Source organism: Pteropus medius, unplaced genomic scaffold (genome assembly GCF_902729225.1).
Source record: "Pteropus medius unplaced genomic scaffold, Ma_sr-lr_union100, whole genome shotgun sequence".
NCBI lineage: Eukaryota > Metazoa > Chordata > Mammalia > Chiroptera > Pteropodidae > Pteropus > Pteropus medius.
This window is the reverse complement of record NW_024355008.1, coordinates 2903345-3454836: the sequence shown is the minus strand read 5'-3', so window position 1 is coordinate 3454836 and position 551492 is coordinate 2903345. Positions and strand designations below refer to the sequence as shown.

The window sequence follows — 551492 nt, the reverse complement described above, 5'->3', positions numbered from 1 at the left end:
AAATACTTAGACCACGACTATAAAAGTCAAAGTCTCCTACAGTCTCTCATAGAATATTTTTTAAAATGCCGTAGCAACTAGTTCAGCTATTACTGAGAATAGAAAAGACAGATTTTCCCATCAAGTGTTAGAGCTCTTTTTACTAGGCACCCCCAGAGAATGGTTCAGTCTCAAAGAAATTATGTCATGTTCCATCAGGGATCAGATGAGTGTACATTTCAACTGTGCCAACTAATGTTATCTTCTAAACCATCTCTCCTGTTTTCTGGACACTATTCTCCCTTCTTTCAAGGATGTGCCTGTCAATGCCTGTTGCACGGAACCAAATGAGAACATGAGTTACTACCTGAAGCGGTCATCTTGTTACGACTTGCTATGATTCTGAGTGAAACAAGTAAGTCTTCAAAGAGAGCTGATAAAAAAACAATCACTGAGTCAAAAAAGTCTAGAAACAGGTTTAAAGTTTGAATTGTGAAAGTAAGAATATTGATAGGGATGGATTACAGCAAAAAAAGGATCGGCAAAGGATAAGAACGTTTTGGGCATCTAGGCGAATCTTGGGCTTTAGAGACTTGCCTAAAAGTGTTGATAAGTGGGGATAAGGCAAAAAAAAATCAAGATTATTTCCATCATCATAATCCCTCTTCTCCCAAGGATTTCTGGGACAAGAATCATTAGTATGCTGATGACTGCTTTCTGTGAGGAGCCAGGGAGGCTAAGAGAAGCCACAAACAACAGCATCCTCAGCTGGAATGGGTGAGACAACTAGAGCTTGGCAGCAGTAGAATGGGAAAGGAGGAAGCAGCATGAGGGAGGGAGGCACATAGCCTTTAAATCCATGGCAATGTAATTAGCACCAAGAAAAAAGGTCAGTATGGTATGCATATAAAATAACTGAGTATCTGAAATTACACTTAAATGAATTAAGTCTACTGAAAATGATCAATAGTAATTTTAAGGCTTCTCCATAAAATCAACTTCACACAACATTTCAAGGCTTTTCTCCACAAGAACAGTATGAAATAAAATCAAAACAGAGAAAAAAGATGACCAGAGTTAGTGATTGAAAAAACCCTAAATGACCAATCAATTTTCTTTGGAAATATGTGTTTAAATATAATAGCTTAAAAGCTTACATTAGTTTCTGTTTGAATGCTTGAAAGCAATAGAACAATACAATTTTCTATGCAATAATGATAGTCTTGCTGTGCCTACTTAACATAAACAAAAGATAAAAATTGCTCAATAACAGTGTGTTTATTTACCTCCCATTTTCCTAAGCAGACTAGCTAAATGAAAAAGGTAACTTAAGGTTAATCTTTCATAGAAATGCTCTTTTAATGAAAATAAAAAACAAACCTATTTTAACTAATACTCATTTTAAACAGACTTAGAATTAAGAATCCTCTTTGAATTCAGGCTAATAAATTTAAGTTGATTCTAAGTATTTGTAGTCTAAACAGATTTTTACCAAAAGATTTGTTACTATAGCAGGCCGGATTTAGTGGGACTGACCCCACAAATAATGGAGAAACATAAACAGTTACTCACAAAACAATCTTAATGAACTGCAACTAACTTAAATAACCATCTGCAAAGTGACTTCTGCCTAATTTAGCCATGTCAAAGGAAGTAATCCTTTTTAGAAAGGGGTGACCTTCAAGTCTTCTTTCATTTTAGAAAACTCTAAATAATCTTCCAGGTCTGTTCATCTCATAATGCTCTGTATGTAAGACCATGTTTTCCCGCATCTCAGTAAGGAATAGCAGATTTGTGTTGTTTTCTTAAGAAGATATTGACAAGTCTAAGACAGGAAGCACATGTGCATGCTTCTCCCAGGGAAGCCCGTTCCCATTATGAGTGCAGGAAGGGAGTGTGGAAGCCTGAAATCTAAGATGGCATCCAAGATTTCTACCCCGATGTATATGCAGCCTGTGAAATCTTTTCACTTAAGTGTGAGACCTGTGAACGTGATGGAACAGTTTCTCCCTTGAATAAGTTGTGTTATATGGCAGAAGTGATGGGGTAGTCACTCCTGTTGGATTTGGAGAGGCCAGTAGGCATGTTGTGAAGAGGGTCATATGACAGAGAACAGCAGGTGGCCTCTAAGAGCTCCGTCCTACAATTGTAAGGAACTGAATTCTGACAATAATCACGTGAATTTGAAATAGAATCTGAAGCTCCAGAAAGAAGACCTCAAGCCCAACTGACACCTTGATTTTAACCTTGTGAGACTCCGAGCAGAGGACCCATGTGAGATGCCTGATTCACTGAAGATAATAAATGCGTGTTGTTTTAAGTTACTACCTTTGTGTTAACTTGCTACAGAGCTACAGAGGGGAGGGGAAGGGATGCTTGGGATGTTGAATTGTGTTAATGTCTTTCCTGTGGTATATATATATATAAAATATTTGGAGTCTCTCAAAGCTGCGTTGGCACAGGCCCTAGCAGCCAAGAAGGAGACAATATTGCACAGTGGCTAAGAGAATGGGCCTTGGAGTCAAATTGTAGAGTTTGAATTCCCATTCTGCCACTTAATCACTGTCTGAATTCAATCAAATAAGGAAATTAGCTTCTTTGTGCTTCAGCTTCCTCATTTATAAATTAGAGATAATAGTTCCTAGGGTTTTTGAATAAATAATAAATCTCAGGAGGAGTCTGTAGATTATCAATTAACAGTAATGTATTTGTTTAGATATCAAATTCATCTGACAGCTAGAACTAATATCATCAAGTCTCTTCCTCGGCTAAACTCCTATGTCGGTTAAGCTTGTTCATTCTAGTCTATAATGGATTTTAATCTGGAACAGACTTTTAAAATACTCGAAGGAAGGAAGGAAGGAAGGAAGGAAGGAAAGGGAAAGCCTCTCCACCTCACCCCAAGAACTCTAGTGTCTCAACAATTTTAACTGAAATATATACACACCCAGAACCAAGAAAATGAGCCAGGGAGATGGGGCAGGATTCTCTGACTAAATCAGTCCTAGTCTCTTCTTAGAACTGAGAGTTGGTCAATTCAGTCTTATTTAAAACTTATGTTGGAGAGGATGCGGAGAAAAAGGAACCCTCATACACTGTTGGTGGGACTGCAAATTGGTACAGCCATTATGGAAAACAGTATAGAGGTTCCTCAAAAACTAAGAATTGATCTACCATATGATCCAGCAATCCCTCCACTAGGTATTTACCCCAAAGACTTAAAAATCTATATCCAAAGAGATATTTGCACACCGATATTCATAGCAGCATTAATTCACAGTGGCCAGGACATGGAAACAACTGAATGTCCTACGATAGATGATTGGTTAAAGGAGCTGTGGTACATATATACAATGGAATATTACTCAGCCATAAGAAGAGATGAAATACTGCCATTTGTGACAACATGGATGGACCTCGAGATAATTATGCTAAGTGAAATAAGCCAGACAGAAAAAGTTGAAAATCATGATATCACATATGTGGGATATAAACTTAAAAGCAAAAAATGAGCAGGACGGAGACTCATGGACATGGACTATAAACTAGTGGTTACCAGAGGACTATAGACTAGTGGTTACTAGTGGGGTGGGGGAGAGGGGGGAGGTAAATGGGGTAAAGGGGGTCAAATATAGGGTTTAGGGGGAGGGTGAAGTGAGTAAAGGGGATCAAATATATGATAGCTGAAAGAAACTGGACTTTGGGTGGTAAACACACAATAGAATATACAGATGTCAAATGATAATGTACGCCTGAAAATTATATAATTGTATTAACCAGCGTTACCCCAATAAACTTAATTTAAAAAACAAAACAAAACAAGTTATGCCTGAGAATCGAGTGTATGATGGTGTCTCAAAAGAAAATCAAGCCATTTGTTATGAGTTGAACTGTGGCTTCCCAAAAAAGATTTGTTGAAGCTCTAACCTCCAGTACTTGTGAATGTGATCTTAAAGGGAAATGGGCTCTTTGTAGATGTAAGCAAACTAAGATGAGATCATTAGAGTGGACCCTAATCCAATATGATTCACATCTTTATAAGAAGAAGGAAATTTGGACACAGACACATAGAGAAAATGGCCATATGAGACAGAGGCAGAGATAGGAGTGATGCATCTGAAAGCCAAGGAATACCAAGGATTGCTGGCAAACACCAGAAGCTAGAAGAGGCAAGAAAAGATTCTCCCATATAGGTTTCAAAGGAAGTATGGCCCTGCTGACTCCTTAATTTCATATTTCTAGTTTATAGACCTGTAAGACAATCACATTCTGTTATTTTAAACCATTCCATTTGTGATACTTAGTTACAGTAGCCCTAGGAAACTAATACATCACTGTTGTTGAAGATAGGAACTGCATGTGAAGCAACAAAATTTTCCCTTATAATCATCCAAAAAAGCAATTGAGGGCTCTTGAAAAATTAAATCACCCAGTAGACACCTTATACTTTATGGAATTTCACCACTATTTACAAATTGTACTTGGCACCCCTTTGTAACACTTCTTGAGCTCAGGGTCACTGGAAACATAGTAATAATTTGGCTTCCTTCCTTCTCTAAGAGACTTTCAAGAAAATTATATAGAATCCAAAGGCAGAAATACACAGGTGTATGAAGTAGAGTGAGAAATAACTCTTTAGCACTGTTAAGGTTAAGTGACCATAGAGACTTCAAAGATTTTGTTTGGAAAACCATTGCACTTGGTCCTATGGTCTTCATAAGCAGTATAAACCGTCAATATCACAGAGAAACCTTAACATGAAGTAGCTAATGCATGTAAATCCCAGTTCTGCTCTCTCTCAACACAGGTAGGTGAGCATGTGTATTTCTGTACTGGAGACAGAGAAATAAATAAGGAGGAAAAAAAAAAAACCCTCAATCTGCAATGAGCACCTACTATGTGCCCAGCTCTTATTTCATTTGATCATTGCAACAAGACTGTGAAGCAGATATTTGTGCCTATTTTACAAATGAAAACAGGATAAAGGTCAGAAAGTTAAGGAAGGTTAGCAGTACCCTGTTGTAGGTTGAATATTGGCCCACAAAATAATCAGGTTCTAGTCCCAGGAACCTATGTCAACTTACCTGGAAAAAGCTTCTTTGCATATGTGACTAAGTTAAGCATCTTGAGCTGGTGAGATAAACCTGACTTTATCCAGGTGGACCCTAAACGTGCACATTAGCGTTCTTATAAAAGAAGGGCAAAGAGAGATTATTCCACATGCAGAAGAGGAGAAGGTGGGGGCAGAAATCGGAAAGATGCAGCCACAAACCAAGAAATCCCAGAAGCCATTAGAAGCTGTCAGAGACAAGGACCTAATTCTCTCTTAGTCTCCAAAGGGAGTACAGTACTGCTAACAACTGATTTCAGCCCAATAAATAAATTTCAGACTTCTGGCCTCCAGAACTGTGAGTCTATATTTCTATTCCTTTAAGCCACTGTTTGTGGTATTTTGTTAAAGCAGCCATATAAAACTAACACATACATCTAGGCAATAATTATTAGTGCTTCACTATGTGATGAGTTCCGATAAAATATACATACATATAATGCAACAAGCCTAAGAAGTGAGCAGTGTTATAATTCACATTTTACAGCAGGGGAAACTGAGGCACAAAAGAGTGAATAACTTGCCCAGGTCCCACAGCTAGTGAGTTAGTTTTATCAACTATACCAGTTTGCTCAAAACTGTTCCAGTTTTAGCACTGAATGTTCTGTATTTCAGGAAACTTTCATCCCAGAGAAACCTGGATGATGATCACCCTATACAGAAATTTGAATCCAAGCAGCATGATGTACATATGGTATTCTTAAACCACTCCAGCCTGTGCCTTCCATTTCAATCATTGTCATTTGTGTAGTGAGCCATGACATGGTTTGAATCAGCTATGACCAGTCCAAAGTTTATGCTTTGTTGTCTTAAAGCACACCAAACCTCTGACCCCCACCCCAGGTATTTGGCAAAAGCTTCACTTTGCATCCAAAGAATGGTAGCTACCTACCTCCTCCTACCTCCCCCCCACCCCGCCCACCTCCTAAAGAATGTGGCAGCAGGATGCCCCACCCCTTGTCAGAACCACTTCTCAAAGTAGAAGGTCTTCATTTGCCCAGAATGTTCCAGGGAATAAGAGTAAAATTCATGTTTCCCCATGGGCTTCTGTCCTTAAATAACACTTAGGACTCACTAAAGTCTCTAAGTGAAGGGACAGAAGTGACAGGTTAGCTAAGTTACCTGTCTGTGACACTGTGACTCAGCCTCAGTACTTTATTTAAGATAAGGTCAATCGACAACATCTGAATGCTCTTTATACAATATGGATTTTTTCTAAAAAAAAAAAAAAAAGACCTTCTAATTCTATTGATATCTATTTTCTGATGGCTATTGTTCTGGTTAAAAGTCCTATGCCACAGCTAAAGCCATCTTTAAGTACTTTGCCAATCATATTAGAAGAATAATTTCAGACATTCTCTTACATTTCCTTAACCTCCCTGAACTAAAACCACTTTACTTTTTGGAGGTGTATCAGAAAGAAAGAAAGAAAGAAAGACCACTAAAGGCTGAATTTCTACTTTTCTAATTTAGTCTCTCTAATCCTCCTCTCTGTGTGCCTTTCCCTTCCCACAAAAGTCTCCCTATCTTTCATAGTTCAACCCAAATCCTGTCTTCTCCAGGAAGTCTTCCCAGTCTTATTTACACACAAATAATAATAAAATGTTTATACAGTATTATAACATTTTACTATGTGCCAAATACTGTGCTTTATAAGTAGGTAAGTACATAAATAATGTTAGATTAAATATATATGCAATCTTATTTAATCTTCACATACATCCTACAAAGTACATAGTGTTCTAATTAGATCAGAAAATTAAGTCACAGAGAAATTAAATAGTTTGCACAAGATCTCATCATAGCTAGTCAGAGTCAGGGCTCAAACCCAGATCTGCTAAAGTGTAAGTCTCCATCCCTAATCCGTAAACACTCAATGAGTATGCTCCTCCATTGTGGTTTAGTATATAGTATTAATTATTGATAGGTAACTTTTCATATGCATGTCTTGTTTACCCCAGGCATGTCTAGAAACTCATAGATTACAAGAACTCTGCTCTATGACTCAATCTTCAGCACTTAGCATAGTGCTTTCTTTAGTATACACCTTGGTCTTCACCCAAATCTAATATAATAGCATTTGTCTTAGAAGCAATGCAAATGTAGGAAGCAGGTAGCCTCTAGAAGATGAAAATAGCATTGAGCCAATAGCCACAAGCAATCGAAGTCTTACAAAACCCCAAGTGAGAAAGGAAACAAATTCTTTCCTACAGCCTCCAGAAAGGAACACTGCTTGGCTAACAGGTGAGACCCCTCCTTGATTTCTGACCAATAGAACTGTAAGATAATAAATTTATATTATTTTAATCCACCAAATTTGTGTTGATTTATTATGGCAGTATAGAAAAACTAATGTAGTAGATATTCAATAAATATCTGCTTGTATACATAAAAGATTCAACTCAATCTGGTGAGTTGCATGAGAGTTTGAAAGCATAATGTGGTACAGCCTCCCAACTTAAGACAGAGAAATTTCTCATTCAAGTGGGAATATTTGTTATTAAGTATATCACATGTTCAGGGATAAAGACAGAATTGCTTCTTTCAGCAGGAAATTTTAGTGTTTTATCATCTATATGCTCAAGAAGTACTCCGATGTCTAACATAGCTGTCTCTTGCCATTAAGATTATTTTCTCTTAACCCTTTCCTTGTGAACACAGAGTATAACTAGTTAAAATCCCCCTACTAAATGGCCCACAAATTCTCAGAAAGTAATCAAGTTTTTCTTTAGAGTTCTTCCCACCATAATTTAACTTTTCCTCAAGTGACTTTTTGATTTCTACAATTATTTTATTTCCCTTATTTGAATTCCTTTTTAAATAATTTTAAAAGTGGCAATATATTTGGTCAGTGCTAAGATTAGGCTAGAATTTTAAAAAAGATTGCTCACTCTCAAACATTTTGTAATGACAAAACCATGCAACTTCAACAACTGTAATATGTTATACGAAATTTTTCAGATTAGGTAAATATTTTGTTCAGCTATAATTCTTCTTAGCTACTTTCAATCTATTTGGACCAGAGCTCATAAAATTCACATTGTTTTGTAAATCTTGAACCAGAAGAATTGAAAAAGAAAGAGAAAAAGCAAAGAGAGGAGATGAGAAATGATAGTTGAAATGAAAAGACTTATTTTATAAAAGCATATGTCTTTCCTAGAAATTTTTATAAAGATGTTCCTCTACCTGTATAAGAGCCAGCCTTTCCCAACCAAAGATTTGGCTTTTCTACTTCCTTTTAAATCTCAGCCAGCATTTCAAAAAGTCAATATGCTTTAGTAATAATTCATAATCCTCTCTATGTTGCTTTTGCTATCCAGTTTGAGCAGTTTTATCTTGCCAGATGGGTTTCTGGAAAAGTACTCAACAACAAAACAAGAATCACAAATCACAAGTGTAGACTTCTGAGAAGGCTGCTTGTTTTGCTAGGTGTTGTCACAGTGAGCCAGGCATATCCAACAACTATGACATAAGCAAAATCAGAGTCATTCATAGAAAAAGCAATTGGACACTTGTCTAATGTTCTGGTTGTGTCCTTATTTTAGAAAAGTTATGGGTCCTAAAGAATCACACTATTTTCATTAACCTAGTCTATGGTCCTTGACCACTAGAACACCAAAGAGCCTCTTCAATCCATATGCATGTCAAAATGCTTTTTATAGAGTGAGCCTATAAGATATCTTTTAGAAATATGTACTTGGGGGGGCGTGAAAGGACAGAGCTAGGCTGAGCTGGCTCGGGGGGCCCAGCTTCAGGGACCATCACCAGGGCCACTGCACAGCTCCTGGGTACTCAGACTGGCACCAGGCAGGCTCAGTGGTGGAGGCTCCACCAGCACAGCAGAGAACTTGGTGTCGCCGAAGGCCTCATTCATGCAGGTCTCAAAGAGGCTCTGCAGGCCAATGATGGACTGCACGTCTGCCTTGTCCTCTGTTAGCTTGTTGAACTGCTTCTATGTGTCAACTTGGCTAGGCTATAGTATCCAGTTATTTAATCAAACACTAATCTAGGTATTTTTATAAAGTTATTTTGTACCAATGGTTAAAATCTATAATAAGCTGACTTTAAATAAAGGAGATTAGCCTGCATACTGTGGGTGGGTCTTATCCAATTAGGTGAAGGCTTTAAGAGCAAAAGGAAGTTTCCCTGAAAAAGAAATTCTGCCTCAAGACTGTAACATCAACTATTCCTCAAGAGTTTCCAGCATGTCAGCCTGCCCCACAAATTTTGGACTTGCCAGCCCCACAATTATATAAGCCATCTGTGACATAAATACTAGTTCTGTCTCTCTAAATGATACCTCTAAATGGTACAATAGTGTTTTTTAACATTGAGAGATCCCATTGGAATTTAAATACATAAATTGATTGCAAGTATTTTCCTATGCAATGTGTCCTTATATATTTTACAACTGATTACTAAATACTAAAATAAAACTAATACCCAATGAGATCTGCAAGTTTTTTGACATTAATCAAAGTTTCTTTACTGGGAAAATTTGAAAAGTACAAAATGACCTCTAAGTTTGGAGACTAAATTTTACCAACTCCATAGTAGAACAGACCAAATGCATGACTATGACATAAAAAGTGGAGAAGAGTGAGAATCTAAGGCTCAGAGTTCATACATCATAGGCTGCCTTCAGCCAACTTCTGGGCTGGGGATAATGTGAGCTGCCTCCAGAACCAAAACCCTCCTTCCTTACCTGAGCACTTATCATGGTACTGCAGTTGTCTGTATTCCTTCAGGGGCTCTATGAGAGCAAGCATCACAGTCATAGTAATAACTACTATATCTTGAGCACATCCTATGTGCCATGGCTCTTCATAGAGTATCCCAAGTATATAGGTTATTCCCCAAACCCTATAAGTTAGGCATTATTTGAAACCCTTGTTTTACACATAAGAAAACTGGACCTTATAGAAGTAATTGCAAAAAGTGTTTTTAGTTTATGTTGACTACCTACCTCTCATCACAGTAGTTAGTACCTTGTAGGTGCTCATTAATTATTTAAATAAAGTAATACAGGTGCTCTAAAGAGAATCTGATATAAATTATGTATTTAACAGATGAAGAAACTGAGGCCAAGACAGGCTACGTGACTTGTTCCACAAACCACAAAAAGTTTATAGAACAGTTAGGACCAGAAGCCAGCTCTCCTAATTATTAAGTGAGAATATTATAGATTTTATGTTTCTGCCTCTAACAACTGTACCTTCTTAGGCCCTTTGCATCATCAAAATATCTCTTCACCAACTAACCAAATATCATATTTGATCTCTGGCAGACTGGGGAAGTTAGTTTCTAATCCCTCCTTCTTATCCTCCCAAACCACCCCTACCAAGGACCAATACAGTCTCCAACAAAAGTAGATTATTAATTATATGTCTTCTCTTGATTAAAAACAACGAATAAACATAAAATCTCTCTTAAGCCATCCAATTAGTAAGTTACTTATTTAATTTTAGAAATCTCTCTTAAACCCTCATAGTATGTACAATAGACATGTACAACTTCTCCCAAAGAACCTAGGAAGACCCCCAAAGTTATGAATTTTCACCAGCAGCCAGTGATTCTAAGAAAGGATGATACAAATATCTCAGGCTTTCAAAGTCCCAAGTTAGGAATCACTTTTAGAGGTATTAACTGGGAAAGCTAATTTATTGGTGAAAGAAATTTTCTAAAAACTTAAAAGGAAAATGGGGCGTTATAAGGCCTGAAATTATACTAAAAATTAATGGTAGTCCTGGCATTTTGCTGAATATGTAGATTTGGAACCAAAATCATACATCTTAAGTGTGTATATTGACAAGAGTATAATAGAATAAGAAAGCCTCAAATTCATAGCAAAAATCTCAGTTGAAAAAAAAAAAAGCCTCAGATTTCAAACTCTCAGAAATCCTAGGAATAAATCTCCTGGCCATTGGAACTCCTGAGTACCCCAAGTTACCTGTTTGTACGTCTTAGAGAGGTCTCTGAGCTGTGGCCTGAATGGACCATTGGAAAAGTTCACCAATCGATAAACTATCAGTAATGAAGATAAACGAGCTTCTCTTTTCCAAGAATAAGAAGAAAGATGCTATAGGTTTCTACTCTTCCAAACCTTTATTTTCAGAAATCTTTTAGTATAAGTGAAAATGCTTAAGTATATCCTTAACCCACTATTGTGAAAATCAACAACTTATCTTTTCACAATGTTCTAGTCTCAGTGGTCTTCTCTGGATTTTTCTAGGACCTCAAGCACCCTCCTGTACCAGGTTTTTAGAATTTGTTTTTTTTACCTGAATGGTTTTCTCTTAACCTTCAGCTCTACCTAAATGTACTCTTACGAGTGGACTTCTCTGATCATACTACCTAAATTAGTTCTTTTCACCTGTTGTTCTCTATCACAAACACATTTTTTTAAATAGATCCTATCGCAATCTGTAATTTTTTGTTTGCTTCTTTATTTCTATTTCCTTTTGTAGAGAGCAAACTCATTGAGGTCAGGAATTTTTATATCCCCAGGATTTAGCAGGGTTATCTGGAATAAAATAGACACTCAATAACTATGGATCGAATGAATGTTCTAGCTCAGAAATATGAATGTGCAAAAATTAAAATTGTACTTTTATGTTTCGTCTGGTAAATGTCTGAAGTTTTACATTCTTGTAGGCCTGGTAAATGGCTGAAGTTTTAAAGTCTGTTTTCTGTTTTTGTTTTTTGTTTTGTTTTGTTTTTTGTTCTTTTTTTTAATTCTACTATACAGACAGCTAATAAGTTTTGGGCATTTTATCTATAATTTTTCTATAAGACAGACATGGCATATATATATACACATATTTTTTTTTCCAGTTTAGCTTAAAATTCAGCACCACAGAGAGTTTACAATTCTTGAGAGACCTTAAGAGTTAAAAAGGACCAGGATTTTGGTCCTGACTGTGTGATCCTACCTTTTGCTGACTGTGTAATCTTATGCTAGTTATTAAAGTTACTTAAAATTCTTGTTAATCATTTCAGTTTCCTCCTCTGTTAAATAGAGATAATAGTACCTTCCTGATTAAAAGAGTTATTTTCACGATGAAAATAAGAACACAAGTAAAATTCTTAGTACAATACTTGACACTTAATAAAAACTCAAAAAGTGGTAGCTGTTTTTACTCTGATTATTATAACTGATAATAGCTGTGTAGTCTGAGGGAATCTGGAAACAACACATTCACATGCTTTCCTTTCTCTGGACAATGTTTAAACAATTTTTAAAATACTAAGTATAGCAAAAGACATAATAGTATTTTCAAAAAATTCAATATGAACTAAAACAAGATACCTTTTCTGAATGCATATGACAAATTTTAATGCCTCGGCCCAGTCTAACCCTCGATGCCTCATGTATGGTATTAGGGATGCTTCCTCTGTTCTTTAAGACATGCCTGGAGGACATTTCCAAAAGCCAGTGATTCTCTAATAGTTAATACAGATTAGCTTTCAGTAACCAATTTGCTAATAATCAAGATCTTAGAACTGCCACATCAGCACTCCTGAGTTACTCTTATAGAAGGGATTATAGCATCCCTTCTATAATCTCACATTTCTCCATCAGATAAAGTTGTGATGCATACAGTTTATTTCTTCTAAGAATTTTTTCTCTTTGAAAGCCAAAGAAACACTTTTTGAGATAATGCAATCTTCCACCAATACCTCAAGAGTAACCTAAATTTACAGTTCGACTAATTATATGCCTTCCCAAACTCAACTTCAAACCTTTCAGCATTCGTCTGAGTGTTTTAAACTTATTTCTTTTAGTGCTAGTTTGTGATTCCCATCAGCAAAGGTTACTAACATAGTCTCAAAACAGTAGGAAAGAGGCCGTATTTGTTAAGAACTAGTGTTCTAGCTAAATATCACATTAGCAAATTTTTAAAATTTCATTTGCAAATAGGAAATCTTGTTGGTGAGATGTTTATAAGAGGATATTCTTGCCTATACACATTTAAATTGAAAAATCAGAAGTGAAAAGATTTTTTCATATCTAAAGTATAGAAAAGTAAGGCACTACTGTGACTAAAGTCGATATTACATAGAATAAATGCAATTTCATATGCAGCATAGCATGTAAGAATATATAACAAAATTAGAATAAAATGATGTTTATTAACAGTGCCATCTCTAAAAATGTATAAGTAAAGGGTAACATAGAAAAATGACAAATAAATTGATGTTATCATTTAGACCATAGCCACAGTGTCCTCTCTTTAGCTACAGTGTCCTCTCTTTTCTGCCTCGTTTAATTAATGAAACAGTTTGAAAACTGCAGGCTGATTTCTAAGGTCATCTCTATACCAATCAGGGAAGATATTTGGGCCAGAGATCTCAGAACCCTGCACTTACTTGGCCCTGTCCACTCAAACGCTTAGTGGGGAATGGGTATATTGGCATAATAAAGTATAAAGTTGTTATTTGGAAGGTAAATTTACATACATATATATTAATATATATGTAATATATATATTAATATATATGTATATAAATTTGAGAGAGAGAAGGAATTATTTGTGTTGTAGTAAATAAGATTGTGAAATTATAGAATAAATAGTGTTTTAGAGCCTAGGTCTTAAAGAATAAATAGAGCTGCTTGGCCAAGGGCAAAATTAGGTTAGACAAAACAGAGCTAGTAACCTAAAGGGAGAAAAAGGATTAGGAAAAAAAAAAAAAAAAGAGGAAACCTTCAAATACCCTTTGGCAAACAAATGCTTTTCCTTTTGCCCTAAATTCTGGAGACTGAGTGTGGCTGCAATTGACTGTGATAAGCTGAGCCAGTCCTCCCAGGGCATAAATCTGAATTTATAAAATTAATAATTAGTAGGTTGTCAGATGAATGCAACCAATATGTAGAGCCAGACTCAAGTTTAAATGTAGAACTCTTCTAGCTAAAGTTTTTGCAGTCTTTGACCAATATTCCAGACCATTTACAGAATGGGTCACCATTAACTATATTAAATAACTCTTAAACTAATATTTCCAGTTACTGAAATAGGGTATGATAGCAACAGAATATTTTTATTTAATGATTTCTATTCCTCCAATTAACCCACCTTCCCTATAAATCCACTGAGTATTATTATAATAGCATAATTGATTAGTCAGAAAACATCAGCTCTACAACTAGGCCTGGGAAGATACACACATAATCTAAGATCAAAGATTTTGCTCGTATTCATCATTGATTGAGATAAATAACATGTAATTCTGCATACTATTATCTATAACCAAATATCTAGAGAAACCAAATATATAGAAAGTAAAGATATATAAGACTTAAGTGATCAGCTTCATTACATAATTCCTCCTCCTTTTGTCTATATAGACAAGGCTTAACATATAAATAATAGCTTCTCTTTTTGATAAAAAAAGTTTTTATAACATTGAGAAAATTTGTGAATTACAAGTATTTGATCCTTCAAACTGTCTTATTTTTCTATTTTCCTTAAGATGGCATTTTCCCATTTCTGAACATTACTGCTGCTGTAGGCCAGTCAATAAAAATATTATTTCCTCCCTATAAATGTCTGTTCTGATTTACTTTTATATTGTCTCTTTAACCCCCAGTTTTATCCCATAGCAATATTTTGAGCTGAAAAGGGTAACTTTCCTTGGCACTATACCTGTAAGAATTACTGACATAAAGATATCACAGTTTTAAACCAAGTACAGAAATGATTAAAATAATAAAAAGAAAAGAGTTAGTGTTACTAAAAAAATATATACCTTTCAAACATCTAACCCTTATCTAACCCTTAATGATTACTATTCTCCAAGTATGAGAGTAAATTGTTTGCTTCAGCATTACAGTCAGAATACGAATAACCTTTGAGAATTGAAATATTATTAAAATAGCATACTATAATAAATGGAACAGGTTTGTGACCACAATACTTGTGGTTATTTTAATTACCAGACAAAGTATGCTATAAAAATAGTTGCATGATTTTTTCTAGAACAAAGGCATCTGCTGAAATGTCCTAGCTAGCAAGAAATGATGGCATTCAGCTGAGGGATGACCTTCATACAAGGATACCAGTCAGAGATAAGCAATGGTTCTCTTGCTACAGAAGAAGACCCCAACACAGGCAAATTGAACTGAATAGGACAGATAGAATAACTGAATCAGAAAAGCTTCTTATGAGTCTGTCTCAACCACTATCACCAAGTATTCTGTGAGGGAATACTGGGGATTAACATGAATCTTCAGCATTTAAAAATCAAAGTGAATCTTTCCCTTATCTGCATTCCCCCCAAAAAATTTACATGATGACAGAGATCCCAAGGCAAACTATCACAGTCCAAACTGTCAAAAAGCAAAAGCCTACATCACAAAACCAAATAATTGTCAGTTTTCCAGCAAACCAAACGTCATAGGTTATAGATTGTCTAATCAGAGCTAGGTGAGGCCACATACTCGATACATCTCTATAGTAATCAGCATACTAGACACCTTAAATTCTCCCAGGAAAAGATGAATATGATACCCTAAGATAGGTAATAAAATATCATTTGGGTGACTATTGGCCTACAAAACAATTTGCCTTCTTTTCCTGACAGGATATATGAGAAGCTAATGATAACCAGTAAAATCAGGACCGTTAGATGTAGGCCACTACATACAAACCACCCATAGAAGCTTAAAGGAATGATCTCCTGCCTAGGGATTTACAGCCACCATTCCTTTTTCAAAATTTACAATTTAAAATTTTACTCCCACCCCTACCCACTTCATGTTAGCTTAATGTTCCTCGAGAAGTATAAAACATACAAAACATAATGGATAGAGAATGCAAATTGAGATTCTGATTAGAGGGAATTTATAAAGTTCAACATCTATGATCCATATGTAGCAAATGTAATTTAATATGTTTTAAGTTTAATAACAGAACAGCTTCTCTGTATGCCGCAAAGTTGGCATCTGAAAAATGGCTGAAAATGAGCCCAGGTAGTAATGAATCTCATCACTAGTACTTGTAAATGTTCTTCAGTTACTATTTTGCATGGTGACATGGAATCTGTTTCTTGTACCTTTATCTGGTGACATAATGCTACCTCTGAATTCTCAGGAGTTCTAGAATTATAAAATGACTTGTAGGAGGTTGTTTGCAAGTATCCTTCAAACCTGTTTTAATATAGCATCTCCATTTTCACTTTTGAAAATCTCCAACAAAAACGTGCCCCCAAAAGAAGGTATTTCTGAAATTATGGGACTCTTGGGGAATGATATAGACATGTATGGGGCATAACATTCAGGCTTAAAATAGGATAGTATCCAGGAAGTAAGAGCTTAGAAGTCAAAGAGAAAAGCACCAGAAGATAAATACAATAAAAACATGGCAGACACCGAATACAAACTGCTCATTTCCAAATTTTGCTTAAGGATCATCTTGTACCCAATAAAGTGATGTTTTGTATGCATGTTTCTCATTGACCAAAAATTTCAACCCCTGCCTATCATGATTTATAATCCTTTGTATTTGTCTATTTTATCAATTTAATAGATCGTGAGCTAATCGATAAATAGGGTTTGTGGACTAGTTTGAGAGTTCAATCATCATTTACTATGTTGCTCATATAATAAATTGCAGTTTAGATTTAAAAAAACTTTGGAACACATTTTACTTAATATTCAAGGGGCTAGGGAGAGGAAAGAATTAGGAATTATTATTTAATGAGTATAGAGTTTTGGTTTTGCAGAATGTAAAGAGTTCTATAGATGGATGGTGGTGATTGTTGCACAATATAAATAAACTTAATATCACTGAACTGTACACTTAAAATTGTAAGATAATACATTTTATATTATGTGTTTTTATAACAATAAAAAATTGAAAAAAGTCAGGGGCTAACTTTTTTATCACATCTCTATGACAAAAATAATTATCTAATTGATTCAAAGGGACGTCCCTAAAGTTTATGTTATCATATCTTAAATTATAAAAGATACCAAAATATACTAGATATGAATTAGAAAAAATAAATCTGCAGTTACAAAAAAAGAATATTGTATATACTGCAGATAATTTACTAATCTGGCAACACCACTCTCTTAACTAGGATTTCCTTTGTTTCCATCTGTTTGCTCAAAATGAAAACCCTATCTTAACTTGCTGGTTAGATCCCAGAATAGTAAGGTTTTATAGCTATCACCTAATCTGCATCTTAATTAAACCATTAAATGGTATCTCAGTGCATACAGAAATTAGTTGTGCCTCCCCTAACCCCTTTTCATTTAAAGGTTTCCATCAAATTTTTTTTTTTTAATTCCCCCTTTCGAAATAAGTCTAATAAGTGAACAAGTAAAAGCCAGAGTCTGGGATTTATAGATTAATTTTTTTTTTCTGATTTGCCTTTTTTCCTTTGGCTTATAAAGTTATTTATTCAAAGATTAATCATCCCATTCCCAAAGGAGATTTTACAAATAAATTTTCAGTGTTCTTTATCAAAAATTATTATAATTTCTCCATAGCTCCTAGAAGACAGTGAGAAATTAATGTCTCCATCACATAGAATACTGGAAGTGGATGGAAGAACTGAGATGTTTAAAGCAGAATTAGAAGTTCAAATTCATAGCAGATTGAATTGCAGATAGAAAAGTTTAAAACCAGTATTGTTACCCTCTGGCTGTGGATCTGTGCCTGTGTTATTGGAATTCCTCCTCACCAAAATGATTTATCCTTCATGATGTCACATCTTTAAGGAAGCCTTCTAATTTGAGTTACATGTTCCTCTTAAACAATAATTAATAATAATTAGTAACAGTCGATACATCTCTATAGTAATCAGCATATTCACTGAAATCATCTATTTATTTGTCTGTCTCTCCCTCTAAACTGTGAACAAGTGTTGATTCCACACTCCTCTGTGTGAGTTTCAGTTTCTACCATATGTTTAACATGACATTGGGGTTAAATACATAAGAATAAAGAAAAACACAAATTACTGTGTTTAGATCATTGTTCTAATCGTCTTACATTTATTAAAATATCAAATCAACCTTTTGATATAGGTACTATTATTATCCCATTTGATAGGTGAGGAAACTGAGGCATAGACAATTTGAGGTGAATTGCATAAGTTTACAGAGGTAGTAAGTAGGTCTGGTGCATGACCATCATACTAAACTGAATAAATAAGATGAAAAGCGATGTGGAAAAGAAAACTATTCCTTTCTCTCTACTGTGCTTTATATTAAAGTAAAATACCTTTATTGATGAATAAAATGCAAAGGGATTTGGATTATCACCATCTTACCAGGGATAACCAGTTTATACTCTGATATTAACCCTTCCAAACTACTTAAAAACATTTTTATACAAAATGGGATCATACTCTATATACGCTATAATAATCTGCTTTGTTTCTTAACATATTGTACACAATAGATGTAAATTATCGTCATTTTTTAAATAGTTGCACAATAAAATTTTTTTCAAATGCATTGTTTGAGTATCGCCTATGCATACATTCTAACGGGCCAGCGTAGAAATGTGAAAATTTAAAGTTATTTTCAAAAGTAGAGATGTTAGGTGAAAGAGCAAAAGCTGAGATATAAGAATGCCACTACCAGGAAATTAGCAAGAGACAAGACAGAAAAAAGTTGAGGCCAATGATTGGCGACCAACAATCAAACAAGATAAGGTAACTCTGGCCATAGATACAAAAAAGGGTGGTCACAAGCATGCAGATATATCGCTTTTATGAGTAGATTCAAAAGCATGCTCTGATTACCTGGTTTTGCTTAAAATTTCCATAAGATACAAAAAGAGTCAAAAGGCTTTTAGAACACCTTCGAGAAAACTACTGACTGGTTAAATGTAGTTGGTCATTTAGAAAAAGGCAAAACCTTCAGTAACATAGTTCTTTCTCAAAATAGTTGTGTGTCTTGGTTTAGAAACAGCATCAGAAGTATTCTGGACCTTCAGGCTAATATGAGGAAGAGCCTAGTTAGGTCAAGGATGCTTAGCTACAACTGAAAATATAAGTAGTAGCAGAAGAGATAATTGTGTTATTTGCCAAATTTTAAACAAATTCATAGTGCATGTTTATATATTTGACAAATATGTCAGGCATTAATGGTCCAGGAATTGAAGATATGTCTTGATAGAGAGTAACAAGGAAAGATGCTGAGAACACTCACTAAGTAATGCACATTTTCTTGTGACACCAAAGTAATGGCATTTAAACTGTACATAAAACACTTTTACAAGCAGATCCCTTTCCAAGAAAATAAAAAGACATGCTTAATCTGTAGGAAAATAAAACTTCCTGGGGTGAGGTTTCAGACAATTGGTTTTAAAGTTTCATTCTTTTTCAATTGTGGTATTTTGTTTTAACGAGGCACATGAAATCCTCCAATTTACCCCTTGGCCACCTTAAAACCTTGTTTTAATTCCCGTATGTCCTCAATAAGATTCTTAGAGAAGAGACATTCCTCTATTTTCATGAAATTTGGCCATGGAAAGAGCTCAAGCCTCATGATGAAGAGAATTCCTGGGTCACTAACTGAAAATAAAGTAACCACAGCACAGATGGTTGTCAACCGAGCACTATAGTAAAAAGTAGCCAAGATCCTAAATTTAAAAGGCACTTGATTTGGTTGATATCCTTTTCATGATCAGGGGTGGGAAATGAAAGAAATGAGGTCATTATTTTGCATATATTTCACACCTCTTCTCTCTTCATAATGTTCAACACTAGCTCTCTTTACTTCACTCCTAACTCTTATTACACTCAGGAAAGAAGAAACAAAATCATAAGAGTCACCACAAAAATTAACAACTTCCCTTCATCTGCAGTCCATCAAATAGACCGTTCTCATTCTAAGGACTGAACCCTTCTACTTGCACACTGATATCAAGCTTCTTCTCATCCTTCAGGTCTTCACTCCTGCAATATTCCCCCTTCTCTCCCATTACTTTCTCTCTCCATGGAGGATCACTCCTACTTTTAAGAGAGGCAGAGCCCTCTACTCTAGGGAATGTGAGCTCTGTCAATAGTCCTAGGTTTGGAATCCTGGCCCCACCCTGTAGTAGCCACATGACAACGAGCCCATTACTAACCCCTTCTGAGAGTCAATTTCACTTGTAAGATGGAAGGTTTTTATGAAAATTGAGAATTAAATTGATACTTATAGAATACCTTTTTTTGGCACATAAACTATAAAAGTATGAGCTGTTTTTATTATTCATAGAAATATACTTCGATATTTCCATATATATAAATTCCTCTTTAGATATTAGGTCATCTTCCATCTATAGTTCCATTTCACTGATCTTTCTAGTGATCTTTTCAAAATAGTCTTTTCTCATATCTCCATTTCCTCACCTCCCACTTTCAATCAAATTCCCCCATCCTACATGACCTCATTGAATCAACTCCAAATTAATATCACCAGTTGCCTTCATATTGCCAAAGTGAGTGAGACCTAGTCCAGCAAAAATCAGAATCCAGAGTCTGGTATAGATTATAACCACCCAAAACTTGCACGAGTCTTAGAAGCATGTTAGATTGACTAAGATGTGAGATAATAAAGCTGTGCTAATTTTATCTCACTAAAAATGATAGAGTTCAAATGCAGCTTCTCACTGTACTGGAATCACTGACCATCTACAATTCAGGCTATGTCAGCAAATTTCGTTGGTGTAATGAGAATCTTTGTCCCTTAGCAAATTCTTTCAAGATCTCATAGCATTCTCTGTTGTTTAGATTTATTTAGGCACTATCTCAATATCAGCAAATATTTAAATGTATTTTTGATCCTTGCATGTGGACAAATTGTTAGGAGACTCAATGTCTTTTGCAAATAAATACATGAAAACAGAACTACATACCAGGATGTGATGCCTAACTCCAAATATAAATTGTAATTGAGCTTCCACTGTGAACTAGACAGACTCAGATATACAAAACGACATTGTGAAGTATGAGGACTTGTAAATTTTCTTGTATTTTCACCTGAACATTATGATCCTAAAGTTAGCTTGAATAAATGCCTCTCAGTGAGATAAAAGAACATTCCTTATGGTATCTGAATAGATATCAATTTCTTTCTATTTTCTTGTAAAAGCTTAGAGGGTTATCCAGAATCCGCTTCACACCACTATGCACAAATATGCTGATACTCCACATAATTACTTAGACTCATTTATAGATAAATGGTCCCATATAATAGATGTTCTTAGTAAGAGTTGACGTCAATAAGAATTTGGACATCTGAGAACAGAATTAAGTCCAGCAATTTTTATTAAATAGTATTCTCATTTAGATACTTCTCAAGTCTTAGACAATTATTTAATAACAAAGTGGTAAGAACAAAGAGCACTTGAATGCAAGATTTTTCTCCAGGTGAGATCATTATCTCCTATAAAGGTAATAACTTATAAAGACAATAATTACATATTACATACACATTTAGATATTAAGCCCCAATATTTCTGAACATGTGTGCTTATGATGTATCTTTTACTTAAGAAATATGCAAATTAAAGTGCATTGCTATTGAAGACATGTCTAATGTGATCACTAAGTTATAACCTGTCTTTCTGAAGATTTGGCAAAAAATATATAAAAAATAACAGATGTATGAGTTATTGCCTATCATTAAATTATAATGTTAGGTATACAATAAAATGTTATGTACTTACTTAGTGGTATCCTTTAATAAAATGAGCTTTATTGCTAAGATATATTACCTCTATTCAGGCTGAATTGTCATTCAGCTCAAACTTTAAAAGTTTTCAAAATATCTAGTACCAGTCTGATTTTAATATAAGTAACAAAGTGATCATATGAAAGACTAAATAACTGGATTTAAGAAAATTTACCAATCTCAGATTAATTTTTAATGATCTAATCAGAACTATGGATCAAGTCTATGACCTGATGAGTAAAGATGGAATTAACCTCTAAAGTATAAGGATATAGCCACTGTCAATCATCCCAGGTAGTGGTTAATCCTAGAACAAATTATGGGCAAGAATTTAAACTGACAATGGAGCTAGGGCTTAGAGCCAAAGGAGCATGAGCTCTTTATTAGGCAGGGTTCTCCAGAGAAACAGAACCAATAGTAGATGATTGATAGATGATAGATAGATAGATAGATAGATAGATAGATAGATAGATAGATAGATAGATAGATGATAGATTTATCATAAGAATTGGCTCATGCAGTAATGGAGTCAGAAAAGCCCCTTGATTTGTCCACTGCAAGCTGGAGAAGAAGGAAAGTTGGTAGTGTAATTTAGTCTGAGTCTAAAGCCCTGAGAACCAAGGCAGCCAATGGTGTGTCTCCCAGTCTGAGACCGAAGGGCAGAGAGGAAGGTGAGAGGACCACTGGTGTAAATCTCAGAGTCCTAAGGCCTGAGAACAGGAGTTCTGATGTCCAAGGGCAGAATATGGATGTACCAGATCAAGAAGAGAAAAGAAATTTCACCCTCTCTCTGCCTTTTTGCTCTCTTTGGGCCCTCAACATATTAGATGATGTCTATGGCCATGCTACCCTGAACAAGCCCGATCCCATCTGATCTCAGAGCTAAGCAGGGTTGGGCCTAGTAAGTACTTGGATGGGAGACCACCTAAAAAGACCAGGTGCTGTAGGCATAAAAAATAAAAAATAAGGGATTGTAAGGTGACAAGGTCCTTGCAATCTGTGAGGTGAACCAAAGGTTGCCTCACCCAAAAAATAAAATTAAAATAAAATTAAAAAAACATATTAGATGATGCTCTGCCCACATTGGTGAGGGCAGATCTTTACTCAGTCTACATATTCTAATACAAATATTTTCCAAAAACATTCTCATAGATACATCCAGAAATAAAGTTTTACCATTTATCTTAGCCTCGTCAAGCTGACACATAAAATTAACCATCACAGACTCTAAAAAGTGGAAAGGCCTAGAGTAGGGTGACATTCTCCTGTCCATGAAGAAGCAGTGTGGAAATGAGTGGAAGCAGTGAGCTTTTACTTTCAGCCACAATAGGACAGCAGTAGAGTTGCTCTTGGAAATCATAGCAGGGTGGTGTAGGGCCTGGCTTCCAGAGATGCCAGCATCTGAGACAGCAGGTAAAAGTAGTCACGACTGACCTTTGGACCCCACCTGAGATGGAAATGGGGCAGAAGCAACATCAATAATATAGATACTTTGCCTAACAGAACTCTTAATTAACAAGCGTCTTCGGCAACAGGCGTAACAGACTGGTGGCCAGAAAGAGGCCCTAGTTAAAGAACCTGACAATCTTTTTCTGGTGTTATGTGAAGCAGTACGTTGGGAAAATTCTCAGAAATGCATGAAGGACATTCTTTGTAGTAATAATTTCTGGCAAGGATGTGCTTGGAGTCTTGTGCCATTATGATGTGAGTAAATAAAGTACAACTTTATCTGCAGTCATAGGCTGGGAAGAACAGTGCAATATATAAAGAATTAAGGTATTCCTATTTGAGATTTTGTCAGTTAGTTTTTCTACAGTCTCAGTTAACACTTTGAAAGATATTATTTTTTCATAAAGAGAAAGATAAGCTATTCATTTTTATTTTCTTGGTGGAGACAGAAAACTTAAGAACATGATGCCAAAGTTAAGTTTCTAGAAAATCAATTCAACCAAAATTAAAACTAAAAAAAAAATAAAAGTGATTATAAAATCAACTTTTATTATCAAGATTTACCAATTATATTTATCAGAACACTCATTAGCTTCTAGTTGAAAAAGTTTCCGTAATTTTTAGTTCCAACATGGTTTTATTCTTTTAGAGCTAAAATAACTTTTTCCTTGTTGGTCACTGTGCTTCAAATGATAGGCCCTCAAATATTTCTTGTTTTGATTTAAAGGATAATTTCTAGCATTTTAAAGTATTGCACTTTGCAATGTGTTCTCTCATAATTATTTTATTTCATTTTATAATTACCCTGTGATATAATTAGCCTGTGATCATTTCATTATTATAATTATTAGAACTTAATTTTTACATATTCAAAAGGGTCAAAAGAATTAAAATTTTCCCAAGATGATCGATACTTAAAGACCAACTATTCACACCATAAAACTCTTCTTTGTTTTACAAAAGCCTTTAGAGTATTTTTACAAACAGGGAGCCTTTCCCTAATATCTTAAAATTGCCAAAAACTTACTATAGGCCACATTTTGAGATACATATTTGAGATACATATAAGAAGACATTTATAGCTGCATAATTTTTTCCATTGGAAAATGTCTTTCAAGTAATGGACTCTATTTAACTACAGATATTTATGGAAAAACGAATATGCCATATGAACTTTATCTGTCTGATTGTATATAACAATAGCTTTTGACCAAATTTAGTAAAGTTTAACTGTCTAAATTGCAAAGAATTAAAAGTAGATTTCATTAAAGCTGGAGCTCTGCATACAAAGCAAAATGGAGAATTGAAGCAAAAGAATATTTCAAACTGTAAATTTTATTTGAAATGGTCTTAAAATTGTGATCAAATAAATTTAATTTTTTTGTTATTTATGTATATATGTATATTTTTATATGTATACATATATATAGTCATTTGACAAATACATATTGAATTCTAACAACGCGCAAAATATTATGCTAGGCCAGGAAATACATTATTGGACAAAACAGACAGAAATCAAAGAAACAATTAAATGTATAATATTTAGAAATGATTATTTTGGTGAAAGAAATCAGTAAAAAAAGATAAAGAATAATGGGGGCGGGTAATGGTATTTGGTATAACGTGAATCAGGTAGGGCTTTTGCTAAAGAAGTGATGTTTGAGAAGTGAAGACGCAGTGATTTAAAAAAAGTGTTAGAGCTAGATGGAGAAGACCCTAGACAAAATTTAACTTGATTCATTCAGAAAATAAGAAGGCCAGCGTGAACAGGGTGAAGTGACAGAAGGTAACAAACGAAGTTGGTGGGCTCAACTGGACATATGACAGAAAACTTATAGAGCATTCAGATGGTGATATTTAGTCAATGAAGAGCTCTGAGCAGGGACAAGAAGTGAACTGAATAATGTTTGTTTTCTCAGAATTCTTTGAAGTTGAATTAAAAATTTACGTAAAACAAAATGAGAAAAATCTAAGAGTACAGATGAGCGACTTTTTATACATGCATATACGATCACCACAACTCAGAATTATGTCTTTAATCATGATAGTGGGTATGAGGAGAATTAAAACACATGAAAAGAGCATGGAGATAAGTTAAAGAAATGGTTATAGTTTATATAAAAGATATAGTGCAGGCTAGAACTAGGATGGTAGCTATTTGAAGTGGTGAGAAATGGAAAGTTAGAAATTGGAATTTACATTTCAAGGTAGAGCCAATAGACATGTTTCGATATATTGGATGCAGACGTGAGGAAACAAGAAGTATAAAGGATGACTCCAAAGTTTTGGTGCCGAACAATGACAGTAATTGTTGTTGAGACAGAGAAGGAGTTGTCTGAGAGTGAAAGATATCAAGGGTTCTGTTCTGGCCATGTTGAGTTTGAGCTGTTCATTAGAATCCCTAGAGTCTAAAGCTCTAAGGGGAGGTTGGATGAAATTGCTTATGAATGCAAGAGTAGACAGAGAAGCAGAGGACAAAAAGTAGAGCCATTAAATGTCTATGCAAGAAAATCCAGGGAAGTAGCAGATAAAATTGGAGACTGCGAAGTTTGAAGAAGCCAAACTATGCACATGCAATTCTCTGTGGAAGAAGGAGAGGAAGGGTTAAGGGCTTGATTGTGTCCTCCTAAAATTGTTTGTTGATGTCCTAACCCCTTTACATCAGAATGTGACTATATTTGGAGATAGGATCTTTAAAGAGGAAATTAAGCTAAAATTAGGTCATTCGGGTGGGCCCTAATCCAATACGACCTATAAGAAGATTGGGACACAGACTTAAGACCATGTGAGATTAAAGGGAGAATATGGCCATCACAAGACAAGGAGAGAGGCCTCAGAAGAAGCCAATCCTGCCAATATCTTGATCTCAAACTTCAGCCTCTAGACTTGTGAGAAAAATTTCTGTACTTTAAGCCACCTAGTCTGGGGCCCTTTGTTATGGCACCCCTGGAGTTGTGCAGTGACCCTGAGTCCGATGACTCCTATTTAACAACAATACAATTTTCATGTCTCATAATGATATAAATTGTACCTCTAGAAATTGTTTAGAAAAAAATTAAACACGTCTGTAATAATTATGTAACCACATTTGTTTTTTATTAATCACATGGCATCTATTTACTCTTGATATATCATAGTGTACATATGTGTATAACATTACCCAGTCTATATATTTTACTTTCGACATACATGGACTGTGAATGTCCTACAGTAGCTGTGAGCCCATCTCCAGGGTCCAGTGCACAGTAGTTAAAGCTACTGACAGAGTATTTGAACTGTGCAAAACCTGAAGGTCACATAAAGTGGGTGATTTAGGGCAGCATTTTAAGTACAAGAGCTTTGGAATCAGAGAGACATGTTTTGGTTTCTTTTCCACCCCTTAACTAAGCACTAGGATCTCTGTCAGCCTCAATGTGCTCCTATTTAAAATGCTCCTATTTAGATTCTAATAGTTGGGAGAATCGAATAAGATTCACTACAAGCCCTGGAGCTGCCAGACTTTAGTGCCCAGTACATGTGAATAACTATTACCGGGTGTTCAATGATGTTGTTAGTGACTCTGTGAGTGACAATAGTGCTTCTTCATTTTGCAGATAAATAGACTGAGACAATAGACTGAGTTATGTACCTGGGTGCTTGTCCCACTTTTGCCAAGTAACTGCTAAGCCCATGCTTTTTCCCTTAAACGTCACAGGAAAGCAGACTCTGGAGGTAAGACTTCCTATATGAGGCAGTTTCTACAACAAAATTATTGCCATTACCATCTCCTAAACTTTGCCTTTATGTAGCAAGACTTTTTACTGCCTGGATGCTTTTAAACAAATATAATGTTGACAACAGATGCAGAAATAATGTGTTTTATATTGTAAATCAAATCTTTTAGAACAAATTATCACACATCAACAATTATTTTCAATAATCTTTCAAGATTTGAATAGCTTTTAAATTGGGAAACATTTTCTTTACAGACATTGCATTGCTAACTCACCAGAATTCTTTAGTAGATTTTTTTGCAAGTAAAATGCTCACAAACTATAATCTCTTAGGGCCGTGTACACCAGACACAATAAAGAAGCATGTTTTCTTAACAGAGGTCAGGATTGAGAGTTTTGGGGTTCAGATTTCTTAACACTAGGTCAAGGTAATAAACAGGATTGAGAAGGACTAGATGTTGACTAGCAATCATTATCATGATTTCTAAGTACAAAAATCAAGAAGTTTAGATGTAAAAAAAATATTATTTGTGATTTTCGAAAATGATATTCATGACTATCAAACCTCAAAGTATACCTTGATTATAATTCTACTTGTCATTTCTCCATTTTCAGACACATGTATAGATAGATAGATGATAGATAGATAGATAGATAGATAGATAGATAGATAGATAGATAGATAGATAGACAGACAGACAGACAGGCAGACAGACATTCACAAATATCCAAACCCTTAATTTTTGAACCAGAAATTCATTTTGGCTAAATATACTTAGTAAAAACCATCATCCTCAAAAATCTTATTTTCTTTTAAATAGAATTCACCCTTGCATGAAATATGTGCTCAATAAATGGTTTTCAAATGAGTGAAGAACTGAAATTCAAGTACCTCTTAATGGGAGAACTTACTATCTTACATAAAATAAAAATCTCTGCTTTATTTTTTTAAAAAAGTAATCAAACAGTACATACAACTCTGTGGATAAAAAAAATTAAAAAATAAAAATACCTTTCATATTCATCCCTAGGCCTTTCCACATTTCAAAAACAATCATGTTATCATGTTTTGCTACTTCTGGGTATGTTTTTTCCTGCCTTAAAAACTGTACTATTATTAGTAAATTAACTTTTGGCTTATTAACTTTGTCTACTAACTTCTTGCTTTGGTAGAGGAGCTTTAACTCTCACTTTGCCCATCTCTCTTTTTCCACCTTAAAGGTACCCTCTGTGACCTCAGACAACATCCTGAAAATCCATCTCTTGTTCTATTAATTATAGGTCTCATGATGCCTTTCTCCATGCAATCTAAACCTTCCCTCACTGCCTTCCACCTCCCAGCCTCCATCAACTGTAACTTTACACTGGCATTTATATTTTCTCCTGTGATCACTTAAATTTTTTAAAACTTATCTGATAGTCTATTTAAAAGTTGAGTACCAGGAAACTATGTTTCCACTCGTATGACTATGTAGCTATGTTTTCCTGAAGCATCAAGCAGTATACCAGCATTGTATTTCTTTCCATAAAGATCAATATCTTGGGCTCCAAGGTCTTTCCTGTACAGTTCAAATAAGAACTGTATTGCTTTTGCTTTACGTTTCAATGGATTTTTCTTTTCATAGTTTACCAATGGTATTTATCAAAACCTTGAATTCTTCCAAGCTCTAACTTATTCTATCACTTACATCAAAGCCACTTTTATTGCTCTTATAAAAGTGCCTAACTATAGCTATTCAAAAATAGTTTATGAGAAAGTAATCGATGCATATTTTCTAATGGTCTCTAAGAATTTTTTTTAAAAAAGTTGTTTAGTTGTCTTAATATAGCACAGATTCATCAGGGTCATTCGTTATAGTAAAAAAAATGTACATAACTGCTTTTATTTTTTAAATTTATCTATATTTTTGATAACCATTTAAAAAATATATATTTCAATGTGCTCTAAAATTTTTAATGTATCTATTCAAACTGACTCATCCACGGGCAATATGATAAAAAGAAATAGTTTCCTGTGCACTTATAGTAAGGTCTTCACATAGACAATATTGTATTCTGCAGCTGTTCTGTTGGATTAATTTAAAGAAAATTATGCTAGTAACATGTTGGCAATTTTATGAGCACAATGCATGAGCATAACAATAGTTCAGAATTTTCCTTTTGGAACCGTAAGTATATGGCATATAAGTAAAGGCTTACTGCTTTCTGATCTGTAGAAAAATGGCAGGTTCTAAATTCTTCCATAATTTTTCAGAGTAATTTCCACACGTTAGCTTTAACAGTGTTTAAATATCAATTATCAAGGATATAAGTGAATAAAAAATAATGTATTTTATGATATTCAGAATTATTTTAACTTTTAATTTTGAGATAATTGTAGATTCTCATGCAGTTGTAAGAAGTAATAGAGGATGTTTTGGTAAGCACTTTGCCCAGTTTCTCCCAACGGTAACATCTTGCATAACTACAGTACAATATCACAATCAGGACAATGATATTGGTACAATCCACTGAACTTATTCTGATTTCACTAGTTCTAAATGCATTCGCGTGTGTATGTATGTATGTATGTATGTATGTATGTAATTTATCACATCTGCAGATTCATGTGACCATCACCATAGGCAAGATATAAAGCAATACCATCACAATCACCATTGTTTTTTAACTTTAGATTTGCTAGAATAAATGTACACTCTAACCACATCTTAATTATGGTTCCATGTTTCCAACTCAAGCACAATTAAGCAATATACAGTTATTGATTCAGTGTCAACTTACATAAACTTTTTAAACCCTAAATAATTGCATAAATAAAAATCAAAATAAATATAATTAATTACTAATCTCTAACACTATACTTATTAACAGGTAAATATTCATCACCGAGATTTAAAAGAAAAATATGATTGAATTTTCTAGAAGCATCTTTTACAGATTATGTTTGACCAGTCCCAAATATGGCTGTGAAGTAGCTCTTTCCCTCAAATGTTGGTAAAATACATTTTTCTAATGTGACCAGGACTTGCTGACAACTCTGAAAACTCCCATGAGCTTTGGGAGAAGGAAATCTGACAAGTGTATTCCCAATTTTTGATTTGTTCTTTAATGAGATACCTAAATAGTTACGTCTTAACCTGAAATGTATTCACATGCTTTACTTTTTCAGGCAATTGTTTGAGCACTAAGTATCCTTTCCATATTCCTCAGTACTCCTTGCCCTCACTCCCAAGAAAGGCAAAAATGAAAGAGAAATTAGAGAAACATCAAGATGCTGCTGGTCTGCAAGAAAACACCATGATTACCTTTTTCTAATCAGATGGGAGTGATTTTCTTGCTCTCCATCTCACTAATTTTCTCCACTCTTTCCCCCTCCCATCAAGTATCTAGCTGCCAAATGTTTACAGATTAATTTGCATGAAATGGTCCCTTAGCAACAATCACTCACAGGATCAAATTCCTCTGCAATTTGATAAACATTCTTTTTTTCTGATGATACACATGTTTTTTAAAGATTCAAAATAAAACTCAAATCCTAGAATGCAGCCTACATAAGGCCATAGCTTTTAAAATCAATTTAAAAAAGAACATGGTCTTTAGACTGATATGTTTTATCAAGCCCCAGAATTTTTTATGTGTTTTAGATTACATCTATACAAGAGAAACATTTATATAAGGCTGATTAGTATTTTAAAAATACAATTGTGTTCTGCTGTCTAAGTAGAGTTACCAGGTCACCAGATTTTGCTGTCCACCTCTCCACAATTCTGACCCCTATGCCCTGTAGGATGAAGTAATTGATCCCAGTAGGAGTGATAGGGAATGGCAATAATGAAAGGCTTATGGTGTAGCAAGACTGGCCTTTTTCTAGCATTGATTGATGCTATGATTTTGTCAAATCAAAAACAATTTACAGTATTAGCTTGCAATTTTGTCAAATAATTATTACCTTGCTAACTTGATTATCAATTGGTTGTAACCCCAAATGACAGCCAGTCAAGGGGTTTCAGAAAAGTCTAATGCAAAGGCATACTCTGCCCCTCCTATATACAGAGTAGGGCAGACAATGGACATTTTTCTCAGCAAGGAAGAAGTGACTGGAATGGGAAGGTGGCACAGTTTCTCAGTGGGCCCCTTCTCCAACCAGAGCAACAATGGCTTTTCAGCAATAGGACCCTTGAAATGTGCCAGTTAGCTAATCATCAACTATCATATCTTTGCCATGGTTTTTGTTGCTATTATTCTACCTGGTTCCAAGAAAGCTCAAAGTTAAAGGAAAATTATTATGATTCAGTTATCAATTTAGTTGTAAAAGTTTTAATGTTTCAAAATAAGTAAAGTTGGACATAATTTTTCTGTTTACTTAAGAACAGGCTAGTTATCATATGATATTAGAGTCAAAAGATTTTCTTTGGAAATGATTTAGTGTCAGGACTCACCAATCAGACTTTACCTTGAGAAGCTTAGTGGTCTAACCGTGTTATCTCAATGTTACAAATTGCTTTGGGAAACTGTGGGAAGGGAGCACTAAACCTGATATTATTCAGCATCATCATACCTGCCATTCTGGATGTTTATAATGAACCTGGGACTTCCCCAGACTGTTTGTCAGATAGAGCAAACATTACTACCTCCATTTTACAGATCATCAATATAATATTTGTATTAGTGAAGATTCTCCATATAGCTAGCTATCTATACCTATCCATATCTATGGAAAGAGCAAGAGCAGGAGATCAAGAGAGTGAGAGAAGTATTGAGAGAGAGAATAAGGAGACTCAGGAAGGCAATAGTGGAATTCTAGTTCAAAACCTAGTAGACTCGAGACCTAGGAAGAGCTGGTGTTTCAGTTCAGGTCCAAAGGCAAGAAAAAAAACAATGTCCCAGTTCAAAGGCAGTCATGTATCAGGAATCCTCATTCACTGTGGAATGGGGAGGTAGGGTGGTCAGACTTTTCGTTCTATTGAGGCCTTCAGTTGATTGAATGGGGCCCACCCACCTCAGGGAGGTAAGTGTGCTTTACTCTGTCTACTGATTTCAATGTTAATCTCTCTCAAAAGTATCCTAACAGAAACACCCAGAATAATGTTTGACCAAATATTTGGGCACCCCATGGCCCAGCCAAATTAACCATCACAATGTATTAACTTTATCATGGGAATCATTTCATGATATAGGTGTACACATTGTACACCTTAAACTTATACAATATTATATATCAATTATATTTCAATAAACTTAGAAAAAAATTAATCATCGCAATATTATTTCAACATATGCATGAAGCACACACCACCAGAAACATCCCCTGCAATCTATTTTGAAAACTTCATATTTAGTGACAGTAAACCTGGTTTGACAGAGAAGCCAGTGGGAATACATATGAATATTTGGCCTATTTGTGATATGTGGTATTACATTCCTAGGGGAAATACTGTTTGGCATAATCCATAGTGCTACCATCTTTCAGATTAATTATTCTGACCTTGCTCTACAAGCATAAATAAAAATGTATTTCAGATAATGTTAGTTTCCGCCATAATTATATTCTGTGCACATTCAGGTGGAGAGGAGTCAGGAGCATTTGTGTTCACCAACGGGAGCAAGAAATCTTGAACTGAAAACAAATGTATAAATCTACCCTTAGGTATGATGCTAGCTATTAGATGAACACTGACCATGGATAGGGAGATAGGAAACTGCAAATCTTTACCTCAACCAAAACTACAGTGTCTAGAAGATAACATTAATGATAAATTACTGTAATCTTATTCCTAGAAAATGAATCTTCTGAATTGGCTTGAAAACCTTTGTGTGATTACATCTATTAGATACTGGGTATGATAAAAATCTTTTACTATATTCTAAAATTTGCTGCAGGCTTGCCAGTGTTAAAAAACAAACAACGGTCAAATAACTGTATATGGAGAGTACTCTGAATCATCGGAATTCATTAAAACCAATTCTATTTGGGGGAATTTACAAAATAGTTATGACAATATAGTGATGATAATAATTGGAAAGAAATTTGGGGCCCTAAAAGTAACTCTGCATTTTATAAACATTTGGATTACAAATCACTACCTGATCTGCTATATATGAGAAACCTGTGTATCCGATTTTTAAAACTGTACAGGTATGTTTATTTAAATTGTACCTCAAAATAATATAAGGTGGCAAGAGTGTGATCATTTGCCAGCTTCAAAGAAGGAAATAGAGAGACTGTGGGATGATCGAAGAAGTAATCTTTTGTCTAGCAGAGAAAACAGTCACAGGGTTTGACGGAAACAAGACAGTTCATCTACAATGAAGTCTTTTTATTTTGCTGACCATGAGGATGGAGAGGGGAGAGGTGAGGAGGAGGATTGTGAGGATTATGTCTATCCAAGATATAGAGCAGAACGAACCACATGCAACAGCCTGGTTTTCCCTTGCAGGGTACATTTAGAAGCAGAAGGCAAATCAAAATCATCCCACAGGACCTAAACAGAGAGTTTAAAAGTTTTAAGTCTACTCTGAAATCTGAAGTAGCTGCAGCATCTATAGCAAGAGTTATCATTGCAAAAGATAAAAACAAAGAGTCAAGTGGCATTTTATGCAGACATAAAATTAAATGGGTGAGAAAAGTAAAAGTTATGCTCAAGGGTAAGTATAAAAGTCAATATTTAGCTAAGCAATTATTGATAACATTTGATTAGTGAGTAAGTATGCCATCATTGTATTTAGATATTGTTCTTTAAAATGTACTTTTTAAAGAACATGAATTTTTTTAATCCTTTTGTCTTCACTGTAGGAGAATATACAAATTTTCTACTGCTATTTTGCTAGTTATGCTTTAGTTATGAATATAACCAAAACACTTGATTTTATATTTCTGAGTTATAGTGAATAATCTTTACATCTAAATGCAAAATATTGGCTTTTACCTAATGTCAGTTTCTGAAAAAGCAGACATGGTTTTTAGAAAAAAATAATTTCTATTGAGTCATTTTTCATTTCCAAACATTAAGTTTATTAGTCAGAATACTTCAAGTTACATGTGAATGAAAACTAGCTGAAACAAGCTAGTAAGTAAAGGGGAACTGAGCTATGTAACTAGGAAGTTTGAAAGTAAAATTCAGGTGTGGCTAGTTCAAGGAGTTAAATGACTCTCTTTCCATATTTCGGCTCCATTTCTTCCTGCTCTTTGTATATTGACCTCATTCTCTCCTTCAACAAAGTGACTCTCTGTATGTGGAAAGATGGATGCTGGCTGGTTCACTCTTATATTTTTATAGATTATAATCTAAAAGAAAGAATTTCTCTCTCTTAATATCTTTATATAAAATGTCATAGAAAGGTTTTAATAGACCCTGTTATAGATGGATGTCTATTCCACTGGCAATGGGAAAAGAAATTCTATATTTAAAGAGTCCTACGACATAATTCCTCATATCAAGAACAAGATAAGATATAATTAATAGACATGTTTTATTGCATGTTTTATATAAGGGACCATCTCCCATGGGGGGAGGAGGTGTTGGGAAGGCCCAAACCATAGATTTCCAATGCTTTGAGTGACCAAAAAATTGCATTAGACATATTAACTTGCATTTCTGTTTCTCATTTGAGTCCAGATTCCTGGGTTTCACAGAACTAGATATCTACTATTTTGACATAATGCGGATAGCCACTATTTATTTAATTGCCATATTAAGCATTATAAACTGTTATAAAGAGAGAAAATCATTCTTCCAATGACCTTATAACTTATGAAGCTGTTGTGGAGAAAAATATGAAGATGCATTCTGAAAAAAGATGTTGTAAAATTATAATGGAAACTTCTTTCCTCAAGTAATTCATATCATATTTCAAAAAACAATTTGAAAATCTTATACAAATACAGAATATTCTCATTTATAAGTAAGCATTTACTTTTTTAATTTATTGACAATTGTTTCTCTTCCCTAGGATTCCACTGGCAAATTAACACACCAAAAGACTAAATGGTATTGAGGTGATCTGAAAGATACCTTTTCATTTGCCCAAAACTCAATTTGCCCAAAGGTGACCTAATTAAGTAAGCTTTAAAACACTCCCAAGAGAAGGCTCATGTTTTTACGGAATAGAAAGCTGTACTGTAGTATTTCTGTTAAATAGTATTTATTGCCCTGTTGTTCTACATAAATGCTTCAGCAATAGAAAAATGTGTGCAAGAATATCTAAGAAAAAGGACATCAGAGTGAGTTCAAATATCATGCTAAAACATATACTTTATTTAACATCATACTTACTGTGCCTTCCTTCTTTCATTAGCCTTTGGATTATAGATTTTTTAAAATGTGACCATTGGTCAATAAATCAATAAGTCCCTGGAGTGCATTACATTTATCTGTCACTCTGTATGTTTCTATAAATTGTTTATTTTTTTCTTTTGAACTTGAAAGAGAAGGTCATGACAGAAATAAAACTATCATCGGTAGAAAATGTTTAGACTATAAGCTGTTCCGCATCATTGAAGAAAATACTAAAGTAAACATATTACCCAGGGAGGAGTCCTGTCAAACCATCCAGAACAACTTTTACCAAAATATAATTACAGGGACTGTAAATATATTTGCTTTAATGGCTGATACTACACCTACAATTATAAGCACTCCATTTACCTGATGCACTTCTGAACAAATAAAGCAATAAAAGGCTTTGAAATACTGGGCAGCAGAGAGTGTTTCTCGTTGGTTCTCAGTGAGTTATACCCGTGACGACAATCTCGGTGATAGAGAGGCCATTATCCTTCATGCACTCTATGGTGAAGCCACACCTCAAGTGCCACTGAGTTCCCCGGACATACCTATCACTCTTGTTTTTTTTGTTTTGTTTTTTTTGCCTTTCTGACAGGTTGGGTTGTTTTTAATGCTTTTTCAAACTCAAGATACCAAAAAATGTCCCAACAACAATCAAAATTTTACTTTAATCTGTTAAATTTTCTATTTAGAGTTTTATATACAAAGGAGAAATCAGGATAATTACCCTCATTTAGCCTTTTCACTAATCATACATTATAGTATAAATGAAAAGGTCGCATCAGAGATAAGACAGTAAGCAGGTTCAAAACCACAACCCTAGGGCCCAAAGTGAATTAAGTTAGTAGAAAAATGTGTAAACTCTGCATAGCAAATTATCACAAGTTCACAACCCCTCCCTTGAAAGCCAAATGCATTTCAGAATTCAGATTTTTTCTAATTTTAAAAAGATAGCATGGTGTCTAAACCATGTATTTCATAAAACTCTCAGCAGGTTGTGGTGTAACCCCTGTAATCAAACATTCTAACAATCCATAGTGAAACTCAGGAATATTCTAAGAGAGTCAAATAAAGGCTTGGAATATATAATTCAATTCACTTCAGATTTTCCCACCAAACGTGTTTGCAGAAAACAGGAAAAATCTGTTTTCAGATCTGTTTGGGTTTGGAATTTAAAAAAAGGAATATTGTTGTTTCTCGTACCTGGCTTCTTCCTTTACACAGACCTTGTCCTCAGAGCTTGTCCATACCCTTTGTACATACGCTCTGTCAAGACTTGCCTGAATCCCTGCAATGGACACAGGCCAGACTCAAGCTGAGGGTCCATGATGTAAATGTATATACTTCCGGGGAGGAGTCTTTAAGTACTTAAATCCACAAAACATGTCTGTTATCATTTGTATTAACTCTCTCTACCACTTTGCAGTTAACTCCATTGAAAGAACCACCTACCATGAGAGTAAATATATTTTTATAAGGCTGCCAAACATCTAGAATGTCAAAATATTTTTTAAATCAGTTGTGATATTTAGTGAAGTCACAGCCAGTTCACCAAAATGATTTTGTTTAAGGATGGATTGGGATAAGAAACAGGTGTGCTATAGGCCAAACTGAGATGTTTCTGTCTTAGTCCATTGGGCTGCTATAAGAAAATACCACAAGCTGCGTGGCTTATAAACAACAGAAAAATATTTCTCACAGTTGTAGAGGTTGGAAGTCTGAACCCAGTATGCCAGCATGGTCAGTTGAGGACTCTCTTCCCGGTCATGTTGTATTGTCACATGGCAAAAGGGACTAGACATCTCTCTGGAGCCTCTTTTATAAGGGCACTAATCTCACTCATGAGGGTTCTACCCTCATGACTTAAGCACCTACCAAGGTCCCCACTTCCTAATGCCATCATCTTTGTGGGGGGGTTAGGATTTTAATATGTGAATTTGGGGGCAACACAAACATTGAGACTGCAGCAGTTGCCATCAAATATCATACCTAGTCAGTATTCCTATTTATTTTATACTTAATATTGGTTGACATAAAGAGTTAGGGGTGCTGAAAAAAACTGGAGACATTTAAAATGACTAATTCAACTCTATGAACTTTGAGGAAAAAAGAGAGAAAGAGAAATAATGTCTTAAATAACAGGTAAATCCTGTCACCATTTCACTCAGTAAGTGACTGTTCTAGCGTGATTATGAGATAAGAAGAGAACTCTGCTCTTCCTCATTTGCTCTGGGTAATGTGGGCCCACAGCATGCACACATGCTCTGTGCTTATTCTACTTCTAGTGTTTAAAGTTGCTATATGTTTTTGACTTTTTCTCTGTTTTGTATAATATGGCCCCTAAAAATAAGCCAGATGTTTTATCTGGTGCTCTTTCCAAGAACTAAGAAGGAAAATTAGCTGTATAAACTAATTTGGGTTTCTCTGATACTATACTTTATGAGACATTTCGAAAATGTCCCATAACATTTCAACTCTGACTGTATAGGATTTTCACATTATACTCTTATTTTATACTCTAATCTCTGAGAAAGGTGCAATTATACTGCATATGTAAGTCATTCAGGGCATTAACGAAGATCCTATTACAGATGATTTTGTTTAAAGATGGATTGGGATGAGAAGTATGCTATAGACCAACTCAAATATATGGATGATTTTAAAAAAAGAAAGCAGAAGACATGCACATACATTTTTAAATTCACTCCTCTTTGCATGCATTATGATTCAAATAGAAATGCAGACTCATCTCCAAATTACTCTACTCTTTAAAACTACTAAGTCCTAAAGAAAAAAACAATGAAAATTAGAAAATCTTCTAACCAGACAATTGCTATATTTGTGGATTAGTTAATGATTTATGGATTAATCATTCTCAGAACACTGATCATCTGTATCCATCACCTCTTACTTCACTGTATAACATTTCATGGATGTGTCATGATGATAATATTATTTATTTTTATAAACTTAATGTTAAAATTCAGTTAATAAAGGTATTATTCATTTTCTTCTCAACTCTTGTTAAGAATATTAGTCAGGACTTTTGAGGCTCCTAGTCTACTTTGGAATTTTTCTTTATAATCAAAACATTTTCACTGAGATTTCCCATTTGTAATACACGTCTAATAAGCATAGAATCAACCCCTGTAGACTAGTTTTCTTGTGTAAAACAAAGTAATGGATGAAATGATATTTAAGATCCTTTACAATCCTATGAATCATACATGTATGTATATTAACAGTATATGAATCTATGAGCCACTGGATTGAAAAAGAATTTAAGAGCCTATGACCCAGTCTATGCAAATACATTCAAACTATTTATCAATATAAGATTATATACTGAATTTGTAGATCTGATAGTCGAAATTGAGGCTTTAAATCTCCAAATCAACAGCCAAACACCCTACTCTGCCATTTTTGAGAATTCTTCTTAGGAAAGAAAATCGTTGAACTTCCTTTGTTACTTCAATTCCCAATAAAGTAGGACTCTGAACCAATTTTTAAAACTGGCAAGATATACACAAAAAATACTGACATTAGAGTAAGAAGATTTGCATTTGAGATCTATCCCTGCCATTTTCTAGCTCTATGACCTTGAACAAATCAATGAATTTTTCCAGTTTTGATCTTCTGTTATAAAATGGGAATAATCACCTCTATTCATTCAAAACGCTGTAGATGTGAGAGCATTTTATAAACTCATAAGTCCTATTTAAGTGTGAGGAAAAAATTTAAACTACTGTGCACCTACCCCTAGGAAATTATTTCGCCCAGGAAATATTGGGCACCTTGATTTAAATAAAAAATTTCAGAAAAATGAGTTTCCCTATTGAAACTTCTTCCACATGTGGCTTGTCATCTGGCTACTCCTACACAGTGGCCTAGAGTCCCTCCTCCTCATTTCTTTAAGTCTACTAACTTACATTGAAACCAGCATTCAGCTTGGGCTTCGTTCTAGAATGTATACCCTGTGACTCCTCAGATTAAACCAAATAAAGGAGGTGATGTCAATGTTGGGTTTGTGTGTACACTTTCAAAACCTTACTTTCTTCCGATGCCTTGTGGCAAATTTAGAACATTTTCATTTTTCAGTGAAAGGTATAGGTCCACAAACAGAGATGTAGTTCATCTCCTTGCTTTCTGAATAAAACTTTTTTAAATTTAAAAGCTTCTAGAGAAGAAAGTTCCATCATCTACTCCAGAGGTATTTTCTAATGTTAAACAACTTCTACTACTAGAAAATTTTCTCCTATATTATCTAACCTAATCAAAATTGTTCTTGCTTCAGTGTCTCCCATCACATAAGATGTTGGGAACTATTAGAAAAGTTTAAAACCTTAAATAAAAGCTGCGAAAAATTTTTTAGGTAAAAGAAAATAAAGATAAGCTAATTTTGAAAATTTAGTATTTCATTTGTGCTACTGAAAACCTCACAATTAATATGGCTCTAAACTGAAAATTTAGAAGGGACTACACATAGTGAAAGAAGATGGGTTAATTTTTAAACCTGAAATTTTTTATACATCTCAGCAGATAGGTTTCTAACCGGAACCCCAACTTCTCAAAAAGCATTATAGTACTAATTTCCACTTATTATAAAACAGGTTTTTTGCCTGTATGACATTGCCTCTTGGACCCCATACATGACTTTAATTAAGATCTAACTTATTCATGACTATAATTCAGATCTAACAACCAGTCTAGTCAGATCAGGGTAATTAGTCCCTGAGGGTATTGTAAGAGAGCTCATTTTTCTTTTTATCTTTATATTTTGGCAAACAAGTTGGGGCACTGGTTCATTTGGAGAATTCTATAATTCAGAGAACTCAAAAATGTAGGAGTGAATTGGCTAAATAAATTATTTTTAAGAGTTTCTTATATAGGGCTCATGGGCTAGTTAATTTGCTTTGTGTGCCTTTACTGTGGTTCAGAACAGAAACAACTGGGAAAATTAACCAAAATCAATCTAATAATTTTTTAACAGCCTGTTACCAAATTTATTAGAATATTTAAAGGCAAGAAGCTACTCTTACATATCACATGCCCATTTGAATTTCAGTTTATTTGAAAGCATTTATATCCTAATCTCATTTACATTAATTTTTGTTATTGAGAATTCTATTAAAAACTTATATATCCAGTCACTTGGAAAAATAAAATATCTTATATATACCAGAGTGGGATAAAGCAAAGCTATTTTCTCATTTAAAATGTTGTTATTACAGTGTTCCTTTGTGTATTATCACTGTCTGATGCTATAGGCTATCCAAACTTATTATTACTATTCACTGTACTTGCAACCACTTTCAGCATTATAGAGGTCTCCCCTTCCCCTTTTATCCCTCCCCATTACCCTTATATTATTACAGTAATTCTAGATATTATAACCAAAGAACTCAGAGCCTCAAGGGCTTATAGAATATGGCTTATTATATTCCTAGCCTAACATTTAGTTTAGCCCATTCTGTTCAGTTCAATGTATTCTAAAGAGCAAGGCATTTAACCAAGAATAAACTTTAAGATTCAGAATTTCTCAATAAAATACAATGCATGCTGTTTGGTCTGTACCAGGTAGTCAAAAATAATATAAGAGCTCCAAGAAAAAAAATATGAGTAATGCCATTTGCCAAATTAATCTAGTAGATGGTTAATGTCGATGGCTATAGCCAAAACGTATACAACAGTATTTTCCCATCAAAAGGAAAATAATTTAAATGGAATAGGGCTAAAACACTGGGCTGTAAATCAGGAGACTATAATTACCATCTCAATAACATTTTGATGTCATTTACTTCCTATTGTAATAAGGCATTAATCACAGCTGTGGTAGTTGTTGACTTGGAAAGAGAGGTAAACTTTGAGTCTTAAAAACTTGAATTCAATTCCATCTCCATTATCTTATTAGCTGCATAAACTTGGAAATGTTATTTATTTTTTGAGTCTCTGTGCTTCAGAGTAAAATGGAAATAGTGACTCCAATCTCACAGGATTGTAGGAAGGATAAAATGGGATTATGTAGGCTAATTCGGGAAGAAGAGTACCTAGAATAAAGTAGATTCCTTCCTCCTTGCTCCTTCCCCTCACCCTTCTCCTTCCCTTCCTCGCTCCCTTCTTCCTTCCTTTCCTCCAGGTGGATCTCAGTGAGGGATATTTCTCCTCTAAATTGCTAGCTTTGAATGTGGACTACAGAAGTTATCTCTGAAAACAGAAGCTGGGAAAAGAATCTCCTTTCTCCATCCCCCCTCCCAATTCTTTTTCCTTTTTTCAATTTTTTTCCCTTCACCAATCAAACTGCAAGATTAATAATAGCTGGCCTATTGCCAGTAAGGAATTGATGTCAAGAATTGCTTGAATTGTATCAAAACATTATTATTACAGCCAAAGGTAAGTCTCTACCTGGACTAAGTAGAGAAAAGAGCATGTTCAAAAGCTTAGCATAAAAGAGTAAGAATGTCGGGAACACTGAGAGATCCAGAGTGGGAAAGAGTAGATGAGTGGGGCTGTGAGGCAAGGAAAGAGTGTGTGGAAATGAATGAATTGAATTGGTAGACTGAAACCATGTAGAGAAGTGTGTTTTGTGTCTTATAAGTCAAGGTTTCCTCTGCATTAACTGGATCTGACTTAACCAGTGGTCCCCGACAATAGCATCTATTATATTTAATACACAAATCTCTCTTTTATTCCGGTCTCACTCAGAGATGAATTTAGTTACAAAAGTTACAAAAGAACTCACTTATAAGACAGCCCGCATCATGAGGAATTATTGTAGAGATTATCATATTATAGAAAGAGGGAAAATTATTTCTATGTAAATAAACAGACAACTGAATATTCATATTTATGATAAAACCATGATGATTGAATTATTCTATTAGAACAAAATTGGAAAAGTAAATGTACACTAACTTCTGTCAATTTTTCTGAGAAAATAAAAAAGCATGGAATCTTATCAGAATAAAGGGAGTTTTATTTTGTACTTAATTGTTAGAAACTCCTACTGAGACAGATCTAAAATTTTAATCTATGCAGGGAGAAGCAGCTTAATAAAATGAATTGAACAAACTCCACCATCCAGATCCAGCTTATATTTCCAGCCACTTCTCTATGTGATCCTCCTTCTTCACCAACTCCACACCTACCATCCCATGAACCCACACTCTGCATTACTCATAGATTACTGAACCTACCTCACCCTTTCTTACTTCCAAGCCTTTGCAAAGTTACTTTCTCAGCCTAGACTATCTTTCTCTACCTCATTGAACTGGCCAAGGTTCAACTGTCATTTATGTCTGAGTTGTTCCTTTAAAGTTTTGTCAAGGTGATATATAAACAAGATAAATGTAGAATAACTAGTTGGATGTCCTGGGTCACAAGTGAAGGATATTGATAGGAAACAGCGACTCTGAGGTAACATAGAAAATGGTGACATTTCCATGTTTATGAAGTCTGAATGTAGAAGCCAGATGTTTATGGGGCTCTACCATATATATTCTTTGATGCCAGTACGCAAATGTTTAAGAAGAAATCATTATGGAATCTCCCTGGTTCTACTTCTGCCCTTTCCATCTAAACCTGGACTTAATTAAATTACTCACTTTTTATATTTATTTCTCTGTTTTTGCTTTCTCCAAGTACAAGGCTAGTTCTTAAGCTCCGATGTCATTACTCATCTCTCTTCATCAAGTCCAAGGCCACTATTTTACTAGATTAAGAAATTAAGCCCAGAAATCTTCAACAATTTGCCCAAATCCATACAAACAAATAAGTATCTAATCAGGACTATACTGTGGGCCTCCTGATCCCCAGGTCAATATATTTTCTCCTCTAGAATTTCTAAAAGTATGCTCAGTGAAACACTAGCTTCTTGGGGAGCTAATAAACAGTGCTTAATACATTAGTTCTATGATCAAGTACACTTAGGAAATTCTGAATTAAACAAAGTTAAGCAGATTTATTTACTGGGAAGCATTTAGTATGCTAATGAATATTGATTAATTAAAAATAATAACATATCCAGTTATGTCCTATTTCTATGTAACCAAATTCTACTTATCTAAAAATAATAATAAGCAATGGAGAATCAAGTAAGTATTTTATAAAGACAGTAGAGTACACTGATTAGAGCAAAATGCTTGAGTTCAAATGCCAAACATTACAATCAGGTTTGAATTTTGCCAAATAATTTCACTTCTCTGTGTTTCAGTTTATTTATCTGAAATAAATAAATAAATAATAATAATAGCAGCTACCTCAGAGAGTTTCTGTAAGGATTGTATGTGTTATAGATGTAAAGCCTTTTAGAATAATGGAACATAGGACGTGTTCAATAATGGTTAGCTATTATTAGCAGTGATTGATAATTATATTGTAATTCAGGTAGCAAATATCTTAATAAATCCCAATTAATATTTTTTATCTTCTCCCAGAGACCTTCTTTTCCAAGATTCTCTCTAAACATAGTGCTCAGATATAGCCTCTTCTCCTTTTCCTCCTTTTTATGTGAATTGTTTCTTTGTTCTGCATGAAACCTTGGTGCCAGCCAAGCCATCCTTCTACCCTAAGTTAATTTCTTCACAGCTTATTTAAAATAAACAAACAAAAAACAGTATCCCACCTTCCTAATCCCACAATAGAATTCTCCTAAGAACTATTAAAAGAGAATGTTTTTCTTGGCATTCATGTAAAGTCTTCTCTGTTTCAACATCCTGAAAGGATGAGTCTTTGGGAAGTAATGCCTTGCTGGGTGCAACCTTCATACTTAAAATCTACAATTTTACATTCATATTTCTAGGGCTTGTTACTCTTTAAAACTGTTAGAATTTGTTATAGCTTAGACTTCTGTCTGCATAGGTATTTCAGGGCTGTTAGGGAACATTAGTAGTTCTAGGAAGACTTTTATCTTTTTTCTCTGCTCCTCTTTAAAACTTAACTTTCACCTTTGACCCACAATGGCTGCTCTAGTCCCACCATTATATCTACATCCCAGCCAGCAGAGGAGAAAAAAGACAAGGGTTGGAGAGCATGAATGTTCTTCATAAAGGTATGACAGACATTATACACACATCACAAGTCTGAAGGCCATACTTTTCAGGAGAAAACTAGGACATATTTTAGTTGTGTGGTTATGCGATGGGCAAAAAAGTTCGATTACCTTAAGGGAAAAAGATGGCTACTAGAGGACAAAAGGCAAACTGCCATGTCTGGATGAAGTAAATTAGTAGTTCTATGACTGAGCCCCCAAGGAAAAGCCTCTCACAACAAAAACCTCCCCTTCTCTACTTTCTACCCTAAACTCTTAGTTAATGCCTTCAGTCAAAATATTCTAAGCAGTCCTTAAAATAAAATGGAGACATCATTTGAACAGACTGAAGTGAAGATAGGTTTCTAAAAAGAAGGAAAAGAATATAGAAAAAAGAATGGACACGCATTTTCAAGGTTTTTTAAGCACTTGAATTTAATCAATTTTGTAATTATTAAATTTAATATTTAAAATATAATCACTTGAATTTTTAAAAATTGATGGTTTCCTGGTCTCAGAATGTATGCCCTCTCTCTCTGTATCTGTTTGTTCGGCTGAGGCACTTTGATCTATTGTGAATGGCAAGATAAAAAATTCTACCATTTCTTAATCAATGTATTTTTTGTTAATAATATTGAACATTTTGAGCATTTCTGCTTAATTTATCCCTCCTAAAAGTCCAGTGATATATATATCATATATATACATATATGATATATATATGTAATATATATGTATGATATATATATATAATATATATGCAACACATACACACTTTAAGATATATATGCTATTATTGTCCCTATCTCACAGATGAAAACATTGGGACTGGCAATGGTTTTATTTATATATATATATATATATATATATATATATATATATATATATATATATATATATATATATTTTCACCCCTGGTAACCAATTGTCTATAGATACCAAACCTTAAAATCCTGCACAATATTTTATCAAGCTAATAATCTATTTATAAAACAAAACCAGAGTGGGTGATCAAGCATTCAGTACCAACAACAACCACTGCAAAAGAGAGAAGAGATTGTTCAAAATAACAGGAAAACTAAAAATGTGTTTAAAAAAAAAGTAGGGTTGTCTGTACGGTGTTTTTTATTACAATGCTTCATCACAATGACCACGACCAGACCACTTTCTTTTACTACGCAGAATGAAAGTCGAAAATGCAAAATATTTTAACTAATGAACATCCTAGAGTTAAATTATTTAAACAAATGATAATATGTGTAGTTTTAACTAATCATTTTCCAAGTGTAGGTAACAGTGATTGAAATAAATTCTTGACACATTTTCATATCTAGAATGTATGCTGTTCCTTTCTTCATTACATTACCCTAGATGAACAGGAGAAGTGTCTCGGCTGAGCATTAAGAACTTGAGAGACTGGTGTTGGCTGCATGTTTGTCCCATTGCATGTGCAAATGCTTAGAGAGAAAGGTGCACATGGAAATCACTAACCAGAGGAGTAAGGCTCAGCACCAGGTTGACACTGCCTTTGGCCGTGATGTATTTCAATGTTGATTTACTAGGTGGCGATATAATCTTAAAAATAAGCGTTCCTATTCTGGTGCAAAAGTTTCAGTTCTCCAATTCTTTACTGATGCATTTTTCATTTCCAACGTTACTTTTCTCTTGCTTTCACTTTTTCTGTCTTTCACTGAAATTTTGTATCATCTGATCCATTCTTCTAACAGAAAATCTATTAAATCATACAAGCCGGCTTATGAAGGAGAAGGTCAAAATCTCTCTGTAGTACGACCTGAATATAGGATCTTCAGTTTTTTGCCATTACCATTTCCTGAGGGCTGGTTAACACTCATATTTATTTCTTATATATCTATATGGCTGGAATTCTCTTTTTTTGCTGAAATTTTAAAGAAGACTCATACACACACGCACACACACGCACACACACACACACACACTGCATATGCAGCACATAAACACTTTAAGAGATAGGCCTCCTTATTATGGCCAATAAAAAAGGCAATCCACTACCAAATATTTTTATAAATCCAAATTCCTCACTCCTATTTCCTCCATTTATTCTGTCTTCATACCTCATACCCCCAGTGACAAAGTATATAGCAATTCCGGAAGAACTTATAAAAATATCAATAAGTAAATATCAGTGCAAGTGCTTTATAAGCAGTTAAAAAACATAAAAACACTAGATACTATTATTTTTAAATATCTATTTCTAACAACCAGGGCCAAAATAGGAAATAGCTCATCTGGGAATTGGAGGCATTGAGAAGCCTCTTCCTTTTCTTGCTACCTTTAGTTATCCTGAAAAAAAGTTCCATCCCACTGGCCCATGGATGATGACCCAGAAAATGCCACCACTACAAGTTCATGTAATTTACCCACTAATATTAGAGCACATGCTCCATGGTCAGCATTGCGCTGGACATTGTGACACCTTGAGAGCTACCAAGGACAACGAGCCAGTTTCTAATCTCAAGAAACACATATGTTGGTAAAGGGCAAATGAAAATGATTAGTGAAAAGTGGTTCTGACAATATGTCTGTAATTAGAGCTCAGAGAAAGGAAAGCATAGAGTGGGTGGGAGTAAGTTGAAAGAAAAACAATAGAGTATTAAAACTTGGACACACCCTGGAAGAGTCAGGAAGATATTGAGATATGAGAAGAAGAAAGGAGCAAAAAGAAACTTCCAGAAGATGGGCCTTGCAGTTGGGATTGAACACGTGTTCGTTTAAGCCAGAATCAATGAGGAAAGGAAATAATTAGAAATGAGAGTGGGTGCTACTTAGCAGTAGGGAGCAAAGGAAGATTGATAGAGTGAGGCTGGATTGGGGAAGACAATGAGAACCAGGCAGAAGAGTAGATTTGATTCGACAGCAAACAGATTGCATTTCTGGAAGTACCAGAGCAATGCTGTGAAAGAGTGATTTGAACCTTAACACAAGATTAGCCTAGCAACAAGAGCTGGAGCAATTAGGAAGGGAAACGACAGATAAGCCTAGGAAACCAGACAGAAGAACAAGATGATAATTCAAGTAGGAGAAGAGAAAGGTCTGGGCTAGGAAAGTGACAGTAAGAATGTATTAACAACAACAATAACAACAACAACAACAACAACAACACCTTATAAGCCAGTTATTATAATCCCCACCTCCTCAATAAGGAAACTAGGCCTGGAAAAGTTGAGTACCTGGGGGACATATGTTTAAGAGACTGACAGAGTGAACATAAAAAAATAAAATAAGATAAAATAAAGAGAGCAATATTGAAAGGAAAAAATGACCGAAATCTAAGACCAACTGATGTGATGGATGAAAGCGACAAAGGTTAATCTTGGTAACTGGGATAATGGTGGTTTCAGTGAAAAAAATGAGGAAATTTAGGAGGAAAAGAGAACGAGAATGACTGTAGGAATACCACTTTTGAGGTGACCACAGTATAAATTCTAGGTGGCTATATGCAATGTATTAAGGTTCAAAATGCCTAAAGTGTAGGATGCACAGAGGGGTCATAGGAGATGGGCCTTATAAAGAAAATCAAGGAGAAATGAAAGAACTGTCATGGGTTTAAGTTGAACTCTATGGGGAAGAGAGAGTAGAAGATTAACAAGAGAGAGTGATAAGGCAGGGGTTGGGTCTTGCTTATTATTTGGGGGAAAGGCAAAGGAAGTAGAACCAATGAAAGTGAGGGAGACAAGTAAAGTAATAAAATAGAAGTGATGGAATGAGTGCTGAGTGAAACTTAGAATTGGAACAAGAAGCTGGGAGGAAGAGAATTTTAGCAGAAAGGAAGAAACACACAACAGTCTCAGTGCTTAAAATTATTTTTTAAAAAACTTGTACTTATCAAAATGCAAATACCCTATGACAGATAATTAGCTATTCTCAAAAGATGTCCCTGAGAAACCACACCTCATCAAATCTGAGCTGCATTGTGACTTCACTTCTATTAGCCAATACTATACAGTAGAAGTGACACTGTGACCATTCTGTACCTAGACTTGAAAAGAACTGGCAGCTTCTGCTTCCTCTTGCCTGCTTTAGGGAAATCTGAGCTACCACATAAGAAGTCAGCTCCCTACTTAAACCTTTAAGTAGTAGGTTTAGCTACCACAAAAAGAGGCCATGCGTAGAGAAGTTCTGAGAAAGAGGGAGGTCCAGCCATCCCAGCCTCTCAAGCAAGCCTCCAGATGATTCCACTAGCCTGCAGATGGTGATGTGGCCACCAACTGACGGCAACCACATGAGAAACCTTAAGGGAGACCAGGATAATACTGGCCAGCTGAACACAGTAAGTCCATGGAAATGTGAAAAATGATAAATGGCTGTTGCATTAAGCCCCTAAGTGTTGGAGGTAGCAGATAAGGTACCCTCCTAGGTAGCAGGGTACCTTAGGCAATTTTAGTTGGGAACATCCCATCGCTTGGGAAAATAGGAGCTGAAATTGTCTTAGTTTGGAGATATTTTCGTTCTTAGAATATCTGCCATCTCACAAAACTTTCCTCTTTAGGCTCCTCCTGGCCTTAAGATTAACAGACACTTCTGTGGGTCATGTTCATTTATTTCTTGTGTCAAGAATAAAATGGTGACAAAGAACATAATGGGAGTTTGGAAAATTTAAATATTTATATCCTGAAGAGAATTAAAGCAATTCGACATGGTGGTTTTTTAAATGAAATGCTAATAAGCAAATGACAGCGTAATCTCACCCTCTCCTTTGGCAATCATTTGACGAAGCTCAAAGTTGGCGCCGTAATTTGATACTAAGGGCCAAACTTTCAAGGGCGGTTTTCCTTTTGTGGGTGCTTGATTTGAGACTGCCAAAAAGGATGCATGGTGAAAGCAAATACATATTACAGTCGAATTATGGCTGCACTGACTAATTGCAGCCCTGCTCCCTGAAAATCTATGTGGGTCAGCAGAGCCAGGATGAGGCATTGTTTGCAAGAGGAGAGAAGTAACTGCGGGGAATTAGGCTGCAGAGGACTCATTGACTTCAGTGCCAGGCTCAAGATTTGTGAGGTCAGGAGACAAGAGTAAAATATGAGGCTGCCTGACAGCAAAGCTGTTTAAAACTGACCTTGCTCACCTTGGAGGGTAACCAAGGAACTGATTGTTCCACTGCACTCTACAGCTGCCAACCATGAGAAGAAACGACAACATGGTCGCTCACGCAGTTCCTACCAGAGAGAACTTATGTTCATAGCCATACAAGTAACACCGGAAAATTCAGCTAGCCACAGCACGATGGTACCCTCACTGCTTCTTTCACTGAGTACCACAATATTTACATGAATTTCCTGTTTTTTTCCAACATACCTAACGTATTGCTAATCATTCTGTTACCGTTGGAGCAATTTGAACTTCGGTGTCGCCCAACGGCAGGGGAATTGGATAACGGCACAGAAATGTAGTTAGCATTTTTCCTCAGTTCTTCCTCATTGACCCAGTGAAGAATCACAGGTCAGTGAGATTTAGAAGATTTATTAAAAGTACATTTTGTAAAGACAAAGCACAGTCTAAGGAGGCACATGATTTCAGTAAAGACAGCTGTAACAGAGCGCTGTAACAACAACCACAACAATCACCGACAACCCTGAAAGAAACCGGGGGAGAAAGAGGTCTGCGTTATAGTAGGGCCATGATGGGTGGTTATAAAGGCGTTCTTAGGTGATTGACAGTGAGATCATTTTGATTGACATTTGGCTGCTATGTAACTCTGCCTAGTGCACATGTGCTTACCCAGAATTCTACTACCATTAGGGTGTTCTTTGGGTGGTCTCTGGGCTGGGCCCTATTCCTTTGTTCCCCTGTCACTCATATCTGACTAGCTACCTAACAATTCTGTTTGAGAGAAAGCCTCTCCTTCAGAGAGAGGGTGAGTGTAGCCAATCATGGTTCCTTGACTGCTAGTATTGCTCTCTCTATGGGGTTACCTAGATTAGAACAGAATACTAAGAAGGAGACAGAAAACTTTTTTAAAGACCTCTGAAAAATAGGGAGATGAAAGAAAAAAGTATATCCTGTTTTCTTTCCAGGGATAATAAGATAAAAATATCACCTCTGAAGGATCCCAGAAGTCATACGTAAATTATAAATTTAAGAGACAGATTGTAACTTGGAGCTACCGGAGTTCTTATGTTGTCCAATTCTTTCACTTCACAATAAGGAAAACTGGGGCTCAGAAAGCTTTGCAGATTTTCTCAAAGTCACATGTATTATTATTGGTCAGGGTTCTCCAGAGAAACCGAACCAACAGGATATATGTATGTACACACACACACACACACACACACACACACACACACACATGCATATATATATATATATATATATATATATATATATATATATATATATATATATATGTTGAGAGAGAGAGTTTATTATAAGAAATTGGCTCATAATTATGGAGACTGATAAGTCCCAGGATCTGCAGTCAGCAAGCTGGAGACTCAGGAGAGGCAATGTATATTTCCAGTCTGAATGCTGGTAGGATTGAGCTGATAGAAAAACTGATGTTTCTTTTTGAGTCCAAAGGCAGGAAAAAAAAAAAAACATGTTTCAGCTCCTACTCAGGCAAGAGAAAATTTCTTCCTATGTGAGGTATGGTCAGCCATTTGTTCTATTCAGGCCTTCAAACTGATTAGATGGGGCCCACTCATCTAATCTGCTTTACTCAGTCTACCTATTCAAATACTGATCTCAACAAGAAACACCCCCACAGACATACACAGAATAATACTTGACTGAATTTTAGGATACTGTGTGGCCCAGTTACGTTGACACATAAAATTAAACATTACACACACCTGTTGAAAAAGATTTCAGTATTGATCAGCTCTCCTGACTTCTAGTTTAGTTCTTTTTGTACTATTCCACATTGCTAAATTTCAAAATGAAATTCTGTACAAGGCATTTGGATACGTCTAAATGATTCATTTTAATCAAGTCAAGATCCCTTCAGATGAATTATGTGGGACATTATTCACTCTATTGATATTTGGATTAGAAAAGTAATAGTTATTGAATTGTATTTGAAGTCTCAGGAACCCAAAACAATCATCTTGAAAGAAGTACCCTTGCACAGGTAATCGTTGATCTATCAACAGAGTTGGGATTGGGAGAGAATGTGTTCTCTGAGTACCCATAACTTCCTATAGTAGAGTTTATAAAACTCTACTATATAGAGAGCAGTCTCTCTATTTCCATCACCACACACCATTAAGATCTACAAAATTTCCCCCAAACAATACCACGACATGTTCATTTTTCTAAAGATGACACCAGCTGGCCTTCATGGAACAGACAAAATCATTCACTCAATACTTTTCTTGGAAGACATACTGGTAAACTTCATATCTGGGTTCTCATAGCCTGTCTTCGGACTATATAACACCAGGAATTTGGGGATGGAAAATGCAAGTCATCACCAAGATGTGAATCTATAGTATATGTGTGTCCACATGTAATTTTACCCACTAAAAAGAGAAGATATAGGCTTCCTATCAAGGAAGCATCAAAAAACAGTGTTTACAAAAGAATGATGAATTATAATTATTCACCTGGAAAGATTCAGTATTAACAAAATAAGTGTTTTTATTTTTCTAAATCCATGGAAATCATATCTTCTGCACTGGAATAATACATATATTTTACTCCCACATTGGAATAGGAATATATAGAGATCTACCCACTATTGAAATAAGAATGATTTCATCAATGTTCAGAATTCTGTTGTTCGTGTATCAAGTGGGGCTCATCTAGTTTCATTTTCTGTGTAGTGAGAGAACTGAGCCTGCATGAGTATTTCTCCAAATGAGAAAGCAAAAACAATTATATCATTTCTATTTCATTTCAGCTTACTTAATAACAGCGAAACAAGAGAGTTTAAAATTAATTGCAAGAGCCAGATTAGTACTGAACAAGTTAATGAGGAGCTTTTATGAGCTGTAATTTTTATTTATTTATTTGTCCAATTAATTATTTATTATATGCATTGGCTATGGCCAGTATATAATAGCCTTCTGGGTTCATTTAATGCTGTAATTACCCAAAACAAGCCCTGCCCTTACAACTTGTAACCTAATCAGACTCAGGAAAGCAGAACATTCTCATATGGAGTTAAGTGGAATTTGCTAAGCTCTCTCTCAGAGTGAGATTTCAAGGAAATTTCTTTTCACCCAGTAAGAGGCCGGGGTGATATCTATGTGTGTCTATTAATCAATGAGTCAATAAATACATTATTAATCACCTAATATGCATAAGAACTGTGGGAGGCAAGATGAAGAAGAGAAAAAAAATACATGACATTCTACACATTTTTAAGCAAATCTAGCAGTGACCACCTACTATGTGCCAGGCATATGACATATATCCTCTTTCAAAACTTAACATTAATCCAACAACAATTATCATCTCCATTCACCCATCCTACAGACCAAAAAGCTGACTTAGTAGTTTGAATGATCCATATCAGCAGTTTTTCCATAGCACTAGCCTGACATAACATATGGTTCCCATTCTTGGTAATATTTAGAAAATGAATTGCCTACATGTTGATAAAATAAATCTAGTACACTTTGATATTGTTTTTATTAGGTGAAATTCACATAACATAAAACTAACCACTTCAAAGTGTAAAAGTCAGTGGCATTTCGTATATCTACGAAGAAGACAATTTTATATTTTAGCTTGTCAAACTTGTTGGTGTTTTAGAAAGAACACTCAGAGAATCTAAAATTCTGAGTTTTAGTTCTTGCATGTCCACGCTAACTCTGTGACCTTGGCTAGGTTACTGAACTTCTCTAGGACAGAGGTGTCTCTGTAGAATGGTCAATAATTTTCGCTGTTAGCATCAAAATCACTTTGAGAAATGGTTAAAACATTTGGCATTGTTTCATCCTCAGAGTCTAATTCAGTTGATTTGACATATATGATTAACATGCCAAATTTAAGAACCATTAGACTTAACACTTGCTTGATGAGTTTTTTTTAATAATTAAGATTATTTGGAAAATTACACACAAAGTAGATGTCTTCCAGCGTAAGGAAAAGCAAGTAGTCATCAAGTTAAATATTGATTCCCTCATACAGTAAATATGATGGCTCATAAAGAATATACAAAAGGCTGTTTTCATTCCAAAAATATGCATTTTTAATAGAATTCCCTGATGATTTTTATTATCACACAAGAGTAGTAAACAATGATGTAGACAATAGCTCATTTTGTGATATAGCCAACCAAAGAGCAAAAAGTTCATGTCATTTGTATTTATCAAATATCTATAGTAATTCCTTTCTCAACTATTTCCTTCCTAGATCTTGGTTTGCCATTTATAGCTTCAGTTGCAAGCAAAATTTAAATTGCTGATTTCTGATAAAAGCAGTGCTTACATGGCCTGCTCTCAGCTCTGTATCCACTTCTTGCTTCCAAGGTGTCTACTGGGTCAGTACTACTGGTATCTACTGAGTGAGTACAAATTTGTACAAGTTGATTCTGAATTGTTTACTTTCACTACAAGCTACACCAATGTGGAAGAGATTTCTTGGCAAATAAGAAATATGAAGATAGAGCTGGACATTATATGAAATGAATTCAAGTCATGATGACTTATTTTCCTCAGATCTGCTTTTATTGGACATCAATATTTTTGGTGTATTACTTTCTAATAAAGTTTATTTTTGTTCTATGTGAGAGTAATTTTTCTTTGCTCCTTCAATGCATTTCCCAGTCTATATCATAATAGTTGTCACAGCACTTGCATTTCCCATTATTCTGTCTTTCCTAACAAGAATCATCCACTGAAGATTGTTGTTCTCAGTCTTTCTTTTAAATGCAATGCAATCTTTTTTTTTTTGAATGCTGCATAAAAAGGCTAAATATGTCTTCCTGGGTTATTAGATAATGATCTTTCCTAATCTTATTAGAACATATCACTGAGCCCTATTTTAATAACAAATGTCTTATTCTATGATGTCTTGCAAAAAAAAATAACACCTTCCTCTCTCACTTTTAGCTCATTCTCACATCATACAAAGCCCTAAATTTTTAAAAGTCTTTTTCCTTTGATGAGTTTCTGGTTAGTTTTAATATTTTGTTAGGACAAGGAGAGGGACAGGAGGATAAGAGTTTGTACTAAAGGGCTATGGATCCTAAGATGCTTTGACTTTGATTCAGCTTTACACGCCATTCCCTCCAGCCTGCCCTACATAATTTTCAGTTTGATTGCCTAGTCCAGCTGAGCACCTCACAGTATCACCAAGCCCTGGAAATCAGCCCTGACAAATTCTAACCTACCACAAGAGTCAGCAGATAACCACTCACTTTGTCCATCAGATTTGTCCCACTGATAGTCTCCCACTCTGATAAAATCTCCTGCTATGTTAATTATCCCCTTACTCTCCCAACCTCCACCCCAAGGTGTATTACCAAAGAATAGTAACTGGTGTTTGCAAGCAAGTAGAGAAATAGTACAGTACACACAAGAGATAGCCACAACTTAACCAAGTCCTCCTAGACAGCTTAAGAGTCTCTCAAAAGAAAAAGCTCCCTATGATCCAAGCCATCCAGGTGGTAGCCCTATATTGATTTTGTTACAATAAAGATAATTTACTCATTATTTGTTTATTTAATAACAGCTAAAAATTACACAAAATATGGCTATAGTAATTAGAGATCAGAGATTCAAAGGTCATAATTAGTTACATGCATAACACTCATAATATGAGCAAGGAAACTGTCACATGTAAAGAGTCAAAGATAAGCTAAAGACCAAAGCTCATATCCACATCATAAGGAAACTCACTCGCTAGGTAAACTCAGCCTTTTCACTTGCTAATGTTTGTGAGGGAAACAAAAGGTCTCAACTGAACAAAAAAGTTTTAGGAAATGAACTTGCTTACCAAGCCAGGTTGTCATATAAGAATTTCTAGTACTTGATAAACAGAACTTGTTTGAAATGCCTTCATTCTGGTAATCAGTAGAACTGATGCACAAGTTCTACTCCAAGAATGCATTTATTCCTTAAAGAAGGGTTGGGGAGGACATGCTGCACAGCAGTATGTAAAACGTCTCCCAGGCTGGAAAGCACTCAGTCGTTTTGAGAACCCAAAAGCCAGTATGGCTGGAGTGAAGTGAGGGAATGAAAGATGACTAGAGCCAAATTTAGAAGGATAGGCCAGATCTATATCCCTGTCCACTACTAAAAGGATTTTATAGTCTCAGTCTAATAGGAAATCACTGAAAGTTTATACTCTTTGGGTGCTGAGTGCAGGCAAATCAGCATGATATTACTTACTACCCAGGAGTTGGCCAGCATCTTCTTGTATCACCAAGTCAACACTCTCCTCATGTATGAAGAACATCTAGCCACCAGTTCAATGCTCAGATAGAGTAAATCACTCTCTCCGTTATGTTACCTTTATGCTATTTATACTTCTTTCACTCGGCATAGTATATTTTATATATTTCTGCTACTAAATTAAATGAAATACTATGTTTGACACACAATAATTGCAAATATTTGTTTCTTCTTTTTCTCCTGAGCTATAAGATAGTCACTCTTCATTTTCTCTTCCCTAAAGGGAAGACTACTGTGGATTACTTTAATTAGAAATTACCAGTAATGCCGCAACCAAGGGAGTTTGCAGAGTAAGGTGGATAATGCAAAAGAGGCAGCTGGGAAATTTAGGCAAATAAAATGAGGGAGCCAGCAATGGATATGAAAAGCCAGGCAAAGAATAAAGGCTTTAATGAGCCAGAGGGATGAGAGCTTGCAGAAGTGTGACAATAGAATGAAGGAAAGAATGGTCCTTTGTAATTTCCAGGGAACAGGTTGACTTTGGTTGTAGGGGAGCAGTTTAAGTGATCAGAAAGGTGTGAAGAGTCCCTGCATCTTCTTCACTGATATATCCTCATGTCATAGCCAAGGGCCAGGCACATAGAAGTTTGAAGGTGTTATTGCACAATTATAAATAATGTATGTTTCAGGGAGCAACAAGCTGTTAAACTAAGGTGCAGTCAAAACTCTTGAGGTGAGGACTGCAAAGCCAAGGGGGAGAAGGCTCTACCTAGCTTTGTGTTGTATAAAGAATTAGGAAGTAGACCGCTCTTGTAGATAACTCTCATATAAACAACATGAACATAATCAGAGAAGAATGGCCATGGTTTGATCATTGGAAGTCAGAGAGAAAGAAAATCAAAGGAAGAAAAGTGCATAATTATGTTTTACTAAGAAGATGTCCCTTAATAGAGACATTGTAAAGAATTTCAAAGATTGCAGAGGCCTCTTTCTGAAGAGCACCAGTAGTATGGTTCAGATCTAACTTGGTTCAAACCCTTGGACCATTTTTCTTTGTTTCAGGCCCCTTCTGTCCTCACCATGGCACTATCCTTTTAAAGTTTTAACTATTGGCCTAACCTTAGTGGCTACTTCCTCTTTCTGGAAAATGCCACAGTCTAGCCATTTGAGTTCAGAGCCAGTGGCTCATCAAGCCATTTAATGAATGATTTATTCATTTTTTCCAACTTCTGATAGGGGTGGGTACTTAAAAAAAAAAAGTTGAAGTTCCAGTGCTCCTGCAGTGCAATAATTCTCAAAGTGCTTGCCCAACTTTCCGGCAAACCTCTGAGATTTATCAGAGAAAACTATGGAAGCAAAATTCTGAAAACAGAGGAATGCTGGAGATTAAAAAAAAGCCTTTATCTGACTTAAACTATGCAGATCCTAGGTTTAAATTGAAGCCTATCCCCAAGGGTGGTCCTCAAATAGGGCAACTGTAAAAGCAGGATTTGCAGCCCTAGTCCACCACCCACACTCAGGTAAGAGCTATGAGGATATAGGATATAGGCACCATTGACTGTGTTCATGAATGGTGGGTGGGTTTAGGGTTATGTGAGTATGAGACAGGGTGTTTTCAAGAGGAAAATTTTCTAGCTTTGGTTGGATATGATGCTATTGGAGTTGGTGCTGGCAAGTGGAATTATTCTAGGATCTGGTGTTATCTATCTCTTTAATAAAAAGTAATTTATTATCTCTTCTCTTCAACTTGACACTCCTCTATACCCTAGTGTGTGCATGTGTGCATTAGTGCACATGCACACGCACACCAAGGTTTTCATAAGGAAACCAAAATTCTAGCACCGAGGCTGACAGTAAGCCAAGACAGATAATCAAAACAAAGTGGGAAAAATGTCTTGAGAGCAAATAACACACTATGCTTGGATGAACTTGCCTTATGTAGACTTTTCTGAAATGTATATTTTTCAAACGAATGTTTTTGTTCTCACTGCTCAGTAATGCAGGGAAAAATAGGAAGAGCTAAAAATGGCTTATAGGGTAGGATAGTGGTGCTGGGAAATGCGGGTAGATCAGTTGCACATTGTGCATCATTCCCAAACCTCAGTAGAAACCATACTTATTTATCACCTGACATAGTCACCAATTCTCTGCATACCCATCAAACTAAGACATAAATAAGATGCCAAAATCCACAATATATACTAATTTTCTGATTAAAATCATGAGTAATAAATGATTTGAATATACATTTGGATCTGCTAACTTTTCACCATGATGTATAAAATTATTTATTTTCCTTTGCTGAGTTAGAGGCATTCAGTTACTTAACAATCTCGCTTGAATCTAGTTTCATGAACATTCATTGTAAGTCTTATTTTAAAAACTCTAGTGTTTTTCCTTCCCCCAACCAAACTATAAAATTTGGCTCTGTCTTGTTTAATGCATCCCTTCATCTCATTACCATATCCTATTCATATAAACAGTAAAAATAAAAATTTTATTTTTAAGGGAAGCATTACATTTATTCAACTTACATACGTTTTTATTTAAACATAACTAATAAATATTAAACTTGAATATGCTATGCCTTTTTATGTTAACAATATAATTTCTTTTAAAACTCTGCGAAGCAGTTAAATCGTTTATGTATTCTGGACGAAGATAGGCAATGTAATAATTAGCTATCTTCAACTCCTGAGCAGTAAATAATAAGTCCTTTGTTCCATTAGTAGTGATGCATTTGGCAATCATTAACCATTTTAACTCCTTGTTCCATAAGCAGTGATAAAAGTGGTATATAGACATTTTGCCTAAGATCATGAGTGAAATCCTTTTTAGGATATGCATTTAAAATCAGTAGAATGTTTAAAGATTTTAATCAAGCAAAGCTCTGGACCACGGTGCATGGGATATGAAATATCCAATGAAATCTTAGTTGGTGAATCAACTTACTGAATGATCATTCTATTCCTATTTAGTTGATTAACTAAAATCTGAGAAATTCTAAGTAAACAAAAGTGAAATAGTGAGTCTATATTATATAAACCCTCAGATATCATTTTCCTTTTAGTGGGTGTGGGAAAGAATAAAAAAATTAAAAAGCAAAACAGGGCCTAAATTCCTTAAAAAGAGAAAATCAATCTAACTTGCAAAACTTAGGTTGCCCCATTCACATGAAATAAATTCTCTTGAATCAGTCCTCATTTCCTTCAACCCTTTATTGTCAGTACTAGTTAAGACTCTTCTTGTGGCAAGTGACAGACATGGGTTAAACTAACTCAAGGTAAAATAGGAGAATTTATTGGTCAACACCAATAATGGCACCGAACCAATAATTCACAAGAAATATACTTCACAAGAAATATACAAAATATATAGATGCTGGAACAGTTAAAATCAGAATATCGATCACAATAAGCTCGCTCTCTCTCTCTCTCTCTCTCTCTCTCTCTCTCTCTTACTCTCTCTCCTCCTCCCTCCCTCCCTTCCTCCATGTCTATGAATGCTGGCTGGCTGAAATATTCTTTCTCACTACACATGGCAGAAAATGTAAGTACCAACAATTCCCATGTTTAAATATCTTAAAAGTACTATTATAGAAACTAACTTGTTCTCTTTAGGACTAAATATCCTAAAGTTCCCCTGTGCCCACACCTTGGTAAGTTAACTCTCTTTTGATTATCCTATTTCGACTATGCTATAGGTTTCCTGCTGTGACCTTGACAGGCATTCAAGAATCACTACACATTTCAGAAATAGCAATGCCATGTAAGAAGAAAAACAAAATTCAACAGAGAATAACTTGCATTTGAGATAAGCACAGTTTATAGAGCAAGGAAAACATGTTTTTAATATATCCTTGGAGAATTGTGCAAGAATACTGCAATCTTTTAAAAAATTAAGAAGAGGAGACTTTTGTTTCCAGGTAACTAATCGATTCTAATCAATAATACTAATAATACTAATCAATTCCTTCTGACATGAATAATTATAAAACTGGACAAAATGTGAGGCTGCTATTTTTAGGCATTGGATGATAGGCAGTGCAATACTACAAACACTAGTGGAAGGGAAAGCTCATGAGTTGAACCCTACGATCGCCCTAGTTTCAGCCTGGAGAAAATTTCATTGGCACAGTGAAATGTAATTCAGACGTTGGCACAGTGAAATGTAATTCAGAAAGAATATTGAGGTTCTACTGAGCTGAGAAGGTAGAAATCAGGGAGTAGGGTAGCTGAATCAGCTATAATTTGAGGGCCAGGGCACCAGAAAGGAAGAAGCTCTGCAAGTTGTGGGCAGAAGTCTGTTTGGCAGTTCCAGGTAAGTCCTTCATTAAGAGCTGGGTTACACATATGCAAGGCAAGATTTCATCAGACTTACCAGAAAATAGATGGTATAGGGTTCAGAGCTAAACAGTAGAGCTTTAACACTGCTGGAAGCTAGAGTCTGATCCAAACATAGTACTGACCTTTTAAATGCTGGGAGTACCCTGTGAATCCACTTGAGACATCACAAGGTTTAGTACAGACTATTCTAGACCTGCCCAATAAAATAAAAAAACTAAACCCTGACAAAAGCTTCACGGAACATACAATTTGAAAGAATTTGATGGCACGAATGGCAAGTTGGATTGTCTTGGGAAACACTTTATGCTTTGTCAGCTCTGCATTAACCAAGTGGAAACCATATTTACACAAATTCCAGGTGTTTAATGAATAGTTAAATTTCTTACTATAACAAAAATTAAGATTTTTAGAAAAAGATAACAAAATCCATGTTCTCTACAATGTATTATCCAAAATATCTAGTATGAAATAATAAATTATAAGATATACAAAGAAATAGGAAAATGTGATCCAAAGTTACAAAAGAAAGCAATCAATAGAAACCAGCCTTGTGATAGTCTTAATGTTGACATTAGCAAAGAAAGATGTCGAAGGAACTATCAGAAACACATTAGGAGAATTTAAAGAAAAGATATGCAAGGAATTTAAGGAAAATATAATATTAAAGAGTTAACTGAAAAGGATCCTGAGGAGAAAAATGAAAGTTTAAAATAATAGGAGTTACAGCTCCCCTCGCTGAAAAACTGCTCCTTCCTTGGGGCGTAATGTCTTATCTCTTCAACTCCCAAATTCCACAGGGCTACAGGATTCCTTAGTGCAGTCCATCTCCTTCTAAAATGTACTTTCAATAAATCTTACTTTTTCTAAAATAATAATAATAATAGAAGGGCGAAAGAAAAATTCTAAAACTGAAAAGTTAGAAAGAAAAAAAAATCCCTGAAAGGGCATATCAGCAGATGGGAAATCATTGAAAATGGTCTCAGCAAATTTGATGATAGATCAAAAGAAACTATGCAATCTGAAGAACAGCAAGAATATTGAAGAAAACTGAAGAGAGCAATAGTGACCTGTTGGATGATAAAAGTAAATGGTCTTAACATATATATAATTTCAGTCCTAGAAGTATAAGAAATTGTAAATGTAGCAAAGAAGTATTTGAGAAAATAACGACCAATTTTTTCCTAATTTTGATGAAAAGCATAAACTGATGATCAGTAAAGCCCAAATACAGTATTTACAAAGAAAACATCTAAGTACGTCATAATTGAGCTAGTATAAAGCAAATATAAAGGAAAACTCTTAAAAATAGAGAAAAGAGACATAACACTTACAAGGGGCAAACAATGAACTGTACCTGACAATGATACAAATTATAGCTGATTTTTCATGAGAAATAATGGAAAGTAGAAGATGATGGAAGAACATTTTTAAAGTGCTAAAAGAAAAAATAATGTCAACCCAGAATTCTATATCACTCTAAAATAATGACAAAAAGTATAATGTAGTAAATACATAAAGCAGCAACAGTCATTTATCATTTTCAAGTATTATACACATACTGTACCTAATTATATGTGTTATACTTTTACACAACTGGCAGCATGGTAGGATTGTTTACACCAGCTTCACCACAAACACGCGAGCAATGGGTTGAACTATGACGTTACCACAGCTATGACATCACGAGGCAGTAGGAACTTTTCAGCACCATTATACTCTTTTGAGACCACCATTGTATATGCAGTTCATCACTGATCAAAACATCTGATTTATCCAAATTTTTGTTTAAAAGAGAAGCAGAGAAAAAAATTCTCAACTTATTTTCTGAAGCCAGCATAATCTTGATACCAAAGCCTGAGAGAGATATTACAAAAAAACTACTCCTAATATCCTTCATGACATAGACACGAAATCCTCAGAAATATTAGAAAACCAATATCAGCAATATATATTAAAGAAAATATAAAGATATTACTATATACTTAGGCTATACAGTTGTATAGCCTACTGCTCCTAGCCAAAAGCCTGTAGAGCATGTTATCATACAAAACAATAGGATAATACAAGTATAATAAAGGATAATGACAAGGAATGAATTTGGTTTCACATTTAAAAAATCAATCAGTGTACTTTGCCACACTTACAGAATAAAGATATATCACAATCATTTCAAAGTTTACAGACAGAAAAAGCATTTGACAAAATCCCAAACCCACTGTTAATAAATCTCAAAACCTAAAAGTAGAAACAAGCTTTCTTACCTTAATAAAAAGCATCTTCTAAAAAACTACCAGCTAGCATCATACTTAATGGTGAAAGACTAAACTCTTTTTCTTCAGGTTAAGAACAAAGGAAAGGGCATCACTTTTATTGTATTAGAGGCCTTAGGTATATAATAAGGCAGGAAAGAAAGAAGGCATACATATTGAAAACCAAGGAGTAAAAACAGGTTTCTGTTTGTAGGCAATTATCTACATAGTAGATTCTTTTAAAAATCTCAAAAAATACTGTATTAATAAACAAATTTTAGAAAGCTTGCAGTATAAAAGATCAGTATAAAAAATCAATTGTATTCTATAGGCCAGCAATAAACAAATAGAATTTGAAAATGTTTTTAAAAATCATCAAAAATTTGAAATATTTGGGATCATTTTAATGAAAGATATTTAAAACCTCTACACTATAACATGTTCATGGATTAGTCTACTCAGTATTGTTGAATGTCTATTCTCCCTAATTGATCTATAGATTCAACATAATCCCAAATATAATCCTAACAGGCTTTTTTGCAGACATTAAATTGATTCAAAAATTATATAGAATGCCAAGACCTAGGATAGGCAAAACAATTTTGGAAAAGAACAAAATTGGATAACTTACTGGACTTACTCTAAAGCTACAGTTATCAAGACTGTGGTAGCAGCATAAAGGTAAGCCTATAGATCAATGGAAAAGAATAGAGATCAAAAATAGATATACACATATAAATCAATTGATTTCAACATAGGTGTCAACATAATTTAATAAAATTAAGATATTCTTATTGGCAAAGGATATTCATCATTTTCCAAGTACCAGCAGCTGGAGATCGGAGACAGAGGAATTCCTCCCACAGATCCTGCTATAAGGACCAATGTCACTGCCAAGAGGTCATAGATAATAGTGCAAAGCTGAGATTAGTACAGCAATTGTCCAGCTCCTAAACTTGATTTAGCCCACTGAGTCACTCTATCTCTGTATTTGATTTAAAGTACCACATAGTTTTTTCTAATTGATTTGAAGAAAATTGACAAATTATAGTTATATTCTTTTAAAATATATTTATGGGATGAATAACATAAAAAGAGGAGGAAATTCTTTTTTTTTTTTTATTACGCAGATTTAGGTTTTACTAATCTGCTTCCTTGTTTGATGATACAATTTCTTGGCAGAAAAAAAATGTTCCCATTAATTAGATTTAACCTGTTTGAATTATGAGTGAAGGACACTTAACAGAAAATTGACTTTTGTTTTATATGATAAAAAGTGCAAATAGAACTTATCTCTCTTGTCAAATAAATTATCTTTAATCTAAGTTATTTTTAATTGCAGAAGCTCATTTTGGTGGAATCATTACTTAATGAGATTTAGCTCGATTTGACTAAGAAAAAACATAACTGCAGAAATGCCTCAATTTTTTCTGCTCATTTAAAAAACGGCCAAAATAATATTGTCTCAAAGAGATTTTTTTTTTCGAATGTGGTTTATGAAGCAATAAGTTATTGATGTTAACTTTTCTAGTCATTACTTCAAAGCTCAATATCACTGAAATCCATTCATTCCTATTTGATACACAGGATGTGGTCAAGTTGGGAAGACCTACATTGAAAACATTACATTTTTCCTTTATCTCCTCACAAAATTGATGCAATTTAATTTCCATTGTATCATTCTTTATAGTGTATCAATTTTCGAAGGCCTTTCTTCTCAAAGATCTGAAACAAAAATAGGACAGAGAAGGAAAGTCATGTTACCACTGACCACTTTTTAAATATAAAGTTCATTTTTGATGGCAGATGGATTTTTATTCAGAAGAGCTTCATCTTCTCCTTTCCCCCTCCAACACAATTAGCGTTGGTAATTAAATATTTCAGTGAATTCAGGTTCCAAAAAAAAGCCAATTTGGATCTTGGGCCATTTAGCATTTATTGTCCGTGAGAGATAAAGGTGGATGCTTTAGTCTGAACTGTTAACTGCCTACAAAGAAATTTCAAGAGAATTGTAAATCCTCCAATATAACTCATACTTTTCAATCAGGCAGGAATTCCTTGCTCTATTTGTACTGTTTCATCAAATATGTAAGCAAAAGTCTTGAACATTTCATCTTTGTTCTCTACTTTGAGCAATTTAATTTTATAAGGATCAAATTGGATTCAATATTCACTCTTTCCATTATTTTACTTTTTCTTTATAAATGGGCTGAGAATCATGGAGAGGGAAAAAAGTTTAGTATATACAGAGTTCATTGTATTTATAATTATTTGCACACTGTTGAAATAGTGACACCTTTGAATTGTGTTTCCTGGCTTGCTCTGCCATTAACACTATCAGATAAAGGGGATGAGTCATTATCAATGTAACCATTTAGCCATTAACAGTGGCAGTAAGGACCTTCAAAGAAAGAGACTCAACTCTACAAGTCATTGTATTTCAATTTTTGAATAATACAAATAAGCATTTGGCATGTTAAAGGGTACATCACTCAATAGTTTTACCTCTCTACAATTAGATTATACTGGCCATTACTTCACGTGAGTTTCCTAACTAGAAAGAACATATAGTAAGAAAATAGCAGTGGAAATTATGCATATATCTCGGAAGAAAATTCTGCCCCAAAGCTCGCTTTTTAAAAAGACAAGTTACTAGAATGTGAAATTCACCCTTTGCCATGACGATAAAAAACCTACCGCACTGAGATGCTGAAGGATTCTTCCCAATTGTGGAGCCAATCTCTTCGCTTGCCAATCTTTGTAAATGTTTGTTTAGTTTTGTTTGTAATTTTTTTGTCTCTGTTTCTGCTGTCTGGAATCATGCATGGTTGTAACTGCAGTGGATTCGCTGTGCATATGAGAAAGCCCTCCCCTTTCCTAGTCTTCTTCCTCATTTGAGAGTAACCTGTTACTAGCCTGAATATAGCATTACCTAATTTTAGGTTGCTAATCATAAAGTTTACCAATGTTTACCGTTAAAGAATTGACTACTACCATCCTCCGACATTTTTCAAAATGGCAGAAAAAACCCTTGAAAGATAACTGTGTCCCCAAAATAGATTTAGCAGGCTCTATCTCATTAGATTTTTTAATGAAACATTTGCTACTTTTTAGAAAAACATGCACTCAGTTGGTTTTTATTTAGATGCTCTTTTGATCCAAGAAACAGAATATTACCAGCAAATCCTTTGACAGCGACTTATCATCTTGTGTTTTATTATAATTGTCTATTTCTATACTAATACATGTGTGTCTTTTTATCCATTGAAAGCTTGAGCAAAGCAGGAAAGATGAACTATTTTAGATTTGCAGGAATTCTAGGTGGGTATATCATATGCCATTTACTGACACCAGACAGATTGGAAGATTGCTGATGTAAATGGTTTTATTTTCTGAACACTCATGTATAAATCTTATTTTATATATGTCTCCGAAGGAACTATGAGTCCTATGGGTTTTTTTCTAGTCCATGAAAATAATCGCTCTTGAAAGGAAATGATTATCACCTCGTTAATTTGTTTTATAAATTTGAAATTGGATTAATAATATTTTTTAAGGTGGGTTTATATGTCTCAATGTCATAAAGAAGGCAAAATGGACACATCTGATTTCAAAATAGCATTTACAAAATTTTCATTATAGTAAGAGTGAAAAAGAGGGCCATCATAATAGCAGAGTTTATGACGGACAGACAGCCGCATCACAAATTATAAATAAATTGTAAATACATACTATATATTTATGTTTGAACTGTTCCACTCCAAAACCAGAGTGTTTCTGTGTCAATATACTGCAGCATGAGGCAGTGCTAAGTTGATTCAACTGTATGTTAATGTTCACAGATTTACTGAGGCATCATATTACTGAGGGATTAGGTTTGCTATACATAATGTCATAGTGTCAGCAATGTTGATGTTGGCTCAGAAACCATTCAAATTAGCATTGCTCATGGCATTTTTTATATACTGAGATGTTGCTCATAATGGAAATATTGAAGAAAATACTTCGGTAGTGTCACACGAAACCTCAACTGTCAGAGAAACAAATTAAGCAGAGTTTAAAGGCAGTATTTGGAAAAGAAAGGGATGAAGTATTAGGAATTATGAGATCATTTACAAATGACTGTTCCAAAAAGCTTATGTTTATATCTTTATTGCAATTTTAGGCTATGTTTACACTACGAAGACACAACTCTTATGTATGCTGTTGGGTTTTATAGAGGCTTCTTTCAGACATTTACATTAGGAATTCAGTTTTGAAATGAAAGTCATTCCCAAATTAGGCTGATGTTTTTTATTAAAATAAAATTCATACCCAAACCTCCAGATAGCTCTGATGGTAATTAACCAAAATCAAGTATAGGAATACTGCAATTTTAAAACAACCTGACAATTTTCAAAAGGAGGCAATCACCTAATATAGATCAAATTTTAATGCATTTACTTAGTCTGCCACCATTGCAAGAACTTTGTCAAACATTTCCCATTTTCCCAGTAAAAGTAGAACAGTAGCTCATTAAAAGACACCTCTTTGCAATGTTATTTCCTGGCTGAAACATGTACTCGTTGAGCTTATTTACATTAGCTCTTCATTTCCAAATGCTCATTGCATTTTATAATAATATCTACTTTTAGTAATCATAGTGTCTCTGTAACACTAGTAGGTAGAAAATTGCATTCCTATTTTACAACTGAGTAATTGAAAAAAAAGAGTAAGTCACTTTTCCAAGGTCACTCAAATGAGAAACAGCATAAATACCTAAACAGAATTCATGGCCAAAACACCTGCAATTTCTAGAACACATCTCATAACTCTTCTGAGTTTTCCTTTAGCTAGCTGTGTGTGAACAAAATCCCACCACTATATAGCACTTAAATATTACAGGAAACTTTAACATATATTATTACGCATGATCCCCACAACTGTATGAAGGTGGGTATTTTTATCTCATTTAGCTCTTGACGGAAATGAAAGCTTGAGGGAGATAAACTGACTTTTCCATGGTCAAGTATATGATAATTGGCAGAGCTGGGGTCAGAGGTCAATTGTACTTCAAAAACAGCATTCTTTCCTCCTCCTCATAACTACAATTGTTCTTTCCTGAATCTTTGCTATCTCTACCAGTAAAAGCATATTTTATTTTTCAAGATCTGTCTCAATACCACCTGCTCCACAAAGTCTCTAAAGCCCTAACATTCCCACAAGAAATCTATATGACTATCTCACATACAATTACAATATGTGGCTTATCTCTTTGTAGGATGAAGCAGAAAAAGGAAAGGACTGCTGGGCCTTGCAAATAGCACTTGTTCAAAGAATATAGATTGAACAAATAGATGAAGTAGTGAGTGGAATCATTAACTAAGGAAAAGAATTATTTTTTATTTTTAGATAACAACAATCATAAGATAATAGTTGACAATGTGTTCAGATTATTACCTGACCTCCTCTCCAGGAATAAGAATACATATAGATCTACTCTGGTCTAAGTATAGAAGAAGGCAGGACTAACGCTAGCTGTGGCAAAGAGTGAGGTGGGAATTAAGGCCCAGTCTCAGGTGAGGGCTGTCCAAGAAACCTGGCAAGTTCTGAAAATTCAAGTCTAAGGGAGCAGGCAGGGATGAATCCTGGATCCTACAAAACTGTATATATTTGTCATAACAGAAGTTTGTCAATGAAGCTTTTTTTTTTTTAACCAAGAGCTGTTTCTCTTGACTTAGCAACTTATCCAAACAGGGTCCCAGATCATCTCATCTCTCAATTACCCTCAATGTTTGCAATCTCTGATAGAAGTTAGGACAGAAGAGGCATTACTTGCTTGAGACCTCACTAGATAGTCTTTGAGGGCCAGAGCTACGTCTTGATCATTAATATCACCAGTACAAGCAAAGTGTCTGATATTTAACATCTTTTTAAAAAATAAATAAACAACTAAAAACCCAGATTACTAGAGGAGAAGGAGTCCCCTGTATTAGGCCAGCCTGTTCTCCTCTCAAAATGCTTTGAAGAACGAGAGTAGCTTAATAATTTTCCCATGGTACAGCATCTGGCCCTTCATCTTAAAGAAGGTGAATCCTTATTTGTCAGCAAACAGTGATTTATCTTTCAGATGCAGACTCACATTAACCTAACTCAAAAAACTGATAAAACCAGAGTAACAACTGATTTATTTTAGTGTAAAATCTATTTGATTCAGTTTCTCAATTCTAGCTGACACATCTCCTGAAGGCAAAATATATGGCAAGTCTAATTACAGTCAAAGAGTTTTTGGATGAGAATACATTGGAAAAATTAGATATTTATATAAAGCCACCATTTTATAGTAAGGAGGGTCTTGACAAAAGAGGCAGGGATAGTCAAATTCATTGGCCAAAAACGTCTCTTTTACTCACCAGACTGTGCCAGCCTGGGTTGAGTCCCCATTACCTCTCTTGTTCTCCTTTTTATTTGTTTGGAAAGCTGTTAGTGCTCTCTTTTGATAGATTCATTCATTTTTTTTAAATCTGTGTTAATGTATTTCACTGGCTTACTATCAAATCTTGCAGGCCTGTGAGCTAGTCTGCCTCTTTGGCAGTTCTGTGCTTTCTCACCTCTGTAGACATTAAAATTTTACTCTTAAGGCAGGGAGGGCAATTAGATTTACCTTATTTCAAAGTTCCTAGGGGAAGCCCCACTGTATCACAATGTCATAACAACAGAAAAAAAGAACGATTAATAAGAAAAAAGAATGATTTCGAGTAGACTACTGAGTAGTGAGTCAAACTCCCACAATGTCAAGAGAAGTGTAATTGCTAATGAGCCTTGCTTGAGTCCATGGTGCTCTCAGATGAAGCCAGTTGACTCCACCTGCAGGTGGATCCAGCCCACACAGGTCTGTGATCATGGGCAAAAGATATCTAAGTTCTTGCCCCACATTCTGGATTTCTGCACCCCTTGTTGTTCAACTCTCTCTGAAATCTTACAAGAGTATGATGACTGGGCATCTCATATTGCCTAGAGACTACATCCCCATCCTGTGCTCCAGTATTAGATAGTCAGTGAAACAAGGAGCACAGGCAGCCTGATGTGCCTCTGTAGAGAGGGACCCGAGGAAATAATACTTTGACCTCACTTTCCTCTCTCCCTTTCGCAAACCTCCCCCTAATCTCCTCCTGTTAGTCCCTTAGTGCAGAGAGCAAAGTGGAGAAGGATCCAAGGGGCATCTAATAAGGGATATCTAGGGGCATTTAGATAAGGGATATCTAAAACAGTAGATAAAAATACAAACAAGCAGTGGGAATTTCTTCTAGACCTCAATTTCCTTATTTTTTAGAATGGGAATAATAATAGCTACAGAATTACTATAATAATTAAGTGAGCTAGTTCATGGAAGAGTGTTTAATAAAGTCCCTCGTACATAGTAAGAGTTTTAACTATGCCAGCTATTGTTGTTACTTGTGTTATTATTGCAACCTCTACCCCAATCCATTCTTCTTCCCTCATTTACTTTGAACAATCCTTCCAGCTAAGCTCCATCTTCCTTAGGTGGAACCCTGGTTTGTAAGCGATGCCTTCTTACCTGATGATCCAAATGTTCATACTGAATCCTTACCTTTCTTGCCTTGCAGATTTCTCATAATTAGGCTCTGCTGACCCTTATCACATCTTTGACTTCCCTGATAAGAACCACTTCACTGAACTATCCACTAATGAAGAACAGTGCTACACCTGGTGAATACTAGTCTTAATAAGAGTAGGAGTAGGGAGAATCCCTAGATTTGGGACTTTCTAACCCCATGTCTTTGTTCTTAACTGGCTACAATCAATATGATGATATTCCAAGATATGACAAGGACAGGAGTTATATTTTTAAATCCTTGGTGTTATTCAGAACCATATGCATTACTGTAGCATTTAAGAGTGACTTTTAGAGGATGAAAGGATGCACTATTAAGAATTATAGTTCTGTTTACAAATGAATACAAATGCAAACACAGAATGCCTTGGTCATTTCCTGTTTTCTTTCTGAGTCTATGGTCTATGGGTGAAAGCTTCATTGGCCACAGAAATCGTTTTGGAAGGATCGTTACCAGTTGCATAAAAGTTTGATAGTCAAAACATATTAGGTGATTGCTGGCCATAACTTACTAAAAATATGATCATAAGTGGAACAGAGTTGAGATTTGAGGATTGTTCTGAGACTGTGAATACCAGCAGTATATTTGAATTCAGTAATTTACTGTTGCCAACTTAGTAAAGCTCTACAAAGCACTTAAATTCTATTGCTGACTGGAATAGTTATTTGATGAGTGAGAGATTTTTGTTTTATTTTCTAACAGATTAACATTTTTTTTTTCTTGGCGACAAGATTTAATTATTGCTTTTTCTATCCTTAAAGCTCTATTCTCTTCTGCCCACCTTGGGTATTAGGAAGTGATATAGAAAATAATTTAATCTTCACCCTAAGATTGTGCCCCAAAATAAGGCAGAAAGGCTGGCTTTGTTTTCTCAAGGACTGGAAATCTAATGGAAAGCTGAGCTGCCACAGGGATGAGAAAAGGGTAAACCTGAGAGAATAAGACATCTATCACTTACGCTGAGCACTTGTAAAGTGCCTAAATCAACATAATTTATACCCCAGAATTTCTCAGCTTGATTTAATTTCTTGTGCTCTAAATGGCTGACTTAGTGTGACGTATTCCCTATGGAAGATAAAATTACAAGATTGTAATTGGAACTACATAAATAACAATGTCTATAATAAAGAGTAATCAGAAGATGTGAAATCCTCAGCCAATGCTGCTGATTCTTGGCCTAAAGCCTTGCATATATCTTTGTAAGGTTTCAAATATGGCCTATGGACAGAAAAAAAAGAATAATTATGAATTGTATCAATGCTATGATTAACAGGAAGATCACATCCTTTGGGAAAAAATGTAAAATGATATTTTAATTTTCTTTAGTGTTACATAAATAACATGGAGAAATGAATGAATTTCAATATTCAAATCTGAAGGAAAATCGCTTTTTCAGCCATTTGTCAATAACTCAAATGAATTCTATGACCATTCTTTGGTCTGTTGGTTGGGAGTTTTTAAGTGATGGAGTAATCACTTAACACTGGTAGAATTCCCCCAGATGCATGCAAAAGTGCTGCTCACAGAGTTTTAGTGGAACACTGGATCTAGGGGGAAAATGTTTTCCTATACCATTAAACTCATTCTTCATACTGTGGTACAGCACCTAGAACTGACTAGCTGTGAGATCTTGGACCATTCCCTTAGTCTTATTTTTCAACTGGAAAATAAGAGATTTTGGTAAGATGATCTTATATTCCCTTATGACTATTAAATTATGGAGTTCTAGGGTACTTATACCTTACTACCTTCTAGAATGGCAAAGCAACCAAATGAGCTGAAGTTGTATCAGTTTCATGAAAGCACAGTGCTAATTTTAACAATTACATGCTGTGTTTGGTGGACAATTTGGTTGAAAATTTCTTTAATACCTATATTCCTTTAAGAGAAAAGAAAAGCTCTCCTTAGGAACTTTTATTTCTTATTGTTAGTTTCCAATGAAACATAAAATAAGTGACAAGTATTAATTTTATATGCGTTTCCCAAAAATATTAGTTCCTCCTCCTTCCCTTGTTATATTTCTTTCATATCATTTTTCATCAGTTTCCTAGAATCGTCTACTCAATTCTCACAAATGAAATAGGTGGTTTCTCTATAACCAAAGATTCTTGATTCCAACACTTGTTTACCATACTTGGACCATGTCAGCCAACATCTTCATTATAGTTGAAGAACTGCTAAAACAAAGACACTCAGCCTGACAATGACTTACACAGCCTGTGATATGTGTCTTAGAGTTAAACATTTAGTTATGGTCAGTGCTCCATACAGGATTATGATTATCTGTCCTGATTAGATCCTTTATTTCTGAGAAAATTGAATACAAGATTAGAGAGTCTCAGAAGATATAGTAGCAGAGATGAAAAGACACATGGAGAGTTGGCAATAAACAGGAGCCATGAGACAGAAGTAACCACGAATAAATGAAAGTCAGGATGTAGCCTGATCCCAGTCAATAGCAGAAACAAAAGCGCAGAAAGCAAACTAATCGACACAAACAACAGGATGGTGGTTATCAGAGGGAGAGGGGGATGTGGAGAGGGCAAAATGGGTAAAAGGGGTCAAATAATATGATAACAGATGGAAACTAGACTCTTGGTGTTGAGCATGCAGTAGAGTATACAGATATCGTTTTGTAATGTACACTTGAAATTTATATAATGTTATTAACCAATGTTACCTTAATAAGAAAGTAATTAATTTTTTAAAAAAGGAGTAGAAAGAATTACAGAGACAGTAGGAGACTGAGTCAGGAAAATAATTCATTACTAGTATTGTTAGACCACTAGAGCAGCTTGACTTCTTACTAAGTTCAAATTCTCCATGAGAACTGACTATGTATCTCTGAGACTTTGTTCAATGCTCGCTAACTCCTCTGTGTGAGTCCTGATCAAAAACTCATGTTATGCAAAGAAATCTGCATACCCTTCTGGGTTTTGTTTTGTTTTGTTTTGTTTGTTTATTTGTTTTTGTCACCTAAAAGAGCCTAACATAGGTAAGCTTCAATAAAACAGCCTGTTTTATCTGATCCAAAGTAGGCTTATGCATGACTATACAAAAGCCTAGTGTATCTCAGCAAGGATAGGCAGAAGGGAGTTAAAGTAAAGTTCACATCAGTCTATACTTCAGGTTTCAGTAAAGGAACAAGAGGTCAAAGAATCTAAAACTAAAACTAAAATCTAAAAGTTTATATGAGGTAAGTATCTATAAATTGCTTTTATCCATGGTATCCCTGTCATCATTTGTAGGGATATTCAAAAGTGAGTTGTAATGAGATTATTTTGTAAATAGAGTTTGGTTAATGTTGTTATTGCTTTCATGAATCTCTGGTATCAGCAGTATGGTTTATCATTCCCTACCAGTGAATGTCAGAAGAACTGTATAAATTAGACTACAGAATGCTTATTCTGTCTGCTGGTTGTTAAAGTATTTATCAGTGTGCTAATTAGAGTCCTGTTTATGAGGCTGAAAGAGCTCAGCGCCAATTTCTCACATAGCTCCTGTTGGTGGGCATACTTTTCAGAAAAGCATGTTTACATCTGGTGTGCACCTTGTAGCTCAGCATTGATATTTTATTCATTTTCTAGCTAGCAGCAGTTTTGCAGACAATATCTTTCTGAAACAGTGGATTCAGTACAAATAGCAATGTAGCTATAATATGGTTGCTCTGTTCTATCAAGTGGAAAACTTTAAAAGGAAAACCTGTGTGATTTGAATATCCTTGTAAACTACTTTTAATGCACCTTTAAATGAAAGGAGAGGAATTGATCTCAGAAACAATAGCACTCCCAATACATCCTTCACACTGATCTCATGCAAAGTGAAACTCATAGGATGTCGGAATGAAAGCCATCATTGAAGGGCCATTTCAGGGTAAAATGCAACTGTAGCTGCTGACCAATTCCGTTCATATATTTAGAAAGATGGATGCCTCTGGCTGGATTTTGAAACCGTAAAAGGCTAATGCTATTTATCCAGTTAATTACTCCACCAAAGGTATGGCAAAACTTTAAAACAGTATCTTGCCCACAGCCATCAGTACTGTGTCTCCAAATGACCCTTTCTGTTACATCTTCCACACAGCCCACAGGAGTGTCTTCTGCTTTACATAAAAAGTGAAAGAAGATTTGAGGAGTCCAAAGCCACTCTTACAATGTTACCCAATTGATAGATGTGTAGACATTCATAATTCTGCACCTCGATGGTATTGAAGGCCAAGAAATTATTTTCTAAATCTGCCTTGTAATCTTCAACATCTCACTCAGAAAGACAATTTAGGGCTAAAGAGAACCATAAAATATTGGGGTAGAGATAGCATACAGAAAATAAAGAGAATGGCCATTGATAAAATGCCATTTTTTTCTGCGATGAATATTTCACCTTACTCTGAATACCAAACTGACCACATCAGGCTAATAGACATTATTATCAAATGGAAGAAAAAAAAAAAGATAATCAAGGACATATGGATGTACTTTTCTTGTTGTTGCTGTATGACAGTGGGGATTTGTCATAGGTCTTAAGTAAAATGGAACAAAGACTTGGATCTGCAGTGGCACTTTTGGTTTTGGGAGAAATTTCTGTTTCTCTCTCCATCTTTAATCCATGACTATCACTTAGCCTTTTTTTATTTTAGTGAATTCTTGTTAAAATAAGTATCAAAAGAATATATAGCCTAAGAGAACTACATAAAAAAGAGAAGGAAGAGTCAAAGCTAACCTCTGTCCCCTATAGATTTGGGAATTTTTTTTAATCCAGCTGCTGTTCTGTCTTTTGTTCTATTTCTTTACTCTAGCTCAGTATTATTAGCAAATATGCTTTACAAGAAAAGGACTTAATATTTCTTCTGATTTAGTACCTTCTTTGTGAAAGATGTTCCACTAGGCATTTTGGAGAGTAAAGGGAAAATGGCAACCCATTCTTTGCCTTCCAGACTCGTAGATTATGTCGTAAATGACAAACTAAGGTAAAAAGGTGATATGGTCTAAAAAATGAACTAAGAGAGAGGTTGATTCTCATATGAAAGATTCCAGAAGGCTAAATAGAAAAAAAAAAAATTAAGTAGGGTCTTGGAAGATAGAATTTAAAGAATGAAAGAAATTGGTACAGAGAAAAAGCATATGAAAAAAATTTTGATCAATATTTACCAAGTTAAAGAGTTAACTATTTATATAAGGCAAACTTGAACATATTTAGAGGAGGGCGTCTTTCTGAAAAGAACAAGATGTTGATGGGATGTGAGGGGAAATATTGGAAGTTAAGGTTATAAAGTGAGGCAATGATCTACTTTGCTAGAATGTTGTTCATCGTGCTGAGGGGGCATAGAATGTATTTGAGGAAGGGAGTGATCTGAAAAAACATGCTGTAATAGTTGCCTCTGGCAACCCTGTTAAGACTGGATTGGAATGTGTAGTGACTAATGAGTGGTAGATTCCAGTTAATTAATTACTCTAATTCTGGTAGGTTTCAGAACAGTATTGAAAATAAATAATAATTCTATAGAGTGTTAGAATTTACAAAGTTCTCTCACACAAATTTTATCATTGGAAAGACCTGATGTAATTGCAGAAAGACAGCACTAAAAAGAAAGCACGAATGTGAGATATTTTAGAGATAATTTAGATATTGAAGGATCTGACTACCTCTTGAATATGAAGAACGAGAAAGCTGTCAAAGAACTCTAGTCTGAGTTGAGAGCTACATATCGTTATCACCACCACCAATATGTTGAGAACATGTTAAGTGTTATTTATCAGATGATCTTATTTAATCCTCTCCACAACTATATGTAGTCACCCCATTTTATAGATGAGAAAACAGACTATGGGGATATTAAGAAATGTGTCCAAGATCACATAGCCAGCAAGTGACAGAGCCAAGATTTGTGTGAATCTGAAGCTGTCAACCACTTTATCATATAGTACCTTCCTTAATATAGGTCAGTGACAGGCATAGAAGCAAAGTCTTTGTTTATATCTGCATGTTTTATGTAAGATATGCAGATCTTATAAAAATTTAATTTGACTTTTTTTTACATTATTCATTATTTGATTCCAAGATAAACAGTACTTTATTTTAAAGTACGAGCCAGGAGCCTGTCAGATTTGATCATGATGGCAACAGATTTCATTTAAAGAGACTTGGCAATCTCTTGCCTCACTGAAATTTGATTAAAATGATGTACAAATAATGGGAAATTTTTCTACCAAGATGCTATAGTATCATGATAGAGTCACCTTCACTCTTAGACAATGATTACATCAAAAATCCTCAAGCCTTAAGTGAAAAAAATTGCTTTCCTTTTACCACCTAGTGACATGTGACAATATTTGTAGTCACAAAGTCATCTCCAACGTGCCCGACTGTTGTGAGTTTCTTCTGGAGCCTAACTTAAGTCCTTCTGGCCAGTGGGACCACTTAGAAGGTTATTGATTCAATGTACTAAGTGAGCCCTTGGTAGCATGAAGCAATTAATGACTTGTCCAGAAATGCCTCGTAATACCTTAAATCTAGAATAACAAAGATCCTATTAATTGTTAAATCAATGTATTTTTATACATGTAAATGTATACACTTCAATGGATTCTTCATGATTTTTATAGATGCTATGCTTGAAATCACAGGCCACCTAGTGAGGATTTCTTTTTCTCTACGTACTTTATTAATTACATAATTTATTATCTAGAGAAAGGTTGTATTTGACATACCCTATGCAAATAAAAGTTGAAAGGTGCAGAGTCATAATATTATAAATAAGAATTTAGCATTCTTAGTTAAAATGATAAATTCACTCAATCACAAATATTAAAAAAACGATGAACATAATATTTCTTTCACAAAGTAAATATTGTGTTTCTCATTTTGTCTTTTTCTTGTAGTAGTGTGTTACTCATTTTATTCATTCATTTGTCATCTAGTAAAAGAAGAAATAAACAACAGCCTGTGTTAAAACTACTTCTTTCCAGAAAAACTACTAGCAGGGGGGGAAAGACTATTTAAAGAGTATTGTCTCTTCAGTTAAGCAGAAAATGAATTCGTTACAAAGGGTTGGAACCCACTCTGATAGAATTGAAGGTAATTAAAATCTAATGGTAGAATCTAACCATTTAAATTGCAATTTAAATTGGTCAAATAAGATTGAAATCAGAATACTTGACAACCTTAAAATGGAACTATAAGAGATTCACTGTGTGCATGTGAAATATTTGCTTACTCTAAATTGAAATGAACATTGCACGGATGAAATGAAATAGTTTCTAAATTTATATGACTTTTCATTAGTATAAAAAGATGGTTATGAGGTTTTGCAACTTACACTATATAATGACAAAAAACAACAGGCATAAAATAAAAAGCGTTCAATAACAAACAAAAGATGATTAGGTATTTGCTGTTTATAAGATCTTATTATTCTAGCATGTATAGTTTATTGTATAAAGTCTGAAGATGAGAGTTTTAAATGATCAAATTACATTTATTGTTGACTTAACCTAAGGCTGCATGGTTAAGCTTAACAGTTACTCTCTTTTCAAGTGTGGATAATTTAAAGTTGCAATGCATGTTTCTACATGTAATTATATAATTTTTATTAAAACATCAATATATTAAAGCAGTTTGACACATGGAGTAGAAGAAATTCTGTTTGCATTTCTTACAGGAAATTAGTAAACTCAACAATAAAGAATCTAATGGCAGTTCAGAGCAATTATAATTCGCCAAAGTGAATTCAGGTCTCCCGACATTTTGCTCAACATTCTCCCTAGTGTACCACTAATTCCTACTACTTTGCATGTTCCCTAAGGCCTTCGGTATGGCTTACTTTTATTGCCAACCCCCAGATGTCCTCCTGTGTTGATGAGGATATGACACACCACATCTACATCTGTCAGACTCCATCTTGTTCCAGATGACAGGGAGAGCATTTTCAGGCCTCATTGGCCAAATAAAGTCTAAATCTCCGAACAAAATCATAAATCGCAATACACTGAGAATAAAGTACTAATTATAGAAGACAGACATAAATAAATCAATTTTCTTTTCAATAGCTTTCTTTAAAATTAAAATCATTTTCTAATTAAGGATATTTTTGGTTGTAATACACTTATACTTTCGAATTTCCCCCACGCCATCACACATATACATGCATTTTTTAAGAACTTTAGTTTCTTGAGAATTTTGAATTTCAAGGAAATGAGTGCTTCGTTTATGTAAAAGACTCAACCACCACATAACATAACCACATAACCTCAAGGGAAACCATTATCCCAAAATAGAAACACAGGTAGAAAAAAAAATTCCAACAGAAATAAGAAAACCTGGGTCTCTGTCCATTAGCATTATTGAAATTGTAGACAAGCAGATATTCGTGAAAGACAGAATATTTATGTATTTTCCTATTGAAATTGAAAATTGTGTTCTTGACAAGAAATTTGACATAAAAGTAAACCTAGCTTAAGCCAATGGTGTCATAAAAACAATCATAAAATTCTTCCATATATTTAATAGTAAAATTGGGCTCAGGTTCAATAAAATAAGTATAAATATCCTGTATGCATTGATTATACAAGAGGGTACTCTATGCTATAAAGTATACATGCTGCACATAAATAAAATTGTGTTATACTATGAATTAAAACTACTTAAAATAAATATGCTAGCAATAATAAAAATTAAACATTTAATTAACAATATTTTTTTTGCCTTCTTAAAAATGTTATGATTTGAATGGCCCGGGTCTCTTAAATTGCCATCTAGGGAAGTTTGAAGTGACTCTTTTTCTCTTCGAAAAATTGTTCTTTGACCCACATGATCCAGGCTGTGAGATTCTGAGACTGCTCAGCAGAATATATTATAAGAGGTAAGCTGATAATAACATGGATAAGAACTCACATGCACTAGATTCATTGAGGGTGGCCAGCCATTTAAAATTCAAAATGAAACCTCAGACAGACCTAGACATAATCTGAGCTGTTGTAAAATTCTACGGGGGAAAAGTGATAGAAAAGACCCAAAGAGGAATCTTCCAACAGCAGCTCATGATTCTAGTTTACAGTAGAATAGGCCTGGCTGGCAATTGATTGGAACAGAGACAGAGAAAATAAAAGGCTATGCAGGCTGTCAGAAAAGGGGAGACCAAGTCAGGAATTAGAACTTAAGTCCAGTCATGAGAGATGACAAATAACAGGTAGGGTATAACCTGATAGACACACAAATGTCCAGAGAATTCTCAGAGGCCCAATGGCAATGGTTCTTAGAAATAGCAAGACAAACTTGAGAAGGGGTCCCGAACACTGCTAGGTTTGTCTTCTGTGGTTCCAAACTCGATCTTCAGCAACCTGCACTTCTACAGGCTGGAGCAGGCAGGGACCCACACTTCCCCCAACACACAGACACGCAAATGTTATTCAGTGCTCAAAAATTGAGTTCTTGTTTCCAGAGTTTAGTCTTGGTGGTAGATAAACATTCTTTCCAACAAATAAGCTTGGTAATATACAACATATTTATAGTATCTAGAGCTTTAGTTTAAGCTTTTGAATAAGAGCAAAACCTTGTGGATTTTATCTCTCTGCTTATTTATTCCTTACTTGTTAACCAATTTCTTTTTCTCCCTCATTTCACTCTACTAAGAGCACTAAGCCTGCCAAAGAAAATACAAATAGGAAGCTGGAGGATGTATTTGGAAAGAAAGAGCAGAAGATGTACTCCCCTATCTTGAGGCTATGCTATCTGGGGAGGTGTTTATGATTTGATTGTACGTGTATGGCCTCAAAGCTTTTCATTTCAGTGTTTGAAATCACATTTATTACTTCATTTTATTTAAAACACTCTAGCATAGATACAGAGGGAATTATTATCCTCGTTTTAGAGATGAGGAAACTTGGAGAAGTAGTAAGTGTTCAAAGGAAATCTGTGCTTCAGAAACTTCAAGCAGGAATCTTTCTGTGCTCAATTCCTTTCACATAGAAGATCCTCAAAAGTATTTGTTGAATGAATGAATGAAGAGATGGTTTCTTTCCACCAAAGTACTATGTTTAAGGCACAAGGAAGAAAACTGAAGTCACAACAGGGCTGAGGAATGAAGATAATAGTAATAGCTAATATTAGTTGCATGCTTACTATATGTCAATCATTGGATAAATACCTTATACTCATTTATTTCTTAGAACAACTTGTAAAGGTAGGTTGTATTACTTTTCAAGTTGTGCACATGAGGAAACACAGGATGTGTTTCAGAACTGGGATTCAAAGCCAGATAGTATGACACCACAGCCCATGCTCTTAACCTCCCACCACCCTATATAGAAGCAAATTAAGAAGCCAGAAGTCACAATAATGCCAAGGAGCAGGAGCAATGGTAAGGGAAAATCAGACAAGGAAGGAGATCTAGTATGTACTGAGTGCCAGACTGTTACACAGATTATCCCTAGTTCTCAAATTAACCTGAGAAGTTGGTATGAAAATCTTCACTTCATAGATAAGGAAGCTGAAATTCAAAGAAGCTAAATGACTTCCCCCCAGTTCATATAGCTACAAATGACAGAACTGTGATTCAAATCAAGTCTGATTAAAAGCACATTTTTTATTATACAATATTGCCAGAGACCAAATCTATACAGTCTAGACAACAGAAATATTCCATGTGCAGGAGCAGTCTCTGTCCCTAAGGTACAAAACAACAGAGGAAGTCTGATATGTGTATGTCTTGACCAAAGAAAAGTCTTTCTCTATCTGGAAAGTTCATTCCCTTTAACTAAGCCGATAAATTACTGCATCGAGAGAATAAATAAGGAGCTGTGAGAGAAAAAATATACACATGTCCAGTCAAGTCAGCTGAGTCAGCTTTGGTGATCAATAAGTGGAAGTATAATCAATTAGGTGAAAATGCTATACAGATTGATTTCATATACTGGAAGTGCCACTCTAGCTTTAGACACTAGGTAGTATGGCTCATTCTATTTGGGGATATATAGATGATCCCACATGTCTATCGTGATCTCTTTTCAGCTTTCTGTAATAAGATTTCTTCATACTTATTTCAGAGCAGTGGTTCTCTAACATGCAGCAGAATCAACAGGAGGCCTTGCTAAATAGGAAATATGGGGCTCCACCCAAGGTTTTTTGATAGAGTAGGTCTGGACTGAGTTCTGAGAAATTGCATTTCTAACAAATTCCCAGGTAAGACTGGTGGCGCTGGTCAGGGGACCATACTTTTGAGAACTCTGGTTCTAGAGTTATTGCAAGTTTTCAATTTCCTTCTCTTTCCTCCAGACCAGCGTTGGCTTTAATGTGATACCAGCTCTCAGGAATGAGCAATCTGCTCTACAAGCAAAGTGCTCAATTCCTTGACTTCAAGTAAGTCTCCAGGAACATCTAAGTACTGATTTGCAGAGTTTATGCATTTCATAGTGAGTTCCACATTTTCTCTGAGCATAGAAAGCACAGACATAGATAAACGCTAAGTTAAAAACAATAATACCTATACATTTGTGATTTATGCATAAGTCCTCAACACTCAATTTTATCCTACATGGTTTAGATTCCTTGGGGTAGCTCTGCATAATCAATATAAAGTTTGTCAATAATGTAGGACTTGTTCATTTCTCTGCCTATAATCAGAAAGAAATAAGGTTTTGCTCAAGTTTTGCAAATTTTTTTTAAATAATTCTCATAGTTTCACTGTAAGCCTTAGAGACTTTTATAGTTGTCAGAGATCAGCTGGGGAAAGAAATGACTATTTTATTTTATTTTGACAGTTCCTTTGGAACAATTATTTAATGTGAGCATTATTTAAATGTGAGAGTGGAATGAATATATCTCGTTTGTTTTGTTTTTTTAATTTAGTCTCAACACCTTATCTTCTAAATATATTTAAAACAGCACATTTTTCTTTGCTTCTTGACTTCCATTTAGAGTTAGCACAGAGCTTAGATATTGGGGGAAGTAATTTAAACTAAAGAGAGAAAGATACACATTGATGTGCTATTTTCTTAATCCCACCTGAAGAAAGAAAACTGTTGATTTTAAGCTGAGGCAAAATGTTATCTCTTTTAAACTATGCAGTTGACAAAGCAAAACCATTCACTTTTCAAGGCAGTATTTCAAACCCTCTGGGTATGTATAAAGTCACTGGTTGCCATTTTGAGGAAAAACCTATTTTGGGGAAAGTATTAAACTTAAGAAGTTAATGAGTTAATGGGGAAAAGCTGCTGAAGCCTTTTTCCTCAAACCTGCAGGAATTTGAACCTTTTAATTTTATTTACAATAGAATGTGGGCCACCTATTCTAAAAGATACTTAATAGATAATGGTGGGAATATGAAGAATCTACGAAACAATTATCACTATTTTGACAAGGAGATAGAGCGAGGTGAAAATACATGGAAAATTGTTATTTGTTTCCTCAGAATATGGTCAGTGTTCAACTAAAAAGGGTAATCTGGAGAATTTTTGTATCTTTTTTACATGCTATTTCTCTCAAGAATTAACAGTTAATGGTATTATACTCATTCTGTAAATTGCCCTTATGTACAAATAGCATTCATTACATGCAGCTTTGCTCAGCTCTAAAGGACAAGGCAAAAACAAGCTATTTGTAAAATAAAAAAATAATCTGACATGATATTTTTTTTTCCTCAGGGTAAGAAAGAAAATGCTTGGATAGTGTTTTCAAACATTCCAGCCATCAACTCTAGAGAGCACTGACAAGCACAATTTTCATTGTTGACATAATGAAGATGATGATTCTTTTTAACCATTTTCCTTAGCATAAACTCATGTACAATGTGAGCCTGTCTGTGTGACCATAACAAATGCTAGTAATGTGGGAAAAACAAATATGCAAATGAAAAACAATGAGTCAGATAGTTCATTCATTGCTGCCAATAGAAGCCAAAGTTCTCAAAACCCTTCTTAGTATCTGCCTTTGTGTTAGCTGAAGTGCATTTCAGACAATTCACATGTCGAGAAAAATGTTAGAATTGTTGAGGAATAAACAAAGCAGTTGCATTTTCACTATCTCTCAGAAAGGTTTGGATTTTTGTTTTCTTTATGTATATGCTTACTAGGTTAGATGAAAGGAAATTTTTTCAGTAAATGAAATTACATGAAGTTGAGAATTGACACAATTATTTCAATAATATAGAATAAATATTTTCTTCAGCTTCTAAATTACCAGACAACTAAAATTGCTTTCTGGTTTAAATTATCTCTCTAAACAAACAAACAAACAAACAAAAATACTAGAGAGTAGTATAAAAAGACTAATATTAAAACCAACAATTTTTCCTTATTGACCATAGCTATCATTTCTATCAATTTCCCTCATGTCTTTTTCTGTTTGAGCTCATATCAGATATACAGTTCTGTACCCTGTTTTTTCCTTTTCATATTATAGCATAAGCATTTTCATTTGATAAAGTTTTTTTATAATTGATTTTGAGTGTCTATGTATTACTATATCACAAAAAAAACATAATACATCTAAAAATTCTGTATTTGGGAACATTTAACTGGCATCTAATACTTTTTTATTAGAAAATAATAGTGACAAGCATCCTTGTACATAAATCAATGATGTATCTAACGTTTTAAAGCTGTGAGTAAATTATAACACTGCTTAACATGGATGGAAGTCAAATCCTCTGATTATAGCTAGCCACATAGTAAAGATGTTATTTCCCAGATACCCTTGCTGGTAGTGTGACTATGTGACTAAGTTCTTTCCAGTGGAATATGTGAGAAAGTATCCTGTTTCAGCTTCAAGGAAAGTTCCTTAAACTATTAGTGGCATATGCCTTTTGCCTCTATTTTCGAACTTTTCTCCATTTTGGAACATGAGACAAGGGCTACAGACCAGGGATGGTGGGGTGTGAAATAAAAGAAAATCTCATTATGTATCTATTGACAAACTGCAAAGAAAGTATTAAAATTTTAATAAATCTTTTAATGAGAGTGAATTTCCTTTGTTTCATTTGTATTTCAAGAGTGAAGGTGATGCAAAAAAACTCATGATTTATCTATGCAGAATTTAAGGAAGATCATTGGGTTTAATTTCTTAACAGGCACTCTGCATCATTCTTTGCTGTCTCATTTTATCAACAAAATATATATTAGCAAAACAATAGCTTTTAAAGAACAAATCAGTTCCAATTTCCAAGTAGTAAATAATTTCTAAAAAGTACTATATTTCCTCTAGGATAATTTTTTAATTTAGGCAGTTGTTCACTACTGTAAAATAAAAAAGTTGCAAATGCCATGCAAGAGGAGAAATAGCTTCAGGACCTGTGTAACTGTGAGGTAGAGTTGTGTGAAATTGTCAAACCATAACCCTCCCAGGATCTTCCAGTGTTAGTTGATTTGTCAAACCAGCAGCATTATTCAGTAATGAATTCTACTTTAGGCAATGCTAATACAGCTAATACATGTTCCTGATGAAAACTACTCTCAAAATTTGAGCCACATTGCCTTTGACTAAACCCCCATATAATGATGGCACTTTTCAACATGAAAAATTAAAGTAAAAATTGAGGTAATTATGTTGGCAATTGAAGTAAAACAGAAAATGGCAAAAAAGAAGTGGAGGTCTGAACTATGTAGATAACCGTCTGAGCTCTCAATTTCATTTTGTCAAGAATACAAATCATTTTATAAATGAAGTTCACTGAGCAGAGATTTCCAAATATTATGTCTAGTTTCCATGAGTAGAAGCCCCCCAAACCAATTCTCTCTTTATTATCTCAGCAAAAGGTGGCACAGACAAAGCTATTTTACTTCTCCCATGTTATTCAAAGTTACAGAGACGATGTTGTTTACCAATAAGCTATCGGGCAATATATTCTCACAAACATAAAAATAAAACAGGTTTATCCAGTTTACACTTCCTTTGAGCATATGGAGGAGACAAACCACCATCATGAGAAATATGGGCAGCAGCTACTAAAGATTCTACTTCTGTCTCCTGCTGGTGAACTCGTTCCTACTAAGAAGGTACCTCTCCTCTAGGTGTCCAGCGCTTCCCTTTTTACATTTGCCCCATATTATCTCTGCTCTGCTGTTTTATGTTCTTTACTGCTTCTGGCCTGTTCTGTCAATGTTATCACTCGCTCTTCTCCAATGACAACCGTGCAAAATGTGGGTTCATCAGTACTTCGATGCCAGGGCTTCTGCCGTTTCTGTTGATGATGTGTGATAATTTGGCATGACTTCAGAGCTCATCACTGCACACCTACTCATGGCCCTGTCTTTTCTCTATTTGATCTATATTGCTAGCTAATATAAAAGAGGGCCCTCTGCTCAAAAGCCCCTACTTACAGACAATAAATATTTCAAAATCACTTTAATTTAGACTTTTGAACATTTTTACTTCATTTCCTTACTGTCACTGTATTGATTGGGACTTGATTTTCAGCTGCGTGGTACCTATTGATGGTGCATTTACAAGTTTATCAGCTGTGATGGTTCGTTTTCCACCAATTTGACTGGGCCAGGGGTTGCCCAGCCACTTGGTCAAACATTATTTTGGGCACATCTATAGGGTTTTTCTGGATGAGACTAACATTTGAATACATAAGTAAAGCAGATTGCTCTCCCCTATGTGGGTAAACCCCATTTAATCCGTTCAAAGTCTGAATAGAAAAGACTGACCTTTTCACTAAAGGAATTCCTCCTGCCTAACTGCCTTTCAAACTGGGACAGAGTTTTATTCCTGCCTTTAGACTCAAGGAGAAACAAGGGCTCTTTTTGAGTTTTGAGCCTGCTGGCTTTCTGACTGGGTTTCTGACTGCAGAACATGAGACTTGCCAACCTCTATAATCATGTAAGCCAATTCCTTAAAATAACTCTGTTTTAACACATCCTATTAGTTCTTTTTCTCTGGAATATCCTGAATAATATACTAGTTAACTCTAATATTTGTTTTGTTTACTATCCAAGCATAGTTTTTTCTAAACTATAAATTTGGATCGTTTAGTGTGAAATAGCTCCCCGATTATAAATAATTGAGGAATAGCATTCTCAAAAGCAATTGAAAAAAAAGCTTGCTTTTTTTCTTGTAAATATGAAATAAAAGGAAATGTGTGCTGCCCAGTAACCCCGACCACCATGATAGAAGGTTCTCCATCATCTTACAATTCACTCCCACCAAGTGCTCTAGGAATCCCTCAAACTGTGCCTCATCCGTGTCCACAAACAAGTGTCTCCCATGGACTTCTGCTCATTTCTCACTTCTAGAAGTTTACTGCCTTGTATTTTCCACAGCCAACCATGCCCCTTCATAAACCATTATGATGTCTATGATGCTCCCAAAGCTAACTGCCAATCCTCGAAGACCCAGAGTAGTACTTCCTTAAGACTGGAATCTCCTTGAGTCAGGAAAAGGATTTCTCCTCAATTCTGTGTCATGTCCCAAAACAAGGGATGACAGCTGGATCCTGGTAGAACTGTCATGAGAGACTATATAAGTCTAGGCAGAAGCTGAGCTCAGTCTTTCCAGTTTTTACTTTGCCCCCGCCCACCCCAATATTTTAAAAATCGTAGGCTCAGTTTTAGTCAGAGCTCAAACTCAAGGTACTTTTTTCTTTACCTTCAGCTGATCTCATAGACACGTCTCCCACCACAGGGCTATAACCAGGAAGCTCAATGTGGAAAGGATGAGCTTCATCTAGCTTCAGAGATCATTGACCTTCTCTGTTGCATTAAGCAGCTTATTTTAAATTTAATCTTTCTTAATGTTTGTGAAAGTAGAAATAGAATGTTAAGAATAGGAAGAAGAAATACCTTTTTTAAAAAATCACTATTTTAACAATATTCATTTATAATTATTTTATTAAACAATCATCTTTTACATGTCATCAGACCTTACCCCTGAAGTGTAAAAAAACAGTCTGAGGTATTAAAACTGAAGAAACATTTGCACATATTTGTAAGGTTCTCATACTGCAGTAACCAGAATATTCAGTATAACTAAATACTACATACAACTGCAGGTTTATAAGAACAAAGCTATATAAAACAAATCTGGTTTGTCTCATTATAGCTCTGATTCTCCCATTTTTGATGAAAAGGTGGCAAAAAAATAATATGAGATTTAAGTTGCTTGCAGAATATGTCTGTTATTCAGTTTTATAAAATGGTAGATATAATTTAAAAGGTCAACACCTGAAACAGAAGCCATCCCAAGAGCACAAAAATCAAACTGACAAACAGTTTCAATGATATAATGTCTTATTCACAGAATTTAATCCTCACATCAATGGCAATTCACTTAAAGTATCTGAAATAGATTTTCCAGAATATTTAGGGTCACATAAGTAGCACGGTTCATATTTTTCTGTTTGTAGGTTTTTTTCCTTTAAATTAGAAAATATTTTTGTTAACACAAATAAAATTCATAATGGTCATGTCTAAGTTGTTTTGAAATAACAGAGAGAAGAGGTGATTTGCTTTTTAAGTGATCTATTTCTTTATATTAAAGAAATTATCTAGACATTTTCCAGATCCCATGTCACTCTGATGGTATTTACACCTTGAAAGAGAAAGTTGAGGCAATTATATAGCTAATTATTGTTATATAAACACTTTCTTCTGAACTATTCAGACAAATTGAAGAAAAGTTGCTTTTTGATTTGATGATTGACTTAATTATTAACTTCAGAGTGTAGACACTTCATTTGAAACAAATCTAAAATTGCATAGTCATTTGCATGTAATATAGTAAATTAAGTACTGAATAATGGGTCACACATATTGAATAGAAATTAGTTTCTACCGCAGTTTTTTTTTTAGTTAACTTGGCCCTTCTAGGTTTTGATGTTTGTCCTAAAAATTGTTCAATTGTGTGGATAGCTTGAATAAAGTGAAGGTTAATTTTATTTATTTATTTATTTATTTAATTTATTTATTTATTTATTTATTTTTGGTAAGAACAGAGGCTGCCTAAAACTTGATTTTTAAATTTTTTTTGCAAAACCGATAATGGATCAAATGCTTCTTGCAGTTTATCATTAGAGGAAAATTTTGTTTATTTTATGGTAATTATGACACCTTCAAGAAGATACCTGAAAAAGAAAATCTCCTCCAAACTATTTGTTTTGCCAGCAACAGAAATTTGTAGAAAAAGGAACTTTTTTTCTCAATAAATAAAGACTCCAATAAAGTTCTATAAAACACACTTAATTTGTTTCTTCTTTGTTCTAGAAAATAAATTTGGGTTGTTGAAAACCTGCAGAGGAACACTATGCTTGCATTTGGAGACAATGTCCTCTTCCCATAATCGCACTTTGCTTTCCTAGGCAATGATTCTTGAATTAAGAATAATCTTGGCAGTTGCCTCACTGCTAGAAGCACAACAGCTGTCACAGCTAAGTTGTTTACCTGGGAGGAGAATGAACACATGCTGATGTTCGCACTTGAACCAGGAGAAACTGATCACAGCCAAACGCATAATGATCTAGGATCTCTTAGTATCTTTTGGAGGTTAACGGCTGTTTTTACTGTTTGCTACACAAATGGGTGCTCCAAGTTGAGATACATTTCCCAAGAGTTTTTTCTGAAAAATGAATGTTGCCAGACATTGAAATTGACCAAAAACACAGAAGGTCATAGAATGAGTACTTAAATCTTAGGTGTCTAAATTGGCCAGTCCAACTAAAACATGTCCTCAAACCAGAATTATCTGGAATAAAACAAAAAGTAACTTTTATTTTAGGACCACGTATGCAAATCTAAATGCCATTACCTTGAGTTTTAATGCTTAGGGATAAAATATATAACAAATTCCATTTTTTCTATACCTATCTTTTATCTCTATAACCAAAGCAAAATAAAACTGAAGTAAAATAAAATATGATTGATCCTGTAAGACTTAAGTCCTGAATATTGTGTGCTTATTGTCATTTTACCCATTGGTGCCATACAAATACGGCTGACCGTATACATAAGTGACAAGAGCAATATTATCAAAATGCTTTCGCTATTGTTAAGCTAAAGAGCTACACTGTGAAATCTACCAAATCTACAAATATCAAATGTTGGCTAGAATTCAATTCAGATGGAACATTGACTGCAGTCACACATGTTATGGTCAGTGAGCCTTCTCTCAAGAGCAGGGACCTGTTACAGTCAGTCAAAGACTGGGTTTCTTATGCTGTTCAACACCAAACTGGTGGGTGCCTTCCTGTGTAGGAGGGCCAGTGAGCACAGGAGCAGGGAAAAGCTCATGACTCCCAGAATGACAATTCCTGATATCAATGCACTGGTGACGGCGTTCAGCTGGAAAGGAGGTTCATTTGGAGAACCTGCAAGTAATAAAACACACAGTGGAAAAATCCAATATCAGATTTATTTCACCTTATCCTGATTTATACCTGCAAAACATCTGTCACCAGTATCTTATAGACTAACAACGTGACACTAGATCATGAGACCATCTATTTTACTGTAATTCAATCCAATAATCAAAGGATTACATGGTTTAGAGGCCTGGTATCCCCTGAGCAAGCAAACAAACAAAGAAGTCATCTATAAAATGCTATAAAAACAGGTCACATACGAGTTCAAAATTCCTCAGTGAACTGTTATTTAAAATATAACAAAGTTGTAAAAGCAGACTTCATTATATTTAGTTGATTACAGTTTTGCAACTAATCACCAAAAAATACTTAAAATATTTAAAAATCATAATTTAATTTTCGATATCTGTTAATTATCTTACCAAGCTGTGAATTGTTGGTTGGAGTCTCATCTGGAGGGAAAAACAAATAAAGATGACATTGTATCTCTAAATATTTAACTATGTTTATTATAATTCTATAATCACTTTTTATTTACATGTCTCCTCACCTTCACCCGCAAGCTCCATGGGGAAGGCAATAATAAAAATCCTCGTAAACCATTGTGCTTTCCCATTTTCTATGCCACTTGTCTGAGGTTTCATCATCTATCTGTTCCCCAAGCCCACACCCTGCCACTGCCCTGGACATACAAACATAATGGCGAAATATACTGCACTGTATTCTTTCTTGCCAACTTTGCTTCATCATTATCTCTTTAGTCATGTTAGTAGGGGCAGTAACTGTTAACAGCTATTACATTTTTTATAGCCCTATAACATGTCATTTGTTATTCTGTTATAGAGAAATATTCATTATTTAGTGCCGCTCTATTTTAAGTGTTGCCAATTTACCCAGTGTAATCTGCAAAAACATCATTTTAAGTTCCAAGAAGATAAATTCACACTTAATAACTAAATGAAAGGAAAACATGACGTCTGAGCTCGAGTTATAGTTTTATTCACATTTGTGAAGTAAAAGATAGAAGCTGTTGATTTTTTACTTTTCCCTGGCAAAACATAATAATAGATACAATAAACACATTCACTTGGCTTCCTGATTATTGTTACCCATTTCGTAATCATATAGCAATTAACCCTTGAGCTTTACAATGAATGGATTTCATATTTGTGTTTAAATATGTGTATGTGTCTGTGAGAGTTTGTTATTTGATTCATAAAATATGTGCAGATGACTGATTTTGGTGTGTAAATATTATTATAATTAATATGCATATAGTGCCATACAGTTTTACAAAGCGCTGTTTCATGTTTTCACATTTAATCCTCATAATAGCCATATGGTTTAGATATGATTGCTACCCCCATTTTACAGATGAAGAAATTTCCATCTGTCACAGCCTCTATGATAAAGTAAACATATGTTTAAATAAAAGCTGTTTCAGAATCCTCTTTCTAAAATAATATAAACTAGCCAAGTATGAAAAATATTTTTAGTCATAGAGATGAATATCTCAAGCTACAAAAAACTCCAGGATTAGTATTTGAAACCACTGATGGGAAAACCTGGTGAGATATTTATAAAACATCTGATGCCATTTCTTTTCAGACATATGAGTCTTGGCAAAAATGATGATTCTGCTGTTTGATCCCTGAAGTACAATGCCCAAAATTAATAGAGCGTGCATTCTCAGGATTCTTTAGGCTAGTGCAGTGCATTGCTATAGGACAAAAAGAAAAATGCCACAAATTTTCCTTATAAGGGTCCCTTAGGAAAATCCTAACCTCCAAACAACATCGTTTTATAGACACTTCCTTCTCATGGAAATAGATAAGATGAATGAACTGTGATTATTTCATCTGAAAGATCTATGTGCCCCTTTCTCAAGACAAATTGCCTCACTGGAACATGAAGGAGAATATATAATGCTCTAAAATTCCTTTTTAACAGTTATTCTTTATTTAGAAATTACATTCATTTACTTAAAAAAAAAAAATGCTTCTATTAAAGAATAGAAAGCTTCTTTCTCCTATGTGTCCCAAATTAGGCAGAAGTGCTATGATGCAAAGCCTCTAGTATTTTCTACATTATGAGGTGAAGAAAGGAAGTCGGAATACCCTCTCCTCCCCAGGTGTTACCCATGAGGACTTGGCTCTCAACAAAATCTTCATGTGGGGACAAAATGCCAAATAAGCCATACCAGCTCCAGGTTCCAGGACTCTGAAAAACTGAAAGCATCCTACCTTTGACAGATGGCTGAAATCAAACCATGTTATATTTGAACATTGTTTGGAATTGTATTTGGTAGTGCATAAAGGTAGAGAGAATAACTATCAGGTTGCTATTTCTAGTATCTTGCAATTTTAGTATCACTGCAATTAAAAGAAAAAAGTCAAAGCACTGTCTAGCCCAGAAAGAAGAGGCAGACATTTTCCATGAGCTTTCTGTCACAACACACTTCTGTTTTTCTCTACCATCCGCTTGGTCTTAACATACATAAATATGCCAAAAGAAACCTTTGGGAAGTAGAACAGTAAACCTGGTGGGCTTTTCAAAAAACAAAAAGTTTTTTGAAAGGACCCGTAGGAGAAAAGTAGTAGCAGCAATACTACAGCTGTTCATAAGCCAAAAGTGGCAAACGAACTGTCATTCTCTGTTTTTCTCTCATATATGTAGTTGAAATAAATGAAAAAAGAAAAAGAAGAAAAAGAAAATATGAAGATATATGGAGAACAAATATTTTCTCTTTCTTAGCACAAGCAAACTTTCTTTTTAAATCTTAAATTACTTATGTGGTAAAATGGACCACATGTTTCAAGTTCAGAACCTCCAAACTTTTTACTTTCCACCATGTTATGTTCTTTCATAGTCTATCTCTGCTTCTGAACTCAGATCCCTGAGGGCAAAGACTGGCCTGTTCTCTATTGTATTCCACCTTCCTGTCAGAGCGCCTGTCCCATGTAGGAGCTAATATGCTCAGATGAATTATTAACTTCCCAAAAAACTCAGTGGTACAAGTTGAATGAGAGTTTGGCTTGGACTTCTCCACCAGAATTTATGTAAACAAATGATTAGACCACAGTTTTTCAGCGATTGTACCTTTGAATTGCCAGAAGTACCCATAATAATTATTTTTTGACCAAATAGTCTTCGCATTTGGGAACTTAAAAAAGGAATACTTCAGGAATTTTGTGGGTTTTGAATTTTGAGGATGTGAATATTTTCCTAAATAAACTAACAAAATGATTCAACATTGTTGGGTAAAAATAAACAGAATGGAACTGATTTCATTAAAACAAAAAACAAAACTAAAATTCTGAGGTTTAACAACTTTTTAAACTTGACCTAAGTTAGTTGTCTAGGGTGAAGGAGTGGTTCAATGAGTAAACAGAGCAAAAATTCCTAGTATCAGAGAGCTCTGAAGAGACCAAATCAAGCCTGAAATTGGACTATTCTATATAAAATTGGCCACAGGACCTGGAGAAATAAATTCTAGCTGACCTAAGGTAAAAAATAAAGTGAAACTAAGGAAAGAAGGTAGTCTTGATCATTAAGCAGGACATTAAATTTATATTGGATTTGCCTGTGAATGGATGTGGCTTGATTTATGAGTTCTCTGTGTGGAATTTAAAATGTGTTTTTTTGCATGGATATCACAGTATTACAGGGTAAATATTGTTATATATGGTCCTCTACACAATGAGGCCACCATGATCACCAAAAAATGAGGAACATTCTATTGCTATTTATCAAAATTATGAAAAATAAATCCACAGAGAGTGAGAGGAATGGGGTCTGGAAGGTTTGAACATGATCCTTTGCAGGTTTTACCCGAGGAGAAACTGAGGTGACTAGGAGACAACGCTAATGTGCTAGGGAATAAATGTTACCTTCAAGGTGGAAACAAGTTGAAATTAGAAAAGAAGACACCCAGGCATGACATTGGTGGTGCTGTGATTAAAGGCATTAGCTCTTCAGGATTTTAACCAAGATATTTTGGGTGACTAGACATAGTGTAGGTGAAACCTACAAACCTGGAGAGCTGGTTAGTTATGGTAGAATTAGAAACTTCTACTTGGTAATCGTAACTAGGATGGCGGGGGAGGTTCTTAGTAATTTTCGTCTTTTTAAAAATTATCTTACACTAGCAAGTTATTTTAAATGTGTAATATTTAAATTCAAAAAAATAGAAAAATAATAATAAATTCAATTTGCTCCAGGTAAGAAGGAGGCAAAGAGGTTAATAAGGAGGAAAAGCCATCTACTAAAAATGAACAGAAACATGTCCCTTTCAAAGTTCTTTTCTTACAGCAAAATGACCCTAGATGTGCTCCATAGAAATAAAAATATTTTTGTATTGCGCCTACCCCAAAGCATTCTTACTTATTGGCAACAATAGCTGAGTTTCAGACAGCTAGATAAAGATAAGTCTTTGGGCCTTTTACAAACCATAAACCACTCATTTTCAAAGCGTTCAAAATATATACCAAACTCTCAGAGAGTATAAACTAAGTTTAAAATTTTATATTTAATAAATTTCTGCAGTATTTAAAAAGACTATTAGTTTGTTTTGAAATGATGCTATGTCTACACAAACACAGAGGAGTAAATAATTAAAGCAAATGTCTGGATTTTTCAGGCCCAAACCACTTTTTGCTTAATTCCCTATTTCAGGCAAAACTTTCTTTTCACTGCAGGATGGGAGGCATGAGAGAAGAGGTAAAGATAATCTAATTGAAACATTAAATAATAGCCGTATGACTAATATAAAAAAGAGAAAAAATGTTAGAATATAATCCAAATCAGAATTCTGTTGCTTTCTTTCTTTTTTTTAGATACATTTAGAACTATAGAGTTAGAAAGAATCTTAAAGGTTACTTTTTCAAAACCTTTATTTTAAAAATGAAGAAACACATGCCCAGAGCAGTGAAGTAAAATCCCAAGAAACCTAGCTTGTTAGGACAAAACTAGACCCAATTTTCATGTTTTTCTTTTTTTAAAATCTAATTTGTGTTGTTTATACTGTATGTCTGTTTTATTTAACCAGTTCTGGATGTCTCTGGGTTCATGCTGACGGAAAGCAATATTTCTTTGGTGTATGGGAGGGTTGGGGGGAAAAGGGCAGAGAGAGAGAGAGAAAAGAAAGCGTGCATGCACAAATATTTGTATGCATGAGAATATATCTGTATAAACAGTTGTGTCCATTAGATTCATGAACATGAATGAGTGCACTGAATTGGGGTATGTAATATTCAGGATCCTAGGAAGAAACAAATGACACTCAAACCAGGCAATTTAAGGAGAATTTAATAGGACTATAAATAAAGATGTAGGGAATTCACAAGAGGAAATCAAGTTACCTGGGCTATGTGTTAAGGGGAGGGTATCCAGAACTGAGAGTAGCTCTGTGGAGAGAGGTATCTGGCAGGAGCTGTGTGAACTTCTCTATCATTCTCTTACAGTGTCACATATTGGCCAGGCACAGCTGGAAAGTAGATGGCAAGGCAGTAGGGGCAGGCAGTTCTCCTGGGCCAGTCTTCGGAGGCAGAGCGCCGGGGGGTGGGGGGTAAGAGTGGATCCAGAAGGGCAAATGTCCAGTACGGTATACGTGTGTGTAAGGGAAATGTGATAAAGAAAATATTGCCCTTTGTGTATAAGTTAACAGGAAACAACTGTGAAATTAAAAGTTGTTTAACAGTTTATTGCGTCTTACGGTTAATTAGTGCTCATCGGGAACCATGAGTTCTCCTCAGAAGCTCAACAGGCCATTTTGGAACCGTGTATTACTACACAGGGAGGGGCGCTCTTACCGCTCCGAGTAATGATGGGACCCACAGAGAGGACAGCGTTTCCCGAAGTGCTCCGGGGGCTCCAAGTGGTCCTCCTCCCCGCACCTCTCCTTTCTCTGTGGCTGCAAATCTGAGGAGTTAATGAAAACAAATGAAATTCCACACCGGCACAAAATTGTTTCTTTATGGCCATTCGGAAAGCAGATTCTTTTGGAAGAGATACCACATGTTTAATTTTATTCATTTACTTCTGTGCATTTATTTAATTACTTTGCATATAACTGCTACAATGTTTCTTATCCTGGCTTAGGCCATATTTCTTATTTCCTCCCATTGTAATTGTGCATCGCCTCATTTATTTACATAGCTCAGTGGCTCTCCCGAAAAAGAGCTGTGTTTATCAAACTTCTCTACTTTTATTTCTCTCAAGCCTTTAATAAATCTTTCCCTGAAATGTTGGTCAGCCAAGGTAATGTGGACTCTACATTTAAGCCCATCTGATATAGCTAGTTAGAACTAATCAATGACTATAAAGAAACGCATGAATTTGAGCATAATATAAACATATTAAAGCCATTTCAAATTTTTTAAATGTGCCTTCATTTTTCTTGGGTTAATATTGATGTGACTCTAGGGGGAATCTGTCAGAAATGCAATCTTTTTATTCACTAATAAATGGATCTATATTTTACATGATAGCTGTAAGCAATTCAGATTCACACCTTTTATAGCTTTGACTTTTAATCCAAGGGATGCTCAGGCCATCTGGCCCCAACCTCCCTTTCTAGTGCTAGCCCAGCACCACCATACCCCCTCAGGTTTCCCCATCATCTTTTGCTGTGCTCCATAGCTTTAATGAAAGACTGGAAGTTCTCTGGTTGCTCTGTTTTATGTGTCTGCGACTTTGACCATCCTATGGCATGGAGCGTCTCTCACACTCTTGATTTTGTCCCTTTGGGGTTTATCTATCTTCAGCCCAAGGTTCATCTCTTCCACTAATTCTCCCAATATCTCCTGCCTTATCTCACTCACACGGATGAGGACTGCCTCTTACTACAGCTCATATCTATGTCGCCTTTGTGCCATAATATTTTGTCTTGTTTTATTCCGTAACTATCTCATGCTCCTAAAGGATAAGTTAACTGAATTCAGAATTCATGCATGCATCTCTGTATTCCCAGTATAACGGTTGGTATAAAGCTAGCATTCAATAGATCTTTACTGGATGAATGAATAAATCCTACTTCAAATAGTTTGACCTGATGCATATCCCCTCTCTCTACATAAATTAGTGCCTAACACTTGATAGCCTTTCAGCTTAAATCAATTTGACAATTTAGAATAAAGTTGTCAAACAACCTACTGGCATAAGGAAGGGGCAGTCATCGGCTCTGCAGAGCTTCGTAACGCAGTGCAGGAAGACAGTGGACATTTTCTGATTCTTGTGCTTCACAAATCGGAATACTTCAAAGGAAAACCGGCCCTGCTGGCTTCTGCCATTTTCAATGACCGTGGTCTGAGGATCTTTGTCACAGCTATATATTAGGGAATGGAAAAACAGGATCTTACTGGAAAGTACCAGCCCACTGGGACTTGTAAATACATTTCTGCAGTGTTAAGGGTATCCCACTACATTAAGACTTAACAAAATCATGCCATATTACAGGTATTTAATAAAAGAATAGGCTAATTCAACAAATATGACAAGAATGACCTAGATCATAAAATGTAAATAGATCGGTTTCTGATTATATTACTGTCAAATTTTAGAAGTAAATTGATACGGTTCAAAAATCCAACCAGTATAAGTATATATAGTAAAAAGTCTCTCTTCCAACTTCATCCTTGTTTATACCATTCCACATACAAACTTGTATTGCATCTTCCCAGGGTATATGCAAATAGAAGTAGAAGCAATATCTTCTCATTGTTCCCTCCTTCTTAAACTGTAGCACAGTCTACATTATTTTGTACCTTGCCTTTTTTAAATTAGCAAGGCATCGTAGAGATCTTTCCATAGCAATACTTAGCAAGCTTCTTTTTTCTTTTACCACAGCTATACAGTATTCCATCATGCACATGTGCCAATTTATTTAGTCAGTTCCCTACTTATGGACACTTGTATTGCTTTAACTATTTTACTTTTTACATAAAAGTCATAATAAATAGCCTTATAATACATCGTTATGAATATGTGCAGTGTTATTGGTACAACGTATCTGTGAGACCATTTAATAGATTCGCCACATTGCCTTCTATATTGTTACATTTTGTACTTCCTCAGTGAGGTATGAAAAAAAATCCTTTTTCCCTAGAGCTATATCAACAAAGTGTGTGGGAAAATTTGAAGACTGTACTCTATTTGATAGGAAAATTAAACTATCGACATATAATTTTAATTTGCATTTTCTTAGTGGAAATGAATACATGCATCTTTTCATATACTTTAGAGCCATTTGTGTCTCTGGATCTGAAAATTTTGTCTTTTGCCCAAATTTATTTCTGTTATGTTATTGGCCTTTTTTATTCCCAATTCCTACAAGTTTTTTAAATGTTAGGAAAGGGGGATTCTTGCTTGTTATATAAATTGTTTTACTTTGTTGTTTGGGTTTGATATTCCTCAGTGTGTGTGTGTGTGTGTGTGTGTGTGTGTGTGTGTGTGTGTGTGTGTCTGTGTGTGTTGTTTGATTTCATTTTTATGTTACATTTTCAATATTTTATTTTATGGCTTCTAGTATTTGGGCTGAAGACAGATATTCCTTACTCCAAAGTTTAAAAAAAAAACATTTCCTATGTTAATTTGCTTTCTTATACCATTTTTAAAGCTATAGTTCTTACACTTAAATTAGTAATCTATATAAAGTTTATTATGGTATGTTGAGGGAAATATAGATCCAGTGCTATAGTTTTCTTATGGTTATTCATTGTCCAGCATTATTTTAAAAAATCTCTGTTTATCCCACTGATTTTTGCTATCACAGTCTACCATATAGTAAATTCCCACGTTTGAATATATTTCTCAGCTTACTATTCTAAATCTTTGTCTGTGTCTAGTCTTGCATAGTAACACATTCCTTTAATAATTTTAGAGCTTTTATTAATTATAATATCTGATAGGGCCATACCCTCCTTATTTCTATGTTTTCTGTTTTTCTTTTTTACAGATTTGTCCTTTATCCCTTTTTTTCTAGATTAGATTAGCTGTGGTTCTCTATTTTTTGTTTTTTCAAAGAACATACTTGTTCTTTATTTATTGCAAAGTGTTGATTCATATTTTTATATCTGATCCAAGTATTATTTAAGCGTTTTAAACTTCCAAGTGGTGGTGACTTTCTGTTTTCTAATATTGTTATAAATTGCTAGCTATCAACAAATAGCTTATTTATTATGTCATTTAGATCTTCTATATCCTTACTTAATCATTGGCCACCATAACTAAGTTTCCTGAGAGAAGGTCATTAAAGTCTCTCATTTTTATTATATTTCTGACTATGTCTTTTTATAGTTCCCCTATTATCTACTTTTTGAAAGCTTTGCTTTTATCTGAGGCATTCTTTCACTATGTCAATATAAATTTCTCTTAATTTAGGAAAGTATTCCTAGACTATATTTTTAAATATTCGCTCTGTTATTTTGGTTTCTTTTGAGGAGATTCTAATTATATTCTGTTTGTATTGCCTTCCCTTTGCCTACCTTTTATGCCTATCTTTCCTCCTCTATCATTTTTACCTTTTTCCTTTATATTTGTTTGTTTTTATTTGCATTTCTTATTTTTATCGTTCTTGTCCTATACTGTGCTTTTTACTGTGTGTAGTCTCCCTTGAACACCTTCTTATGAGTTTCTTTCTGCAATACATTTGTTTTTTTCTTATCTGTCTTAAATTCTCCTAGTTCTCTTTTCACATTCTCATGGCCATACCTCTTACTGTCTTATCCTTTCTTGCTTGGGTTCTTATAATTCTATGTTAATAACTATGATTACTTTTTAATTTGTAAAATAAAATTAATGTTAGAATGCTCTTACAAATCTTATCTGTTCCATGGCAATTTTTCCAGTGAGTTTAATTCATTTTTAAAAAAACTTTTTTCTGTCATTTTCCACATTTTTCTTACAGTATATAGGAACAGGAATACTGACAGAAATACCTTTATTTGCTTACCAGTCATATTTGAAAGAACCGGATTTCCCAGACCTGTTATTTTCAGGGGACTCCTAGGACAACATGGAATGTTAATGACCTTCCTTAAGAGTTTCTTCAGTTCAAGGGCTCCCTCTCATTTTACAATCACAGACAAATTTTCTTTGGCTATGGCAGAATTGTGTAGCTGAGATTTCTCTGCCTCTCTGAACTTGAAGATATTCATGAGAGTATGAGCTCTGTGTTTCTCAGGTTCATTCACTAGCCTCTTCCACTAAGGGTAGGGCCTTTGCTTTCTCAGGTGGTTCCTTCAACTTTAAAATGTGTACTTTTGCTGGCACTTTATGAGACTTGCCACTTCTGAGGCTCTGGTTACTCTCTACCCCTTTATTCTCCATATTCCCTTGTTGGACCTGAGCCCCTATCCTAGCAACTTCTGCTCACAGTGGTGTCCTCTCTTTCCAGATGCGCATTTCTCCTGGCTGTTTCTTGGACCTACGCCACAGGGACCCCTCTGCACTCACTTTTCTTCCCTGTTTCTCCTGCTACTTCTCGCTGCACTGCTTCCTACAAGCCTCTCTCTGCACCATTTTCTCTTGATCTTAACTGCTTTTATTGACCCCAACACATATTTTAGAATTTCTACAGCTTTTACTGAAAATGGCATGTGGGGGACTTTTTTTAGTTACACATTTCACTCTTCTGTGGTTTTCAACAAGAAAACTGAAAAGATTGAGAACTCAGCTAAAGCTATAGTCATACCAGACAGAAGTCTGATGATCATCTTCCAGGTTATCAATCTGTGATCATTATAGACATTTTGGAAAATAAGAAAAATGTTAAAACAAAATGATCCACAATCCCACCATGCATGAATAACCATTGTGAGCCTTTCGACGTATTTCCTTACAGTCTTTTCTACTGTATAAAATATAAATAAGTTCACTTGTACATGTAATTGTATATACTGATTCTTTCACTTCATATTTAATACATAAATTTTAAAAACTATGTATTTCCAAAGATACAATTATTGAGAAGACAGAAAGGGAGGAGATAAAATAGAACCAAACTTTTTTTCTGCTTTATAAATAACTATATGATTGCAGTGCCTGTATGAGCTCTCGACTTACTGGTTTTTCATAATTCACTCAGCCATTTCCTTATTCCTATGTTTTACTATTTTAAATAGCACTCATAGACCAGAAAAATCATAAATATTTTAGAATATGCTTCCTAATTTATAAGCATAGAATCAAAGAATATGAAATTTTTTAAGGCTTTTGATGGACATTGACATTTTTTCCCAAAAACGTTGCCCAAAGGAACATTTCCAGCAACAAGACATGAGTGTCAGTTTGACCATACCCTCTGAACATCATCTTAACCTTGATTAGCCAATAAAACATATTTTCTTGGTTTCCCATCATATTACTCCCATCATGTGTCAATAAGCAGCAGTGATCTGAGCTAACTGCATTTATAAGCATGATTAGAAGCCATTGCTCGACTCTCAAGTCTGTTCTGCTGTCAGATAAAAATGCTGAAAGGGAACTGAGATGACTGAATGTTTTTATGATCAATGTCCCCTTTTCCCAAATGTAGATTACATTCACTCTATCACTGTCTATTGAGGAATGAAGTTGAAGTTATTGGCTCTGATAAAAAAGGAGTGGTAGGCTATTTTATACTTTCATATTAAATACTGATAAATGAAGAAACGTATTTTGGGGTCTAAATTATCTAGACTCTTACTTTAATTTTACTCTCCTTTTGACATATGACGAGATAGTCTAGCTCAGATAAATAGTACCCTTCCACTGCCTTTCTCTTATTGCCAATACTATCCTAGCCATGCTTTTCCTAAGACAGTGAAATATTCTCATATGTCCTGAACATGAATAAAACATCTTTGGTGGACCTAACTCACTGCAACTCTCATTCAACAATAGCCTTATCGGCATTTCATGTTGAAAACTGTTCTCGACTTTTATACTTCCAGCTTTATAAGGACTAAAAGTTCAAAATGTAAAACTTTATATTTAAAAGCTATAAAAGTGCCCTATAATTTATTTCTCTGATGTAAATTTTCCATTTCAATGTCTACAATTTGGTCTTTGCTATCAATGCACCTACCTAAGGAAGAGATCATACCGAATATCATCGTTGGGGTTCCCTGATGGGGTCGTGTAGCAATAATCCATTAAGACATTCCATCTGAAGAAAGAAGTAAGCATAATCTAGAGTTAGAATCTCTTATTGGGAATTAGTTACTAATCTAAGGCAAGTAAATATTTACAAATGTCTTATTCCATAGAATGTAGGTTTTTTAAATTAATTTGCAGAAGATTCTTATTCATTAAAACATTCTTCTAAACTCAAATATGTTTTAAAATCTGCAATAATAAATTGCCATCCTGCATCAAGTGGGATTAAGGCTAATACCACACATGCACAAAATTTCTGTGAAAGGCAACCAAATGATCAAAGTCTGAAGGAATAAAACCCAAAAGTGAACTGCATAGATGCTTCTATGCTCATTGTAAACAATGGTCTTTTGTTTCCAGAAGTTACTGTCTCTAACAGATGACAAAGGATATTATAATACCACATATAGCAAAAAAGTTCGACACACAAATTATACACTCTAAATTATGCCAGAATTAGTAGGAGGTGGGAATGGGAGTCCATATAGACTGTGTGAGGTAGAAGAAAATCTATGAGGCAAATACACAGCCTTCCTCCACAAGGCCAGATTGTGCCTTCATCTATACATTACTTTACTCAGATTCTGGTGTCATGAAAATTACTAGTCTGTGGGAACTAAATGTCAATAAAATGAAAGAAAAAAAAAAATACCTGCATTTAATAAGACAGTTTTAAAGAATCATATATATTCAAGAATAGAAATATCAGGACAGAAAAGAAAAGGTAAAGTTTCTAGAGTATACTAATCTCTTCAGGATGCAACATTTAAGTAATATATAAGAAACCCAAAATAAATCATTTACATATCACAGTTTTTTTATAGGGCAGGATTAAATCTTTAGCTTTTGAATTCCCTTTCCATTTTGATCATTCTGAATTTTCTAAGTACCATAGAAAAATTGATTGATTTTTTTTTTTTTGGTAGAGATGTTTTATGTCATTTTACATCATTTTGGCCCAGATCCTTATGGAGAGAGTTCTTTGGTTTTTTAAATATTTTTTTATTGAATAGTAATGTACAGATAGAAAAGTGCACAAATCATAAGTATTCACAAAAATGACTGCATCTGATTAATCATCCTTCTGATGAAAAAATAGAAGATCCTGGTATCCCAGAAGATGTCTCACACCCTCTTCCAGTTACTACTCCTCCTTCTTTATGGGAAGACTTGTTATTTTCCAGTTGATGACAGAAAATGTGTCACCTCTTAATCTTTGTTATTACTTCTGTTTATTAGCAATGACAGTATTTTTGAAATTAAAAATGAATGAGCTAACTTTCTGATTCATGAGGCTTTAGGAAGCCAAAATGTTTTAGCCAACAAAAGATAAGAGTTTGAAAATACCTGCCATCCAGATTAGTGGCTTGTACGGCTGCAAATACTTTGGTTTTTAAAGGTAATCCTATACTCGGGATAATTAACTGCTGGCTGTAGGTTGAATCCTAATGAAAAAATAAGTGATTAATCTATCATTGCCTTCCCAATGACAGTACATTTACAACTTAAAACAACGTCATATACAAAAAAAAAAAAGAGAGAGAGAGAGAGAGAGAAGCAAATCAACATAAATCGACCACCAAACGAAACCCAAAAAGGACCTAGTTAATCCTCTAGCTTCTTGGCAGAGCTGTCCTGAAACCGTAGTCAAGTAACAAATTCATTTTTATGCATAAATCTTTTTGTTTCCATAATTTACCATAAATGATGGTAAATGTTCAGTGCTTTTAAACATTATTCAGTTGTTAATAGTCAATGGTTAATATTTCATTTGTTTAATATTTAATAGTCAATATTCAGTTTACTTAAACTAAATTTCCATTTATTTAAGAAGTTTATTTAAATTATGTCTGCTTCAGTTTAAGCCCTTTGCCACTGGAGGTTTTTATATGCTTGATAATATCTCATTTACCCAAAATCACTTATCGAATTTAATAGAAAACAAAACAAACAAACCAACATGTTCTCTGAGTTGCCAAAATGCATGCCATAGAGTTTCTGCATCAAATTCTTTGGTGGTTACTTACAGAAGGGTATCTCAGAACTTCATTTCTACAGTTTTGCCCTTATTTGAGACAAATTTTAGAAAGCTTATTTATATCACTCTACAATCTATAATAGATTAAAGTGGCAGTTGGAAATTGAGAAGTGACAGCTTTAATTTAGTAATAAAGAAAAAGAGAAAAAAAATGTAAAATGAAAAAAATCTCCTAAAAAAAGTAAGCTGTCAAATCATTTAGCATGGAGGTAAATTGTTTTCCCAAAATTTAATAACTCCGAACATATTGCTATTTTGCAATGAAGGGAGATTTTAATGTTCATTATGAAATCTCACTATCATCAAGCAAAGGCAAAGTACAGAACATATTCTAAGAAGGCTGGAAAGAAAGCAACAGATTTTGATTTTTTTTAAAAATTAAAACAAAAACAGTTTGTATGCTTCACTTTTAAAAAGGTTACATGCATGAGGAATATTTTATTCCCAAATAAACCAGATAAATGAGGGATTGTATGCTATATCTATTCTCTATATTTCTGTGATAAAAGAAAATAGCTCCTCTAGCCATTTCTGATAGTAAGTATTTGTATTTAATTTCTTTCTGGCTCCCCTTTCCAACTCTCCAAGTAATCCACACTTCATTAACTATGAAGCATTTTCTTCTTATACTTGCATCAGTATTGTCCAGAAGAAACTTACTTCTTTACAAGTATTATACTGCCAAATCATTTGCAAATGACGTGACTCAGCTGTGGTTTAATTATGAATCATCAAATTTTTTCTCTAAAATTGCTTCTCAAAGGTAATTCTCTGACTTTATCTTGGATAGTTGCCTTTACTCCTGTTAGTACAATGTTTTCCCTAAAATCAATTATATTTATTTTAGATTTTTTCTTTATCTTTTAAATATTCATAATTATTATAATCTTTTCTTCAGATTTACTGTCTCTGTATCTCCTGAGAAGATAGTAATAGTCAGGTACTATTGAAATGCACAAAGTCATCCTTATTTCCACAGCGGAGAAAACTGATATATTTATATTTCATAGAAATAAAAGTCACAGTTCAACCTGAAATAACCTGCATATATGGAAATAGCATAGTCAATAAAGTCATTGCTTTTTATAAAACTTTTCTAAGTACACTTATTGAGTCACAGATCACATAAAAATAAACAATTACCCTGAATCCAAATTGGGTAAGAAACTTTCCTCTTTAAATGACTAATTAGAGAATATGAGTAGTGGGTACGTAATACAATTTTTTATCATTCCTAAGGGTTAGGAATCAAAAACTTTGCATGTGAAATAAGACATGGCCCCTCATGGTTGTAAAATAAAATATAATTTGAAATGCTACAATAAAATTACATTTGTGTAGCTAAAGGTTAGTAGCTAAAGGTTCTCAAACAAAAAGTAAATACGATTTTGAATCAATTAGTCGAAGTATACCAAATTTTTTTTCCATTATAAATTACTATTTTTTAATATCTTGTAACATTGTAAAATACTATGATCATACTATTTTAAAAAAGTAGTTTAGGGCAGTGAAACTTTCTGTATGAAATAGCGATGGTGGAAATATGTCACTGCTATTTATCAAAACCCATAGAATATACAACATGCAGTGTGAACCTTAAGTAAACAATGGACCTTAGTTAATAATATAGCAATATCAGCTCATCAATTGTAACAAATATACCCCATAACACAAGGTATAAATAATAGAAGAAATTGTGTGCAGACAGAGGAGGTATGTGGGAACTTTATACTTTCAGATCAATTTTTCTGTAAACCTAAAACTTCTCTAAAAAATAGTCTGTTAATTAAAAACAACTAGTTTATGGGGAAATGGCTGAATTCTATTAAGTAACTTGTTACTAAATGACTTCAAATTCAATTTAATTTTTACTCAACCATTAATTCTTTTATTGAAAATTATTAAAAATGAGAAGTATTTTGGCACTACCTATTTCATTTATAGTCTGGTATCCAGTTGGCTATCTTTTGACCATAGAATTAAAATCTTAAGGTTATCATCAAATTATAGGCTTTTATTTAGCCTTAAGATTCTAGAAACTCTTTGAAGGATTATGTCTACTTAGCAACAGGACTATAATATTATATCAAATGATAAAGAAAAGACCTTAATAGCAAAACTCTTCTCAAATCTGCACTTCTAAATTTTGATTTTATACTTCCCAGTGAGAAAATAGTTTACTTTCACAGAAAGTAATGGTATCATTAAATGCCATGTGGGTATATTTTTCTCTTTTTTAAGATCAGGAGTTGTCATTTTTATTTCACTCAATTATAACAAATAATATTGAACCCAAACCAGTCACCTCAATTCTACCTCAGGGAGCTTACACATATAAATCAACAAATAAAAATCTTCTATTTAAAAATAGTGCTTGCAACAATAATAAATATCTGGCTATATTGGGAAAAACTATTGGCACATATTTGCTGAGATTGTAGAATCAAGTAACTTGGCAGCTTCTTACAGAAGAAAGTTTCGAAATGACAGAAAATCGTACCAACAAAAACAATCTTCACTCCAATACATTTTAATTTGTTGTTTAAAACTCTGTGGTGTCAGACTACAAACTTACAAACATGATTTTTTTAAGAATGCCTTTGGAAAATGTCCTACTACAATATTTATAGCTCATTATATTCAAAGTATAAAGTACTGACTTTTAAATCAGTTGCATGAATCATAACTCAGTGCCATGATGACATGAATAATAATGTAAAAATCAAATTCATAATTTACAAAAATGTTGGTTGATAGATTGAAAAATTGATATTTAAATCAGGCATTTAAAATGTATGAATAAAAATTTTTAATCAACATGAAAATATCATTTGGAGGATTAATGTTAGAGTTATAAATAGAAATCCATGTATTTTTCAGGTTTTGCTGCCACTGTTGATATTTACATGACAAAAGTTTAGACAATACTATGTAGTCAAGCCAAATTATTTCAGATGTGACAGAACTGACATCAGCCAAAAACCGTATTAAAAATATTAACACATTCATCACCAAGCATGCCTTTAAAAGAAGTATTATTTAGGCTTTTTCTTTTTATCGTAAAAATATTATTCCTCAACTCTTGTCCCTGACAATGGCTACACACACACACACACACACACACACACACACACATAAATAAATACATTCATTTAAAGGCAAATAGACACTTAAAGTAACTATACAGAATTATATTTATGAAATAAAACTTAAATCATCTACCAACTTTTAGAGAAAAATGGAGTTTTTATTATACATTTATCACTAAAATATATGAAAATGGTAGGAAAGATGGATAAATGTTACTGAAGTATAACAGAGTTAATGTGGTTTGGGGTAGATTTTTATATAAAAGCCATTTGCATAAATGGCTCCTCAGAACGGTGAGAGAGAAAATAACATCCTTCACCAATCAACTTACATTATAAAGGAGCAGGTTCAAAGTGCTGACAAATGTACCATTGTTCTCTCTCACAGAAATAGCAGCTGAGGACCTAAGACAGAGTTAGAAGAAGGAAAGCACTGATGAAATCTTAAATTAAAAGTTTCACTTATATCTTAATGTTAGATTTAAGATATTAAAATTCTTGAGTAAGATCGACATACTTTTAACTAGGCCTGCAGTAGGTGTATATCTTGAATCACTGAACAAATAAAAGATTAAAAAGCAAGAGAGGCCAAGTAAAGACAAACTGTTTTTTATAATTTTTTTATTTATAAAGGCATCTTTTTTTTTTTTTCATTTGGCATTACTTATATGAGACTTTTTGCAGGGAAAAAAAAGTCATTCCAAAAGAATTTGAATCTGATGTAAATACATTTTCATCAATTCCATTAGAAGTTTCATGAGATCAGAGATTTTGTTTTACTTTGTTCACTGCTAGAACATTTCATGGTACATATAGATACATGATAAATATTTATTGAACAAACGAATGAATTTCCATGTACGATGAAGCTTGGGCATGTGTTTAGTGTAGGAGGGGGCAGGCAGAGTGAGAGACTGTGACACCCTAATGATCTGCTTTCCTCTACACCTGTATCCTTTAGACTCTAGGATATTTTTTCTTGTTTTCTACATTAAAATCCTGCTTTTGACCAAGGTGTTGATCATCACTGCACCATTAAAACCAGCTATGAATATTTTTCATCTGAAGCAAAATATGGCCTTTACCTTTCTTTGTGACTAAGATTAAACAATAACTACACTTTTGTGATAGCAAACCCTAAAATTAGAAAGGGGATGTTTTCATCCAATCACCCCATTTCTTCAAAAATCTTTGACTAATCCAGGTGACTATGCTGTAATGTGGCTGTAATCCTGTCCTGGAGTATGTGCTTTGGAATAATGAATGAATACATGACTATAAACAAAGGCTATGACCTTAGTCCATGTCTGGAGCTCTTAGGTTCTGGGTGATGCCACCTTTCTTTGGAAATCATCAGCACCTGTGCAGATGACACCTCAGCAGAAGGCACTGAGACCCCAGACTCTGAGGCAGCAAACTTCAAAGGGAGCATATGGCAGAGACTGAAACCAAGCAGGACTGAATGTTCTACATTCTGGAAATTTAATAAGCCCTTCTGGACTGTAAAAACACTCAGAGTTCTTGGGTTTTTGGACTATTCTAAAGGGAGCAGAGAGAACCCAAGGCAGACGCCTGATTAGTTTTAGCCAGTTTTAATTTTGGAGGAAAACTATATATAATCTATAACAAGTATATAAAATACATATAACATCTATCTCTTGAGTTGTTGATATGGTTCTTAACATGTTAGATAGATGACAGAGAGATGATAGATGATAGATAGATGATAGATAGATAGATAGATAGATAGATAGATAGATAGATAGATAGATAAATAGATACTTTTAAAAGGGTTTCCATTAATTGAGTTTGGCTACTCTCAATAAATCCTGCTAAGTAAATCCTTATAAATCTTTATAAGTCCCTTACGGATAAGAAATGACTCAAACATAAGACAATATGAGACAGCAAGAATAAAATATGAACTTACGAAGCAAGCTGGGTATTATTAACCAGGTATTCCAATGGATAACTACAACTAAATTTGTAAAGAAGCCCAGGTAAATAGCTGATGATTGTTGGTGGGTCAGGAGTATCAACATATCCTGAAATATTTCCTATTTGTACTGAAGTTGTGTTTCCATAAGCACTGACTCCAGGAACTGTGGATACCTGTTAAAATAGTAGATTAAGTTCAATGATTAAATAGCTATATGTAAATCTAGGCATTTTATATGCAAAATAAAACATTAGATCATTCCTATGGTCTGTTTCAACTATAACATGTCATTATTTCAAGATTATACACACCTCATACTACCTTTAAGTGATTCTATGTGTCTCAACTAAATGAAACTGTATTTATCAAAGACACTTTATTTACATTTCATAAATTAAAAAGGAAAGAGATTATATGTTCAGAGCACTGTAACAAGTAATTTGAAAATGTCCATGATAAATCCAAATTCTGTGGCATGGTTTAAAAGTCCCCTGTTAATCTGATCTTGTTTTCCAATTTAGCTTTGTATCTCCAGGCTCCCTCTCTTAGTTAATAATGCTCCAGCCCCAAAGCCTTTTTGCTCAGGCCTTTGCGCATGCTCCTTCTGCCTCCTCTTTTCTCCACTTCACCCTGACATAGCCTACTCCTCTCCGAATCTTATCTTTCCCAGGAAACTTCTCTCAACATCCCCCTGCCCTGTTATTTTCCCTATTTCCATCACAGCAGTAGTCACAGAGCATGAGCAGCCTCCTGACTTGGAATAATCACGATCAGACATGATCAGACCTCCTTTCGCCTTCACATCTTCAGCATAGCACAGTGAGGTCAGTATCTTGGGGCCCCAAGACAAATCTTGGAAAATAAGTTAAAGTCACAATTTTCCTGAGAGTAGATCTTCTCAGGGTCTTCCTCTGTGGTGCATGAAGATTCTCATCCCTGTCCAGGGCAGTAGTTCATACATGGGATTCAGGGGCATCATAAACTCCCAGAAGTTATGAAAAAAAGTATTGTCTGTGTGTGTTTTTTCTGAGGAGCTTTCACAGGTTCTCCGATCCCACTAAAATTTAAGAACTAGCATTTTAGGAATAATCGATATTGTTCTTGATCTTCATAATACCATAGAGAAATACAATTTCTCTTATAATGTCAAATACCATGACACTCAATAAATATTTTTAGCAGATATTATGGAGACCTGTAATACTTAATTTTCAACGACAGAATAAACTTCATGCATAAACCTAGGAGCATATGGGCAAAACTGAGGCAATTATCTAGCTAATTCATGAACCGAGACAGAATTATTATAAATGAAAACATTTTTATTCTAATCCAGTTATTTAGTAGTCTACTTAATTTTTCCGATGTAGGAATGTCCTTGGAACAGACTCCAAAGCTGGCGACATCTAAAGAAAACTGAAAAATAAAGAAATCTTCCCTTCCTCTCACTTCTTGCCTGACTGGCTAGCTAAATATACCAATTCTGTCTGTAAAACACACACACACACACACACACACTCACTCACACACACACACTCACACACTCACACAGATTCTTTGCCGGACATTTCTCCTAAATTGTTTTCTAGGCAGCAAGGCAAGACTTAAATCCAGAGAAGAAAGCACTATGAAGGAAAGGCTTTGGGGTGTGATGAGAGGAGAGGAAATGATGCTGCTCTCCACACTGGCTCCCTCTCTACTCAAGGAAACAGAGACATGTAATAATCAAACTGAGTCACACTCCCTTAGGCTCACTTTATAACCTCCCGGCACACAGTTCAGAGAGACGGATAAATGTTTTTAGTAAAGAGCCAACAATACTCAAGCTGCAGGCTTGGAAATGGTCATGGGCACAATACTCCAACTGTCCTCTTGGAAAAGGTAAAGGAGAAGATTCAAAACGATCTCTTTTTCCTGTCCCCCATCTTCTATCACGTCTTAAAATCTCTACCCTCAGAATAATCAAGTCTTTCCCTCTTGATCCCAAACAACAGTTTATGAAAAGGAAAAGCCTTTCTCCCTCAGGCTAAGTGATCATGCTCATTGTATCTCCTTTTTATCTTTGCTAGAATTTAGCAATAAGATTATATTTAAACAAGCACAATGAAAAATAATACTAAATAAATTTCAGTGTCACATCCCCCAAGTCACAATATTTTTACTTCAATTAATTTTAATTCCCAGGAGAGTCAATTCTTTATTCAATTCTATTTTTGGTGTTCAATTCATGAATAAGTAAATGAATACCATAGACTAGCAGTTTTCATTCACGGTGAAAATATTTGAATTGGTATTTTAATATTCTCAATAACTAGGGAGAATGTGCTACTGGGGTTTCCTGGGTAAGACTGGCAATGATAAACATTTTGAAATTCAAAGGAGAGTCCTACACAATGAAGAATTTCACACTGGAAATGCTGACAGCCTTCTTTTACAAAGCATTGTAAATTTTTCAGTAGTAAACATGAAACCTAGAGGATGCTAAGTTACACATTCTATATTTCGTCTTCCTTTCTGAATGAGGTCACTAGGAAGCAATAGGCCAAGTCATTCATTTCCAAACTCACTGGAACAAACCATTCTTTTTATGATAAGCTTCTTCTATAAAAAGTATGAGGAACATTGCTAATGACAAATTGTGGAGAAATATCCATCAATGTCATTCACACAAAATAATGTCGCTTAGAGTCGCACAGCCCATCTCAGGCCCCTTAACTGCCCAGCTACGGTAAAAAGAACCATTTTTGGAAAATAAAATTGTATGTTTGGGAGCAGAAGCCTCAAGCAGGCAAAGGAAAGTGATTTGTTCAGTTTTATGGGAATTTTTTTCTTGAAAGATAGATTGGGCTTTTGATTATTTCATAAAATGGAGAGTTTTCTTTTTTAGTTATGACTCCAAACCTAGCACACTATTTCACATGAATCTCACCACTAAGTTGTTGCCACAGCCCTCCAAGGTGCTGAGATTGATGATGAAAATGACCACTGCGGGAAAGGTGTTGTTATTGATGAAACCCCTGCAGTGGGAATCTCCATGCCTTCCGTTCAGAGCCAGATCTGTTTCAGAATAACCGGAGAAAAGTACTGTGCAAAAATTAATCTTCATTGTAATGGCCTGTACCCCACAGTAGACACTGATGTCTCTTTCAGCTGAAATAAAAATATACAAATAAACATAAATCGCAAAAGCACAGTAGAGGACACAAAAATAACTTTAACATCCCCTGTTGTATTCATTCACCCCCTCAGTCTGTTTAACTCATTTCTATATTTGAATACACCACAATCCAATGTGAAGGTATGAAGAAAAGTAGCCAGAAAAGTTGTCTATGGGGAGATCTGTGAGTGTAGAGATTACATTTCATCTCTGTTTCCTTGTGCCTGGTATACAGTAGAAGGGCATTAAATGTCAGTCAAGTATTGTCAAATGATTAGAGAATTGAGTGGGGAAAAATCAGATTGCTGAGGAAATTCAGAACAAAAGTAACTGAATTATTCAGATTTCCTGTCTGGAGTAGTGAGGCTCACTACAAATGATGCATTTTCCCAAGCGTAAGGAAGAAACAGTTAAAATTCATCCTAAACCAAGACTGTTAAGCGCTTTGGTATTTTTTTTAACCTATCTTATCCAGGATGTAGAGACAAAAGTCATCCATCAAAACTTTATTTTATTCTACCTATACTAAATCACACTAGAGAAAAAAAAATGAAAAATAGTGCAGATATTACAAACAAAAATGCATGACTTGCTCTAAGAAAATTTTGCCAATCACTATGCCTCAATAAAAGGAATGAACTAGGTATGGAAATGTAAAACATGATTTGCACAGTTTTCCTGACTCTGTAAGTTATCCCTGATGAGTTCTATTCTAGATCTGTAGAAGTGAGTACATGTACATAAACATACACATACACAAGCTTTCCATGTCTCTATTTAGTGGTTTTTCTACATGTAATGAAGAAAATATACATAGAAAATGGAAAGATTGGCTGCTAGGTAATTCCCCAGTGACAGAAACTTTTACTTTATTGGTTTTGGTAACTGTTATAAGTTGAATTGTGTTCCTCACACCAGGAATAATAATTACATTGCAGTCCTAACCCCCAATACCTCAGAATGTGGCCTTATTTGGAAATAGGGTTATTGCAAATGTAATTAGTTTAGATAAGGTCACACTGGAGTCGGGTGGGTATCTAATCAAACATTACCGGTGTCCTCATGAAAATAATGCCATGTGAAGATAGTGAATTGGAGTGAAGTATCTATAAGCCAATGAATACCAGAGATTGCCAGCAAACCACCACTGGAAGCTACGAAGAGGCAAAGAAGGATTCCTCCCAGTCTCAGAGGAAGCATGGCTCTGCTGACGCCTTGATTTTAGACTTCTGGCTTCTGAAATTGTGAGACCATAAATTTCTGTTGTTTCAATATAACCTTTTTAGCGGCACTTTGTTATGATAGCCGCAGGAAATTAAGTGGTAACACTCTATTTTACCACTTTGATGAAGAATCCGAAACATTAATCAGGTGTCCAAACTGTGGACACACACAAACAAAACCTAAGTAGTCTATCTGGAGAAATGCTTGATTGTTCAAAAAAAGAAAAACAAGCAAGATAATAAATATTTTTGGTAAATAATGGTTTGTTCACCTAAGTAAATGCAAATATCAGTTAGGATTTTTTTGGCGTAGAATTAATTTGCTTAACAGTTCTAATATAAGGGTAGAATGTTCAATAGCATATTTCTTTGGAATATTCATTTTTACACTGTGTTTGTTTGTTTGTTGCTGGCAAAGTGAATCATATTTTGAGGATGTGAATAAGCCAATATGGAAATTTCTATGTTTGGTTATGATTTTAAACTCATTAGAAAACTGAAAGGTAGTATTGGGCTAGTTATTATAGAAAACTTCAAGCAATATTCCCCTTGTAAGTAGAAAAAATAAAATGAACTCATTATGAAGCACATTTTACCAACATAAAAAAAATTAATATCACTCACATTTGGGAGAATATCGCTATTAGCCTTCAGCAACATTAACTGTTTCAATGCAATCATGACTTTTAAATGATGCTCTTAACTAAATAATAGAGTTCATCTTAACAAGTGTTTATTGGGTGCCTACCAACTTCAAAATGCATCATGAATCTACTGGTTTTTCTCTATCTTCATGCTATTCATTGGTCCATGCCACCATTATCTTTTTGCCTGAAATATTATACTAACTCCCCACCTGGTTCCTTTATTTCCGTTCTTAAACCCCTCTAATTAGTACAGCTATTAATACATGCATCCAATCATGTCACCTCTTTGCTCAGATCTTCAATGGCTACTCATTTCACTCAGGCCAAAAGTCTAAAACTTGAACCTGGTCCTCTGACACCTGCCTTCGAATAACATCTTCTCTTCCTTCAGGTCTCAGATTTCATTGTCCTGTTCTCAAAGATTTCCCTGATTTTCAGTCTAAATTATGCCATTGTTATATGCTGCTATATTGCCTTAGAATCATATATGTATTTGTATAATTGTCTTCTCATTAAACTGAAAGTCCTCCAAAGCAAGAAGCTATGATAGTCATCAATGTACTCAGTGAGTATTTAATTAATTAATCATATAAAGTATTGGAGCAATAAACTGCTTGAGGATTTACAAAGTAGTGGTCCTTGTTCTCATGTAGATCACAGTCCATAAGAGGAGACAGACATGGCCCGTGTTATCAAAAAGATTGGGCAGAATACTATGCGATGGCATAGAAAGCAAACCTTACCCAGACCAGCTGGTTAGGAAAAGCTTCCTGGAGAAGATGGCATTGAGCTGAGTTTCAGAAGTATTGGTAGGAGTTAGCTAGATGGAGTGGAAAATTTATACCCACAGAGGGGGCAATGTGAATAACAATGTAGGTGACAAATACACTCAGGCTGGTTGGGAGTTGAACAGTTTGGTTTTTATTAGAATTTAAAATACAGAGGAGGAATGTCAGGGAATGAAACCAAGTGTCAAGCACACGGGCAAGATCACAGGAAATCTTTTCTTACAAAGTGGTCTCTGAAAAGTAACAAAATATCTCCTTTAATATCAAATCAAATTCTCAGCTATTAGAGCTCTCTTTATGCCCAGTGAAATAGAAAACAAGTATCATTGTATTATTTGGCATATCATAAATCTATCAAAGTTAATATATATCATTAAATATGTTACAAAAAAGAAGCACCATTTTTCTCAGCTTAAACAAACTAGAGACTAGTTTCTTCACCTCTGTTGGAGAGGAATTAATTGATGCTTACAATAGCTTAACAAATAGCAGTGTTTACTTTGTCCAGACGTAGAGCTCTCTCTTTTTGTCTGCTTTATAGCTGAAGACTTGTAATCCCTGCAGGGGAACTTAATTTGCTACAAGCTGATCCCACTTGGAAATATGACAACAAACTAAAGGCTTTTTTTCAGTGTAGCAAAAGAGATCTGTTCAAATCCATCCTAACCCAGTTTTCTAAAGACTTTTCACTGTCCCTTCCAAAGAACACATTTTTTCCTGGTTGTAGATACTAACGACATCTATTCAGCACAATTTTTCCATTTATGAGGCTCTGTGGGAGGAATGATGTTACGTCAAGTTGCCAATGAGCAATTTCTGTCAAAAGCAGAGAATTTTTTTTCAGAGAATAACAGTTGCTCTCAACAACTAAATTTTTTGAGCCTTCTTATTGTCCAGTCACTGGCCCTGAATTGTAACATCCCTGTGGACAATACTCGAGTATTAAATAGCCTAATGAGTAAAAGCTGAAAACAAAACAAAACAAAAAAATCAATGAAAACAACAAAACAAAATTAAATTTTTGGTTTTTAGTGTTTTGTGTTTAAAGATACTACATGTTTAAAATGGCAGGCCTCTTAAAGAGTCTATGTTACTAAAATGGAGATCTTTCCTCTGATATTTTAACCAAGCTAAGCTTTTCATAGAAATTTTAAAAATATATTATTCAATAGAATTCAGGTTAAAATAAAGAAACCTCCTGAACTCCTCTCACCAATTGGACAATAAATTTGTCTCAGATTTTCTGAAATTATGCAAATTTTAAATATCCTGTCACCCTGTCAACCATCTATCTCACTATGTATAAAAATGTGTTCTCATTTGGGGTTCATAGAATATGGTTGCATATAAATGAGAGTGAAGAAGGGATGGATCCAATGGATTCTGTATATGTAAATAAAAATACCACTCTACTTCCATTCCTAGAAAACCTAATTACACTTTTCCTTTTAGCCATACTTACTGACAATATATTTGCAGCACATTATTCACATATCTAATAAGAATATCTAACTGTTCTTTTCCTTAATGGTTTCATACTCACCTGGCTTAAATACAATGGCATTTAAATGAGGCTAAAGATTCCTTGCTCCTGGAAACTAATTTTCATCTTACATCAATAGTGTTGTTTGAGACCTACATTTTCTTTCACTAGTGTCAGAGTATTTATTTTAACATTTTTTCCATTATCTGGAATAATAAGGGCATGGATCAATGCAATTATTCAAGTAATTTGCATACACATATTTTGCAAACAAACAAACATGGCAACGCCCCGTGGGTGTTAGCTTGTACTCAGCACTATAGTGCAGTGGCTCAAAACGTTTCTTCACGATTGATCTAAAAAAGTTTTTAAAAATATTTTGGAAAAGCAATTCTTGGGGTCAGTGTATAATATAAAAAAAAAATGTCTGTGGGGTACAAAAGAACAGGAATTGAAAAAACAAGATTGGTGCTATCAGTTTTACATAAACTAGCGGCTCCTGATTCTATTTTCAAGATCTAAACTACCCGCCACTTTATGTCAACAAAGTATCCAAAAAAAGCATGTTATATACATATTATATGCCAGTCTCTGTGCTAGACTTGAAGATAAAGACATTAGCAAGACTCCTTAACTTCAAAAAGCTTATGATTGAGGAGAGGAGATAAGAAAAGCAGATAATTACAATGTAGCCTGATAATGATACGATAGAAGTTTGTATAGCATATTATATACTACCATGTCTTGGTAGGGCAGAGGTGTTTGGAAGGGATTGTTGGGGAGAAATAAAATAGTTCCAACTGGCTAAATATTATAAGAAATCAATCACACATTGGCATGAAGAGAAAGGGATGTCAAACTGATATTTCAGTTTCTAGCTTTAGTGACTGAGTGCATCATTCCCTGAAATAAGGAATACAAGAAGGAAAAAGATGACCAGCTCAGTTTTTGAGAGGATGAGGTACATATGGGACATTCAAATAGAAATGTACAGCACATAGTTAGAAATATGAGTCTAATATTGGAAGAACAGAAAAGAGTAAAATATATACATTCGAATCACCAAATACTCAACATATCAATAAAAAACAATAATAATAGATAAAATACCCATGAGAACATTCAGGTAAGAACAGAAATAGGCTGAGAACAGAAAAATAATAGCTGAGTTGCCTTTTAATGAGACTTTCCCACGTTTCTGCAATGGAATATAATCATTCTTTTGTGCTCTATCCCACATCACTTAGACTGTGAATTCACTATATTGCTTACATTATATCTGGAAGTGTATATTTACTTTTCCACTAAATTATGAACTCATCGAAAGCTCTGGGTTTTTCCAGAGTGCCTAAGAAATACTCAGCAAATGTTTATTAAAATATACTTAATTCAATTCTCACACAAACAGCATTCATGGTTTCTAACTTTTTAGTATCAAGTGCCAAGATTCACAGACAAAGAAAATATGTGCACAATTAATAGGGGTTCATCTTGACTGTTCATCCAGAACTCGTATTTCCTTTTTGTACTCTGCCAACTACCTACGCTGATTTCTGTTTTCATAGTTTTAGATGAACATAAAAATCTTTAATATCAAATATTTTCTGACTTCCAATTGAGAAAATTCAACCCATTAAATAATATGAATATAATGGATTTTTGTTATTTGTTTAGGTATTTAACCTTTGTAAATACATTAGTCTTGAAGACTAATTATCTTGCCTCATTCTTAATATAAATTTTAAAAATTATTTCCCCTTAATAAATCCAAATAAATCTATTTTAGTGCTCAGGTAGCAATGTATTTGTCTTCCCCTATCTCCACTTCTACTCCCTTCCACAAACCATAGCAATTTAATAACAGAAGAAGGACAGTCCACCTCAAATGGTAACTATGCCTTGGCCATGCTGTGAAACTAGGGGAGGGGATATATAAAATGAGCAGATGGAGGCTCTGTGCAGTTCAATGCAGGTTGCTATGACTATGATTGCACCTGTATCCAGGGGCTGGTTTATGCCTTCAAATTGACCATGAACCAAAATTTCTTTACTCTAATAGGAAGAGCCTTTTCTGTATGCTGAAGAGTGCATTGCTTTGTAATGCTATAGAAATCTCACCTGAAATAATTTACTTCCTGGACTCCAATAGATATTACAAAACTAATTTATATCATTTTAGCAGATTATAAGAGTAATTTATATATAATTTCCATCTCTAGCTCTGTAAAAAGAGAGTAATATTTGGTACCACATAAACAAAATTGCTTAGAGAACAAATGCTATATACAATGCTTTAACTAATTTTTTAAAGTTATTTTCCTCTTAAGTTTTTACATAATGAGGTTTTGTTGCTAAAAGAGCAAGAAGTCCAAAAGGGGCACTGATACATCAGTTACACAAAATACCAGCAGCTGACAAAGAATTTAAAGTGGATTAGAAATTGAAGTTTCCTCTCTATATTGAATGGGTTTCTTGCTACCTTAGTTTTCCACATCTGTTTCCCATAGGCAAATGCAAGAAATTTATATGCAATCTGAGGCAAACTTTGCAGACATATTCACACTTGCTTCTCCAAACCAGAAGAGTTTGGTCATCTTTTTCAGGAAGGAAAAAGCATATGGGTTTTATTTTCACAAGCAGAGGAAGTGAAAAATTCATACAATAAAGAACTTGGCTATTAAAATAAAGAAGCTAGGTAGGGACTGACTTACTCAGTCACACTGAACTTGCTAATTGTTCTTCTCTTCACTGCACTTATCACTGTCAATTAATCAAGATGTGATCAGCAATCACTGCCTGAATCAGTTCTTCTGCCTCATCTGGTGTAGTAATTGCAGTCGCAGGTGCAAAACAGAAAGCAGGCATCCTCTTCACAACTCGAAAGACTGAAACATGACTACTACATAGGAAGGCAGGAGAATTAGCTTTTCCTATCTACACAGAAGGCCAAGATATATTCCCTGGGATAATTATTTCATTATTCACTGACTTTGTCTTTAGGCACAGAACAATGCAATGGCTAAGCAAAGCCTAACACAAGATTAGACAGTTCATTTTACTTGACCCACCCATGAATTCTATCAATTAAATAGGTGATTCTCTATTTTATTTCCTGTGGAACACTAGTGTTCATTGAAATGTTAATAAATATTACTGGAAAACGAGATAGTCACACAGGTCTTGAAAAGGCTAAACAAATTTTCCTACCATATGATTTTTTAGATTCTTTAATGTGGTAATTTCCATTGTGATTGCCATTTACACAACATTTTTTTCTTCCAGTTTTATTGAGATATAATTGATAATTCACACTGTAGAAGTTCAAGATATGTAGCATAATGACTTGACTTATGTATATTATGATTAACACAATAAGTTTATTTAACATCCATCATCTCATATAGATATAAAAAATATTTTTTCCTTGTGATTAGAACATTTAGGACTTACTCTCAGAAATTTTCAAATATACCATATAGCAGTATTAACTATAACCCTCATGTTGTACATTACATCTCCAGTCCTTATTTACCATACAACTGTTAATCACTTTCATTTTAATCACTTTCATTTAATTCTCACACTCCCAACTCCCACCTCTGGTAACCACATATCTGATCTTTTTTTCTGTGAGTCTGGGTTTTTTTGGGTTTTTTTGGTTGTTCATTTGTTTTTAAGATTCCACACGTAAGTGAAATCATATGGTATTTGTTTATTTGTCTTTATCTAATTTATTTCACCTAGCGTAACGCTCTAAAAGTCTATTCATGTTGTCACAAATGGCAGGATTTCCTTCTTTTTTAACAGCTGAATAGCATTCCATTATATATATATACCACAACCTCTTTATTCATTTATCTGTTTTTGCACTTAGGTTGTTTCTATGCCTTGGTTATTTTAAATAATGCTGCAATGAACATGGGGATGCAAAGACATCTCTGACATTGTTTTGTTTCCTTCAAATATATACCCAGAAATAGAATCGCTAGGTAATATGGTAGTTCTTGTTTTAATTTTTTGAGGGATCTCCAAATTGTTTTCCATAGTGGCTGTACCAATTTACATTCACTCCAACAGTACACAAGAGTGGCCTTTGCTCCGCATCCTTGCCAGCACTTGTTACCTCTTGCCTTTTTGATGATAGCCATTCTAACAGGTATAAAATGGTACCTCATTGTGGTTTTGATTTGCATTTCCCTGATTAGTGATGTTGAACACGTTTTTACATACCTGTTCACTATCTGTATGTCTTTTTTTCGGGGGCGGGGGGGAATGTCTATTTAAGTTTCTTTTGCCCATTTTTAATTGAATTATTTGGTTTTTTAAACTTAGTATTCAAAGTTCACATTAAGACAACATGATTTGATGGAAAGAGTCTTAGTTTTTTTTTTTTTTAATTTTTGTCAACTGCCAGCACGGCAGCATTAAGCAAATTGTAATTCTCAATTTCCCCATTATAAAATGAGAAAATGATTTTGTGGGTTTGTTGTAAGGAATAAAAGAGAGACTATGTAATGTACCTAGCATGCAATATGTGAAACCTATTGTTTCCTCATTAGTGTTACTTTAAATAGAATACAAAAAGACAAGTTATGTAACGTTGACTTACATTCAGCTTCTCATGACTGGTTAGTTCACTGTAAAGCAATGTCAGGCCACAAAGTGTCTAGTGCCATTAACTTAATCTCTTCCTGATTATTCCTCTATCATTAAGACTTTTTTAGAGGCCTGTAGGTTTAGGCTAACCCTTATATAATAGCATCTTCCTCCAAAAAGGGGCTAGTTCCAGAAGGTATCCATCATTCACAGAGGTCAAATGCATTTATAGGGATTTTTCACTCTAGCCAAATAATTCCTTAGTACCCTAAAAGTATACAGTGGTTTGAGTTTTGTTCTGGGAAGAACACAGCTATAATGTCAGTGGGGCATGTGTCTACTCCTTGCTATTAGCTTGGATAGTCAAGAGTTAATTACCTTAAAATTAAATGGTATCCCTTTAAATTTGAAATGAATTAAAATTAGGTGTTTCCTTTGGCTCAAAGATAAATGCTATAAAAATTAAAGAAAATAGTTCTAATGTCATGAAATGGCAAAGGTCAGATAGGGTAAGATGATTACTCTCATCATTATTAACATTACTTTGCATTTAGATAGCCCCTCTTCTTTTCCAGACTCATTCTCATTCTATCCTACTGCTTAGTATCTGAGCAGTATGTGAGCTCCTGATTACATCAAGGTTGATCATGATACGGAAGAGAAGTCGCCAGGTCAAGAGGGGAGTGAGCAATTAACCTTTAGGCTTTATTTGCTTATTCTGGTCTTCTTTCGCAAACAACCTGCAAAAATGGGCCTACTTGGAAATAATACCCACATAAACTTATGATTTATCTGGATTTTAGATTTTTTTATATTAATTTTAAATTGCAACAATGTGTGTGTGTGAGGGAGAGAGAGACAGAGACAGAGACAGAGAGACAGAGAGAGATTGAGAGAGTTTAGAAAGCTTGGATATCTGTTGTCCAAGCCAAACAGTACTAAAAGTGCTAACATAACAAAGACAATTATAAATTAAACAAAAGAGGCTTAATTCTCCATATTGAAAATAAAGGAAGAGACTTCTTTTCCCTCCCTTTGTTACATCATTTACACCAGAAAACTCATAATTTTAAGTACTTTCTCCTCTCTTTGAAATGTATATATATCCTGTGGAAAAATAGACAGGTCTTTTGTCAGCTTTATGACCCAGAAACGTCTTTCTCAAGGACCTGGGAACCATCTCTCGGAAATGTAAATAAATGTCAAGAAAGATAACAACCCTATCTCACGGTTTCAGTAGGAGGGTGGGAGCCTAACTTCAGTGGGAGCCTTGCTCCAAATTGCATATTTGCATATTGCAAATTGCATACTTCATAAAAATATGAGAATTTTATTTTTCCTCTGGATAAAGCCAAAATGCTAACACAATTACGAGGTAATTTTAGGATATACTATATGTGACAAATGATGCTGTCAAGTTCTCTTTCTTGAGGACTAGTTATTGTTTATCTTGAAAGCACATCCATAATGGGTTACATCTGCTTGGCTATATAAGCATGAGATTTCTGTCTTTGCAACCTTTTAGTGGATTGCCTATGGTGAACATCACATTCTGGTTTAATGCTTATTTTATTATCTTTGTGGAGAGGGTTTCTGGACTGAGAAATTTTGTTTTTAATTATTTTTCCCCAGTATACGACTCTGCTTTTAATTGGAATAACGAACTCAAAAAAATAATAGAATATACTATATCTGTTGTTCTTAACCATAAATGTATATTTGACTCATCTACAGGGTTTAAAATAGATTTTTCAGTGCCATATTCAGAGATTCTGACAGCACATATTTGGGGTGAAGTAGTGTCTACACTTTTTAACTATCCCAGGTGATTTTGATGCAGATGATCAGTGGGTGCCATTGTAAATAGATGTTTTAACATAATTTTTTAAATTTATCACATGAAAATTTCTTTATTTTGCTATCCTAGTCACTTCCTGGCTTATGTACATATTTTATTCACCTTTACAAGTGTATAACTATAACATCAGCTAGATCCTCTCTGCTAAGCAATCTTTTTACATTTTGGCCTTTTTTTTTTTTTTTCCATTCACAACAGAGTAAGGCTTGACTACCCTTCTCAGGCCCCAGCCAGGCCTCTCTGCCCCCTCACTCTCATGAGGGCCTCGGCCTCTCACTTCACTGAGAAGATGAAGACAATGAGCTTCTCTCAACCATTCTGCTGGTATCTTTTATTTCTCTTTCCTAAATCAAAGAAACAGCGACTATTTTTCCAAGGTTAACTCCTCCACCTGTACTTTTGATTTCTTCCGTATTTTCTTCCCTTAATACCTCAATTATTTCTTTATTTGTATCCTTAATCTCTGAATACTTTTCCTTTACTCACCTATACTCAGGTGTCTCTAATCCTCTAATCCAAACGCCTCTTTTTCATTTAAATAGCTGGTTCAAGTTATTCCTCTCTTTCCTTCATCACTGAAGTTACCTAACTAGTAGTCTATTTCTATACCTCTCATTTTCTTATCCCCTTATTCCTCACTCACTTATTGCACAGAGATTCAAGTCTCACATAGCTGTTTTCGGTTTCAATATCTCTCTTCACACCCAAGTTCATATTTCCTACTACTGGAGAGAGGCTGCCACTCTAAGTTCTAAAAGTACCTCAGACTCATTATTTTCAAACCCAAACTTTCATTCTAAAACATTCAAGTGCTCTATACTTTTGGTGTCAGTTAACAGTATAAAACCAGTTATCTGAGTTCAAAATATCCTCTAGTCTTCTCTTTCTCTCACTTCTCAAATCAAACCAGTCCTCAAATGCTAGTGAGTCCACCACGAAATATATCTTAACAGCTGTTTCCTTCTACTGCTCCACTGCCACTGCCTTCACGATGTTTCTCTCTGACTCTGGTCTCTTCTAATGTGATTCTGTCTTTCATACTTCTAGCGTTTCCTTTCTAAAACAAAATGTGACCTTGTCGAACTCTTCAAAAGGTATGTTTAAAAAGAATCAATGGCTCTCCATTGCCTATAAACTAAAGATGAAACACTTTTATTATACAAAAAACACACAAAATATTCTTACTAAAACAACTGAACCTGAATTTACTCAAATCTCAAGCTCTAATTGGTTTATAGGATATACAGGGGAAAAGGAACCTGTTACATGACATATCAGAGTTGAAGTCAACCAGATCCAGACTGTCAGAGTTCTATAAAACAAATGACCAAATTACTTAAAGAGATAAACAGCATTTTAGAAAGCAAAGGACAGAGAGGAACTGTTATAAATTAAAATCAAATTTAGACACATATCAACAAATCTAAATGTTTTAGAGGCAAATTGGCTGAGTATTAGATGATATTAAGGATTATTGTTAAGTTTATTAGATGTATACATGAAGTATAATAATTTTTAAGTTCTTTTTTAGTACACACACACACACACACACACACACATGCATATGAATTTATTTTAAACTGCCAGATATGGGGATGATAAGAAGAGAAATGTGAAAGAAAATTTATAAATGTAGATAATTGATGAAGCTGATAATCAGTATGAATACTCTTTTTACTAATCTCTCTTTTTATATATGTTTGAAATTTTCCAAAATAAAAAAAGTAAAAAAAAAATTTTTTTTAAACATTATTTATATATTCAAAACCATAAACAACCCTGCATAGCATACCTTTCTAGACTTACCTTTAGACATTTCTCATCCTGACCTCTGTATTTTACTTAACCTGCCAAGCACTCACATCCTAGATCTGGGCTCATGAAGACATTCCTACACACCTTGGTCTTTACTCTAGAGCAAGCCAGATCTCTCTCACATCAACTATGTAATGACCTACTGATTGTTCTATGCAGGTATGCTATTGCCTGGCATGCTCAGAACATCAAAGTACTGCCACGTTTGGAGAATGAAAAATGTGGCAAAAGGTATCTAAGGTTACGTGGCAGACTTTTAAAAAAGTAGTTTCAGATTGTCTAACCTGTATTTTAAAAATGTTGAATTCTATAACTTTATCCGATATGAAATGACAAATACTTAAATGAGTCATTGAATTATTTCTCATTGAGAGATTTTAGGAACCTGTGGGTCGTGTCTATCAATAGTCAAAATCTCATATCTGTCAGCATATTGATGGTTTGCTGTGAAATGCATTCTGGAGCTGGCCTTGTACTTTAGTGGTGACCAACGTTTTATTGAAATAGTATTTTTTGAGTATTGCATAATATTTCACATCATTTTCATGTGTTATTTCTAAATAAATATATTAGTATATAACAGGAGTTTTGAGAGTCTAAATTAACTTAGGGGGAAAAAGGGCATCAATTAGGCAAATTTTGAATGAAATTAACCTCCCACTTTTATCACCCACTAGCCAATATTTTTCACATCTGCAAGCAGCCATTATAATACTAACTACATTGAACGCTTTGTATGTTAATGTGGATATAAATTACAACTCCAGAAAAATGTCTTTTGTCATTTGCCATTCATTAATATCCACTTAATATAGAAGGATATACCCCCATTTTTCATATATATTTAAATGATTTACTTTTCAAACATAATCACTCTTTCCAGATACAATTAAAGAAAAGATTAGGCTCACACTTACCAGGAAATCTACTGTGGAGGTTGGCATCACAGTTGTAGCCATTAAATTGAGCAGACCCTGGAAGCACTCTAATTGTTAGAAGCAACAGCAACCATATCCGTTCCATCGCTAAACCTAAAAAAGAGTACGTTATCATGTGCACGTCACCAGCCTTCACTCTTACTTGCTGGAAAGAATGAGGCTGATCTCAACTCATCGTTGCAGGCAGACAGTCTATGTCCATGCAGTCAAAGCTCATTAAAGACCTAAGGATTATCAGAATTAATTATCAGCAATGAAGCAGAGATTTTGGTCACAATATTTCAAGATTATTTTCATTCTTTGGTTTCAGTTTGCTAAGGATGACAAAGCCAGGCTTTTGTAATGGAAGACCAAAAGTATAAGTCATAAAATTTGTAAAAGAAAAAATCTTTATTATAAATAGGAAGAACTCAATCCAAATATTTGGCAGATTAGAACAGCTAAGCAGACTGACCAATTTGGAGGCAACTCTACACTTAAAAATACCAATATGCATAAAGACAGAGGAATTTAACCCAATACTTGATTCTCAGAGAATTCTCAATACATTCGATGACCAAATAATATGAGGAAAAATTTTCCCTCGACAAAGGAATTCTAGATTACTGTTACTTCTCTAAATCAATAGTTCGTGTAGCATTTTTTTCAGAAGACACAGGAATAAAGCAAAGGAGAAGAGAAAAATACTATGTGTGGAATGACACCATGATTCCTCCAATAATTGCTCTTGGTGGGTAATAAGGACTGATATAGACATATGAAAACCTTGAATTTTGGGGGGAAAGTAATGGAAGGTGATTTTTTTAAGTTGTCAATGTGGGTTGAACAAATACAAATTGACTTTAAAACTTAAAAATCACTAGTCAGTCTGGTGTTTAAGTTTTTTTTCTTTGATGCCTCTCTATTGGCCCGATAAAGTTAAAACATCTTCCAGAAGTGCCCAACTTATTCTTAGAGTACAGTCTGTTCACTTAAAAAAAAAAAAAAATCTTTGGGGTTGGTGGTTTTGGTGTATGCATAAAAGGCAAAAATAAAATAAAATCGTAAATGGTTTGCTCGAATAATTTAGTGCATTTTAAAAGCTTGGGGTTTGGGGAGAAAATTGTGTTTTAGATATCTTTAAAGATCTGCCCTAAGATCATTAATCAAGTCTTTAGCAAAAGGAAGGAAATATATCTTCTTTTGAATTATCATTTTAGTATAACAAATTTATGGTGAACAAAAGTCACTTTAGTGAGGATGTGGGAAAGAAAGACATGAGTTTACTCTCAAAAATAGATTAAAGAAATATTAACTCAGCAGGAGCTTCCTTCCTTCAGCATTATAATATACTGCTCAGGCACCAACCTGATGACTTTCAGAAGCACAGCCACACATCTAGTTAGTTCTGATGCCCTAGGACAGTTCTTAAATGAAAGGATCACACAAATAGCTGACCCAGACCCTGGGCTCTCTAGCTACACCTACACCTTCATTGTCTAGATCTTCAGAACACTTCAAATAGATTAAGTCCGCCCTGCTCTTTCATAGTCTTGAAAGACTACTAGGAAAAAAAGTGGCTTGTTTCTGAATGGTACATTTCACCTCATACACATCCATCTCATGCTCTGCCACTCCCTTCTCATGGTCAGTCCCCTTAATTCTAAAGGCATTGGAGACTCTAGACTCACACTGTTGTCTTCAATCTAGAGATGTCTCCTACCCCTAGGGATTTACAGGGTCAGAATTTTTCGATGGTAAGTTATTTTATCATTCTGAAATGCATTCTAGCTTTTATATTCTCTCAAAGAACAAAAACAACACTTAATGAATAAAGTATACACTGTACACATAGAAGGCACTGTGTGCCAGACCATTTAACTAAGTCTCTCATTCATATTCCTTATAATAATTGGATGATATTAGAATTATTACTCTAGGTACAGAGAAAGGAAAATCAGTCTTAGGAAGTTTAAGTGATATGAAAAACAAGTAGAAGGACTAGAACTCAACTTCAGGTCTTCCTGATAACAAATGTTGCTGCACAAACTACTTAAAGATGTTACTAAATAAATTTGGTGGTGGTGTTGCTGTTTTTTGGTTGCTATTTATCATCAGTTGTTTTCTTTAGCTTTTTAAATTATGTAATCTTTAATAGATCTTTTCAGCTGAAAATATGTAAATAAATTCTTATGTAATGACTGTAATATGCTTAATAGATGTATTTTATAATATGGGCATTTGAGGGAGAAAAATATTTTTAAAAAAGGAAGAGGAAGCTCTTGTTTAAAAAAAATGAGAATTATTACTATAGACTAAACTGAACACATCTGTGTTTATCATAAATGGATGAGAAACTCAAGCTATTTGAAACAGCCTACTGATAGCAATAGTAAAGTCTTAGCTTTACAACTTTAGATCCAATCTGAGGTTGTCCAAAAGAAGTATGCCTCACTGCTTCACATTTCGACCAAGATCTCCAGCACTGTCATGAAGATTAAAATACTCAACAAAATTTTTTTTAGGAAAAGAAGATAGAAGTAGAGGCAGTTTGCTTTAACAGAAAATACGTTGATCTTAATATCAGCAAATACAGATTCAAATTCCCACTCAGTCTTTCTCTAGATTTGTTTCTTTGAAAATCAAGATGATAATCATAAGACTTTAAAAACTATAAGAGCTTAAAGAACATAGCATAGACTGGACATAAAGAAGGCACTGAAATATTTTTTTTGAGGACATCACATATTGATGTGCAAATTGTACCCTGCACAAAGGCATCCAATGAAGAGAGATGGTGACAGTGCCTGTATTCCTTTGGCTAAGCCACATGCTCTGAAGCTAGACTGCTTGACACAAATGTGTCCCATGGACTAAGGATAGTCCTGATGAGTTGAATCACGTTATTATATTTATGGTATTATTTGTACTGGTCTGTATTTTAATATTAAGATACATCAAGCAGGGCATTTTTAAAGGACATCCCCATCTCTTATATATGTAGTATTTGTATTTTGGTTTCTATAACATGGCAGTGTTTATGGCATTTTCAAGACTTTTGGAAAGCTCTTTATATTTTGCCTGCAAGTTAAAATGATGAACTAGTAACTTGCAAACTTCCTGTCCCCAAGCATATCTCCATCATTTCCTCTGCACATAGAAAACCTGACCATCGACTTTTCATAGCTAGCTCAGGGAGGCTACCTTGTCACAGTTCCTAAAGGTCTTTTCTGAAATGGGATCGCTTGGGACTTGGGGACTGTATTGAGACTCCTTATACTAATCAAGGCATAATGTCCTGTTGGCTCAGGCTCCCTGGTTCCTGGGTGGGTGCAATTCTAGACATGCATTCCAGTCCTGACCCGGTTAAAAAAGTTTAGTTGAGCTTCATGTCACAAGGTAGAAGCTGATTTCTCTAGTCCAATGTGGGGTGATCCGAGGTGCTTGCTGTCCCATCGTAACTCCAGTAGACTCTGGTTAGAAAACCTGAGCAGAAGCATTTCCCATCTTCTCCACTGTAACTAAGTGCAGGAACCAACACCCCTACTGTGGTGCTAACAGTGGTGTACAAGACTGCCTAATAGCTAATATTATAAAATATTAATAACAAATTCTTAGATAATAATGACTTTGAAGATATATGTGCACAAAGTTTTTTAACTTAGTAGTTTCATAAATTTAAATTGATGAAGATAGGGGGAGGAGGAAAATTGTACATACTACACTGAATTTTAAGGATTCGGAAGTGTTCATTTTAAAAAGCGGCACAAGTATCTCTTAAACTGGTACTTATAGTCTCTGTGCATTATAATTAGCAATACAAAGGAAATACTAAGTAATTTGCTGTCAAATAAGTTGATATTTCTCATATAAAATTTTCTTTTTCTTTAAAATAACTTCCAAAATATGAATTTCTAATTTATTTGCTTAAGACTGAACTTGGAGTCAGAAAAATATAATTTCACTTTCAATTCTCAATAATATATAAAGTGATATAGTTCTGTCACAAACACTGTTCTCTAAATTTTATATATGCGATAATTTTGTTGACCTTCCTTTTATCATGATATGTTATGTACCAGGTACTGTGCTATGTTTAATATTCACCTACTAACATAGATTTAATTATTACTCATAGATTTAATTATTACGAATGTGGAAATAGAAGCCTAACATTTCTTTTTGGCTAGCCCAGGGTCACAGATCTAGTAAATGGCAGGGGAGACCGCAAAGCCAAGCTTGACCTTTGGAATTATTACACTACTGTTTGACTTAATTGGAGTTTGTTAAATGAGTAAAATTAATTCCCTGCTAATTTTCAGAAAGTAAAATATATTAATAATGTATGCTTAAAATGTGCTTTGAACTAAGTGATTCAGATGATTGAGGCAAAATATTGTTAATTTCTACATAATTGTCATGGCTCTATTTTCACTTAGGCAATGAGTGCACAAAGAATATTATTCTTTTCACAAATTGATTCAAAGACAGTACTGTGAGTTTTAAGAGTTGACATGTATCAGAATGTAGTTCACTTTTTTTTTTTTTTTGAGCACTTCATATATATTTTCTAACCATGAGATAGGTAAATTATTCTCCTTATTTTGGGGATGAGAAAACTAAGGCACAGAGATATTAAGTAACTCATCCAAAGTTAAACAAATAACCAGTGTTAGAATCAAGACTCAATCCACAACGACTCCAGAAAATGATCCTTATACGAAGTCAAATGGAAATTTGGCAATTACTTGGTAAATTTAATCAATAACAATTTATTCCTACATTCATTTATCAAATGTTATTGAATGCTTACTTGTGCCTGTACTGTCCAGGGAAGCTGGTGTAAGTCTGGAGTGAAAGGGAGGGGGTTATTGAAATTTTAAATGGGGCGGTCAGGGATAGAAATCATGTAAATGGAGCTCAGGGGAAAAGAACAACTTTAGTCATGAACTACTAGGTCTACTTGTCTTTAATTTGTACTTCATTCTTATTTTTTCTATTTAGACATTTTACAAATAAAATAGACTTTCGCTGCATAAATTATTCTCTGGTAATAACTTGGACACTTTGAACAGCTACATTAATCTTTTTCAAATAAATAAAGGGTGGCTCTTAGAGCCTCCCCCCAAAAAGTAATTTATTAAATAGCACCCCTGTGACCTGAGAAAAAAAGTGAACATGTTCAAAAATACCTTTATCTACTCATGAGAAATAACTTTTGCAAAAACAAGTGGGCTCAACAATTTATCAAAGTTTCATACTTCTTTAACTTTATTGCTTTCATGTGGGCCACTCTTTACCTAGTTAGGAAGAAAAATAGAAAATTCCAACCAAACATCATTTCTTCAAATGTTTAATCATCAATCTAAAATTTATACATTTTTCCACTAAACTAAATCTAATTGTTTTGTCATATGGATTCACAAAAATATGGCATAACGTCTTTGGCATTGGTGATGGCCCCAGTCCTCTCATCCTCAGCCCTCCTCTGCATTTATTGACCAGCTAGCTACTCTGCCCAGGCTTGCTGGCCCCTACAAGGAGCATAACCTCAATTCCTGGTGCTTCTGTATCATCCTCCCAAGCCTGCTCCTTAGAAAAGATCAGAAACACTTTATTAAGCTTTAAGTAACTAAAAATTCTTTAGAGTTCCAAGGAAAGGGAAGGAGGAGAAATGTGTATACTTTAACGGAGATCAAATTTTAAGTTAAAGGAATCAAGCCCTGCTCCAGCAAAGCAATCAACAGAACCCAGGTCAGATCTGGGGCATAGAGGCACCAAAGTTGAACAGATAAGTAACTGTCTTGCTCAGGTAAGTTTCATGGTGTTACATGGTCTTGCCTCTAGAAAAATGACGTATTAGGTTATCCTCCAAAATCACCAGTTTTAAAATGCCAGAAACCACGACTATTTAATGAAGAAACATGCTTTCTGATTGGGGTGTCTGTACTAAAGCTCTATGTTCTTTATTTTCTATGTTGCCCTTGAACATTAGAGGCAACATACATATTGGAAGGAAAATGAAAATATAAAACTTTCATCAGAAATATCCATTATTGTGTACATCTACATTCTTTAACATAGTGCCCTTGACGTTCTGAACAAAAAATATAACACACCTGTACTTGTCAGAATAATGCCTCAAACAAAGAGGCAAATACATTTAGCCATGAAGAAGACATTCAGAAATTTTATAACTCTAAAGATGCTGATGTATACCATAGAAAATATGAATGTTAAAGGTCATTCCTTAGAGAAAAGCTTACTCCAATTTTCTCTGACACAAAGCAAGTGTTCATTTATTTCTCTTTGCTCGCCTTTCTCATTTGTCTTTCTGTTCAGTGTTTTCTCGAGTAATCTATAGCATTTAAGTGATCTACAGTGTTTAGTTTAGAACATTTATTCTAGCACCTTAGTTTTTGGGGTACTGACAGATTGAACTAAGTCACTCTAAAAGCTTTTCCTTAATAACTCACCAGGTTCATTTTCAAGATACAGGTACATTTTATTCTTCTAAATGAAGCAGCTTTAAAGATCTTAGTAGATTGACTTCCTTCCTCTTTTCATGATGTACAATGATAATGAGTTAATAATAAAGTGATAATTTAACCATTTATCTTAATTGCCCATTTCTCTCTAATTAATCAAATAACTATTACTATGATTATTTCAGAATGAAATATTTCTTTCTCGATAGAAATTATATACAAAATATTTATGAGCAGGCACAGCACACGATCGACCAATCTGAAGGGACACCCTGATGATATATTCCGACTGAATATCAAGTCACTTTCAAAAAATCAAAAGCATTTGTATGGTACCAATAATGATAATAGAAAGATAACTTCATATCTTGGTGACTCTTGCCAAGAACGAAAGAGCACCTACCTATTAGTATTCTGCTATTTGATATTCCTCTGTTAATTAATTCATTTATTTATTTATTAATTCCACAAATTTTTACTGAGCAGTTTCTATTTTAAAAATGTTAAATTTTTTTCAATTATAGTTGACATTTAATATTATTTTATATCAATTTCAGGTATGCAGTATATATAATTTACACAGTAATCCCTAAAATAAGTCTATCACCTACCTGGCACCATACATAGTTATGATAATATTATTAACTATATTCTCTATGCTGTACTTTACATCTCTGTGACTATTTTGTAACTTCCAATTTCTACTTCTTAATCCCTTCACCTTTTTCACCCAGCCCCCCAAATTCCCTTCCATCTGACAACCATCAGTTTGTTCTCTATAAAGAAAGTCCACAATGCCAAGCAAAGAGGAAAGGGCCAGGAGAAAAGTCTAAAGGTACAGGCAAGGAGGTTAGGATGCAATATTCTTCCTAAACAGAGTGGGAAGCAATTGAATGCCTTTAAGTTGAAGACTAGGATTGTAATACCATGAGTGAAGTGAAGTTAACAAATTTAGAATATTATTTTTAACAGAAAATAACAAGACTTGGTGTTGAATTCTAGGTGCAGAGTGAGTAACAAAAAGGAGTCAGGGTGCCTCTCAAGTTTGTTTTGGTCACCCATGTAAACAGTCGTGAATATATTGAAATGGGAAAAAAGATTGGAGGAAGTACCTATTGGAAAGGGAGCAGGGATGGAGAAGGGATCAAGATATCAGGTGATTAGGGCCAAATGCATGGGAACCTAATTATTCTACATAGAAACTGATATGTCATAAAAGATGAAACTCACAGTAAGAGGCAGTATAGAAATCTTATTCTAAGTTTCAAGGGCAAGCCTCTCTTGCTCATCACAGGGGATCTTATATAAATATAATACGTACTGACAGGAAAACATTTCTGACACAGTCAGAGGAATAGCATTTTATTGAGCAGTTAAAATTTATAGCTACCTCTTATAGTCAAAATTATCCCCCAAATTTCTTAAATTTCCTATCTTTATGTGGGATTCATGAGTAACAGAATAATATTTTGAATGTTTCTTCCTGATCGTTTCTGTTGTTCCACCCTTTGATGAAGATGAGAATAAAACCTATATGGAAAGGAAAATATTGCCTAACTCCGACTTCCAAATATTCTTATTTTAAACTCAAAGTAGAGAAAATAGCAAAAAATTACCTTTTAATTCTGACTGCAACCTTATGAGATAGGTACTATAATTGTCCCTATTTTACAGATGAGGAGATTGAAGTACAGAGAGGTTAGGTAGCTCACTCTCAGTCACCCACCTACTAGGTGGTGGCGATAACATCTGAACCCAGGTAATCTGGCTCCAGAGTCTGTTCTCTTAAATGCATGCTATACTGTCTCCTTACTCCTTACCTGCCTTCTCACAGATGAAACATGAGGAGGTTAGGAGAAAAGAGATGAGGTGAATTTTGACTATGAGTACATAGTTAACCCCCCAAAAAATGAAATTTTAAGATAGGAGTGATTAAATTTTAAATCAGAATTATTTTTAAATGGCAAGATTAGATGTTTCCTGCCATGGGCAAAAAAAAAGGTCTCTTGTATAATTTGAATTAACTTAATGAGAAATAACAAAATCTTCATTTGGATATATCCATGATGCAAATGAATTTTGTGCACAAAACCCTGTATAGAGACACACATTATCCATGAGCTCTTCACAGTTAGTCTTTCTTCTCATTACTGAATAGATTACTATCTTTGGAAATAAGATCTACATTATCAGGGCTATATTCTCAGAAGCTGAGGCCACCACAGCATCTAACACAGCACTGTGATATAGAGCTTTCAATCAGATATTACTTTTCTCATATTTTTGTCTTTCTCTATCCATCCATCTAACTGTTGTTTCAGTGATGGTGATTGTCAAATCATTTGATATTAAGTTTTATACATTTTGATTCTTAATATTTTAGCACACATCTCATAAGGAAAAAAAAAGGCCTTCTCCACATAACCACAATACCATTACCAAATTCCAGAAAATTACAATTAATTTAGAACAGCATCTAATATCCATTCCATATTCAGATGTCCTCGATTTGCCAAAAATATATATTATAGCTGTTTTTCTCCCAAATCCAGGATCCAGAAAAAGAGACCAAAGAGATAATACAACTAAATGAAAAGGTCTATGTATTGCATTTAGGTTGTTATATCCCTTTAGTCTCTTATAATACAGAAAATCCCACTGCTCTGATATCATTTTACATCTGTAAGAATTCTATGGTCCCACCAGGCCAAAAGAATGTAAGAAAATATAAGATTTTGTCAAGATCAGAAATATTTAAAGCTGAATGAGATTCATTTAAATATCTTAAGAGTCAATAACATGCAAAGTATAATCAAATTTTAAGAGCTTCATAGTTGGAGTTACAGAAAGAAAAATTAGGTAATGTGTAACATGAACCTAAAGAACCTTAGAAATGTGAATTATATGAACTGGATGAGTTATGTGGGCTGTAACAATAATAAAGCCAAACCCTTTTCTACTTCTAGTCTTGCATAGGCAATAAATAAAGTTATGTTTGCATGATGGTTAAAAATAAGAATCTACATATTGTTCCAGTCAAAACCTTTAGCTATAAGCAGCTGCAGTTAGCTTAGAAGATAATTGTTTCCCAAATGGGTTAGCATCTCAACCCCAGGATTATGCAGACATAGATGTGTTTAAGACAATCAAAAATTAGAGAATCATTTTTCATGCTAAAGAATCTATGTACATTGGGTGTTAGAGAATTTGACTAATAAGTTACTCTTTTTATTCTTATTTAAGATATATAACTGAGTAAACAATTTAGATCTTTTATGTAAAATTGACATGCCGCTGAGATTATCTAGAGTATTGAGATATTTACAAAAATATAGATTGAACAAATTAAAAACGTTTTTTTTGTTTTAAGTATTAGTTAAATACTTGAGATGATACACAGGCATATATAGAGATAAATTCCTTCAAACATATTAAACTGCCTTTAATAAAAAAACTAGTATATTCTATTTCCTTTTCGGTACATTAACTACTTTGCGTATAAAATCAAATATTAAAGTGATTGTTAAAGTTTAATAGACTTACAGACAAAAAGTCAGAATTTGAACTTAAAATCTTTAAGAATAGATTTGCTTATTTATAGTTTTAACTGAATATTAACCCTTAAAAACTTTACAATATATTTTCAATTATTCAATATAGAGTATCAAAAAAAAAAACCCTTACACTAAACACAGAATAAGTAGTTGTTATGCTTTAGAAGCTATATTAGACATAGAATTCACATCCTTAAACACTAAAATCACGTACCATATGTTGAGATGCTTACACTCAGAGAGTTATAAGGGAACTAAGACCAAATGAAGGATATCGGTATGGCGTTGTCTATCTCACATTTACATACAGTCCTAAATAAATTCATTGACTGAAATAACAGGAACTCTACATATGCTATTTGATTAACTGCATTTCTCTTTTTTCCCCAAGATTATATAGTTTGAATTCGTTGATGATAATGCCAGTTTGATGTGACTCCACTAAATGCACAGAATATGCATTTCTGAATATGTGTTTCTGCCCTTTTTAATTAAAAAGGAAACACCTGTCTTCATAATAATTACATTAAAACTTCTAGAAGTTAATTTAGGAGAATATCTTTATAACCTTGGGTAATGAAAGATTTCTTAGGAAAACCTAATGTTTTCCCATCATAAAGTATAAGCTGGGCCTCCCAACAACTTCCTTCTAGAGGCTCACTGAGATTTTTTTTCATGTTGCCTATTAATTCATATAACATGACATTTGTACAACATACATTAACGTACCCTTGAATAAATATAACCATAGGTTTGGGCTTTTGCTCTCTTTCCATCACAAATTACCTATATGGTCTTGGGGAAGGAATGCGCCTTACTCTCAGTTACCTCATGTGTGAAATGAAGTGTTTGACTAGAAGATGACTAAGGTGATTTCCAGCTATAAAGAGCCAATGAAACCATGACATTTTAATAACTACAGGAGAAAATAATGATAAATTCCCTGAGGCTTCTTTCTAAAATCACCTCCTTTATCAGAATTTAGGCTTTACTATATCAGGAGGCTTTAGAGATCTTCTATCTTCTTCTTGCCCTATCCTTGACAATCGATGAGGTGGCAAATGGTACATCTGGAACATTCTCATACTCATCTCTTGTCATTTTGTAAGAAATAAAATCGGAAAGCAGTCTCATGGCCTAATCTCAATGTTGTTAAAGGAAGGCAGTAACCCTTCCACTTTTGGACAACTTTGTCCTTCCACGGACAAAAATGGTAAAATTAAAATTACATGGAAAAAACAAATCGTTGCTGTTGGTCTTATATTTTTTATTTTTTCCCCTTGCATTTACATTTTTGTTTGTTTCTCAAAGGTCTCAAAGGCCTTTAGGAAGCAATAATCACAAAATAAAATAGGCTGCTAGTAATTTATAACAGCACTTTGTTCTGCCTCAAATACGTTTTCAACCCTGTTTTCATTAATGTTTATGATTTTTTTTATTTGTTGAGTTGTTTGGAGTATGTACTATTAACCTTTATGACATTACTCTGAGGGATACATTGTAGCAAACAAAGCTGCCTTTGTTTTTTAGGTATGGGAATTGATGCTGAGTAAATGTTTTTCCTAAGTGCATACTTGTTATAGATAATATTTAAAAGGATAATTAGAAGCAGCTCTTGAAATAATAATTTCTAATATCTTCTAACTTAGCTGTTTCCTAATGACAAATTTGTATCCACAAAATGCAATACTTTGGGGCATGATAAAATCAAATCTACAAAAGTTTTAGCCAGTTGGGTCAAGTAATATATATATATATATATATATATATATATATATATATATATATATAAACACACACACACACACACACACACACACATATTATATATATATATGTGTGTGTAACATATATATATGTGTATACACACACATACACACACACACATAAACATATATAAACACATTACTTAAGAATTGATGTTCAAACCAGGGAGAATCTAAAATTTAAATCCTTTTAAACATTTCAGTTAACACCATATTAATTATTTCTATTTTATGAATTTAAAAGACCATTTATAAATCATTGGAGGTGATCATTACATCATATCCTTACTCTGAAAATCAGTAATTAAAAGGAAAGAATTAAACATTAATTCTGACTTTTGAATGGCAACGATATTTCTATTTTAAATGACTTATCAAAAAAAAAGGTGTGTACATGTGTAGGAAATATGGTGAAATATTAAAGACATTTTAATCTCTTGCATATTTGAAAAAAAACTCAAAATCAAGTGACTGATAGGTAACTTATTTTGACTGTGGTACCCTCATTTTGCCTCTCTTGGACTTTCTTTTTATCTGTAAAATAAGGACCTACATGATCTAAGTGACTAAATAACTGTAACTAGGTAGAAGCTAGTTATAGAACTTTTTTCAAAGGATATTTCATCTTTTATTTAGTAGAGTTAAGAAAAAGAAGTAGAGATCAGCTTAATTTATTTCCAGGATCAAAGTCAATGGTGTCAAGATATTGAAGAATGAGAGTTCTGAAGGGGAAAAATTATCACTTCTTAGAAGATAGCTTACAAGCTTTTGTGTCTAGGATAAGATGAACATAATTCTACGAGTTCATAGTTCTGCAATAACCAGAGTTAGGAAGATAAGTCATAACTCTAGATAAAACTTTTCAGCTTCTGTCTTGTAAACCAAATGATCTCTGGAATCTGAAGTACCAGGCAAGCTCCAGAGAAGGCTGTGGGCCAAAGTAGGCAAGGTAAGCTGTCCTTACAGTGGATTTCAGTCAAAAGTAAGTGAGGGGGAAGGAGGTAAGGGGAAGAACATATTGTAGATCAGATTGCAGATAATGTTGTGTCATAAATAGTAAACCAGGGATTTTGGCAAATTTGAACATAAATCTTTAAAGGCATGGGGATCCCACCTCTTTGGGAGAGTTTATTTCAGACTATTTTGGTAAGTAGTCTATCAAGAATAGTACGAAAATCAAGGCTTATCATGACAAAAACAGTCTCTGACTCAAAGATTTACACAAAAAGTGTCACCCAGCGATACAAAATTAATTGCCAAGAGGATTTCAGTGGGTGCTAAATTTGGTTCATTCATTGGATAACTCCATGAAAAAGATAAAATATAATTGAGACTTGAAGAAGAGTAGGGATTAGGTCTAAATAAATTAACTCTCTTTACTAAACACAAATCAAAGCAATGAAACAAACAACAGCTTTATTTTCAGACTATCTCCACACCTTTTGAGAGTTCTACTGATCCCCTTAGGAGGATGATACACCCCACAGGCCCTGTTGAAAATCAGGGATTCAGATTAGAAGAATCTTTTGAACTAATTATTGTGGTAGGATACTAGTTCAGTGGGTCAAGAACCGCCTTTCTCGTAAAATAGAATAGGATGGGATAGTATAGGATGGAATGGAATGTACTATTTTTGTAAAATGTATATGTTCTGTGGATGCATGAGTGGGTATGTGTACTGCACACTAGATCGCAGTGTAAAATATCTGACCATAAGTCATAGTCAAAAAGTTTGAAACTCATTGGTTTAGAGCAAGGTAGCAACATGATACTGATGGGCTAAATGTCCTCACCCATAGACATGTTTCAACCAGCCTCACAGAAGAGCAAGCAAAAGGAAGCCAGCATCCCTAGGCTGAACTGCTCACGAAGACAATGTAGAGAGAAAATATATTTCCAATGTTCTGAGTAAGGACTCATGGTTGAGTTGTAGAGTCTAGTTATTTATTTATATTTTAGGAAGATGCTTGTTATAAATATATATTAAGGAAGTAGAAGCAATAGATACTTGTTTAAGGAAGTTTGTGAATCAAAGGAGAAAATTTAAAAAGAATCTAGAAAGCAATTAGCACCTAGAAGAAATTCTTTCACAAAGGGAACACTGACGACAGAGAAGAGAAATGCAAAGGAAAATATTCAAGAGGCTGAAGAGAAGACGGTTTATAACAATAGTGTTTTCTCTTTGCTCACTGTTACAATGTTGTAAATAATCTATAAGGAATGAAGACTGAATCTTCTTTTTCTTTCAGTTGCCTGATAGATGACAAAAAAAGTCATCTCCTTGCATAAAGCAGGTAATTAATAATTATTTCTTAAATAAACAAAGGATTAGGTCTGACAGTTTTAGTTCCTTTTTACTGGGATGATCCATTAATGTTGGTACAACCACAGCAGCACAGTACAATCTACTGTAGCAGGTCAGCAAGAAAACCCCACATTTTCAAGGCAGCTGTCTAGGACAAGGCATATGATCTACAGCTAAAGAACAGAGAGAATGGCTATAGGAAGATCAGATCCTTAGGCTTTCCTTCACTGCATCATGCTTGCCAGCCATACTAACCAATCAATCACAGAGTTTGGCAGCACAAAATAAGACCTTTTAAAAGTATAAATATCACTGTTCAAAGCTCTCATCATCTCTCTGCTACCTGAGTGAAATTCATACAACTTATGAATTTTATGTAAGAAATTATAGACTACCTCTCTCTTCCTCTGTAACACAGTCAGAAAGCCACCCTCTGAAAGTTAATGTATGTTCAAAAAATTAAAAATTTAATTTAACTATTAATGGAAATAAGAAGGTATGTTTGCTGGTGAAAAATATAAAATAGAAGTCATTGCAAAGCCAAATAAAAGTGTGAGGTTAACATTTTGTATCCATAGCAGAGATCCCTGAGTTAACCTGAAGAATTTTAAGAAATACGGTTACCTAGATCTCCCCTACTCCCACCCTGAGATTCTAACAAGCATCCAGGGTTGAGAACCACTGAGACAAAGGAACAAGTTTTTGCTATAACCAAGATTCTATTTCTAATTGTCTTTTTTATTGGTAAGCAGTTTTGTTTTGTTTTTTTTCTCCACTATGGTTCCACAACAGGAATCTGAAAACAAATTCAAGAACATGAAAATAAACCTATAAGCTTTATGAGGGCAATAATATTACACTCGTCTTTGTGTTTAGATCTAGCAGCCCTCCAGGTCCACTATAGATTCTCAAGCATGTTTGTTAAATAAATGATGATCTTAATACAAAAGGGATAATTTTATACTGTTATAATATAGAAAATCAAGTGTGTTGACATCTAGTCTGATCAGGATAATACTTCACTTTTTTTCAAGTATGACAATGAGTATTGATAGGTACAAGTACATAAAATCAGGGCACAAGCATGATGATAAATTAAGTAGACTTAATTTCAATACTATAAGAGGACCAACTCAAATTCTCACCATTTGTTTCACACCTAGAAAAATGACTTCCAGGGTATTAACAATCTCTCGAAACTGATCAGTTTTGTACAAGTAAACCATAAACAAGAAAAGTCAATGCTACCTGATGCCACAACATGGCAGCTTAAGCCCACAAGAGTCAGCATATGAGAAATATAATGCATTTATGAAACTACAGAAAATGAGTTATGGTTAAGTGTTTGTTACTTTGATATAGTTCTGAAAAAGTGAAAGTATCGAATCAGAAGCGAAACATTTATGAAAAAAGAAGTAGGGATCTTTTTTTTTTCCGTTGGAGACTTTTTCTTCCTGTGGCTCTTCAAATGATATAGGATTTTGTGTTTCCTTAATAATCATGACACTTCACGCTATGGCTGATGAATCCTATAAGTAGACTGCCTGATCATTGTTCCTGCTCAAAACCCTTCATTATTTCCAAAACCTTTCAGGAGAAAACTCAACTCTATGACATTGCAAGAAAAAGCTCCCAAAATAAGATCATATTTGCCTGCCCACCCTAGACTTTTTAGAGTTCCTGAGGTCTTTATATTCCATGCCTAGCCTACCCACCCTAGACTTTTTAGAGTTCCCAAAGATAAGAAGTTATTTTACACATCTGTGCCTTTGCTCATTTTGCTGCCTCAGTCTGGAAAGTTCCTCTTCCCAACCCCATCCCTCAACAGGAATATCTCTCCACAAGAGTCAACTTACATATAGCTCTTCTTTCAAAATATTCCTCTATCAAGACAACCCTTCTTGCTCTGTTGAATTGTCAAATCCATCACTTATTCTTTTGTGTTCCCATCTGTGTTTGTGCATCATTCTGAAATAGCAGTTCTAAAAATGTGTTACACTTAGATCAAGGTTTATCAAAGTCAGCACTATTGACATTTTAGACTGGGTAATTCTTTGTTATAGGATGTTTTGACAGCATTATAGGATGTTTAATAGCATCCTTGGCTTCCACTCACTGCAGATCAAGCGTGTTCCCCCTCAAGTCATGACACCCGAAAATATCTCCAGATACTGCCAAATGTCTCTTGGGTCAAAATCACCCTAGTTGACTAAGATGTACCTCTGTGTACTCCTCTAATAAACCTATAAGCTTTATGAGAGCAATAATATTACACTCACCTTTGTGTTTAGATCTAGCTGCCCTCCAGGTCCACTATAGATTCTCAAGATATGTTTGTTAAATAAATGATGATCTTAATACAAAAGGGATAATTTTATACTGTTATAATGTAGGAAATCAAGTGTGTTGACATCTAGTCTGATCAGGATAATACTTCACTTTTTTCAAGTATGACAATGAGTATTGATAGGTACAAGTACATAAAATCAGGGCACAAGCATGATGATAAATTAAGTAGACTTAATTTCAATACTATAAGAGGACCATCTCGAATTCTCACCATTTGTTTCACACCTAGAAAAACGACTTCCAGGGTATTAACAATCTCTCAAAACTGATCAGTTTTGTACAAGTAAACCATATTTCTTTTAAAAAAACTTGTACACTTGCCCAGGTTCAAGGATATTAAAATCTAGCACATAAAGCCTATTACCAGAGGTAGAAATACAGACAATATACTATTATGGCAACAACCTTCAATTACAGTTAAAAATTTTTCTGTATCAACCAAATGAATAATTAAACACTGCAATAACTCAAATATTACTGAGCAAAGTTCATTTCTATAATATTCCGTGCTGCTATTCAGCTTTCTAACTTAAAACAGCATGATAACTGGCAATGAAGAAGGTCCTTGCAATAGACTGAGAACTTATGATGTAAGCATTGCATGCAGTTAATATGCTATCTAAACTTTAAAGGTATTCCTAAAATATTTGATGGTAGACTATGATTAAGATATTATACTATAAAAAAAAAGCCTTATGCAGGAAATCCTAACTGACACACTTCGTCTTTAAATATTGTGAACACATTACAGCGAAATGAATTCTCCCAGTGATTACGTCAAATGCAGTTACTTTTTAAATATTATCTCATTAATAAAATTAAAATTTCCAATTTCATCTAAACATCAGTTAAATTAAAATCTTCAAATCAACCTACCCATCACAAGAAATGATTTATATTGATTTTTATATGGTTTTAATACAAAATAAAATGAGATTTGGGATCTAGAACTTGATTTGAAATTTCTGTACATGTATGTATATAACAGTCTTGGATTAAAAATTGCTTCAATTTAGTCATTTTATTCAGTTTTTTTAAAAGATGCTCAGCTAGTACTTTTATGTTCTCCAAATAGCTTTAATTAATTGCTTAACTTTTTTTTGAAAAATGTTCAGCTAGTACTTTTTATGGTCTGAAACAATATTTTCAGTTTTTAAAAATGTTATGAACTAAAAAGCATCAAACTTAAATAATACAATCCTTTGCTAAGTCTCCTTTTCACTCCATTAACATTGATGATGTTCATTTCTGTGATAGAATTGATAAAGCAGAAACAAGAAATATATTACTTTAATCTTAAATACTTATTCAAAATAAGTTTCTAAATAGAATTGCTGTACCAGAATTCAAATACATGAGCACAAATATACATAATACATAAATACACATAAGTTTTTTAAATATATGTACTTTATGGATAATGATTTAAAATCTCTAAAAGATTAGTATTTTTTTTAATTATGCAATTATTTTAACTCCTTGAATCCAAATTATGGTAAATTATGTTTGAAATAGAAAGAAAAAATAGCCATGAATTCTTTCCAAGTCCATAATATATCTTGTCTAAAGAAAAAACATGATTTAATTTAAAAGTATAATTCATGTAATGTTCGCAGGATTTATTCAGTTGTTTAATGATAGTGTGTTCAACTAAGAGTGTAGTTAAATAAACTCTGGCTAATTATTAGATAAACATATTTGAGCAAATATCATACTTTAAGTTTTAATATATGACGATAAGTGCTCTATGTTTTTTCTTACTCTAACAATGCAATTTCATATTGTATGTTATATGGCATTGAATCTGCTCCGAGTCCTGATGACCATGTTAATGAGTATGTCTGCACTCTCCGGTCCTCAACAACTCTGTTCAGCTCTTGTAGACTCAAGCCTAGTGCCTCTTTTATAGTCAATCCATCTCATATTCGGTCTTCTTCTTTTCTTGCTGCTTTCTATTTTTCCCAGTATTATTATCTTTTCCAAAGAACATTGCTGTCTTATGATGTGCCCGAAATAGGAAAGTTTTAGTTTTGTCATTTTTGCATTTCAGGCTTTATTTGCTCTAGGACCCCCCTGTTTTTCTTTCTGGTGGTCTAGGCTATCTGGTGGTCCAGGGTTTCTAACAGCACATTTCAAATGAACCAAGTTTTTTCCTATTAGCCTTCTCTACCGTCCAACCTTCACATCCATACACAGAATTGGGAATATGATGACTATAATGTTATTGAAAGTTTCAAATTAATCTCATTTTATAGAGAATCTTAACTTCACAAACAAATAAAACCATTGACATTTTTATTTGGCCTCAATTGCCATTTAACCAAACTAAAAATATCTTTCATATTTTGCATCTGGGGTTTCACATATACAGCAATAGAAATAAGAAAACGGTCATATTAATCTGACTTTAACTTTGCTGTTCTTGAGGCTTAGTGACCTTTTTTCAAAGTTTAACTCTATATTTTCTAAATCTTTTTGTCAATAAAAACAAACAAAAAGATATATATATTTGGTTTTTATAATTTTGAGGTACTAGCATGTCTTCTTGTGAGTTCTTAAAAATTAAGACTTTAAACCAAGGGTCAGTAAACCATGGTCTGTAAGCTGAATTCTACTTATCATCTATTTTTGTATGAAGTTTGAAAGAAAGCAGTTTTCACATTTTTAAATGGTTAGAAAAAGTCAAAAGGAGAATCACATTTCATGAAAAGCAAAACTTATATGAAATTTAAATTTCAGAGTCCATAAATGCATTCTTATTGGAACACAGCTATTCTCACTGTGTATGTATTTTCTATGGCTGCCTTTGAGCTATAGTGACAGATGTGTGTAGTCATAACAGAGACTCACAAAGACTAAAATATTTATTATCTGGATCTTTGTAGAAAAGTTTGCCAAACATGCTTCAAACAATTAATATATGACTATATACACACACAACACGTAAATCTGGGGGACAGGACATGATATCATTTTTTTCAGTTAATATTATTTTATTATGTTCTTATTAATATACTTTTATATAAGCTTTGGTAAAGGCCATTAGTCATTAGCAATTAAATATTTGCCATGATGTTCATTTAATATTTGGGAAGTTACTATGGAACTGCTTGAACTGATCACTTACTTTTTTAAGGTATACCTTTCTTCACATCAAAGGCTGAAGTTTTGAGAGTTTGAAATTCCTGTAATTCCCCACCTGAAATAAACTTATACATCTAATAACAATTGGCAATAACTTTAAATCTGTAAAACTCAGCCTAATGTTTACTTTACCACGTCTTGGTATAGCTGTTATGCCTTGCTTCCCAGCTAAACCATTTTGTAGTAAAGACAAAACACAGAAAATCATATCAAGCTTAATTCACTTTCTTGACCCAGTTTACAATCCAGATTAAATACATAAAAAAAAGACAAATTTGGTAAATTAACCAAAAAATTGAATTCTTTGCAAGCAAAGATTGCTAATAGATGTTTTTATGAGACAAAAGATTATCATTCTCTACTAATGAACTTAATGTCATTCAAGCTATTGAAAAAGCTATAATAATATAAATCAGTAATTCACTGTATAATGCCATAACTAAATAGATTATAGTCTAAGCATCAGCTCATGGTTCAAAAGCTATTTTTAAAATAGGATTTCCTAGAAGAAAATCAATCATTTATCACCTCTGCATCATTATTATAGGCCCTCTTTAAAGGGATGCGGGGAAGCTTTAAAAGTCTTGAAAGAAATGTAGAATTTGCTGTGATATCCAGCATGATCTTGCTACTAAATCGTGTGGTTATTAACAATAACGATGACTATATTTTATTTTAGGATGTTTCTAAAATCTCTAAATGAAAGCATGTACAGCATATTTCTACATTTTTATATTTAGCTATTATAATAGTGAAGAAAACTAAAAATCACTTAGGGACATTAAAAATGTATAACTAGAAGTAATGATTCAAATAATATTTCTGATATGCGTCTCATTATGTAAAGCTATGAAATAAAATAAAACAATGAGATATTTACTATTATATATTAAAAGAAATACTAGGCATTAACTAAATTCAATCCCTTTTTAGAATTGTTTTTTCTTTAATCCCTAAAATAAATTATAAGAAGTGAATTCAGAGTAACAAAACAAATAATGTCATACTCCAGAGAACCAAAAATATTATTATCTCAAATACATGAACTTAAGAAGTAAAGCCTCTTCCTTCACATCCAAAATAACTGATTTTACCAAAGGCAGTCTTGGAATGGAAGGAGACCTAGAGATCACCCAAGAAATGAAAATCACAATGTTTCTTCTCTCTAAGTCATGGATGATTTCTCTCAGGTTATGTGAGATTCCATGTCAATTCTAACAATACTAGACTAATCATTAAAATAATTTTTATTTAAAAGATGATCAGACCATTATTTTCAATCGTCAGATCACCTTCGTGATTAGAGATGATGCCTTCCATAGTCAGCCAGCTCTTCTGGTATTATGGAATCCTGATAAGAAATCTCAAATACAAATTGTCTGTTTGCTTCCATTAAGGCAATATCTGTGGGCTGTAGCCGACTGGCAGTGAACTGTGAACTGGACTTAAGTCAGAAATACATTGGTATGGCAAATCTTGCACAACTTTTTACCTCAAGCTCTAACCTCAAAGTAGGAGAAGCTGCCAAAAGAGTCAGTCCTTTCTCCAAATCTAATCGAAATATTTGGAATGGTATTACAGTTCACAAAATAATATTTTGCTTTTACTTTTCTATTCCCAGATGTGGGAAGATGTTTTCTTCTCTTCCTTTTTTTTTTTTTTTTAATCTTATGTTTAAGATAACTCCTAGCCCAACCTTTACCCATCACTAGAATCACAACAGAAGAGTTTTTCTAGAGGTTGCTTTGTGTTATAAAAACATTATTAAATTAAAATGAATTTTCTGTGCTTATAAAAAAACAACATTTGCAGTCACTTCAGGTGGCTTCGGTGCTGGGCACTTACCCAAGTCCCTGGTTCTGTGGAGTCAGCTGTCCTCCATGTGCCTGGTTCTGCTGCATGTGACTGAGTGTTCAAATGCCTGTCCTTACCAAACTTTTTCAGAAAAGATTCAGCCCTTCGAATGAGAGAATAGGTGGTCATTATGAGACGTCTTTAAAAAAAGAAAGAAAAAAGAAGAAAAAAACTGGATTTTAAACAGGCAAATGCTTCTGCAAGTCTCAGAAGGTTTTGCAGGACTAATCATCACCAACATGAAACTTGAGCTCACCTTTTATAGACCTTTCTTTCCTTCAACTACATTTCTTTCAATTTTCATTTCATTCCCTTATTCCTTTTTTTCCTCTCTGCTTTTGATCTTCTATTTTATACTGTACAGCAATCTTGAGTGGTATGTGTGAAGTGAGCCATCGTCAGCCTGCTGAGGGAAGCCTGCTGGTCTAGAAAAAATCATAAAGTAAGTAACGAGGCCTGAGATTGGATCAGGAGTTCATCTGCACAGTTATCAATGTCCTGTTGTGTTTTGTGAAAGATGCCTGGTCCTTTCAATACTACGTTTTATGTAGCGATGAAAATGGGATATGGAATATCATCATGAAAACTAGTTCGATTGGGATAATAATGGCTAAGAAGCTGTCAATGCAAAAAAAGGAAAAAAATCAACAGGACCCAATTGTGATGAATGAGCCAGACACTGAACCTGTTTAATAATCTCTGCTTTTGTATAGGGGCCTCCAAATAATTTTCACCCCACCAGTCTTTAGAGCATTCTAAGAATTCTACTCCAATAGCTATTATCATTTCTCATTGAGAAGAAAAGTAAGAGGCTGGGAATTGGATGCCACAGGGAAAGGTTTTGACATTCTCTGAAGTTAAGCTTTACTTTATGCTCTACTGTGCTTAGGGATGACCATGTAGAAGGCTGAAGCCCATTGTGTAGGTTTATGTTACTCTATCGACTGTTTAATAACAGTGGCTATCCTGAAAAAGCACATTCCTTTATTAGTAATATCATTGGAATCTCCCTTTATAAAATTTTATTTTATTTAATTGGCTTAGGACACTTAACATTTAAGTTTTCAATTGCTTCTGTGACAGAGGCAAGTTGCCTGTGGCTACTGTGAATGGAGATTAAAATACAGAATAAAATAAAGAGTTCAGTCTTTAATTTCTAGTAAATCCCCTGAACCAAACTCTTTCCCTAAAGGGTAAGTGAATTTAAAGCTAATATAGCTACTAAAAAAGGAGTAACCAGAGGCTATTCCCATTGCCTTCAATCTCCTTTTTAGTGCTGAGAAACCTTTGGTGTTTTCTAGACAAAACAAATTCAGGTTCATGTTTTTTCAGGGACATGTCAGCTCCACAAACAAGTGTACTTATATAATACCATTCTACTCAGGAGTAAATACAAGATACATGAATCTACCAATTTTTTGAATACCATTAATATAAATTTCCTTGTATTTTTGTGGTTAACAACTCTTATTAAAAACATTAAAATGATTCTAGAAAACCTCTTTTAGGTCTTCCTAGTTACATAGACAGGAACTGCAGCTTTTCTTCATTCTTCAGAAGCTGTTTATTCTATAATAAAGCTTTTGAGGTAGATGTTTTCCAGCGATGTTTCAGGTTTTACTTTGAAAGCATGACTGCCATGTCCTCCGTTTTAAAAGTTGAAGTGAAAAGGTAACAGGTTCGAGTAACAATACATTTTTCATTTATAGAAAAAAAAATCAGTGCTCCTATCCTATGAGAAAATAAATATTGAATACCACTACCACATACGCTGCAAGTTGGTTAGCTAAAAAGACAGTAATTCTATTTGAGGCTTTTAGCAAGGAAAAGATAAAATAGTTGAGGTAAAGTAACTGACATTATCTGTTACTATTTTACTTTTAAAATGTAGTGAAGAGTAATGTCATAGATTCCACAAATTTCCAAGGGAAGATTTTAGCAGTTTTCTGAAAACTCTGGGCCCTTTATTAGGAGATTTCTTGTCCTACAGGCTCTTTGACTTGACTGGATATTTAATTTGTGGTACATTGCAGCATATATTTGTATCATAGAATAATTTTAAACATATAAAATATTCATCACTATCTGATAGCTACAGAAGTGAAAATCTGAGCAGTTATCCTGTTCAGAAAAGGACTTCGTGTTTCATAATAGGAGGAAAGATGGCCAATGCCCCTCAGTTCCTAAAGGAGACGGAATTTAGACTAGGAAGGCACCCCGACTTGTAACTTTCTTCAAACGAGATATCTTACTCCCACTTCCTTTAAAATTCATATAACTAAACCTTCAATGATTGAATTGCTCCAACCGGACAATGAAAGCAAAAAGCCCTCCTTGTCACCTGAAGCCATAATAAAGCATAGTTAATGAGTCAGTACTTTAAGATCTTGCTTGCAGGAGAGTTACATCCTTTCTATCATTCTATCTTTTCAATATGAGACATAAAGGCAATTTTGGTTTGGTTCGTTTTTTTTTTTTTTAGAGTCAATCTACAATGATAAAATAGACAGTCACCAGCAATTTGTATAACAAGTAAGGAATCAAGATTGAGTTCCATTCTAGTCCACAAAGTTAACGCTCAGTTACAGAACTGTCTCCAGAGCTGAGCTTTGCCTTCTTTGCCTTGTTATGTACTAGGTATCTGAGACTGAATTATTTCCTTGATGATTTCATCTCATCCAGTTTTATAGTATTTATCATTTTCTAACATACTATATAATTTATTTATCTATAGGTCCTCTCTCTCCCAACACACACCTAAATGTAATCCTCACTGTGCATTCTCCTTGTTCCCTAATGTTTCCCTAATCCCAGAAGAATGCCTGACATACAAGGCGTTCAATAATATTTTGAATAAGTAAATGAATGAAGACAGTAAGCAATTACGGAAGATGTCTTTAACTCTTTTTTACGATTTAAAAGTGGAGAAATGTTTCTCTCAAAGTTAAAGAAAAGGGTAAGACCAGTTTTAACATAATTTTCTATTAAAACAAAGTTTTAGCTTCATACTAAAAAAAATGTATTATGAAGTAAATATAAAAATTTTATATCTCTAAATCTCCTTGCTTGATGAAGTTTGTACCATCCAGATGTTCAGCCTCACTCTCAGTCCCTTTTTTGTTTTAAAATGGACCCGAACTCAATAATATAAAGAAACTCATTTTATATATACATATATGTTATATATGTTTTTTTTATTTTGATTGATATAATCAATCAGCAGCCACAAAATAGTTTTTGACCTCATTTTTCTTCTCTTACCAACTTTACTTTTCATTTTCAGTAACATATGGCTAAATCATAGATACAGCCTAACAGCTTTCTTACTGCACAACTGAATTGTAAGAGAGCTATAGGTTTTTCAGGTACTTACAAAATCAATTGTAGCCCATGTACTCTTATACACAAATGAATTGGCTCTGTGTCCTAATGGGATTTCAAACCACATAGCATTGTAGACAAATTATAAAAACAGATTCAGCCACACTTGAAAGAGGAGCTAAACAAGCTTTATACATAAGTACAATCGATTTCCAGCTCAACACGTAATTTAACAAAATATTTCTAATCTCAGGAGCCTAAAAACCAAATAAATTAGCCTTGCTTTTTGATCAGCATAAACTGTTAGTTGATGTCAGCAAGCAGATATAAGGTTAAAATGTTATTGTATTGAAGGTATTATTGTACCACAAAAGAGGGAAATGTTATTTTTTAAATGTTGAATGTATTAATTTTTAAGACCATCACTGGAATACTAATATATTTTTGCTCATACATCACATGATACTTAAGCCTTTGTTTGTTTTTTCAGGTATTTTTAGATATTTCTTCTTACATACAAGATTTACTGATATATTCTAGATAATTTCAATGAAGAATTCATGGTTTTTACAGTATTTATAGTATCATAATTTCTTGGTAGTTATTAACTTATAGATGATCAATTCCAGGAATTAGCATTACTAAGAATCTGATATCAAATAACTTTAAGAAAGCTTTTAAGTCATTCCTAGATTTATAAAGCATTTCCTTGTTTCTTGGCTTACTCAAGCATACTCATTTCTAGAAATGCCTAGTCAAAACCATTAAAATTAAAATAATTGTAATTGGAGTGCTGATGGTTACAAAAGTGCAATTGCTATATCAATTCAACAATTTACCAATAAAAGTAATGAAATTGTTCTTTTGTATTTTCAGCAAATCTTCGTTGAAAGCCACGAACTGTATAATGGTATGAAAAGTTGTTTTAATGATATCTTTTGTCCTCAGATGGCCCTATAACTTTTAAAACCAAGGATTTTTAAGAAATTTCTGAGCCAAAAATTCAGGCTACAATAATAATTATAATACATATCCTAGAATAATGGGAGTTAGTCCTGAACTCCTTATTTAAATTGAGCATCACTTCTTTTCTAGACTAGGAAACAAACTTCAAGGACTACAAAGGCTAGAAGGTAATGTAAATAAGTGAGGTGAGCCACCTGGTGAATGGGCACACAGGCACATCAAGTGAGTAGCCAGAACTATGTCCAATAAGACAGCACAAAGTTGGCCTAGGCAGCAATGATCATATTCTTTCAGGAGATTATTGCCATGCAGAAATGCATTACATAACATTGCCAGAAATTTCAGATTTTTTTTAAGTAAAGAGCAGATTAAGGTTTTTATTTACGATTGCCCAAATTTTATATACTCTTTCATGTTTTTAAATCATCTGCACATATTGGATTGGATTAAACCTTTGAGATACCAGTTTGCCACTTTGTCTAGAAGATTAAAAAGTAATAATATTTTCTTACTAGAAAAAAATGAGATTGTTTTCTGCTCAAATCTCATTATTTGGGGGCATTACTGCCCAATTAGCCAGTAGTGGCATTTTCCTGAGTCACAGAGTGAATTTCTTATGCCCATTTACACATTCATTACACCAAATGTCCGTGAGCCCCAATATCACAATGTCATGTATTATATTTTATCATATTATAAAGTACCATAACTTGAAGTCCAAATGTACTATCTTGATATTAGTTTTATTATAATTATTTCAAAGAAGATTGATTATACCATTATAGTTACTATTTGGCACCTTCAGAAAGGTATTTGGTGGCATTACCCTACCAAAACAGAGAAAAAGAGATAAAGAACAAAATTGATGTTTTCTAGTTTTTTAAACCTATGACTTTGACCTATAGAAACATATCAGCTATGGAAGAAAATGCAATATATATGGAAAAGTATTCACACCTTGAACCTGTCTTCAAGAATGGAACAAAATTAATCAATTTTTTTCCATCATCATTTTAAAAAAAAAGTTTCTACCTTCTAACTACTCTCCATGTAGCCAACATTAAAAATAATGAGAGAGAGAAAGAGAAATAAGAGAAGGAGAGAGAGAGAGGAAGAGAGGAGAGGGAGAGGGCTGTATAGAGAGAGAGACTATTGATTCTGTTTCTTTGGAGAACCTTTAATATAGCAAGCTAATTTTATACATGTTGCTGCTAAATTCCATTCCCCCATCTATTAACTTTACAAATTTTTTCTTAGTTTTAATTTGTTTGCTCTTGAAATGTTGCAATGAAGGAATTTATGTTTATTCACAATAAACTTTATCTCATTAAAGTTAATTCATTATTTTTGGCTGAATAATTCTTTTGGAAGCTTAATTCTGGTCTTTCATATATTCATTGTCTGCCCAGATTTATCTCAAATACAGAGGATAGCTTCATCAAGGCTAGCTTTTCAAGTCAGAATTACTTAACGTTCTTAGGAAATGGTCTATACCAGCCATACCAATGTGAGTGTTGGAATGCTGTTACTGTTTTTTCCAAGTGTGAAAAGTTTCCTTAATAACTCTTTTGAATGGCACTAAACAAATTATAATGGTCGAATTGAATGACACGGTTTAGTCTTACTTAGTTTATTAAATTCTCAGAAGAGAACAAATCTTTTGAATGAACAATCCCAAATCAATATTGAATTGAGCCTTTGTATTCCAAGGGGATTTAGACCATCTGCTAATTCTGCTGGGCAAAGGTTTTCACATACTCTCAGCTTTGGAGAAGTAGAATCCAATTTTCCTCCAGTTCCCATCTTTTCATCCCACAGTTAAATACTTTGTCTATGTAAAACAAACTTTTGCAACCACCTTGTGTTATTTGAACCCAATGCATTTCTTCCCCACAGTCAACACAGATGGATATATTAAGGACACTGAAAGACTATTGTGCAGATACAATAAGATCTGATGTCTTTTAAAAGTTATTTTCTAAAACATGTGTTAACCATATTTATATAAAACAACTAGTAGGTCAAATAATTATTTTCATTTTTCCCAATAAATATTTTGGAAAGTGAAGGTTATTACACTTTGAAATGCCACAGAAATCTATTGGTATTCTTATCTGACCACTCTTCCCATCTCTCCTACCCCTTTTCTGGACCCAGGCAAGACTTTCATGAACAAGGAATCCATTCAGAACTTAGATACCTGAGCCAATTACCACTCAACAGTTTTCCTATGTACTCCTAGGTGCCAAACAGCAACTCTAATGTTTCTCCAAAAGAAGTCTTAATAGAGAGGGGATTAAACTCTAAGTGGCTTCCTGATTTCCCCATTTCTGAAGTTCAGTGTTAGGTTGCTGAAAGTTCACTTCATTTGTACCATCAGTATCCTAACAGGCTTTAGAAACTGAATGAGTGATGCAATGACTTTTGTGTGTTTGGGAGGTTGCGGGGGATGAAATATTGGAGTAGCTAGCAATCTGTTCCGTTAAAGGCATATACACACATTCAAGCACCTCTCTGTCTTTTGATAACAATTTTTCTGTGATGTTCTAAGTTTCAGGTTTAAACAAGGAATGTGAGATGAAAATTATTATAATTTAAATAATCATATATAGTAACATAAAGACAAAAATGTATTTGCCAATACTGATTCTCAACTCTCCTCTAAGCAAATATTTACTTATGATTTAAATATACAAAGTAAAATGTCCCCAGGGTGGGTATGCACCAATAAACTTCCAGTCTATAAATGCCAAAAGCTGGATTGTGAAAATGGTTCCACACACTCATATTCAATCAGATAAATATGCAGTCTAGATGAAAAAGAAAATATAACTCACACTGAATGGGGGACTCAACAAATTATCAAAGATGAAATTAAACAGGAGAGAAAACACTAAAACTATAGCTTTATGAATGTAATCAGTCATCTGGAAAATGAGTTTTATACAGATATAATGAATTCTCAAGAATAGTTTGTGCAAAGTCCAATAGATGGTGTTAGGCTTGTGTAAACCTTGCCTAGTGCCATTATGGTAGTGATTTCTTGTCCTAAGCCTTGTCCATCATTTCCTGTGCTCTTTGAGGCATGGGGGTGCTGAATATCTACATTTGAACCAGATGATCATGCAAAGTTATTTATAAAAATTTATTGGACTTGGACCCACAGTTGAGCTCTCACCTTGAAATAAGAAGGGGCATTGCTGGAACAAACAACTTTGGCAGTCAGTGTATAATCACTACCTTAGCAAGATGTGGAAATTCCATAGGCAAGAGTTATTTAATGATATTTATCCTAAGTCATTTTTCTTCTATTTCTCCTCCAGTTTTAAGAAAGGCAAACTAGAAATATTAAGATGGGTATGGAATACTTCATATAACCTGAAATTAATGAATAAGATGAACATCTTTGCTAGTATAGCATGTTTTTAAATTCATTTTATTTTATATAATACCTAGATTATAAGGATAACATTCTGGCCAGTGATACGTGTGGGTCTGTTTTTGTTAATAGCTGTGCATTCTGTTTATTGAGGACCAACCCAAGGTCCATTGTACTAGATATGTGGTTAAGAAAATCCTTCAAAGATCAAATGCATTTTTTCTCAAGGTCACTATATTATTATGTTTGTTTCTTTTTAGTCATGGCTGAAGTAGGAGATTTCTACCTACTTCTAAACTGATTTAAGAGATATTATAAGTAACACAAATAGATTTTATAAAGCTATTACAAAAAAATTTAAAGGACAGTGAAAGAGGAACTCAATTTAACAGTCTATCAATAAGAATTGACTAAAATATGAATAACATCTTCAATAGCAAGTTTACAGAAAATGAAGAACATAGACATTCTTTTTTATACTGTTTCTTATCATTGCTCTTTAAAAAAAAAAAGTTGAGAAGAAAAAATAAGTGATAGGAATTTTTTTCTTTCCTGTTAATCTCTCTAAGGTCTTCTGAAAATTTTTCTTTCTTCCAAGTCTTAGCTCTCCTTTTCTTCAGAAATCATCCCTGTTCCAGTTATTTTTAATTGTCTTCCTAAAACTTATTCACTCCACTTCTCTTTCTAATGGAACACAAATTAATTTAGCAGGTAAATTTTGTTTTAAAATACTGAGCTTTCCACGCTCCCATAGATCTGAAGATGGGTGTACGACCCAGTTCTGGGCAAAGAGGTGTAAGAGCAGTTAAGGGCTGGGCTTTTCAGAGCATTATTATCTTCCTGAAAAACTAGGCAAACATACTCAATATATCTTGTGCTCCTTACCTTTTTCTTTCTTTCTTTCTAGAATTGAAAAGTGACGTCTAGAGGGCAATAACTTTTTTTCTTTGTAAATATGAGGAGAATAAAATTGCACTAAGGAGTCAATGCTGAAAACTAAGGGGAGTCTGGGACCTGAATGTCATTGTCATCATAAAAACTCTGAACTACTGTCTGCCTCCAAACTCTATGTTAGTTGAAAAATAAGGTAAGTAAAATAAAATAAAATAGTAAAAGCAAAGCACTTTTTCCGTGACATACAGCTGAATACAACTTTAACTCAGACTTCAGTTCCAGTATGGTTTAGGTACTCCTTCTGTTTCCATGACTTCTCCTACCATCCCAAACACAGTCTTTTCTGTCCCTCACTGTATCATAAATTTCAGGAAGATAAGAGATTATGTCAATCTTTCAATCAATCATGTCCCTAGAACTTTGCCCATGTCTACATAGTACATAGTAGACACCCAATACATTTGTTGAATGGAAGAATAATAAAGAAATTATTGAATAAATACAATACTCACTTCTTTCTACATCTACTACTAACACCTTTGTCCAAAACCTCTATTTTTTTTTTACTTAGACACTGCAGTAGCTCCCTCATGGAACTCCCTGCTTCTCCCTTGCTTAAAAACCCTTCTAAACCTTCTCATTACACTTAGAATAAAATCCAAATCCTTTCCATGTTCTGTAAAGTCTGGCATGACTGGGCTACTATACTTCTCTGAATATATCTCCTTCCTTTCTCTTCATTATACTCCAGCCACATTGGCTTTCTTTCCGTTATTGAAACATTTGAAGTTCATTCTCACCTTAAGGTCTTTATGCCAGATGTTCTATTTCCAGATTTTCACATAGCTGGCTCCTTCTTGCCTCAGTCTAAAAGTCCTCATCAAGCACTCTATCCTGTAACCCTCTTGAGGGACTGTAGAGAAAATATTTTTGTTTCTGCATAGTTAGGGCTTTCTGAGAATTTTTTACTGGAACCTGGACTAAAATGATGTCCTTAAGAGGTAATTTATAACTAATAAGTAATGTGAACTCCAGATAGATTTCCCTGACCAGATAGATTTTCCCTTGCATTTCAAGGGAAGATGAGATCCAGGACAATGGAGACATCCCAAAAAGTGAGGTCCTAGGACCCATCTCATTACTTTTCCAAGGACACTCTCTCAAAAGGGGCAGGAAGACAGCTTTTTTTCTCTCCTGTATAAATGTCCATATATATTGTTTTTTATAGGAGCGACGGGTTTCTCACCTACAACACAGACAGAGTATACGTAGCATGACATCTAGTTCTCATTGCATGGCCCCAGAATGAGGACATTGTAGTACAAGGGTATCAGCACATTATTTGTTATAAATAAATAATTGAAAAATCTGCTCTGCTCCAGAAACTTCATGCTGGAATTCCAGATGACATTAATAAATACAGTATTAAAAACCTAACACCTCCTTTATTTTTTATAGTTTTCGTCATTATTTGATACTGGGTACCCGCATCACTCTATGGTAGTCCACAAGTTCAGTCTTTGCTATGCTTATAGGTAGTGCCTAACAGAGCTCCTAGTGGGAGATGAGTGAATCAATCCTGAAAAGACAATTTTGGGGGAACTGGATTATATAGTTTCCACCAATTTGGTTTAAAGCAGAGGAGAAATGATAAATTTTAGAAAAATTTATATACTATTCTGAAGAAATAGTATATGTAACATATATTTGAAAATTAAGGTTTCTATAAAGTGCCTGAAATACAGATATTTCATTTTTTAATGAACTGATTTTTTATGACTTAGCTACTATCTCTATAAAGAGATGTATATTTTTAAATAAATATGAATAATTTATCTTTATTCCTGCAGAAAAAGTGAGTTGTGCAGGACCAAGACTTCTCTCAAAAAGCAGTTTTAGTTCTTCTCAAAGTTCTGAACGAGAACACAATTAAATCCTCAGAGTTCCTCATCATACATTAACTGGAAAACTTTAAAAGAGTATATTTTAGTAATTCTCATCTCTATTACATGAGTACTGACAACAATTTAAATTTGAGGAGGACTACACCTTAACAGCATTTCACTTCACAGAACCCACAGAGTGGACTAGTTAAGCATCATCCACTTGAATATTGAAAAATACCTTCAAAAAATGGTAATTTTCATTTTGATGGAGTTGATATTGAGCACTTATGATAATATTTGTACAATTCATTCAAGCTGATCATCTCATTGTAGAAATAAAATGAATATATTAACACCATAAATATTCAGAAAATGTAGTTCTTAAAGATTTCACTCAAAGAGAAAGACTTTAAATTATGGTGGTAGATTAGAGAGGGCCTAGAATTAACTAGCCATTCTCTTCAAACTTTCAACATTTTAAACTATGGTTTGTAGTAAAAATCATTTATTCTTTAAGAACTGATGAATGTAGCAGATTTTTAAAAGTTCTATCATAAAATGCTAATCAAAATTTTCTATAATTTGACGAGAAAGTAAGCAAAATATAAATTTCTGAAAGCAAAGCTAACCATAATCATCACATTTGATCAACCATTTAGGAAGATATCCATCCTCAAAGATTATTTACAAATGTTTTGCAATTGTGAATAATGGTAGATATCAACTAAATATAACTGATAAGCTATATGATTGAACACTGTAAGGTCGCAATACCCAAAGCTTTTAGAAGGGTGAAACCTGGATAAATAAGAATCAAGAATTAAATATCCTATAGTTGTGTCTCTATCATACTCCATAGAACAGGGCACCCAGATTGGCAGGTATGAGCCTCTAGCTTTCTCAGAAGTTATGTTCCTGTAGTAAATGGTGCACATCAAGCTATTAACATTGTTTCTAAAGATCATCTAAATCTTTTATATGTGAGTTTTCTTAAAATCATCTGATTTTCCAAATAGACATCTTTTCTAGGAAGAAAATGTGCTGGTCCCCCAATATCAGTATTTCCAACCATTTATCAATTCAAAATAAATTAATCCATGAGGCTCTTGTCATTTGGCAGACATGAAACAGTCTTCCCAGAGGCTAATACTTACAGAGGAAAATTAAATCAAGCTCCTAAACCTACAAAACTGAGAAATAGGATTTGAAACGATAGTGATATTATAAATAGCACTACATTATACATTACACATATAAACTATACATCACATACTTCATCTATTATACAGGATATAAAGCAATATTGAAAAAGCGATGCTCTTGCTAATTCCTAATCCTTCCAAAGAAAGATATTTATGAAAGCCTGAGGTGAGGGCTGGGTACATAATTTGCAGGGCTCAGTGTGAAATGAAAATATGGGCCCCATATTCAAAGGGTAAAAAATAAACTTTTTTCATTCTTCTACAGTCTCTTAACCTGTCGTGGTGACTTTTATTTGCTTTTAGTGTCATGCTTCCCTGGGAATGAGGATACCTACTGGACAAGTGCAGACCCTCGCAAGTACCCTCTCTGCACCCATTCCTAAGCCCCACTGGGGGCAGAGGACAGCAGAAGTCACTGGGTATAGGCAAGGGAGTGGGTGGCTGGGCACCCTACCAGGGAGAGTAGGAAGGTGACAGGAGGCAGGGCCACATGTGAATAGATAGAGGCTCCAAGACCCCAGTGCAGCTTCCATTGTCCCACTGGGATGATTTTGACTACAAAATATAAATTTGAAGATAAAATTATTAAGAATTCCCGGATGACCACATTGTATCAAATCCTAAGCATTGGGCCCAGTGTGACTGCTCTGGTCACACATCCATGGACCTGGCCCTCCCTGAGGCAGAAGCAGTTACACAGTCTCTCTGTCCGGGTCCTGGCTCTGACTTAATCAGCCTCATCTGTTCCCACCATCTATGGGCTAGTTTGGTTGCTTCTGGGTCCCCGTGCTGATGTGATCTTTGTAGAGAACCCCAATCTCTGTCTGTCATTGCTCTGTACATAGTTGCCCTCAACTACATACATATTGCTCTTGATGCAGAAATTTACATTTCTAATAGCTAAGTCACAAATTCCTGCAGGACACCAAGTAGAAGGTACAGCACTCCTCTGAAACCTCGTTCAAATGCTAATGTTCCTTTTTAGTTACTCCAGTGCAGGAAGGTGGGGTTTGAGAGACCTCTATGACTTAAGTCAGGTCCAGACTGAGAGAAGCTTGGAAAAGATAGCCCCATGACTCAAGTATCCTCTCCTCTGTGTGAGGCTCTTATCTCTGACTATAAAAGACACCACCAAGAAGGACTGAACTGCCAGTTATTGATTAAGCTGGGCATGTGCATTTGAATAGCTCTATGAGTTATAATGAACTGGGAGTGTAAGAAGCCTGGTCTGAGATATTAGAGACTTCTGTCTTGACTACCTCTTCACTGAAACACAGGGTCTAAAACGCCATTTTGTTTATTAGTCCAAGTATGACCTTGAACAAGTCACTTCATATTTCTCTCATGTTCCATTAGTTAAAAATCTAAAGGTTGAAATTAAGGTCTCTAAGCACCTAACGAGTTTCAAATATGTTCCATTCCATGAGAGAAAACAGAAAACGTAGAGAAAAGGTAACAAAAAAGTCTCTTTTCAAACAAATCTGAAAAGTATCTTTAATTATCTTTTTTTTTTACTTCTAGTCTGTCATGGATTACCTGATGTGTCCATTCAGCTACTCTGGGAGGCAGATGCTGGGATGTTGTTAGGAGTGCAAGAGGTCCACTGGGGCGGAGAGGGGATAAGGAGTGGGCAGTGCCTGTAAAAGACAAAAAAGAAAGAAACAGGAGTGAGCAGGAAAAGCTTTCAGACAGGACACAGGTCCAAAACTCATGAAAGGAAAGGACCGGAAGAGCAGAAATGGGCAGAGAAAGCCTCAGAGTGCTGCGAACCTGAAAATGCCTCAGGTAACCTGATGGTGAGCTCCAGAGCAAAGATGGTCCATTAAGGAAGTTCCACATTGGGCAGTAATGGCCAGACAGAGTACAAAGGAACAATGGACAGACTGGCCAGATTAAGCTCTTGAGGTGGTTTCCGTGGTGCTACGGCTGGAGGTGGTCATCTAATTGCATTCATTGTAATGATGACAATGTGAAAGGCATATTATTGCCTGAAGGGAGATCCACAGTATACAAGCCCCATGACTGCCCAACGTTAACTATAAAAGCAACATGCAGGTGTTAAGAAACCATTTGTTTTTAACAGATTCTATCACAGACTTATGTTCCTGGGATTCTGTTCTAGTATTTTCAAAGTGAGAGGACAGTTAATCGTCATTAATAAGTATTATATAATTAATGATAATTAAAAAAATTTTTAAAAAGACATAGAGAATTTCGTAGATGGAAGGAATCTTAAATTATGTAGCCCAACCTTTTCATTCGACAAAGAGAAAACAGAGGCCCCAACATGCTAAGTACCCAATATCACCACTGGCTGGTGAGCTCCAAGGCAAGGAATGGAGCCGACACCTTCTCATTCCCAAACCAGGCCTCTGTTAAAGGAGTTAAACAATGAAAGAGAAATTTTATTTCACCAACAGTTCAGACTTTAAAATATATATATTTAGAATTGGGAACAACTGTTCTCTCTAGTTAAAGCTGACACATTGAAGCAGGCTGCTAAAAGTTTCTAACAGAATTCAGCACCACCAAAGCCATATGGGATGGATCATATTATTTGGTCTCCAACAAGTAATAAGATGACACATTGATGACAAGTGGTTTACACTTTATTTAACACATTTTACCTTTATGGATTTGAATCCATAGCAACCTGGAAGATGTACACATGCTCCTCCAAAAGTTTTAGCTTCTTGTTCCTTTCACCACATGATTCCAAGTCTTCTGTTATCTTTCTTTACTTTCTGCTATTGATAGTCAACATGGCTATCTGATTTAATTTAACATTTATAATGAAAACAACCATTGTTTCCATGAAGCAGAGATTTGGAACAATGAAAATTGAGAAGCCATCTATCTTTCTCCTGAGATAAGTGTGAATAGGATGAGGTAAGCCAAAAATGAACCTCAAGGAGCTAAATAAAAGAAAGTGAATTAACTCATCCTCTCCCTGCAAACCAGAGAATGAGCCAAATGAGTAAGTCTCAACAAAGTATTTATTTAGAAAAATGCACAGATTATTAGATGCTCTCAGTATGACTCTTATTTTGAGATCATCATAATATCAAATACTTCACTCATGAGTCCACTCCAAATTATAATGCTTGTAATACAGAAAATAATAATCTGTAATCATATCATTGTCAGGTAAAGAAATATTAGAATAGCTGTTATTAGCTTGAAAGACACTGATGTCTTTCTAAAAAATACCTAAAAATATTTTGTTGTTTCAAGGACTAGGAAAAGTATATACTACTAAGCTAAGTGACCCTCAGGAAAAGGGCCCTGAGGGGCTACAGCTTGATATGGCATTTTCTATTATGTAAATGTAAAATGTAACCTTGTATGTCAGAAAACAACTGGCTGATGGAGTTCTTCCTATTGGCTCACCACTATACTGGGTGCTGTCTCTAGGCAGAAAAGAAGTAGACAGCAAATTTCTTCTATCAAAGCACTTAGAGTTAAGCTGGAAATACAAACCATACAGGAGAAAGTTGAAGGGTTAGTATATCCTGCTTCATCTTGGCTCTGGTCTCTTCTTAGAGCTGTTTCACCGCTTAGACTTGGATCAATAGAGTTTTGTTGATGCTGGCAAATAAAAGTTCTCCATCATATGTTATATCGAATTCTAATAGAAACACCTGGAGCACAAAAGTAAAAGCAGATTAACTATTAACTCACCCTTACCTCATTTCTAACCAGTTAACACATAGGTCCTGGCATTGTTCTCTTGGACAGTTTCTATACCCTCTAAAACTAGGAATTTCTAAACAAATGCCTAGATGCGGGCAGAGTACCCAGGCAGAGTGTTTCAAAGGCTCAAAATGGAAAAGGCACAGGAAAATAAATCGGTTGGACTACTTAGTGGTAAATGCTTCATTTTCTTGTTGTGTTTACCCTTCTGACCCAACAGAACAGTAATGTATATCCTCTCACTGAATTCTTAATAAGGTTATTTACACTGCATATTCAATGAGTTTGTGCCCTATGCAATAAATCCGCAGTTCTGAAATGTGCGTGAGGGTGCAGACACTGCTATTGGAAGAATTAACCTTGTAAATGAGGAGCACCCTCACTGAAGCTCTGGATTTTGATTATTCAAGAATGACACAGGAATACAGGCAGTTTTCTGCAGAATTATAATGATCAGCCTTGCAAATAGCCACTGACTATGAATAAGTAACAAAATCTTGACAACAGTGACGAATTCTGACTTCATTTAAAAAATATCCTTGTGTTTGTAATTTTCAATGCCAATAGAGGAAAGAAATACTGTGACTATCTCTGATACATAGAATTAAGGGCTTATTCATCAGTAGTGATCTGTATTTTGAACAGGTTGGACTGAGGAAAGCCAAGAGGAGGAAACACAGGCAGAGTAGAAACTTTTTAAGCTACATTGTCTGCTGCTCACAGCCCCTAGTATACCCCAGAGATTCTATGTCCCATCCTCCACTCAAACATTCTGATGCAACTTCAACAACCACAGCTAAGACATACCAGAATAAACTAAAATTTTATCAATTGCCTGATATACTAAGAGGTTTTAGAAATCTAAGGATATGATGAAGCCACTAAGTTACATCAAACAAATTACCAGGGAGCAAAGAAAAATCAAATATTTTCTCTCTTAGGTAAAAATTACTGAGGTAAACCATTTGACTTTAATTACAACCAGTTTTCTAACAAAGGAAAAAACGTGAGAATTAACATTGGACTTGTAGATTTTTCCTCAGCTTTGCCTTCCTTCAATTCATGACAGCTATCTCCTCTTCTTTGTACCTTGAAGAGGCACAAGGAGAGGATATTTTAGAGTCAATAATTGAGAAGAATATTAAAAAGCTATTAGCTTAGAAGCAAAAACTCATCTTCCTAATGTCCTTTAAGCCTATATATAAAACTCAACTACCAGGCCTGAGCGTTAGGGAGTAGATGGAGGGAGAAATTCCTCTCTTCTATATGAATAGTACAGAATTTATACCATTCACAGTAATAAATATAAATCCCACTGCTGATTATGGTATAGGTGAGGTTACAGGGGTATACTTATTTGTAAAAAGTGTACAGCTAAGATTTGTGCATTTCAATGTCTTGATAGCTCACCAAAAGAAAGGTTAATAATAATAATAATAATAATAATAATAATAATAATAATTGAGTAGGGGTGCAGAGTTACTGAGAACAAAGATAAAAAAATACAAGAATAGCTGAATATTGATAATATTTTAAGCTCAGTGATGACACACAGGGGTTCATTATCCTATTCTATTTATTTTGTACATGTTTGAAATTCCCCATAATAAAAGGTTAAAAAAATAATTATTATTTTAATTTTATCACCAACCCACAGCCACAACTTTTATCAATATGAGGATCATTTTAAGTCTACTCATTGTTTGACATTTAACAATGCAAGCTGAAGACATCAGCTTCACACAACCCAATCTGAAGAAAATAACTTGACATCTTTTAATTTCTGGGTTTTTGCTTGAATGAAGATGAGGCATTAAAGAAGCTTGCTCATAATCATCAAATAATATTCTATTGTCTCAGAAAGTCAGGGACACCACATGAACAACTCTGCACAATTAGGAGTTTTTTGGTCTGCAGTGCTGTATGTATTTCTTTGCACCTTAAATTGACTGAGGACAAGCATTTGTAAAGATTTTAAAATTAAGGTCACTAGAAAGCATTTATGAAAATATTGTGGGCCAAGAAATGCCACAGTATATCAAGGCTTTAAAAAAATTACATATAATACTTTTTTACTTCTAAAAAGGATTGTTGGGTTATGAGCTGTTAAAAGAAGCAATCAGACCTCTAGGGGGAAAAATATGCCTTTGCCTACAAACACATTCATTATGGGGATAACCTTAGTTTTTTCAGCTTGACTTTAGTTAAAATTGTTTTCAAAACATCTAAACTTTAAAAACAAGAATGAGATGAAAAGTTTTGTGTAGCCTAAATTACCTAATTACTTTTTATATCTCCTTCATTTTTTTTATCTCCTCTTTACTACAGCTTGTGTGTCTAATATTTGAGTAGCAACAGCATGAGAACTCAAATAACCCAACCACTCATAAAGGAGGTTTCCATGTCAAGTCTGTACTTAGCATTCTACTCAGTAGTTTCCTTTTCATAACAAAGAACAGTAAGCCAATAATTATCATGTCAAAAGGCCAAACATAACAAACTAAAATTTAGGCAAAATTAGTTGGTTTGGGTCCTGTCATGACTCATTTCAAAAACTACTAGACACAGTTAATGCTCTCTTCCTAGGAATAGGCCAAGAGTATAGTACCTAGTCTTTTAAAGCATCTCGTGAAGACAACCTGTCAATCGAATGGACTGAGTACCCATAATATGCAAAACATTCAGAAGAGATCAGAACAAAAGCTTCCTTGCATTATATGCACATCATATACAACTGTTAAGACACTTAGCTTTGCAGTAGTAATAGCAAAGATTGTACAAGCCTGACAAATGTCACAATGCCAGGACATGAAAACATCAATAATGACTGCATCTAAAAATTTAATTTAAGTAACCTTTTGATATATATATAGTATAGATATCATATCTATCTATTGATAGATAAGATAGATGATAGATAGATGATAGATAGATAGATAGATAGATAGATAGATAGATAGATAGATAGATAGATAGATAATAGATAGACAGACAGATAGGCGAGGGAGAGAGATTATATATATAATCATTCATATTGATTCATGATTATATATATGTAATCATTCATATTGCAGTGTTGTGTTTTGTTTGTTTGTTTGTTTGTTTGTAATTGTAAGACACTAGGCAGAATTTAAATTCCTATTGGCAGAAGACAGGTTAACTGAATTAAATTGCATCCACATGATAAATAGCATACAGCCATTAAAAAATAAAAAAGGACAGTGTATGTCTATATAATACTTACCTGGAACTAGCAAACTAGGAGCTGATGCCTGAATAATGAGAAGGAGCTATTCACATGAAGATCTATGGTTAGAATATGCCAGGGTTAGGTGACAAAGAAAGCGAAACATCCTGGGCAGGATGTACTATTCTCAAAAGGCCACCAATGACCGAAATGAGGTAGATGAGGAAGGGGAGGAGATGAAGATTGAGATCTGTGCATGAACCAGATCACATACAGCCCTGACGGACGGTCATGGTAGAGAGTGATATTGTATCCTGATTATAATGGGAACCAACAGAATATTTTCAGCACATGCCATAGTTTATGTTTTAAAATAGTCACTCTACCTTCTGTATGGAACTTGGATTGTATAGGGGTAATAGTAGAGTGGGGTGGCCATTGAAGCAGTTCTTGCAAGAGACTTGGAGTGGTGTTAGTACAAATGTAATAAAGTAAATGATTTAGGAAACATTCTAGAGATTAAATGCTTGTTTCTTCTTCCTTTACGTAGTTCTTACTTTCTTTTATTTCTAATACAATGGTGCCTTTATATTACTGAATTTTATCATCCCAACTTGTATACTTTTTGAAAGCAGGTGGGGCATAAATATAAAGTTTTAAGTAATGTAAGTGTATGTGTGTGTGTGTGCCTGTGTGTGTAAAGATAAGAGTTAAGTAGCAACAGTATGAATATGCATATGGAAGGAGCAAAAGCCAGTAATCCAACAGACATGCCTTTGAATTTGTATTTTTAAAGATTCTATTTTCTTTATATTTAAATAGCTATGCTCATGGTGGTATGAAGACTGAGTTAATATTAAAAGTGCACAGTACAATGTCTAGCACATTGAAGTTGTTCAGCAATTGCTTGGGATTAAAATGGGAGGAACTTGGATATCATACTATGGGGAAGATCTGAGGATTTGTGAGCAGGGGGCTAGGGTGCCAAGCAGTGGTTTAGAAAGGTAATATATAAGTAGTTCTAGCAGGTAGTATAGAAAGGGGAAAGGCCAGTTAGGAGATTATTGCATTCTTCTCAACATCTATATTAGAAAGGGAAAGAAGAGAACTCATTATCACCACTGACAAACAAAGAAGAAAATGACTCACCTCAGGTCAAACAACAAACTAGGGGCAGGAAGGAGACCAGGCTGGAAAATCATGCTTCTTAGTCTAAGTACACTAATTCTCTAGACCTCTGCTGCCTACATTATTCAAATACTGGATGTGAATCTGGCTATTCATATGATCTTTGTTAAATATTAAAGCTCTCTACAACCCAATAGATAAATAGTATACCAAAGACCAGAGAAAAGTGAAAATTGTAGTTTCTCCTAAGTTCTAAAATGTTTTCCCTTCCTTGAGTTTTGTCTCAAATTTTCATTTTTTTTCTAAAGTCCAAGATTTTATTTAAATGGCATCAAACTACTCCTTGCACTACTAAATTTATATGTCTATATGTGTCTATGTCATGTGCACGTGTTCGTTCACATACACATTTACCTTGAAGGTGTCACCATTAACTCAACTGTGCAAAAAATGCTTCTAAAGAGAAACTATTATTTAGTTTACCACATCTTTAGAATAAGTAAAGGTTTTAACGAATAGCTGAAAGGAAGTACTGCAATCAGCACATATGAGAATTTAAAAGCCATAGTGATTAGTGAAGGAAATGGCCTACACTATGAAAACAAAAGGCAAAGTTATAAAAGATTTTTTACTAAAAAATTGTTAAAATTTTGTTGAGCTCCAGTGCGTATTCAGATCAGGGAAATGTGAAGCAATATCCAGAACAGGTAAGTAGTGGATAATGTCATCGTGTAGATTCACCCAGCAGTGAGGAGTAGTAACTCCCATGAGCTCCCTGCATTTATGCTGCCCCAGACCTAGAGATGTACCTTTTGGGACAGAATAGAAAGAACCTACATAATAAAGCCCAAATAGTTCTGCTTTTTAAATTTAAGACTTTAACTTGTAAAATACTCCATCAGAGTTCTCTTACTTGTTTTCAAGTTATACTTGAAGAAGGTACCAAGGTTATTTTTTGAGTATCAGAGCAAGACTAATTGACACATTGATTGGGAAGTCTCTTGTCAACCTCCTTCTTCAAGCAACCTTCACTTGCAAAGAAGGGGCTTTACTTAAGTCTACCCAATGAAAATTTGCTATTAGTGATTATATTAACTAAAGCAGTAAGAGGAAAGAGATAATGGAAAGGAAAAAAGGACTTTCCCTCACATTTTGCCATTGATTCCAACTGACAAAAAGTCTCTTCTTGATCAAATTTTAGTTGGGCTTCTCTGAGCCTTCTTCTTAACTAGATCTTGACCTTGGCCTTCCATGTTCATCCCTGCTGAACCCAGTTTTATCAAAAACTGCTAAGTCACCTCTGCATCTTTGATATCTGATCACTGATGATATCTGATCAAGTTCATCATCCCCCACTTTGATATCTGATCATCTTGCCTTTAGCAAGAATCTTATTAAGTTTGTTTAGCAAGAATCTTCCTAACCTTGATATCTCCTCTTAGTAATTTTCCACCTACTGACCCCCTACTCTGCTCCCTGGCAATAAATTCACACTTATTCTTGTTGTATTAGAAATTGAGGTCAGTTTAATGCTGAAGTCTCTTTCCCCTGTTGTGATAATATGAGGTAAACTATCTTTACCACCTTTAACTAGTATTCAGCTCTGTTTTTCTTTAACTCTAGATAGAAGCTCTCCCTATTATACAGCATCCTTACATTTCTTGCAACACCATTAATTTTCCTCATGATAGTAAAACTAGCACTGAGCATACACTAAGCTGATGGCCAAGAAAGGTTTTCCGACTCTAACTGAATTGAAGAATATGAAAAATACACTGTGAGGAGTGGTAGAAATAGTTGAAAAGAAAGTAAGATACATTTCATTCTTATTTTCTTCCTCTTCTCCTCCTTCTCATTAAATAATTTTTTATGTGCCTGTCATTGTTGCTAAACATTTTACTTGTATTATTTTACTTAATCCTCACTGCAAACCTCTGAGATTTGAACTAAGTGATCTGTTTTAAAAATGAGACCGCTGAATCATAGTAAGTGAAGGGGGCCAAGACTCTAGTCACTTGAATCTAGAGCACATTCATAGCCACTGTGCTTAGAAAAGTTGCCACATGGAGAAATGGAGACCGCACAGAAGCTGGAAATAGAACACCATGCTAATGAATTACCAAAAAGTTTAGTATAGGTTGCGGGTATAGGAAAGAGGGGAAGGGGTAAAGGCAGACTTTAGAGAGAGCCAGCACCACCTCATCTGAATGCTGCCTCTGCTATCCCTGTGATATTCGGGAAGTTATTTATCTTCTCCTGGCCTCAGTTTCCTCATCTAGTCTGTGTTGTTTTAGCTATTTTTCATATTATTACCATATTTCCTAGATCCCAAAAGGGCAGGTCTTTTCAGTTTGATGTCTCTAAAAATCCATATGTGTCATATAATCGATATAAAATAATATTTTCAGCTGAAAGGCAGGAGAGTAAGATGCAACCCAGTTTTTTTGTCCTGAGTAGAGGAAACTAGTCTGCCAAAGGTGTTTGTTCATTAACCCATTTGAATTCTTTGCATTGGTAGCATCATGTGCAACTTAATTTTCACTGAAATATAGATCTCTAATTGTCACTTAAATGTCTTCAAAAAGGATTACACTATGAGGGCTATGAGGCAGCTTGAATATGCAGAAGACTCTGTCACATCCAGGTAACACAATTAGAGACAAAAGACAATTCCAGTGTTTCAGAATAAATCATAAGACTTTTAAAGGTAGTGAAGCATAGCATGACTGATTCATGCATCATGACTATCACTGGGGCACCAACATCTGCCTGACGAATGCTTCTATTAGGTTTTCAGGGAAAGCTATTAAACTTCCCACAATGTGTAATTCAGTTTTTAAAAAATGGAACTAACAAGAAGCAAATGCAAACAAAACACCTTGAAACAACAATGTCTATCTCTAAAGAAATTGTGAGCATAGGTTATAAAAGGCAACATGTTAAGATCAAACTATACAATTTCTAAGAGCTTAAAGAAAATCAGAATCATTACATTCTGACTGTAGGGAAAATGGGCTCCAAGTTTGATTGTCATATTTAAAAAAAAGATTAAAATATGTAATTGCATTGATTAAGATAAGCTATTGTTAACTCTTAAAACAAATGTTTATATTTTGTACCCAATTCCAAGTCTTATGAAATTAGTTTTGTGTCTTACAATAGATGTCATATTCGAGACAAGGTAATATGATGTTATCATTATGAGTGTGTAGGAGTGTATTAACTTTCCTATTTTTACTGTAACAAATTACCACAAAATTAGTGGCTTAAAACAACATGAATTTGTTACCCTACAGTTCTGGAAATCAGAAGTCCAAAATGGGTCTTACAGGCCTAAAATCAAGGTGTTGATAGGGCTGCCTCCATTCTAAAGGTTTTAGGGGAGAATTCATACCTTGCTTTTCCAGCTTCTGGAGGCTGTCTACATTCCTTGGCCTGTGGCCACTTTCCATCTTCAAAGCCAGCAATCACATAACTCCAACCTCTATTTCCATCAGTATGTCTCCTCTGACTCTCCTTTCTACCTCTAAGGAATCATGTGACTACACTGGGCTCACTCAGATATTCCAGGATAATGTCCCCATTGCAAGATCCTTAATCATATCTGCAAATATTTTTTTGCTATGTAAAGTAACAATAGTCATAGATTCTGGAGATTAGGACGTGGACATCTTTGGGGGTACATGATTCTGCCTACCATAGAAGTAAGTTGGAGGTATTTTGGAGAAGACTTTGTTTACCATGTCAGATGTTTGGACTTTTGATCATTACTAGTAGAGTATTAATAAAGGTTGTCATCTACTTCCTGAAGCCTTCTTTCTAATTGAAGTCTTTGCTGTCTATTCTCTGATTTAAATTTATATTTGTTCAGTTCCTAATCTCACAACCCAGATATTTATTTTTTCAACTGCTATGTTCTGTGTCTTCTCTTCTTTCTTCCTTGTCCTTATGAAGAGTAGTCTTTTGAAAAGGAGACGCTGCCCTCTTAAAAAGCCTTTCCCAACTCAAAATCTATCAGGTATGGACACACTACTACCCCCTATTCCCTTTCAAGTTGTACTTTGTAAAATTCAGAAATCTATGAATGTGGCAGAGTCACTATGTTTAAGTAAGGTAGTTCCATGTTTAAATGAAAGGGTCAAACCACAGGTTCACGCTCAGAGGTACAGTGACCACATCCTGAGGACTGTGGCCGTGATTCTGGTGAATTTTACCAGTGCAATTTTAAAATAACTTCAGAAAGCTCTATGGAGACTGAGGGTAACTCTTAACACTGTAAGCAACATCAGTGATCAATGGACTTTTTTTTTTTTTTCGTTTTCTTCAAAAATAAAGGAAGGAAATAAAAAACAAAAATCTATGTCAATGAAACTTTTAAAGTTTCCAACTTAAACATAAAAGCCAGGAAATGCAATTTAAGTATCTCAGGAGAACATTAGCTTGTTCATATTTCATGTGCTTCATTTTAAGGTATAACACTTAACAGTATAATTAGCAATCAGAAATATTTTATCTGTGCACTGTGGGTGTTTGATGTTATTATGAGATCCTTGATTTTTGCATTTCCTGACTTTTGTGTTTCAATGTATAACCTTAATGTTGCATTATTGTCATGTCTTACATTAGTTATTGATGGCTTGTAAATGAAATAGATGCCCGAGCAGGTCTTTCTACCTCCAACTTCCGTAGATAATTTCTGCAGACACACATTTTATGAACCAACATTACAGAAGCTCTATAAAAACCATAATGGAAAACAATACAATTCTCGCTGAAATGTATGGGGGTTCTAAAAGGTTTTTCACTTTGTAACAATTATGTTGAATCTCTTTGAAAGGTTGTTATTTGTTATGCTTCTTTATGTCATCACATCAATTTTACCTTGCGCTGAAAACATATTTCAAAAAATTAAAGCTCCACAGAAATTTCCAAGTTATCAAGGGCTTATGCACAGCCTTATGAGGACTGCTTTATGTTGTTTTCTCTAAAAAATCACCAAGACCCTTGGTAAAGGTCAGAGTGAGTCTGTACTTAAAGGTACGCTAATTGTGAAAATCACTTCTTTGATATTCATGATTTTCCATTGACACATTTCATTGGCAAATGGTAAAGTGATAGTTTAAATACCAAACATATTTCTAATTAAAATTTTTATGAACTCAAAACTCTAGCTTTCAAATATAATAAGTAGTTTTATCAAAAGAAGGGAAAAAAAAGATTCCACAGAACAGATGTGATGTGTATAAATCCACCCACTCACATGTCAGGTAAGAAAGATTTCTGTCACATCTACTCATCCTCAGACATCTCTCCATCCTGCACCCACCAATTCAATAGAGAAGAATAAACAGTATTCAAATCCCCAAACTTCTATTACTTTCCTTTCTAAATCCAAATATTTTATACTGAAATAGTCTTATTCCTCATAGTACACTGAGAAAAGTTTGGATGTCAGCAATTATCAAATCTGAAATTAGATATATGATAAAAATATCTGTTCAATGTAAGAGCAACTATAAGAAAGTGACTTTTTCCTAAGATTTTATGATTTTACTGGTATATTGATCCCATGAAACAGCACAGCTGCTTAATGCAATCCTGGACTGGTAGTTGACTTTAACATGGTGTCCTAATTTGTCAATTCAGCCATCTAAGAAATATATGCTAAAATTTTTGGTGTTATATGTTCACACTTTCTAGTTCAATCTTGATCTTAGAAACCTTTAGTACCAATATATAATCACAATATATAGTACAAATGTATACAAATACCCTTCCTCTCAAATTCATACTACTTTAGCCTCAGATAACAATTTACAGATGTATCAGATGTATGTGTTTGAAGGGAGAGAAAAAAGGGTAGTATAACTATTTCCAGACCTCAAGCAAATGTTTTTCAAAAATTTCCTGCTCAATAATTTATGACTCTGAGGTATATAACACCCCAAATATATTTTCTTGAACTATGATTTATTGTATCTTAATGGGGGAAATCAACATATTTGCATGAGTACTAAATAAAATGTACAACAGTTTTTGAAGTTTAAGTTAGTTGTAGGAATACAGTTCTGGTAAGTCCTTAGAGAAATATTTCTGAGCATTCCTTTCGTTGTCAAGTTTTTCTTCCAGCTCAAAACCTGTAGCACTAATTCACACTAAATATCTGAGAGAAGATGGATTGCTGTAGAACAGAGGTCAGCAAACTTTCTGTAACGGTTCAGGTAGTAAATATTTTAGTCTTGCAGGCCATATAAAACCTCTGCTATATATTCTTTTTGTTTCCACTTATTTGCTTGTTTGTTTGGGGTTTTTCTTTTCAATAACACTTTTAAAATGTAGAAACCATTCCTAGCTCATAATTGAGCCTATTGATTGTAGTTTGCCAACTCCTGTTACGGAGGAAAAGAAAACACTACCAAATTTAATTCCTACAAGGTTAAGTATGATTCTTCAACACAATGATCATTTGCTGCCTAACAAAGCAATCTCAAATTCAAAAGTACAATAGCAATCATTTATTTTGCTTACACATCTGCAGTGTACACTGAGCTCAGTGGGGGCAGCCACTGCTACACCACAAGACTGTGAGCTGGGAGGCTCAAATGGGACTAGAGGATATATTTCACAATGGCTCACTCAGGTCTGGTGAGAAATTTCAGACTATTGGTTCCTTTCCAGTGGGCTTCTCTATGGAATTGCTTAGGTTTCCTCTAGCATGATAACCGTGCTGGAAGAGTGAGTGTTCCAAGAGAATTAAGCAGAGCTGTACCAGCTTGGTTTGCCAAAGTCGATATATTGGCAAACCAAAAGATATACATGTATTAGATAGATCCTTTCTTCTTCTGGATTATTTCCCAAGGAGACAAAAATTTACTTAGTCTGTAACTTAAAAAGAACATGGTGTCCCTTTCTAACATTTTTACTTAGGAGTCTAAGATATCACTAGGCTTACATATTTATTATTTGAGGTGCTTTTCAGTTTCAGCAGCTTAAACCTTTAAATTGCTTCACTTTGCAACATTCCAATAATCTCTTACAGGTTGGGATATTGATCTAGACACACGGCTATGAGTGACAAGTTAAGCAGTGTGTGGCAAGAAAAAGACAAGCTGTGGTGTGCACCACTGCCCATCTCAGCAATCAATTTAGAACACCACAACTTTATCAACTGTTTAGAGATCTATATCTGTGAAGACCCATAACAGCAAACCATGCGCTTCATGTTCGTTGAGCTTTGATTTGATTTTTTTTTTTTCCTGCTCAAGTTCGGAGCTAGCAGACAGGCTTAATGGCAACAGCTGCATCATGTTGAATTGTGAGGGTAATGCATGTAACTTAAAACTTGTTGTTTGTTCTAAATATCTGAGCACACCAGATTTAACTGAATTAAAACTTTCATGACATGTTTTTATGGATTTTAAAACACATATGCTCTATTTCTCAGCAGATTATGAGCACAGATATGATTATAAATTGTGTTTACATGCTGTTATAATATTTCCTTTGATAATATGATAGTGCTGACAAATTTTTTAAATAAGAGATACTTAAGGGTAGAAATCAAGTTGTGGGTAGAACCTGGGAACCCACTTTGAAGCTACTTAGAACGTAAAGCACCCTGTTCTTATATTGTGTGTTTATTGCTGGGTTTTAAAATTATCTTCATGGGAAAAGCATATGGTTTTAATATAGACTGTATATTTATTTAGGGTGGCTTGGGGAAGTCTCAAAGAGAGAATTGGGACCTAATTCCTGCATTTAACAAGTCATGTCTTGGCACTGAAGGCAAGGAAAAATAATTTTCCTATTCCCTTTCTAAGTTCTCAAAGGGGTCTCTAAAATAAAAGCAGTTTAATAAGAGAAAAACAAACAAAAGTTTATTAACACATATAAATCAAATATACATAGGAGGCCCCAAGGTGGCTTAGAATTCAATCTCAAATATCATCTTTAACAGGGGAAGGGAAAGGAGAATTTAGGTCTCTGAAGGGACAGTAAATAATTTTTAGAAAAAGTGAATAGGCCTTTAGAAGAATAAATGGAAGGTATGACAGTTTGTGACAGTTTGTCTGGGTGTGGTGTCCACTTCTAGACTCCTCTCCTGTGATAAGTCAATCCTCTCTGAATGGTGTAATTCCCGCCCTGGAAAGGTTGGATGACAACAAAGCTGTTGTCTTTTAGCAGATAAGAGGAATTCAGAGAAAGACTCTCTGCTTTTGCTGTTTTTAAGGTAACTTCAGCTCAAAATAATACCAGAGCAGAATATTTTGTGGTGGTCTATCCTGAACTCAAATAGTCATATTTTGGACTGGTATATTCTGCCACCCTTTAGCATTAGCTCTGATAACTAATAAACTTAGCAATATAACAAGGAGAGTGTGACAAATTAAATATCCCTTTTGGCTTCATTTACAAGAAACCCTTCAGAGGCTTTCCTCAAGTCCAAAATACATTTACATTTTTTCAATATCCAATGTGCTATCAACCCTACCATTATCACATAATGCAAATAATTCTCAATAATTCTTTCTTCAATCAGCATCAGAAAACCATGACACTCAATATCTCATCTAAGAATATAATCGTTAACTTTCTGTTGTATTATCTAAAGGCCTGGCAAGAGAAAGGATATTAAAAGTGACCATCTAAGAATATGCCATCCATCTGATTCTCAGGTTATAAATTAAACTCAGTCCTATCTTTGGATCAAAATTGAACCAGAAAGCTATATAAATGGCCACATTAACCTAGACCCATGCAGAATCACTGTCCCTGAGTTATATCTCAATATTCAGCCCTAAATTTATACCTAGGGCCCAAATGAGAAAGAAACATGAAGCATGCTGCCATGGTACTATAAAATCAAGCTGGAATTACTGCCTTTTAGATTATTCAGAATCTTCTACACTAAATTTTTTTGAATAGGAAATATAATGTTTCTTTTTTGATGTCGCTTGAGGTTGCTTGGGCATGGCAAGGACATGGTTTAACCTAGAACCTATGCTCATTTAAGGTAACTTGGAAGAGTATGATGCAAAGTAATAAAACCTAAAGCCCAATATCAAAAAATAATAATTTTTTTTTAGAGTTTCGTCGCTAGGAGGACCTCTAAGTCAAAATGACAGGCCAACCATATGTGTTTATCATTTTTACCTCTGGAAAATTCACTAAATTAATTTTAAAGGAATAAAACATAATAACTGAAACTAAGTATTGGCAATCTCTCCTATACCAAAGTATACCAACTCCATTTATATTTTTTAAAGACTAACCTTCTTCATTTACTTAATTGCCTACCTGAGCCATATGGACATTTGAGTGTGTAGCCTCTGACAAGAAAGGAATCACAAAGAGGAGTTAGTGCAACAAAAATGATGGTATGGGGAAAAGAAGCAAATGCCTGGGAAAGTAAACTTGAAAAGAGATACAGCTGAGGGTTCACATTGAGATTTCTAAACACCAAGACAAAGGTAAGACTTGGGGACAAAAATAGAAACATTTACTAAAAGTCAAGCTCCCACCTCTCTTCATCATCACCTGGCACCAAGATGTCACTAAAATTTTAAAGTCTTTTCTCTAAAGAATTTCCAAAATTCTGACTTTTAACAGTTGTAACAGTCACATATTTGCCTAATTGCTCTAAAGTAAACCTATCAAAAGTCTCAATTGTGCACTAAACTCTGATGTGCTTTATATTGTTTTATTTTTAAATATGAATTTGTAGCAAAGCAGAATGAGATATTTAAGGCAAGCCTGCAACATGAAAGAGAGAAGCTAATGTTAAACAGAAAATTGTTATTGCAGAGGAAATGGACATATGTAGGAAGTAGAAGAGAACATTAAAATAATGTAAATAACACCATTAGAAATAAATTAGTATATATAGAAATAAAGACGACAGGTAGGTAGGAAGGTAGATCGGTAAGTAGGTAGACAGACAGACAGACAAATAGACTGTGGTGGGGGAAGAACCAATAATATCTCTTCTTAAAAAAAAAAAGATAGCTTAAAAAGTTAATAAAATCATTGAGAAATGAAAGTTTTTAAATATTACCAAAAAATCTAGAAAAAGAAAACAGAAATGACAGCAAATATAAAAGATACAGAAAGTATATCATATCAATGTATTACGTAAGAAGTCCAATATCAGCATCTAACCAACTAGAATTCAGATGATCAAACCAGAGTAGATTGAGAAATAAAATATGAAAGGAAAAATTAGTAAGAAATTCTCAGAACTGAAGTACATGATCTCAGGATTGAAAGAGCAGACTAAGTGCTCAACATAATTAACAGGAAAATACCCATATTTAGATACTTCATTGTGAAAATGTGAAATGCCAAAGATAGAAAATTTAAAAAGCTTCAGTGGACATTAAAATTTACCTCAAATGAAGGAAAATAACCAACAGGAGACATCATCAGTACTAGATGATGGATAATGATAGCAATGCTTTCAAAATATGAGAGAAAAATATTCTTAACCTAGAAGAAAGTTATAGAATTATAGCTAGTGATTAAGGATAGTGGCTCCTGAGAAAGGGGGTCAAAAAAAGAATTTCTAATGCAAACAAATTTTTTTAAAATGATAACAGGATATAAAAGAAAATTGTGAGAAAATAGGAGCAGGGACTTTCAATGTACAAAAGCCTGACTGGCTTTTCAATTTATTCTTATATAGTCAGAATAATGTGAAAATGTATATTAGCTATCAAAATTTGAAACATCTACAGAAAAAATACATAAAACATGCATGCTGTAAAATGGAATATGGTTTCATCAAGCATGATTATGCAAAAATAAAAATGACAGAAGTTGGAACATGCAGGAAAGTGTAAAAGAAGGGCACATGTGCTAATATCCTTGTCTTATAAAGTGAGGAGTCAAGAGATACAGCTCATAGTTGTTGTGCAAGAAAAATGATGCAAATATATAAATTGAAATTAGAAAAAGTAGCCAGTAGAGGATTAAAAAAGAATAATGTAAATTAATGGAAGGATGGAGGAAATGTTGAGGAATAATAGATAGCTAAATCCTTACTATCATGGTGGAAAATAAATAGATGTCAAAAAAAATTCATCAAGAAATAACAGCATAGTCATATTATTTAGAAATGCTAAGATAACAACTAGAACAAACAGCTGAAAGAATTAAAAATGGATACTTCTAGAGAGGGAGATGGGTAGGAAAGTCTTATTTTTATTATAAATAATTCTTTATGACTATTTTTAAACATTTCTTTGATAACTATAAAATATAAGATCAATTAAATACTTACAATTGCCAAAATGTAATAATAAAGGTACTAACATTTAATATATTAACCTCTTAAATATTACGGTTTCAATGTGTCTCTCACACACCCTAAGTCTATCTTTGGTACTATGAGACCTACACACTATATTTTAGATATCATTATTTCCAATTTATTTCTAAAATAGCTAGGAAGACACAAACAACCTCTTAGTTTCTGAAACTGCTGATCAAAAATAAGTTTCCAATAGTAAAAATATCTTCACTCTAGAATTGTACAAATGACTTCAGAGAATACAAAAATAAATCCACCTACAATAAAAGAATGAAAAAAAACTTATAGGTGTATTCATAGAGTTACAGAATGCAGAGGAACTCTTTGGTTAGTTCCTGAGAGAGACGTTCTCAAACATGGTTACACAACAGAATCACCTGTATTTGAAAAAAATTAACCCCATTAAATCAACTCCTTCAGGCCGGCCCACTGCCCAGATACTGTTATTTCAAAAATAGCATCAAGTGAATTTAAAGTGACACTAAGGTTGAGAACCACTTTCCTATAAAAGAGGGGCTATTTTTGAGTGTTTCTATAAAGAATCCCTTCTTAGTATTTCTGGGATAATCTGTAGGTTTCTTTGGAATCAGGAGAAAAATTGATTGAGAAATAGAGAAAAAGGAAAGAAGTATAATTCTTTTGCAAGAATTCAAACAAAACGATCAACACAGAGACACGACTGGTTTAAAGAATTCTACTAGTCAAGTAGAAGTGGGAGCAGGAAAAGGTGGTGGGAGACTTTGACACTGAGGTCACTATCTCTGGGAACTAAACAGGAACAGGAAAACAGAAGTTTCCTGATCTAATCAGGCAGTGTTGTTCATGGCAACTGCCATATTATAAGAGTGTGTTCACATACTTGTTTGCTGCTACCACTGAGTCATGCTTGTAAATAAATATTAATGAATTTATATGCATGTATGATGATATAAATTTAAATAAATCCTATGAGTAGTATCATAAGAAATAACAAGTTTAAGAAACAAAATAAGTCCTTACATTGGCAATTTTGGTACATGATCCAATGTAGTGAGTGATGTTAACTTTGCTGAGATTCAGAATGTTTCATTACTCGAATATAATCCAGTATTTTTTACTGGTATTTCCTAGTGTTTGAATATGCACTATTGGTTACAGTTCTTTGTAAATACTACTAAAATATTTCGATTGTATTTGTAATCATTTGTTTAGCTATCCATAAGAACTATGAAGAATGTTGGAAATACTTTAAGGATCATTTGTGATTTGTAGAATTCCCAAAATGCCCAAGAATTTCAGTTTCTCATTGGCAAATCCCAAAGATTAATATCTGTCGGAAATTTGGAAACATTACATCTTTATTTCATACTAAAAGTCATTGCAGTACCCATTGAGAGTAAGTCCTTTAAAAATCAAAAGTCTTCACACTTCTTAGGAGGACTTCTTGCCTGATAAGGACAATGGACTTTAGAAGGAAGTATGTATATGCGGGTTTGCGGGGCGGGGCAGGTAGCATTGGCTTTGGACAGAGGAGGATACAACTGGACAATTGTAGGGACTGAAAGGAAAAGTCTATATGGGTACAGTCACTAGTTACTAGTCACTAATGAAGAAACTAAGGGAAGAAAATACTATTTTATTCTCCTGAATTCACAGAACTAAAAGAAAAACTTTATCAGCCATTTATTGTAGTAGTTTTTCATTTAGTCAGCTTTCATTTTCCCATAATCCCTAATATAGGAAAACTTTTATTTCAAACTCGTGAGAGTATTCTAACAAGATCCCTTTATTTGTTAAGGAAGAGGTAGCCAAACCTGTATTAGAGAAATATCTACCCATTCTTTGATGATACTCCCTCTTCTCTGTTGAATTTGTAATTAACTTTTAATTAAAATCTTAATGAAATAAAGTAAAGGTACTTAATATTTAATATCAGAAATGTTAGTACAGAAAAATTTGGTGAGTCTTATTTTATTTTCTCAAATAATGACAATAATATAACCTACTGTGTTTATCACATCACTTTGTCCGTCAAGACAAGGAGAACCTGAGAGCTAAGTACTACAGTTAGTTGCAGTAAAAACTAGACATTATTTAGCCTAATCATTTTATCCTCCTTTTTATTATTCATATTTGATAGTTTTGCTTCAAATGTTATATTTCTTTGTCTGATGGTAAGAAACATCAGCAAAGTACTAAGGAGCAGAAGAGAACACACATTTATTGCAAGTATATAATGTTCCATATAGTTTCTATACTTTACTTAATACAATTACCCTATGAGATTTGTATTATTATTTCTATTTTATAGGTAAGAAAACAGATTTAGATGGTTTTAATGAACTTGCAAAGGAAATTAAAGCTAATTATCTACAAGTCTAAAGCTGGAATTTAAGCCTAGAGGTTTCTTACTAAAAAACCCATATTCTCTCTATTGTACTATAACACCATTTTTCTTTCCACAGGAACTGCAATTACTATCAGAGAATTGATGAAAGATGATTTACCTGGTTATGATTATGGTATTAATAAAGTAGATAAACATTCTCTCTCTCTCTCTCTCTCTCTCTCTCTCTCTCTCTTTCACTCTCTCTGATATACACATAAACTCCAAAAGAGGCATGAGCAATGACAAGGTACAGCAAAAGCAAAACATTTACAAACTGATTTTGAGTTCCTGCTTGACTCCTGCTACAATGACATTTTTGTTCACTCTCAAATCGAACTAGGAAAGTTACATAATTGGACATCAGTCCAGAGGACCATGCAAACCAAGAGAGAGGGTGAGGGATCTCTGCACTGATACCCATTGAAATCAGAGCTAGGAAACTAGGATATGAGGTACACTCAAAGGTTTCCCCAAAGTTTGGCATATGAGAAGACTGAAATCTTTTTTAACGTTCTCTACAATGCTGTGGATCTACCCAAAAAGAACAAAAATGGGAAATTTTATCTTTCTGGTGCTATACTGCCAAACTGAATAGTATTATTAAAATTTGTGAGGGGGCAGTTAGAATAGGTGTGTGTATAAAATTAAACTGTTAATAAATAAATCTGAAATGTTTTAAGTGGGTAAGTCACTACAAAACAAAAATTTTCTACAAATGAAACTTCTCCAGATTCTGACTATTATGGTCTCATGCTAGGGACATAAAAGGAAAACACATTCATATATCTTCAATTATCCTTTGCATTACTGGAAAGATACTGTAGGTATATATTAGAGCAACTTGCTAACTATAGTAAACACTATTAAACAAAATGAAACAATATAAACCATTGTAATCAGAGAAGTACAATTTAAATAATTTATAAAAGTTTTTTAAAAGATAAAACTATTCGTATAGGATCTGCATCTCCATTTGCTCCTTTCCACCCCCAAACTGGTAAATTTGCCTAGCTACTTACTTATTTATTTAAGTGATTTAATCAAGGGAACTGCTCCATCATCCTATTTCATTAAAGGTAGTCTTGAGCTGAGCACAACAGAAGGTGTTCATGATTGTGCTGTGTAGCTTGCCCACGTTTAGACACTCACTAAAATGAAATGACTCTGACACTGATTAAGTAGATTTTTTATAATTAAATAGGCTTTACTTAAACTAGTAAAACTGACTGGCAAAAATATGTTCTTCTGCTTTATTCAGCATTAGCAAGTTTCTGGACTTGCATCCTGGATTTTTCATCTAGCTATTTTTAAACTTTTTTTAACTGTGATTAGTTTTTCCTAGATCTAGAACAATTATTTATTTTTAAAGTACTCTGTAGAGAAGGCTCAATTAATCATTTTTATTGACTCCTTTGAAAAATGGGCCAAGACTAGCCTTCCATTTGCAAATGGAGAAGAGGATATACTAAGTTTAAGTAAATTGATCAAGGTCCAGTCATAAGAAAAATTTATGAATGGATGCTTTTAAACTCCAGGATGCTATCAAAGAGTTTTTTTTAAAAAAGCAATGTGTGAAATGAAGCTATTTTATTATTTCTTTAATGAAGATGGTTAGCATAATGTCTAAGAACCAAGAAGTTGAAGATGGTTAAGAGGTGTGAAAATATGAGGAATTACAGGATTAATAATCAAATAAACTTTTAGCAACTATGAAGTTCAGGACTAAAATACAGTTCCCCCCAAATGGCCATGGTTTGATTCAGAAGCCACACACTCACATGGCCTCTGTATGTGTTACTCATTTATCAGCTTTGTAAGTCAACTTATAAAACATATTGTATATAACTTACATAGTTCTACCAGTGCTGTCAGCTTTGGCACATACAACCAGAGATTTTTTATTGAAATTATTCTTACTTCCAGAAATAATTAACAAAATTGTATATGGCAAAGGATCTTCCAAAATAGCATATGGTAAAGGATCTCACCATCTAGATATGAATTCCATATTTCAGTATGTTCCTCATTATATATCTCAGAGAAGTCTTATTGATGATATCCTGTTAGAAAAATGTGCTCTTAATAATTCATCTCTCAAACCAGTCCCAATTCTTCTGTTAGCAATTACAGCCAACAAAAAGCTGTGTAAATTATTGACAAAGACTGTTGAATGACTTGCATCTAGACATTGTTCGGCATTTCTTTAGTGAAGATGAAAATAAGCACAGAAATTGGAAAGACGAGAAAAAGAATGAAGGTCACATAATAAAAAAGAACTGAAAGTTTTTTATACCATTTGTGCATTTGTTCCATGAATATTTATTGAGTGTCTATTTTGTACTAGAAACAGTCTAGGTGCCAGAAATATCATGGAGAGAGAAAAAAAAAGCATGGCCCCTGCTTTAATGGGGTTTACCATTTGAATGTGAGAGAATATTCTTTAATTCCACTTAATTGCTTTTGAAATTGAGAATAAAGAACAAAATATAACAAAGGCAAAATTTCACTCCCCTTCCTTTTTCTTGCTAGTCATCAGATGCTGAGGCTTGAATCTAGCAGCCACGACTTCAAGCAAGTTACTTCTACATGTCCAGTGTCCTCACAGTTAAATGGAAGATGTAATTGCCCCTATCTTAAAGGATTATTGTGAAGATTAAATGAGTTAATCAATGTAAACACAATGTAGAACGATCTGTGGCATATAGGACTTAATTAATGTCGACTCTTTCTGTTATAGTAGTTATGATTTTTATTATTTTTCTCATTCAGACTTTTTAGTAGTTAAAGAAACACTCATAAGAGATAGTGACGATCTCAATGTCATAGTAACAACCTCAATGTTACAAAGTCCTGGTAAGTAAAGCGCTAACTAATTAACAGAAATTCTGTATCAGGGGTCTTAGCATGTGTAGACTAAATTTTAGCCATCATGGAATTGGATAAGTCTGCTCTGAATAATTGGTGGCACCTGACAGTCAAAGGTTATTTGCCTAGGGGACTGGGAAGTATTTTCAGGTAAAAAAAAGTACCTCATCAGAAAAGAGAGAGCTGGGCCCACAAATTTGGTGCAAGTCTACTGGGCCAGGATGAGGATGGCGAAGAGATGCTGAGCACTGCAAATATAGCACTAAAATTTCTCTTTGGTTTAGTCCTTAAGCTCTTGTCCAGTCTTAGAATGAGGTATACTAAAAGGAGGAGTAAAAATTAAGTTTCTTTCTCCCCAGTAGGATTTCCATGAGAAAGTTCAAGGTACAAGCAATACTAGTGTCAGCAAATCCCTCCAAGAAATGAATGGGCACTACAGACAGCAGACAGGCCCTTAGCAGGCTTAACTGGTCCAGATGCTGCTTTTGCTTCTAGGGCCCACAGGAGTTGCTCCACAACAAGCCAGAGCCGAACAGGGTACCCACAGCAAGCACCACAGGGTGACCAAGAGCACTGGTTCCTGGAGGTCATATGAAACATCCTCCTTGAAAAATACAATACATTTGGGTGAAGAGTGTGAGCATTTCTAAACTTCCTGCAAAGCAGGCATTAGCTTATCTACAAAAATACTGTTTTGTGTCTGTTATTTTAATGCTGTTGTTACCTGTCAATTAGTGTAGTTTAGAATATTCTACTGCTCCTTAAAACACGCTTCAGAGTCTTTCGATGGGTACAAGTTTTTAAAATGCATTGCTAAAGTGTTTCAACTCCTACATATAGTTTAGAAGGAACAGTATTATCCTCGCTATTTTCAACAGAGAATAAATCTTATGTCCTTTCCTGGGAAGTGAAAAGTGTTTAGTGCCTTTTTTTTTTTCACCTTTCTATTTACAACTTTTTAAAAAATTTATTATGGTGACATTGGTTAACAAAATCCAGTAAGTTTCAAGTGTACAATTCTACAGTAAGGCATATATATATTTATACTGTGTGTTCACCTCCCTTAATTAGATTTCTTTCTGTCACCACATATTTAACCCCCTTTACCCTTTCTGCCTCCCCCATCTCTGCCCACCCCCTACCCTCTGGTAGCTAATAATCTAATGTCCATGTCCATGAGTTTCTGTTTTTTTGTCCTGTTCATTTGTTGCTTTTAGGTTTATATACCACATATAAGTGATATCATGTGATTTTCAACTTCTGTCTGGCTTATTTCACTTAGCTTGATTATCTCACGGTCCATCCATGTTGTTGCAAATGGCAGTATTTCATCTCTTCTTACAGCTGAGCAATATTCCATTGTATATATGTACCACAGCTTCTTTAGCCAATCACCTATCATAGGACACTTTGGTTGCTTCCATGTCCTGGCCACTGTGAATAATGCTGCTATGAACATTGGTGTGCAAATATCTTTTCGGATATGGGTTTTCAAGTCTTTGGGGTAAATACCCAGCAGTAGGATTGCTGGATCATATGGTAGATCAATTCTTAGTTTTTTGAGGAACTTCTATACTATTTTCCACAGTGGCTATACCAATTTGCAGTCCCACCAGCAGTGCATGAGGACCTGAATAGACTTTTTCCAAAGAAGCTATACAAATGACCAACAGATACATGAAAAAGTACTCGATATTACTAATCATCAGGGAAATGCAAATCAAAACTACAATGAGATATCACCTCATATCTGCTAGAATGGCTACTATCAAAAACACAAAAGATTGCAAGTGTTGGTGAGGATGTAAAGAAAAGGGAATCCTTACGCACGATTGATGGGAATGTAAATTAGTGCAACCACTATGGAAAACAGTATGGAGGTTCCTCGAAGAATAAAAAAAAAAAAAAAATACCATATGATCCAGAATATCACTTCTAGATACATATATATATCCAAAGTTAATTAAATTACAATCTCAAAGAGATATTTGTATCTTCATGTTCATTACTGCCTTATGCACAATAGCCAATTCATGGAATCACATAACCATCCATCAGTGGATGAATTGATAAAGAAAATATGATCTATAAGTATACAATGAAATATTATTCAATTACAAAAAAAGAAGAAAATCCTGCCATTCGCAATACCATGGATGGACTTAGAGGGCATTATGCTAAGTAAAATAAGTCAAACAGAGAAAGAAAAATACTGTATGATCTCACTTAATGTAGAATCTAAAAAGAAAAAAATTAAACATAAAATCAAGTTCATAGAAGCAGAGATCAGATTGGTGGTTGCCAGCAGCCAGAGTGTTGGAGGGAAGGGTATATGGATGACAGTGGTCAAAGAGTACGAACTTCCAGCTATAAGATAAACAAATTTGGGGCTATAATGTACAGAATGGTGATTATAATTAACAATACTGTATTGTATACTTGAAAGTTGCTTAGAGAGTAGGTAGATCTTATATGTTCTCACCACAAAAAAAAAAAAGGTAAATGTGTGAGGTGCTCGATGTGTTTACTAACCTCATTGTGGTAATCCTCTCACACTGTACATGTATATATATCGTACACCTTAAACTTACACAATGTTATATGTCAATTGCATCTCACTTAAGCTGGAAAAAAATAAGATAAAAAGGGGGTATGTTTATATATGATAGGGGAGAAATAATAACTTGGGCATGTGTCACAGTCCTTGAATCAGACTGTTTGACCCAGAGGTCTCATGCATAATAGCTTTATCACAAATAGCATACTCACCACTGTTTGCCCATGAAAGTCAGTGGATTCTGGCTGTAAACACAAAAGCAGAGGATGGCCACATCAGTGCTAATCTACTATAGACATATGGAAGATGTATGAATGTAGCCCCCTGATGATCAAGAAGGAAGCAGGAGCTGGAAGACTACCAAAAACAAACAGCTTCCCTTCTCTCTGTAGGCATATATGCAAAATAAATCATTCCTAAGATAGTGATTAATGTTTTATATTTTCCTACTTTTCCTTCCAATAAAATTAAATTAACATACATCTAGTTACTTATGAGACTGAGTTCTTACTGCTTTCTCAAAGGCTAGTTTACTATTTATGAATGTGGTTAGCTGCTGTGCTTTTTATATGTCTTTAATGGCCTTGATAATGGTGAAGACGTTAGAAGTGATTATATTTTCTCCATTTAATTGGCTCTCTCCTAGACTCCCCTGGGTTGGGGTGAGTGGTGATCTGACAAACAGACCCATTTCTGTTCTCCCTACTCTGTGTTCTTCCAATGCCTGGTAGGGGTGTGGTCCCTGCTGCTTTTAACACAGCAGCCTCATGTGAATTATGCTGTTCATCAGTTGACACATTGATCTGGAGTAACACTTTTATGAGATCAAGTATAGAGTGTCTTTGGCTGTTCTGCCTTATATCTTTATGTACCTTCATACACTGCCACTTCACCTACTTGATATTGGTATTGAATAATAAATCACTTTCACTGAATACTTAACCAGGATTGGATCATGTTTGCGTATTTTTAACATGAATTGGTGATGTGTAGATGTCCTCAACATTAAGACGTTGTCACTAAGCCTTATTCCTTAGCTCTGTGTTTAGAGTATTTGAGGTAATGATGTAAATGATATAAAAAGACATGGGAATCAGGCAAAGTCCCAGGTCTCATCCTCATTATCTGAGTGATCTGGTCAAGATCTTTAATCTCTCTAAATCTGTTTCCTCATCTGTAAAATAAAGTAATTATCTTCCTCAAACAGTGGTTGTGGGGATGAACCAAGTTAATACAGTAAAAAGACCTAACAGATGATAAACACTTAAATGGTAGCCACCATTAATATTTAAATTTTATAACTACTAATATATTAATAAATTTATAAATTCTATACAACTAATTTTATACTTACTAATATATTAATAAATTAGTAAACTCTTTAACTTTATTACATTATATATGATATATGGATTCATTTTACATTTCCTCAATAGTCACCTAACTCAGATGAAAAATAGTTAAGATTTCATTTTCTTGAATGTGCTTTTAGAAGATTGCTGGTAATAAGTATAATGTAGCAGAGAATAGAATTAATTCAGAATAGAAAGTAATTCACAGATATGTCTAGGTGCTATGAACACATGAATCCCACAAATGCTGTTTTATAAAAACTAGCCATGGCCTGGAACCCATTATGTTGGCAATACATGCATAGCTGTTGGAAAAAGGAGATAAAACTTCTAATTCTAGAATATGAGTTTGCTTCTGTATCATCTTAAGATATACTTTTATATTTTCAGGTACCAGATTTCAATGATAATAAATTTAACAGGTTGTTTAATTATTAATCTTCCTAAAAGGTTGGGATTTATATATTATAAATAAATAATATTAATAAATATAATTATCTTCTTTTATTGTAATATCTTTCCTCCAACTTATCCAGCAACTTAGGCAGCTAAAAATGCAAGACTATGAACTTGAATTGAAAGAATTACAGCTTAGAAGAAAGACAGACACAATATTCAGGAAGATGGACGGTTCTGTTTTAAATGAAGGATAAATATCCTTCTGAATCAAATTTCAGGAAGAATACAAGGCCTTGCCGACCCAAAATTGCACAACCTTGAATTTGGTGAAGAAGGGGAGCCACTGAAACTCAGACACTGGGCGTTATCAGAGATGGACAACTTGAGAAAAGCACAGTTGCATGGTTAGACAACAGTGGCAGGGAACAGCAAAGTAGGCTTTCTTGATGGTTCTACTCTTTGATGAATTTCATAAAAAGTTTGTCTCTATCTTGGTAATAAATTCAGATTGCTATGAAACGTGATCATTGTTTCAGTATACGAAATAAAATGTGTATTCTGATATCTCTGACATAATTGGCGTGGTATAGTTGTTTTCTCACAGTAAAATAGTCAAGTGAAAAAGGACGATGATGGGGCCTGACACAAATCCTACACATCTGGGCAGACATGGGAACAAGCTCTGAGGATAGCAGAGTCTGGGAAGGCAAGGCATGGTGAACAAGGATCATGCAATCTTAAATACAACTGGGGTAATTTATAAGAACTAAATTTCTGAGAAGAAGTATGAAATGTGCTAACAAGTGATGAAAAATGGTTATGAGAAAATCCAGGGGAAAGTGATATTCTACAACCCAGACTGATTATAGGCATTAGGGAAGGCTGCTAGATGTTAGGATCTGGCTTCCATCCCCAGGAAGAAGCAAGGCTCCAGGCTTTAAAGGGTATTTGGGGAAGATTCAGGATTTTAGAATAAAACATAAAATAGTGATCCATACAGAAGGCTAGTGCTATAAATTACGGTGCATGGACTGATCCTGGACTCTGTCCCTCACAGAGAACTATTCTCTGTTAGAAGGAACTGTGATTTAAGGGCCATGTGAGAGTCTCAATGATCAGAGAAAGGACAAATGTTCCAGATGAGTTTTGCAGCAAGAATGGCTCAATAACTATATCCTCAGTCAAAATAATGAGCGTGACCAAATGCAAAGACTCAGCCAAACTGGAATAGATCAATTGAAGCTCCTTAAATTTTTTCTAATTACATATGTTTATCAAGGACCCAGGATATGGTCTATCTGGGAAGGTGGGCATGATATCTAGAAACTGAGCAATGTGAGGCAAACAGGGTTAAATATAGACATGAAATGCCAAGGTATTGTATGTGACAAGATTAGTGAGTTCACCTGTGGAGAAGCTGGGGCAAGCAGAGGCAGGAGAATTGAGATGTGAGTCAATGTAGATAGTGTACAACTACACAGAGACACTGTGTGCCGATACAGTAGGAATATGGTATGTCCTCTGAGAATACTGGAGAGAACAGTGCCTTCATGTAAGTTGGAAGGAGCTGAGTCCCTGCAGGAGAAAACAGATCTTCAGAGCTTAAGTGGTTCTTAAAGGAAGTCAAGGCAGACCACTGAGATGAGTATGTGAATTTGACATAAATACATTCTTAGGAAAGCTTGCTTAAGAGCTATGACATACAGGTCTTGTCCTTTCTCTTCTAGGGGCACCTGACAAACTCTCCAAAGCCTGCTTCTTGACACAACAGGCTATCTCCTCCCCATCTTACAGTGAACTTGAAGCTTTACCACATTCCCAGGGCCTCCTTGTTATTGTGTGTGTGTGTGTGTGTGTGTGTGTGTGTGTGTGTGTGTGTGTGTCTGTGTGTGTGTATTTAAAGCCGGAGAGAGAAGCAGAAAGTCTGGGTGAATTGACTGCCATTATATACAACATTTTATCTTCCATAATTTTTTACAATACATTAATCCATTTATAGAAGCAAGCTTATGTATCGATGGCTGTATGTCAATATTAATGATCAGAGCAACAAAACCATGGCTAAGGGTGGAGACTGAGAGACTGCAATGAAATCGAAGTGGGAACCACCACAGAAGCATTTCGGAAGGAAGAGAATTTCATTGTATTTCAATGGCGTGCTTGTCTCATTTGCCACGTCTAATTAAAGCACTGAAAAAGAAGGGAAATTTTTTTCCAAATTGCTGAGCTCTCATAACCAATAGTGCCGTGTTAATCATTATTAGAAAAGATGAAAAAGCATTCAAAATGTAATGGTTTTTTTCTAATATAAATGTGTCTCTTTGTCCAATGGCATCTTTGTTTTTATCTACATTGATATTTATCTTTGATATGTTCTTCTTTAAAAATACAAGTATTATGAGCTTTATCAATATTATTAATGTTATTACCATCAATAGATTATTCAAGTTTATCTGCTTATAGAGGCCACTCTTTCTTTAGAATATACAGTGCGTCACCAAAAAGTAGTTTTAAAAAATTATTGATTTGTACAAATGTACAAAAAAGCGGGGACAAAGTCAAGTTTAGAAAAGGAAGAATTTATTTATTTTAAGGTGAAATGTGTAAGAAAATGAGAAAAATAATGAAGTGATAACACATAGGAATTAACTATTCCTTTAATTTAAAGTAAACAAATAAGCGTTTAGTCATAGTGTAATCTGGAATGAGAAAAGGATATTAAGAAAGAAAATAAAGCTAATACTACACATTTCTTTTAAAGAAATTAAAGTTTAAAATTAATATTAAAATATATTCAGTGGAACTATATAACATACTATATCAGGATCCCTATATTTCCTGAAATTAGAGGCAAAGTCTCCAATAACACCTTTGGAGAAAAGAATCAAAATAAAAATATATCAGAAAAGGAATATAAGAACTTAATTTGCACTAAATGTAAAGATAATAAATGAACGAGCAGAGATTAAATAAATAATTAGGAGCCCTACTAAGGGCAAGAGAAAGAGAAATTCTATGTCAAGGCAAATTTCACCTACTTTATCATTTTTCTCCAGGCTGGACCAGATGACCTAGAACTCAGGGACCTTGAGGAGCAACACATTTAGTAATAATTGGATTTCTTAAAGGCAAATAAGTAATGTTATTTCTGCCTACCTATTTATTATTCATTGTCACTTAACCATGAACAAGTATAAAATCCATTTCTGACATGAAAATGTATTTTGTTTACTTTACTCTTTAGTCAATACCTCACACTATAAAGTTCCTAATAGGAAGTCCAGCATAAATAATTACTGGGTTAGAACTTGTAGTAATATAGAACTTGAATATGCAGCAATCATATATTTGTAAGCAATTTTAATGTCAAGAGAAGTTTAGCTGGTTTCACAATGTACATTAGAATTGCCCCATGGGCACAGGGTAAATTAGGTTGAACAAAGAAATCAGTGGAAAAATAGAATGAGAGTAAATGTGGAAAATAATCTGTCTTTTTTTCTAAGATGTTATGTCAACTACTATTTTGTTTGTTGGAAAACTGGTCATGGAATTTTTAAGATGATAGATTTTATTTTAAACTAACAAATACTTAGAATTGTATGGAATTTTATATAGTTCCCTTTTTATTGGCATATACAAGCAACAAAATCAGTATGTGCCTTTATTTCTTTAGAATATCCTGAGGAATTCTTTCACTTGAGCCTCTTTTGCAGAAAGCTTCTGCAGAAGTAGCTAGCAACAGGTCACAGATTCCATCCAATCATTTTACCAATGGGTGTTGATGGGGATGATACCTGAGTTGCTGTATCCTTTAGAAAAAGCTTCTAAGAGATTACAACATGACTAGCATGTGTGAGATTCAGAAAATTATTCTCATTTCCGGCTACAAGCACAGTGATCTAGCCTAATTGTGTATGGACTCAACCCCAGTAGACAATCTCTGGAAGGCACTAAGGATTGTGAGTTCTCTGCTAGGTGTGGGTTCTAGAAATCCTGAGGACATTAGAGATTTGTTATTCAAGCTTACTGATTCCAGTTTTTGTAATGTAAGATATGCCTCTTGATTGAAAAGGACAAATTATGTTAGGCCACCAAAGAAGAATAAAATAAAGAGTGGCCCTTCAATATTTAAGTCCCCACTCAGATAAAATACACCACTGTCCCTGAGGAGCTTGGAGGCCATATAATCGGTGACTGAAAAAACAGGCAATCCATGGGGGGAGATGTCACTGGTTTTATCATGTATTCTTTAAACCAAAACACGGGTGACCTAATAGAACAGTGGAATGGCTTATTAGATGCATAGTTACAAAACCTGCATGGGTGACAACACTTGTAGATTTGAGTAATTGTCATACATGATGTGATATATGCTTTGAACCAATGACCATATATAATGTTATTTCTTCCTTAGCCAGTGTCAACTCCATCTTTCATCCTTAAGTGTCTTATATGGAAAATGAAAGTAATGATAGAACTATTATGAGGCTTAGAAAGATTCCAATCATGGTAGTTACATATATGAGAACCAATACAAATGTAACACAGATAGTGGCAAAAAGGAAAAAAAACTACTAGGTAAAATTTTACTAGGCAATAAAACGTATGAATATAAAGACTTAATAATATCAATAAAATATAGAACTAGTGGTTAAGGAGAACCGAATAAGTCTTGTTTTAATGTTAGAATGAAATTTTCTTTATTTCTCATCTTGAGCCCAGGCTCACAGGATACATTAGGTTAGGAAGCACATGGTGGTAGAGAACTAAGTGGCATAAACTCATGTGGCAGAGCCAAGGATAAAATCAGGATGATGTACCACTCCTCTGTTTCCCTAACTGTAAGAATAGAGACCAATTAATCAAACACTCAACAAATATTTAATAAGTACTCATTGTATATTCAGCAATGCAAATTAGCATATCAGTAACTGCTCTAATTTTAACTCATATTTTATTAGGAGACAAATAAGATTCTTTTCTTTTTGTAGACTTTGGATTAATTCAAATAGTTATACCTACAGAAAGAATGAAATCAGGCTTAGATCTATTCTTCAGCCCACATCTGATATGATTTCACATATGTGTTGTCTCTTTCATTTGGAATCCCAGTGTTACGCAGTCTGCCTTAATGACATATGGTTGGTAGAAAGGGTGCATCTATGTTTCAGTAATCTATTCAACAAAGAAAAGTTCATTTATGGCTCAAAGATAAATCTGACACTGGATTGCAATGTCTTGGTTTTCATCTTTGCTAATGACAACTACTCTTCATTGTGAAAAGGAAAGAAAAACTCAAAACATTCCCTTGCTGATTAATAAATGAGAATGATTCATTTCCAGTTATTTTCTTTATGAATATAGTGACTTGTGGAAAGAACAAAAAATATCCACTTGGCTTACATTAGCTATTGATAACATTAAATAGATCCATTTCAAAGTAGATTTTCCCACGATATTGGTTAGAGACAATGCAAATCTTCCTGCTAAGTGGTGGCCAAGACTGTAAGATTGAAAAGGAAGAATTATCCACAGCATAAAATAATAGTTCTTAAAATGCAAAAGTTAAAACTAATTTCTAAGAATGTTTTGGAGACAAAGCAAAATTGGAGAATATAGTGTTTCTTTAAACAAAAGCAAAAATTATCAGTTAGTTGTTTGAATGGATGTTTTCACTGGGATATTGTTAATGGAGAGAAATGAAATCAGTTTAGAAGGAGAAAAAATGTTTCCTTTGTAGATTTACAGCATGTTTCAGTTAACTAAAAGGCAGATAAAAAGAGAAAAGAACAATTTCAAAAGCGACCCCCATGACAAATGTTTAAATTTAATACTTCATCCCTCCTTGAGCTTCTTATTGACTTACATTTAAACCAATTTTCTCCAATTGGAATAAAGTTCCATATTGAAGAATTTACAGAAAATTCAAACCCCAAAATTTTTCAATAGAAATATTTGGGAGAAACTAAAGACAAAGTAGGATTTTTGACCTCTATAAACAGTATTTCAGCTTAGATTAAACTTCGACCCATGCGAAATCCAGAGAATTAATAAAATAGTCAAATAAACCAGATATCCAACTTGGCTAATTACCTCACCATCTAAAAGTCTATTCATTACAAGGCCAATGGTGACCACCCAATTTAATAATATAATTTGCCGCCTTCCTGGCATCTCAATCACTTTATCCTAATGTTCTCTATTGTCTTTTCTTTATAGCATTTGAGGATTTAGATCATCTGCATCCACAGAGCTTACCCATAGCACTGATACCTGATGCCACAATATGAACATGACACAGGACATTTTTGCCCCAGAAAAATAAGGCTTTAATCCAATAAATAACTACAGCCTTTGCTTCAAGAAATGCAAACTGATTAAGCCAGACAATTTACTCCTCTGGATAATTCTCTCTCCTATCAGACAATAGATTATTAAATAAGAGTTTACTTATTAAATGAGAGTTTACTTTTCAAGAATCTTTCTAACGACTCTATTATATTACAAACTCTGTCCAATCCCAGTAGATTCCTCACCTTGAAAGACATACTTTGAGCCCCTTGACCTCGGACCTCAAACATTTTAAACACGTTTCACCAATCTGTCACCTGTTGAGACACTACTAAAACTCTGTCAAGGTGATGTTCTTCATTACTGCAGAGGTTCAAATAAGCTTGGCTTGATCCACAGGTTTGCTGGTAGTCTTTTGGAAAGTTAAAAGTCAAAATATTTATCATTTTAAACATATTATAAAAAAGAATTAATGCCCATCTTTCTCAATCTCTTAAAAAAATTGAAGAGAAGAAAACACTTCCAAATTTATTTTATGAGGATAACATTATCCTGGTACCATAGCCAGACAAAGAAAGACACCATGAAGAAAGAAAACTACAAGCCAACATTCCTAATAAATATAGATGCAAAAATCCTCTATAAAATACTAGTAAACTGAATTCAATAGCATATTAAAAGGGTTACATACCTTGCAGGTGAGATTTATCGCTGCAAGAATGGTTCAACATATGAAAATTGGTGAATACAATGAAGAATAAAAATCACATGATCTCATCTCAATAGATGCAGAAAAAGCATTTGATGAAATAAAATAAAACTTCTCAATAAACTAGAAAAAGTAGAAAATTACTCAACACAACAAAGGCCATATATAGAAAGCCCACATCTAATTTCATATTCAGCAATGAAAACTTAAGCTTTTCTTCCAAGATCACAAACAAGGCAAGGATGTTCATTCACTCTTGCCACTTCTATTAAACGTAGTACTGGAAGTTTCAGCCAAAGAAATTGGGAAAAAGAAAAAAAACATCAATATTAGAAAGGAAGATGTAAAATTGTTTCTGTTTGCAGATGACATGATCTTATATGTAGAAAATTTTAAAAACTACACAAATGTTAGAATAAGTAAATTTAGTGAAGTTGCAGAATACAAAATCAGCATAAAAAGTCAGTTGCATTTCTATGCACTAAGAGTGAGCTACCAGAAAAGGATATTTAAAAAAACAATCCCATTTACAATAGCATCAAAAGAAGAAAATATTTAGGAATAAAATTAAATAAAGAGATGAAATATTTGTACATTGAAAACTATAAAACATTAATGAAAAAAATTAAAGATGTAAATAAATGGAAACACATCTGTGTTCATGGACTGGAAGACTTAATATTGTTAAAATGTTCACACTACCCAAAGCAATCTAGAGATAAAATTTCTATCAAATTCCCAATGGCATTTTTTACAGAAATTGAAAAACAATTCTAAATTTTATATGAAACCCAAAGGACTCTGAATAGTTAAAATACTCTTAAGAAAGAAGAAAGTTGGAGTCATCACATTTCCTGATTTTAAAATATATTTCAAAGCTACAATAATTTAAACAGCATGGTACTGGCCAAAAGACAGACATACAGACCAATAGATTAGAACAATGAGCTGAGAAATAAACCCATGCATGTACAGTCAACTGATCTTCAACATGGGTGCCAAAATTACATAATGGGAAAGGACAGTCTCTTCAACAAACAGTGTTAGGAAAACTAGATATTCTTATGCAAATGAATGAATTTGAACCTTTAACTTACACCATATGTAAAAACAACTTAAAATAGATAGATAAAATTTCCATAAGACATGAAATTGTAAAACTCATGGAATAAAATGTAGGAAAAAAGCTTCATGACATTGGTACTGGCAATGATTTCATGGATATGACACCAAAAGCATTAAGGCAATGAGAGAAAAAAATAGACAAATGAGACTAAAGAGCTTCTACACAGCAAAAACAAAACAAAACAAAACAAAAACAAACAAACAAAAAACAACCAACAGAATGTAAAAGCAAGCTATAAAATGGGAGAAAATATTTGTAAGTCATATATCTGATAAGAGATTAATTTCCAAAATATATAAAGAACTCTTATAACTTATTAGCAAAAACAAACAAACAAACAAACTCATAACCTGATTTTTTAAATTGGCAAAGAACTTGAATAGACATTTCTTCAAAGAAGACAAACAGATATATGAAAAGCTATTTAATGTCACTAATCATCAGAGAAACACAAATCAAAACCATAATGAGATACTACTTCACATCTGACAGAATGGCTATTAACAAAAAGGCAAGTGTTGGCAAGGACATAGAGAAACTGGAACCCTTATATGTTATTGGTGGAAATGTAAAATGGTGTGGCCATTATGGAAAACAGTATAGAGGTTTCTCCAAAAAATAAAAATAGAACTACCATATGATCTGGCACTCCTACTTCTAGGTATTTATCCAAAAGAATTGAAATCAAGATCTCAAAGTGATATTAGTACACCGAAGTTCATTGCAGTACTATTCACAATAGTGAAGATGTGAAAACCACCTAAATATCCACTAACAGTTAAGTGGATAAAGAAAATATGGTATACACATACAATTGAAAATTATTTGACCTTAAAAATGAAGGAAGTTTTATAATATACAACAATATGGATGAACCTTGAGGACAATATGCTAGATGAAACAAGCCAGTCACAGCAAGATAAATACTGCATGATTCCACATATAAGAGATATCTAAAATAATCAAACTCATAGAAGCGGAGAGTAAAATGGTGGTTATCAGGAGCTGGGGGAGGGAGAAATAGGGAGTTGCTGTTCAATGGGTATAAAGTTTCATTTATGCAAGAGGAATAAGTCCTAGAGGTCTGCTGTATACATTGTGCCTGTAGTTAACAATGGTGTATTATACACTTAAAATTTTGTTTAGTGTTCTTACCACAATAAAATTAAGTTAAACTAAATTTAACTTAATTTAATTTTTAAGAAGAATGAATGGATTGCCCACCTACTACACCGTGATTCAGGGAGATATGCAAACTATGCAAGAGATTTACTACCTATTCATAAAAGCAACCTGGACAGTGCTTAATGAACATCAGGTGCTATTCTAAATATATTAACATATATCAATTCATTTAAAACTCACAATGGTAAGACAGATGCTGAATATAACACGGGGAAGGGGGGGAGGTGCGGGGACCTGGAGGCCCCCTACTGAGCAAACAAACCCTTGCAGAATGGGAAGAGCAAAGGTGTACTGAGGCAGTAGAGAGAAGGGGAAGCATTTTGGTAATTTGAGTCTGCAGCTATTACCAATTCAGTGCAGAAGCATTTCAGGGTTTTAACAAATGGTACACAGGCATATATCAGTTGAATATTGGTGCTTGAGACTGGTAATACTATTATCTCATTTCATAGATGAAGAAATGCAGCCCCTGAGAGCTGAGTGACTTATCTGAAGTCGCACAGCCATTGAGTAGAGGAAGTAATATTTGAACCTAGGTAGTCTGACACCAGTTCTTGTTTTCCTAACTGCTGTTATTCCGCCTCATATTTATAAAAGAAAAAATTTAGCTTTAAAAACATTGAATGGTTAGCCAACAACTAATGGATTCCAGGCACTATGGAGGGCAAGTTGTAGAGGGATTCAAATATCAATTAAGAAAAATTTCAGAAAAGGGAATGGTTCTAGCAAGAAGTGCTAAAAGTCAAGAAAGGCTATAACTAAAAAACAGAGATTTTTCTTCAATAAACCAAAGGTGAAAATGTACTGTTTGCACATATTATCTAAATAATTGCTCCGATTTTCCATTATGTTGTATCAGAAGACAGTAGTTTGGAAGCAAGACTTTGTAAAGTTTCCAATAACATCCCCAGAGATGCAGCAGTAGTAGTTCCAACTGCACTTCGGCCAACTCTGTTTTCACTTTGGAATTAGATCATTAGCCATGATTGGCAGCGATTGCTAATGACAACAGGGGAAAATTAGATCAGTCATGCCAGGAATTCTAAATACATGGTGGAAAAAAACAGAACACTTTTTTCCTCGTTTTCTCCATTCCCTAACTTTCCCCCACAGTGGCACTTTTCCTGGTGCTGTGTCCAAATACTTGAAGCTGGTTGACCATAGAATATGGCCCAGGGTTTGTGTTCAAGGCTCTTGTAAACAATGTTCACCTAAAATGGATCAGTATCACCATTTGGAAATAAAATGTGGCCATTGCTTTCCAATGCTAGAATAACCTTTCATTATAGTTAAAATAGCACTTTGGATTTACTGTGCCTCAGTTCAAACCATTTTAAGGTAATGATAGACTTAAGGTGCTGATGACACTGCCTTTTTTCAAATTAAAAGAAATAAAAAGCTATAGACATGTTATCTTTTTAGAAGTTTCATGACATTTTTAACAGAATATCATTTTAACCAAAAGTTTATATTAATATTTGCATTTCTCAAATAGTAAATAGCACAAAAGCCAAAGGATGAAAACTTCAATACAATGAGAAATTTGATCAACATTTAATAAACTCGAAAACAATATCAACCAGAGCTGAGAAACTAAATCCCATAATGCCAGGTTTCATTTCAAATGATCTCCAGGTGGCTGCTAGCCAATTTGCCACATGAAAAAAACCTTACACTTACTGGAAAACAGACTCCAACTATTAAAAAAAAAAAAAAAAACTTAGTAGAGAATAGACAATGTTGTGCTAAAAGGCTATGTTACTTTGCCAGAAAAAAATTCAATCTGTGCACAAAATACCTCTTCCCATGTCTTTTGATCTGATGTAGCACTTGTCCAAATGGATGGGCTCCCTAAAGGGAAAATCTATTTCAAACATTGAGGAGCTCTAACAAATGTGCAACACTCAACCTCAGGCTTAAATATCCCAAATGGTCTCTTGCTGGTAATATGAGAATAAAATCAGTGTTTCACTCAGAAAACAGCTTTCCTGGCTTTTCTCTTCTGTTCCATTTGTGCATTGATATGAAGATCAGAGTTGTTGACTGGAATGTGATTTAGAACCTCGATGCCTACAATGAGACATTAAACACTTTCTGACTCTCTAAAATTTGTATTCAGACTCTTCTCTTTTCAGGGTGTAATCACAATTCCATCAGTATTCGAGGGATTTGAGCACACAGACTGCCTCTGTTAAAATTGTAGCAAGTTAATGCATTCAAATATAGCTTGGTTGTGTAAATAATTGCCTTAGAAGGAGGATGTAATGGGATTTTGACACATGCCATTTTATATAGAGCATGATATTTTTTTGTTTTACAGCCTCTTAGTTTCAACTTAGTCACTTGAAGATTTGGAAAATTAAATTAAATTTAAAAACTAAGCATGGAAATAATTATCTAAACTTACAAAGAAAGGAAGGCAGAGACCAAAATCATCACTTACTATGACCATGAAAAAAGAGCAAAGACCTTGGACTTTATTTCTTGTCTTTTCAAATTGATAAATAATGTTGCTAGCATTTCTTCATTTCCTGAGACTTAACATGTATTGCTTTCTTTTATCACTTTGCCAATTTTCTTCAAAGAAAATTAGTACTTCAAGCTCTTTATAAATCTTATAGCTTCTAGAAGCTTAGTTTTCTCATGGGTAAAATGGGAATAACAATGCCTAGTTTGTGGATTTGTATGAAGGTTAGAAATAATATATGAAAATCAGTTAATAGTATCTGGAATATAATGGAAATTGTCACTATTATTACTACCCTAAAGCTATATCTGGACATGTAAATTGGAATAAAACACTGAGGCAGTTTTCATACTAATTCAAACATAAGAACACATTTTCTTGTAGATTCAAGGTAATTGAGGCAAATATTAGACCATTTATTTGAATTATCAAGATACATAGATTGTTTCAATTTTCCAATTTACACGTTCAGTTATGGCTTTTGAGCACAGCCCCAGAGTAATCCAGAGACTTTTGAAACTTTGTCCATTACCGAAAGCCCTCAGCATTAAGTTTACCCAACCTTGATATGCAGCAGCCAATCAATAGACTGCAAGACAAGCTCCATCCATTGGTAGGGTTACTGCCTCAGATATAAAATAAAAAAACAAGAAAGCTAATCCAATATATAGTTTTAATAATTATTCCTTACATAATTTAAATCAACAAAATTGAAATTTGCCTGAATGGGGAGTAACAGAACAATGGGCAATTTTTAGAAAATATCTTTGTTCTGAGTCACTATTACTTTCTAGGGCTTTCTAAAAAAAAAAAACATTTTCGGAGAAGAAAATAAAATCTGTAAGAAACTAATGGCAAAAATGACTGCCTATCTAAAATTGTTTTAAAACCCTGTGTTGTGGTCTCTTGGAACAATCTTAACAGTTTTTCAGAGAAAAGGCAACTATATTAAAAGCTTCTTTTAAAGGGGGGTGGGGGATTGAGAAGAATATATAATTGCCTTTAAATGTAGGTAATCCTTATCAAGGTATTTGAAAGCACTAATTCTGTGTATATATGAAAGGTTATTAAATAAAATTTGAAATCTGAAAATTATCAACTCTATGGTTATACCCTAAAAATAATAGCAGAGTATCAATATGATGTTAGAGAATATGCACTGAACTAAAATCAAAATGTTTGGACATAAGTTCCTAATATGGTACTGAGCAATCCTGAGGGTCTCATTATTTTTATCTATAAAATGAGAGGATCAGACTAAATTGGACTCCCCTTTAACATTCTATGGCTCCTTTACCATGTGATTCACCTTTGGTCCAGGCCAAATAATCATAATACAGGTTAATTTCAGAAACACAATTATTTTTATTACTAGATTGGGTTATGTTAGGACTCCCTATGTTATATCACCAGACATAAAATAAGTGCGGGTGAAGCTCAGCTCCATAAACACTGGGATCAAGGATGAAGGGAAATAGAAAAGCTCGGGGGTGCGGGGAGAGGGATCCTGGGGGGAAGGAGCTCAAAAGGAAAGGGCAGTATGAGACAGCATAGGGACTTGGACCAGGCCAAAGGAATACTCGCTGGACAGGAGGAATGCTGGATGAGCTGACTGCAAGAGTGCCAACACTCCATCACCCCTTACACAAAAATGCAGAAATAGCTGCTTATTATATCCCATCTAACAATTTACTTCCCTACAGATGTAGAAACTACTATTCTGTATGCACAGCTGATCAAGGTTTGACCACTATAAAACCTTCCAGGAGTGGCTTCAAAGAGCAGTCCGCCATCTTACCCCACAGTGCAAGTGCTATGCTACATGGTTACCAGGCAATGGTAGCCAGTGAGAAAAGCTCACCACTTTCAAAAAACCCACCTTTTCCTGCAACCTGGCTTGGTCCCCAGCTAATAAAAGCAGCCAAACAAAGCCAACTCAGGAGGCAGAGGACTTTCCTTTCCTCTCTGCTGCCTCCCTTGTACTGGAACATAAGCTTAATAAAATGTGTCTAGAAATTTTTCTGGGGTTTCCTCTCGATTTCTCTCTTTGGGAACTCAAGAATCTGGAATGCTGTTAACAAGTATGATTGCAGTAGGTCATATAGAAACCACTAGAAAAGAGTATGTTATTGTCCAGAGGCAAATGAGCTAGAAAAGACACGTAAGAGAGAGGGTAGTATATACTTTTTTTGTACAATTAGATCATATTAGTCTTGCAAAGAGATTTTATTTGGTAGTTATTGGGGAAATCACTTAGAAACCAGTAAGTCAGAATCTTGGTAACAAGAGGGCAGATCTGACTGAAATATTGGATTAGTCTGAGAACCAGCAAGCAAAGACTGAGTAGCCCAAACATGACTATTATATGAGTGATCCAGTCAACCCAGTAAGATTCTATTAGAGTGGATGCCTGTTATGAGACAGATTATTAAACAAAGTCAATGCAAGTTAATTTGAATGATAAGATATTACAGCTATGGTTTACCATGTAATCTACTTCAAATTTTAACAATCAAGAGCCTCATTTATTATAATTCCTTTTCCATGTAACTTCCCCGATATTTTTACATCTAAAATTCCAATGGGAACTAGTTGATTGCTTGTTAGATTCAAGAGAAGTAAAGGAAACAAGACAGAATTTCAAGAGAAGAAATATATCCCAGCTACCCTGAAGCCCTGAGTAATGACAATGAAATGGGATCAGAAGCATAAAGGAGAGTTCTGTTTGGGGGTTATAGAGATATAGAATCTTAAAAGTAAAAGTGATTTTAGGAGGTATTTAATCCATCCCTTTTTTTTTTATATATGTACCCAAGTATCCAATTTCATGCTGTCAAAGATCAGCTATCTCTTCAGCTTTCTCTGGTATCTTTTGGCCTTCACTATTAGGCTACTGTAGCCATCCATTAACTTTTGCCACTGGTCAGTTCCAAGACATACCTAAAAGAATCCTCTGGGTTCCACTCTTTCTTTCCCCAGTTGGGTTGCAGCAACTCTACGTTCCCTTGATAACCAGGATCAGTTATCCCAGTCAGCAGATCAATACCTTTATTTGTGTGTTGGTTTAGTGTGCTGGGGAGGCTACAGGTGCCAAAAGGCGATTTCAGCTTCCAGTTAAATGGAACTCTTTTTTAGTTTACTGGTGTGATCATTTTTTCCATGGGAAATAAGAATTTTTATGCTAGTACAATCAAAAGATAAAGGAGGAAGAAGTACAAATTTTATGACAGGATTATTTGTGGTAAGAGTGAATAAACCCACTCTACTTAAATCTCTTGGTTTCTTGACTCTGGTGTTCTGACTATGGATGAAATAACATTGTATATGGTCATTGGTTCAAAGCATATATCACATCATGTATAACAATTACTCAAATCTACAAGTGTTGTCACCCACACAGGTTTGTAACTATGCATCTAATAAACCATTCCACTGTTCTCTGAGGTCATCTGTGTTTTAGTTTAAGGAATACACAATAAACCAGTGACACCTCCCCACCATAGATTTAAGCCCATTGCCTCTATTTTGTTGTTGTTGTTGTACAATAGCTTTCTTAGTCAAAAATAAGATTATGTGGGATAGCTTGAGACATTCAGTTAGTCCTGGATAATGGAAAAGAATCGAGGGCAAGAAAGGCAGAGTAAGTATCTTTCCCTATGAGGACAAACTGCTGCCCCCTTCATGATGGAAGAGGCTCAATGTAATCAATATGCTACCTAGTGGCTGGCTAATTCCCATAGGCAACAAAGTGGTATCAGGGGCTCAAAAATGAACACTGTTATTGGCAGGCTAGATACTCAGCACTAATGGTAGCCAGTTCAGTCTTAGTAAAAGTACGCCTATAATTTTGAGCACATGAATAATAACTTCCATCCCTGCAGCCATAGGCACTTTGTTCAACAGTGCACTGAGCAAGCATAGGATGGCTAGAGAAAGAGGATGACTGACATGGATAGATCATCTTGTTACCTGATAATCAAAAGCCTTACCTACAACGTAAGCTTCACATGTGTGTGGTGAGCACTCACATGTGACATCAGTATTTTCCATGTCTCTCTTAATCAGTGTTCTTCAGAGAAACAGAACCAATAGGGGAGGAAGGGAGGGCGGGAATTCAGATGCAGCCTAGTGTTTGTAAATTATTGGTCTAAAACCAAAAAGGGAATAACACCAAATTTCACATTATCCTAGTAAACTTTCTACACCCTGCTTCCAACCACCCAGAAGTAAGAAATGATCCTGATCCTATTGCCTAGTTAAGTCTTTACAATCTTTTCTTTAGCTACTCTAACTTTAAGGGAAGCCCTGGCAGAAATTTTTTTCAATAATTTTGTTTTTTTATTATTTTTCATTTTTTTAATTTTTCAATTAGAGTTGACGGGTAGGAATTAGTAGGCAATGATCCACACCCTCTAGTTTCTGTTTAGCCGAAGGGAAAAAGGAGTTTCTTTATGCTTCAAGATACATTAGATTATTCCAGTAACAGCTAGCAAGATGTTTTCGTTATATAAAAAATGAATTTAGACTAACTTAATAATATCCATAATAGGTGGTATATTTTTAAAATCTAAAGAGTCAAGAAAAAATAAAGACTGGTCATCTAAAAGTGGCAGCACAACAACCTCAATTACTCTAAAATTTCATACCCTATTGCCTCAATTTAAAAATCAGCCTAAATCATCCCTGCTGCTTTTTAAAGTTGTGGTCTCTAAACCATAATGTCTTGGAACAATATTTTATATTTTGAAGTTCAAAGTGAAGATTACTTCCAGGTATTAATTTAAATTCATTTTAATTTTCATTTACTTTTTCATTCATAAATTCAATAATATAAAATTGAGCTTTTATACTTGAGAAGCAATTAAATTTTATTAAATTGTCATTTTGCATGTTTCAGTTTGGTAGCTAGATTAATATATACCATAAAATTTCATTAAAAAGGCTAGATTTTTTTTTAAGTAAACTATTCTCTGGATAGAAATTGGAAATTAAACTACAAAGTTTTCAGAAATCTTTTGGTTCTCAAACAGTCATTAATTAACATTTCAGTGAAAATGAAAAATTGATGTGATCAATTTACAGTCAGGAGTGATTCGCTAACCCATGAATTCATGTCTTCTACATTTTGGAAAGGTCATATATATTAGTTATTTATTGTTGTGTAAAGTTTAAAAAAATAAGTATTTATTATTTCATAATTTCTGTAGGTTAGGAATTTAAGAATGGCTTAGCTGGGTGGCCTGGCTGAAGGTCCCCAAGGAGGGCCGCAGTTTCATCTGAAGATCTGACTAGCGGATGATGTTCTTTCAAGCTAACTCATGTGGTTATAGAAAGGCCCCACTTACTTGTTGACTTTCATCCACAAGTCTCCAGTTATCTCCACATGGGCCTCTCTATGGCTGCCTGACTAATCTCACATCATCTGGCTCAGGGATAGAGAGAGAGAGAGAGAGAGAAGGAGAGAACCCTAACAGTAGCCACAGTCTTTATAACCTAATCTTGAAAATGACTTACCCTCACTTCTGTGAAAGGCTATTGGTGACAGAAACCAAACCAAGTACACTGTGGAAGGGATTTTCACAAGGATACAATTAGAGGATTTGGCAGAGTGGATATTCTCTATACATCAGTCTTTACCTAAGATGATTATTGTATTATAGAATTCTAAAATGCAATCCCGTTCATACCTGGCTATAATCTGGAAATATACTTCTGAAAAGTTTTGTGTGAATATTATTTTTCACATCCATTCTCCTTCCTATACTATGAATTCATCAAGGGAGGTACTCTTTCTTATTCATGTTTTTATTTCTAGCTCCTTGAATAGTGACTGGGATAAAGGTGCTTAGTAAGTGCTTATTACTTGTGCTGAATTGTCTTATATTTTAATTCTCAAAGCAGTTTACATTTTTCTTATTTTTTAAATTAAAGCATAATTTACATAAAATAAAAACATGACCTTACATGTTTATTTTGACAAGTTTTGACAATTATATACACCTATGTCACCTCAAATAAGATATAGAACATTTCCATCACCCCTGAAAATTCTCATGTGCCCCTTTAGTTATTTTTTTCCTCTCCTTCCGCCCTCAGGCAATAATTTAATGATTTCTGCTTTCTCATACATTAGTTTTACCTGTTCTTTAACTTCATATAAATGAAATAATTTTATGCCAAATACTATATACTTATGTGTTTGACTATTTTTGCTTAACATATATTTTTGAAAGACATTTTGTTTTTGCATGTATCAGTAGTTCATTCCTTTCTATTGCTGTATAGTATTCTAATGTATGCATATGCTTCAATTTGTTTATCCATTTTCTTCTTGCAGGACATTTTAATTGTTTCCACATTTGGCTGTTATGAATAGAACTGGTATGAATATTCTTTTACAATTTTTTTCTGTAGACACATGATTCTATTTCTCTTGGGTAAATACCAGACAGTGGGATTGCTGACTGCCATTGTTGTTAATTAATCAAAAGACTTCTTTGTCTTTTAGTCTGTTTAAGAACTTAAGACCTAACTTAAAAAAAAAAAAAAAAAAAAAAAAAAAACTTTATCTATATCTAATTCCCAAAGAGAATGGAGAGCAAGCAGAGATGGAAAGACCAGTTTTCGCACTAAGTTTTTAGAGGGACCGAAAGCAATAGATCAGATCCCTTTGTTCAAAGTTTGTACATAAAGTTGTGGAATGAATTCTCCACACTAGAATATAGGCACCTCTATAGGCACCATGCAAAGACTGTGAGATATGGGGGAGCAGTGCATTTAGAGAAAGCAATGAGAAAACAATGACATCATAGATAGAAGTGGGCCTGATCTCTATTCTTCTTGAGAATTAGACACAAGTCAGTGGTGACCATCCTTCAAATTCATCTTCCCTATTTCCCATTTCCAGGCTCTTTGACAAAATATCTCCTTGTCATTTATGTGCTCCATATCAGTCCACTCACCTATTTAACAAATTCTTATTGAACATTTACTATTGACCAGGGACTGTACTAAGAGCTAGGGAAAATAAAACAGACAAAAATCCCTGCCCTTGTATAGCTAAATATATTTGCATATATATGATTGGAATACATATTTCACTTGTATTCTGTTTTTCACCCAATAATTAAAATTTATTAGGTATATATACCTAGATACATTGGAATATTGGATCTAGTGCCTACCATAGCATCTCTCACATAATAGGTGCCCTTTACATGTTTGTTGAATGCATGAATGAATAAATGTCCCAAAGTTTGAGGAATGAAAAAGTAATTATTATGAAGCAAAGATTCATTAGGTGAGTATATAACTTATGGCTTTCCAGGAGACAGGGTGGTAATATATTCAGTAATTCCATACCAAATTCTTTTTGAAAATAGTTGGGCTATGTTACAATTTTGCCACATAGAACATGGTCTCAATCTCAGCTAAAAATGAAGTTTATTTTTCTAAGAGAAGTTAGCCCATTTTCAGAATAAAACTAAAAAGCAAACTCAAGTTAATAATGTCAGACATGTAGCAATAGCTTAGTGACCACCAAACCAAATTACTTTATACTTGGCTTGCAGTTAAACCTTTAGCACAAGTATATTTCCAGATACAAAGGAAAAATATTTTACAAAATTCACCTGGTTAAAAAAAATCACGTCTGGAAATCATTCATCTAAGAAAACTGCAGACCCCGAATTTGCAAGGTCATGCTGCTTTCAAAGAGAATGCGATCAAAGTCTTTAAAGAATACGAGAAATAACTTTCAGTCAGGAAGACACCACATCAAGAGGTTATCACAAGTGACCACTGTCAGAGGATAAATCATCATCACTAAACTGAGCTGTTTTATACACAACTTTATTTTACTTTTTTTTCTCATGATAAAAGTAACACTTGTCCATTGTAGAAAAAGCAAGCATATAAACTTATAAAGAAAAAAAATTTTAATTACCAGGCATAATCACTGATAAATGTTGGTGAATTTCCTTCTGATCTATTTTCTCTGCATATGTTTTAGTTAGTTGAGTTCTTCTATATATAAAAATTGTGACTGCTTTCCATATCTATTACTGCAACACAAGCTTCTCCCCTAGTTTATTACAAATATCTCATTACACATTCTCTTACCAACCACATAATGTTTTACCTAACTCCCTATTTTGACTATTAACATTATTTTCATTTTTTCACTATTTCAAACTAACACTACATTAAATGTTTCTGGAATTTGTGGGATTTTTTGGTTATGTTGGTTTTTGGAGATTGGGCAGACAATTCAGATTTTTTACTTAGGATTTATCCTCAGGAGTGAAATTTAATAATATACATTGCCAATTACTATACAGCCTCATAAATATGATGCATAAAGAGGTAGCCACTCCCTATCCCATGAATATAATATTCTCTGAAAACCAATGCCAACCTAATGAACCCCAGTGATGTGATACCAGAATTTGATATAGATCCGGGATCCATATTTTCATCTTTTAACACATAATTTAACTCAACTGAATTCTGTAATAATTTTTATAGATACGTCAATATTCTCCAAAAGGCAGTAAATGTCCTCTTTCTGGTTCTTAGAAAATACTGCATTTTTAAAATCTGATCTTATTAGATGCAGAAACATTTCAATGGACAGAAAATAAATGCTGAACTTAAATATTTCATCTCATTAATTTCAATTGTTTCTACTCAAATGAAAAGTTACTTTCTCTTAAATCTAAACTGATCTAATCTAAAGTCTAATTTATTGATAGATGTCCATTTATCTCCCTGTTCAGGACACAACGAAGGTACAGATCTGTCCCTACAAACCGAGGAAAGTATATCTGCTGAACCTTCCATTTTATATTCTTAAACTACCTCAAGTCTTTAGATAGGAGAAACCATGAAGGGAACACAGCAGATAGAAGGGAGGAGAGTTAGTGACAAAAAAAAAAGACATACACATACAGAAATGTACATCTAGACCAAAATCTTAAGCCATATTTCAGACCTAATTCCAATAAGCTGAAGGAATGGAAAGCACATTTTTGGGTCATGCTTCCTAGAGTTCTACGATAGTTTTAATGCCTGAGCATTAAGAAATCCTCATGAAAACAGCAGACACATTTAGAACACTTGCTAAAGGACTAAAACATGTAGAAATCAAACCTGAAAGCTTTTTTTAAACAAACTTTCAGCACTGAAATGAAATACTGATATCAAAACATGATAATAAGTAAAATTATAACAAATTATTCAGTCTATTACAACAGATTATTCAGCCTAGTCATAGGTGAATAATAATGAAACAGTTAAGGAGATTAGAAGCTAAAACACAGTGGTGTAACTTTAGGCAGATATGAAAGATACACGAGTGTTCCTAAGCAGTTCTTTTAATTCAAGTGTCACGTGGATCCTTCGTAAGAAAACCATTCTACATCCCATTGTGTCAAGGACAGAACTACAAAGCCAGAATAAATGTCATATCTAATTCCGTCTTGCTCTACGATTTGCAGGACATTTCTTTATGTTTTTTTTTTCCTTTTTCTTTTTTCTTTTTTAAATATAATTCAACAAACATATAGTGATCATCGGCTCTGAGCTAAGTACACTGCTGGGTACTGAGGATACAAAGATGAGTAAAATGTAATTTGTCCCTTTAAGGCATTTATTATCTAGCACTGTTTTAGAACATAAGACAATAGCTGTACTATGATGAATTGGGTACTGGCAGAGGTATTTCAGCACGTGTTTATTTTATCTTTTGGTACAGACACAAATAATATAAGTTAACCAAAGAACCCCAAGTAGTGAGTATTATTGTACCCATTCAATAGATGAATAAACACAGCCTTGGAGAGTCGTGTGGCAAGTACCAAGAAGAGCCAAGATTCCAAGCAAAGTTCCATTATGACAGTAAACCACAGTAACCAAGCTTTAAATAATTATCTAAGTTCATTTTGCATATGGAAACAAGTCATCCTTCTAACATTGGAACCATAAAAGTTGTAGATATTTAGGAAATAATACAATTAAACAGTCTTGATCACTAGGACACATAAAACTATCATCTATTCAAAACAATTATTTTACTCCCACAAAGCACCTTCTCCATCATCCACTATCAGCTCCCATAGCTGTCCTCCTTTTTCCTGTATTAATATATTCCCTTTACCTATTGCTATATATCTTGTTCCTATTCACAATGAAAGCTGTTTCCTTCCTCATTTCTGATTCACTTTCAGCCATTTCTAATCTGGCTTTCATTCCAAGCATTACAATTCACTTGTTCTTATAAAGAACCAGTGGACACTTCTGTGTCTTCATCTTATTGCCTCTCAGGTACATTTAACAAAGCTGTTAATGCCTTTCTTGACATCTTCCTTATTCTCCTTCCATGGCATAGTTCTGCCAGTCTCACTATATCCAAGCATCCTTCGCCGTCCCCTCTGATGGCCTTGCCACTAAATATTAATGACTCATTTCTCAGTCCTGAGCCCTCAACCTTTCTCAACCCATACCCTTATTCTATGTAATCTCATCAACATCAGTAGCTTTATATGCAATTTTTATGCTAATAACTACCAAATTTATGTCTCTTAAAGACCTCTTATTTGAGTACTAGATATAGCCAATGGTGTACTTGACATTTCTGCTTGGCTCTTGAATGAGCATCTTGATTCTCACTAACTTCTTCCCTTAAAACATGCTTCTCCTCTTAAATTTCCCATTTCATAAAATAACATAATTTTATGCATTTGCTAGATGAAAACCTAGGAAGTCATTATTGAATCCTCATATTTCTCACTTTTTCCACATTTGACCCACTAGCAAATACTATCAATTATACCTTCAAAATAAAGTTTGAACTTTTCTTCTTCTCCCCATCTCTATTTTCATCGCTCTTGTCTGAAACACTATATATCTCCCACATAGACTCTTATTGTAGCTTCCTATCTGATCTTAATGCTCTATTGAAGCTCTATCCCTCTCCACCAAAAAAAAAAAAAAAAAAATTCATTGATTAATTCAACAATATCTATTAAAAGTATACTATGTGCTAGGGACATTTCCATCTTCTGGGAATACAAAAATGGCAAAAATATCAATTGTTACAGAACTTCATTCCAGTGGGAATAGCACACAATAAACAAAAAGTAAATATACAGAGTATGCCAAATGGTGATAAGTACTAAGGAGAAAACTTAAGCAAACAAAGGCAATGGGAAATGCCAAATGAGAGTAATTTATAATGTAAATGGAGTGAGTAGTCAGGTCCATTCTTGATATAGCAGACAGAAGATTAATTTCTTTTAGTATAATCAGTTCATATCATTTCATACCTTAAAATCCTTCTATTAAAGCCTAGAGTAAAATCTAAAAATTCTTACTTTGGTTTAGAAGATTTTTATACTGTCTCCTCCCTACCTTTCTAACCTCTTTTTCACCCTCCAGAAGCCTCCATTCAGTTACTCAGTACTCTAAATGTTTCTGCCACAAGGCCTTTCCTCTACCGAGAATAATCTCTCTCAGATCTGCTTTTAGCAGACTCTTTACCTTCTTTCACATCACAGCCCAGATATGATTTCATATAAGATGATTTTCTAAGCATTCTATCTCAAATAGCACAACCATCTACCAAGACTTTCATACCTTATTTAGTCCCCTTATAAAACCTATCACGATCATTTAGTCCCTTTACAGAAACTATCACAATCATTTTGAATATATGTTTTCTTACTTGTTTATTATCTGTCTTTTACCATTAGAGTACATGCTTCATGAGGACAGAACTTCATGCTCTGTCTAGTCACTGCTTCATCCGCAATCTAAAGCTAGTTGTGCCTGACACTAGGAAGCACTCTGTAAATACTTGTTCATTAACTGAATGAGAGAATATAAATCCCAATTCCAATTGTTTTCACTCACAAAAATTTATTGAACACACACTATGTGCCAGATATTGGCACCATTCTTGACATTTTCTTGGTTTGTAGAATGCAGGCTAAATATCCTATCTTATTTAGAATTAGAAAAATATGAAATTCTAGTGATAAAGAGACTTTTTAAATGACTTTTTTAATCTCAGCTCTCCAAGAAACTGAAGCTAAACTATGTTGAATGATCAAATCATACAACTTAAAGAGTGCAGTAAAAACTTACCCTAATTGAAGACACCTCACTGCAAGTACATTGCCTCTTACATAATGAGAACATTGTAATGAGAACATGAGCAGTAAAATATCTCAGGCTCCAGAATATTGTAAATTTAGAGAATGTTCATACGGAATGTCAAACAATATCAATGTTAAATATAAAGTGTAAATTTTTATACATTTTTAAGTAAAATGAATAGATAATAACTGTCATTTGTAAATTATTGCTGTGAATTTTTGAATGGATATGTTTAAAGAACATTGTGAAGATCGGGTTTTCAACTAGATTAGGAAGATTGTTTATGCCCAAGGACAAAGCTTTGAAAAACCAAAAAATTTCATGTTTAGAATTATAATAGGACATATCTGATTCAAGATTGATCAGATTGGCCACCATTATCTCCTATCTGTCCCAAGATCCCAGTAAATAAAGGTATAGGACTTAAAAAGATATATATATCCCAGTAAATAAAGGTATAGGACTTAAAAAGATATATATATATCCATTAAGAGAATGTAGTTAGAGAAGCCTCAATAGAAAATAGATTTCAAGAAATCTCAAGACCATGAGTGGGTAGAGGTATATTTAACTGAAGGAGGAAAGAGGAAGCATAGCCTGGAGTGCTTGTAGGAGGACACATGGGTGAGGAAAAACCACTTTCCCTGCAGAATCCCAAAAGGCTTGCCACTCAGAAATGTTAAGTACTTAGGAAGGCAAAGGTAAGAAATAAGGTTGAAAATTGGGAAATAAATTGAAAATTTGTGTATAAAAGATTTTACTTAATGGTCAAACCTCACCAGCTAAATAAACTTCTCCAAAGAAATGAACCAAAAGTTTCCTTCCTCAATTAATTGGAAAGCCTCAGAGACATCCTAGCATGTACAGAGTCCCATAGCGTTAACAGCCAGATCACCACTCAGTCCTCTGCAATGACACCATCAGTGGAAAATCTAATCCACCTACAATGGACCAGTATCAGCTTTTTATTGTTTCATTTGTAAAGATGAAAGGACAATCAAAAGCTACCAAGCTTTCAAGGAAAACCTGCTTTTATAGAAGAAAGTAATAGAAATAAACCAACAGAGAAAAACTGACTCCAGGGAAACAGAAACCAAGTTATTCAGGAACAAAGAACAACAAAATAAACATATACATTTTTTAAAATATTGATATCTTCAGACAGATAAGACAATCATAAACACGAATGTTAAGAAAAAGTTATACCATTTCTTGGAAATAAAAAGTAACATCCCCCAAATTATAAATTCATAAGTAAGGTGACAATAAAATTAATCTCCCTGATGCAGTTGCAAATCAGTACAGCCACTATGGAAAACAGTACGGAGTTTCCTCAAAAAACTTAAAAATTGATCTACCATATGATCCAGCAATCCTTCTACTGAGTATTTACCCCAAATACTTGAAAACCCATATGCGAAAAAATATTTGCACACTAATGTTCATAGCAGCATTATTCACAGTGGCCAGGACATGGAAGCAACCAAAATGTCCTACAATAGATGACTAGCTAAAGAAGCGGTGGTACATATATACAATGAAATATTACCCAGCCACAAGAAGAGATGAAATACTGCCATTTGTGACATGAATGGATCTCATGCTAAGTGAAGTAAGCCAGACAGAAAAATTTGAAGACCACATGATATCACTTATATGTGGGATATAAACCTAAAAACAACAAACAAACAGGACAAACAAACAGAGACTCAAGGACATGGACAATAGACTAGTAGTTACCAGAGAAGAGCGGGGAGGGGAGATAGATGGGGTAAAGGGGTCAATATGTGGTGATACGAAGAAAATTAACTATGGGCAGTGAACACACAATGCAATATATATATGCCTTACTGTTGTATTGTACACCTGAAACTTATTGGATTTTGTTAACCAATGTCACCATAATAAAAATAATTTAAAAATTAATCTCCCTGAAATCAAACAGAAAGAGAAGGAGACATAAGATACTATCTTTTCTGATTAGAGACACACAAGATTGATCTAGAAAACCTAATATCCAAATGACAAGATTTTCGAGAGATTTAAAAAGAGAGAGGAAGTTATTACAGAAACAATTTTTAGAACTGAAGGACCTACCAAGAGCCCTGCAAATAAATGAAAATGGACCCAATGTTTGTTGTTTTTAGGTTTATATCCCACATATAAGTGATATCATGTAGGCAAATTAAGTGAAATATTAGAATATGAAGAATAAAAAGATTTTAAAGTAGTCCAGGAGAAAAACAGATAATCAACAAAGAATCAACAAGAAAATGATAGCAGTATTTTCAACAACAGAAAATACAAGAAAAACCATTGCTTTGAAGCAATGCTCTCAAAGTTATAAGGAGAAATAATTTGTAGCCTAGACCTCTACATCTATCTGATGCAGAACGGGGCAAATGTCCGCAATTGATGGGGAGACCAAGCGCTGCACTGAAAGAAGAAGGTCCTTTGGTGGAGAGTGTAGAAAGAATTCAACACATACACCAAAATTAAAGTCAAAAGGAAGTTTTATTAGAAAAAGGATAACATTCCACAGAGTATGGTCTACTCTCAGAGAGAGTGAGAGGGACCAAGAGAAACTTGGAAAGACAGTGAGTAGGTGAGTGAGTGTTCAGGGAGTTCAGTTTATATGTCATTCTTTAGTTCCTGGGAGTTATTGTTTAAAAGACTTTGTTAACCCATTTTCTTTGATATGGACATACAGCGAGGAAGGGGAAGGGTATGTAGCTTGAAAATGTAAGAATATGTAGAGTGAAAGTCCTGCTGGCAGTTCCTAGCCTTTAAATCATAGGTTCCCCATGGTTTTAGCCATAGAGAATTACTCTTGGTTCCTGTTTCCCTTTCACAGGTGTGGAGAATGGGTTAATTAATAACCCAGCAGAAATCTTCCTTTGTTCTGAAGGTGTCCTCCTAGCCTGGCTGCTGGGCTGATCAGCATATTGCAGTCTTTGAATGTGGCTTGATTAACATTTTAATTCTCTTGCCTCCTCCCTACATTATATCTAAACTATTAATTATATAAAAGTATAGAATTTAAAAACTTTCATAATCAAAAAATCTGCCTCCCACCCAACTTTTCTTAGAAAATTACTTAAAATGTGTCTTCTGCAAAGGGAGAAAGTAAACCAAGAAATACAAGGAAACAGTAAATCTAACCCTGAAAAAATAAAGAATATAACTTCCTGGCTGGCAGTTATGCAGCATAGATAGATTTCAATGGTTCAGATTGGAAAAGGCCAGGAGAGGACTGTAGGATCATGGAAAAAGTTGAGATGAAATATTAGCTACAATGAGAATTTGAGAAAAACATAGGCTTCACAGTAAGCCTATGAAGTAAGGGAAAAAACGAAAGGTTAAAAGGTAATTGTAAACTCCAGTCGCAGAGGCGGTGGTGGCGGGGGGACCCACAGGAAAAGAAACGTTATAATAGTATATGGTTTTTCAATAAACATTTTTATATAATCATAATAATATAAATTATTTATCAATTTGACAAAATGCAATGCATTATATGAGCAGCATAGAAGACTGTATAGTAGTACTAGGCTATCAGGGAATTAATAGACACTATTCTATTGATAAAGAAAGAAATGCTTGCGTTAGCAAATTATTAAAAGATATGGAAGTAAATTATAGAGTAAATAAGTAAAAGAGTAAAAAAATGTTATCTCTGGATAATGGTTCTAAAGTAAGAGTGAATAAGCAGGGTCGGTCACTTTTCACTATAACTCTAAATACTGCTTGTATCATCTGTATGTATGGCATTTTTATATAAAAATTATTTATATTTCAAAAATATCATATGTATTTAAAATTTTAATATAATCATATATAAAAAAAGGATTATCATCCTGCCCTTCCCATTTCCGCTTTTTTGTTCTCCATTGTCACTTGGAGAGCCACCCATCAAATTCTCAGTTGATATGATTCCAGTGGAGCCCACCCCACTCCCCAGCTCTTGGTAGAGACCTGGACAGTGGGATGAACAGTATCTGGTTCATGGCTCATTTGAGAACAATGAGATCAAAGCCCATATAATTAAACCAGAGAAAAATATCTAGAGGTTTTCATCCAGTAAAATACAGATTTAAACTGCTAATGGCCACCTTTTTAACCATTTGGTAAAATAAAGCCAATGTAAAAGAAAGCAGAGCCTAAATATGAAAGGAAGCAAAGTCCTGATAACCTCATAGAGTACCTGGATTCAGATATGCCTTTATTAAGAGTTAACCATGGAGTTCAAATGCATGTTTTGCTTAATGAAAATGTTTAACATCATAGAACAATATTGAATATAAGATTTTTCATAGTTTAGCTTTATTCTTCCATATTTTTATATAAATGGGGTTTGGTTTGAAGAAGGGAACGTATTTAGAGATATGAGGTAAAGTGGCATTTTTATTTTTACTATAGACTTCTATATTTTCGAGATTTTTATGTACTTTTCTAAGTTAAAATATTTTTTTAAGTAATAGCAATAAAAATTTTAAAGAAAAAAAATTACATAAGAAAAGCACTGAGAGACATAAAGACAAACCCAGTAGATCTAAAGTACGGGCTCGAGAGAGTCAGAAAGTGCATTTCTGGAAAGAAGTCAGACGAAGGAGAAAGAAATGAGGATAACCGATGACAGTGTTGAATTGTGCCTGAACTCTGTGATCCTGGAAAACAGCAACAGTTAAAGAAATTCCTTTGCCTTTTGTGTTCCAGAAAATGTCTCATTGCAAAGAAACACTCTTCCTCATATGATGTAGATCAGATTCATAGGTGCTCTTCTCGTCTACGTATGACAAGGCTAGACACAGATCCTCCAAATTCCCATTTTTTGCCTCATGAATAATTAACTGACTGTTTCATCCCTCCTAATAAATTAGAACAAAATACTTGTTAACTAAATATTGCTTAAATTTTATTCCTCCAGGCCACTGGCTTTTTGATCCACCCTCAGCCCAAGCCAGCATAGAACCCCTTCTTAATGACCCCTCCTGAGAATATATTAACTTTAGGGTGAAACATTCTCTGATCTACTGTCTTTTCACAGCCGCTCTTACTCATCCTATTTTCCAAACCTGGTTCTTTCTAACCATGTTTACACCTTCCTCTAAAAGCAAAACACTTTTATGACTAATCTTTGCTCGCAGAGCTAACGATCCAGTGATTCTCCCTATTGCAATAGTCCCTTTCCTCCCTCTTGCAATAAAGTCTCCACTTACCTAAGTCTGTTTGTTTTAATATGACACTGATTAAAAGTTCAAAGAGTAAAGATAGACTCTATAGAGAGACTAAAGGAAAAAGTCAGAAAGAAGACAGAATTTTCAGTGGAATTGAAAGCAGCACTCACATCGAAATGTAGGACAGGGAGAGAATCTTGCAAAGTTATTGAGATTTCAAACTGAGACTGGACATCACTTGTAAAATTCTTAATCTTTTAGCAGGAAATGAAATGGGACATCTCTTGCAGAGTTAATCTTTTTGTTAAGGGTGTGGTTCTGGGCAAAGATATGCTAACGGCCAACTTCTGTTTCTGTAATCTGCTTGCTTGTTTGATGATTAACTAGGGTGTGGTTAATCTGCTTGCTTATTTCATGTTAAATAAACTGCCTCTTTTGGGCTGATCTCCTCGAACCCTGCATGGTAGCCGGCCGGCTACTAAAGGCTCATAATTCATCTCAATTGGCTCCGTGGGTCTTAGAATTGATCGCGCCACAACATTTTCAGTAAACCTAGTTAAGTTTCTTTCCTTTCTTAGGGAAAAAGGCCATCTCCCTCAAATTCTTATAATTGCCTGAAACTGGTGACTCAGATCCTCTGGCTATTGATAGGGTCATCAGCCCATTGTTAGCAGAAAAGGCGTTAAACTAGGCGGGGCCCTTAGAGTCTGAGGGTGGAGGGGACTTTAGGCCAAAGGTCTTTTTCTTTTCTTTAAGAAATATATTAACCAAGACTGTTTACTTTTACTCACTTAATAGGCAAATCAATAATAGAAATTAATAGACATCTGATTTAAATAACGAGTTTGTGTCTTTTTTTCTTTGTCTAAGGACTGAGGTGGCACTTCAGCAGGAAACCCAAGACCCCACCCTAATTGAGGCAGAAAGGGAAAGGGCCCCATGAAATCGCTGTAGGCAGGGACCACTGCTATTCTCAGCAGGAAGCAGATACAGAAGAAGAGACCTCCCATCCCTCAACATCCATACAAATAAAAAGGGGGTTCATGACTCTTAGAAAAGAGTTAAGCAGGAAAGTTAGTTCGGGGGTTTCGGGTCTGCCTGCAAAGACACTGAGGTCATCCTATCCTAGAAAGGGTCCGCCCTAATCTGCTCACAATTAAGGAAACCAAAAGGCATTTAACTCAAACAAAGAAACAAGTAGGCAGAGAATTAGGTACCAGCTTAAGCCAGTCACTCACACCTGCGCAATGAAGACCCCAAAGACCTTCAACTCACCTGAGCCTCATTATGCCATCATTATAATATAATGCATATGCCTGGAAGTTCATTAACATCATTATAACAGACTGAATTCTGAGAACGAACATGCACAGAAAGCAAAATAATGAATCACTGAGTCCTGTCAATCTTAGTTGTCAATCAAGGAAGCCCCTCCTCTAAAAAAAGTAACCACCCACAGCAAATAGGGATAAAAACCCCAAAGGCTTTGTTACCAGACCTTCTGAGCCAAGCTTCTCTTGCTCAGGCCCACTTCCACGTCTGGAAGTGTACTTTCCCTTCTAATAAAGCTTTTCTTTTCTACTATATTTTGGTGTCTTGCTCAAATCTTTGTTCAAGACATCAAGAACCTGGACAACGCACCAGGAGAGGATCCCCACTCTCCGGTAACAAAACTGTCAGACAAAGCATATCAAGGACCCACACGGAACAAATGTTTTCTAGGACCTTTTGATACAAATAGGACTAAAGACAATGGCATGACCCAGAATGAGAAGAGGAAAGGCAGAACAGTGGTCTAAAGAAGCACAAACCCAGGGCCTACCAGATAGATCTTCAGTCTACAAAAAAGTGATGGCAAGTAGCACCTGAAAGACACAGTAGTACCCCATCTTCCTCAAAGAATGTATTTCAAGATCCCCATCGGATGCCTGAAATCACAGATAGTACTGAACCCTAATATACAGTGGGTGCCAGGCGTGACTGGGCCAAGGTCTGGCTATGATCCAAGGTCTGGCTGTTAACCAAGGCCTAGCTGATCCAAGGCCGGATTGGCCCAAGTTCTGGCTGGTCCAAGGTCTGGCTGTGATCCAGGTCCGCAGTTAGGAAGAGGACCTCAGACTTAGAAAATACGTAAACATAATTCAGATTATTGTATCAAGCATGTGTGACTGAATGCCACTTTTGTACTCTGCTATGTGAGGAGTCATGCAGTCCCCTGGAGAAAGAAAGGGAGAGCAGAAGGGGAGCACAAGAAAGGGGAGCAGGAGAAATGCCCCATGCAATAGACTGCACTCTCCAATAGCACTGCACTTCCCAACAGAAGTGCACTCAGCACAATAAAGTTGGTGCCTGCCGTTTCATCCTCCCATCTAACTTTTATGCATTCATCCAACTGGGCCTCACACCATCAAACTTTCTGGGTCAGGTCAGCAATTCTTCGGACCCTGACATATACTGTTTTTTCTATACATATATACCTATGATAAAGTTTAATTTAGAGATTAGGCACAGTAAAAGGTTAACAATAGTAACTATTAATAAAATAGAATAATTACAACAATATGCTGTGAAAAAAGCTTTGTGAATGTGGTCTCTCTCTCGCTCGCTCACTCATTTGCTCGTTCTCTCATATCAGATCTGATAACCTAGACAACTACAAAGTGAGTAATGGGGGAATAGCATATACAGTGTGGGTATGCTGGACAAAGGGATGATTCACATCCCAAATGAAACAGGATGGCATGAGATTTCATCACACTACTCAGAACAGCATGAAATTTAAAACTTATGAATTGTTTGCTTCTGGAATTTTCCATGTAATATTTTCAGACCATGGTCGACTGTGGATAACTGAAACAGAAGAAAATAAAACTGTGAGTAAAGGAGGACTACTTTACTATGCAGAAATGAATGTTAAAGCACCACCATCACAAAAGTCAGAATTCAAACTTTCAGTTCAAGGTTGATCAAGGTATCTGTCAATCTCTCCTTCCAGGCATACATCACAATCGCAACCTTAATGAGAGCTTTAACTTGTGTGGAATCCAAAGTTGTACAGGAGTCATAAGAAAAAAACACCTTTTAGGCTGCAATCCTTATGATCTCACTTCTCTGTAAAAGTGGTAAAGTTCTAGGCACAGAAAACTAAACTTTTCCTACTGCTCATTGAATATTGCTAGGGCATCTCTACAGGAGTGTTTATGATCTTTTATCCTGAGGCACTAATTCAAGAAAGGGAGACACATAAGCCAGGTTTAATGACATTGATTTGCAACAATCAAAGTAAACTCATTATTATCACTACCATTATCATCCTTAGTATTAAGAACAATTGCAGCAGAATCTTTATTTTCAGGATGAGTGGATTAGCCCAAAGCAGTAATTCTCAGATAGTACGTAGGGAGAGATGCTCTTTTTGGTAGAATGCGCAAGTAGGGTGGGTGGTTGTCATAAATAGCTAATAATGCACAACAAAGTATATCTATTTCATATCCTTATGTCCTTCTTGTCATTTTATGTGAAAGTTTATTATAAATGATAAATATCAAAAAAATCTGTTTATTGCAGATTATTTAAATTTTGAAAATTTTGAAATAACCAATTTGAGATTGGTTTAAAAATTATAATATATTCATAAAAATATAGCATATATACACATATAGACATTTATATAAAGAGATATGTAATAGATATACAAATGAATAGATATATAACAGTCATGATTAGGAAGAAAACTATTTCAGAATTTTCTGCCACATTTAGAAATGTGCTCACACACATGATTTTTTTCCCTCTTCATATATCACTTAGAAAACACAATTTCAAAGATAAAATTATTAAGATTTTCAAGAGGGCAACAACAGAGTTTTTAACAAGCATAGGATCCTTCTGAGAGCAGGGCCCTATGAAAATGTAAATGTCACATACCCTTAAAGCAGGCTCTAGATTTTACCAGGAAAAATACGAGAAGTTGCCACATTGCCATATAGGTTTGTGGTAAATGTAGGAATTTATAGTTAGGTATATATGATATATGTGCAGGAAATAGAGCCATGGCAATTTCATGGACTCATTGAAAACTAAAAGATGTCAGAATTTGCTGAATAATCATCAGCATTCACTTCAAAAGTTAACAGTTGTTTAAAGAAAAATTGCTCCAAGACAATAATTTAACATGCACGGCTATACAACTTTATCAAGCATAACTTTTCATTAAGAACAAATAATTATTCTTATAAATTAATTTTACTTATTTTTGTAAACCTATGAAATGTGAAATAATAGCTGTCAGTGGACTGGCTCCATTAACTGTAAACCTTTGTAAATACTTAAATGATGATAGTTATATATTAGTGTTTATTATATGCTACAATCGGAAAATCACTTCATCTCAATAATGGTTTAATAATTTCATCCAAATCATGGAATCAAAAATGCAGGTTGTCATAAGTTCTTTCTGTCAAAGATGAAAACATTTGACCTTATTATTAATCAACTTTACTGAAGTATAATTTAAATGATAAAATCCATGCATTTTTATTGTATTGATAATGAATTTTTATACATGTGTATGCTTAGGTAACCACCAGAGCCACAAAAACGATATAGAACATTTTTATCATGCTAAATCATTTGCTATTAACCTTTGGTATTCAACTCCTTGGCCCCAGGAACATACTGACCTGTATAAATTGAATTATACAGTATATACTCTTTGGTATCTGAATTCTTTTACTCAGCATGACTTTTTGAGATTCATTTATGTTGTTGCATGTTTTATTAGTTTGTTCTTTTGTTACTGAGTACTATCTGATTGTGTGACTATGTCATGATTTGTTTCACCACTTACCCATTAATATTTGGATGTTTTTGGTTTGGGGCTATTATAATTCAAGCTGATATGATCATTCTTGTACAGATCTTTTTGTAGATATATGTTTTCTTTTCCCTTGGTTAAATATCTAGAAGTGAGATTTCTGGGTCCTATATTAAGTGTATATTTCATTTTATAAAAATTTGATAAAATATTTTCCAAATATTTTCCAAAATAATACATTTTTGTACTCCTACAAGCAATGAATGCAACTTCCACTTTCTCTACATCTTTGCCAACATAAAAAAAATCCTTTTATCATTGTTTGAAGTATCTCATTGTGGTTTTAATTTGCATTATCCTGGTGACTAATTATGCCCAGCATTTTTTTATATGCTTATTGGCCATTCTATATCTATTTTGTGAAGTACATATTAAAATATTTTACCATAATTTTGTTGAGTTGTTTGCGTATTCATCAAAAAGTATAGCTACTTTATTTTTTTTTTTTAATATTGCCTGAAAATAAGTCCTTTGTAATATAAATGTATTGCAGATATTTTTCCGGTCTGTGGAAATATAAAGTGGTTTTGTTATATTCACAGATGTGTGCAACCATCATCACTTTATAATTTTAGAACATTTTCATTATCCCAAACAAAACTCTGTACCCATTAACAACCACTACTCATTTGTCCCTTCCTCAGCCCCTGGCAACCACTAATCTATTTTCTGTCTCTATAGAGTTGCCTGTTCTAGATATTTTATACAAATGGAATATTACCATATGTGGTCTTTTATGACTGATATCTTTTACCTAGCATAAAATTTTCAAGTTTCATTCATGTTGTAGCATGTTTTAGTACTCCATTCATTTTCATTGACAAATAATATCCACTGTATGGATATACCGCCCTTTATTTATCCATTAATTGGTTGATAGCTGTTTTAGTTGTTTACACTTTTTGGTATTATATATGATGCTGCTATGAACAGACATGGATAAGTTTATGTGTGGACATGTGTTTTAATTTATTTGAGTATATACCTAGGAGTGGAATCACTGGGCAATTTGTTAACTCTGTTTAACATTTTAAGGAACTGCCACACTGTTTTCCAAAGTGGTTGTCCCATTTGACCATACCATCAGCAGTAAATGAGGGTTCCAATTGCTCCACATTCTAGACAATATTTTTATTGTCTGTCTTTTTGATTTTAGACATCCTAATTAGGTGTGAAGTGCTATGTCATTGTGGTTTTTATTTGCATTTCCCTAATGACTAATGATATGAGTATATTTCTATATGATATTGGCCATTTGTATACCTTTGGAGAAATGAATTTTCAAATTCTTTGAACATTTTTTAATTGTTTTTTGTTGTTGTTATTTACACATTATGGATGCAAGTATCTTATCAGATATATAATTTCCTAATGTATTTATCTCAATACATGGATTGTCCATTTTCTTGATGGTGTCCTTTGAAGCACAAAAGACTTTAATTTTCATGAAGTCTAGTTTATTTTTCTATTTTATTTTTATTTTTATTTTCTAGTTTATTTTTATATTTTTTCTTTTGTTGCTTACGCTTTTATATCAGATCTAAGAAACCATTGCCTAATCCAAGGTCACAAAGAATTACACTTATGTTTTCTTCTAATAGTTTTATAGTCTTATTTCTTACATTTATACCTCTAAACTATTTTTGGTTAATTTTTGTAAGTAATGTTAGATGGGGTCCAATTTTATTTCTTTACTTAGTTATTTACTTTTTGTTTGTTTTTGCATGTGAGTGCTCAGTTATCCCAGCAACTCTTTTTTAGAAAGACGATTCTTTTTCTATTAAATTGTCCTGGTACCCCTGTTGAAATGCTTATCCCTGTACCACACTCTCTTGGTTATTGTAGCTTTGTATTCAGTTTTGAAATTTGAAAATCTGAGTCTTCTAACTTTGCTCTTTTTCAAGTTTTGTTTGTTTGTTTGTTTGTTTTTTGGCTCATCTGGGTCCTTTGAATTTCCATGTGAACTTTAGGATCAACTTATCAATTTCTGGGATTTTAATAGGGGTTGCATTGACTCTGTAGATAAATTTGGGGACTATTGTCATTTTAACTATATTAAATCTTCAGATTCATTAACAAGGGATGTCTTTCCATTTATTTAGATCTTTCATTTCTTTAAAGTTTTGTAGTTTTCAGAGTATATATTTTACACTTCTTTTGTTAAATTAATGTGCAAGTATTTTATTCTGTTTGATATTATTGTAAATGAATTTATTTTAATTTCAGTTTTGGTTTATTCATTGCCACTATATAGATAACAATTGGTTTTTGTATATTATCTTGTATTGTTTAACCTTGGTGAACTTGTTTGTTAGTTCTAATAGCTTCTTAGTATATAGTGTAGTTGTGCAACAATGTCCTCCTAGCAGGAAGCATTATTAAAAAGAAATACATATATGACTTAAGTGGTTGGCATCACGTGTATTTGCTCATTCAGATGTTTTCTAAATCTTTAAGATAAATAGTAACTCCATGAATTTTAAACACTAAAAATGAAAATTCATAATCAAACCAATGCATATAAATTGTTTTAGCATAGTTTGAAAAATACTGATTTTTATCAATACAGACATCAGCAGTATTTTGCATACCTTTAATTAAGTGTCCTTCAAAAATGTTCTTTGCTTCAATTTCCAGAACAGAATGAGAAGTCATTTTTTCTCACTGACATGCTTTAGAGAACATTTGATAGTGCTTCATAGAAGTCAGAAAACTGACTTTTGATATTAAGTAAATTAATCAATAAAGAAAACTGAATGTGAATTGAGTTTTTATAAATTGATTTATACTTTAATGCACTAAAACAACTCATCGGTTAGAAAAATTCTATACTGAAAACATGTATAGATGGAAAAAAATTATGAAAATTGACAACCATCTTACATTTATCCATATTAGAAATTAAGATTTTCATAAATGGAATTTTATGTAGTACACAGTATAAACTTAATTTATATTGTCCACTGACATTCTAGTCACTAAGAATTCTAGAACTTCATACAAATTAAACTAATAGAATATTTATATTATTGTTTTATATTTGTCCTTCTACATAAACATAGAGTTTTTGATCCTTTATGTGCATATATTTTTTAAAAATACACGTTTCAAAGTGGTCAAAAATAGAACCAATAAATAGGTGATACAGGGAGGGAAACTCAACTCATATTGACATTTTTCTAAAAACAATACTTAGTTGACAAATTTAGAATGGGCTACCTAGTGAAGTAGTGAGCTCTCTATCACTGGAAACTTCCAAGTGATAGATTAAAAACAACCAATCATACCTTGTCAAGGAGACATTGTCAAGGAGACTTTGGCATTGTACAGAGAATTCAAATACATGACCTCTAAGAAAATACATACTAAGATAATAAATTTTAGTGAGTTTCAGTTCTTTGTTATTTAAAATGTTTTATATAATTTTATGTCATTTATGAAGTAAAATTACAAGTCTATATTATATATTTTCACATGCATATAAATGTACAAGTGCATTGTAATGGGGCTGCTGCTTCCACTTACTGGGTAGACTTGGTTTGTGTGTTTGTGTGTGGGTTTGGGTATGTAATATATATAAGTTATGTATGTATATGTAGACATTTTTTCAAATACTCCTATCCATGATATAAGATGCATATTGCTTCTAAAATAAGACAATACTGTGAGTCAAAAACTTTATTTTAATTTAAAATCATTGTCTTGTTTTCAAAGGAGTAAGAAGAAAAAAAACGTTTTCTTCTTAAAGAAACTTCTGAAAATTGGGTTTTAAAATAGAAATACTAGCATACCTTAAGGCACTGCATTAAAAAGAATTATAAACAATAAAAGAAATTCACTCACATGAAAACTTAATAGTTCCTGATCTCAAACAGCTAAAATAGAAACCAATTTTAAAAAGAGAGAGAGAGAGATGCTAGCTGTTGAGAAGGCTGGTTTAAGTACCACCAGCGTACTCAGCAGTGTGAAAAAAATATAAATATAGTCTGGTCCTACATCTTTTGAACTTTGCTGATTGCACTACATGGAAAGCTGCATCTGCTCCTCTCTTAGCACAGATAGTAGAGTCTTTAAAAGGATACTCAAGGAATCTGCAGGGATCCTGAGGCAGGACCGTTAAGCACAGACCTCAACACATGTGGCTGTTTGCTTTGCACTCTGTGCACCACACACCCTGTTAATGTTCATCAATACCATCTCTGAAACATGGAAATTGAAGCTTCATTTAGTGCTAACGGCAGCAACGTTTCAAAGCCAGATATTACTGAAGACAAATGGACACTTTGGCCTGAAATATTGAGCTTTTACAAAAGCATTTCTTCCCTAAGCGGAGGCTTGCTTATCTGTTTACCTTTAAGAAAAAGAAAAAAAGAAAGAAGTCTACTCTCCGTAATTTCTTTAAAATGAAATGAATAAGTGCAATAAAATGAGAAGTCCATGAGGGGTTTTGTAGAGGCCAGAGGTTTCTTTAATTTTAAAAATGTATTCTCTGGACCTGTACTATCCAACACGGTAGCCATGAACCACATGTAGTTATTTATATTTAAATTTAATTTAGTTTAATTTAAAATTAAACACTTCCTCAGTTACACAAGCCATATTTTAGCCCTCCATAGCCCTATGTGGCAAATGGTGATTATATCAAACAGCACAAATATAGAACATTTCCATGACAGCACAAATTCTGTTAGAGCAAAGCAATCAATGTATTACCCAGACTTTAGCTATGAAAGCAATACAAAGAGAAAAGTTAAACATATTATCAAATACATTTTTATGAATTCTTGATAGTTAAAGAAGGGAGGAATGTTCAACTTCAACTCTCTAAATTCATTCTTTATATTTATTAGATTTACACAATTCTCCATAAAGTCATGGAACAGATAATAGGGAGAACAAAATAAAGAATATGGCACAGGTAGCAACCAGCCAAAGAAGCTCCGAAGTGAAACATTCTGAATAGTTATAAATACACAAAAGAGTATGGCTTAGGAATTAAGGACTTCTAGAACTCAAGGAGGCTGGAATCTTAGATTTTTTTCTTTATTATAAAATAATTTGTAAGCTCAGCTAAACTAAATTGAACCTCTGAACCTTTGGAAAATATATTCTAATTTTCAGATTTCTGTAACAGGAAATAATATGAATGTATCAGTTTATCGAGGGAGCTAAACTTAGAAATAATAGGGTAAACCTAATTGTTAACACAACTGACCCCTCAACTTGATCTTCCCTACCCCTAGATGATAACTTTGGTAAAATCCACAGCTTTTGGTACTGTTTAGACAAGAAGTCCTGTCTAATATAATGACATAACTTGCAGTCCATATCTCATTCAACTTCTCCCTCCCTCTAAAGGGCCACTTCAGGGGCAAAGCTGAGTTGGAACCTTCATCTCTATTTTCCTACCTTGTCCTATTTCCTTATCCTGCTTTCCTGGACTGAATCTGGCCCTGCTTATGTTGGATCAGGGGAAGACAAGGGAAATTAGGCTCAGAAAGTTCTCATTTGACAGAAGATGGACATTGTAAATTCCAAATGTTGGCTTTCTTTTCCTGGAGTGACTTGAAGATTCTTAAGAGATAGCTACACTATTCCTGACTTACCATTCCTAACTCTGTCAAAACAGATCTCTTTAGCCAGCCACTGTCACCGTTTTCATTTTATAAGGAAGCACATTAGTATAGTGCTTAAAACAAAGTATTAGGCATCAGATCAAGAAAGTAAAAATCGCTTCTCTTCTAATTCTTCCCCATCGAAATTGTGCAACCATTTCACTCTTTACACTTCAGTCTTCCCTTATAGTAAATGGGAATTATTTAGGAGTTGTTGTGAATTATAAGATATTATAAGTATAATAAATAAAATAGAGCCTGTGTATAGTAACTATTTTTCTTTTCATCTTTTTCTCCCTTTTAATGGATGGTGCTTTGGCGTTATATCTAAAAAGTCATCACAATATCCAAGGTCATCTAGGTTTTCTCCTCTTTCCAAGAGTTTTTATAGTTTTGTTTTACATTTAGATCTGTGATTCATTTTCAGTTAATTTTTGTGAAAGGAGTAAGGTCTGTGTCTAGATTCATATTTTTGCATGTGGATGTCCAGTTGTTCCAGCACCATTTGTTGAAGAGACTATCTTTGCTCCATTGTATTGCCTTTGTTCCTTTGTCAAAGATCAGTTGATTGTAATTATGTGGGTCTATTTCTGAACCCAGTGATTATCAGGGAAATGTCCTGGCTGACGTTCATGCAAAAGCAGCAGCAACAGAATCTGTAAAGGTTGCAGCAGATATGGATAGAGTTCATTCTGCTTCTACAGAAAAACAACCTCTGTCACCAAACTTTTGTCATCCTGATGTCTTTGCAAAATGGCAGGAGTCCGCTCCCAAATTAGAGAAGATGGATAAACAATGGTTGTAAATTCAATAAACAGCAACAGGAAACCCTACACAGCCACTTGGTTCTTCCTGAATCCCTAGCAAACCTCATTTTTTGGTTTTTACATTCTTTTACCTACCATCATGCATTTTAAAATGATTCAATTCAGATCTATAATTTTGGAAAAACTATTTTTGTTACCAGGGGCCTCAAAACTCCTCCCTCTGGACCCTTTGAACACCTGCAGCTGGACTTCATTCAATTACCACCTAGATCAGGTTATCAATATGTTCTTGTTATTGTATGTATGCTTTCTGAATTGGTTGAAGCCTTCTCCTGCTGCAAGGTTGATGCCCTTACAGTGGCAAGACACTGTTAGAAAGTGTGTTTCCCACTTGGGATATACCTTCCATTATTTCCAGTGATCAAGGCACCTAAATCACTGGGCAATCATACGAACCTTAATGAAGGCCTTCAAACCTCTCGGAATTATCACTGTCCCCATCACCCTCAGCCATCGGGCAAAGTTGAGAGGACTAATGAGATCTTCAAATTTAAAATCTTTAAACTTGCTGAAACTACTGGACTTCCTTGACCTAGGTGTTGGCTCTGGTCTTGCTGACTATTTGTTGTACCCCTTTTGGGAAACAAACTCACTCCATATGAGATAGTCACCAGTAGACCATTGTCCATTGATATACAACTTTTTGCTGATTCCTTGTTTTCCCATGCTAATACAACCAGCTACTGTAAACCTTTAAAGACTTAAACTAAATATGAAACCCTTTCTTCTTCTTTTTTCTTTCCTTTACCCTGGCACTGACCTGCAATAATAGGGTGTAACCTTCCAGATTACTGAATTTGTCATCGAAGATTCTGATCTATTCATAATGCTAGAGACCCCCTGGTCCTCCTGTTATCAATTTCTCTTCTATTCTCAATGTCACTGCAAGCAATAGCCAACTCCCTCTCCTGGAATACCCTTACTGAGCTCAACTTTTATGACCAGATCTGCCTATGTTTTGTTTTTACCTTTCTTTGATTATGGCTGTACACACCCAGTTAGACACAAATACTTATGGCAGTCTTAGTACACTGTGTTCCCACACTGTCACAATTACTTACATCAGATCTTCCTCTACTCCCTAAGAGATCTCACCAGCAGCATCCATCTTTGCAAGGTATTTAGAGCAACTCTTTATTTCAGGCTAGGAGATTTTCTTCCTGTCTGCATTAAAAACCTAACACCTGGTTTGAATGGGTAAACCCAGCAATCCCTGTGAATGAATCCATTAATGGTGCCACCTTAAGGGAAATAGTTTGTGTCCTGAGAGGGTCTGTTATTGTGGTAGTTATCATTCTTCTTGGGGCTATGACTGCCTAGATAATGTCACACAGCCAGGCAATGCATTTTAGGTTACCTAACTGTGCCCCTAACTTTCCGCAAATAAACTAAAACATCTCATTGGTCGACACCCCTGGATTTACATCACTGGGTTAGAAAGGACCTACCAGGAAACACTCACGACTCAGGATTCATTTTCTTTGGCAGATTCCTACTTCTCTGGTTAAGAGTAAATGTGAAGGAGAATAAGATCAGAAACTTCTCCTAACTCTTGAAGATATTGCAGAATTCATTGTTAGACAATAGGCTACACAACAAAAATCCTTACACTCTGTGGCCAAAGTTGTTTTTGATAATAGAACAGCTCTCAATTGTCTTTTAGCTTAGCAAGGAGGTGTCTGTGATGTGGCCAACATCACCAGCTGTACCTAGATTAATATTTCTCAGAAGCTGAAACTCAGTTACATGACATCACTGAACAAGCCACTGGGCTTAAAAAGGTGACTCTTTCCACAGAGTCTGTCTTTGCCTTATTTGATTTTGATTAGTTTGGGTCTTAGGGACCATGGCTCCAAAGTACACTCTAATCATTGAGAATTATCCTGCTTATAATAATCATAATAATCTCCCTGGTACACTGTGTTCTCTCAAAGGCTTTAAACGCATGTTCACAGCCACAGACCATGAAGCAAATGATTTCGCTAAGACTAGAGCACCAGAAAAGGAACAGAGGACGAATGACTTAAAAATTGTAAACCTAAAGTCCTGGTCTGTGAAAATCACAAAAATTAAACAAAAAAGTCTTGATCTGTGACTACCACACAAAGGATTGACAAAATTTCACAAAAGCTTTGAGAACTACAGAGCAATAGCTAACAGTGGTGCTAATGCTTTAAATTTTGATTACATCTCAGTTAAACTGAGGGTCCGATCAAAAGGAGGAAATTTTTTAAAAGGAAACAGTAGGCCCAAAATAGAATTACTTTTGCAAAACAAGACTTAATATCTAACCTAATTATAGTTTTAACCTCTCCTAGGAATGTGATCTTTAACCAGCCAACCTGGAATTTCCTGGTTGGTACTAATACGTAATCCATAAACCCCTGCTATTCCCCTTGGCAGGGCAGCGGGGTGGGGGGGGTGAGGTAGGGGAGGGTTGCCGGCAGGGCATCCTGCCTAAAGCAATGAATCCTTTGTTAATAACTCTTTTTTCTACACCCTCTCTACCTTTAAAAACTTTTCTTTTTCTTTAGCTCAATGAAGCTATTTTTTTATTGCTAGATGAGATGCTGCCTGATTCATGAATCCTTGAATAGAGCCAATTTGGTCTTTAAATTTGCTCAATTGGATTTTTGTTATTTTACACAAGTATGCTCTATACTATACCAAAATATACAGTTCTCAAAATTAAAATTGTTTTTGCACCTTTAAAAAATATGTTTAATACAAAACCTCAACATTAAGAGACTTTTATCAAGAATGAATTCCTCTTTGTGGCCCCTGTCAAATTTAACCATTTAAAATGATATTTTCATTGTTTCTCTAAAGTTTTAAGATTTTAATAGGAAAAGATATTATTCTTAATAAACCCAAATGTGATGCCAAATAACATTGTTTTTAAAGTAGCAAGTTTTCTTCCTTCTAGATGTTTTCAAGGAGAACTTTTTTATCTTGAGTAACACATATTTTTTATATCCAAAATTCATTTGAAATTCTCACTCTCCAATCACTTCGGTTTGTGCAAACTTAACCAAACTCGGTTAAATCAAAGCAAGTATGCAAGTAAATATTTTTATCTCTGTTTTCATTATCCAAAATCATAAGTCCAGGAAAGTACCCTATCAGAAAACTGTCAAGACAAAGTCTCTTTTTTAGTAAGCGGCAAGATTTTTATTTTATGATCCCTGCCATTTGCACTAATTCTTCTTCCAAAGGATATCTTTTCTTTAATAAATTCAGTGTCATAATCTCTATATACATGTAACACATTTCCATTCTTCATCATTTCCCATAGACAACATGATTAATATGCTTTTTGACTATCAGCGACTTGCAATGCCAATGCAGAACACTTCATAAACTTCACATCTCAACCCACCAGGGACAAGCTGTCTCTTTGTCATCATATTTTTTAATTCTTTGCCTAGAGATGATCTATTGTTGCTCAACATTTACTACTATTTCAGTTACATCGAAATAAGTAGTGTAAACCACTGAATAGTTTGCAACAGTCTTAGTATAGTTTTATAGAATTAACTCATTTTCATATTTAAAAGCAGAATATCGTTCTTTCTGCTCATTTTAACTAAAAACATTTAGAAGATGATTATCTTAAAAGTCCTTAAACTTTTTTTAAGATTAACATTTGTTGAGTTCACTGTGCAAATAGAAAATCTGAAGCATGGAGAAATATAATGCCCTGAATGGCCTAATCGGGACCAATGTTTAACCCAAGTGTTGCAGAATCCAGCCTACCAATGGATTTTATTTGACAAGCTAAATGTTTTAAAAACGATTTTTTTGTCATTATCTTTACATAGGCATGAACTCCCCAAATTGCCATGTCTCCACCACTTTCTATAATTAGCCAGCCATTTTACACATTTCTATTCCTAGCTGTCCCACAAAAACACTTCAGTTTTCAACGCCCAATTTACAAAGCATTAGGAGTTTTAGATTGAAAGAATGTTAGAGTTTAAAGGATCCTGGAAATATATTGCCAAATCTTCTTACTTTACTAATGAGACACAGATAAATGATTTTTTTCAACATTAAATTAGTTGCAGAATAGCAGGAAAATCAAACTTTCTCACTCCTGATATTGCTTTTTCATTGCAACTCCATCTTTCTAGCCTTAAATCTAAAATTTCCCCCTAATATAATGTAAGTCTGAATAGAATAGGGCCTTTTTGATCCTGGAAAATGATGTATTCCTGAAGCCTAAAACAGTAAGAAAAATCTAATAAGCAGTCATTAATTTTTGTTACTTAAGAGTAATGCACAATCAGAAGTGCTATAGGAAATAAGAGGATTAATATTGATTTAGGTTACTTGTGATTGCATTTAATCCTTAAATTGCATTTAATCCAGGTATATATGTGATTGCACTTAATTCTCCCAAAAACAATGCAAAAGAGAAATTATTGCCCCATTTTATAGATGAGGAAACTAAAGCTAGTATTTGACAGCATACAGTTTGCCTGATTCTAAAATCTCATACTCTTTTCACTACAGTGGTGCACAACTGTAACACAAAGAACTTAGTAGGGCCAATAGTAAAATTCTTGATATTAACATATTCATGATTTCTAGGCAAGCTAAAACATAATAAGAGTACTTACAATATCATAGGCATTGTGCTAAGCTTTTCATAGTTTAATACTGTGCGTTAACTATTATTTTTATTCCATTTCCAGATGAGAACATGAGGCACAGAAGATTTTAAAGCTTGTTTAAAGTCACATAATGAGGCAGAGGCAGGATTTAATATAAACCCAAGGAAGTGACTCCAGTATCCATGCTCATAATTATTACACTAAATTGGTACATAGATTAAGATAGTGGTTCTCCAAGAGTAGTTCCTGATAAGCAACAGCAACATTACCTAGGAACTTATTAGAAATGCAAATATTTGGTCCCACCCCAGACCTACTGAATTAGAATCTGTGGAGATGACATGGAGCATGCTGTATTTTAACAGTCCTCTATGTGATTCGATTAAATACTAAAGTTTGTGAACCACTGAACTGAGAAATGCTGAAATCATTTTTAAGATATTTTAGATTTATCTTTTCATATATAAAATTCTGGGATATTTTTTGAACACGTATGCACTTTTAAAAAATATATCAAACTCTACTATTTTGTCATTTTTTTTTCTAATCAATATATCATGAGCATTTTCATAATATCGATCATTTTTCTGAGAACATAACTTTCAATGGGAGCTTAGTACTTGCTATGGACCAAATGTTTGTACCCTACTCCCAAAATTCATATGTTGAAGACCTAATTTCCAATGTGATGATATTTAAAGGCAGGACCTTTGGGAGGTAATTAGCTTTAGATGAGGTCATTAGGGAAGAGATCCCATAGGATTAGTGGCTTTATAAGAAGAAGAGGCCAGAGCCCTCTTACTCTCTTCCACATAAGGCTAAAATAAGAAGGCAGCAGTCTACACACCAAGGAAGATGGTCTTCACAAGACCCTGAATCTGCCAGCACTTTGATCCTGGACTTCCCAAGCTATGGTATTATGTTATAGCAGCCTGAGCTGACTAAGACAGTACTCTATCACATGCACACATCAGAATTTGCTAACAAAGTCCCTATTTTGTCAAGAACCAGAAAGGGCCTGATATTTTACCCTACTGTAAGCTAACAGATTAACTTGTTGTTTCATGAATGTTGGCAGAAGACACAGTACTCCCAGGTCAGAGAAGAAGACTCTCATTCACAGCACAGCAGGCGATAAGAGCATCATTATATTTAGGTTGGTTCCCCTTGCCCCTAAGTCTCACAAAGGTATGGCATGTTTGCAGCTGACATCTGCACATACAGAAGGCCATGTTATAGAAGAGGAACCCAGGGCCAAAGGTTCAAGGCTTTCCAACAAGCAGCAACCATTGTAGCCAGCAGCAGATAAGTCAGTTTCCCTCCCCTAGAGGAATGTTCTATTGCATGGTAGTTACGCTATGGTCACTTTGACCTACTTAGCTGCCTGTGTGACTAGCTACAAAAATCGCTCAATATCACAAGACACATAAGCCTTGTAATCTTGTACACCTTGCAAAAACATAGAGGGATCTCAGGGCCCATGGTGGACTGCTTCTCCCAAATGTTGGAGATTTAGACCACTTAACCTTTTTTATTCTTTTAAATAATGCCACAGTAAACCATCTTGTACTTAAAATTCTCTATCTCTTGTTATTTACTTAGGATAAATTCCTAGAGAAAGAATTGCATAGTCAATAGTTTCTTGTGTTTTTCTTTGTTTGTTTGTTTGTTTGTTTTTCAGGCTTTGATAAATATTCTACTTAGATTCCACAAAAAAGCCCATTGCCAAAAATGTTTACCAATACTAGGTAATTTTTTGTATTCTTAAAATTTAGAAGGTTCCTTAAAATCACATTATTGATGTTAATTAGCATTTCTTTATTACTGAAGTGAAATTTTTAATATATGTGTTGAAATTTGTATTTCTTTTATGAATTAACTATAAAAGTGTTTGTTTTTTTTAATTCCTTTGGGATTATATATTTTCTTATTGATATCTTTTTAACGACCCCCATAGGCTTCTCCCTTATTCAGTAATAATACTATAGAGATATATATTGCCTATTTATGTTCACAATTATTTTAATATTAATCCAATGAAGGAATTAATATTTTCTAATTACTGCCAAATAGACCAGGCCACTGTAAAGTATCTTACTAGGATTTCTTTAGGGAATTCACTTTGGAAATATAACCCTGCCAATCAAATAAAGCGTATTTTCCAATATTTGGGATTAGAAGTTCTTTCTAGGTTCAGCAGGATTTCAGTAGGAGGACTGAAGGAAATTTCTAATAAATTTTTCTTCTAAACTTACCTAGGTCCTTCTTTGATAATAATTTAGTGTTGATGGTTCTTGCTAATCTCTAACCAGCAGTCAATCCTGTTTTACTGTAAGCCCATGATTCTTAAAACATGATATTTGCATTGGCTATCAAAACCTTATTTTAGTTCATATATATCAATTTCTTCTCTATTATAAAAAATATTAATTTATTCTGGTGACATTATCTATTGTTTCTGCTTCTGATTTCCACATTGTGACATTATCCTGCTACCTACAAGAGAACATAACAGAGTTATGCAGCCTAGGGAAGTGTTATTAAAAGTGAAAATATAATGCCTCTCAACTTTGCTCCTCTTTTCAGTTCTTCTGCTATCTTTATTCTTGAAACCATTGATCTCCTTTCACTTATTCCTTCAGCCTTTTAAAGGCAGCACCACCCTAACTCCAGCCACATCCCACCTGAAAATTCAATCACCAGAAGTACAAATAAGCAGGAAAAGTGGTTTTAGAAAGGAATTTGTGAAGTTCACAGAACTACACTATTGTTTAGTCTCTATGACCATAATTATAACAGGTTCTAAATAGTCTTCTCATTCTCTTTCAGAATGAAATATATATTTCCTGAAAACTATATTTTATTAAAAAAAAAATACATGGAGGACAATAATGGAGATATTGATGACCTTTAGTCTTCATACATGATCAATAGTTTCTTGAGCACATATTGACCTTGACATTATGTTAGATATTTAGCTCAAATCAATAAATCTTGATTGTTGATATCAACAGCAGTCAATATCTGCTAATTACAGTTAGAATACAAATGAGTAAGCAGGACTTCAAATGAAGATTGCCAATATCATTTATGTTTTCTTATTATAAGATCTTAAATCTTGGTTCTAAAACTGTCCTAAGTTAAAATTTTTAAAATTTGTAGAATCAAATCCTTTCTTTCTGTTATATGACAGGTATGGATCACACTACCTGAAAATGATTATAAAAGTCAAAGAAAAGAAATCATATTAAATTCTTTGCCATAACATATAAAATTGCTTGAGTCCATTAAACATCCACAGAGAAGTCCTGAACCACCTAGCAAGCAGGAAGCAGTCCTCCCATATACAGATGAGCCAAGGCTGGTAGGCAGGCAGGTATGAGAGTGAGTATCAAAGTGCCACTGTGGGCATAGGCCTAGAGTATGTGGAGTCTGCTCTGGGAAAGCCATGAGAAACAACCCACCAGGGTACAGGGGAGCCAACGCTGGATGTTGGGCATACAGAGGAGATCTGAATATCTCCACAGGCTCAACCTTGACCTCTGTAGTGTCTACATCAGGAGGACCACAGGAATGTGGTTGCCAAGTCTAGGCTGAGACAGCAAGATCACTGAGGTAGTATGCACCATGGACACATATCTGGGACATAGCCCCACTGGGTGTCCCAGTGGGGCTATGTCCCAGATATGTGTACAGCTGTACTCTGTACAGCTGACCCATCATGCAGCATCGGCAAGAAAAAACAAAACTCAGCAAACCAGATTCAGTAGGAGAAGATCTTTTAGTAATGTACTTCCAGTAACATTTTGTGCTGCTGACAAAGTTTAACATTATGTTCATTGTAAAAGAAAAATGTGTGGACAGCCCAGTCCATTATTGCAAAGCAGATACTGAATTTAGAGCTGAGAGGCAACAGATTGATAACTATGTTGAACATTTTTGCATGTTGTTCATTAGTAATTATTCTATTGCAAATAGTCTGTTGTGAGACGATTTTATATCTTTTATTTCTATGAATCCTTTGCATGTTAGAAATAACAATTAGTTTATCATATATCATATTTTTTTATAGTTTGGGGACATAGAGGAGATTTAATTTTTTATAGAAAAATCTATTCATCTATTTCTTTTGTCTAAATTTGTCTAAATACTAGAGATAATTTTTCCTACCTAAGAATAGACAAATAATCACCTACATTATCTTCTGATCTATTTTCTCTTCATTTAAAATTTAACCCATAAATGCAAATCAAAACCACAATGAGATACCATCTCACACATGTTAGAATAGCTATAATCAACAGAGCAAGTAATAACAGATGCTGGAGAGGATGTGGAGAAAAAAGAAACCTCATACACTGCTGGTGGGACTACAAATTGTTACAGCCACTATGGAAAACAGTATGGAGGTTCCTCAAAAATTAAGAATGGATCTACCATATGATCCAGCAATCTCACTGCTGGGTATTTACCCCAAAGACTTGAAAACCCATATCCGAAAAGATATTTGCACACCAATGTTCATAGCAACATTATTCACAGTGGCCAGGACATGGAAGCAACTGAAGTGTCCTATGATAGATGATTAGCTAAAGAAGCTGTGGCACATATATACAATGGAATATTACTCAGCCATAAGAAGAGGTGAAATACTGCCATTTGTGACAACATGGATGGACCTCGAGATAATCATGCTAAGTGAAATAAGCCGTACAGAAGAAGTTGAAAATCACATGATATCACTTATATGTGGGATATAAACCTAAAAGCAACAAATGAACAGGATAAACAGAAATTTAGGGACATGGAAAATGGACTAGTGGTTACCACAGGGTAGGGGGTGGGGGAGGAGGGGAGAGGTAAACGGGACGAAGGGGGTCAAATATAAGGGGGTAGGGGGAGGGCGAAGTGGGTAAAGGTGGTCAAATATATTGTAGCTGAAGGAAACTGGACTTTGGGTGGTGATCACACAATAGAATATCAAATACAGATGTCAAACTATAATGTATACCTGAAAATTATATAATTGTATTAACCAATGTTACCCCAATAAACTTAATACAAAAAAATAGAATAAAAAAATAAATAAATAAAATAAAATAAAATTTAACTCATTGGGAATTTTCTTTTGTACAGGACGTAAGCTAAAAATCTAATTTTATTCTTCCCCAAATGTTTTCTAGTTGTCCCCAAGGCTAAATGAGGTATTAGTTTCTCTCTAATTTTCTTTATGTTATATCATATTATTATTTATGTTTATAGAAAGGAACAAAAAATGTTTCATAGATACCTATGAACCCATCACAAATAGGCAACAGATGTTAGCATGTTAGCATGTTGTCTTAAATTTCTTTTAAAGGAAATAAAATTTAAGTAGAGAGCCATAACCTCCCTCTCTTTCTTGTCCAATCCCCTCATTCCCCGGAAGTAACTAACGCGTTAAAGTTGGAATTTATCTTTAGCCTGAATGTTTTAAGACTTAATTACACTTTTGTGTGTATATGTGTGTTTTAAGAAATATACATAAATGGTATACTCCATACATTCCTTAGCAACTTTTTCTTTACTCAACACTATGTTTTTCAGATTTATCCATGTACAAACACATACATGCACATATGCACACTTTATTCATTTTAATACTGTGTCATGTTCTATTTTTTAAATAAATCAGTTTATTTGTCCATTCCCTACTACTTGAGACAATATGAACCAAAGTAGTTGCAATGATTTACCCTCTCACCCACAACACATGAAGGTCACCTTTGCTTCATGCCCTCACAGATTGATGTTATGAGAAATTTACTTTTGTAGATCTGTTAGGTATAGAATGTTAACTCATATTTATCTTAATTGGAATTTTCTTAGGACTAGTGAGATTATATGTATTGGCCATTCGAATTTACTTTTCCATGAATTGTCTATTCATAAACTTTGCCCACTTTTCCTTAGAGAAAACATTCATCCAGGAGGCCAATTGCTTTGGTGTACAGTGTGCTGGGGTGGAGTTAGACTAAATCATGTAGAGAGCCTTGGTTCCCTCCAAGAGAATAATGGAAACATTAAACTGCATCACAGCAACCTTGCAATATTGTTCTACTTTTGGAAATGATTACCATATTACTAAAGCAGCAGTAGTAGTCATAATGATAGTAGCAGCATACGTTTCTCCAAATCCTGTAGGTGTCAGGTACTCTGCCTGTTATATATGTTCATTCGACCTTCGCAACTCTATAAGATAAATTCTATTATTATCTTTCTTTTACAGGTGAAGTAACTGAAGCTCAGAAAGTTAAATAACTTGGCTTAAGTCACAACAGCTAAAAGGGAGCAAAAGCAAAATTTCAATCCAGTTCACATGACTCCAGAACTTAGAATCTTAACCAGGCAATCTATACGTTGAGCCCAAGTATGTAGGGAAGCCAACAGAGGAACGTAGGCTACAAAAGAATCATCACCAAAAGACAAACATCTGTGGAACTGGACAGGACCAATCTTCGATAATGACAGCATATGGTAATGAGAAGTCAGAAGTAGAAGACCAATGTAAACTTACAGTTACCTGGAAATGCGATTAACAGCCTCTGGTCTGAGAAAGTCACCTGAACAACTTGGAATAGTAGGGAAGAAGAAACACTCAATGGGAGATGCTGGACTTCCAACTAATAAGGACGCATTGTTTCTTGAATGATAATTGGCAAAATTACAAAGATGTGATGTAGTGCTCCTCCTAGTTAAAGTGAGTCATTTTGTGTATATACTACTCTATATGTAAATTTATATACATTAGTAGACTGTGAATTTATAACTGCTTCTTAGAGGAAGGTGGAGATGCCTGAAACACAGCCATAGACTTTGGGATGGTGAAACAAATGGCAACTGTATTCTGCCATAATATAATATAGGAAAGGATACATCTTAGGGCTGGGCAACTCTGATAGTTCTTACTTTAGCATGTCACTGTCACTTTGAATCAGAGACTAGTCAATGACATAACTTAGTGTACACTTTATAATCTTCAGTTTTTCCTATTCATAATTTGTCTAGTACTTTTTTTTAATTAAAAGCACCTTGCTGTTCCTTTTTGTTTGAAAAAAAAGGATACCAGTTTAGAATGAGCTTTACAATTTTATTCATGAGATCTATGCATTCTTATGTCAATAGTAATGGCTCAATTATAATTAATCATTTTAGAGAACATGTTATTGCTTCTTATAAATCAACTGCTTCTCCTAATTTTACAAAATGCATTTCAATGAATTCTCATCTATACTGTTACATTTCCAGTTTTTAAAAGTTCTTTCCTTAATCTTTAGGCTTGAAAAGATCTTACAGATCCTCCAGCCTAATTTTAATGATAAGAAAATTGTCACTCAGAAGAGTTAAGGAAATTGTTCAAGGCTTTATCTTTTATTAGTGGCAGACCTAGGGTAAAAAGCCAATTTCCTTCAAGTGCTCTTTCCACTCCTTATAAAACTTCTTCCCAAACTCCCACCTAGAATCAGAAAAAGCACATCCCACTCACAATTATACATTCATCATTTTATTTTTTACTTATTGAGGATAGGAGACATATATTTGCCTTAGATATTTTAACTCTTTGCCTCTCTTCACCTTCTCTCTTAGTTGCTATACAAATGATAGTCTCAATACTACACTAGAAGGAGGATCTCAGCACCCCAATCTCAAAGGATTCTTCCAATTAAGGAAGACTCTCTTTGAATGAATGCTTGAATGAATAATAATTTATTATTTCACCTAACATTTTTATATGCATAATATTTTACAGACACTCTTTTTGGGTCTAAGAATACTAGTGTGATTATAACATCTACACTGTTCTCAACAAGCTCATTGTCTTTCAAACCCTCATGTATGTTTTGTTTATATGTTTTTTTCCCAAGTAGCAACTGTGAAAGAGAAGATTGATAATGATATATAGCATTAATGGCCCTAATTCATCACCTCTTGCTGCATTCACATTCCTTTCCATATGACTTTCCTGTCTCTCTTATGGCCATGTGCATTGGTCAATGGAACATTAACAGGTGTGATGAGACCAAAGGCTTGAAAAGCACCTGAATGTTTGGGCTCACTCTCTTATGCCTCCGCCATGCAATGTAAAGGACATGTGCAGGCTAGCCTGATTGTTCCAAGAGGAGGATGAAAGACATGGAACTGAGCCATTCCCCACCCCCAGCTTGGCCAAGTCTAGAGCAAACCCTCAGTTGACCCACACAACCATGAGAACAAACAATAGTTGTTTCAAGCCATTAGGTTTGTTTGTTTGTTTGTTTTGCTTTGCTTTGCTTTGCTTTTTATTGTGGTAAGAACATAAGATCTGCCCTCTTAAATTTTTAAGTGTGCAATATATTTGTTGTTGACTATAGCTACAAACTTGTAATGGTAGCTCTCTAGAGATTAATCATTTTTGTTTAATTGAAACTTTTTGCCTGTTGATTAGTAAATCCCCGTTTGTACCTCCTCCCATTCCCTGGCAACCACCATTCCATTCTTTGATTCTATTAACTTGACTATTTTAGATATCTCATATAAGTGGAATCAGGCAATATTTTTCTTTTTGTGACTGGTTTATTTCATTTAGAATAATGTCCTCAACTTTCATCCATGTTGTCACATATGAGGTGGTCTGTTTCACAGAATTTTATGGCAATAGGTTACTGTTACTTCAGGGTGTACAGGCTATAAGAAACATATCTGACACATGTTGGGAAAATGTCTGTAAACTGTGTAAAACAGAGTGTTGAGTTTTCTCTACTGTGAAGTCATTTTTGAACAATTTATATCTCAATCAGGACATAATTTTTAGAGTAATAGAGCATGGCAATACAGTGAGAATGCCCAGCTTTGTCCCTTGCCAGCTGATTCTTTGGGTAAATTTGCTTAATCTCTCTGTCCTCTTCTATAAATGGAAATAATAATAGCACCCATCTGGCACATTATCTGACATATAATAAGTCCTCAAATAAGATTAGATACTAATAATAGTATATATATTCAGTATATATTCTTGGGGTTTTGATTACTACTTTTTTTATTACATAACCAATTTTACTTTTTCAGCTCAATTTTTCATTTATAATCACTTTCCTTGGCTTATATTCCTAAAATATATGTCTTTAGATGTGTGCTTATACATAGAACTGTTTATTACCAGAAATCTCCCAAATGACTTACATCAATATTTAACTTTTTTTAATCACAATCTTTTTTTAAACTTAATTATTAGTTTCAAATATACAGTACATTGATTAGACATTTATATAGTTTATAAAATGATCCCCCTGATTATCTTCCCTCTGGCTCTCCATCTAGCCATTACATTACTACTAACTGCATTCCCTATCCTGTGTTCCCCACCCTGTGACCATTTACCAACTACTAATTTGTACTTATTTAACCCTTCACCCCATTCTCCCAGCTCCCCAACCCTCCTCCCCTCTGGCCATCACCAGATTGTCCTCTGTATTTATGAGACTATTTTTGATTTTGTTCTTTTCATTCCTTAGATTCCTCATATAAGTGAAATTATATGGTATTTATCTTTTTCTTCTTATGTTTCTATGCTTCTTCTATTTTAGGGACTATTTCTTAACAACTGCATTAAACTCACATCTAATTTATGTGACTAGTTCCTGTCTATTCAGACTTACTGATGTCATATTGGTTATTGTATTCACCATTCATATCCCATGTCTCCTTTTTTTTTTTTTTCCTTTTTCATTTTGCTAACAAACCTCATGTAGTAATTTATTTTTTAAAAGAAAGTCAACTTCCTATGTTTAAAATTATTTTCATTTTGCCCTGTCATCTGAATAATAGCTTGCCTAAACTAATAGAGAATCCAAGATTTAAATCCCTCAGGATTTGATGCATATTGCTCCATTTTTTCCAGCATTTAGCCAAAAAAAAAAGAAAAAGAAAAACTAATATCATTCTTATTTTCCTTCCTTAGTATGAAATCTCTTTTTTCTCTCTAAAAAATTATAAAATTTTGTGTTTCTCCTAGTAGTTCATAAATGTCACTCTAATAGGCCTATGTTCCTTTTGGCAATCTTGTAGTTCTGTAGTCTATGTTCTTTTTTTAAAAACTATACAAGTAATTTTTATTGAGTATTGACTACAGTGGATAGGTTGTTGTGTGGAAGCTGACCCCATGGAAGGGATTTGGTGTCATGGGGCTCTGGAGCCTCCTGAGTCTATGTTTTGGGTGGTCATTCGTAGAGCTAATTGGGTTGTGCTCTGGTGAAGCTGACCACCAGATGTGTTGAATCTGGGCCTCTTGGGAGGAGCTCTGGTGCACACTCAGGTCAGCCACTGCCTGTGCCCAACCTGGTAAGTGGACCTTTTCTAAATAAAAATTGCTCCAGAGTGACTAACCTTTGTTAGTCAAAGAAGCTTTGGGGAGTTAAGAATTGTATACTTTATCAGAAGCTAAGCAGGGTCAGGCCTGGTTAGTACTTGGATGGGAGACCACCCAGGACTACCAGGTGCTGTAGGAATTTAAAAAAAATGTACATTTTATATCATCAGTTGTCCTGTTAATTTACTTCAACAATCATGCAGGAGTTTTCCAATTACTATAAATTCTCTTTTATACTTTACTTTTTATTAGTGGCCTATTCCAGTTATATAAATATAGTGTCGCTTCAAATCTCTGAAGATACTAATTAAATTATTTTAATAATCTTTCCTATATTTCTCCGGTAATTCGCTTCCCTCAAGAGTTACTTAGGGAGGGTGGATAAAAAGGTGAAGGGATTAAAAAAGAGAAAATAATTTCAATTTGTTCAGTTTGGTAATTCAATTTTATGCTGTTATTTTTCCTTAAATATCTGGAGATTCTTAATCATTCACTTATAAATGAAGGTTTAGGATGATTAATACAGGTGGCCAATGTGAAAGTCACAGTTTCCTTGATAGAAAATTTGATTGCAAATGACAGAAGCCATTGCTATGATAAGTGAGTTGCAATCTGTCATCAGAGATATACCTCAGTTAGGGTAGGTGGCAGTTTGCCCTTAGGGTGTAGCTGATATTACTATTACTACATGGGAGTACTATCCAACTTTTCTTTTTAGCTCCACGCTCACTTTAAATGTCCCCTGCCCATCTCCAATGGCAGAATACATCCACCTCTTTATTAATACTCAAACCGTGCCATCTCTGCTGGACCTGGGTGGATATGACATTTCCAGGTGCTTGGAATGTCCTAGTTTTACTTGTCTTCCTATTAAGTGCTCAACAGATGATTCTTGCCTCTAGCTCCTAATGATTTGATCTTGTGATTTTTCCAAAGCAAAGTAGCACTGTTTAGGGAACACAAACAAACAACAACAACAACAACAAAACCCTCCCTTTTTTCTTACTCTCTTTCATTTGTAATAACTGCATTTATCAATTCTACTTGGTTACTCCATCGATCCAATCCCACCTTCTTTATATCTTCCAGAAATTTATTGCTTCTGCTGGTATCACCCTTCATGTTTCCTAGTGCTGTTGCATTGTTTTTCTTATTTTTATATGTATTCACTCATTCCAATGGACCTTTGGGGGCAGAAAAGTAAATGGAACTTAGCTCCCAAATGACTTTTTCTCTTTGTTATTTTTTTTTTCTTTTCTTTATTATTTTTATTTTATTACTTTTTATTTAGTTTCTTATATTTTGTTCAAATGCCTTTCAAGAAACAGAATAGTGATAAGAAAACTGGCATAGAAGCTATGATTCCTTAATTCTAATCATGTTTCATGCTTTTGCCATTATCGAACAGCTTCCGGCACACAGTAGGTGTTCAATATGTATTTTTTAACAAATGAATGCATGAAGTAAATTTCATTCCTCCCCAGACTTCAGCTTTCTCCAAAGTAAAACTAGGAGGCCTCTGCAAATTATAGCAAGTTATGATTCTTCTTGGGCTGCATAGAAAACATTTATCATCACTTAACAAGAGGCACCAAGAGAAGAGAGGCTCCCAGTGTGTACACAGAGATGCAGACATGCAAGGGCATGAAGGGCAACCTGAGACACAAAACCATGATAAAAAATCTAAAAGGAAACCTTTGACATCAGAGTCTTGGGGAAGCTCAAAGCAATCATAATTAGGCTTAACAAGTGACTCTCAGAGGATTACAGAAGTGTGATCAGGCCAGAGGGCAACTCAGTGCTGAATTAGCAAAGAGAGGAATAAGAACACAGTATGCCTTTAGAAGGACCAATATTAACACCCGCTCCTCTTTTCTAAACCCACTTCATAAAAACTAACATAGGTAAAATCTTCTGGGGCCACAGGGCCTGACAACCCTAACCTGAGAAATTCTGCAAAGTTCTGCACTTTTCATCTCTGTCCTGTTGTCCAGTGACAATAAGATTTTCAAGTCAAGTGGTAAGTCTCACACAAACACACATAATTGGAGTAACTCTAGACCACATACAGTCATCCAAAATAATTCATTAGTAATAATATTGCTTGACAAAACTAAAAGTCAAAATCAGAAATGATATTTTAATGGATTCTTTATTTTAAATCACTTTGTTACTACGATAAGAAGTTTGGCATTATTCTATTTCTGAGACACCTAAGGAAACACAAGAGTTCACAAATTTCACATCTGTTTGATTTGCTTAATGCAGTAGTTTTCAAACAAAATTACCTGGGAGGCTTGTTAAAGCATGGTCTATAGACTTTTGCCACCACCACCACCACCCCCGCCCCACTCCATGCCCCACTCCAGAGGTTCTAATTCAATAGATTTACCTAGGACCCAAAAATTTCTATTTCTAATGGATTCCCTAGTGATACAGAAACTGTTGATTCTGGGACTACAGTTTGATAATTCAAAAATTTCTGAGTCTGGTTCCAATGCTTGCTCTTCAAACTGTGCTTTTTTTGCCTCTTGAATGTCTTGTAATATTCTGTTGAAAGCTGAATATGATGTCTTGGACAATGGGAACTGAGGTAAACAGGCTTTTTGTGTGAGGTTTCATGTTTATCTGATTAAGAGTTAGGCTATGTTTAATGTTTATGAGAGCTGCAGGTATCAGAGGCTTTAGTTTCTTCTAGAGTCAATGTTTTTGTCTCCCACTTTCTTAGATTTTCCCTAGGAATGCCTTCAGAGATAGTCTATGTCTTTCAGCTCTCAGTTGTAATTCACTGGTAGTGTACACGAGCCCCATTGATACGGTTTTAAGATATAAGGGAAGCATTCTATAATTTAGGATTAAATCTCCATTGTTTTTAAGGGGCCTAAATCCCTTAGTTGTGACTTTCAGAAGTATTTCTGAGCCATTTTTTCTACCCTTAAATGAAGCAGAAAGGCTACGGGGGCCCAGTTGTCTCACCGCCTTCCTCCATGTTGGCTGAGCTCTGGTGATGTTGTTTCCTTTGCGGGTGGGCCTCTGCTATGGGGAAGCTCTGGGATTCTTTCAAAATGGCTGTTTTTGATGTGTCCAAAGCACAGGGGATTTTTCTCTGATTTTCACTGTAAGGACTTCATAAGGTTCCTACAGGTAAGTCTCATAAAAATATGACGGTTCCCCCTAAGACTGGGTCCCCAGGAGTTTTTAACTTTTAAGCTTGTCCACATTTGGCCTTTAGCATTTATCAATTACTACGTGAGTGTTTCTACCCATGACTGGCTCCAGCAGCTTTTACCTCTGGTAAGTCATGACTTCGTGTATTTGCCTGCCTCTCCAGTTTTTAGGTGGAAGTTTGCCCCATCACCCCACTTCTCTAACGGGCCTAAGAAGGGTTCTTGGTTTTCAGTTCACTCATTGTTTTTCTTCTTGTAAAGAAGGAGTGACAATTTCTAAGCATGTTGAGAGGAAACCAGAAATCAAAACTTTCGGGGGACTGTCCTTTGATAACCACTGGCTTAGTGAGGAAATCACTGCCTTGAGTCAATCAGAGAATACGTGGAAGCTTTAGGCTCTAGTACATAGTAACTCGATATCCATCTTAATTACATCATTTTTATAGCATTATTTTCCTCCAGCTAATGTTCTGCATATTAGTCATGTCAGAGCAGAGAGATAGGATCCACCGCTCATGACTGGGAGAAGGTCTCGTGACATACGTGATTGAGTCTGGTGCAGCCTCCCTCTTAACTATATCCTCAAGCATATCTTTTGAGATGCTTTTAGCTGTAAATATCAAAAAATCTGACCCACAATGAGCATTGGCTGACATAAGATAAAGTCCAGAGGCACAGTAAAATTCAGAGCACTGAACCCAAAGGCTCAACTATGTCATCAAAGATGCAGGTTCTTTCTACTTTTCACTCTGCTGTCCACATCATTTACTTCATCCCAAAGTCAGTTCTCCTTATGTTTCTAGGAAGTCGTATTATTAAAGGCTATCTGCTTCCCTGCTCATGTCTGCTAAAAGAGAGAAAGCACCTTTTCCAAGCCATCAAATAAATGCTTTTTTCTTTTCAACTGATTGGGAGAACTTAAGTTCATACGTTCATCCCAAACCCAATAATTGGTGCCAAAGGAAATGATGGATTATTTGGATTAGGCCTATGTTGCTTAACAGTCATTTCTAAGAGGGATGAGACACATGTTTGGTTTCAACTAATCAGGAATTAAGAGCTCAGGCAACTCTGCAAACTACAAATGGAAGAAGAGTAAATTTGGGGTGTAAACTACAGTGTTCCATAAAGCAGGCAAGGCTTAAAAGGACCTTTAGAGCATAGAATTTTTGACATAATTTTGACATGTGCTAACATGAGTCTAAATTCAAGCGTACACAGCACTAGTGACTGAGAAATATTCCATGACTTGCCTTCAAAATTGCTGGTATTAAACATACAAAGTACCTTGGAAACATCCATAATACCCACTGAGGATAGTCCTCTAAAGATATTCTTCTATGAAATTCTGTCTCTTTCCTTCAAAATCTTCAATTTCTTGACTTTACAACTATTTAGCAAAAGAAATAGGTAAACTTCAACTTTCCTTTCCTATTGGACTCCTTTAGAAAGTTGTAGAGTATTATTTTTCTTTTATATTTCAGCAATTTTGTTAGTGGGCTTTTTTTTTTCCTAAGCTGATCATTATAGATAAACATAAAATCTCCAAATAGATTTTCCTAGTCAGTTAACCATATTCTTGGGGGAAAACATAAGGTAGAATCATTATTAAAAAGCATTCTCAGTAATACGCACATCTTTATTATGTCAGTCTTTTGCCAAAAAAAAATAAGATTGATAGTAAAATCCACTTAATTTTTTTTTCTTCACAGAATCAAGCCATCTGCCTCAAAATACACCACCAGCCTCTGTTAGATGAATTCACACATTTTAAAGCCCCGGAGTAACCATTTGAATGGAAATTGGACACTTCTTGTCATTTAGGAAGCTTTTTTAAACTGGAAAGGCTTCTCATTTGTTCAATTAAATGTGTGTGTATGCGATGCACTTTATGAAATTTATCCCAAAACAGTGAGGGCTGAAATAATATTTGAAACAGATGGCACAGCTGCTGTATTTAGAGAGCTGCTCATGGACATAGATGGAAACATTGAGGGAACTCTGAAGTGCAAGTCAAAATATTGTTCAGTCAAGACTTTCAACTACAGCCATTAGAGATGGGAAAATCTTTGTAATGTCAACCCTTTCCCTAAAGGAGGTATGTAGAAAGTGCTGAGATTTAGTCAAGCGGAATTTATACCCTTCTCTGGATGAATTCTTTTCTTCTCAGTTGAGCCTTAAAATTCGAAAATGCTGGATCTGCTGCCTCAGAGTTTACTTTCTCTTGAATACTATTTGAAAACAGAGCTACACACAGAAAGTATAGTACCCAAGGGAATGTTAAACAGTTGTGTGAGTATAGCAGAAAAAAGCAAAACAGAGGATTTAGGTCTGGAGGGGGAGATGGAAGAAAGACAGTAGAGATTATTTCTCTATTGCTCTAGTTTTGCTAGGTAGAGAGCAGAGACCAAAAAAGGTTAAGTGACATTACCTCTATCCCACAGAACTGGTCTCCTCAGACTCATTCCAGGATGGCCTCCACAACAGATACTGTTTAATAGGAAAAGAGTGCTTTCGAATTTTATTTTATTTCATTTTGAATAAGAATGTTATATCTTTAAAATAAAGTCATAATTTTTTTAATAAGGCAGATTTAGTATAGCAAAGTAGAGTAAAAGATTTGTTTTTCTTAAAATTACTTTAAGGTAAAAAGTATTTCACAAAAACAAAAGTATATATGCTCTGATTTCTGTAAATAATAGGTGTGTATTAACAGGATATTTGACTAAATTTTTTCATTTCATATTAATCAAGAAGACACAACTTGTAGCTTGTTTTAAAATATGAACACAATTCTACATCTTAATCTAATCAAGAAGGTGAACATTCTAATGCAAAATCCTCAAATTAAGAATTCTTGAGTAGGTGAAATACATCTGAGCAAACACATACAAAAACATAAAAACAGCAACCAGGAGGAAACTGCTTCAACATCCATAGTAACAATTCTTTTTAAATGCAGCCGTGTCTAGGGTTTGAGGGTCCACACATTTCCCTCTCAGTTGTGGTTTTACAGACATGAGTGTTGAAAGCAGATGCCTTTAGTTTCTTGGGGGATATCCTTGAGTTCCTGAAAATGACAAATCTCAGCAACCACATTTAGGCTTCTGTACTCTCCTATGCAGAAAGAAAATGGATACAGTCTTAATAAGAAAAGCAGCAAACAACTAAGTTGATTATTTTCTCTGCGATGAGAACTAAAGAAATAAGTGAAATCATGTCCATCTTCAGCGAATTTTCCCCAATAGACTACACTCTTGTATTTCAGTGGAGTCCTCCTGGTGAAAGCAAACTGATTTTCTAAAACATCCCTGGTTATTCCAGGGAGGGAATGAAGTCACAGTCTGACATGTTAACCTTCTACCACATTTTTAAGATCACATCTCTACAACTGGAACAAAGGAAGACTTGGGGCCACTTCAGTTCACCTCAGCAGAAAGTCTAAGTAGGCCTGAACTCCCCCAGTAACTGGTTCATTTAACACCTTTGCCTCTCTAATTATTTCACTGTGGCTCTTGTGAATACATGGTTTTACCCAAGTCTGTTTCTGTGTAAATCAGAGTAGTAGTTCCTGCAAAGCGATACCTGCACATAACTGACATGTGCACCAAACCCGGCTATGGGTCTCCCCAGAATAAGACTCCACTTCTCTATCCTTTGCATTCAAGAGGAACAAAGAAATTTCTCCAATGCCTTGAGAAGTTTCAGCTTCCTTGTTTCCATTACATAATCTTTTTGACAAGTTTCTGTAAAGAATTTTAAAATCAGAAAAGCTCAAGCACGTTGATCTTAAAATTTCTTTTAAGTTACTGACATTTCCTTTATCACATAATAAGTGCTGAAAGATAGTCAACAGCTAAAGAGTGTTTCTTTTTCTTTGATGTGATTTTGTGTTTAAAAAGATCTTATTGAAATTCATTTTTCTAAAGTTCTATATTAAAATGTGTGAGTCACCCATACAAATACGTATTCTTTCATATACCCATTAACTGGGGCGGCGGGGAAGAGAGAGAATTTGACTTAGAAAAAAGTCAGCACAGCAAACCTATCACTCATTTTTAACATTTCAATTTTTCCATTGATGTAATAGAAGCTCTGCCCATGGGCACCATGGAGAGCTAATCATCTACCCACTATGTGTTCCAAGAAGTTCTAACCTAACAGGCAAGGAATACATTCTAAGGTAAGAGGGTATGCAGGTGCTTCATACTAATCAGGGTCATCATCTGTAACTGCACACTGCAAGAGATGATTTAGGGTCCTGAATTATACAGTATTGCTCAAGTTATCTTAAGACAAACTACAACACCCCTGAGAGGCTGTGAGAAACTGAACGAGTAAACTAAATGAGTTTTAACACAAGTGATTCTATAAGAAACAAAGAATAAGACCCTTTCTTAGACTCTAAAGAAAGAACAATAAGACAGTTGAAGAGAATGCCCATCCTTAATCTGTTTAATGATAAGAAGAAAAGCAAGATCCACTATAAAGAAGAAAAATGCCATCAAAATGAGTGATAAATTCCTGAAGACCCGTGAAAGTCAGAGTGACAGAAGAAGGGCCACAGCATCAGGGGTGGACACAACCAGGCGATAACAGAATTTAAGCTTCCAAACAAAATATATAGACCACCCTGAAATATCAGTTGTGTTTCTTTTTTCTCTACTATACATTTGTAAGTCATCTGGTTCTATTTCTTGAAAGTATGCCCAAATTTCCCTATACTGCCAAGACCTTCCCTCATTTCTCCACAGACCCGCGCTCCATTCTAATAGCAGTCATAATTGTACCATAGCTGCACAATTATGATGCACACTTTTTCATAAAAATAAAAATAAGAACACAATAACCACAAATTATCAAACAAATATATGAATTACGTCAGATGACAGCTAATCAGGTCTTCCGTTTCTAAGGAAAACCATGTTTTGCTCAATGACTTCTTTTTAGCCCCCATTCTCTAATGAGAAGACCCACCTCCCTCAGAGCTAAAACCGATCCCTCCTGTCCAGAGCCCTTACTTCCTGATCTTATTACACTATGAACAGCACCATTTCATATGGAGCCATTACGCATCTGTTCCTGTTCCTCAATCTATAATTTTCATGTCAGGAGTTGGCATATTAAATTTAATAAAACTTAAATTTGATTCTAATACTTAGTTTCATGCTGTGATTTCAAGCCAATGTAAGTTATTAGGGTCAAGTTATTTCATCTTAATTTCATATATAGTTTAAATATCCTACAAAATACAAAATCACTCTGCTTTCTCCAGTTTGAACAGAAAATCTCCTCTCTCTCACACGCACACACATACACACACACACATTCACACACACAATCCTGTAAAAGTTAACAAGGGCCAACTTGAAGTGTGTTTATAAATGGAAATCTAAAGCTAACCAAAACTAAATTAAAAATCCTATTACTAGAAAATGCATTTGGGATAATTCAATTCACAACCAGTACATTTTAATAATTTCTTAAAAATAAACATCTCATTCCATCTTTCCAATCAATGTCACTCAATCAAATGCATCATCGTGTATGAAGGAATACATTCCTCAATACATCTTGGATATTACTGGTTTTTAAAACTAAAAACAATTTGTTGGCAGCAAATGTATAAAGTTCCATATGGTTCCTGTCTATTCTTTTATTTCTGTTGCAATTAGGAGCCATTCCTATAATAAAAACATGATGAGACTGACAGTATTCTAAAATCGTAGCTAGCATTTTAAGAGAACTCTCTCTTGGTTTTCTACCAGTAGGCAACATAACTGAGGCATAAATTGTTCATCAAAGTGGCCAGAAATTTTAATCACTTTCTTAGGCAATTGTTTTTCCCTGAAATAGAGTTGAATTTTAAGAAATCCTTATATATAAAGATAATGCATTAAATATTTCTCCATACTTTAGAAAATAAAATAACCTATTTTCTGTTAAAATTTGTTTAAAACTTGTTTTCAAAGGATGTCGAAGATAAATGGGACCTATTAAAAGGTGGAAAGTAGCTTGAAAGAGACATTAGTCTTGAGAATATACATCAGACAATATCATATTTAAAACTCTGTTTTCAGAAAAACTTTAGAATTTCATTTTATCCCAAGATGAGAAATTCGAATATATTTCAATAACACAAAATTATTTCTAGTGCCATTTCCACATGCTATCTATCAGCTTTCTTGAATCAGTCTGATTATTACTAAGCTGTCTTCATCCTCATCCTTCAATCACAGATATTTTCTAAGGTACCAGGGAGCTACATCCCAGCAAAATCTACTACTGATCTTTGTGATGTCTTCAGACTACTGTTTTTGATACCACATACCTTTTTCTCTCCTAAATCTCTAACTTTGACTTCAGAGATTCTGACTCTGATATTTCTTGAAATCTTGTGGCCACAGTCTTCTTCCAGATCCTAACCACCTTATTCTTAAGTAATATATATTATTATGAGCAATAACTTTATTATGATTATTTTAATAACAAGAACAAAGTCACCTGCCTTGAAATCATTTTAATGCAACAGTAAAATAATCACAAACAATATCCTATTAATAAAGTCAAGTCTCATGCCATAACTTTATTCAGTTATATCTCAAGTCAAATGGATCCTGAATATGAATCTTATATCCCAGAACTGTCTTACATGCTTAAATGTCATCTATAAATTATTAACCTATGCTAAATCTAAAGACATAGATTTAAGTATCTACTTCCACTCTAACTTATGCAGACTTTATTATGATGTTTTATTCTAAATAGACTATTACTGACTATTTACTATTGACTATTTCTGAACATAAAATTGTGAGAAAAAATAAATTCATTATTGCCTTATTTAGAATGATGGTAATTGGTAATGAAGCACACACAAAAAAAAATTCTCTACTGAGATTTCTGGAGAGGTCAGGAGAAGCAAATGCTAGTTTGCTAGGGTGCTATTTAACTTTCCAGTGCTATTATACAGTCTTCACAGTAGATAACACTCGAAGAGAGGGTATTAGTGTCATGCCATGGAAGAAAAGAATATCTGTAATATTGAACAAAAAAGATGTTTAGATCTAATTGTCTTCCTCTTCCACAGAGTCTATCACAACATAGAAGCAAACAAAGCAGCATTTTTATTTATGAGGCTTTCATCTCTTGTCAGCAGGAAGAGCCTGGAAAGCTCTCAGATCAAGATGCTAATCTAATTCCAAGAAAGCTGATGCATTTTATCAAAGTTCTATGAGAAAGATGGCTTATGAATATGGCCAGATGGAGAGATGCATAACTTTGCGGGGGAGAAATTCACATGAGAATTACAATGAGAGGAGGGAAGCAACCCTCACAAAGCTTCAATTTCCAACTGCTCCTAGCATAAATTTAACCAAATTAAAAACTTTTCACATGGGTGCAGCTGAGATAACCATTACTATAGAGAAATATATTAGAGCAAAAGCTATTTGAAGCATTAGAGTATTCCCAGAGCATACAAACATGGGTGTAGATCATTTTTTTTGTTTCATTCACAAAGACTACACTTTCATTATTGCTCATTGTCATGAATTCAAATGGGAAAAAGTATTTGGGTTTTCCCTCCCTGGATTAACTTGGAGAAACTTTACTATGATATAAAAGCAGACTATATACATGGGATATGTAGCTCAGGTTAAGGACTTTTAATTCTAGTGACAAAACAAATGGCATCGAATGAGATAAACCACCAGAGAATAGGTTTGTCAAATCCGAACGAGAAGGACAGTGTGTCCAAGAATAAGAACATTAACTTCCAGTTGCTAAAAGATGGCCAGGAGGACACCTTCAGTGAGTCAGACTTCCTATCAATAGAAGGGAAGAAAGATTGTCAAAGATTATGAAAAAGCAACATGACCTTTTTCTTTTTTTTGCCCTCTTTTCTTCTCCATGTATTCACTCAGAATCACTCTCCTTATATATTTTCACTTCTAAAGTTATCCTCCCTCTATGTCTACCAGTAAATATTACCATAGATTCATTATCTCTGCCAGGATAGCCTGCCATTTCCAAATGTCCACTATACAGCTCTACTTAAACAAGACATTCAGAACCTCAAATTTAACATGTCCAAAAACCAAACCCTGGCCACCTGAACCAGTTCTTCCTTGCTTTCCACTACCTGTTAATGAATCATATTCTCCCAGGCATCCAGGCTGAAATATCCAAACCATCTTAATGCTCTGTTTATTCCTCTCACTCTCTCTCAACCTAATCTAATCAATCACCAATCCTATCACCTCTGTGATGCTTCCTGTCTGTAATGACATGATCAAAATAAAGCTGAAGGCTATTCCTTGTGAGATGTGGCCTAAAGAGAGTCTGTAAAAATGACTGGAGAAGAAAGAGCTCCACATTAAACAGGAGATGATAAGAGAACAAGGAGACAGTTGGTAAAAGGTAAGGCACAGAGTGAAAAAGTTAACTTAAGGAAATTATTTCTACTCTGGGAGAAACTGCAAAGTTTTCAGGTACTTGAAGTGCAAGTTGCCCACAGCTGAGGCAGGCAGCATCTACTGATATAGGTAATGCACCTCGTAGGGTAGAAGTAGGATCATGGCAGAGTATTGGAGAGAATTGTGACCAAAGCAAGGTAGGTGGAAAATTTAGGAGACTCTCCTCTGGTTCAACCAAGAAAAGCAAGCAGGCTCTAAAGATCCAAACTGTATTAGTATGGAGGAAGGAGATTTACCAGCTTCATTTGCCAGGCACTGAAGTAATGTGTTTCAAGTTACTTAAATTGCTCGTAAATATAATTTTATGTTGAGCCTATTCGTCTTGCCATTCACATATGCCCAAAGGCCCACAAGATAGGGGACCTTGAACATAGAGCAATATTTCTTGAAAGAAATACTACAGAAAATGGGTGCAAAAATGTGCTGATATCTGTGCTGTATTTTATTCAGATGGATGCCACTATCTCATCTAGACAGCCTTCTAACTCTTCTCCTACCAATTAATCTTTCTCCTCTTTCTTCCTAGCCAATTCTCCTTCTTAAAGTAATCTTTGACCAATGCTTTACATTTTTTGAAAGCAACAAGTTTTTAACATATGCATATATTATTTTTAATATATAGTAAATAAAAATAATAGATGACTAATATTTAAAATTTTTCACAACCTGGTTCCAAACTAAGCTTTTCTATATCATTGCATTCTGAATATTTTATAAATTTGTGATTTAATAAAAATTCAATAATAAATAGAAATATTTTAGCAATATTAACCTAATCACCCATACCACAACACTAATCAATCCACCTTTTTCTCACAGTACATATTTTCATACTTGCTTGCCTTGTTAATGCCATTCCTTTTGCCTGGAATTTGTCTTTCCCATCTCTACTTCTTGAATTTCTATTCAACCTCAAAAACCCAGATCAAATGCCCCCTCCTTGAAGTCCTCCTTAATCTCTCTTTGCTCCTACTCTTTAGCTTTGATCATGTCTCTATGGCATGTCCCATATCTGTTTTAAATTGTCAAAATTAAATTGGAAAAATATAGAATGTGCCATATTTTGTGCCACAATCTCTAATGTGTGTGTGTGTGTGTGTGTGTGTGTGTGTGTGTGTGTGTAGTCTTGTTTCTATAGGTATAGTTTTCTATTGTTGTCATAACAAATTATCGTAAACTTAGTGGCTTACAACAACACAAATTTATTATCTACCAATCTGTAGGTCAGTAGCCTAGGGTTCCACTGGGCTGAAAATGTATCCTCAGGACAGCATTCCTTTCTAGAAGCTCTAGGGGAGAATTCATTCCCTTGCCTTTTTCAGCTTCTAGAGGACCCTCACATTCCTTGGCTTGTGAGTCCTTCCCTCCATCTTCAAAGTTATTCAGAAATATCACATCTCTCTGACTCTTCTTTCATCATTACATCTCACTGACCAAAGCCAGAGAAGGTTCTTCACTTGTAAGGATCCTTGTAATTACACTGGACCCACTCAGATAGTCCAGGTTAATTTCTCCATCTCAAAGTTCTTAACCTTAATTACATCTGGAAAATTCCTTTGCTGTGTAAGGAACATAGTCACAGATTCCAGAGGATTAGGACCTGGACACCTTTGCGGGCCCATTATTCTGCCCACCATACTATAGAATGTAAGCTTCTCAAGGGTGAAACAATATTCTATTTCCTATTTCTTCCCCACAATGTCTAACAGTGTCTTCTTCAAAGTAGGTATATGTCACTGATAAGCGTATATATATAAATATATATATGTTTCAATCTTTATTTCATTTATATCTGCTAAACAAATCTATCTAAACAAATATATATATATATATATATATATATATATATATATATATATATATATATTTCAGACTCTATTTCATTTATATCTGCTCTGATCTTTGTTTTTCCTTCCTTCTACTAACTTAGGGTTTAGTTTGCTCTTCCTTTTTTAGTTCCTTAAGGTGTAAAGTTAGGTTGTTTATTTGAGATCTTCCTTTTTTCTTAATGTAGCTGTTTATCACTGTAACCTTCCCTCTGAGAACTATATTGTTACAGACCATAAATTTTGGTGTATTTTATTTATTTTCATTTCATTTGTCTGAAGATATTTTTTTATTTCCTTGGATTTCTTCTTTGATCCATTGTTTGTTTAAGAGTATTTTGTTTAATCTCTACATATTTGTGAATTTTCCAGTTTTCTCTCATAATTAATTTTTAGTTTTATAGCATTGTAGTCAGAAAAGATGCTCGATATGATTTGAATCGTAAATTTATTAAGACTTGTTCTGTGGCCTAACATATAATCTATAGTGGAAAATGTTCCATGTGTACTTGAGAAGAATGTATATATCCTGCTGCTGTTGGATGAAATGTATACACATGTATGTTTCTTAGAACCTTCTTTGTCTCTTGTTACAGTCTTTGTTTTGCAGTCTATTTTGTCTGATATAATTATAACTCTTTCTGCTTTCTTTTGGTTTCCATTTGCATAAAATATCTTCTTCCATCTCTTCACTTGCAGTCTGTATATCCTTAAGCTGAAATGAATCTCTTGCAGGCAACATATAGTTGGGTCTTTTTTTTTTTTTCCCATTCATCCACACTATGTCTTTAGATTGGAGAATTTAATCCTTTTACTTTTAAATAACTATTGATAAGTATGAACTTATTATTGGCATTTTGTTCACTGTTTTCCTGGCTATTTTGTAGTAACTCTAGTGCTTTCTTCATCTCTTTCTTTGTTCCTTTGTGATTTGACGATTGTATGTCATAGTATGCTTTGATTCTTTTATTTTCTGTGTATTGACTATAGGTTTTTGCTTTGTGGTTACCATGAGGCTTACATAAAACATAGTTATAACAGTATACTATATGCTGATAACGACAACTTTAAATCCATACCAAAGCTCTAAATTTTTACACTCCCCTCTCCCATGTTTTATGTTTTTGATGCCACAATTTAAATCTTTTTATATTGTGTATCTACAATATACATTGTCATATTAGTATATTAGCAATACATAATGGGCATTTATGCCTGCTCCCTCTGCAATGAGTCCTGGGGGCGTAGCTGCTGCAAGTGTTTGCACACCTGTTAACCACTGTTCCTTTGGTCCTGTCAGACACAAACCCCATCACCTTCAGAGCTAAGTGATTTGGGGAGCCTATTGCCCAGGTAGTAGCCTTAAAATTGTGGTGCTATATGTGTGGTTCAAACCCATCACACCTCAGGGATAATCTGGGAGTTGGGGGTTCCCTCCCAGCTGTATAGTACTGAACTGGGGCTGGGGTTTGTGGCAAGACTTTGTCTCAGCCTCCCCTGCTCATTTTAATGCGGGTATTCTTGCAGTCTCTCAAAGTGTAGGAGTCACTCACCTGGTTTCTGGATTTCTCTCTGAGGGAATCACTCCATGTGTAGCTACATATTTGGAATATCAGTGGGAGAAGGGAAATTCAGGAGCTTCCTATGTTATCACTTTGGTCCAGAGTCTACATGTATTTCAAGTAGCTATCAATCATATCTGACTAAAAATCAGAATTTGTAGTATTTTAGTAATGAGCAAACAGGGGTACTGTGAGACATGTCATTTACACTAGACAGTTTGCCAAATTATAAGTAATATTTCCTTCTTTTTATCTTCTATTAAATCAAGATTGGTAAATCTGAAGTAGTAAGTGAAAAACATGATGCAAATTCCAAAAGTATAAATGCAGGAGCCTATTAACCAGTTTCTTCTGTTAGTCCTTCCTCTCTCCACTATGCAACCCATCTTTCTTAAACAGACTTCTGATCAAATGACTTCCCTGGTAAAGATGTCAATGACTCCCTTATTCCCTACTAAATAATGTTAAAACTAATGAGGCTAAAATTAAAATTTGCCAGTCTGATCCCAAACTTTGCTTTTACACATTCTAACCCACCATTGTATGAGTTAATGATTCAAAAATAAATGTTTTGGGAACGTAAGCTTGAATAGATACTATTGCTAGCTGAAAACCCTTGGTCTTCTCAGTGATTTTGGTGATACCCTAGTGGGTTTATATTTTGATAAATTTTTCACAAAATTGAGTCACTGTGAATTCTTTAAAATCATTTGTAATGATATTTCTTTAGACTGCAAAAAAACGACAAACCACTGGTGTGGGGATTTCCAGTTAAAGGTAGAAGAGTAAATGATTTTTTGTTTACCAGTCCTCCTCAAAGCCCACTGAAAGCAGCAAAATATGGTGGGGAAATCCATCTCTGATGAAGCTATTAATGCATGATTCCAAACTTTAAACTAGGAAGAATATCTGCCAAAAACAATAATAGTACCTCATCACTGAATAGTACCTCAGCTACTGGGGAAGCTGACCAGAGGTGTGACAGACAACAGCAGAGAGAGTAAGTGGCAAATGTAATTCTACTGCTGGTGGCAGTGAGATGTGCAGTTATATACATGCCAGGTTGCCCATAAAGGACTTTTGAAATTCCAACGTTCCTTGTGATCTACGAGGACTTCCTGATTGTCTCCTAAAAAGGAAAGCACACAAACTAAGAGGAGACATGCCTCAGAGGGAAAATGACAGAGAGGTTTTGGTAAGAAATTATGTGAGACTGCTATCCAAAGTCAGTTCATTCCTTCCACCCTTCCCCATACTGTTATTGGGCAAAGAGATGGCCCAGGAGACCTCACTAAAAGATGAACAATAGAGCCAGTACAAGGTCTATGTTAAGGTATCACAGAGAAGTTGGAAAAGAAGAAGCAAAAATTAGTTGAAAACTAAATATTTTGTAGAAAAAAAATTCAAAGAAAGTAAATTCCAAATAAAGTTAACTCAGATTCTGGGTCAGGGGAAAAAGCTCAAAGAAGACAAAAGAACTAAAGGAGAGATATAAGATAATTTACAGATGATAAATGGAAGCTAAAAATGAAATAAAATCATTACGAAAATGAAACCACATGAGAACCACCTAAATTAGAAGACAGTTTTGAAAATATAGGAAGAGAACAGGATTAAGAAGATCAAAAGATACATATAATTAGATAAAAGATGATAATTTGGGAAGAAACACATGAAAGATCATGGTATTTATATTAATATTGATGAAGATATAGTAGATGAAAAATTTTTTCAATTCCGTACAACTGTTAATGGGAAATAAATTGGCCCCCAAAATTGTATATTTAGCCAAGATTCATTTAAGTATAAAAGTTATGGACATCCCTTATCAAAAAAGCAAAGATACAATAGATATAAAAGCCTTCCGAGGCCTTCTTGATTTTTTTTAAAAAACTAAATAAAAACAAAAAATAATTAAAATAAAAGTCTCAGGAAATTTGCTGTGGAATGAAGAAATCTAAGTGTCTAAATGAGGGGATTAGAATTGTAGAGCAGAATGAAAATTTCTTAAAGGAGACAGATTAAGAAGAGAAATGATAGAGAATTGTGAGTGTGTCAATTTCTATAAATTTCAGAGTATTAATTTAATATAAACCATCTAAAGTCAAGAAATTGACTTAAGTATATAAGCAAATTTAGAAAATTAACCACCAACACTTAAATACAGATTATAAGTCTTCCTAATATAAAATAATACATAAAACACAAACATCATTTAGCAAAAGAAAAAATCGGATTTTTAAATCCAACTATTTGACTGTAATGACAAAGATAAATTGCAAAAAAAGATATGACTCAATGTTTTTAAAAAGGCTCTAAGCAAAGGTATACCAAGCAAATGCAAATGAAAATAAAGAAAGCATTGCAATATTAACATATAATGAGTGAATTCAATGAAGAAATCATCACACAGGAAAACAAAGAAAGATTTAAAATAATTAAAATACAATCCACAATGAAGATCTAATCTGCTCAAAACTTTAATCTATAACTAACTTGCTATCAAAGCACGTATAGGAAACATGGCAAAGCAAAAATAAGCAGAAAGAAGCACTCTAGGAGGAATCTTTACCCCAATTCTCTGAACCCTTGACAAAATCAAGCATACAAAAGTATAACAAGCAAAGCTACATAGAATATTTAAATATAATAATAAAGCAGACTTAATAGGTAATTACAGGATAACATTTAAAAACATAAATAAGATTGTGTCACCCTCTGGTTCAAAAATCTCAAATGGCTTTCCAAAATCATTTTCATTACTCTGCCTATCTCTCTGATCTACCTCCTGCCAAGTTGTTCCTTACTCACTCCACACTGGTTGTATGGACCTTCTTGCTACTCTCCTCAAATCCCCAGGTTTTATCGCTGCCAGTTCTACTCCTCTAACAGTCATGATGTACTGCTTCCTCACTCATTTCATGCTAGCTCCTGTTCAAATGTCAAAACTGAAGGAAGCCTTTCCTGAGGATCCTCTAACATAGTGTTCTCCTACCTTTCCAACCTAGTCATTCCCTATCTCCTGACCTGATTTACTTTTCTTCAAAGCATTCGTTAGTAATGAAAATGTATCTGCATTTTTTGCTTAAATACTTTTTGTCTTTTACTAGAATGAATACTCCACAAAGACAGAGATTTATTTTGTCTTATTCACTCCATCATCCCTACTGCCTAGAAAGAAATCTGGCACAAATATTTATATTTAAAATGGATAAACATGCACTCATAAATTAATTATTGAGTAAATGAATGAACAAGTCACTGAATTCTATATCTCCCAAAAAAGGAATGTATCTTTTTCCCCCCAGGGCCCATGAGACATGTACAAAAACTAATCATATAATGAGCCGCAGAGAAAAACCACAACAACTTACTCAGAGTATAAATAGCACAGAAAGCATTCACTGGCCAGAATATGATAAAAACTAACATGCAATAGAAAAAAAAATGAAACAAAAAGAAAACTCCAACCACTTGAAAAAAAGTTTTTCTAATCAAAATTTTAGATTGTAGTATATCTGGAAAATAATGGTTGTGAGCACCCTACAATCAGAATCTATAAAATATAGCTATAGCAATGTTGTAATAAAAACAGTCACAGTCTAAAATGTATTACTAAACAAGGAAGAGTAAAAATAAATTAATAACTCAAACTAAAAGTTAGGAAAGGAAGGAAAAACTTGAAAATTAAAGGAAGAGAATAATAAAAGTTAAATAGGAAAGAATAAATTAAGAAAATATATTCAAGAGTTGATTCCTTTAAAAATATAATAAAAATGAATTTTTTAAATAGTTAAACTAATCAAGATTTGAAGATAAAGTTTAAAATATGGGACATAGAAACAAAAGAAATTGAATTATAGGATATATTGTTCTATACTGTGAAAATACATTTGAAATGTAGATGAAGTTATTGTTCAGATGGAGTGAATTTTATCAAAACTTCAAGAAACAATTCTGAGGCTAAAGATTCCAGAGCATGAAAAAAAAAAGGCAAATTTTCAAACTCATTATAAAGAATAACACAGCTACAAAAATACAAAAATGGATGATTGAAAGAAAGGTAGATAGATATTAGTTTCTATAAACATGTATAATATGGCAGGCCAATCTAATCATACACATGCAATAGTGCAGACCAATCTAATATTTAAATATATAAAAAATCAAAACACAGTAGAAGAAAAAAACTCTATTCACAATAGCAAAAATGGGAGGAAAAAACTAAACATAAACTTAACAAGAACCATATAAGATTATTATGAAGAAAATTCAATATTGCAATGATATCAATTCTCCCCTAAATTAGTCTATGAAATTAATGTAATCCTATTGATTTCTTTGTACTGTCTCAATGATGATCAAGGTCATCTAGAAAAGTGAACATACCTGGTTAGCTTGCAAAATTCCATGAAAGAAGAATACTTAGGGGGAACTAGCCCCACTAATATGTTAAGATGCTTTAAAACAACTGGCTCTGAAATTATTTGGTACTAGCATAGAATAATATACACAGATGAAAAAGACAGAATAGATAGTATAAAAATAAAGCTAAATATACATGAAAATTTTATTTTTAATAAACGTGGATTTATATTATAATAAGGAATTACTAAATTATTCAATAAGTAAGCTAAGACAACAAACTAGCCATTTAGAAAAATTTAAAATAATTTTCTTTCTACCTCATTCCATACTATAAAATATATTGTAGATGGATCAAAGATTTAAATGTAAAAGAATTAAAATGTAAAAGAATGAGAATAAAATGTGAATGCATATTTTTATAAATTTAGAGTGAGGAAAACCTTCCTAAATATCAAACAAATTCCAGAAACCCTAAAAGATGAATTTGATCAATGTTGGTATATAAAATTTTTTAATTCACTTGCAAAAAACAATCATTACAAAGTCAAAATACAAAGGAGAAACAAGGAAAAATATCTTCAAAACATGAAAGAATAATGAGTAATTCCTTAATATATAAAAGGTCTGACAAATCAGTACAAAACAGTTAAGCAATCTATTAGAAAATTAGTCCAAGGGTAATGAACTAGCATTTCAGAAAAAAAATAATTTAAATGAGAAGCAACATCTCCAACTTCACTCTTTATTAAGGATATACAAAAATAGCAGTGGGATATCATTGCTCTCGATCAGATAGTCTGATAATATAGAATTCCATTGAAGGGGGATTAGCAAGCAGTTTGTTTCCTGCACTTTTATTAGAAAGCAAACGCTGATATATATCTCTAAAAGGACAATTTGAAACTATCTGGTAAAATGTAACATATACATTCTTCATTTGGCCAAGAAATCCTCCATTTAGGAATTTTTCCTCCAGTTATACTCATATGAGTATGGAAATATAAATACAAGAAGATCAACTATAGCATTGTTTTAGTATACATGCATGTGCATACATGCATGTAGACACACACACACAAACACACATGACAACAGGAACAACCTAAATGTTTATCATTAGCTGGTTAAATAATTACAGTAGAAACATGAAATGGAATAATGTACCACCACTGAAAAAAAGATAAATCTAAAGATACTGATTTGGAAATATAAGATGACTCAGATACCCTGGAAAGTGAAAAAGGTAAGGTATAAAACAGTATTCGTATAATCATCCAATTTCTATAATCAAAGAGATTTGGAATATATGTTATATAATTCTTGCATATACTCAGTAAAGTGGTCTTATAGGTCTTATAGGAGCATACAAAGGCATATAAAAGATAGTTAACAGTTAACCTCTGGGGCATGGGAATAGGAATCAGAGAAAAAGATATTTTTATTTTTCATTTTAATTACACATTATTTGAATTTTTTACTATGTGCATGATTTGCTTTTTTATAATTAAAAACCTAATTTAAATAACAAAAAATATTTTCAATTGACCTAGATTCTAAAAAGTATGATCTCAAAAACTAAATAATGTTTTATTGTCCTAATCACTTAGGTTAATTTATTTATCCTTTCAATTATTTTGAGATAAAAATAACTTATTGTCAGAACAAACGCAGGAAGACTATCGGGGCTACAATTAAAATGTTTTGCTAAGTGAATTCTCAGTTTGTACAAAAAACATTTCAAATATCACATTTGGCAATAAAAGAATTTCCTTGAAAAAAAAAAAAAACCTAGATTCAAGTCCTAATTTCACTCTCAACACTGCATCTGAAGTGAGTCAAAACTTCAGTGATTTTTAGTTCTTCTTTATATTTCCCACCCACATAATACCCCAGAAGTCCATGAGTCCATAAAACTTTGTACAGCACATCGAGTTCTTTAGAAAAATAAAGTGATGTGCGACAACTCTGCAAGGGACATATTAATGCTTTTTTTTACCCTTTAATAAATTCTTTGGAATGTGTTCCTTACCCCAGTACAACCTACCTTACCAATACAGCTTCTTTGATGTTTTCTATCTTTCCACAAGTTCTGATAATGCTGTTTTTATGTAGCCAAACTGCCACTGATTCTAATCAGTCTGGCTTTTAGTTTTAGTAGCATGTTACTGATAATATTTCTCAGACACTGCTTTTTCAATATGAAGCCATTTCTTCCATCTTCTACTAGTGATGCTAAACTATGCCCCAGAGATATGTTTCTAATAATGCCCCATTCTTCTTTCCCAAACATCTATAACACTTGCAATGCAATAGCAATTTTCAAACAATAAAGAGTAAATACGAGGAATTCAACTCTTTCTTGGTTTGCAGAGAACTTCGGTTGAATGGGAGTTATTGCAAAATGTGTTCCCTCCAGGAAACAGCTTCCGTTTATAGCTAACATCCTCCTATAATCATGCATTGCTTTAACACCAAAATTGCTCAAGCACTCTAACTATGAAACAGCCATCTCTTCACAACTTTTGGGCAAACATTTCATTTCTTCAGAAGCTTATAGTTTTAAATTGTCAATAAGACCTAATAAACTTGAACATATGAATTGTTTTATTATTCTGACAGAGGTATTTGGCTCCAAAGTGAAAATTTACCCCCAACTTGATTTTCATACTTCCTTTGATGAGTTGTTCTAAAATCCCACTGATTCCAAAAAGATTTCTCTTTATGGAACAGATGTGTATCAATGGGAAATAGGAAGACACTCTGAGGTCTATTATCAGGAATAAATTTTTTTTCCAGGAAACATCACAACATGAATATTTCTATTCCAGGAAAGTTTTTCCCACAAATGAATCTTCATAATTGCCTGTAGTGGAGAAGATCGTTTCAGTTGGTAAAACATGGATAAAGGAATTGTCTAGAACAAAGGAAAACCAAGACCACATCCTCACCACAGGGGGCAATTTAGAAAAATTTAATGGAAAGATTGGAAGCAGATATAAAGAGGAAATTTCCAAGGTGAGCCTTCTGGGATTCTTACAATGTGCATAAGATTGAGGAAGACATATAAATCTCTTCCCTTATGAGTTCATGACTTAGTGAAAAAAGGAGGTGTTTTAGAAATATTTGTCTTGCTTAAATCACAAGCCAGGTTGAAGGGAAGTCGGGCAAGGAGCCTAAGTGCCCATGGCAGTGACTTGGGTACCAGTAATGCAGGCCTGGGCCAGATAGAGGCAGTGGAAAGTTAGAGGAGAAGCAGAGGTAAGGGCAGAACTCTGCCAAAAGGAGAAATAAAGCCAGTAAAGCTGTTGTCCATCTTTGGAATACAGTATTTCCAAACCTTAACGGATTGAAAACAAGATTAGCTGATTGGGACAGTCTGCTATTCTCCAGTCAGTGTTATCTCCCTGTGTAAGCAAAGGACAGGAGACTAGACTCAGGAGACATAGACCCAAGGTGTCACTCAGACATGTGACTCACCTGACCTTACTGCCTGCCCTGGCCTACCTAGATCATTGCAATTTTCTCAATATCCCCAATCCACCATCTTTTTTAGCAATCTCCCTGTGATGTGAGATCAATCCAAACACCCATCTTCTTGGCTCAACTCCCTGGCAACTGAAATCCTCCAGAAGAAATTACTGACTCCTACTGATTCTTTTTAATTTTTTAATAAATTTTTAGTCTCCAATGTCAGCTACTTCTAGGGTGACCAATTGTTCTAGTTTGCCTAAACCTGAAGGGATTCCTGGGATGTGGAACTTAATGGAACAGTCTTTAGCCAACTCGGACAACCTACCACCTCTTTAACAGGCTCAACAGTCCTTTTCATGTCCCAATTCCGTTCTCTTCCCCATTTCACACATTCACATCCCTCCATCAATCCATATTCTCCAAAGCACATGACTGTCCCTCTTTTTTTACAGAGAAGACAGGCCACTACGTGTGAATATAAAATGGCCCATATAACAAAGAGGTATTGACAAGAATTCTCTCCTTGACTAACCTCTACTAAGGCTACTCTGAGCTCTTTTTCAACTAGAGCTTGACTTTTAGCCTTATGTGTTTGTCTCTGCATTGTGCAATTTTAGCAAGAATCCTGCTAAGTCAGTTTAGTCAGAATGCCCCATCCTCAGTATCTGATGACCTTCAATACCCGATCAGGTTCCTCATCTTTCATCATCCCCCAGGTGATGTCCGATCACCCTGGTCTGCCTCCAGCAAGAATCCTGTGAGGTCAGTTTAGCAAAAAGTCTCCCTTATTCCTGATGTTCCCTCTTAGTAATTTTCTATCCAATGCCCCCCACCCTGCTCCTTGGCTATAAATTCCCAGTTACTTACACTTTAATCAGGGTTGAACCTAATCTCTCTCTCCAACTACAAAACCCCACTGCAGCAGTCCCTACACCTATTGAGGTTGTCCCTATTTGAATAAAGTCTTCATTACCATCTGGAACAAATGTCATGAATAATTTTTTTCTTTAACAGCATCAACAGGAAAAGGCCATATGACTACCTGCAATGAGCCTGCACAAGTAAAATTGAGCTTAATTAATTCACCACAATCTAGAAACTGGCCTTTAACTTGCAGAAACAGTGAAAGATATATGTTTTGTTAGCACACTGAAGAAGGTCTGACTCTGAGGGGTAGGCTCTCATTAATCAAGTTCTCGCAGACTGATGTTGTACACCAGAATGACAATTTATTCTTTTAGGAGAGGCCTAACCATCAGGCAGAAACACTCATGTCAGCATGCCGGCGCATTCTCTTCCTATGAGCAAGTGACATGAAGAACCAAATTATCATCAGAAGGCCACTTTATTAATGCCCAATTTAAAAATATCATTACAAGCAGAGTAGAGAATCTAATCCACCAATCTGACTGGTGAATATCCTTGAATAAACTGGGAAGTTAAGTGATCAAAAGATTACTCTTGTGAATATTGACCAGAACAAAGGAATACAGAGAATCTTGAAAAGTGTTCTCCCGCAAAAGTAATGTGAGGTGCTGTCTCACACCAAGGGGATATCACCTAGAAGACCATGCCATGCACAATTGCAGAGGGATATCATTCACATATTAGTATACAATCTGCCTTGTCATTCATCATAGCTCTAGTAGCATACTAAATATACTATTGACCTTGCTTTTTGCATTCACAATATATATTGAGGTCTGTTCTACATCAATGCTAAAGAAAGGTATCATTCTTTTTTAGGGTTGCACAGCTGATAAAAAGGCCAGTGTCACACTATTTGCCAAAAACAATTTTAAAATCCTACCTACTTGGCCTTCTTATTGACCATGCCCTATTTAGAATTCTCTCCCACCAATACGCTGCTCAGTCCTGGATCTCTTTTTCCCTTCTCAGTCTCTTTTGCTAGTTTCTCATCCTCTTCCAGACAGATAGAAGCCAAGATTCTGCCTTTGACCCTCTTCTCACCTCACTCTATACTCTCATTAGACTATCTTAAGCCTCCAACGTTCTGTGTGTGATTGAGCCAATATTCACATCTCCAAGCAAGTCCTCTCTGAGCTCCAACTGGTGCACTTCATTGCCTATAAGATACTTCCATCTAAATGTCTCACGGGTGCCTTAAACTCAACATGTCCAAAATTAACATTTTTTCTTCTTATGCCACTGGATCTATTTTCTCTCTTTTTTCATTTTCATAGTTTTTCAGAGACCTGCAGTATCCTGAGCAATAACAAATGTATCTTTTTTCAGGCTTGTCACTTACCTTTTCAGACTCCAGCAATCTGTTGTCAAATAGTTTTGTTGGACAGGACTGAGGATGAAGCTATGCTGGCTTGCTCTCATGTAACTAGCAACACATGGCCCATGAGAAAAACTCACACTCCCTTTCCTGGACAAACTGTGGCAGTGCAAATTGTCCATTTAGCAATTTCCCCTTTGTGCCTTCATCATAGCATTTAGCCAAACAGGTATGAGTCAGAAACTGGTTCAACATGTCATTCATACCAATAGGGGTATTAAATTATTTAAGGTGAGGTGAGATACAGGCATACCCCCATTTATTTCCTTGGAGGGGAGACTCATAGCAAAGAAAGCTTGCACCCAAATTTCCTCTAATAATCAAATCATGACCCTCTTATACTACTGATGTTATAAAAGAATTAAGACAAATGTAACTGGCTTTTAATAATCTCCTTAAAATTTGGCATCTTGTCTGATATTGCCTATGGAATATAGTATTTCTTGTATAGTGTTGCTTCAGTCAAAACTTCCATTTTATCATCTCATTAAATTATCATACCCTTTAACTAAAAATTTTACTCTAGTGAGTCAACCCTTGAAAAATAATACAAAAATACCAAAAAGCAATATTCATAAAGATTTTCATTGCAGCTCTACTAAAACAGTGAAAAATTGAGGCTTCCAGTCAAGATGTCAGAGCAGGTAAGCACTGTGCTTGCTTTCTCTCACTACCACATCAAAATTACAACTAACCTACAGAACAACCATCATTGGGAGTCTCCTGAAATCTAGCTAAGAAAAAGTCCTATAACTAAAGACACAGAGAAGAAGCCATGTGTAGACTGAAGAGGACACACAGATATATAGAGAAAAGTCCATGAGAAAACAGAGGTAGAGATTGGAGTGATGTGGCCACGAGCCCAGGATTACTAGGAGCCACCAGAAGCTGGAAGAGGCAAAGAAAGATCTTCCTCTAGAGTCTGGAGAGAGTATGGCCCAATGACACCTTGATTTTGTACTTCTGGCTGCCTGAACTGTGAGAGAATAAATGCCTATTTAAAAAAAATTTTTTTTGGAAACTACTCAAATATTCTACATTATGATAATGGCTAGGGAAACTATGGAACCGCCACTGAATAGAACCCACATATTCATTAGTAATTTAACATGGGAATGTTCTTATCTTATAATGGTAAGCTGAAAAAAAAGTCCAAAACTGAACATACAGATGGATGACTGTGTACAAGAAGCTCTGCATAGAAAAAGTAAAAAAATAAAATTAAAATGTTAATAGTTTTTTTGTGTGTGAAAGTTCAAGTAATACATTTTTCCTTTTCAACTCAAATTTTCCATGATAGACATTTGTTACTTTTGTAATCAGGAAAATTAAGCAATTTTTAAAATATATAATCATAAAATCTCACTAGGCACGATAAATAGACCCATTTTTATGGTAGGCTTGATAACACTTTCTTTGAGCCAAAGCACCATACTAAAGTAGAACTGAACTTCTAAATGCAGTCATCTTTCTTTTTTCTCTAAATAACAAAATAAACTATCTAAGTGTTTTAATAGTATGCACAAATAAACCTAACACCTGGTAATGAGACACTGAGCTTTCAACTCAAAGTTCAGGAAGGCTGTTTGAGGAATAATTGAAAACTATCGAAGACTGAATAAATTAACTATCCAATATTTTCTTAATCATATAAGATAGTTCTCCAAAGGCTGAAAAAACACTAAAATTTTTATTTTTTAATCAATGCACCAAGTAAGGCAGCACAGCGCAGAAGGATAACATCTTGAAGCTCCAGCAATTAACCTACCACCATGTTTACCACTTTGCAGAATTAGTTTACCTGACAACAGCAATCTGCCAGGAATCTCCTAACTTTTAAATGTAAATCGTGGCGATCCTGCAAACCAGTCTAGTGGGCAGTCTGTCAAGAAATTACTGCTACAGTCCATTACATTTTGTCTTTCCTAATGGAGTTATTGGGGAATATTTTAGGTTTTTAACATTTTTAAATTGACATGTTTATTGATTCTTACTCTCTTTATGTGCATTACACAGTGCTGGCATCCCATGTCAAAATGCTAAACTTTACAATTCGGAAACTCACCACCACAGTAGGTAACATCCTTAGGTTGTTAGCAAATGTCACTAATGCAATTGAAAAGTGAGTATTAAAATAAAATGTCTGTCTTTAGGCCTTTCTGATAATCTAAAATAGTAATTATATGCATTAGTGATACTTTCTGACAATGAAGCTCTTAATTTTTTAAATCCAAAGTGACCTTTTCTACAATTTCTTAGCAAAAATGGAAAGAAACTTCAATTAGACTATTGGGATCATGTTATCATCATTCATCTTCTTTCAATACAGAACAGTGGGTGATATGAGAGGGAAGGTTCTAAAGTTCTTTAATTGGAACTAATTCCTATCGACTCCCAGCAACTTTTTGGCAAGGCTCAAAATAGCAGATAATAGGATGATTAATGCTTTAATCCTCTAACAAAAGGGTGTTGAGTCCATTAGCATTGCTCATTCCCTTCCCAGAATTTACTTAATTTTGTTTTCCTTGATTCAGAACAGTTGTTTTTAAATGGAAGAATCATATCTAGCCCAACAATGTGCTTGCTACTTACAGCAAGGGGAAACATAATTAGGGAATAAGACTGAAAAGACTGGGATTCTGCTAGAATCTGAGTTTTCATAGTGCTATAACATTTCATTTTCATAGTGCTATAACATTTAATACGGATTAAATGCCGCCATTTCTTAGTGAGATGCACTGAGAATATGTAAATCTTTATCTTTGAGGACTTTGTTCTGCAATACTTATCAACACCCAAGTGAATTTATTACATCCTACAATGTGCAGCTATAGAAGAGAAATATAGGATGTTCTTGCTCTCACAGAGCCTATAATTTCAAGTTAAAATGTATGACTATTTAATGTACATCTGCAAGAGACTAGGAAGGACATGAGTCAAATTAATCCTAATAGTGTGGGGTAGATTATTAATATGATAAAAATTCAGATAAGGAAAAAATTAAGAGGTTCCTGAGTGGTCTTAGAAAATTTTGAATAGGACACCCCTGAAAGACAGCTTGAGTTTGAGTGGGATGAAAGTAAGTATGCTAATCCCTGGTAAAATCCATCACTTATTTCACTTTTGGCTTTACTTGTTTTCTACGTATGTGGTTGTCTATAATTTTTTTAGATAAAGGAGACATCAATAAGAAAAGCAAATACTGAAGAGAACCCTGGGGAACTCATAGTCTTAACCCAGCTTCCTTTCCTGCAAGATGTAGAATCTGAGGAATTGGTTTGGTCAGGAAATAAAAAAGTTTTGCAGAATTAGTTTGGTAAATGATAAATAATCGATGGGTCAAGGGAGATGCTAAATAAGCATATCTGTGACCAATTGATGGGGATAAGCGCCATATCTTTCTTGTTAACGTTTAAGTCTTTACAAACAGTTTGATAAGCCCCCACACTCTGCTTTCCAACATCATTTAAGGCAAGCACCAGTCAGCTCTAACATTCCAGCCATCTGAGGTCTTATTTATATGAGACACGTGATATGCAAGCTAGCGGAGATTTACTAGTTTAGGTTATAAAGAAGACTTTGCAATAGGTTCTCAGCAGTCAGAAGCTACAGAGAAGTTGAAAAATCTGAACTAAACACCTCAGTAAACACTTTGATATCTACATCACTTTCTTGTACCACCACAGAAAATAATTTCTTTGCATATGCTTTGGGTTTTTCTTTGTCTTAAAGTCTAAAATATGGTACTTAAGGTTTTTTGCTCCCCTGACTTAATCCAATACTTTACATGAAAATAAATTAATTTCTGGGTTGGAAAAACAGTAGTCCTTCTGGTTTATTCTCAATCTATTTGGTATCCAGCATTTACATCATGGGGTTTCCCTTCCCAACTTTTGTTTCTGCTCCTCGAACTGTAGCCTTGAAATAATCAGTTCTTTCTAAACCTCTTGATTTTCTCATAGTGTCTCTAAAAATTTCCCACTAAAAATATATATATACACACACATACACATACACATATATATATACACACATATATCTTCGTGCTTTACTTTGCCCTTCAGAAACTGCTCATGGCTTATTTCTCTCATTCTCATTTGCGCTAAGAAGTGAAGCAAAAGAACTATGAAACTCAGAAAAATCTTTCCAAACTGAGTTCCCCAAGGTTGAATTTTCATTTTGGCAAATTTCTCCCTGGAATCCAAGATTATTTTCTAATTTCCATTATGGTGGGTTATTGTTCTGGTACATTTTCTATTCTCTCCATTGACAAGTATTGCTCTGAGCTTCTGACTGGCCTAGAATTGCCTATATGTGGATATGTGGATATCAAAAGCATCTTCCAGAGCACTAGAAAACACGGAAGGATGGTTTTAATGTTCACTGAGTAACAAAGTCTACTTCCATTTCATTATAAATCTACTGAATAAAAACTAAAAAAGAAAATCAGAAGATGCTTTGAAATTAGACTCTCAATCAATATTATTGCCCCACAGCAGTTAACAGTTTTAAAGTATTTTGACCTACAGATTCCTCTTTTGCTTTTCGCAATAGCTTTGTGATAAATATGATGCTCAAATTGTAAAGCTCTCCACGTTGTATTCTTTCCCTTTCAGCCAATCTGGAGTGCTCAGGATCTTTACTCCCTGCTGCTACCACCATACCCTGCTGCTTGGTGCCAGAGTTAAGGCCACAAGTGGCCACAGAAGAGGTACCCAAGGAGAGCAAATGTCTTGAATCACAATGGACAACCTATAGTGCTATTGGCGGCAGGCTGAGCTCAGAGCCCAGTATCAAGGCCAAGTTAAGCAAAACTTCATAAACATGTGGAGAGCACTTTGAAGCATATTAAGAACTTCCACAGGCAGCTCTCAAAGTAGCCACACTCGCAGCAACATAATCATTGGACCCCAGTGTCCCAACCTTACCCTGAGAGGCTCTCAAGCCATTCTTCCACTCTCTACTTCACCTTTAATTTTCTATCTAAATCTTATAGATGAGGACATTGAGACTCAAAAAAGCTGATTCCTCTATAAATAAGTGAGAACCGAAGGCAAGCGCTGGTCTTCTGACTCCAAATCCAGTGATCTACTTTACCACATGACCTCAATGATCAGCCTTCAAAACATTTTTATGGATTTGGACCTTGGCTATCAGCACCACCACCAACTCCAGAAATTTGGTAGAGAAGCAAAGATATGAGTGTGTGTGTGTGTGTGTGTGTGTGTGTGCGCGCGCGCGCGCGCGCACACACGCAAACATAACAAACAGAAGTAGCAAAGACAGAAAATAGACAAAAGCAAATAAACAAATAATATTTATAATATTTAGGAGCTTTCAAGTTCTAAGCCTGCCACTAATTAGCTGTAGGTTCTTGAGCAAGTTATATTTCAAAGTCTCAAACCGATTATTGTAAAATATGGGGTTAAACAAGATAAATCCAATGTATCTTCCAGTCCTAATATTCTGTGATGCCGTGTTTAGCCCTGAAAGGTAATGATAGAACCTTACCCCTGCCTCTATCTTTGCCAGCATCAAGAAACCTAGTACCTCTTCATCTGGGCACCACACTCATATTCTCCATGCTGCCATACAGGAAATCTAAATTGAAACATATCTGAATGCTCAGCCTATATACATATACAAGTGTCCCTTTTAGCTCTGCTCCAAGTCCTACCTGGTGCCCTACCCAGGGCAAAGGTGGTAGGATCCAAGCCCCTTGTCTTTGGTTCCTTAGTCTGAAACAAGAAAGCCTACAGGCCTATGAAAAATGGCACCACACTTCAGACCATAATCAATACCTAACCAAGGAAGAAAAGGATGATTATTATTCAAAATGCCAGCCGACATCAATTGAAATTGACGCTGAAGCACCAAAGAATTACATTACCTCCTTTGGAAATATTTGTAAAGAGAGATCATTATATGTCTGGGATGCTTTGGATATATTTAGTTCTGTTTAAAGCAGGAGTATGGACTTAGTAAGCTGTTATTATCATCCATAAATTCTAATTATAGAGTTTATATGTGAAAACAATATAAAATTTGGAGCTGATAAACTGGATTCTAGTAAGAATTAGCTGTGCAACCATGTGGGACAATTTACTTAATTTTTTTGTACTCAATAATCCCATCTGTAAAATGAGGAGACTGACCCGGGAAGAGTATTGTAAAGTAATTGTATAGAAATCCATCACCTAAATATTACTGATGAATTTAAAATAACCTCTTCAAATAAAATTTTTTCAAAAATCTAAGCTGAGTTTGATTGATCTTTATAGATATAGAATTGGGTTGTTAAGTAAGCCCAGCACACAATTTTAATAACTGTTAAGTATAATAAGTGTTAGTCATCTAGGCCCAGATAGTTAACTAAATTTTTACTATGATTTAGAAAGTGGGACCTCTCTGTGATTCTGTCTGAAAAAAAAAAAAGGAAGCCCAAGAAGGCTTCTTTCAGAGCACATGAGAAATAATGAAGCAAAGTCGCCTGCTATGAACTTCATTTCCAAGTGGCAGCCTCAGGAAGGCCTAGGAGGAAGCCCCGCAGAAGTAGAACAATACATTCTCTTTCCATCTTTCTCACTGGTCATTGGATAAAAAGTAATGAGTTTCAACTTGCTCTTCCTTGTTTTTTCCAGCTTTAAAGGAGAAGCAAATATGGTCAGGACTTCTTTCCCCTACAAGCACGGGCAGTGCAGCTCTCTCTCTGTCTCTTCTATGATTCCCAAACTGCCTGTAGGAGTTTTCGATTGCTGCATACAAATTAAAACAAACTGAGCAGCTTAGAATAACTCACGTATATTATTTCACAGTTTCTATAGCTCAGGAGTCTGGACATAGCTTAGCTGGGTTTTCTGCTTAGGGTTTTAAAGGTTGAAATGACTCTCATCTGCGAGCTCATTTGGGGAAGAATCTGCTTACAAATCCATTCAATTTGTTGACAGGATTCATTTCCTTTGGGCTGTATTACTGACAGCCCTGGCTTTTTGCTAGATATAGGCTAGAGGTCGCTCTCAGGTCCCAGAGGCTGTCTCCCATTTCTAGAGGCTACCTGCAATATGGGTTTCTCCCATGTGCCTACTTACTTCATCAAGCCCACAGGAGAGTCTCTAGCTCCAGTCTACTAAGACCAAAGTCATGTAACATAATATAATCTTCGAGAATGCTATCCTATCACATTTGCCACATAAATAATCTAACCATGATAGCGATATCCCATCATCTTTGCCATATTCTGTTGCTTAGAAGCCAGTTATAGATCCTGTCCACAGTCATGGGGAGAGTTTTACACAAATCTATGAACACCAGGAGGGGGGATTCATTGAGGGTCACTGTAAGGTCAGTCTATGACACTGGCCCCTAACAGAAAAATCAGTCATTAAGCCCTGTACCAGAAGTCTTTCATTCTTACCAGGGAATTTCTCGTTCTCCACCCCAATCCCATCTAGTCAGCATCACTTTCACAGATGTTCTGGCTTCCCCGAGGCTTAAAGCCAGGCCACATTCAGCATAGATCTTATCAATTCATTCCGAAAAGTTTATTTATCTCTTCATGTGAGCCAGGCCCTACATTAGTAGGATAGGCAGAATAATGTCACACACATCCTCAAAAAAAGAAAAGCTGTTTACGTTATAATTTCTAGAACCTATGACTATGTTTGGTTAAAATGGCAAAGGGGAATTTAGGTAGCAGATGAAATTATGGCTGGCAATCAGCTGATGGGGAGATTATCTTGAATTACTGAGGTAAGTCCAATATAATCACAAGAGTCCTTGTAAATGGAAGAAGGAGACAGAAATAAGAGTGCCAGAGTGATGCAGTACGAGAAAGTCTCAACTGGCCATTGCTGGCTTTAAAGATGGAAAGATGCCACAAGCCAAAGAATATGAGCAGCCTACAGAAGCTGGAAAGGATAAGAGTGAATTCTTCCCAGATTTTCCAAAAAGGAACTCAGCTCTGTCACACCTTGATTTTAGCCTACTTAGCCACATTGCAGATTTCTGATATCTAGAACTATAAGATAATAAATTTGTGATGTTTAAAGCCACTAAGTGGCTTAAAATTGTTTTTGTTACAGCAATAACGAAAAACTAATACTACAAGGATGTGGGGACACATGGTAAAAGAGACATGATCCTTGCCCTCAAGAAACTCATAGGCAAATGGGGTAGGAGACACGCAGATAATCTCAGGTGATAGACCTGCTATCTGCCTCAGTACCAAGTTCAATTTTTTAGCTTCATGTAAAACGCCATTCTTCCTAAGGCCATTGCCTGGCCTGCTTGTGACTCTGGGACGAGAACTTTCCTTTCTTTTGTAATACAGAGGCACAATTTCTTCTTTATATATTAAAGGGAAAAGCAACAAGGTATGACATATCCAGTTCAACACACAATCCAGAGCATTTTACTAAGTGCCAAGAATAGGAGATACAAAGACAAAACTAATCCTTACCCTCAGAGATTTTAAACTCTTGCAGAAAACAGACACATGCATTTATAAATTTTATTCTACAATAAGCACTATAATAGAGCTATGTGCATAGTCCCTTGGGAATACAGATATAAATGAATTAATTATGTTAAGAAAGATGAGCAGGGAGGGAATGGTATAAAGTTCCAGAAAGAAGGTGACCTGTGAAATGGATCTTAAAGAACCATTAGGAGTATGCCAAATAGATAAAGAAAGTAAAGCAGAGAGAACAATGTGAAAATGCATGCCAATAAAGAACATGGTGTCTTTGAGAAATCTGAAGTGGCCCACAGTAATTAGAAATTGGGATGCAAGTGAAGGGAAGAAATGAGGGAATATCAAAATAAGAGGAGCTAGTTTAGAGTCAGTGGAAAGAGTATCTATATGCCATGCCTGCAAGCATGAACTCGAGGACACATAAGGGACCACGCCATGAAGAACATAACCCCACACGTGTTTTATGGTTGCTCTGGTCACAGTGTGAAGACTGAACTAGGTGGTGAGGAAGGAAGCAGAGATACCTGATTGGAGCTCACCACCATAGACCAGGAATAAAATTAGGACTTGACTTAATGTAATAAATATGGAAATAGAAAGGAAAAAAGGATTTTTAAGAGAAATGTTTAAAGTCTGAGCAAATGAATTTAATGTGGGAAGTAAGAAAAAGGAATTAGAAAGAATTTCTTCCATGTTTCTGCTTAGGCACTCCAGTGGAAAGTGATGATATAAATCACGCTTCTCAAATGTCAGAATGGAGTGGGCGTCAGCATGGCCGGCTGTTCTTAAAATGCATAGTGGCCCACCTCCAGAGTTTCTGATGCCATAGCCCTAGCTGGAAGATTGCTGTAAACTGAGCTAGGGTAGGCAAGTGGAGGAGTAGGTTTTAAGAAATGATAATGCAATTACATTTTTCAGAAAAAAAAAGAACGAGCAATCTAAGTTCCTTAAGGGAAGGAGCTATATAAATTTAAGGTGTGTTAGCTTAAAAAAAAACTACAAAAACAAAAAAAAAACAACACCTCTGTCAAAAGCTAATCAAGCTTGGATTAATTGGTTTTGTATTATCTGATAAATTTGTCAGAGAATGATGTTATTGATAAGAATCAAGCAGCTACTTCAAATCTAGAGCATCCTCATGTCAACTGTAACAAGGTTTCACAAATATAGAGAAATCTGTAAAAGGAAAGATGCAGCATTATTTTAGCTGCTAAGACAAACATTTTTAAATTAATTATATATCAATTACCAAAACTATCATGTTCTTTTATTTAAGGGGAGGAAGATGAAAAGAGAAAGTTCAAGAGTGAAATTCTTTGTGGGAATTACCTAAAATTTATTTTTAAATCTGAGATTATGCAGACTTTGGACAGCTCATACTCATGCCTCATTGATCACCTTCATTCCCCCTCATCTTCATTTAAATGTCTACGAGTGCGTGCTAACTCAAATGTTCACATTTATCTGTGCAAATGCATGGCTCTTGATATTTTTTTCATATGTTTTACTGTATAAGCAATAAAGAGATTACTATTGACTAGAAAGTTATGGTTTAGGGTCATGATTTTGTAGATCCTACTGATAGCTGAAGAAAAGCTTGACAGTCCTGAATAACCCAGGCTCATTTGTCATGTGATGTCATTATGAGAACGCAGATCTTTCTCTCCAATGTATAAAACTCAAGAGAGCATTTTTAAAAATTCACAGATGTTGAGAGATAGAGAAGAGGAACTCCAGAAGATGGACAAATTGTGAGATCACAGCGGGGATGAAACAACTGCTCTACTGCTAGAACTCACTTTGGAAAAAGAAAAAAAAAAATCTGCAGTGGCTCAATAACCATCATTGGTCTGATTCATTCAGTCTCTAAACTATTGTTTATTACGCGCTTACTATGTATCTGGCTCTAGGCTACAATCAAAGACTACTTACTACCTCCATTATCACTATTATCAAGAATTTAAGTATCCATCCCACAGTTGGCACTACACCAATCCTAACAGTTGACTGCATTCATGGAATTAACAGATTGGAATTTATTTTTTATTTATTTTTTTAATAAGTCGGTACTCAATGTACTGTATTTTTGTTGAGATTATATTTTGCTATTTTTTTTTAGGAGAGGCAACACTTGGTTGACCTCACAGATTGCAAGGACCTTGTCAGTTTACAATCTCTTTTTTATTTTTTATGCCTACAGCACCTGGTCTTCCTAGGTGGTCTCCCATCCAAGTACTAACCAGGCCCGACCCTGCTTAGCTTTCCCATCCAAGTACTAAACAGGCCCGACCCTGCTTAGCTTCCGAGATAAGATAGGATCAGGCTTATTCAGGGTAGGCCGTAGACCAGATTGGAATTTAAGTATGTGAATCTACCAAACTCTGAAGCACAAACCTAGTATTATTTTTTTTTTTAATTGATCTTTTTTTCTACAAAGCAGTCACTTCTCTGACTGATAGCTCAACTCACGTTGCTGGTTGTTATGAAGTAGCCAGCAGCCTATCACACACAACGATGACACTGCAGTATCTGTGTTAAGAAGAAAAGTAAAAGGGAGTTTGCCCTTCCACCATCAATATGGCCCATGTTTACAAGAGGAAAATTTGAGACTCATAGAAATTTAATGCCTTCCCTATGGTAAGTTAGCCAGTCAGAAGAGAGTAAGATCCAGAATGTTGGTCTCCCAACTCCTTGTCCACAGTTATTTCCACAACTCCTCCAACCTAATTGTCAGATATGGCCTTTGACATAAGCTAATAACCCTGGGTTTGCTCTCTTATAAGCATGCAACTCTCATCTGTGTGCCGTTTTCCACTGATAATATAAACTCATGGCTACCAGCTACCCATGAGGGTATATTAAACTGTTTTCCAAGCCCCAGGAAAGAGTTTGAAACAATGTTTTCATCTACTCTTATCTGGACTGATAACACAACATCCTAGTTGGGAGAATTTACGAATAAGATTTATAGTGATGGAAGAACACTTTTCCATGCAAAACTGACCAAAATATAGATCAAATTTATGTCCTAGCACCTGATGACTCAAAGTGAAGTTGGTAGATCAGCAGCATTAGCATCACTTAGGATTTTGTCAGAAACGTGGAATCTCAGGCCCAGTTGCAGACCTACTGAATCAGAACATGCATTTTAATGAGATTTCCAGATGACTTATACGTGCATTTTAGGAAGTACTGTCCAGAACCTCATGAGCACAAACTCAACAGTGCTTCCCAACTGTGGTGTGACAAATGGGTTATAGTTGTGCTGAGCTGACAATTTCCTCAGCTCCCATCAGAGGCAAGCAAAGTCTGGATCATTCAAAGCCCCTGGGCCAGGGTCCTCAAGCCATGTGCATCCTTATCCCTTTACCCTGGTGCAACACACAAACTCAAGCTTGAATTTCTTGTGTATGTTGTGCACACACAGATAAAGGTTATGTACTTTTCATGGACTCTCCACATGAAAAAGATTAAGTAGCAAGTACTGTTCTATCCAACTGAGTGAACCTGAACAAGTGTTAGAAGCATGAATTCAACTTTGCAACGTGCTTCGATGTCATGAAACATGTCATAAAAGCATCAAGTAGTTCAATATCAACACTAACAAGACACACTGGAATTCTAAAAGTAATATAGTTCTTACTTTGTTTCAAAGATTTACTATTTGTTATCTCAGGAGGCAGGATGATATCCCAAACAACTGCTTTCTGAAAGTGACTTTTAAAATAGGTTTGAGACATCTCTTTTTATCTGATGGGAAATGAAAGCTACTATATTGAATTAGAAGATGTACGCTCTAAGAATGAGAAGAAGTCAGGCTTAGAAAATAGCCCCTTATGTTTTCCTATTGAGAAAACATACACATCTTACTCTCCAGAAAGATATGATTTTACATGCTTGTTGGAAAGGTAGCGTCAATATAAATAAAAGCATGTTGAATCCATAACTCAGAGTTTTTGTAATGCAAGGCACTTCCGTACATTTGATACATTCAGCCAACTTTATCTCAGTAAAACCCACATCCTCTAGACCTATCTAATACAGTAAATACAGTAGTCATAAGCCACACATGGTTATTTAAATTTAAATATAAATTAGTTGAAACTTAAATTTTAACATAAATTCATTTAAATTAAACAGAATAAAAAATTCGGTTCCTAATTTGCATTTACCGCATTTCAAGTGTTCAAAAGCCACCTTTGAGTAGTGGCTACCGCAGTGGATGTGCAGATATACAACACTTCCATCATCCCAGAAAGTTCTATTGGAAGGTGCTACTATAGGATTTCTAAATACACTATGTTCCCCCTCTAAGTCCCTGAAGAAAAAAAGGCAAAGGGTCTTTCTTTATCATATTACTATTCTGAGCTGAGTTAAGCCCAGTAATATGAAATCATGAGCCAACCATGCTTTACCCTCAGGAGTCTCTTTCTTCCCTCCCCACCCCCAGGGCTAGGAGCAGTGACACTTCTCCCACCACTGCAGGGAGGCTATGGACCCAGGGTGCATTCCAGGAGAAATATAGTCAGAACTTTCTAACCATGTGCCACATCCTCCCTTTACAGTAGAGTCTTGAAGCACACCTACTCTATCCCTACACCATTCAAAATAGTCTACCAAAATGGCCACCATTAGAAAGAATTAAATTACTTCTGTTAATTCATTCACTCAGTCCTCACGAATATTTCCATTCATAAGGTCATCCATTCGAAAAACATGTATTGAATAACAACTATATCACAGGCACTGTGTTAGGCAAAGAAGATATAGTGATGGACAAGACCGTGATGGCCTCTTTCCTCATGGCACTGATAGTCTGGCAGGAAATCATGAACAAGTAATTATAAGTGTGATAAGCACAACATAGGGGAAGTAGCAAAAGATCTAACAGAAGTCTCAACCTAGCCTTCTCAGTTAGGGAAGGCCTCCTGAGCAAGTGCTATTTGAGGGGAGGTTTGAAATATAAGACACTAGTTAGAGAAAGAGGAGAGGGATGGCATTCTCAATGGTAGTAACACTGTGGTCTAAGGCTTTGAAGTTAGAAAGAAGAAAACAAGAATTGAAAGAAAGTCAGTATGGCTGGCTCTCAGAGACTGAGCAGAGTGGCAAAGATCGGGTAAGGCTAAGTGTCACCACCTGATTTGCATTTTAAAGATCACTCTGGCTCCAGAGTATGAATAGAAAGGTAGAAAAAAATAAATCCACAGAGATTATTTCAAAAGTTCTGTGCAGGATCACGCACTAGGATAAAGGCACAGTAAAAGTGGGCATAGTAGTAAAAAAACTGGGAGATAGAAAGAATCAACATGCCCTAAGATTGATTGGATATCAAGAGTGAGGAAGAAAAAAAAGTTTAAAAATGACTCCCAGATTTCTAGTTTTAGGGGTTGGTTAGATTCCCTCGCAAACACCAGTCATTAAAGTTAAGTTAAGGACTAGTGGAATTAAAGGTGTCTGTGAAACACACTAAAATTGAAGTGTGTGAGTAAGCAGCAGATAGAGCTGTGGGTTATCATCAGGGTTGTAGATGAAATTGAAACGACTGGGGTCAGCAAGTTCACCTTAGAAGAGAACACAGATTAAGAAGAAAAGGCTGGGGGCCCCCTAGAGCCCTACACTGTGCCACGTGCTGGGCTACATTCTGAGGACAGCAGTTCTAAAGAGATCTAGAATCATCCAAGAGTCAATCTCAGTAATTAAGCATTTGTGGCTGGCAAGAGGCTGTTTTTCTGAAAGATTTGAAATATTTGAACATTTCAGATCATCCCTATCTCTGGTTTAGAGCAGATAGCGCTCATGCTAGATTTCTGGCAGCTCTGATGCAGAAAGCCTTCTTCCCCTCATTCCTTGAGACACACTGCCATCTGGTGGCCATAACCTACCATTTTGCATTGGTTTGAGATCCACACACTTTTTAGGTTCCCTCCTACCCAAACTAAGTTATCTTTAGCTTCCCTCCTGGTAACATCAAACTTGAAGTATAATTGAGCAGCAAGGTCAAGTGACAGGAAAAGCAATGACGCACTTTTTTCACCTCCTTTCTTCAAATATTTTTTATACAGAACCTGTAGTCAGTTAATGGAGACAAGAAATATGGATTGCAGAAGTGCTCACAAATTGCTCTAACACGATAGATATGTTTCTACTAATGATATTAATCACATTTTTTAAGTTGATTTATAAAATTCAATTCACTCATGGTTGTTGATTCCTCCCTGCTCCCACATTGGCAACAAAATGTATTCTATGGCTGAGAAAATAAGCCAACATGATTGTTTTATTTCATGGTCTCAGGGTTGGTCACAAGCTTTAGAATATAGCTCCAGATTTAAGAGAATAGTAAACCACTCATGAAATATTTTCCCCATATTTCTCCTCGGGTAATGTGACAATATGTAAACATAGTATGGAAAATTATACAAAAACAAATTATTTTGCACTTTCAAAAATGAGTTTAGTTATGACAATGGACATGTCCTCTATATATAACTTTATACTCCACAACCCTATCTAATGAAACAAGTTTCAATTTAGTCTGAATTTCAACCAAAAAGCAGCAAACTAAAATGAAAATACATAAAGAAACCAATAGCATCCTCACTATTTAATATAATTCAGTGAATCATAAAAAGATTCTAACACTAATTCTTGTTTGTTCAAACTTCCCAGTTATAGATCACATAAAATAATCATGTAGGTTCTATTTTTCTGAGAATTTCTAATTGACAAAAAAGTCAAATGCCATTGTGTCACCTGAGTCGTATGCAAAAGATTGAGCTGTTTTAAGAGAGATGAAACTAAAAGTCAAAAATCAAAGCAAAATTCAACGAATAAAATTATGAAACAAAACAAAAGGACCAGTATTAAACCCTGTACTTTCTTAATTATCTTGAGTTCCCTACAGTTCAGATGGAATATGTTTGGTCTTTTATCTGAAAGATAATGTTGGAATATGTTTGGTCTTTTATCTGAAAGATGCTCAGAATTTTTATTTCTCTTCAACCTACCATAATCATTGAATGGATCATTGGTGAATAAATGTGGAGAATGCTGGGCCATGTAGCACTAGGAGGTGAATTAAATAAAACAATTCATTTTCTTGCATTAACTCAAAAACTGATATAGCCAATTAGAGATAAAAGATGGGAAAGGACTCTGAAAATTATAAATCATGAAAATCTGAGGAAGTATTGTTCTCATAATAAGGAGAGTTATATCACAGACATTATGGTAGAGAAGATCTTCATCACAAACACACATGCCACATACAATTTGACCAAGTTGACGAAATAAATTACATAAGGAAATACATAGCAGAAGTTAAAAATTTATGGCAGCTATGAAAGTAAGACTCAGCTTTGATACTTCCCATTAATTTTTGGTTTGAGAGTTCACTGTGAGGCAGCTTAATGAAGCCCCTTATCCTTGTTTTTTTCAATCATAATTCTTCGATTTTCTTTCTATTTCTTTCTTTCTAATTCCAAGAATAACTGTGGAGCAGGAACCAAACAGAAAACAGAAGTCCAGCTTACCAAGAGCCCCTCTCCAAATGCCGTTCTACTGTGCAGCGAGCAGTGATGTGTGTCCAGTCAATGCATGCAGTAAATTACATGAAGCATCCATCTCCCAGGTGTCCGGTGTTGTCATACAGGGACGTTCACAGTGCATATCTGAAGGCTCTCTTTGTTCAGGATGGTTTAAGCAAAGTTCACACAAAATTTGCTCCCCAGTGGATAATAGTAAATCAAAATCAGGATGCCACAGGCTTGATTTATGAGCCTATAAAACCCTGTGAGTCCTGACACATACAGACACATTCTCAGATCCCAGTAATTCTTCTTTTGCTTTTTCCTCCAAAAACATTGGCTTCTCTTGGGTTGTTATCACATCCCAGAAGTTTGTGTAGGAAAAGTGAGATTGCAAGAGAAATACAAAAAGGCCCTCTTCTAGAGTGTTTCTTTAAAATACCCGAATATTCTCTTGAATGCTTATGTGGAGCTAAATATCTAATATCAACCTCTGGTCCATAGCCAAAGATTCACTTTCTTTGGCTGCTCTGTTTTTGTCACACAAACTTTGAGATGATCTGCAACACAAAGTACTCTAGGCCTTTCATGGCAAATGGCTACTAGAGACAACCTACCATAACTGCCTAATTCAATTCTGTATTGGTCAGCTCAGGGTGCCATAACGATATACCATAGACTGGTGGCTTAAACAACAGAAATTTATTTTCTCACAAGTCTGGAGGCTGGAGAGATTGGTTTCTTGTGACTCCTCAGCTCGCAGACGATGGCTTCTTGCCATGTCTTCAGATAGCTTTTTCTCTGTGCGTGTGTGTCTAGAGAGAAATCTGGTGCTCCTTTCTGTTCTTATAAGGACATCAGTCCATATGACCTCATTTAACCTTAATTATCTCCTTAAATGCCCTACCTCCAGACACAGTTACATTAGGGGCTAGGTCTTCAATATACAAATTTTGTGAGGATGCAATTAAGTCCATAACAAGCCAATATTTATTAAGAACTGAATATTAAAAAGATATGATGTCAGACTAAAGAAATAGAACTGAATGACATTATGCCTTGCCTCAAAAAGTACACACCTTAATGTGAAGAGACCAATGTGCATACAATTGTTTAGAGCCCAAGTCAGCTGTGAAAAGAGTGAATATTAGAATCTAAGAGAGTGATAAGATGCTATAGAAGAAAGAGAGCCAGGGATGAGTTTAAACAAAGGGCATGATGTAGTATTGTGTCCTGTAGAATGATCATTCAAATAACAGTGAGAAGAAGGGTGGATGGGGTATTGAGACTGGAAGCAAAGAGGAAAGTTAGCAGTCTCCTATTAACCCAGAAGGTGAAGAAAAAAAATTTGAACTTATAAGCCAGAGCTATGATTGAGAACAAAGAGACAGACTTGAGAGACTTTCAAGAAATAATACTAAAAAAACTTAGGAAAATTAACGATTTCTGTCGCAAAGTACTTGTGGAGGAGTATCATTTTAATTATTTTTAATTTTTATCATTTCGCTCATTTGATTGGCATTTCCAAGTTTCCTGGATTTATACCTTTGTTAGTATATGTGGCAGAATAATTCTACATCTCTTATTACCTTTCCCAAGTATACTCTAATTTTACAAAATTAAACATTGTCAGTGGGTATTGATAGTAGAGACCTGTTAATAGATCTCGAACAGCCTTAGCTACTAATATATTCCTTAATATATACTGAGAAGTTATATCTGAATGTTAACTGTAAACTCTAAATTTATCTGACCTCAAAGCCAGGATTAGTTGGACATCCTTTGTTCTCCTTTCATGTCCATGATTCTACTGGGCACTCAGTTCTCTGTCTTGGAATCATCACGGGCTATTCCCTCTCCCCGAATTCTTTATCTAGTAAGTCACAGAGACCTTTGAGCCTTCCTTTAGATTTTAAAGTGTAAAATGGCTTTAGCAGTCATCTTTTTACTTTCTATTTCCAGTCCCAATACCCAGCAGTATCAAAATTCTTCAAATTCTGTTTTGAATTTGCTTGTAACAACTGTATACCTTCCAAAGACATGGCTCTGTCCAAGCACTCAGACATGAGGCCCCCTGACTCAGACAGCTAGCACCTTCTCTGAGAGGCTGCACTGTAATCATGTTTGTATGTGTCTCCCTTCCACTAGACTGTGAGATTTTAAGTACAATAACCGTATCTTTTTCGATGAAATCCACAGCATGCTGCTTCAGACCACATAAGTACTTTGTAGTTGAATTATTTGATTAAGAAAGTCTACGTGCTGAGGGGACTTAGTGATTGTATTAAATATAGTGTTTCATGAGTATACGATATGCTATTTCTCCCATTCACATTTAAGGTACTTAAGTACCAGGCCAGGGTGTTAAATTTCCTTATATCCCTTAAATGTAGTAGGTGCTTGGGTGATACTTGTGTTTGATGTAGGTAGTATCTCTCTACCTACTACTGCACAAACTAGCATCAGGTCAGAGCCAAAACACATTTCTCTATTCCCCTATATGAATAAGTTTCATTCAAGAGGTCATTTAAGACAACCATTTCTCAGATCCTCTTCTAAAATCTCTTGAGCTAACATGAAGAATTAGCTGACCCCTGAACCCTCTGAGACTTCCATCCCTGCTTTGCTTGGGAGCAAAGAATGATAAAGGGAATACAGTCATTACAAGAGATCAGAAACAAAACTTAAAAACTGAGTTCTATAGCCAGAGCCAACTTCTCCTTTGTCTTCCTTGAAATGCTCTCTTGCCCAGGCTCATAAAAAACTATGGCCTCAACTAGCTGCCAACTGCCAAGTCACCTGATTATTTCAGAGCCAAATAGTTAAGCTATGAGTGAAAAATAAGCCCTGTTCTCACCCAACTCCTACTCCTTTTCTCTAAACTGAAAGTGGTTTATTTATATAGGTTGCCTTACTGAAAGAGGCACAAATAATAAAACAGTATTAAATCGACTCTGAGATTGTCTAGGTTGCCTTTGCATCACAAGGAGCCCTATTTTAACTTGGTACCATTGAAAATATAAGACTAAGTTCACATGCAGTGAATGGATGATTCCATGCAGTATTCAAAAAGTTTGTTCGTAACAATCATAAAGGATGTTTATTAAGTGTACTTACTATGTATCTACTACTATACTAAGTGCTTTATATACTTTCTATCCTTTTGTGCGCACTCCACCATTTAATCCTCACAATAATCCCATGTGGTCACAATTATTCCTATGCATAGATGGGGAAAATGAGACTGAGAGATGCCCAGTGGTGCCTAAGGATACACAACTAGTAATCTGTAATAGTCAGAATAACCCCAGTTAAGTCTGACTCCAAAACCTACTATCTTTACCACTGATCCTGACTAAGCTTAATTGGAAGTCTCAGATGTGAGCACTAATTGTTGATATGTCCAGAAGGACTCAAAATCACAGATAAACATGATGCATCTTCTTGGAGCAATTTTGCTCAAAGGTGAAGTAATTAAATACATTTCAATATTTTAAAACAAACATGGATGCATATTAGTATAATGCAAACTTCACGTTTTTAAATAAAATGGAAGGCACTAAAAAAAATTGTCTTTTTGTGCTGTCATCCCACCTGAGGCTATGTCTCAGACTCTACTTGCCTCCTTTTCTCTGCCTCCTCTTTCTACCCCCAGAGGTATTTATCTGACCCTACACTTCATTAAAAGGCTCAGGTGTGACCCAGACAATGGGTCACATTAGGAATTACATTCTAGAGGCAGAGGCAGAACCATGTGGCCAAGACATAGCAGTGGTCAGTTTTATTTAGGCAGCTACTCATATGTTTAGGACTATAGCCACAAGCAAAGGATGGAGGACTGGGTACCAAGATTTCCATCACCGGGTGAAGTTCAACACAAAGACTGAGTAGGAAAATCCTGGGTGAGGTAAAACTGGAGAGAAAACAGAGAATCCAAAGCTGGAAGGATACCAAGAATTCACTCTTCAGATTCAAGATTCAGGATCTGCTGGACAGTAAGAAAGAACAAGAGGAGAAAAAGAGGGATGGGGAAAGAGAGAGGAAATGGCAAGAGAGAGAGAAAAGAAGGGAATTAGGATCCTAGTTAGCGCTTAAGTATCTTACCAATTTTGGGTGACCACCTGAAGTTAATCTTGGTCGATATTCCAATATCATTGTCACTTGTTGCCTGAACTAATATCTAAGTCTTCTATTTGATGAATTCTTCAACATATGAATCTTGGCAAGAGGCCAAAACTAATCCCACCTGAGAAGCTGGAATTGCCAGCCTCTCGAATATATGACCTCGACTCTGCTGATCAAATGCACCTGCACAGAGGCAGTTGCCATCCTTCCTGCGCTGGCAGGGTTTCCTCAGGACTTGCATTTGGCATGGGCTGAAAGCAAAGCCCATCAGTAGATCCAGCTGTAAAAAGCTGAAAGATGCCAAAATCAGGCAAAGGTGGAGACTGCTATTTGATGATGATGAACAGAATTTTTCCATAAAATAAAACATGTTTCTTCAAGTCCTGTGGTCATTGATTGCTACATGTGGTCATTGATTGCTTATGCCTGAAGCCAATGTTTTCCACTAGTGTTTAAAGAGAGGAAGTTCATAAATTTTACCTGTAGGTATTACCTAATGACAGATCAGATTCCCCTTTAGCATCTACACAGTCAACAGCGCAAGATGATTTTTTTTCTGTGCTCCTCTACTTCCATCTAGTGGATGGAGAGTCAACTGCAACTGGCTTCCCTATAATCTGTAATGGGTGCAGGCTTTTCCTATGGTCCGTAATTGCAGGTCTGTTTAGGCTTTTGTGGCTGAAAAACACTCCTACCTCTCATGGGTAGAGCATCCATTTCGCTATGGGAAACTGATGCCTTGAGGTATTCATTCTGCCCAGGGCTAGAATTGTACATTCTAAACACATTGATTTAGGGATGGGTGGTAAAATTGGTTTTGTGTTTACAGTATTTCCTATTTAAAAAGCTACCTTTAGAGTATTTTGATCTTGCCAGGAATTTCTGCTGCACTGCACACACACACACACACACACACACACACACACACACACACAATAATAATACTAAATCACAGAGAATTGACAGAATAGATGCTGTTGCTAACAAATAAGTGTGGCTCTGAGTGCTCTCTGGGATCTAACTTGCATAGATGTCAAAAGGAGATGCAGTAATAGGGAATCAAAGAATTTTTGAGCTGAGGAAATCTTAATTATCATCTGATAAAAATGAAAAATAAAGCAGAGCAAAGGAAAGACAGGCGACATGGCCCAAAAAACTTAATTCCAGGCCAGAGTCACTGGCACAGATTCTACGAGCTGCTTGCTCTGTCTCCCCATCTCCTTTCTCCCAAGGTCATTCCACCTGTCCACCCAGCCCTTTCCTCCTTCCCCACATCTTTTATGGGTATTTTTTCCCATCAGCAGAAGGTTACCTTTTCCACTGACAAAATTATTAAAACATAGAATCACAGAATGTTTGAACAAAAATGTCTTTGCTGATCATCTAGTTCCATTTCTCACTTTCTACGAATAGGATATAGGTACTTTCAATAACTTGCCTACAGAGCCATTGGAAAACAACTCTAATAAAATCTGTAACACTCTGAAAAAGAAAGGGCTGTGATAGGGTAAGAGCAGCCACATGTAGCAATCAATAACCACAGGACTTGAAGAAACATGTTTTGATTGAGGGAGACTTTTTAAGGAGCATTAGATATCAGCCTTTCTTTCTTTACTCTTTTTGCCCCAGACATCAGTTTCTGCCCTGGAGAAATGCTTTCGGGGAGCTGACAGGTCAGCTCAGTACGTATAGTTTGGAACTATACGTACTGTAGGTAACCTACAGAGTGGGAAAACTACAGAGTGTTCATCTGAAGTATGAAACTTAAAAACTGTCTACACAATGTTGCTCAAGAAGACTACTCAACTTGATGTCAGCCAAGTCACAGCCTGTAGTTTATGGCATCACCAGGGGTGATTTCCAGAATCAGGCTTTCAGAGTGACTATCAGTGAATCATTTCCAATCAAATAAACTCCCTAAATCTGTGTTGAAGAGGAATGATAAAAAGAGGAGAAATGCAAAAAATATAGAGCCAAATGCAATAGTACATTTTTAAAGTGTCTCTCTCAAGTAAAACAAGCCCATGGCAGAGCAAACCGTAAAACAAGGTACCCTTGAATATAAGGATTATTCCATTCAGGACACGCTTTATGTGCCACCTGGTAGACTTGTTAATTGCTGGCCACAGGACATAATTATTTTAAAAGAATAAATTTGATCACTGGTGATGAAATTTTTATCTATGCAAACTAGGAGAAGGGTAATGGGATGAGGAAAGTACCCAAGTTTCCAAAAGCAGAATGCAAGATGTACCGTTCAGAGGTTGCAGTGAGGGCCCATCACCCGGGAAACACCGGCTTGAGGAACGCCAGGTCGCAGCGGGTTGTGGTGTCCACTCCCACGCACACCACATGGTAATCCCTCCTCTGGAAACCAGGCCTTGGACAACACTGAACGTATATCTCCTCTCTTACATGCATGATTTGCTGTTAGATATTTCATCTATTAACTAAACTAAAGGACAAGAGGGGAATATTGCTGTGCATCTATTGAGTACCAGGCATCTTGCTCGATATTTTATCTATCCTCGATTTTAATCCTCACAACTAAGGAAGTTAAGCTGATTAGACCAAGATCACACAGCTGGTAAGAGATTGTGGCAGGCCTGATAACGGCCTCAAAAGATGCCCATGTCCTAATCCCTAGATCCTGTGAATAGTTTATTATATGACAAAAAGGACTTTGTGGGTGTGGTTAACTTAAGGATCTTGAGAAGATTAGCCTAGATTATCCAGGTGTCCTCTAAATGCGATTACATGTATCCTTATAAGAGGAAAATTTAAGTACAGGAAATGAGGCGGTACGACCACAGAGGCAGAGACTGGGGTGATGCAGCCAGGAGCCAAGGAAAGCCAGCAACCTCTATAAATGGAAGATGCAAGAAATAGATTGATTCTCCCCTAGAACCTACAGAAGGAACCAGCCCTGATGTTACGTTACCCCTTAAAACTCATTTTGGAATTCCAACCTCCAGAAATATAGGAGAATAAATTTGTGTTGTTTTAAACCACTCAGTTTGTTACAGCAGCAATAGAAATTAAAACATAGATGAGCCAGAATTCTAACTCAGGTCTGCTCAAACTTAAGCTTGCATTCTTTCACTACTTTACACAACCCACAATTTGATTAAAGATTCTGGAATTAAGTACACAAGGTTTATATCATGTCCCAATTTAAACATTCTCAAGATCTGAGTGTTGAACTGGATGACTGAATTTTCATCTGATTAAATCATTAGGATTTCTCATTTGTTGATTATTTCCATGACAGTTCTAAACAGCTGATTCAAAGAGAAAAACAACAAAGAAATTCACCATTTAAGTATGCTAAAATGAAGTCAATAATTTCAACTCAGATTACTTCAAATACTTTGAGCTAAAATATCCACATATTGAGCTGAAAATTCTTTGATGCTTTTAACTCATAGTATTCAGAAAGCCATTAAGTTTCTATATTAAGCTTATGCTTATCGACATTTTTACATATTTGCATATTGTTTTTCTCTGATGACACTGTCATGATACCATGGACATCCGAAAACCTGGATTCTTGGTAAAGTCTTGGTGACCTTACCGTCAATTAGCTCTTCACCCTTGATCAAATCACCTAATATTTCTGGGCCTCAGTCTTCTCACCTGTAGAATGATACAGTGAGTGGGAAGCTTGCAAAACAGATCATCTCCAAGGATTTTTAAAAGTTTTAAAATGAAATAATGAGGGCCAGATTCCCACAGCAGAGCTTATGCTAAGTGGATTTCAAGCGTGCTCATTATCACAAGGTGCCACTAGAGGTCAGATTAAGTTTGGTAATTCTATCTGATCCAGAATACACACAGAGCAAATGCAAAAGCTTAATGCAATGGATCCCTTGCCTTGCAGGCCCTCACCTAGACCCTTCTGAGCCAATGAATATTGAGCCAGTATTATAGAATAAAACAGGAAAATCTCTGAAACCAGAAATTACATTTATTAATCTGTAATTTGCAATTGCCTGGTCCAAAATGCTGCTTTCTTTGCTTGCCTGGATGTTAACTGAATGTGTCACCTGAAGCTCTAGTGCTTAGTGTTTGCTCATGTTACTGTGCATCGATCGGTTGCATGGAATTGGGGCTGTGAGACTAAATAACATTACCTGCATCCTCTTCATGCATTAAGGTGTAACTGTATTAAGAATATGTCACTACCTGTGTATATGACGTTTGACTCATTATATTATTGACAGTGAGTGTAAAGGAATGAATGAAAAAGAAAGAATAAATGAGAGGGAATACACATCATCCTTGGGCACTTGCTTTGTCAAGCTATCAATCAGGCTCAATTGTGAAGTCGGTAAAAATTAGATTTTTTTTGTAGTTACCATTCTCTGTGTAGTTTTGCTCCTTCTTTCATCACTCCCACTGTCTCCCTTCTAAACATCCCTAGTCAAAGTCTGCTCTCAGCAAAGATTCAAAGAATTCAAATGCAGTAAGATATAAGAATCTGATGATGCAATTTCGCTCTCCTGGCACACCTGCATTTTGGTAGAGAACAAGGCCTAGTAAAGAGCGGAATTCCAAAAGTATAATTACAATCATCCAAAAAGATAATAATATAGGGGGCCAGGATGACTGACAGCATCTTCAAAATCATTCCATGGAGCTGAAATCATAGGCTAATAAGAAAGGCTGACTTTGCCTCCCATTAATGCACACAGCCTAAATTGTTGTCAGTCTTTTTTATTTTTTCCTTTTTAACAGCATTTATTGAGCATTCACCAATTGTGAGGTTCTGTGTGAGAACTCAAAGTCAGGTTCCTGCACTTGAGAAGCACCCTCACCTGAGCTCTTGACCCTGAGTGCTATGAGCTTGCTTCACTAATGCAGAATGCTGCCTGAGGACCTGCTGATTTCTCCCTGCTGGAGACACTAAGACACAGCTGGAGCCTCCGTGCCATCTCCACAGCAAGGACTTGCAGAATGGGGATCTTCCTCCTCTTTCCTCTATCCCCCCATACAGCATTAAATGACAGAGGCAGGGAAAGAGAGATTTTTCTGAGAATCATGCTGAGAGTCTTGACCTGAACATCCAACTGGGTGCTTCAGATTATCCATTATTTCCAGATAGCTCTGCAGTATAAACACAAGGCAAAATTTCCTAGTGGCTATTACTTAATAACACCAGAGGCAAGCAAATCTCAAAGCTTTGGGAACCTCTAAACTCCTAAGGTGCTAATATGCTAATGTTTGGGATCACAGCCTTAATAATCCTATCTTCAACTTCTACATGGAATCACCATCATGGTTACATTTGCCTTAAAGCACAGATGCCATAACAAGGATACAACAAAAATTCTCTTTGATGTTTTGTCTCTTTGACAAAGATGTCTCTTTGACACTTCGGTAAACAGAAACAACTCCTTATATTTACCTAGCACCTGGCAGCTTACAGAGTGACTCAGAAAATCCCTTCATTTGTTCTGTGAGGTTAAATATTATTATATATATTCTCACATCTCACTAATTATTAGAGTTGGTAGGAGATCATTTTACTTCACCCTTTCCTCCACACTTAATCATCTTACAGTGCTGGATGAAATGCCTGGCACTTCCTTTCCCACCATCCAACACTAGCTTTCATAACTATCGTTTTAGAGTTGATGAAACTGAGACGCCAATATTTTAGGTGACTCTCTCAATAGCAGAAATTATGCATGTGGAGCGGCAGGTTCTCAAACTGGTTGAGGGTTTTTTCTATCTTCATTGCATGAAACTTCTCAGCAGCATCCAGTGCTGTCGGCCCCTTACTACTTTCTTGAGCCATCATCTAACACAAGGTTTTCATTGGCTTACCCCTTCAATTTTTTTACTATTTCTAAGCTCTTCTTCTCATTCTTATTAAGGATGTTAGGATTGGCCCTTCGTTGTTCTGAGCTCTCTTATTTTCTTATTCTACAGTCTCTCTTTGATTTGCCTCTTATTCTCATAGTTTTAAGTATTATCTATGCTATGTCTGTTCCCAGATTTGTCTCTGAGTCACATGTCCTTTTTGTGTTCCAGACTTATTCATTCAAATGAAAATGTATAACTTCCATCTTGATATTTCCAGGTCTTAAACTGAACACTTTATTTTCTCACCCTAACCACCTGTGCATCCTTCCTCATTTCAAAATATAACACCCCCCACTCACCCAGAAAATTGTATTTTATCTTCAAAGTCTTCCTCTCTTTTCTCCCACATTTGACCAATCAAATCCAAAGTACTATAGAGTCTACTCCCAAAATGTATTTTCTACCCATTGCTTTTATCTCCAAAAATAAAATATAAAATATAAAACAGGAGAAATTTAAACACTAAATATTTAATGTTTAAAATGTATTATTAATTTTATGTGTTTAGTGTTATAATAATTTTGAGGTACATACTGAAATATATAGAGATAAAATGATATGTTTTCTGATAATTGATTTAAAATAATGTGAGGTGAGGATAAGTAGGAAGGTATAGATGAAATAAGATATACTATGCAGTAATAATTACTAAAACTGGGTTACAGGCACATAGGGTTCATTGTATACATCTTTCTATTTTGTATGTGTTTTCAAAATTCCATGATAAAATTATGGGAAAAAATTTAAGTGGTCAAATCAAATAATGTAAGGCAATAAGATCATGTTAGACTTCATACTTCTATTCTAAGTAAGTTTTCAGCTTTATTAAGAGGTAAAGCAATGGCAATTTCACCTCACATAAATTTGCCCCAAATAATTCAAAATTATCAAGAAGCCTCTATAAAATATACAGTTATACCCACTAGCTTTAAAGATTAACCTTTCCCTAAATAGATATTGTACCTCAAAATATTAATTAATGATTGTTTGAAAGCCATAATTCCTAAAATATACACTAATCATGCAGGACATGAAGACAAATGTCAACAAGTTTTTTTAGTAGTGGTTCAAAATACCATGCAATAGTTAACCCAGGCCTTTATAATATTTCACTAAATATGTAATACATATTAAATTTCCTACTAAAGGACAAAAAAAAATCATACATCATTGGGAAACACTGTCCCATCTTCAGTAAAAATAGCTGAAAAAAGACATGGGAAATAATATGGCTAAAAATTAACAGATCTCCTTTCGTCAGAAAATACTACTGAAAGATACAAAAATGTTGCAGATTTAAAGAAAGAAGTGTTACCCAATATAGGAAGTTTGCTATACAATTGGATGAAAGTATATTCTTTTTTAACATGTCTATGCTTTGGGTATATTCTAGATTTTTTTCAATAATGCCCTATATGAAACACTAATTTTCTAGTGAACAGCTAAAGGAAAAAGGTATTCAGAAACTTATTCCATTTAGTAAATTACTTCTCTAATGTACGTATAAAGTAGTTTAAGCTAACCATTGATGGAGAGGATGCTAATAAAAAATAATAATTCCAGACTAAGTTATGGAGAGGAAATCACATGAAATTTTTACACACTACCATTCAAAAACAAGCAATTACAACAAAGAAGATAAAACAGAGGTTTACAAAGTGCTACGGAATGTCATTAATGCAATTGATTTTACAAAATTAAGGTCTTTATAGTACTTTACAGTGAGATGGAGAATAACAATGAAAATCTTTTGTACTTCATGAAATGCCCCTTATTATTTCATAGCACAATAATTAAAAGATATCAAACTTGCTAATGAGATACCCATTTTTCTTTTACAAAAGACAAGCAATACGAATTTGTTAAACTTTTCTTTAATGATATGTGGCTATCAGTAGAAAGCACCCTTGCAGATAATTTTTAAATAAATAAGTAAACAAAATCTGTCTCATTAAGTTAAAACTGATGTTTCAATGCTAAGTGAGGAATTTGGCTGATTTTCAAAAGAAACTATAGAAAAAAAGATTCTGAAAGTGGATATTAAGAAATATTTTTATTATGAGCTTGTGTTGCTATAAATGATATGTCTCACCTATAACAACTTTCATACCTACACACTTTAAAACATGGGAACATTTACTTAACCCAGATAAAAATTCTCCAAATGAAGTATTTCAGAAGATATCGAATCCACTTTGATGAGTTTTAAAAGACTGATTGTCATAAGGCAAGATGGATATTATAAACTGAATTTCAATAAAACTTTAGCATAATTGATGTGTGAGATTAAAAAGTGAGCATCACATAAAGCAATAACAGCTAATGACATACTTCATTTAGATCTACATGTCAATGTGAGGAATCTTTTTAACCTATAACATTATACCACTAAAACCAAGTATTGAAATGAACTATATTTGGAACCAGAACTTTAATTTTCAATATCACATTGTTTTAAAATAATAAGAATAACCATAAAAATATTATTATTGTATTATTGTTACTGATGAGATAAATATTTTTATTATTTAAAAATTATTTTAAATATGATTTATCTCATTCTTTATTATTATACTAGTATGTGTTTTATAATATATATATCACATATATATTTGTATATTTTAATACATATAGTAGTACATTCATATGAAGTAAGTATATAGTTTAGGGATAGTCGACTAATTTGTTTTATCTGATAGAAAGCCTCCAGGATTCAGGTTAGGATGTGAAAGCTTAAAGGAACCTCAAGTCCCACCATAAGCAGTTCTTCAGGACCTCCTTCCCTTTGTTTATAAAAATGAAATCAAGCACAATTAATTTGAAAAACAGCCTTAGAGTGGCAAGGAAGAATAGGGGATGTCATGAAAGTTCAGCACCTAGAATATGTTTCAAGTATATGTTACCAGATAGATAGAATATGGGCCTTGGTTAAGAATTGATTAAAATGAGATGAGGAAATTGCACCTAATAGTAGAACAAAGAATTGGTAACAGCTAAATCTTCTCCACTATACTAACAATATAAGCTTTCCTCATGTACATGGACAAGAATCAGAAAAAGCATTTATTGTATGAGGTTATTGTTATTGTTAAAAGGTGTCATAATTATATCAACCGAACAAATGTGCTAGATGACAAGTCTCTTATGCAATCCTCTGGTAATAGAATTTTCCCTGAACCTTTCGACAAAGTGGTTTGTTAAGCAAATAAATAATATAAAGTAGGGACTTCTTAAGAGAGAAGAATTTAGAATCAATTGTTAAATCAATTAGTATGCCAATTAAGAATTATTCCTATCTAATTATTAAATATAAGATTTTCTGGTACCTCAGCTTTTCAACTTTTTGATGAAGACTCACAGCAAGAAATGTTTTTTTATATTCTATTCCAATATACACATAAATATGCAATTAAAAAGGATTTCACAAAACAAATTTTGCCCTTACTATGTAGAACATATACAATATATCTATTTTATTTCATTTTATCCCATTTTTTCAAATTCTAGTTATAACTTCCTGGATTGACTTCCCTTTTCACTAATGAGTTTATTACACCTGCTGTTATAAACACCATGTTATAAACACCACAGCATTATTCTGCACATCTGAAATAATACAGTTATATATTTATGTCTTATAATATTATATTATTTAATACTTTTTAAGATTCAGTTTGTTCCTCCAGATAATAGTGAGTTTGCAAAATTTCACTGTTCCTAAAAGGCCTTGATGGAGAACTCAGGGCAGGGGTTTGGTGCTTAGAGGACAGAGGGTATATACGCAGGAGAGTCGGGGTACTACCCACAGGGGCCAGCAAGGTAATACAAATGGATGAAACATACAACAGTATGATCATGATAATAAAGAGAAATGATAACATGTACAAACAGCACTTGCCAGGTATCAGGCACTGTTATAAGCACCTGACATATCACCATTTATTCCTCTAACAACTCAGTGAGGTGAAAACTATTGTCAACCCCATTTTATAGATGGAGAAAAATAAAGGATGGTTTGGCCTATCAATTCTTCCACAGTCACCAGTTAGCAAGAAGCCTAATTGGGATTAGAATTGGGGCTCTCGGCTCTAAGAGTCATGTTCTTGACCACTACACTGTCTACTTCCAAATTTTATCTGAAATCCTCCATTTTTCAAAAAAATATTAATAAACTTTTTTACTTATATGCAGGTCAAACAAAACTTGTCCAAGGGTTCAGCGTGGCCTGGACTGAGCCAGGACTTTGTAAGCTCTACCTTAGGGAAGCAGAAGAAAGGAGAGCCCAGTGAAGGGGCACTGACCCGGGAGTCAGAGAATGGAGCTTGTTCCTGCCTCTGTCTTGCTCTGGACTTTGGGAAAATGATATTTCCTTGCTAGGCTTCAGCATCTCTACCTTAAAAACTAGAAATCGAAGCAGATGATCTCTAAGGAACTGCCACTTCCAATATTCTATGAGTCTAAGGCACTCAGGAGAAAAGGAAACTCAAATCAAGAGAGAATAGTTGAAACAAAGAGAAGATGTCTAACTCAGACAGTGCCAAGGAGGTAGTAAGAGGTGAAAAATAGAATGGAGGGCAAAGGAGTGAAGAAAGAGCAGACTCACGATGAAGAAAGGTTCATGGATGTTGACATTGGATCCATGAGCTCTCATAAGATTAAAGAAAATAAAGTGTTGCAAATAAGATTATAGGTGAAGAATATTTACTTGACTTTTTTTTTTTCTTTAAAATAAGGGTGGGGAAGAAACACAACAAAGCCAAACAGATATTAAAGATATGGCATGAGTGTGGAGCAGAAAATGTTTAACATAACCTTTGCCAGTTAACTGAGAAATTGGCACAGGGTGAGATTTGGGGATGGAGATTGAAAGGAGTGAATCAAGAGTCTACAGAAAGATCCTGCGCATGTTCCAAAAAAAAAAAAAGTATGCTTTGCAAGCTCAAAATTAGAATCTGAAGATAGTTCACATGGCCCAAATAACATCTGTCACCGGGCCATCTGTTCCGAGTCACTTGACTTTTCCTCAGAAACTCTTTTGGCAGATGCAGATGACATTGTATGCTAAAAATCAGCCATGGAATGCCCTGAATATATCCTGAAAATTAATTGCTTTTTGAAATTCATGTATCTGGAAAGATTTTGAAGAGAGCCTTCTAGCAGCTGGGAGTCAAGCAAATGGTTCCTGGATACTCTCATTGCTTAGGGAAGTCATCCCACCTCCTTCTGGGAATGGAGTAACCTTGAAATATGTCTTTAAAACCCTCACAGGATATGAATTTCCTGTGAAAACTAATGCCCTTAATTTGTACATATATCGGGCCAATTTTCTTTTAATTGTGGCTCTTATTTAAAACAAGAATGCTAAATCAAAATGGAGATTCACAGGCCCCACTCTCAGGAGATAGAAGTTTTCATTTCTACCAAGTGCTCAGGCATAATGTAGACTGAGTCCTCTGCCGGACTACATTGAGGGGTTAACCTAAGGTCTGCAGGCACATGGAACTGCTCTAGCCCCTGATAAAAGCAAGAGACTGCAAATGGTGTCACTTACAACTTCAACACTTACAGCACTGATCTACCGCATGTATGTGAGAAGTGATAATTTTCCATTCTGAGAGGACATTCTTTTGCACCCAAGATATCTGAAGACCTTCTTTTTCTCTGACATTTTCTAGTTATTAGACATTTTCTAATGTTGTGCACCAACCTTCACAGTTTCCTTTTAGTCATCATTGAGTAACTGCTTTGTTCCAGGAAGATTTCTTTTTACTAGAGATTCAAAAGTTCACCCTTGTGGAACTTATATACATTCTGGACAGACAATAAAAAAATAAATATATAGCATATTAAGAGGTGATGAGTTTTTTTGGGGGGTGGGGGTGGCGCGTAGAAAGAACGTGATAAGGGAGTGACCCAAGTGCTGAGAGCATTGCAATTTTAAATAGGGTGGTCCAACTGGCCTCACTGTGAAGGTAAAGTTTGAGCAAGGATTTTTAGAGAGTGGAGGATTCATTTGGAAGGGAACCCCAGGCAGAGGGAATAGCCAGTGCAAAGACTCTAATGTAGAAATGTACTTGGTTTGTGGGGGAATCAGTTAGGAGGCCAGGGTGGCTGGAGCAGAATCTAATAGGGCAGCTCAAGGTCATAGGGAATCTTTGAGCCATTGTAAAGGCTATGATTTTACTCTGGATGAATGGAAATTATTAGAGGGTCTTGAGTAAGTAATATTACCGACTTGCTTTTTTATTAGATTTATTCTAATCTATTACATTGCTAGATTAGATACAAAACTGGTTAATGTCTAACAGGGCCATAAACCATAACCTTTGGGTTTCACCAGACAGACACTATTTACAGTTCCACTGAACCAAAGCTACAACAGAGAGTTGGGGTTATTTTCTCCGAAATGCATGTTTTTCTTTCTTTTTTTTCATTTATTTATTTTTTATAGTGACATTGGTTAATGAAATGCAGTAAGTTTCAGCTTTACTTTAACAGCATGTTTTTCATGTTTTTGTTTTAAAAATCAAATGAGCAGATGAAGTTTGAGTTTCACAAAACTCTAGCAAACAAGTGTGGTAGGACATTTTTACCCCATTTTATAGCTGACAAACTGAAGTATAGAAAAGCAAAGTGATGTGCTTAAGATTGAAATATATATATGTAGTAAATGTATATATATTTTTATCTAATATATACGTTTATCTAGTAGATGGCAGAGTTATGACTTTTTTAAAAAAAATTATTAACCATACAGTTTACTTAGAAACTTCTAAATAAACCTTTAAAAGAACAAAATATTTATATTCTTAAACTGTGGTCTTCTGATAGAGGTATTCAAATACCTCACATATGGTAGGAAGGAACTCACTTCAGTGGTTTAGAGGGCTCCATTGAGGGTTACTAATCCTAAAGAGATTGACCAGGTATTTACAACAAATGCAGACTCAAGAGGCAAAACTATGATTTGTCCAGTGTTACAGATGCAGTAGTCCTATATGTTCATATGTTTTGATGCAGGAATCATGGTTTTTTTTAACTTCTATTCCTAGCACCTGGAAGCACAGAATAGACATTCAATATACATAGTAGTCCTTGTTCTCTAAATGGAATTGTCTCATGTCATCTGCTTTGAAGTTAGCAATCTAACCTTTTGGTTCTCCAGGGCCTAGTGGTGCCTCTGTGTCCAAGCTGACTTAGCATCAGTGTCAGCTTTCATGGGCAGCTTGTATATACAAGGGAGACAGTAAATAACAGTGGTGGAGGGTTAGGCTGCAGACCAAAGCTGGATTCAAATTCCAGCTCTATCATGCACTTGTAACTTTAGCAAGGTGCTATTCTCTCTAAGCCCAGTTTCCTCATCTGTAAAATGAGAATGATACTATTACTTGCCTCACAGAGTCATTGGTAATATTATCTAATAAGTAAATATTAGTTAACTCTTGACCTTAGAGCTTCCTACTGGTTCACTGCTTTTCCATCTTGTCTTTGTCTCTCCCCTCCTTGCCAAGTTTTGTTGTGTTGCTTTTGATAAAGGATCGAATTAAACATAGTCACAGCAAGCTGATTAGTATTTTCTCAAATGCTAGCCACTGCCTTCCTTCCAGCATGGCTTCTTCTGCAAACTTAATGAGTATGTTCCTTGCACTGTCTTTTAGAAAATTAACTACAATATTAAATAATGCAGATGCAGGACTACTTCTGGCCATTGTTCCCTCAGTCTAAATGGTCACACTTTAGATAATTGGTTGTGTAATGTAGGTAGTTCTCTATTAAGAAACTGGATTAAAACCAGAAACTTATTTTTATGGGTCACTGTTGACTTGCTTTTTTAAAGTGTCTCTTCGGATGCTGTATTGAGGAGATATTAAGTTTGAGATGTCTATTAGATATCCAATTAGACATATCAGGTATGAAGATAGATACATAAGTCTGGAATTCAAGAAGATCCAGACTGGAGTTGCCACTTGGCAATACATAGATTGAAATCAAATCCATGGGACTGAATGAGATCATCTGTGAGTAAGTGAACAGAGCTCTAGAGCACTCCATTGTTACTAAGTCCAGGAAGATGCTGAAATAAACAGTGAGAGAGGAGGCAAGCATCTAAGACATCTAATGTCTTAGATGTTAATTAATAAAAGAAAAAATAATAGGACAGCTGTATCAAATACTACTGATAGGTTATTAAAATTCTCAATGGATTTGGCCACGTAAAGGCCATTGGTAACCTCAACAATGGTAGTTTTTGTAAAATGGACAAAATCTGGATTAAATTGGACTCTAAAGATTGGGAGGAGAGAAGCTGAAAATATGAAAGTATAGAAAATGCATTTGAGGAATTTGATGAAAAGTACAGTAGGCAGAGAATAAGTGAGGTCAAAAGAGAATTTTAAAAGTGGGAGACATAATTATGTTTGTTTGCTGATGGGAATGATAGAGTAGAGAAGGGAAATTGGTGATATAGAAAAGAGAGAAAATGGAGACAAGAAAGGAAATTTACTGCATGAAATTTCTTGAGTAGCTAAGCTGGGATCTGGTACCCAAGTAGAGAGCTTCGTCTTAGATAATAAAATGGATATACAATCTAGAATAACAAATGGAAAGACAGAATATAAGGGAACAGATGCTTGTAGCTGAATGGATAAAATGGTGGGACTTTGTAGAAATTCTATTCAGATGGCTTCAATTTTCTTATTAATGTAAGAAACAAAGTCTTCAGCTAAGAGGAAGGGTGGGGAGAGAGTAGTCACATATTAAAGACTAACTCTGATCTTCCAAGAAGCAAACATCATGATAGAAGTAAATATGCAAGAGATTTATTGGAAAAACACCTGTAAATAACAATAGGGGAGAAAGCTAGAGAAAGTGGTGGAGACTTCAGATGTCCACCTATGAAAAAACAGAGAAGGACTGGCTAGGAAGAGCATCTGACTATAATATAATTCTGAGAAAGTCTCAGCCAGCCAATGAAGTGTCCCCAAGTAAAGATTCCCAAAAGAGAAGTCCCACATCAGGCAGGAGTGTCCCAACTCCAGTACTACCACCGTACTCAGCCACTAGCTGGGAGCTAGCTGCCCAGGGGGAAGCATGGCCTTGTTATCAATGCCACAGTGAACCCAAAAGTGCAGCAGCTAAAGGCTTCCCATAACTTAATCCCACAGGTACTCTTGACAGGAGATCTGAGTGGCACATCTCCGTGGATGCCACAAGGTTTGCAGAACATGCAAAATAATCATCTGTAATAGAGGCCAATGAATGGCCAGGAGAACTGTAGTTTTCTTGGCAATAATGGCTTATTAATAGTCATGTTCCTGACTATATTTTTGCCCAGGTATATGCACTTGCTCAATTTCAAGTACAGTGTAGACAGAAAATTGGTTTTAATCAGGATTGAAGTTTTGACAAGTGAAAACAATGAAATAAGAGAGGGCTCAAAGTATTTGAGGCTGTATGCATGAGGGTGAATAATTGACAAGGATATTAATCTACATAAAGAGGGAAATAAAGGAATGGGGAGTAATAAACAGTAAAAAGACAGAAAAATTAATAAACTGAAACCCTTGCTGGGATCAAAGGATAGTACTAGAGAGAGTGGGCTGGAAATATAGGGCACTAGAGGGAGTAATTAGATGGTGAGATATATAAAATAAGATTATGAAGTGGTTGTATTTATTGGAAATAATAAGGCCTAGGATATTACCAAGGAAATGAATAGCGAAGGTAGAGTAGAAGGCAAATCTTTATAACATCTGCTGTTTGGATTCTTGTGTCTATTTGTTTTCAGGTCCATATCTCACTTCATAGAAAGGATTTCAGGAGTTGGGGAAGGATTGGTTATGGCACAAAATTAGGGATTTGCAAAGTGGTATGAGAATTTAAATGTGAGAGATGAAGGGTGACCTGGGAGTCTCAGAGAGAGAGACAGAGAGAGAGAGGGAGGGAGGGAGGAAAAGGAAAGAATAAAAATCTGTAACTATGTATGATGATGGATATTAACTAGATTTATTGTGGTGATTGTTTTGCAATATATACAAATATCAAATCATTATGTAGTACACCTGAAACTAATATGTCAATTATATCACAGTAAAAATAAATAAATAAACAAACAAACAAACAAATAATAAAGCATAGCTAATAAAGCATGCCAGATATGTTATCTTAGTCCAAAAATTCTGATATGTAAGAAATATAACTGGTTTTTTTTTCTTAGAATCCAATCTCTTTCTTGGGTCCCCATTCTATTGGGGCAGTCGAAATGTAATCTAATTTTCCCCAAGTTTTGTTTTCATCTAAATTCTAGACTCTTACCTAGTGCTAAGGTATGTATCTATGTGTACATGGTTGACATATACATGTGAGGCTGAAATGTTAGTGGTAGTAGTATTGTGTGTGTGTGTGTGTGTGTGTGTGTGTGTATTGTGTGTGTGTGTATGTGTCCGTGTCTGTGTGTATCTATAGTAGGGGTGGGGAATTAAAGAAGCAATTGCATTAGAGCTGCAAAGTCCTCTTCATACTGGTACCTGCTGACCTATCCATTATCACATCTCGTCCTTGGTGGCTGGTCCATCTGGGTACCTACAGAAATGTCCTTTGTTTCTACCTACATGGTCCCTTCAGAAACTCCTTCTGTGCCATTTTGGATTTTAAGGAATCATCTATTACCTCCGTCAACACAATACAGTGTGAGAAACTCTATGAGGCTTCCAAAGGTCAATCTGGCTAAAATAATACCATGGAGCCATTTTCTCTATGTCTCACCACCTACCTAGAGTTATAAAGGAAAGGAGATTTATAGGATCTTTTGCTCTCAGATCTCACGAGTTATCTGGAGCTATTACCAAAGCCCCAGGCTTGGCCCAGAGCTTGACACAGGACCTTTCTCAAGAACCAATCCCCCAACCCTCACACACACACATCGCCGATCTTTCCTTATCTATTTCTATTCTCACAGCCCAAGGAATCCTTAGCAGTCAGGAAAGCAAACAGTGAGAAGTTCTAGCCCTTACTTTTCAAGCCACCTTTGTCTAGCTCTCTCTCTTCCCCTAATCTTTAAAAGAAAAACAAAATGTCAAAGCTTTTTCTCTTTCCCGAGACAGTGAATATAGGCTAGTTATTTTTATGGGGTCAATGAAGAGACAAAGAAGGAAAAGAAAATAACTGGGGGAAAAATAACTTTGGTTAACATTTCAAAAATATCATACCCCACAGAATCGAGTTCTGAGTGAAGGTGGCAGGCTGAGCTGAGAATTACAGAGAAGAGGAGAATGGTGGGGAGTAAAGAAACATGTTAAGATAGAGAGTACAGTTCAACTCAATGGCTGTATTTTCTCAGATGTTTCCCTTTTCATGGGAAGGAACTTCTCAGTCAGGAAAAAAATGAGGTGTTTTCTGGAAATAAAATGAAAAAGAGTTGAAGATAGCTTACAAAAAAAGCAATCGACTGACTATGTACCATTAGCACATGAATTTCTCACAACAAATGGGTAAGGTTGGCATCATAATTCTCTTTCACAGATGAAGAAACTAAGGCTCAGAATTTGTCCAAAGTCACACAGACCAGTAAGGTTGCTGAGAAGGCTTAAGGTAAGTGAATATATTTATTCCTCAAAACTCACGGCTTGCTTCTTTTCTCATAATTGAGCTTAAAAATAAAACATGTTTTCAAGTACGTAATACTCTTATCAGTAATAAAATGTTCTTGTATCACTGACAATAGTTATCTGACTAGAGAAAGTGAAACCAGGACATGACTCAGCATGGGAAAGTGGGAAGTGATTTTGTGGGAACTTGTTTCCTATGCTAACCCATAGAAGACTCCAGTTTTGCTGGGGCTTCAGTTATTTAATTAGCAAAGCTTCAAAGCTTCCTTAGAGACATCTATGCCTCCATCACATGACTCCTAAGTACAGTACCCTTGACCCAGCCCTCAACCGGGAAGGCATGAGCACATACTTCTGAGGGGATCTGTGTCCCAGGGGTCAAGCTAGATGGGAGGAGGTGGAGTATGTTACAAAACTGTATGTAACCAGAAGAGCCAGAGCTGTGTTTTTGCTCAGTCTTTGGAGAGCACCGAAAATCAGGCACAGGAAGCAGCATCCAGCTCAGGAGTTTGGAGCAGATCAGAAACTGGGCAAAACGTCTGAAAACCAGAAGTAGGCGGAAGCAGCACAGAATTCAAAATTATTTTCAGTCAAGGGGAGGTTTGGACTTCCATTCTTAACAAAAAGTTAACAATTGGTGTGTTACCAAAAAAAAATTATTATGCTTTAAAGACCATCACCAGTGTAAAGATTTCTTTAATTTCTTTTCACTTTTAATAAAAATAGGTCATGCTAGGCATATGGTTTTATAATCTGACTTTTTTCCTTCATATATCATGAATATGCCCTTTTATTTCTCACCCTACAACAGTTTGGTTTCTTGCCACCACTGATGCATTGCCTGGTCTGACCAAGGAAACCAGTGATATAATAATTGCTAGATCTAAAGGCCACCTTCAATCCTGGCTCCCTTGACTAATCCTCCTTGGCCACTCCTTCCATAATCAAACATCCTTTCCTTGATTCCTTCAACATTCCTCTGTTCTGGTTTCCCATCCACCTCTGGTCCTCTTCACAATCATTTTCCTCTAATAACTCTTGAATATGGAAAATAATCCCCTGGAGACACTGCTTCTCCCCTCATTTTAAACACTTTTCTTGGACATTCTCTTTTATTCACCACCTATGCATTTTGACACACAAATTCAAAACTTCAGCCTTGTCCTCTGTGTCATGAATTCCAGACCCTTAGCTATAATTCAACCTAGATTTCCCACTGACTCATTATACTCAACACACCCAAAGCAGAACCTATCTCTTACCTGCCTTCTCAAATATGATAAGGTGTCTCCCTTTAAGCTTAGAGACAGAAATCTCACTTGCTCTTCACCTTGGTGACATGAATAAACACAGTGCTAACACTGAACTCAAATGTTATGTTAAAAGCTTTACAGACATTTTCTCATTTAATCCTTACAACAAATCTATGAGATAAGAAGTAGTATCATCACCCTCCCCTTACAACAAGGAAATGGGAGCCTAAGAAGGTAAAGACACTTTCTCAAAGGAACCTAGCAAGCAAGTGAGCTAACAGTCAGACTTAGCAGTTTGTCTCCTAGTGCCTGTGCTCTTAGCTCCACACTCCTTTGAAAAGACTCAATACGTCTGGGCTTTGCAAAAGGAATTTTTACTGAGAAACCATGTGAAAATAAAACACAATTCAAAATGTAAAAATAAATTAAGATGCAAAGCATAAACTGTTCAAATGTAGTAGTGTCCACCTGTATCAACCTGGCCAGCACGGCTTGGCACCCAGCCCTGGTTCCTCTTCTCACAATCCTCTCTCTAGTCGAAATTGGTCAGACTCTTCCGCCAAGGAAATTCTGGCTTCCAGATCCAGTGGACTTCTCAACTTCTTCCAAATACTGCTTATTAGAATCAGCCTCTGTTCTTTGATAGTGGACTTCTCTAATGTTTTGATTTGATCCTCTGACCTTAGCCTCATCTCCAGCAATAAGGAAGGCACTTTCTTACCTTAACAATGAGCTTCAGACTGCTCTGAAATTACCCCCTCCTCCTCTCTTTAGATGACTCAAGCCGTGAGACCTTGTATAGTTGATTTTTAACCCAAGGGCAGGGTTTTCAACTTTTTTCTATTAAATTTTATCATAGTAGATTCAGCTTCTAATTCTAGCAGATCTCTTTAGATTCTAACTCTGTGATTCAACGACTTCAATATTCCCCTGAGTTTAAATTTGTCCATTTAATAATTCAAAAATATGTAATTTATTGAGTACTCATTGGGTGCTAGGAACTGTTCTAAGCCCTGAGGGTCAGTAGTGAACAAGACAGGCAAAACCTCCGCTTATGTGGTATTCACATTCAAGTGTGGTAAGGGGAATGAGTAAAGAGAGAAGAGCTGGGAAAAGGGGGCATCACAGGTGGTAAGGATAGAGAACACTTCTCTTGTCATCCTCCAAGAGTGAGAGAGCATGCCCTGTGTCTTTCTCAAGAGAGCCTTCTCTCTTAAATTGACAAAAAGTATACCCAATACCTAGTTGACTCTATGTATATTCTTTCAACCAGTTGTACATCTCTGTTGTCGATAGGAATACCCACTGGGAAACTGGCATAAACTGTCTGTTGTATTTCCTTGATTATTCTCCAAGCGCTCACTCAGGTGCCCTAAGTGAACTTTCATAACACCCTTGGGAGTATAACAGGTCTGACTCGCTTTACCAGTCTGATGTACAAACACAGTTACATCTAATTTTTCTAATTTATCACTTAAATCTCAACTAGTTTTCCTAAGAGAACTGCACACCAAAAGGTATTACCAAGAGATATAACCCTTACAAAGCCCCAGAACTCCTTGGGACCCTTTCGTGTTTACGTCTCTGAAGGGAACCACTTTTGATTTTTTAAGTAACTATAAAAATTTGATGCAAAGGTAACTTAATATCTCCACCTCTATATTAAAGAAAGGCTATAATGTTAAATTTTGAAAGTGTAGTATTTCCATTAGCAGTTAAGGGAGGGGACCATTTCTGAAAAGAAGACAAAAATGAAAAAAAATTATGAAGGCCTTAAACATTCCTAGGAATAGGTTTTAAAAGCCTTGGCTATGCACATAGTAATGATGAAAAAGAAAGTACAGATAAGAGATCTAGAAGACTGATTTACATTTCCACCAGAAAAATGGGGAAAATGCTCTTCTTTTCCACATCTTCCATTTTCTCTCCCTTTTTAAATTCACCTTCCAGAAGGGGAAGCCAAGATTGAGAGGAGAGATACTGAGATGAACTGAAATAAACTGTAGAAACTGGATTAGAAGAGATTGAGCTGGCCAAAAATATTAATCAATTTTAATTTGCAATCTTTCAAACTAATCCTAACATCTTTCCTCAGGCATTGGCAACCTACCCCACAGCCAGAGAGCCACAGGCAGTCTGCTGGGGAATTTCAGTGACACATCTCCATTCACCTGCCCTCGGCAAAGTACACTCCCACACCCTCCTACCTCCATCTCTCTCAGCCTGGTCCTGGAGGCGTAGAGCTTGGCACCCCACAAGGTAATTCCATGCAGTAGTCAGTCTTTCACCAACCATCCCAAGCCCAAGATTCTCCTTCCTGCCTGCTTCAGGCATTAATACATCCTCATGCTTTATCTGATCTTGGTTATCAACTCTGCATGAAAAAAAATGAGACCCAGTTTATTTACATCTTAGAAAGGAGTTTGCTAATTAAAATACATTCTTAGAAATGGGATATGTGTTATTGGGCTTCAAATTACTTCATGTTGATTTTGTCTCATCTAGTCATCAAGAGTGAAAAATATAATATACCCACATTATTCAGAGGAACACAGCTGCACCCCTATGTTAGCTTTACAAGTGACTTGTAGCAATGTCATAGGTTTCAATCAAAACAAGGAGCCAAACACTTTAGTTTCACAGATATATGCATACGTTTAAACTCATCAAGCTTATACATTAAATACATGCAGTTTTGGGGGGTTTTTTTGGTTTTTTTGTTTGTTTGTTTTTTGCTTATTAAGTATATCTCAACGAAGCTGTTTAAGAAAAAAAAAACCCATCATTTAAAATAAAGTAAGCTTTGACTAGCAAATTTTTCAGACTCTGTTGGGAAGTGCAAGTTTTTCTTGTGCACATTATAATAATAATAGTCACTAATACATACATATTTACAATGTACTTTATACAGATTATTTCATTTAACATATGCAAAATTCCTATGAGAGAAACTATTTTGCCATTACACAAAGTCGGATATTTCTATTTTAACTAGTCCTTCAAGTATCAATAAATTTACTCTAGTGTTCCACTCTAAGGACTAGAAAAATGAGACTTTAGGGCCAGAAAGTTAGAGTGGATGGGCTTTCTCCCACATACCATATCCACAGGCATCTATCTTCCCTTTCCTGCAGCAGGCCTCATCACGTTCCACAGATAGAACCAAATGATTTAACATGCTTTCAGCAATTACATGAAGAAGCACACGATTAAAACAGCCTGTTATCGGAAATGGAAAAAAAAATGGCGTAGATGATAGAGGCTCTGTTTGTCCCTCTGGTGACCAAATCAAAGTTGTGACAGAAACAAGGAGCAGCAGCAAGGAAAAATTGCCTGGGATGAACAAGCCATACAACTAGGGAGAAATCCAAGAAAGCACACTGCAACGGCAGAAGGTAGGACGGGGCAAGGATGTGGTGCTGCTCAGTCCCAAGCGGCTGAGTGGGACAGAGTCTATGGTAGCAGCAGCAACAGACACCTCTTAAAGAAGCCGCATCTGTGGATGGATTTTCACTGGGACAGATCTGCTCACTCTGAGCACCAGTGTCCAGTCAGCTGTAGGCAGGGGGCACCAGGCTCTTACAGGGAGACATTGTCAGAGGGCTGAGGTGAGACTTGCTCTGTACAGAAGAGCCGGCCATATCCATCATTTCCTGTTGGGCCCTCCCAGCTCCCAGTGTGCTGACACTGCGCTGCCATAGCCTTGACTTAATCAAACTGGATAACAGAGGTCACTCTGCCCAGAGGACTCCTTGAAACCCTACCTCCCCCAACTCGCAGCACCACCCAAGCCATATCCAAGTATGTCCTCAGCAAGTCAGGTGCTCCTTGATGAGCAGCACCTAGACTCACACTGGAGGCAGCTGGCCTCACTTTCTGGTATGGTCTTTAGAGGCAACTATAAGCACAGCATCTGTGGATTGCTTGCTGAATCTTAACAGGTGGCCCCGGAGAGGCACAGACTTGGGCTAAATTTGGCCTGCAGCTGAACTCCTCTCAGGACTGTGCCACTGGACACCTACTTCACAAATCCACACTAATAAGACCAGGAGACTAAGGAACTTTGCTTAGTACATAGAAACAGACACAGAAAGGCAGCGAAAATAGGAAGACAAAGAAGCAGAAACCATATGACAGAACAGAACAGAAATCCAGAGATAATGGAGTCAAGTAATCTAACAGATGCAAAGTTCAAAACACTGGTTATAAAGATGCTCAATGAACTTTTGTGAAGTGTAGATAAATTCAGTGATAACTTCAACAAAGGGATAAAAACATAAAAACGAAAATAGAAATTATAAAAGGGAACCAGTCTGAAATGAAGAACACGTCATCTGAGATGAGAAGTATATTCAATGGAATAAACAAAGTGAATAAAGAAAAGGATCAAATGACCTTTCTAGAGGATGGAAAAGCCAAGGACGTTCAATCACAATAGCAAGAAAAAAGATGCAAAGTCTTCAAAAGAATTTAAGGAGCCTATGGGACACTATTAAGAGTCCAAATATACGTCTGATCAGTGTACCTGAAGAAAATCAAGATGTTGAACAGCTATTTGAAGAAATAATGATGGAAAACTTTCCTAACCTAATGAAGGAAATGCACATCAGATCTCTAGAACTAATTTATCTCTTGCTTAACTGAAACTTTATGCTTGTTGATTAGTAGCTCGCCATATCTCCCTTCCCAAGTCCCTGGCAATGACCATTCCATTCTTTATTTCAATGAATTTGACTATTTCAGATACCTCACATTAGTAGAATCATGCAGTATTTGTCCTTCTGTGATTGGTGTATTTTACTTAGCATAATGTTTCCAAGGTTCATCTTCGTTGTCACATATTGCTTTCTTTCTTTTCGAAGGCTGAAAAATATTCCATTATATGTATGTTTCCTTAATTCATTATTCATCAATGGACATTTAGGTTGTTTCTACACTTTGGCTAGTGTGAATGGTGCTGTAATGAAATGGGAGTGCTAATATCTCTTTGATATCCCGATTTCAATTATTTTGAATAATATCCAGAATTGATATTGCTGGATCATGTGGTATTTTCTATTTTTAATTTTACACAACCTCATACTGTTTTCATAATGGCTACACCATTTTGCATTCCTACCAACAGTATTCAGGGGTTCCAATGTCTCCACATTTTAGCCAAAACTTGTCTTTGTTTTTCGACAATAGCCATATCAAAAGCTGTGAGGTTATATCTCACTGTGGCTGTGATTTGTATTAAATTCCAATGTCATTTTTTTTTTTTACAAAAATAGCAAAATCAATTCTAAAATTTTTATGGAATCACAATGGACCACAAATAACAACATCAATCTTTAAAAAAAAAAAAAAGATAAAACTGAGGCATTACACTTCTTTATTTCAAAATATATCACAAAAATCAGCAATGAAAACAGTATGGTATTGGCATAAAGACAGATATATAGACCAAGGGAACAGAGTAGAGAGCCCAGAAATAAAATCAAGCATATATGACATCTATAAAGGTACAAAGAATGTACAATGAAAAAAGAATAGTCTCTTGAACAAATGGTGTTGGGAAAAGTGGATATGCACATGCAAAAGAATGAAATTGGACCGTATCTGATACCATAAACAAAAATCAATTCAAAATGGATTAAAAACTTAAATGTCAGACATGAAATTATAGAACTCCTAGAAGAAAATTGGGGAAAATCTTCATGACATTGGTCTTGGCAATGATTTCATGAATATGGTACTAAAACCATAGACAACAAAAACAAAAATCAACAAAAGGGATTATATCAAACTAAAAAACTGTACAGCAAAGGAAATCATCAACAAAGTTAAAAAGCAACCTATGGAATGGGAGAAAATATTTGCTAACCATATATCAGATAATGGGTTAATATTTATAATATATATAGAACTCATACCACTCATAAGCAAATAAAAAATTAAAAAATGGACAAAGAACTTGAATAGACATTTCTCTCAAAAGAAGACAGGCTGCTTTTTCTTGTTCCACCTTTCACATTAGCATTTAGAGGTAGTTGTCTGCAGGGTAAATCTTTAAGTGGTATTGTAATGTCTAAAGGACCCCTTAGGCTTTGACAATTGCCAGTTCTTTTAAGACAGGAAATTTATCCATCTTTCTAATCCCCAGGCCCACCACAGTGCCTGATACTGTGTGAGTGAGGTCAGGCCTATGACCCCACCAAGTAAGAGGAGAAGCTTATTGGGGTGTAGGGAGTCAGTACAGTAGTAACAGACCCAGAAGACCTGTCAAGTCCTTCCCAAGTGGCATAAGGAGGATGTTATTAACTAATAAATAAACATGACATACTTCTTGTTCTAAAGACAAGGTAAATTATTTTCAAAAAAACACCAGAAAATTTAAAAAAATAATAATTGAAGTAGCTATGCATGTACCAAGGGAAGATTAACAGTTAAGTTTTTTGCTGCTGACCAAGGTTACAATACATGGGTAATATCAATACCTGAGATCAATAGATAGAATACTGTTACTGAGTTTTTCAAAACTAATCCAAATAGAAATAAACAAGACACCTGGAATCTGGACAACTTGTGTGTACTGCCTGCAGGAATAAATCTAAACTTTTGGTTTTATTTTATTCTTAATTTTAAAGAATGTGGTTTTCACTAAGCATAGTGACATTGACAACTAAAGCAAACAGCAGTAGTGAAGAAAAAGGAGAATCAATTTTCCTTCATAAGCCTCCTATTTTGAGGAAGATATTTTCTGCTGAAGCACAAGCACATAATATTTGGCATACCTTTCCTTAATCATTTTTTTTTTAAATTAAATGTATTGGGGTGATATTGGTTAATAAAATTATATAGGTTTCTAGTATACAATTCTATAATATATCATTTGTATATTGCATTGTGTGTTCACCACCCAAAGTCAGATCTTCTCTTACCATATATTTGACCCCCTTTACCTTAATTGACCTCCCCCCTCCTCTCTTTCTCTCTGTTAACCACTAAACTGTTGTCTGTCAATGAGTTTTTTTTGTTTGTCTTGTTCATTTGTTGCTTTCAGTTTTATACCCTACATGAGTGAAATCAATGGTTCTCAACTTTTGCTGTTTGACTTATTTAGCTTAGCATGATAAACTCAAGATCCATTCATGTTGTCACAAATAGCAGTATTTCATCTTTTCTTATGGTTGAGTAATATTCCATTGTATGTATGTACCACATCCTCTGTATTCAATCATCTATTGAAGGATACTCCAGTTGTTCCAATGTCTTGGCCACTATGAATAATACTGCAATGAACATCAGGGTTCATGTACCTTTATTAATAAATGTTTTCAAATTTGGGGGATAGATACTCAGAAGAAGGATTGCTGGGGCATATGGTAATTTTATTCTTAATGTTTTGAGGAAACTTCATACTGTTTTCCAAGTAGCTCTACCAATTTACATTCCCACCAGTAGTGTATGAGGGTTCCTTTTTCCCTACAACTTTTCCAACACCTGTTATTACTTGTCTTATTGATAATAGCCATTCTTATACCTCCTCAACCTTAAATTTAGAATATATGGAAGTTCTTTCTCACTCTACTAGTTAAGCAAAAATGAAACATCTCTCCGGAAGGAGCCTGAACACATGTCTGATGTCCCGGCTTTTGTAGCTGCCATCAGAGGAATAGAACTTTAGATTCTATTCTATGTGTGGCCATCAGAGGAATAGAACTTTAGATTCTATTCTATGTGTGGCTCTGATAGCCAAAGAGGCTTGCATCCATGAATCCCATAGGATCAAAGCAACCAAAGAAGTTCATCTCCTAAACAAGACCCCTGTATCAAGACTGGGAGAGGTGGCTGTTATATCTAAAGCACAGAAACCAACAGAAAGTATTAAGGAAAATTAAGAAAGAAAGGTGTATGTTCTAAGCAAAAAAGTAAGATAAATTTCCAGAAATTAATCTTAATAAAAAATAGATAAGTGATTTACCTGATAGGGAATTCAAGATAATGGTTATCAAGATGCTCACCAAGGTCAGGAGAGCATGCATGAACAAAGTAAGTATTCAATAAGGAGATAGAATATATAAAAATGTACCAAACAGATATCGCAGAGTTGAAGAATACAACAGGTGAACTGAAAAAATCAATAGAGGGGGGTCAACAGCAGACCAGATCAATGGAAGAAATGATCGATGAATTTAAAAACAAGGAGTGGAATTCATCTAGTCAGAGATACAAAAAGAAGAAAATGAAAAGGAGTAAATAGAGCTTAAGGGACTTATGGGACAACAGCAACTCCATCGATATACTCTTCTCACAAAAGGGGAAGAGCAAGAAAGGGGCAAAAACTTTAATTAAAGAAATAATGGCTGAAAACTTTCCTAACCTGAGGAAAAGAACTGACATCCAGGTCCAGGAAGCTCAAAAAAAGAATTAAAAAAGATGAATCTAAAGAGACCCACACCAAGACCCATAATAATTAAATTGTCAAAAGTTAAAAATAAGAAAAGAATCTTAAAAGCAGCAAGAGAAAAATAACTTATTAAGTACAAGGGAATTCCATTAGTCTATCAGCAGATTTTTCAGCAGAAACTTTGTAGGCCAGAAGGGAGTAGCATGATATACTCAAACTGCTGTCAAAAACTGTCAACCTAGAATACTCTACCTGGCAAAGTTATCAGACTTGAAGAAGAGAAAAAGAGTTTTCCAAACAAACAAAACCTGAAGGAAATCAGCACCACCACCAAATTAGCCTTACAAGGAATGTTAAACAGATTTTTTTCAAGGTAAAAGGAAAAAATGCCAATTAGTAACATGAAAACATATGAAAGTATAAAACTCATCTGGTAAAGATATAGTGAAATACAGAATACTCCAAAATTGTAATGGTGATGGTTCAAATCACTTATAACTCTAAAATAAAGATTAAAAAATAAAATATTACAAATAACTATAACCACAATAATTTGTTAATAAATATATAATATAAAAATATAAATTATGACATTGAGAACATGAAATGTGGGGAGCTTTTGTATACACTCATAGTTGTTATTAGCTTAAAATAGGCTGTTATAAGCATAATAGTTTAAAATGTCACTATGTTCAACACACTTGAAATTACATTTGCAATGCAATTACTTAAACACATAATGAAAAATTGCAGGCATCAACTTCAAAAAGTATGATGAAGTAGAATGTTAACCAAGTATTTTAAGTGATAGATGAGCAAAAATGTTTGACTGTCATTGCTCTAAGCTGCATCTGGTAGATGCAGCTTGTTTGATACAACCTGCTGGTCCTGTCCCAACAGCACACCTCCCACTTTCCTCAATGAACTTACCACCTACAGAGCCATTTACCTGAACTCTCCCAGACTTCAGCAGTAACAGCAGAGGAAAAAAAAAAAAACCTTAGAAAGGGATAATGATAATTCAGTAGCCCAGCACCTAGAGAGATATGAGAATGTGGGTGAGGAGAGTTCTAAAGGGGGATCTGAATGTCCATGTGAAACCTAAGCATCTTGCCTAGAAAGCACACTGTGGTGATTACATCTTCAATGACAAAGGCTGCTTTGCACCCAACTGAGCAGGACTTCTGATATCAGGATGAGAGATAGAAGAATCTGCTTTTCTATCAGAGAAGATTATAGGGTGATGAAGGGATTTGAAGTCTCTCAAGGCAGGTAGTGTGTAATCTTGGTGGAAACTTTGTACCTCCTTTTCCAGGCCTAGAAATTAGCTAGACAAGTGACAATTACAGTCAGGATGGTAATTTTAAATACAAAATCATACATTTCCCTAACTTAAAACCTTTCAATGTTTTCCTAATAACTTTCAAATCATTCAGGCTGACATTCAAACTTTAACTTAGCACACAAGTGCTGCATCGTCTGGCCCTTGCCTTTCTCTCTAGCTTCATCTCTCAATACTCCCAGGAAGCACTTTGCATTCATTCCAACCATCTCCAATGACCAACAGTGTCTGAGCGTTGCCCCAACTCAGTGACCATACAAATGCTAGTGTGTCTGCCTAGAAAGTTCTTACTTCATCTCCTGTCCAACTTTTCTTCCTTCAAGACACAACTCAAGTATCATTTCTCAGGCCTCGAATTTTGGTTTTTTTCACCTTCGTACTGTCAAAGCAACCCTAGTCCAGTATTTATTATATTGTGAAGCATTCATTCATTCACCTGATAGCTCTCCTTGTAATTTCCTAGCAGGCAAGGCCTGGCATCCTAGATGTAAACCAATGACTGAAAGAGAAAATAAATTTATTAGTAAATTTAAAAAAGAATTATACACAAGAAACAAGGAGATAGAAGAGCTGAGGTAAGAAATAGCAGTAACGAAGAAGCAGGAAGAAGCTGGAGACAGCAGAGAGAAGCAATGGGTTCTTTTTACCCACTTTCCCTGGCAACACATAAGCCTCTATCCCTGCTCAGGTGCCTATTACCTGCCAGAATAGACCAGCAGGGCTCAAAAACCAGCCTATCCACTTATCAGCTATGGGACCTGGTGTAAATTACTAATCCTCTCTAATCTCCAGTTTCCTTATCTCTGAAATGGAGAAAATTATATTAACCTTTGTCACAGAGTTGTTATGAAGATTAAATCAGAGAATATTTATGATATACATAACATAGTGCCTTGTTCATAATAAACACATGATAAATGTTCACTGAAAATGCATTTCTATCTACTGTTGAAGAATAAGAGAATAGGCTTTTTCTTAGGACCCACAAAGCACATGAGCTGGACTAGGAGTTTGAATTAGTCTGATATGAAGCTTTTCTCTGATCCCAGGACATTTTAGTTTAGTGCTGACTTCAACAAAGCAAACCCAAATCAGCAACATTGCTACATTTGAACTGGGTTGGGGTTAAGATTTTGAGATTTCTATGTTAATGACACAATTTTAGTGTTTTGCCTTTTGAGAAAAAGAAAAAAAAGTATATGAGGTTGCCACGTGAATGATCTAAGGAAGATTCAGCCCTACAGCAAAAGAAGCTTCACTTAATGGAGGCTGCACTTCTCAAGCCTCCCAGCCTTGCAAAGACATTCTTCTCAAATGAACAGTAATAGAGTTTTTGCCTATTGACCCAACCACTAGGTTGGATTTGGAGGTAAAAATATTATCCACTTAGATTAATTATTATATCACAGTGTACTGGATGCCTCTATCATGGATCAGCCTTTTTGGTTGGTCACATATTAACAATCATCATCTTGACATTCTAAACATGCTGCCTGATTAGTAGTTCCCGGCAATAGTGGCTGACAGCAGTTACTGGAATCTCTGCTTACTGAGTGATTACGTAATATCTACACCTACCTGCACAGCTAGTCACGACATTTCACGATGTTTGACCTGAAGAGTGTCATATTCACTAGACTGATCTCCTGATTATTCACTGAACATGTTTTGCTTTTCCTACTTTGTGCTTTTGCTCACTCTCTTCCTCCACCCAAAAATGGCCCTTCTTTCTCTCAAATTATTCAAATTCCGGAAGTCTTTTAAGGTTTAGGTCAAATATTCCTTTTGTCTGTCATCGACCCACGTAAAAAATAGTTTACTTCTGAATTTTCACTGTACATTGCTTTTTGCTCTCTATCTTGTATTTTTCTAAATAGTACAATGCCTTGCACACAATTAGCACTAAAAGAGAGTTTACCGAAGGCATGAACTAGTGACCCACTACAACTAAGGCTACTGTAAATTACTTGAAAATGTAAACAGACATATCATCCTAATGAAAAGAAAACACTTTACTCCCTATGAGGAAATCCTGCTTGTTCACCAACAGTTAAGTCCACTTTCTGTTCGTGTGCCTCCCAAAGCACTTGGAAAGGAGACTCTAAGCAGAACAAATTCTGGAATTTAATCTCTGGCTTATCACTCAAGTAGCTTGCTCTTACTTCTTGGATATTAAAACACTGTCCTTAGAGGTGTTTAGAGAAATTAGAGAAACTTGGAAATAATGGGTTTAAGTTGGTGCTTTGGGCTGAAAAAAAAAAGATTCTCGCCACTTGACTCTTTTATTGATCCACTCATTCTCAGAAGTGAGAGTCCTAGAAGGGCTAGAGATAACCTAGAGCTAGGTCAGGGTATAAATTAGGAGGATAACAGAGGATATTTATGTGGACTCAGTATTACATGGTATTAAGAAGTTATTTTCAACTTTGTCAGATTGAGTAATGGCCTGTTTATTATGAAATATAAAAGGCTTATCAGTTAGAAATGTATTCTGAGAAATGACATGATTTCTGAGATTTGCTTGGAAAAGAGGAAGAATAGAGATAAATAACAAGATCAGCAAATGTTCATAATTGTTGAGTTAATTATTTAGTATATGGAAGCTCATTATACTATTCTATTTCTCTGTGCTAAAACATGTCTACACTAAAAAAAGTTTGAATAGTCTTTTAAGAAAGTAGTTATCTTCACGTAACTGATCTCCAAACAAGATTTTTAGCTGAAATGACAAATAAGAGTAAAAAGAGAATTTTTATTATCCAGATCACCAGTCTGTGCCATTGGATTTAATCCAGACTACTCTGAATCACTGTTGTGTCATGTTCTCTGTTAAGTAAATCAGAAAGCTACACATGTGCAGCATGAAAAAGATAGCTGTGGTTTAAACTTCAAGCACACTAAAGTTATTTACAATATGTCCTTAATCAGGATTTCGACCTTATCTCACTAGAGCAGTTCTTTTGTGTCTATGTTGTTTCTTGAAGTCATAGTTATGTTTTTGAAAATCAGTTACGCTAAAAAAGAAAAAAAAAAAAGTGGGAGGAGGAAGATGGAGGAAAAGAGGTTCAGAAGTAGCCTATAGGTTAATAAATTTCCTGGCAGGATATCCTGGTAATAATCTAGGTAAGCGCTTAATTATCTAGCATATCTGGCCCTAATTTAAATTTAGCTCTGAACCATTAATCAAATAAAGTATCTTTTACAGAAGTTAATTAATAACCCTGTCCCTTCCTCTACCCTTCACTGAGTAAGCTAAGTCACCAAAAGTATTTGTCATGTTAAAAGTTGCTTGTTGGCCTTTGGAAATATCACCAAGGACTGGAATCCTCAGATACGTAAGGAACATTTTTCTTTCGTTCTTTGTTGTTGTTGTTGTTGTTGTTGTGATGAGTATATGTTCTTAGAAAAACCTATACATTTTTGGTCCCAATTTCACCAAGTATCAAATGGAAGAAGATGTCAAAAGAAACAAGAAGTAACTTTATCGATTCACCCAACAGAATTGGCTCAGCAACTCACTTCAGGAAAAGGAACATTTCAGTAACATAAAAAAAAAAAAGAAAAAGAAAAAAAAAACCTTACTAAGCTCCTTTATCAGCAGCTACTTGCACAGAAAGTATTCTATAGAGTTTGGTGGCCTAATAGTGATTCAGCAGATCAAGGTTTTGAGAAGTAGAATTAACTAAACTAAGCTTAAAGAAGCCAGTAGAAATTTGACACTGTTATCAGCCTATATTTTCACATTCCTCTTACATCTCTATATATTAGGTTATTTATTGTAACCATCCAAATCCTTCAGAAAAATCATTAAGTCAGCATTTTCTAAATATGTTTATAGAACTGAGATATTAATCATTACCTGAAAAATAGGACTTCATGATCAACTGAAATTTAGGGGAAATTCTGAGTCAAACCAAGTTCGAATGTCTCTCTACTTTGGGACTTTCTAGAGCCTTTAATATAATAAAAAGTATTATGGACCTTTAAGAAGAGAAAGGCTGTAAGACCAGTGCAACGTTCAGAAATCATCTTTAGAACTAGTATTCCAAAAATATATTGATGACTATGATCTGAAAATATACCCAGGCATACACGCGTGCGCGCGCGCGCACACACACACACAATGTAAACATACTAGTAAATATGAGTGAACCATTTTTTTCACTGGTGTGAACAAGTATAAAGGCAATTATTCCTTGTAAACCAGCAAGCCAAGGAATATTTCCTGTTCTTTCAAAGAACAAGAGAGACCTATTTTTCTGACAGCCCTTCAGACTGTGGATTCTAGGCAGTTAACTTCCTTCCTGCTCTAAAAACATTAAATCCAGGAACCAAGAAACTGATAAGGAAAGAGGCAGCCTTACAGAACATTTAGTACTGTGGCAAAAAAAGCAGACTTCCTATAAATGCCAGGAAACTTACTAAGACCTGGCCCTGACTTTCTGTAAACCCTGGAAAGAAATTAGTAGATAAATTACTTTTTTTCTTTTCTTTCCTTAATGAGAGTTAAGTGAGTCTCTCTTAGCTAGCTATCTCCAAGAGCATTTATTAAGTTTATATTGTGAGTAATAATAATCATGGCTGCCAAATGTCTGTTTGATGTGCTGAATTTGATCATTTTAGCTCCCTTGACATAATACCAATCAAAACAATTCCACTCCAGTGATCACAATTCTGTTTCAACAACAAAGACAATAACAACAATAACAACAATAATAACAATAATTGAGACCATGACTATTGCTGCCCCCTGAACTGGGTGGCCTTCAATTCCAATCACTTTGTCCATTGGGACCATCGATGCAGATATTACAGGAGTAATTTGAGTGCAGGATTCATATCGTACACCCATTTATTCATGTAATACATTAGTCATAACTTCAGTTTCCTTTTCCATTTATTATTTGTTGGAAAGAAAAATTAAAGAATGTCCACCTAAATTGTTCATATCCTTGGTACACTTCCCTAAGAGTTCATTTCTTCTTGGTAGTCATGAAAAAAATGCAAATATAAATTGCCATTATAAACAGTGCAGACACCCTAACACCACAAGCCAAAAATTCGCCTTGTAATTCATAGTAGGAACAGGAAGGAACATAATACAGAAAAGCATAATTTAAAAACTATAAATACTTTAAAGTTTTAGAGGGTTTCTTTTGCTTTTTATATTTTTTATTAAATATGAACATTTGCTATAGAATAATACATGCCTACCATTACTGGATTTGGTTGTAGTTATTTATTACCTATCAGTTATATTCAGTGTTTCTATATTTAAAAAATACTTATATATGATATTTTAATATTTTAAGTAAATAAATTATTTTCTTTTAGGAAAAAGAAAAAACATTAACTCCACTGGAGTTACCCCACTGAAGCCCTTATTTATTTTAGGGATACCAAAACTTCATGCTAAGGATCCTATCTCCAAATATTGTCTAGGGTTCCATTATGTGGAATACTAGAACAGCCAGTGCTTAGTACTATGGGGAAAACAGACTTCTCAACTGTGGTCCCCAACTGGAAGTAAAAGAGTAGATAATATAGAAAAGGTCATAAATAACTAAAGGATATGATCAAAAGGAAATCCAGAAGACTCATCAAGGGAAGCTAGAATACTAATTTATGATGAAGTTAAGTTTCTATGTCTCTATATAAATTAGAATTGATTAATGGGATACAGTACCTTAGATACTCAATGCAAGGTATAAGGGCAATAGAAACAATTGGTATGTCTCCATGATCATAGCATCTTGTACCTGAGATTCAGATATGAAGATTTTGTCTTCCTGTGGATGAAAAATAAATTGTTGTTTGTAAAATTATAAACTCTAAATGAGAACTATATCTTTTATATTCAGCAACAAACCTTACCAATTTATCTAGAAATTCCTTGAAACAGCCCAAGAATGTATGGACAGACACACCTATACAGGGTAGAGGTCAACCACCAAATGGGAAGCCAAAATAGAGCAGGAATTTGGACATTTTGTGTGTGTGTGTATGTGGGGAAGGGTGTTTTTTTTCTGGACATAGATCTAATGCTTATGTAAATGTTGTTTGAATCCATACTGTCAATTTGAGAATATATTTTCAGGAATACATAAAATAAAAAAAGAAAGGAAACATCTGTACAATGTTTTGATTTTGAATAATATAGTGCTACCAGCTTCCAACTAGTAAATTGAAGATTAGATATTGCTCATTTAAGACTACGGAGAAAAATTACTTTCATGTGAGCATATAAAAAAAATATTGTTTTGTACTACCAGCACAGAATGCCCTTCATATTTTTCCCTTTTTTAATTCTGTTATATGAAAGACAAAAAATTCAGCAGAAAATTATGAAAGATGGCAGTCAAAAAAATCTCTTATCTGGAAAGTGATGTATTATGCCAGTCCTGAAAAATTACAATGGCTTTGGACACTGAACTAACGTGTATGAACCTTGAATTGTACATAACAGCTTTATGAAAGAATATGAGTGAGATAAAAGGAAACATTTAAAATCTAAGAATAAAGCCAAGGTCAAATTAATCTTTTTTTCAACAGTTATCAACAAAGTTTTTATCAACAGTTATGGATTAGCAACAAAGGCACACAAATATTTTTAAGGTATATAAATTACTTGAAACATTTTCATTTTATATAAGCTTGTTGCATTGTCTGTTTAAAAAAACTTTTTATGAAAAAAATGAAAAGATGAGAAAATATGATAATATCAGTATACCAGAGATTATGCTTAGTTCCAGAATATAATCAAGGTATACTCCATCACTATCCAATGGGAGCCTAACTCATTTAAATTAAAAGTCAGTTAACCTGAAAATAGAATATACAAGTCAGAAATGCTAACAAATAACTTTAAATGTCACAGTCCCTTTAAAGATGGGACTGGCTTTAGTGGTCAGAACAGGCTAGGAAAAAGGCATTCCCAGCTGACACCTGCAGCCTTTAATGGGAAAATTCTGTCTCATCTTGACGCTAGGGTGGAGAGGTAGAAATATTGACAGAAAGTCACTGGTGACCAGTCCAGTCCTTCACAAACATGGGCCTTTGTCTTCTTCATGCTCACATAATGACTTATGGATTTTTATGCTTTCCACTCACTTTTTCTCACAGCTTTAACTCTTCTCCATGTACCCCAATCCAGCCTCTACCTGGATCTGGGTGCCAGATCTGTAGTCTGGGTGCTAGCCTCAGCTCTACTTATACTGGTGTTGAAACAGTTAAGAGAGAACTAGATTGGCAATGATTGCCAAGCCAACTGTATCAGCTGCAGGGGCAAGAATTGAAAGTCAAATCTGAGCCTATGAAACCCAGGTAAGTAAAAGTTAGGTGTAATCCTACAAGATGGAAAAACAAAGCTAAGGTTGAAGAGTTTGAGAGTGGGTTTCAATATGGCCAAAGATAAGATCCAACCCTAACAACAATTTAGCACATTTGGAAGGATGAAAGTGGCCAGAAGCCTCAAAGATCATCATCAAACCTGATTTATTATAACAAATAGAAGTCTCTAGTCATAGTAGACCAGTGCAAACAGCAGGTTGTCTACAAGCATTGTCAAGGCATTCTCCTGCTATTGTCCACATGCTATTCTTCTAAGCAGATGCATCCACAAATAACCTCTTCTGAAGTTTTCTAGAATCATCCACTTTGAGAAAAATACCTGGAAGTCATAATAAGAAAGATATGAATTGAATCTTTGTCTTTCAGAAGTAAACATCCTGATATGGATGAACTGGAAATGATTAATGCTTTTCTTCTTTCCTTGCCAAAAGACAGGCATTTGCTTAATCGAATAGTGACAGAAAATCTTGTTCTCCATATATGGAATGGAACCCAAGATACTTTTATAGAACTTTTAACTTCTCATCAGATTATCCGTGGAATTAGTCCAGTGTGGAATTAGTCCAGTGTTGTGGTTTTCCATGGAACTAGTCACATGTCAAGTACAAAGCTGGTTTCAAGTGAATCCTCTGTATCAGAACTCCACTGATATCACAGAAATATGAGGATGGAAATAAAAAATAAATATAAAAAAGTGAAAAGGAGTAGCATAGAAGAAAATAATGAGAAATTTTTGATGGAAGAAGTAAATCTAAGGAAAATTTTCCATTTATTTTTTGGTAGAATGTTAAAACCCTGAGTCTGACCATTCTGATATGAAGAAGCAGCCTCTGTGCCCTGCTCTCTGCCAAGCTTGCCTTCCTTTGTGGTCATATTATATTCTTATACCCATGAGAATTTAATCCAATTGAACTTCTTGCATGCAACTCATTTATTTACTACAGATTATATTAAAAACTGTATTGAAAGAATGAGTAATCGAATAAATGTGTAGCTTGAATATTATGTCTCCTTCTTACCTTTCCATCTCATTCCTTTAGTTATCCTCTTTTTTGTTAATGTTTTACCATTTATTTTGTACTTTGCATGTTGTATAGAAAACTTTATTTTGGTACATAATAAGAGCTCTGTTGATTGTGTTCTGTGCACACTAGATTTTTTTTAGTTTTTTTCCTATCATTCATACTCAATGAAAACCAAAAAAAAATGTATAGGTCATTTTATTTCTATATTACTTAATGAAATTCAACAAACTTCTTCATAAATTCCTCCTTTTCTCACTTTGCATTAGTTTGGAAGCCACAGTCTTAGTCAAAAAGAACCATAGTTCGCTTTTCATGAATGCACATTTGATATGTCTCTGCAGTTTTTTGTAAACATTCAACAATAAAGAAAAATACAAAAAAAAAAAAAAAAGGAGGATGAATATCCCATTAAGTTCAGCACCCAGAGATTTCCGGTGTTAGTATTTTACTAAACATATACCCAAATGTATATCCGTACTTATAGACACATATGGAAATGTATATACAGTTTTACATGAAGGCAATCTTTCTACTCAAGCCATTTATTTATTTTTTTTCATTTAACCATATCTTAGAAATAATTCCATGTTCATAAAAACAGAACTCCTTGCAGCCTGCAAGGCTGAGTGTGATCTGGCCCTGCTTACCTCTCCTTCTCATCTTCAACTTATATCCCCTTTATTCATCCCACTTCAACCACTGGCCTCCTTGTTATTCCTCAAGCACACAAAGCTTCTTCCTATCTGAGGGCCTTTATATTTTGTTTCCATGTTCTTACAGTGTTTTCCTACAGTTCTTTCTTTGTCAGGCTACTTCATGTTTGTCATTCATGTCTCAGCTCAATGTCCCCTCTCAGTGAGGTCTTCCACAATGACTCTATCTTAAGGAGCAACCCATTCACTCTACATCTCATCACCCTGAGTTATTTTCATTGCAATGTTTTCTCTGTCTAAAATGATCTTATTGATTTGTCAAATGACCAGGGCATTTTTAATAAATCCTTTAAACAGCAATTAGATTTATTTATTTTAAGTTTATTGTGGTAACATTGGTAAATACAATATATAATTTTCAGATGTACATTATAATTTGACATCTGTATTTTTATTGTGTGATTACCACCCAAAGTCCAGTTTCCTTCAGCTACTATATATTTGACCCCCTTTACTCTGTCTACCTCTTCCTTCTTCCCCGACCCTCTAACATCTGGTAACCACTAGTCTATTGTCCATGTCCACGAGTCTCTGTTTATCCTGTTCATTTGTTGCTTTTAGGTTTATATCTCACGTATAAGTGATATCACGTGATTTTCAACCTTTTCTGTCTGGCTTATTTCACTTAGCATGATTATCTCGAGGTCCATCCATGTTGTCGCAAATGGCAGTATTTCATCTCTTCTTATGGCTGAGCAATATTCCATTGTATATATGTACCACAGCTTCTTTAGCCAATCATCTATCGTAGGACACGTCGGTTGCTTCCATGTCCCGGCCGATGTGAATAGTGCCGCTATGAACATTGGTGTGCAAATATCTTTTTGGTTATGGGTTTTCAAGTCTTCAGGGTAAATACCCAGTAGAGGGATTGGCTGGATCATATGGTAGATCAATTCTTAGTTTTTGGAGGAACCTCCATACTGTTTTCCATGGTGGTTGTGCCAATTTGCAGTCCCACCAGCAGTGTATGAGAGTTCCTTTATCTCCGTATCCTGTCCAACATTTGTTATTACTTGTCCTGTTGATTATAGCCATTCTAACACATGTGAGATGGTATCTCATTGTGGATTAGATTTGCACTTCTCTAATAGCTAGTGATGCTGAGCATCTTTTCATATATTTGTTGGCCATTTGTATGTCCTCTAGGGAGAAGTGTCTGTTCAGATCCTCTGTGCATTCTTCGATTGGATCATTTGTTTTTCTGTTGTTATAGAGTTGTATGAGTTCTTTGTATATTTTGGATATACCTTATCAGAGGTGTTACTCGCAAATACATTTTCCCATTCAGATGGTTCTCTCTTTACCTCGCTGATGATTTCTTTTGCTGAGCAGAGGTTTTTAGTTTGATGTAGTCCCATTCATTTATTTTTGCTTTTACTTCCTTTGCCTTTGAGGTCAAATTCATAAAATCCTCTTTAAGTCCAAAGTCCTTGAGTTTAGTTCCTATGTTTTCTTTTATGCATTTTATTGATTCCTGTCTTATATTCAGGTCATTAATCCATTTTGAGTTAATTTTTGGTGTGTGGTGATAGACAGCAGTCTAGTTTCATTCTTTTGTAGGTGGTCTTTCAATTTTTCCAGCATCATTTATTGAAGAGAGGCTTTTCTTTCTCCAATATATGTTTTTGGCTTTTTTGTCAAAAATTATTTGTCTACTTAAATATGGTTTTACTTCTGGACTCTCGATTCTGTTCCACTGGTCTGTGTGTCTGTTTTGCTGCCAATACCATGCCGTTTTGATTACTGTCACTTTGTAGTATAATTTGAAGTCAAGAGGCATGATGCCTCCAGCCTCATTCTTTTTTCGCAGGATGGCTTTGGCAATTTGGGGTCTTTCGTGCTTTCATACAAATCTGATGATTTTTTGTTTCATCTCTTTAAAAAATGCCGATGGGATTTTGATGGGGATTGCATTAAATCTGTGTAATGCTTTAGGTAATATGGTCATTTTAACTATGTTGATTCTTCCAATCCAAGAACACGGAATATCTTTCCATTTCTTTGTATCTTCTTTGATTTCTTTTAATAGAGTCTTGTAGTTTTCATTAGATAGGTCTTTCCATGTTTTGTTAAATTTATTCCTAGGTATTGTATTCTTTTTGTTGCAATTGCAGAATAAATTATTTTTTCCATTTCTTTTCCTGACGCTTCATTATTAGAGTATAAGGATGCTACTATATTTGCTTATTGTTTCTAGTAGTGTTCTTGTAGAGTCTTTAGGGTTTTCTATATAGAGAATCATGTCATCTGCAAATAGTGACAGTTCGACTTCTTCATTTCCTATTTGGATGCCCTTAATATCTTTCTCTTGTCTGATTGCACTCACTAGGACCTCTAATGTTATATTGAATAACAGTGGAGCTAGTGGACAGCCTTGCTTTGTTCCTGATCTTAGAGAGAAAGTTTTTAGTTTTTCACCATTAAGTATAATGTTGGCTGAGGGTTTGTCAGATATGGCCTTTATTATATTAAGATACTTTCCTTCTCTACCGATTTTGTGAAGTGTTTTGATCATAAATGGATGCTATATCTTGTTGAAGGCTTTTTCTGCATCTATTGATATGATCATATGATTTTTATTTTTTAATTTCTTTATGTGGTGTATCACATTAATCGATTTGCATATGTTGAACCATCCTCGAGCCCCTGGGATGAAGCCCACTTGATCGTGGTGTATAATCTTTTTAATATGTTGCTGTATTGGGTTTGCTTATTTAGGAATTTTTCATGTGTTCATAAGAGATACTGGTCTGTAGTTTTCTTTTTTGTGTGTTATCTTTACTAGGTTTTGGTATCAGAGTAATGTTGGCCTCATAAAATGAGTTGGGGGAGGGGGAGGCTCCATAGTGTAGTAGTTAGCATGTCTGCTTTACACACAGAAGGTCCTGGGTTGGCGCCCCAGGTGGAGCCATGAATCATACCCCAGGAGCACCATGCCCTGGGTGCATGCTGCAAGCCTATGGGAGGAGATGCCCAGCCTTCAGAAATCCAGTTCTTAAGGGGAAACAGCAACATCCATAGGGCAGGGTGGAATTAAAGAGGGTGGGGGAAATCAATCAATCAATCAATCAATCAATCAATCTTCTTGTTTCAGTCTAGGAAGACTGTATTTTTCTAAGTACTGGTCCATATCTTCTAGGTTATTAAATTTGGTATTATACTTTTTCATAGTATTCTTGTATGATCCTTTGTATTTCTGTGATGTCAGTCGTAATTTCCCCTCTTTCATCCCTGATTTTGTTTATTTGCGTCCTTTTTTTTTTCTTTAGTGAGTCTAGCCAGGGGATTGTCAATTTTATTAATCTTCTCAAAACACCAGCTCCTTGTTGTATTTGTTTTTTCTTTTTTGTTGTTTGTTTTCAATTTCATTTATTTCTGCTATAATTTTGACGATTTCTTTCTGTCTGCTATCTTTAGGCCTCATTCGTTCTTCCTTTTCTGGTTTTTTAAGATGAAACACCGGGTTGTTTATTTGGGCTCTTGGTTTTGGAGCTTGGCCTATAATGATATGAACTTTCCTCTTATGACCACTTTTGCCATGTCCGAAAAGTTTTGATATGTTGTACTATCATTATCATTCGTTTCTATGTATCTTTTGATCTCTCTTTTTATTTCTTCTCTGACCCAGTTATTCTTCAGTAGCCTGTTGTTTAATCTCCATGTATCCATGGTTCTTCCTAATTTCTTTTTGCAGTTGCTCTCTAGTTTCAAAGCATTATGATCAAAGAATATGGTTAGTATGATTTCAATCCTCTTTTATTTTTTGAGGCTACCTCTGTGTCCCAGTATGTGGTCGATTCTTGAGAATGTTCCACATGCACTAGAGAAGAATGTATAAGCAGCTATTTTGGGTTGGAAGGCTCTGTATATATCAATTATGTCCAGTTGGTCTAATGTGTCATTTAAGGATGTTATTCCCTTATGGATTTCTGTTTGGATGATATGTCCATATCTGACAATGGGGTATTTTGGTTCCTTATTATGATAGTGTTTTGGTCTGTTTCTCCCTTTAGTCTGCTAGTAATAGCTTTACATATTTCGGTGCTCTCTGATTGGGAGCACAGATATTAATAAGTGTTATGTCTTCTTGGTGCATTATTCCCTGTATCATTATGAAGTGTCCCTCAGTATCTTCCTTTACCTTAATTTTTATTTTGAAGTCTATTTCATCCAATATTAGTATATTGCTACTCTCACTCTTCTCTGAATGCCATTTGCTTGAAATATCACTTTCCACATTTTCACTTTGAGTCTATATTTGTCTTTGGAGCTGAGATATGTCTCCTGGAGGCAGCATATGGCTGGGTTTTGTTTTTTGATCCATTCTGCAACTCTGTGCCTTTTTATTGGTGAATTTAATCCATTCGCATTTAGGGTGATTATTGAAATATGAAGTCTTCTTATAGCCATTTTATCCATTGCTTCCTTGCCCTTGTGTTTCTGTTTTCTTTATTTTGGTTGGCTTTTGTGTGTTTTGCCTCTGGTTCTTTTTGCTTTATGTTATATACTTCAATTCTGAATCTTTGGTGTGTGGTTACCATTATAAATATGAAAAAGAGATTATATATATAGTCATCCCTTTTCTTCTGAGCGTGCCCTATCTCTTTTCTCCTTTGCAAATTTGGATCTTTGAATCCTCCCCTTTTCAGTCATTGTTATCTCAATTTGTCCCTATGCATACTGAACATTCATTACTATCTTGCTATAGCAATTCTCTTATTATTATTTAAGCTTCTATTTGCCTGATAGTCACTTTACTCCTAAATATGTATTTTTTTGTTTTGTTTTGTTATTTTTGTTTTAGATGAGCTAACACCTTTCAGTATTTCCTGTAGTGCAGGCCTCACAGTGGAGAATTCTCTCAATTTTTGTATGTCTGGAAAGGTCTTAATTTCTCCTTCATATCTCAAGAAGAGCTTAGCTGGATACATTATTCTAGGCTGGTAGTTCCTTTCACTTAATAGTATAACTATTTGATTCCATTCCTTTCTGGCTTGTAAGGTTTGTGCTGAGAAGTCCAATGATAATCTAATGGATTTTCCTTTATACGTTATCATTTTTTCTCCCTGGCTTCCCTTAGAATTCTTTGTCTTAAAATATTGGCTATCTCTGAGGAAGAAGAGAGGAGAATAGAATTCGGAATTCAACTCAATAAGATTTCATTTTCAAAAAGAAAATAAAAGCAAATGTGGTGTAAATATTATATTATAAATATAAGTGGTAGATAGATGATAGGTATGTAGGTAGGTAGGTAGGTAGGTAGATAGATAGATAGATAGATAGATAGATAGATAGATAGATAGATAGATAGTTTTGGTTATGGTATTTATAGGATAGCTTGTAGCAGAGAAACCCTCCCAAACATAACAACCACAAACACTGGACAAGATATTAGAAACAACTATTCAAAGTTACTGTAGAGTGACCAGAAGGTACAAAATGAAAGAAGGAATTATTCTGAGTATACTCTCAGTATCTAAAGCTTTTCTACTTAGGATTTTCTACTTAGGATATTCTCTGCATGCTCAGCTAAAATTCAAGCAGAAACCTATAGGTTGTTGGTTTGAGCTGTCAGAACATGGAGCATGGCTCCAAGGATCCCAGTGGAAAATCAACTTATTGAAGCATAGTTACAATAGCTGCTGTATAGATGTTATCTGATAATTTCGAAATCCATGTAATTTTGGGGTTAGAATCTGCCAATTGCCTTTTCCTTTGCAACATGTTGAGATTTCCTAGCATTTTGTATGGCAAATAATTTTAGAATGTATCTTGGATATTTTGTATATTCTCTTATGTGACTTTTGGTCTTGTTTAAATTATATGGGATTTTTTTTCTTTTAGCAGGCCATCAATCTCATTAGATTTGGGTCATACTTACTTTCTGTGAACTGTGGCTCCATGTCAGTTTAGTTTTCAAAGCCTGTGTAGTGCTTTTCTAATTTGTTTTGTGTGAGTATCACCAGGAGCCAATCTGGGATCTGGTCCATGATCGTCCATATTGTGTATTTCTCAAAACCTTTGGTATGCTGGTAGGGGTTAGATCCACGCATTCACAATTTTAAAGTAAGCTTATAATTCCACACACAACTTTATGGGATCATTCTCTCTAGCTCTATTTCTTTAATGTTTATGACACTTTCGAGCTCCCAGTATTCAGCTCTCTCTCCTATTTCTCTGACAGGAAAGCTAGGACTTTAGTCTCCCCACTCTGTTGCATATTTCCTAAAACTGTCTTTGTCTTTGGGGTTAACAGTGATAAGATAGAGAGAAAAAAACAATGAGATTCATTGAATATTCTTGGTGCCACCAAAAATGGGATCATTCTGTCCAAAGAGAAGGGTTTTCCTCCTTCTGCTCAGTCATTATAGTTTTCACCAGCACCACTGTGAGATTGCCTGGGAGCTGAGGTGATTTGCACACTTAGTAATTTAATTACCTGCTAGAAAAACAAATCAACATGCTTCAGAGGAAGATATTGGAATCAGGAGTCTCTATAATGTATCATTCATTATGTCTACTATATAATAATGTAACAGACAGTTAAATTACTGGCTAATAAACAAATTGATTTTAAGTTTATGGGTAGAAGATTGGCTTTCAGTTTTGTTTGGGTGAATGTGTGGAAAGCCTAAAATATTTGTGAAACCCATTCTCCAGACTTTAGCCTCTTCTTTTTTAGAGTACAGCAGATTGAAACTCTGTTAATTTATTTCATCCTTCTGGTTCTCCTCCTCTCAGATCTATATTAAAATTACAACCAAATTATAAAAATAATCAACATAGAGAATCATCTGAAGTCTAGCAGCTTTTAACACATATGTCTGATAATATAAAGAAGGAGCCACATCAAAGCTGATAGGAAGGGCAAAGTCACAAATCAGGCTGGATCTGCACCTGCGGGTGACAGAGGAACACTGGGAGGTAAAGTGCGGCTGCAGAGGCTCTCCTGAAGGAGAGGGGAGTCCTAGCCACATACGGGATCTCCCCAGCCCAGGGTCCCAGCCCAGGGGAAAGGAGTTCCAAAAAATTTTGATTTTAAAAATCAGAAGAGATTTGGCCATCGAGGTGAGATGAAAGGCGACTGAAATCCCGGATGCCCTGTTAAAGGGCCTATGCACAGTCTATCTTACCCATGAACATTCACCGGGGCACCGGCAATAGGACTGAGGCTAGGACAAGATTAATACAAGGAAAGTCTTCATTACCTGGTGCCGGAACAAGGGCTGAACAGGCAGCCACCATTGTGCATCAGTCGGGACCCCCCTACAGGGCAGTCTACAGACCAGCGGTGCCAGCTTGCTGTACAGATCCCTCCCCCAACACGGCCAAATCTGAAGCTGTACTGGCCTGAGATCAGCCCACCCTGCCCTCACCGGCCTGAGGCTGCTTGTTGACAGGCGGCTGCCTCTTTCTGACCCTCTCCAGGGCCAAACATTCAGTGCAAGCAGCCGACTCAGCCAGCACTGTGAGCACTTTTCAGGGACAATTTAAGGCAGATCATTGCTGCCAACAGGAACCAGGGCAGATTATGGGGAGTTGTGGGCCAGTCCCAGACAGCAGCTGGTCTTGCCATGATCTGTGACTTGTGGGAACACGTGGGCAGACAGAGAAGTTGCAGCAAGACTGAGGCTATATTGGCCTGATGGCCATTGTCTCTCTGATACCCCATCCCATCCAACCCACAATTTGCCCAAGTCCACCCTGACCCTCTCTCAGGCCACACATTCCACATAGGCAACAAACTTTGACTAGTGCAGCATGCACATTTTGAAGAAATTAATTGTGGGCAGACCTCTGCTGCCTGTAAGAGCTGCAATAATGCTTGGAGGAATAGCATCAGTCTGTGACACTACCCCAGATGGCAGCTGGTCTCACTGTGATCTGTGACGACAGTGGGAATGAGCAGACACAGAAGTTTCAGCAAAACTGAGGCTGTATTCACCTGACAGCCTTTGTCTTCCTTGGATCCTACTTCACCCAAGCCACAAAGTGCTTGTGGCACAGTGACAGGCAGCCATCCCTACCCTACCCCTTCCCAGGGTCGTGCATTCTGCACAGGCAACAGATGTCATCTAGTGCAGTGAGCAAATTTCAGGGAAAATAGTGACAAGCAGATCACTGTTGCCAGTTCAAGATACAACACCACTTGGGCAGATCACAGGAGTTGGTGAGCCCATCTCATATGGCAGTAGGTCTCGCAGTGATGTGTCTTTTGTGGGAGCCCATGGTCACAGAGCTGGCAGCAAAGCTGATGCTGTATAGGTCTGACTCACTGAGACACCACCCCACCTAACTCACAAATCACCTGTAGCAAGCCTGTTCCCAGGCAACTCAGTCCCATCCTATACTTTTTGGGGGACATGAATTCAACATCAAACGATAGCACCAGTGCAGGTGGCACACGCAAAGCCCATGCATCCAGGAGAAGCTCTCGGTGGCGGGCCACAAACCCATGTCCACAAGCTTCAGTAATTCTTGAACAGATCTCGGGTATTTGCAGACCAGGGGTAGGCAGCAGCTAGCCTTGCTGTGAACTGAGACTTATAGAGGGAGCCACAGAGACAGTGCTGACATGTAAACTGTCAAAGCATTGGCAGGGAGAAATCTACTCAACTTATCCAGGTGACTCCCTGGGTCCCTGCACCACCCAACACGTACATCACCCAGAAGCTCTTCCAGTTACAACTCTTATAGGTGACTGACAGGCAGCCTCAGGCCTTGAGGCACACTGATCCTACTGCTAAACTGCCCCAGGCTGGGAGTAACCAGACTGTGGCCTACAGCCTTGTCTCTTACCTATAGATCTAACATAGGCAGCAACCACCTGTGGATTGCTTTGTAGCTCTCGCCAGGTAACCCCAAGCAATCAAAGGCAGCAGCTGTCTTTGGCCAACTGGGGAGCCCCTCCCAAGGGACCAAAAAACCAGTGGACCCAAAGGCTGGCACTAGACCATAACAGAGCAACTCCTGATTAGCCTCATAAGCAGTACACACAAAAGATGGTCTCAGCAAGTACACAAGCCTACTAGGGCGAATCCCACTCAGTGGAGTCAGCCTCACATAGCAACTCATACCCTGTGGGAGCAGCCAATTCCCACAGTTAGTCAGCCCAAGCGTTAATCCTATCCATTTATGTACTAACAACAATAAAGGCTTAGCTACAATAGATCACACACAACCCATGCAAAGATCATGTCCAGAGCTCCCAGCACAGGTAATTAGGAAGAGTGTGCCACTGGGCCACACACCTTCCGCATCTGACCAAGGCTGAGAGATGAAACAAATCTTCCTATAGAAATGAATACAGAGAAGCTAATAAAATGAGAAAACAAAGAAACATGCCACAAATGAAACAACAGGAGAAAACTCCAGAAAACAAACTAAATGAAATGGAGGCAAGCAACCTACCAGAGACAGAGCTCACAATATTGGTCATAAGGATGTTCAGTGAATTTAGGGGGAGAACGGATAAGCTCAAGGAGAACCTCAAAAGAGAGATAGTAAGCATAAAAAAGGACATAGACCCCATAAAAAAGAACCAGACAGAAATGAAGACTACAATAACTGAAATAAAGAATATACTAGAAGAATTCAACAGTAGATTGGATGAAGCAGAAGATTGAATCAGCGAACTGGAAGACAAGGTGGCAGGAAACACACAATTGGAATAGCAAAAGAAAAAAAAAATTTTAATGAGAATAGTTTAAGAGACCTCTGGGACAACATGAAACATAACACTATCTGCATCATAGGAGTACTGGAAAGAGAAGAGAAAACAAGGGATTAATACTCTATTTGAGAAATAATGACAGAAAACTTCCCTAACCTGGCAAAGGAATTAGACATACAAGTTCAGGAAGCACAAAGAGTCCCAAACAAGAGGAATTCAAACAGACCTACACCAAGACACATCATAAGTAAAATGCCAAAGATCAAAGACAAAGAGAAAATCTTAAAAGGAGCAAGAAAGGCAGCTAATTACTTACAAAGCTACCTCCATAAGAATGTCTGCCGATCTTTCAACAGAAAATTTGCAGAATACAAGGGACTGGGAAGAAATATTCAAAGTTATGAAAAACAAGAATCTACAACTGTGAATACTCTACCCATCAAGGTTTTCAATTAAAATGGAATATGAAATAAAGAGCTTCCCAGACAGGGAAAAGTTTAAGGAATTCATCACCCACAAGCTAGTATTACAAGAAATGTTAAAGGGACTTCTGTAAAAAAAGAAAGAAAGAAAGAAAGAAAGAAAGAAAGAAAGAAAGAAAGAAAGAAAGAAAGAAAGAAAGAGAGAGAGAGAAAGAAAAAGGGAGGAGGGAGGAGAGAAGAAAGAAAGAAAGAAAGAAAGAAAGAAAGAAAGAAAGAAAGAAAGATAGATAGAATGAAAGAAAGAGGGAAAAAATAAAATGAATAAATACAAATAATAAAATGGCAATAACTATGTACCTATCAATAATCACTTTAAATGTAAATGGATTAAATGCTCCAGTCAAAAGACATAGGGTAGCCAAATAGATAAGAAAACAAGACTCATGCATAGGCTGTCTATGAGACCCACTTTAGATAAAACAACACTCACAGGCTGAAAGTAAAGGGATGGAAAAAGATATTTCATGCAAATGGAAGTAATAAGGATTAAAAGAAGGTCATTTCATAATAATAAATGGATCAATACATCAAAAGGATATAACTCTTGTAAACATATACACATCCAGCATAAGAGCACCTACATACATAAAGCAATTATTGACTGGACACAAAAGGAGAGATCAACAGTAATACCCTAATAATAGGGACTTTAACACCCCATTGACACCAGTGGACAGATCTTCCAGACAGAAAATCAACAAGGAAACAATGAGACCAAAAGACACACCAGACCAGATAGATTTAATAAATATTTTCAGAGCATTTTACACCAAAGCAGCAAAATATACATTCTTCTCAAGTGCACATGGAACTTTTTCCAGGATAAACCACATATTAGGTCACCAAACAAGTATCAATAAATTTTAAAAGACTGAAATCATACCAACTGTCTTTTCCGTTCATGATGGCATGAAACTAGAAATCAACTACAAGAAAAAAAACGAAAAATACACAAATGGGTTAACAATGAGATCTAGAAAGAAATCAAAAGAAACCTAGAGACAAATGGAACTGAAAACACAATGTCTCAAAATCTATGGGACACAGCAAAAGCAGTCCTAGAGGGAAATTCATAGCAATATGAATTGAGGCCTACCTCAAGAAACAAGAAAAAGCTCAAATAAACAATCTAACCTCACAATTAAAAGAACTAGAAAAAGAACAGCAAAAACCCAACATGAGTAGAAGGAAAGAAATAATAAAGATCAGAGCAGAAATAAACAAAATAGAGTCTAAAAAAAAAAAATACAAAAGATTGATAACACCAAGAGCTGGTTCTTTGAAAGGATAAACAAAATTGATAAACCCATAACCAGACTCATCAAGGAAAAAAGAGAGAGTACTCAGATAAAATCAGAAATGAAAGAGGAGAAATAACTACAGACCCCACAAAAATACAAAGGATTATAAGAAAATATTAAGAACAATTATACACCAACAAATTGGACAATCTGGAAGAAATGGATACATTCCCTTAAACATACAAACTCCCAAAACTGAGTCAAGAAGAAACAGCAAATTTAAACTGACTGATTACCACCAATGAAATCAAGTTAGTAATCAAAAAAATTTCCCCCAAAATATGTCCTTGACCAGATAGCTTCACAGGCAAATTTTACCAAACATTCAAAGAAGAATTAACACCTATTTTTTTCAAACTATTCCACAAAATTCAAGAAGAGGGAAGGTTCTCTAACTCCTTTTATGAGGCCACCATTACCTTGATTCCAAAACCAGACAAAGACATTACAAAAAAAGAAAAGTACAGGCTGATATCTCTTATGAACATTGATACAAAAATCCTCAACAAAATATTAGCAAACTGAATTCAGCAATATATTAAAAATATACACCATGATCAAGAGTATTTATTCCTGGGATGCAAGCTTGGTACGATATCTGCAAATCAATTAATGTGATACACTGCATTAACAAATTGAAAGATAAAAATCATATGATCATATCAATAGATGCAGAAAAAGCATTTGACAAAATCCAGCATCCATTTATGATAAAAACTCTCAGCAAAGTGAGAATAGAGGAAACATGCCTCACTAATATCTTAATGGGGAAATGCTAAAAGTGTTTTCCTTAAGGTCAGGAATAAGACAAGGATGCCCACTTTCACCACTACCGTTTAACATCGTGTTGGAAGTCCTAGCCACAGCAATCAGACAAAGAAGAGAAATAAAAGGAAACCAAATTGGAAAGGAAGAAGTAAAACTCTTTATTTGCAGATGACATATTATATAAAGAGAACCCTAAAGATTACACACACACACACACACACACACACACACAGAACTGATCAATGAATTTGGTAAAGTAGCAGATACAAAATTAATATTCAGTAATCAGTTACATTTTTATACACCAATGATGAATTTTCAGAAAGAGAAATCAAGAAAACAATCCCATTTACAATTGCATTAAAAAAAATAATAAAAAAATAAAATACCTAGGAATCAAATTAACCAAGGAGGTAAAAGACCTATTCTCAGAAAATTATGTCATTGAAAAAGAAATTGAAGAAGATGCAAATAAATAGAAGCATATACCGTGCTCATTTATAGGAAGAATCAACATCATTAAAATGGTCATACTATCCAAAGCAATCTATAGATTCAATGCAGTTCTTATTAAAATACTGATGGCATTTTTCAGAGAACTAGAACAAATTATCCTAAAATTTATATGGAGCCATAAGATCTCAAATAGCCATGGCAATCTTGAGAAAGAAGAACAAAGTTGAAGCATCACACTACCTGATATCAAACTATAGTACAAGTCTGCAATAATCAAAACAGCATGGTACTGGCATAAAAACAGATACATTGATCAATGGAACAGAATAGAGAGCTCAGAAATAAATCCACGCCTATACTCTCACTTAATATATGACAAAGAAGGCAAGAATATACAATGGGATAAAGACCATCTCTTCAATAAATGGTGTTGGGAAAATTGGACAGATACATGCCAAAAAGAAAAAAGAAAAAGAAACTGGACCACCTTCTTGCACCATATACAAGAATAGACTCAAAATGGATTAAAGACTTATGTGTAAGACCAGAAACCACAAAATTTCTTGAAGAAAACATAAGCAGTAATCTCTCAGATGTTGATACTAGTAATTTCTTTTCAGACATATCTCCTCAGGCAAGGAAAACGAAAGAAAAAATAAAAAATTGAGACTACGACAAACTAAAAAGTTTTTGCATAGCAAAAGAAAACATCGACAAAACAAAAAGACAACTGACTAAATAGGAGAAGATATTCACTTATGATACATCTGATAAGAGATGAATATCCAAAATATATAAAAAACTCATACAACTTAACAACAAAAAACAAACAATCCAATTAAAAAATGGACAAAAGACCTGAATAGATATTTCTCCAAAGAGGAAATACAGATGGCCATAAACATATGAAAAGATACTCAAGGTCACTAATCATCAGAGAAATGTAAATTAAAACCACAATGAGATAACACCTCACACCTGTCAGAATGGCTATCATCAATAAATCAAAGAACAACAAATGTTGGTGAGGATGTGGAGAAAAGGGAACCCTCATTCACTGTTGGTGGGATTGCAAATTGGTACAGCCACTATGGAAAACAGTCTGGAGGTTTCTCAAAAAATTAAAAATGGATACCTTTTGACCCAGCAATTTCACTTCTGGATAGTTATACAAAGAAAATCAAAACAATAATTCATAAAGATCTATGTTCATGGCAGCACAATTTACAATAGTCAAGATATGGAAGTAACCTAAGTGCCCAACAACAGACAGTTGGATAAAGAATTTATGGTTCATATATACAATGGAATATAACCCAGCCATTAAAAAATTAAACCCTACCATTCCCAATGACATGGATGTACCTAGAGGTTCTTATGCTGAGTGAAATAAGTCAGACAGAGAAAGATAAATATCTTATAATTTCACTGATATGTAGAATCTAAAGAACAAAAAGAACGAACTAATTGAAAATAGACCCACAAATATATAGGACAATCGGATGACAGTCAGGGGTAGGGGCTGGGAGAAAGTGGTGAAGGATTAAAGAAGCACAAATTAGTAGTTGATAGAGGATCATGGCAATGGGGAGCACAGCATAAGGAATGCAGAGAGCAAGAAGGTAATGGCTATTTGAAGAGCCAGAAGGAAGATAGAGTAATCAGGGGGATTGTTTCATAAACTGTATAAATGTCTAACTAATGTACTGTATAATTGAAACTAATTTTTTTTAAAAAGAGAGACATTATCTAATGATTAAAGGGTTAATTCACCACAAAGATTTAACAATCTTAAACATGAATTATTCAATAACAGAGCCTCGAAATACATGAGACAAAAATTTATGGAATTAAAAAGAGAAGCTTCCAATTGAATTGGAGACTTCAACACTCATTTAGTGACCAATAGAACAAGTAAATTTTTAAAAATTAGCAAAAAATCATAGAACAGACAATATTATTAACTAATCAGCTAATTAACATTTAGAAAATTTCACTGAATGACAGAATATACATTCTGCTTAAGTGCAGATGAAATATATTCCAAGATAAACCATATATATCCTGAGTCAAAACAAAACTTAAATTTTTTTAATGAAACCATACAAAATACATTCTCTAATTATAATGAGATTAAACTAGAATTCAATAACAAGAGGATAACTTAAAAAGTGTCCCAATACATGGTAAGTAAATAACACAATTCTAAATAATCTCTGGATCAAAGAAGGAGTTGAAAGTAAATTGGAAAATATTTTGAACTGAATGAAAATGAAAATTTAACATATTAAAATGTATGAGATGCAGCCAAACAATGTTTGGAGTGATGTTTATAGCATTCAAAACTTATTTTAGAAAAAAAGAATATTTCTCAAATCAATAACTTAAAAACCTACCTTCCATTACAGAGAAAAAAGACAAAATACACCTAAAGCAAGCAAAAGGAAGGAAATAAGAAAGATAAAAGCAGAAACTAATAAAATTGTTTTGTTAAAAATAATAATAATAACAACAACAACAACACAGTAAATCAACAAAACTAAAAACTGGTTTTTTTAACAATGTTAAAATTAAGAAACCTCTAACCAGGCTGACAACGAAAAAGAGCGAAGACACGAATTAACAATATCAGGGACAATATAAAGGATATCACTACAGATCCTGCAGACATTAAAAGGATAATAAGAGAATACTACAAGTAATTCTACACATATAAATTTGACAACTTTGATTAAGCGAACCAATTTCTCAAAAAACACAAACTACCACAACTCACCTAATATGAAGTATACAATTTGAATGACTCTATATTAATAGTATTTTATATAGTAATAAACAATTAGATGCTGAAAATTTTTAAAATACCATATACACTGGCTCCAACAAGTAAATAAAAATAAGAGAAATAATTAGGTATAAATCTTTCAAAATACGTGCAGCATCTGTATGCAGAAAACTGCAGAACCATGATGAAAAAATAAAGTGTTAAGTAAATGGTGATAGATCACAAATACTATTAAGCAACACAAAAAAGAACAAAGTGCTGATGCATGCAACAACATGGATGAATTTTTAAAACATTATGTTGAAAAAGTCAGACATAAAGAAGCACATTATTTCATTTGTACATTGCAAAATTAACCTATTTCTCAGAGCAATGGTTGCCTATGGAGAGTGGTGATTGAAAAGGGGCACAAGAGACTTTCGGGTTAGTGGAAATGTTCTACATCTTGATTTGTGTGGTAGTTGTACAAATATATTCAGTAATCAAAACTCATTCAGTCTTACACTTAGGATTCGTGAATTTCACTGTAAATAATTTTTGTCCTGAAAATCATATAGTAATCTGCTCCTGCTTCTTGCTATTTAAGCTCCAAAAATTTTAGAATCCAGACTCTAAGCTCCCTATTACAAATATATCTAAATCCTCCGCATAATTTGTTATTGAACATCCCAAGAAGAATATATTCCCATTCCTTAATAACCTACTCTACATGTCTTCCCTAAGAAATTGCACAATCTGAAAACAATTTTCCAGGCATTCTTTCTGTTGACAGAATATCTTTAATTATTTGTGTAATTAAACATATTTTTTAAGGCTACACTCTGAGATTAACCTGGGATCCTTCTAACTTTATAAATTTTATGAAGTAGTTCCTCGATAAAATTTCAAACAAGTCTGATGGGAACTGTCCATGAAAGAAGCCAGAACAGGTAGAAAGAATAAAACTGATATTTGGACAATTATCTCCTGACTTAAGGTTTGAAATTGGATAGAACCTCTCAAAAACTCTAAGAAGTTACTGGTGAACCTCTGGGGACAGTGCTTTCACATTTCACCTCACCTCTCTTTTTCATATAGGTCACTACTGAACAAAAGTGCTCTTATTAAGGAATGAACACTGGGTTTCTGCTAAGAAAATCAGCCCTTCCATGTTAAGACAACATTACACATTGGTAGTGAGAGAAAGAACATTTCAGCAAAAAGCTAGATCCTTATGTTTACCGCTTATATAATATGATCACTTTCAAACATATCTTCATCTCTTTCAAAAATTTTTTTGAAGTTTGCTAGCTATGGCCACAGGTCCACTCTCCTGATCCCTTTGTCTGATGAGTTGCCACCAGTTATTTCATCTTCTCCTTGTTTAAGTGTCACAAGACAAGATCTTCCATTTCCACTAACCTCAAAACAATTTTCAGAAAGAGTCTTAGGTCATAACTTATACATAAATAAAATCTTTAATTCTGATACATATGTTTTGTGATGGCATGAATCTGTGGAAATGAATAAAGAAATAATTTTCACATTGGTTTGATAAAGTACAGAACAAAAACACCAGCTACAGAATGGCAAGATGATTCATGATCCAAGCCAGTTAATTCAGAGCAAACAGCATTTCAGAGTCATAGGTAACCACAAGAATGTAAGAACCCCAGAAATATACAGAAATCTTGGGTAGGGGATTTTCACATGGCATGAAATGGGGAGCTGACAAAATTCTATCTCTAGGATAACAATCTGTCATGGGAATGACATGCTAGATATCATCACATTAATAACAAGGACCTTCCAAAGATTCCAAAGGAAATCCTGTCTCCTCCTGAACAATCACCAAAAGATTTGTCTGGTTTAAGCTGTGCTTAAACAGATTATTTTCATTCTCATCTAAGTTCTATGGCTTCTGACGGCTATCAAGTGATTTAGGCAAAATTTCTAGTGCCAGTTAATTAATGCTTTCTGAATGTCCCAGCCTCAATTTTAAAAAAAAAAACAAACAAACAAAATACTTTTTTATTGTATCTCAGTAATACCAGGAAGAAAAGTTCTATTTCTAAACCAATCTGTCCAACTAACATTAAAAGAGAGATTGTCGGGCTTGTTTGATTGATTGATTATTCCAAGAGGTAGCAACATTTCTGAAGGCAGTGAGAAGAATATCCTTTGATTCCACCTAAGTTGAGGATCAGTGAATGTGACTATGGCCTTTGTCCATGCCTTGATGTAGGCATTGGCAGTGAAGAGAAACAATCATTATTGAAAAAGAAAAAAACATAGCAAAACTTGCAATTACATATTTAAAAAAGCAATAGCAGCCTTTCTCAAATATTAAACAAAGAATCCTCCTTCTGACCATTCTGAGTCAATGTTCTCTTTTCCTTCATTTGGCTGTGTTCATGAGTAAATTAAGATCATGAAGAACATGGCAAGTCCAATCAATATGGCTTACTATAGTCAATCTATTTAATCTAAAACTTTCACGGTACAAATTAATTTGCTAAGTATAACTTGTAATTTATAAATTACTTTTAGCCTGGAAATACAAAGTGATATCATAAAAACTGTGAATTAAGTAAAATGTGTCCTTGGGTCCCTCACATTTTTCCTTTCTGTGATTTTCCCCTACTTCCCATATCCTTAATCTAGATATACATTGTCTAATATGAGGGCTGCCAGTCACATGTGGTTATTTAAATTTTAATTCAAACTAATTAAAATTAAAAATTCAGTTCTTTAGTCACACCAGACACATTTCAAGTTCTCAGTAGTCACACATGGCTAATGACTACTGTATTTAATAGTGCAGGTATATAATATTTTTTATCATCGCAGAAAATTCTAAAGCACAGGTCTAAACTTTTAGAGCTTTTCTATCTCCTCTCTGGCTAGGAGTCTTCCTACCCAGGCCATGCCTTCTCAAACATCTCCCCATGTTTTTCTTCCTTCTACTTCTTTTCTTCTCACATCTTTCCTGAGCCTTCTCATGGTTCTCCAGAGAAAGTACTATTTTATAATTCCTTCCTTGAGGAACTTCCTCTCAATTTAAATAACTTGATAAACTAATCTGTGCTTAGGCAATTTGTAGATGCACAGAATTGATGTGTTCTTTCTCCAAAGTAACACATTTGTATTTTAGCAGAAAGCTTCTGGAGATATACATTTACACAAAGAGTTGACTCTAAAAATGGTGGCTTTAAACACCATGGAAGCCTGGAAACTTTGGTGAACAAACATCAGAACACAAGAGCCTTTACAGCACCATTTGAAGCTCATTATCCTGTTGGCCTGTTCACCTACACTGGCATTGAGTCACTCTATTGTTTTGTCTCCTAGGAGTGCTGGCCTTTCCCTGTGTGTTATCACAAGAAGGCAGCCTTATGCATCAGACAAGGAACTGGAATAGTAGGTCAAAAGAAGTGTTTGTTTTGCTTGTAACTATGAAAATTGTTAGAGTTCAGGATAGGGTTTTGGCATCATAATACATTTACTCTTTGTTTATTCTGGGCTCCCTGCCAAGGCATCACACAAACAACAATTAATGGCAAAATAAGAGATAATATAAGGCTCTTAGTAATAGTTTGGCAAATGTTTCCTTTTCTCCAACATAGGGCTCTGATAAAAACTGAACTGGCAAGTGCGGCATAGGCCAGGAGACATAAAAAAAGACTTCTTATCCTGTAAGAGATGATCAGGTGTGCAAATAGACTAGTGTGCCCTGTAAGTCCATGCACTGGATCAAAGGAAAGCAACAGGCTACTGTGCCCCAGGGGACCAGTTCTTCCTTGTCTGCTTACCACAAGCAGCAAGAAGTCATGAGAAATCCCCACCTCCTCGGAAGGTCCTGGCCCTCTTAACGTGTCCAAGAAAAAAAGTCAAAAAGAGGATATAGCCAGACCTGCCTCAGGAGAAAGTCATGAGCCACATACCATACCATGTCCCACATTCTGGATTCAGCTGAGTGTTTCCTCAGGAGGTCATTTAACTTGATCTTCTATATACAGAAATTTTTACATTATTGAACTGAACTGTATCTTCACAAGAAAAAAGTAAAATCAATGGCATCTCTCCAGTGTTTTATTTTTGGACTTTAGGACTTTAGGACTTTAGGAAGTTATGTATTTGATATACATAACTTCAATAATGAAATAGTGCTAAAAAATTTTATTTTAAAAAAAAGGCAGTACTCTCGCTCTAATTCTACCCCTCCCCAGAGGCTACCATTTTCATCTCTTTTTAACTGTTTTCTCTAGTAGTTACCTGAACATGTCTAAATACCAATTTTATACAACTATCATTTTAAAACACTTCATTATGAAAAATGTCAAACACATACAAGTTAGCATGATGAACTCACCCCATGTACCCATCACCTAGTTTCAGTTATTATCAACACCTAGCCAAAATCATTTCACCTATATATCTACCCATTTATTCACCCACCCACCTCAACTCTATTTTTTAAAACAAATACAAAATATATCATTTTAAGTATATTTCAATATATATCACGCAATACATCAGTAAAAAAAAGTCTCTTTAAAAAATACATAATCATAATCACAATGCCATTATCACACATTCGAATTTAACAATTATGAAATATCACCAAATGTCCAGTTGTTGATGACATTTTTCTAATTGTCTCATAAATCTTCTTTATAGTTGTTTTATATAAATCAGAATGTAAACAAATTTTTTGTTTTCTTTTCTTTTAGGGGAATATTACTTTTTGTTTTGTTTTTGTTTTGTTTTATTTTGTTTTGCTGTTTTATTTAAGTCTCATTTCTTTTAATCTATGGCAATGGTTCTCAACTCCAGGCAATTTTGTCTGCAGACATTTTTGGTGGTCACAATATGGGGGTGAGGATGCAGAGTTCCAGTAGCATCTAATGGGTATAGACAGGTATACTGCTAAAAACCCTACAATGCACAAGAGAGCCCCAATATCAAAGAATTATCTGGCCAAAATGTCAATAGTGACAAGATTGAGAAACCCTGATCTATACAATGTAGGATTCTACCCTCCCTCCTTATTATCTTGAAGGAACCAGTTTATTTAATCCCTAGAGTTTTCCACATTCTGGATTTTGTTGATCACATCTTCATTTTGCCTTATGATATGTTCCTCATTCCCTATATTTTCTGTAAATTAGAAATAAGAAGAGAACACATTAAAGCAGAAATCCCCATCCTTTTTGGCACCAGAAACCAGTTTTGTGGAAGACAATTTTTCCACAGACCGAAGTGGGGGCTGGTTTCAGGATGGTTCAAGCTCATTACTTTATTGTGCACTTTATTTCTATTACTATTACATTATAATATGTAATGAAATAATTATACAACTCACCATAAAACAGAATCAGTATTGGCCCTGAGCTTGTTTTCCTGCCACTAGATGGTCCCATCTGAGGGTAATGGGAGACAGTGACACGCGAAGTGCATTGCTTATGTCAAGTCTACTCCATAATCTCGTTTTGGTTTCTGTCACTGCAATAAACCCTGTTTCACAAAGATGAGATGTTGGGAATGGAAGCAGGCTTTTCTGTGCTTTTCTGGGATATTCTGCTTTGACTTTAATCCAGAACATATGGAGATTGGAAGTTGTCTCAAACATACTTTTAAGGCCACCGTTATTTGCAGTCTCAAGCAGTTGATCTAGCACAGACAAAGTCGATTTATCTGGTTTAGTCACAAATGGGTCTCAGATCCATTTCTTTCCAGTTCAGGGATTTTTTGCAGTCAGGAAGTAATGGTTCTAACCATTTGAAAGCTGAGATAGGTGATCATGCACCAGCTGGGAGAAAGAAGGCCCTCTCTGTCTCTTTCAAAATTTCTGCTAATGTTTGAAATACGTCAAAAATCTCAATGTTCCCCTGTTGCCTTCAAAAATCCATTTTGGCTTTGAATGCAGACACTTTATCTGCCAACTTGAACACAGTTGTCATTTCCCCTGAAGTGACAGATTGAGTTCATTAAGCAGGTTGAATATGTCACACAAGTAAGCAAGTGTTGCAATCCATTCTATGTCACTGAAATGTGCTGCTAGTGGTGACCGTTTTTCTAAAAGTAATCTGGAGTGGCTCTCATAACTCGAAAATTCTGGCCAGTGATCTACCTTTAGAAAACCATCTCACTTCTGTATATAAGAGAAGACATGTGTACTCTGCATCTGTCTCCTCACAGAACTGCACAAACAGATGTGAGTGAAAGGCGTGTACTTTAATGCGTTTGATCATTTTAATCACATCTTGCAAAATGTTAACTTCAGGTGACATTTTTTTGCTAGCCAGCCTTTCTCTATAGGTGTCACAATGCATAGACTTACATTCAGAAGTGACCTCTTTAACCCAAGTAGTGAAACCAGAAAGCCATCCAGTCACAGCAGCTGCTCTGTCCATGCATATACCAATACAAAATGACCAATTCAGTTTTCCTGATATGTAATCATTCGAAGACTTGAATAGTGTTGTTTGGCAACAAACGTGCACATACCTTCCTCGTGAAAAATATATTGCACAAAAACATTGTTGCCTTGTAAACATCGGTAACTCATCAACCTGGATTGCATACCACGATGACTCATTAATCCTAACAAATGTGCCTCAATATCCACTGTTATTTCATCAGTTCGTCTAGTTATAGTGCTAGCCGAAAGAGGAACACATGCCACCTTTTGAAACAGCAGCCTCTCCTAAAAGTTCACAACAGATGTCCTTAGCAGCAGTCAGGATCAACTCTTCACCAATAGTAAAGAGCTTCTTAGCTTTAGCAATGAAGTTAACCACTAAGAATAATGCTCTCAGTGAAGAAACATTCAATGAAGTGGTGGCCTTCAATAGTTTCTGCTCTTCGTGTTAACATTTTTTCTTTTGAAAAACTCCAAAAGGTTTGTCTTTTTAATGCAGGGTACTTGGTCTCCATGTGGCGAAGCAGTTTTGAAGGTTTCGTGGCTTCTTTGGATAGATAGCCGGTTGCCACATATTAAACAAAGTGGGCTTGGAGAATGTGAATCATCTGTTGCAATGAACCCATAATTTAAGTAGGACTCTTGGTATTTTCTTTTAAGTGCAGCTTTCTCTTTTTTTTTTCACATTTAATTTTTTTTGTTTGGTGATGAAAATGCATCTTAAATTTCATCTTAACTACTTTTAGAATGAAACTTCAAAAAGTAAAAACAAACTGCATTTTCCTTACTACATATAGTTAGGAATGTGCAGTCATTTTACTAAATACAGCTTTCTTATTGTTGGCAGTCTAGAGTCTTCTACTATCTTATCATTGGGTCTCCTCAATTAGTCTAGTACTCCTTTTCAAAGAAGCTCTCCAGTGACATTTGTTTTTTACTCATTTTGGCCAGGGTTAGCTTGCAGGCTTACCAAAACTGTGACTGAGACAAGTGCACAGTGCGGGAAAGAGGCGCAGATGGAACTGGTAAATAAAATAATGGGCGGGCCACGTATGGACTAAAATAAGTATCGTTTTCTGACTTAAAGCCTGCCACCAGATGCAGCTATACAACTGAAGTACATCGACTCACTTGCCACTATAAAGCCTGCTACCAGATACAGCTTAATTGTCACTTGCCACCCACTGATTGGGTTTTGATATGAGTATTCAAGCAATTGGTTTCTTACAATCTCTGTGCAGTCAAATCTCTCTGCTAATGTTAATCTATATTTGCAGATGTTCCCCCGCACTAGCATCACTGCCTCAGTTCCACCTGAGATTATCAGGCCTTAGATTCTCTAGGAGTGCAAACTCTATTGTGAACTGTACATGCAAGGGATCTAGGTCCTGCAATCCTTATGAGAATCTAATGCCTGATGATCTGAGGTGGAGCTGAGGCAGTGATGTTAGTGCTGGGGAGCAGCTACAAATACAGATGAAGCTTTGCTCTCTCCTCTGCAGCTTATCTCCTCCTGTGCGGCCGTGTTCCTAACAGGCCACAGATGGTTAGCAGTCCATTGCCTAGGAATTGGGAACTCTCGCATTAAAACATTAAAACAATACAAGACATATTGAAATATTAAAACTTCTGTGTAAAACTGTGAATCAGGCAACTGGACCATAAGCTATCAGACATGAAAAGGGCCTCAAGGATTTCTTTTTAAGTCCATCCCTCTCTTCTTTTCACAGAATGAGGACACTGAGACCTAGGAAAGGAACATGACTTGGCTAAGTTCACAACTGAATTTCTTGAATCTCCACGTCTTTGAAATTTGAAGTATAGCTCTATTTTTTTTGAGAGACAGAGGTTTAATATGATTAAAGTTAGCTTCTTTTGGCTAGAATACTTCATCCCTGGTGATGTGCACTTGCATTAGAAGGCATGTAAAATCTGGTTATCTCTTTTGCCAGTGACATGATGTTTCTTGCCTAAAGACATTTCATTAGGAATTCACTCCAATGTTTTAAATGTTTATTTCTTCCTATAACACATTACTTAATGAAAATACTTTTACTTGTTTTAGAAAATGAAAATAATCAATGTTCACTATGTAAAAATATAAATACAGTATTCAATTATATGTTCTTTGCATTATGATATCTTCTCCCCAAAATAACCACTCTAAAACTCTGGCTTATATTTTCCACACTTTATGGTAAATGTATGTGTATATTTGTCATCACATAATATATATAATATGATGTTTTTATCATTCTCATGTTATTTAATGATGCATAGTAAAAATTTGTCCATGTCTATCTAATACATGCATATCTACTTTTTTTTAATGACTACATAGTAATTCAATTGACGGCAATTGCTGCTTCTCCAAAAAAGAAGCAATGGCTAATTTCATAGGAGAGAAAATACGATATACTGTTTTAAGTTTCTTTAATTAGATAAACTGAGCATTTTAATAAACTTATTGACCATTTGTATCTCTTCCATAATTTACCTGCTTATATTCTCTGATCATTTTTCTACACTGTTATCCAAATTTTTATTATTGTTTTATGGGATCTTTTCAAAAATAGTTCTCTCTTTACTTATATTTTTATTTTTTATAATGTTCTCTGCCATTGTAGTGGATTAAATATGGCTGTAAAAAAAAAAGCAGTCATAAGAGGAAAGTTCATATCATTACACGCATATCTCCAAAAACAAGAGCGAGCCCAAATAAACAACCTAACGTTTCATCTTAAAAAACTAGAAAAAGAAGAACAAATGAAGCCTAAAGTCAGCAGAAAGAAAGAAATCATCAAAATTAGAGCAGAAAGAAATGAAATTGAAAACAAAAAAATCAATAGAAAAATAAATGCAACAAAGAGCTGGTTCTTTGAGAAGGTTAATAAAATTCACAAACCCCTGGCTAGACTCACTGAAGAAAAAAGAGAAAGGACACAAATAAACAAAATCAGGGATGAAAGAGGGGAAATTACGATTGACACCACAGAAATACAAAAGATCATGCAAGAATACTATGAAAAAGTATATAATAACAAATTTAATAACCTAGAAGAAATGGACCAGTACTTAGAAAAATACAATCTTCCTAGACTGAATCAAGAAGATCTGGAAAATCTAAATAGACTGATCAGTAGGAAATTGAAACAATCATCAAAAACTTACCAAAAAGTAAAAGTCCAGACCAGATGGCTTCATCACTGAATTCTACCAAACATTCAAAGAAGATTTAATACCTATTCTCCCCAAACCCTTCCAAAAAATTGAAGAGGAGGCAATACTTCCCAACACATTTTTTGAGGCCAATATTACTCTGATACCAAAACCTGGTAAAGATAACACACAAAAAAGAAAACTATACACCAATTTCTCTCATGAACACAGATGCAAAAATCCTAAAGAAGATACTAGCGAACCAAATACAGCAACATATTAAAAAGATTATACACCACGATCAAATAGGCTTAATCCCAGGGGCACAGGGATGGTTCAACCTACACAAATCAATTAATGTGATACACCACATAAACAAATTAAAAAATAAAAATCATATGATCATATCAATAGATGCAGAAAAAGCCTTCGACAAGATATAGCATCCATTTATGATCAAAACACTTCACAAAATCGGTAGAGAAGGAAAGTATCTTAACATAATAAAGGCCATATCTGACAAACTCTCAGCCAACATTATACTTAATGGTGAAAAACTAAAAACTTTCTTTCTAAGATCAGGAACAAAGCAAGGCTGTTTACTATCACCACTCTTATTCAATATATCATTGGAGGTCCTAGCGAGTGCAATCAGACAAGAGAAAGATATTAAAGGCATCCAAATAGGAAATGAAGAAGTCAAACTGTCACTATTTGCAGATGACATGATTCTCTATATAGAAAACCCTAAAGACTCTACAAGAACACTACTAGAAACAATAAGCAAATACAGTAGTCTCTGGATACAAAGTCAACGTTCAAAAATCCATAGCATTCTTATACTCTAATAATGAAGCGTCAGGAAAAGAAATGGAAAAAATAATTTATTCTGCAATTGCAACAAAAAGAATACAATACCTAGGAATAAATTTAACAAAACATGGAAAGACCTATCTAATGAAAACTACAAGACCCTATTAAAAGAAATCAGAGAAGATACAAAGAAATGGAAAGATATTCCGTGTTCTTGGATTGGAAGAATCAACATAGTTAAAATGACCATATTACCTAAAGTATTACACAGATTTAATGCAATCCTCATCAAAATCCCATCGGCATTTTTTAAAGAGATGAAACAAAAAATCATCAGATTTGTATGAAAGCACAAAAGACCCCAAATTGCCAAAGCCATCCTGCGAAAAAAGAATGAGGCTGGAGGCATCATGCCTCTTGACTTCAAATTATACTACAAAGTGACAGTAATCAAAACGGCATGGTATTGGCAGCAAAACAGACACACAGACCAGTGGAAGAGAATCGAGAGTCCAGAAGTGAAACCATATTTATGTAGACAAATCATTTTTGACAAAAAAGCCAAAAACATATATTGGAGAAAGAAAAGCCTCTCTTCAATAAATGATGCTGGAAAAATTGAAAGACCACCTACAAAAGAATGAAACTAGACTGTTGTCTATCACCACACAGTCAAAATGGATTAATGACCTGAATATAAGACAGGAATCAATAAAATGCATAAAAGAAAACATAGGAACTAAACTCAAGGACCTTGGACTTAAAGAGGATTTTATGAATTTGACCTCAAAGGCAAAGGAAGTAAAAGCAAAAATAAATGAATGGGACTACATCAAACTAAAAACCTCTGCTCAGCAAAAGAAATCATCAACGAGGTAAAGAGAGAACCATCTGAATGGGAAAATGTATTTGCGAGTAACACTTCCGATAATGGCCTAATATCCAAAATATACAAAGAACTCATACAACTCTATAACAACAGAAAAACAAATGATCCAATCGAAGAATGCGCAGAGGACCTGAACAGACACTTCTCCCTAGAGGACATACAAATGGCCAACAAATATATGAAAAGATGCTCAATATCACTAGCTATTAGAGAAGTGCAAATTTAATCCACAATGAGATACCATCTCACACGTGTTAGAATGGCTATAATCAACAGGACAAGTAATAACAAATGTTGGAGAGGATACGGAGATAAAGGAACCCTCATACACTGCTGGTGGGACTGCAAATTGGCACAACCGCCATGGAAAACAGTATGGAGGTTCCTCCAAAAACTAAGAATTGATCTACCATATGATCCAGCCAATCCCTCTACTGGGTATTTACCCTGAAGACTTGAAAACCCATAACCAAAAAGATATTTGCACACCAATGTTCATAGCGGCACTATTCACAGTGGCTGGGACATGGAAGCAACCGACGTGTCCTACGATAGATGATTGGCTAAAGAAGCTGTGGTACATATATACAATGGAATATTACTCAGCCATAAGAAGAGATGAAATACTGCCATTTGTGACAACATGGATAGACGTCGAGATAATCATGCTAAGCAAAATAAGCCAGACAGAAAAGGTTGAAAATTACACGATATCACTTATATGTGAGATATAAACCTAAAAGCAACAAATGAACAGGACAAACAAAGACTCATGGACATTGACAATGGACTAGTGGTTACCAGAGGGTAGGGGGTGGGGGAGGAGACAAGAGGTAGATGGGGGTAAAAGAGGTCAAATATAGGGGGATGAGGGAGGGTGAAGTGGGTAAAGGGGATCAAATATATAGTAGCTGAAGGAAACTGACTTTGGGTGGTAATTACACAATAGAATATATAGATGTCAAATTATAATGTACACCTGAAAATTATATAATTATATTAACCAATGTTACCCCAATAAACTTAATTTTAAAAAAGAAAAAATAAAGAAAAAATAACGAATGAGAAAATAATATATGGCTGCAAATGCTTTGATGCTCCTCTCATCAAGAATGGGCTCTATGCTCCCTCTTTTTAAATGTGAGTGGGCTCTGTGATTGTTTGCAGCATTAGAATATGGTGGAAATAAAGCTGTACCTGTTTCTGGCCCAGTCCTTAAGATCGACAGCTTCCACTACCTGTCGTTTATTTTCAATTACAGTTGACATTCAAATTTATTTTATATTAGTTTCGGCATAGTGGTTGGACATTTATATAATTTATGAAGTGATCTCTCCATTAGTCTAGTACCCACTTGGCACCTCATACAGTTATTAAAATATTATTGACTCTACATCCTCATGACTATTTTTAACTACCAATATATACTTCTTAATCCCTTCATTTTTTTCACTCCACTCCAACCCCCCTCCCATCTGGCAATCACCAGTTTGTTCTCTGTTTTTATGAGTTTGTTTTTGTTTTGTTTTCTTTGTTTATTTTGTTCTTTAGATTCCACATGATGTGAGATCACATGGTGTTTGTCTTTATCTGTGGACTTATTTCACTGAGCATAATACACTTCAGGTCCATCCATGTTGTTAGAAATGGTAAGATTTCATTCTTTTTCATGGCTGAATAATGTTCAATAGTATGTAAATACCACATCTTTTTTACCTATTCATCAATTAATTGACACTTAGATTTCTTCCATACCTTTGCTATTATAAAAAATGCTGCAGAAAAATTAGGAGTGTATAAATTTTTCTGAATTGGTGTTTTCAGGGTTTTTTTGGATAGATACCCAGAAATGAAATTGCTGGGTTATAAGGTAGTTCTATATTTTTAATTTTTGAAGAAACTCCAAACTGTTTTCCAAAGTGTCTGCACCACCCTCCCATTCCACCAAAAGTGCATGAGAATTCCCTTTTCTTCTCATCCTCACCAACACTAGTTGTTTTTTATTTATTTATGATAGCCATTCTGACAAATGTGAGGTGATATCTCGTTGTGGTGTTAATTTGCATTTCTCTGATGATTAGTAAAGTCGGGCATCTTTTCTGATGTCTATTGGTTATCCATACGAACTTTTTGGAGAAATATCTTCTTAGGTCCTCAGCCCATTTTTTAATCGAACTGTTTGTTTATTTGTTTTTGGTGTTGTTATATGAATCACTTATAAATTTTGGATACTAACCTGAATAATTTTGGATATTAGAGATGATAGTCGAATCTTCTCTGGTCCAGACATAGTCTCTTTGACCTTGCATTTTTGAAAGGTCACAGAAAAACCAGAGCACATTCAGAGGAAAGGGGCCCAAATGGTGAGAAAACATGAAATAAGTCACAAGAAGAATGGCAAAAAGTCCTTAATGTGCTTAACCTGGGAAATAGAATTTTGAAGGGAGCAAGAAAGGAAAGTTGTCTTCAGTTTTAGAAAGTGGACATATTAGAAGGGAATTACACTTATTCCATGTATACCTAAGGACTATAATAAGCACCTTTAGGTGATAAATGCAGAATGATTGCTTTCAGCTCAATATAAGCGTAGTTTGTATCCCAGCTTGAGTTCAAGCACAACACACCACTGAGGGGTCAGAACTGCCTTGTAAACTGCATGGACATGTCTAAGTTTATTTGCAAGAATAAGGAACTTCCTGGATGTCATCTTGTTGTAAGTGAAGAGGACAGTGGGCTCAGAGATGTTGACTGAAGAACAAAGCCTTCTTCAGCTAGAGGGAAGTGGACTCTGAGAAATACATGGTAACGTCTCCTGATACAGCTCTATGAGGGATTCATGACTAGATCTTAAGAAAGAAAAATGGGCAGGTAGATAGGTGAGTGCCATAAGTAGTCATTAAAAGTACCATTTTCACTAACAATTCTATAAAACTTTGGGACAAAGTAGACTGCTTTGGAACCATATGAACCAGAAGTTACTTAAAGAGGGAAATATTTTCTTCTATTGACAGGAAGGGAGCTAGATCAACAGGACAAGGAACAAACAGATTCTTCATGGTAACTAAACATGACTCACTGGCTTTGTGAACACATATGAGATACCCCTGAAGTACACCTCAAAACATTGGGATTTGGGGGACATTTTAAGATAATGGAGTTTTATATAATCAAATGAGGCACAACAAAGCAAAACTCAGGTTACTTAGAGAAGAACTCCTCTACCAAGGTAAGGTATCAAAATACAAGCTGCCTAGGGAATACCTCTCAGGTACCAGGGGGGTATATCTTCACACCTAACTCAGCACTGACATAAAGTGAGCTCTTAATAAATATTTGTTGAGTGCAAATTCAATATGTCTTACTGAACATTTTTCTCTCCTAAAAGTTTGAGGAAGCACAAAAGAGAACCCCTAATGTGTCATTCTGTTATCTTTGACTCAATTCCAATCAGCAGTGAAGAACTACTTGGTGAAGTAATAGTCACAGGAACATGTTAAGAAGTTATGAGCACTCCTGGAAGAACTGGTTAATTCCAAGGCTGGAACAGGGAGAATACAAGAATTGCATAAAGCACCTTGTGGTGCTAGAAAATAAGGAAGTATCAAAAGTAAAGGATGCAAACATGTGAAAAGGGCACCAGAGTCTGAAAGAGCACCCATTGGCCAAAGATGGAGAAATTTTATCAAGAAATTAAATAACAGTAATATAGAATTATAACCCCAATAACGAAATTAGTAATCATGAATCCACCCTAATGTAAATAAATGATTGAATAAATAAATAAATAAATAAATGGGAGGAAAGAGACAACTTTTCCTTACAAAACATTTCATGAGGTATCACCTCACACCTGTAAAATTGGTTATTATCAAAAAGACAAAAGACAATAAGTGTTGGTGAAGATGTGGAGAAAAGAGGTTCTTTGTACACTATTGGTAGGAATGTACATTGGTAGAGCCATTATAGAATGCAGTGTTAAGGTTCCTCCAAAAATTAAAAATAAAACAACCGTATGATCCAGTAATTCCACTTCTAGGTATATATCCAAAGGAAATGATAAAAAAAATCTGGAAGTGATATCTGTACTCCCATGTTCATTTCAGCATTATACACATTAGCCAGGGCATAGAAACAACTTAAGTGTCCATTGATGGATGAATAAAGAAAATGAGATACACACAAGTGCGCATGCACGCAAGCGCACACACACGCACACACACACACACACACACATAGGAACCTTATTTAGCCATTAAAAAGAAGAAAATCCTATCTTTTGTGACATGGGTGGAACTTAATTAACTATGCTAAGTTAAATAAGTCAGACACAGAAAGACAAATACTTCCTGTTCTCAATTATATGTTGAATCTAAAAAAGCCAAACTCAGAAAAATAGAGAGTATAAGATGAAGAAATTCTAGAGATCTAAAGTACAGCATAGTGAGTGTAGTTAACAATAATATATTATATATTTGAAAGTTAAAAGAGTAAATCTTGAATGTTATCACAGAAAAATGATAATTATGTGAGAGGATACAGGTGTTTAACCTTATTGTGATCATTTTCAATACATATGGATATCAAATTGTCATATAATACAGCTTAAACTTACATATAATGTTTGTCAATAATATCTCAATAAAGCTGGAAAATTTTGGCATGTTTTTCTCTCCTTAAGTTTGGTTCAAATCAACCTATTTATTTTAAAAAGAAGCATTTCAATTAATAAATAGAAGATAACCATTATTACACCACAGTAATAATTGCTGCAGGCGAGGTCCTCCAAAGGATACTAAAATCTGTGGGTAAAAGTTTAAGAAAAACAAGATATTCACATATTCTCAAAGTACCCCCCGAAATATTGAAAAAAATTGTAACTTTGTAGTGGAGATGATGGAAGTCATTATCTAAGCTAAGTGATCAAAGTTAACATCACCATTATTTATGTACATCATATACCTCCATCTTAAAGCACTGAGAAGGGCACATGCCTGGGTATCCTTTGCAGTCAAGCATAACCTCAATTTAATCATGAGAAAACATCAGACAAATTGAGGAGTGTTCTACAAAAATAACGGATCAGTACTTTTCAAAAGTGTCAAGGTCATAAAAGATATGAAAAGACTTAGGTATTGTCACAAATTGGAAGATACTAAGGAAATATGGCAACTAAAAGCAATATGTGATCCTTGATTGGATCTTGGAATAGAAAAAAAAAAGCACTAGTGAAAAACTGGTGAAATACAAATAAATTCTATAATTCAGTTAATAGTAATTTAGTTCTAGATAAATTTCCTAGTTTTGATAAGATATTAATGAAAAGAAACTGGGTGAAGGATATTTGGGAACTCACTGGGCTATTTTTGCAACTCTTATGTAAGTCTAAAATGATCTAAAAATAAAGCAGTTTTTTAAATGTGATGAGTACATCCTGGAATTCCTAGGACAGGAGGAATGGAACACCGAATAAAATCAGTGTACACTCACTTGACACTGGGAAAAGTTTCCAAAAGTTCAGAGAAAAGACAGACATGATCTCACATCCAGAGATCCTGAAGGGAAAGTGATTCAAGAGAAAAGTTGACTTTAATACAAACAACAAAACCATATGAGAAACTTCTGAATCATCTTCCTGCCTCCTTCTCACCCAATCAGCCACCTAATTCCAGCAATTCTACCTCTTAAAAATGGCTCAGTTAGAATCCCTCCTCTCTATTACTGTTCGCTGCATTAATTGGTACATTCCTCTTCCTCTTGACTAATAATTTTCTTTCCAAAAGTTTTCCAAAGTCTAACATATCCAGAACTATTTTTCTAAAAGAGGAATCTATTTTTCTCTTTCCAAGAATGCTCATACTTATTCCATTTGGAATAAATTCAGTCTTCAGCATAATATACAAGGTTCCTCACCATTTAGTCACTATCTAACTTCAGCCTCATCTCTGTTTCCTATCACAAGAAGTACTCTACACTCCAGCTTCAGAACTAGTTATGGAGCCCTGCTCTGGCCTCTGTTCATGTTATTCATTCATGAATAAGACACCGTGTTACTTAGCTTCTCTGTCCTACAAACACTTATTCATTTGTACTAAAACATTTTTTCTGGATCAGACAGAGATCTCCAGTTCTTCACAACCTCTCTGACCCCTCCTACATGCCCTGCAAGCACAATTGACCCTGTCTCCCAGGACATTGTAAGTGCCATTAATAAGCATATACTGCACGGCATGTGGCTTGTAGTATATGGGTCTGATTCTCTTAGTAAAGTGTAAGTCCTGTGATGGCAATGTCCATGTCTAACTCCCTCAGGAATTCCCAGCCCCTACCCAGGGCCTGGCACTTAAGGGTCAGTCAACATCATTGAGTGGGTTGAACTGAATTAAAATATAATCAGATCTGATTCTCGGGGGATGCAAAGGGAAAACAGTTAAAGAAATTGATACAGCTATGCATATCCCTGTCGAACTCAAATTTTTAAATGGCATAAAAAAAACTGGGAAGGAAATAAAAAGCATATGACTTTGGATGGATATAGAAGAGTAGTATGTAGCTATAAGTATTCTAATAAAAATGCTAATAACCAGAATGATCTGGGCTTGAAAAACAAAAATGCTGTTGACAACATAAAGGGCCCCATTAGCTACATCAATTTTAAGAATAAGTAACGGAAAAGCCAATTGTTTGGGGAAGATGAGAATAATGTCAAAGATGAATGGTAGAAAACAAAATTACTCAACATTTTTTGCTTACCTCTTTTTCTGTCAAGGAGAATGATGTTTGCATTATAAGGGGTTCAAAAATCTTGTTAGAGGAAATGAAACCTGGTTGATTTAAAAGAAATGATTGTTACTGGAGTCAATTATATGGCAGGGTCTGAAAACACCTCGCTGAGATGAAATATTCACATAGAATTACTGTTATAAATCTTTAAGAAATTATGGGTTGGTGATGTGAAAAAATACAATTAAAAACAGACTGAGAGACCCACACATTTCGGTATCATGAGTCTCTCAACTTAATATTAAACTTCATTCAATTAAATTATACAAGAGTTATTAGACAGATGGTTTGTTGTATATTGTAAAGGTGTGCTGTCCAAAGTGGTAACCATTAGTCATATTTCATTATTTAAATTTAAATTATTGTATATCAAAAATAATAATAAAAATCATTTCTTGAGTCATACTAGTCACATTTTAAGCGCTCAATAGTCACATATGACTATTGGCTACCATATTGGACAGCACAGATAATAGAACATTTCCATCACTGCACTGAGTTCCACTGGACAGTGCTTTTAAATAAAGTAGTGAGCTTTAGGAATCAGCATAATTTACTGAGAATATTACACTGACCTAATAAAATTTTTATCATTTTGTAAGATTGTTATACTGTTAGAGACAGATTGCCTAGATATAAACTAACTTGATTTCAGCAAAGCATCCAAAAAAGTTTTCTTATGAAACTCTAGTTGATAAAAATAAATGGACAAGATATAATACAATTGAGCAAAGAACTGTTCTCACTGAATGTTGATTAATGAATGTAACTTTGGAAGAATGATCTACTAGTTTCCTCCAAAATCTTTTCATTGGTCCTCTCATTCAACACTTTTATTAACAATTTTCTGGGCGAATAAAAGGGACAGGTATCAAGTTTTCAAATAACTAATAGTGAGATTATTTCCTAACTTGCTGGAGGGCAATTTGTTAAAACCTATCAAAACCTTTTACAATTTTTCTTACTCTTTGACTCACAGTTCCACTTATTCAGGAAATTGTCATGGATGTTGGCAAAAATGTAGCCACTTATGTGTTAATTATAGCAAAATATTTGGAAAAATCTAAATATCGAATAATAGAAGACCAATTAAATAAACCACAGTACATTTACATTAATCATTACTATATTCCCAGTGATCCCTACAGTGCTATGCACTTCATGGGTATTTAAAAATTATCAAATAAAAGTTTGAAGTGAAGAAAAAAGCAAATTACAAAATAAACCTGTGGTATGATCATATATATCACATGTATATGGTATGGTAACAAATGCATATACTATCTGTGTACACGCAGGGAGATGTGTGCATGTGTGTGTGTGTGTGTGTGTGCATAGAGAATAAAACTAAGCAGTGTTACACTAAGCTGCTAACAATATTTATCTCTGGTAATGAGTTAGAACACATCTTTGTTTTCTTTTAGCTCATCTGTGCTTTCAAAAAGTTCTATCATGAATAGATTATCATAAGAACAACATTTTAAATAAGGAACAATGGATAATATATTTGGTAAAAGAACTAATATTCAAAAGAAATAAAACACATTCAACAAATTAGAACAATGGGCCAAAATTAACAAGAAGGAGCTTTATAAGTATATGTAGAAAGTCTAGCTTTTACGCTCTAAAAGTCCTATGCAAAAGTACAGTTTGGAGAAGACTGGGTTAACAATAATTAGATAAAGTAAACATAAAATTTGCAATGAATTTAGTAGCACAATTTTCAAAATAATGACTACAAACTTAAATTACATTAACAGGATATCTTGCCAGAACAGAAGGAGTGACAGACCCTCTGTACTCTGGAGCTGATGCAGCCATATCTACTGAACAATTTCCTTGTTTTACATAGTGAAGCTTACCCACAGGTGAGTAACAAGAAAGTTGAAGGAACTGAAAATTCTATAGCATGAAAAGAAATTGGCAGAACTGGTTTCCTTTAACTCAAAATAGAAAAGCCACGGGAATTCCTAGATAGCTGTCTTCACATACAGAAGAGAGACTAGACAACCTATCAGGTCACCAATGCAGAGAAATTATAGGAGGTCAGAGTCCCACTTAGTGTAAGGGGAAAAATCATCATCCCTAGATGTTATTACACTGCCTATCATAAGTGCACATTGCCTCAAAATTCCTCATTTAGAGCAAAGTAATCATTCTCCCGTCTGTGCCCCCACCCAGTAAATAACTAAGTGAAATGCTTTCTAAATGATAGCAAAATTGAAAGCAAGAAATCAGCATCCATACAGAGCCTTGGGTTGCCAATGGCTCAAATAGTCCCAGATCCAAACTCATTTATTCATTATTTTGTTTGTTTATTCAACAAATCTATACTTTTATAATTTTACTATGTGCCAAGTCCTATGCTATGTGAGTTCTTCCCTAGCTACCACTAATAAAGTCTATTCGTTGTTCCTGAAAACTGCTCCTCATGTTGCCCTTCAGACAGCCCTTCCACACCACATCATATGGTGAGAAACCAAGGAAACTTACTCTTTGACTTACAAAGAAAACAGTGCCAGTGCTGGCACCTGGTCTACAACCCCAAGGCTGGGAAGCTGGCTTGGTGGGGGAGGGTATCCCAGCCCAAGGCTCAGGGACTAACTCATTAGGAGCCCTCCTTCCCGAAGGCTCTGTTCGTTCATACCAGCAGATGTAAGTAAATCTATTGCTTATTTCCATTTACAAAATTCTCCAAAAGGCCAATTGGATAGTGAAAGAGAACCTGGCACATCAAAAACCTAGTCACCATATTTATCAGGATCTATAGAAAGGTAAATACACAAAATCTAGAGAACACACTTGGCACTCCTTCCTATGACTATTTGAAGTTTATATTTTTATTGTACTTAAGTTATGGGAAAGATGCATTTGTTTACTCTCAATGCCATAGAAGCAATCCATCTACAGGAAATCTGTGGAAGTTGGGAACCCTGCCTAATAAATAGAGCCAGATGGTTAAAAAAAAAAAATCTACCTTAAAACTTTTGCTTCTAATAATAGTATAGAAATATGACTGCATCTATATTTTACTGTTGATGGCTTTGATTTTGTTTCTATTTTGGGGGGGAGAGGTGTTATTTTTGTTATTTAGAAAAAGTAAAAATAGAAGTAAGGTTTGTCTTACAGAATGAAGAAACTAAGAATCAGAATCCCCAGCAAATTTGGGATTAACTGAAAGGACCCAGCACTTCTCATAGGGAATGGTCTCTTGGGCAAGACATGATCAATACTCCCTCATTCATGAAGGAATCAGAGTTCCGGTCATGAAGATGCAGACAGGCACAAGATGCCAAGCCCTGAAAGTGTCTTTTTCTGGGGGTATCAATAACTGTCTAGTAGAAGGCAGGGTTTAACTGTTACACAGCAATGGTTAAGATTAGGCCAACCAACAAATGGCAGATACAAGACAGATTACCTGGGTCTCTAGGAAACTAGCAGACACAATGTAAGGAGTAGCAGTTTCTCAGAGGGCTGGCAAAGATTTTTTTCATCCAATTTTTCTTTCATTCAAAAAATATTTATTTAGCATTTTCTATGTGCCTGGCACTGTCCTTTTTAGCTATGCAACAGTGAAAAAAATTCTTTTCCTTCATAAAGGGAAAGTCAAGAAAAGGGAGGGAAAAAAAATACCAACAGCTGCTGACAAGAGGTCTCGAGGTACCCTTTCACCAAGCTCTCTCTAGTCCAGCAGGTTTCATCGTACCATTCACTAGTTTCCAGTTTACAGAAAGCCTATTTAATTCGTGGAAGGTTCAAACTGGGTTTTTGAGACAAATGGCTCTTTCTCAGCAGCATTTCAAAATTTAGGTTATCACTTGGGACTGCTCCAATGGAACACCATTATTAATTCTGGGCTTGCAGGGTGGTTTGTCTGCATATCTCCAGTATCCAAGTTCCTAGGAGTAGAGGTGAACATAGTGGAAACTATATGAACTTTAGAGACACACTTGCTGAGACGTTGAGAAATTGGATGTCTTTGAAAAGGTTTCTTAATCTGAGCTTAGTCATATGTAAAATGTGGAAAATACCTACCTCATTATATGAGATAAATATAAAATGAGATAATATACAGAAAGTCTCTGGTAGAATGTCTGAAACATGGTGAGAGCTTTTGAAATATAGCCATTATTGTTGTTGTTATTATTATTATTAGGGCTTGTCAGTTCCTCCTCGATAATCTTCCAAATTACTTGCCAAGCAATGCCAGGACAGGCATGTGGGGCTGTGCTATTCCCAAGGAAGTGGGATGGAGTTGTGGAAACCACCCTGCAGGGGCCACTGGAACCCACAGGGATGGGTGTATCCAGATATACCCACAGGAAGATCTATATAGTATTTAATGACCCACCCAAGATTGCAAAATATTGTAAGTTCCTTCCTATCTGGCTGAGAAGTAGGCCCTGGACATTTACTTGTAAGCCCTCCTCTACAAGCATTGAATTTGTAAAAATATTTTGTGCTTCCTCAAAGTGGTAAATGATTATTGGCAGACATGGCTGGATTAATCTAAATGTTGCCAAAACTTTTGGCCAATAAGCAGGGGAATGCCGTAAACAGACAGCAGCCCACATTTGGTGTAGAGTAAAGTGAGGTGGGGTGTAAATGAAAGTGAGCAAAAAGACAAGGAGGATAAACACTAAAATGGGCCAAGGCTTTGGTACATTTGGTAAGCATCAAGGACCCGAGATGCCTCTGTCACTACCCTCTAACACCAAAGGACACTTATATGATTGTTGGGCAACATACAGGAGTATAATTTACCTTTCTAAATACGTATCAAAATTCAGGGAGTAAATGCTTGTGGTTCTGTTAAGAATAAAATAGTTGAAGAAGAAAGGAGAAGGAGGCAGCAAAAAGATAAGCAGATAAGACCCGTTTAGATCAAAAGGTTTAAGGATGCTCACAGTGAAATAATTGTGGAAAAGCCCAGGCTTCCAGGAAGACAGGAAAAATCACCAGAGTCTCACCCCTGGTAAAGCTACTCAGTGACATGGAGGTGAGGAAAGAGAGACCATTTTGGATTTCATAAGAAAACATGTAAATTGCCTAAATCCCTGCAAAACCATCACTCATGTCTTTGTAGGATGTACAGATGAGTACGTGGTCAAAAAATTTCAAACCCTATCCACAGAAGTGAAAGATCTGAGAACAAAGGAAGCTCTGTTCACCCCAAGACAAAGCCTCAAGGTTCAGTGAGCCACATGTACTTAAATATTTACTACCACATTAGGGCAGATGGGCAAAACTGATTGATCATTACAGCCTGTCAGAGAAAACCCAGAAAAAAATGATGCCTAGAGTGTTAGCCTCTAGTCTCTGTCTTGAGTAGGCACAAGTCAGAAAAGAAGCCTGATTTTCCCTTGCCCCTCTGGGCTGGATGGAGCCAATGGCAACATGAGTCTAAGGTAGAAGAAAGGCTGTGATTTGTGGGAACTAGTGGTGGCTCATGGGATGGTACTGAGGGTTCTGAGAGGGGATTTGGGACTGAAGAGATTCCATCACAATTAAAAACTGAAAGATCAGTTACTTCTCTGGCTTGAGATGGGCTTACTGTGGGATTCAGACATACCTGATTATGCTGGGAAACAAGAGTGATGCGCTGGTAGAAACTCATTTTTCAGTGTGCCTGAGAAGCCTCTAAGGAGAAGGCTCATGTCGAAGAAAGAGCCATGCTTAATGAGCTGTAGGAAGGGGCAGGTGAGGAGTGAGTATGAGCCAAACATGGTGGCTGTTACTCTGATATGTCTCTATTTGGACTCATTTTCAAACCTGAAGAGAGGCGGGGGAGACTAAGTAAAAATCTAAAAAGGGGGTTTAAAACTCAGTAAGACCTCAGCACAGCTTTGAAGCCTCACTCCCTGAGCATAGCACAGCAGGGAAAGGATCTTTTCCCCTTTATCACTGTCTGTCCCACCCCACTACAGTGGCTTCTCAAAGATTCCAGGATCCATTAGTGCCTGGAGGACATGGAAGTATCTGGCAGTGATGCCATTTAATTGTTAAGTGGTTTGTGAGCACATATGATGCAATCATTATTAGAAAACAATATTCAGGGGCACATTATAAAGAACTGAGAATCTATGACAATAGAGGGGTCATGGCTTGTGTAATTGGTGTTATTTCTATTCTATTAAGACATTATCATATTCTTGTTAATCATGTGGGCTCAGGAATCAAATGGCTTGTGTTCAAACTCAGTTTCCACAGTAACTGGCTATGTGACCTTGTGTAAGCAATCCATGAGCATCTCTGAGTTTCAATTTTCACATCTGTAAAACATGGCAACAGCAGGACCTAAGTCATAGAGTTGTTGTAAATAATAAATAACTAAAGAGCTTAAAAGTATTTCTGGCACATAAAAAATGCTCTGTAAATATTAAATCTTTTTCTTGTTTGTTGACTACTATGTGTACCCACTGCCTGGTGATATCTAAGCTTACAATGCAATATATGATCCATAAAATATCATTTAAAATAGGTTTAAATAAACAAGGATGGGAACAAAAATGGAATCAAGATAGAGCTAAAAAACATGCACTCGTTAGCTGAGCAAGACGTATATACTTGCTACCTGAGCTATATAATAGAGAGGTTAAAGGTCCTCAAAGAAAGAGACTATCCTATTTTGATGTGTCCTAATCTGGCAGGGATGAGGGACAGAGAAAACCAATTGAAATTAATGTCAGCCTCTTTATATTCAAAGTGCACAAGTGTGATGGAACTAAGCATATAGTTGCTGTCGCCCTATATGGCGCAGGTACAGAGGCCTATCAGAAGATGAGAGAAGAATAAAGAAGTAAGGAAATCAATTCCAATTCTATTTTCCAGCCTCAATACCACTCTATGAAACCAATTCCTTGGACCAACTTAATATATGGGATCTTAGAGAGTAAAAGGCAAGATTAAAGAAGAAATTAATATTTGTACTTATTGGAGTAGTCAAACATCATATATCTTAAATACTCTATATCATTTAGGAATGGTTCATTGATTGTTCATGAAAGTCACTCTGAAAGTGGACTTATTAAAGAATTGTCATCAGAATGATGTGTGTGGGTGGCAATATAAGCAATTGTCCATTGTGATCAAAGCCAGTTGGAAAATGTTGGATGGGTAAAGCTGAGTGGCAATTTGGCAAACATAAAAAGATGTTCCCTTAAATCTGAAAGAAACAATATTACTTCAAATTTTTTAAGAAAAATGTATTTAAAACAGTAAGCTTAATTTGCCTCATTCTGGAGTATGTGATAATTCAGGCTCAGAGATATGGTAGAGATAAGATAGAGAGGAAATACATATTCTCACCGCATTTAATGTAGAACAAATTTTATGCACATTGCCCAAGGGTCTGAATTCAAAAGTCAAATCAAATGCTGTCACAAAGTGATTGGGAAGAAATTTGCAACTAAGCACTTTAAGAGCCATACCAGAGTCTCTTAGTCTCTCTATTCAGCCAGACTTCCATCCTCTACCTCCTCCACAAAGTATATGGGGGAACACAGACAGAACACAATGCCCTTACTATTACCCCCAAACAGATTCTATTCAGTTTCTTTATCCCTGTGGCAGCTCCATTCCCTCAGACTCAGAGTCCAAAAGCTTGAGTCAACATTGACTGCTCCTTCTGCCTCCTTTTCTCCCTCTCTTTCTTGTACATCCAATCAGTAGCTACATCCTGTTCCTTCTGCTCCAGCTGTTTCATGCCTGAATCTCCTATTTTCTCATATAACTCTTCACCTGGATTACTATAATACCCATCTGACTGTTCCTGGCCTCTATTCCACCCTCCACATAACTTAGGTTATTCATTTGACCATAGTGGTCTAGGACTCCAGCTTTAAAAAAGAAAAAAAAGGTGAATTTTCTTTCCATCTTTCCTATAACAGAAAGTGGAGCTGCTATTCATGAATTTACAAATTTTGAAACCTTGACTTGCTCTGTGTAACCCCGAAAGAACTTCAAATTGTGCACATCTCTTAACACCTTACTCTGATCTACAGCAGTTTAGTGTTTTTCATGCCCTGCACCTCTTTGGATAACCTTATGGAAACCCCAACAGGGAGCTAACACAGATGAGTAATGGTGTAGTGACTCAGACAAGAACACTATGTCTCTGAATGAAATAAAACAGTGTGCTGTGAACACAGGAAATTGGAAGTTGGAATCATCTTGAGAGCCAAAAGAAAGACTTGAAGCAGCACATCTGCCAGATACCAAAAAATTTCCTCTGGTTGCAGTTGAATTAAACTAGTGGCTGTCTTCTCAGTAAAAACTCCAGTGTCTAAAATATGCTGTCTTCTTTCATTCCTTAAATAAGATCTCCTTTGGAGAAATACTGTTTAATATTCCTTTGGGGCAAAAATTTCCTAACCTTCTATTGTGCTGTGTGAGAAGACTATCAACCCATTGAGGGAGGATCTATCAAGTTACAATTTTTTTCAGCTCTTGGGATGTAGTTGTGGTGCAGACTTCTGGCTTCCAACCCAATATCCATTTTTCTCTTCTTGCTTATTTACAGAAACCACACATTAGAGGGAATACTCATGTTTGTAGATAAAACATGCTTCTGAGACATCTAGACAGATAACAGTAGCTACACGACATAGTTCTGGTCAATAAAATATAAGCAAAAGCCATTGGATAGGTCTTCTAGAAATATCCTTAAAAGACCCACTTGGCATACACCCTTTGCTCTTTTCCATTGTTCCTTTCTTCTGCTTGGAATGTGGGTACTAGGTCTGGAAAAGCAGCTACAGCCATCATCTTGCAACCATGAAATAAAAGCAAGAGAATTATAAAGACTTTGGCACCAAGAGCATCAAGCTATTGAAACAACACCAGCAACCATCTGTCTCTGGGTTTCTTGTTACATGAGAAAATCACCATTTAGTTACTAAAATTCATGTTTACTATTAACTGCAACTGATCAAAAAAACTAATATAGTAACTTAAATGAGAAATAACAAGAGTAATTAATATGCTGCCCATGATCTATGTATCTTTCCTTTCACGTACACAATGTGTGTGTGTTGTATATACACATCCACAGTATGCTATGTTAACTCTGATGATATTATAGATTGAATGTTTATGTCCCCTGAAAATTCTTATGTTGAAGCCCACCCCCCAATATGATGTTATCTCGAGATTGAGTCTTCTGGAGATAATTAGGATTAGATGAAGTCATGTGGGTGAAGGCCTCATGATGATATTAGTGTCCTAATAAGTGACACCAAAGAGCTTGCTCTCTCTTCATACACACAAAGAAGGGGTCATGGGAGTACACAAGTGACCTACAAATCAAGAGAAAAAAAATCTCAGAATGAAACTTACATTGCTGGCACCCTGCCTCCAGGACTGTGAGAAATAAATTACTCAGTCTATGGTATTTTATTTGGCAGCCTGAGCTAAGACAGATGATTTCTGCATCCTAAAAAGGATCAGTTACTATTTCTGTGGCCTCATCTCTACATAGCAACAATATCAGCCTCAGCATAATTAATTTATCTTTCTGAGTCTTTGTGAAGCCAATATCTGCATATCAATATGATCGACAATGTGACAAAACACATTACACTTCACAGTGTTACATTAATTATATCGAACACTTCTAGTATATCCCATCCCTTCACTGGATACAGGCCCCAGGGGAATGTGGTTACTACATTCTCTGATAAATTTTCTTAAGAAAAACCACACATCATTTTTGTCTTTTTTATTCTCAAAGACTGGGGTAGAGTTATTTACTAAACCAGCGTTTAGCTAACTAATGTTAATTAGTTAGCTAATTAATTAGACATTGTGTCTCATGAGTGAAAAGGAGAGAAATATCCTATACAGCCCCTACACCTTAACTTTTGTCTTATCACACAAACTATTTTATATATTTTTTAGTTATATTTTTATGTGAACTAATAATATTCAACCCACTAGATACAGTTAATAATGTCACCTATTTAATAACTTCTTAAGGCAGCCATATTCTTCCCGAAATCAAAATTCTTAGTGTGATAACAAGCTCTGTCAATTGGAACTCTCCTACTTCAAAATTATTGTCAACAGTTAGCAAATGCCTTATTTTTATGAAGTTCTTTCATACATGACATTTAACTCTTGCTATATTTCTATAAAGTAGAAATTATCATTCTGATTATACACATGAATAAAATGAAGTTATAGTCAAAAATTAAATGGGTAAATTGCTTACCTTACTGATCATAAAATCAATACAAATTAAAATACAGTAAAAAAAAAAACTTTTTACCAAAAACTTAGCCAAAAAGGTAAATAATAATAAGCAATGTTGTGAGGGACAAGTCAAAGACCCATTTTCACACAGTGTTAATGGAAGTATAAACTGGTACAACTCCTTGGTGAAACTATATGCACCAAAACTTTACTATATTTATACCTTTAACCTGTAATCTCACTTCTAAGATGCTTCCCTAAAAGAAACAAAAACGATTTTAAAAATAACAACCTAAATGCCCAACTATAAAGATGTGGTTTAGTAAAACCATTTGTAGTGCGCAGTTGATAAGATGATGTTCATATGAAGTATATAACGACATGTAAAATACATAATGATGATGTTGATAGATAGATAGATGATAGATGATAGATAGATTAGAAAGAGATAGAGATAGAGATATCTACTCCCTATGTATGCATTGTGCATAGTAACTGCCTTCCAAAGAATACAATATAGAAAGAAGGGAAAAGATTAACTTTAAAATGGAGAAAACTGACAAACACTACCTCAGCCAGGCAATCAGGGTCAACTTCATGTAGATAGTATGAACCCTTGATATGATGGGTTGAAAATAGCACTTTACCTTCTGGTCTTTCTCCCATGAATGCATAATCCCAGTATAATCATGAGAAAAACAACAGGCAAATTCTAATAGAAAGGCATCCTTCAAAACACCTAACCAGTACTCTTCAAAACTGTCAAGATCATTAAAAACAAGGTAAGTCTAAAAACAAGGTAAACTAAGGAGACATAACAACTAAATGGAATGTGGTGTCCTGGACAGGATCCTGGACTGGGAAAAAATGTTGGAAAAGATTAAGAAAACCTGAATAAACTATGAACACTATGATGACATAATATATAATACTGTAATATAATAACACTATATTAACATTGGTTCATTAATTATAACAAGTGTATCATACTAATGTAAAATGATAATAAGAGGGGAAATTGACCCAAGTGGTCCATGATAAAAAGTTATTATTTATTTACCAAAGGGTTGGAAAGAAATAATTATACCCTGATAGAATGTTATGATAAAAATTATTTGGTTTTCATATCAGAAAATTTAAGTAAGAGACAATAGTTAAAAGCTTGGATTTTTAGAATCAGACCTGTAGTCAGCACAGCTTCAACACTGTTATATTCTGTGAATTCAAGCAAGTTCTTATCTTTCTTATAATACTAATACTCAAGATTATTGGGAGGATTAGATGAATAGATGTATATAAAGGGGTTATTGTGCATGAGAAATCCAATAAATGATACTAATACTATGCATTAGATGTTGAATAACTTGTTAAATTCATAACACATTAAAGAGCTTCCCACTACCCCATCTTCCTCTACCTGCTATTTCAACTTTGGCTCAGATTGGTGAAAACCAGTGATCCTTTGGTCAAGTTCCCCCAAGAGTAGCTTCACTGAAATGACCTACAAATGTAATCTCATTCAAGGACAAATTCTCAATAACAGAAAGACTCAGAATACCTGAAATTAAATTAACTGCTCCCATTGGACTGATCAAGCTCTAAAGACCAAAGCAATAGATTCTTAATTATTATCAAAACAGAGCCTGGTGGAATCAGTCAATTTGAGTCAAGAAATTCACTCTACTGCTTGTTTAGATGTTTAAAAATTACAGGAAATCTAAAAGACATACCTCTTGTTGAGATAATAAAAGACAATCAAAAAGCTACCAATAGGAATCTATTAAAATTTAAGAAGATGAATTATCCAAATTGAAAAATAAATTAAATTCAAAATAATTTGGATAGGTAAAAAGGATCAGCTTCTAAAGACAATACTTCAACCCCATTTTTCATATCTCTTTTGTCAATGAAGACATGTGACCTATGTCTTCATTGGCATAGTTTATTGGCATAAAAGGAGCTATTCTGGGATCTCCACCAATATTTGAGGAGTCTTTGAAAGTAATATTACATCTGAGCTAGAAACACTAATTAGAAAACTGCATTATGGCCTTGTATTTAAGGTATTATGATTTTTAATCTCATAGAGCACAAGAGCACACAGAATAAAGCGATGTGTTATAAATCACTGCCTTCCTACCATGTGCAGAAGCACAATGATTGTCACCAAACCACAGAAGTCCTGGAAAGTAAAAATAAAACTGATTTTGCATGTAATCTTCCCTTTCCTAGGGCTCCAAGAGAGATGAGAATTCTCTTTATTAAACAGGTTCTCGCACTTCCAATTATGACACAGTGAATTGATTGTGTAATAGCATTCCTAACATTAAAATCAGACAAACTTTGTTTTTGCTTCTAAAGGGTGTGTTTGTTTATCCTAACACAATACAACAAATGCTTGCCTTGAGTTTTACCCTCTGAATGCAGATTACTTACTTTCTTCTTTAAAACTGTAGATTCAGTGAAAGGAAGTGAACTGATCATTTAGAATATCTTCAGGTTAAACTATTGAGTATCTTAATTTGGAAGGCTGTTTTAGTATTGGATTTTTTTGTAACGATTTATCAAATAATGGTTAAAATTCTAGGCTCAAAGGGCAAATGTGAACCTTCAAATCTCTTTGGATGTCTTCTTTGCAAGTAACTTGGATTAAGATTTTCAATTTAAACTTATATGTGGGAATGAGATCTAATGTCTATGTTAGAAAGAAATGGCTATGCTTGGTACAATTTTAAAATAGATCTTAAAAGTGTTTTTTTTTATTGACTCACAGGAGCACAGGGAAAATATGTCACTCATCTGGTCCGTATCTGGTCTGCTTTTTAAAGTAAGAAATGAAAGATTAAAATAAATATGCATCCTTTTCTGTTGAAACCAATAATAGAGTTGTCACTTTCAATCAAAATTTACAAATAAAAATGTCAATTTCCTGAATAGAAGGAAGGATATTCACAGGTGCATCATAAATAACATTAATCCATTGGACTCCACTCTACAAACTGAACTGATTCACCAGGCGATCTAAATTCAAGTCACATGAAGACTAGCTATATGACTTGTGGAGTTCAGTCAGAATGAAAACGAGAGACAAGCCCCTCTGTTCAAAAATTATTAAGAATTTCACAATGGTGACAGTAACTCATTGAAACAAGCATGAGGCCCTACAAAGCAACTGGCCCTATGTGTCTGCACAGTTCATCTGCCCATAAAGCCAGCCCTGGGTCACATTTATCCTGTCAAAATTATCTGTATTATGCTACTAACTACCTAAATAATGTGATTGTATGCTTACTGTAAAGGAAAGGTAAGTTACTGTGCTGTGTCTTTGAAAGACATTAGAGAGTATATGAATATTATGTCATGTTTAATACCAAATAACCTAGACACCATAAAGCCAACAAAGTTGACAGAGGGATTGACATCAGGATCTACATCATATGCTACCACACCCCACAGTCTCTTTCTGCATGCACTTATATTTGTCAAGAACTCTTACACATAAATCTTCTTTGCCAAGTCCTTATATATCCCCACTGTGGATTTGCATCCAAATGAAAATACACCTTTACACAGTATCTATGTACAAACAATTTTATCAGGCCAAAAGCCACAGGAAATTTCATACATGGATGATCCCCATCACTCTCTCTTGGGTGAAAGAATATCCAGTTTTCTTGGATTTGAACACAAAGAGGAAAAGATCTTAGTTTTTTGTTTGTTGTTGCTTGTTGTTGCTGTTGTTGTTTTGTTTTGTTTTGTTTTTTATGGTTAATAAGACTGAAAGGATTCGTGTGGCAAGAGGTAATCCTGGTGAATGTATTAGCAAGTGCTTTGGCTAGGAGAGTAAGTACTGGAAAGCAATTCCATACAAAGGCCAAAAAAACACATAATGTCGAATTAAAAAGAGATGAATAGAGGAAGATGATGGGTAAGCTAAGAGTGTTTCCAAGTGTAAAGTCAATGAGAAGGAAGGAGAGAACTTTGTGGGCATCCATAATTTGGGGACATGGCTTGATGAAGCTGTGGTTAAACCAAAGAAGTGTTGTTTTTGCCAGATGTCTTTAAGAAATCTCAGGATAAAGGACAAAATCTTAAAGTATAAAGGTTCTTGAACATTTAAAAGATGATTAATATGAATCATACAGAGAAATGCAAATCAAAATTGCATTGAGATACCATATCTAACTTACTAGATTGGCATAAATCCAAAAGCTTGACAAGGCATTCTGATGGTGAAGCTCTGGGGAAACAGGCACTTCCACACGTTCCTAGTGGAAGGGTCAAGTAGTATTACAACTATGGAGGGCCATTTGAAAATAGTTATTAAATTTACAAATTTACAAAGGGTATACATCCTGTGACCTAGCAATCCCACTTTTAGGAATTTATTCTCAGATATATTTGCATACATTAGAAATGATGTAAGCACAAGGTTTTTTATTACAACAGTTAAATAGCAAAAAGAAGGAGCAACCCACAGAGCTATCATTAGGAGACTAAATAAATTAAACTATATCAATAAAATGGATTGCTAACCAGCTGTACAAAAGAATGAAAGTACGTTCTATCTATCTATAGAAAAGTTTTTTTTTAAGGTACAGATGGTGTATATGATGTGCTCCTATTGTATTAATAAAAAGCAAGGGATGAGATATTTGTATTTGAATGTGTTTTCAGAAAGGATTTCTGGAATAAAACCTAAAAGAACTAATAAAAGTTTTCCCCTATGGGGAAGGGTGGGGGTGGCAACTGGGCAAATGAGAGACAGGAGTGGGAATGAGAATGTTTACTGTATTTATGTTTGTAGCATTTGGATTTTAAGGCATGAGAATATATTGCTTATTTTAAAAATTAGAAATTTAAATAAAAGAATGCATGAACTAAAAGCAGAGGAAAATTGAAATGAAATAAGATAATAAGATATAATCTCTGTGCACAGAAGAAACTGAGGCCAAGAGAAATGACATAACAACCCAAAATCCAAAGACAGTTTAGTGACAGAGCCTACACTAGAACCATAGAGAACTGAAGAATTCTTTTGAAATGAGACAGTAACAGTTTTGTATTCAAGTCATCAAAGGTAGCCAGGTAGCCAGGGATACTGGAGCCTATAAATTTGATATTCCTTAGCAGTCAATATTTCTCATCTCTGACACTCTTGACATTGGAGTAAATTTTATGTCTTTTTAAAAAGTCTTTGACTAAAAAGTCTTTGACTTCTAATTGAAATTACCAAGATATGTGTCACCAATATTTTTAATAAGAAATAAAATAGCTAAGGACATGGAATGTATCAGACAAGAAGTCTCCTGGATAAATAAGAAAACAAAGCAAGAAGCTGAGTACCGGGGTAACAAAATGAATTTAGAAGCAATAAGGACCCTGCATCAAGTCCTGAAGAATGTCCCGCATTATTAACCATGCTGATGGGATGTAGTTGGAAAGGGTCCACAACAGCAGGGTATGCACTTGGTGGTGACTTTCATAGACAGTCCACATGTGGTACTCTCCTCTCCTCCCTCCTTTCCCCATCTTATATTATGCATGGAAGAGCCTCTTGAATCTGCCAAATCAACAAGTCAGAGGTGATGTCCTCTTCATTTTCATGTGCCCCACTGTGCCTGTGTCCAGCACAGTTCCCTGGACATTCTAGGCTCCTAGATCCCTAGAACATTAGCTAGGAGAAGGCTCTTTAGAAAATATCTAGTCTAATTTTTAAAACTTGCTTAGAAGCAACAAATTTCTTTTCAAATGGAAAACTATATATATATATTAAAAAAAATAGAAATTTAAAAAGAGATGCTTTGATTGGAGAGGGAGGGGAGAGCACACCAAGGTCAACTCACAATCATCCCTTTCCCTTTCCTCTTGTGGTGCCTTTGGAATCACAGTTTGGAAACTATTGATGCAGCACAACCTTTTAATTTTCTGAATGGAGACCTTCCTTGAAGAATTTTTACACTGAATTAACATTGGCTATGGAGACTCTGTCTATTATAGGCAAGGCTGGAGAGCTGTAATAGACAGTCACCATATTCCCCTGGCCTATGGGGATATCGGTTCTATCTCGCTGAATAGGGTGAAGTGTGGGGAGAACAGAACTGTATGGACTCTGCAAACATACACCCTCACCTTTCTTAGTGTACATGTTTGGAGGAGACTCTTGTTAGGAAACAAAACAATATCCATTTTGTCTGGTTCTGTTCAGTTTATAACCTTTCTGGAATAAGTTAGGCAGCTAAGGCAGGGATAGCATCGAGGTAGTGGGAACCTAGCCTGGTTCAGCAAGAGCCATTCATGGAATCTCCTTATTCGACAGATTGATGATGCCAAAGCAATTAGCAGAGGGCCTAAGGGCTGTTCTAAAAGCCTCACTTAAGATTGCTTGAGACAGATGAGGATCCATAGGCAACATAGAATATTAATCCTTTAGTGGATTATGTATTACTAATGTACCTGGCAATGTCTAGAAGTGTGAGATGGATTAATAATAAATAAATGAGATCATTTTCAAAGAAGACAGCTCTGAAGAAAATAAAACAGAAGGATGGTATTTTAGACCTGATGGAAGTGGTTGTATTGCAATAACAAACAACCCCAACAATCTCAGTATCCTAAGACAAAGTTGAAATTTTTTTTCTTACACATGCCCCTATATATCATATATCAGCAGGGTTCTGCTCCATGTTGTTCTCACACCTGGATAACACCAAGGCTAATAAGACTATACTCTCACACCACTTTCATCTACACCCTATTGGCTAAAACTGACCAACTGCAAGAGTGTTAGGAAAGTACTCTCTTCCCATGTGTCCCAAAGGAGAGGAAAATAATGGATTGTAAACAAGATGAGGGCGGGGTGAAGACAAGGGCTGATTAGGGTGGTTTAGCAAAGGAGATAATATTTGAGCTGAGACTTGAATGATGAGAATGAACCCACCAAGTGAAAAGTCATTTCAGGCAGAGGGAATGGCAAATGCGAGAAGATCCTTAGGCTAAAGCAAGTCTATAAGGCAATGAATGGGTTAGTGTGACAAGAGGAATATGGGCGAGGGGAAGAATGATCAGTGACGTGGCCAGTGAAGCCAAATGATGAAAGCCTTGAAGATCATGATAAAACATTTAGATTTCATCTAAAATATGCTCCAAACTTAAGTCAACAATTGTTTCCTATTTTTAATGAAAGCAAAAGCCATCTTTATATTACACAGGAAATAAGAATTCACATTTTGCTTTTCAGAGTTTTCTGTTTCTCAGAGTAAACTGAGCCTTTACCTTTTTTATATTCACCTCAGGTTCACCTTTGTCTAAGTACTCAAAATACCACAGAACATCGTGACAAACTTTACAGTGTTTCCTGGAACTTTTTACCTCAGTTCTGTATTTTCCCAGGCCTCACTTCAGAATCTTGATCAGCATCCAGATCTGTGCTCTTAGCTGCTGACAGAACGCACGTTCTCTGAAAAGGCAAGAAACAAGGAAGTTACCATTCTGAGAAAGAAAAAAAAAATCTTTTTTGTATCACAGAAACATCTCTTCTCTATTAGAGCCTAGCATTTTTAGAACCGAACCAAATATAGAAAGCTTTTCACTCTCTAAATAAATTAGATTGACTGATGTTCTGGTTTGAGTTTATTGAGTTTCCAGGGTAGCTTTCTGAAGGATGAGGTCTTGAGATCTTTATCTTCCACATCATTATGTTTAAGGAAAACCTCTTCAAGTCCAAAACATTATTCCCTGCTCTCCAATAAGGATAAACAAAATAAAACTAGGCAAATTTCTCTGACCTTCAGGTTTCTTATCTATCAAATAGTCATGATCAGTACTAGAACAAAAGCGTATGTTGATATGACAGAACTGCTGCTGAGTGGGCTCACTCTCCTTCCCACTTCTGGTCATGTTGGTTGCCTCATGAGGACACAAGGCATTTTCTCAGTGGTCCAGTGGAGAAGTGATCTCAGCCCTACAGCCTCCATAACAGGAGGTTTCCAGGCTACTTGGCGAAGGCCACTAACATGAATTACCAGTGATTAGTGTGTGGAATTTGGCTGAGTAGCTCACTGCTAAATAGTAATATTTTAGTTCAGGGAACTCTGCTAGGGTGTGCCTAATAGCTGTCCTATAGTAGAGTATAATCATTAAGTATGCAAACTATAGAATTAGGTAATGTCTTATCCAATCACATCTCAGACATTTGCTGCTGTTATTCAACCTTTCTATGCTTCATTTTTCTTTGTTTGAAAATGGGGTAATAGGGCTTGTTCCATCAGGTTATTGTAAGGATTATGACATACTTCATGTAAATTTGGCAGCACAGTACATGATCCATGGTAAGTCCCAGTAAATATTAACTTTCAACATCATCATCAACTTTGAAGAATAGAGAGTCACAACTTAAAAATCTCCCATATAATTTGGAGATGTCAATATTCAGTCTCTAGCTATCAGGCTTAAACATTTACATATCATTCCAAACAGTAGATTCAAACTAGAGAAGAAACACTGAAATCTTCTTTAGACATTCAGTCTTCACTATGAGGAATTATTTCCTCAGAGATGAATTTTAATTTTTGCCCCTCTTTTCTGTTATCCATTTGTTTGTGTTTCCCTTTCCTAAGTTAAAGCAGTGACTCTCTCATGTCACAACCATTTATATCTGAAGTTTGTTTTTGGACAACTCTAAGCCTTCTTTTTTGCTAATTCCAGCATTGTGTAATACATGGAAACTGAAGTCAGTTTCCAGATTCAAGATAATTCTATGCTATGCTATTATGAAAATTAAATAATGTGTTGTGAAAGTGCGTGTAAATGATAAGGTCCTATTCAAATGTTAGCCACTATTATATTTATTGTTTCCTTATAATTCTCAAATACAAAACTTTGTCACTCAAACTGTAAAAGTAACTTGGTTAACTAGATTGACTAGTTTTAAGTGAGGCCAATTATGGGCTATAATCTCTTCTCCAATTTCCAACACCAAAAGAACTTCCTTTGGAACAACTCATAGAAACCAGGTGAGCAATCAGCTATATAGGACAGCTAAAAAGCAGAAGTGCATAATTTGCTTCTAATAATCTCTTTCCAATTGCACTAAATTCATAAAAGCATAAGTCCATAATAGATAGATGCTAATATGGCTCCTCAGTTTCAGCAGACAATAATCTCATGATTAGTAGCTTCTTCAGCTGAAATCAATATACCAAAAGTAGACTGAGTGTATATATATTAAATTTAGACTAAATAATTAAAAATTTTTAAATTTAAACATTGAAATTCTAAAATATAAAAAAGCTATTAACTCTTTGGAATAATACTGTTTGATGCTTGGATTTAACTTGAAAAGTTATATTAAGAAAAAACGAGGATTTTAGAACTTGATATTTATAATAAGGACAACCTAAAAATTAAATAGACACCAATATTTTCAATAAATGTTATTCACAGAGGGTTCCTATCTATAGTATATTTTTAAAAATCACATAAAATGGTGAGAAAAGCTATTGATATTCCAATACATGAATTGACAAGATGCAATCAGAATATTAATACTATAAGAAATGTAATTTGCAAATAAATAAATGGAAGAAATGCTTAATGTAACTAGTAATAAAAAAATACAAATTAAACAATGAAACATTGAAAATCAATAGCACAGGTTTGCAGGTTCTAGCTCGGCCGCCTACCAGCTGTAAAATTTTTGCCAAGTGTTTATCGATTTCAGTTCTTTTATCACGTAATCATAATTGCCTCATGTAGTTGTTTGAAGGATTAAATAAGATAATCTCGGCAAAGCACCTAATAAAACACCTAACATAAAGTAAGTGCTCAATAAATGGCTGTCATATGGTAATAACTGCTGTCATAGTTATTACCATGTAAGACCTAAGAAGTTAAAATAATGTGTAAAATGTTCTCATTCAGTATTGCCAAGGTAGTGGTGAAACTAGCGTACCCATTTGATAATAGTGTCTTTTTAAACTGGCCTAACTTTTGCAAAGTTTAAGCATAAAAATGTTCATATACATTTTAGGAATGTATCCTAGAGTAATATAATAAGAAAAAGGTTTTGAGTTATTCATCAGAGCATTTTTTGTAAAGTTAAAGCAAGAACATAAATATTTGACAAATCAAAAATATGTACTAAACTCAGACACTAGTGGAAGATTATGTAGCCATTAATGACATGGCTGAAATAATATTGAATTGGATAAAAGTAGACGATTGTGTATGTGTGTTATAATTTCAACTATGTAAAGATTTCTTTAGATATTAAAAGAATAGGAAAGAGCATTAAAACCTGAACCCACTTCACAGCAGGGTATCTTAGGTCAGATTCCCCAAAAGCAGACCCTGGAACAAGGATTTTCATGCAAATAATTTATTAAAGAAGTGATCCCAGCAGATATTGGTAAAGGAGTCAGGGGAGCAACTAAGGATAGGGAAGGAACAAAGAGAGGTGTGATGTTCAGGTAAAGTCTCTCACAGGGCAGATTCTGAAGGGGAAATTCTAAAGAGCAGATTACATTTCATGGTCTATGCAGGTTTTCTTTTTCTTCGTGATTCGGTCTAGAAAGGTTGTATACTTCTAAGAATTTATTCCTTCTAGGTGTCCAATTTGGTGGCATATAGCCTTTAATAGTTTTCCTGTAAAATCCTTTCTATTTCTTTGGTATCCATCGAACTTCTCTTTCATTTCTGATTTTATTTATTTGAGTCTTCCCTTAATGAGTCTAGCTGGAAGTTTGTCAATTTTGTTTATCTTTTCAAAGAACCAGCTCTTTGTTTTATTAATTTTTTCTATTGTCTTTATTCTTTATTTCATTTATTTCTCTTCTGATTTTTATTATTTCCTTCTTTCTGTTGACTTTGGGCTTTGTTCTTTATCTAGTTTCTCATAGTGAATCTTACATATTTGAGATTTTTCTCGTTTCTTGAGATAGGCCTATATTGCTATAAACTTCCCTCTGATTATTTTTTCTGCACCTCAAAAGTTTTAGTATGTCATATTTTCACTTTCATTTTATTTGTCTCTATGTATCATTTGATTTCTTCTTGTATTTATTCATTGACCCCATAGTTTGACAAATAGCCATTTGCAAAGAAATGAGACTAGTTCACTATCTTACACCATACACAAAAATTAACTCAAAATAGATTAAAGACTTGAATGTAAGTTCTGAAACAATAAAACGCATAAAAGAAATCATAGGCATAAAGCTTCTGAACACTGGTCTCAGAGGTGTTTTTGTGAATTGGCCCCAAAGGCAAGGGAAACAGAAGCAAAAATAAACAAATGGGACTACATCAAACTAAAAAGCTTCTGCACAGAAGAAAAATCAACAAAACAAATAGGCCACCAACTGAATGGGAAGATAATTATAAATGATACTTCTGATAAGGTGTTAGTATCCAAAATATATAAAAAAAACTCACACAACTCAACAACAACAACAACAAATAATCCAATTTTAAAAATGGGCAGAAGATCTGAAAGGCATTTTTCCAAAAAAGACATACAGATAGCCAACAGGCATATGAAAAGATGTTCAGCATCCCTGATCATCAGGGAAATGCAAATCAAAACCACAATGAGATGACATCACCTCATACATGTTGGAATGTTATTATCAAAAAGACAAGAAATAACAAATGGTGGGAAAGTAAATTAGTGCAGCCACTATGGAATATAGTATGATGTTTCCTTTAAAAATTAATAATAGAATTGCCATATGATACAGCAATTCCTCTTCAAGGTATTTACCTGAAAAATACAAAAACAGTCATCCATAAAGATATATGTACCCATATGCTCATTGTAGAATTATTTATGATAGCCAAAACATGGAAACAACCTAAGTGTCCATCAATGGATGATTGGATAAATTAGATGTTACACACATGTATACATAAAATGGATTACTACTCAACCATAAAAAATATGAAATATTGTCATTTGCAACAACAACAAAAATATGAAATATTGTCATTTGCAACAATATCTTAAGGGCATTATGCTAAATGAAATAGGTCAGATGGAAAAGGACAAATACTGTGTGATTTTGCTCATATGTGATATATAAAACAAAATAGTAACAAATGAACAAATAAAACAAATAAAAACGAACTCATAGATGAAGACAACTGATGGTGCTTACTAGAGGGGAAGAGGGAGGAGAAAGGAAGAATTAGGTAAAGGGGGCAAATATATAGTAATGGAAGGAAACTAGACTTTGGGTGGTGGGCATGCAACAGAGTATACAGATATCAAATTATAACATTGTACACATGAAATTTATATAATGTTATTAATCAATATTACCTCAATAAATTTAATTTTTAAAAATTATATTTCACAGTTTTTCCTACTCAAAGCTTTCATATTCTGGCACCAGTCAGTCAATAGCTAACAGCTGCCTAGTGAGGTGAGAGGCTGACACAGACAGGTATGGGGTACCTGAAATCCCTAGGTACCCCATGCCTGTGGCAAAGTGGCTCCAAATAGCCCCAAAGCAGTCCTCTGAAGAGAGTGGTGTGTGCAGGTGGTGTTACACACACACACACACACACACACAATGGTAACTGTGTAGAGGTGATCGATATGTTTCGGTATGTTATGTAGCTTGATTGTGGTGATCTTTTTACAATGTATACATATATCAAGATATATATAATTCTTATATGTCAAAGATATCTCATTAAAACTGTTAAAAAGAAAAACGAAGAGAAAGCTCACAGAAGCTGGGGGAGGGGTTCACAGAAGCAGTAAAGGGGACCAAAGGAGATCATCAACAGAATCCACATAGGGATTTTTTTCTTTTTCAATTTAATTTCAATCATATTTTTGAACCATACATAAATACGAAAGGCAGTACTATCAGCAGCACCCCATTGCTGCAGGGTAAAATCCAGATTCGCTGAGGCAATAGTCAGGCTCCAGAGTAATTAACCTTACTTCTCAGGAAATTGCAGTCACCAACAGGAATGGCCCCTTCACAGGCACTACCACTCTATCCATCTGCTGGTAAAGATCCTTACATACACTCTCCACTAGCAGCCCGTCCTCAAAAGCTGCCATGACTGAGGCCACCCTGCCTTCCGAGGTTGCACCCACCATCCACAACTTCTCCTCCTTTCCTCCCTTGGGGCTCAGAGAAAGTAAAGATTTAGACATGTTATAAGTCATGAAGGATGCACAACATGAGGTCTATGGATTCTGCAATTAGGATCAAGTTTCAATATTTAAATGTCTTAGAGTAAGTTAGGATTTGGGGTTGTCAATATTTCAGCCAGTTCTGTGATTAAAATAAAATTCAGAATGCAGCCTGGGAACCCAACTGCAGTTTAAAATGTCATTTCTGTGAGAAATTGTTGACGTTCAAGCAATTCATTCAAGAAATATCTTTCTAAAATGCCATATTCATGCATTCATATATAGAAAGATATATATGACTTTTAGTGCGATTTGATCTCATATTTAAATAGCTTCAAAAATATGTGAATATGATTTGACCCTATGTAATTCAAAAAACAGACAGAACTCTGTCCAAAATGATGTTCCAGTATTTATAAGAAAAAAATAAATAAATAAAAGAAAATATAGGAAAATCCTGAGGGGATTAGTACAAAATATGTACATTTGATCAAATATTATACAATTATTAATGATACTGAATTTTTAATAGCATTAAGAAATGCTAATGCAATAATATGTGGAAAAGTATCATAAAATCTAATATAGTACATTTTCACTACATTTAATTAAAATAATTAGCATAAATTGAATCCCACCTATACTTTCTTCCCTGAACATTTCTCTAGAATTACATATGGTCTCTGAACACATCTTGGCTTTCAAATTTTACCACTTGATAATTCTATCCTACTTCCTGAAATATATTCTGGTTATATATCTGTTTATTCAAAATTCAAATACAGACATATAATAGGTGATTATTACACACATAATCTTCAGACTATCTGGTCATGTCTATCTACTTAATGGATAGTAGTTGATATTACTTCTGAGTAACATACATGAAAAAACAGCTTGCAAAGAAAACAATAGTGTCTTGAGGAACAGGAATATTTTTAAATTTATACTCTCCTCTCCTTTCAAATCAGAGGTTTCCAAAATTTCTTGTGCATAAAAATCATCTGAAAGATTTATTAAAAATGCAAATCCAGTATGTCTGGGGTGAGCACTAGAAATAAGCATCTGAAGTTATTCAGATACAGTAATACAAAGACCTTAAATTATACCTTAAATTATATCATTTTAAATAATTTATAAATCACATGTTGTGAAAATAACATTCTACACAATGATAGCTTTAAAAATAGCACCCTAATAAAGGAAAACACTTTTATAAAACAATCAAAGCAGAAAAAAGTTAAATAGATTTTCTGTTTAAAAAATGTCATTGCTGTGTATATACTCAGATATTAACTAAAATTATTATATATACTACTATATCTTAATATTTGTCAACATTACAAAATTTGTTTACTCTGTCACTTGTTAAGGTAAAAGACAATATTGTGAAATTAGACTTTTATCATCTGAAGTCTAGTTCTAAGCTAAACTGAAATTTATCTTTGGAAGTGGCATTAATCAAATTTTCTTGCAGACCTTTATGGTGGTGACAGGCACACCTACAGTTTTACCAACTGATGAGTCAGAACCCTGGAAATAGGAAGCTATGGGAAAATTAAATTTGTAATTAACTTTGGGATGATATTGTCTTTCTACTAACTGCCTCTAATCTACAAGTTAAATTTTGCTCAAGAAAATTGAAGCATTTTTAAAAGCTCCCACAATAAAGAAAATGAAAAGTTCTTAAGACAAAAGAAATTTTTCAAGTGGAAAATTGGCTCCAGTATGCCACAGTGTTAGCTGAGTTCTCTGTTATAAAATCTAGATTTTTACACAGGATTCATAACTTGTGTACTAGTTCCAGTGATCACAATGCAGAGGAAGAATAATATACTGGAGAAAAAAATAAGATTTTATTGCTAGTCTCAGCTCCATCACCAATAAGTTCTACAACTTAGTTAAATCAATTTCTGTGAACTTCAATTTCCACATTTGTAAAATTCAGAGTGTGATTTTGTGTTGACATCAAAAGATACACATCATGTATTGCCTAGCACAGTCTTCGACTCCTAATAAGTGCTCAACTAATATTTGGTAAATAAATGAATGAATGAACTAGTGAAATTACACAGAATAAGAAATATGGTTCAGTAGTTTAATTTATGCTTCTGTAAAATTTGACATATCGAATCTTGGTCAGCCAATCAATGAACGTTCATTCTCACCTCTTGTGAAGAGAGACTATAAAAGAAACAAAGGGTTCTGGCCAAGAGATGATATGACCTAGGTACTATATCCACATGTAGGTATAGACTGACAACTTGATTATCAACTTTATTATAAAGAAAAGCAGAAAGCAAGATCTAACAAAGGCTTCCTGAGGGAGGAAGTGGGTTGAGATCTTGAACCAGGTAAGGTTGATGGGTCAGCAGATGAGTAGCTTGTGAAAGAGTAAAAGAAGAAAAGAAAAAGTAATTTAATGATAGAACAACCAAATTCACTTTACTAGGAATAAGATCTGAAAATATATATAAATCAGTTATGTTTCTATAAACTAAAAATAAACTATCTGAAAAAGAAATTAAGAATACACAAGGGAGAAAGAATAGTCTCTTTAATAAAAGGTGTTAAGAAAACTAGATATCCACATGCAAAAGAATAATATGTGATCCATGACTCACACCATACACAAAAGCAACTCAAAATGAATTAAAGACTTAAACATAACAAAAAAAATAATAAACATAGAGAAGAGACAACCTATGGAATGGGTTAAAATATTTTCAAACCATCTATTTTATAAGGGGTTAATATTCAAAATATATAAAGAATTCCTACAATTCAGTAACAGAAAATAAGTAAATAAATAACCCAATTAAAAATGGGGAAAGATTCTAAATAGACATTTCTCAAAAGAAGACATACAAATGGCCAACATGTACATAAAAAATGTGCTCAAAATCTTTAACATCATGTAAATGCAAATCAAAACCATAATGAAATATCACTGTATGCCCATTAAAATGATTATTATCAAAAAGACAAAAGATAACAAGTGTTGGGGGGAAAAAACCCTTTTACACTGTTGGTGGGAAAGTAAATTGGTAATTCCATTATGGAAAACAATATAGAGTTTCCTCAAAAAATTAAAAATAGAATTACCATATGACCCAGCAATCCCTTCTGGATATATATATATCCAAAGGAAATGAAATCATTATCTCCAAAAGGTATCTATACTCCCATACATATTGCAGCATTATTCACAAAGCCAAGATACAGAAACAACCTAAGTATCTATTGATGGATAAATGGATAAAGAAAATATTTTACGTATATATGATTTAGCCATAAAAATGAAGGAAAGCTTGCCATTTACAACAATGTCAATGAACCTGGAGGACATTATGCTAAATGAAATTAAATAATAAAGATAAAGGCATATACTATATAATCTCACTTACACGTAGAATGTTAAAATGTTGGACTCATAAAATTAGAGAGTAGATTGGTGGTTGGCAGGACTAGAGGGTAGGGGAAATAGGGAGATGTTAATTAAAGGGTACAAAGTTTCGGTTATACAGGATAAATAGTTCTAGAGACCTAATGGTGACTATAGTTAATAGCACTGTATGTTTTACTTGAAATTTGCCAAGATGGTAGATCTTAAGTGTCCTCATCACAAAAAAAAAAAAAAGGAACTATGAGAGGTGATGAATATGTTAATTAGTTTGATTGTGGTAATCCTTTTAAAACATACATATTTCACAATAGATATCATTTCACAGCTTACGTATATCAAAACATCATGTTGTACACCCTAAATATACACAATATTTATTTCTCAATTATACCTCAATACAGCTGATGGGGGGAAGAATATAGAACTTAATGAAAGAATTTTGCAACATTTATTTGAGTTACCTTTCTGATTCTTATTATGTTCCTGACAGTTATTTGACAAAAGACCCCTGTATTAATTAAAGGAAAAGAGAACGAAGGCATTGGTTGACTTGGTGAAAATGGAACTGCAAATTTAACAGGAAACCTCTTCATCTCTCTCTCTCAACATTTATTGAGTTTATCAACAAAGGCTGATGCAATAAGTGTTTCCCCAAGCACCATGACGAAACCCAAGGCCACAGGTGCCTGACCCATGGCAGATGCCAATGAATTCCTTTACAATGAGAAGCTGAAAATTTTCTCCAATCTTTAACCAAAAAGCTGGAAATTGCTGGAATGTCATTTGAGTGATATGGAAATAAAGCAGTTTGCCGCTCGACTTGCCTGAATTAGGGAAGAGACCATTTAGTTAGCAAATATTCATGTGATGCTTCGTATATGTCAGTTCTTCTTCTAAGCACTTTATACCTATTCATTTAATATAAGGTAACAAAACTAGGAATGAAATATGAGACCTTAGAAGTACTCTCAAACATTTACGATATCACAGAAATATGTATTCTTAAACCAGAATGAACCTCAGAGATCATCTATTTAGTTCCCTTTCAGCAAAAGCACTTTACGCATGGGGCCACTAGAGCCAGAAAAATATGTAAGTTCCTCAGGCCCTTCTGAGACAAAGTAGAGGTGAGAACTCTGGTTTCTGACCTTTTAGTGAAATGGTCCTCCCTGTACATCTGACCGTTCCTTATAAATTCATTGTTTTTCAGAGTCGAAAGAAAAGTGTAAGATCACTTACATAATGGTTCTTTGGGGATATTAAAGTTATTACAAATGACAGGTGCTCACTACTACCTTAATCTACCTCTCTCTATTACTATCTAGGAACTCACCTGGAGATTGTGATGCAGCAGCTGAAAATTGCTCAGGTGGACCACACTCTATGACTCCTGCCCCACATTCTATTTCCTCTAGCTAGGAAGGAAGAGACAAAGTCTTCCCTTTAACGGTCTGCAATAAGACCAAGTTGGCCCTTATTTCTTGTCTGCAATAACAGAAGCTCTCAACAGCTTCATAAAGACCTTCTGTGAGCCAAACCAAGAAGCCAAGGAGGACAACACACCAAAGAATACTTCTCTGGAATCCTAAGTGAAGTCTGGAACTATAGATGAGAGAAATTTCTCTCCTCTAGGGACTCTCTTCAAAAAAGTCCCCATACTGCCCCTGATAAAACTTTAGGATTTCCTCATCTCTATCAGTCCTGTACTCTCTACATTGAAGGCATGGGTCATAACTGAGGATGGATGATCTTATCACCGAGTTAAGTTCAGATGGACATTGATTACCAATCAGTGATGGTCCTGTTATGTTTGATTTTTTATATTTATTGTTAACAATAATCACACAATTTAAAAATGAAATATACAGATGATATGACAAAACAAACTCCCTTTCTTGGTTATTAAATATGTATTTTACAGATGTATTTGTATTTATAGTCTAATAAGCTTTTCAAAGTATCGACATTCACAAATTGCATTGTAAATTCAGCTAGAAATTTATTTAATTAACCTTATGTCATTTTAATTGAAAACTATATGGTCTCCTGAATTGTTTTTTAAAAATAAAATGAAACTGAATCTCATGGTCTTTCTAAAGATGGGACCTACATAAAAATTTTTCTTCCAAAGCTTTGTGGACTCTAGAAACCAGGAATGAATGCTTTCTTTACTAAAAAAATTAAAATGTAGAGAAAATCCTGTGTCAGTTGGGATTCAGCCAGGAAATCAGAAACCATGCTAAGTATTTTAACCAGAAATGGATTTGAAATAAGAAATTAGGTGCTTACAAAACCATGGGAAACTCTGGAGGAGCAAAAGTCAGGAGGAGCTGTCATAAGTTTCAGGTTTGCCCCCACAAAGAGAAAGGGAGTAGCTGCCATCCAAAATCAGAACCATGCAAGTAGCTGCTGCCAACCTCTCAGCTTCTCACAACTTCTAGATGGGTGAAATGGGAACTATTCACATCTGGACATTTGGGAAGCCTACTCATCAGCCCACTACCACTGCCAGGGAACAGGAAAAATATATATGCCCCTCTTTTCTCATTCACCTTTGTAATCCCATGTGAGAGCATCTCATTGGCAGAGCCTTGCCAATTTGGAATGCTGCTAATAAAATAGCCAAAGAAACATAGTCCCCAAGCTTCCACCTTTGGCATTCCAGGAAAGAATGTATAAGGGTACAAGTGCCAGCAGACAATTCTGATGCCAGAATTACTCCAGGAGGTAAGCAAACCTCCAAACTCTATCTCCCTAAGAAAAGAACCCAGTAATACACCTCTTTTGTCACTGAAACAACTCTAAGACCACAATTACCTTTCAAGGGCATACAGTCATCTCTCCAGGCATTCTGTGACCCCAGAAGATAAAGTAATTTCTACTGATAAATTGCAGAGAAAATGTTCAAAGCCAACACTGAAAACATTACAGAGCCTCTAACATTAAGACTCACTCTTGAGGGAACTTTATGTAAAATATTAATGGAATGTTTCCTTCAACAATAAAAAATCTCCTTAAAGGAACACCAAAAACAAACAAACAAACAAGGATTCACTTCACTAAAGTTAGATTCATTCTCCTCAATGTTCTTAGGAAATATTTAGTTTTGTTTTCTGGACTGATGATCAAACCATTTAGATCACGAAAAATGACAAATACTTTATAAATTTCCTAAAGACAACACTTTAGAAAAGTATCATGTTTCTTTACAAAGAATATGAGTTTGTGGTTCTGTTCAAGGTGGCAGAGAAACTAAATGCTGTGCTTGCCTTCTCCCATGACCATATCAAAATTACAACTAAATTATAGAACAGTCAACCTGGAGAACTATCTGAAGACTAGCTGAACAGAAGTCTTGTAACTAAGGACATAAAGAAGAAGCCATGCGGAAACTGGTAGGAGGGGCAGAGATGCAAAACAGGCCCCACGTATGACTGGCCCTACACCCACATGTAATGGCTGAGAATCAGGAGGGCTATCTCAGCTGTAAGGGGTCTCAGCCCCACACCAGTCTCCCAAACCTAGAGCACCAGTGCCAGAAAGAGGAACCCCCACAATATAAGGCTATGAAAATCAGTGGGGTTTTCATCTGTAGGGATGAGACAGAAATGAATACAATAATTGAAATGGAGAAAATTTGGATGGATCAATGACATTTTAGATGAAGCAGGGGATCTAATGAGCAATTTGAAAGATAAGGTAGCAGAAAACACCCAATTGGAACAGCAAAAAGAAAAAAGAATCAAACAATGAGGAAAGTTAAGAGATCTCTGGGACAATATTAAGCATAACAACATTCACATTATAAATGTACCAGAAGGGAGAGAGAGAGAGTAAGGGATTAAGAAACTATTTGATGGAATAATGACTGAAAACCTCCCTAACCTAGTGAAAGAAATACACATACAAGTCTAGGAAGCTCAGAGAGTTCCAAAGAAGATACACCCAAACAGGCCCACCCTAAGACACATCGAATTTAAAATGACAAAGGTTAAAGACAAAGAAGAATACTAAAAGCATCAAGAGAAAAGCAGTTAGTTACTTTCAAAGAAGTTCTGCTAAGACTCAGTGGATTCCTCAACAGAAACATTATGAGCCAAAAGGAATTGGCACAAAATAGTCAAAGTGATGAAAAACAAGGAGCTACAACCAAGACTACTCTACTCAGTAAGCCTTTCATTTAAAATGGAAGATGAGCTAAACAGCTTCTTTACAAAGAAGAAGGTGATTTTCCAAGATAGACCACATGTTAGGCAAAATAACTATTCCCAATAAATTTAAGAAGATTAAAATCATAACAAGCATCTTTGACCACAACGGTATGAAATTAGAAATCAATTATAAAAAAAAAACTGTTAAACACACAATAGAATATACAGATCTCAAATTATAATGTACACCTGAAAATTATATAATTTTATTAACCAATGTTACCCCAATAAACTTAATTAAAAAAAAAACTGAAAAACACACAACATATGGAAGCTAAATAACAGGCTACTAAACAATAAATGGGTTAACAATGAGATTAAGGCAATAATCAAAAGATACCTTGAGACGAATGAAAATATAAACACAATGACCCAAAATCTATAAGGCACAGCAAAAGTAGACCCAAGAGGGAAATTCATAACAATATAGTCCTACCTCAAAAAACAAGAAAGATCTCAAATAGACAATCTAACTACACCTAAAGGAACTAGAAAAAGAACAACAAACAAATCCTAAAGTGAGTGGAAGGAAGGAAATAATAAAGATCAGAGTGAAAATAAATGAAATAGAGTCTAAAAAATACAAAATATCAATGAAACCAAAAGCTGGTTCTTTGAAAAGAAAAACAAAATTGATAAACATTTAACTAGATTCATCGAGAAAAAAATAGAGGACCTAAATGAATAAAATCAGAATTAAAGAGAAAAAGTGACTGCTGACATCACAGAAATATGAAGGTTTATAATAAAGTACTATGAACAATTATATGCCAACAAATTGGACAATCTGGAAGAAATAGGTACATTCCCAGAAACTAATAGTCTTCCATAACTAAATCAAGAAAAACCAGAAAATCTGAGCGGACTGATTACTACTAATAAAATTGAATCAGTAATCAAAAAACTCCCAACAAACGAGTCTGGACCAGATGGTTTCACAGGTGAATTTTACCAAAAAAAGAACTAGCATATACCTCTCTCAACAATTCAAAAAAATTCAAAAATAGAGAAGACTCCCAAGCTTCTTTTATAATGCCACCATTACCCTAATTCCAAAACCAGACAAAGACATTACAAAACAAGAAATTATAGGCCAATATCCCTGATGGACATAGATGCAAAAATTCTCAACAAAATATTAGCAAACCAAAATCAGTAATATATTAAAAAGATCATACACCATGATCAGCAGGGATTTATTGGGATACAAAGTTGGTTCAATTAACATGATACACCACATAAACAAAATAAAGGATAAAAATCATATGATCATATCAATAAATGCAGAAAAAGCAGCTGACAAAATCTATCATCCATTTTTGATAAAAACTCTCAGCAAAATAGGAATAGAGGTAGCATCTTCAATATAATAAGAGGCATATAATGATGAACCCACAGTTAGCATTATATTTAATATAGAAAAGCTAAAAGCAGTTTCCTTACACTCAGGAACAAAACAAGGATGTCCACTTTCACTACTTTTATTCAACAGAGTACTGAAAGTTCTAGCCACAACCATTAGACAAGAAAAAAATTTAAAAACATCCAAATTGGAAAGAAAGAAGTAAAACTGTCATTATTTGCAGATGATATGATACTATATAAAGAGAACCCTAAAGATACTACCAAAAAAACTATTATAGCTGATATATTCAGTAAAGTATCAGGATACAAAATTAATATTCAGAAGTCGGTTGAATTTTTATATACCAATAATTAGAAATTAAAAGGAATTTTTTTTAAATCCCATTTACAATTACATGAAAAACAATAAAATATCTAGGAATATATTTAACCAATGAGGTAGAAGACCGATACTTAGAAAATTGTGAGTCATTGAAGAAAGAAATTGAAGATACAAATAAATGGAAGCACATATTATGTTCATGGATAATAAGATTTAACAAAGTTAAAATGTTCACACTACCCAAAGCAATTTATAGATTCAAAGCAATTTCTATCAAAATACCAGTGGCATTTTTCAGAGAACTGGAACAAGTAATCTGAAAATTTATGTGAAATCATAAGATCCCAAAGAGCCACAATAATCTTGAGTAAGAAAAACAAAGTTGGAGGTATCACATTACCTGATATAATACTATACTACAAGGCTATAGTAATCAAAACAGTGTGGTACTGGCATAGAAACAGATACATAGATAAATATAACAGAATAGAGAGCCCAGAAATAAACCCATGCCTATACAGTCAATTAATCTATTAAAAGGAGGCAAAAATATATAACGGGGTAAAAATAGTCTATTCAATATATAGTGTTGGGAAAACTGGATAGATGTATGCAAAAAGATGAAACTGGATCACCTTTTTTACCATATATGAGAATAAACTCAAAATTGATTAAAGACTTAGATGTAAGACCTAAAACCATAAAACTTCTAAAAGAAAACGTAGGCAGTAAACTCTCTGTCATAGTAATATGTTTTCTGATATGTCCCCTCAGCAAAGGAAACAAAAGAAAAATAAACAAATGAGACTACATCAAAATAAAAAGTTTTTGCAAAGCAAAGGAAACCATCAGTGAAATGAAAAGACAACCTACGGAATAGGAGAAGATATTCACCAGTGATACATCCGATAAGGGTAAATCTCTGAAATTTATATAATACAACTCAACATCAAAAAAACAACCTGATTAAAAAAACAGGCAGAGGACTTGAAAAGACATTTCTCCAAAGGGGACATACAGATGGTCAATAGACATATAAAAAGATACCCCACTTCACTAACCATCAGAGAAATGCAAATTAAAACCACAATGAGATATCACCTCACACCTGTCAGAATGGCTATCATCAATAAATCAACAAATGACAAGTGTTGGTGAGGATGTGAAGAAAAGGGAACCCTCATGCACTGTTGATGGGATTGCAAATTGGTGCAGCCACTATGGAAAACAGTACAGAAGTTCCTCAAAAAATTAAAAATAGAGCTACCTAATGACCCAGCAATTGCACTTCTGGGTATTTATCCTAAGAAATCCAAAACACCAGTTCAAAAGATATATGCACCCTTATGTTCATTGCAACATTATTTAAAATAGCCAATATATGGAAGCAACCTAAGTGCTCATCAATAAACAAGTGGATAAAAAGAAGATGATACATGTATACAATGGAATATTACTCAGCCATAAAAAAGAATGAAATCTTAGCACTTGCAACAACATGGATGAACCTAGAATGTATTATGCTAAGAGAAATAAGTCAGGCAGAAAGACAAATGCCATATGATTTCATTTATATGTGAGATTAAAAAGAATAAAATAAATGAACAAGCAAAACAGAAACAGACATTGATATAGAGAACGAATTGATGACTGCCAGATGAGTGGGGGTGCTGGGGGCTGGGTGAAAAAAGGGAAGGGATTAAGAAGTACAAATTGATAGCTACAAAATAGTCACAGAATGTAAATTACAGGATAGGAATATGGTTAATAATATGGTAATAACTTTGTATAGAGCCAGTTGAGTACTAGACTAATCAGAGGGTTATGTCATAAATTATATAAATGTCTAACCACTTTGCTGTACATCTGAAACTAATACAAAATAATACAGAATGTCAACTGAATTGAAATTTTTTTAACTTATACTTTAAGGAACAAGAATAGAAAACTCAAAAATATCTTAGCTGGTCCCTTTTCCTCTGATTTTACAACTTTGAACTTGTTTTTATTTTTTCAGTTTCAGTTAAAAGTGACCTTATAATTGGGGGTTTCCCATGCATGATTCTTTTTCTGGAACAAGAGTCAAAGTTTTTGCATTATGCCAACTTATGAAAGGGTTTCCTTTCCTCTGAAGGAATTTTTTAAAAATTATTCTAAGTGCCTTTTCTTCAAATCTTTCTTAGATCTAATATCCTAAGAAAAAGACATAAAATAAAAATCTGCTAGTTGCAAAAGTACCATATCTTAATGTCTTATTAATTATGTCCTTCATATCAATATTTTAAGAACCCTTAACAGGATGCAGTAATAAATGCACTCCTCAGGTCTGAGGGTGCATCTTCTCCCTGATGATATAATGAATCCACCTCCACGTCACACTAGTGACTCTAATGTATTTTACCAAGGAATGTGTTACACATATGAAAGTTTAAACAGAATCCAAAAATGGATATTTAGTAGAAGGAAGAGTTATTATTGAGGCAGAGGCAGGAATGAGAGAGTCAGAGCCTGTCCATCATAGGAGTGTTGGGGAGCATCATTTAGAATTTTTTATACCTCACAGCTCACACTCTTCCCTGTCATCTTCAACATGAAGGATTAGGATGATAAGTGGGTGAACTACCCTTTAAGCTGTCTGCAACCATCATAGCTAATGGCAGAAGACCTTTTAAAAAGTCTTTTTAAGAGCAAAGGGCAGCCTGGGCTCCCCTAGGAGAACTAGCCATTGGATTGAGCAGACAACAGTTCTCCAATGTACCTGGTCACACAGCTTCTGACCAGGCCAAGGCTACTCAGGCCCAATTGCTTCTGCATTTCTCAGTCCAATAGGTGAGAAGGGGTAGCTATGGCCTGATGGCTACCTAATGCTGGCTTGCTCAGCCAACCCTGGGCATTGGCAGGACTGGCCTTAGCTGCCAGCTATGCACTACTGACCAGTGGGAATCAAGGCCCAGAGGAAATCTAGTTCAGTTTAAATGAAAGGGTAGACTTTGTCCTTTAGTAGTTATTTATAAGCTACTACTTTTTATAGTGTGGTTCTTAGTATATGCTCCCTTCAAAAAGGAGTGCTCTAGAGCCATAGTCTCTGGGTTTCAACCTTGTTCTTTCTCTCACCAGCTGTGTGACCTTGTTTAAGTTAATTAACCTCTCTAACCCAATTTTTTCATCTGCAAACGTAGGATGATAACAATAGTACATACCTCATGTATTTATTGAGAGACTTAAATAATGCAGGTGAAATGTTTAGCACAGAGATTATCATACAGTAAGCATTCAATAAATAATATTATTAGTATTTTTATCATATAGAATTTGTGTTTCTATTATTTATTTCCTAAATGTCTTATTTATTTCTTTAAAAGTTGTGTGTGTGTGTGTGTGTGTGTGAATGTGAGAAATATTGCATAAATCATTTCTCTGATGGAAAGAATAAAGTTGAGAGAAATTAAATAACCGACCTAGAGTATATAATGTTGAAGTAGCCCTTTACTAAAATAAAAACAGTAAATTTTGAATAATATACAATTTGCTGGACTTTATGAAAGAGTTAGTCCATAAGAGTGATTACCTAATAGTCCATGTTTTTTGGTCAGCATCATTTGTTACCAGAAGTCATTGCTGTGTTAATCAGGGGTTAACCTATATGTACCAGTAATTGGTACGACACACTAAAGTCTAGGCTCTCCTAAAGCAAACAGAAAAGTTATTACAACCATAAAGGATCTTTTCTTGTCACTATACCTGTAAAATAAGATGCCCACCCCATTATATGGCTTCTTTCCACCTTCAAGCCTAGAGATTTTCCCCAGTAGTAACAGCGTTAAATCTTTATTTTGTTTAGTTTTTTTTTTTCAATTAGAGTCAACATTCAATATTATTTTATATTAGTTTCAGGTGAACAGCAAAGTGGTTAGACATTTATATAATTTATGAAGTGATCCCCCTGATTAGTCTAATACTCACCTAGCACTATAAATAGTTATTACAATATTATTGACTATATCCCTATGCTATACTTCACATCCCTGTGACTATTACATAACTACTAATTTGTACTTCTTAATCTCTTTACTTTTTTCACCCAACCCCCTAACTCCCCTCCCATCTGGCAGTTATCAGTTTGTTATCTGTATTTATGTCTGTTTCCATTTTGTTTATTAATTTTATTCTTTAGATTCCACATATAAGTGATATCACATGGTATTTGTCTTTCTCTGTCTGATTTAAGTGTTAAATTTTTATTATCTTGTGTCTTAGAATGACTGTAAAACTTCAAATGAACAAAGTGAAAATACTGCATGGAGATCATTTTCAGCTGATAACTATCTACCACCTATTTCACAAAAGACTAGCCATATCAAATTCTTATCAAAACACTGTAACCTACTTTTATATGGAACCTTTCCTCTATGACTGTCAAAGAAATTCATAGCTCTTCCCAGGGGCAAACATCATTTCCTTCTTTTACACATTACCCAGGAGCTAAATGATTTACCCAAGATCATACAAATAAAACTATAAGGCCAGAAATAGGGGCCCCCTTTCTATTCTCACCCCGGCAGATCTCTCCATCAAGTATCTTTGTTGGTTCTTCACATAATGAAATGGATGGCAGTGGGGGCATGCTGAGTCATCACTGAATAGGTGTTAATCTTTTCAAATCCCATTTGGATACATATGGATGCATAAAACTAGAAACTGCCTCACATAATTAAAGCCAAATATTATTAGAAACATTGACATTTTAAAATTCTAATCTAAATATTTATTAAACAAAAGTTCTACCATTGGAGTAAGTATATTCCTTCCTAAGATGATAACTTTGAAAGATAGCCTTCATATGATGTATTCATGTATGTGTGTATATACACACATACAAAGAATTGAAGAACATATATAAATACAGTAAATTGTACTTGCACTATAGAACTCCATGTCCCTCGCTCTTGTTCCCAATCACATTTTCTTTCTAAATTAATTACTAAAGCCCCCTAATTTTATGACATGTGAGTGAAATATTTAATGACTTCTTTTTCCAGGTAAAAAGATCTCTTGAAAGATTGGAAGAGTTTTACTATCCTATAACTGCCTCACAGATAAACCTGTGTTGTGGTCTTTCATGTCAGGTCCATAAAAATATCCTTCTGGACTTTACAAGCAGTCACCCATTAACTATACAATATACTAAGTTCTTGTAAACTATGAGTCATATGACCAACCATGGACAATATACACGATCTCATGATTATGCTCTGAACATAAGATAAATTATATAAAGAGACCTAGAGAGAAGTTTTATCTCTCTTTTTAAATATGAATTGGTTGTTTTTATATAATGTATGTTTTAACCTAAGTTACTGAAAAATATTCTCAAAGCTAAGAGTTTGTGCAGTTTGGTGAAAATCCAATAAAATAATTTCAATTGTTTGAATATCTAGTTAGCTGTATCAGATTTCTGTTTAACTCAGACCCCAACATTGTCTGAAATTGCTTTTCACAGCCTAATGAAACCATCTTTTTGTTTGGAATTAAACAATAGCAACCACAAAAGGAATAACTGATCTTTTTTCTCTCCTTGCCTAGTGAGCACCTGCATTGGAAGTTTTTCCTCTCTCTAGTTACACTTAAACAGTCTCATGTGTAAAAAGTGATTAATTCAATTAAGAAGGAAAACAACCCCAACTTTGATACTCCACTGTTAAAATCTTAAACTTAAATTGAATCTAGAAAGCCTATGTGGACATAACGTCTGGCACACCTGATATAGCTCATAGATCCACAATCACGTGAAATCTTCCTCTTCTAGAGTCATGTCAAAAGGCCGAATACAGATAAATATTTTATTTGCATATAAACAGAATTATGGCTCTATAACTTACCACCTTTGGAGCAGAGTCATAATTCATGGTGTTTCAGTCAGCACAAATAAAAATAAAGAAATACTATTATTTTACCATAGAGCATTGAGTAGAGAAGAAATACAAATGTTGACCAACCTGGCATTACTGTATTATAATATATCTAGTTTATGTTCTGCGTAAAATGAGATTTTTTTTAAATGCTTTTAAGATACCAAAATAAATTGTGATGACTGTTGGTGCCGTGGGGGTTCTGCCTAGTGGCTGGTATTATGGGGTATTATGCACACAATAAAGTGTATTTATAGGGTTTAAAAATGGCCTTATCCAATATATTGGGAGTAATCAGCTGAATGATGCAGGCCAAGAGTATTTAGGTGCATGAATGGTAATCCAGATAATACAAGGAAATTATTCTCAGCTCTAGGAAAACAAACTGTGTTAGAACATTTCTAACTTCCATTGTAATACATAGACATAGCCTTCAAATTCCAGAGCAGTTGACCTGTATTTCACAAGTCAAAGTAAGCTCTACATGAGCAAATTATCTTAAAAAGTTTGGTCCTGAGTTCATGGGCCTGTTTGTTTGTGTGTGTACTTAAAAATAACATGGAGAATTACACTGCTAATAGTAAGAAGACACGATGACTTTTTTCTCTGTTTTTATTATTTAACTGTTTTTTACAAGATAGTTTGATTTTCTCATATAAATTCACAGTATTTGTTAAATGTTTTGTGAATCTTTTTACCAATCTATCATTTGTCTTTCAATAGTTGTATTTTTTAATTAAAATTCTCTGTGTCATTTGTTCAACCAAAAATTTTAAAAACAATTATAACATAGTAAAATCTGTCCATCTTTATTTATGGTTAATGCCATTCCTTTATACTTACAAATGTCTTCTGTCAAACATTATTAAACAAACTTTCTCCTAAATTATCTTTGAATTTTCCTATGTTTCTTCACTTCTAGCTTTAATTTATTGGAATTTATTTCTGTTGCATGGATTGAAGTAAATAAATCTCTAAGAGTATGAAGAGATGCTCACCTCCCTAATATCACTGAAAGGAAAATTACAGCAATGTGACACACCATTTTGTTCAAATTAGAGTGGCAAAATTATAGGGTAATAACACCCCTGCTGGTTAGTATGGGCATTAGTATATACTGCTGATAGGCCTGTGATTTGCTTTAGTCTTTTGAAAATGTAATCTGACAACATATTTGGTTTTAGGAATCTAACCATTAGAAATTTGAAAAAGCATTGATTGATATATAAATTATTTTTTAAAAGAAAGAAGTTTCAAACAGCATTGTTTCTTAAGAGTAAAAATCATCTCTGTCTGTCATTTAAAAGAAGAATTTGTGAGCCTACAGTTTATTTGGGAGAGAGAGGAATGAGGGATCAGGGAGAATGAGTGAGATGGGGAATATTGAAAAGCCAAAATAAGAGTGGGATTTCATCACCCCTGAGGGCAACAGACCCTTGATGCTACTACCTGAATAACTTACATAATGTCCACTGGAGGTCAGGAAATGGGAGCACAACCCCTACAGAAGCTCTAAGGGAAAAAAAGGGAAAAGACTCAAGGCTCTTGCTTGAAGCAACATGCCGTCAGCTTAAGCTGATTCTGCAATTGCCTGGAACTGTCCACTTCAAGTGTGGCTAAAATCAGAAGTGGCCTGAGGGGACGTGTTGTGAGACTCCTGATATAATATCTATCATTATATCCTAATATAATATCATTATATCATGAATGCTTAAATAAAATTATGATATATTACATATGGAAAATGATATACTATTTAAAAATTAGTGGGATATACATTAATTTACCTAAAAAGATGCCAATAATATAGTAGTAAGCAAAGTAAACTTAGAACAACTTATATTTCATGATCTCACTTTTAAAATTAAAAACACTGTGTGTGTGTGCAATTTTATTTCATATCCTTGTACAAATATAAAAGAAGGTCTAGAAGGATACACGCCAAATTGTTAACATTTTGGGGATGGAAGAGAGAAAATTATTAAACATTTCTTTATACAACTTTGTGTTGTCTAAATCATTGCCCCAAAATGCATTACTTTAAAAAAAAAAAAAGGTAATTAATTGGGGAACATTAAAAATAAGCTAATATATTTCTACTTTGAGTTTCATTCCTACTTTAGAACTTCCTCTGGAAGGAAGTTTGTTGCATTATTGGACAGTTATAATTCTTGTGAGTAAAAATTATTATATTCCTAAGCCAAAAAATTTTTTATTTGTTCTATTTCTGCTCTCTAGATTGTCACTATTCAATATGGCAGCCACCAGACATATGTACTATTAATTATTTGAAATGTGGCTAGTTCGAATTGAGATGGATTTTAAGTGTAAAATACACACTAGATTTCAAGGACTTAGTATTTAAAAATATATAAATATCTCATTTATAATTTTTTATTAATTACATGTTGAAATAATATTTTGGATATATTAAGCTTAATATAATACATGAGAATTAATTCCTTCTATTTCCTTTACTTTTATAATGTGACCACTAAGAAGTTTAAAATAATGCTAAGTGAAATAAGTCAGGCAGAGAAAGACAAATATTGTATGGTTTTACTTATATGTGGAATATAAACAAACAAACAAAACAAAAACAGATTCATAGAAACAGAGACCAAAGGGATGGCTACCAGAAGGGAGGGTGTGGGGGGATGGGCAAAAGAGGAGGGGAATATAGTCAATATTATAATAAGTTTACATGGTGACAGATGATTACTAGAATTAGTGAGGTGACCACATTATAAGGTATAAAAATGTCAAATCACTATATTGTACACCTGAAACTAATATAACCAATATAAGATTATATACTGTGAGGAGAAAGAAAGGTAACTATAGTCAGGTTCCCTCCCACAGCCATAGCTAACTTCCAAGCAGAAGAAAACTCAGCACTTCTCCCCTTACATAACCATGTGCATGGTACATATGCGCAGGCTCCCATTATCTGGCAATGTGCCATTATTGTTTAACCGGTATATAAAAGGCACCACCACCATGCGAGGGGGTGCAGTGCCCTTGTTGGATAACACTGCCACCCTGTGAAGCAGGCTGTACCCTTGCTGGGATAAAGAGCTATGTCACAATTGCCTATGGCTCCCCGCATTTTCTTCCAACTGCCCAAGTCTCATACCTCTTATTTCGGAACCACAAATCTGCAGCAACATGATATCAACTATATTTAAATAAGAAATAAATTTTAAAATAAAAAATAAAATTATGCATGTGGTTTGTATTATATTTCTATTAAATAGATCTGTTCTAGATGAACGTTATTTATTCTTCAAGTCGATTAATTCAGTCTTTACTTATTAGAGTTACACCTGCAGTTTCTGCAATCATCTCTCAGATATTATCTTGTTTCCATATCCTACAAATTACCTGACACATAATAAGCACTCAATAAAGATGTGTTGCTGTTAAGTCGAATAGGGCTTTGGAACCTAGAATGGGGTGCTTTCCAGGAAAGAGCTGTCTTCAGAGGGAGATGCTATAGAGGGTTTGATAATTAAAAGGTCTTTAATGTTCTTGGAAGCTCTTTGTTCTCTTCATGATGTGTAGGAAAGAAGTCAGACTCCATGAGGTTAAGAAAGGAGTGGGTGGTTATTAAGTAGAAGCTGTAAACTTAGATACCTTTGTTGGAAGGGATACAGAGATAGTAGTTTAGGTGGCCCAAAGAAAGTTTAAAAAATCTCATACACTGCTGGTGAGAATGTAAATTGGCACAGCCAATATGGAAAACAATATGGTGGTTCCTCAAAAAACTAAGATTAGAATTACCCTATGACCCAGCAATCCCTCTTCTGGGTGTTTGAAAACATTTGAAAACATTTGTCCATAAAGATATTTTCATCCTGTTTACTGAAGCATTATTCATGGTGGCCAAGACATGGAAACAACCAAAGTGCCCTTCAGTAGATGATTAGATAAAAATATGGTACGCATATACAATGGAATATTATTCAGCCATAAGAAAAGATGAAATACTGATATTAGCGATAACATGGATGGCTCTTAAGATTATCGTGCTGAGTCAGACAAAAAACATTGATAAACATATGATAAATATATCACTTATATGTGGGATATAGAACTGAAAATGACAAACAAACAAGACAAACAAAAACTCATAGACACAGACAACAGTTTAGTGGTTACCAGAGGAAAAGGCAGTGGGGAGGCAGATAAGGGTAAAGGGGGTCAAATATATGGTGACAGAAGAAGATTTGACTTTAGGTGGTGAACATACAATCCAATATACATATGACATATTATTGAATTGTACATATGAAACCTATATAATTTTATTAAATTTTAATATATTAAAAATAATATAATTTATTAATGTTGCTCCAATAAATAAATTTAAAAAATAAATAAATAAAATAAAAAGACTTAAGTATACTTTTGTGAAGAGAGATATGATTTCTAAGCTTTGCTTCATTATTACAACCAACTCATATCCCCACTTTTTACCTTTTAATGGGCTTTTAATCAGCCAAAGGATGATACCAACAGCTAGCAATAGCTTGCCCGAAAATGGAAAATACCAAATAATTTCACACTTATTCCATTTTGGGCCACCTTTCAAAGTGGTACAGGTGATGCATTTCCCAACTTAGGGAGCATCGTGCACCTAGGCAGCCCTGACTAAAGCTGATGGATGTCAGTGATGAGTAAAGTACAAAAAAGAGGTAAGATTCAGGAATAGGGTGACAATGTCTAATGTCCACACTAGTTGATAATTCAAAAAAATCTGAAAGTTTAATAATAGAAAAGCTTCATAACATTGGTCTTGTCAATGATTTCTTGAACATGGTACCAAAACCACAAACAAATGCAACAATAGAGAAGTGGGACTACATCAAACTAAAAACCTTTTGCACAGCAAAGGAAATAATCAGCAGAGTGAAAAGGCAACCTGTGGAATGGGAAAAAATATTTATATATCTGATAAAAGATTAATATCTGAAATGTATAAAGAACTCCTATAATTCAATAGCAAAATAAAAATAATAATAATAAAAAATAAAAATAACAGTGGGCAAAGGACTTGAATACATATATTTTCAAAAGACATACAATTGGCCAACAAGCATATGAAAAGCTGCTCAGCATCACTAATCATCAGGGAAATGCAATTAGATATCACCACACACCTGTTAGGATGACTATTATTAAAAAGACAAAATATAACAAGTGTTGAAGAGGATATGGAAAAATTGGAACCCTTGTGCACTGTTGGTATGAATGTAAAATGGTGCAGCCAATATGGAAAACAGTTTGGAGGTTCCTCAAAAAATTAAAAATAGGACTACCATATGATTCAGCTCCCACTTCTGAGTATAAATCTCAAATTGAAAAAAAAAATTAAAATCAATATCTCAAAGATATTTCTGCACTCCCATGTTTATTGCATCATTAATCACAATAGTCAAGATGTAGAAGCAAACTAAATGTCCATTGACAAATTAATGGATAAAGAAAATGTTGTATATACATACAATGGAATAGTTTTCAGCCATTTAAAAAAGAAGGCAACCCCGTCATTTGGGACAGCATGGATAAACCTTGAGAATATTACATCAAGTGATATTTGTCACTGAAGGAGAAGTACTGATTCCACTTATATGAGATATCTCAGGTAGTTAAACTCAGAAGAAGGAAGTAGAACAATGGTTGCCAGAGCTTGGGAGAAAGGGAATATGAGGTATTGTTGTTCAAGGGGTATAAAGTTTCAGTTATGCAAGATGAAAGCTTCTAGAGATCTGCTGTACACCATTGTACTTAGAGTCAACAATACTGTACTGGACAGTTAGAAATTTATTAAGAGGGGAGATCTCATGTTGTATAATTTTTACTGCAAAAAAAAAAGACATATTGATTTTTCATGATTTAATCTGCATCTTTTTTTTTTGACCCATGAACCTCATTGTCCAATGTCACTGATATAACAAATATTCAAACTGGCCATGTTGCTCAAATCCTTGTAATGGAATTGAATAAAAACTTGGATTAAAAGATTAATTTTAAGTATGCATAATAAATTCACTAAATTATAGCTAAAAGAAAAAAACCTAAAAGTTTAATTTCTCTGAATGAAGGTCATGAATTAAATGTGAAATCATTTGCTATTTCCTGCTGATTTCAAAATTTTATCATGTCAGCAATAAGATATTATTTTGTTTGTTGTTTTGTTTTTTAGTTTTCATAGCAATTGTATAAGACTTCCTCTTACCAGGAAGATTGCTTTGGGAAGGAAATGCTTTGATGAGCCTACATGGAACATGAGGTGGTGACAGAACTGCAGAAAGATAGAAGTCACTTTATAATTGAGAGAAAGAATTGGGAGCTCCCGGGGAAATTCAAGAAGTCAGAGAAGAAAGTAAAAACAGAAAAGGAAAGAGAGCAAACAAAACAATGGATTGCCATGTGCAACATGATCCACTTTAGAACTCTCCAAGTCTTCATAAAGTCTACTAAAAAATTATCTAATACTTATTCATTACATTCTTGTGAAATCTGGTGAACTGGCTACAATTAAAAACAAGATAGCTTTTCAAAATTATAATTTCTAAAATAAACCAGATATATTATCTCTAGCTGCTGAATAAAATGGTAAATTAATGGAAATAGGATTATCTGAGTAATGTGGAGGATGTGCTATATTTTAACTAAACTAGCCAGAAAATTAAAGAAAGGTAAATATTTGGTATCTAAATTACCTAGCTCTACGGAGTAAAAGGGGTCAAATATAGGGGGATAGAGGGAGGGTGAAGTGGGTAAAGGGGATCAAATATATGGTAGCTGAAGGAAATTGGACTTTGGGTGGTAAACACACAATAGAATATATAGATGTCAAATTATTATGTACACCTGAAAATTATATAATCGTATTAACCAATATTACCCCAATAAACTTAATTAATAGATAGATAGATGATAGATAGATAGATAGATAGATAGATGATAGATAGATAGATAGATAGATAGATAGATAGATAGATAGATAGATGATAGATAGATAGATAGATGATAGATAGATAGATAAAATTACCTAGTTCTGCCATCACTCAATGGCAGTACATTATTTATTTCTTCAGGGTTTTATGTATGTATATGTTTTAAAACTGACCTAAATTCTAATTAACTTTTTGACCTTTTAATTTTTACGTTTGTTTGTATTCAAAATGCCAACTTCTTTTTCTATTTCTGGACTATCAAAACTTTACTTAGCAATTATCTCTAATTGCCAAGTTCAAATGCCTCCTGGGACAGAGAATTCACACTCCAAAACATCATATACAGGACAGATGATGGGCAAACATAAAATACATTGATGTTGGAAATCTCCAGCTCCTTTCTTCAACCTCTTCTTTTAGAGTTTCTGTCCAAGATCTTTCTCAATTATCTGATGCAACTTAATTCTAAAGCTTAGACAATAAATTTGCCTTATTAAATTAATTTATACTGAGAAGTTTCCTGGGGAAGTGAATTCCAAAAGGGGTTACTGAGAATGGGCAATACTGAGGATAAAGGAATGAATCAAAATAATAGACTATCCAATACCAGGAGCAGGTCAATGGGAGAAATATATTTCAGTAGGTACCACACCATTAACTGCCTGGTCTCGTGTCTCAGTCTAATCTTGATCCTTTGAGCATCCTTGGTGTCTTAGGGATAATAAGGGTGGAAATATTCTATTTCGAAGGGTCATAATTCTCTAGAATAAACAAATATGCTTCCCAATTCCCCTCCCATTTTGAATAATAGAGAAATAAACCAACCAACAGGTTTCAGCTTTCTCAGGTTTCATCAGTGGACAGCTGCCTCCTGTGTATATTATTGATAACAAATTAGTTGGTTCCCATGATCAGCCTGACAAATAGGCAAAGCACAGTATCACAGAATATCAGCACTGGTCCTTGAAAGCAAAGGCCATTTTTTTATATTTCTCCAAATTGCCTTCCCCTAGCAATGCTCGATGAAGTTTGCTGAGCAGGTATCTCAACCATCATTTATTAAAGCTTTCCATTCAACACAGGAATAAGTTCTAACGAATAAAGATTTCCACTCAACAAGTGTCACGAAAATAATGTTTTGCTGATGATATCTCAAAAATAAAATCGCTGATAAATTAATAAATTTTTTAAAATATACTGTTGTCCAGAACAATGGACCAAAAAGATTGAATTTAGCCAATTGATTTTACCAATGAGATTAAATTGAAAGGACATGTAATATTCAGAATTTAGAATAAAATAAATTCATATGTACTACAGCCTATTCAAAGCAGCAGAAGATTATTAGACTAAAGAAAAGACTTGGGGAATAAGACAGACCTCTTTATATTTGATGGGCTATCTTATGTAAACGACACTGAACTTAATCTCTGTGACTCCAGAAAGCAGAATAGGACCAATGAATCGAAGTTATAAGGAAACATTTTTTAAAAGGCTTTTTGATTATTAGAGCTGACAAATGGAAGATACTGCTTGTATTCTATTATTCTAGTCTACTTGATGATTCTATGGTAAAACATCAAACTACTTTTCTTACTTAACTTTTAGATTGTGTGTACATAATTCTAAAATATAACCACAAGAATCCTTATCAGAGGTAGACAGGAGGGTCAGAGTCAGAGACTGAAAAATGTTATACTACTGGCTTTGAAAATGGAGAAAGAAGCCATAAGCCAAAAAACACAGGCAGCCTCAAGAAACTGGAAAAGGCAAGGTTACAGATTGTCCCATAGAGCCTCCAGAAGGAATGTAGCCCTGCTGATACTTCAGTGTTAGCCCAATAGAGTCCAATTCACACTTCTGACCTCTAAAACTATAAGATAATAAATTTGTGGTCTTTTCAGTCACTAAATTCATGATGATTTGTTACAGCAGCAAAAAAAAGGGGGAAGAAAAAGTAACTAATATATCTTCTATAGAAACAAAATGGCTCTCCCTAAAGCTTCCACTCATTGGTCTGGTCCACATTGAATAGGTTTAATCTCTTTTCCATATGAGAACCTTCGACTATTTGAAGACCAAAATCTTGGCCTCACTAAAACATTCCTTTTCAGCTTTTATATTCTTAGTTCCTTTATCCTTTTCTTGTATGACTGGACTCCAACTTAAGTTGCTTTTTTATTCTGTCTTCTAAAAAAAAACAAAGTCTCTTTTTGTTCTGTGGATTTAGAAGAAAATCCTATTATCCAAATGTTATCTAACCAACACAATAGTATAATTCTTTGGTGGCAGCAAACCCTGCTGACACATATCACATTCAGTCCATCCTCTTATTTTCAACTTTTATTGAGTACTGATGCAGAATACACTACAACTTACTAAGTATAATGGTATTTAGTAATTTGGATTAGATACAGAACAAGCCATTCTTACATTAGTAGAAAACTTTCTTGAAGTTTCCTAACATATGGTCATAGAAACAAATTGAATTAATAAAATAAGTTTACAATTACTCACCTATGATAATTCAGAAACACTTTCTCTTCTTTAGAAATCCAACATTATTCTGGTTTCTCTTTCATTATATCTGTAATCAACATTTTTTTTTATACACATAAAGGACTTTTTGTTTTATTTTTCTAAATCTCAAAGGGGCACAGATACTACTATTCCGTTTATTTCTGGGTAGCATGTAAGTATGACAATATTTTTCTCACATTGAAATTTTGAGGGGAGAATGGCTATTCTTTCTGTTAGCTTCAAAATTTGAGGAATAAATTGAGACCAAAAAAAAAAAAAACAGACCAGGATGCGTCTATATATATATATTTAGCAGAACAAAATAGACTAAAGAAAGAGTTGATGTGTGTGCTACAAAAAAAAAAAAAAAAATCTTATTTTATCACACATCTCAGGAATTAATAATTAATTCAATGTTTTTAAATTTTTTCTATGAAAGATTATCTTCTCACTTTAAAATGAGAAAGCTGAACATGAGCAAAACTGTATTTATTCTGTGTTTCGTCCTCTGAGATAAACATAAACCTACTTTTCAAGTTGACACATTAATAGTTAAACCATCACAGACAAGGATTCTGTAAACTCTCTGTCTTAATTTGGCAACTTAATCTCCAAGATTTGGTCTGGAACACTTGCTAACCAAAAATTTTATGACCAATTCCTAGAATTATTCAAAAAAATGACACATATTGTCATAATAGTAATTTTTCTTTCTGGAACACCAGGGTAAAATCTGGTAAAGATGTGACTGAACAACACTGTCCCTCTGGAGATAAATTTAACAAAAGTAATTTGACCAGGAAAATCTTTTTCTGGCAAGATATATAAGGAGAGATACAAAGCAATAAGTATTAATTTGTCCTTTTCCTCCCAACTGTGACAATATAAGAAAGTTTTATCTACCTTCATTCTTTTTCTTTTTTTACTTTAGAACATTTTTTACTTCATATTAGTTTCAGATGTATGACACAATGGCTAGACATTTATATATTTTTTATGAAATGATCCCCCCAATTACTCTAGCACCCATCTGGCTCTACACATAGCCATTACAATAATATTGACTATATCCCCTATGTTGTACTCTATATCCCTGTAACTACTAATTTGTATGTCTTCATCCCTTCAAATTTTTCACCCAGCTCTCCAACTACCCTTCCCTCTAGCAATCACCAGTTTGTCTTCTGTATCTATGAGTCTGTTTTTCTTTAGTTGGTTCATTTCTTTTGTTCCTCAGATTCTGCGTATAAGTGAAATCATATGGTATTTATCTTTCTCTGTCTGACTTATTTCACTGAGCATAATACCCTCTCAGTATAATCAACTTTTGACTTTTCTTTTTCTTTCTCATTCTCTCTAGAAGATATTAAGATACACTCTTTATTCCCAATGTTCTGAAATTTCACAATGATATGATTTGGTGTATGGTTTGTTTCAAATGCGACACTAGACACTTGGCAAAACTTTTTAATCTTTTTTTCTTTTATTATTTCTTTTATACTTTTCTTCCTTCATCTGTTTTCTCTTTATGAGATCTCAAACCACTTGGCTTGTTTGTCTAATTCATTCGATTGTCCCGTGATTTCTATCTTCTTGTTTTGGTTTGTTCACTTTGGTTTTTGCGTTGTTGTTATTCTATTTTCTGGGAAATTTTCTATATTCATTTGCTAGGGGTACCATAACAAAATACCACAGAATAGATGTTTTAACAACAGAAATTTATTTTGTCACAGTTCTGGAGGTTGGAAGTCCAAGATCAAATTGCCAGTGGGGTTGGTTTCCTCTGAGGCCTCTCTCTTCAGCTTGCAGATAGCAGTCCTCTTGCTGCCTCTTCAGATGGCAGTCCTTCTGTGTGTGCATATCCCCAGTGTCTCTCTGTGTGTTCTAATCTTTTCCTACATGGACACCAGTCAGATTGGATTACACCACACCACAAGTGTCTCATTTAACTTAATTACCTCTTTAAAGTCCTATCTGCAAATATAGTTACATTCTGAGGTACTGGGAGTTTGGGCTTCAACATGGGAATTTGGTGGGGGGATCACAATTCAGTCTGTGACATTATTCACCTTTCTATCAGTCCTTTGGTTTAATTTTTAACATCCGCTGTCATAATTTTTATATCTAGAGCTCTTTTTTACTCTCTTAATATTCATTTTTGTTGTATCCTGTTCTTGTTCATGGAATCAATGTCTTCTCTGATCTCTCTGAGAATCTCTTTGGTCTTTTCTTTTTTATTTGTTTCCTATATTATCTTTGCTTCCTCTGAGTTCATTTCATGTTAAAGATTTTCCTCAAATAACTAGATATCTTTGACCATCCACTCACATTTAGGAGGGACTTTAAGACATCAAAAAGCTGATTAGAAACTGTGAAAATAGGAAAGACTTAATAGTGGACTTTGCTGTAGGATAATCAGACTGTAAGCTAGCTTATTTTCTTGGGTCATGGGAAAGGAGCACATTAAGGAAATGAATGATGAGCAGTGGACTGTGACCATAGAACACAAGGATGAGATCATAGTAGATATGCTGGTTATAGTCCCCTGTATGATGGGAGTCCTCAGGTCTCAATTTAGTGAATGTGAAGAAAGGCTTAACATCAATGGCATGGGATTGCTTTCTGTCATAGTCCAAGAGATGATAAGCTTGAGGCTACATAAAACTCACAGTCCAACCAGAAAGTAGGAGGCAGGGGGACCTGACTAAGCAAGAACGTAAATATCTTCCTGATGCAATAACCATAAAGTAGACGGTATTATACTGCAAGCTTTTTGTGGTACCCCAAGCAAGCCATCAGATGTTTATCACAACCACTTTGGCACTTTCTCTGCTATATTTGTGCAGTGGGATAGGGCAAGATAGAGGGAAGAGCGCATTCTGTATCATACTTAAGTATTTTTATAATCAGAGGGGAAAAAAGTAATTCCATATTTAAGAGACCCTTTCAAATCAAAGCTATGCCACATAACCTGCACTCAGTTTTAATAATATTTTGTATTTGTTAAAAATTTTTCCACTTAACTGTTAAATTAATGTAAATTTTGATTCATTCTCTAAAACCTTAGCAGACTGTGGCAGAAACTAGTCCCTCCACCCCTTGCAGGCACTAGGAGGTAAGGACCTTGCCTAGATCAACAAGCCCAGAGCAGAGAACAGCTCCATTTCCTTTAAACCTCATTCTTTCTCCATCACGCAAAGTGAAAATGAACCTTAAGTATCATCTGACAGAGCAGAGCTGCCAAAATCTACCAAAAGAAAAAAATAAGTAACGAAATGGCTATCTTAAGCCTTTTTTCATGAACCTATTTGCTTTGGGGAAAAGCGATTTCTATTCTAATTTCTTCTTTCTGGTGTCTTCCCATTCCTTACCTCTCAAGGCTCCTTAACCTGAAATTCCTTTAACCAGAGACAAAAAGAAAAAAACCTTTTGTTCTATGATTAAAGATATAGCTGAAAATGCCAATGCCATGAGATTAAAATTACATTTTCTTTAAATCACATAAAAATGTGTCTGAAGATTCTTTCTTGGAAGAGGGGGGGAAAGGAAAGTTTATCTTCTTTGTATTTTATTTTTTTTTTTTTCACGTAAAAATGTCAGTAAAAAGACTGGAGAGAAAAAATTTGGAAGCACTGAAAGTGTGCTTGTTTTCAAACTGCAGCCACTTCACCATTTTGCTTGGGGCCCAGCCCAGTAAGAGGGTTTTGTGCTCATACAGGTATTGAAGAGTTTGACAAACAACCACACAGAGTTACTTAGAATCAGGAAACCAAAAAGCCGAAGATGGCAAATATTTTTACAGACCACTCTTCTGCATTTTTTTTAACAAAATGATTAATTAACATTTATTGAGAGTTGGTAAGAAGTTGAGTTTTTGGTTTTTTTTTAAAAAAAAAAAAGGTTTTAAATTTTTTAAGATAAACAGTTCACCTGTCCCATTTTCTGAAAAAAAAAGTACAGATTATGAGATTTCAAAGAAACATGTTGAACTAGGTCATGTGGTTTTACTCTGCTGAAGAGAGTTTTGCAAAGAGGTTACTTCATGAAAAAGTAGGTTTAAGAGAACAGGGCCCCACTGGAATAAAGTCCATATCAAAGGGCTTGCCTTGATTCCTGAAATCCTAGTCAAGGGGAGAGGCCAACTATAGGGTGTTGAAGACCCACTCAGAGAATTGCCCAAAGCTGTCCCCACTCTTGTCCATTTGCTTAAAGGTTCAGATTAATCTTTCAGAAATGTGCCAAATGCTTCCCTTAAAATATGTTTAATAGGCTGGAGCCTAAATAAAATAGAAGAGAGTTGGGAGGTTGCAGGAGGGGAGCATGGATCTAATCAACTTTTCAGTTCCCAATGCCTCTTAAATTTGTTCCTGATGGTGGACATATGAAGAATGCTCATTCAATGAAAATTTGAATGCTGAGAACTATATCTATCTTCAGTCCCAGAGGAATCCCAGGTGTCTTCCTTCCATCTCTTGCTGAGAACAGGTAATACTGACAAAATAGACAGATTGCCCCGGGAGTCCAAGTCAAAAGTGGGTTTATATCTATATCACTATTACACAAGGGAGAGCAGACAAGTTACAGCAATTTACTCACAAGCTTAGTGCTTAGAGAATAGCAAAGGAAGAGGGCTCTAATGTAGACACTGAAGAATGTAAAGGAGTCAGTGGTTTTAAGGTGGGGGATCCATAATAATTCTATTATGGATCTAAAATTTCAGTTTTTACTGTGCAGACAAATCAGATTTCCCAGAAATTCCCAGAAAACTCAGAATCATCTGTTAGAATCATCAGGGCCTCTTTCTCGAGTCCAGTCACCAGCTATATCTGTCTATTCTTGCATCAAGCTTCTTGTATCTGCCCTTTTCTTTCCAAGATCACTATCGAAATTCAGCCCCCCCTCATGTCTTAACTTAACACTACCATTTCATAACGCTGTTTCTTCTTCCTTCTAGTCCTCCTCCTCCTCAGAGGGAACATCTTCTCAAAGTCCTCATAGCTATATGTGAAACTATAATAGGATTCTCAACTACAGCATGATAAGTTTTCATCTTAGAATATCTAGAAGACTGTTGAGGTGGCCTAATAGTGGAGCAGCAGGGATGTTGACTTGGATGAAAGAATGAAAATAACTCTTGGAAAATAATTCATCCTTGGAGAATAGAGGCCCTCACATAATAGCTTGACCTGATAATAAAGTTTCAGTGTTAGAAGGGAGGGCAGATTTTTTTTTGGTATGATTCTAGTTAGTCAAATTTTCCTCTGGCCCAGACCCCATGGACTCATGATGGAGTCCCCAACCTGAAAGAGGCTAAACATATAAATAAAAAGAACTAAACTTAATATAAAGACAGAAAAGAGATGCTCACCCCATCACGGAAGAAAACGAAGTGACTCTGGAGCACTGAGGGAACAATCATGGTAATATGAGATAGCACATGGCATTGTCTCTGCCAATGTTTAGACTTGATGACAGGAGGTGGAAGCTGGCAATGGTAAGAGGGGATTTCCCAAATTCTGTCCAAAGTCACCAGAAGGCTCTTGGCTCCTTTTGTACTTGCTTCACCAGGACCAGCAGTCCCAGAAGCAAATGGTCACATATAGCCAAAGCAGAGAAGAACACAAGCTGAGGGCACTGTGCTCATTAGGATATATGAAATAATGTGGGGACTCTACATATTTGGGAGAATTTCTTTAACAGAAACTCCTAAGTTCCCCTGTAAGATGTTGGGGACATTTATGCTGTTGTTATGGTCTCCTTTCTAATCTCGGGCTGGGATGCCCTAGGGAAAAGTGGTATTTAATCACAAAACAGTTCACCAGGGAAGATAAATTAGTATTTGTTAAATGTTTACTATACATTAGGTACCATGATAAGTATATTTGCATATATCTCATTTAATCTTTACAACAACTCTACAAATCAGGTGCTTTTATCCCCTTTTTAATCAAAGGTGAAGAAACTGAGGTTCGAGCTGTTAAATTACCTACCCAGGTATACATAGCAGGTCAGGACTGCACCCAGTTTGCCTGAATGCAGGGCCCTTGCTTTTACCATAAAATTCCCACTTGTGTAGGAAAAACATCTTCCACAATACCTGCTACCAAATGGATAACATCAAAACATAATTAATTACTAGCATTCTACTTTAATTATTGTATCCTGAACATGTTCTGTTAGTATCAAGACTCGTTGCTAAACATAAACAAACCAGATTTACAGACCCATTTTGCTACTTTTACAAAAACATCTTATATTCAAGGTGGAAAATAGAGCGAGAGAATAGTTGGCTAGTCCCAGTGACAGCTGTGAATTTTCTTATCTATGTCATCATTGAAATTCTAGAAGGGATGAATTACAGTGAGTGAAAATGAAATGACCTTGGCTTTGTGCCTATGCAAGCTTTTTGTCAGTGTTCTGCCTCTGGGATTCCAGTGTCCATTGGAAACACAATTTGTTCAATTGCATTAAGCATTCTTTGGCCTTAGGGAAATCAAATTTGAGACAAATTTGAACCTGAGTAATCCCAGAATCTACTCTAGATCTATGCTGCAGTGATAGAGTAACTCCTGAAGTGAACAAGGCTTTGTTTCTTTGTGTCAAGTGTACATAAAATGAAAGCCAAATGTGTGTGTTAGTGGTACAAGTAAAGAGAGTGTGAAGGAGTCAAAGAGATGTTGGTCACTTAGGTGTCTTGTAGACATCTCACATTCATCTTCATCAAAACAAAACTCATCATCCTGTCCCCCTCTTGCTCCTCTTCCTGGGTGTCCTACCTCAATAAATGGACATCATCCACCCAATTGTCCAAGCCTGAAACCAAGCATCAAAAGTCTCGTCTCTTCCTTTCCACTTATATCTAGTCAATCACTGAATCCTTTTGTTCCAACCTCCTAATTATTTCTTAATCCCTACTTTTGACTTCAACCCTACTTCTATTATCTGAATTAATATCATCATAAGCTCATCCCTGATTTGCAAAAGTTTTTCCAACTGGTCTCTTTCTATCTCGTTTGTGTCGCTAAACTATTCTCCAAACACATCAAAGTAGTCTCATTTTTTAAATTTTAATTGTAGTAAAATATACATAAATTTTACCATCTTGACCATTTTGAAGTATGCAGTTAATGATATTAAGTATGTTCACATTGTTCTCCTACCATTACCACCATCCATCCACAGAATACTTTTTGTCTTGCAAAACTGAAATTCTATACTTATTAAACAATAACTCCCCTGGAAACTATCATTCTATTTTCTGTCTTTGTAACTTTGACTACTCTAGGTACTATAAGTGGCTTCATACAGTATTTGTCCTTTTGTGACTGGCTTATTTCACTTAGCATAATACCTTCAAGGTTCATCCACATTGTAGAATATATCAGAATTTCTTTTGTTTTTAAGGCTGAATAATATTCCATTGTGGGTGGGTGGGTGGGTGGGTATGTGTGTGTGTGTATTCCATTTTGTTTATCCATTCATCTGTCAGTGGTCACTTGGGCTGCTTTCACCTTTTGATTATTGTGAATAATGCTGCTATGAACGTGGCTATACAAAAATCTCTTAGAGTCTCCACTATCAATTCTTTTGGGCATACCCCCAGAAGTGGAATTGCTGGATCATATGGTAATTTTTTGAGGAACTGCCATACTAATTTTCATAGCAACTGCACCATTTTACATTCTCACTAACAAGCCATAAAAGTTTCCATTTCTTTATAGCTTTACCAATACTTGTTATTTTATGTATTTTTTATAGTAGTCATTCAAATGTGTGGTATCTCTTTCTGAGTTTGATTTGCATTTCCCTAATGATTAATGATGTTGAGCATTTTTCATGTGCTTATTGGACATTTGTATATCTTCTTTAAAGAAATGTCTATTCAAGTCCTGTATCCATTTTTAATTGAGCAGCTTGCGTTTTTATTGTTGCACTATAGTCTCATTTTTATCTCCCACTATAATTTTTAATTTCCAACTAAGTTTTATAAGATTTTATTTATTTATAATTCAAGACCATGTTTAAGGTGTATAATAGTTAAAGACTGTTGTGTCCTTTTAGTAGATTGTTCCTTTTATCAATATGAAATAATTTCTTTTTAATTGTCTTGCTCTAAATTTTATTATCTGTGATTCTAATATTGCTATACTAGATATTTGTTGTTGGTGATGGTAATTGCCTGGCATATCTTTTTTTTAACAGCTTTACTGAGGTGTAATTGACATATGAAAAACTGTATACACATTTAATGTATACATTTTGATGAGTTTGGACATAAGCATACACTCATGAAATCATCACCATATCCATCACCTCCAAAAATTTCCTTGTGACCTTTGTTTTTTTTGTTTCTTTTTTGGAGGAAGGAAGATAATATCACTTAATGAAATCTACTCTTCTTTTTTAATGTAATTTTTAATAGACTTTTTAGAGCCATTTTAGATTCACAGCAAAATTGAGGAGAAGGCAAATTGTTTTTCATCCCTGGATTTTCAACCATTCAGAAAATTTTTAAGTGAGTCTCGTTCTATCAGAATATAGCGGGATTTTTAAAAATTCAGTCTAAGAGGCTCATTTATTCATAAAACAAATGCCTGCAATGCATGACTGATGGCACAGATTTAGGGATGAAAAGGAAAGACAAGAGCCCTCTCCCCCTGGGGCCAGTTTAACTGTCCACATTGTTGTGATTATTGTTATATGTGTTCTTGTTTCTAATTAGTTTGTATTTTCTCTTTACTATGCCTTCACTTTGTTTCTTTTCTTTCTCCTTTCTTGCTTTCTATTATATTAACCTATTTACTTTGTTACTTTTTTTCACTAAATGTCTTGGAAAGGACAGTTATTTCTCCCTATCTTTTAATATTGCCCTTAAATTTTCACATGTTCTTAAATATAATTTTCTAATAAAGTTTGATTTATTCACTATTTCTGTCTTCTTCCTGAACAAGATAAGAAACTTAGCATGATTTTGATTCCCTCAATATTTCCCCCTCACGTTGACCATGTAATAGCTCACTGGAATTTTAGTCCCAACTATTACTAAACCCATGTTTTCCATATTGCTGCTTTTAAAATTAATAAATATCTTAATCCAATGTGTTTTACCAACTCCTTTGCTTACCATTGAATTCATTACTTCTTGCTAGGGTATATATACTTTAGAAGTTCTTTCAGCAAGGGTGACAAATTCCAACATCTTTGTAGTCAAAATATATTTAAATCTAATTCCTGATGCACAGTTTGGAATATAAGTATTTCTGTATTAAAAGGGTTTTTTATCAGATATTTGTAGTTTTATGACATCTAATATTATTGATGAAAAATCTGATATTATTTTAATGCTTATTCTTTTATTCTGTATTATATCTCTGGCAGATTTTAGGGTGTTCCCATTAAATATATAATGTTCCAAAGTTTTAAACATAATGTCTAGATAGATTTTTTGTCATGTTTAGTATTTCACGAGATTTTTTTCAACCCAAAAATTTATATCTCTTTCCTTCTGGAAAATTCTCATTTCTCTACTGCCTACTCAAAATTCTCTTACAGGTATTTCATTAAATGTATATTGAATCAACTGAAACTATCAACTTTTTTTTGATATTTCTCTTCTTTATATTCTTCATGCTACACTCTGAGAGACTTCTTCGAGTTTAGTAATTTTCTCTTCAGCTTATTTTACAAATGCCATTTCTAACTTTGCTCTTAGATAATATTATAAATATTTAAAGTCATTTCTGTATAACACTTCGAATATTAGTTATCCCAATTATTCTGTTTGTTGTCTGTCTTTCATAGTTTTGCTCTTCTTCAAACACTTCGTAATTCTTTTCTATGAGCTTGTCTTTCACAGGCTTTTCCTAAGTGCATCCTGAGTTGTGACAGTCCCGATAGGTGGTCTTGCAGTGCCCTCATCTCCGGCCCTGCATCAGGGACAGCTCTGGTGCACAAAGGATCACATAATTCCCAGACTCTATTCCTGTAAGGCAGAGGAACTCTAGGACTCTGCAGGAGGCCTGTGGTCCCTCTCAGCCCTCAGCCATGGGCAGACAGAATAGTGTTGGCTCAGCTCCTGAATGTTGAAAGGCTCAAGTCCTACAATCCCAGTCCCCTGGAAACCTAAAGGCTTTAGGTCCTTCTACTACTGTGGGTCCCTACCTACTTTCCCTCCCCTCGTTTTTGGGCAAACTTCTCGATTTCTGACTTATGGAGATTTTCCTTTCTTGTTTTCAAGAAATGCATAAAAAATGCATTTAATAATACAATTTTAATATATTTTAACATTTCTTTATGTCCAGAGTGAAAGGGAGATTTTCTGCCTATTCAATTTGTTATTGTTTAATTTACCATCTTTAAGTAGATGGAGTAGCCAGTCAAAACACAAATATGACTGCTCTCTTTAACATAAGTCCCTTCACAACTCCCATATGCTTTCTGGATAAATCAAAAGACTTACTATGGCTTCAAAGCTTTTGTGATATGACTTCTGCCAACCTATTCACCCTTATCTCTCAGTTTCCTAACTTATGCTCTCAGACAGAACTATGAACTTTACCTCCAAATGTTTCCACAAGCTGTTCCCTCTATGTGGAACACCTTTTCCTGCCCATTTTGCCTTCGTCCTTTAGGTTTCGATAAACTTATGAGTCAATTCCTCCAGTGTGTTTTACAGCAGGTGTGCCTCCAAAGAAGAGAAAAAAGGAGGAGGTTGGGAAGAACATTAGGAAGAAATGAAAGAGAAAAAGACCTGGAGGTTCAAGAATGTTTCAGACTATAACCTATATTCATGAAAATTTATCTTTTTTATTTAAAGATTTTTGAGATCCATCTGCCAACATTTTATCCCAAATACTTTCTCTTATCCACTCTCAGTTTTCAAAGAGAACATTTCTTTTTCACTGGGCTTCTCAACTGTATTTGTTTGCTATGACTGCCATAACAAAATACCACAAGCTGTGTGAGTTAAACACAGAAAAAATGTTGTATCATAGTTCTGGAGCCTAGAAGTTCAAGATCAGGGGTCACCAGGGTTAGTTCCTTCTGCAGGCTGTGAGGGAGACTCTGTCTCATTACTCTCTCCTAGCTTGTGGTGGTCTCAGATGTTGCCTGGCTTGTAGGTGGCATTCTCTCTGTCCCTTTGCATCATCTTTTCTCTATGCATATCTGTCTCTTCACATAGCATTAATTTTCCAAGGACACAAGTCCAGTTGGATTAGAGGCCCACTCTATTCCGGTATGAACTCATCTTAACTAATTGTATCTGCAATGACCTATTTCCAATAAGGTCACATTCTGAGGTACTGAGGATTTCAAGATATGAATTTGGGAGGAACACAATTCAACACTAACACCAATCATGATTTTGTAGCCAGTGTTACTGTGGCATTGGCTTTAGATTCATCTCTACCAAAAATTTTTAATGCCTCATGCTAAAAGGTATTCAAGAAGGAAAAGTTCAAATCCTTTTGTTATTGAAATTGCCTTCAACAGAAATAATTTCACTGGCACATGAGTGACTTCAACATACTTGCTTCCTGCAAATATGTTGTCTGTAAAGATAATAATGAGGACATAAAACCCCAATAACATATTGTATTACCAATCCAATGAGGAAAACTTGATAAAATGGGTATTAGTCATCTAAATGCTAAAGAAAGAACTTATTTTAACAATGATTTGCCTCACGAATAACAGCCATTTAAGCATTTATATCAGTAGTTATTTGTTCTCTAGAAATAGGTTTTGTCAAATTAGCAGAAAAAATTACTTTCAACTGTTACATTTTAGAATTCATTCGCAGGGTCCTTGATTTCGAAATCAGTAATGTACTGTTACCGATCTCAGTGCTGCACCTCTCAGCTTTTGTTATTCTAAAGCATTGTCAACCGAAAAGAACATTTCACTTGACTATTAGTAATTTTCAACAATAATAGAGACATTAATTTGCCTAAAGCTGATAGTGTTTTGTGTAACTGCTAATGGAGCAGAGTACTTCTGCTGACAGACCAAAAAAAGAATTATTATTCAAGATTGAAAGGTAATAAATCTGGGAGAGACAGATTGGGTTTAAGAATAATCTAAGATTCAAATCAGGATCCAGGTCAATCAAAGTATTACATCGGCCTCTTTCTTTTCCTCTTGACCTGCCCTAGAGTTGGTTTAACCTATCTAACATGTGATTCTGAGTATTTTCATAAACCCAAGTCAGATTTTATCATGGTTCCACTATAAGGACAAGCTCCTAGCAAGATCTCTAATCTCCTCTTTCAAAGTCAGATATCAGGAAATCATCAAAAAATTATTCATATTGAGATATAATAAAGTACTGATAAATAAAACATATTTTAAGAGAATCAAGCCTAGGTCAAAGAAGTGAGGTAACCCTTTTTGGAATTTTAAGTCAAGGAGGAGGTATTTTGGAGGCCTAGATTTCCCTAGAGTCCTAATAGTCACTTTTCTAACATATAAGGTTAAAACTCACCTGTTTTCAGAAGGACTTGCTCTACCTGCTTCACATGTATGACTTGTACAATAAATATTTGAGTTCAGAAAAAGGAAGAACATTGGGCTCATCTCCCCTGAGAGAGAATGAAACTGAGCTTACAGTCTTATTGTTAATATAACTATAAAATGTGGTTTAAGAGACATGTAATAAAGTAAAACTTAAAAGATGAGAAAGTCTACCATACTGATCCCACAAAAAGGAAAGTATTACAAACAGGAAAGAGGAGAATAGAATTTAAATAACTCTAATCACTCAACAACCACATTAGCTGCCACTTGGATAGAGGGTACCCAATTTGACTTACCCAAGTCAATTGATTTTAAAAATGTTGAAGAGACAAGACATTATTCATGACTGGGAGAGTCCGTTACCTAGGAATTAGTCTTACAATGGCTGCACACAAACACACAAAAATAACATCATACTTGAATCTGCCTCTGAATCAAACAGCCAATTTATAGGAGAAATGGATGCTTAAGGAATATATTATGGAGATCAGTTCAGCAAAATCCAAGCTAGGCAACTTTATAAAACAAATCATCCAGTCTCTTGAACAACAACAACAAAAAAAAAAAAAAAAAAAAATGTCAAGGAAAAAATAAGAGATGTAGGAGAAAACGAGCGGGTGAAAAGAAACTTCAGAAATATATCAACCAGTCACAGAAACCTTATTTGGATAGAATCAAACAAACTCGGGGGAAAAAAAAAAACCTCACATATAAAACAATTTAAAATTTGAACACTGCCTAAATATTTGATAATAGTAAGAAATTATTATTAATTTTTAGATGAGATAATGGCATTGTGGTTCTTTTTATTTTTAAGGCCTTATCTTCTAGAGAAATGTGGGACCCAAGTAGGTTGTTAAATGATATAGAGTCTGAGATTTTCTTTCAAATAATAAACAAGGTGGAAGAAAATGGGTAGGAGTATAAATAAAAGATTGGTCATGAATTAATAATTATCAAATCTAGTTACTGGGTATGTGGGGGATTATTTTGCCATTCTTACTCCTTTTGTCTTCTTAAATTTTCCCAATAAAAAGAGACTAAAATGCTGAAAGAGTTTACAATGAAAATTTGGAGAAGAAAAAGGAAAAAGAAAGTTGAAATAGATGTAGACCACACATTATACACCTGGTTGCAAAACCAAATACCAGTTGAAAGGTTTAGGGTAGGGTCCCTGTTGGTACAGCAGGGAATATCTGACTCAGTTCACAGCTCGTTCACCTGTGATTTTGGAAGAATCACTTTTAGTCTTGAATTTGTATTGCATTCTGGAATTTTAAATGCAATTAATTATCACAGCCCACATGAGATGGTAAATCCTTTCCTTAGCTGGGTAAGTAAATTTTCAACCCTATGAAGGTAAAAATAACTAAGGCAATTATGACATACTACTCATAGTTTTATGCACTCTGGATTAGGGATTATATTTTTAGTCATCAGGATAATCTAGGAGAATTTATTTCATTTGATACCATCTGACATAATTCTTACAATTTCAGTTTGAAGTATGTACTTGATATTTGATTTGAATTTAATCCAGAAAGTAAGAAATCCTTCAGTTTGTTTGTGAATGGCATTTGAAAGTTGAGAACCTGATATGATTGAGTTATAAACTGTTTTAATATATATACAAGGGCTGCTTAAAGGGCTTGGAAAGATGGTACCATGAAAGGCATTTGATGTGTTTGAGAACATCAGGATACTAAGGTTCTATATGTATTTTTTTTAATGTTTCAAGGAATTCAATTTACTAAATTTTTAATGCAGTCGGTTGTCTGATTAATCTGTAATAATTGTTCTTTTTAATAGAAAAATTATTCCATTTGTAGAATGCAAATTTAAAGATTGCACTTAATAGCTTAAGACAATGTTTTTTAATTACAACTTTAATAAGTTGAATATTAATTTAAGACCACATATAGTCCTTGCCAAACACAAAAGCTTCTCCCAGAAATTAAAAACTTAAGTGATGCTGTCATTACAACTTCACAGAGGCAGAGTCAGAACAGTCCTAATACTTTTTGTTGGCAAGAAGAAAGTAGAGGGGAATATTTAGTTAGAGCACATACCACATTTCTTCATGAGGCTGGGTCTGTATGAGATTATGATAAGCAGTAAGAAAACAAGAAGTACATTCAACTGAACTTTTTATATGAATAATGAGAAATAATTAGATTATTTTATTTCTAATTTTCAAGATTACATTGACAAATTTGGAGAAACCAGTAGATATCTGTTTTCAAAAGTCAGGTGAAGATTCATTACTAGATTATAAAATCAATGTAGTGATTCGTTATCTTACATGATAAAGAAGAATACTGTTTCATGAAACTTGTTTTGGTTGAGTTTACTAAGTAGGTATACAGTTATTTCTTATTGTAGATGATTTTCAAAACAGTTTGAAAGCCACTGTTACTAATTTCTAGGCCTATTTTAAAGTTCCTTCATAGTATTTTTTTCCTAAAATGTAAATTTGTAATTTTTTCTAATTATAAATGTAAAACACATTTTATTGCTCTAATACAGAAATGTATACTAAAGATTTTTAAATTGTGTATGGGAGAATAAAACATTTACTGCATCTTAAGACATTAGGTAAAATCCTAAAAGGTCCTGAGTTGAGCAGACCCTTCCTGTGTGAAATAAGGGGAAGAAATTTTTGTTGCCTAGAGCAATGAGAGAGAATTTAAGAATAGGATGAGAGCAAAGCCAGGGGCATGGTAGAGGGTGTGTGTTCTACTAGGTAACCTTTTCCCCATGGCTTTCTTAAGTCATTCTAAGAAAATTACTAAATTCATGAAATGTTTGACTACAAGAAAATTTTTATAGGAACTGATGAAAATTTTGAATTTCATGACAATGAACATGAGAGAGATAGCACATAAAAAGGTAGAGATAGGAAAGCACAAGGAAATATTGCCAAGAACTAGCAAGCATTCTGAAAAAATGTCTCTATCAAGACCAAGATACTGGATTTCAGGTTAGATTTAATCATATCCTTGTCACAGTCTACAGTGTGACAGTCTTCCAAAATAGGTGCATAGGTGTGTGTATAAAATATATCTGTATATATAGCTACTTTTATCAAAGTGGAATAATTCCACATATGTTGGTTTGTTATCTTCCTTTTTCACCTGTCATTTTTTAATCAAAAAGTATCATTCTCTATATGAATAAATAACTTGTGGTATCTTCATACAATTAAATATTATACAGCTACACATATCAACATGGATAAATCTTTAAAATCTGGATGGTGACTGCGGAATGGTCAGAGATGTATGTCTTGGTGGCACTGCGGCCTCACCCTGTGGCCATGGGGGCATGCAGGGCGGAGGCAACTCAGAGCGTCAGGCCAGTGCGGGATTCAGGTTCATTCCTGCAGTTAAAAATCTCTAGTGGTTGCAGGAGTGACCACGTAGACGTGGCCCTATCTTGAAAAAAAATTGGAAAAGCAGGCAACACTGATGTCAGTTTTAAAGGATGACCCACTGAGCTGGAGCGGCAACCCTTTGGGCGTAGAGGGTTTGCTCAAGGTCTCCCCACACTCACCACTTCCTATTCTACCTCAAATCTCAATCCTGTTGGTGTTCGGTTTTGTAATTTTCAATACTATTCTTAATCGCTATATAATATAACAATTCTGCAACAAGCAATCTAATCATAAAACCTATGTAAAACTTTATGGTTACTTAGGAAATTACTTAGAAGTATATAACGTGCGGTTCAAAGGATATCCACATTTAAAACTTTAATAAGTATTGCCCTCGATTTGTACCAATTTAAATTTTCTCTGGCATGTATGAGAATACCTATAGTCTCTGACTGTAGCCAACAACGAATATTAGCAATTAATCTTTCCCACTCCAATAGGTGAAAACCAATAGCTAATTATTATTCTAATTTTCCTTTATTTAACCACAAATAAAGTTAACCCTTATTTCATTTTTATGGTCATTGCTACAGTAAATTGCCTATTGATATTTCCAGGCCTTTATCATCATTTTCTTAGTGATTTATAAAATATTTTGGTGTATTAAAAATATTAATTGATAGTTCTTATCAGTTTAAACATTATTTATGGTCGTGGTTCATTATGGCAGTGTAGAGTTTTCACAGAGATTTTTAATTTTATATAGTCTGAGCTATTAATCTTTATAAGGTCGATTTAAGAAAAATAAATATATTGGCTAAGTACTTTTCTCTTTCAAATAGAACAAATTTATCTTTTGTTTTCGAAATAATATATTCGTTTTTTAAAAAATCCAAACAGTATAGGAGATATTAAAAATGAAAGTAAAAATGACCATATGGTACTCTTTTAAATACAAGGTATTATAGAAAACACTTTTGTTATAAGTTTATTGAGCCCCTTGAAGAAAAAAAAATGTATATTCCCATATATCACTATCTTTGCTAAAAAGAGGAACTTTGCTGGTAAAATTTGGTACTACTTTCAACCACCTCAATGTTAATATCTTGGCTTATTTACAAAGTGGCCACATAGAGGCAGCTTTCTGATCTTTCATTCTGAAATCAAGTGGTGAGATTCTTTTTATAGCTTGCCAAGCTGTATGAGGCCTTTTGTTGATAGGAAACTCACCAATGACTACGTATATCACAGGGAGTCTAGGAATTTTCCCCTTTACTCTGGTGGGCTTTTGAGGCTAACAATCAAGTGCTCTCACCTTAGCTGTTTCTTCCTCTATCTTCTGAGCTCACAGTGAATGGGCCATATTAAGGAAAATGAGGCATAGATATTAAATACCAATAAAAGTCTAAATAGTGTATGAGGACAAAAGGCAGCAGCTTTATTCCTCACCTTCAATGCCTACCTCCCATCTCCTTTGGGACTTTAATTTTTATATTGATGTGCATAATCTATTCACTTTATATAAAAGAACCCAATGGGTTTCAACTCAATTGTTATTTTTCTAAATTCATCTATAAACTCTATTTCCATTTCTCTAAATGCATTTGTTGTTGAGTACACATATTTGATATAAGTGCAACTATACAAATATTCTATTTTGTGTTTATATCATTCATGTAAATAATATCCTGTGTACTTTTCAGTGCAACAAAGAAACCCCAGAGCTTTTATTTCTAATGGCTTCATAACATTCCAACTTCTTATTTTTTTTAATTTGTTTAGATATTAATGTCTTCTTGAACACTTGGATTGTTCTCAGTTATATGCCCTTTAGAATTCAAAGCATGTCTGTATAAATTACTTTTTTGGTTCTTTCAGGTTTATTTCCTTGAGGCATAGACTCAAGGTTAAAGGTTATGAACAGCTTTACAGCTCAAGTGAGTAGCACTTTCGGCGAAACAGCTGTGGTCTCATCATGTGATTTCCTTTCACCAGACTGAGTTTCATTAGCACTGATGAAGGAATAAGGAAGAATTTCTCTGGTGGGAACCACCCAGCTTGGTCTACCATCCATTCCACTGCTAAAACCCACTGACATTTTGCTCAAATTCCCATAGACATAGGCCCTGTAGAATTTTCTCAAAGGTGAGTCTGACCCATTTACTCAGAAAGAAAGCAGTTCTCTGGAGGCAGCTGTTCCTTTTACTAACCTCAACATATTTCTCATATCACAGAGCCTCCAAAGCAGACAGCAGGCATGGCCTGCAGGTCCCAGGCCCTTCATCACAGGCATTCCGGTTGCACTCTCTGGAGTATGCTGTCCCTACCCAAGTTATCCATCAACAGTTTGCCCTGAGTCCTGGACACTTTGGAATATGTGTAATCCATTTTGTGAAGGCTGCCAATCCTGCCCACCCTTCTAGAACACCCAAGTCCAAACACCATGAACACTACCTCCACCAATCAATAAATATATTTTGTAGGTTTATTTCCACCCTTGGCTCCTGGTCTCTTCTCAACACAGTAGTCAGAGGGATCCATGTAAATATAGGTCAGATCTTGTTTTTCTTCTGCCCAGAACCTACCCTCTCCTCTTCACAAAGGCTTCCCAAACCAAAGGTCTTTCAATGGCTACAAAGCTTTGTGCCATCTGGCTCCCTATTATGTCCCTAACCCCTTCTCCTTCCTCCCACCCATTCTGCTCTAGACACAGTTGTCTCCTTGCTATTCTCCAACACATCAAACACACCCCCACCTCAGGCTTTCTGCCCTTGCTATTCTTTCTGCCTAGAATATACTTCCCCTAGGAAGTAATCAGCATACCTCACCTTCTTCCTTCCTTTAGGTATTTTGTGAAATGCCACATCTCAGTGAGCCTTCCTGGAACCCCATTCAAACTTGCAACCACCCCCCTCTTTTCACTTACTATTCTCCCTTCCTGCATTATTTTTTCTATAGCACACATATACATACATGCCTATTATATATACACCTATGCATTTATAGTAGGTCCCCATCACTATACTCTAAGTTCCATGACAACAAAGATTTTTGCCTATTATTTTCACTGCCATATTCTCAGCAACTCCCCGGATGACCAGTTGGCACAAAGTGAGCACCAATTATGTATTTTTTGATGGATTATTATGGGCCATGTACAATTCCAGGCACTAAGGGGATACAAAATTTTACAGGAACAACCCTGTCCCCCAGTAACTCTTGGTTTTGTTGGAGAGTTTAGCAATTGCTAATACTTCATAAAGTCAGATTTCTAAGGTGAATGCCCTAGAAACTGCTTAGTTCCTCTTAGATACTATGAATGAACCTAAGGAAAGATGCCTCTATGAGGAGAGTAGTTTCTGGGTTGTGGTTTTTGTGGCAAAACCACTTGGTTTCACACAGGCATTGCTGGCTTGGACAAAAATCTTAGCTTATTTTTCTTTTTTTTACTCAATTGTGCTTTTTATGAACACCGATGTTTTTATCAAAATAGCAAAGGATAATACTTGTCAATTTTGTATATTTAGCCCTTGAGTCAGAGATGCCCCCAGATAAAGTAACTGATCCTTTAGAGAGAGTTTCTCTTGATCTTGATTCAAGACCACATCAAGCATATCCATTAGGATGACTATTTTAAAAACAAATAAAAATATACAGAAAATAACAAGTGTTAGAGAAGATGTGGAGAAATTGGAATACTTCTACACTGTTGATGAGAATATAATATGGTGCAGCCACTATGGAAAACAGTTTGGTAGGTCCTCAAAAATTAAAAGTAGAATTACCATATAACCCAACAATTCCACTTCTGAGTATATACTCACAAGAATTGAAAGCAGGATCTCAAAGAGATATTTGTATTCCCATGTTCATAGCAGCATTGTTCACAATAGCCAAAAGATGGAAGCAACCAAAGGATCTAATGACAGCTGAATGGATAAACAAAATGTTATCAATAATGGAATATTAGCCAGCCTTAAAAAGGAGGTAGGGAGATCTTTTCGGTCAAGATGGCAGAGAAGGTAAAGGCTATGCTTGCCTCCTCTCACAATAACATCAAATTACAACTAAAATACAGAACAGCAATCACTGGGAGTTACCTAATATTTGGCTGAACGAAAATCTTACAGCTGGAAACATACAAAAGAGGCCACCTTGAGACTGATAGGAGAAGTGGAGATAAGGAACGGGCTGGTCCCACACCTTTGTGTGGCGGTTAAAAATCAAGAGGGATATCTTAGCTACAGAGATCCCTTCAGAGAAGTGAGGAGGTCCTGGCCCCAAACCAGGCTACCAGCCCAGGGTTCCACTGCTGGGAAGAGAAGTCCTCACAACTTCTGGCTGTGAAAACCAACAGAGACTGTGGCTGAGGGAGACAGAGGATGGCTAGATGCACAGACATTTCTCTTCAGGGGCACACACATGGACTTACTCACTGACAGACTCATTTCAGCACTGGCGCAGCAGCTCAAAAGGTGCCAAAGACATACAGGGAGGAACTGAGTCCAGCTTCACGGCGAGGGCTAGAGGGTCATCTTTCTCCCAGATAGATATGCTAGCAGAATCCATTGTTTCTTTGTTGAGTTCTCCCCTCTCCTGGTGTTCAGAGGCAGGTGGCAGCCATATCTGAGTCCCATCGACCTGGCTAACACTGGTCACCCCACCCTGGTGATTCTTTGAGACCCTACCCCACCCAACCTGCAGGCCCACCCAAGCCACTTTCAGTGGCTTCTCCATAAAAAAAATGGCCTGTCTTGGCTCATGCTGCAAACTTTCCTAGAATCTCTGATTAAAAACCCAAACAAGCAGCACCGTACCTCTTGCTGAGTGGCCCTAAGCCTGGCAGCAGCCTTAGTTCACGGTTTGGTCTCACAAGGAAGCCCTAGGCACAGCACAGGTGTTGGCCATCTATGGATTCCTTGATGGCTCAAACCAGGCAGCCCTGGGCAGGGCAGTCTGCAGCTGAACTTGGTCTATGCCTGGGCCCCTCCCAGGAAGCCCCAAGGCCAGCACACCCAGTGGCCAGCTGCAGAGTAAGATGGAGCAAAACCCAGGGCCATATCCAAGGACAACACACCCAAAGAGCAGACTGGGCAGGCACCAAAGCCTGGCTAAAGCAAATCTTGCTCTGTAAGGTCAGCTCCTCACTGGCCAGTCATCACAACCAATCGCCCCAATGGTCAATCCCTCCCAATGACGTGCATACAGCAATCAAGGCTCAACTATAATAGGAGGACATACACAACCCATACAAGGGATATACCTGGAGCACCTGGCTCAGGTGACCAGGGAAGACTGTGCCATTGGGTGCTACAAGACACCTACTACACAAGTCCACTCTAGTAAAACTGGGAGACACAGGAGCCCTATCTAATACATAGAAACAACACAGGGAGGCAATCAAAATGAAGAGACAAAGAAACATGTCCCAAATGAAAGAACAGAACAAAACTCCAGAAAAAGAACTAAAATAATGGAGACAAGCAATCTACCAGATGCAGAGTTCAAAACACTTGTTATAAAGATGCTCAATGAACTTAGAGGAAGGGTATATGAACTTAGTGAGAATTTTAACAAAGATATAAAAAACATAAAAGTGGAGATAGAAAACAAAAAAAAAGTCAGAAATGAAGAATACAATAACTAAAATGAAGAATACATTAGAGAGAACCAACAGCAGATTAGATGAAGTGAAAGATCAAATCAGCAATTTAGAAGATAAGGTAACAGAAAACACCCAATCAGAACAGCAACAAATAAAAAGAATCCATAAAAATGAGGTTGGTTTAAGGATGCCTATGGAATAACATCAAGTATACCAACATTCTCATGATAGGGGTGACAGAAAGAAAAGAGAGAAAGCAAGGAATTTAAAACCTTTTGAAAAACTAATGATAGGAAATTTCCTTAACCTGGTGAAGGAAATAGATGTACAAGTCCAGGAAATGCAGAGAGCTCCAAACAAGATGAACCCAAATAGGCCAACACCAAGACACATCATAATTAAAATGTCAAAGGTTAAAGACAAAGAGAGAATCTTAAAAGGAGCAAGAGAAAAGCAATTAGTTACCTCCAAGAGAACTCCCATAAACTATCAGCTGATTTCTCAACAGAAGCTTTGCAAGCCAGAGAGACTGGAAGAAAATAGTCAAAACGATGAAAAGCAAGGACCTACAACCAAGACTATTCAACCCAGCAAAGTTATTGTTTGAAATCGAAGGACAGATAAAGAGCTTCCCAGATAAGAAAAAGCTAAAGAAATTCATCAACACCAAGCCACTATTACACAAAATGTTAGAGGGACTTCTTTAAGAAGAAAAAAAAAAATACTAAAAATATGAATAATGAAGTAGCAATAACTACATATCTTTCGATAATTACCTTAAATGTAAATGGATTAAATGCTTCAATCAAAAGACACAAGGTGGCCAAATAGATAAGAAAACAAGACCCTTATATATGTTGCCTTCAAGAGACTCACTTCAGATCAAAAGACACACAGACTGCAAAAAAATAAAAGGAAAAAGATGTTTCATGAAAATGAAAACAAACAAATAAACAAAAAGCTAGGGTAGCAATAGTTACACTAGACAAAATAGATTTTTTTAAAAAGGCTATAACAAGAGGCAAAGAAGGACCCAGTAATCCCACTTCTGGGTATTTATTCAAATAAACTGAAAATACTACTTCAAAGGGACATGTGAATCCATATGTTATTGCAGCATTATTTACAAGATCCAAGATATGTAGGCATCCTGGGTGTCCATCAATAGGTGAATGGATAAAGAAGAAGTGATTATATATATATATATATATATATACACACACATACACGCACACACACAATGGAATATTATTCAGCCATGAAAAAGAATGAAATCTTGCCATTTGCAACAATGGATGGACCTAGAGGGTATTGTGCTGAATGAAGTAAGTCAGACAAAGAAAGACAAATGTCATACGATTTCACTTACATGTGGAATCTAAGAACTAAATAAACCAAACAAAAACAAACTCATAGATACAGAGAACATTTTAATGGTTGCCAGATGGTTGGGGCAGGGAGGAGAAAAAGGGAAGAGATTAAAAAATATAAAATGGGAGTTACACAATAGGCATGGAGAAGTGACATATAGCATAAGGAATATAGTCAATAATATCGTAATAACTATGTATGGTGTCAGATGGGTACTCAATTTATTGGGGTGATCACTTCATAAGTTATATAAATGTCTGATTACCTTCTTACACACTTGAAACCAATAAACTAATATAATATCGAATGCCAAGTGTAGTTGAAAAAATTTTTTTAATTATTAAAAAGGTCTGACATATGTGACAACGTGAATGAAACTTGAGGACATTGTGCTAAGTGAAATAAGCCAGTCACAGAAGGACAAATACTATTTGATTCCATTTACACGAGGTATCTAGAGTAATCAAACTCATAGAAACTGAAAGTAGAATGATGGTTATCAGAGGATGGGAAGAATGGAAATAGGAAGTTGTTTAGTGGATGCAGAGTTTCAGTTTTGCAAGATGTAAAAGTCATGGAGATTGGTTGCACAACAATGCAACTATATTTAATACTGTTGAACTGTATGCTTACATGCAGTTAAGACGGTAAATGTTATTTGTATTTAGCACTATTAAATTTTTAATGAAAAAAACACTTCTAGAAAAGAGCAATCTCCACTGGACATTTGAATACATGAGCACCAACTCCTTCTTCTGCAAGCATGTTGGTCTCAATATATCAAAAAAAAAATTGTAAAAGAAGGAAAAAATCAGCAGGTTATTAGATTGTCTACAGTAGGAATACCACAGTAATCTAAAGTTCCTCTATATTCTACTCTTCTTCAGTTTCCTGAAGTGATTGTCTTCTGATAGAATCAAAAAAGTCTCTGAGTAAGCGGTGAGGTGGAGGACACTTTTCATATCTAGGAGTCACCATCTAGTAATATGGTATATCTGCAAAGGGTCATTTGCCTCCCAGGGACAAAATGGTTAAATAGATCTGGAGCTTGAGGCTGAATTAATCAGTGAATAAGATTTCTTCTCATTGCAAGCAGAGGACCCAGCATGAGGAAGAGAGAGAAGTATGACAAATAGTAGTATATATTTCAGTGCTGGTCTTGATGAAAGCTGCAGTTCTTTGGGTATATAAGGGTACATAGGAAAAATCAGTGGTACAAGAGAATATGATATGCATTATCTTTGAGAAATTATTTAATTTCTCTAAGCTCAGCTTTATCATTTGAAAAATAGAGATAAAACTACTAACCTCACAGAGTTATTGTGAAGGTTAAATAAGGTTAATTGAAATGTCCTATCATATTGACTAGCATATTAGAAACATAACTGTTAATTACCCATATTTTGCTGGAAATCACAAAATATCCTGTGATCTGAAGCACAGAATTTGAATTATGTTCTGTAAAAATGAAATAACAATAATGGGTTTTTTTAATCTTTAAAAATTTTTAAGATGTGTTTTAGGGGGAAAAAAACATTTGGGTGACATTTGGAAGCAGACAAGCTCAGGGAGCAATAAAGGAAGGGAGACCAGTTTGTAGGCTAGTACAAGGTCCCCAGTGACAAATGAGGGGTTTATGAACTAAGGTATAAGTAGTTACACTGTAATTGACCCAAAATCCAAACTGATCATTTTTATTCTCAGTCAACAGAAATGGAAATATCAAGTGAGCTTCTTTTTCTTTAATTCTCTCTGTGTCTCCCAAGAGGAAATGAGATAGCAATAAAAATGATAAACAAAGCTTTTATGCCCTAGTCCCCATAAATGAGCAGCCAAGTTTCTACATCCTATGTGAAGACCAAGAACTGAAAAGAAGCTGACTGCAAGGCTTTTTTTTTTTTCACTATTGGATTTGCTTTTTTTAATTAAATTCATTGGGGTGACATTAGTTAGTGCAATTATAAAGGTTTCAAGTGTACAATTCTATAATATATCACTTGTATATTGCACTGTGTATTCACTACCCAAAGTCAAATCTCCTTCTGTTCACCATATATTTGACTCTCTTTACCCTTATCAACTTTCTCCACGTCCCTTCCCCTCTGGTAACCAGTAAACTGTTGTCTGTATCAATGAGTTTTGTTTATCTGTTTGTCTTTTTCATTTGCTGCTTTCAGTTTTATACCCCATATGAGTGAAATCAATGGTTCTTGACTTTTTCTGCCTTATTCCATTTAACATGATAATCTCAGAATCCATACATGTCGCAAATGGCAGTATTTCATCTTTTCTTATGGCTTAGTGATATTCTCCTGTATATATGTACTACATCTTCTTTATCCATTCATCTATCAAAGGACATTTTGGTTGTTTCCATGTCTTGGCCACCATGAACAATACTGCAATGAACATCGGGGTGTATATATCTTTGTGGGTGAATGTTTTCAAGTTTCATGGGTAGATACCCAGAAAAGGGATTGTTGGATCATATGGTAGATCAATTTTAGTTTTTCGAGGAACCTCTATGCTGTTTTCTATAGCGGCTCTACCTATTTACATTCCTACCAGCAGTATATGAGGGTTCCTTTTTCCCCACAACCTCTCCACATTTGTTATTACTTGTCCTGTTGATGATAGCCATTCTAACAGGTGTGACATGGTATCTCACTGTGGTTTTTATTTGCAGTTCCCTAGTAGCTAATGAAGTTGAACATCCTTTCATGTCTATTGGCCATTTGTATGTCTCCTTGGGAGAAGTGTTCGTTCAGGTCCTCTGCCCATTTTTTAATTGGATTGTTTGTTTTTTGTTGTTGTTGAATTATATGAGCTCTTTATATATTTTGGAAATTAGCCCCTTATTGAAAGCACTGTTTGCAAATATCTTCCCTCATTCAGTTGATTGCCTCTTTGTTTTATTGATGGTTTCTTTTGCTGTGCAGGTTTTAGTTTGATATAGTCCCATTCGTTTTGATATTAAATTTCCCAGAGCCTGAAACAAAAAGACACTGTACATGGGTACTGGAGAGATTCCTTCACTGACTTAGAAGATTCTCCTTGAATTTTTCACTCACAGCTAAAAGTAGAAGCTGATTCTGGTTAAGCAGTGATTGATTTCAGGTGAAAAGGATTCCTAACTGGATCTGGGTGTTTGAAAAATCTTTTGAATAATCCTATCTAGATACAAACACTTTCAAAATATTTTTACTAGCAGTACTCTTTATTTGAATTAAATTATGCACAGACCCACAATATGTAAAAGACATAAAAGGCTGAATTGTTTTGACTCAATATGAATGTGATATGTTTGAGGCTGGCATGAGGGAGGTGGGTGGGAAGGAAATAGATTTTCTATAAATGGCATCCTCTAAGCTCCTTCTAGACACCAGTTTGGAACCACTTATAGAAGGATAAAAACTTCTGCATAGGAGGCAACTTTTTCAGGTTGGGTTTGAATGATGCCAAATGGGAGACATGTGTAGTAGAAAGTGTGACTAATATATTAACTATATATCCCCACCTACCACACCTCCCACTTATTCTTTTCTTTCTAGCCTTTACTTGAGTCAAACATTAATTCCTCAGGGTCAGATCCAAAACAACCACAGCCAGAGAACAAAGAATTCTAGTTGTATAGGTTCTAGTTATACATATTTCAAGCCTCAAAGTACACTTTTGCAAGTCTATGCCATATACAATAGTTTTTGTGAGGTGTGGCTTTTTAAATATCAAAAATTGAGTTATCAGGATAAAAAACAAATTTAGAAGAATTCTTGCCTAGTACCTTGAAGAGAATAAAAGTTAATTAGTAAGTAATCTTTCTGGATTCAGAGAAAATATGGACATTCCTAATGCTTACCCCACTTCCTAACCCTTGAGAGTGGGGAAGGAGGAATGATCAAAGTTCCATCAAGTCCAGGGAATTCTGAAAGCTAGGCCTCATTTCCCATGCACAAATCAAGGAGACAACAAACCTAGTGCAGATTTTGATACATTTACCCCACATCAATATGGTCCAGCAACAATAGAGTTAAAACAATATAGGCAGAGAGGGACTGCAGGACTCCCGAGTCCCAAAGGGCCTAAGAAAAGTATCCAAAAGGAGCATGGGAAGTGGCTGAATGAGGGCCCTGTGACTGGAGCAAGAATTTCAGTTTAATTTCCCTGAATTGCAAGTCATGCAACTCAAGTTAATACCTTAAACGACAGAGTAATCACTAATTTAACTAAATTTACCTGGTATTTTCTGCAGGTGGAGATGGAGGCTTGAGATAAAAACTAAGATAGCATATTTGTGTGCAACTGAATTTGACTTGTGGAAATTTGTGTGCAAACCACTAATAAAGAATACTTTTGTTATCAAAAATCCCAATCTATGCTAGAAGTTAGTTTTATTAAAGCATGTTCAGATAGATCATAATATTTGAAAATGGAGGTCTATGGTGGTTTCTCCATAAGGAAAATAATAGAGTCACAATCTCAACTGGCAGTCAACTGGAGCCAGGTAACCTCCACAACACAGAGAACTACTGGAGGAGGAGAAATTCACATTTCATTAGTTTTAATACAATTTTAAGAGTACCTGACATTTGGTACTTGTTTAACTGGTGTATTAGGAGAGGCTAGATTATGAGGGTTAACAAGTTAACTCTGAAATCTCAAAAAGTTTATTTCTTATTCCATGTCCAGCTCTGGTCTGTGGACTGCTCTCCTACACACAGTGTCCTAGAAATCCAGGCTGATACAAGCTCTAACATCTTGTGCCTGCACCAGCTGGAATATGTGGGCAACCAATTTACCTTGGCCCAAAAGAGATATATGTCTCTTTTATTTATTATTAGTTGGCCATAATCAGTCATAAAGCCCCAATTTAATGGCAAAGGAGGCTAGGAAATGAAGGGAAACAGAATATTTGGTAGGCATTAGCTCTCTTAGTCACAATTGAATAAATTTTATGATAATTTTAATTTTTAAAAAAATAATTATTTCAGGATAACTTCATGGAATATTTAAGAATATACAAGTTTACTTAGTATTAGTTGTACATATATTTTTCCTTTGTTTATAAGTCCACACATTGTGAATTATACTGAAATTCTTTCTATGTCAAAATTCAAGACATATATTAGACAATACTAACAGGTGTGATCAAGACATGAAAACAACCAAAATGTCTTACAATAGATGATTGGATAAAGATGTGGTACATATATACAATGGAATATTACTCAACCAAAAGAAAAGATAAAATACTGCCATTTGCAACAAAATGGATGAATCCTGAGAATATTATGCTAAGCAGAAAAAGTTGAGAACCGTATGATTTTACTTATATGTGGGATATAAAACTAAAAGCAGCAAACAGGCAAACAAAAACTCATAGACACAAACAGCATGGTTGTTACCAGAGGGAAAGAGGGGTAGGGGGTAGGAAGAGGAGGGAAAAAGGGGTCAAATATATAGCGATAAAAGGGGACTCTAGGTAGCGAACGCACAACGCAATGTACAGATGATGTATTATAGAACTGCACACTTGAAACCCATGTAATTTTATAACCAATGTCACTCCAATACATTTAATAAAAAAATTTATTAAATAATTTCAACAAAGGTCAACTCAGATCTTGAAATTACCATGCGAATTGTGTTTTTATTCAAGTATCCCTCATCCCAAGACTTATTATAAAGGCAACTGTTTTACTTACCAAAAAATACTATTTATCTATAAAACTTTATCCAATCAAGAAAATGTTCAATGATTATAAAGTAGGCATATAATTTTTTTTCTTTACTTTTCCAGATAGGAAGCAAATTCAATCTAGGCAGGCATTAGGGGTGGTCACCATCATAACAATCAGAGCCACTATTTGGAAAGATTAATCTGATGACAATATGCTTAGTGGGTTGAAGACTGTAGGCAAAGTAAGCAGCTAAGTATCTAATACCAAAAGTCAGCTGTGAAGTAGTAATTGTGTGGCATTTCACAAAAGAAATACTTTATAAACAGAAACTTTCTTTCAGGCTGAAGCCAGGGACAATCCGACCTATAATTTCTAAACTTAACAAAGGCAGAAGTTACCATGCAGAGATGACGTTTCCCTTCTAGTCCATTGGTGCCTTCTTTTAAGTCAGAGGAGATAAAGCTGCTGTGGGTCTGACTTTGCCACAACCACAAGCCCTGACTCACACTATTGGTAAACAGAGCGGAAGTAATGTCACGAGGCATGGGGCTTGCTGAGCAAGAAGCCTGAAATAGCAAAGCCTGGAGCTTAATTTAGAAGAGCTCTTACAATGTCAAGCTTATGAAATAGCGCTTAGCTACCATTAAAAAACAGAAGAAGAAAAAGAAAAGGAACGTGGTGGCATTTTCAAAAAATATGAACTATGTGGTCTTTTAACTCATAGATCACTTAAAAGATGAAAATTTTAACTGGAGAAAAGTCATATCCTTTGTAACCAAGCCTTATGACACTGAATTTTTGACAGAGGCATCTTCAATTGTAATAATTTTTGTAAAAAACAAAGGTTTTAAGCATTCAAGCTTTTATTTATCTCTGCTGTGGTCTGAAACAGCCATTGGTTGTTTGGTTTTTTTAGGGGGGGTGGTTTGTTTGTCTATTTATTCAGTTTAATTTGGTTCTGTTTAAATTGGTTTTGAGGTCAACATTTCAAAGATTTACAATGTAGAAAGGACTTCTATGAAGGCCGCAGGTTCTTAATTTTTTTCTTCTATAAAATTCCCCCCATTAAAAGCCTATATTCAACCCAATAATAATTAAAGATAGGAAAAAAAGTGAAGAATAAGCTCAACATAATAAAATTCCAACTCCATATATTTCATTCGTGGAGCTTTGTTCTCCTAACACTTTCCTTGGCCCCAGACATCCATCGGAGATTAAAAGCAAGCCACTAGTCCCTTCTGCCCTTCCTTCTTTGTCCAACTTCTTCTCCAGTACACACAAAGCTATTTCTTTGGAAATGGTAATTCCCATAAGAAACATACAAGCTTAAATAAAATGTTCTTTAGACTTAGTAGTAATTCGCCTATGCTTCCCTTTTATTTTTTTATTTTTTTTAATTTTGAGAGAATGGGAAAGGAAAGGATCTCAAGAATATTTAAGGAAATATAAAGATGGAAAGCTGTGCCAGACAACTTAACATTAGCAAATTACAGTTCCCATTTTCAAAAGAGGAATGAGGCCACAAACGCTAGATAAATAATGAAAGAATTATCAAGGACATTAATAAACATGGCTTGTAAACTTATAAAGGTTAAGTGATGGCTCACTAGAAATATCATGTGTGCGTTAAGAAGTCATATGAGACAGTTCATTTCTATTTTTGAAAAAAAAATCAGCTAGTGAAAGAGAACTTCATAATTATTGTGTATCTAGATTTCATAAAACATGCTATCTTTCATAATCTCCATGAATACTGATGAAGGTATATGAGCTGGATACCATGGAGACCTAAATATCATGGATATCAAATTTGCACAACTTAAAATTCTAAATGTTGTGGACAATTAGCTCCAAAAAGATCTCAGCAAGAGAAATAATGAGCTATATCTTAAAACATATTGGTACCGGAAATAAATAAAGCTTTGCTTTATAGTATTTCTGTCATAAAAGCTGAGGCATCTTTAACTTTTAACTCTTCATTTATCATATTTGTCTTTTATATTTTACCAATGTGTTATTTACCCTTTAATTGCCTTTTTATTTCTTTGTATCTTTAACAGTGAAGTCTAAATACATTTTTCTTTGCAATTTTTTCAGTGCTTTTATATTTAAAATGACTTTTCTCAGCTAAAATATAGGTTAAAATTCACTGGTATTTCTACCATTTTTCTATAATTTAAAACTTATACATTTAATTTTTTAAGATATTTCTGATACTTTCAAGATATATTTCATATATCTTTGTGTATGGTGTGAAGTTAGAGTTCAAATACATTTTTATTTTAAATAACCAAGTCTCACAATTATTTATTGACTCCTCTCCCTCAAATTAAAGATTTATAATGCTTTCTTTATAATCTATTATGTCTTTGTTTTTCCTAGGGTCTGTTTACTGATTATCTTGCTAAAAGTATTTCAAAATTTTAACTTCAAAACAGGAGAAAGAGGGTTTGTTTGAGATTGGTAGGAAGAGAGAAAGTGTGGTAGAAATTTACAATCTTATCAGATTCTAAACTCTGTATTAAGATCAACAAAGGAAACTGTCTTCCTTTTTCTCCATTTCCCCTAACCGTCCTTGAGCTTAAAAACCTTATTTTAAAGCAACTGGAATAGTATTGGAGTAGCAGCTATTACCACATGACTAGAAGGATGTCCAGGAGCCAGAAGGAACTGCTAGTCCTGCCTGGGTGTTAACCCACCTTAAAAAATATACTCTCAGGATAGTATTGGCGGGACCATTGTCCTCAAAGTTGCTCAAAGCTGATTTAAATCCTGGTTCTGCCACATCCTGGTCATGTGAAGTAGGTGTGGTTCTAAGCATCTATTTCCTCACCATAAAATGAGGTAATATAATAGCTATTTCACTGGATTCTTGTGAGAATTAGATGAAATAATATATGGTTAGCATTTGACAATGCTGAGCACACAGTAGGTGTTCAAGAAAAGACAGCTCCTTGCCCCTCTCCTAACTGCCTCTTTCTAATGAGAGCCCAGAGGTATATAAACAGAGCAGCCACATTCCATGTCCTTCATTGTCCAACTGGACCAAAACAGGACTTTTATTAGGGATGGTAATTACAGATTCCCCAGCCACCTTCCTCTTGGTCTCTGGCCAAAGTTACCTTCTGTAGAAACTACCCACAAGAGAACAATTTCTGGTATAAGACCTTCCTCATACATAATCTTGCCCATTTATCCCTTTCCATCCATCCTTTCCCCTGAAGTCTGGCAGACAATTGGTTCAAGTGCATAACAGAACCTCCCCAGAGCAGGGGCAGTGGATGTTCAGAGTATATTTAGATTACAAAGCTACTGTAAAAGAGTCATCTGAAACACCCCTCATCTCCTTCCTATTCCTAAGGGTTGGGGTGAATCTCAGGATTAGAGGGAAATGATATGAACCAAACATCAGCCAGTGTGAGACCACATAACTCAGGGCCATGGAATCAGTGAATCCAGCATTAGCAATGTCAACAAGAGTTATTCGTTCAAAAGAATATAAGATCAGATTATTATGTTAGGCATTGACAGTCAGTAATGCCTGAGGTTGCAAAATTTGCAATTCACAAGAAAGAACTGGAAAAATAGAAATTTATTATAGTGAAGGTCCAAGGAAAAAATGTGGCAATGGGTCAAAAATACCAACAGGGTAGGGTAGGGTTAAAGGGAAAGAAATGCTGGAAATAAGAGAGAGATGTTAAAAAAGGGATTGTCCCTGTGGGAAAGTTCTCCCTGTCCCCAAGGTCTAAGCAGTGAAACTTGGACCTTGTGGGAGCAAGAGTGTACAGGACCTGTGGAGATATACCATGGGCAAGGAGCCCAATTTCCTCCCCCCACTCACAAACTTATAGAACTTTGAGAAAATTACCTAAACTCTCCAGTAAAAAAATCATGTGAGCCTTCACTGGGGTTCAGTGTAGTTTCAGTTGAGGGAAAGTGAGTCACTAACTCCCCATCATGACCATATGATGATATCACTAGCTTCTCACTCTGGACTGCTGGGCAGTAAGGAAAATCCACCTGCAGATGATGGCTTGGCTAAAGATACAGTAAGATAATCCCTGTCAAATAGTGAAAGAACAGGGCTGACACACAGCTGAAAATTGCTCACACATTTGGTAATGGTTCATTTCCTAGGGAGGTTGCCATTCTCCCTATGTCCTTCCACAGAGCCAGGTGCTCTCTTTCCCATTCTTAGATATATGGAAATGCCAGCTCTTTTTGCTGGGCCCCAGGTCTACCATTTTAAGCCTTCACATTTCTTCTTACCTTCCATGATTGTTTTAGATTCTGTTTCAGAAATTTCCCATGGGCCTTTCTTCTAGGGTCCAGCCCTACTTCCTGATTCAAGTCCCTAAATCAGGGCCACCCACCTCCATCAGCATTCCCTGCTTCCCAAGTCTCTAGTGCCCACATACCATTTTTTATTTGTCTCTACCTGGCCACGGTATTAGGGCTCTTTTGGCCAGCTACTCCCCTAGTCATAATAGATTACTTCACCCTGCATTGCATTTTTTCCTCTGCAAATTAATTCATCAGCTGATCTAAATATCAGCTCCATGAATGTGAGGGCTTTGGTCTGTCTTACTCAGTACTGTATCTTCAGCATCTGGAATGGTGTCTGGCACCTAATAAGCTGTCAGTAAATATTTGTTGGGCTAACAAATCTCACCAGAAATTAACCCTTTCTTTACACAACTTCTCCCCTAGCATCAGCAGCTATCCTTCAGCTGGAAGGTCCCCATCTCCTTATCATGGTAAACCCAGAACTTAAAAGTCATATTTGTATTTTAAAAAGAATCAACCCTCAGAAGAGCTATTTTGTTTTCTTATACATTTTTAAATACCTAAGGCCCCATATTTCCATGCCTTACAAATATATATTATCGACTCTCTTTATTTAATCTTTTTAAGGGGGCAGGATGGCAGTTCTTAGTCTCTAAGCCTTTTGGGTAGAAAGGAATGCTTTGAGAAAAAGACATATTTTTCTCTCCCTATATAAATTCATATAGGGTGACTCCAATGTATTTGACAGCACATTCTTTTAAATACCTAGAGAACAAGACATTAAGAATTTGAAACTATTAATTAATAAGCATGAAGTAGTTTTGCTGCTATCACTTCACATTTAGGTTTTAACAATGACACAGCACTACAGCTCTGGGGCTTACTGAACTCAGCCTCTAGCTACTTGACCTTGAGCAAATCATTGAAGGCCCCTGAGCCTAAGGTGCTAGAGTATAAAATGGAGATGACAAGATCTAGTTCACAAGGTAGTTAGTGTAAAGATAAAAGATAATGTATATAAAGAAATGATGTAAAAATCCGGTATATAGTAGATGCTCAGTTATAGTTAATAATTTCAGTATTTCTATCGTTATCCAAGAGGTTATTTATGTCCTAAAATATTGTACCTACGATTAAGGTAAGAAGGCACAAGGTGATATTGATGACTTTATGACGTGAGTAGTAAAAATCGTCTTGTTTCCTTTTTGCACTTTAACAAACTAGAGAAAGTTTTTGCCCAGAGTCTCCCTGTCGAGTCTCTTGGTTTTCAGATCACTAACCATGTTTCACGTATAGTTTACCTGAAATAGAAATAAGTACGCTTTTCTTATTTGGTACAATAGAGCTCTATTTTTAAATATATAAATAATTAATACACAGAACACACATTTTAAAGCCAGCAATCTAAAAAGAAGATAAATAACAAAAGGCAACAATTAGGTAGCTTTTTCATTTCCTACAACTGATTCTGATCCTCCTGCCTCCCTCTTATCAGGACGTTTGTGATTATATTGTACCCACCTTGATAATCCAGGATAATCTCCTGAATCTTCAAGATCTTTCACTTAATCACATCTACAAAGTCTCTTTACCATAAAACAAATTTACAACTTCCGAGAATTATTTAAGATAACAAACATCTTTGAGGGGTCATTATTCAACCTACCAATCTGTCTTCCAAAGAGGTTATATCATTTTTCATTTTCATCAGCAGTATGAGTTCTAGCTCCTCCACATCTTTACCGACATGTGTTAAGGTTGGTCATTTTAATGTTAGAATTTCAATTTATACTTCTTAGATAACAAATGATGTTGAATGTCGTTTCATGTACTTATTTCCATTTGTAAATCTTCTCAGGTGAAAGTGCCTGTTCAAATCTTTTTCTCTTATTTTATTGGGTTTTGTGATTTTTTTATTATTAGATTTTGAAAGTTATATATTCTGAATGTCTGTTATCACATATGATTCGCAAATATTTTATGTTAATCTGTGGCTAGTCTATTTGTTTTATTAACTGTGTTTTTCAAAAAGCAGTTTTTAACTTTGATTAAGTTCAATTTATAAATTTTTTCTTTTATAGATTGGGCTTTTGATCCATATCTAAAAAATCTTTGCCTACCTCAGATTAAAAAGATTTTTCTTATGTTTTCTTCTAGACATTTTGTAATTTTATTTTTTACATTTAGATCTATGGTTCATTTTGAATCATACTTTGTATATACTACAGATATGAATTAAAATTCTTTGTTTTGCATATAAATATTCAGTTGTTCCAGTACTGTTTATTGAAAAGTTCCTCCTTTTTCCACTGAACTGCCTTTGTACTTTCAGTTGCCCATATACGTGTGGGTCTATTTTGATGCTCTCTGGTCTATTACATTCATCTATTTGTCTACCTTTATACTATTAGCACACTGTCTTGATTACTGTAATTTATAAAAGACTTAAAATCAGATAATGTTAGTCCACTAACTGTGTTCTTTTTAAAGCTGTTTTGATTATTTTAGATCTTTTGTCTTTTTCATTTGAATTTTATAAGTGTTTTGTGATTTATGTATAAAAACCTTGGAAATTTTGGTTGAGATTGTACTGAATCATTAGATCACTTGGGGGAGAATTGACATCATAGGACCATTGACTCTCCTGATCTATGTACACTGTATATCTATCTCTCCATTATTGAGTTCTCAATGATATTTTGTAGATTTCAGTATACAAGTCTTGCTCATCCTTTGTCAAATATAACTCTAAGCATTTTCATATTTTTGATGCTATTTTAAATCGTATATTTTTCCATTTCTGATTGCTCATTGCTAGTATATACAAATACAATTGATTTTTATATATTGATATTGTATCTTACAACCTCAATAGCTTATTTATTAGATCAAGTAGCTTTTTTAGATTCCACTGAATTCTCTACATGGAAGGTCATATTGTCTGTGAATAAAGACAGTTTCTTTTCCCAACTGAATGCCTTTTATTCTTTAATTAGTGCTCTAAATTTTCTTGTAGCTACTAATTTAGCAGCATTCTATAAATTTTCATACGTTGTGATTTTATTTTCATTCAGTCACAGAACTTCCTCATTTACCTTTTGATTTCTTTTTTGGCCCATGGGTAATCTAGAGATATGTTAATTGGTTTCCAAATATTTGGTAATTCTTTATAGATCCTTCTGTTATTGATTTCTAATTTAATTCCACTATAGCCAGAGAACATACTTTGTATGACTTCTATTATTTTAAAATTATCATATGATTTGTTTTATGGCTCAGAATATAATCTTTTTAAATGTTCTTATGCACTTGAAAATAACCCACTATTATTAAGTGAAATGTTCCATAAGTGTCCATTAGGTCAAGCTGGTTAATTATTTTGTTCAAGTCATATATTTTAACTGTTTTTCTGTCTACTTGTTCTATCAGCTATTGAGAGAATTTTATTGAAATATCTGATTAATTTGTCTATTTTTTCTTGCAGTTCTATAAGTTTTTGCTTTATGCATTTTTTTTTTGCTTCATGTATTTTGAAGCTCTGTTTTTGAAAGCATGAATATTTAGAAATGTTATTTCCTCCTGATGAAATTGGCACCTTTATTATTATGATATGTGACCTTATTTATCCCAAGTAATATAGTCTTTGCTCTGAAATCTACTTTGCTATCAATGTAGCCACTCCAGCTTTTTTTATTAATATTAATGATATATCTTTTTCCAAACTTTTATTTTTAATCTTCTCATGTCTTTATATTTAAAGTGAATTTCTTATAGCCATTGTATAGTTAGATCCTCTTTTTCATCCAATGTGACAATTTCTACCTTTTAATTGAGGTATTTAGTCCATTTACCATTGATATGGTTAGATTTAAACCTATCATCTTGCCTTTTCTTTTTGTCCCATATAATCTTTGTTTCCTTTTTTATTTTCTGCCTTTTTCTGAGTTAATTGAATATTTATATGTTTATATTTGTCTCTTTTGTTGACAATATTAACTATAATTTTTGTTTCAACAGTATACTTTTATTTTCCTCTTCCAGCCTCTGTCCTATTTTTGTCAAATATTTTACATCTACATGTGCACATTGATTTTTTAAATATGTTATCTGCATAACAAATTACCATAAACTTAGAGGATTAACACAACATCCATTTATTACCTCATAGTTATACAAGTCAGTAGCCTGGGATGACCTGGCTGGGTTTTCTGTTCAGAGTCTCACAGGCTGAAATCTAGATATCAGCCTACTGTGTTCTCATTGGGAGCATGAGATCTTCTTCCAAACTCATTCTTATTACTGACAAAATTCAATTCCCTGTGGTTTTTAAGAATTAGGTCCCAATTTCTTTTTTGATTGTTGACAAGGGGCCACTCTCAGCTTTTTGTAGCCACTCTCTAATTTTTGCCATGAACCCCTCCATCCTCAAAGCCAGCACTAATGTACCAAATCCTCCTTGTGCTTTCAATCTCTCTCCCTTCCCTTTCTGCTACCAGGTGGAGAAATCACTATGCTTTTAAAAGAACTCATATGATTAGTTAGGTCCACCTGGGTACTCTACTATCTCAAGGTCAATTTTACATAAAACAAAGCATGACAGAACACGTAGAATATAATAATAACAATGATACTATCATATGCAATAATGCTGGAGATTAGGGCATGGAATCTTGGGGGACCATTTTTAGAACTCTGACCACCACAATACATTATAAATCTCACACTATGCTGTTATTATATTTTTTAGTATTTAATATTTTTAAATGTGTAAATAAGAAAAATATATGTTCACCCATGTAGTTACCACGTCCCCTGCTCTTCATTTTGTTTGTGAGGAGATCTATATTTCCATCTATCTTTTTCTTCCTGATTGAACAAGTTCCTTTAACATTTCTTATTGTGCAGCTCTACTAATAATGAATTCTTTAGGCTTTTGCATATCTAAAAATATTTCACTTTTGTTTCTCAAAGATATTTTTACTGGGTATACAATTCTAGGTGACAGTTTTTCATTTTGATGCATCAAGATGTTGAGTTACTGTCTTCTCAATTCTATTGTTTTGATGAAAAATCTGCTATCATCATTATCCTTGTTCCTCTGTACATAATATATCATCTTTCTTTTACTACTTATAAGATTTTGTCTTTATCAATTTTTTTTAGCAATCTGATAGTGATGTGCTTTAATGTAGTTTTCTACTAGTTGCTTGTGTTGAATTTCATTGTACTTCTTAGATCTGTAGGTTTATAATTTTCACTAAATTTAGAAACCTCATTTGTTCGAATACTTTTTTATACTTTTTTTTTTTCAGGAGCTCCTATTACATCTATATTAAACTGCTTGAGGTTGGTTCACAGCTCACTGATGCTCTCTCTATGCATTCTGTATTCCCCTTTTTCTCTGTGTGTTTCATTTTGGATTGTTTCTATTGCTATGTCTCAAAGATCATTATTCTTTCTGCAATGTCTAATCTGACATTAATCTCACCCAGTGCATTTGTTGTCCCAGACATTATAATTTTCATTGCTACAAGTGAGCTGAGACTTCTTATATCTTCTATGTCCTTACTTATCTTATAATAACTGTTTAAATGCCTATCTGCTAATTCTAACATCTCTGTCAGTTATGGATTGGTTTTGATTAATTTTTCTCCTCATTGTGGGTCACATTTCCCTACTTCTTTGCATGCCTGGTATTTTGGATGGGATGCCAAACATTGTGAATTTTACTTGTTGAATGCTGAATATTTTTGTATTTTAAAAATACTCTTGAGCTTTGTTCTAGGATGCATTTAAGTTACTTAGGAAGAGTTAAATCAGTTCAGGTCTTGCTTTTCAAATTTGTTAGGCAGGACCAGAACTGTGTTTATTCTAGGGATAATTATTTATCACTATAGAAGCTAGAATATTTCTTTTATAGAAGAAAGGTACATTACCTGTATTCCTGGCCCTGTGTAAATACTGGGCACTGTTCCATCTACTCCTTTTAAGTGGTTTTTTACCAAATGTGAATAATTTCCTCAAGGCAAGTCTGATTAGAACTCAGATAAAAACTTGAGTGGGTCCACCTGCAGCTCTGCAGAGTTCAAATATCTGAAAATACCTTATACTTTCATTCTCAGGAAACCAAGAATTTTCTTGCCCGTGTCAAATACCTCAGCCCTATATTGTTGCTAATCTCTTTAAGAACTTCCAGCATGTGTATAGTAGTTAGACTTTTAAAATGCTCTAAGTATGTGCTATATCTCCTTTGATGTTCTAAAAACTGTTATAGAACTTAAAGATTTTTGTTTTTACCTTACACAGCACTTTTCACAGTAAAGTGTAGATTATAGGTGCATAATTAATTTTCTTGAAGATGATGTGCATTCAGAACTTCCTAGACTGAGAAATCATCTCCTTTACAGATTCCAGCCCACTCAGTTTCATTCAAACGACTTTTCTGATGGGGCTTTCCCACTAGGCATAAAATAAGTAGCTAGTGACATTCAGAGTCCCAAGTATCTTAAACAGGACAGAGGATGATTTAGATTCCTCTTTGGTAAAGTAAAAAATTTTAAACCAGAAACGTGAATACCCCATTTTAGCATTATTTCAATTTGTTTTATCTTAATTTCCAGTGATATTTAATGAGCATTGGCTTGGAATTCTATAACTTTTCATTTTTCACACTGTAGAGCATTTAATGACCTATAAAGAAACATTTCAGAAATTAGCACTTAAAACAAACCAACAATCTTTTTACTACTATTAAGTGTTCTATTTAATAATGTAAAAGACTAAAAGACTTTTGTTGTCATGGTGTTTTGTTTAGTTTCAGTGATGGATAGCCATAGAAATCTCCTGTATGAGGCAGCCTCTGAAAGAGCACTCTGTTCAATTGATTCCTCTCTTGCCTCTTCACCTTCAGCTAAACCTATCAATAATCTCTTTGTTCTCAAAACAAAACCACCACCACTACAACAACAACAAAGTGAGAGATAATCTTCCTTCTTTCCTGAGATGTTATCCTATGTATCTCCTTCCCTTCACCAACAAACTTTTTTAAATACTTGCAGCCTCAACTCCCTCATTCCCTGCCCACTCCTAACTCCTTGTAATCTGGTTTTTACCCTCTATTAATTTACTACACTATAGTCTTGTTGGAAGCTAGAGTACCAGAGGTAATATTAACTGATCATGTAGTAACAAACCAAATCCTCTTTCACCTTTACAATTCTGTAATATTTGACATAACAGATTAGCCTTTCTTGAAATTCTCCTCTCTTGGTCTTTATGACATGACACTATTTCAGTGTTCTGCCTACACCTACAACCCAATCTTCTCTGCCTCTTAATCAGGCTCTTTTTTCCTATCCCTGACCCCTGAATGCAGGCTTTCTCCAAAGATGAACCTAGGAGCTCTTCCCTGTTATTTCTTATACTCTCACCATCAATATTCTCATCCAATCATGGCTTCAACTATGACTTCTAGAAACATGGCTCCTGACTCTTCATTTCCAGCCTTCCAGTCTGCATTAATTTAGGTCCTGCATTTTCAATTATTATGGGAGACATCTCCACCTAGATTTCCCTATATTTCACGCTAGTTATGTCAATGACTGAATTTAAGCCTTTTTTTTTTCAAATTTATTCCCTCTGTATTCTGCAGTTTATTTTATGATATAGTCATTTACCCAGTCTCCCAAAATCATAACTCTTATTCTCTTTGACTCTATTGTCACATTTGCTACCTTTCAATAGCTGGTCCAGTTCAGCTAACCAGATCTGGGTCTTATATTTAAAACTATCTTCTTGATAGCTTCCAATCAAGATGGCAAAGTAGGTAAACTCTGTGCTTGCTTCCTCTCACAACCATATTAAAATTACAACTAAACAACAGAATAGCCATCATTGGGAGTCACCTGAAGTCTAACTGAACAGAAATCTTACTACTGGGGATATACAGAAGAGACCACCTCGAGACTGGTAGGAGGGAGGGTGGAGACACAAAACAGGCTGATCCATACCTTCATGTGGTAGTTGAGATACAAGAGAAATAAATCAGCTGCGAAGATCTCCCTGGAAGAACAAGAAGTCCTGGCCCAACTATGGGCTCCCAAGCCCAGAGTTCTAGTTCCAGTAAGAGAAGTTCCAAAACTTCTGGCTGTGAAAACCAGTGGAGATGTAGTTGAGTGAGACGGAGGGCTGAGGGGGTCACAGATTTCCTCTTAAGGGATCTACATGCAGACTTACTCAGTGATAGACTCACTTGCTCTGAGCTCCAGCTCTGGGAAAACAACTCAAAAGGTGTCAGGGACATATGAAGAGAAACTGAGTTGTCTGGCTTCAGGGCTATGGCTGGATGGGTAGCTCCTTCCCAGACAGAAGTCCTGACAGAATGCATTGTTCCTTTTTCAGATCTCCCTGGCCCGGTATGAAGAATCAGGCAGGTGTAATATCTGAGTCTTAATCAACATAGCTAATATTGGGTCTCCCATCCTAGTGGTTCCCTGAGACCCTGCCCCTCCCTACTTGTGGGCCCACCCAAGCCACTTCCCGAGGATTTTCCATACAAATGGCTTGTCTTGGCTCATACTATGGACTTTCCTAAAATCTTTATAAGGTTCACAAAACCTAAACAAGAAACATCTGGCCTTGGTGGGCCCTATACTTCTTGCTGAGCAGCCCCAAGCCCAGCACTAGAAGCAACCAGATTTGGTTTGCTTAGCTTCTCGAGACACTTCCAAGCTAAGTATGGATAGTGGCTATCTGCAAATTGCTTGGTGGCTCATGCCAAATGGCCCCAGACAGAGCAAAGGCTGCAGCTGAACTTGGCCTGTGGTGGGTCCCCTCCCAGGAGGCCCTGGCCTGCATACCCAGTGGCCAGCTTCAGTCTAAGCTGGAGTACCACCGGGGGTCATATTTGAGGACGACACACCCAAAGGGCAGACAGGGCAGGCACTAGAGCCCTGCTAAAGAAAATCCAGCTCTATAGGGTCACTCCTGGATAACAGCTCTTCCACTAGTCATGGCCTGTTATCACAACCAGTCAGCCCAAGGGTCAATCCCTCCCACTTATGAGCAAACAGCAACCAAGGCTCAACTACAACAAGAGAGCAGACACAACCTATACAAAGGACATACTTGGAGCATCCACCTCAGGGAAGGTGGGTGTCACTGAGCCCCACAGCACGCCTACTATATAAGGCCACTCTACTAATTCAAAGAGACATAGCAGCCCTGCCTAATACCTAGAAACAAACACAAGTAGGCAGCTAAAGTGAGAAGACAAAGAAATATGTCCCAAATGAAAGAGCAAAACAAAGCTCCAGAAAAAACTAAACAAAATGGAGACAAGGAATCTGTCAGATGCAGAGTTCAAAACACTTGTTATAAGGATGCTCAACGAACTTAGGGAAAGAGTAGATGAACTCAGTGAGAACTTTAACAAAGAGATAGAAAACATAAAAGTGGAGATAGACAATAGATTTTTGAAGATGGCAGACTAGGTAAAAGTAGGGTTCATCTCCCAAGTCCACACTGAAATTACAAGCAAATTATAAAATAATCAACGTGGAGAATCACCTGAAATCCAGCCGATCATAACACCTACGTCTAATACTATAAAGGAGCCACATCGAAGCAATTAGAAGGAGTAAGTTCACGAATCAGGCTAGACCCACACCCACGGGTGGTGGAGGATCACCTGGAGGGAGAGCGAGGCTGCAGAGGCTCTCCTGAAGTAGAGGGGTGTCCTGGTATCATCTGGGAGTACCCCAGCCCAGGGTACCAGCCCAGGTAGGAGGAGATTCCAATAACTCTGACTGTAGAAACCAGAGGGGATTCTGGCCATCTGGGTAAGGCGGAAGGAGACTGAATCCCTAGAATTCCCTTTGAAGAATCCACGCACAGGCTTTCTGACCTGCGATCACTCACTCGGGACACCAGCAGTGGGTCAGTGGCTTACATGGGATTCATTCTAAGAAAGTCTGCATTACCCAGACCAAGGGGCCACAAAATCAACGCATCTGGAGGCTGGTGCCAGACCACAACAAAGTAACTCCTGACTAGTCCCATTGGTGATACATACAAAGGGTGGTTGCAACAAGTACACAAGCCTGCTAGGGCAAATCTCACTCAGTGGGGTCAGCCCCCACACAACAACTCTTACCCTGTGGGTGCAGCCAATTCTCACAATTAATCAGCCTGAATGTTAATCCCACCCACTGATCTACTTACAAAAATAAAGGCTTGGCAACAACAGAAAATCACACATAACCCACACAAAGATCATGTCCAGAGCTCCCGGCAGAAGAGATTAGGGAGAGTGCACCACTGGGCCACACAGGACACCATCCACATTAGGCCATCTGGCCACGGCTGAGAGATGAAACAAATATTCTTGACACATAGAAATGAACACAAAGAGACTAATAAAAATGAGAAAACAAAGAAACATGACTCAAATGAAACAACAGGTGAAAACTCCAGAAAATTAGCTAAATGAAATGGAGGCGAGCAACCTATCAGAGACAGAGTTCAAAATAATGGTTATAAGGATGCTCAACAAACTGATGGGGAGAATTAATGAGCACAATGAGAACCTCAACAGCATAAAAAAAAGGACATAACCTTAGTAAACATATATGCACCCAACATAGGAGCACCTACGTACATAAAGCAATTATTGACTGACATAAAAGGAGAGATTAATAGTAATATACTCATAGTAGGAGATTTTAACACCCCATTGACGCCAATGGACAGATTTTCCAGGCAAAGAATTGACAAGGAAACAATGGGCCTAAAAGACACACTAGAACAGATGGACTTAATAGATATTTTCAGAGCATTTTACCCTAAATCAGCAAAATATACATTCTTCTCAAGTGCACATGGAACATTTTCAAGGATAGACCACACGTTAGGACACAAATCAAGTCTCAATAAATTTAAGAAGATTGAAATCATATCAAACATCTTCTGTGATCATAATGGTATGAAACTAGATATCAACTACAAAAAAAAACCTGGAAAATACACAAACACGTGGAGGCTAAATAACATGCTACTAAACAATGAATGTGTTATTAATGAGATTGAGGAAAAAATCAAAAGATACCTAGAGACAAATGAAAATGAAAACATAATGACTCAAAATTTATGGGACACAATGAAAGCTGTCCTAAGAGAGAAATTCATAGTAATAAACAAGAAAAAGCTCAAATAAACCATCTAATCTTATAATTAAAAGAACTAGAAAAAGAACAGCAAACAGAGCCCAAAGTGAATAGAAGGAAGGAAATAATAAAGACCAGAGAGGAAAAAAATGAAATAGAGTCTAGAAAAACAATACAAAAGATTAATGAAACCAAAAGCTGGTTCTTTGAAAGGATAAACAAAATATACAGACCCTTAGTCAAACTCATCAAGGAAAAAAGAGAGAGGATAAATAAATAAAATCAGAAATGAAAGAAGAGAAATAACCATGGACTCCACAGAAATACAATGGATCGTAAGAAAACACTACGAGCAATTATACACCAACAAATTAGACAATCTGGAAGAAATGGACACATCCCTAGAAACATACAATCTCCCAAGACTGAGTCAAAAAGAAACAGAAAATCTGAACTGACAAATTACTACCAATGAAATAGAATCAGTAATCAAAAACTTCCCAAAAAACAAAAGTCCTGGACCAGATGGCTTCATAGGCAAATTTTACCAAACATTCAAAGAAGAATTATCACCTATTCTTCTCAAATTATTCCAAAAATTTCAAGAAGAGGGAAGGCTCCCTAACTCCTTTTATGAGGCCACCATTACCTTGATTCCAAAATCAAAAACAAAAAAAGAAAACTATAGACCGATATCTCTTATGGACATTGATGCAAAAATCCCCAACAAAATATTAGCAAAATGAATTCAGCAATACATTAAAAATTTCATACACCATGATCAAGTTGGATTTATTCCTGGGATGCAAGGTTGTTTCAATATTCACAAATCAATTAATGTGACACATCACATTAACATGAAATAGTGTCTAGAAAATGCCACCGACATTGACAAATTGAAAGATAAAAATCATACGATTATATTAATGGAGGCAGAAAAAGTGTTCAACAAAATCCAGCATCTACTTATAATAAAAACTCTCAGCAATAGAGGGAACATATCTCAACATAATAAAGGCCGTATATGACAAACCTACAGCTAACATCATACTCAATGGGAAAAGGCTAAAAGCATTTTCCCTAAGATCAGGAACAAGACAAGGATTCATTTTCAACATTGTATTGGCAGTCTTAGCCCCAGCAATAAGACAAGAAAGAGAAATAAAAGGCATTCGAATTGGAAAGGAAGAAGTAAAACTCTTGTTATTTGCTGATGACATGATTCTATATAGAGAGAATCCTAAAGATTCTACCAAAAAATTGTTAGAACTGGTCAATGAATTCAGTAAAGTAGCAGGTTAAAAAATAAATATTCAGAAGTCAGTGGCATTTTTATACACCAATGATGAACTTTCAGAAAAAGAAATTAAGAAAACAAACCCATTTACGATTGCATCGAAAACTATAAAATACCTGAGAATCAAATTAACCAAGAAGGTAAAAGACCTGTTTTCAGAAAATTATAAGCCATTGAAAAAAGAAATTGAAGAAGATACAAATAAATGAAAGCATACACAGTGTTCATGGGTAGGAATAATCAACAGCGTTAAAATTGCCACAAACCAAAGCAATCTGTAGATTCAATGCAATCCCTATCAAAATACCAATGGCATTTTTCAGAGAGGTAGAACAAATAATCCTCAAATTTATATGGAGCCATAAAAAACCCTGAATAGCCATGGCAATCTTGAGAAAGAAAAACAAAGCTGGAGGTATCACACTACCTGATATCAAACTATACTACAAGGCTACAGTAATCCAGACAGCATGGTACTGGCATGGAACAGAATAAGGAGCTCAGAAATAAATCCAAGCCTATACGCTCACTTAATATATGATAAAGGAGGTAAGAATATACAATGGGGTAAAGACAGTCTCTTCAGTAAATGGTGTTGGGGAAATTGGACAGATACATGAAAAAAAAGAAGCTGGACCACCTTCTTACACCATACCAAAACAGATTAAAGACTTATGTGTAAGACCAGAAACCATAAAACTTCTAGAAGAAAACATAGGCAGTAAACTCTCTGATATTACTAACAAGAATTTCTTTTCAGATATATCTCCTCAGGCAAGGGAAACAAAAGAAAAAATAAACAAATGGGACTATATCAAACTAAAAAGGTTTTGTACAGCAAAGGAAACCATCAACAAAACGAAAAGACAACTGACTGTTTGAGAGAAGATATTTGCTAATGATACATCTGATAAGGGGTTAATATCTAAAATATATAAAGAACTCATACAACTCAACAACAAAAAATAAACAAACAACCCAATTAAAAAATGGGCAGAAGACTTCAACAGATACTTCTCCAAAGAGGAAATACAGATGGCTAACAGACATATGAAAAGATGCTCAAGGTTGCTAACCATCACAGAAATGCAAATTAAAACCACAATGAGATATCACCTCACACCTGTCAGAATCATCAATAAATCAAAAAACAACAAGTGTTGGCGAGGATGCGGAGAAAAGAGAACCTTCATACATTGTTGGTGGGATTGCAAATTGGTACAGCCACTATGGAAAACAGTATGGAGATTTCTCAAAAAATTAAAAATGAGTATACCTTTCGACCCAGCAATTGCACTTCTGGGTATTTATCCAACGAAAACCAAAACAATAATTCATAAAAATTTATGCACTCCAATATTCATGGCAGCACAATTTACAACAGCCAAGATATGGAAGCAACCTGAATGCCCATCAACAGACAATTGGATAAAGAAATTATGGTGCAGATATACAATGAAATATTACTCATACATTAAAAAAAAAATGAAATCCTACCATTTGCAACGACATGGATGGATCTAGAGATTCTTATGCTGAATGAAATAAATACCATATGATTTCACTTATATGCAGAATCTAAGGAACAAAAAAAAAACCAAACTAATCAAAAATAGACTCATAAATATAGTGGACAATTTAGTGACAGATAGAGGGGAGAGGGGTTGGGGGCTGGGAGAATGGGTGAAGGGTTAAAGAAGTACAAATTAGTAGTTGAGTTGAGTTGGTCACGGGGATGGGGAGCACAGCAGAGGGACTGCAGTTAGCCTTAATACGATGGCTAGGTGGAGGAGCAGGGGAGGATGGCAGCAATTGGGGGGATCATTTTATGAACTTTATAGATGTCTAACCAATGTTCTGTATCCTTGAAACTAATTTAAATAAATAAATGTTTTTTAAAAAGTAGAGATAGAAACCATAAAAAAAAAAATCAGAAATGAAGACTACAATAACTAAAATGAAGACTACATGAGAGGGAACTAAAAGTAGATTAGATGAAGCAAAGGGTCAAATCAGTGACTTAGAAGATAAGGTAGCAGAAAACACCCAATTAGAACAGCAACAAAATACATCATAATTAAAATGCCAAAGGTAAAAGACAAAGAAAGAATCTTAAAAGCAGCAAGAAAAAATCAGTTACCTACAAGGGAGCTCCCATAAACTGTCTGCTGATTTCTCAACAGAAACTTTGCAGGCCAGAAGGGATTGGCAGGAAATATTCAAAGTGAAAAGCAAGGACCTACAATCAAGACTATTCTACCCAGCAAAGCCATTTATCATTTAGAACAGAAGGACAGATAAAGAGCTTCCCATACAAGAAAAACCTAAAGTAGTTCATCATCACCAAGCCAAAATTACAGGAAATATTAGAGGGACTTCTTTAAGAAGAAAAAGGAAAAAAAAAAAAAGATTAAAAATATGAATAATAAAAGGGCAATAACTACATATCTAACAACAATTACTTTAAATGTAACCACTTAAATACCCCAAGCAAAAGAAAACAAGACCCTTACATCTACTGCCTACAAGAGACTCAATTCAGATCAAAAGACAAACATAGACTGAAAGTAAAGAAATGAAAAAAGATGTTTCATGAAAATGGAAACAAACAAAAAGCTAGGGTAGCAATATGTACACCAGACAAAATAAACTTTAAAACAAAGGCTATAACAAGAGACAAAGAAGAATCCAGTAACTCTACTTCTGGGTATTTATTTGAAGAAACCCAAAATAATACTTCGAAGGGACATGAGAATCCATATGTTTATTGCAGCATTATTTACAAGAGCCAAGATACGGAGGCAACCTGGGTGTCCATCAATAGATGAATGGATAAAGAAGAGGTGGTACATATATGCAGTGAAATATTACTCAACCATAAAAAGAATGAAATCTTGCCATCTGTAACAACATGAATAGACCTAGAGTGGAGTAAGTCAGACAGAGAAAGACAAATGTCATTTGTGGAATCTAGAGAACAGGACAAACAAACAAAAAAACAAGCTGATAGATACAGAGAGCATTTTTATGGTTGTCAGATTGGGGGGTGGGGGAAGGGTGAAAGGGGGAAGGGATTAAGAGGAAGAAATTGGTAGTTACAAAATAGTCATGAGGACGTAGAGTAAAGCACAGGGAATACAGTCAGTAGTATTATAATAACTATGTATGGTGTCAGATGGGTACTGGATTTATCAGCGTGATCACTTCATAAATTATATAAATGTCTAATCACTGTGTGGTACACCTGAAACTAATATAATATCGTATGTCAACTATAGTTAAAAAACAAAAATATAAAAGTTAAAAAAAACTGTCCTCTCTTCTTCAGTCCCACTGCCACTACACAGTTCTCATTGCTTCAACATAAACTAGAGCAATCTACTGATCCTTCGGTCTCTCCTTTTCTCCAAAGGATACTTTCACTTATGCTAGTCTATTCTGGGAGTATAGCTCTGATCAAATATAATTCTTTGGTCAATGTCTTTGACTGCTAAAAAATCTTAATTTCTTAGTGTATAAAATATCACAAACTATCTTTCTATCTTTATGTCTTTAAATACCTCATCATATACTTAAGACCTAAACCCAGTTGAAACACTGTTCCCAAAAATATCATGCTTCCCTCTCCCAGATCCCTAGTTGGTTTACACCATTTTTTTTCTCTGAAATGCCCTTCTCTATACCTTAATTCTATCCTTTCTTCAAAAACAACGAAAACTCATTTTTTTTTTTTTTTGACAGATGCTGCCTCAGGTTTAATAGTACAAATAGCACAGGAGGACACCGGCCCAATACAGACCGCAGCTCAGGGGTCACACCAGTCCTTCCATCCTCACATCAGCAGACAGAGAGTTCTACTCTGGAGCCTTCGTGGGGTCCTGGACAACTTTGGGAGCCAGAGCCTGAGCCTGAGCCTGAGCTGGAGGCGGAGCTGCAACCACAGCCTGGGCCTTGGTTTGAGCCTTGGCCTTGGGCTTTGGCCGGCAGAGCCTGAGACCCTTGGCAATGTGGAAGGAGCGATGCAGGCGAGTCAACTGAGCTTGTGGCTGCCACCCTTTGGGATGTTGGGCTTGACTTTCTTGGGCTTTAGGAGGGCTTTGACAGCCTCAGCATTTGCACTCATGGCCTTGGCATTGTTGGCTTGCATCTTCAGCCCCTTCTTGTGCTTCTTTGTAAAGTGCATATTCCTCAGGAACTTGGGGTTCATCCCCTTAAGAGATTCGTATCTTTGTGATCAAGGCTTCTTGATGCCATTTTGGTGCCATTTTCAGGACTGGTTGTGAGTGGTGTGGTTCTTGGACTTGGCCATGTCTGCACCAAAGCCCACAACTCCCGAAGCGCCTGGGACCAGAAGAGAAAGAGCGAAAATTTACCTTCTTAATTAAGCTTTCCTGTATCTCCAAACCTGGAAGTATGTTATCAATACTCTTAATTCTATAATGCTTTATATGTAATTCTAGTTTTTTTTTTAACATTTAACTCTGTATTACAGCTGTTTTATATATTCTGTTTCCCTTGGTAGACTGTAAACTTCTTAGCATTCAAATTACCTTTGTATCCTTCATGGTACCTACATGATAAATGATGAAAGTATTCAATAAGTATTTAAACTGAATTAATCTGTCAATTCACCAAATTGTAATGCTTTACAAAGGGGACAAAATGATGCATGAGATGAATTTCTTGCTCTACAAAATAATTACAATGCAAAAGGAGTATATAATAAATACTGTGGTTGAAGAGATAATCAGTGCTCTAAGACAGTCTCACTTAGGGTAAGGATGGTTGGAGAGAAAGAGTCTTCTAAAAGTATTGGTGTTTGAGATAGACTTGAAAGAACGGGTAGGATTTTGTAAGCAAAGATGCAGAGGAATACATTCCAAGTTCAACATGAACAAAGGCATAGAGAGGCAAGAGAGAATGAGGTGTTCAGAGAATCATGAGTAGAAAGTTTAACCAAAGAAGAGAGGTCATGTAGGGGATACTAAGAGATAAAGCTGGAAGAGCAGGTTAGGGTTAGGTTATGTAGTCTTTGTCCCATTGATGGGTGGGGCCAGTGGCAACTTCCAGGAAATGATGAATATTAGGCTTCACCAACATCAAAATGATTAGGCCCTCACTTGGCCCTGGTGACTATAAGAGTTTTCCCACCTCTTCAAAGTTCCTATGGCAGCATACTATCTTATAATAGTCAGTTAAAGGTTTTCTTTGTTTCCAGTTTATACATCCATTATTTATTTACTCAAATATTCATTAGAAAACCTACTATATTCCAAACATTGCACAAGACTCAAAGGATTTTAAGATGAATAGCCCTGCTTCTCATACCGGGAGTACCACATTTCAGTAAAATGACAAATTTTAGTTTATTTCTAACTAAAACCGTTATGCAGTTGACATGAAGTCTTATTTTGGGTACAATCTAAGTATGTTTTGTGATTCATCTGTTTTGTTTTGCCTTGGTTGCTTATTGGGCTTATCAGCTAATATGTATTATTTTATAAAAGGGAAAAGAGCTAGTCATTTTTATTTTTACTTTAAAAAAATTATATCAAAAAGACATTTACCCCATGGAGTAACAGATCTTCATGATTAAGATATTGACTTACCATCTTCTCAATGAAGGAAAATACCAGAAATGTTTTACCCATAGGTATATTCTACAATTTGTGGCTAGACTAATGCTTTAAAATATTCAGACTGTATTTAATCTAGAAATTCTAGCAGTTTTGGAGGCAGCAACATCATTTAGATTTTTTTTTCCGAACACTGTTACAGTAAATGATAACTGAGATTCCCCGCGACAACCTCTAACTTAACCCACAACCTATGAAGTAATGTTCCCAAATTATTTATTGTCCTGCTGGGTAAGAGGAAGAAGACTGGATTAGGGATTTTCTCTCTTGGATTCTTTGTGACCTCAGAAGTTTAAAACATCAATTATACTACTCTCACATGAAACTGCTGACACTATTCTTTTGGTGCCCATCGACTTCCTCTTTCCTGTCATCATTTCCTCTTTATAAGTTGTTTCCTATTAGTGTAAATACTTTCTTTATATGTTATATTTTTAAAAGGCAGTAGATAAGCCTGCCCAACAAGCTGACATTGCTATCAAGTGGAAAATCAAATTATTCAGCAATGTAGCAACGGCAAGTTTCATATTCAATATCCTCTTTCCCCCTCAAAAAAATAAATTAATGTTTTTTGAACAGCAACCTCATCATGGTTTTAATAACTGCTGAGAGGGAGGTATTTAACTGGAGAATTATATAGAGTTCTAGAGATAGTTCATCTGGTTTCTATTGGATTGTTCAGATAACACAAGGTAATTTGGGGAGAACTAAGGTCAGCAAGCAGCCTGGAATACCAGTCATCAGGGACATGCAAATCAAAGCCACAATAAGATATCACCTTGCACCCATTAGAATGGCTATTATTAAAAAGACAAGAAATAAGTGTTGACAAGGATGTGGGAAAAGGGAATGCTTGTGCTCTGTTGGTGGAAATGTAAATTGGTACAGCTATTATGGAAAATAGTACGAAGTTTCCTCAAAAAATTAAAAATAGAATTACTGTATGACCGAGAAATCCACTTCTGGTTATTGAGCAGAATAAAATGAAAACACTAACTCAAAAAAATAACTATACCCCCATGTTTATTTCAGCATTATTTATAATAGCCATTACATGGAAGCAAGACATGGAAGCATCCTCAGTATCTACAGATGAATAAATAGGTAAAATATATATATATATTTATATTTATATTATGGAATATATACATAATGGAATATTATTCAGCCATAAAAATGAAGGAAATTCTGCCATTTGCAACATGGACTGAGCTTGGGGGTATTATGTTAAGTGAAATAAGTCAGATAGAGAAAAATAAATATTTACATGTGGAATCTTAAAAAAAAAAGTCATAGATACAAAGAACAGATTGATGGTTGCCAGAGGCAAGAGGTGAGGGGTGGGCAAAATGGGTTAAGGTAGTCAAAAGTACAAATTTCCATTTATAAAATAAATAAGTCATGGTGATGTAATACACAGCATGGTGGCCATACTTACTTATACTGTATTGTCTGTTTGAAAGTTGCTGAGAGTAGATCTTTAAAGTTCTCACCACAAGAAAACAAAAACTTTTAACTAAGTATGGTGATTAATGTTAACTAGACTTATTGTGGTAATCATTTCGCAATATATACATACATTAAATAATTATGTTGTACACCTGAAACTAATATAATGTTATATGTCAATTATACATCAATAAAATAGCAATTGAAAAATAAACCTAACAGCCACCATGAAAAACAGTTTGGATGGTCCTTAAAAAATTAAGAATAGAATTACTGTATGACCCAACAACCCCTCTTCTGGATATCTATCCAAAAAATTTGAAAACCTTTATTCGTAAAGATATATGTGCCCCTATGTTCATTGCAGCATTATTTGTGGTGGCCAGCACATGGAAACAACCAAAGTATCCTTCAATAGATGATTGGATAAGGAAGATGTTGTACATATATGCAATGGAATACTACTCAGCCACGGGAAAAAATGAAATACTACCAGTTGCCACAATATAGATCTTAAGACTATAATGCTAAGCGAAATAAGTCAGGCAGAAAAAATTGAGAACTCTATGATTTCACTCATGTGTGGGATATAAAACTGAAACCAACAAATGAACAAACGAGACAAACAAACAAACAAAAACTCAGACACAGACAACAGTATGGTGGTTACCTGAAGGCAAGGGGGTACGAAGAGGTGGAAGAGGATAAAGGGGGTTAAACATATGGTGACAGTTAGAGACTTGACTTTGGGTGATGAACTCACAATGCAATATACAGATGATATATTACAGAATTGTACACTTGAAACTTACATAATTTTATTAAGCAACAAATTTAATAATTTTTTTTAAACCTAGAATCTATAGATTTAGAAAACATCATATAAATTAGGGTATAAAATGGAGATGTATCATAGATCAAACACTCCTACTATATGAGATAATATTCCAATACCTCACTTAGAGATCTCGTTTACTCTGAACTAGAGAGTGTGTTTGTATCTGATGCAGAAAGGAAAAACCCAAAAGGCACCTCAGCATCTCAGATCTCTTGTTTTATCTGAGCCTCCTCATTACCTCTGTATTTGAAATTATTAGTAAAACTTGATACTGGTTAATATCTCTGATTCTTTTGAGCCTATTTGACAATCCAATCTTTTGTTTTAGCTCACATTCCTAAGAAAGAAGAATTCTATGCCTGCGTTCATACTTGGAAGGGCAGGTGAATAAAAAAAGCTTCTGTTGACATGGAGGGAACAAAACAACTGAATTTTTCATAAACTTTTAATGCTTATGATTTTGAATCCTTAAAATCTCCAAAGAAATTCTACACCCATCTGCCAACTCTTATCCAAAGGCCTTCACCTTTGTGCTCACAAGAAAGATTAGAGTCATCAGAGGAGCTGAGAAAGAATGCCCTGAGGCCCAGGCATAAGGACCCATTGGTGTCTGAGGGAAAAGCAAAAATCTAAGAGAAATCCTCCAGACACTTGGGTCTTTATTAAGCATGAAGATGTGGTCATTTGTAGCTGGGATGGAGCAAAAGAACTGAGAAAAACTCCTGTGGCGTGCAAGCATATGAGGCCTTCCAGGAACTCTAGTCCTTCCTCTGAGTATAAGGCAGTAGCAGACTATAGCTGAAGAAAGGGCAGAATAACTGAGAGAGGTATGCTCTGAGTTGTAGATATGAGGGGTCTGATCAAGTCTAATGTAATGGCTAGTCACTAGGGGCCTCACACTAAGAATAAGGCAGCAGCTGTCTGTAACTGAGGAAGGCAATATAACTGAGAGAGACTCCCTGACATGCAGGCATGTGGGGACTGCTGAATCCTAATGGCAAGGAAAGATTCAAGCATTTAGATCCCAAGCCTGCAGCTACAGGGAAGATTTTATTCCAGCTTCAAATAATTTGAAGCTATTGGTGAACTGAATCTAACTAAAGTAACAACTAAATCCAAACCGACTTGAACTACAGATTAGATTAACTTGATCCCCTAGTGACCTGAAGTCCCCACACTCCAAAAATAAATCAATTAATTAATTAAAGATGCACCTTTTATGGGCAAAAAAAAAATTATTTTCTTCAAGATCTATTTTTCTGAGTCTGAAATTGAATAAAAATTTATGAGACATACAAAAAAACAAGGTTATGTAACTCATCCCTAGGAGAGTGTAATGGATTGAATTTGTGTCCCCTCTCTCCCCGCAAAAAAATTCATATGTCGAAGCCCTTATCTTCACTGTGATTGTATTTGGAAATAGGGCCTTTAAGAAGGTAAGTAAGGTTAAATGAGGTCATATAATGAGGCCCTAATCTAATAGGATTGGTATCCTTATAAAAAGAGGAAAAACATCAGAGACCTTACTCTCTCTCTTGGAACACACACAGAGGAAAGTCCATGTGACAACATAGTGAAAAGATAGCCACGTAACAGCCATGAAGAGAAGACTCACCAGAAACTAACCCTACTGGCACCTTGATCTTGGACTTCTATCCTCCAAGACTGTGAGAAAATAAACGTCTGCTATTTAAGCCACCCAGTCTGTGGCTTATTGTTATAGCACTGAGCTGACTAATAGAGTGAAGAAACATTCAGTAAAATCAGATCCAGATATAAATCAGAGATTAGAATTATTAGAAAGAGATTTTTAAATAACTATAATGGATATATTAAAAGATCTAATGAGAAAGAAGAACAGACATGTACAGATGGGAAATTTCAGCAAAGAAATGGAAACTATATAAAAAGCTAATAAAAATGGTACAAATCAAAAATAAAGATAACTTTCAATGGGCTTATGAGCAGACTGGACACACCAGAAGAAAAAAATCACTGAACTGAAAATAATTATCAAAACTGAATCACGAAGAAGAAAAAAGAGCAAAACAAATGGAACACAGCACCCAAGAATTTTATGACAATGGAAAATGCTGTAATATGGTAATAACTGGAGTCTTAGAAGAAGAAAGTATAGAGAGGAGTACAGAAAAAAAATATTGAAAGAGAAAATAGCTGAGAATTTTTCAAAACTGATGAAAAATATCAACCCTCAGATCCAAGAAGCTCAGTGGCCTCAAGCAAAATGAATAAAATAAAATAATAAAATAAAATAAAATAAAATAAAATAAAATAAAATAAAATAAGGTAATTACATAATAGTGAAACTGAAAAACAAAGGTAAGCAGAAACTCTTGAAAGCAATAAAAGAAAAAAAAAAGACAAATTATAAACAAGAGAACAATGATATAAATAATGGCTGACTTCTCCAAAAGAATGAAATCAAGAAGACAATGAAACATTTTTAAATGCTGAAAGAAAAGATAGTAACAGCTTTCTAAAATCAGAAAAACTAGTCATCAAAAATAAAGGTGAAATAAAGATATTTTCTGATATACAAAAGTTGAAAAAATAAATCCCCAAGGCACCTGAATTACAATAATAAAAAAGAAGTTTCTTAGGCTGAAAGACAATGACACCAGATAGAATTCCAGTTCTGCAAGAAGGAATGAGAAACACCAAAAAGGATAAATATTTTGGAAAATATAAGATTTTTCAAAAGATTATTCACACATATACTTTTAAATTTATTTAAAAGATGTTTATTGAAAGTAACAATGACACAATTATAGTGTTTATTGTCCATATATAAATAAAATATATAAAAATAAAAGCAAAAAATGCAGGGGTGGGAATTGCGGTAAGGTTTTTACAAAGATGTGTGAACTTTATAATAGCAGTAGTGAGAGAGCAAAGCCATACCTCCTACAGTGAAGAATTATACATCTTACAAACAATGAATGCTACCATTCTACTGAACTATGGTAGAAATGAAGAGCTTGTTCCTGGAACATCAAGTGAACAACTGGCCAGAACTGCTGATCATAAGCTGTCACACCCGCAAAATCAGAGTCAAAGGGCCAAGCAGTAGGCCATCATAAAATGCAAGTGGAACATCTGATATTGAGCATAAACAGAGCCTGAGGGTTCAAGCAACCTGCATGATCAGGTAGCCTAGATCTACATGTCATTGTCATCCATGACTATTGCACCAGCTCATAAACATGGCCACATAGCAGGTACTTTATGATGGTTAATTTTATGTGTCAACTTGACTGGGCCACAGGGTTCCCAAATATTTGGTCAAACATTATTCTGGGTGTTTCTGTGAGGGTGTTTTTGGAAGGCCATCAGGTGGGAGAATTCTCTTATTCAGGGGATTGTCAGTCTTTTGTTCTATTCAAGCCTTCAGCTGATAGGATGAGGCCCACCTACTTTATGGAGGGCAATTTGCTTTACTCATTTCCAATTTAAATGTTAATCTGACCCATGGTCATCTCATATTTTCTCTTAAATTTTCTATTCTATTCAATCACTATGCTTTGATAAAATGATCTTTTTTCTCTACCACCAATATTCCAAGGTCATTCCTGCCTATGTAATTGTCGTTTTCTTTATTTGCCTCCCCCAATAAGCCACCATGAAAGTAGAGATAATGTCTGTTTTTTCACGAAATGAATCCCCAGCACCCATAATGATGTCTGCTACATACTAAGTACTCAAAAAACATTTATGTGGACATCAAGAATTAGTTAATGAAAAACCCATTCTAATCTGGCTTCCTTTCACATTGTGCCAATGAAGCTTCTCCATGATTACAAATCCAAGAGTCATATCTCTCCACACATATTACTATATTTCCCTTTAGTCCACAATTCACTCTATGAAACTCTCTTCTTTTGAGTTTTGTAAAACCACTCTTTCCTGCTTTTTCTCCAAGCCTTCTGTGTTTTCTCCTATTAGATATTCTTTGCAGGCTTCTCCTCCTCTCTTGATATCTAAATTTTGAGTGTTCCAGGAATGTGTCCTGAGAATTCTCTTTCCCTAGGTGACCCTGTAATCTCTATCAAACTTGACATGTTACTTCAGTATGGAAACTGCCATGAACAAATCAGTTAGAGGTTAGGGAAGAATTTCGGCTTTTTCCATCCCAAAGGAATCTCTGGTCAGACATTTGAATCTTCAGAATAGGTGAAATGATTTCTTCATGTGCAAGATAGAAGACAGGGAAATCACATATTAGTTCATGGCCTTGCCTTTGGGGCCTTGTGATATTCTTGGGTTCTGGTTGTCTGCCCTTCTAGTCTGCCCATGCTTGCCGCCTGCTCTTCCTCTGATCTCTCACTCACCCACTCCCAGCACCTTTGTTCTCACACTACACCCTCTCTGTACCTCCTAAATGTAACACCTATCATGTACTCACAGCAGGCACACACAGGCAGGGTACAACAGCAGGGTGATCATGTGAGAAGAGGAAGAGTAAGTTATTTCTGTACATTTTATCACATAGCCACAAATCATTTCCCTGAAGGATTTAATTCAACACCCTTTCTCTGTCATTCATCTGCCACTTCAGTATGCTCCCCTCCAGTAGTCACTGTACCCTTCCTATAGAGAGTAGCCAGAGATATTAGGCTTGCCACAGAGACAAACCATGTCAGAAATCTAAAGGAAGGACCAACAGAAACAAATAAGCTACAGTACTTCTATTTCTCACATTCTCTTTCTGGCCAACTCAAATACTACTTAATCTGTATAAATCAGGGCCATGCTTTAAAAAGGGTACCCCTTAAAACACAACAAGGAAATTAAAGACCATTCTTCTAAATAATAATATTTGACTCCATGTTCACAGGCAGAGAAGTCTACAGCATTAAGTCTCCCAAACATTTTGTGCTTTGTAATAGACATGTTTTTCTCTTTGCCTAGTACCATCTCTTTATTAGTATAGTCAACAAATGAAAGTAAGAAGAAAAGACTTTCAGAAACTTAATCTAATTATTCTTTGGGTACTTGTCTGGGCAGATGTATCTCTCATAATTAGGAAGCTAATCACTGGTTGGGAAAGATATATTTTCACCAAGAGAATCTGCTAAACCCCTTAGGATTTACAATTCTAGAAAATAATGGGTGGCAATAAAAAAATATAATGATGTAAATTATTATTTTATTTACTACACCATTCCTGTTTATTATTTGTACCAATTTATTCTGCACTATCTCAGCAGAAAAAAATAAAAAGTTAAATTATTGGAGGTTCTGGATACACCTAGCTCATCTCCTGGAAATAAGACTATAGCTCTGGAAGCTGACTTGTTGGTTTCCTTCCTCCTACTTCAGCACTTAGCACAGGGAAGTATTGTTTAATGGTTTATTTTTCCAGATAATGCAGGGTCATGCTATACCACATTCTTGAGAGAAAACCAAGGTCAATAATACACAGAAGATAAGCTATATATTCCCTCAGGAACAAATAAAAAGAATAAGAGATGTGGAAATAGACCACAGATTTAAACAAATTCATGGATGATTGAAACTAGATGAGGGAGCAATGACTGGCTTAACTTACTAGAGGAAGGTGATCTCTAAATATCTATAATGAAGACAACAAAGAGAAGCAAACTTATCCACTCCACACGTTGAAATTTCCTGTTTAATAGTCAGTCTCCCCCAAGAAGTCTATAAACTCCTCCTGAAGGCAGAATGAAATCTGTCTTCATTCAGGTTTTAATCCCAGAACCTAATATAATGCTTGGTCAATAATAAGAGCTCAAAAAGCATTTGTGAGTGCAAAGAGTGAATATATTAATTTGCTAATGTATTTACTAATAGACCAATTTACTTAATTTGGCCTTTAAAGCCATGTTCTATGTTCAAGAATTTTCTTAGGAAGCTAGCCTAACATTACAGCTTTATTATTTAGACAGAATTCATAATACAAAATAGCAATAGACAACAAAGAGAAAATGTTAGCATAGTACAATATTTTACTAGTTTTCTTTTGCTGTTATAATATATACTCTAAATTTAGTGGCTTAAAACAATACAGATTTATTACTTTACAGTTCTGAAGGTCAGAAATTCAAAATCGGCCTCACTGGGTTAAAATCCAGGGGTCAATAGAACTGAATTCCTTTCTGGAGGCTCCAGGAGAGAATCCATTTCCTTGCCTTTTCCACCTTCTAGAGACCACCCACATTTCCTTTCTCCATCTTCAAAGCCAGCAATAGTGGGATGAATTATTCTCAATTGCATCTGTCTGACCTTGTTCTATAATATCTTTCTCTGACTTGGCTATAAAAGTTTCTCTTTTAAAGACATATATGATTAGACTGGATCCACCTAGATAATCTAGGGAAATCTCATGTCAAGAACCTTACAAAAAAAAAAGAATCTTACTTTTTAACCACATCTGCAAGGCTCCTCTTCACATGCAAAGTAATACAATCACAGTTCTCAGATTAGGACATGGTCATCTTTGGGAAGCTATTGTTTTGTCCACCACTAACGTCCTCCAGTCAAGTACCACTGGGTTTTATCAGGCAAATGTCCTCATCCTCTCTTAGAAGGACCTTGTTCCCCTGCAGCAAGTTCAGTGTCAGCCATGCTCAGGTTGGACGGGAAATCCCTCCATAAACTAAATCATAAGATATTACCTCAGGGCAAGCCCCCAAATTGCCTTCTCCCTTAACAAGGCTTTATTTGGCTTTAGTCATGTCTCTCATAAGGGTCACCTGACTCATTGTAGGCATCCGGGTGTGTCAAGCTTTTCTCTTTTTAGAGAGACTAACACACTAATCATGCAGAACCATGCATCTACTCAAATATGTTGAAGAGTGAAAAAGAAAAAAATGTAAATTAACCCTCAGAAGAAATCCTTTCAGTTCATGTTTCATTAAAATTGTATCTTTCCATAGCTAAAGGTCAATTATCAATCTAGTTTTTGTTATGAGTTTTCTTTTCAATTTAGTGATGGTTATTTTCCTCACTTCTATACTTTGCTTTTCTCTTTTCCCACCATTCAGAATTGGCCTTTTCTGTCTTCCTTAATTATTAGATAGTATTTCCCCCAATCCAAATAAATATTCCTGGGAGTGAATTCATCTTCCCTCACAACTTGGTCTGTGTCTTTTTGGCTTCTTTATTTCATAACATCTGCTCTAGTGAGATTGTGCTTAGACAAGCACTGGTTGGCCAAGTTGTTATTACCATTCCAACACCATGACGCCAGTAGTTGAAAGAGGGCCCAAGATGTTTACTAGCATGAACTTCTGAAGGAAGGACAGCTGAGTGTTTTTCAAATGGTTATAGACTTCATTTGAGAGTTGACTTCATTATAAGCTAAGAAGTTCTTTTTCTCATTCTCTAAGGTTTTAATGTAGGAGGAATGAAAAAGCATACATCAGATTTCTCTGAAATACATTAGTCATATAGAGGCTATGCTGCCATTCAACCTTCTATGAAATCCTTCAGTAACCATAAACCACCTTTTTTATTCATTTGGGGATTCCTGGTTTGAAGCCTTTAGCATCAGTCATAAAACCAAAACAAATTTTAAAATAAAAACAAATTGTTTACTACTATAGAATTCCCATGAAATAAGTAATTGATAGCCTACAGTACTTACCACTGTGCCTAGCACATAGTAAGCTCTCAATAAATGACTCTTGAATGGATAGATGTTTTAATGAATTCATGATGTGGGAAGAGAGTAATGAGACTTATTTCCATCAACTGTATCTGAGACCATATATGCTGTTTCATGAATGAGTGCCTAACATTTTGTAAAGAAATAGATAACTGGCTTCACAAGGTAAACCCAGCAGTGATGACACATCGCCATGCTGTTTGGCTTCATTTTTCTGCTGCCTGTCCCAGCTCCCAATCTTCCTGTCAGAACACATTCTGTCTTCCTTACTGAAACTATTGTTCATAGTTGAAGTATCTGCAAGGAAAACCATAAACAACAGGGAAAGCTAATACCAATATTCATTCTTCTTTATGACAGTTTACAAGTCAGTCCTTCTCCTTTCACCTCTAAAGTCTTCATCAACTAGCATCTCTTCCACCCTGCCTTGGAGAAATAGATAACCCTGTGAGAAATAGAATACCAAGGAGCAGAATGAATACAAATTTTAATTCTTTCTGGGGCAACATACTCCTTTTTTCATCTATGTAAATCTCTGGAGGTGAACACACAATGTAAATATATATATGCTTTACTATTAAAATGTACAGCTGAAACTTACCGGATTTCATTACCCAATGCCACCATAAATTAATTAATTATTTTTTAAAAAAATCTTCAGAGAAGCAGTAGAGCCGAAACTGAGACTCATAGACTTGAGATTCTATCTTAATTTAGGGATTGGCCTCACTCCAGAAAGTCAAGTCCAAGCTTTAGTCAATTCTGAATCATTCCCATTCTTGGTAAACCAAAGGAATCCATTTTGTACACCTGTACAGGGGCTTGAGCCTTCTTTTGGAAAATGTGGTGGGTACAGCTTGACCTAGAATCCCAGATTTCCTACTATTAGATTCATAAAGCTCTCTGTTAATGAGAATAAGAACCAGATTTCCTACCATTGGATTTAAAAAGCTCTTTGTTAATGAGAATAAGAAGGAACAGTGCAGGTGAGTGGCAATATAAAATACAACATTAGATGACTTCCCTCGTTGCTTCAAACTGTGTTTGTGTTAGATCCAGATTTGTATCTGACACCTGATATATGATATGGAGCATTAATTTTTATAACATTGATTCTACAATATTTATTGCTTCACCATACAACATCAGAATAAGAATATGACAGAAGGTCACCTGCTTGCTTCTTCTTTAATCAATAAGTATGTGTTGCTATAACCCCCATCTTGCCTTACAATTCAACTACTTACTCTAATACTATGGGAAAGATACATAGACATTTTCTATAAAATGTCAATTGGGATGAAGGCAGTTTATTTCACTTTAGCTGTAGAGTCACCATCAGTTCTAGCTAATCCCAGAACTAAAAACTAGAATGGCTCTACAGCCTTTGAGCATCAGCAAAGACCTTTTAGGTATGGAGAGAAACAACTCACATATTGCTAATTGCAGTTTTACATAATCTGGTTGAACACTTAGAATGCAAGGTGATTAATGCACAAGGCACCTGCTTCTTCTCCTCATCTCACCACCATCATCAAAGCACCCAATTGGTGTGAAAAAGAAAAAATATAAATAAAAATAAATCAATAAATAAAGTACCCAGTTGGCCACTTTGGCCATATGTAAGTCACCAGCCCAGGTTCTTCTAGTTTCTCTTCTCTAGAAAGGAAACTACCCACAGAGTCTGGCACGAGGTATATTTCAAAGGTAAAAGCATAAATCTTGCCCCAGGAGGCCTATCCACATGCAAACTAAGAACACCCACATATAGATTATGTTTCCAAATCAGCACTTTGCTGCAGTATCTACATGCCTTTGGACTGTTCCTGACTTCTACCCTTCAAATATGGTGCAAGCTCATGTGCCCTTAGGTGGTGTATTTTTCTACCTCTGCCACAGCTGGAGGTTCTCAGAACATTAGGCCAAATTTGGCCTACTGGTTTATTGTTCATGGAAAGTAACCATAAATCTCTGGAAACAAAAATCATAAGCCATTTTCTAACAATTGAATAAAGGAAGGAAAAGCACTAGCCTATCCTACATCAATGCAAGATTAATCTCCCTAATGGCTTTGGGAAATACTCCACCTCTGTGTGGAAGTCAATCTTTACTCATCACACATTAGGTGATAACCACAGGAAAGAAGTAAAAATGATATCACATTCTTCTTGTTTGCAAGTGGCTCCCCTAGAATTCTCTTTCATATGCTCACAGGTCTCTGTGGTCAGCTAATAATGTTTTAATCCAACTATTTAGTGGAAAACACACAGCTCTCAGTAATATTTTATGTATGAATTTATATTTGCAAACATATTTAGTCTTCTATTAGTTTACTCCATGAAAGACTCTCATCAGAAAAGTGCTACTAGAAGAAGTACCAAAGAAGTACCAAAACTCATCTAAGGATAAAAGTTAGTCAGTTTTTGACAATGAGGATAAACCTTCTAAACCTTTCTCTTAAATTCCACTTTGGAAAAAGCCCTCTCTGTCACCAAATCCTTCCCCTTCTCATGTACTGACTGGCACACCATCTGGAATCTAAAAGAAATATGGAGTGAGTGAGGGTTTAGCCCTGCTGAGAATAAAGTTCCTAGATCCAGAAGAGAAACTGAGTATAATAATCAAAATCACCAAGATTTTTGTGTGTGACACTGTGATAATCTCAAGGTGGCCCAAGATACAGTAGGGAGCTAGGTCCCCTGAAGATCCAGTTTCTCACTTCCCAAGGATGTTTACTAACTAAATAGAAGCAAAGAGGATGAGGAAGGAGATGGGGCACAGGAAATGGTCATGGTAGGGTCATCAAAATATTTCTAGATATCTCAAGCAATGATCTCGGCAATAATTGCTGAGTTATTACTGGAGGCTGCAGAAATACTGGTGACCACAAAAAAAAATTTTACATTTAGGCATAATACATTTATTCCCAAAGAATCCTTGATATCCTTTAATTCTAACAAAAGAATGAACTCAAGGACTATTAAGCAATTTTATATTATATATTTTATTTTATTGATAACGGCCCTCCAAAATTTCAATTAGTACTCTTTAACACAATTATTTTTATATAAATTAGCCTGGTTTTCTGTACTGTTTTTCTGACAAACATATAGCAAAAATGTGTTTGACCTGGAAGTCAAGGACCTGGTTTCTCTCAGCCCAGATGCTCCACTAGTTAGGTCTGTGACAGGCAAGTTGTTGAACCACTCTCCTCGTATCCTCACTCATAAAATGAAGTGATTGTATTAAAATAGACTAAATTCCTGTCAATACTAAAGTCCTACACGTCTATAATTTAGCATATTGATTGAGCTCACTAAATATCTAGCATTATTTGAGGTATGATGGGATCACACAAAAAAAATATTTTCAAATGTTTCTACTTTCAAGAAATTTAAAATTTACTTTACACTCTAGTAGATTCTATTATTTCCTTAAGGGCTTGTATTGAGTTTAGTTTATTTCTGTTTCCTATGGTGTAATATCCAGTAGGTGTTAGACGAGTGTGTTGAATAAATAAATAATGCATGAATGAGCAAAACACACACACATCTGAAGCCAACACCTGATAAAAGTTAAGAAATAAAACACTGAGAGTAAGAGATGATGAAGTTCAAAAAGGTCAAGATCAGGGTCTGAAGGAGGAATTGAACAGCAAAGCACGCCAACATCTGAATTTGGAATAAATCCAGAGATTAAACAGTACAAATAGCAAGAGCTTCAGAATAGAGAGATAAATGATTACATGGCCTGGGATGCTGAGGAAAGCTTCTCCATGGTAATGTAACCCAAAATAGGGATGGAATTTGGAGAGCTGAAGAGAAGGTAGAAAGTTCTAGGCCGGTAAATAGCATAAGGAATTATTTCGAAGAAAAATAAATTTAATATATTTGAGAGTGGAAGTGATCAGATTGACCAATAAATTAATAAAGTTTTATACCAGATAGTTTATCCATTCATTCAATAAATATTTATAAATATCTACACATATATACAAATATTGAGTATATACCTTATGCCAATTATGGTTCTAGAAACTGAGGAGGTAGCAGTGAACAAAACAAACGAAAATCCCTTCTCTCGTTGAGCTTACATTCTAGTTGGGGAGACAAATAATAATCACATAAAATACAGAATATGTCATATGGGAATAACTGCTATGGGGGAAAGTAAGTCAGGTAAAGGGGTAGGTTAATCAGAAAAGGCCTCCTTGGTTTAAAGAATAGGGAGAATAACCTCTATATGGTCCCATGGCCCTACATATCCATAACTTCTCCATTGTCTAACTTGAATCCAGCCTGCTATAGCATAAGCTCATTTCTATTTTCTACCCTCTTGTTTTTTTAACATGAACATAACAAAGACCAAATATTTATCTGAAATCTGCACCAGGATACTTAACCCAGTTCTCTGAGTATAGCTCTTGTATCCATCTTTTTCATTTAAGTATAGTTGGTATACATTATTATGTTGGTTATATTAGTTTCAGGTATACAATATAGTGATTTAACATTTTTATACCTTACAATGTGATCACCCCACTAATTCTAGTAATCAGTTGTCACTGTGCAAATCTATCACAATATTATTGACTATATTCCCCATCACCTTTTCACCCATCTCTCCCACCTCCCCGCTCTGGTAGCCATCACTTTGGTCTGTTTCTATGAATCTGTTTTTGTTTTGTTTGTTTGTTTAGATTCTATGTATAAATGAAACTACATGGTATTTGTCTTTCTCTGCCTGACATATCACTTAGTATAATATCCTCTAGATCTATAGATGTTGTTGCAAGTCTTTGATAGAACAGTTACTCAGCTCTGTACGAAATTTGAGAAATCTGCACTGGGAGGTGACAGCTGTCTTTATAACATGCTCCATCTCCTCATCGAGACTACCCCTCTACGATCCACCCAGGACTCAGGTTCTCCCCAACCTGCTAAGAAAGATAAGGTTGAGTTTGTAGGTTATACTAGAGCAGATTGGGCTAGGAGGTTTTTTTGTCTTATAGACTATAGAGAACAAAAAAAAAAATAGTTTCATAGTAGAAATGATGTTTGGAGAGGATACATCTAGCAGGGGAAAGATAAGAAGCTAATTATTTAAGAACATAAGGCTTGGAGGGTAGCAGTAAAAATGAAAGGAAAAGAAAACAAAGGAAATAAATAACTATTTAAAAGAAAATTTGATAGGACAAGGTAATGAATATATATAAGGACTGAAAAATGAAGAAACTATTCCAAGATTAGAAATATAAAACTGGGAGTAAATTTGGGAAGTTTTAAAGGAAGATAAGCTCGGCCTGGGATATAATGATTTCTGAATGATTTCATAATGATGACAGTATCTAAATAGGCAGCTATAAATAAGTATCTAAGCTCAGGTGAAAGTCTGAAGCTGTATAAAAGGAAGCAAGTGTTATCTACAGAGAAGTGATAGCTGGAATCATAAAATAAACCTATTCTCCAAGAAAGAATGAAAGTATAGAAAGAAAAAGACAGTCTTTAAGGCCAGGTTTTAGGAAAATCACTGGGTAAGAGATGAAAAGAGAGAGTGAAAAAGATGATGACACCAATTCCCATGGAGGAGTTTAGACAAAATTAAACACCACTGGATTTGGCAAAGAGGCCACTGATTATCTGTCAAGGGGTGATGATGGAAGCCTCATTTCTGTCTCATTCTCCTATATCTAAAAAAAAAAAAAAAAAAGACAGATTGGTAAATCCTTGTACTCAAAGCTAATATCAGTACTCTGCAGGATAAATCTCAGACACTTTCCAAATGTCAGTTCTGTGAATTTATGGAGATAATTGGGTCATTTAAAAAGCTGGCACTAGCAAGGCTCAGGGGCCAGTTGAGCATTTGTGAAGCAGCCTACTGGTTTAGCTGAACTTTACACCCGTAGCTGAAATAGGAATCAATAGCTACAGCCTGGGAAACCCCTTCCATGGGTATTCACCTTGGAAATCCAAGTGGCCCACCTTGGGGGTTCCTATGATCCCTCTCTATAGGTGAAGATCTTTGGGGGTCTGCATGGATGGGCTAGTTGATTGGTTAGTCAAGTTTTTTTTTTTTTTCCATAGAAAGAAAGCTTTCTGAACAGCCATGGTAGAGCAATAAATACTGACATCTGTGTCCTGAGGCACAGATAGCTCAGATACAGAAAACTTCTAGCCTACAAATGAGATCCATGATGCCAAGAGACAGTTATTATAGGCAGCATTATATAAGGTTGCCATGTCAAAAGCACAGTAAATAGACCAAAGCTGAATCCCACTGGGCCTAAGCAAGTTGAGATAGCCAGGCAGGTCCAGGAACCAATGTAAGTAAATATGTGGGAAAATTGGAAGTGATCTGAAGGAAGGTAAGTCTGAGAGTCTCCGTGACCTTGTGGCAATTTTTTAAGCAGTGCTCAAAGTTTCTGGTATAGGCATCTTTGTGTGGTTAAAGGAGCCAATTCATAGCATATACATTCTTCAGTGTGCAAGAGTTAAAAAAAAAATGTCTGTCTTGTTTAGTTGTCCTCTATATATTCCTTGTACTTAACACTTTCTTGCTGAAATGTCTTCTTTTTCCCATCCTTCATCACTTCAAAATATAATGCTCCTCTGACTTTTAAAATTCTCCCCATTTCCAAAATTTCCCCAACCTTGTTCAGCTTTCCACCCATGACACTGGTCAGACTCCCATAAGCCTTTGTTTGATTTCTAAAAGCTGTCCCTGGCTCACATCTTCCTGTGATGAAACGGAAACCAGTTAGTTACGGATGACAAGCAGCTGACTCTTTAAAAATAAACAGCCAAAAAGCAACTGAAACACTCATCTCTGGATCAAGCTTGATCTCTGTAATGATATCCTACCATAAGAATCAGGATTGCCTCTTCAACGCTAAAGACAAATGGGGCACTGCTATTAGAATACCACTCCTTGAGAAAAGACTCACCTTGACACCTGTACCACCACAGAAAGACCAACTAGCTGAGTCAAAAACAGACTCCTATCTGAGTCACCAGCCAGACAACATTCTAAGAACCCGGAAATGCACAACAAATCACCTTTTTCCTTAGGGGACACATTTCATGCTTCTGGTTGGTTGGTGGGTTGGTTGGTTGGTTGGTTGGTCGGTCGGTTGATTTGTTTTAACTTGAGGATTCTTTCAATTTTCTCAACTCAGAACCTGTTTAGATATATTATCTCCTCTGGGTGATACTTTACTTCTGCCTACCTGCTTCAGCAGATGCATTGTACTCAAGTAATGTTTTAGAACATTAGTTATTCTCTTTTCTAGGCAAGCAAACAATCTTGGATACAGAGAACTTCAACACAAACCCAAGTGTTCAATAACTTGCCTATATATAAAGTATTCAAAAATATTTTTAAATGTAGTTGAGTGTTTAAAAAATAAATAAAACTAAGCACACACTTTTGCATTTAAGATCCATAATGAACATGTAGCTTACTCAGGCTATTTCTGCTTTCTCATGAACAGCAAAATCTAGACAAAAGTCATGTGTTCTGTGGTCACTCTGACTGGACAACAAGAAAAGCCAATTGCTGTATAACCCAAGGGCTCAGATATATGTTCATTAAAAAGTACTGGAAATAGCAGTTTCTAAAGTAGTAGTTTAAATTAACAAAATTTAACAAATTCATTTTAATCTGTTAACAAATTAATTTGCAAAACTAACAAAATTTAATTAACAAAATCAAAATTGAATAAATTTTGTAAATATATATGATCAGTCTTATGGCAATTTGTTTATAGTATACAAACTAACCATGAAATAAGAAATTCTGTAGGTGTCCTAGAAGCACATTGATGGAGAATAGAAACCTAAAGCCAGGCCCAGCAAGAAGAAACATGACCCATTCTGGACCATGGACGCTCAGGAACATGACCTCAGGTGGACACACTGACATTCTCCACCTCTTCGACCCTCCAATTGTACTTTCCTCTTACTTCTAGAGAATGACCTTGCATTCCAATTTGCCAAGATGACCAAAGCCATCCTAAGATTCTTCATCTATCATTTAATTCCTACAGTTTGGGCCTATATTCATCTTCACATTTAAATCATAGCTGGTCTCCCCACCTCCAGTTCTCCTCGCCTCTACCACCCCAATTTTCTACTTCAGCCTGATCTACCTTCCTAAATCCCAATCTCTATTATGGCTCTCCTCTGCTCAAAAGCCTTTAAAGAATCCACATCTCTCAGAACAGCCCTCTAAAAATTGACCTTGCCTAACAGGGAAGAGAATCTGAACAGACACTTCTCCCTAGAGGACATACAAATGGCCAACAAATATATGAAAAGATGCTCAACATTGCTAGCTATTAGGGAAATGCAAATCAAAACTGCAACGAGATATCATTTCACATCTGTAAGAATAGCTATAATCAACAGGACAAGGAATAACAAATGCTGGAGAGGACATGGAGAAATAGGAACCCTCATACACTGCTGGTGGGACTGCAAATTGGTATATCCACTAGGGAAAACAGTATGGAGTTTCCTCAAAAAACTACAAATTGATCTACCATATGATCCAGCAATCCCTCTACTGGGTATTTACTCCCAAAGACTTGAAAACTCATATACATAAAGATATTTGCACACCAATGTTCATAGCAGCATTATTCACAATGATGATTGGCTAAAGAAGCGGTGGTACATGTATGCAATGGAATATTACTCAGCCATAAGAAGAGATGAAATACTGCCATTTGCGACAACATGGATGGACCTCGAGATAATCATGCTAAGCAAAATAAGCCAGACAGAAAAGGTTGCAAATCACATGATATCACTTATATGTGGGATATAAACCTAAAAGCAACAAAGGATAGGACAAACAAACAGAGACTCATGGACATGGACAATGGACTAGTGGTTACCAGAGAGTAGGCGGTAGGAGAGGAGGGGGAGATAGATGGGGTAAAAGGGGTCACACATAGGTGGGTAGGGGGAGGGTGAAGTGGATAAAGGGGATCAAATACATGGTAGCTGAAGGAAACTGGACTTTGGGTGGTAAATACACAATAGAATATACAGATGTCAAATTATAATATATACCTGAAAATTATATAATTGTATTAACCAATGTTATCCCCAATAAACTTAATTTATAAAAAAAGTTGACACTATTTCTAACAAATATTTTTAACCCAGATTATTCCTTTGTATATTCTATACTCTACAAAGATTGTCATCTCTTCTGTCTTCTCCCAAGATTTCTAGAAAACAGAAACCAAGACAAAGATCACAGGGTATTACTTTATTTAGGGAAGTGCAATCCCAGGACAAGAATGAAAGAAAAGGAAAGTAAGACAGGGAAAGATGACAAAATATGTGAGATAAGCATAACAACAATGGCCTCTACTTCACAATGAGCTTGAAGAATCTCAGCCAGTCACTTGGCAGGCCACCTGCCCAGCTATTCAGTATGTCTCCAAACAGGCCAGTCAGAGAAATTATGCCTCAGAAGAGTCCGTTAGAGGAAGAAAGGGAAGAAATATTTATCTGACCAAATTCTTTCCAGCTCCTGGTTTTCTTTAGCCAAAGTCAACTCTCCTACACTTCTAAGTTGTATCCTGGACCTTTTAGGAGCTGCTTAGGAAGCTAGAGCCCATACTTAATAGAGCAATATTTCATATAAATCTCAAAGTGGTTGGAGAAGCCAGAGACTCCAGGCATGGAGTTGACCAGTTTCGGGTGGCAGAACCTCACAGACCACACAGATTCTGTCAGGCTCAGCAGCTCAGGCAGAGCAGATGGGTGGAAAAGGTAAAGGTCCTAGAACTAGATGAGACCAAGAGAGTCTGCAGAGGTATATAAATTCAATATGCCATCTCTCTATCTAGCCAAAGCCAGCTCTTCAATAAAGTTTACCCATTGATCAGTTTCCTGAATTCCTTGTGTGGGTGCTTGCTTACATACTGCTAAGTCGTGAAGGTTATTTAAAGGTGGTGTATGGATGTGTATATGTGTGTTTAGTTTCCTCTATTAAATTTTAAGCTCATTAATGGCAGCTACCAAGCCAGTATTTCCCCATATCCCTATCTCAACTGGCACAGTGTGGGTGTATAAATGTCATCCCATCATTAGTTGTTTAATAAGTGAAAAAGCAGAACAGCCCCAAGAATAGTAAACATGGGGGTCACTTGAGCCCCAGTGAACAGACAGTCTCTTTTCTATTGACTTCACAGAAATATTCTGAGCTTTGCAAGAAACCTCAATGGACACCTAAGTCATTCATTCATTGTACCCTGTGCTCTCAAGTCATTCTCTGCACAGGGAAAAATTTAAATAATTTAGGTTCAAAAACTACTGACAAGTAATTGGCTCTTAATTTTTTTTTAATAAAGGAAAATGAACTCTTTCCTCTGCAACAGGAAATTAGCTAAGAATTAGATCTTGTGTTCATTATTTAAATATTACACACACACACACACACACACACACACACACACACACACACACACACACACAGAGAAACAACAAATACCAATTTAAACCATGCCCTATGATAAAATGGTTAAAACCATAGACTCCAGAACCAAAGTTCCTGGTTCAAATTTCAGCTTTGCCACTTACTAGCTACATGTCCTTGGGGGAATTACTTTACCTCTCTGCTCCATAGTTTCCTCATAGATACAATGAAGATAATAATAGCACCAACCCCAAAGGGGTTTTTATAAACAGTCAATGAGTAGTCATCTGTAATGCCTGAAAAATATGCCTGAAACATGTTTGCTTAATAAATAAATAAGGTTATGAGCCCTAGAAAGGAAAGATAGGAATAAGAACAATTATATACTGCTAAGAGACCAGCTATTTCAACTTTCTCTTTTCAGACCCTCCTTGATAGCTCAGACTGTAAGCATTATTACTAATTCCCTTCCCTACGATACCACAGTACATGATTTGTATAAAGATCATCTTATTTGGGTTGGTTGAATATGTGATTCTTTAAGAGCCTATAATCATAAAGACCATATTGCTGATGATGTGTAAATGTGAAGTATTTTAGTAAATAAATGAGAAGAAAAGGTATGAGGAGAAGAGAAAGTTCAGCTTGAAGTTAAAAAGTAATTTGACTTTTTACTCAGTAGTAAATGGTGAGAAATATTTATTTTATATAAATTTTCTCTGTTTAACCCTAGCCTACACTCCAAAAAAAAATTTATTTAGTTGATTGAAAAATATGTGGGTCCCACCCAACATGCTGTTTATTTCCCCATTCTTTGTTACCTCAGCAGGTGTGGCTTATCATTTTTGACTCATCTTGCCTGTCCTATTTGTGCTGTGACCTCTGCTCTTCATTCTCTGTTCCTTTAACATCCACCCAACTGGGTCCTTAGCATCTGTGCTGCTTCCAAGTTTCAAGACTACTCTAGAGACAAGATACCGTAGCCTAGGGCAAATGCCAAACCAAACATATTATAGCTTTCATAACAACTAACTTCGTCTGCTCTTACCACAAGACCCAGAGGCTTCTCTTCCAAAGGAGGGGATATACCTTGGGGTCACATCCTTGCCCCATCACTACTCTCCACAGTTCCTCCTCCTATATGGCTCTTCACCACAGCCCCTACTCAGTAACCATTTACAGGTCCAAACATAAAATTATAAAGGTAATATGAGGACATTTCAATGAGCCATTTTAATAAAAAGAGACCACTTATTTAATTCAGTTTGGGTTGATTTATATTTGTAGCCACTGGACCACCAGCCATAGAAAAAAGTCATGCCCCAAGTTTCATACACAAGTGTCTTATTTCAAGCCCTCTTCAAGTCTTTCCTGGGATATAAACTCTATCAGATTCTCTATCTTCCCCACAGTGATGAATTTCAACATTCCATTGTATGGAGGTTGATACAGTGAATTGGGGGAGGAAGGAAATCTTACCTTCCCAATGTGGCATTTGCCACATCACAGAAGGGTAGTAAGGGGATGGCTTTCAGAGAAGAGTTTTGAACTGGTCATGAATTTGTGTGTGTGTGGTGGGGCCGGGGGGCGGGGGAATGAAAAATATCTTTTCCCGTAAAAAGTGCCCACCCTGTTAGGGAGTGTTATGGGGAAGATGACTTTTTAGTCTCTTATTACTACCCTATGTTCATGTGATTTCCTTCTAAAGAACTTGTAATAACTGGGCCTCAACACACAAGTCAAGCAATTTGACCATTAGGTCTTTTAAGAATATGAAGAATAATAAAATTTTAGATAGGAGGAGACCTTAAGATAGCATACTCTAATTCTCTTACTTATAGTAAGGAAACTTGGCCCAGAGAGGTGACACAACATAGTCATAAAACTCATTAAAATCAGAACTAGGATTTGAAACCAGACCTCCTAATTAAATTGATACTGATCTCTAGCATTGTGATACATAGTGATAAAAGTAATGGGAAAAATTGTATCATTATATAAACTATCAATATAACAACTCACCACTAAATAGCAGGAATGTTTATTATTTTATTTTAAAATTTTCCCTGTTTAGTGTGTGACTCTCTTGGCAATTAGATGAACCCCAGGTGTGTCTGAGTTAAGTGCTCTGAATATCTTCCCTGCATTCTTCCATTAATATGGGGTTTCGGCTTCTATGCTGCCCTCTGAGGACTGCTCTCCCATAGCCAGAATCATCTTCTCTCCTCTGTAATGCATAATTAGGAAGAACACCAAGGGTAGAGGAGAAGTTTCTCCAGAGTTGGAGAAAAGAGGTACCACAGGGTGTAGAAAAAGAGAATGGGAAAGGAAAGAGAATAGTAAGACATGTTGCTCTGGGTGGTATACCTTCTACCAGGACTCAACAAATACAAATAAATAACTTGTTATTATAGAATTATGCTTTGCTTGCTGGACTATGGTTCATTAATGACTGCATCACTCTAAGGGAGAGCCATGTGGATAATTATGCAACAAATAACGTAGGTTAAGCTTTAAATCTTTTTTTTATATTTATACCCCATTGTTATTGTACTTGTCTTTGCTTTTGAGAAAATGTCCCTTTTCATTAATACATAAAAGTTCTAGCTCTTAAAATAGCTTGTAAAAATCATTCTAACAATATATAGAGTCTTCAAAATACTCAGGTCCATTGAGCAACAATCTCACTTTTGAGATTCCCTAGGAAAATAAGTATTACTAGTGAAATGTATATATCGTAGTGGTGAATTACATACACTTGTCCTTAGAGTCCCAGAAAAGGCTTGTGAACACTATGAGCTGCAGAAGCACAACTTTCAGCTAAGTGGAATGTCTATAATTTTAAACTATGCTATGTAAGAAATTCCTAAAATTGCCTAATTGAAACAGCACAGCTCTACAAGATTAACAATGACTCACATGCTATTGATTCTGTTTACTAACTTTGAAATTCTGAAACTACTATTATGCTGATGGGATGTTGGTTTTCAAAAGTCCCACAAATGTATGCATTTTGTCAACTGAAGTGAGGTAGAGCATTAAGAAATATTTTAAGGACATGTGTTTAGGTTATCTAGATGTCCAGGAACACAGTATGCTTCTCTTCTTGACTTCTGTTTACCTCAAAATAGATTTAATGCCTTTATGAGTAATATAATGGGGATCATAGTTTGGAAAATTATTAATACATGTTTATCTTTTGCATTTTCACAAATGTGACCACATGTCTGTGAATCCATGACATATCTCTAACTTGAAAGAATTTAGATAATTACAACATGGTGGGGTGATGTGGAAGGAGAGAAGCAAAACTGATGATATATCTTCTAGAGGAGGTTATAGATAAAGATGAATTCTAGATTGAACATAGATTAAATAAATATACAGTTAAATATATTTATTTAAATGTTAAGTGTTTCTACTAGATGTATAGATAATAGTTCACAACCTTAACTATCTGAGACAATTTATATAATTCCCAAGCTCCATCATCAGAGATTCTGATTCCATAGTACCAGGATGGTACCCAGTAGTCTTTATCTTTATAATCCTTCACAAGTGTTTCTGGTCATGAGTCAGGTTTGAGAACCAGTGCCCAAAGGACACATAGCAACCATATTGTTCTGTGATCTGGAATTACCATAAATACCCTGTAAGCATCTTCTAGAAGATTTTGAGGACAGAGGCCTTCTAAGGGATGGAAGTAACTCGGCAGACTAGCACAGAACCTGTGTAGGGAAAGCATTGAGTCTCAAATTATGAGTTTCTACCAGAACTTCTACCCTCTCAGAAGCAATAAGAAAGAAGTTTCTTCATATCTGACCACTTCTGAAGAATCAAAGGCAGAAGAAAGGAAAAAGGAAGAGAGAGGCAAAGAGATACAGACAGACAGAGTCAGAGAGAATGACCATTATCACCATTTCTATCCACTATTAAATTAAATATTCAGTACAATGAAATAAAAGGAGAGAATTGAAAAGAAATTGAAACACTGTCATTATCTCTATATGATATGTTATTTGCCTAGAAAATTCAATACAATCAATTAACAACCAATAAGAACTTTAAAAATTCAGTAAAGTCACCAGATAAGATAGCAATGCAGAAAAATTCATTCCTTATGCTACATTAACTATAGCCAGTTGAAAAATATTCAAAGAATGATTCTCTTCACAGTAGTAATGAAACTATAAAATGTCTAGGAGTAGAGCTAAATGTGTAAGACCTAAATGAAGAAAATGAGAGTTATTTGAAAAGAAACTGAAAAAATGATAGATATCACCACATAACTGGACAGGAGGACACATATTACATAGATATAAATTTTCTCCAGTGAAATTAAATTAAATGGAAAAGTCAAATAAATTATGGTGTAGCTAGACTATGAAGTTAAACATTTAAAAGAAATTAAAAGCATTAGAAGGAATTACAAAAGGATAGAGCTATAATATTGGAGTAACAAAGACCTTAATAAAACCCAAAATCCATGAAAGACTAAATTGATGATACAACTATATAAAAATTTAAACCTTCTACATTCTTTTGAAAACACCATAAACAAAACAAGACAAGCAACAAATTGGGAGAAAATATTACAATAAAGATATCAAAAGAAAAAAGTTTTAAAAGAGTGTATGTGAATTAACAAATGATGAATCATTTTATTAAATTGGAAAGGATACAAATTGGCAATTCACAGATGAAGAAATAGAAATAATTACATTAACAACAATAACAATAGCTAACATTCAGTGAGCAATTAGCATAAGCACCTTGCAAGTATTATGTCATGAAATTCTCATAACAACCCAGTGAGGCAGAGCAGTGAAATAACCTGCTCTTTGTTGGTAATCTACAAAGAGTCATCAAATGAGAGCATTCCAGATAATCTTACTCCAGGGGTGTTTCTCTTAACAACTACCATTTTCAGGCAATAAGTATATGAAAATCTGTTTAACATCACTAGTATCAATGAAATTAAAATTTAATCTGTTTTAATTTTCAACTATTAGACTGGCAAGAATTAAATGAATTGATAATAGCTGAATTTTGGTGAGAATGTATCAAAACAGATAACTTGTTATACTTTGATGAGGGCATGATTTGCTTCAGCTTATTCATGGGGAAATTTGGCATGATCTGTCAAAATATAACATGTGCATATCCTTTGAATCAGGGTTTCCATTTTTAGGTATGTCCTAGAGAGATGCTCACAAACTGCTCCAAGAATGTTCAATGAAGCATTGTTTATAATACTGAAGAATTGGAAGTAAATCGAATGTCCATTAATAAGGGATTACTTAAGCTATGGGGCAGCCAGTCTGTGGAAGACCAACAAGACGTGACAAAAAAAATGTAGCAAATTTCTATGTACTGTCATGGGAAGGCAAATTGCTCTTACATGTTATTAGAGGAAGGTAAAGTGATGCAACCTCTATGCAGGGCAAAATCACAAATGCACACATTTGACCCAGAAATACCACTTACAAAAATTTATTCTGTGAATGTTCTCCTATCTATGTGAAATACACTATGTAAAAAGTTATGTATTGCCATAATTTTTACATAGGGAACTACTGAAAACAAACTAAATCAGTAGGTAACAAGTTAAGTAAATTATGAAAAATTCATATAATGCAATACGATGCAATACTATCCATTTAATGCAATGTTATAGAATGGTAGTATATACTATAATACTGCAGACTTTAAAAGAAAGAAGAGGCTTTTTATCTGTTAACATACAATAATCTTTAAGAAATATTGTTTTTTAAAAAGTAAGTTACAAATAAATATGTATATAATATGTTATAATTTGTTTTTTAAAAAATGGGATAAAGACTATATGAGCAAAGAATCTCTCTGGGTAGCCACACAAGAAACTAGTAATACTAGTTACATCCAGGGAAAATTGCATGATTGAGACACAAAGGTAGATGAAAAACTTTTCACTTTCTTTAAATCCTTTGAATTTTTTAATATGTATATATTAATTATTCAAAAAATACAAATTCTAAAAATAAAATGAAGCAAGTTGCAGAACACATGAAATGTGTGGTCTATTAATATTCATAAATCTATATTTTTGTTATTTCCTTATGTATATATCCATGCACATATGTCCATCAAAAAGAGTCCAACAGTATTTACACAGAGGGAAAGAAAAGAAGAAAGAGGATTTTAATCTTTTTACCCTTTATGGTTTGATATTATATAAAGTTTTATGAAAAAAACATAGACACATACATATATACACACACACTTAAACACATGTATATAATCATGTATTCTTGGATAAGAAGTAAAAAAAAAAATCTCTTTCAAAAGAGTGAGTAGGAATGACAAATCCTAACATCTCATTCCTGTTTTCCTAATTAATCTTAGGCTAATCACTTAACTTCCCAGGACCTCAATTATCTCATCAATAAAGTGAAAGGGTTGAACTTGGTGAAACCTAAGATCATTCCTGCTTGATACCCCAAGAACTGAATCTATTAATCTATAACCTAATATAATGGTTATTAGCTAGTCATTGAGAGTATGACATTATACTACTTTAAAAGCTAACTGTTTTAAAAGAGAACTCCTGAAAAATATGTTAGACTCAAAAGAATGAAATTCTAACTAATATTTCAGGTGTAGAGAAAGGTTTTCTTCAGAAACCCTTCAGAAGTCCCTCCAATCACTGGTTGGTCATAAAGCTTATCTTGGCTAGCCCCCAAGATACTATTGTATGACAACATAAAATGAGGCATAAGACTTTACAGCTCTGAACACATAAATCAAATGGTCTTTTTAGCTTTCCAGAATATTATACAACACTAGTCTCTTTTTCTAACTTCTTCCTCTAGCTTTCAAAGTAATTTTTACTTTTCTTTGTTAACAAAGGCTATTATTAATTTTCTCACTGTATTCAGGAAATAGATACAGTTTTCAGATCTTTCAACCATGGATTTTAAACTCTGCCCTATATGAAAACTAGTTTAGCTCATCCTGTCGGTGTATTATTATACAAATATGGAAAGAATCTAGACCAGCATGATTTAAAAAGTAAGCTGAGCAGATCTCTCTTTCTTTTTTTTTAATATCAAGAAGTTGATGGGTCAGAGTTGAAGAACAGTGAAAAAGAGGGTAAGAGGTCACATCAAAGGGGACTTAGAAATCTTTCTGGCTCACAGACTCAAAACATCTTTTGTCTGGAACAACATAGTTGTAGACATTAAGAAAAGGATATCTCAAATCAGAAGAAGAATACAATGAAACTCTTGGCCCTAAACTTTTGTAAGATGTTTGTTGAGGTTCTGGCCATACAGGAGCCAACTCTTCTATATATGGATGCCAAAATCTGCCTTGAAGGCTTGTAGACAAAAGAGCGCTAGTCTCAGTATTAAAAGTCCTGTGTTCAAGTTTTGTATCTCCCTCACTACCCATATGACCTTGAGCAAGGCACTTATTCTCTCAGTTGCCTCAGTTCTTTTATGTTAGTTTTATCCTCCAGAACTTAAGCTCATGTTTTGTTGCATTCCTTACAGTATTAAGCTCTTTGTAGGAACTTGGCAAATATTCACTGATAGTCTAATCTCATGTACCTAGCATGTTCTAGGACTTCTATGGGGGAGATTTAAAAGATTCAGATGAATTCTGGTTTATATTCCAACTCTATTCTAACCATATTACAGAGTAGGAGTCAAGAGTTTAGTCCCTGGAGTTAGACACTCCTGGATTCATATTCTGGTTCACCACTTTCTAGCTCTCGGACCTCAGACAAGTTATTAATCAATTTCTCTGAGCTTCTATTTCCTCATCTATAAAAATACTAGTACTTATTTTATATGGTTACTGTGAGAGCTAAATAACATAAGGCTGATAACATACATGAAGAATAGTACATGGTAAATGTTCAGAATAAACTGAACAATATTGTTACTGACCTTGGACTAACTTTTACAGTCATAGCCATTTTTTTCTGGTTATAGGGACAGAAATGCTTGCCCATTAGCCACCTCAATAATGGTATGTTACAAGGAGATAACATCCTTAAATGATACTTTAGACCAACTAAACATAATTGACATTTACTGAGCCTTCCATCCCAAAAGAGTTGTTTATACATTCTTCTCTACTGCACATGGAACATTCTCAAGAATCGACCACATACTGGGACACAGAGATAGCCTCAAAAAATAAAAGAAGGTTGAAATCATACCAACCGTATTCTCTGATCATATTGCTTTGAAACTACAGAGCAACTGCAAAAAGGAATCAGAAGGAACCATAAATACGTGGAGATTAAATAACATACTACTGAAGAATAACTGGGTCAGAGAAGAAATAAAAAGAGAGATCAAGAGATACATAGAAACAAATGATAATGATAGTACAACATATCGAAACTTTTGGGACATAACAAAAGCAGTCATAAGAGGAAAGTTCACATCATTTCAGGCCTATCTCCAAAAACAAGAACGAGCCCAAATAAATAACCTAATGCTTCATCTTAAAAAACTAGTAAAGGAAAAACAAATGAAGCCTAAAGTCAGCAGAAAGAAAGAAATCATCAAACTTAGAGCAGAAAGAAATGAAATTGTAAACAAAAAAAAAATAGAAAAAAATAAATGCAACAAAGAGCTGGTTCTTTGAGAAGGTTAATAAAATTGACAAACCTCTGACTAGACTCACTAAAGAAAAAAGAGAAAGGACACAAATAAACAAAATCAGGGATGAAAGAGAGGAAATTACGACTGACATCACAGAAATACAAAGGATCATGCAAGAATACTATGAAAAAGTATATAATAACAAATTTAATAACCTAGAAGAAATGGACCAGTACTTAGAAAAATACAATCTTCCTAGACTGAATCAAGATCTGGAAAATCTAAATAGACCAATCAGGAGTATGTAAATTGAAACAATCATCAAAAAACTACAAAAAAGTAAAACTCCCGGACCAGATGGCTTCACCAGTAAATTCTACCTAACATTCAAAGAAGATTTAATACCTATTCTCCTCAAACTCTTCCAAAAAATCGAAGAGAAGGCAACCTTCCCAACTCATTTTATGAGGCCAATATTACTCTGATACCAAAACCTGGTAAAGATAACACAAAAAAAAAAAACTACAGACCAATGTCTTTCATGAACACATATGCAAAATTCCTAAATAAGATACTAGCGAACCGAATACAGCAACAGATTAAAAAGATTATATACCACGATCAAGTGGGCTTCATCCCAAGGGCTCAAAGATGGTTCAACAATAATTGATTAATGTGATACATCACATAAACGAGTTAAAAAATAAAAAGCCTTTGACAAGATACAGCATCCATTTATGATCAAAACACTTAACAAAATTGGTATAAAAGGAAAGTATCTTAACATAATAAAGGCCATCTACGTAATGTTGATGACCTTTATTATGTTAAAGCCTCATTATACGTAATGTTGAAAAACTAAAAACCTTCCCTCTAAGATCAGGAACAAGGTAAGGCTGTCCACTATCACCACTGTCATTTAAAATCACATTGGCGGTCGTAGCAAGTGCAATCAGGCAAGAGAAAGATATAAAAGGCATCCAAATAGGAAACGAAGAAGACAAATTGTCGCTATTTGCAGATGACATGATTCTCTATATAGAACACCCTAAAGACTACTAGAAAAAAAAAAGCAAATACAATAAAGTTTCTGTATACAAAATCAACGTTCAAAAATCCGTAGCGTTCCTATACTCTAATAATGAAGTGTCAGAAATAGAAGTAGAAAAAATAATTCCTTATGCAATTGCACCAAAAAGAATAAAATACCTAGGAATAAGTCTAATGAAACATGTGAAGGACCTTTATAATGAGAACTACAAGACCCTATTAAAATAAATCGAAGAAGATACAAAGAAATGGAAAGATATTCCGTGTTCTTAGATTGGAAGAATCAACATAGTTAAAATGACCATATTACCTAAAGCATTATACAGATTTAATGCAATCACCATAGAAATTCTATCAGCATTTTTTAAAGAAATAGAACAAAAAAATCATCAGATTTCTATGGAAGCACAAAAAAACCTGAATTGCCAAAGTCATCCTGAGAAAAAAGAATGAGGTTGGAGGTATCACTCTGCTCAACTTCAAATTATACTACAAAGTGAAAGTAATCAAAATGGCATGGCATTGGCAGAAAAACAGACACACAGACCAGTGGAACAGAATTGAGAGTCCAGAAGTAAACCCATATTTATATGGGCAAATAATTTTTGACAAAGAAGCCAAAAATATACACTGGAGAAAGGAAAGCCTCTTCAATAAATGGTGCTGGGAAAACTGGAAGGCCACCTGCAAAAGAATGAAACTAGACTGTTGTCTATCATCGCACACCAAAATTAACTCAAAATGGATTAAGGACCTGAATATAAGATCTGAAACAATAAAATAGATAGAAGAAAACATAGGAACTTAAATCAAGGACCTTGGACTTAAAGAAGATTTTATGAATTTGACCTCAAAAGCAAGGGAAGTAAAAGCAAAAATAAATGAATGGGACTACATCAAATTAAAAAGCTTCTGCTCAGCAAAAGAAATCGTCAACAAGGTAAAGAGACAACCATCTGAATGGAAAATTACATTTGCAAGTAACACCTCCAACAAAGGCCTAATATCTAAAATATACAAAGAATTCATACAACTCAATAACAACAAAAAAAACAAATGATCCAATCAAAACACGGGCTGAGAACCTGAACAGACACTTCTCCCTAGAGGACATACAAATGGCCAACAAATATATGAAAAGATGCTCAACATTGCTAGCTATTAGGGAAATGCAAATCAAAACTGCAATGAGATATCATCTCACACCTGTTAGAATAGCTATAATCAACAGAACAAGTAATAACAAATGCTGGAAAGGATACGGAGAAATAGGAACCCTCATACACTGCTGGTGGGACTGCAAATTGGTACGTCCACTATGGAAAATAGTATAGAGCTTCCTCAAAAAACTACAAATTGATCTACCATATGATCCAGCAATCCCTCTACTGGGTATTTACCCTCAAAGACTTGAAAGCTCATACCTATAAAGATATTTGCACACCAATGTTCATAGCAGCATTATTCACAGAGGCTGGGACATGGAAGCAACCGAAGTGTCCTACAATAGATGATTAGCTAAAGAAATGGTGGTACATATATACAATGGAATATTAGCCATAAGAAAAGATGAAATACTGCCATTTGCGACAACATGGATGGACCTCGAGATAATCATGCTAAGTGAAATAAGCCAGACAGAAAAAGTTGAAAATCACATAATATCACTTATATGTCTTATATGTGGGATATAAACCTAAAGCCAACAAATGAACAGGACAAACAAACAGAAACTCACGGACATGGACAATGGACTAGTGGTTACCAGAGGGTAGGGGGTGAGGGAGGAAGAGGGAGGTAGACAAGGTAAAGAGGGTCAAATATAGAGGGGTTAGGGGAGGGTGAAGTGGGTAAAGGGGATCAAATATATGGTAGCTGAAAGAAACTAGACTTTGGGTAGTAAACACACAATAGAATATACAGATGTTAAACTATAATCTGAAAATTATATAATTGTATTAACAAATGTTACCCCAATAAACTTAATTAAAAAAAGAAAGAAAACCAAAAATTTGTGATCAGATAAAAATAATAATAATGGTATGTTACAGTATCTCAAAAAGTTCTAATCTTTCTTGCTGAAATGTTTTCATTTGTATCTATCTATTCATCATCTTCTGAAATCATCTGAAATACAATTTTGTTATGCTAAATTTATTAAATAATACCTGAGTGGAGCATGAAATAAAGGGAGATCCAATTGCTATTTCTCTTCAAATCCTAACTTAGTTGCCCTCTCTTCTGTGAAGACTATCCCTATCTTCTTGTCTTCCATGCTCCATGCCCTGAAGTTACTCGCTTCATTTCCTCTTCTCAGTATCTTAGTTAAATTTCTGTTGTAGCAACTATCATTCTGTTATATTTGTTTGTTTCCTTTTCTAGCCTGTAAGTGCCTGAAGGTCAGGTTTTATTCATCTTTTATCCCCCAAATATCACCGCAATGTCTAGAACATACTCAAGAAGTATTTGTGAAATAGACTAGAGATAAAATGAATTTAATTATGATGTTCTACCTCAGAAATATTTGGAAACTTATCCCCAAAGTGGCTAGTAAATAGACTAGAGAGAAAGCTAGAGGAAGGAAATACAGGGGCCAGATTAGGGAGTTGCTACATATATAGTAGAGCAAAGCAGAAGGTTCTGAGTTCATAAGTTACTACATACTCCATTTATTTTGGTTTCCACTTCTCTCACCATATATTACTTATGAGAGGTCAAAGCAAAATAGAAAGAATTCTAGATGTGAAGGAGAAGAAGAAGGAGAAGGAGGAAGAGGAAGAAGAGGAGGAGTAGGAGAAGGAAGGAAGGAAGGAAGGAAAGAACCCTAGATTAAAATTTTGAAACCTGAGTTTAGTCCCAGTTTGCCATAAACTGCCTATGTCACTTCCTGTCTTCAAGTCTGGTTTGAACATAATGATTCATAAGATCCCTTTAAACTCTCCTCTTGACCAGGTGCTGTAAGCATAAAAAATAAATAATAAGGGATTGTAAACTGACAAGGTCTTTGCAATCTGTGAGGTCAACCAAGGGTTGCCTCGCCTAAAAAAAATAAAATAAAATAAAAAAACTTCTCACATAAGCACAACATCTGGATCTATCGTCATTAACCTTATTCCGCAGCTAGAAAAATCAAGACAAATACTACAGCTAACTCATTCCAGAAACTTACAGCAATGGGATGCCTTAGTTAAGGGTGGAACACGGGTAGAAATACTCCCTGTCTGGAGCCCAGCCCTGCAGAGGCACCCACACCTATTGGCACAAGGGAATTATAGGGAGGGTCAAAGCTTCTCTGTCCTCTGCCAAAAACAGGAAGTTCCCACACCCGTGGGAGCCAACTGAGTGTGTAGTGTTGGCAATCAGAACAACACAGTTCCTGGGTTTCAAGCAGACATGCAGGGACGTCTTAATGTCCTTGCCAGGCACCTAGAGACAAAAATTGCTCAAGCTCTACCTATAAAAACAGGAATCTTTCCTAGGTCATCCTGTTTGCTGTAGTCATTGGAGCATCATCTGGGTTTAACGACTAGATCCAGGACCAAGTCCAAAGTTGAGAACTTGACTGGCCATTTAATTTAGACACCCACATCAAAAATCATTGCTTTGAAGCCTTGAAAAAGAATAGTCTAAAAGGGTGGACACATTTGAGGCTCAGTAATCCATTCAGCTTCTCGGAAGACAAGGTAAGAATCATAAATTACAGTTTATTTTAACATTAAACATTTGAAATGTCAGAAGTTTCAGCTAACACAACAGTTTGAGTTTTTGAAAAGAGTTTGGGAGCCTTCTTTGCTGCATATATATAAAATGTTTTATTGAGATATAATTCACATATCATAAAAATTTGCCCTTTTAAACTATACATACAATTCAGTGGTTTTTAATATATCCAAAAGGTTGTGCAATTACCACTACTGTCTAATTTCAGAACATTTTCATCACCCAAAAAAGAAACTTCACACCCATTAGCAGTCACTTCCCATTCTCCCATCCCCTCAGCCGCCACCAACAATTGATCTATTTTCTGTCTATGGATTTGCCTATTCTAGACATTTCATATAAATAGAATTATACAGTATGTGTCCTTTTGTGCCTAGCTTCTTTCGGTGCTACTTTCTTGCTCTGCAACCACAGAATCTGAAAATAAGGAGAAATCTATCTTAAAGATAACACTTTTCTTTTTCCAAAATTCCCAAAGATGCCATATAAAATGCTTAGAATATATAACTCATGGACCAAGACTCTAGTCTAACCTATCTCTAGCCCATAAGGAGAAACACTGCTCAAACTTCTCAAGTTGATTAAGGTCAGGTCTAAATTTAAAGATCTCCCCTAAGACTGAGCATGATATAATAGGAAACTCAAGGGCATCGGAGATCCATTAACTCTATGGTGACCTTAACTAATCTATTTAACTGCTCTGTTTTCATTGTTCTCATCTGCAAAATGAGCATGACAACAATATCTTCTTTGTGGGGTTGGTATGAGGATTAGAAAAAAATATATAAAGTACCTAATGCCTAGCGTAAAGGGGCCCTCAAATTGTAATAGTAGTGGTACTTCTACCATTATTTTTCTCCTCTTAATTGCTTTCGTTTATCACCCATGACAGGTGTTCTGAAAATTGAACAAAGAATTATCTTGGTCATGGTCCCTGCTCTCAAGGAAATAACATACTATGGGAAATCAATGTATTTTTTTTTTTAAATCTAAGGCTGCTATGTCTCTATTGTACTTTAATCCTACCAATTAGTGTTGAAAAGGAATGGAATGAAGAGTACTTACTCCGTGTTATTTGTGTATATTTCACCTCCACTACTGGACAGAGAACTTGTGTCAGCTCAGCTCTTCCAAGAAACAAATGCCAAGATGAAGTTAGTCATGCAAGAAACTTCTAGGGAGAAATGACGGTGAAGAGGTAAGAGAGAAGACAGCCAGCAAAGTAGGAAGAGTCGTCAGACCATCCGGGAAAGAAAAGGAGACAAAAAAGAGAACAGGGCAATAGGAGGATCAGACAGCAGTGCAACTCTGAAAAAGTCTAAGCTAGGCTAGCAGGGAGTCCCTAAGCAAAGACCATCCATTAGAGAAGTCCCATGCTGGACAGAAATGCCCTGGCTCTAGTATTCCTACCACATAGAGTCATTAGCTGAGAGAAGGCCAGAAAGAGTGAGGCTTGGCAGAATGAAGGCAGGAGCTAATCCAAAGGTGCTGCAACTAGAGACAATGAGCTAATGAGACTCATTGCAGCACATTCTCGTGACAGTTGAGTTGAGCAGCACACCTTCATGGCTTCTACAGAACTCTTGAAGACAATAAATTGGTGTCATTACTTATGTTTAGTAAGTTCTCAATTGTTTGTTCAAAGCTGAATAAGTAATAGTTTTCAGCCACCAGCAGGAAAAGCAACCTATTTACTCAATTCAGGTGAATTCAATTTAATAATTCTTGAAGAAGGAAAATGTTTTCCACCATTTGAATGAAATAACAAGTTCCAGGAAATATTCTTGTGACCTAGAAGATTCAAACCCACAAACAAAAATTGGGGTGGAGTGCTGAGGCAGTGAACTGAGAACAAGAAAAATTGTGGGCAAAAATGACTCTGAGGTCTGAATTAAACCCATCATTGATTTGATTATCCACTTAATTTCACTTGTATAGACACAGCCACAGGATGAGGCAATTGACAAAGGGTGTGGCCTCAAAGGTAGAAACAAGATGGCAGATAAAGTGCTTCTGAAACAGACAGCAGAACAGAGAAAGCCTCCGGAGCTCGAGGCAATGGGGAGATTTTAATCATGGAGGTGTGCTTGCCTAAAGCACCCAGCAACTTCAAAGCAGGTCGCCACAGCACCCACTGGAGTCCTGAAAAGGATAACTCCAGTTTCCAAAAAATCAAAATAGCTAGGGGTGAGATAAGAGGAAGAAATGAGTCATAAATGTGGAAGTAAAATGAGATCCCTAAGTTAATGACCATAAATAAAAGAAAGCAGAGAGAGGAGCAATGTTCTTATTGGATTCATTTCTCATTTTCATAAAGGGCAGCCACCTATTTCAGTTTAAAGGTATTTATGGAGTACCTGCTATGCACAGAATAAGAGAACAAGTTTTCAAGAACATTCAGATGTTCAACAAACATCACTGAGCACCTTCCATGGGCCAGGTATGAGCTAGACTTTGGGAAAACACAGACAATCCTTCCTCTATCCTTCCAAAGAGACAGATCCACAAAACAATTAAAAGATAGCATAACATATTGTGTATCATGCAATGATAGAGACAAGTCTAAGTGCTATGAGAGCACTCCAAGTATGGGAGCCATATAACTCATCGTTCAATCCAGAATGCTCTGAGAGTAAAAGGGGGCATTATTAATAATTACACTGCTACAATAGGCACAAACTGGGACTGTTCCTGAGAAAACCAGATGAGTGTCATTCTAACCACAAGGAATAGAAATGAGAAGAAAAGGATTAGGAGGAGAATGGGGCAAAGGGGTGGAGTAGAGACAGGCTACCTTGTCTTCAATTAACCTCAAAGAGGCTAAGTTGTTAAAGAGGAAACATGAATAACATGGGTAAGGCAGAGTAAGAAAAAGAAATAACTCAAAGGAGCTATCAGAACTTTGAAACTTGAAAGATCTTGAAAATAAACTCACTTAATTTTAATGTGAAGAAACTAAGAGGGAGTGGTTAGGAGAAATGCAACATCTGTTAAGCACCCACAATGTACTATGCCAAGCATTTAAATAGCATGATTTTATTTAGTCCTTCCTAAAATATACGTATAGCTATCTTCAGTTTATAGTTGAAGATACTGAGGCTCAGTGAGGTTAAGTGACAGAGCTGAGATTTGAACCCCTGTTTGTGAACTCCAAAATCACAAGGCTGCTTTTCAGCCAAGGCTACTTTTACTGTGCTATATGGAGTAAATAAATTTTTACTGAGTTGGGTAATACCCCCCAAAACTCATGTCCACCTGGAACCTCAGAATGTGATCTTATTTGGTAATAGGATCTTTGCAAATGTAATAAAGTTAAGATGACATCATACCAGATTAAGGCGGGCCCTAAACCAATGACTAGTGTCCTTACAATAAGAGAGAAATTTAAGCATAGACACACAAAGAGAAGAATCAATCCCATATGAAGACACAGAGACACACAGGGAAGAAGGCCATATAAACACAGAGACTGAGATTGGAGTGATATATCTACAAGCAAAGAAATGCCAAGGATTGCTGGCAACCACCAGAATCTGGAAGAGGCAAGGAAGGAATCTTCCCTGGAGCCTTTGGAGAAAGCATGGCCCTAGAGACACCTTGATTTCACACCCCTGGCCTCCAGAACTGAGATGAGAGACAATAAGTTTGTTTTAAGCCATTAGGTTTGTGGTACACTTTGTTACAGCAGACCTAGTAAACTAATACAGACCTATAGAAAGAAACAACAAGAGACAGAGCAGGAAAAGTTGAGATGGAAGGATGGTTGTAGTAAGGTCAGTGTTAAAGAAACGGAGGCTGAGAAATTCTAAAGGAAACATAACTGGAGCAAAGGAAAAGCTGATGTCACCAAAACCCCAAAAAACAAAAATAGTTTCTCTGGTTCCATGATGATATCTCCCCTGATCTCCAGCCTCACCATTCTTACCATTACTCTCTCCTGCTCTTAAGGTCCTATAAGATACTTGGTCAGCTCTGCCCGAGTAAAAAGGAAAGAGTGATGAAAGTTAAAAAAGATGAGCTGCTGATAGGAATGAAACCCACACCTGTGAATGTCAGCTATGAATAATGAGTCACAGTTTCAACTAGCAAAATTGATTTTGATAAGTTGAGGATGAATATGTTAACCTCTAATCATTAAAATAGTAAAAGGGTATGCAAATATCAAACTAATAGGGGAGGAAATGGAATAATAAAAACACTAAATCAATTTAAAACAAAAATGAAAAAAAGGGGGGAAATAGAATAAGAAGAGAAATAGAAGCAAAGATTAAAATTTAAACCCAAACATATCATTAATTACATTAAATAGAAGTTAACTAAATAATCCAATTAAAAACAAAAGAACTGTATTGTGAAATAAAGAAAACAAAACACTATATACTACTTACGAGACATACCTAAAATACACAGCTACAGAAAGGCTGAAAGTCAAAAGAAGGAAAGAGATATATCATGCAAACACTAAAACACATAAAACTGTCTTTGGTTGGATTCCCTCTGAAACAGACCTTAGACAAATAATTGAAAACACGTAGTTTTGAGGGGAAGTGATCCCAGGAAGCTCCAGTAGGAGAACTGAGGAGGATAAAGGGTGATGAAAGAGAAGGAAATCAATACTGGAGGCATTAATGATCAGGTTATCACTGTGGGCAACTGGGACTCAATCCCACTAAGGACCTACCTCTGAGAGATGATGTACCAGTGGTCCCCAACCTTTTTGGCACCAGGGAGAATCTAATGTCTGATGATCTGAGGTGGAGCTGAAGCTGTGATGCTCACCCTGGAGATTAGCTGCAAATACAGATGAAGCTTAGCTGGCTTGCTTGCCGCTCACCTCCTGCTGTACAGCCCAGCCCTTAACAGGCCACGGATTGGTACTGGTCCATGGCCCCAGGGTTAGGGACTCCTGCATAGTAGACTATACCTCAGAGTTGTCCTACCGAATAGGTGATGAAGCTCTGGTTCCCACCTGTTAGTAGATTAGGGCTGCTGTTGAGGCATTTACTACCCAGAACTTCTGCCTGCTTGCCCCGCACATGGCCGTGCTTGCCAGAGAAAGCCCACAGGTGGAGAGCCACAGGTGATTGCAACAGGAAATCATCGGTGTATACAGAAATGACAAGAGCCAAGGAAATATGAGGATATTAATGGGATGTAGTTAAAATAGACTTTAAGGCAAAAAGCAATACTAGAGAAGAATCTCTGACCACAGTTCAAGTAAGCTAGAATTTATACCTAACAGATAAGTGAAAATCCCACATGCTTGAAAATTTTAAATATACTTCTAAATAATCTATAGATCAATGAAAAAATTACAAGAATTAAAAAAATATTTTAAACTAATGATAATGAAAATATGGCACATTAAAATTTATCAGATGAATTTAAAGATGTACTTAAAAGGAAATTTATGGCCTTAAACGCATATGAGAAAAACAGTATGAAAAATTATGATCATCTCAATAAAATAAGAAGAGCAAATTAAAGCCAAGAAAAGTAAGAGAAAAGGAAATAATAGAAACAACAAGAATAAGATCAGAAAAATGATAAAATAAAAACAAAGGATCAACAGAATCAGAAATTGGTTTTGTGAAATGATTAATAGGTTTTTGAAATCCCTGAAAGACTGACCAAGAAATAAAAAGAGAATATATAATCAAAATTAGGGAAGAAAGAGTTCATTACAGATCATATTGTTACTAAGAATATCATTAGACAATGTTATTGACTACTTCACAAATTTTGTAATTTATATGAAATAGACAAATTCCTAGGAAGTTACATTTACCAAAACTGACAAATGAATAAATAGAATATCTGAATAGTCCTATAATTATTAAAAGAATTGAATATGTAATTACTGAGACAGTGTTATATCGGCATAAAGATAGACAAATAGAATAATGGAACAGAATACCATTTTAGAAGTAGACTCAGACATTTATTTGTGACACCTGATTTGTGACAAAAATGCCCTTAAAAGCAGTTAGGAAAGGGTACTCTTTTTAAATAATGCTGGGACAATGGATATCCATGTGGAAAAATACAACCCCTACTTCACGCCATATAGAAAAGTTAACTCCTGATAGACTGCAGATCTAAATGTGAAAGGCAAACTAAAGTTTCTAGAAGAGAATATCTTTATGATCTTGGGAACTGGGAAAAATTCCTTAAATTTAACACAAAAAGCAGTAATTCAAAAGAAAACAATTAAATCAACAACCTCAAAATCAAGAACTTCTGTCTCATGATAAATATTAAGAGAAAAAAGCAAGCCACAGAGTAAAAGAAAATATTTTCAACCCCAAAACAACAAAAGAATCATATCCAGATTATTATATAAAGACTCGTATGATCAAAGTTACCATCACTAGTAATGAGATAAATAAATATCATCTATTTCTTGATATGATACACTTAGAAGGACAGAACACCTCTGTGATATTCCTGCCCAAAATACATAACCAGAATCGAATCACGAAGAGAAAATTGAACAAACCCAAATTAAGGGTAATACTACAAAACAAATGGCCTGTACTTTTTAAAAACGCAAGATCATGAAAGACAAAGGAAAACCAACAAGCAACCCAGATTAAAGGAAACAAAAGAGATTTGACAACTAAATGCAACATATATTCTGAATTGGATCATAGACAAGAAAATAACAATTTTTTTCTTCTTTTACTATAAATGACATTAGTAAGACAATTGGAGAAAATTTAATAAGGTCTGTTTTTATAATAATACTGTATTGATGATCATATAAATGATTATATGCAAAATCAATTGATTTTATAAGTTATACATTGTTCATATGCAATAATCTTGTTTTTAAAAAATACATACTGAATTATTTAGTGGTAAAGAGACATTATGTCTCTTCATGTCTGCAACTTACTCTAAATTGGTTCAGAAAAATAATAGTATGCACTTGCAGATGTGTATATATATGCACAGATCCACCTTGATCAATTATAGTGTGGGCTAAGTTCTCCTGGAAACAGGGGTAAAAACTAAATCAGTTTCAGCCCCATGAAATGTATTGACCCCTTTAAAGAAAAATATTCTCCTGGGCCCGTAAAGATATGTTCAGAGAAAGCAGTTTCAGAAACATTGACTTAAAAAAATTAAATCTCAATAATTAAGAAAATAATTTTTTATCAAAATAAAATTTCTTTTTATAAGAGTATACCTATGGACTCTAAGAAAAGCTAAATTGGGAAATATCTCAAAGTCCCTCTATTTCAATAACAATAAAAATGTCTGTGCTTGGCACTTTATATATACTAACTCAGAATCGCCATGTAAGGTTAATGTCATTATCCCTGCTTTAAGAAATTATTTTCTACCATGCTCCTTTCTATGAGCCACTGAAGATTTAAATATAAATGGTATTTACTTATTTGATATGCTCAGCAATGCTCTAGAAAATTGGGAGTATATAGGAAAAAAAAACAATGAAATCATTCTTGAATTAAAAGAATATATAATCTATGGAAGAATTAAAACCAATATCTGAGAGAAAAGAATCAAGTATTTAGGTAAATACTAGACTATACCTTATAGACTACTAGTGTGGTACAAGTTCAGATTTTTCCAAATTCTAATGCACTTAACAAAGTGACTCCAGGTGGTAGCTGAGAAGTGGCTGTACTCCAGTTTCCTACACCCAGGCGCAAAAGGTTTCCCATTGTTCTTTGATCTAAGAAGGCAATATGGAAATGCAACAGTTTAGAGAAAAGGCAGCCTCGGAGTCTGAGACACAATTGGATGCCTTGCCTTAGCCAAGTCCCCAACTACATCACCTCAAGTCACCACCTTTCAAGGAGAACGACATGTCACTTATATGGTCCTTGATTCCAGATGGTCTAAGTTCAATTTCAGACTTGGCCGTTCACCAGCTTTATCACCTTGGTCGAAATCATATCCTCTCTAAACCGCAGTTTCTTTACCAAGACAATACACAGAGGTGCTGATAACTACTTCACACAGATTTTTGTGAAAATTGAATGATTCTACACATAAAGTTGTTAACCCAGTAGAGAACCTATTGAACACTTGATAAATGTTGTTGTCATTCCCAGTCACAGGCCCCTTCCAGGTTTATTAAGAAAGTTGTTGTATAAGAAGCCCAGAGGCTCCCAAGTTTTGCATTCAGAGACTTCTCTAGAATTAAGAAACTCAGAGAAATTGACTTCAACCTCTAAATTTGGAGCCCTTTACATCCTTGATTTGGAGATCAGGCTGCTGTAGCTATACTGTGACTCAGGGAAGAAAAGGTGGAATGACCAGTGCCCTGCTCTCAGTAAGAACTAAAGCAGTCTCATCTACAGCCTATGCCAGCACAAACACCAACATAAAGTAATAAGGTGGCTTTGGTTGCCTTGCAATGTTTCCCTCCTCCCTACCTTCCACACCACACCTTCAGCTACAAGGTCTTCTGTAAGAATTCAGTGTCCTTTGTTGGCCTCTACTTCCCTCATTGTTCTATTTCCTTGACTATCTTACTTGATTTCATCTGGTGAAATAGGTTAAGGAGATTAAAAGACTCTCAGGTATAACTTATCCTATCCATTCCCTTGATTTTTATATATGTAGTAACTGAATCTCAGAAAAGCCAAGCGACTTGGCCCAAAGTCCTTGCCAGAACAGGGTCTAGAATCCAGTTCCCAGGTCATTAGTCTTCCCTCTACTGCATGCTGCCTCTCTAGTAGCTCTGGCCTCTGAATTGTTTCCTCTTCTATAGAAAATGGAATTCCTTTTTAATAAATATCTTTGAAGCATAGTGTATTAGATTCCTATGGCTGCTGTAACAAATTATTATCAATTTGGTGCCTTAAAACAACACAAATTTATTCTCTTACAATTCTGGAATCCAAAAGTCTAAAATCAATTTCACTAGGATAAAATCAAGGTGTTGGTAGGTCCACACTCCCTCTAAAAGCTCTAGGGAAGAATTCTTTTCCTTGCCTTTTCCAGTGTGGTTTCTTCCTCCATCTTCAAAGCCCGCAGTGTAGCATCTTCTCTCTATGGTTCTGTTTCCTTCTGCTTTATCACATGGCCTTCTTATTCATACTAAATCTCCTTCTGTCTCCTTCTTATAAGGACACTTGTGATTGCATTTTGTGTCCACTTGATAAGCCAGGGTACTCTCTTCATCAAGAGATTATTAAGTGAATTATATCTGCAAATTATCTTTTGTCATAAATGGTAACATTCACAGGACCTGGTTATTACTGGGGGCCACTACTCAGCCTACCACACATGGTAACTAATATAATAAAATGGATATAAATGGCTTCTAAAATTGTGGCCTACATGAAAACACTCAAATGCAAACTGAAAAAGATGGGGTTAAGGAAGTTGCCAGAAAATACCTACCTGGAGTATAATAAAATGTTTATAGAATATCTTTGATTTCATTTGGATCTTAGTTCAACAAAGTGACTATAAAAAGACGTTTTTAAGACAATCAGGAACATTTGAATGTAGACTGCACATTAGAGAATACCAAGGAACACGTGTTATTATTGTTAGATATAATAATGGAATTGTACTTATATAAGAAAATGTTTATATTTTTAAGAGGTGCCTAATGAAGTATATAGGGGTAAAATGACATGAGAACTGTAATTAGCTTTAAGATTCTTCAGCAAAAAGATGGGTTTAGTAAGCAAATATGGCAAAACATTCCTAATTATTGATCATGGGCAATGGGAATGTATGTGGGTGTTTATAACACCATTATTTCTATTGTTGTGTATGTTTGAAATTTTTCAAGGGGAAATTACAAATATATAGTCTCCATTTCAGAATATAAATTGCCTATCCCAGTCCTCAAGGCTTTGTATCAGACCAATTGCCCTGTAGGGAAGATAAGCAAATATTTTCTTTTTCTTTTTTTAAAAAATACCAGTTTTTTTTCATACTATATATACATAATTTTTTTTTAACATTTTATTTTTTTTATTTTCCTCCTCCCTTCTGGTAACCACTAGTCCATTGTCCATGTCCGTGAATCTCTGTTTGTTTTTCCTGTTCATTTGTTGCTTTTAGGTTTATATCCCACATATGTGATATCATGTGATTTTCAACCTTTTCTGTCTGGCTTATTTCGTTTAGTCAAGGTCCATCCATGTTGTTGCAAATGGCAGTATTTCATCTCTTCTTACGGTTGAGTAATATTCCATTGTATATATGTACCACAGCTTTTTTGGCCAATCATCTATCGTAGGACACTTCAGTTGCTTCTATGTCCTGGACACTGTGAATAATGCAGCTATGAACATTGGTGTACAAATATCTTTTTGGATATGGGTTTTCAAGTCTTTGGGGTATATACCCAGTAGAGGGATTGCTGGATCATATGGTAGGTCAATTCTTAGTTTTTTTGAGGAACCTCCATACCACTTTCCATAGTGGCCATACCAAGCAAATATTTTCTTTTCAGTAATGAAACAAAACCATACAAACAGATATTTTCAGTGAAAAGTGAAGGGTCTCCTAGATTGCAAAATTAGATCTCCTTGCTTGCAAAAATTGATTTCAAGAACAGATTCTCCCAATGATAAATTGAGGGCTTGCCTTAGAGACAAAACTGGGGAGGGGGAGGGTGCAGGGAAGAATACAAAGACAGTGGGGATGAGGGGATAGCACTTCTACAAGAGACCAGACTCTTTGGCTTTGTTGAAGCTTTCAGACTCTGACTCCTGTAGTTTTCCAGTGTTGCACCTGTGAATTTCGGTGCCACAGCCACTGCCTCCCTGCCTGGAGAGCCTATGTGCCTGTGTGTGTACGTATATGCACATAGAGAAAGATCTTGAAGTATACACAGATACATGCTAAGGTTCGATTGGCTGGGAAAAAAACTGATGCCAAGCATATGATTGTGTTGTATTTGGAAATATGGAAGTAATGCCTATATTCTGGAAGTTTCATTTGTTTAGCATAATTTAAAAAAAAAATGCCTCTCAGCATTCTTTAGACTGAATGATTTCAGTTTCTTTGACATTTACCTATGGGTCAACTTGAAATAAAAACGAAAGCATTGGAAAGAGACCCAAGGGACTTAAAGTCAAATCCTAACTTAATAAGCTTATAATCTTGGCAAGTTATTTCATCTCTTTGAATCTCAATCTCATAATCTATAAAATGACAGCTTGCTACAGGCAATATAGCATAGTTCTACCTAAAAACAAATACTGGCTTTTCAACTTACTAGCTGCAGGTCCTCAGACAATCTCTTTAATTTCTCTGTGCCTTAGTTTCCTAACCTGGAAGATGAGGATAATGATAACATCAAACTAACGTGTTTAATGAGGATTAAATGAGTTAATGCTCATAAAGCCCTTGTAATCATATCCAGAACATAATAAGAGCTGAATAAAAATTAACTTTTACTACTATTATACATGTTCAACTTTCTCTTTTAAAAAATAGCTCCAGACATTTAAAAACATTTCAGAAATATTTCCCTCCATAAAGTTTGCTACCAGAGGGGACTGAATCTTTTAAGCATAAGCAACACACCATAGTTTTGCCTTTGACAGTTGGATCTACTTAAAGTACATGTAAATATTTAATGTCAATTCTTTTAATAGAAACTTTTAAAAAGTTTAAAGTTAAAATGATTTTCCATGGAGCTGATTATCCAGAAATCTAGAGCATTCCTGCTGCCAAATAAAAATATAAGTTTTTAAAATGTGCGACTTAAATGCCTTGCTTCTTTGGAAAGATTCCTTTTACTTAATTTCCAAGTTCCAATAATAAAGAGATATTGCTTCAGGAAAGAATAGAGAAGCCACATGGCCACTATGTTGACATGTTTGTCAGAGTAAAATGCTGTGTCTAAGATAAATCACTGCAGGTCTGACTGGTTCTATTGTCTGGAATGAAATGATGGGAAGAACGGGAACAATGCCACAAGGATGTCAAGGACTGAGCAATGAAGGGAAGCTCTGTATTGATAAGAGGTTTTCCTTCTCCTCTCTGCTCTGAAGCCCTGTCCCTGCCCCTATTCTTGCCATAGTTCCAAAACTACGATCTCAATAAAAGCTAAGGTGAAATGAAAGAAAGAACTTAAATAACATATAAATTATGTAAGTTGGTTGTTTGTTCATGATGTGTTCCTTCAGTTGGCAAATCACAACAGCTGACTTGTCCACTAATTCAGGGGTTTCTATTTGTGGCCACAAAGCAATATAAATGGCAAATCCACACATTTGGCCAGGCTCATTAGGCTACTTTTGGTATAGATATACCCTAAGAAACACGTAAAAGTCCCAGAAGCCAAATTTGGGGGAAAAATCTCAAAGATTATTATTTAGTTGACAGATTGTTATTTAATCCCCTGCTCTGTTCACGAATGGGACATCTTTCAATGCACCATTAACTCAGAACTGGTTCCAACTTAGATTATTGAATCCTTATTTTCAAATGATAAGTTCCAGTCTAAATTTAAAGGAATATAGATTAGATGTCTATTTACCAATTTGGGTTTTTATTTCAATTGACATTTCATTGACTCATGATATGATCCACCGTTACCAGGTCTTTTGCTTCCAGCATAACTCAAACAAAATCAGTAACAGAGTAGAACCAATTCGAGTCAATAGGCAGGAAGAAGTTGGGAGTCCAGGCTAGAAGGAGAAGACTCATCAACATAAATGGACACACTTAAATTCCTGTTAAATTTTCTCATGATTTATTCCATAAACCCGGATTCCCCAACCCCAGGGCCATTGACCGGTACCAATCTGTGGCCTATTAGGAATCAGGCTGCACAGCAGTAGGTGTGCTGTAGGTGAGAAAGCGAAGCTTCATCTGTCTTTGCACTATCCCCAGGACTGTCATCTCTGCCTCAGCTCCATCTCAGATCATCAGGCATTAGATTCTCATAGGAGCACTGGTCCCTGGTGCCAAAAAGGTTAGGAACTGCTGCCACAAAGAGTTACAAGAAACCAGTGAAAATGGTTTGGCAAACTTTGAAATTTTAAGTTACTGAGAAGGTCACTTGATCTTGTAGAATATGAAGAGAATGAAATGGGAGTGTGGAGCCACATAAATGTTAGCTGACCCTAGTCCATCGGCAAAATCAATTGACCTTAAAATGACTCATAGTAGACAGTAACATTTAACAAAGTACCAGTTAACAGATTTAAAATTCTGAGTTAATGTTTTATCTTGGTGACACTGAGCCCTTCTGCAATGCCTTCTCCAGATATCTGCTCTGATGACCCCAGCCAAAACAGATAAATTCCTTCCTAATCAGAACTTATCACACATTATTAGAAACATTAACACTGTCCTTTTCTTACTCTATTTTATAGTTATTTGTTTCTGTTCCTGGGGGCACCCAAAATATTAATTGAGTGAATGGCTTCAATCTTCCTGTCATGTACCATTATGTGGAAAAAGCTCTAGCCATTCTAACGCAGAGGAAGGATTGGTAAGAATCCAAATTCCTTTTTAATGTACTTCCCTTCCTACTTATATTATACTTAAACTAATTATCAAAAAGCTTGATTTCTGAGAGTACACAACTGTAAGAAGGAGGGAGATATTTAGGAAGAATGCTAAATAAGTAGCAAGGAGAAATCATTTTGGAATTAAAATTCTTCCTTAGCTATTTTGGGTCATGTTCCCTGAAGAAAAGACTGTAGTGGAGATTTGCTTCAGGATTTTATTGATCTCATGAACCTCTTGTAAGGGATTGAAGAATGAAGGATTGGACAGAAGGAGAGATTGAACTGTGAGATAGAAACAACAGAGGTCTCACCAAATGCCATTGGGAGTTCAGGGAGTTCTGAAATAACTCTTCAGAACTGTTCCAAATTGAGGCAAGGAAGCCCAGGACATTTTATTCAATACTTTCACTGGGTGCAGGATGCTTCTAAACAGGGAGAATAGGGTGGGGCAAGAATGCTCCCTTAAGCTGAGGACAATCTCAACAAAGGGACTTAGTTAAAAGCTGTCAGCAGCCAATACTCCCAAGAGAATGAGTGCCTTAGTCTTGAAGTGGGAATCTTCAAGGGTACACCATAGTATCCCCTATACAAGCTAATCTACAAAGTAATCCACATAAATGGCCAATGAAGTGAATGTATATAAAAATAAATCAGCACTGCTATTTAACCAAGAAAGTCAAGTCACTAAGTCACAAACTTTTTTTTTATTATTTTGGGAGATTATTTAGAAAATGAAGTATCTAAAATATAATTTCTATCATTTCTTCTACCAAACATCTAGTTATAGTGAAAATATTACCCTACATGGTGATTTAATTAAATAAAATTTTAAAAAGAATGCCATCACTTTGCCAAAAGAGACTGGTAAGAATAGGTACTCTATACAGCTTTATGAAATATTGCTAATACTGGAATGAAGTGAAATAGTGTTATATTGAGGAATACAGGTCCTAGTTGTGCCTGGAACACAGTAAATTCTCTTTAATGACAATGTGAAGATTTAATATTACTATAAAGGACTCGGTAACATTGATTAGTTTATAGCCACTCTTAAGTACAGATGCTACACACACACACACACACACACACACACACACACACACACACACACACAATGCTACTGTCAGGGTCTGATGTGGAATTATTACTTACACAAAATAGTTTACATATTTATCCCAATAGGGCTCCCCCAGTGTTAGATACCTAAACATGCTTGAATGAGCTCAGGTTAGTGCAGTGACCATTATTATAAATATTAGAGTAGCCTACCATAAAAACTTTTAGCCTAGGACCCAAGACACTAAAAATAATGATTTTATAGTCAGAAGAAAATTACACAAAAAGAAATACTATCAGTTGGAAGCTAGGCAGAAATAATATCATAGAGGTGCTATAGAAAAGCAGTTAAAAATGAGAGCCCTAAATCAGACTGGAAAAAAAATATTCTCACAATACCACTCTTCTGCTATGTACATTCTTAGGACAAGTTAATTAACTTTTCTGAGTTTTAGTTTTCTCATATGCAATTACTAATAGTACCAGCCTTATGAAAATGATGCTGCTATCAAGAGTAATGTCAGCAAAATGGCAAACCAGGAGTGAGCACTCAATACCCAACAAAAACAACAATTTTTAAACTACTCACAAAAGAAAATAGCTTTGAGACAGCTCCAGAGTATAAAAAAGAAGCTGTGACAACCCAGTGGAACATAAAAACTGATGATAACCTCATAGAAAAGCAAAGAAAGCATTTTACCTATACCATCTCCATTCATTCCTGGTACACTTTGGCAACAAGAGGGATCCCCTTGGCCATGACTTCCTCCATGAGAATAAGGAGAGCAGGAAGACCCCAGGAGCTTTCACCATCAAGAACCACAGCAGCCCTCACCACTGTCATGGATACCCACAGTCTTCACTGACACTGACTTTAGCTAATGGAGCTACCTGGAGTCCATACCACTGTACCCCCACCTCAGGCTACCACACCCCAGATGACACTCTCACACTCACCTATAGGTTAAGTTCTTCCCCGACCAAACTTCAACATAAGCGTTCATTAACTAGATGGGAGGACTCCTTTCACGATGTGTGTATATATATATCAAATCATCATGATGTACACTGTAAATGTCTTTTAGTTTTACATATCATTTATACCTCAATAAAGCTGAAAAAATGAAAGACAAAGTTACAGAACAATGTAACACTGTAATGGTAGTATCTAAATTACTTTTAAATCTAATATAAAAGTTAAAAGATAAAATTTGTTAATGGATACATAATATAAAAAGAAGCAAACTCTCACTACAAGAACATAAAGTGTCAGGGGTAGCAGAGTAAAAGTGCAGAGTTTTTGTATATGACCGAAGTTGTTATCAACTTATAAGAGATGGTTACAACTACAAGATATTTTATGTAAGCCTTGAGCTAACCACACACACACAAAAAGAAACTGTAATAGATACACAAAAGAGAAAGAGAAAAGAATCAAAATAATCACTTAAGAATCAAAAAAAAATCATTATATAGCAGAGGAAGACAGCCTGAGAGGAAGAGAGTAAACAACTGCAAAACAGACAGATAACAATTGACAAAATGGAAATACTAAGCCCTAACCTATCACTACTTACTCTAAATGAATATGGATGAAATTCTCCAATCAAAAGGCATAGAGTACCTGAATGAATAAAAAATATTTTTAAAGATCCAGTAATATGCTATCTACAAGAGACTCACTTTAGATCCGAAGACACACATAGTCTGAAAGGAAAGGGATGAAAAAAGATATTCATCCAAATGGTAACCAAAAGAAAGCATGGTTGGCTATACTTTTATCAGTGAAAATGGACTTTAAGTCAAAAACTGTCTCTAGAGACAAAGAAGGTCATTATATAATAATAAAAGTGTCAATTCATCAGGAAAATATAACTATTATAAATACATACCCATCCAATATCAGAACACCTAAATATATAAAGCAAATATTGACATATCTGAAAGGAGAAATTGATAGCAAATGCAACATCTCCACTTAAAATAATAGAAAGAACATACAGACAAAAAAATCAATAAAGAAATATCTGACATCAAGAGTTCTAGTCAAGATGACAGAGTAGGTAAATGCTGTGCTTGCCTCCTCGCAATCACATCAAAATTACAACTACAAAAAAACACCAATGAGAATCACCTGAAGTGTAGCTGAACAGAAGTCCTACAACTGGGGACACATGGAAGAGGCCACCTAGAGAAATAGGAGGAGCGGAAATGCAAAACAGCTCAGTCTCACATCCATGTGTGGCAATTGAGAATCAGGAGAAATATCTTAGCTGTAGAGATCCCCTGAAGAAGCAAGGGGTCTCCGCTCCACACCAGGCTCCCTAGCCCATGGTTCTAGTGCCAAGAAGAGAAGTCCCCACACTTCTGGCTGTGAAAACCAGCAGAAACTGCGGCTGAGTGAGACGGAGAGCTGAGGGAGTCACAGACTTTTCTCTTAAAGGGCCCACATGTGGATTTATTTGGTGATGGACTCACTTACTCTGAGTTCCAGGTCTGGGGCAGCATTTCAAAGTATGCCAGAGACATACAGGAAGGATCTAAGTTGTCTGGCATCAGAGAAAGGGCTGGAGGAGCAGCTTTCTCCCATACAGAAGTATAGACGGCATTGTTCCTTTGTTGAGCCCTTCCCTGCCTGGCTTGCAGATCTAGGCGGGTGCCATATCTGAGTCTCCATCAGTCATAGCTAACACTGGTTGCCCCACCGTGGTGAGTCTCTGAGACCCCACCTCACCAAACTTATAGGCCTGCCCAAGTAGCTTCCAGCGGATTTCCCATACAAACAGCCTGTCTTGGCTCATGCCATGGACTTTCCTAAAATCTCTCAAAAGTTCACAAAACCTAAACAAGCAGTATCTGTCCTCAGCATGTCCTGTACCTTTTCCTGAGCAGCCTCAGTGCTGGCACTAGCGGTAGCCAGCCTTGATTTGCAGCTTTGCCTTTTGAGGCACTTCCAAGCCCAGCGTGGGTGACAGCCATCTGAAGATTGCTTGGTGGCTCATGACAGGTGGCCCTGGGCAGGACACAGGCTGAGGCTGACCTTGGCCTGTGGCAGGACCTCTCCCAGTAGGCCCTGGCCTGAACACCCAGTGGCCAGCTTTATCTGAGCCGGAGCAACACCCAAGGTCACATATAAATATGACACACCCAAAGGGCAGACAGGGAAGGCACCAGAACCCTGCTAAAGTAAATCCAGCTCTGTAGGGTCAGCACCTGTGCAACAGCTCTTCCACAGGATGCTGCCAGTCATCACAACCAATCAGCTCCAGGGTCATTTCCTCTCACTGACTTGCAAACAGCAACCAAGGCTCAACTACAACAGGAGGACACACATAAACCACACAAGGAATATACCTGGAGCACCTAGCTCAGGTGACCAGGGAAGACTATAGCACTGAGCCCCACAGCACATCTACTACATAAGGCTACTCTACTAAGACAAGGAGACATAGCAGCCCTGCCTAATACATAGAAACAAACACTATAGCACTGAGCCCCACAGCACATCTACTACATAAGGCTACTCTACTAAGACAAGGAGACATAGCAGCCCTGCCTAATACATAGAAACAAACACAAGTAGGCAGACAAAATGCGAAGACAAGAAAACATGTTCCAAATGAAAGAACAGAACAAAGTTCCAGAAAAAGAACAAAAAAAATGGAGACAAGCAATCTACCAGATGCAGAGTTCAAAACACTTGTTATAAAGATGCTCAATAAACTTAGAGGAAGGGTATATGAACTTAGTGAGAATTTTAACAAAGATATAAAAAACATAAAAGTGGAGATAGAAAACAAAAAAAAAAGTCAGAAATGAAGAATACAATAACTAAAATGAAGAATACATTAGAGAGAACCAACAGCAGATTAGATGAAGTGAAAGATCAAATCAGCAATTTAGAAGATAAGGTAACAGAAAACACCCAATCAGAACAGCAACAAGAACAAAGAATTTTTTTTAAAATGAGGATATTTTAAGGGGCCTCTGGGACAGTATTAGCACCAACAGTCACATCAGAAGGATACAAGAAGAAGAGAGAGAACAAGAAATTAAAAACCTATTTCAAGAAATAATGACTGAAAACTTCCCTAACCTGGTCAAGGAAATAGACATATAAGACCAGGAAGCACGGAGAATTCCAAACAAGATGAACTCAAACAGGCCTATACTAAGACACATCATAATTAAAATGCCAAAGGTCAAATACAAAGAAAGAATCTTAAAAGTAGCAAGAAAAAAGCAGTCAGTTACCTACAAGGGAGTTCCCATAAACTGTCAGCTGATTTCTCAACAGAAACTTTGCAGGCCAGAAGAGATTGGCAGGAAATATTCGAAACGATGAAAAGCAAGGATCTGCAACCAAGACTCCAGCAAAGCTATCATTTAGAATAAAAGGACGGATAAAGAGACAAGAAAACCCTAAAGGAGATCATCATCAGCAAGCCAAGACTACAAGAAATATTATAAGGACTTCTTTAAGAAGAAGGAAAGAGGAAAAAAAGATTAAAAATATGAATAATAAAATGGCAATAACTACATATCTAGCAACAATTACTTCCAATATAAATGTATTAAATGCCCCAATCAAAAGAAAGAGTGGTTGAACGGATAAGAAAACAAGACCTTTACTTATACTGCCTACAAGAGACTCACTTCAGATCAAAAGACACACAGAGACTGAAAGTAAAGAAATGAAAAAAGATATTTCATGAAAATGGAAACAGATACGAAACTGGGGTAGCAATACCTAAATAAGACAAAATGGACTTTAAAACAAAGACTATCACAAGAGACAAATAAGGACCCAGTAACTCCACTTCTGAGTATTTATTTTAAGAAACCCAAAACACTTTGAAGGGACATGTGAATCTATGTGTTCATTGTATGGAGGCTATCTGGGTGTCCATCAATAGATGAATGGATAAAGAAGAGGAGGTATGTATATATATGTGTGTGTGCGTGTGTGTGTGTGTGTGTGTGTGTATAAATATACACAATGGAATATTACTCAGACATAAAAAAGAATGAAATATTGCCATCTGCAACAACTTGGATGGACCTAGAGCGTATAGTGCTGAGTGGAGTAAGTCAGAAAGAGAAAGATAAATGTTATATGTGGAATCTAGAGAACAGGATAAACACACAACAGAAACAAGCTCGTATATACAGAGAGCACTTTGATGGTTCTCAGATTGGGGGTCAGGAGATAAGTGAAGTGGGGAGGGGATTAAAAGGTACAAATTGGTAGTTACAAAATTGTCATGGAGATGTAGAGTATAGTATGGGGAATATAGTCAGTAATATTGTAATAACTATGTGTGGTGTCAGATTGGTACTGGATTTATTGGGATGATTACTTCATAAGTTATATAAATGTCTAACTACTGTGATGTACATCTGAAACTAATATAATATTGTATGTCAACTATAATTTTAAAAAGTTATTCCAATTATCTTTTCTGACGAAATTGAAATGAAACTAGAAATTAATAACAGCAAGACAACAGAAAATTTTACAAAAATGTGGAAACTAAACAACACACTCTTAAACAATTGGCTCAAAGAACAAATCAAAGGAGAATTTTAAAAGTATCTAGAAATAAATGAAAATAAAAACAGAACATATGAAAACTTAGAGGATATAGCAAAACAGTCATAAGAGAGAAGAAAATAGTAAAGATTAGGACAGAATTAAATCAAATAGAAAATAGAAAAACAATAGAAAAGATCAATAAAACTAAGAGTTGGCTTTTTGGAAAAATAAACAGAATTGATAAACCTTTAGCTAGACTAAGAAAAAAGAGAAAAGACTCAAATAAAATTAGAAATAAAGTTAGAAACTGATATTACAAAGGATGCCTAAGAAATAAAAAGGGTCATAGGGACTATTATGAAAACTTATACGCCAATGAAGAGAGTAACCTACAAGAAATGGATAAATTCTTAGAAACATACAACCTACTAAAACTGAATAAAGAAAAAATAGAAAGCCTGAACAGACCAATAACAAATAAGGAGATTGAATCAGTAATCAAAAATCTTTCAAAAAAGAAAAGCCCAGGACCAGATGATTTTATAGGTGAGTTCTACCAAACATTCAAAGAATTAATACCAATCATTAAACTCTTCCAAAAAAAAATATAAGACAGAACACTTCCAAACTCAATTTATGAGGCTAGCATCATACTAATACCAAAACCAAAGATACTACAAGAAAAAAACTACAAACCAATATCCCTGATGAACATAAATACAAAAGTCCTCACTAAAATACTAGCAAATTCAATTCAACCACACATTAAAAGGGTAATAAACCATAACTAAGTGAGATTTAATCCTGGAAAGCAAGGATGTTTCACCATAAGCAAAGCAATTAATGTGATACACCATATTAACAAAATGAAAGGGAAAAAAAATGATCATCTCTATAAACACAGAGAAAGCATTTGACAAAATTCAACACCAATTCATGATTAAAATTCTCAACAAAATAGTTGCGAAAAAAAATTTAACACAATAAAGGCCATATATGAAAAGCCCACAGCTAACATCATAATCAATAGGAAAATAATGAAAGCTTTCCCTTTACAATCTGGAACAAGGCAAGAATGCCCACTCTCACCACTTCTTTCAACATAGTACTAGAAGTGCTAGCCAGAGCAATTAGACAAGAAAAATAAATAAAGGCATTCAAATCAGAAAGGAACATATAAAAGTATCTCCATTTGCAGATGACATTATTATATATGTAGAAAATTCTAAAAGCTCAATGACAACAATAAAAAACAGAATAAACAAATCCAGTAAACTTATAAGATACAAAATCAACATAAAAATTTTTACATTTCTACACACAAACAACAAACAATCCAAAAAGGAAACAAAAAACAATTTTATTCAAAATAGCAACAAAAAGAAAAAATACTTGAAATAATCTTGTGTACTCACAAGATCGAAATACTTGTGTACTCAAACTTATAAAACATTGATGAGGAAATGTAAACAAACACAGATAAATAAAAAGACATTCCATGCACATGGATCAGATGGATTAATATTGCTAAAATGTCAATACTACCCAAAGCGATCTATAGATTCAATGCAATTTCTATCAGAACACCAATAGCACTTTTTACAGAAACAAAAAAATCCTAAAATTCATATGGAAACACAAAAGACTTCAAATAACCAAAGACATTTTGAGCAAGTAGAACAAAGGTGGAGGCATCACACATTCTGATTTCCAAATATATTACAAAGCTACAGTAATCAAAACAGTATGGTACTGACATAAAAAGTAGATATCTAGACCTATGAAACAGAATAGAGAATCTAGAAATAAATCCACTTATCTATGGTCAACAAATCTTCAACAAGAGAGTCAAGAATACACAATGAGAAAAGGATTTCCAGTCAAAATGACTGTGAAAACCAAGGATTGTGAAAAGCAGGGATTGTGGCTGAGTGAGACAAAGGGTGGCTGAAGTCCCAGGCATTTCTCTTAAGGGGCCCAAGCATGGATTTACTCTCTGCAGGACTCACTTGCTCTGAGCTCCAGCACTGGGGCCACAGCTGAAAAGGCATCCAGGACATACGGGAGGAACTGAGTAGTCTGGCTACAGGACGAGGGTTGGAGAGGGACAGCCTTCTACCAGACAGAAGTGCAGTCAGAAGCCATTGTTCCTTTGTTGAGCCCTCCCCTCTCCCAGTGTGCAGAAACAGGTGGCCCCCAAATCTGAGTCTCCATCAATCTGGCTAACACTGGTCGCCCCACCCTCATGATTCCCTGAGACCCTGCCCCATCAAACTTGCATACCTACCTAAGCCACTTCCAGTGGCTTCTCCATACAAACAGCCTTTCTTGGCTCATGCTTCAGACTTTCCTTGAATCTCTCAAAGTTTCACAAAACCTAAAAAGCAGCATCTGGCCTGAGAGTGTCCCATACTTCTTGCTGAGAAGCCCCAAGACTGGCACTAGCAGCAGCTGGCCTCAGTTTGCAGCTTGGCCCCTTGAGGCACCTCTAAGCCCAGTGTGAGTGGCAGTCATCTGTGGATTGCTTGGTGGCTCATAACAGGTGTCCCCAGGCAGGGCACTACCTGTGACTGAACTTGGCCTGCAGCAGGTCCCCTCCCAAGTGGGCCTTGTGTCAGCACACCCATTGGCCAACATGCCAGAGTCAGAGTACAACCCAGGGCTGCATCTGAGGACAACACACCCATAGGGCTGACTGGACAGGCACCAGAGCCTGGCTAAAGTGAATCCAACTCTGTGGGGTCAGCCCCCACACAATAGCTCCTTCACTATAGTCATCAGTCAGTCCTCACAATCAATCAGCCTGAGGGTCAGTCCCTCCCATGGACCTGCAAATAGCAACCAAGGCTCAACTAAAACAGTACAAGGGACACGCTTGGAACACTCAGCTCAGGTGACCAGCAAAGATTGTGCCCCTGGGACCCATAGGACACTTACTACGTAAGGCCACTCTACTAAGACTAGGCTACACAGGAGCCCTACCTAATACATAGAAACATAGAAAAGGAAGCAGCCAAAATGGGGAGACAAAGAAACATGTCCTAAATGAAAAAAAACAGAGCAAAGCTCCAAAAAAAGAACTAAAAACAAAATGGAGATAAGCAATCTGCCAGATGCAGAGTCCAAAACACTGGTTATAAAAATGCTCAATGAACTTAGGGGAAGAGTAGATGAACTCGGTGAGAACTTTAACAAAGAGATAGAAAACATAAAAATGGAGATAGAAAACATAAAAAAGAACCAGTCAGAAACGAAGAATACAATAACTAAAATGAAGAATAAATTAGAGGAAACCAGCAGTAGATTAGATGAAGCAGAGGATCAAATCAGTGATTTAAAAGATAACAGAAAACACCCAATCAGAACAGCAACAAGAAAAAAAGAATCAAATGAGGCAGATAATACATGGTAAAGGTCAGAGTAAAGTATAAAGTAATATGGCAGTAAAACCCAAATATAACTAATGTTCCATGCAGCCTAATCTATGCAAAGAAATAGCAATCCAACTAAAAAATACATACATATGCACATGGATATACACACTTGTTGTCTGGTTGTTTTTTTTTAATTCTACCTTAGCCATCCTAGTGAATGAGAAGTGATATCTCAATGTGATTTTGATTCGCATCTCCCTAATGACTAATTATATCAAGAGACTTTTCATGTACATATTGACCATTTGAATGTCATTTGGAGAAATGTCTATTCAAATCCTTTCCTCATTTTTTAATTGGATTATTTGTCTTCCCCTACTGTTAATCATAAAAGTACTTTTTATATACTGGATACAAATTTCTTATCAGAAATAAGATTTGCAAAAATTTGCTCCCATACCATTGGTGTCTCATTACTTTCTTGATGGTATCTATTGAAGCACAAAAGTTTTTAATTTAATGAAATACCAATTCTCTGGAATTTTTTCTCCTGTAGCTTGTGCTTTTAGTGTCTCCTTTTATAATTTTTCACTCACTCAAATATATTTACACAATTCAAAGAGGTTTAAAACTAGTCCAGGGACCAGGGACTACCTGCTCTAAAGCTGTCCTAGCCACACTGGACCTTGGTACAGAACAGAACTCTACACTATATGAATTCATTGATTTCTATGCTCTCCCATCAACCCCATCCCTCCACTCCCACCATATTCCACCCTTAGTTTTTGCCAAAGTTCCTTCTGAAGATTTCACATTATCACAGATGAACTAAAAGAAAAATGACTACGTCTCTGCCAAGATATGTGGGAAACCAGTATGTTCTCAATGATCGAATATATTTGTGGTACACCAGCTAAGAAGTTCGGAAGAACCAGTACAGAAAATATGAACCCAGAAGAGGTGGAACTGAGTAGAATCATACTTAATGAGTCTGTCTTATTAAGAACCAATGGGAAGCGGGGGAAAAAATGGCATAGATGATAGAGGCTCTGTTCATCTCTCTGGTGACCAAATCAAAGTTGTGACAGAAACAAAGGGCAAGCAGCAAGGAAAATCACCTGGGATCTAGATGAACAAGCCATATAACTAGGGAGAAATCCAAGAAATCATCCTGCAATGGCAGAAAGTAGGATGAGGCAAGGACGCAGGGCTGCCCGGTCTGAAACAACTGAGTGACACGAAGGCTGTGGCAGAGATAGCAGCAGACTCCTCTTAAGGGGCCACGTCTGTGAGCGGATTTTCACAGTGACAAACCTGCTCACTCTGAGCACCAGTACCCAGTCAGCTGCACGCAGTGGGCACCAGGGACTTACAGGAAGACATTGTCAGAGTGAGGGCCAAAGAAAGAATCGCTCTGTACAGAAGTGCCGGCTGTATCCACCATTTTCTGTTGAGCCCTCCCCTACTCCCAGTGCGCAGACACGGCACCACAATAGCCGTGATGTCATCAGACTGGATAACTGAGGTCACTCCACCCAGAAGATTCCCTGAAACACTGCCTCCCCCAACTCATGGCCCCATCCAAGCCACATCCAAGTATATCCTCAGCGACTCAGGTGCTCCTTGCTGAGCAGTGCCTAGACTCTCACTGGAGGCAGCTGGCCTCGGTTTCTGGAGTGGCCTTTTGAGGCAATCATAAGCACAGAATCTGTGGATTGCTTGCTGAATCTTAACAGGTGGCGCCGGAGGGGCACGGGCTTGGGCTAAGTTTTGCCTGCAGCTGAACCCCTCTCAGGACCGTGCCACTGGACAACTACTTCACAAATCCACACTAATAAGACTGGGAGACTTAAGAGCTTTGCTTAGTACATAGAAACAGACACAGAAAGGCAGCCAAAATGGGAAGACAAAGAAGCAGAAACCATATGAGAGAACAGAATAGAGATCCAGAAATAATGGAGTCAAGTAATCTAACAGATGCAGAGTTCAAAACACTGGTTATAAAGATGCTCAGTGAACTTTTGGGAAGTGTAGAGAACTCCAACAAAGAGATTTAAAAAAACACATAAAAATGGAAATGGAAATTATAAAGTGGAACCAGTCTGAAATGAAGAGCACATTATATGACCTGAGAAGTATATGAAATGGAATAACCAAAGTGAATAAAGAAAAGGATCATATGCCCTATCTAGAGGTCTGGAAAGCCAAGGACACTCAATCAGAATCAAGAGATAAGATGCCAAGACCATAAAAATAATTTAAGGAGCATATGGGACACTATTAAGGCTCCAAATATCCATCTGATCGGCATACCTGAAGGAAAACAAGATGTCGAATAGCTGTTTGAAGAAATAATGATGGAAAACTTCCCTCATCTGGTGAAGGAAATGGACATAAAACTCCAGGAAGCTCAGAGAGTCCCAAAAACCAGGAACCCAAAGAGGCCCACACCAAGACACATGATGATTAAAACGCCAAAGGTTAAAGATAAAGAAAGAATCTTAAAAGCAGCAAGAGAAAAGCAGATAGTGACCTATAAGGGAACACCCATGAGACTGGCAGCTGATTTGTCAAAAGAAAGTATGCAGGACAGAAGGACTTGGCAAAAAATATTCAGTGTGATGAAGACCCAGGATCTACAACCAAGAATACTTTATCCAGCAAAGCTGAAGGACAGATAAAGAGCTTCGCAGACAAAAATAAGCTAAAGGAATTTATCACCATCAACCCAGTATTACAGGAAATGTTGGAGGGACTTCTTTAAGAAGAAAAAACCATGTATCAAAAACAGAAATGAAGGATGGTAATAACTACATTCCTATCAATAAGTACTATCAATGGAAAAGAATGAAGTGCTCCAAATAAAAGATAGAGTGGATGAATGAAAAGGAAAACAAGACCCCTGCGTGTTGCCTATAAGAGACTCACTTCAGATTAAAAAACATACACAGACTAAAAGAAAGGAGATGGAAAAAGATATTGCTTTGATGGACCTACAAGGTATTTAAGTCAGACAGAGAAAGATAAACACTATATGATTTCACTTATATGTGGAATCTAAGGAATAAAAAGAACAAACAAATCAAAAACAGACTCACAAATATAGTGGACAATTTGGTGATGGATAGAGGGGAGGCGTTTGGGGGAGCTGGGAGAATGGGAGTAAAGGTTAAAGAAGTACGAATTAGTAGCTGATGGATGGTTATGGGGATGGGGAGCACAAAATAGGGAATGCAGTTAGCATTAATACGTTGGCTAGGTGGAGGGTCAGGGGAGGGAGGGAGCAATTGGGGGGATTGTTTTATGAACTATATAGACGTTTAACCAATGTACTGTATACTGTATACTTGAAACTAATTAAAATAAATACATTTTTTTAAAAAAGAACCAATGATATTTTTCTAACTATTGCATACACACACACACATACATACACACAAATTCCCACAGATCAAATTACCACTGCAATTATGAGATTAAAATACTTTTTTGCAAATACATATCTATGTTTATTTCTTCCTCTAAACACAGTGAATTCTCCCATAACACAAAATAAACTGAAATTCTGAGGTTTTTTTGTGTTGTAAAGTTGTGCTACATTTAACTCTTTCAAATGAATAGTTTCAAAATGTATTTTCAACTGGGAGCATGGATCAGTGGTTAAAAACAGGAAATTTGATGAGTAAACTTGAAACCAGTGAAAATACAGAAGATAATGAGGGAAATTTAGAGAAACCTGAAATTGTCCACACATGTGACAGTTATGGAGTGGTTCCTAGTTTTCCCACATGAACCTGGTCGTGGAAAGCATGATTGCAATATCCTGTTAAATGAGCTGTAAATCAACAGAAGGCAATCAGAGGCTGTTCTCACATGCTAATTCTCAGTTTTTTCCTTAATATATTGGAGATTATTCAACAAATCCTGGAATGATAATTCTGAAACCATGATGCTAACAGAATTCTTTAAAAACTAATCATGCAAATTTTAAAGAAGAGCACCAGAATTCACTGAAAAGCACAATCAAGTTTCCCTCGACAGCAATGTTAGAATCTCTCACAAAGCAAAGCTTACATACTAGTAGAAACTAGAGCAAAATGAAGGAAAGCAAGAGAAAAAGCATCATGTCAAATAACTCATTTTTATGGCTCAAAAGTATAAACAACTGTTTGAAGATAATTAGACTTTTTCGGACCTTGCATTTGAATTAAAACATCAATATCAATAATTTGGCCATTCCCTTGGCCTTTGTTTGCTGTATTTATAACAGTATATTTAATAATAAAATGGTAGGTAAATAAACTTTCCCTGAGTTTTGGCATGTGTTCAAATCTCAGACACACAAATCTGTAGGAGGGTGACGAGTATGGCCTGAGCCAATGAAAACCCTGAATGTCCAAGCAATTTCTGCAAAATTCACCAAAAGCACACTTACGAAGACTTTATCCTGATTTTCAAAATGTGTTTATTAATGGAAAAATTAACATTCTATATTATGCTTTATAATATGTTTTAAATACTCTTCTTTTTCTGCAAATTCATGATGAAGTGGAACTTTTTCAATTGCATAGATGTAAGCTGTCTTAACTTGAAGGCCTGGTCAGAAATAAACTGCTAATCTCCATCCTAAAGAACTTTTTAAACTCATACTTAATTGGGCTGCTCAAAGATCTTCTGGGAATACTTCAGGTTCTCACTTATGATTTAAGGTTGTGAAACAAATGGCTTATGGAAGGGTAAGATATGGCTATTATCATATCTTACCCAAGACAAGCCTACTTGTCCCAATGTGACTGAGCAATCTGGCAAACCTATGCATTTTCTGAAGTGCTTGCCTTCCTCTTAGATCTCACCCTGGAGAAGTTCTGTTACCCTAGAGAAGACTCTAAGAAGTTCTCTCACAAACTGCAGTCCATCAGTAACAGGCTTTTATTGAGCACTATTAAAAACTCAGCACTTACAGTACCAAAACCTTATACCTTTCCAGGAACTTAGGCTGCTTTGTCTCTGCTTGTGTCAAAGTGACTTTACATAGTGACAAGAGGAAGAGCAAGCTCTCATCAACCTTCCTGACATAGGTGGGATTTGGGCTGCTTCTGTGATGACTTAGAGCCCCTTTTCAGTACATTGTCATTTCCTCTCTTTACCACATCTCATTCTTGCCCGGGTATTTCCTCTATTTTCAAATACAGGGCAGTTTGCCAGCATATCTTCTGTCTTAGAATATTAATCATTATACTATGCCAAGAATTAAAATGGGATCAGAATGGAGACTGCTTTCAAAAGCCTTTACACTGTCAGCATAATCCTGGTTATTGCTGCTTTTCTTTGGACTTCTCACTTCCTACTTTTCTGACCTAATCAGAAAACAATTACCTCATTCCCCAAATGACTGCCTTTCGTTTTTCTTCTTCTCCTTATTATTATTCCTCTTTTCTATTTTGCCTCTCATTAACAGTGGTTTTGTTTTGAATAAGGCATTCACCCTTTGCAAATGAGTCTATATATCAAAGTTTTATTACTTCGATTAAGCCAAAAGGTATTGAAGGCCTACTACACTAGCTACTTCAAAAAATTAGATATAGTAATTAGACATAGTCTCAAAAAGCTATTGTCTCGTGGAAAGAGGATGGGTAAGTATGAACAGTAAATAAATAATCACTAAAATGAGGAATAATATGAGATGCTAAGTACAAAGCCTTTGTGAAGTCAAAGGAGAGAGAAGTTCCAAGTGCTTGGGTTATCAGGGAAAAAATCATGGTAGAAATGGATTTGGCAGACAGATACTATTTAGGTGTCACCCAGACCCAGGAAGAAAATCAACAGAACATGAAAGTAATGACATGTTAAGGGAAGAGAGTGATACCACTTGGTCAAAATGCAGGCCATGTGTAGGAAAATCGTGCCATATAAGTCTCTGAAGATAACATGGGCTGTACATTTTCCTACTTCATTTTCTGGGAAATAATGAAACCATGAAAGTTTCTGAGTAGGGCTGTAGCCTAGTCAGAGAATGCCTCAGGAAGGCGAATCAGCCACCAGTGTACAGGGTGAACCCAAATATCCAGGGTCATGTTGGATCCACAACTGTCCAGACAAGAAGCAATGTACATCTGAACAAAGGAGCTAATGACAAATGGAAGAAAGGAGAAAAAACAACATGTGATGCACTCCTACATGTCAAGAACTACATGAAGTGCCTTGATAAATAGAAAAAAAAATAGAAAAAGAAAAAGAAAAATGGGTATGAGAGATATAACCAGGATCAGAGGAAAAAATGGGATTACTCTTTATTGAGGAGTAAGTATAAAATGTGCAGCTTTCATTCAACCCTCTCAATCGGCCTGATAGGGAATGGTTTTTTTTGCCATTTTATAGATAAGAATACCAAGACTCTATGAGCTTAAGTAATTTGCTCAAGGCCAAAGGGGTAGTAACATAACCATGATCTGAACCCAGATGTATCTGACTCCAAAACAGATGCTCTTCCCACCCTTTCTACCATAAAGTCTACGGAATCTTCAATATTCAACAATTTATTAGGCATAGAACATGTGAAGTGAGAAAGAATAAAAAATTACTTGTGAGTTTAGAAAGATGACTCATTAATAATAGTGTCATTAATAAAAACAAAATAAAGACAATCAGAGTTTAGAGTTTGGTGAGTATAATAAGCTTTTAAATATACTGAATTTGAAATCCTAGCTGATTATTTAAGTAAAAAAATCCTAGCAACATTGGAAATTACTAGGTTTGGGAATCATTGGGAGAGAGATTTTGAGATGAAGGGAAGAGAGATTGAAGGAAATCATGGGTAAAGTCATGTGAGCAGACGAGGAGTTACCTGAGGCAAAGAATGTGCAGACGAGACCATCTTCACGGTAGAGCAGAAGAAAGAAGAAAAAGCAGCTGATGAAGAAGGTGGAAAAAAAAATTCTCAGAAAAATAAAAGGACGAGCAGAATATGGTATCGCAGAGGCCATAAGAAGAGAAAGTGCCAAGAAGTAAAATTTCTGCAGAGAGAAGGTGAATGAAGACTGGAGAAAAAACTTATTAAATTTGTTGCATATGAAATATCCGATGACCTTTCAGAAGGTGGTTTAATAGAGGGATAGTGGTGGAAGCCATATTATAAGGGGTTAAGAAGTGAATGTGTGAGCAAGAAGTGAAAGCAGAATTTGTTCTCTTTGAGAAGTTTGGCAGTGAATGCAGAAGAGAGGTGTAGTGGCCTACTAGAGTAGCAAGGTCAGAGGAGGTTATTTCAGGATAGGGAGGGCCCTGACCATTTTTGTGGGCAGAGGTGGAAAGTTTGAAGATGGAAGAAAGATAGGACTTAAACGGTGAAGCAAAACCAAGAGGTGAGCAGTAACAGAACCAGAGCAGTGTTATCAGCAAGAAAAGATGAGCTACCTTCTTCTGAGGTAGAAAAAGGGACCAGAGATTTACTCTTCAGGAGATAATGAGACTGACCTCATTCTCAATATAACATAGGCAAATAGCTAAATAAAATTGAGAAAAAGAGTCTTTTCCCAAAAAGTTTGGAATTCACATTCTAAAAGAGAAACATTTACCTAGATCAGAAAATGGAAATTCAGTTTTGAAAAGTTACCAAACTTCAACAGATTCTTTGGCTAATTTCCATAGCATTTATCTTGTTTTTCACGAATCTAAAATTGTTATTCTCTAAAAAGTATATATCTCTACCTTGGACTGCATGGTTATAATTTGGCCAATGAAGATAATCTTTTTGGTTGTTAGTAATGAAGCAACTCTTTGTACTCTCATCTGTGTTCTTTTGAGAAGGAGATTTAAGATATTTACCTCAATAAAGTTTACAAAAGGAAGTACTGATCTCAATGTTTGTTTTTAATGGCCATCAATTATATTGTAATTCTGATTGGTCTACAGTAACAGATGTCGTCTCTTAATAAAACATTAATATTTTATATGGATTAGCAAAAGAACTTTATAATAAACTCAATTACTAGAGTTATTTTCCTAAATATTTCACTCTAACATTTAATTACTAAGAGCTTATTGATCTGGTACTCCATATTGGGGGCATGATGCAAATAAATGATATTTAATCATTATAATAACCTTATATTATTATTATCATTCCCATTTTACAAATAAATAATTAAGGATTAAGTCAAGTACCTTCTCCAAGGTTTCAGAGCTAGTAATGATAGAACCGGCCTCAGTCCTAGGCTGACTTAAAAGCTTGTATATCTAAAGAATAAATTGTGGCACCTCAATATTCAGGTGCATGTTTTGTTATATACTGTTGCTTTGGTTATCTAAGAACTCTTTTTTTTTCCTCCTCACCATGAGACTATAAATTCCTTGAAATCAGACACCAAGTCTAGTATCCCTGGAACAGAGTGTGGAACATTATACATCTTCAAAAAATATAAACATAAATTGAGATAAATTAAAACCAATTTAAAAGTAATTCATCTTCCTTCATTTTTCAAAACATCTGCTTTGTTTACACTACACTTCCTATACTCACCACCCCTCCATCCTCATCAGTTTCAAGAGAATATCCAAGTTTGGGAATGTGAATATGATTGTGAAAATCACACTGTAAAAAGCTTCTATAAACAAGACTGCTTAAGTCAAATGTGTAAATGCATTGAAAATGAATAGAGTCTTCTCATCAATAATTACCCAGGAAAGTTTGAGCTGTGGATTTCACTCCCTTGGAGATAATGTTCACTTGTTTACTCAGCAGTCATTCATTGAGTACCTTCTTTTTGCTTGATCCAGTTCCTGCTCTATATGCGTTCTCAGACAAGACAAGGAGACAGACAGGTGTCCTGAGATTATAGAACAGCCTGCTAATGTTAGAACAAAGGTGGAGAGGATAGCCGAACAACAGCTTGAACTTTTTTTTTTATTATTAATGATATGTATTTCAACCTAACTTCCCAATATGGGCTCATTTCCTTTGTGCATCAACACAAAGCTTCAAATGAAACCACACAGTGTATTTCATTTCAAAATGAAACTCATGACTCAGAGAAGCAATGAGTCATCCTCAGAGGCCATAAATTTCAATCCCAATAGTTTAGACTGGGTCTTTTCCATCATTAAGTTGTATTATGTACTTCCTGAGCTGAACTTTTTTTATCATCCACTTTAATTTAGATGATGATTGCCTATCTAGCTAATCTTTGTGTTATGATAAAATCTGCAACTCCCCACATCACTAAAAACTGAGTTGGAAACAAAGTAGGAAAACTATTTTTCTTCCTGACCTAGATAATGAAGGAATTTAGAAATTTGATCACAATTTTCCACAGTGACTATCTTCATAGCCTAAACTTGTATTATTTATTTTACTTATTGTGTGCCCTACGGAATTTTTTTTTAAGTTAACAAAAGGCAGTAACTTTCCACTGTGGAAAGTCATTTAATACAGAAAAAAAAAAAAAACCAGAGCCAGGAAATCTTACAATGAAGAGTGGACCCAGGTCAATAACACATTTTTGTATTTGTGAGGATGCCTGAATGTAGCTTTCTACACTGTGAATGATATCATAGCTGTCTGTCTATTTCCCAACCTCTCTTAGAAAAGAAAAAAAAAATCCTCAGTGATTTCTCAGGATTAGAACACAGGTCAGTGTGAACCAACTACCTAAGAAGGTCCATTAGATTTCGCTGGCTTCACCCTTACACCAAACAAATCCATATAACAACAAAGGAGAGGGAGGGAGAGTGGAAGCATATCACAGTAATACAGAAACAAATTCATCTTTGCCTCAACTTTTAGCTAATTTTCAAAAAAAACTGTTTTGTATTTCTCAGAGTACATCAAATCTTGCATCACCTCAAACTTTGTACTCCTTCTCTTCGCCCCTATTGTCACTACCTCACAATTGTGCACATACATTCCTACTTCAGTCAAGCTAAGGTTATGTGAAGAATGCACAGACAAAGGAATCAGAAATTTTAAAACTTTCACAGTGGCCAAGCCCAAGTCTGAAGATCACCTGCAAACCACGTGATGGCCTCCAATGGCACTGATATGCATCAAGACAAGAGGTTTCATTAATGTAGTACTCACTGGAAAATCCTAATGAATCACTAACTGTATGACAAGCAAGGAAATTGATAGCCCATATTCAACTTCTTTGTTCTGTGTAATGGAAAGATGACAATAAATTAGAAAGAAGCACTTGGATATCACAATTTCTGACAGTTTGGTTTTGGTCAAAATCAAGGTTCTTCCTAAATACTTATCAGCTAAAAAGAGACACAGAACGAATTCCATTATGAAACACCTACCTCTATCACCCCTACCAATTTTAGTGCACACCCACATCAAATCCTAGCCTTTTCTTCCTTCTTTATAATGGAGTCACACTTTAGTCTGGGGTTAGATATGTCAGCCCACAAAGTGAAAATCTCATGTGATTTAAATTACCCTTGATATACAAAAAAACTCACACAACTCAATCAAAAAAAAAAAAATTCCAATCAAAAAATGGGCACAGAACCTGAACAGACACTTCTCCCAAGAAGACATACAAATGACTAACAAACTTCTGAAAAGATGCTCATCATCACTAGCTATTAAGGAAATGCAAATCAAAACCACACTGAGATATCATATCACACCTGTTAGAAGCTGTTATCAACAGGACAAATAACAAATGTTGGAGATAATGCAAAGAAAAAAGACCCCTCATACACTGCTGGTGGGACTGCAAATTGTTACAGCCACTATGGAAACAGTAGAGAGGTTCCTCAAAAAACTAAGAATGGATCTCTCATATGATTCAGCAATCCCTCTACTAGGTATCTACCCCAAAGACTTGAAAATCCATATCTGAAAAGATATTTGCACACCCAGGCTCATAGCAGCATTATTTACGGCAGTCAGGATATGGAAGCAACCAAAGTGTTCTATAATAGATAATTGGATAAAGAAGCTGTGGTACATATATACAATGGAATGTTACTCAGCCATAAGAAGAGATAAAATACTGCCATTTACGACAACATGGATGGACCTCGAGATAACCATGCTAAGCAAAATGAACCAGAAAGAAAAAGTTGAAAACCACATAATATCACTTATATGTGGGATTTAAACCTAAAAGCAGCAAATGAACAGGACAAACAGAGACTCATGGACATGGACATGGACAATAAACTAGCGGTTACCAGAAGGTTGGGGGGAGGGAGAAAGGGAGAGGTAGATGGGGTAGAAAAAGTCAAATATGTGGTGACAGAAAGAAATCTAACTATGGGAGGTGAACACACTACATATATATATATATATACACACACACACACATATATATATAATATATATACATTACATATATATATATTCCTTACTGTTAAACTGTACACCTGAAACTTACTAGGTTTCATTAACCAATAAAAGTAATAATAATAAATTATAAAAATAAAAATAAATTACCTTTGAAAACTCTTTGAATTTCCCCATAGAGTTCAATGTCTTTTGTAGGTGACCTTACCAGCTCTCCTCTAATATTTCTCTAGGGTTTTTTATTAATTTTTCAATTTCTACATTGAGCGTGTCAATAAATCCTTCATCACCCTCTTACCAAGCCCCTTGAAAATCTGTTTCACATCTTTATTGTTCACAGAAACCCTTAAAATTATTCACACAGTTTTTCCATGGATCACCACAAAAGGCATTAACTGTTTCAGATTTGATTGAATCTTGTGCATGAATAGAATGGACAAATGACCATATCACTACTCATTTCAACTTTACTCTATCTTTTTGTCTCCCCACCTCTATACTGTCTCTGTTCCTCCTCTCTCCTCCCTCCCTCCTTTTATTTCTGCAAGGTTTTATTCAGATAAATCAATTGCTCCTAACATGAAAGACTGCTGTATTGAGAGAATAGTCTCAAGAAACATTTATAAATCCATCTGCCTGACTTTCTTCCATCATAACTATTACTTTTTATTGTTCTCATTCATTCATCCACTCATTTACCCATTCCACAAATATCAATTATGTATCAACTATATACAAGACACCATTCCATGCACTGGGGATATACCAGTGTTTACAAGAGGCGAAGTTCTTGCTCTCAAGGAATTCACTTTCCAGTGAGTAGAAAGTGAATAGATATACTCCTAACATACTATTAGACAGGAGTGAGTGTTAAAAAGGAGGAGAGAGGGTGGTTAGACAAGGCCTCCGGAAAAGTGGCTTTTGAGAAAAGATCTAAGTAGGCAAGGAGACAAGCCATGAAGATATTGGAGAAAACACAGTTAAAGATAGAGGGAGTGGCAAGTGTAAAGAAGAGTATAAGGTTGGAGTTTTCCTGAAACAACCAGGAAATGTCAAGCATGGATAAAGCTGAAAGCTCAAAAGGGAGAGTAGTATGAATTTGAGAGTTGAACAGAATCTCATAGGACTTTTCACTTTTATTCGTGGATACTATGCAAAAACCCTGAGTCGTGGATGATTTTGAGTGGAGAAGTAGCATGGTCAGACTGCAGCATTTTTTAGAAGGATTCCCCCAGTTGTTATGTGGAGAGTAGTTGGGGAAGGGCATGTAGAGGGCAGAAGCCAAAAGACGAGGGAGATTCTTCCAATCCCCTATCATTGCCTAATATTTCAAATTAGTATTTTCCAGTATTTGCCTTTTCTGTCAGAAAAAACAATTGAGAAAAAATTTCTAATTAAGTGGTTTTACTACCAAATTACGCAGTTTTCACATAATCCTTCCCTCCCACTTTCTAGGTCTGACTCCCTACCATGAAATCTGCTTTGAACCTGGCCCTGACAGCAAGGAACCCTGATGCACAGGCTCCTTCAGGGCCCTGGAAGCCACATGGATTCATTGAATGCCATCCTCTTACTAATTTAGGATTACACCTTTTCACTTTCTTTTACACAGAGGTTCTGGCAGCTTTATCAAAAATCATAACTTGAAATCAAAAATTTAATGTTAGTTACTTTTCAAAAATGATAAATGTTTCTACTGATAAAATAATATGTATTTACTTTGGACAGTAAATTTACCGCTGAAGTACTGAATGTGTATACAATAGTTCTCAAACACCTGGAGAAAAATTACCCTTGAAAACTGACCTTCTTGAAAAATTGTGAGTAATCTCCTAATGTGTTAAAATCTGGACTTTTCGTCATGGTACATACACACACAAAAAAACCTTCCCTTTGTATTCTCATAAGGAAGATGAGGAAGCAGGTCTCCTCTTGAAGAAAAAATGACTCTTGGTAAGTTGATGTGTTTTTTTACAATAAAGGACCTGTCATTTCAGATTTATAAAAACTAACTCAATATTTTTTTAATTTCTTTGTTAAACACCAATCTAGATAGAATTTTTAGTGGCATGAGAAATCTGTGAATATAATAGATTGAGGTTTAAATCCATAAGAAGTAATTTTTTAACATTACTTTAGACTTAATTAGAAGTATATAGTAAGTTTTTAAATTAAAAAAAGGAAAAGGGCACCTGATATAATGCAAAATATAAAGTATAGTGCAAATTATCATCACTAAACTCCTGTTTCTCAAATGTATGTGTTTCTGTGTATGCATATATATACATCTGTACATATATACACATATATGTATATATTTATAAAGTTTTTATCAAGTTTGCCTGGGATGTTTTCATCTAAACCTTCTGGCAAGTCAAACCATCACAATGCTATCACATCTCTGTTCTAATCACTGAGTACTTCTCCTGCCTGAGTCTTATCTACTGCCTGCTGGGGTCATGCCAAGGAAAATAGACTTGATTCTTGAGATAGTATGGGTCCATTGATGATTTCAGATAATAGAAATAATATAATTTTTAAATATTCATCTATTCAAACACTTGTACACTATGCAACAGGAATCTTACATTATTTGCCTATAAATAAGTAGAATAAATATTGCCAATGAGTTTAGTCATGGATTTGAGTTCCTGGTTATTATGGCAACACATCCAGAAAAAGTATGAAATATAAAGTTTGGTTTTATAAAGAAATGAGGATTTATAAAAGTACTAAAAAGTACTAAAAGTTCTTATAAAAAAGACACTATTCATCACTCTCAGTGAAGCACTACAATACTTTCTATTACTTGAATGGAAAACAGAAAGGCTAAAGTTTTGGCATGATCTGAAATCTGGCAGTCATGATGTTTGAACAGAACAGGATTAGGCTAGAGACACCATATTTCCCCAGATTATTATCTGATAATATTTAGGCACAGAAAAGAGGAAATCTAGTTTTGACGAATGAGCCCATCAGCGGGGAGCAATTATCTTCTTCCAAGTGTATCTTCAAGTGAAAAGTCTAGACACATTTTGTTCTTTAAGGTGATTGATCCTGCTCAGTCTGACAGCTAGTTTACATAGGTCGTTAAGTCAAACATGAAGACAGGGGTTATTGTGTACACATTTCTATATCCAACCAAATAATTCTGATTCCTTGATCTTTGCAGATAAGTGGCTGTGAATAAATAGAGAAATGACGAGAGTCAAGTGAGCTCTCAGCTGCCTATTTGTAGTCATTAATGCTTCAGTTATCTGGATAACACAACCCCCAAAATATAGTGAGTGACATAAAACAACAAACATGCTATTATGTTCCCCCATTCTGGTGGTCAGGACTTTTAACACATCACAGAGAGATTACTTGTCTCTGCTCAGTGATGTCTGGGGCCTCAACTTTGATGACCTCAAAGACTATGAGGCGACTCAAAGGTATGGCTGAAATAGTATGACAGAAGAATCCACTTTCTACATGGTTTCTTTAATCGCATGTCTGGCACTTGGCCTAGGATGGGGGAAGGACAAGCTCAGCTGGGGCTGTCGAGCAGTGTGTCTACATGTGGCCTTCTCCAGCTTGGCAGTCTTGAGGTAATCAGAGTTCTTATACGATGGTTCAGGGCTCAAAGAACAAACGTTCCAGCGAATAAGGAAGGAGCTTCATAGCCTTTTGTAACCAGCCTCAGAGGTCACCTAGCATCATTTCCAGTGCGCTCTACTGGTTGAGGCACTCACAAGCTCACCCAGACTCAAGTGGAAGAGACATAGACCTCACCTCCTGATGGAAGGAGTGTCTCAAAAGTTGCAACCATATTGTTAAACTGTTCCAGTTACTTTCCAAATAAGATGCCACCATCAACAGAAAAGTAGATTGTGTTATTTAGGAGCACAGGAGGATGTGGGGAATAGGGAAAGACCTCATTAGATATATGTAAGGTGAAATGAAAGGACAGTTCTTACAAATGGGATTTCACTGGAGCACATTTAGGAATACCCAAGATTTAATTTTTATGTAGTTTTCTTACTTGGAACACGGCTTTTTACTGTGCATTCTTCAAGACCTCTCTAAGGACTATGTGACCCCTTGGACCCAAAGGTGCTCCAGATATGACTCCAGATCACATTATTGTCAACACCATGGGACTACCATGATTTCTTCCAAGCCAGTCCTTACACAGCAGGTCAGAAATAAAGAACCAGTACTTTACCACAGCTGAAGAGTCACCACTGTGAATATATGGGGGCAATTTTACCCTTGCCCTGGGTGCCTATCCTGATCTTCTGGGTATGTAGGGGCAAGGAGAAGTCAAGGATTCCTGTAACCATTAGCCCCGTAAACCACCATCCAGATGTTTAATGTCACTCCCAGTGGGATCAAGGAGCAGCAGGGAAGAGAGAAGATGAGCAGTGTATAGGGCCAGGCATGGCTCAGCAAAAAATTGCCACTAATTATATAATTATGCAACTGTATTAATATCAGATGAAATAAACTCTAAGGCATAAAGCTTAACTCGAGATAGAATGTCATTTCATAATGACAAAAGGTACATTTTATATGAAAGAATTTTTAATTTTTAAGCAACTTTTGAGACAGCTTCAAAATATTTAAATAAAAGTTAGCAGAAGAAATAAATAAATGCAATATCCACCGGAATAGTTTAACAAAAAAGATGTCTGCACTCTTATGTTCATCTCAGTGTTATTCACAACAACCAAAGTATGAAAACAACCTGTCAATAGATGAATGGATAAAGAAGTTGTGGTAAATATGCAATGGAATATTATTCGGCCATAAAAAAATAAAGAAATCCTGCCATTTGCAACAACATGAATGGACCCTGAGGGCATTATATTTAGTAAGATAAGCCAGACAGAGAAAGACAAATATTGTATGATGTCATTTATATATGGAATCCAAAAAAGCCAAACTCGTAGAAATAGAAGTAGAATGGTGGTTATCAGAGGCAGGGAAATGCAGAACTGGGGAGATGCTATTAAAGGGTACACACTTGCAACTAGAAGACAAATAAGTTATAGAGATCTAATGCATAGCATAGATATTAACAATCTGCATTATATACTTCAAAATTGCTAACAGACTGGATCTTAAATGTTCTCATCCCAAATAAGAAATGGTAATTATGTGAAGTGATAGAGGCTAACACCTCTATCACTTCACATAATTCAAATCAACAAGTTCTTTACCTTAAACTCACACAATGTTAAATGTCAATTATATCTCAATTTTTGAAAAGAAATTTAGGAGAAGGGGGGAAAAAGGCATAGACGACAGAGGCTCTGTTCATCCCTCTAGTGACTAAATCAAAGCTGTGATGGAAACAAAGGCAAGCAGCAAGGAAAAACCGCCTAGGATCTAGATGAACAAGCCATACAACTAGGGAGAAATCCAAGAAATCACCCTGCAATGGCAGTAGGTAGGATGAGGCAAGGACACGGGGCTGCCTGGTCTCAAGCACCTGAGTGAAATGAAGGCAGTGGCAGCGGCAGGAGCCTCTTACAGGAAACATGTCCGTGAGTAAATTTTCGCAGTAACCGACCTGCTGGCTATGAGCACTAGTGCCAATTCAGCTGCACACGGGGGGCACCAGAGACTTACAAGGACTTACATTGTTGGAGTGAGGGCCAAAGGGAGACTTGCTCTGTACAAAAGTGCCAGCCGTATCCACCATTCTCTGTTGAGCCCTCCCCTACTCCCAGTGCGCAGACATGGCACCACAATAGCCGTGATGTCATCAGACTGGATAACTGAGGTCACTCCACCCAGAAGATTCCCTGAAACACTGCCTCCCCCAACTCGTGGCCCCATCCAAGCCACATCCAAGTATATCCTCAGCGACTCAGGTGCTTCTTGCTGAGCAGTGCCTAGACTCTCACTGGAGGCAGCTGGCCTCGGTTTCTGGAGTGGCCTTTTGAGGCAATCATAAGCACAGAATCTGTGGATTGCTTGCTGAATCTTAACAGGTGGCGCCGGAGGGGCACGGGCTTGGGCTAAGTTTTGCCTGCAGCTGAACCCCTCTCAGGACCGTGCCACTGGACAACTACTTCACAAATCCACACTAATAAGACTGGGAGACTTAAGAGCTTTGCTTAGTACATAGAAACAGACACAGAAAGGCAGCCAAAATGGGAAGACAAAGAAGCAGAAACCATATGAGAGAACAGAATAGAGATCCAGAAATAATGGAGTCAAGTAATCTAACAGATGCAGAGTTCAAAACACTGGTTATAAAGATGCTCAGTGAACTTTTGGGAAGTGTAGAGAACTCCAACAAAGAGATTTAAAAAAACATAAAAATGGAAATGGAAATTATAAAGTGGAACCAGTCTGAAATGAAGAGCACATTATATGACCTGAGAAGTATATGAAATGGAATAACCAAAGTGAATAAAGAAAAGGATCATATGCCCTATCTAGAGGACTGGAAAGCCAAGGACACTCAATCAGAATGGCAAGAGATAAGATGCCAAGACCATAAAAATAATTTAAGGAGCATATGGGACACTATTAAGGCTCCAAATATCCATCTGATCGGCATACCTGAAGGAAAACAAGATGTCGAATAGCTGTTTGAAGAAATAATGATGGAAAACTTCCCTCATCTGGTGAAGGAAATGGACATAAAACTCCAGGAAGCTCAGAGAGTCCCAAAAACCAGGAACCCAAAGAGGCCCACACCAAGACACATGATGATTAAAACGCCAAAGGTTAAAGATAAAGAAAGAATCTTAAAAGCAGCAAGAGAAAAGCAGATAGTGACCTATAAGGGAACACCCATGAGACTGGCAGCTGATTTGTCAAAAGAAAGTATGCAGGACAGAAGGACTTGGCAAAAAATATTCAGTGTGATGAAGACCCAGGATCTACAACCAAGAATACTTTATCCAGCAAAGCTGAAGGACAGATAAAGAGCTTCGCAGACAAAAATAAGCTAAAGGAATTTATCACCATCAACCCAGTATTACAGGAAATGTTGGAGGGACTTCTTTAAGAAGAAAAAACCATGTATCAAAAACAGAAATGAAGGATGGTAATAACTACATTCCTATCAATAAGTACCTCAAATGGAAAAGAATGAAGTGCTCCAAATAAAAGATAGAGTGGATGAATGGAAAGGAAAACAAGACCCCTGCATGTTGCCTATAAGAGACTCACTTCAGATTAAAAAACATACACAGACTAAAAGAAAGGAGATGGAAAAAGATATTGCTTTGATGGACCTACAAGGTATTTACATCAGACAGAGAATGATAAACACTATATGATTTCACTTATATGTGGAATCTAAGGAATAAAAAGAACAAATAAATCAAAAACAGACTCACAAATATAGTGGACAATTTGGTGATGGATAGAGAGGAGGTGTTTGGGGGAGCTGGGAGAATGGGAGTAAAGGTTAAAAAAGTACGAATTAGTAGCTGATGGATGGTTATGGGGATGGGGAGCACAAAATAGGGAATGCAGTTAGCATTAATACATTGGCTAGGTGGAGGGTCAGGGGAGGGAGGGAGCAATTGGGGGGATTGTTTTATGAACCATATAGATGTTTAACCAATGTACCGTATACTTAAAACTAATTAAAATAGATTTTTTAAAAAAAATAATCGTGGAATGAAAACATAGACACAAGCAGATCATACTCCAAAGCCTTGAGACCAACAAGATCGACCACACCCTCATGCAGCACTGGATACCCACGTGCACGCCCACTCCACCCACGTCAAGATAAAAATTTTTTAAAGGAAAAAATACTCTTGAAATTTTCCATGAAATAGAAAAATGTTAGAACTATATCACTTATAAAAACTTATTCCAAGAAGGAAAAATCTTTAATAGTTTTATTACCATTAAAGATACTGAATCATAACTAGAGCAATCAGATAAGAAAGAGAAATAAAAGGCATCCAAATTGGAAATGAAGAAGTAAAACTGTCATATTTGCCGATGATATGATACTATATTTAGAAAACCCTAAAGATTCCACCAAAAAACTGTTAGAACTGATTAATAAATTCAGTAAAGTAGCAGTATACAAAATTAATATTCAGAAGTCGGTTGCATTTTTATACACCAATGATGAGCTTTCAGAAAGAGAAATTGAGAAAACAATCTCATTTACAATTGCATCAAAAACAATAAAATACCTAAGAATTAAATTAAATAAGGAAGTAAAAGACCTGTTCTCAGAAAATTATAAGTTATTGAAAAAAGAAATTGAAGAAGATACAAATAAATGGAAGCATATACCATGCTCATGGGTAGGAAGAATCAATATCATTAAAATGGGCATACTACCCAAAGCAATCTATAAATTCAATGCAATCCCCATCAAAATACCAATGGCACCAGAAGGGAGTGGGAGGGGAGAGGGGGAAAATAATAAAATAATTTTTAAAATAATAAAATGTTAAAAAAATAAAATAATAATAATAATAATAATAATTTTTAAAAATACCAATGGCATTTTTTAGACAACTAGAACAAATAATCCAAAAATTTATATGGAACCCTAAAAGACCCCAAATAGCTACAGCAATTTTGAGAAAAAAGAACAAAGTTAAATATCATGCTACCTAATATCAAACTATATCACAAGACTATAGTAATGAAACCGGAATGGTACTGGCATAAAAACAGACATAAATCAATGGACCACAATAGAGAGCCCAGAAATAAATCCATTCCTTTTTGGTCATTTAATCTATGACAAAGGAGACAAGAATATACAATGGGGAAAAGACAGTCTCTTCAACAAATGGTGTTGGAAAACTGGACAGATATATGCAAAAAGAAAAAAGAAAAGAAAAAGAAACTGGACCACCTTCTTACACCATATACAAGAATAGACTCAAAATGGATTATAGACTTATGATTAAGACCCGAAACCGGAAAATACTACAAGAAAACAGGCAGTAATCTCTCTGATATTGCTACTAGTAATTTCTTTTTGGACATATCTCCTCGGGCAAGGAAAACAAAAACAAATGAGACTATATCAAACTAAAAAGTTTTGCACAGCAAAGGAAACCATCAACAAAACAAAAGATAACTGACTGAATGAGAGAAGATATTCACTTATGATACATCTGATAAGGGGTTAATATCCAAAAATATAAAAAGAACTCATACAACTCAACAACAACAAAAATCTAATTAAAAAATGGGCAGAGGACTTGAATAAATATTTTTCCAAAGAAAACATACAGATGGCCAATAGATATGCGAAAAGATGCTTAAGGTCACAAATCATCAGAGAAATACAAATTAAAACCACAATGAGATATCACCTCACACCTGTCAGACTGGCTATCATCAATAAATCAAAACACACACACACACACACACACACACACACACACACAAATTTGGCAAGGATGCGGAGAAAAGGAAACCCTCGTGCACTGTTGGTGGGATTGCAAACTGGTACAGCACTCTGTAAAACAGTTTGGAGATTCTTCAAAAAAATAAAAATAGAACTACCTTTTGACCCAACAATTACAATTCTGGGTATTTATCCAAAGAAAACCAAAACACTAATTTGTAAAGATATATGCATCCCTATGTTCACGGCAGCACTATTTACAATAGCCAAGATGTGGAAGTAACCTAAATACCCATCAATAGATGATTAGACGAAGAAGTTATAGTACACACATACAATGGAAAATTATTCAGCTATTGAAATCTCTCCATTTGCAATGACATGAATGTAGCTGGAAGATATTATGCTAGGTGAAATCAATTAGACAGAGAAAGATAAATACTGTACGATTTCATTTATATGCAGAATCTAAAAAACAAAAGAAATGAACAAACTAAATGAAAACAGACTCACAGAGAACAAACTGGTGATTGCCAGACAAGAGGGGGGTTGTGGGGGGAGGGCGAAAAAGGGGGATTAAGAAATACAAATTAGCAGTTACAAAATAGTCATGGGGATTTAGAGTATAGCATATAGGATCTATAGTCAATATTATTGTAATGATTGTGTATAGAGCCAGATGGGCACTAGAGTAATTGGGGGGATCACTTTAAGGATTGTATAAATGTCTAACTTTTTAAAATTTTAAACAAAATTTTTTTAAAAAAGATACTGAATCAGTAGTTTAGTAGCTTGTGCTGGCTTCTATAAGTATTTTCTTTCATATGATGTAAGACTACTTGGTTATCGAATGCATGTAAATTGATTTTTAAATATAATTTAACACAAACTATGTCACAGTACAGAAAAAAAATACTCTCAACTCTGTTTATGAGCTTTGCATAACCTTGATTTCGAACACTGACCAAAGTAACACAAATAAGAAAAACTATAGGCCAGTCTCAATCATAAACATAGGTGCTAAAAACCAAACAAAATATTAGTAGCCAGTTTCCCCTAAGTGTAATCTAATATACTGGAATGTTCTATTTCTTGACCTGGCTGATGGGGTACATTAGGTTTTTTGAAACATTATCCTTTAAACTGAACAAATACACATTTGTTTAAATGCATTTCGTATACTCTTCTGTTTACAGGATATGTCATTATAAAAATTAATTCTAGTAATCCCTAGGAGCACCTGACACACTCACTCTTTCCCATTAAACTCATCTGCTAGTCATTGGAACCTCTCAAAATTCAGGTGCTACACAAAGTGTGGCCCACACACTAAGGAGAAGCAGCAGTAGCAGATGGGAACTGGTTGAAAAATGAAAATCTGGTCCCCATGCCAAACCTACTGAATTAGAAGTCTCTGGAGGTAGGACTCAGAATCTGGATTTTAACCAGACCTCCAAGTTATTCAGAGGCTCACTTGAGTTTGAGAAATGCTGCTCTTCATAATAGCCACAAGCAATAGCAGATTTACATGCAAGAGGTGAGACTTAAGGGAACTTGAGCCAGAGAAAATGTGGTGTCCAAAACTACACCCACGGCCTTACTTGTAGCACATATTGCACCATGCTGGGGTTTCCTTCTTTGAGAGACCAGCCTCACCTGGACCGGTCTCATTTCACAGTAAGAATGATGATCATTTTTTCAATGACTCATTTCTGACATCTGTGTCAATTATAGGGCCATGGTTTTTTAATTATATTACAAGATTCCTTCTCCACACTGGTCACTGCGAAGTCACCCAGAGTAAATTTGCTGCTCTAGCTCTGCGTTAAGGGAAAATATGTTCATTCTGAATTATCCAGGGACAAGGACTCTCCTTAATTCGTGGACTAATCCATTTGGGGGAAGTATCCAAAACTTCTCCTCCTTCCTGCTCCCTCTCTTTTGTTCTCATCACTGTTTTCCAGAACCTTTACATATACAGGAGAAACAACAGAAGTCACTTCCAAGTAAGTTCCTTAGGATACCTGCAAATGATTCACTGGGAATAGAGATCCAAACAACTGGTCAAAATAATACATATTTTAACTATAGTTAAAAATGCTCATTTTTATAGACAAACAATATAAACTTTAAAGTTAAAGCGTCATCAGTGGTAGAATCAGAATAAAATTTATTCTAACTTTCTATTTTTATCAGCGGTATACTTTCACATAATTTGAAGATATATAAGTACTTTATAAGACCTAATATAAAAATAGCAATCTGCTCCCAGAGATAGCATCTTTCCTCTATTCTAGAAGATTCTTTTGGAATTTATCACTATATCAGTAAATAACATGAATATGTCATAATTTTCTTGATTTTTCAGTTTTAGTAATTATCTATTGATTTTCTACTGGGAAAATGAGGCTTAGCTTTCTTTAAACTATCTCTCTCCCCACCACCGCAAACACATACTTTTCCCATAACCACCTCCATCTCCTCACTCATTCAATAAAATTGTATTGAAATTTTGGTCAGATCAACATTTAGTGTTTACATTTTTGTGACTATGTAAACGTCATTCACAGTAGAGACATGTTGTCTGCCATGATTACTTTTATTTCCTGTACAAACGTTTTTTGTTGGGGGTGGGGTAGAGACAGAGGAACAATTAATAACTGCTGCTTTTTTTATTTGCTCATATACTTGGTTTTCTATTATCACCAAATCAATCCCACACCTTCTGCCAAATGTCTAAAACTGCTATCAATATATTCTGAAATGCAATGTCAGTCTATTAATTTCATCTTCTTGAGAAAATCTCTTCTGGAGCCTTCTGATTTGCTCAATTCTGGATATTAATGCCTAGTTATTGTCTTAGGATCTCCATTCATTCTGAAGAGTCCTTTCCATTCTCTTATATTAAATTTCCTGTTTCTTATTTTCCATGACTTTGTTTTTTAGTCTACTTCCCTCTTTTTGACAGATCATATCAAGCAGCAAATCTCTGAGAAAGAGCTCATGGAGATAAAATTCTTCGGACTTGGAATATCTGAATTTTTTAAATTCTTTCCTCACATTTGCTTATGAATTTAGCTGAGCATATAATTCTAGGTTAGAAATCATTTTTTCCTCAAAAATTTGGAGGTACTACTATGATTTTTTATCTTCTGCATGTGACTTTTTATTTATTTATTTATAGAAGTTTGTAGAACTTCATTCATTTCTCCAGAATTGTGAAATTACAAAATGATGTGCCTTGGAGTGAGTCTATTTTTAATCCATTCTGCTGGGTGATCTATGGATCCTTACAATCTGAAAATTCTAACCTTTAGTTTTAAAAGTTTTTCTTTAATTATTTGGGTAATGATTTCCTCCTTCTCTTTTCCCTCTTCTCTTTCTCTCTTTTCGAGCTCCCTGTTATAAAGTTATTGGGCCTCATGATCTGGTCTTTTTATTATATTTTCTCTTCTATTTTCTCTTTTTTTCTTTTTGTTCAACATTCTTAGAAATTCCTCAGTTCTGTCTTCCCACTATTCTATTGATCTTTTCATTTCTGATATATTTTTTAATTTCTAATAGTTACTAATTGTCTCTTTTTAAAGCAACCTGTTCTTATTTCATGAACGCAAAATCATCTTATATCTCTCTGAGAATGCTAATGATAATTTTTTTAAAGTAGTCTTTCCCCTGAAAATCTTTTCTTCCAGGTTGTTTTTTTTCTGTGTGTTTGTTGCGGTCTCCACATTTTATGGTGAAATCTTAGCTCAGCTAGCTGGTGACCTTGCTTGCCTATTCATAGTTAAGAGTAGGGACCTAAAAGACCAGATTGGAAGTTCTGAGCCTGAGCCTGTGGTTGGGGTTTGACTACTATGGGCTTCACTGTTGATCTAGCTGGGCCATTTCCTTGGAGATTTCTCTCCCCAAATGTCATTACCATTTCTTCTTTCTTCTTGGTTCTGGTAAAGCTTCTAGAGAAGGATCTTCTAATCTCCTACCTAGAAGATATACATCCACCTTCAACATTTTGGGAACTAAGCATGAAAGAGGGGTGGGGTGGTAATGGGGTCCTCACCTGTGAATGTTTCTACTGTGAATATAATTTGCATAATTCCTATGTTTTCAGTATTATACACCCACCCTCAACTGTGTCTGACAAATCCTAGTGCAGGGATACTCTGTTTTACATTCTCTAATAAAAATTTTTCCTCAGCCATCCTCCAGAGTGAGTCGAGGGTGGAAAACAATTGTGAGTCTGTGGATTGGAGAAGGGGATCCAACGGTTTTTTAAACTGACTTTAAATCAATACTGTCCTTTTAAGCACTACTTCTCTTTTTCCAGAACTGCTCATGTGCCAATTCCTCAAATTTTTACGACTTCTGTGGTATAAATTAGGTTAGATTTCAGCTTCCTACTGTTGGCATAGGGTTCAGTTTCCTTGAATGTCTCAAATAATGTTGATGTTGTCTCCTTTCTCATTTTCTTTATCTGTTTAAGTTTATACTTTCCTCAAGAAAAAAATCTAGTTATTGTTGTTTTATGAGGTGCTTGAAGGAAGAAAAGTAAATGTGTGCTCAATCTACCATCTTAATCCAAAAGTCACAATAGTAAAATTCATCAAAACTCTCCATGCAGCAAAAGGTAAACTATAATTTCAATGACTACCTAGAAAATTTAATCAACATTTTAAAATTTAAAGAAATACAAAAGAATTAATAAAACCACTTTGAAAACTGTTTGGCTGGTATTATCTACAATAACTGAATATACCCAAAATCTGAAATATTCTACTTCTTTTACATAACCAATAGAAATATACACGTGTCACCGAAAACCATGTACAAAAATGTCCACAGCAGCACTATTCGCATTAGCCAAAAACTAGAATCAACTTTAATGTCTATCACAGTAAAGTATATGATAAATTGTGGTATATTCATGGAATGTGCACAATATACATCATGGAATACTATAAAATGAAAATAAGCAAATTACTGTTATATTCAAGAGCACAAATGTAATATTGAGTGAAAGAAGGCATACACTATTAAAAAGCATATATTATAAAATTCTACTTCTATCAAATTCAAAACTAATAGAAGTCATAACAGCATCTACCACTGAAGGAGAGACTAATGACTAGGAGGGATTACAAGGGAGATTTCCGGGGAGCTGGTAATTTCTTGATTTGAAAGGTAGTTCTGTATGTTCCCTTTGTATAAGTTAATCAATTGTACGCTTATGATTTGTCCATTTTTTCTATGTTATACTTCAATTTAAAAGGTTCCTTCAAAAAATATTTACCTTTATGGAAAAAAAAAGAAAGAAAAAGTCAAACCACTAAAGTAGGTTCATTTGGTACCAAGCTCTCTGTTTTAAGTAGTTTCTTAGGTCAAATGCCAGCTTTGCCACTTATTAGAATATAACTTTGGTTAAAGCATTATTTAAATTCCTCTGTAAAATTAAGATGCAGTCATTTATTCATCCAACAAAGGTGTACTGAGTACATACTATTATGGGCACTTAGGATATAGCAATGAGCAAAATGCACCCAAATCCTTACCCTCATAGAGCCAATATTCTGAAGAGGAAGGGGGGAAAATATGTCTGTTCCACCTACCTCACAGAACGTCTGTGAATCTTGAGAGAAATAATAGTAAGAACCTGCTACTCAAAATATGATTTTTGGACCAGCAATTTTAGCAACACCTGAGAATTTGTTAAAAAGGCAAATTTAGACCCCACCCTGCACCTACTGAATCAGTATCCTCACTGAGAAGCACTACTATGGTACTTTGTGAATCATAAAATGCTGTCAGTGTAGGCTATTATTATTATTAGTCATGCTCATCAAGAAATTGCTACAACCCAGCTTTGTAGATACATTCCTCTTCCAGCAAATAAAGAATGAGAGGATGGGAAAGCACATGTTTACTCCCATCTTAAAAGCTGTTCTATTTCCAGAATGTGCTGTTTTGGAATTTTGTTTGTTTGTGTGTTTCTTCTTTAAGTCAGCCTCAATTTTCCAAGTCAATAAACCCCTGCATCAAAAGCCACACTAATTAAAATGCTATTGATGAATTTTATTATTGGGTTTTCAATTGGTTCAACACTGTTTCCTGGTCATTCAACAGTGAGCCCAGGAAGAGTACTTTGATTATATAATAAAATGCTGAACAATGCAGACTTTAGATTTAGAGTTTTATTGGCATTTTGGTATGTCCCAGATTCATTTTGTGTCTTTGATCTCCTGGCTGGGATTGGTAACGAAACCTTTTCCTGCAGGCTCTTTGGTGGGTCTCTAATCAGACTTGTTCCAACAGTGCTTTTCTGGAAGTGAGAACCAGGGAAGCTGCTGTCTGATAGGAGAGGATGTTCTGAAGAATAGGGACTAATCAGGCTTTTGACAACTGTCCTCATTAGGAAAACATACTTAGTCAAGTTGTTCCTATAGCAGTGTTACTCGAAATTTAATGTGCAGACAAATCACCTAGAAATCATATTAAAATGCAGTTGGGATTCAATATGTCTGAGTTAGAGCTGAAAAGTCTTCATTTCTAGTATATTCCCAGATATCCCAGTGGCTAATGCTACTGGTTCCCAAACCATGCTTTGAGTAGCAAAATTCTATCCTACTGGAACTCAAGAGGAATCAAACAGTAATTTTGAATTACTAAGCTCCTCCAACATATACTATAAGGACTTTGATGAAAAAAAAAAAAAATCAATGCCCAGCAAACCAAAGTAAGTTGACTTAACTGGTTCTTTAGGAATTTTTAAATTAAAAGATTCATATTAAAATTATAAATGTAATTTTAATAGTTAAATATAACTATTTTATAAAAACTAAAAGGAAGTGCATTAAAAGGGTAAGATTTGTGTTTTCTTCTTTTGTTTCTGCTTTCTCAATTTTCTAAAATAAACATTGTTTAATTTTGTAATATGAAAATAACAAATACTAGTCTTTAAAATATATATTTTTACAAAGTATCCTAAACTCATGCCTAACACCCTGAATACTGTGTAAAAATTTCTTGACTTTTTCATAAATATTGCAAAATATTATATATATTCAGGTTCTCTCTGTCTCATCTCTCCATCTTCCCATCATGGGGTAACTCTGAGGGCTGCAAAAGGTCAAGTTGCAATGAACTCAAAATGTATCCAACATTACATTTTCTAAGGTGAAGCCTTGCTTTTTCGGTTTTGCCAACTCAGTAGTGAATATGTATGTAGCTTCTGTAGTAGAAATAACTGCTACTCTCTAATAATCTTTTATAATGAAAAAGTCTTTATTAGGAAACTCCTGACTTCCTAGAAGCATTTGATAAATGCCTTTGATAAATTCATAATTATCTTAAAGAAATTCAAAGACAAAAGCTGGTTCATTTTCAAACTCTTGAGGGAGGAGTACTTAAATAGAGATTATTGTTGATGATTTAGTCCTACAAGCAAGGAGGAAAAAGCCACAAGAATGGCAAGCAGTCTGACCAAAGCTTATTCTCTTAACCACCACCTTATACCACTGATGATGCTTAACTTTTCTTGAGCATTTATTATGAGCCAAGGACTGTAGTAAATACATTAGATGGATTCTCTCATCTAATACTCATAACAACCTATTTTCCCTATTTTATAGATGAAGAAACAACATTAGAGAGGTGAAGTAATTTGCCTACGAATATGCAATAAGTGGCAGACAAGCCTGGAAGAGACTGATTTCAGGCAGTACGTGTCTCAATGACATTTTGTATAAATCAATGAGCCTATTAAAAATACAGTATGTACTAAATCATCTCACATTTGTTATCTGACTTCTTGGGCTCCTAATTAACCCCAAATTTATTCATTAGTTGTTTTCATTATGCTCACCACTTACTGTTTTACAGCCACTAATTAACTGTAGCTTGTCCATTAGGAGCTTCAGAAAAAGACTCACCTATTTTCCTAAATTGACTCTGTGGATTTCTATAATTTTCTCATTTTAAAATAAATATTGAATAAGTATGTTCATAGAATCTTTGGAATTGCTATTTCTTATCATCGTCATCATTATTCTACATGTTATCTGATTTTCAATCTTATTTTGCCTTACTTTTTCTCATTTGTGTTGCCCTTGAAGTTGTAAGGTCTTTTTGGACAAGGGCCATGTCTTTTTACTTGAAAACAACAGCTTCAGAATAAAAAGCTAAAAAAAAAAAGAATGATTGCTTCTATGTTAATGGGCTTATGAGTAATGTCCTTTTTATACTTTCCAAATTTTCCACAAAGCACTTATAATTTGGGGAAATTATTATTTTAAATTATTTTAACTCTCTCTGTCTAGGATAGCATGTATTAATTTCTACAACCATGTCATCAACACTGCAAAAATATCTAGAAGTGACACCAGTAAAAATTAGAAGTAAAATTCTTACATTAAACCCAAGGCAGGAGTTGTATGTGTTAGAGGCCTAGTGACAGGGGAGCCACTCCTATAGGGAGAAAGGAGAAAAGCTGGAAGCAAAACATTTTGGTGACCTCACCATCACATCCCTGAATCCAGTGGCCCAAATCCACCTACCTGTAGAGTACTTTCCACAGGTTCACAGAACAAAATCTCACTGTGTTCCACATGAAAGGGGATGAGTGCTGTGGTAAAAACATGATTATCACCTGCCTCAGTGCACAGAGCCATTTATAGCCCTAAAGATACTTTTTCTAGGCAGTGTGATGCTTCTGAATCTGTACTTTTAAGCACAGATTCTGATATAAAAGGTACTAAAGTTAGTTCTAGAAGAATCTTTTTCCTTCAGGGGGAAAACTTAGAAGCTAGAAAGACTTAGGTTTTTTAAGAGAGATTTACTTCTCTGGCATTGTTTTGAAATAAGTAGAACCATTGCTGTCTGCTTCCTGTTGCTCTCATTATTGTTGCACCTTCCGATGTCATCAGTTTGTGAACTAGTGACATTGCAGTGCATTGTTTGAGTTGTATTCATCACCCAAATGCTGCTGAGAAGACAGACAGTTGAGAAAATAACAAGGGAAGGGTTGGGATCTCTCCCATGCACACATCAGAGAGGAAATTGCTACCACCTTCAGGGTCCACTGAGGGAATACATACCATGTGCTGGAAACAAAAGGGGAGACCCCCAGTTGTCTTTGTCAGGGCAACCCTCAAGATCAGAATGGCCATTCCAAGAGATTGGGCCAGGCTACAAAGTAGAAACTACAGATCACAGATATAGGAAAAATGGGGGGCTAGGTGTACCATTTGAGATAAGGTTCTCCAAGAAATAATAAAATCTTCTACAATGCCTCTGGTAGGTGGGATGGAGGTACAATTTGTTAGGTCTTCCTTAATTCCTTCTGGAAATACAACTTTTCCTCTGGGCCAGAACTCTAACAGCTATCTTGGTGAATACTTGAAGGACAACCATTTAAAAGCCTGATGTCATGATTTGTAGACTGATTAATTGGGTTCAAATCCTATTTCTGACAGAGATCTCAGATAGTCACTTAACTTTCAGACTTGGCTTCCTCATCTGTAAAGTAAATAATGTTAGTGAACTCATAGAAATGCTATAAGGATTAAATAAGAAAATGTTTATAAAGTACATAGTGCCTGGCACACAGTAGGCCTACAAAAAAATGATAGCTATTACTAATTGTGTGTGTGTGTGTGTGTGTGTGTGTATGGTATCTTTGAGGTACCTTATATATTCCATGTATATCTCACAGCGAAGAAAGATGAGAAGCTTTCTGGTTTGGGTTTGGGATTTACTGAAGGTGATTAAGAGCATAGAAATGTTTATGTGTCAGACTCCCAATAATGAGTCCAAATAACAGTGTACCATGATAAAATTATCCTATCTTCTTGGTTAATAGCTTTCCAAACTCACTGAGTCAGTTTAGGTGAAATATTATGTGAGTTTCTATATGTCGAAGAAAAATTGCACAGAATAGAGTTTAACAGACAAGGAAAAAGATTTTATTCAAGACTATTGCAAAAGGGGTCAAGTCTATTGCCGTAGATGGAACTCAACTTTCTTAAAAACAAAAAGCAGGAGAGTCTTCAAGTTCTGGGGTGAGCTAATGAAAAAGTACCGGAGGACGTTGTAGGGAGGTTGGTTAATGTGATTAGGCCATCTGTGTTTGCCAAGTGACACATGGGCTTATCAAGTTAGGCCCCCACCCTCCCACAGAGACTGGGACATCTGGGTGCTATCTGTCTTGATGATTACATTTCAAAGGATGGCTTCCAGGTCCTTGAAAAAGATGGTCCTGGATTATAAAGCAGGCAAGAAGTTAGGAAAATATTTACATCTCAAAAGGCAAGGAAAGAATTTACAGTTGCAAGTTTTCTAAAGTAAGTGCTCTTAAAAAAAGAGAGGTCAGCGACCTACAGTCAGGAAGAAGCTTGTCTAAACTTTAGCCAAGCTAAGGGGCATATTAAGGTCATTTTGGTCATATTCCCAGCTGAGCAGGATCAGTCTTCATGCATCAGTGAAAGAAAAAGTTACCTAAGGCATATTTTCCCTGATGCCACCAGGCACCACCTGTCCAAAACTAGCACCCCCACTCCCACCTGTAATCGTCTGTCTCCTTTCTTATTTGTCTGGACAGTCCCACCGTTTGAGGCATTCCCCTACGTGAGACAACAAATGTGGGTGCCCATTTTTAGAAGACCATGGTCACCATGCTGGTGTGATTTGGCAGCAGCAATGAATGACCTGCTTCTCTATTAGCCCTGCTGTCAGGCAAGACCCTCAGCAAAATTTTGAGGTAGATGAAGGCTCTCCAACTTCTTCTCCCTTCCCTGGCCCTTCGTTTCTGACTTCCTGTGCCCCTAGAATCTCTCTTCTCTGTATCTTTTCTCCCAAAAAAACTGCTCCTGTGCCTTATACTAAAATATAAATTGTATTTATTTTTAAAAATTTTTAAATAAAAATAAATAAAATCTTAAATAAATAAATAATTTGAAAAGTTAAAAATAATGAAATAAAATATAAATTTTAAAATAAGGCTAAAATCTTAAAGGAAGCCAGAATGTATGTATACTGACCAACTGTGGGTTGGAATCTTAAAAGACCTTCTCCTTGATGCTAAAAATGTCCCTTCCCAAAAAGTAGCTGCCACACTGAAACACAAAGCAGGAACCAGTGGGGACCCAGGCTGCCAAGGACAAGTCCTGGATAGCCCTGGAGTGGCCCAGTGCCAAGCTAAGGCACTAAAGTGGATGCATGGAGATGGGAGAGGATGGAAATTCTTGAGGTGCTTAAGGAAAGATATCGAAAGATGTCTAATCAAAGTGAAAGACCAATGTTTCCTCCTTTTTACTTTTGCCTCAGATAACTTCTAGAGCCCAGAAAAAGACCCTGCTGTTCAACTTTATCCCTTAAGCATCATCACAAGCCTTTCTTTCTGGCCTCAAAGCTATTTTATGAGTTTTCCATACTCCAAATACAACCTCAATTGCTTCTGTATCTACTTCTTCCAACAAAGCCAGTTTTAACGTATGCTCCCAGAGCATGTTAAAATGAGTATATATATATATGTGTATACACACACACACACACACACACACACACATACATATATACATACATATATACGTATACATATACACACACATATACATATATATGAACTTATATATATACACACATATATATGAGTTTATATACATATATGGCAGGAAAAAAAAGAGTATATGGTATGTAATAAGTTCTATACACATATTATTACATGATGATGATGATGCCTCCAGAGCCTGGATTGTGAGGGATCTTTAGCAAAGCCAGAGTAGAAAAGTGTCACAGCATAGCTGCTGGGTCAGCACCATAAAACAGAGAAACTCAATAAATTTCCAAAAAGGAAGAGGCTATCATTGCTTCATTATAAAGACTTAAGATAGCAGAATGGGTGGTATTTTTCTAACTATGGACTTCCCCAAGGATGCTGGTCTTGCTGCTTTGTATCAATCAACCCCAGAAGGTAACTGAACATATTTTATTCGGTGTTATCCCTACCCAGCACCACAGATACACAGAAGGGTTCCACACTCTAGTGATATCTCTTAAGATATTTCTTGTGAGAAATTCATTAGTAAAGAAAATATAAAGAAAGGTTCTTGAAAATTACCAGTGAGATTTATTACATAACACCAAAAACCAGCAAAAGTAGTTCTGCTTCTGGGGAAAGCCAACTTTCAAAAAAAGCAATAGAACTGTTGATATAGGGTAATTCAATACTAAACTGACCCAGCAGGGTAGTTTTTTTTTGTTGTTTCTTTGTTGGTTTTTTTTTTTTTTTCTTAAAAGGGAACAGTGCAGTAAAGATAGTTTGTGTTTATGCATGACCTAAATCTTTCACTTCCTCTTGCAGGAGAGAAGCAGATGTTCAGTGCAGGGTTGGGGAGGGAATGGGGGAGATGAAGGAAACAAACAAAATCGTGATTCAAGTTGTTCTTTAAAACATTAGCCAGATGCTCATTCTCTCATGTAAATGCTTAAAACTTTAACACAGAATAGTCCCTTCATCTTCATTCATATTAATTCTTTATGCCCTCCCTGCTTCTCTTTAAAGGCATAAATGCAATAAAAGTAGAGTCAACAATTAAACAAGTCATCTTTTCAACTAATGTGCTGGGACAATTAGAATTCCGCAAGGGAAAGAATGAATTTAGACCTTTACTTCACACCACACACGAAAATTAACTCAAAATGAATCATAGACCTAACATTTCTTACTAAATGTAAAAACTAAAACTATACAACTTTTAGAAGAAAACATAGGAGAAAAAAATCTCTATGACCTTAGATTAGGCAAAGATTTCTTAGACATAGCAAAAGCACGATCCATTTAAAAAATAAATAAATTGCACTTTATCATAATTTAAAAATTTTGTAACTCAAAAGAAACCAGTAGAAAAATAAAAGACAAGCCACAAACTGGGAGAAAATATTTGCAACTCATATCTGATAAAAGATTTACATCCAGAATATATGAAGATCTCTTAACAATTCAATGACAGGAAGACGAATAACCCAATTAAAAAATAGGCAAAAGATTTGAATAAACACTTCACTAAAGAAGATATTAGAATGACCGATAAACAAATGAAAAGATACTTAACATCATTTGTCACTAGGGGAAATTTAAATTAAAGTTGCAATGAGATACCACTTCATATCCACAAAAATGACTAAAATCCAAAAGGCAGACAATAGCAAGTATTGGTGAGGATGTGGAGAAACTAAAACCCTCATACATTATTGGTGGAAATATAAAATAGTATCACTACTTTGGAAAACAGTTGGGCAGTTTCTTTAAAAAGCTATACATAAGTTAACCATAAGAATCAGCAATTTTACTCCTAGATGTCTACTCAAGAGAAATAAAAACATACATTTACACAAAACTAGTACACAAATGTTCATAGAAGCAATATTCATAATAGCTAAAACCTAAAAATAATTCAAATGCCTATCAAATGATGAATGGATAAAGTGTGGTATATCTATACAATGGACTATTGTTTAGCAATGAAAAGGAATGAAGTACTGATAGATGCTAGAAAATGGATGAACCTTGAAAACATGCTCAGTGAAAGAAGTCAGTCACAAAAAAACACATATTGTATGATTTCATTTATATAAAATGTTCAGAATAGGCAGATCTATAGAGACAGAAAGTAGATTTGTGATTGCCTGGGACTCGGGGAAGAGATCTTTCAGGGATAATTAAAATATTCTAAAATAGGGTTGTGATACCTTACACAGAAGACAATTCAAAATTGAGTTTACTGGTGAGTTCATTATTTTTATACTTATTAATTGTAGCTGATTAAAAAAAGATTCTTGTACCGTCTCACTCCAGACAGTGAGGAAACTAGAAAATGTGATTTATGCACTTGCCCTAGTATGACCTTAACAGAGTGGGCTAAATAAGACTTTTCTCAAAAAAGCAGCTTTGGAACTTTCCCAAGGCACTAACAGCAAAGCCCTAAATTTCTATATCTGTAGCACTAAAAGATATCCTCAGTCTGAAAGATTTTTAGGGGAGAAGCTGTCACTCATCTGTACCTGCCGCCTATGAGCTTTAATGCGGTTCCTATGGAGCCATCAATCTGGAGCAGAACTGAATGTTCATGGCTCCAATAGGTCCCAAAACATACACCACTACTCTCTCACCCCTGAAACACAATTACTCTTCTCTGTTCAATAGAGCTGTGTAGCTCTAGTTCACAAGAACACATTCTAAAAAAAGAGCATCCTTGACACTGAGCTTTTCCTCCTGGTAGAAACCAATCATTCCTTGTAGGACCATGTCATCAGCACAGAGAATAATGGATACCTTCCCGTGTGCTATGTCAAGATATACAGCATCTGGTTTCTCTGAAAAAGCTGACCAAATTATCATGAGTTAAAATTAAAGAACGCTTAACACTACCTCAAATTGTAATTTATCTCAAGGAGCCCACCATGTTTCACAACAGGGACACTGGAGAAAAATAAAAGGTGTTAGACTTAAATAGACCTTACCATGTCACTCTAAATACGTGTCACAAAAATTTTTAAATGTTCTTACTTTCAACAACAACAAACAAACAAAACACACACACAATCCATTTAAATAATGGACACAGGATTCAAAAAAACATTTTTCCAAAGAAGATATACAAATGGCCAATAAGCACATAAAACTATGTTCATCACTAATCATTAGGGAAATGCAAATCAAAACCACAATGATATACCACCTTACACCTATTAGGTAGACTACTATCAAAAAAAGAAAAAAGAAAAACAGAAAATAAATGTTTGTGTAGGTGTGGAGAAATCGAAACCTTTGTACACTGTGGGTAGGAATGTAAAATGGTGCAGTCTCTGCAAAGCAATACGGTGGGTCTTCAAAAAGTTAAAAATAGAGTTATCATGTGATCCAGCAATTCTGCTTCTGAGTATACACCCAAAAGAACTGAAACTAGGGGCTCAGATATTTGTACACACATTTATAGCAGCATTATTCACAAAAGCCAAAAGGTGAAAGCAACCCATGTCCATCAATAGATGATTAGATAAACAAATTATGGTGTATATTTACATACAATGAAATATTATTCGGACTTAAAAAGGAAGTGAATTCTGACACATGCTACATGAATGAACCTTGAAAACATTATGATAAGTGAAATAAGTCGGTTGATCACAAAATGTTAAATATGATGTATGTCCATTCATATGATAAAGTAGAATGGTGGTTGCCAATGGAGGATGACAGAATGAGTGGTAGTTGTTTAAGGAGCATAGAGTTTTACTTTTGCAATATGAAAAGTTCTGGAGATTGGTTACACAGCAACATGAATATTCTTAACACTATGTAACTTAAAAGTGGTTAAGATGGTAAATTTTATGTCAAGTGTATTTTACCACAACTTAAAAATCCTTTTAATGATCTTAATCAATTTCTCAGTTAGGTGAATCTCGTGTCAACAATCTGTTGCAGAACTGAGTCCAAAAGCTGCCAGATTCAAGCAGGATATCAAACTTACTGAACCGGACCTGTGGTTTCACCATGCTGATATCAAGTTGCCCTTTGGAAGCTGCTGCAAACTATATTTTGAGCCCATCTTTCAAGGCCTTCACCACATCATTACCAGGCTTAAGTCTGAGAAGTGAAGACAAACAGGAAGATGAAGATGAAAGATCACTGGCCCAGAATCCTGGCTCCTCATAATGGCTTTGTTCTTACTCACTGTATAATTTGGGCCTCTGTGTTTAAGAAGGCTAAAAACATTTCTGGCAGTGTATTATAACACTGTATCAACCAACTACCCTTCTGGAAAGAAAGGAACATTCTAATTAACTAGCAATGTTGATAAAACTGCTCCCAACTCTTTTCATTATTCCATGTGTCAGGAGGAAGTGAAGGGAATGAGAGATGTGGTTGTGCTCAACTCCAGCTGTCACTCTGAACAGTTCCAGAAGTCTCAGGAGGGAGTGGCATTTTAAGAAACTCTGCCACAAACCACTTCCATGTCACAGTGATTTAAAGACCATCAGACAAACATCACACATTCCCACTCAGGTGCATGCTTAAACATTTATCTGCATCCATGCCAGCAAGTCCATCTTCCCCTCCATTACAGTGGCAGTAGAGTCTCTTTTCTCTTGCTGCCTAAGGATAATCCCTTTGACTCACACTCTGGATCCCATCTCTTTCAGGAACCATGTTTCGATCATTATTCACTCTCAACACTATATCTTCATCCATTCT

General features: G+C 35.2%; 1 protein-coding gene, 1 long non-coding RNA gene and 2 pseudogenes across 9 annotated transcripts; 2 read left to right on the top strand and 2 right to left on the bottom strand.

The window, feature by feature from the left end:
- Positions 1-22596: 22596 nt before the first annotated feature.
- On the top strand, positions 22597-22714 carry LOC120598257 (uncharacterized; annotated as a pseudogene).
- A 63870-nt stretch (positions 22715-86584) lies between these two features.
- ZPLD1 (zona pellucida like domain containing 1) lies at positions 86585-306901 on the bottom strand. 8 transcript variants are annotated; one of them, XM_039856837.1, is made up of 16 exons: positions 306628-306894; positions 161327-161487; positions 160145-160218; positions 159383-159483; positions 146455-146623; positions 146190-146301; positions 124739-124852; positions 111184-111404; positions 108246-108427; positions 106648-106720; positions 102536-102633; positions 101118-101198; positions 96206-96377; positions 94864-94972; positions 89476-89505; positions 86585-89059 (listed from the first exon to the last, which is right to left on the bottom strand). In XM_039856837.1, exons 7-16 carry the CDS (start codon positions 124842-124844, stop codon positions 88884-88886), a joined length of 1248 nt encoding a protein of 415 aa, XP_039712771.1. In that variant the 5' UTR covers positions 124845-124852; positions 146190-146301; positions 146455-146623; positions 159383-159483; positions 160145-160218; positions 161327-161487; positions 306628-306894; the 3' UTR covers positions 86585-88883. The 8 variants fall into 8 exon arrangements, with proteins under 8 accessions (XP_039712771.1, XP_039712776.1, XP_039712769.1 ...); XM_039856842.1 differs by lacking the exon at positions 160145-160218 and having other exon boundaries at positions 101136-101198; positions 306628-306898; XM_039856835.1 differs by lacking the exon at positions 160145-160218.
- An 11945-nt stretch (positions 306902-318846) lies between these two features.
- Positions 318847-324248, top strand: LOC120598094 (uncharacterized). Its single transcript, XR_005651499.1, has 2 exons — positions 318847-319228; positions 323016-324248. It is a non-coding gene; the product is annotated as an uncharacterized LOC120598094 (long non-coding RNA).
- Positions 324249-455560: 131312 nt separating this feature from the next.
- Positions 455561-458917, bottom strand: LOC120598090 (60S ribosomal protein L29-like; annotated as a pseudogene).
- Positions 458918-551492: the final 92575 nt, after the last annotated feature.

Excerpts from the sequence above, each read along its gene's own strand:
- ZPLD1 (XM_039856837.1), bottom strand. The coding sequence starts at position 124,844 with ATGGAACGGATATGGTTGCTGTTGCTTCTAACAATTAGAGTGCTTCCA. Across the intron at positions 102,634-106,647 it reads TGAACCTGCTCCTTTATAAT|GATTCAACCTACAGCCAGCA; the intron begins GTAAGTTGATTG and ends TTTTTTCATTAG. Across the intron at positions 94,973-96,205 it reads ACTGCCCCTTCCTTATGCCA|ATTTGCAGCCACAGAGAAAG; the intron begins GTAGGTTGTTTG and ends TTAACTCCTCAG.